Source organism: Homo sapiens, chromosome 11, assembly GCF_000001405.40.
Source record: "Homo sapiens chromosome 11, GRCh38.p14 Primary Assembly".
NCBI lineage: Eukaryota > Metazoa > Chordata > Mammalia > Primates > Hominidae > Homo > Homo sapiens.
In genome coordinates, this window is record NC_000011.10 from 71,686,394 (window position 1) to 72,246,546 (window position 560,153).

Consider the following 560,153-nt stretch of genomic DNA (forward strand, 5'->3'; position numbering starts at 1 on the left):
GACTGGATTATTTTAAAAGACTAGTCTTCAGGTTCAGAAATTCTTTGTTTTGCTTGATCTAGTCTATTGTTAAAGCTGTCAATTATCTTTTATATTTCTTTCAATGATTTCATCTCTTCCAGGATTTGTGTTTGGTTCTTTGTTATGCTGTCTATCCCTGTTGAATTTCTCATTCAGATCATGAATTATTTTCCTGATTTTTTTGTATTCATTATCTGTGCTCTCTTATATCTCCCTGAGTTTCTTTAATATCATTATTGTGAATTTTTTTCAGGCATTTCATAGATTTTCTTTTCATTGGAATCTGTTGCTGGAGAATTATTGTGCTTCTTTGGAGATGTTATGTATCCTTTTTCATATTTCTTGCATCCTTATGTGACTATCTGTGCCCCTGACATAGCAGTCATTTCTTCCAATTTTCTGGGTTGGCTTTTATATGGGAAAGACCTTTTCTTATAGCTGTATCTACAGTGTTCATTGGATATCACACTTTGGCTTTGATTCTCGGGGGGTACAGTGGTATAGTCTACATACGATTTCTTCAGCTGTAATTGGCATGAGTGGTGTCTGTGAGTTATTCAGTGGCTTAGACTGCAGTTTTTTTTGTTTGTGTGTTTGTGGTTGAGATGGAGTCTAGCTCTGTCACAAGGCTGGAGTGCAGTGACACAATCTGAGCTCACTGCAACCTCTGCCTCTCAGGTTCAAGCGATTCTCCTGCCTCAGCCTCCTGAGTAGCTGGGACTACACACACGTGCCACCACGCCCAGCTAATTTTTGTATTTTTAGTAGAGACGGGGTTTCACCATGTTGGCCAGGCTGGTCTCGAACTCCTGACCTCGTGATCTACCTGCCTCAGCCTCACAAAGTGCTGGGATTACAGGTGTGAGCCACCACACCCAGCCAGACTGCAGTTGTTATTGGAGGCTGTGGTGAGGCTTTGCTGAGGATGGGGATGCCTGGAAGTCTTGTCCTTCAGCATCAGTGGTAGTGGTGGTAGACCAGGTGTGTCAATACTAGGGACCATGGGCAGTGTATGTGGGCACTGATGATAGCCTGTCTGCATGGGCCAATCCCTGGGCCTCCAGGTGGCTTCTTTGGTTGCTGGCAGTGGCAGCACTGGGCCAGGTGGGCAGGTGCGCCACTGGGCTCCTGGGTGGTGTGTGTGGCAGGCTGATCTCTAGTTCTCCAGGTGACGTGTGCAGGTTCTGGTGGTGGGTAGGCAGGTGTTTCCTCAGGCCTCTCAGTAGTAAGTGTGAGCGCTAGCTCTGGAGGCAGTGTGAGTCAATCTCCAGGCCCCCAGATGGTACATTCAGGCACCAGCATATTCCTATGCATTTCTAGATAAAAGTATTTTTCAGAAAACCTGAGCATATGTCCTATTAATACAACTTACTCTCATCAGCTCTGCATGAGAAGAAGGGGGATTTCCCTCAGTAGAACAGTCAGAATGGAATCACAGACTTGTTTTGAGCCAGTCACTGGTAAGTGGGGGTAGGCTAAAATGATAAGCTCAGAATCTAAACCTTAGACTAGGGAATGGCAAACTTTTTCCATAAAGAAGCAAAAGGTAATATTTTAGGCTTTTGGTCTAGATAACCTCTGTTGCAGTGACACAGTGGTGCCATCGTAGTCTAAAGCATATGTAGACAAGGCATAAATGAATGGACCTGGTTTTATTCCAGTAAAACTTAATTTATACAAACAGTCAGAGGGCCAGAATTGGCCCTTGGTCTATAGTTTGCCAACCCTGTTTAGACCAGTCACAATTTATTCCCTGGGGCTGGGCCAAGTTTTTCTAAAAAAAAAAAAGTAAGCAACCCGCTGTCAGAATAAAATAGGGTTTCTATTTAAAAAGAAGAAGAGGCTGGGTGTGATGGCTCATGCCTATAATCCTAGCAATTTGGGAGGGTGAGGCAGGAGGACTGCTTGAAGCCAGGAGTTTGAAACCAACTTGGACAATATAGTGAGACCCTGTCTCTGCAAAGAATAAAAAAATTAGCCAGGCATGGTGGCACATGTCTGTAGTCTTAGCTATGTAGGAGGTTGAAGGGGAAGATCAGGGGATCCCAGGATTTTGAGGTTACAGTGAGCTCTGACTCCACTTGTACTCTAGCCTAGGCAAAGAGTAAGACTCCTTTTCAAAAAAAAAAAATGGTAATGGTTGGTTGGGGTGGGTTGGAGAAGAAAGTGTTTCTGAATTTCTGGGTAGGTAACTGGTAGTGTCAGGCCAAACTAGCTCTACAGTCTTATTCATTATAAATAAAGGCAACTAGAAGATCTCCATCTAGCTATTAAAAATTGGTTAAAATCTACAGAGATAAAGGATGGTGACCCTTGTATCTGTTAGTTATTGTCACAAAATGCTGCATAATAAGTCACTCCAAATCTCAGTGGCTTAATACAACAGTCATTTATTTTCATGGATCTATGGGTCAGCTGAGGATTGGTTAATCTAGCATGAGCATGTCTGGGAAGCTCTACTTTGCTCTTGGTGTCTCTTATCTTCTGCTGGAAGCAGCAGGCTGGCCTGGGCTTGTTCTCATGGTGATAGCAGGAGTGAGTGAGCACAAATGAATGCACACTTTCCAAGTTTTTGGTCATGCAGATTAATATTCCAGTGGCCAAAGCTAGACACATGACTAAACCCAACATTAGGGGCTGGAGAAATATACTCTGATTCTTCAGTGGGAGGAACTGCAGAGACAAATGGCAGAGTCTTGGATACAGGGAGGACATGGATCCATTAATGTACCTTAATCAACAACAGCCCTCTAACCACCAATACAATTAAATAAGTATTTGTTGAATGCACTTGTGCCTGAATGCTTCTGGCTGCAGCCCAGGCAATGGGGGCCTGACTGGGGAGGGACCATAGCAGGGACTCGATGTCCTGCAGGTCTGTATGTAATTGCGTACGGCCGACTCCACATTGGTCATGGCTGATTTGCTTTGTCCTGCGTCCCCAAGGGGCAACGATTGGCTGATTTTATTTCTGAACAATTTTGACAAAGTTGTTTTCAGGAGCGCAGGAAGCAAATAAATTGTAGATTTGAATTTTGCAGGGGGTCAGAATTGTTGAATATATATACAGTCTTTTACATGCTGATAATTATTTCCATACCACAAGGAAGGCTAGCTATTAGGAGGCTGCTGTTCAATTCCTTTGCCCTGTGAGCTCATGACCTGTGTCTATGTGGGGGGCACTCACTTGTTAGAGATATTTCCCTTCAGAATAACATTAGCCAATATTCTAAATAAATGCAGGAAATTAAATAGTCTTCCCCAGACAGGTACTTTGCCCTTCTAAAGTAAATTACACATTGTAAAATAAAAAACAGTCACATTAAAAAACCAAAAGGTCTTTGTATTAGGTTGGTGTGGCATCAGCAAAGATATTTTCCTCCAGAGTAGAAGATCTTTTTAATGCACGATATTGCGTGTGGCAGCCCCACATCTCGTTTCCTTTTTTTTGTTGTTGTTTTTAACTAAAAGAGTTGACAATTTTATTTTCACATTTCCCAATAGAAATGAAAACTGCATCTTTTTTGGTCCCACTTCTCCCCTCCAAAACTATTCTCTTTGATAAGGCAAGGGGCAAGTCTTCCTTATGCTGTTAAGAAAACCTGGCATCACAGCAGCATGATCTCCTGGTGAAGGGAACAGGTAAATATAAAACTCATATAGGTCGGGCACAGTGGCTCACACCTGTAATCCCAGCACTTTGGGAGGCTGAGGCGAGCGGGTCATGAGGTCAGGAGATTGAGACCATCCTGGCCAACATGGTGAAACCCTGTCTCTACTAAAATAAAAAAAATTAGTCGGGCATGGTGCGCACGCCTGTAGTCCCAGCTACTCAGGAGGCTGAGGCAGGGGAATCGCTTGAACCCGGGAGGTGGAGGTTTCAGTGAGCTGAGATCGTGCCACTGCCCTCCAGCCTGGGCGACAGAGGAAGACTGTGTCTCAAAAACAAAACAAAATATTACAAACAAAGAAAACACAACAATAATAACAACAAAACAACACTGATGTAATGAGGCCTCCCCTCTATCCTTATCTGTCTGGTAGAGTCATTCTGGGCTGACTGGGCACCATCATGAGATGGGCAGGAGGTCTCATCATTGGGCACCCAGGCATCATGGGCATGTGGCCTCCCATGGGCGGCCTCATTCCAGGAGTAGGTCCCACTGGCATCATCCCAGGAGGAGGAGGGCCCATCATTGGCATCATGGGAGGGCCCCCCATATGGGGTGTTGCCATCATTCTGAGATGTGCGAGAAGTGTCATATACACATTAGATTGTGAAGACTTAATATAAAAAGAAAGCAAAGTATTTTGTTAATGTTAAAATATTTTATACTTGCAGACCTGGTATTTCGGATAGATTTGTTTAAATCTGTGATATTATTCCAATTACCTTCACTTCTTTTGTTTTACTTTTTAAAATGTGGTTACTACAAAATGCAAAAGTAAATATGTGGCTTCCATCATATTTCATCACATTTAGTGTGGACCCTGAGGATCTAGGGGAGTTATGAGCCTTAAGTTGAGGGTGACCCAGGTCAACGTGAATTGCTCTGAAAGAGAAGCAAAGGGCATAAAGAGAACGTATAAATGGAGAGAGGAGCTCAGTCTCACAGGGTGAGGAAAGGCTTTCTTTCTTACACAGTCTGGCACTTCTTCAAAAGCTTAAACACAGAGTTCTGTGACCCACCACTTCCACTCCAGTTTATGAAAGAAATGAAAATATATGTCCGTGCAGAAAATTGTACACAAATGCTCATAGCAGCATTATTCATAATAGCGCCAAAGTGAAAACAACACAAATGCTTGTCTACTGATGAGTGGAGAAATAGAACATGGTTTGACCACACAATGGAATATTATTCAGTCATCAAAAGGAATGAAGTACTAACACGTGCTACAACATGGATGAACCATGAGAATATTATGCTAAGTGGAAGAAACCAGTCACAAAAGGTCACATATTATAAGATTTCATTTATATGAAATGTCCAGAACACGCAAATCTATGAAGACAGAAACCCTGTCTCTACTAAAAATACAAAATTAGATGTGCATGGTGGCATATCCCTGTAATCCCAGCTACTCGGGAGGCAGGAGAATTGCTTTAACCCGGGAGGCGGAGGTTGCAGTGAGCCGAGATTGTGCCACTGCACTCCAGCCTGTGACAGAGACTCTATCTCAAAAAAAGTAGATTGTCAGGGCTTAGTGGGAGGAGGAAATGGCAGGTACCTGCTCATGGATACAGGGTTTCTTTTGGGGTGATGAAAATGTTTTAAAATTGATCATGATGGTGGCTGCCAAGCTCTGTGAATGCACTGAAACCATAGATTTGTTTACTTTAAATGGGCAAATGATATGGTACCTGAATTATATTTTAATAGTTATATTAAAAAAGTAAAATCTTCCTTGAAGAGATGACACTTAAGGAGAGGCCTAGGGGTGGGATGAGTTCACTATGTGGAGAAATGAGGAACAGCATTTCAGGGTGAGGAACAGTATAGTGAAGTCCCTGAGGTTGATAGGCATAGAGCAGATTTAAGGGACAGTTTTTTTTTTGAGATGGACTTTCACTCTTGACGCCCAGGCTTGGGTGGAGTGGTGCGATCCTGGCTCACTGCAACCTCTGCTTCCCGAGTTCAAGCGATTTTCCTGCCTCAGTCTCCCGAGTAGCTAGGATTACAGGTGCCGTCCACCACACGTGGCTAATTTTGGGATATTTAGTAGAGATGGGGTTCCACCATGTTGACCAGGCTGGTCTCGAACTCCTGATCTCAGGTGACCCACCCGCCTCAGCTTCCCAAAGTGCTGGGATAACAGGCGTGGGCCACTGCACTCAGTCAGATTTAAGGGACTTTCAAGAAGTTTCTGTGGCTGAAGCCTGCAGGGAAAGCAAGAGAATCAGGAAATGAGGCTGGAGAAAGAGAGGGGCTAGGTCATGGAGGGTCTCACATTAGAGTGTGGAAACTTCACACGAGTGGTCCCACCTTGGGCATCCCACGTAACTACTCTCTGTCCCAGCTTCCCTACTGGTGAAATAAAGGGCTGATGTAGGGATGGACTGAGATAGTGTGTGCTCAGGAAAGGTGACCTTTTATCATTGTGTTTTGTTTTTTTTTTTTTTTTTCCGAGATGGAATCTCATTCTGTCTCCCAGGCCGGAGTGCAGTGGCGCGATCTCAGCTCACTGCAAGCTCCACCTCCCAGGTTCACGCCATTCTCCTGCCTCAGCCTCCAGAGTAGCTGGGACTACAGGCGCCTGCCACCACGCCCGGCTAATTTTTTTGTATTTTAGGTAGAGACGGGGTTTCACGGTGTTAGGGAGAATGGTCTGGATCTCCTAACGTCGTGATCCGACCGCCTCGGCCTCCCAAAGTGCTGGGATTACAGGCGTGAGCCCCTGCGCCCGGCCGAGCTTTTATCATTGTTAACCCACACAGCAGAGGGAGCCATTGAAATTTGAGTGATCTGTTTGGATGCACCTTCTGAAGTGATTGCTTTGGTCCCTGTGAGGAGTGCAGATTGTCACAGGGCCAGGGAAAAGCAGAGGCCAGTCTGGAGGCATTTGCAGTCAAACGGCTGGAGGTGATGGTGGCTTGGTTTATGGTGGTGTCAGGAGAGTGGCTGAGCAGTGAAGGATCTGAGAAAGATTTAGGAGGTAAAACCCACGTGACTTAGTCACTGAATGTGAGTTGTGTGGGCTGGAGGGAAGGTAAAAAAGAATGAGAAGAAAAACATACGCAGGTGGGCCCTCCAGCCTAGGGTTACTTGAGGTCCCTTTGTGAAGAGGAATGTTTGTGTTGATGATGAAGATGTCTAGACTTTGAAAGGCCATTTGCAGGGCTTTTTTTTTTTTTTTTAACAGCCAACAAATCCTCCTTCCCTGTGCCCTAAATATATGAATGTTTTTTGACCTAATTTATCACAGAGAGATAGACATTCATTTGCTTTAATGAGAAATGCGGAATGCCACTAAGAAAGCATATTAAATTAATCTGGATTGCTGTGAGGGAGTTAAATCTGTTTAGATGTGCACCAGTGTTACTATAATAGCTTGGTCTCAACCCATTTCTGGCCTGCGGCTGCAGGATGTTGACTCCCAGCTTGCTTTCATTTGAAAGATCCCAGCAACAAGCACATTTGGCATTTCCAGCCAAACCCACTTTGTGCAGCGAAGGAAAAGTTGAGGAGTGCCTCTGTTGTTTTCCCCCAAATCATTAGGCAGAAATGTGGCTGGGAGCTTCATTGTTGATTTTTTCAGTTTTAATATTGCTGTGGAAAGCCTGTACCAACACTCAGCCATGTTATTCATCTACAGCTCCAGTCTGGGCTGTGATTTGTTTTTCCTTTGAGTGACACAACCTTATTTTCCATTAAGACTCAATGCAAATAGACACTCATGCACCATCACCATCACTCCCCCTGATTGGAGAAGGGAAGTCAATGCAGTGATTCTAGTTTGGTGTTCATATCGGAGGGTTTTATTTATTTATTTTGAGACGGAATCTCTCTCTGTCACTAGGCTGGAGTGCAGTGGTGCGCTCTCGGCTCACTGCAACCTCTGACTCCCTGGTTCAAGCGATTCTCCTGCCTCAGCCTCCCGAGTAGCTGGGCTTACAGGCATGTGCCACCACGCCCGGCTAACTTTTTGTATTTTTAGTGCAGACGGGGTTTCACCGTGTTAGCCAGGATGGTCTTGATCTCCTGACCTCGTGATCCGTCCGCCTCGGCCTCCCAAAGTGCTAAGATTATAGGCGTGAGCCACTGCGCCTGGCCTGGGGTTGTTTTTAAAAGCACATTTCTCTCAAATTAACTCCGGGGTGTCCCACTGTGACTAGGGCAAAGGTTTGGATTTTCTGGAGGTGGAAAGTCAAACTTCAAATAGAATTTGGAGGCTGCCACTGTGGTTCATGCCTGTAATACCAGTGCTTTGGGAGGCTGAGGTGGGTGGATCATTTGAGGCCAGAAGTTCGAGACCAACCTGGGCAACATGATGAGGCCTCGTTTCCACTAAAAATACAAAAATTAGCTAGGTGTGGTGGTACATGCCTGTAATCCCAGCTACTTAGGAGGCTGAGGCAGGAGTTATTGCTTGAACCTGGGAGGCAGAGATGTCCTGTGTCCAAATCCCATGAGGGGTATCAGCTGACTGAAGATAAAATCGGTCACGCTGTGTTGAGATTGGGGTTGCTGTTATCATCCCTCATCCCCACCCCTGCTAGGCATCCACAAACAGTCATCTTCAATGAGACGTCCCTCCTGCCCCTGGCTGCCTTATTTCATCTGCACCCAACCATACCCATTGCTTGTCAGTGGGTCTCAACCTTGGCTGCACCTTGGAATCTCCTGGGGAGATGAGACAATACCAAGGCTCTCTCTCACTTAGCATGATGTTTCCAAGGTCCATCCACATGCAGTAGGCACCAATACTTTCATTGTATGGATACAGCACATTTTGTTTATTCATTCATCAACCAAATGGCCATCTTGATTGTTGCTACCTTTTGGTTATTATATATATTACATGATTCCATTTATGTGAAAGGTCCAGAATAGGCAAATCTGTAGAGGCAGAAAGCAGGTAAGTGGTTGCCAGGAACTGGGGGAAAGGGGAGGGGATGGAGAGTGCTTGATTGGATACAGGGTTATTTTTTGGGGGGGCGGGGGGTGTTAATGAAAATGTTTTGGAACTAGACAGAGATGATGATTGCTTAACATTGTGAATGTATTTAATGATACTGAAGTGTATGGTTTCATACAGGGACTTGTGTGTTGTGTGAATTTTGCCTCATTAAAAAAATACTGCTAGGAGCAATGGCTCATGCTTGTAATCCCAGCACTTTGGGAGGCCAAGGCGGGCAGATCACCTGAGGCTGGGAGTTGGTGACCTGCCTGGCCAACATGGTGAAACCCTATCTCTATTAAAAATACATAAATTATCCCTTCACATCTTTGGGGGGTAATTTTTACAATGCAGTCTAACAACCAGCTGCCTCAAAATGAACTGGGATCCCTCGTAACCAGGTAGCTCCCCTATCTCCAACTCTCACCTGCCAAGTCAGAATCTTGTGGGTGGGGCTGAGGACTGTACATATTGAAACAGGCAGTAACCTGGGAACTATTTCTGAACACCCCTATGTTTCCCCTGTGTTTGCTCTTTCCTTTCACATTTGGACCCCTTTTTGTGCTGACCACTGGGCTGTTTCACATAGACATAACATAAATAAGACAGGCCTGGTGCAGTGGCTCATGCCTGTAATCCTAGCACTTTGGGATGCCGAGGTAAGCGAATCACTTGAGGCCAGGAGTTCAAGATCTGTCTGGCCAACATGACAAAACCCCATCTCTACCAAAAATATGAAATTAGCTGGGTGTGGTGATGTACACCTTTGATCCCAGCTACTCAGAGGGCTGAGGCTGGAGAATCCCTTGAGCCCAGGAGGCAGAAACTGCAGTGAGCCGAGATCGCACTGTTGCACTCCAGCTTGGGTGACAGTGAGACTCTTAAAAAAAAAAAAAAAAAAAAAAAAAGACAAAGATAGTCCTTCCTTTATGGAGCTCTCAGTAAAACAAGAAAGCTCAAGATGTCCTGGCATTTGTCAGAAATACATTTGGTATATGTAGCTGGGGTCACATGCTTGACATGCCTATTGAAAGCTTCTGGGTAGGAAGAGAACAATCATCACAGCATCACAGCCTGGCATAACTGTCTCCAGGGACAGGTCTCCCTGGGGAGACTGAGACCACAACTCTGAAATCAGAGCTCAAATCCAGGTTCTACATTTCGCTCAGTAATGTACATGATGTAGGACAGTTTTTATATTAGTTATCTATTGCTGTGCAACAATGTTACTGCAAACTTTGTGGCTTGAGACAGCAGACAGTTATCACTGCATGGTTTCTGTGGGTCAGGAATCCAGGCGTGACTCAGCTGGGTTCAGTGCAAGGCTGCAGCCATAGTGTCAGCCAGGGCTCAGTTCTCATCTGGAGGCTTGACTGGTGATTGATCTGCTTCCAAGCTCATCTGGTTGTTGGCAGCATTCAGTTCCTTGCAGGCTGCTGGACTCAGGGCCCCAGTTTCTTGCTGCCTTCAGCTTCTTGCCACATGGGCCTCTCCATCTGGCCGCTCATGACATGGCACCTCACATCTTCAAAGCCAGCAAGACAGACAGCCTCCTAGCAAGACAACTTAACATCCTATCTAACATAATCACTACATCCCATCACCTCTGCCATATTCTCTTGGTTATAAGAAAGTCATAGGTCCCTTTGTCAGATGAGTAGATTGCAAAAATTTTCTCCCATTCTGTAGGTTGCCTGTTCACTCTGATGGTAGTTTCTTTTGCTGTGCAGAAGCTCTTTAGTTTAATTAGTTCCCATTTGTCAATTTTGGCTTTTGTTGCCATTGCTTTTGGTGTTTTAGACATGAAGTCCTTGCCCATGCCTATGTCCTGAATGGTAATCCTGAGGTTTTCTTCTAGGGTTTTTATGGTTTTAGGTCTAAAATTTAAGTCTTTAATCCATCTTGAATTAATTTTTATATAAGATGTAAGGAAGGGATCCAGTTTCAGCTTTCTCCATATGACTAGCCAGTTTTCCCAGCACCATTTATTAAATAGGGAATCTTTTCCCCATTTCTTGTTTTTGTCAGGTTTGTCAAAGATCAGATAGTTGTAGATGTGTGGCATTATTTCTGAGGGCTGTGTTCTGTTCCATTAGTCTGTATCTCTGTTTTTGTACCAGTACCATGCTGTTTTGGTTACTATAGCCTTGTAGTATAGTTTGAAGTCAGGTAGTGTGATGCCTCTAGCTTTGTCCTTTTGGCTTAGGATTGACTTGGCAATGTGGGCTCTTTTTTGGTTCCATATGAACTTTAAAGTAGTTTTTTCCAATTCTGTGAAGAAAGTCATTGGTAACTTGATGGGGATGGTATTGAATCTATAAATTACCTTGGGCAGTATGACCATTTTCATGATATTGATTCCTCCTAGCCATGAGCATGGAATGTTCTTCCATTTGTTTGTATCCTCTTTTATTTCTTTGAGCAGTGGTTTGTAGTCCTCCTTGAAGAGGTCCTTCATGTCCCTTGTAAGTTAGATTCCTCGGTATTTTATTCTCTTTGAAGCAATTGTGAATGGGAGTTCACTCATAATTTGGCTGTTTGTCTGTTATTGGTGTACAAGAATGCTTGTGATTTTTGCACATTGATTTTGTATCCTGAAACTTTGCTGAATTTTGGTATTTTTAGTAGAGATGGGGTTTGCTGAATGCAGCCCCCAGTCACGTACTCCCTGCTTGGTCAATAGATCAAGACCCTCTCATGTGGACCCCCTTAGAGTTGTGAGCCCTTAAAAGGGACAGGAATTGCTCACTTGGGGAGCTGGGTTGTTAGAGACATGCACCACCATGCCCAGCTAATTTTTTTTATTTTTAGTAGAGACGGGGTTTCACCATGTTGGTTGGCCAGGATAGTCTCGATCTCTTGACCTCGTGATCCACCCACCTCGGCCTCCCAAAGTGCTGGGATTACAGGTGTGAGCCACTGCACCCAGCCCAGAGAAGGCTTTTCATACTTGCTTCACAGCCTCCTGCATCCTACCCCAGCACCAGGCACTCACCACCTGTGGGCTGTGCTCATCTGTGATCATCTCTCCCCAGGTCTGCTGTTCCTCGAGAAAGGAAGTTGTAATGGGCAGAGTTCTAGGACAGCCCCCAAGAGACCCACTCCCTTATATCTGCTCCCTGTATCATCTCCTCTTGAGTGTGTGCAGAGCTTGTGATTTGACCAAGAGGAAGGAATTTTGCAAATGTGACTATGGTCACACTTGCTTTGTTAAGCACATTTGCTCAGCTGACTTTGAGTTCATCCAAAGCAGAATGATCTTAGGTGGGCCAGACCTAATCAGGTGAATCCTTTAAAGGTGAAGTTTCAGAGACTGAACTCTTAGCCTCCAAGGAGACACAAATGGCCATGCTGTGAGCTGTCTTTGGAGGTGGCAGCTCTAGGAGTTGAGGGCCTTCATTCAACAATTGTAAGTAATTGAATTCAGTTTACAGACTGAATAAGCTTGGAAGAAGACACTGAGCATCCCATGAGACCCCAGCTCCAACTGACACTCTGGTTGCCGTATTGTGATCCTGAATAGAAGACCCAGTTAAACCCTGCCCAGACCCTTGGCTCATGAAAACAGATAATAACTGGGTGGTGTTTTAAGCTGCTCATTTTGCACTGGTAAATCCACCAACAGGAAAGTAATATAGAAGTTAAATGGGCCGGACGTGGTGGCTCATGCCTGTAATCCCAACACTTTGGGAGGCTAAGGTGGGTGGATCACAAGGTCAAGAGATGGAGACCATCCTGGCCAACATGGTGAAACCCCGTCTCTACTAAAAATATAAAAATTAGCCAGGCGTGGTGGCATGCACCTGAAGTCCCAGCTACTCAGGAGTCTGAGGCAGGAGAATCACTTGAACCCAGGAGGTGGAGGTTGCAGTGACCCGGGACCATGCCACTGCATTCCCATCTGGGCAACAGAGAAAGACTCCATCTCAAAAAAAAAAAAAAAAAAAAAAAAAAAAAATTAAACGAATACTTTTGACCGTTGATGGAAGTTACTTTCATTCCCTCTTACTTAATCATCTTTATCTTAGCCCTGAAAGAGGGATGCTTTAACCCCATTTGTAACAAGTGAGTCTGAGGCCCAGGAAAGTGATATAATTTAGCAAAGTCCACCTTGCCCCCTGGTGGCTCCAGCTAGAACTCAGCCCCAGGTCCATATACCTAAGTCATTACAACATCCACTGAAATTTTGCCCCTCTCTCCATGCCTTCCTCTTTAGAAGCCTGTTCCTTCAGGGATAGATCCCAACCCAGTGTTACAAGGTACTGAACTCTGATTTTCACAAAATATAGTAACTACTCCCCAAAATTAATAATAGTATTTTTGAGCCAGGCACGGTGGTTCATGCCTGTAATCCCAATACTTTGGGAGGCTGAGGTGGGCGGATCATGAGGTCAAGAGATCGAGAGCATCCTGGACAACATGGTGAAACCCCGTCTCTACTAAAAATACAAAAATTAGCTGGGAGTGGTGGCAGGCATCTGTAATCCCAGCTACTCGGGAGGCTGAGGCAGGAGAATCGCTTGAACCCAGGAGGCAGAGTTTCCAGTGAGCTGAGATTGCACCACTGCACTCCAGCCTGGCAACAGAGCAAGACTCTGTTTCCAAAAAAAAAAAAAAAAAACTATTTTTGAGTCCTTATGTGTCAACCACTGGGCTATCCCAACACCAATAGATATTATGATTATGATTAGTTTTTCCAGTTTATTGATGAGGAAACCAACACAAACCAACACATAGAAACGTAAAGGAACTTGCCAGAGGTGACGGTCACACAGCCAAAGAACTGTAGAAGCAGCACAGGCATCCCAGCAAACTCACAGCCAAGCTCTGCTTTTCACCTTCACATCATACTGTCCTGAGACTAAAACCCTAACTCTGACCTTCCCAATCAAAAATCATACTCAAGGATGGGCGTGGCAGCTCACGCCTGTCATCTCAGCACTTTGGGAGGCCGAGGCAGGTGGGTCACCTGAGGTCAGGAGTTCCAGACCAGCCAGGCCAACATGGTGAAACCCCATCTCTATTAAAAATACAAAACTTAGCCAGGCGCAGTGGTGGGTGTCTGTAGTCACAGCACTTTGGGAGGCTGAGGCATGAAAATCACTTGAACCCAGGAGGCATAAGTTGCAGTGATCCATGATCATACCACTGCACTCCAGCCTGGGCAAGAGAGTGAGACTCTGTCTCAAAAAAAAAAAAAAAATTGTGCTTAATAATAACTTGGAAGTGCACATATCTTCTGTGAAGTTTGATGGACAATTAGCTTCAAAACACAAATAAGTAACTGTGTTTAAATGAGGCCTTCTGTGTAATAGCTAGGGAAAATCAATGTAGCTATTCATATTTTGATTCCCCTTCCAGGCACAGAGAAGTTGACCATGTCTCTGTGATCTGCTTTGTCCAATGAACCATGAGCAAGAGCAACTTGAGTCACCTCCAGGTGGAAGTGTTAAGAGGCTGTGTGATCCACCACATTCCCTTTCCCCTGAAGTGGTGATCAAGGACACATGCAGAGATGGGGCTTTTGTCAGCCTGGATCCCTGAGTGAACACAATGAACAGACCACCCCAAAATGCCCTAACACAGCCCAGACATCCAACGTGACCAAGAATAAGCCTCACTGTGGCCAGGCATGGTGGCTCATGCCTGTCATCCCAGCACTTTGGGAGGCCAAGGCGGGTGGATCATTTGAGGTCAGGAGTTCAAGATCAGCCTGGCTAACATGGTGATATCCTGTCTCTACTAAAGTACAAAAATTAGTGAGACAGTAGTGGCACAGGCCTGTAATCCCAGCTACTCAGGAGGCAGGAGAATCGCTTGAGTCTGGGAGGCAGAGGTTGCAGTGAGCTGAGGTTGCACCATTGCACTCTAGTCTGGGTGACAGAGTGAGACCCTGTCTCAAAAAACAAACAAACAAACAAACAAATACCTCACTGCATGAATCCACTGAGATTTGGGGATTGTTGTTACTGCACCAGAACCCAAATCATCCTGACTGCTAGACTGTCCTAACTAGGGTTTCTTACCAAAAGCAAAGGCATTTTTAAAGTTCATGACATTTAAACAAAAAAGCAAATACCAATATCTGCCACTTTGTCAGGCTAACAAACCCAAACAAAGCCAACAGCCAGAAGTTAAAAGAAAAAGATCATTAGGTTGAAAACAGAACTGTCAAAACAGGCACAATTGACTTCACTTAGTGATTGCAAAGAACGTCAGGCAACACACAGGTGTGGTCATCATATAATTTATCACATGCTTAATTGCACATGTTTGACTAAGAAAAACACAAAGTATTTAAACTCTTCTGTAGTTCAAAGTGCCTATCCATGTATTTATCCATTCATCCTGATCTATTTATTGAGCAACTCTTTTGTGCCAGGGACTGTGCTGGGTGGTGGTAATGCAATGATGAAGATGGCAGACACAGCTCTGCCCTCCAGGAGTTTCTAGGGTATGGAGGGAGACAAAAAATAAGTAAATCCATGAAAGAACTATTGACAGAACCTGCCCCCAATATTTCAACATAGGTTCTTTCTATTTTCTGTAAGTGTCAGCCAGCTGAGAAATAAAGAGAGACACTACAAAGAGAGGAATTTTACAGCTGGGCCCCTGGGGGTGACACTACATATCAGTAAGTCCGTGATGCCTGCTGAGTCTCAGACCAGCAAGTTTTTATTAAGGGTTTCAAAAGGGGAGGGGCTGTAAGAACAGGGAGTAGGTACAAAGATCACATGCTTCAAAGGGCAAAAAGCAGAACTACTAATAAGGGTCTAAGAAAGATCACATGCTTCTGAGGGAACAGGACAAAGGGCAAAAGCAGAACTACTGATAAAGGTCCAGCAAAGATCACAAAGCAAAGGGCAAAAGCAGAACCACTGATAAGGGTCTATGTTCAGTGGTGCATGTATTGTCTTAATAAACATCTTAAACAACAGAAAACAGGGTTTGAGAGCAGAGAACCAGTCTGACCACAAATTTACCAGGGCAGAGTTTTTCCCCACCCTAGTAAGCCTTTGGGTACTGCAGGAGACCAGGGCGTATCTCAGTCCTTATCTCAACTGCATAAGACAGACATTCCTAGAGCGGCCATTTATAGACCCCCCCCCAGGAATGCATTCCTTTCCCAGGGTATTAATATTAATATTCCTTGCTAGGAAAAGAATTTAGCAATATCTGTCCTACTTGCACATCCATTTATAGACTCCATGCAAGAAGAAACATATGGCTCTTTTTGCCCAACCCTGCAGGAAGTCAGACCTTATGGTTGTCTTCCCTTGTTCCCTAAAAATTGCTGTTATTCTCTTCTTTTTCAAGGTGCACTGATTTCATATTGTTGAAACACACATGTTTTACAATGAATTTGTACAGTTAACACAATTATCACAGTGGTCCTGAGGTGATGTACATCCTCGGCTTATGAATATAACAGGATTAAGAGATTAAAATAAAGACAGGCATAAGAAAGTATAAAAGTATTATTTGGGAACTGATAAATATCCACGAAATCTTCAGTTTATGTTCCTCTGCCGTGGCTTCAGCCAGTCCCTCCATTTGGGGTCCCTGAGTTCCCGCAACAAGAAATAACGAGGTTAAGGTGGAGAAGAGCAGGGAAGTCCACTTTATAAAGGGGTCAGGAAAGAGCTGTCTGGAAGCACCATTTTAGCTGAGACCTAAAGGATGGTCTAATTTGGGGAGGTGCAGAGGAAAATCATTCCAGGCTGAAGCAGCAAGTGCAAAGGCCCTGTTGTGGAGAAAGGTTTGAAAGTCGAAGAAAACAAAAGGAGGCCAGAGTGGCTGAAATAGAGTAGGCCAAGGGGACGAGATAGGAGAGAGCTGGAGAGGTGGCAGGAACAGGCAGAAGACTCGGGGTCTCGATTTTATTCTATGTGCCATGGGCAGGAAAGGCAGGGATGAGACTCAATGGATACCTGAAGATCACTGAAGCTGCTAGGTAGGAAATGGATTGCTGAGCATGGAGAGCAGGTGCAGAGGACCAGTTAAGACCAGTTAGGAGGCTGCTGCTGTAGCCCAGCTGGGATAGCGGTGTCCTAGGCAAAGATAATGACAGTGAAGATAGAGAGAGTGGACAAGTTGGATAAAGTTTAGAATCACAGGACTTCTGACTGGAGAAGAGGGCAAAAGCAGAGTTAACACAACACATGAGTTATGACCACCTTGAGCAGCTCAGCAGGAGGTGGTGCCATTTACAGAACAGAGATGGCATGGACAGAGCCCATGGAGAAGGAGGAGGAAAAAGAGTTTTGCTTTTGGTTTTTTTTAAGACAGGGACTCTGGCTCTGTCACCCAGGCTGCAGTGCATTGGTGCAATCATAGCTCTTTGCAGCCTCAAACTCCTGGGCTCAAGTGATCCTCCTGCCTCAGCCTGCCATGTAACAGGACTACAGATCCTACAGATGCACTTCACCATGCCTAGCTTTTTTTTTTTTTTTTTTTTTTTTTTGGAGATAGGGAGTCTCACTGTGTTTTCCAGGCTGGCTTCAAACTCCTGACCTCAAGTAATCCTCCCACCTCAGCCTCCCATAGCACTGGGATTACAGCCATCACCTACCTCTCCAAGCCATGAGTTTGGCTTTGGATTTAACAAGGTTGAGGTGTTCATGAGTTGACAAGTGGAAAAAACAAGAAAGAAGTTGAGTGTTTAAGACTGCTGTTTGAAGGAGAAGTCTAGCCTCAAGACAAAAGTTGAGGACTCATCATCTGAGAAATGGCACTGAAAATTATGCAAATGGATGAGCTCAGCTAGCAAACAAGTCCAGAGAGAGCAGAAAGTCCACAGAGAGCAGCACTGGGCTATGCACCTGGCCTAATGCTGCCCCGCTCCTCCCAATCCCTGTGTTATGCTGGAGACGGTTTCAGCCTCTGGTGAGTTTCACCAAACCGCCACATCTCTTTCTTCTGAGACCTTCTCTAAAATCTCCTCTTTTATACTTAGTGATATGGGATTCTCTTTTTCCCATCCAGCTTAAGCAAAAACTTTTGACTATGAGAAGAATGAGGATGCATTTACTATCTGTTCTGCATGGCTAATTCCATCAAAGATTTCTCATTATTCATGCCTGGCAGTCTCATTTTCTTCTTTCGCCTCTCAGAGCACAGTCGTAGTCTTAATTACTGACCTTTTCACTCTTCTAATACCAGCGATTTCCCCCATCTCAGTTCTCAGGAATTTCTGTTCGCAGAATTATCTCCTGAATCCTCACCTGGAGATAGAAATTGATCTCTGTGGCCATTTCTTCCCCCTCTAATTCTCATCAAAAAACTCAGTGATCTCTGTGCATCAAATATTAAACTCAAGCTTAACAGATCATGCTTCTGGCTTCTCTCTCTCTCCGGCCTGTGTGTTAACAGGTTTGCAACCTTTGCAGAGAAGACACCAAATTCTCAGGAGACCAGAGTTTCCAAGAGTGCTGGTCACTCTTGCTCTCTTTCTCCTGCTCAAAATTCAGTACTAGAGAGTGTTACACCATTGCACCTGCAGAGGAGTTCATCTGACTCTAGGGACTAAAGAGGAGAGGGATGGACAAACTAACAGGCATTCAGAAAATGACTACCATATTGGGGAAGAAAATGAAAGTCAAACCAAATAAGCAATGGTCAAAAAAAAAAAAAAAATATAGAGGCCAGCTGCAGTGGCTCACACCTGTAATCCCAGCACTTTGGGAGGCTGAGGCAGGTGGATCACTTGAGATCAGGAGTTCGAGACCGGCCTGGGCAACATAGTGAAATCACATCTCTACTAAAAATACAAAAAATTAGCCAGATGTGGTGGCAGGCACCTGTAATCCCATCATTTTGGGAGGCTGAGGTGGGTGGATCACCTGATGTCAGGAGTTTGAGACCAGCCTGGCCAACATGGTGAAACCCTATTTCTATAAAAAAAATTCAAAAATTAGCCAGGTGTAGTGGCAGGTGCCCATAATCCCAGCTACTTGGGAGGCTTAGGCAGGAAAATTGCTTGAACCCAGGAGGCAGTGGTTGTGGCGAACAAAGATTGCACCACTGCACTCCAGCCTGGGCAACAGTGAGACTTTGTCTCAAAAAAAAACAGAAAACAAAAACAACCTAGAGAAGTCCATCCAGGCTAAAGAGAATATTCCAGAGCAGAGGTTGGGACACTGTGGCCCATGGGCCAAATCTGACCTGCCTGCACATGTTTTTGTCAATAAAGTTTTATTGAAACACAGCCATGCCCATTTGCTGCATATTGTCTATGGCTGCTGGATTAGGCTGTTCTCTCATGCTATAAAGAAATACCTGAGACTGGGTAATGTATAAAGAAAAGAGCTTTAATTGGCTTACAGTTTTGTAGGCTGTACAGGGAGCATGACACTGACATCTGCTGAGCTTCTGTGGAGGCCTCAGGAAACTTACAATGATGGCAGAAGCTGAAGTGGGAGCAAGAGAGTAAGGAGGGAGGTGCTACACACTCGTAAACAACCAGATCTTGCAATAACTCACTCACTATTGCAAGGACAGGACCAAAGGGATGAGGCTAAATCATTCATGAGAAATCCACCCCCATGACCCAATCTCTTCCCACCAGACCCCACCTCTAACACTGGGGATTACATTGCAACATGAGATTTGGGCGGGGACACATATTCAACCTATATCAGCTGCTTTCATGCTATGGGTGGCAGAGTTGATTAACTACTACAAGAGACTGTATGGCCCACGAATTCTAAAATATTTACTATCTGATGCTTTCAAGTAAAAGCTTGCAAACCCTGCTCTTGAAAAGGAAGGGAAGGAAGAGGAGAGGAGGAAGGCAGGAAGGAGCAGAGAGGGACACGGGGCTGTATTCAAACATCTGTTGTTAAGAAAGAGAAATTCAATTTATTTGGTATGGTCCAAGTTATCAAACTAGGAGCACTCCATTGAAGTTTCAGGACAAACACTGTGCTGAATATAAGGATGACCCCATCTGTAATGCCTAACCTTGTTTTAATTAACTGTGTTCTTAGACTTTCCTTTTCTTTTAATCACTTAGCCTTGTTTCTACCTGAATTGACTTTCTTTTAGCTAAGAGAGCTAGACAGACTTTATCTTGGCTTTTTCACTGGCAGCCCCTTCCTCAAGGACTTAACTTGTGCAAGCTGACTCTTAGCACATCTAAGAGTGCAATTAACTGATAAGATACTGTGGCGGGCAATATCCGCAGTTCCTAGGAATTTGTCAGATTGATAATGCCCAAAGCCCCACGTCTATCACTTTGTAATAGTCTTAAAGCCCTTAGACCTAGAACTGTTTACTTTCCTGTAACAATTTATCCTTTTAACTTTTTTGCCTACTTTACTTCTGTAAAATTCTTTTAACTAGACCCCTTTTCCCTTTCTAAACTGAAGTATAAAAGAAAATCTAGCCCTTCTTCCTGGCCAAGAGAACTTTAAGAGCTAGCCATCTCTTGGCCGCCAGCTAAATAAACAGACTTAATTCATGTCAAATTGTGGCATTTTCTCTAACTCGCTCAAGTACAACATTTGGAGGCCCGAGCGAGAAACGCCACCAGGCGAGAGCCAGGCTCGCTCCAGGCTCCCCTGGAAGGACGGCCGGCTTGTAGGGGGGGTGCCACCTGAAAAAAAATTTTCAGGTCCCCAAAAGGTGACCGTCTTCCAGAGGAGAGCGGATCGACTACCGTGTGGGTGCGCACAAAAATTCCACCTCTGAGTCCTCAACTTCTGACCCCGAGGTTAGGTAGGTCAGATTTGATTTCAGTTCTAGTAAGAGGGAAGCGGCCCTGACGAGTGTGTCACTCTTTTGACTCTGCCCATTTCTCTAGGACGCTAGAAGGTAGAGCCCTGGTTTTCTGTTAGGCACCTCTGTGTCTCTTTCTAGGAGGGAAGTGGCCCTGACAGGGGTCCTCCTTTGACTCAGTCCACATCCCAGAATGCTGGAGGACTGAGTCCAGGTTTCTGGCAGACCAGTCACTCTCTCTCTCTCTCTTTTTCTATCTCTCATCTTTCTCTTGTTCAAGTTTCTTGAAGAATCTCCAAGAAAGAAAAAAAAACTGTTATAAACTCTTTGTGAATAATGAATGAATGAGTGAGGACAAGGGCTTGCGCTTGTCCTCCACTTTGTAGCTCCACGGCGAAAGCTACGGAGTTCAAGTAGGCCCTCACCTGCGGTTCCGTGGCGACCTCATAAGGCTTAAGGCAGCATCAGGCATAGCTCGATCTGAGCCGGAAGTTTATACCGGCCTGCCAATGCTAAGAGGAGCCCAAGTCCGCTCAGGGGGAGCGGCCAGGCAGGCATCTGACTGATCCCATCACAGAAACCCCTCCCCTTGTCTGTCTAAAAAAAAAAAAAAAAGGAAGAAACTGTCATAACTGTTTACATGCCCTAAAGTCAACTGTTTGTTTGTTTTATGTTGATTGTTCTGTTCAGTTTCTATTGTCTTGTTAGTAGTTGTGAAAGTTTTGCATGTCAAGACGCTGATATTGCCGAAGACGTCTAAGTAAAAAGTTCTTCAAAGTCCTTAGTGCTGATTTTTTGTCATAGGAGGTTAAATTTCTCATCAATCATTTAGGCTGGCCACCACAGTCCTGTCTTTTCTGCCAGAACCAAGTCAAGTGTTGTTACAAGAACAAGTGTGAAAAACATTTGCCTGATTAAGATTTCTAGCACCATGAAAGTTGTAAGTATTTAGATCGTCATACTCCACGTCCAAGTGATTAGACGTCCCCTAAACTAAACTAGTAGTGAGTTCAAAACAGCCACCCTGCAGATTTCCTTACTCACCTCTTTTGTCATTCTGTAACTTTTCCTGTGCCCTTAAGTAGAACACTGTGTAAAGAAATGTAGGCCCGTACTGCTTTACTTCGTTTAGATTCTTACTCTGTTCCTCTGTGGCTACTCTCCCACCTTAAAAGTGATCCGAGTAGTCCTTTTCCACCTTGTCCCTGCCCCCTACCCCGCACATCTCGTTTTCCGGTGCGACAGCAAGTTCACCGTCTCCAGGACTTGGCTCTGCTCTCACACCTTAAACCCTTAAAAGAAAAAGCTAAGTTTAAGCTATTTGCCTTTAAGTCATAAAGACACCAAAAGTATTTAAAGTGCAGATCTAGAAGAAGAAGAAGAACGCCTAGATCAAACTGACCCAGAAGATCTCAGGCTGGCTCTAGTCCTCCTCCCTCAATCTTAAAGCTACAGTAATGTAGCAAGTAGTATTAGGTGTTGTAGTTTTTCTGCTCTTTCTAGTCATGTTGATTCTGTTCTTTCACTACTCCAGTCCCCCAAGAAATAAGTTTCTCTGTCCATGCTAAGTTTAATATCTATGCTCAAATCTTATTAAATTGCCTTCCCAAAAAAAAATAAGAAACACTTCCTCCCAGCCTTATAAAAGTTAAAGCCCTCTCCAATGTATGCTGCAGAATTTTCCTCTCAGTTCCTCAGAGGATTATAAAGTCTGCCTTAAAAAAGGCAAGCTCCAGACACTGTGCAAAATGAAATGGCCAAAGTTTAAAGTCAAGTGGCCCCCTGAAGGGTCATTGAACCTCACAATTGTTCAAGCTGTGTGGCAGGTTGTTACTGAAACTCCTAGCCACCCTGATCAGTTTCCCTACATTGATCAATAGCTAAGTTTAGTCAGGATCCCCCCTCCATGGCTCCATTCATGCGCCATTCATAATTCTACCTCCAAGGTCCTCCTAAGCCAGACCGCATTTTCACCTCGACCCTCAGCCGGTTCAGCTTCCCCGGTACTGCCTCCCTCTGAAGAAGAGGAGAGTCTCCCTCACCCAGTCCCACCACCTTACAACCAACCTTCTCCCTTAAAGTTATCCCATGTCTCCTCGACGACGTCCCCTGTAGGCTCGCCACTCATTGCCTCTCAATCATGACTGTGGCAGGAAGAAGTAGCCCCTCTGCTACCACTGAGAGAGGCACAAGTCCCTCCAGGTGACGAGAGCTCAGCACCCTTCTTAGTTTGTGTCCCTTTTTCTACTTCTGACTTATATAATTAGAAAACTTATAATCCTCCCTTCTCTGAAAAGCCCCAGGCTTTGACCTCTCTGACAGAGTCTGTACTCCGGACTCACTCACCCACCTAAGATGATTGCCAACAGCTCCTTTTAACCCTTTTCACCTCTGAAAAGAAAGAACGTATCCGAAAAGAAGCCAAAAAGTACTTCCTCACATCAGCCAATGGACCGGAAGGAGAAGCTAGAGACCTTCTTGAGGAGGTCTTTCCCTCTACCAGGCCTAACTGGGACCCAAATTCCTCAAGTAGAAAGAGAGCTTTAGACGATTTTCACCGGTATCTCCTCACAAGTATTAAAAGAGCCGCTCAGAAACCCATAAACTTGTCTAAGACCACCGAAGTTGTCCAAAGGCCTGATAAGTCACAAAGAACGTTTTTAGAGCGCCTCCAGGAGGCTTATCGGATTTACACCCCTTTTGACCCGGCAGCTCCCGAAAATAGCCGTGCTCTTAATTTAGCATTTGTGGCTCAGGCAGCCCCGGATATTAAAAAGAAACTCCAAAAACTAGAAAGATTTGCTAGAATAAATATCAGTCAGCTTTTAGAAATAGCCCAAAAAGTTTTTGACAATCAAAAGTTTAATAAACAAAAACAAGCAACACAGGCAGCTGAAAAGGCCGCTGATAAAGCATTCAAAAGACAAACAAAAATCTTAGTGGCAGCTATCCAAGAAGTACAGAATGAAATAACCCATTAATTTAGCATTAACTGAAGCCCCTGCTTTAGCCTTCCCTAATATCTCCATAAAAGCCAAGGAGTTGCTAAAGACGTGCTTACTCAGACTCTAAGACCCTAAAGACGCCCAGTGGCCTATTTATCTAAGAGGCTAGATCCTGTGGCCTGTAGATGGCCAAGTTGTCTGCGAGCCGTAGCGGCTACAGCAAGCCTGGCCCAAGAAGATGATAAGTTAACTCTAAGCCAAAATCTAACCCTTACAGCTCCTCATGCCGTAAAGACCTTAGTACAAAATGCTTCTGACAAATAGATGTCAAATGCTCGCATCTTGCAGTATCAAAGTTTACTGTTAGATCAGCCTCGTTTGACTTTCTCTCCCACAAAGTGTTTCAATCCAGCTACACTACTTTCTTACTCAGACTGCACTATTCCTGCTCATGACTGTCAAGAACTGTTAGAAAATATCGAAACTGGCCGATCTGATCTTCAAGCTATGCCCCTAGAAAAGGCAGATGCCGCCGTGTTCACAGACAGTAGCAGCTTCCTCAAGCAGGCAGTATGAAAAGCCAGTGCAGCTGTTACCACGGAGACAGATGTGTTGTAAGCTCAAGCTTTACCAGCGAACACCTCAGCACCAAAGGCTGAATTGATCGCCCTCACTCAGGCTCTCCGATAAAGTAGAATAAACGTATTAACATTTACACTGACAGCAAGTACGCCTTTGCTACTGTGCATGTACATAAAGCCATCTACCAGGAAGGCAGGCTACTCGCCTCAGCAGGTAGCTGTGATCCACTGCAAAGGACATCAAAAAGAAAACACGGCCGTTGCCCATAGTAACCAGAAAGCTGATTCAGCAGCTCAGGTCGCAGCCAGACTTTCAGTCACGCCTCTAAACTTGCTGCCCACAGTCTCCTTTCCACAGCCAGATCTGCCTGACAATCCCGTATACCCAACAACAACAAAAAAACTGGCTTCAGATCTCAGAGCCAATAAAAATCAGGAAAGTTAGTAGATTCTTCCTGACTCTGGAATCTTCATACCCTGAACTCTTCAAGAAACTTTAATCAGTTACCTACAGTCTACCACCCATTTAATAAGAGCAAAGCTACCTCAGCTCCTCCGGAGCCATTTTAAGATCCCCCATCTTCAAAGCCTAAGAGATTAAGCAGCTCTCCAGTGCACAACCTGCGCCCACGTAAATGCCAAAGTCCTAAACCCAGCCCAGGCCACTGTCTCTGAAAAAACTCGCCAAGAAAAAAGTAAGAAATTGACTTTAGAGAAGTCAAACCACACCAGGCTAAGTACAAATACCTTCTAGTACTAGTAGGCACCTTTTCCAGATAGACTAAGGCATTTGCTACCGAAAACGAAACCACCAACACAGTAGTTAAGTTTTTACTCAATGAAATCATCCCTCAATATAGGCTGTCTGCTGCCATAAAGTCTGATAATAGACCAGCCTTCCCCTCGCCTATAGCTCAGTCAGTCAGTCGGTAAGGTGTTAAACATTCAACAGAAGCTCCATTGTGCCTATCAACCCCAGAGCTCCAGGTAGGTAGAACGCATGAACCGCACCCTAAAAAACACTCCTACAAAATTAATCTTAAAAAAAACAGTGTAAATTAAGTAAGTCTCCTTCCTTTAGCCCTACTTAAAGTAAGGTGCACCCCTTATCAGGCTAATTTCTCACCTTTTGAAATCATGTATAAGAAGGCGCCACCTATCTTGCCTAAGCTAAGAGATGCCAAATTAGCAGAAATATCACAAACTAATTTGTTACAATACTATCGTCTCTCCAACTGGTACAAGAGATCATCCTGCCACTTGTTCGAGGAGCCCATCCCAATCCAATTCCTGACCAAAGTCCTGCCATTCGTTCCAGCCAGGAGACCTAGCGTTTGTTAAAAAGTTCCAAAAAGAAAGACTCACTCCTGCTTAGAAAAGACCTCACACTGTCATCCTCACGACTCCAACTGCTCTGAAAGTAGACGGCATTCCTGCTTAGATTCATCCCTCCCGCATCAAAAAGGCCAACACAGCCCAGCTAAAAACATAAGTCCTCAGGCCTAAGTCAGGCCCCTTAAAACTGCACCTAAGTCAGGTGAAGCCATTAGATTCATTCTTTTTACTACCTAACTTATTTGTTTTTGCCCGTTACATCCTCTGTGCCTTCCTACTCCTTTCTCCTCACCTCTTTCACAACAGGACGTGTATTTGCAAACACCACTTAGAAGGCCAGTACCTCCAAGGAAGTCTCCTTTGCAGTTGATTTATTTGTACTATTCCCAAAGCCAGCCCATACCCACGAAAAGCAACACAATCTGCCAGTCCCAGGAGCAGGAAGTGTCGACCTTGCAGCAAGATTCAGACACTCCAAGAGCCAAACTAAGTGTAGAAGCTCCAAAAGTGCAGAAAAAAGACTCCAAAATATTGGCTTTTACCTCTGTCCTAGAAATCACCCTGATGCTAGCTGTCAAGATACTTATCAGTTTTTCTGCCCTGATTAGACACGTGTAACTTTAGCCACCTACTCTAAAAGATCAACCAGATCTTCAACTCTTTCCACAAGTCGTGCTTCTCATCCTAAATTATGTACTAGAAAAAATTGTAATCCTCTTACTATAGCTCTCCATGACCTTAATTCAACTCAATAGTATCATGGCATGTCACGAAGATTAAGATTTTATACCCCAGGATTTAATGTTAGGACTATGTTCACCATCCAAAAAAACCCTAGTCTCATAAAGCCCACCCAAGTCAATCAGGCCTTTAACTGATCTAAGTAACCCTATGTTCCAGAAACACCCTGACAAAGTTGATTTAACGGTTCCTCCACCATTCTTAGTCATAAAAGATATACTCCAGAAGGTACAAGAAAATCTAGATAAGCACCAACAAGAACAAGAAAATAACATCCCCTAGTATCAAAGCATGTTCAACTAGAACCCAGAGCTAACTATTCTAATTACTAAGTTAGCCAGAACCCCTCCCCATCCTAGTATTAAGTCTAATTTTTGGACCTTGTATACTAAATTAGTTTATTAATTTTGTAAAACAACACATAGCTTCTGTCAAACTTATGTATCTTAAGACTCAATATAACCCCTTTGTTATAACTGAAGAATCAACGATTTGATTCCCCAAAAACACAAGTGAGGAATGTAATGCCCAACCTTGTTTTTACAAACCCTGTTCTTAGACTCTCCCTTTCTTTTAATCACCTAGCCTTGTTTCTACCTGAATTGACTCTCCCTTAGCTAAGAGAGCCAGACAGACTCCATCTTGGCTCTTTCACTGGCAGCCCCTTCCTCAAGGACTTAACTTGTGCAAGCTGACTCCCAGCACATCGAAGAATGCAATTAACTGATAAGAAACTGTGGTGAGCAATATCCGCAGTTCCCAGGAATTCATCCAATTGATAACGCCCAAAGCCCCGCGTCTATCACCTTGTAATAATCTTAAAGCCCCTAGACCTAGAACTGTTTACTTTCCTTAACAGTTTATCCTTTTAACTTTTTTGCCTACTTCTGTAAAATTGTTTTAACTAGACCCCCTCCCCTTTCTAAACCAAAGTATAAAAGAAAATCTAGCCCCTTCTTCGAGGCCGAGAGAACTTTAAACGTTAGCCGTTTCTTAGCCACCGGCTAAATAAACAGACTCTTAATTCGTCTCAAAGTGTGGCATTTTCTCTAACTTGCTCAAGTACAACACATCCAGCAGGCACGTCATCCACTCTAAAATGCCATCCTGGGGTAGTGAAGATGATGTTGCTGGAAATATCCTGAAATGGCATGTGGATGAGTTCCCCCAGAGACATACATGTTGAGCTAAATACTTTGCTGATGAAGGGTACAAGTTGAAGGGGTTTTGAAGGGCAGAGCGAGGTTCCTCAGAAGGCTGTTGCTACAGAAAGCCAGGAGAAGAAATTACATGGCCAGATAGAGTGGCATGACCATTGGATAAGGACTTTTTGTTTGTTTTTGAGATGGAGTTTTACTCTTGTTGCCCAGGCAGGAGTGCAATAGCACGATCTCAGCTCACCGCAACCTACGCCTCCCAGGTTCAAGCGATTCTCCTGCCTCAGCCTCCCTAGTAACTGGGATTACAGGCATGTGCCACCACGCCCGGCTAATTGTGTATTTTTTGTGGAGATGGGGTTTCTCCATGTTGGTCAGGCTGGTCTTGAACTCCCGACCTCAGGTGATCCGCCCGCCTTGGCCTCCCAAATTGCTGGGATTACAGGCGTGAGTCACCGTGCCCAGCCTGGATGAGGGTCTTTGGCAAAGATGGAAGTTTTGGTACCTTGCAGTTTAGTCTCTTCATTTATGTCCTCCTGAAATCTTCAGGAATAGCACTATTTTGTCAATACTTCTGGGGTCGTACTTAGGGGGACTTAAAGGAGATGTGATGTGGCAGCCTTTGACTCAAGGGAGTATCATACTAGCTCAAAGAGATCTGGGTACATGCCAGTTGAACCAACTCTTCTGAGGATGTGATAGATCCTGGGAGGCCACTCTGATCCTGCCAACCTTGAGGCCAGATGAGTCTTTGAAAAACATGGTTTGGCTTAACACCAGCACTTAGTCTAATACCCACCATGAATCTTGCTGAAGTGAAGCTATACAAATACCTTTTCAAAAGATTTTTTTTCATTCCAGATCCTTCTTAGAAATTCCTAAGGCTCAATGCTGTGTGGAAGATTCTGAGAAAGAAAATAGTTTCCGATCTTTGGGATTCCCGAGATGGTCCAATCTGCAAAAAGTTCATTGCCATTTCCATCAAGGACACTGAGAACAAGAGTCTTATCCGGATTGGATCCTGGGAATTGAGAAGCTTCAGCAGGTGGGAAATGCACCCTCCACAGGCTCACACCCTTGTGGGCTGTTTCAGTTACCTATTGCACCTAAAATTAGAAACTTTAAACCACCACAAGCCATTATTGCTCGTTACCCTGTGAGTTGCATGGGGACTTCCTGGCTGGTTTAACCTGGGCTCATTTGTGTGGCTACCTGCAGCTGGAGGGCCAGCTGGGCGGAACATTCAGGACAGCCTCACGCATGTGCCTGGCAGTTGGTGCTGGTTGTCAGCCGGGGAACCTTGTTTTCCTCCATGTGGCCCCTCGCCCTCCAGAGCCCCTCTCCAAATGTTCCTTTAAGCAGGATAGCCAAGGTTTGCTTGGTGCCAGCATCCAAGAGGGCAAAAATGTGGAAACTACGAGAGGGCTCTCAAGGCGTAAGACTATTTGCACCCCAAAAATCTGAGGTCTCAGTTAACTCAGAAAGTTTGTTTTGCCAAGGTTAAGGACGCATGCCTGTGACACAGCCTCAGGAGGTCCTGACAACATGTGCTTAAGGTGGTAGGGACACAGCTTGGTTTGATACATTTTAGAGAGACATGAGACATCAATCAATATGTGTAAGATGTACATTGGTCCAGTCTGGAAAGGCGGGACAACTCCAGGTGAAGGTGAAGGTGAGACAAGGGGAAGGGGCTTCCAGGTCATAGGTAAAGAGACAAATGGTTGCATTCTTTTGAGTTCCTGATTAGCCTCTCCAAATGAGGCAATCAGATATACATTTATCTCAGTGAGCAAAGGGGTGACTGAATAGAATGGGAGGCAGGTTTCCCCTAAGCAGTTCCCAGCTTGACTTTTCTCTTTAGCTTAGTAACTTTTTTTTGGGTGGGGGGACAGAGTCTTGCTCTGTTGCCCAGGCTGGAGTGCAGTGGTACGATCTCGGCTCACTGCAACCTCCAACTCCAGGGTTCAAGCAAATTCCCTGCCTCAGCCTCCCAAGTAGCTGGGATTATAGGCGCCTGCCACCACGCCTGGCTAATTTTCATATTTTTTAGTAGAGACGGGGTTTTGTCATGTTGGCCAGACTGGTCTTGAACTCCTAACCTCAGGTGATCTGCCCGCATCAGCTTCCCAAAGTGCTGGGATTACAGGCGTGAGCCACCGAGCCCAGCCTAGCTTAGTGATCTTGGGGGCCCAAGGTTTATTTTCCTTTCACGGCTAGAAGTTGGTCAGCATCACTTTGGCAGCATTTCACTGGCCAAAGCAAGTCATAGGTAGCCCAGATTCATGTAGAGGAGTATAAAGTCTACCTCTTAAAGGAAAGATTGGTTCAATTACACTGCACGAGCATTTGCAGAAAGTTGTACCCATCTTTGGAAACTACCACACACACACACACCTTTACATGCAACCCTCCCTTGAGGTGCATCTACTTCCAGGCAGAACCAAAACTTGACAGTACTCGACAGAAGAAAAATAGTGTCCTAAATGCCAGTTCTCTTCTTACTCAACTTCAGCCTCATTATAAGCAGATTCTAACAGTTTATGTGTCTTGAGAAACATTCTAATTAATCTTTGGAATTTAAGAATTTGAATTCATAGCAGTAGCCTGTGCATAGGAAATACGCATATTGTAAGTTTTTCCTTTCTGATAAATCATGCTGGGGGAACCACAAGGTAACTTTTTTTTTTTTTTTTTTGAGAAGGAGTCTCACTCTGTTGCCCAGGCTGGAGGGCAGTGGCATGATCTCAGCTCACTGCAAACTCCACCTCCCTGGTTCAAGCGATTCTCCTGCCTCAGCCTCCTGAGTAGCTGGGATTACAGGTGCACAAGACAGGGTTTCACCATGTTGGTCAGGTTGGTCTCGAACTCCTGACCTCTGATCTGCCCACCTCAGCCTCCCAAAGTGCTGGGATTACAGGCGTGAGCCACCGGCTCACGTATGCTGTGGCTGTATATTGAAAGTTTCTCTTTTTTTTTTTTTCAAATAATTAACAGGTTTAACAGACTGTATCTCTGATCTATTCCTTTCACTGCAGACATCTATTGCCTTTTCAGCCTAGCGGCCCTCCCCTCTATAGAGACTCACACTTCCTATTCCAGTCATGTGGCTCTCATGGGGGCTGCCATGTTCTCAAATGACTCCACCCCTCTGGCATCAGTTGATTGGTCCAGGGATGAGCATCTGGCCTAAATTGGCCAATCAGAATTCTTCCCTTGAATATTTTTCCAAACTGGAACTAGACCAAGTTAATCATTCTGTGTGATGACAGGAATTGTGTGTAGTGAGAAATACAGGAGCTTTTGTGGCCACGTTTCTCGCCTTATGGAGAAAAGGCTTGAGTAAGAAGAAATTAAGCCAGGATGCAGACAAAGCTAGAGACAGAGATAGAGAGAGAGATCCTGTGGTAAGCCCCTTGGTTTTTATCATTCTAGTACATGCTTGCTACTGCATACTACCAAGATTTTCACCTGAGGGCTTTCTCAAAGTCAGGCATGGAGTATGTCAGAAAAGCCACAGAAGCCGGGTGCAGTGGGTCACTCCTGTAATCCCAACACTGGGAGGCCAAGGCAGGTGGATCACGAGGTCAGGAGTTTGAGACCAGCCTGACCAACATGGCAAAACCCTGTCTCTACAAAAAATAAAAAAATTAGTGGGGCATGGTGGCAGGTGGCTGTAATCCCAGCTACTCAGGAAGCCGAGGCAAGAGAATCGTTTGAACCTGGGAGGCAGATGTTGCAGTGAGCCGAGATCATGCCATTGCAGTCCAGCCTGGATGACAGAGCAAGACTGTGTCTCAAAAAAAAAAAAAAAAAAAAAAAGAAAAGAAAAAAGAAAAGCCAGAGAGTTGATGCCCTGGGACCAGTCCTCAGCCAGTGACGGATGGGAGCCAGGCTATAAATGCTTCAATATCTTCGCCCCCTGGATGGAACAACTTTGAAATGTATTCCACATCACCTCCCAGAGGTCCCCAGTGGGGTCAAATCCTAGTTGCCTGGAGTAGTAAGCTGCTCATTGAAGCCCCCTGTGTGGCCTCCTGCCTTTCCATGAATCAATTCCTCACTCCCCTATTGGTGTTCCCTGGAATCATCTCCTAAATAATCCACTTGCAATCCTGTGCCTCTTTCAGGATCTGCTTGGGGTTGGGGTTGGGGAGTGCAGAGAAAAACATGATCGCTTTTCCACTCCACACTAGTAAGATGAGTTTCTGTCACTGGCAACCAAGAGTTCTGACTACTACCTCCTTCTGAGATAATTCCTAAAATGTATTTGGGAATTTCCCCACCTCCACCCCACTGCGTATGTCATCAATATGTAGATTTCTTAATAAAATTTAATGGTATTCTTTGATCAACCTCAAGTTTCACAAAACACACTGCACTTTCATAAGGGCTCCCCATGGCTGACAGATCAGCCGTTCAAAAGAAGGGAAGTGTCAGAGATGGCTCTGCTAGACTCACGTATTTTTCAGTAGAATCTGGGTCAGGTTGTGGTGGTCAGGAGATGCTTCTGGAGCTCTGGGACCCACAAGCCTGAGTGTCATGGTGGAGTATTAGGACAACTTGAAAACATAGTGGCAAGAGAAGGCTTCCTCTCTCCCCTGCAGTTCATCCTCCACCACACCCAAAGTGCTAAATAGATATTGGTTAAATGAATAATGGGGCCGGGCATGGTGGCTCACGCCTGTAATCCCAGCACTATGGGAGGCTGAGGCAGGTGGATCACGTGAGGTCAGGAGTTCAAGACCAGCCTGGGCATAGAGGCAGGAGAAGCACTTGAACCTGGGAGGCAGAGTTTACAGCACGCTGAGATGGCACCACCGCACTCCAGCCTGGGTGACAGAGCAAGACTCAAAAAAAAAAAAAAAAAAGGATTTATTCCTTCCAAACTGGAACTCACCAAAAGAAGACCAACACGCATCACAATGTTGTGGCCATAATCACCACAGTGACAATAATAAATATAATCAACTCTCGAGCCAGCCACCTCCACTAAACCTAGTGGATCACATCTGGTGTTTCACTTTGGGGATATTTTAGTGGTCATGGCAGATTGTCACCTGACTGCTGGCTGTTTCTACCATGTTTCAGGAATATAGAGATGTGTACAGATGACCCCTAAAATTAATTAGTATGCAATTCTCAAAGAGCCAAACTGTACCCCAAAAGCTACTGGAATGAAAAAAAAAGTTTTAATTCTCAAAGAGACAAACTAGATAGTAGAAACATTTATGTTCCCTTGGAGAATCTTCCCACCAAGGAGTCAAAGTTGTCTCCAGACCAGGGAATGCCTGGGGCCTTGGACTTTCCCAATTCTGGTATCATCTCCCATTCTCCTTTAGGTCCAGTTTTCTCAGAGGGGCATGCATTGTTCATTGCCACCAAGGGTATACAAGGACACAAACTGAAGATAATAGTGCCTTATTGTCTCTCAGTCATCTTTCTCTCCCACATGCTGGAAGGAGAGCCAAGTCCAATTTATCCAATTACAAAATAGCAACATTGGCATCATGAGATCAGCTAACACAACTTTCAGAGGCAATCTATCTTCCTACCAAAAGTAACCAACATCTGTGGAGCACTTACCATGACTAAGGGTCAACATAAGTGGTTTGCATGCTGCATGCATCAGGATGGACCAGGTTATGCTGCAGTAACAAATTAACCCCAGAGTCTCAGCAGCTTAGCAACCAAGGTTGATTTCTTACATTCCATGTCCACAATGGGTTGGCTGGGTATGGTGTGCTCCATATGGCCACTCAAAGACCTAGAATGATGGAAATTCTACCATGTTAATGCAAGGATTCTCCCATAGTTACTACACCAGGAGATGAGAGAATGAGATAGTTATTCCCAAGCCCTCAAAAGCTGTAGACTAGAGGTGATATCAGTGACTTCCACTTATAAAGCCTTGGACCCTGGCATGGATCCATCTAACTACAGGGGGTCTGGGGAATACAGGGAGCACCTGGAAATCCCATGAGCAGTAACCATTCCTGCCAGCATGCATTATTTCATCTGAACCTCACAACCCCATGGAATATAGAACAGAGGCTTGGAGAGTTAAGGGACCTGCCCCAAGGCGTCACAGATAATGAGTTGCAGAGCTGAGATATGGCCCTCAGCCTGGCAGGTTTCAAACCACTATGCTGCATACTCATCACAAAATTCTATGAAATTCCTCATACAGCAAAACACCACACCAAGTGAAAAGAAAGCCAAGTTGTGCAAATACAAAATAGAACTGCCCGGACACTTCACCTCCTCACCCACCCCACCCCCACCGAAAGAATCAACCTACGCAAATAACTGGAATGAAATTCTCAGGCAATTTCAGCAGGGGAAATGGGGTTATCTCATCTGGGTCTCACATCCGAACTCATCAAGACAAGACCTTCCCTAAACTTCACCTGAACACCTGGACACACCGTCATGTCTTGCCGCTTCTTGTTACTGGAAATCCAATGATGATGTCTTTATACAATTTATAGGTCTTTCTATAAGTGCCAAGATAAATGTCATCTCTGTACCTGCATATCATTCAGAGGTAGGCAAGCTTCTATGTAAAGTGCTAGATAGTAAATATAAACTTTGCAGGACTCATATGATCTCCATCCTATACATTTTTTTGTTTTTGTTTTACAATTTTTTTTTTCTTTTTAGATAGGGTCTAAAAAGAAAACAAAACTTATCCATGTTGTGATATGGATGAACGTTAAAAACATGCTCAGTGAAAGAAGCAGACATGAAAGGTCATATATTGTACAATTCCATTTATATGCAATGTTCAGTCTAAGCCAATCGACAGAGATAGAAAGTAGATGAAGGGTTTCCAGGGGCTGCAGGAGGGGATATGCAAAGTGACTGCTGAATGGATATGAGGCTTCCAATTGAGGTGTTGAAAAAGCCCTGAAACTAGGTAGTGGTGACAATTGCACAACATGATAAATGTACAAAATGTCACTGAACTGTACACTTTCAGATACACAAAATGGTAAATGTTGCATATATTATACCACAATTTTATTCATTTATTTTAGAGAGAGAGTCTCACTCCATCACCCAGGCTGCAGTGCAATGGCACAATCATAGCTCACTGCTGCCTTTACCGCCTGGGCTCAAGCAATCCTCCCACCTAGTCTTCCAAGTAGCTGGGACTACATGTGAACGCTACCACACACAGCTTTTTAAATTTTTTTATAGAGTTGCATTCTCGCTTTATTGCCCAGACTGGCCCAAACTCCTGGCTTCAAGTGATTCTCTCATCTCAGCCTCCCAAAGTGCTGGGATAACAGGTGTAAGCCATCAGGCCAGGCAATTTTTAATTCTTATGCGAAATTTTCAAATAATTCCTAGGATTAAAAAAAATGTCGATCAACATGGGGATTAGAGGAAAAAATAATTTTAAACAAAGAAAAAATTAAATGAGATGATGTATATGTATACAGTGCCTGGCCTCATGATCACTGAGTCCACTGCAGCTTTTTATTTTTTTTTTCCATATAGGGTCTCACTCTGTCACCCAGGCTGAGTACAGTGGCATAATCATGGCTTACTGCAGCCTCAACCTCCTGGGCACAAGTGATCCTCCCACCTCAGCCTCTCATGTAGCTGGGACTACAGATGCACACAACCACACCTAGCTATATTTGTTGTTGTTGTTATATTTTTTGGTAGTGACAGGGTCTCACCATGTTGCCCAGGCTGGCATCTTGAACTCCTGGGCTCAAGCGATCCTCCCACCTCAGCTTCCCAAAGTGCTGGGATTACAGGTGTGAGCCACCATGCCCATCCTGTTGTAGCTATTTTAATAGTGCTGGTGAACAATAATTTGCTCTCCCTATAAAAACAGAACATACAAAGCCAAGGAAAGCACCAATCTAGTTTGTTCTCCCCAGATCTTGAAATGTTGGAATTAGTATAAGAGTGCAAAATATTCATGTGGTTTGATTTTTTTTTTTTTTTTTTTTTTGGAAATGCAGTCTCGTTCCATCGTCCAGGTCAGAATGCAGTGGCGCAATCTCGGCTCACTGCAACCTCCGCCTCCTGGGTTCAAGCAATTCTCCTGCCTCAGCCTCCCGAGTAGCTGAGATTACAGACATGTACCGCCACGCCTGGCTAATTTTTGCATTTTTAGTAGAGATGGGGTTTCTCCATGTTGGACAGGCTGGTCTTGAGCTCCTGACCTCAAATGATATACCCGCCTTAGCCTCAAAGTGCCGGGATTACAGGTGTAAGCCACCATGTCCGGCCAGTTTGATTTTTTACTGTGGTAAAATACATACAAAATCTATTATTTTAGCCATTTTCAAAGGAAAAATTCAGTGGTGTTAAGTGCATCCACCACATTGTACAGCCATGTTCCCCCACCCATCTCCAGAACACTTTCATACTGTCCTGCAAATATGCAGCACCTTGCTACACTCCAGTTTGTTTGTCCCACAACAGAGCTGGGCTGAATTAATTATTAATGTGACTTTGTTCAACAACGGACTAAAGAGGGAGAAGCCCATGAACTGTGTGAGGAGTGCATGACAGGTGCTCGTGGGATGACGTGGCTCGGCGCCCTCCAGCTGCTGCTACCGCTGCCTGTCCTGCTGGGCGGCCACCTCCTCCCAGGGAAGAAGAGCACTCACAACTGCTGCTGATCTCCTTCCAGGGCTTCCGCTGGGACTAGGATCAGGATGTGGACACCCCCAACCTGGACCGTCTGGCCGGGGAGGGCGTCAAGGCCAAGTACCTCATGCCGCCCCTTGTCACAATGACCTCCCCGTCCCACCTCACTGCCATCCCAGGTAAGCGTCACTCTGCCCATTTCACCTGATGCCCATCAAAGCCCCAGCGTCCGTCATTCCCTGTGATAAGAAGCAAAAGCTCGGTCAGCTCTAGGGAGGTTGAGGCGGCTCCGGGGTCTCACTCTGTTGCCCAGGCTGTAGCTCAGTGGCATAATCACAGCTCAGTGGAGCCTCAAACTCCTGCTCTCAAGCAGTCCTCCCTAGCTCAGGCTCCCCAGTAGCTGGGGATACAGACAAGCCACCGTGTCTAATTTTCTCATTTTCTTAGAAATTGGGGCAGGGGGTGTCTCACTATGTTGCCTGGGCTGGTTTCGAACTCCTGGCCTCAAGTGATCATCCCACCTCAGCCTCCCAAAGGCTGAGATTGGAGACATGAGCTACTGTGACTGGCCTGATCTTTTTTAAAAAAGTAAATAAGGCCGAGCATGGTGACTCACCCCTGTAATCCCAGCACTTTGGGTGGCTGATGCGGGTGGATCACCTGAGGTCAGGAGTTCAAGACCAGCTTGGCCAACATGGTGAAACATCGTCTATCCTAAAAATACAAAAATAAGCTGGGCATGGTGGCAGATGCCTGTAACGACAGCTACTCGGGAGTCTGATACAGGAGAATCACTTGAACCCAGGAGGTGGAAGATGAAATGAGCTGAGATCATGCCATTGCACTCCAGTTTGGGCAACAGAGCAAGATTTTGTCTCAAAAAAAAAATAAAAGTAATAAAAATAAAAAGGTAAATAACTAGAATCACTTTTAAATAATTGTATAAAAATAATAAAACATTGACATTTACAGAGCTCAGTTAGATGAGGTGACTCATACCCTCCAATGGTGTCCTGGTTCTCTTACATAAGAATTGAAATGTCTTTCTGTGGCTCAAAAGATCCCACGCAGACTGGCCCCTGGCCCATCTTCTGCCAGCCTCTCTCATCTCTCTCCCTCTCCTTCACTTCCTTCCGGATCACAAAGGCCTTTTGCCTGTGCCTTCTGCCCTGCTCCCTCCAGCCCCAGGGCCTTGGCCTGCGCTAGTCCAGTCCCTCCAGCTCACCAGGAGCATGCAGTCCAGTCAGGGAGACAGACACCAGACACCCAAACAGGCACATACATCCCGTGACAACTCAGGAGGCATCAAGGAGGAAAACGAGTTTTCCAGGTACAGACTACAGGGGTAAACTGGCTTCAAGCTAGAGAGGGAGAAAGGGGGTCTCTGATCATGGGGCGGTTGAGCTGAAAGAGATCTTAGGGGATCAGAGCAAGGAAAAGTGTTCCAGGCAGAGGGAAGAGCATGTGTGAGGTCTCTGAGACAAAGACCTGGTCATTTCAGAATCCCAGTGGCCACTAAAATAGAGGGATTCCAACCTAAAAAGGAGGAAGAGGAGGCTGCTGGAAAGCAAAGTACTCTGTGTAAGAATCATAATAGCGGGGGTGGAGCCAAGATGGCCGAATAGGAACAGCTCCAGTCTACAACTCCTGGCTTGAGCGACGCAGAAGACAGGTGATTTCTGCATTTCCAACTGAGGTACTGGGTTCATCTCACTGGGGAGTGTCAGAAAGTGGGTGCAGGACACTTGGTGCAGTGCACTGAGCATGAGCCCAAGCAGGGCGAGGCATTGCCTCACCCGGGAAGTGCAAGGGGTCAGAGAATTCCCTTCCCTAGTCAAAGAAACGGGTGACAGATGGCACCTGGAAAATCGGGTCACTCCCACCCTAATACTGCACTTTTCCAATGGTCTTAGCAAACGGCACACCAGGAGACTATATCCCGCACCTGGCTCGGAGGGTCCTAAACCCATGGAGCCTCACTCATTGCTAGCACAGCAGTCTGAGATCAAACTGCAAGGTGACAGCAAGGCTGGGGGAGGGGCGACCACCATTTCCTAGGCTTCAGTAGGTAAACAAAGCAGCTGGGAAGCTCCAACTGGGTGGAGCCCACCACAGCTCAAGGAGGTCTGCCTGCCTCTGTAGACTCCACCTCTGGGGGCAGGGCATTGGCAAACAAAAGGCAGCAGAATCCTCTGCAGACTTAAATATCCCTGTCTGACAGCTTTGAAGAGAGTAGTGGTTCTCCCAGCACACAGCTGGAGATCTGAGAATGGACACACTGCCTCCTCAAGTGGGTCCCTGACCCCCGAGTTGCCTAACTGGAGGCACCTCCCCGTAGGGGCAGACTGACATCTCACATGGCCAGGTACCCCTCTGAGACAAAACTTCCAGAGGAACAATCAGGCAGCAACATTTGCTGCTCACCAATATCCGCTGTTCTGCAGCCTCCACTGCTGACACCCAGGCAAACTCCAACAGACCTGCAGCTGAGGGTCCTGACTCTTAGAAGGAAAACTAACAAACAGAAAAGACATCCACATTAAAACCCCATCTGTACGTCACCATCATCAAAGACCAAAGGTAGATAAAACCACAAAGATGGGGAAAAAACAGAGCAGAAAAACTGGAAACTCTAAAAATCAGAGTGCCTCTCCTCCTCCAAAGGAATGCAGCTCCTCACCAGCAATGGAACAAAGCTGGACAGAGAATAACTTTGACAAGTTGAGAGAAGAAGGCTTCAGACGATTAAATTACTCCGAGCTAAAGGAGGAAGTTCGAACCCATGGCAAAGAAGTTAAAAACCTTGAAAAAAAATTAGACGAATGGCTAACTAGAATAACCCATGCAGAGAAGTCCTTAAAGGACCTGATGGAGCTGAAAACCAAGGCACGAGAACTACGTGACAAATGCACAAGCCTCAGTAGCCGATTCGATCAACTGGAAGAAAGGGTATCAGTGATGGAAGATGAAACGAATGAAATGAAGCAAGAAGAAAAGCTTAGAGAAAAAAGAATAAAAAGAAATGAACAAAGCCTCCAAGAAATATGGGACTATGTGAAAAGACCAAATCTACGTCTGATTGGTGTACCTGAAAGTGACAGTGAGAATGGAACCAAGTTGGAAAACACTCTGCAGGATATTATGCAGGAGAACTTCCCCAATCTAGCGAGGCAGGCCAACATTCAAATTCAGGAAATATGGAGAACACCACAAAGATACTCCTCAAGAAGAGCAACTCCAAGACAGATAATTGTCAGATTCACCAAAGTTAAAATGAAGGAAAAAATGTTAAGGGCAGCCAGAGAGAAAGGTCAGGTTACCCACAAAGGGAAGCCCATCAGACTAACAGCTGATCTCTTGGCAGAAACTCTACAAGCCAGAAGAGAGTGGGGGCCAATATTCAACATTCTTAAAGAAAAAAATGTTCAACTCAGAATTTCAAATCCAGCCAAACTAAGCTTCATAAGTGAAGGAGAAATAAAATACTTTACAGACAAGCAAATGCTGAGAGATTTTGTCACCACCAGTCCTGCCCTACAAGAGCTCCTGAAGGAAGCACTAAACATTGAAAGGAACAATCAGTACCAGCCACTGCAAAAACATGCCAAATTGTAAAGACCATCAAGGCTAGGAACAAACTGCATTAACTAATGAGCAAAATAACCCGCTAACATCATAATGACAGGATCAAATTCACACATAACTATATGAACCTTAAATGTCAATGGGCTAAATTCTCCGATTAAAAGACAGACTGGCAAATTGGATAAAGAGTCAAGACCCATCAGTGTGCTGTATTCAGGAAACCCATCTCATGTGCAGAGACACACATAGGCTCAAAATAAAGGGATGGAGGAAGATCTACCAAGCAAATGGAAAACAAAAAAAGGCAGGTGTTGCAATCCTAGTCTCTGATAAAACAGACTTTAAACCAACAAAGATTAAAAAAGACAAAGAAGGCCATTACATAATGGTAAAGGGATCAATTCAACAAGAAGAGCTAACTATCCTAAATATATAGGCACCCAATACAGGAGCACCCAGATTCAAAAAGCAAGTCCTTAGAGACCTACAAAGAGACTTAGACTCCCACACAATAATAATGGGAGACTTTAACACCCCACTGTCAACATTAGACAGATCAACGAGACAGAAAGTTAACAAGGATATCCAGGAATTGAACTCAGCTCTGCACCACGTGGACCTAATAGACATCTACAGAACTCTCCACCCCAAATCAACAGAATATACATTCTTCTCCGCACCACACCACACTTATTCCAAAATTGACCACATATTTGGAAGTGAAGCACTCTTCAGCAAATGTAAAACAACGGAAATTATAACAAACTGTCTCTCAGACCACAGTGCAATCAAACTAGAACTCAGGATTAAGAAACTCACTCAAAACTACTCAACTACATGAAAACTGAACAACGTGCTCCTGAATGACTACTGGGTACATAATGAAATGAAGGCAGAAATAAAGGTGTTCTTTGAAACCAACAAGAACAAAGACACAACATACCAGAATCTCTCGGACACATTCAAAGCAGTGTGTAGAGGGAAATTTATAGCACTAAATGCCCACAAGAGAAAACAGGAAAGATCTAAAATTGACACTCTAACATCACAATTAAAAGAACTAGAGAAGCAAAGAGCAAACACATTCAAAAGCTAGCAGAAGGCAAGAAATAACTAAGATCAGAGCAGAACTGAAGGAAATAGAGGCACAAAAAGCCCTTCAAAAAATCCATGAATCCAGAAGCTGGTTTTTTGAAAAGATCAACAAAATTGATAGACCACTAGCAAGACTAATAAAGAAGAAAAGAAAGAAGAATCAAATAGACACAATAAAAACTGATAAAGGGGATATCACCAGCAATCCCAGAAAAATACAAACTACCATCAGAGAATAGTATAAACACCTCTATGCAAATAAACTAGAAAATCTAGAAGAAATGGATAAATTCCTCGACACGTACACCCTCCCAAGGCTAAACCAGGAAGACGTTGAATCTCTGAATAGACCAATAACAGGCTCTGAAATTGAGGCAATAATTAATAGCTTACCAACCAAAAAAAGTCCAGGACCAGACGGATTCACAGCCGAATTCTACCAGAGGTACAAGGAGGAGCTGGTACCATTCCTTCTGAAACTATTCCAAATAATAGAAAAAGAGGGAATCCTACCTAACTCATTTTATGAAGCCAGCATCATCTTGATACCAAAGCCCGGCAGAGACACAACCAAAAAAGAGAATTTTAGACAAATATCCCTGATGAACTTCGATGCAAAAATCCTCTATAAAATACTGGCAAACTGAATCCAGCAGCACATCAAAAACTTATCCACCATGATCAAGTGGGCTTCCTCCCTGGGATGCAAGATTGGTTCAACATATTCAAATCAGTAAACATAATCCAGCATATAAACAGAAACAATGACAAAAAGCATACGATTATCTCATTAGATGCAGAAAAGGCCTGTGACAAAATTCAACAACCTTTATGCTAAAAACTCTCAATAAATTAAGTATTGATGGGGCGTATCTCAAAATAATAAGAGCTATCTATGACAAACCCACAGCCAATATCATACTGAATGGGCAAAAACTAGAAGCATTCCCTTTGAAAACTGGCACAACACAGGGATGCCCTCTCTTACCACTCCTATTCAACAGTGTTGGAAGTTCTGGCCAGGGCAATCAGGCAGGAGAAGGAAATAAAGGGTATTCAATTAAGAAAAGAGGAAGTCAAATTGTACCTGTTTTCAGGTGGCATGATTGTATATCTAGAAAACCCCATTGTCTCAGCCCAAAATCTCCTTAAGCTGATAGGCAACTTCAGCAAAGTCTCAGGATACAAAATCAATGTGCAAAAATCACAAGCATTCTTATATACCAATACAGACAAACAGAGAGCCAAATCATGAGTGAACTCCCATTCACAATTGCTTCAAAGAGAATAAAATACCTATGAATCCAACTTACAAGGGAGGTGAAGGACCTCTTCAAGGAGAACTATAAACCACTGCTCAAAGAAATAAAAGAGGACACAAACAAATGGAATAACATTCCATGCTCATGGGTAGGAAGAATCAATATCGTGAAAATGGACATACTGCCCAAGGTAATTTATAGATTCAATGCCATCCCCATCAAGTTACCAATGACTTTCTTCACAGAATTGGAAAAAACTGCTTTAAAGTTCATATGGAACCAAAAAAGAGCCCACATTGCTAAGTCAATCCTAAGCCAAAAGAACAAAGCTGGAGACACCACGCTACCTGACTTCAAACTATACTGCAAGCCTACAGTAATCAAAACATCATGGTACTGGTACAAAAACAGAGATATAGACCAATGGAACATAACAGAGCCCTCAGAAATAATGCCACATATCTACAACCATCTGATCTTTGACAAACCTGACAAAAACAAGCAATGGGGAAAGGATTCCCTATTTAATAAATTGTGCTGGGAAAACTGGCTAGCCATATGTAGAAAGCTGAAACTGGATCCCTTCCTTACACCTTATACAAAAATTAATCCAAGATGGATTAAAGACTTAAATATTAGACCTAAAACCATAAAAACCCTAGAAGAAAACCTCAGCAATACCATTCAGGATATAGGCATGGGCAAGAACTTCATGTCTAAAACACCAAAAGCAATGGCAAGAAAAACCAAAATTAACAAATGGGATCTAATTAAACTAAAGAGCTTCTGCACAGCAAAAGAAACTACCATCAGAGTGAACAGGCAACCTACAGAATGGGAGAAATTTTTTGCAATCTACTCATCTGACAAAGGGCTAATATCCAGAATCTACAATGAGCTCCAATAAATTTACAAGAAAAAAACAAACAATCCCATCAAAAAGTGGGCAAAGGATATGAACAGACACTTCTCAAAAGAAGACATTTATGCAGCCAAAAGACACTTGAAAAAAATGCTCATCATCCCTGGCCAGAGAAATGCAAGTCAAAACAACAATGAGATACCATCTCACACCAGTTAGAATGGCGATCATTAACAAGTCAGGAAACAACAGGTGCTGAAGAGGATGTGGAGAAATAGGAACACTTTTACACTGTTGGTGGGACTGTAAACTAGTTCAACCATTGTGGAATTCAGTGTGGCAATTTCTCAGGGATCTAGAACTAGAAATACCATTTGACCCAGCCATCCCATTACTGGGTATATACCCAAAGGATTATAAATCATGCTGCTATAAAGACACATGCACACGTATGTTTATAATGGCACTATTCACAATAGCAAAGGCTTGGAACCAAGCCAAATGTCCAACAACGATAGACTGGATTAAGAAAATGTGGCACATATACACCATGGAATACTATGCAGCCATAAAAAATGATGAGTTTACGTCCTTTGTAGAGACATGGATGAAGCTGGAAACCATCATTCTCAGCAAACTATTGCAAGGACAAAAAACCAAACACCGCATGTTCTCACTCACAGGTAGGAATTAAACAATGAGAACACACGGACACAGGAAGGGGAACATCACACACTGGGGCCTGTTGTGGGGTCAGGGGAGGGGGGAGGAATAGCATTAAGAGATATACCTAATGTTAAATGACGAGTTAATGGGTACAGCACACCAACATGGCACATGTATGCATATGTAACAAACCTGCACGTTGTGCACATGTACCCTAAAACTTAAAGTATAATAAAAAATAAAATATAAAATAAAAACTTTGGCTGTTGACTCCAAATATCCTGCTTCATCATCTCTCCACTCCAGAAACTTTTCACATGCTTACAAAGGGTGTTCGTTTCTCCTCTAAGTATTTGCTCCCCAGCCCCACCTGCAAGAATGTGGAAGTAGGGACTCTGCCTGGGATGGTAACTCTCAAATATAAGGCAAGACTTGTCCCTCCACCAATATCCCCAGGACTGAAGGACTGTGAAAGTCTGCATATTGATCAAGCTTCTCCCTCCCTTATCTGAAGGGACTTACTTCCTTCAAGACACTTTTCCTCTTCCCACCTAGCTCCATGCCCCCATCCAGTCATCTTCCAACCCATCTCTCCCCACCTGCATGCCACACAAGAAGGGCATGACCACAGCACCTGGAAGTTCCTTAAAGTTGAGTGGTGTGTCAGGCCGGGTGCGGTGGCTCATGTCAGTAACCCCAGCACTTTGGGAGGCTGAGGCAGGCAGGTCACTTGAGGTCAGGAGTTCGAGACCAGCCTGGCCAAAATGGTGAAACTCCATCTCTACTAAAAATATAAAAATTAGCTGGGGGTGGTTGTGCTTGCCTGTAGTCCCAGCTACTTGGGGAGCTGAGGCAAGGGAATCACTTGAACCTGGGAGGCAGAGGTTACAGTGAGCCAAGATTGTGCAATTGAACTCCAGCCTGGGCGATAGAGTGAGACTCTGTCTGAAAAAAAAAAAAAAAAGAAATCGAATGGTGTGATTAGCTTATGATTTTTTAAAAATGGAATGATGTATTCATTTTCTAAGCTGCATAACAAATCAACACAAATTTAGCAGCTTAAAACATCCATCTATTACCTCTCCTTTCCTGTGGGTCATGAGTCTGGGGGTGCAGCTTTAGCTGGGTCCTCTGCTCAGGTTCTTACAAGGTTGTGATCAAGGTGCCGGCTGGAATTAGTGTGTCATATGAGGCTTGGGGTCTTCTCCCAACCTCACATGGTTGTTGGCAGAATTTATTTCCATGCAACTGTGGAACTCATGTGGCTGGCTTCTTCAAAACCAGCCAGGCATGGTGGCTCACGCCTGTAATCCCAGCACTTTCGGAGGCCGAGGCAGGTGGATCACCTGATGTCAGGAGTTCGAGACCAGCCTGGCCAATATGGTGAAACCCCATCTCTACATAACTTAGCCGGGCATGATTCTCAAGGAGAATCACTTGAACCCAGGAGGCAGAGGTTGCAGTAAGCCGAGATCGTACCACTGCACTCCAGCCTGGGCAACAGAGTGAGACTCCATGTCAAAAACAAACAAACAAACAAAAAACAAAAACCAGGAGGAAGGAGTCTCTCTCCTCCAGACCTTCATTGAAGATCTCACCTGAAGATGTCAGGCCCACCCTGAATAATCTCCCTTTTGATTAACTCAAAGTGAATGGATTAGGGGCTTAGTTACATCTGCAAAATTCCTTCAACTTTTTCATAGGTATAGATTAGAAGCAAGCCATGGGTCCTGCCTACACTCCAGGGGAGAGGAGATTACACCTGGCATTTATCCAGGGCAAGAACCTAAGGGGTCATCTCAGAATTCTGTCTTCCAAATAGATCCTCGGTGGAGCTTACATGCCTGGGCGAGCACCAGCCTTTGTTTAAAGGCAACAGAGAATTGTGGCCTGGCTCAGATCTCCAGCAAGCCTCCAGAATGATGGTCCACTCTCTGAACCCAGGGCCAAGGCAGCAGGAGCTTTTGGTGCACATGGGGGCTTACCCCACTTTGAGGTGAGTCGTCACATCCATATTAGACCCTAGCTGTTGCTTAGGCAAAAATGATGATTTAGAAGAAGACGGAGAGAAGAGGAGAGTTAATTTAAAAGTACTTATATTCGGCCGGGCGTGGTGGCTCATGCCTGTAATCGCAGCACTTTGGGAGACTGAGGCAGGCGGATCATGAGGTCAGGAGATGGAGACCATCCTGGCTAACACGGTGAAATCTTGTCTCTATTAAAAATACAAAAAATTAGCTGGGCGTGGTGGCGGGCGCCTGTAGTCCCAGCTACTCAGGAGGCTGAGGCAGGAGAATGGCATGAACCCAGGAGGCGGAGCCTGCAGTGAGCCGAGATCTCACCACTGCACTCCAGCCTGGGCAACAGAGCGAGACTCCATCTCAAAAAAAGAAAAAAAAAAGAGAAAGTACTTATATTCATTCCCTAGGGATGCCACAACCAAGTACCAAAAGCTGGGTGACTTGAAACCAGAGAAATTGATTGTCTTGTGGCTCTGGTAGCCAGCAGTCTGAAACGGAGGTGCCAGCAGGGCCATGCTCCCTCCTGCACTTGTCGGGGAGTCCTGCCTTGCCTCTTCGTAGCTTCCTGTGGTCTCCTGGCAGTCTTCAGTGTTTCTTGGTTTGCATACGCATCAGTCCAATCTTCCGTCCAATCCATGGCCTTCTTCCCTGTGTCTCTATGACTCGGCGTGTCCTCTCCTCTTTTATAAGGACACCAGTCATTGACTTGGGCCCTCCCTACTCCAGGACGACTTCATCCTAATCAATAGCATCTGCAATAACCCTATTTCTTTCCTTCTTTCTTTCTTTCTTTCTTTTTTTTTTTTTTTTTTTTTTGAGACGGAGTTTCACTCTTGTTGCCCAGGCTGGAGTGCAATAGCGCGATCTCAGCTCAATGCAACCTCTGTCTCCTGAGTTCAAGCAATTCTCCTGCCTCAGCCTCCTGAGTAGCTGGGATTACAGGTGTGTGCCAACACACCCAGGTAATTTTGAATTTTTAGTAGAGAAGGGGTTTCTCCATGTTGGTCAGGCTGGTCTCAAACTCCTGACCTCAGGTGATCCGCCTGCCTTGGCCTCCCAAAGTGCTGGGATTACAGGCGTGAGCCACCACGCCTGACCCGCAATAACTCTATTTCTAAATAAGGTCACATTCTGAGCTACTAGAATTCAGGATTTCAACATGTTTTGAGGAGGACTCAATTTAACCCATAAGAATACTATGTGGGCCACACGTGCTGCTTCACATCTGTTATCCCAGCACTTTGGGAGGTTGAAGCAGGAGGATCATTGCTCAGGGCGTAGGGGGGCACCAGGTGCATAAAACCACAGCGTTGACTGGTGTGGGGGCTCACACCTGTATGTTTGGGAAGCTAAGGCAGGGCGATCACTTGAGCCCAGGAGTTTGAGGCCAGCCTGGGTGACATAGTGAGATCTCACTTCTAAAAAAAAAAAAAAAATTTAATTAACTGGGCATGTTGGTACCCACCTACAGTCCCAGCTACTCAGGAGGCTGAAGCAGGAGGGTCGCTTGAGTCCAGAAGATCAAGTCTGTGGCGAGAAGTGATTGCACCACTGCACTCCAGCCTGGACAACAGAGCAAGCCCTGTCTCAACCAAAAAAAAAAAAAAAAAAAAAAAAATCTCCCTTGTCTTCTGATTCCCTGAGCTGTCATAGAAAGGAAGTGAAGCAGTGAAAGCATCCCCCCAAAAAGGACTTTTCAAAACCAGCCTAAGCAACATAGCAAGACCTTGCCTTTAGAAACTATTTAAATTTGAAGGAAAAAAAAAAAAAGCAGTACTATGGCACAGAGTTGACAGCTACAGGTGTGGCTACATCCAGGTCCTAAAACTAAATCATCAGAATGACCCCTCACCCTCCCCCCGCTTTCCATTTTACTTTCTTAAGAATGAACATGAAATTTCCAAGATTGTTTCTCCTTTGGCTAATCTGCTTCTCAGACCCAATCACTGTGGCCAGGGTGGTGGAAGGATACTGACATCCAGGCTGGGACCACATGCCCCAGCTCCAGATCAGGGTGGGGAATGGCCAGTCGCACACATGTCGTGGGGGACTAGTGACTCCTCGGTGGAAAATCGGGGACTGTCATTGGAGAGGAGCGATAGAAGAAAGGCTGAAGCAGTGCATTGTATCTCCTGCACCAGCCTGGGCCTCAATGTCTTGAGTACTGATGACCCAGTACTCAGTCTAGGGCAATCCCAACTCCATCTGCGGGGCTGCCCACAGTACATGGACCCCCTCACTGGATTTGCTGACCACACGTGCAAACAGCCACTTCCCAGCCCCACTCCACGCAGTCCCCCTGAACCCTGTCAAAATTCCCCTCAGTTCTCACCAAGACTAAAAGCAATTCTGAGGGTGAGCGGCTCATTCTGCTAGTTTAACTCTCTCGATTCCTTCCCTCTCCAGAACTCTGTACTTACTGCTCCGTCACTGGAAATGACAATGAACATCTTCACAATCTCAGGTTTTATTGCAAAGTGATTGAGGACCAGTTAGAATAAGTTATGCTACAGAAACTAAAGAAATCCCGTCAAACAAATGGTATGTAATAGAAAGTCTTAGGGCAGCCGTGTATATTTTCTCCCCCAATGAATCAATTGAAAATGAGAAGCTGTTACCGCCATGTTCCGGGCAGAAGCTATCAAAAGTATAAGCCATGATATTATAATTTGATGATTTTTCATCCGTCAAATGGATATGGCCCAGGGGTGAAAAGTGGATGCTCCGTAACTAGATGATGGTCAAGAGTTATAAAAATGAGGTCCTCTCTGTTCAACATTTCTCCTTTCTTGAAAGGATACTCAATGTCATGCTCAGGGCCTCTAATGGCCAGAAATAAATTTCCTCCCAGTTCCAGAGCACCCCAGGGCAACCCCAAAACCAGAGCAACTGCTTATTGCCATGTAGACTATGTACTATGCAATTCCTGGGGTGGCATTTTCATAAATATGTGGGTGGCGCCCCCTGGAGGTATGCAATGCACAACTTGCACAAATGGTAAGTCATCGTATCCCAAGGTCCACAAAGAAGAGGTAAACAAAATTCCCATCGATGTTGCCATCAGTCATGAGTCTGCCTTTTCTTCATGGGACAGTAGCAAAAACAATTTGGCCAAGTGTGCTTGGATGATCTCTAAGATGGAATCAGGGTCTCTCACTTTCAGCACTATTGACCTTTGGGGCTGGATCATTATTTTGTCTTAGTGGGATTTGTCCAGGGAATTGTAGGATGTTTAGCAGCATCACTGGCCTCTACCCATTAGCTGCCAGTAGCACCACCTCCTCCAGCTGCAACAACCAAAATTGTCTCCAGACATGGTCACATGTTCTCTGGGGGGCAAAATCACCCCCTGGTTGAGAAGTCCTGAAGTAAAGACATAATACGCAAATCACATGTAAGTAAGAGAGCCTAAGGGCCACACAGGTGATGCTGTATCCATGACAAAGACAGAGACTTAAAGAGATTAGAGAGGTGGAGAAAGATAAAAGAAATGAAGTCCCAGCTGCCGAGAGCAACAGATGCTGACTAGATGTTGTTGATAGTCATCTTTAAACTGAGTTAAAAGATGCTGAGAAGCAATCAGCTGCCATCCTGCCCTCCAGGGACAACGCTGCTGAAAAAGGCCTGGAGAGCAACAAAGCCCCAAACGCAGGTGCACTGAGTAAAGAAACCAGAGATTGAGACAAAAAAGACATTCCCTCAAAGACTACTCATTTCCAAGAGGGGAGAAAAAGTGGAGTCATGAAAAACAGTTGAGGCTGGGTAGAGTGACTCGCACCTGTAATCCCAGCACTTTGGGATTACTCCCGGGCTGAGATGGGAAGATTGCTTGAACTCAGGAGTTTAAGACCAGCCTGGGCAAGATAGCAAGACCTTGCCTCTAGAAAAAGGGAAAAAATTAGCCAGGTGTGGTGATACATGCCTGTGGTCTCAGCTACTTGGGAGGCTGGGGTGGGAGGATCGCTTGAACCCAGGAGGTAGAAGCTGCAGTGAGCAGGGATCGTACCACTGCACTCCAGCCTGGGCTACAGATCCTGTCTCAAAAAAGAAAAAAATTAAACAAAATTAAGGCTGGGCACGATGGCTCATTCCTGTAATCCCAGCACTTTGGGAGGCCAAGGTGGGCAGATCACGAGGTGAGGAGATTGAGACCATCCTGGCTAACACGGTGAAACCCCATCTCTACTAAAAATACAAACAAGTAGCCGGACATGGTGCTGGGTACCTATAGTCCCAGCTACTCTGGAGGCTGAAGCAGAAGAATGGAGTGACCTCGGGAGGTGGAGCTTGCAGTGAGCCAAGATCACACCACTACACTCCAGCCTGGGCAAAAGAGCAAGAACCCATCTCAAAAAAAAAAGAAAATTAAAAATTTTTTTGAGACCAAGTCTCACTCTGTCACCCAGGCTGGAGTGAAATGGTGCGATCTTGGCTCACTGCAACCTCCGCCTCCTGGGTTCAAGTGATTCTCATGTCTCAACCTTGTGCCTCAACATGACTACAGGCATGTTGTCACCATGCCTAATTTTTGCATTTTTAGTAGAGATGGGGTTTCACCATGTTGTCCAGGATGGTCTTTAACTCCTAGGTTCAAGCAGTCTACCCACCTCAGCCTCCCAAAATGCTGAGATTACAGGCATGAGCCACCGTGCCCGACCTCTAACTTTTCATTATGGAAATTTCCCATATACACAAAAAGCAGGGAGAGAATTATACCATGAACCCCCATGCACCCATCATCCCACTGGAAGAACTTGTCAACATTTCTCCAATCTCATTCCAGTTCCCACTTTTCTTTTCCTTCTTGCTATTTTAGGACATTTTAAAGCAAATTCCAGACATTTCATTTCACCCATATCCATAACACACCAGGGTGCATTCTTGATGTAAGGATTTTGTTTTGTTTTATAACACCCATGACATTGCCACAGTTAATAGATTTAACATGAAGAAACTAAGATTCTTGCAGGTGGAGAAAAGATCTAATTACCACCTTAAAGCCTCTCCTACTAGAGCTTCTCAGAGCTGAACATGTATGCAAATCACCTGGGCATCTTGTTAAAATGCAGATTCTGGCCCAGGAGGTCCTTCCGGGTGAGCCCTGAGAGTCTTCAATTCCAAAAGCTCCCAGGTGATGCAATGCTAAGGGTCCATGAATCACAAAAGAGGAAGGGTCGGTCAAACACCCACAACAACTGGGTGCAAAGTCCTGACTGTTCCTGACTGCAGGGCCTTCAGTGAACGGGGAAGCTGGGGACCATTTGGGAAAGAAGGGAGGTTTTTCGTATCAGCTCCAGGCCTTGTAGAACTGCCAGGGAATAACAGACACAAGGTCAGCAAAGTCTAACCAACAGCACGAGTGCATTCATATTCCACAACCACTGCAGCAAAGAACCATGAAATGGGTGGCTTCAAACAATGTCTGGGCCGGGTGCCATGGCTCACACCTAAATAATCTTAGGACTTTGGAAAGCTGAGGTGGGTGGATCACTTGAGGCCAGGAATTCGAGACCAGCCTGGCCAATATGGCAAAACCTCGTCTCTACTAAAAATACAAAAATTAGCCATGCATGGTGGCAGGCACCGGTAGTCCCCACTTCTTGGGAGGCTGAAGCAAGAGAATGGCTTGAGCCTGGGAGGTGGAGGTTGCAGTGAACTGAGATCGTGCCACTGCACTCCAGACTGGGCAACAGAGCAAGCCTCTGTCTAAAAAAAAAAAAAAAAAAAAAAAAAAAGATTATCTGGAGGCCAGAAGTCCAAAATTGATCAAAGGTCAGCAGGAGCATGCTCCTTTCAGAGGTTCTAGGAGAGAATCCATTCCTTGCGTCTTCCAGCTTATAGAGGCTACTAGAATTCCTCAACTTGTGGCTGCATGATCCAATCTCTGCCTCTGTGATCACCTTGCCTCTTTCTCTTCTCCTCTTCTGTCTGGGTCTCCTCCTCTGGAGGAAGAGTGTCAGGCCTCTGAGCCCAACCTAAGCCATCATATCCCCTGTGACCTGCATGTACACATCCAGATGGCCGGTTCCTGCCTTAACTGATGACATTATCTTGTGAAATTCCTTCTCCTTGCTCATCCTGGCTCAAAAGCTCCCCTACTGAGCACCTTGTGACCCCCACTCCTGTCTGCCAGAGAACAACCCCCTTTTTTCGTTTACCTACCCAAATCCTATAAAATGGCCCCACCCCATCTCCCTTCACTGACTCTCTTTTTGGACTCAGCCCACCTGAACCCAGGTGAAATAAACAGCTTTATTGCTCACACAAAGCCTGTTTGGTGGTCTCTTCACACGGATGCATGTGAAATTTGGTGCCATGACTCGGATTGGGGGACCTCCCTTGGGAGATCAATCCCTTGTCCTCCTGCTCTTTGCTCTGTGAGAAAGATCCACCTACGACCTCAGGTCCTCAGACTGACCAGCCCAAGAAACATCTCACCAATTTCAAATCTGGGAAGCAGCTTCTTTTTACTCTCTTCTCCAACCTCCCTCACTATCCTTCAACCTCTTTCTCCTTTCAATCTTTGCACCACACTTCAATCTCTCCCTTCTCTTAATTTCAATTCCTTTCATTTTCCAGTAGAGACCAAGGAGACACATTTTATCTGTGGACCCAAAACTCCGGTGCCGGTCATGGACTAGGGAAGGCAGCCTTCCCTTGGCGTTTAATCATTGCAGGGACGCCTCTCTGATTATTCACCCAGGTTTCAGAGGTGTCAGACCACGCAGGGACACCTGCCTTGGTCCTTCACCCTTAGCAGCAAGTCCCGCTTTTCTTGGGGAGAAGCAAGAACCCCTCAACCCCTTCTCCTTCACCCTTAGCAGCAAGTCCCACTTTTCTGGGGGAGGCACAGGAACCCCGCCCTCTTATCTCTGCACCCTGATCCCTTATTTCCATGCCCCGCCCTCTTATCTCTGTGCCCTGATCCCTTATTTCCACAACCTGACCTCCTATCTCTGCACCCCAACCCTGTATTTCTGTGCCCCAACCCATTTCCTGCTTTTCTGGAAGGCAAGACCACCCCACCCCTTCTCTTTGTGTCTCTACTCTCTCTTTTCTCTAGGCTTGCCTCCTTCACTATGGGCAAGCTTCCACCCTCCATTCCCCTTTCTTCTCCATTAGCCTGTGTTCTTCAAAACCTAAAACCTCTTCAACTCACACCTGACCTAAAACCTAAATGCCTTATTTTCTTCTACAATGCCTCTTGACCCCAATACAAACTCAACAGTGGTTCCAAATAGCCAGAAAATGGCACTTTCAATTTTTCCATCCTACAAGATCTAGATAATTCTTGTCATAAATGGGCAAATGGTCTGAGGTGCCTGACGTCCAGGCATTCTTTTACACATTGGTCCCTCCCTAGTCTCTGTTCCCAATGCAACTCATCCCAAATCTTCTTTCTTTCCCTCCCACCTGTCCCCTCAGTCCCAACCCCAAGTGTCGCTGAGTCTTTCTAATCTTCCTTTTCTACAGACTCATCTGACCTCTCCCCTCCTTGCCAGGCTGAGCTAGGTCCCAATTCTTCCTCAGCCTCTGCTCCTCCATCCTATAATCCTTTTATCACCTCCCCTTCTTACACTGGGTCCGGCTTACAGTTTCATTCCATGACTAGCCCTCCCCAACCTGCCCAGCAATTTACTCTTAAAAAGGTGGCTGGAGCTAAAGGCATAGTCAAGGTTAATGTTCCTTTTCCTTTATCCCAAATCAAATAATGTTTAGGCTCTTTTTCATCAAATATAAAAATCCACCCCAGTTCATGGCTCGTTTGGCAGCAACCCTGAGATGCTTTACAGCCCTAGACCCTAAAATGTCAAAAGGCCGTCTTATTCTCAATATACATTTTATTACCCAATCTGCTCCTGACATTAAATAAAACTCCAAAAATTAAATTCCGGCCCTCAAACCCCACAACAGGACTTAATTAACCTCGCCTTCAAGGTGTACAATAATAGAGTAGAGGCAGCCAAGTAGCAACATATTTCTCAGTTGCAATTCCTTGCCTCCACTGCGAGACAAACCCCAGCCACATCTCCAGCACCCAAGAGCTTCCAAACGCCTAAAGCGCAGTGGCCAGGCATTCCTCCAGAACCGCCTCTCCCAGGAGCTTGCTACAAGTGACAGAAATCTGGCCACCAGGCCAAGGAATGCCTGCAGCCCGGGATTCCTCCTGAGCCATGTCCCATCTGTGTGGGACCCCACTAGAAATCGGACTGTTCAACTCACCTGGCAGCCACTCCCAGAGCCCCTGGAACTCCAGCCCAAGGCTCTCTGACTGACTCCTTCCCAGATCTTCTTGGCTTAGCAGCTGCAGACCGACAGTGCCCGATCGATCACCTCGGAAGCCTACAGGACCATCACAGACGCTCTACGTTACTCTCACAGTGGAACGTAAGTCCATCCCCTTCTTAATCAATACAGAGGCTACCCACTCCACATTACCTTCTTTTCAAGGGCCTGTTTGCCTTGCCTCTATAACTGTTGTGGGTATTGACAGTCAGGCTTCTAAACCTCTTAAAACTCCCCAACTCTGGTGCCAACTTAGACAATACTCTTTTAAGCACTCCTTTTTAGTTATCCCCACCTGCCCAGTTCCCTTATTAGGCCGAGACACTTCAACTAAATTATCTGCTTCCCTGACTGTTCCCGGACTACAGATACATCTCATTGCCACCCAACTTAACCCACAAGTAGAAGATACCTCTACTCTCTCCTTGACGACCTATCATGCACCCCTTACCATCTCATTAAAACCTAATCATCCTTACCCCGCTCAATGCCAATATCTCATCCCACAGCATGCTTTGAAAGGATTAAAGCCTGTTATCACCCACCTGCTACAGCATGGCCTTTTAAAGCCTATAAACTCTCCTTACAAGTCCCCCATCTTACCTGTCCTAAAACCAGACAAGCCTTACAAGTTAGTTCAGGATCCATGACTTATCAATCAAATTGTTTTGCCTATCCACCCCAAGGTGCCAAACACATATACTCTCCTATCCTCAATTCCTCCCTCCACAACCCATTATTCTGTTCTGGATCTCAAACATGCTTTCTTTACTATTCCTTTGCACCCTTCATCCCAGCCACTCTTTGCTTTCACGTGGACTGACCCTGACACCCATCAGGCTCAGCAAATTACCTGGGCTGTACTGCTGCAAAGCTTCACAGACAGCCCCTATTACTTCAGCCAAGCCCAAATTTCTTCCTTATCTGTTACCTGTCTCCACATAATTCTCATAAAAACACACGTGCTCTCCCTGCCAATCGTGTGTGACTAATCTCTCAAACCCCAACCCCTTCTACAAAACAACAACTCCTTTCCTTCCTGGGCATGGTTGGATACTTTCATCTTTAGATATCTGGTTTTGCCATCCTAACAAAACCATTATATAAACTCACAAAAGGAAACCTAGCTGACCCCATAGATCCTAAATCCTTTCCCCACTCCTCTTTCTGTTCCTTGAAGACAGCTTTAAAGACTGCCCCCACCCTAGTCTTGGTTCCCTGACCGGGAAGCAAGGTAATTGACGGAAAGTCGAGGCAGCCCTTTAGGTGGCTTAGGCCTGCCCTGTGGAGCATCCCTGAGGGGGACTCCGGCCAGCTTGAGCGACGCTGATCCTGAGAGCTCTCCCGGGTAGGCAATTGCCCCGGAGGAATGCCTCGTCAGAGCAGTGTGTGGTTGGCCCCCATGGAGGATCAACACAGTGGCTGAACACAGGGAAGGAAGAGGCACTTGGAGTCCGGACATTTGAATCTTGGTAAGACTGGTCTTTGGAACTTGCCCACTCCATTTGAGTGGAAGCGTGTCCTGATCGCCCACGGCGTGCCTGTACTGGCACTTTGGTTTTTGTTTTTGACTTGACTTGAATTGCTTGATACTTTGGTTTTGGTTTGACCTGGCTTGGATTTCTGGATACTCTGATTTTGGTTTTGATTCTGGTTTGGTGAAAACTGAAAAAGTGTGTGTGTGCCCTTTTTACCCATTCTTTGTTCTGTGGTGTGCGTGTGGTGTGAGCTTGGTGTTTTGTCTCGAGGAAACGTGGGTCAGATACAAAGTAAGCCTACTCCGCTAGGAACTATGTTGAAAAATTTTAAGAAAGGATTTAATGGAGACTTTGGGGAACTTAGAACTTTGTGTGAAATAGATTGGCCAACATTAGAAGTAGGGTGGCCATCAGAAGGAAGCCTGGACAGGTCCCTTGTTTCTAAGGTATGGCACAAGGTAACTGGTAAGTCAGGACACTCAGACCAGTTTCCAAACATAGACACTTGGTTACAGCTGATGCTAAACCCCCCACTGTGGCTAAGAGGGCAGACAGCAGCAGTGCTAGTAGCAAAGTGACAGATAGCCAAGGAAGGATCCCGCTCCACCCGCTGAGGGAAATGAACTCCTGAAGTTCTGTTCGACCCAACATCAGAAGATCCATTGCAGGAGATGGCACCAGTGATCCCAGTGGTGCCCTCTCCTTACCAGGGAGGCAGGCTCCCCACTTTTGAGTCCACAGTGCTTGCGCCTCCACAAGACAAACATATCCCTAGGCCACCCAGAGTAGACAAGAGAGGAGGTGAGGACTAGGGAGAAACCCCTCCCTTGGCAGCTCGTTTAAGACCCAAAACGGGGACAGAAATGCCCCTGAGAGAGCAGCGGTATACTGGGATAGATGAGGATGGTCACGTGGTGGGGAGGCGTGTTTTTGGGTACCGGCCCTTCACCTCTGCCCACTTTCTCAACTGGAAAAGCAATACCCCGTCCTGTACCGAAAAGCCACAAGCTCTGATTGATTTGCTCCAAACTATTATCCAGACCCATAACCCCACCTGGGCTGATTGCCACCGGTTGTTCATATTCCTCTTTAACACAGATGAAAGGCGGAGAGTGCTCCAAGCAGCAACTAAGTGGCTAGAGGAACATGCACCAGCTGATTACCAAAACCCCCAAGAGTATGTAAGGACCCAGTTACCAGGAACGACCCCCAGTGGGACCCACATGAAAGAGAGGATATGCAAAGGCTAAACAGAGACAGGGAATCTCTCTTGGAAGGATTAAAGAGGGGAGCCCAGAAGGCCACAAATGTTAACAAAGTCTCTGAGGTCATTCAGAGAAAAGAAGAAAGTCCAGCACAATTGTAGGAGAGACTGTGTGAGGCCTATGGTATGTATACTCCCTTTGATCCCAGTAGCCCTGAAAATCAAGGCATGATTAACATGGCTTTAGTTAGTCAAAGCGCAGAAGACATTAGAAGAAAACTGCAGAAACAGGCTGAGTTTGCAGGGATGAACACATCATAGTTATTAGAAATAGCTAACCAGGCGTTTGTAAACAGGGATGAAGTAAGCCGTAAGGAAAACCACAGAGACAATGAACGTCAGGCCCAGCGAAACACCGACCTGTTAGCGGCAGCAATCAGAGGGGTCCCCCCAAAGAGGCAAGGGAAGGGGGGCCCCGGGAAGGAAACTCAGCCTGGCTGTCAGAGCTTGCAGCGTAATCAGTGTGCTTATTGTAAAGAAATAGGACATTGGAAAAACAAATGCCCTCAGCTAAAAAGAAAACCAGGTGACACAGAGCAGGAGGCCCCGGACAAGGATGAAGGGGCCCTGCTCAACCTGGCAGAAGGGTTATTGGACTGAGGGGGACTGGGCTCAAGGACCCCCAAAGAGCCTATGGTCAGGATGACAGTTAGGAGTAAAGATATTGATTTTCTTGTAGATACCGGTGCTAAACATTCGGTAGTAACCGCCCCGGTCACCCCCTTATCCAAAAAGATTATTGACATCATCGGAGCCACAGGAGTTTCAGCAAAGCAAGCTTTCTGCTTGCCTCGGACTTGTGCTGTAGGAAGACATAAAGTGATTCATCAGTTTTTGTACACACCTGACTGTCCCTTGCGCTTGTTGGGAAGGGACTTGCTTAGCAAACTGAGAGCCACTATCTCTTTTACAGAGCACGGCTCTTTGCTGCTAAAGTCACCCAGAACGGGAGTCATTGTGACCCTTACGGTCCCCCGAGAGGAAGAATGGAGACTTTTCTTAACTGTGTGGGGCCAAGAGATAAGACCAGCTCTGGCTAAGCGGTGCCAAGAGTGTGGGCGGAAGACAACCCTCCAGGGTTTGCAGTCAACCAAGCCCCCGTACTTATAGAAGTTAAGCCTAGGGCCCAGCCGGTTAGGCAAAAACAGGAGCCGGTCCCCAGAGAAGCTCTTGAAGGTATCCAGGTCCATCTCAAGCACCTAAGAAGTTTTGGAATTAGAGGTCCTTGTCAGTCTCCATGGAACACTCCCCTCCTGCCTGTTCCCAAGCCTAAGACCAAGGACTACTGGCCGGTACAGGATTTGCGCTTGGTTAATCAGGCTACAGTGACTTTACATCCAGCAGTACCTAACCCGTACACATTGCTGGGGTTGCTGCCAGCTGAGGACAGCTGCTTCACCTTCTTGGACCTGAAAGATGCTTTCTTTAGCATCAGATTATCCCGAGAGCCAGAAGCTGTTTGCTTTCAGTGGGCAGATCCAGAGTCAGGTGTCACTACTCAGTACACTTGGACCGGGCTTCCCCAAGGGTTCAAGAACTCCCCCACCATCTTCGGGGAGGCATTGCCTCAAGACCTCCAGAAGTTTCCCACCAGAGACCTAGACTGCGTGTTGCTCCAGTACGTTGATGATCTTTTGCTGGGACACCCCATGGCAGTCGGGTGCACCAAAGGAACAGATGCTCTACTCCGGCACCTGGAGGACTGTGGGTATAAGATGTCCAAGAAAAAAGCTTAGATCTGCCGACAGCAGGTACATTACTTAGGATTTACTATCCGAAAGTGGGAGACAGCCTAGGATCAGAAAGAAACAGGTCATTTGAAATCTACTGGAGCCTAAGACCAGAAGGCAGGTGAGAGAATTCTTATGGGCTGTGGGGTTTTGAAGACTGTAGATCCCAAAATTTGCAGTATAAGCCAAGCCTTTGTATGAGGTCACAAAGGGAGGGGGAACGGGAACGTTTTGAATGGGGATTCCAGCAACAGCAAGGCTTTCATGAGTTAAAGGAAAAACTTATGTCAGCCCCAGCCCTGGAGCTACCCGATCTAACAAAGCCTTTTCCATTGTATGTGTCAGAGAGAGAAAAGATGGCAGTTGGAGTTTTAACCCAAACTGTGGGGCCCTGGCCGAGGCCGGTGGCCTACCTCTCTAAACAACTAGACGGGGTTTCTAAAGGACGGCCCCGTGTTTGAGGGCCTTGGCAGCAACTGCCCTGCTAGTACAAGAAGCAGATAAGCTGACTCTTGGACAGAACCTGAACATAAAGGCCTCCCGTGCTGTGGTGATTTTAATGAATACTAAAGGACATCATTGGCTAATGAATGCTAGACTCACTAAGTAATAAAGTTTGCTCTGTGAAAATCCCCGTATAACCATTGAAGTTTGTAACACCCTGAACCCCACTACCTTGCTCCCAGTATCAGAGAGCCCTGTCGAGCATGACTGTGTAGAAGTGTTGGACTCAGTTTACTCTAGCAGACCTAACCTCCAGGACCAGCCTTAGGCATCAGTAGACTAGGAACTATACGTGGCTGGGAGCATCTTCATCAACCCACAAGGAGAGAGATGTGCAAGATATGCGGTGGTAACTCTGGACACTGTTGCTGAAGCCAGATCGTTTCCCCAGGGCACTTCAGCTCAGAAAGCTGAACTCGTTGCTTTAATTCGGGCCTTAGAACTCAGTGAAGCTAAGAATGTCAACATTTACACTGACTCTCAATATGCCTTTTCAACCCTTCAGGTGCGTGGAGCATTATATAAAGAAAAGAGCCTATTGAACTCTGGGGGAAAAGACATAAAATATCTACAAGAAATCTTGTAATTATTAAAAGCCGTATGGAGACCCCGCAAGGTGGCAGTTATGCATTGCAGAGGACACCAGCGAGCTTCCACCTTGGTGGGTTTAGGGAATTCCCGCGCTGACTTAGAGGCTCGAAAAGCAACATCTGCCCCCTTCCGGGCATCAGTCACAGCCCCCATGCTCCCTCAAGCACCTGATCTTGTACCTACTTATTCTAAAGAAGAAAAGGACTTTCTCCAGGCAGAGAGAGGACAAGTGATGGAGGAAGGATGAATTCGGTAACCGGATGGGAGAGTAGCTGTGCCACAGCTGCTAAGAGCTGCAGTTGTACTGGCTGTTCATGAAACCACCCATCTAGGTCAGGAATCACTTGAAAAGTTGTTAGGCTGGTATTTCTACATCTCGCATTTGTCAGCTCTTGCCAAAACGGTGACGCAGTGGTGTGTTACCTGCCGACAGCATAAAGCGAGGCAAGGTCCAGCCGTTCCGCCCGGCATACAAGCTTATGGAGCAGCCCCCTTTGAAGATCTCCAGGTGGACTTCACAGAGATGTCAAAGTGTAGAGGTAACAAGTATTTACTAGTTCTTGGGCGTACCTACTCTGGGTAGGTGGAGGCTTATCCAACACTAACTGAGAAAGCTCGTGAAGTAACTCGTGTGCTTCTTCGAGATCTTATTCCTAGATTTGGACTGCCCTTACGGATCGGCTCAGATAACAGGCCGGCATTTGTGGCTGACTTAGTACAGAAGGCGGCAAAGATATTAGGGATCACATGGAATCTGCATGCTGCCTACTGGCCTCAGAGTTCCGGAAAGGTGGAGCAAATTAATCAAACTATCAAAAATAGTTTAGGGAAAGTATGTCAGGAAACAGGATTAAAATGGCTACAGGCTCTCCCTATGGTATTATTTAAAATTAGATGTACCACTTCTAAAAGAACAGGATATTCCCCTTATGAAATATTATATCATAGGCCCCCTCCTATATTGCGGGGACTTCCAGGCACTCCCTGAGAGTTAGGTGAAATTGAGTTACAGCGACAGCTACAGGCCTTAGGAAAAATTACACAAACAATCTCAGCCTGGGTAAATGAGAGATGCCCTGTTAGCTTATTCTCCCCAGTTCACCCTTTCTCCCCAGGTGATCGAGTGTGGATCAAGAACTGGAACGTAGCCTCTTTGTGTCCACTGTGGAAAGGACCCCAGACTGTCGTTCTGAGCACTCCCACCGCTGTGAAGGTAGAAGGAATCCCAGCCTGGATCCACCACAGCCATGTAAAACCTGCAGCGCCTGAAACCTGGGAGGCAAGACCAAGCCCAGACAACCCCTGCAGAGTGACCCTGAAGAAGACGACAAGCCCTGCTCCAGTCACACCCGGAAGCTGACTGGTCCACGCACGGCCGAAGCCTGAGGAAGCTCATCATGAGATTCATTTTTCTTAAATTTTGGACTTATACAGTAAGGGCTTCAACTGATCTTACTCAAACTGGGGACTGTTCCCAGTGTACTCATCAGGTCACCGAAGTAGGACAGCAAATTAAAACAATCTTTCTGTTCTATAGTTATTATGAATGTATGGAAACAATAAAAGAAACTTGTTTGTATAATGCCACTCAGTACAAGGTATGTAGCCCGAGAAATGACCGACCTGATGTGTGTTATAACCCATCTGAGCCCCCTGCACCACCGTTTTTGAAATAAGAATAAGAACTGGCCTTTTCCTAGGTGATACAAGTAAAATAATAACTAGAACAGAAGAAAAAGAAATCCCCAAGCAAATAACTTTAAGATTTGATGCTTGTGCAGCCATTAATAGTAAAAAGCTAGAAATAGGATGTGGTTCTCTTAACTGAGAAAGGAGCTAAAGAGTAGAAAATAAATATGTTTGTCATGAGTCAGGGGTTTGTAAAAATTGTGCCTATTGGCCATGTGTTATTTCGGCTACTTAAAAAAAGAACAAAAAGGACCCGGTTTATCTTCAGAAGGGGGAAGCCAACCCCTCCTGTGCTGCCGGTCACTGTAACCCACTAGAACTAATAATTACCAATCCCCTAGGTCACCGTTGGAAAAAGGGAGAACGTGTAACCCTGGGGATCAATAGGACAGGGTTAAACCCTCAAGTTGCCATTTTAATTAGAGGGGAGGTCCACAAGTGCTCTCCCAAACCAGTATTTCAAACCTTTTATGAGGAGCTGAATCTGCCAGCAGCAGAACTTCTGAAAAAGACAAAAAATTTGTTTCTCCAATTAGCAGAAAATGTAATTTTCTTACTTAATGTTACTTCTTGTTATGTACGTGGAGGAACCACTATCGGAGACAGATGGCCTTGGGAAGCCCGAGAGTTGGTGCCTACTGATCCAGCTCCTGATATAATTCCAGTTCAGAAGGCCGAAGCTAGCAACCTCTAGGTCCTAAAAACCCCAATTATTAGACAATACTGTAGAGCTAGAGAAGGGAAAGACTTTATCATCCCTGTAGGAAAGCTTAATTGTATAGGACAGAGGTTGTATAACAGCACAACAAAGACAATTACTTAGTAGGGCCTAAACCACACTGAAAAGAATCCATTTAATAAATTTTCTAAATTAAAAACTGCTTAGGCTCATCCAGAATCTCATCAGGACTGGACGGTTCCCGCTGGACTATACTAGATATGTAGGCACAGAGCCTACATTCGGTTACCTAATAAATGGGCAGACAGTTGTGTTGTTGGCACTATTAAGCCATCCTTTTTCTTATTACCCATAAAAATGGGTGAGCTCCTAGGTTTCCCTGTCTACGCCTCCCGAGAAAAGAAAGGCATAGTTATAGGAAACTGGAAAGATAATGAGTGGCCCCCTGAAAGGATCATTCAGTATTATGGGCCTGCCACATGGGCACAAGACGGCTCATGGGGATACTGAACCCCCATCTACATGCTCAATTGGATCATGCAGTTGCAGGCCATCTTAGAAATAATTACTAATGAAACTGGCAGAGCTTTGACTGTTTTAGCTTGGCAAGAAACCCAAATGAGGAATGCTATCTATCAGAATAGACTGGTCTTAGACTACTTGCTAGTAGCTGAAGGAGGAGTTTGTGGAAAATTTAACTTAACCAATTGCTGCCTACACATAAATGATCAAGGACAGGTGGTTAAAAACATAGTCAGGGACATGACAAAGGTGGCACATGTGCCTGTACAGGTTTGGCACGAGATTAATCCTGAGTCTTTATTTGAAAAATGGTTTCCAGCTATAGGAGGATTTAAAACCCTCATTGTAGGTGTATTGCTAGTGATAGGAACTTGCTTGCTGCTCCCCTGTGTATTACCCTTGTTTTTTCAAATGATAAGAGGTTTTGTAGCTACTTTGGTTCATCAGAAAACTTCAACACACGTGTGTTATATAAATCAGTATCGCTCTATCTCACAAATAGACTCAAAAAGTAAAGATGAGAGTGAGAACTCCCACTAAAAAGTGAAAATGCTCAAAGGGGGGAAATATGGTATGAGACCACCACTTCTCCTGTTGTCCTTCCCAGTTTCTCCCCAACCTCCCCTTTTCCCTAGTTTGTAAGACAGCAAAAAAGGGAGAAAGCAAAAAGTTGGAAAAAACAGAAGTAAAATAAATAGCTAGACGACCTTGGCGCCACCACCTGGCCCTGGTGGTTAAAATAACAATAATATTAACCCCTGACCAAAACTACCTGTGTTATCTGTAAATTCCAGACACTGTATGAGAAAGCACTGTAAAAACTTTTTGTTCTGTTAGCTGATGTTTGTAGCCCCCAGTCACGTTCCTCACGCTCACTTGATCTATTATGACTTTTTCACGTAGACCCCTTAGAGTTGTCAGCCCTTAAAAGAGCTAGGAATTTCTTTTTCAGGGAGCTCGGCTCTTAAGACACAGTCTGCCGACGCTCCCGGCTGAATAAAAAAACCTCTTCCTTCTTTAATCCGGTGTCTGAGGAGTTTTGTCTGCAACTCGTCCTGCTACACTAGCTCTCCGTGACTCATCCCAACCCTTTTCATTACACACAGCCAAAGTGCAGCGCTGTGCAGTTGAAATTCTTACACAAGAACAAGGATCTCATCCTGTAGCCTTTTTGTCCAAACAACTTGACCTTATCGTTTTAGGTTGGCTGTTATGTCTCTGTGCAGCAGCTGCTGCCACCCTAATACTTTTAAAGGCCCTTAAAATCACAAACTATGCTCAACTCACTCTCTACAGCTCTCATAATTTCCAAAATGTATTTTCCTCCTCACACCTGCCACATATACATTCTGCTCCCCGGCTCCTTCTGCTGTACTGTTTGTTGAGTCTCCCACAATTACCATTGTTCCTGGCCCGGACTTCAATCCGGCCTCCCACATTATTCCTGATACCACACCTGACCCTCATGACTGCATCTCTCTGATCCACCTGACATTCACCCCATTTCCCCACATTTCCTTCTTCCCTGTTTCTCACCCTGACCACACTTAGTTTATTGATGGCAGTTCCACCAGGCCTAATTGCCACACACCAGCAAAAGCAGGCTATGCTATAGTACAAGCCACTAGCCTGCCTCTTAGAACCTCTCATTTCCTTTCCATCGTGGAAATCTATCCTCAAGGAAATAACTTCTCAGTGTTCCATCTGCTATTCTACTAATCCTCAGGGATTCTTCAGGCCCCCTCCCTTACCTACACATCAAGCTCAGGGATTTGCCCCCACCCAGGACTGGCAAATTAGCTTTAATCAACGTGCCCCGAGTCAGGAAACTAAAATAACTCTTTGTCTAGGTAGACACTTTCACTGGATAGGTAGAGGCATTTCCCACAGGGTCTAAGAAGACCACCACGGTCATTTCTTCCCTTCTATCAGACATAATTCCTCAGTTTGGCCCTCCCACCTCTATAGAGTCTGATAGCAGACCGGCCTTTATTAATCAAGTCAGCCAAGCATTTTTTCAGGCTCTTAGTATTCAGTGAAACCTTTATATCCCTTACAGTCCTCAGTCTTCAGGAAAGGTAGAACAGACTACTGGTCTCTTAAAAACACACCTTACCAAGATCAGCCACCAACTTAAAAAGGACTGGACAATACTTTTACCACTTTCCCTTCTCAGAATTCAGGCCTGTCCTCGGAATGCTGCAAGGTACAGCCCATTTGTTGCGGGAAGTCAGGGACCCCAAACGGAGGGACCGGCTGAAGCCATGGCAGAAGAACGTGGATTGTGAAGATTTTATGGACATTTATTAGTTCCCCAAATTAATACTTTTGTAATTTCTTGTGCCTGTCTTTACTGCAATCTCTAAACATAAATTGTAAAGATTTCATGGACACTTATCACTTCCCCAATCAATATCCTTGTGATTTCCTATGCCTGTCTTTGCTTTAATCTCTTAATCCTGTCAGCCAAGAAGGATGTATATGGCCTCAGGACCCTGTAATAATTGCGTTAACTACACAAATTGTACAGCATGTGTGTTTGTGCAATATGAAATGTGGGCACCCTGAAAAAAGAACAGGATAACAGCAATTGTTCAGGGAATAAGAGAGATAGCCTTAAACTCTGACCGCCGGTGAGCCGGGCAGAACAGAACCATATTTCTCTTCTTTCAAAAGCAAATGGGAAAAATATCGCTGAATTCCTTTTCTCAGCATGGAACGTCCCTGAGAAAGAGAATGCGCACCTAGGGGTAGATCTCTGAACTGCCCCCCGCGGGGCGTACCTGTCTCTTATGGTTGAGATTGCAGAGGTGAAATAAACTCCAGTCTCCCATAGCACTCCCAGGCTTATTAGGAAGAGGAAATTCCCGCCTAATAAACTTTGGTCAGACCGGTTGATCTCAAAACTCTGTCTCCTGATAAGATGTTATCAATGACAATGGTGCCAAATTTCATTAGCAATTTTAATTTCACTCCGGTCCTGTGGTCCTGTGATCTCACCCTGTCTCCACTTGCCTTGTGATATTCTATTACCTTGTTAAGTACTTGATGTCTGTCACGCACACCGATTCGTATACTCCCTCCCCTTTTGAAACTCCCTAATAAAAACTTGCTGGTTTTTGTGGCTTGTCGGGCATCACGGATCCTACCAATGTGTGATGTCTCCCCCGGACGCCCAGCTTTAAAAGTTCTCTCTTTTGTACTCTGTCCTTTTATTTCTCAAGCCAGTCGATGCTTAGGAAAATAGAAAAGAACCTACGTGATTATCGGGGCAGGTCTCCCGATACCCATTGGATCTCCCCTATAGATGCTCCTTTTTATTAGGCCCCAGTCTCATTCCAGACACAAGACCAACTTGGACTGTGCCCCAAAAAACTTGTCATCCCTACTATCTTCTGTCTAGTCATACTTCTATTCACCGTTCTCAACTACTCATATATGCCCTGCTCTTGTTTACACTGGTGGTTTACACTGTTTCTCCAAGCCATCACAGCTGATATGTCCTGGTGCTATCCCCAAACCACCACTCTTAACTCTTAAATAATCTTTGCTGGCAAGCCTATGCTGAACCTCCTTAGGCACTCTCTAATTAGATGTCCTAGGTCCTCCCAATTCTTAGTCCTTTAATACCTGTTTTTCTCCTTCTCTTATTCCGTTTAGTTTTTCAATTCATACAAAACTGTATCCAGGGCATCACCAATAATTGTAAATGACAAATGTTTCTTCTAACAACCCCACAATATCACCCCTTACCACAAAATCTTCTTTCAGCTTAATCTCTCCTACTCTAGGTTCCCATGCCACCCCAATCCCGCTCGAAGCAGCCCTGAGAAACATCGCCCATTATCTCTCCATACCACCCCCAAAAAATTTTCACCATCCCAATACTTTACCACTATTTCATTTTATTTTTCTTATTAATATAAGAAGACAGGAACGTCAGGCCTCTGAGCCCAAGCTAAGCCATCATATCCCCTGTGACCTGCATGTACACATCCAGATGGCCGGTTCCTGCCTTAATTGATGACATTCCACCACAAAATAAATGAAAATGGCCTGTTCCTGCCTTAACTGATGACATTATCTTGTGAAATTCCTTCTCCTTGCTCATCCTGGCTCAAAAGCTCCCCTACTGCGCACCTTGTGACTCCCACTCCTGCCAGATAACCCCCCTTTTTCCTTTACCTACCCAAATGCTACAAAATGGCCCCACCCCTATCTCCCTTCGCTGACTCTCTTTATGGACTCAGCCCACCTGCACCCAGGTGAAATAAACAGCTTTATTGCTCACAAAAAGCCTGTTTTGTGGTCTCTTCACACGGACGCACATGAAAAAGAGTGTCCTTTTTTTTTTTTGAGATGGAGTTTCACTCTTGTTGCCCAGGCTGGAGTGCAATGTCATGATCTCAGCTCACTGCCACCTCCTCCTCCTGGGTTCAAGCAACTCTCTTACCTCAGCCTCCCCAGTAGCTGGGATTGCAGGCATGTGCCACCATGCCCGGCTAATTTTGTATTTTTAATAGAGATGGGGTTTCTCCATGTTGGTCAGGCTGGTCTCAAACTCCTGACCTGAGGTGATCCACCCACCTCGTCCTCCCAAAGTGCTGGGATTACAGGCATGAGCCACTGCACCCGGACAATAGTGTCATCTTATAAGGACACTTGTTGTTAGATGTACAGCCTACCTAAAATACTCCAGGAGAATCTCAAGATCCTTAATTACATCTGCAAGACCCTTTTTCCAAATAATGCCACCTCCACAGATTCTAGGCACAACGATCTGGATATATCTTGTGCAAAGCCACCATTCAACTCACTACACTAGAAAGAGCAAAAACAACGAAGTAACAAAAGGCTCAGAAGAAAGAACAGATGCAGCTTGTGTGGCAGTGGCCATCAAGGCAGGCTGGGGTAAAACTGTGTTAACAGAACCCCCAGATGCAATTCAAGTGTGGCCGTCTACTCCCAGCTACTCACAGAGAACGTTTCTGTTTCTGACAGCAGAGTAAGAGAAGGGGTGGGAAGAGAGAGAGCCCATTCTCTGTTGGCCTAATTCTTAAGGAATTGTGCGTCTGCCTTCGGGTCATTCTCAAGTCTTGTTCAAGGATAAAATGATTTATTGATGGCCGTAATTAAAAAGCAATGCCAACAGAAGCAGCTTCAGCATTTTTCATTTGTACTTACACATGAGCAAGAGCAGTTTAGGGAAACGGGTGCCTTCAGATTCTGTTTTCTCCATCTAGAAAAGGGCTGCCTTTGTGGAATGCTGGTCCTAGGGAGAAGCCTCATTTCTATAGCAGGAATTGATACAGTTTTAAATTCCGATTGGTACACGGAGCTACCCGTCCTCATTTCAAGCACTTCTGGTTTGTTCTGGGTTCAGTGGGTGAGCAATGAGTAGAACGCTGGGGAGGAGGATTTGGAGCGAGGGTGGTTTTGATCCACAGAGGGAGCTGTTTTTCCATCAATGTCTTGACTGTGATTCAGAATGGGCTTCTCTGCTCAAGATGGGAGTACTGGGTTGATTTAAGGCAGGTGATTGACTTGATTTGGTGGCTACTTTTATACTATCTGGTTAACGAGCTATTTTCTTCATTAGTTTCAGGCATGTGAGCTTAATGAAGCATTGGAACTCCCAAATTACAAGGAAAATACAGATATAGCTTATGTGGTAGGTTCAAAGGAGTTAGTGAACAAACACAGTAGGGCCACAAATTATTGTTAAAGACATGAATGCATGAAAGTGTATCTATGTCCAAATGGACTCTCTGCAACCATACTGTTCCACCTGAAAATTAGTAGATAGAAATTCAGCAAATGCTTGGACAGGGGATACTCTCAGAAGTATTCTGACTAAATAGCATGGTTTCTTTTCATATCACTAAAGTAATTTCTTCTCAAATTGACTCTGGACTAAATCTTATGATACCTACTTTTTCCGATTGTACTTAGCCATCTGCAAATAAGGTGGGGGCAGTGGTAAGAGGAGCTGTTGAATGAAATTAAACATTTGTTGGATGCCTACTGAAGATAAACCCCTGTGCTTTGTGTCAGGGAGATTCCAGAATAAATGAGGCACAGACCTAGTCTCAGGAAGCTTTTGCAAACTAATGGAGAAAACACATCTGCAGGCAATGACTTATGGTATAAGAGGAAATGGGGCCAGGTACGGTAACTCACACCTGTAATCCCAGCACTTTGGGAGGCCGAGGTAGGTGGATCACTTGAGGTCAGGAGTTCAAGACCAGCCTGGCCAACGTGGCAAAACCCTGTCTCTACCAAAAGTACAAAAAAAAAAAAAAATGAGCCAGGCTTGATGGTGTGCACCTGCAATTCCAGCTACTTGGGAGGCTGAGGCACAAGAATCACTTAAACCTGGGAGTTGGAGACCGTAGTGAGCCGAGATCCCACCACTGCACTCCAGCCTAGAAGAGAGAGCGAGACTCTGTCAAAAAAGAAAGGAAATAAGATTGGTGTTGAATGGGAAATCTAAGCAGGATGGAATGACAGGAGAGCACCCACTTGCCCAGCTCCAATAACATTTTTGACAGCCATGAAAATATTGCAGGGACACCCATTCCTCATGGTATCTGAAGTCTCATGAAGGCTTGAGTCTGGAGGCCGGTTCAGTCTTGACTTTAAGATAGGGGGATACAAGGAATGATTTTCATCTGTCCCAAGCCAATAGTCCAGCCAAAAATCTAGGTCTGAGATGATGAGAAAAAGCGAGTCATCAACCATGTCAGCCATTTCATCATCATCATCATCATCATCATCATCATCAAAAACAAAAGACAGACCTGTAACCGTCTTGTGTGCCTGGCTCTCATCTTAGTTCAAAATATAGAAGTAAATTCTATGGCCAGCGAACAATGACCAAAATAGCTCTCATCACTCTTGTCTGCCACCATGTAAGACATTCCTTTTGCCTTCCACCATGATTTCGAGACTTCTTCAGCCACATGGAACTGTGAGCCCATTAAACCTCTTTTTCTTTATAAATTACCCAGTCTTGAGTAATAAAATAGTGGTTTGTCCACAACATCAATGAACGATGCTGTTACTTGTTCCAAACACGTATCATTTAAGAGGTTTGGATAAACAACAACCTAAAATAAATAAGCACTAAGCAAACTCAGGGCTACATAATCCCTGTGGTGAGGTAACTGACAATGGGTACAACTGGGACACTTTACTGTTAAATCACCTCTATCTACATGTGCCCAAGCAGTGAGATACTTGGTTCTAATCCTAAAAAATCATGGTGCACATTTACTCCTGCCTTCCAACTGGGCTCTAACGTCACCTCCTCAGAGAAGCCCGCTTTTCTGTGCTTCCACTCTGCTTTTTTTCAGCATTTAGTAGAGCATCAGTCACCATCCATATCTGGGAACAATGATTGTAAGAAACAGAAACCCATTTGCATGAGCTTGAGGACAAGGAGCACACCTTATCTCTAACAGGCAAACTCATGGGCACAAGAAACAAATGAGAGGCCATGAGAGAATGGAAACTGCAGTTACAGAAACCAAAATTCCTCTTTCTTGCTCTCAGAAGCCCATGGTCTCTTTTTTTTTTTTTTTTTTTTTTGAGACGCAGTCTTGCTCTGTCGCCCAGGCTGGAGTGCAGTGGTGTGATCTCAGCTCACTGCAAGCTCCACCTCCTGGGGTTCATGCCATTCTCCCACCTCAGCCTCCCAATTAGCTGGGGCTATAGGCACCTGCCACCACACCCAGCTAATTTTTGTATTTTTAGTAGAGATGGGGTTTCACCGTGTGAGCCAGGATGGTCTCGATCTCCTGACCTCGTGATCCGACCATCCTAGCCTCCCAAATTGCTGGGATTACAGGCGTGAACCACCGTGCCTGGAAGCCCATGGTCTTTCTTATCAGCCGTGTGGACTTTCTTCTCTCTTCTTCTCACTGACAACCAATTTTCCCTTTTTGCTGGTGGCCCATCATGGCAGCCAGCAGAGCCCACCCCCAGCTGATCAGTCAGTTACTGGATATCTTGGAGAGGGAGGGAGGGAGGGAGGGAGGGAGGGAGGGAGGGAGAAAGGGAGAGGGAGAGAGAGAGAATGACAATTGGGCTTCTGGTCAACCAATTGAGTATAGGGAGGGGAAGTACCATGGTACAAATATAGCGCCAAGACCTGCTTTCCAGCATGGCCAGTGAGTAGGGAAATTGAGGGAAGGTACCTGCAAACACAGCAGACATCTCAGAACATGCTCTCTGTTCTTAGTTCTCTCTCCTGCCTTCCCCTAGATTGTAAATATCACAAGACAATCTAGGATAGTACCTGGCTCAAAATATTTGAGAAAGAGAAAAAGGAAGGCATTGGATCAAACTGTGTACTTCATGGTTTCCTAAATTCACTCTGCAAGTTTTTGGGTTTTTTGTTTTTTGAGAGAGAGTCTCACTCTGCTGCCCAGGCTGGAGTGCAATGGCATAATCTTGGCTCGCTGCAACCTCCACCTCCCAGGTTCAAGCAAATCACCTGCCTCAGCCTCCTGAGTAGCTGGGATTACAGGCATGCACAGCTACACCAGTTAATTTTTGTATTTTTAGTAGAGACGGGGTTTCACCATGTTGGCCAGGCTGTTCTCGAACTCTTGACCTCGTGATCCACCCACCTCGGCTTCCCAAAGTGCTGGGATTACAGGTGTGAGCCACCACACCTGGCCGACTCTGCAAGTATTTAAGTGAATGAATGTCAGTCCCTGAAAATCAGAATTTCTTCTGATTTAACGGCATTAAATCTCCGTTAGGTTTAATCCTGGTCAGCAGCTGTGGGGTGTCCTGGGTTTGGGATCAGTGGGATGAGGAACAAGCAGGTTCTCCAAACCACCACGCAGGGAGGGGAGGTGTTAACTAGGCCAAAGATAATGGTTGGGGTACGTGCCTGGGTTTCAAACAGCTTATGCCAGGCCTAAAAACCGACGCTGAGGAAGAAATGAGGAAGAAACTATATTAAGCAAATTGATGACACAATGGAGGGGGTCAAAAAGTTTAATATTGCTAAGAAGAATACAAATAATGATCATGCAATATATTATTGTTATCACACCATCTCCTGCTACACGCCAGGTTTCCTTTACCATGAGATACAAGAGATTTGTGGATCTGACCTAACCCTCCAAATTGTAAGGTCCCTGAGAATGGGCTCATGACATTCATGTTTTATAAATGTGGCATAAAGGCTCACGCTGGCTGCCACGTGGCCCAATACCAGTTCGATGCTACATTCAAAGAACCATCATTCCAGCATGCAAGCATACTTAAAGGCAATTGAAATGTTTACCACTGTCCCTCAAGACAAACACCAAAGAAAAATTATTTTCAAAATGCATAGCAACACTTCTTAAAATCTTATTTTCCCATCTCTTTCTCTCCCTCTACCACATTCCCAGGAGTTTCCCAGGAGCAAAACTAGCATAAAGACCCAGGAGCAAAATGATTACTGACTTCACTATATCTGATTCTGATTTAGTTGGTTTAGAGTTGTGTCCGGGCATACGTATTTTTTAAAAATCTTGCTGGGCACAGTGGCACACAACTGTAGTCTCAGCTACTCAGGAGGCTGAGGCAGAAGAATCACTTGAGCCCGGGAGTTTGAGTCCAGCCTGGGCAACATAGCAAGACCCTGTCTCTGAAAAAAAAAAAAAAAAAAAAGCACAAACAAATCTCTCTCAGCTGAAGTCAGGGTTGATAACTAGTTGATCAAAAAATTGTGGTAGCCATCCTTCACAATGGACCTTAATATTCCCACCTCCTGGTGTTATTCATTGTGGAATCTGTCTTAGCTAGTCCTCAATTGGGTCTGGTATCCAGGCCCCACCTTGAGAGGCTAGTTCCACCTCCTACCCCACATATGGTTTTACACTTACTTTCAAGACTGGCCTAAAAATGTAAAATGTATTTGTTTTGACCTTGTTTCCAATGAAACAACTATTCTAAACATTCATTTAGGATGGTTAGGGAAATTTGAACACCAGCTAAATATTAGAAGATATTTGCTTCAAAATAACCCAGCTTGGAAATGAGATGATGGTGGCTGAGGCTGGTGATAGGCACAGAGGGCTTCATTATCAAATAGAAACAAGTGGAAAAAACAGAATTTGTCCATAATACAAATGTAAGGTAAACACAAAAATGTATTGAGTGCATAAAAAGAATCTATGGTCTCACAGGCATTAGATTATAATTTGAACATCAAAAATAAAAGTGACGGCCAGGTGCAGTGGCTGATACCTGTAATCCCAGCACTTTGGGAGACCGAGGTGGGTGGATCACTTGAGTCCAGGAATTTGAGACCAGCCTGAGCAACATAGTGAGACCCCCATCTCTAAAATAAATAAATGTAAATAAGTGACTAGAATTATTATAGAACATCAACTCGATTTGAGTCTATAAAGATTACTGGTGGAGGGGGGCAATGGGGAGAAGGAGGAAGAGAATATATTTGTGACCTAGATTATTTTCCTTAGTTTTGAGAGAATCTTCGGGTCTCCTGGGTCTTCTAGCCCAGTATTTATGTTTATTTTTTATTTACTTATTTATTTTTTATTTTTTTAGATGAGTCTCACTCTGTCACCAGACTGGAGTGCAGTGGTGCGATCTCAGGCCACTACAACTTCCGCCTCCCAGGTTCAAGCAATTCTGCTGTCTCAGCCCCCCAAGTAGCTGGGACAACAGGTACCTGCCACTTCACCCAGATAACTTTTTTTTTTGTTTGAGATAGAGTCTGGCTCTGTTGCCCAGGCTGGAGTGCAGTGGTGCCATCTCGGCTCATTGCAAGCTCCACCTCCCAGGTTCATGCCATTCTCCTCCCTCAGCCTCCCGAGTAGTTGGGACTACAGGCACCTGCCACCATGCCCGGCTAATTTTTTTGTGTTTTTAGTAAAGACGGGGTTTCACCGTGTTAGCCAGGATGGTCTCGATCTCCTGACCTAGTGATCTGCCCGCCTCAGCCTCCCAAAATGCTGGCATTACGGGCATGAGCCATTGTGCCCGGCCGCACCCAGCTAATTTTTGTATTTTTTGTAGAGATGGTGTTTCACCATATTGATCCAGGCTAGTCTCGAACTCCTGACCTCAGGTGATCCGCCCACCTTGGCATCCCAAAATACAAGGATTACAGGCATGAGCCACCACACCCTGCCTATTTTCCTTAGTTTTCAGAGAACCTTTGTGTCCCCTGGTTGTTCTAGCCCAGTATATCTCAAACTTTGCTGCACTGAGGACCTTGTTGAAATGCAGGTTCTCATCTGGGAGGCTCAGTGGGCCAGCAAATCTGCATTGGTTTAGGAAGCTCACCCTGAGTATCAAGCTTCAGTGAGGACCAGGCAGACCCTTGCCTACCAACCCACTCTCAGCTGGGCTTAACTCTGGCTCTCTCCTACCAGGGTTCCTCCCCTCAAAATAGGAGCTATTTTCAAAAAGTCTCTTGGTAAAAAAAGCCCTGTTTTAAAATTGGGGTGTTCAGGATTGGCCATCTGCTCACCATGGGGTTTTAAGACCTTTGCCCCGACCCCTGCAACAAACTTAGAGCTGACATCTTTACTTTTGAAGGCCCCACTCCACACCATATTAAATTCATTAAAATCAACCCCCATTACAGGCATATCTCAGGCATCATGCCCTCAGAACGGAGTTGCAGCTGACCACTTGACAATGTTGTAAAGCATTAAACATGCATTCATTTCAGCCTTGCAGTTTTCATATTTAGAAGCCAATTGTCTTAGGTCTAAAGCATTCATGTCGAAGCATTTTTATGGGCCCCAGACACTATGCTTCCCAGCCTTCATGGCCTCGGCAATGCTGGTTCCTACTGCCCCACCCCTGGGTTCTGGCCGGCTAGCCCATGCCACCTCACTACTCCCCCATTCAAGTGTGCCTTCCATGTGTGGTTTCCAAACTCATCTACACTTTAGGGTCACCCGGGAATTTTTTTTAAATCTTCCAAAACCCAGGCCACACCCAGGAACAATTAAACATCAACCTCTGGAATGGGACATAGCATCCGTTTTTTGTTTTGTTTTTGAGACAGGGCCTCACTCTGTTACCCAGGCTGGAGTGCAGTGGCACAATCATAGGTCATTACAGCCTCCAACTCCTGGGCTCAAGAAACCCTCCCACTTCAACCTCCACGGTAGCTGGGATCACAGGTGGGCACCACCACACCTCGCTGATTTTTAAATTTTTTATAGAGACAGTATCTCCCTATGTTCTCCAGGCTGGTCTCAAACTCCTGGGCTCAAGCGATACTCCCGCCTCAGCCTCCCAAACTGCTGGGATTATAGGCATGAGCCACCATGCCTGGACATCAGCATCTGTATTTTTTGGAGCACAGACGAGTTTGGGAACTACCGCGCTAGACTGAGCTCGGTTTCCTAGCCCTGTCTGACCGTAGGATTCGGCTGGGCTGCTTCTGAAAACAGAGCTCCCCAGGCTCCTTCCCAGGTAATTCTGATTCATTAGGTCTGGGGTGGGCCCCGTAATGTGCATTTTTTATGAGATCCCTCTGGGTGAATCAGGCTAAAGCCAGTTTGGGATCTGAGACCTTGGAGATCATTCCCCAGCTTCCCTCCTAACCCAGTTCCCAGCTTGGCCCACCTCACCCAGGCTGTGTCACGTCTGACTTCGCAGATTACACCTGAGAGGGAAGCCCCAGCCATCATGATGTGAGAACATTTTACAATGACGAGGATATGCCAAATACATTTTAAAACTCATTCAGGATTAGCGTTCACCTTAAACTTGACAGACTCTGAGAACGGGCTGGCCACGTGCTGTGCACAACCCTTAGTGCTCTTCAGTGACTAATATTTGGATAACTGATTGTTGGAAGCTCAGGAAGCCTCTCTCTCTCAGAGGGGTTGAAGTTAACTTCTTTATTTCTGAGGTAGGGAAGAAAATGAGGATGTTCTGCCTTTTGTTAGACTGAATACTGTCCTCCAAAAATTCACATTCACCAGGAATCCCAGAATGTGACCTTATTAGAAAATAGGGGCAGGGCATGGTGGCTCATGCTTGTAATCTTAGCACTTTGGGAGGCTGAGGCAGGAGGATCACTTGAGGTCAGGAGTTCGAGACCAGCCTGGCTAGGATGGCAAAACCCTGTCTCTACTAAAAACACAAAAATTAGCTAGGCATGGTGACGTGCACCTGTAATCCCTGCTACTTCACAGGCTGAGGCTGAAGAATCACTTGAACCCAGGAGGCAGAGTTGCAGCGAGCTGAGATTCTGTCACTGAACTCCAGCCTAGGCAACAGAGCAAGACTCCATCTCAAAAAAAAAAAAAAATGAAAAGAAATTAGGGTCACTGGAGATCTAATTACAAAGAGGTCATATTGGAATAGCATGGACCTTAAATCAAGTAATAATGGCATCCTCATGGGAAGAGAAGAAGAGACAGAGACACACAGGGGAGAAGGCCACATGAGAATGAAGGAAGAGAATGGAATGATGTGGCCACAAGCCAAGGATTGCCAGCAACCACCAGAAGCCAGAAGAGGCAAGTAAGGATTCATGCCTAGGGCCTTCATAGGGAGCACGGCCCTGCCCATTTCAGACATCAAGCTTCTGGAAATGGAGAGAATGACTTTCTGTTGTCCTGAGCCACCCATTTGGGGAACTTTGTTAGAACAGTCACAGCCAGGTCATGTGCTCCTGAATGCATCTCAGGCATTAATAAGCACTGTCTTGGCCGGTCTGGGTGGCTCACCCCTGTAATCCCAGCACTTTGGGAGGCTGAGGTGGGTAGATCACTTGAGGTCAGGAGTTCAAGACCAGCCTGACCAACATGGAGAAACCCCATCTCTACTAAAAATACAAAAATTAGCTGGGCGTGGTGTTGTGCACCTGTAATCCCAGCTGCTTGGGAGGCTGAGGCAATAGAATCACTTGAACCCTGGAGGTAGAGGTTGCAGTGAGCCAAGATTGTGCCATTGCACTCCAGCCTGGGCAACAAGAGCGAAACTCCGTCTCAAAAAAATAATAAGTACTATCTTGACTGTGGTCATCAAAAATATTTGATTAAGGGTTAGCTAGAAACCCTGCCCCTTTCACAGATGGATGGAAGGGCCAAAAGAAAATAGATTGTTTGCAGTGGGGCAAGAAGGATAAGAATCCTATGGAAAAAAAAAACAGAGGGATTTGTTTAGTGAGCGCTGGGGAGAGGCATTTGTTTTCTTGCTTAAAAAAGAAACACAGGTTGGGTGCGGTGGCTCAAGCCTTAATCCCAGGACTCTGGGAGTCCAAGATGGGTGGATCACCTATGGTCAGGAGTTCAAGACCAGCCTGGCCAACACTGTGAAACCCCATCTCCACTAAAAAGACAAAAACAAAAGAAAGAAAGAAATTAGCCAGGCATGGTGGCGAGCGCCTGCAATCCCAGCTACTTGGGTGGCTGAGGCAGAGAATCACTTGAACCTGGGAGGCAGAGGTTGCAGTAAGCCAAGATGGCATCGTTGCACTCCAGCCTAGGCAACAAGAGTGAAACTCTGTCTCAACCAAAAAAAAGAAAGAAAGAAAAAAAACCATAGTTTTAAGTCCACTCAGTGGAGTTTAAAAATACAATCCCATTGCACAGTGCTTTTGGAATCTTTTCTAAACTTCTGTTGCACATGATCTAATTTGATCTTCATAGCAACTCCCTGAGGTGGATAGGGCAGGCCTTTCTGAACACCTATTTTCTAGTTTGCATTAAAAGAACGGAATTGGCTGGGACCAGTGGCTCATGCCTATAATCCCAACACTTTGTGATACAGAAGGGAAGTGCTCAGAAGGGAAGAATATGGTCCCTTTAAATGATATGGAAGTGAGGAAGGGAAGTACTGGGTAGAGGAGGGTGTGGTCCCTGGCTAGGGCTCCACCCGAGGCCTGTGCCCACGGACCTAGGTGAGGACAGACATTTTTGTTTTCCTGCCCAAATGTTGCATTTCCCAAGACCACCCTGGCTGCCACACCCCCATTCTGTGCCTATAAAAACACTGAGACCCTAGCAGGCAGACACACAGGCAGCTGAACTTCGAGAGGAGCACATCAGCGGAGGAACACAAGGGTGCTGAACGTCAAGAGGAACTCACCAATGGGCACTGGCACACTGCAGGCCACTGACTGGAAGAACAACGCAGAGTTTGGCTGGGAGAGTCGGAGAAGAGTCAGGCCACTCACCCGACTCCAGGGGTAAACCACTCACCCGACTCCAGGGGTAAACCATCTCCCTTCTGACTCCCCCATCTGCTGAGAGATACTTCCACTCAATCAAACCTTGCACTTTCACGCCTGTAATCACAGCACTTTGGGAGGCCGAGGTGGGCAGATCACGAGGTCAGGAGATCCAGACCATCCTGGCTAACACAGTGAAACCCCATCTCTACTAAAAATGCAAAAAAATTAGCCCGGCGTGGTGGCGGGCACCTGTAGTCCCAGCTACTCAGGAGGCTGAGGCAGGAGAATGGCGTGAACCCAGGAGGCGGAGGTTGCAGTGAGCTGAGATCGCACCACTTCCGGTACACCAAGGCAAGAACCCCAGGACAAAGAGAGCCCTCTGTCCTTGCAATAAGGCGGGGGTCTAATTAAGCCGACTAACACAAGCTACCTACAGACAGCTAAACTAAAAGAGCACTCTGTAACACACGCCCACTGGGGCTTCAACTATAAACATTCACCCCTGGACACTGCCATGGGGCTCCCTGCCTGTCTCACTGTGGCCTCGTACCACATTAGAATTTGGTCTGGAAATCAAGTTATGGGAACAAGAAATCATAAGCCATATTATACTATTAACCTAAATTCCAATCTGACAATTTCTTTGCAAAGTTGTGTAAAACCCCCTTATATGCTAGTTGTAGGAAACATAGCTATTAAACCAGATTCCCAAACTATAACCTGTGAAAATTGTAGATTGTTTACTTGCATTGATTCAACTTTTGATTGGCAGCATGGTATTCTGTTAGTAAGGGCAAGAGAAGGCGTGTGGATCCCTGTGTCCATGGATCGACGGTGGGATGCTTCTCCATCCATACATATCTTAACAGAAGTATTAAAAGGAGTTCTAACTAGATCTAAAAGATTCATTTTTACTTTGATTGCAGTGATTATGGGTCTTATTGCAGTCACAGATACTGCTGGGCCTGCTGGAATTGCTTTACACTCCTCTGTTCAAACTGCACAATATGTGAATAATTGGCAAAAGAATTCCTCAAAATTGTGGAATTCTCAGACTCAAATAGATTAAAAATTGGCAAATCAAATTAATGATCTTAGACAAACTGTTATTTGGATGGGAGATAGGCTCATGAGCTTGGAATATCTTTTTCAGTTACAGTGTGACTGGAATACGTCAGATTTTTGTATTATACCTCGACCCTATAATGAATCTGAACATCACTGGGACATGGTTAGACGCCGTCTACAAGGAAGAGAAGATAATCTTACCTTAGATATTTCTTTGGGTTTAGCAACTCACAGCTCTCAACTATGACATAATATTACTTCTGTGGTCAAAACACTTAGACCTGGATTTCACAGGATTCTTGTGCTTGCCTGGCTGCTAGGGAAGTTTTCATCATCTTCCTTATCTCAAGGTTCAAAACCCAGGGCCTCCATGCTCTTGCTATGGAGGCCGTTCACTGGCTGGAGGCGTCTGGGAATGTTCTCCTTTTCTGTCATTTTTCTTATTCGTGGTTTTTTGTCTCATTGGTGTTTATCTGCAGAACTTTGTTTCCTTCTGCTCAATTCATAATCAGAGTGCTTTTCCTTCTGGCTGAATTCCTAAGTGTTTGTGCAAAAAGAGGTTGGCGCAGAGCCAGGCGACTGACGACACCCGGCTCATCTGGCAAGTGGATATCAAATTGTTGTATCTCGTTCTGCCATTCACAGCTCCTGCTGTGGGGCTGGGTCATCTGCCAGCTCTCTAAGGAGCTGGCGGGAAACCGCTGCAATCAGAGCGAACCCAAGGCCCGGGTCAGCCCGCCTCGGCACAGCACTCCAGCTGGCCCCCAGTGCCTTTTGGGGACACATCTCCATTGCCAGGCAGGGCTGTGGGAGGGCCACCTGCCTCCTGTCCATCACAGGGAAAACCTACCCTTATCCCGCGTCCCTTCCAGGCAGGCTGTGTGGGGATTGCTGCATTCACCTTTAATATGGCTAAAATGTTTTCCTTCAATGACAGTAATGCTGCCAGAACCCATCAAGACACCCAGGAACTGATGTGCCTTGGCAGATGATGCTGGAAAGATGGGATTCCCAGCAGCCTTTGCATCTGTTGTTCACAGCCCACGAGCATCTCCACTGTCCAGCAGGTCAGGGCACGGTCTCTCTCTCTCTCTCTCACTCATAGCCTCTCTCACTCTCTCTCATGGTCTCTCTCTCTCATAGTCTCTCTCACGGTCAGGGCAGAAAGAGAGAGAGTCCATCTGGAGCAGACTCGGATTTTTAATGAGTGTCCCTGATAATTTAACATGATCGATGGCCGAGGTATTTCACCAAGCTCAGGAGTCCCAGTTCTCAGAGAGAGGCAGCCAGCCATGACTGTAAGACCTGGGCACACCGTACAAACCAGACAGCAGGTCTCACCCCTCCCCAGAGAGCTTCAGAGAGTATCAAAGAATGAAACAGCAGAGGGATGGTCTGGGTGGGGTCATCGTGGCTGACAAGGGTCTGTGACAGCACCTTGTTAGGCTACTCCCAAGAGGAAATTTGGAGAGAGGGTGGGAGGGCAGCTCTCAGTGCAAGCTAAGTCTCATGGAAAGTTACTTCCAAATTTTGGAGGATTGTGAGCAAGATGGGACCAGCAACTTCTACCTAAAAGAATGTTCATAGCAAGATAACTCATCCTAATATTGGTCCAAGCTGGGTCTTTATTATGCATCATAAAGGCTCTGAGAATAACAATGTAACCTCCAAAAGGGTTGCAGCCTTTGAGGAATCTCAGGCAACTCGCTTCCTTCTGCTCAGTGACTCCCCTGGAGCACAGCAAAGCAAGGAAACACTTAGAGCCAAGCTTGAGTTCTGAATTTCAAATACAGGGAGTCCATCTCTTTCTACCCAATTGTTCCCTAGAATCAGTAACTAAGTCCTTCCCCTTAACTGCACGTACTTCCTACCAAAGCACAAGCGCAATGGGCTGTCCATGAGCCTCCCCCAAACATGTGCTCCTTGTGACATAAATTCTGTCAGCCAAAGAGACCAGACAAAATGTAAAACCAAAGTGAAGGCTTTCCCTGAATTATAGATTCTAAAGAGTTTTGGACCCTCTACAAAACCCAAGAGTTAGGCATTGCCTGTAAGAAGCACCAGCTCTTGTTTTAAAGAGGCATTTAAGAATAATAGCCATGCTGATGTCACACTACGCTAAGGGAGAATAATGAACCTAATAAAACTAGCAATTTTCCAATTGCTTTTGCTGCTGGAAACACTGATTATGCTAACTAAAGGGTAGAATAGTAAATAGCCACTCTTTTACATCCAATTAAGTGTTCAGATTATTTCTCAGAAGTATTTGTTGAAAATAGCACTTCTGATAATCATGGGTCCCAAATAAACAGAGTCAAGTGTGGTGTGGTACATGTGTGAGTGTGTGTGTGTGTGTGTGTGTGTGCGCACATGTCTTTCTGGAGCTCATTTTATGGAGATCCAGCATAGCTCCCCAAATTCCTATGAGACCAAATAAGTAAAATCACAATTTCCTAAGACTACAGCTTGGGATATCTTTGGAAAAGTTGTGTATTGACAACACAGCATATGGAAACTATTTCACGTTGGCAATATCAGTGATTTAACATTGCAAACATTAGAAATACAACTGGTTCTTCAGAGCCACCTAAGTCCCTCTGTAGGGGTGGGTTGCCCCTACACACCCACAAAGGATTAAGTGCTGTGCTTTTAGATATGCATACACATAAACATCTCAATGTTTTACAAAGCAGTATTGCTGCCCGCAGGTCCCACCTCCAGCCCTAAGGCGGTTTTTCCCTATCTCAGTAGATGGAGCATACAATCGGGTTTTATACCGAGACATTCCATTGCCCAGGGACAGGCAGGAGACAGATGCCTTCCTCTTGTCTCAACTGCAAGAGGCATTCCTTCCTCTTTTACTAATCCTCCTCAGCACAGACCCTTTACGGGTGTCGGGCTGGGGGATGGTCAGGTCTTTCCCTTCCTATGAGGCCATATTTCAGACTATCACATGGGGAGAAACCTTGGACAACACCTGGCTTTCCTAGGCAGAGGTCCCTGCGGCCTTCCGCAGTTTTTGTGTCCCTGGGTACTTGAGATTAGGGAGTGGTGATGACTCTTAAGGAGCATGCTGCCTTCAAGCATCTGTTTAACAAAGCACATCTTGCACCGCCCTTAATCCATTTAACTCTGAGTTGACACAACACATGTTTCAGAGAGCACGGGGTTGGGGGTAAGGTCACAGAATCTCAAGGCAGAAGAATTTTTCTTAGTACATAACAAAATGGAGTCTCCTATGTCTACTTCTTTCTACACAGACACAGTAACAATCTGATCTCTCTTGCTTTTCCCCACACCCTCATAATGGCAATATTAGTTTCTTCTAAATAATAAATTAGCCAGTCAGACTATGTTCTAGAGCATGTTAGAAGTTTCATCCTTCTAGTCAATGTCACAGTTCAAGGCAAAGTCGATTTATATGTAAGTTAAACAAAGTGCTGTCACTAAAAATTGAGAATTATGTCTAATGCCAATCAGAAATGGAATAAATAAGTGTTAGAGGATTTGCAAGTGAAAGCAACCATAGAAATGCTATCATCAGGAAGGAAAATGTATTACCTGCAGAGGTTACAGATAAGACGCTAGAACCCAGAAGAGAAAGAATCTCTGTAAATATTTCCATTAAGTTAATCAAGAGTGGCTGGGTACGGTGGCTCATGCCTGTAATCCCAGGACTTTGGGAGGCCAAAGCGGGTGGATCACGAGGTCAGGAGTTCGAGACCAGCCTGGCCAACATGGTGAAACCCTGTCTCTGTTAAAAATACAAGAAATTAGCCGGGCGTGGTGGTATACACCTGTAATACCAGCTACATAGGAGGCTGAGGCAGGAGAATTGCTTTAATCCAGAAGGCAGAGGCTGCAGCTAGGTGAGTTCACACCATTGCACTCCAGCCTGGGTAACAGATCACGACTCCAATTTGAAAAAAAAAGAAAGAAAGAAAGAAAGAAAGTAATCAGGATGAGAATAGGTTGAGTTTTCCACCCACAAAGGGAGATGAGATTCATGCATTCTTTCAACATGCATTCCATCAATAGTGAGCACCTGCTCTGAGCTAGGCCTGTTCTAGGTCCCAGGAAATGGGTAACCAACCAGACATGGCCCCTGATTTGGAGCTCACATTTTAGAGCAGCTAAATGGACAATAAACAAGTAAGCAAATTAAGATCATCTTAAATTTGGGGAAGTTCTTTAGAGAAGCACTTCCATAAAGCTGAATTGCAACATAGACTATGACTGCCAGGTGGTAGGGAAGGTAATATCTCACCTGCTTGTGGATAGCAGAGCTTCTGAGGCCTTGCAAAGTATTTAGTACTAAGATTTCTGTCTTAGGTCAAGTTCCCTAAAAGCAGAACCTGAGGCAGGGATTGAGTGCATGTAATTCATTCAGGAAGAACTCTCAGGAGATAGGAGTAAGGAAAACAGGATATGACAGGGAAGGAGCTAAGTGAGATGTGGTCTCAGCTGGACACCAGCTCCAGTCTGATCTCACAGGGAGCTCCAGAGGATGAACTGCACCACCATATTATCCCAGCCTAAGGTCTTTTGTTCTCCTGTGTCAGCCGGTCCCTGGCCAAGGGCTGCAGACTCTCTTGGGGCCCCAGCAGACTGGAGGAGAAGGAACATGGTCTGCGGTCTACTCTTTTGTGCATACCCACCCACCTCTTCCCCAGCTGACACTGCTGGAGGAGGAGAGGGAGAAATGTCATCTCCTCCTATGGCAACCTGTGGGATAGCAATGGCCCTTTTCCTGTTGGGTGTAATCTGCTGCCATCTCTTGCTGTCTGCAGCCTGACACAGAAGGGTGAAGGTCACCAGGTTCCACTGATAGGGGTCTTTGTCTCAAGCAGCAACCCTAGGACCGAGGGTCCCTTGCAAGATTCAGCCACATTTCATGACTGTCTGCAAGACGCCCCATGCCTCTGATGGAAGGAACGCAGTGCCCCATGCTGCACCCATTTCTTCCAGACTGGGGTCCCTGATCTCAATTTCCCTCTGCAGTCCCCAACTCTGGGGTCTGCAGACACATTTCAGATCCATCCTTATTACCTCCCAGGAGGCAGAAGCCAGAGGAAATAATCCTTGCCCCAATCCACCTGACCATGCCACATCTTTCTCCTTCTCCAGGAAAAATCAAGCTTGTTGAATACTTACCAATGTGCCCACATGCATTTAGTCCCCACAACCACTTCATGGGGCAGCATTATCATCCCCAAGTTACAGATGAGGAAACTGAGGAGAGCATTTATATAACATGCCTCTAAGTAGTGGACAAAGGATCTAACCAGGCAGTGCGGCACCAGAGCACACTTTTTTGTTCTTTAGGGAGATGGGGTCTCTCTCTGTCCCTCAAACTGGAGTGCAGTGGCCTGATCATAGCTCACTGCAGCCTTGAACTCCCAGGCTCCAGCAATCTTTCCGCTTCAGCCTCCCGAGTAGCTGGGACTACAGGCATTCACCACCAACCCAGCTAATTTTTAAAAAACATTTTTCTGGAGATAGGGTCTGATCCCAAACTCCTGACTTCAAGCGATCCTCCTGCCTCAGCCTCCCAAAGTGCTGGGATTACAGTCGTAAGCCCCCGCGCCCAGCCCAGAGCACACTTTTATTTTTTTTTTTTGAGACGGAGTCTCACTCTGTCACCCAGGCTGGAGTGCAGTGGCAAGATCTCGGCCCAGAGCACACTTTTAACCACCATATCATTCCGCCTCTGGGTATGTCAATCAAGCTCTGTAGCTGATCAGATGTCTGTAGAGAGAAGGAGACATCAGTCTCCCCTTCTTCCAAACACACCCAAATTTCACAAGTGATTTTCTCAGATCCCTCAGCATCAGGAATGGGGATGAGCAGTGCAGCCTGTCCTCTTCCCAACAGCCCAGCAGATATCCCAAGATTACATCTCATTGGCTCTGACTAGGACATGAGCCCAAAGCTGAACCGGTTGCTGTAGCCATGGCATGCAGCATCCTCAGTCCTCTGGCCAGGCCAGAGCCACATCCCACCTCTGGATCCTCGAGTTGAGCCAATACATCTTGAACCAGGCATGGACTGAAGCTCAAGGGGGAGTCAGAGTAATGTGACCCAGCCCACCATGTAGTGGGTGCTGAGCAGGCAAGCATTCATCACCCACTGCACACACCAGGGAAGGCTTGTGGTGGCTTAGTCCCACCTGGGGGCAAAGGAAAGAGTGCCTGCTCCTTGCCAAAATGTGATGCCCAACACTGTATCTTAAAGCTAGCTGGCTTTGTAATCCCAGCTACTTGGGAGGCTGAGGCAGGAGAATCACTTGAATCCAGAAGACAGAGGTTGCAGTGAGCCAAGATCACGCCATTGCACTCCAGCCTGGGTGACAAGAGAGAAATTCTGTCTCAAAAAAAAAAAAAAAAAAAAGCTAGTCGGCTTAATCCTCGCAAAGGTGCCATCTACTTTTTGGCATTCTACAGGTAGAAACACTGAGACACTGGAAAATTTTAAAACTCACCACCAGCCATGGGTGGTGTCTCACGCCTGTAATCACAGCACTTTGAGAGGCTGAGGCAGAATTACTTGAACGCAGGAGTTCAGGACCAGCCTGGGCAAATTAGCAAGACCTCGTCTCTACAAACACTAAAAAAAAAAAAAAAAAATTAGGGCTAGGCGCGGTGGCTCACACATGAAATCCCAGCACTTTGGGAGGTCAAGGCAAATGGATCACTTCAGCCCAGGGGTTCGAAACCAGCCTGGCCAACACGACAAAACTCTGTCTCAACTAAAAATACAAAACTTAGCTGGGCATAGTGGCACGTGTCTATAATCCCAGCTACTTGGGAGGCTGAGGCACGAGAATTGCTTGAACCCAGGAGTCAGAAGTTGCAGTGAGCTGAGATCGTGCCACTGCACTCCAGCCTAGGTGAGAGAGTGACACCGTGTCTCAAAAAAAAAAAAAAAATAGGTATGGTGGTACATGCCTGTGGCCCCAGCTACTCAAGAGGCTGAGGTGGGAGGATCGCTTAAGCCCAGGAGTTCAAGGGTGCAATGAGCTATGATTGTACCACTGCACCACTATATATACACATACATATATGTATATAGGTATGTCTATATATACGCATATATACATGTATATGTGTGTGTATATATATATGTATATATATATAAAACACACATGCACAGATTCACCAACAACAACTCAGAAATTACTGTCTCCCTCTATTCTAAGGAATTATTTTTCATTTTGCCATCTCTAAAGTTGGAATACACCTTACAATCATTGGAATGTCACAGTCTCGTTGGCAGCATTTTTCTGCTTAGTAGCCCATAAAATAATAGCACATCTTGTAACTAACAGTGTTGTAGATGCTATGAGATCCTGGGGAAGCCCAGAATCTAACTCCACTCTGTCTGACCCCAAAGACCACATATTTTCTATGTCTTTGGACTGGGGCACAGATGTAGACAACTCGAGCTTTGCTGATTGTGAGAAAGGTATGAGAAATGGCCCTGAAGGAATTTTCTTCTTGTACTTGCAGTGGAACAAAGCATCATCACCCCACTATTCCAGGGGAGGTGCTAAATACGAGGGTGAGGCTGTCAAGCGGTGCCTGGTGGAGTCCTACACTCACCCAAACAGCAACGAGACAGAGCGGAGGGAGAACATCGATACCGTCATGAACTGGTTCACCAAGGAAGACTTTGACATTGTGACTCTGTGCTACAGAGAGCCAGATAACGTGAGACATCGATTCAGGCCAGAGGCAGAGAACAGGAAGTTGATGATTCAGCAACTCGACAGGACCATCGGGTATCTGGTGGGAGCCACTGAGAAGCACAGCCTGCAGAGCACCTCAGCGTCATCATCACATGAGACCATGGGATGACCACCGTGAAGAAGAGACCCAATGTCAACAAGATCCCTTGTCCAACTACATCAAGTTCAGAGACTTGGTCAAGTTTGATATTGTGGGCTACGGTGGCTTTGGGCTGCCCCTACCCAAATTGGGGCAAGCGGAAGCCCTTTACCAGGCACTGAAGAATGCGCACCCTCACCTCCACGTCTACAAGAAGGAGGAGTTTCCAGAACACTTCCATCTCGCTAAACATGACCAAGTTCTGCCAATCGTGATGTATGCCAACTCTAGTTTCAGTATCAATGGGATAAGTTCATTCTAAAATGAATAAAGTCACCTTGGATCTAGGAGAAAACCATTAGGGAAGGGTGGTTCTGCAAAAATCAAACATGAGTGCACAGCCAGGCACGGTGGCTCACGCCTATAATCCCAGCACTTTGGGAGGCTGAGGCAGGTGTATCACTTGAGGTCAGGAGTTTGAGACCAGCCTGGCCAACATGGTGAAGCCCCATCTCTACTAAAAATACAAAACTTAGCCAGGCGTGGTGGCGTGCATCTGTAGTTCCAGCTACTCTGGAGGCTGAGGCAGGAGAATCACTTGAACCTGGGAGACAGAGGTTGCAGTGAGCCAAGATCATGCTACTGCACTCCAGTCTGGGCAACAGAGTGAGACCCTGTCTCAAAAAAATATAATATAATATAATATAATATAATATAATATAATATAATATAATATATTATAATATAATATAATATAATATAATTATAATATAATATATAATAAAACAAAACAAAACAAAATAAAATAAGTAAACACACTACGAGTTGTAGTCCACAGGGTCCTAAATGTTCCCCACCCCCCGCCCAACCAATGCTGCCCCAAATTACCATTATACAAGATTAATGACCAATTCAACTGGACAAGGCTGATTTAAAAATAAAAATAAGGCTGGCCATGGTGGTTCACACCTGTAATCTCAGTGCTTTGGGAGGTAAAGACAGGAGGATTGCTTAAGGCCAGGGGTTCAAGACCAGCCCGGGCAACATAGGGAGACCCCATCTCTACAAAAAAAAAACAAATAAATAAATAGCCAGACATGGCTATGCATGCCTGTAGTCCCAGCTACTCAGGAGGCTGAGGTGGCAGGATTTCTTGAGCCCAGGAGGTCAAGGCTGCAGTAAGCTGTGATCGCACCACTGCACTCCAGCTTGAACAACAGAGTAAGACCCCGTCTCTAAAAAATAAATAAACAAATAATAAAAAATAAACACCAACTTCATTATTCAAAATTGTGCATAGCACTTCACTAAACATTGAATAGCAGTTCTTTCATTTTGCCTTCCCAACAACCCTATAAAATAGATGCTCTTAGTTCCACCATTTTAAAGAAGAAATCAAAACCTAGAGAGAAGTGACTTGAGATTAAAAATGTAAGGTTGGGCTGGGTGCAGCGGCTCACACCTGTAATCCCAGCACTTTAGAAGGCTAAGGTAGGTAGATTGCTTGAGCCCAGGAGTTTGAGACCAGCCTAGGCAACATAGTGAAACACCAACTCTACAAAAAATGCAAAAAAATGTAGCTGGGCGTAGTGGCACGTGCCTGTGGTCCCAGCAACTCAGGAGGCTGAGGTGGGAGAATTGCTTGAGCCCAGGAGTGTTGAGGCTGCAGTGAGCCATGATCATGCCACTGTGAGATAGGAGGCAGGACTTGACTCCACAGGCAGGGCTTGGACACCAGAACAATTGAGGACTAGCTAAAACAGGGCTGGGGCAGAAGCAGCTTTCCATCAGACATGCCCACCAGTGTGCCATGTGAGTTTACTATTGCCATGGTAACACCCGGGAGTTACTGCTCCTTTCCATGGCAATGACCCAATGACTCAAAAGTTACTACCAATTTTCTAGAAATTCCTGCATAAACTGCCGTTTAATCTGCATGTAATTAAAAGTGGGTATAAATGTGATTGCAAACTCTCTGCCGCTACTCTCTGCCTCCAGGGTAGCCCTGCCCTACAGGAGAAGTCACAGGGCTGTAACGCTGCCTCTTCAATAAAGCTGTCTTCTTCTATACCTCCAGCTTGCCCTTGAATTCTTTCCTGGGCAAAGGCAAGAACCCTCATGTGCTATTGAGAGGTGACAGCGTTCTGGCAGCCCTGGAGCTCACTCTCGACACCTCCTCTGCCTGGGCTCCCAATTTGGCAGCACTTGAGGAACCCTTCAGCCCACCGCTGTACTGTGGGAGCCCATTCCTGGGATGGCCGAGGCTGGAGCCGACTCCCTCAGCTTGCGGGGAGGTGTAGAGGGAGAGGCGCGGTTGGGAACCGGGGCTGGGTGCGACGCTTGTGAGCCAGCGCGAATGCCAGATGGGCATGGGCTTGGTGGGCCCCGCACTCAGAGCGGCCAGTCGACCCCGCTGACCCTGAGTAGTGAGGGGCTTAGCACCTGGGCCAGCAGATGCTGTGCTCGATTTCTTACCGGGCCTTAGCTTCCTCTCCACAAGGCAGGGCTCGGGACCTGCAGCGCGCCATGCCTGAGCCTCCCCTCCACCCGCCGTGGGATCCTGCGCAGCCCGAGCCTCCCCAGTAAGCACCGCCCCCTGCTCCACTGCGCCCAGTCCCATCAACCACCTAAGGGCTGAGGAGTGCTGGCACTGGGCGCGGGACTGGCAGGTAGCTCCACCTGCGGCCCCAGTGCAGGATCCACTTGGTGAAGCCAGCTGGGCTCCTGAGTCTGGTGGGGACTTGGAGAACCTTTATGTCTAGCTGAGGGATTGTAAATACACCAATCGGCACTCTGTATCTAGCTCAAGGTTTGTAAACACACCAATCAGCACCCTGTGTCTAGCTCAGCGTTTGTGAATGCACCAATGGACACTCTCTATCTAGCTAATGTAGTAGGGACTTGGAGAACTTTTGTGTCTATCTCAGGGATTGTAAACGCACCAATCAGCACCCTGTCAAAACGGACTAATCAGCTCTCTGTAAAGCAGACCAATTGGCTCTCTGTAAAATGGACCAATCAGCAGGATGTGGGTGGGGCAAGATAAGATAATAAAAGCAAGCTGTCCCAGCCAGCAGTGGCAACCCACTGGGTTCCCTTTCCACACTGTGGCAGCTTTGTTCTTTTGCTCTTTGCAATAAATCTTGCTGCTGCTGACACTTTGGGTCCACACTGCCTTTATGAGCTGTAACACTCACCTTGAAGGTCTACAGCTTCACTCCTGAAGCCAGTGAGACTATGAACCCACTGGGAGGAAGAAACAACTCCAGACACGCAGCCTTAAGAGCTGTAGCACTCACCTTGAAGGTCTGCAGCTTCATCCCTGAAGCCAGCGAGACCAGGAGCCCACCAGAAGGAAGAAACTCTGAACATATCCGAGCATCAGAAGGAAAAAACTCCGGACACGCCGCCTTTAAGAACTAGGACGCTCACCGCGAGGGTCCGTGGCTTCATTCTTGAAGTCAGTGAGACCAAGAACCCACCAGTTCCAGAAACACTATGCTCCGCTTGGGGGCTCCCCTGCCCTGTATCAACTGCGCTCTGGCCTGGGTGGCAGAGAGAGAAACACTATCTTAAAAAAAAGAAAGAAATGTAAGGTTAAGTGCTGCCCCCAAGCCTGCGTGGGTGATCATTATACAGAGTACACAAAGATCACCAAAAAATTCACCACAAAGGCCTCCCGCCACTAGTTCTCATTTGCCCATATCAAAAAATATGCAAGCCTGTTCATACAAAGACACATACAGATGCTCGTAGCAAAATTATTCATAATTGTCAAAAGGTGGCAACAACACAAATGCCTATCAACAACAGATGAATGGGCAAACCAGTAGAGTCTACCCGTGTGACGGAACATTAATCAGCCAAAATGTGGAATGAAGGGCTGATTCATGCTACAACCTGGATACACGTTGAAACCATTAGGCTAAGTGAAAGAAGCCAGACAAATAGTAGATGATTCTATTTTATATATATATATATACACACACACACACATATATATATACACACACACATATATATATATATGTCCAGAATATGAAAATCCAAAGAAACAAAGTAGATTAATGGTTGCCAGGAGCTAGGGGTGTGGATAGTCAGGGGGAAATAAGGGGTGACTGCTAATGGCTACAGGGTTTCTTCTGGAGTAATTAAAATTTCTAAAACTGATGGTGGTGATGGCTGCACAACTCTTTGAATATATTAAAAACCACTGAATTATGCACTTTATTTATTTATTTAGAGACAGGGTCTGGCTCTGTTGCCGAGGATGGAGGGCAGTGGTGCAATCTCAACTCAGTGCACCCTCCACCTCCCGGGCTCAAACCATCCTCCCACTTCAGCCTCCTGAGTAGCTGGGACTACAGACAGGCCCACCATGCCCAGCTAATTTTTTTGTATTTTTGGTTGAGACAGGGTTTTGCCATGTTGCTCGGGCCCATCTCAAACTCTTGGGTTCAAGTGATCCTCCCACCTCAGCCTCCCAAAGTGCTGGGATTACAAGTGTGAGCCACCATGCCCGGCCAAATTGAACACTTTAAATGGGTAAATTGTATGGTGTGTGAATTACCTTTCAGTAAGGCTGTTTTTAAAAAGCAGCTTTAAGGGCCAGGCATAAGGGCCATGCCTGTAATCCCAGCACTTTGAGAGGCCAAGGCAGGAGGATCACTTGAGCCCAGGAGTTCAAGACCAGCCTAGACAATATGGCAAAACCTGGTCTCTACAAAAAATTTAAAAATTAGTCTTGGCATGGTGGCTCACACCTGTAACCCCAGCACTTTGGGAGGCCGAGGTAGGTGGATCACTTGAGGTCAGGAGTTCAAGACCAGCCTGGCCAACACGGTGAAACCCTGTCGCTATTAAAAATATTTTTTAAAAATTCGCCAGGCATGGTGGTGGGTGCCGAGGCTGAGGCAGGAGAATCGCTTGAACCCGAGAGATGGAGGTTGCGGTGAGCCGAGATTACCCCACTGCACTCCAACCTGCTGGGTGACAGAGCAAAACTCCGTTTCAAAAAAAAAAAAAATTAAAAATTAGCCAGCTGTGGTGTCTCGTGTTTGTAGTCCCAGCTACTCAGGAGGCTAAAGTGGGAGGATTGCTCGAGCCCAGGAGGTTGAGGCTGCAGTGAGCCAAGATTGTATCACTGCACTCTGGCATCAGCAACAGAACAAGACCCTGTTTCACAATTTTAAAAACAATTAAAAAACAAGCCTAAGGAAAACACAAAAACCAATGCTAACAGTGAGACATAAATGAGGTGGTCTATTTTTTGTTAACTACCAACTAACAATTCATGGCAGAAACAAAGTTGAAATTATGCTATAGCCGGGCACCGTGGCTCACGCCAGTAATCCCAACAGTTTGGGAGGCTGAGGCGGGTGGATCACCTGAGGTCAAGAGTTTGAGACCAGCCCGGTCAACATGGTGAAACCCCGTCTCTACCAAAAATACAAAAATTAGCCAGGCGTGGTAGCGGGTGCCTATAATCCCAGCTACTCAGGAGGCGGAGGCAGGAGAATCGCTTGAACCCTGGCGGGGCGGAGGTTGCAGTGAGCCAAGATCGCACCATTGCACTCCAGCCTTGGCGACAGAGCGAAACTCCATCTCAAAAAATGAATAATTAATTAAATAAATGATGCTATAAACCTCATGTGAGGGAAGACTGCCCCAGGTACAGCTTGAAGATCCCTTGCTGTGAATAGGAGCCAAATGCGATAATTCTGTTTGCAACTTGCTTCATGTTAGCTTGTTGCAACTCCGGAGTGTAACAAGTATGAGAAAACTTATGGGGTTACTGTTTAATATTGGTGGAAATATTCACATTAAAATACAACAGTTTATCACCTAAGGTATATTTTATCCCTCAAGTGGCCCGGAACACTGTGATTACTGCACACCAATCGCACGCCCATAGCTAAGGCCTTGCCAAGGAGAAATTCCACAGTCACCTGGCCTATTTGTAAACCTGGTTTATGATGATTTGTAACAGGATATCTTGACAGTAGCATGAGGACATTTAACAAGACAAGAACATTCCCCACTGACCAACCAGATAGTTTGAGGGAGCAGGATGCTGTGCTCAGTTTAATCTTCTGCTGAACCGACCATTAGGCAGAAAATCCTTTGGGTCAATGCCTCTCACTGAATCCACTTCTCATCCTGTCCACCTGCCTGCTTTGCAGTGCAGAGTAAAGTGGGCCTTCCTTGACTCTCTTCAGGGGCCAATGTGCTTGAGGCCATCATGAGGACATTCATTCTTTTTTTTTTTGGAGAGAGTCTCGCTCTGTCGCCCAGGCTGGAATGCAGTGGTGTGATCTCAGCTCCCCACTGCAACCTCTGCCTCCCAGGTTTAAGTGATTCTCCTGCCTCAGCCCCCTGAGTAGTTGGGATTACAGGCACGTGTCACCAGGCCCAGCTAATTTTTCTGTTTTCTGTAGAGACAGGGTTTCACCATGTTGGCCATGCTGGTGTCAAACTCGTGACTTCAAGTGATCCACCTGCCTCGGCCTCCCAAAGCGCTGGTATTACAGGTGTGAGCCAACGTGCCTGGCCGAGGGCTTTCATTCTTGATGGACTGCTCCGTAGCCTCAGAGACAGTCGGACTGGTTTCTTCAACCAGAGCGGAGCAGACAGGCAATTTCTGTATCCACCAGGCCAAATATTAGACCAACCCTTCAATGTACAGAGAGCATCACATTTCTTATATGCTAGAATATCTGTTGGTCTAAAATATAAATAAATAGTATTGTAGCCAGCCACAGTGGCTCACACCTATAATTCCAGAGCTTTGTGGGGCTGAGGCAGGAGGTTCACTTGAGGTCAAGAGTTTGAGACCAGCCTGGACAACATAGCGAAACCGCCCCCCACCCCCACCGCCACATGCCATCTCTACAAAAATTAAAATAATCAGCTGGGCATAGTAGTGTGGGCCTGTAGTCCCAACTACTTGGGAAGCTGATGTGGTGGGATTGCTTGAGCCCAGGAATTTGAGGCTGCAGTGGGCTGTGACTGCATCACTGTACTCCAGCTAGACCTTGTCTCAAAAAAAAAAAAAAAAAAAAACAGTTGCAATTGATATTACTTTATCATTTGAAAAGAGGGACAGGCAAGAAAGGTATTTGGCATTTACCAAGCAATTACCCAGAATCCTCATCCCATCCTACCCCCACCCTTCCCCTAAAAATGTATGTATGTGTATTTATGCCATAAAAAATACATCTATTTGGCTCTGGAACCAGATTGCTTGGGTTCCATTACTGATCTAGCATTTTCTCCTGTTGACTCAGTGCAGACAAGCTCTGTAACTCAGTTTCCCCAGCTGTAAAATGGGGAATGGCGCCTTTACTGGGCTGCCACGAGGGTAAAGGAGGGAACGTACATTTATGAAGCATTCAGAACAATTCATGACACATAGTAAGCTCTATATATTTGAGCTTATTATTACTGTCAGTACGATTATCATCATCTTGCTGTTTCCAATGGGTACGCTTTCTACATTCTCTTTCTTAAAGACCTTTAAATCCTTGGTATTCTCTCCACCACCACAGAGAGCAGTGTTCTTGTAGTTTAAATTCTCAAAGACTTCATGGATCCAACAAGCATGACATTAACTAAGGGACAGTTTTCTTTCAGTGGATTGAATCTAAAATGGCTTTATTGTTATTATTTTTCAGAGAATTAAAATGTGTTTCAACAAAGGCAGCCATGGCTTTGATAATGTCCTCATGGATATGAAGACATTCAGAGCTTTCGGGCCAGATTTCAAGAGGAATGGCCTGGCCGAGCCTTTTAACGACATCCACATCTACCCATTCATGTGTAAGCTCCTGGGAGTCACCCCCAAACCCACAACGGCTCCCTGGCAGTCACCCAGGAAATGCTCGTGAACTCTTACGACCAGCAGCCAGGTGAGACACAAAAGCAGCTGCCAGAAAACTGTCAGCAGAGTCTGCTCTGTCCTGAGATAGAAAAGAAACAAAAAGTGGTCTCATGGTGGGGAGGAGGGAATTCAAGCAGAACAATCCTGATTCCCAGCAGCTTTGGAGCCCTAGGAACAAGATGTCAACAGCTCCAAACAGATAGCACGGGAGGTAGGGAATCCCTCGACCTGCTGGTAACATTTGACATAGTGCCTTTTAGGCAAAGGGAAGGTGCTCTATAGAGAAAGTCGGGCTGTAATCCTTCCGGTCCTAAGGAAATCACTGTGTACAGTCTGCCCCCAAGATGCCCCTTCCAGATATGGAAATCAGCCCTCCTTCAATAGCACAGAAAGCTCTTCATAGGGGAGGAGAAATACCCTGTTCACTCGATGCTGAAAAAAGGAGAGGGGAGAGTCTGAAACGAGACTGCAAATTCTCAAGACTTCAAACCCCTTCAATCTGGGTAATACAAAGGAAGAATAAAATCATCTCAGAATTTGCTGTTGCCTTCTTTAGTGGGTTGTTTACAAACACTGGCTATCTTTCCTTTTGCCGGGAGAGACTTGGATACTGTCCAGTGATCTAACGAGCGCTTAAAGCAATTACATGCAAAAAGGTGTAATGGGCTGGGCACAGTGACTCATAATTGGGACTTTGGGAGGATGAGGTAGGAGGATCACTTGGGGCCAGGAACTTGAGACTACCCTGGGCAACATAGTGAGACCCTGTCTCCACAATAAATTAGCTGGATATAGTGTCATATGCCTGTAGTCCCAGCTACTGGGGAGGCTGAGGCGGGAGGATCGCTGGAACCCAGGAGTTGGAGGCTGCAGTGAGCTGTGATTGTACTACGGCACTCTGATTCCTGCCTTAAAAAAAAAAAAAAAAAAGGAAAAGAGGGGATGGCAGGAGTGATATACATCCTTTCTCTTCTTGTAAGTCACTGCCCATGATCTCCTTGTGAACATACAGAAAGCAGTCCCTTTAGTAGAAAACTAATTAAATGAATGACCAATTCACCAAATTGTGGAGGATTTTTCTTCTTTTTAAGTTCTGGAGTTCTGCTACAACTATTTTGTAGCCCCTCCCCTATCCCATATCCCACTGGGAGCCTGGGATAAGCTGCATCTGACTGTCAGTTCCTGATAAGCAGGACATCCCACAAACAGATTTTCAGCGAATTGGCTTTCAGCAAATTGATTATTTGGCAAAGTGGTCATTAGGCAAATGGGTCATTTGGCGAAGAGGTCATTTAGTAAATCGGCTTTCAATGACTTGCCCTATGAGATTTCTCCAGAGTGAGCATTTTCTTGGGTTCAATGTGCACTTCATTTCCATAATGAATACTCACTGGCGGCTAGATGGGAAACTTCCCAGGAAAGCAGGAGCAGCAAGAACAGCCTCTTAATAATCAGGCAATTAAAAACCCTCTGGTTTCTTAACAGGAGGGAGGTACACAGGGCATCTGCTCTGCAAGGCACAGTGATTGGGCTCAGCATTGTCACAGGAGCTCTTGCGGATCTGTTTGCTGCTAGTGTGACATACACAGCCATTCGTCGGAAAAAGGACTGAGTGGTCTTTGGGTCTCCCGTAGGTGATCATCATATGTCGTGATAACCCATGACAACTCCTTGCCACATGCCACGGGAGGTCCAGCACCCGAAGAACCCAGCAGCCAGGGCCGGCTTCATGGGCTTGCAACCTGGACAGTCCCACAGGGACACAGAAGAGTCCCCACTGTGGTTTAATAATCTTCCATCACCATCTTGAAATTCTTTATTTTTTAACAAGGGTGGCCAGGGATAGTGGCTCATGCCTGTAATCCTAGCACTTTGGGAGGCCAAGGCAGGCAGACGGCTTGAGCCCAAGGAGTTTGAGACCAGCCTGGGCCACATAGAAAGACCCCATCTCTACAGAAAATACAAAAATTAGCCAAGCGTGTAGTCCCAGCTACTTGGAGGCTGAGATGGGAAAATTACCTGAGCCCAGGGAGGTCGAGGCTGTAGGAGCTGAGATTGTACCACTGCACTCCAGCCATGATGACACAGCGGGATCTTGTCTAAAAAAATAACTGCAAGACCGGGCACGGTGGCTTATGCCTGTAATCCCAGCACTTTGGGGGGCTGAGGCAAGCGGATCACTTGAGGTCAGGATTTTGAGATCAGCCAGGCCAATGTGGTGAAATCCCATCTCTACTAAAAATACAAAAATTAGCTGGACAAGGTGGTGCATGCCTGTAATCCCAGCTATTCAGGAAGCTGAGGCAGGAGAATAGCTTCAACCTGGGAGGAGGAAGTTGGAGAGAGCCGAGATAGCGCCATTGTACTCTGGCCTGGGGCACAAGAGTGAAAGTCCATCTCCAGAAAAAAAAAAAAAAAAAAAAAACCCACAACAACAACGAGGTCCCCGCATGTGGCTGAAAACAACAGAAATGTATTGTCTCGCAGGCCTGGATGCTAGAAGCCCAAAATCAAGGTGTCGGCCGGACTTCACTTCCTCTGAAACATTTAAGAGAGAAACTTCCTTGCCTCTTCTCGCTTCTGGTGGCCGCTGGCAATGCTTGGTGTTCCTTGTAGATGCATCGCTCCAATCTCTCCTCCCTCATCACATGGCTGCCTTCTCCCTGTGTCTCTGTCTTCACCTGACATTCTCCTCTATTATTTTTTTGAGATGGAGTTTCCCTCTGTCACCCAGGCTGAAGTGCAATGGCACAATCTTGGCTCACTGCAACCTCCGCCTCCTAGGTTCCGGTGATTCTTCCACCTCAGCCTACTGAGTAGCTGGGATTACAGGCGCCCGCCACCACGCAGTGCTAATTTTGTGTTGTTAGTAGAGATGGAGTTTCACCATGTTGGCCAGGCTGGTCTCAAACTCCTGACCTCAAGTGATCCGCCCACCTCACCCTCCCAAAGTGTGCTGAGATTACAGGCATGAGCCACCATGCCCGGCCCTCATTCTCTCCTTTTATAAGGACACCAGTCGTTGCATCTGCCTCCTCACCAGCAGCCCCCAATCCAGCATGACTCATCATTACTTGATTACATCTACAAATACCCTATTTCCAAATAAGGTCACATTCCTGGGTACGGAGGATTAAGATTTCCAATTTTTTCCCTGACTCAATTGTTTTTGAGTCAGGGCCTCACCCTATCACCCAGGCTGGAGTACAGCTATGTGATTATAGCTCACTGCAGCCTCAAACTCCTGGGCTCAAGGGATCCCCTGACCTCAGCCTTCCAAGTGGCTGAGACTACAGGCGCACACCACCATGCCCAAATAATTATTTTTTTTTTTTTGTACAGATTAGGTCTCACTCTGTTGACCAGGCTGGTCTCCTGACCTCAAGTTATCGTCTTGCCTTGGTCTCCCAAAGCACTGAGATTAAAGGCGTTATCCCATGCCTGGCCCTCTTTCTATACCTCAGTCATTGTATCATTAGCCTGAGCTGCCCATATTCTTTATTCTGCCCATCCCTGACCAATCTCCTCCTTTAACATAACTTCCACCTCAATATCATGGGGCCTACTGGGCACTGCAAACAGCCTAAGGAAAGTGGAAACTTTACTTGACCTTAAACTATTACAAAGTCCACATTGAACGTAATTTATATTTGAACTATAAAATTTTCTGTAAGTTGAAACACGACCTATAAAGGTCTCTACACCCTGAAGCAACGTTTTAGAAAGAAATCAACTGGTCCTTTTCTGCAGAAACCATTAACCATAGGAGAGATAAAGGAAAAACTTCAATGTACTGATTGAACTTCCATGCCCATAGCTTAATTTCTAAAAGGCAACCATTCCATACTGTTAAACTGCCTTAGGTTGTTATTACTGTTATTAAAGAGACCCTCAAAGCCAGAAGTTGAACCTTGACTGTAGTTCTTGCACGTACACGCACACTCTTGCAACTGAAACCACTCAGATTGTCCTAATGCTGTTTCCCATAGCAACACCACCTGGAATTTTACGTTTGGTTTTAAGCATCAGTCCTAATCTTCACTTGCACTCGAACACACCGCACCTGTGAGAGCCACGTGACATTAAAAAAATCCCTTCAGTGAGGCCGGGCATGGTGGCTCACACCTGTAATCCCAGCCCTTTGGGAGGCCAAGACAGATGGATCATGAGGTCAAGAGATCGAGACCATCCTGGCCAACATGGTGAACCCCTGTCTCTACTAAAAATACAAAAATTAGCTGGGCGTGGTGACGCGTGCCTGTAGTCCCAGCTACTCGGGAGGTTGAGGCAGGAGAATCGCTTGAGCCCGGGAGGCACAAGTTGCAGGAGCCAAGATCATGCCACTGCACTCCAGCCTGGCAACAGAGGGAGACTGTCTGAAACAAATCCCTTCAGTGCCTTGATCCTTCCAGATTCAGATCCAAGATAGATGACATTTGTCCCTCATCAGAGCCCGCACACCAAGATAAAGATTTCTTCTGGCTGGGCGCGGTGGTTCACGCCTGTAATCCCAGCACTTTGGAAGGCAGAGGCGGGCGGATCACCTGAGGTCAGGAATTTGAGACCAGCCTGGCCAACGTGTTCAAACCCTGTCTCCACTAAAAATACAAAAATGGCCCGGCATGGTGGCTCACGCCTGTAATCCCAGCTACTCGGGAGGCTGAGGCAGGAGAATCGCTTGAACCCGGGAGGTGGAGGTTGCAGTGAGCCGAGATCGCGCCATTGCACTCCAGCCTGGGCAAAAAGAGAGCGAAACTCCGTCTCAAAAAAATACAAAAGAAGAAAAGATTTCTTCTCTGTGCATGGCTCAGCTCTGTGGTCTGCTAGGGTCCTTCCTCAATCCGCTTCCAATCTATGGAATCAGGAAACACTCAACCAACCTAGATTTATTAATATTTTAGTATAACATAATACAGTGTTACTTTTTATAGCATTGACCGTATATGTCCTTTTGCTCCTTGGAGGAAAGGCAATTAATAGCTATTATGTGAGTTAATAAAATAAGCCCAGGATTTATGATCGTAACTAACCTGTTCCCGTTGGTTTTCCTTGTCTCCTGCAGGCAGAGAGCTGATCAAAACAGCAAAAGCAAAGCAGTGCCTCTGGCCCAGTTCTGAAGCCAACCTTCCTTAACCACCCAGACCCATCCCTGGTTAGGACTTGCTGTGGATTCTCAGGTGACTCCATCTCAGGATACAGGGACTGAGAGGGTGTATGCAACATCTCAGACCCAGAAACTGTTGATTCTGTCTAAAAACACAGCAATAACCACATCCCACCCTCTTGATTTAAATGAAAGTGTTTGGGGGAATAAAAGATGAACCTTTTTTTTTTCTTTGTCAGATCTTGCGCTCATTTGGTTCTGGTGGGGAACAACAGCTGTGAGAGAACACGTGTATTCAATTAGAATTAATTCCCCTCTCTTATTCTCACAGCTGAGCAGGGCTCAAGTGCCTCTCATCTGAAAGAGGTAATAAGATTTAATCTGTCTCCTCATCTACCTTCTGCAAGTATACTTAAAAAATTAGCTCTCGGGACTCTTCCAAATGGAGTTTTATGAGGGATTTGCTAAGGTAAACGTTTTAGACTTTGAACACAGTTCAGATTTCAGGGGCAGTACTGAAATCTGAACTGTGTTGCTAACTGCCCTGCCTTTCAACTCAAGACACAATAACTTTGAACTAAAATAATTATATTTTTGTTGTTTTCCACTCTGACCCCACGTCTATATCACCACCACCCCCAATCCCGCCCCCCAGGAGCTAACTCCTCCTTCCTGTCCCTGCAAGATCAAAACTCCTCCTGGAAGCCCCGCTAGCTCTGTCTGCTCGCCTTCGTGGCAGATATCACTATTGTACTTTTATACTCATTTGTGTGATAAGTACTTCAATGTCCACTTCTTCCACGAGCCCCTGAGCCCCTGGAGGGCCTGGACCACACCTAGTTTTTCTCACTGTTACATATCCCTTGCCAGACACATGGTAGACGCTTAATAAGTATTTGGTGAACGAATGGCTTGTTTGGTGACAGTCCAAAGGCTAGGGGACAGAGGGAAAGCTCCCTCCTATCGGGCCCCAGACGGGTGGCGCTGATGGAGAGGAGGCTAGGATAAGGCCTCCAGGACCGAAGCGCGCACCCATAAGGCCCCTGCCAAAAAGACCTTCCTGAAGGCGGAGGAACTGTGAGAGTGCCTACGTTGGCCCAAGGCCTGACCCGACGATCCCGGGGACCCTAGCCCTAACGGCCCCGCCTCCTGGGCCCCAAACCCGGACTCGGCCCCGCCCGAAGCTCCGGATCCTGGGGCCCGACCATGGCCCCGAGTCGGCAGACCGTGGACTCGCTCCTGGGCCTGCCTCAAACCCTCCGCAGGTAACGCCTCCCGAACTTGAGCCACACTCCAATCCCCTCCTCAAACCCCTCCCCGTTTCTCACACCTTGGACCCCTCGCTCCGTCTCGGCCCAGCCCCAAGCCCAGCTCCCTCTCCGCCCCTGAGCCCAGCCCCGACCCGCCTCCCAGTCTCTTGGTCCCTCCCGACACCGGCCCCTCCCTAAGCTCCGCCTCCCAGGGCCCGCCTCCTGAGCGCAGCCCGCAGCCCGGACTCGGCCCCGCCTCCCGGACCCTGGGCCCCTCCCCACGTCGGCCCGTCCTAAGCTCCGCCTCCCAGAGTCCGAGCAGCGCCTGGCCACGTGCTACGACATAGCCAACGCCCCGCCCTGGCCCCGCCTCCTGAGCGCTTCTCCTGGTCTGGTCTTAGCCCCGCCCCAAGACCTGTCTCCTGGACTCTGCTCCGAGTCTCGCCTCCTGAACCCAATCATTGTTTATCCCCACCCTAACGCCCGCCTCCGGGAATCTTATCCTGCCCCCATGCAAGGCCCCGCCTCCAGGACGCCTCCAACCTGGACGCTTCCGAAGCCCCACTTCCAGGATCGCCCTGTCCTGGCCCCGCCCCAGGACCCACCAACCTGAACTCTCCCGAGGACCTGCCCCAACGACACTTATCCTGGCCCTACCCCAGGCCTCGCCCTCATAATGCTCATCCTAGCCCCACCCCAAGCCCCGGCCTCATAACTCTCATCCTGGCCCCGCCCTAGAGCCACCCCCACGACTCTACCTCCAGGCCCCGCCCCCTCTCTGCCCCGGTGCACTGCCCTGGGCCCGCCCCCTCTTCAGTCCAGGCCCGGCTTCCGCCCGGTCTCCCGGCAAGGCTGAGGCCCCGCCCCCGTCATGGCGCCCGAGGAGAACGCGGGGAGCGAACTCTTGCTGCAGAGTTTCAAGCGCCGCTTCCTGGCAGCGCGCGCCCTGCGCTCCTTCCGCTGGCAGGTGGGCGGCGGGGCTAGCGGAGAGGTCCGCGGGGCTCGCGGGAGTCCAGGGGCAGACGGGATGGGTCTCCGTGCTGAAGCCCCCGGCGCTCCCGCCACGTGAGTGCCTGGGCTCTCGCCGGTCAGGTCCGCGCGACCCGGTCCCCGTCCCTGGGGCCTGGCCAGAGTCGCTCGCACCCTTCTTGCCCCGCGGGCTGGCGGCGTAAGCTGGGGGCCTCTCCACCGTCTTGGGAGGCACACGCGCACTCGTTGTGGGGTACAGTTCACGATCATTTTCACGACTTTTTAAAGACAGTAATCCTTCTGGTCACTGGGACACAGCTGCCCTCGCCCATTCTAAAAAGTCAGCGCCCTCAGGACCGCGGGTAACCACGTCCTACTGAGCGCGGTGACCAGGTCACAGGCTGTCCCTCGTGCCTCAGTGTTCTCATCTGTATGTCGAGCACTGCACAGAATTAGCTCATGCGCTGAGGCTTTCACACCTGTGATGGAAGAGACAGAGAAGGGGGTGGCCTCTCCTCTCCCTGGAGACCTGCCATTCTCAGCACAGGCCCATGGCAGGCAGCAGCCTCCCTTCTGCCAGTAGAGGGGCTTAATGCACCTGGCCCCATTTGTAATTCATGTGCGGTGAGCTCACTGGGATGAGTCAGTTTGGATATATATTCCTCCCTGGGTCTGCCCCATTTTATGGGTGTTGCTTAATCATTTGGGTTATTCCATTGACATAAAATATTTAGCACTCAGAGATCATTTCTGGTCAGGAGAAATTTGTGCATTTTTAACCCAAAATAGAAACCTTCATAAAAGCATCATAGGTCTCCATTCAATATTGACTATAATTGTTCACATGCCCGCGCTGCATGCTAACTTGGGCTCACCCTCAACACCCACGAGGTGGGTACTATTATTATCACTCACATTTAACCAGAGGGATTGTTTGATTAGGGTGCAGTAGTTGAGAGTTCACACCCAGGAGACAGCCTGCCTGCTTCGAATCCTGGCCCAAGCCCTGGCCCTGTGTGACCTTGGGCAAGTGACTGCATCTCTCTGTGCTGTTGTTTTCTTATTAATAAAATGAGGGATATAATGATACCTACCTCTTAGGGTTGTCGTCAGGGTTGAGTACAAAAGCCTGTGGATCAGTGCCTGGCTCATGATAAATGCATGTCGGTGTTAGCTAGTGTTTTTATTCAGTCTCAAAATGTTTAATAAATGCCTTCCGTGAGCCAGCCACCATGGATCAGCAGTACCCATGACAGATGAGGCTCTGCTTGCATGGGAGAGCCAGAGAATTAACAAATAAATGAATAAACAAGAAAAGACCAGATGAGAGTGGCTTTAAAGCCAATAAAACAGGGAAATGGTGAATGGAGCAACTGGGGAGAAGAGTCACCAAAGTCGGGGAATCAGGGAAGCCTTCCCCAAAGAGGTGGCATTTGAACTGGGGCCTGAGTGGTGAAGCAGCCAGCCATGGGAAGGGCTTGGGGAACAGGATATGCAAAGGCCTTGTGGTGGAAACAAGCCAGCTGTGGTTGAGGAACAACAGCAAGGCAGCCAGTGTGGCTGGAGTGGAGTGAGCAGGGTGGGCCAGAGGCGAGGGAGAACAGGCCAGAGAGAGGGATTAGGACCAGGTCTTGTAGGGTCTTTTATGGCATGGAAGGAGCTCTGAAGCAATGAAGTGCCTTGCCCTGTGTCACATATCAGCCGAGACAGTCTGGCTAACTCTGGAGCCAAAGTTCGCTGCTGGGCTTGAGGTCCCTGTAAGAGGACAATGTAACCCAGGCTGGTATGGGCACATTCTGCATTTCCACTTAAACTCAGATGGCAAGCCCATCAAACTTTGGTGCCATGGCTGCCCTGGTAATTCCTGGCTGACCAGTGCAACCAGGGAGCTGGCCCATGACGTGGGTGGCCGCTAAGTAGCCAGGACTAATGTGGCCAAGAGTCAGTCTTCTAACCTTCTTCCTGTGACTCATCCAGGTGCACCCTGCGACATCTGAAGGTCAGGCTTTCAGCTGCTGTGGCTTCCACTTCCAACTGGCTCCACATCCCCAGGGAGAGATCACACAGCCCTTTGCCAACTCATTCTATTGCGTGTTTAATGTTCCTGTGAATGCACCCTTGAGATTTCTCTCTCTCCTCTCCACACAGAGCTTAGAAGCAAAGTTAAGAGACTCATCAGATTCTGAGCTGCTGCGGGATATTTTGCAGAAGGTAAGAATTCCAGAGTCCCTGGGACTCATGACCCTGCCTCCTGAATCTCTCCGGAAGACCTGAGAGAAGAAGCACAGGTGTGCTTGTACCCTTTAAAAACACCCCTGTTCAAGGAACAAAACCATTGAGTCAGCACTGCAGGTGGGTGTCGGCACCTCCAACAGCTCCAGCTCTTTCATTTTCTATATAAGACTTAGACAAAGATATCAGAATATACAAAATTCTGCATGAGAGGGGGGAATCTAGGGAAAGTTTTTTAAACCCCCCACAGCAAAAACAGAGATGACAGGTGCAAAACAGCTTCTAACATTTGGTAGATGCTCAGAGACTTTCTTTTTTGCATTCGTGAGGCCTGTCCTGCCCACTCCTGTCTCTTCTAGACCTAAATGGGCCCTTACTTTGCCCAGGGTGGGGTTTGGACTCAAGAGCATCTGCATGTAGGTGAGAGGCAGGATCACCACCCGGCCCAGCCACAGCCTGACCTTGGCCTTGAGGGCCAAGTGCAGATCACCCTGCATCCTGGGTCTTCACCTTCGAAGAGCCATGAGCCCTTCTGAAAAGACAAAGCAATAGACTCCCTCCCAGAAAGAAGTGCACCAGAAGAATACATTTTCCATACAAACTCTGGAGGCAGACATTGTCCACCCCCACCCACCCAGCCCATCCTAGGAGCCCCAGTGAAGAATTCCTGTGCTAGAGGTGAACCAAGATTATCCATGTGGAAAAGATGCAGCCACAGCAGGGAAGACTTTTGGGGCAATACAGTAGGTCAGGGCTTCGAGCATGGAGATACCTGAAGTTGTCTTGCACCCTGCTCTGAGTTTCACCCTGAGCATCACTCTCGTAGGTGGTGAAGCATGAAATGTAGGAATAGCTGCTTTAAAACCCAGCACAAGGCTGGGTGCACTGGCTCACATCTGTAATCCCAGGACTTTGGGAAGCTGAGGTGGACAGATCACCTAAGGTCAGGAGTTCAAGACGGGCCTGGCCAACATGGCAAAAACACATCTCTACTAAAAAAACAAAAATTAGCTGGGCGTGGTGGTGCACGCCTATAGTCCCAGCTACTCGGGAGGCTGAGGCAGGAGAATCGCTTGAACCCAGGAGGCAGAGGCTGCGGTGAGCCAAGATTGGGCCACTGCACTCCAGCCTGGGCAACAGAGCGAGACTCTGTGTCAGAAAAAATGAAAAACCAGCACCAGCCTGAAGAGCCTGTGTATTGCGTGGGGTACTTTGCTGCCCTTGGGCAGAATCTGCATCCCTCCCAGCCAGCAGGCACTGCAGACTGTCTCCTCCCTCTCCCTCCAGGCTCCTGTTTTCCTACCATCCCCTGTCCTGCTGCACTAGTCCCTCTGCCCTCCTTTCCAAGTGCCAGGCTGTGGCCACCTCAGAGCTTGCACCAGCTGTTGCCACTGCCTGGAACTTGCTCGTCCTGCACTTGACTTCTCTTGGCTTTAGCTGGAGTGTCACCCTGAGCGTCCCCTCCCCTCCATCCTGTCCCCAGGGACACACGCTGAAAGAGAGCAGTTGCCGAGTGGGCCTTCCCTCCTCTTCCATAGAGCCAGACAGTTGGCGACTGTCTTTACTGCAAACGCTGGTTCACACTGGCTCCCCTGGGAGGGAGGTGGTTTGGGCCCACGTGCCCTGTGTTCCTGCTCAGAATGGGCATTAGAAATGCTGCCATAGCCTGTGCCACTGCAGTGGAAGCATTTTTAGGAAACGGCTTATAGCTTAAGACAAACTTCAGATGCATGGGGCCAGAACGCTGTGTCCATCTGCATCTTTGCTGAGGGATCCGGTAGCCTGGAGTTTGCCCTCTGCCATGTTGGCTTGAGGCTCATAGGCGACTTAAGACGGGCTCTCGAGCAACCAATGTTCTGTCCCTTGCAGTAGACTGTGAAGCATCCTGTGTGTGTGAAGCACCCGCCGTCAGTCAAGTATGCCCGGTGCTTTCTCTCAGAACTCATCAAAAAGGTCAGTTATGGGCAGTGTCCGCCCAGTAGCAGGACAGCATAGCCACCTGCGTGCTGCAGACCTCATCCTTCCCAGGCCCTGGGCCTGCTTTGCAAACCCCAGTATGGCAGGGGCCTCCCCAGGCAACTGGCTGCAGCCGCGTGTGACCCATGGGAGACAGTGCAGGGCGGGAAGAAGGGAAGGCCAGCGTCTCTCCCTCACTCTGCCTCCTGGGGTTTCCGCAGCAGCTGCTTCTCTGGGGCCCCAGCTCCTAGCATATGGATTCTCATTCCTACCAGGCTGGTCCAGCCCACAGCACTGGAACCCTCACTCACACCCTCTGTCCTGCCCGCCGAAGGGTTTGGAGTTTCCTGCTCTTGTCCATCTCTGGGTTGCCCCACGGGCCCCTGTTGGAAGGTTTAGCTCTTGCCATACCTTTGGAACTACTTCCGCTGGTGAATTCTCTGCATTGATCCTGCTGGAATGAGCTCTTTCCTGACTGATACAGGATGGATTTTATTTTTTACTTATTTATTTTTTTGAGACAGAGTCTCACTGTGTTGCCCAGGCTGGATTACCATGGCACAGTCTTGGCTCCCTGAAACCTCTGCCTCCTGGGTCCCAGCAAGTCTCGTGCCTAGCCTCCTAAGAAGCTGAAACTATAGGCACATGCCACCATGCCTGGCTAATTTTTTTATTTTTAGTAGAGACAGAGTTTCACCATGTTGGCCAGGCTGGTCTCAAACTCCTGACCTCAGGTGATCCGCCTGCCTCGGCCTCCCAATATGCTGGGATTACAGGCATGAGCCACCACACCTGGCCTAGGATGGATTTTAAAGATGAGCCCGAACATGCAGGGTTTGACATAAGGATGTCGAGAGGCCATTCCTCAGTAGGCAGTAGCAGATCTTCTGTGTGAAAGGGCCACACTTTTAGCAAATAAACAATCCCCTGCTTCTCCAATACCTTCTTTCTCCCTAGTCCTCCCCAAAAGGGTGCATCTGTGGTCACCAGTAGGTCTGCCCTGTGCCACCAGGAGAGGGCAGCAGTCACCCAGTGTACCCTGCTGCTGCCCTGTGAATCTTAGGATGGGGCCAGCCGTGGAGAAGCAGCCTGCTGACAGCCACAGCCTGCAGCATGGGCCGCCCTCACAGTTCTGCCTGGGCTCACTTAAAAGCACCTTTTGTTTTCCTCCTCTCTGTCATGGTCATGTGGCAGCTCTCACAGAATCCTTGTCTCCTGCCCTAGACTACACCCAACCCTACACTTTCAACACCTCTCTTTGAAGGCCCTCCCATCCAGGTTTCCCTACCAAGTGAATTTTTTTTTTAGAGACAAGGTCTCTTGCCCAGGCTGTCCTTGAACTCCTGGGCTCAAGCAGTCCTCCCATGTCAGCCTCTAGAGTAGCTGGGACTATTCGGCACACACCACCACGCCCAACGAAGTGAATATTTTATATGGCAGCTGGCCGGTATTACACCATTCTATCCCATATCTCCCCTCCAAACTTGGTGAAAATCATCTGGCCATTTTTACAGATTAGAACGAAAGCAAACAAGCTCTCACTCTGTCTGCCCCCAGCACGAGGCTGTCCACACAGAGCCTTTGGATGAGCTGTACGAGGTGCTGGTGGAGACCCTGATGGCCAAGGAGTCCACCCAGGGCCACCGGAGCTATTTGCTGGTATGAGAAGGACACCCTCCTCCCCCTCACAGCCCAGATACCCTTCCCGCACAGACAAAGTGAAAACGTGGGTGTGGGTTCAAATCCTGACTCACCCAGTCTGCAGTCTTAGACATGAGGTTCGTCAACCTTCTTTAGCCTCAGTTTCCCTGTCTGTAAATCAAGCACTTCAACAACAACAGCATGTCTTATAGGGTTGTGAGGCATTTGTCCAATAGGTGACACACTCTACCTGCTTCACAAGGACCTGGTGCCCAGTCCTCAAAGAATAGTTGACAGGTCCGGGTGTGGTGGCTCACACCTGTAATCCCAGCACTTTGGGAGGCTGAGGCGGGTGGATCCGAGGTCAGGAGTTCAAGACCAGCCTGGCCAATATGGTGAAACCCTGTCTCTACTAAAAATACAAAAATTAGGCCGGGCGTGGTGGCTCATGCCTGTAATCCCAGCACTTTGGGAGGCTGAGGCGGGTGGATCACCTGAGATCAGGAGTTTGAGACCAGCCTGGCCAACATGGTGAAACTCTGCCTTTACTAAAAATACAAAAATTAGCTTGGTGTGGTAGTGGGCGCCTGTAATCCCAGCTACTCAGGAGGATGAGGCAGGAGAATCTCTTGAACCCAGGAGGTGGAGGTTGTAGTGAGCCAAGATCGCGCTATTGCACTCCCACCTGGGCAACGAGAGTGAAACTGTCAAAAAGAAGTAGAAAAATTAGCCAGACATGGTGACACATGCCTGTAGTCGCACCTACTTGGGCAGCTGAGGCAGGAGAATTGCTTGAACCCAGGAGGCAGAGGTTGCAGTGAGCCAAGATTGTGCCACTGACTCCAGCCTGGGGAACAGAGCTCAAAAAAAATAAGATAAAACATAGATACAGAAAACCACAAAGGAAAAACATAGCATATTGAATCATCACAAGGCAGCCACCCCTTCATAGCCACACCCGGCCCCTGGCCACAACTGACCTGTGCTCCATCGCCAGAATTCCATTGTCTCAGGAATGTTCAATGAATGGAATCCTGTGTGGCCTGAGATGAGTGTCTTTCATGCCACGTGACACCCTTGAGGCCTGTGCAAGCTGTTGGCATGTCAACAGTTAGCTGCTTCTCATTGCTGAGTGGCGATTTGTCCTGTCATGGTTTATTCAGCCATGTGGTGGATGGCTGCTTGTCTTCTAAGCCACTTGCCTTCTGATCGCTGGACTGACTCTCTCGCCTTCTCTTGGTGCTGCCCTCGGGAGGCTCAGTCACACTCTCCAAGAGCACAGCCATCATCTCCCACGGCATCACAGTCCTGGTCACATGGGATGCCGCCCTCTACCTTGCAGAATGGGCCATCGAGAACCCAGCAGCCTTCACTGATAGGTGACCTCAGGGCACAGGGCAGGGCACCGAGGCAGGCTTACCCTGGTGCAGTCGCAGACATGACCCCCTTTCCTCCCACCAGGACTGTCCTAGAGCTTGGCAGTGGTGCTGGCCTCACAGGCCTGGCCATCTGCAAGATGTGCCACCCCCGGGCATACATCTTCAGGGACTGTCACAGCTGGGTCCTCTAGCAGCTCTGAGGGAATGTCCTTCTCAATGGCCTCTCATTAGGTGCAGATATCACTGCCAACTTAGACAGCCCCAGGGTGACAGTGGCCCAGCTGGACTGGGACGTCGCGACGGTCTGTCAGCTCTCTGCCATCCAGCCAGATGTTGTCATTGCAGCAGGTAATGCCCAGCCCCGGGCATCCTGTGCAGGCGGTGTCCTTGCAGCTCTAACCAGCTCTTGGCTCTGGGAAAAGGGAACAATGGATGCTGTTGGGCATGGACATGATGGGGCTTCCAGAAGAGTTACTCTGGGCCTCCAGGGTGACATCAAAGGACAGGGGTGCCTCTTAAGCTGACCTTCAAGCCACAGCCCTCTTGTTGGAGACAGGCATACTCCCGTTACAGTCGTCACCACATGGCTCTGTCCCAGAGCCATGCCTGTGTGTTTCAGAGACCACAGGAGGAAAACAACCACTTCTGGGATAAGGACAGGGCCCTTGAGAGAAGGTGGTGTTTGGCTGGGCCACGGAAAACCCCTCACCCCTGCCAGCACGCTCAGTCTCCTCTCTGGTCGAACAGAGCTCTGCCTGTGGTCCTGGGTCCCAGCCCTGAAAATCACAGGTCCAGCAGTGGCCAGGGACACAGGCCCACCCCTGCAAGCCAGCAGACAAATCCGCAGACACCTGAAACACGAAGTTCATCGCAGGGTCAGGCTTTGTGTCATTCACAGCCCTCTAGATAGGCCGAGAACCAGAGCACGTTTTTTAAGGAACACCAGTGAGTCTGGAGATTTTTTTCTTTTGCTTCAGTCTTTTGCAGCTTTCTCTATTAAGGGTTCTCCTTTTTCACCCAAGTAATTGCCTTTCCATCTAATGGCCCAAATGATCAAATGGCATCTACTAGTCTCATATGACCGCTGCCTCTCTGGCCTCGCCCTTCTGCTGAGGTCAGCATGACCTGGAACTGTCCGCTGGTCCCTTTCAGTAACCTGAAGCTTTCACCGTAGACGTGCTGTATTGCCCAGAAGCCATCGTGTCGCTGGTCGGGGTCCTGCGGAGGCTGGCTGCCTGCCGGGAGCACCAGCGGGCTCCTCAATTCTACATGGCCCTTACCGTCTGCAACCCAGAGATGTGCCAGCTGTTCACCACCGAGCTATGTGAGCCCCCACGCCCACCCGGGCCTGCATGGTCCCCAAGCTGTCCCTACAGGACTCCAGTGGAAGTGAAAGAACTGGGGGCCGGGGAAAAGCTAGGATGCCCCACACTCCCACACCATGCGGGGAACTAGGGCAGAGGCCGGTGAGAAGGGTGGGCTCGGGTCGTGGGGGGATTGTGGCAGGAGGAGGGCAGCTCAGCACAGGGAGGGAGGATCTGAGCCCAGCAGCCCTACTGTGTGCTTCAGAGCAGGGTTCCCTAAGCCCTTGGGCCTCGGTTTCCTCATCTATAAAATAGAGGTGGCAGGAGGGGCAGTCGGGGTCAGGTTTGGACACAGCTGTGGCCTGCAGGACGCTGGAGCACAGGCTGTACAGGCGGATCCACCACGCCACTGTCCTGAGCACCCAGTCAATGGAAGATGAGCAGGGTGACTATAGAGAAGGGGAACTGGCCCCGTAGTGGGCCAGCCACTGTCCTCAGACCTGACATTTGTCAGCCCCCGCACCTGTGAGAGTGTGATATCATTGTCCCATCTCACCGACAAAGACACTAGGACACACAGAGGACAAGCAACCCCCGAGCTCCCACAGACTGCTGCCCGGCCACCTGGCTCTTGTGCCTCCACTCTACACCCAAGCCCCCCATTGCCACCAGCCTTTGCCCCAGCTCCCCCTGAGCACAGCCCCTCCTGGCAGCCATGTGCACAGATGTACCCGCAGCAGCCTCTGCCTGCACACAGAGACACGGACAAGCCAGTGCCTGTCCACGTGGGGCAGCCCGTTAACTACAGAGCCAACAAACAAGCCAGGACACGAAGACATACTGGGTTCCACGACAGAGTCCTGCACAACCTCACACAGGAGGCTGGCCGGGCGCGGGGCTCAGGCCTGTCATCCCAGCACTTTAGGTGGCTAAGGTAGGAGGACTACTTGACCCCAGGTGTTCAAGACCAACCTGGGCCACATAGTGGGACCCCATCTTCACAAAACTTACAGAAACTAGCCAGATGTGGTTGCACACGCCCGTAGTCCCAGCTACTTGGGAAGCTGAGGTGGGAGGATGGCTTGAGCCCACGAGGTGGAGGCTGCAGTGAGCCCTGATCTCACCACTGCACTCCAGCGTGGGCAACAGAGCAAGACCCTGTCTCAAAAAAGCAAAAAAGCAAAAAAAAAAAAAAAAAAAAAAAAAAAGGAAGTCTTTCTTCAGATACTTACGTGAAAAAAAACCTGCCATATCTTTTAAGTGAAAAAAACAGTGCCAAGCAGCACACATAGTATAAGCCCCCACCAACCTTTTTTTTTTTTTTTGAGACAGAGTCTGGCCTTGTATTGCCCAGGCTGGAGTGCAGTGGTGCCATCTCGGCCCACTGCAACCTCCCACCTCCCAGGTTCAAGCTATCCTCTCATCTCAGCCTCCTGAGTAGCTGGGACTACAGGTGCGTGCTACCACGCCTGGCTAATTTTTGTATTGTTTCTAGAGTTGAGGTTTCGCCATGTTGGCCAGGCTGATCTTGAACTCCTGACCTCAAGTGATCTGCTGCCTCAGCATCCCAAAGTGTTAGGAATACGGGCGTGAGCTACTGCACCCAGCCCCATTTTTGTTTAAAAACTAATAATAATCACCCACACGTGGTTATGAGTACCTATATTCCAACTACTCAGGAGGCTGAGGTGGGAGGATGGCTTAAGCCCAGGAGTTTGTGGCCACCTTGAGCAACATAGCAAGACTTCATCTCAAAAAAAAATTATCACAATAATCATTTTCACATAAGTATACCTATAGGAGAAAACCTAGAACATATATATAGCAGGCTTGTCCAACCTGTGGCCCTACACAAATCTGTAAACTTTCTTAAAACAATATGAGATTTTTTTGTGATTTTTTTCTTTTAGCTCATCAGCTATTGCTAGCATTAGTGTATTTTATGTGTGGCCCAAGGCGATTCTTCTTCTTCCAATGTGGCGCATGTAGGCCAAAAGATTGGACATCGTTGATATACACGTTAACAGGTGCCATCCTTGGATGGCAGGATTATAGAGATTGCTACATGTTCATGTCTATACTACTTCATTTTTATAAATACGCATTTTCCACTCGTAACAAAAAACCGTGATTGAAAATCATCCCGGGTCACAGTGTCTCATGCCTGTAATCCCAACACTGTAAGAGGCTGAGGCTTTGGGAAGCTGAGGTGAGCAGATCACCTGAGGTCAAGAGTTCAAGACCAGCCTGGCCAACACGGTGAAACCCCATCTCTACTAAACACCCAAAAATTAGCCAGGCGTGGTGGTGCACGCCTATAATCCCAGCTACTCAGGAGGCTGAGGCAGGAGAATCACTTGAACCTGGGAGGCGTTGCAGTGAGCTGAGATTGCGCCACTGCACTCCAGCTGGGGAACAGAGTAAAACTCCATCTAAAAAATAATAATAAAAGAGGCTAAGGCAGGAGCATCACTTGAGGCCATGCGTTCAGGACCCCATCTCTACAAAATAAAAAAATTACTGGCATGGTGGCATGCACCTGTCATCCCAGCTACTCAGGAAGTGGGAGGATTGCTAGAGCCCAGGAGTCGAGGCTGTGGTGAGCAATGACTGTGCCACTGCACTCCAGCCTGGGTGAAAGAACAAGATCGTAGCTCAAAAAAAAAAAAAAAAGAATCATTCTGGATAATGGCTCTTCAGACATCTGTGCTTATAAGAACACCAGCCCCTTCTAAGCTCTGTGTGTGTGTGTGTGTGTGTGTGTGTGTGTGTGTGTGTGTGTGTGTGTGTGTTTTGAGATAGAGTCTCACTCTGTCACTCAGGCTGGAGTGCAGTGGCACAATCTCGGCTCACTGCAACCTCCGCCTCCTGGGTTCAAGCAATTCTCCTGCCTCAGCCTCCCAAGTAGCTGGGATTACAGGCACCCGCCATCGTGCCTGGCTAATTTTTGTATTTTTGTAGAGATGGAGTTCCACCACGTTGGCCAGGCTGGTCTCGAACACCTGACCTCAAGTGATCCGCCGGCGTTGGCCTCCCAAAGTGTTGGGATTACAGGCATGAGCCACTGTGCCCGGCCACTTTCTAAGCTTTGTGAAGAGTGGACTGACTAAGCAGCCAGGTAGATGTGGGTTCAGATCTCTGCTTCTGTCCTGCTGTGCCAAGTGCTGGGGCAGACACAGGCAGAGAGTGGACAGCAGCATGGTGCCTGCTGCTAGCCATTTCTATGCAAAACCAGATTTCTGGTCCCATCCTGGAGGCCAATTCTAGGTACCTGGGTGGGCCTGGGAACCTGTGAACAAAGTATACTGACTTAGACACCCCCCACCCCGCCAGGCCTGTCCTAGCAGCCCCACACAATACGCTCATGTCCTGTCCCCAAACACCGCCATCCTCAAACACGTGCTCTGTTTCCAGGCTGGACTGGGATCAGATGGGAAGCGGAAGCTCATCATGACCAGAAACTGTTTCCCTACAGAGAGCACTTGGAGATGGCAAAGCTGAACCTCACACTGTAGGACTCACACATGACTCCAACGGGATTGTGAGAATTAAGTCACTCTCGTGGGAAGAATTTTTATATGGGAAAGCGGATAAAACTTTCATTGGACTGGAATGTTTGGAGAATGTTAAATTCCAAATCAGGAACCACAAACTGCGCTCTAATAAGACATCGGCTATCTAAGCATGTGGGTTCCCCCTTTCTGCCAGCAGTTCTGGTTCTTAAGAAAATCACCATAAATCAGACATGAAAATTCTGGCTCCAAAAATAGCATTTTCATTGTGCAAATAAAAACGTGTGTATCAAGTATGACATTCCCCCAACGTGGACACACTTGGTTCCTCACAAAGCCAAGCCCGCTGCAGCTGCCACATCCCTGGACACACTCGTTTCCTCACAAAGCCAAGCCCGCTGCAGCTGCCACATCCCTGGACACACTCGGTTCCTCACAAAGCCAAGCCCGCTGCAGCTGCCACATCCCTGGACACACTCGTTTCCTCACAAAGCCAAGCCCGCTGCAGCTGCCACATCCCTGGACACACTCGTTTCCTCACAAAGCCAAGCCCGCTGCAGCTGCCACATCCCTGGACACACTCGGTTCCTCAAAAAGCCAAGCCGGCTGCAGCTGCCACATCCCTGGGTTTATGATGCAGCAGGTGCTTTTTTCAAGACAGGAATCAAAGTGTTAGGAACATGGCAGAAAGGTGACACCTGGAGACCAAATGCAGGGTAAGGAGTACTGCAGAGGTCACAGGGAAGTCACAGAACAGTAATACGCTAGCAGGGGCATGGGGCGTGAAGAACAGAAGACAGGAAGCGTTTCAGAGACTCCAAAGAAGAAATCAGGGCCAACCACAGCTTCCCGAGTCATTCACCAGGTGGCACCACTGCCTTCATTTCAGCTTCCGGCCACTGGGAGGCGCTGCTCGAAAGGGTTTGCCCTGAGACACCAAGAAGAAGCTGCGGGAAGGACAGCAGGGGCCCTGGGGTTTTAGCCTCTGGCCCAGGAGTTATGTGTCCATAACCAAAGGGAGCACAGTCTGCACCCAGCTCTCATCCCATCAGAGCTGCTGCGACTCCCGCAGGTTCTTCCAGAACTGGTTTAGCTTGCCTGCAGGATCAGGAAAGTTTGAGAAAAGCATCTGCAAAATACTAAAGAGCAGAGCTTACTTCATTGCCTGTCCCCACCCCATCCCAGGTCACCACCTGGCTGAACCCAGGTCCCCGACCCAACAACAACCCCTCCCAAGTCCCTAACTCCCTCACTTGGACTTGAGACCCTTCACAACCCAGCAGCGCTCCGCCTCCAACTTGACATCATGCTTTCTGGAAACTTCCCCGTGTGTCCCACTTTCCCACACTTGGTGCGCTGGAGCACCTTCCGGCCTCTACATGCTGTACGTTCCCCTGTGAGCACCCTCCTCTCAGCCTCTGGCCAACACAGTCCCACCCATCTGTGGGTAACAAGGGGGTGTGGGTGTTCTTTTCAGCCTTGCTAAACTGTCTGAATCAAGGATCACAAACTACAGCCTGCAGGCCAAATCCAGCCCACAGCCTGTGTTTGTAAATAAAGCTTTATTGGAACAAAGCCACACCCCTTAATCTACAGATGATCTGTGGCTACTCTCACACCACAACAGAGTACCATGGTTCTGACAGAGACTGGGGAACCCAGTCTAAATGACTTCTGACCTGGACCTTTACTGAAAATCCTCCCAATCATTCTGTTGACAAGAATGATGTATTACTTTTTGCAATAAGAAACAAGTAACCTTTGCAGAATTCCACCCATCTTTCAAGGCTGGTCCCAGAAGTTCCCTTTGCCCACGCACCTACCTGATCCTGATCACTTCCTAAACTGCAGCCTGGCCCACCCGGCTCCAGCATCATTTGTGGAGTGTCAGCTCCATAAATCCAGAGGGCAGGTGGGGTTGTGTCCTAACTTTCCCGAGCCTACTGTACTGAAATGGGACAGCAGAGTAGGCCAGCCTCTGTGACTTCTGCTCCCTCACTAGCTTTTCCACCAGACCCCCCATGGTACAACCCTGGCTGTGGGAAGCAGGGATCAGGGATTGTGGCTCGGTGCCAGTCTCCAGAACCCTGCCCACCCTGGCGTGGTGGCAGACATGGCTACCTGCAGCTGAGCTGCCAGTTCCTCTGAGTCCTCAAAGACCAGGCCATTTTCTTCATGTTTCACCAGCTCATGTAAGCTGCAGAGAGAACCAAGGGAGCCTGAGAGCTGCCTGGAGAAGACACCAGACCCCTGGGGTGTCCAGCTTGTCTCCCACCCACCCACGCTCAAGCCAGGCTGGGGGTTGGAACAGGATGTGTGGTTTCTGGGAGCTGGTTCTTAGATTTGGCATCTGAAGGGTATAAAGGCCTGGGGGTGCACATCAAAATGGCCAAACCGATTTGAGGAGGGAGCCTTAAGGAAGGTTTGTACCTTCTGTGCTGGATGCTCTTCAAGTACTGAAGAATTATTTTTGCATGTTTTTCTTAATTCCATGGCCATGGAACAAGTAAACGCAACCCCCTGGGGACTGGTTCAGCACATAAAAGATGACTTTTCTAGGACACCAGATTTGATCCCGACATTCCCTGAGCTCAGCTCACACGAGGGGCTCGCACCCCTGAATCCCATCCAGGAGCCGGCTCCTGAGCAGGGGCCAAGGGCTCAACTTGTGCTGGGGCTACTGCTTCTAGAATCTCCTCTAACGCCACCCTTCCAAACACCCGTCTATGCTGGGTGGAGTGAGGCCACAGCATGACATTCATTTAACTGATTCAAACCCACCATGTGAGCTTGGCCAAAAAGGACATGGTGGGAGAGAAAAACAAAGAAAACCATGTAAGCCTGCAGGCAATTCCCTCCAATTCTACTCTAGGAGCAAAAGCCCTGAGTGGAGTTCTAGTATTTAAGGTGCTTTCTTTTTTCACATTAGGCTGGTGCAAAAGTTATTGCATTTTTAATGGCAAAAACCGTGATTACTTTTGTACCAACCTAAATATAACATGAGCTCTAAATGGAAGCGACTACTTCAGTGAGTCTCAGCCCAGCCACAGTAACCGCAGGGCTCCTCCTCATGGCCTCCAGTGTGTGCTGGACTGACCGAGGGGCAGGGCCTCACTGTGGGCAGCTCACTCTACACTGCTTCCCCCTCAGCGGTGGATCTGTGAAGCTATCCCCAGAAAGATTCGGGTTCTGCTCCTACCACTTGAAGTTCACAGCACACGCAGGCAAACAGCTCCTGAACATGTCCACCACCTTCATGGGCAGGTCCAGGCCACTGGAGGATGTGTCCAGACAGACACCCAGGTCCACCGACCCTGCTAGGCAAGAGGGGTGGGTTAGAGCGCTGGTCTCTGCCCTGGGAACAAAAATCCTCCCAGCAGAGTGAGACAACATCCCCCAAGGGGAGTGAAAATTGGATAAGGCCCCCGACATCCCCAAGCACAAGTGGCTTAAGCTGGCCACGCAGCCACACGGCCTGGCTGGGACATCTGAAAATGTAAGTTGACACATTTTCTACATAACCACAATTTGTTTTTTGTTGTCGTTGTTTTGTTTTGTTTTGTTTTGTTTTGTTTTGTTTTGTTTTGAGACAGAGTCTCACTCTGTCACCCAGGCTGGAGTGCAGTGGCACAATCTCAGCTCCCTGCAACCTCCACCTCCCAGGTTTACCTCCTGTCTGTAATCCCAGCATTTTGGGAGGCCAAGGCGGGTGGATCACCTGAGGTCAGGAGTTCAAGACCAGCCTGGCCAACATGGTGAAACCGCATCTCTACTAAAAAAAAATACAAAATTAGCGAAGCGTCATGGCAGGTGCCTGTAATCCCAGCTACTCAAGAGGCTGAGGCAGGAAAATCGCTTGAACCTGGGAAGGCAGAGGATGCAGTGAGCCAAGATCGCGCCATTGCACTCCAGCCTGGGCTACAAGAGCGAAACTCCGTCTCAAAATAATAATAATAATAATAATAAACCACATCACACCCACCACAAACCAGCTGTCAGTGTGAAAATAAAGCCAAATAGCTTAACATTTCTAAAGACTAGCTGGGGCCAGGCATGATGGGTCAGGCCTGGAATCCCAGCACTTAGGGAGGCCAAGGCGAGAGGATCACTTGAGGTCAGGAGTTCAAGACCAGCCTGGCCAACATGGTGAAACCCTGTCTCTACTAAAAATACAAAAATAAGCCAGGTGTTGTGGCGGGCTCCCATAATCCTGTAATCTACTTGGGAGGCTGAGGTGGGAGAATCGCTTGAACCCAGGAGGCGGAGGTTGCATGAACTGAGATCGTGCACTCCAGCCTAGGCAACGGAGCAAGACTGTCTAAAAGACAGTCTTGTCTTTTAGCTGGAGAATCCTGCCAGGAAAAGACCCTCAGCCGCCAAGTGCTCTGCTCACTCGAAGCTGGAAGATGCGGCTCTAGAGACGCATCAGGACCAAGCCACGACTCCCAACTTGGAGAAATCAACGGGGAAAGAGACGGAGACAAAGAAGAACCATCTCACTGGGAGAGGCGATGCTGTTTGACACATCGTCCCTGTACCTCCCAAAGCCACTGTCCTCCCACACCTGGGCAACAGTGGCCTCAACCCCAGGCCCAGCCCTCCTGCAGGAAGGAAGAGGACTGAATGGAGGGCGTGGCAGGATGAAAGGACGTGGCCTCCTCAAACCCATTGGTAAAGGGCCTCTGGGGCCACCTGGCTAAGAGGGGCTGGCAGACCAGGAAGTGGCCTCCTCCCGGGAGTTGAGCCAGAGCCCAGGTCCTGTCCCCAAGTGGCCTCCAGAGCCACCTTTTCAGAAAAAGTACATCCTGCCCACCCCTGCTCCCCCTGCTTAAGGCCCCACCTCCTCCCTGAGCCTCCTGCTGGCCTCTCACCTAGAAGCGGGGGTAGTCCTCGGCCCTCCAGCCAAGGGGTGCAGACCTGGATGTGCTGGAAATGCTTCTGGTGGATGAGGCGACTGTAATACTCCCTCAGAGGCCCTTTGCCTTCACAGAGAAGAGCACACACTGCCATGGACCCGTCTCTGTCCCTGCCACATGACCCCAGGCTCAAGACACTCCCCCCTAGGAGGGATCCTTTTCCCAGAAGCTCCACCCCTTGGCAGCTCCAGTCAGGCCCCATCTGACTGGGAGGGGAACAACACACACTGGAGCCTGTCTGGGGGTGAGTGGGGAGGGAGTGCATCAGGATAAATAGCTAATGCATGTGGGCTGAATACCTAGGTGATGGGTTGATAGGTACAGCAAACCACCATGGCACACATTTACCTATGTAACAAACCTGCACATCCTGCACATGTATCCCAGAACTTAAAATGAAATAAAATAAAATTTTAAAAAACTTTATTTTGTCTAAAATTCCAAAATGCAGGGATTACAGGCGTAAGCCACCGTGCCTGGCCCTGTTTTAACATATCTGAACAAGATTTAAGACATCAGTTTGAAAAGAGCCCCTCTATGGCAGCAACATGAATTCTGTCAAACCTGAAGCAAGAACAAACATCAAATTTACGGTGAAGCTGGGGTACAAAAAATGGTGAAATAAATTATTCTTTATGAAAAGTGTACGGGAAAAATAACCTGAAGAATCAGTCATTTACAAATGGATACCTTATTCTAAGAAGAGATAATACAATGTTGAAGATGAAGTCAACAGAGGAGGGACATCCATACCAATTTTTGAGAAAAAAAATCGTTTCTATGCCCTAATTGAGGAGGATTGACAATTAGCAAGAGATACTATAGCCAACACCACAGGCATCTCAATTGGTTCAGCTTACACAATACTGACTATAACGTGAAAGTTGAGAAATTTTACATTTGATGAGTCCCAAATACCCTTGTGCCTAGATCAGCAGTGGACAAAAGCAGAGCTATTAGTAACTATTTTGAGCAAGCGGAATCAGATCCTGAAGCATTATTTTGAAGAATTATAACAGGGAGTGAAACTGGCTTTATCAATAAGATCCTGAAGACAAAGCACAATTCAAGCAATGGCTACCAAGAGGTAGAAGTGGTCCAGTCAAAGCAAAAGCAAACTTCTCAAAAGCAAAAGCCATGGAGGTTTTGGGGATGCTCAAGGCATTTTGCTGGTTGACTTTCTGTAAGATCAAAGCACCATAACATCTGCTTACTAGGAGAGTTCTTAGAGAAAATTAGCAAATACTTTTGCAGAAAAGCGCCCTGTAAAGCTTCACTAGAGAGTCCCTCTGCACCACAACAACACTTCTGTTCCTTCCTCTCATCAAACATGGGTAATTTTGCAAGAGTTTTCATGGGAAATTATTAGGCATCAACATTACAGTCCTGATTTGGTTTCTTCTGACATTTTTTCCCTAATCTTAAAATAACTGTAAAGGGCACCCATTTTTCTTTAGTTAATAATAGAAGACTGCATTGACACGGTTAAATTCCCATTACCCTCAGTTCTTTAGCAATGGAATGAATGGCTGGGATCATCGCTTAATGGAGTGTCTGGACCTCAGTAGAGCTTAAATTGAGAAATAAAGTTTATATTTATATTTTTATTGTTAATTCCATTTTTCACTGACATTTTTAAATCCCATCACAATTCACGTTTGTCTCAAAGGTATTTAAATTTAGAAATCATATCAAGTGTGAAATAAAGAAAATTGTATATAGAGAGAGAGAACAGAATCTATAAATATGCATGTTTGTGTACATACATCCATATACATACATATGTGTGTGCATGCAGTAATTTTATTCTCCTAAAGCAATGCCTCTGCCTTCCACCCTCACTGCACATGTCCTAGTCCTGTGATGTCCCTGGAACTGAGCACCTGATTTCCTTCTCTGCCTCCCACATGAACAGGGAATAGAAATGGAAACCACGCTCTGTGGTTGCTGTTGTGAAAATCCATGTTCCCCACAGGCTGAGTTTGGCATCTTACATTCTAGTTCCCATTGTAAAAAAGCAAGCAACAAACAAAAACTACAAAAGAAAAAATGAAATAGTTGAAAGTCTAGAGCCACAGAGGTTCCAGATCCACCCACCGCCAACGGTGACCTCCACAGCCCTCCAGGCCTGAGGGCAGTTATGCCTGAACAGCCTGCCTCTTCACCATCCACGCAGGAAAGTGACTTTAAACTTCAATAGCTATTACTCTGTTCCACAAGGAACCAGGTCAACATTCAAAGTCGGTGGTCTGACAACTCTAAGCTTTGGCCGGAAAGTGTTGGAAACATTTAACGTGCAGTGGATGAAGCAGCCCGGCCCCACTGCACACAACACACTCACAGGGACTCAAAGGAAGAGACTCAGGATCCGCTGGGTGGAAGTGAGGACAGACCCAGAAACACAGGGGGTGGGAGGGGGTCAAACCAGGAAGGCTCAGGACCTGACCTCCTCCTAGGCCCTGCCCCTCTAGAACTCACAGTTTTTTCTGACCCAGAAGTGGATTTCACTGATGGAAAAGAAGTTCAGTATTTCTGGTCCAGCCCAGTAAGCTGCTCCCATTGCCCAGCCTTCCACACCCCTGCAGACGTCACAATCCCTGAACCCACTAACCTGACAAGGGAGCTATGCATCACCTGGAGACAGTCCTAGGCCTGCACTCCTGTGATGGGGTCCAGGGTCTGTGTCCATTTCTGGTTAAAATTGCTGTAAGGCTGGTGGCTGTCTTGGCCTTCCCTGCTTCCTTTCTGTTCTCTTCTCCCCTCCTCACCCCATGTGAAGTTTTTACTCAGGAGATGGATTCTCACCCCTCTTGGAACATCAAGGATAGTGCCAGAACACTGCACCATCCCCTTGACCCTGGGATTCTGTAGACCTCAGTCTTCTCCTGAGGTCCCCTCCCTCCCTACCTCATTTTTTTCCATACTTCTGGGGCCTGGGCCTGCTACACCTCAGGCTTCCTCTTCACAGTAACAGAGTGAGGGAGCCCCCTTCATCCTTGGGCTCTGGCCACAGCTCACCTGCTGCAGGACACTCAGCAGCTTTCAGTAGTTCATCCAGACATCCAGTTGGAAGTGGGATTTCCTGGAAGGAAAGCAGGAACCCAGAATTACACTGAATTCTAACACCAGGGCCCAGATTCCCCTTCTGCATGGGACACTAAGCTGCAAACACTACATAGGCACTTAATGCTCAGCTGTCCTTCTAACATCTGGTCCAGTTGTGTCCCTCCTCCTTGGAATATCTCAGAAAATGTATCTCCACCTACAGTTGTTTGAAAGCATCATCCTATGTGATTCCAGACCATCAGGGGGTGCAATGGGTCCTCACCAGTATTTCCACTCTGCTTGGAAGACTTAGAAAATCCTGAGGCTGCTCAGAGGGTCAGATTCCCATCTCTGTGTTTCTGTAAAACTTCAGTCTTCCCCAGACAAGTGAGGAGACAGAAAATGTCTAGTCTCTGGCACATCTTTTGCAAGCAATGGCGGCTCCCAGGAATCAAAACTATCAACGAATATATTTTTGAGATTCTGGTCAAAAGAAGTCATCCTGCAATTTCAGGTAGGATGAAGTGGTTCTGTGGCTCCTGAGGTGATTTTGAAAAGATCTTGACTCTCAGAAGGACCAAGGAGGACATTTCTGGCATTTCCAGACCAGGAAGAGTGACTGATGGACCTCCAGTGTTACTTGGAAAACTTTTTGTCGGACAGCTTTGTAATAAGAGGATCTTGCTTTGGCTTTCAGGCCTTCACATAGGTTGTTTAGATCATGGAAGTGTTTCTGCATTTCTGCATAGGCTCAGGATGCCTTCTCAAGTCGTCCCTGCAATTATGAGACAGTTGCTTTCTCCAGAGGTCACTTAGAATAATACAAGAGGCTTCACTCTCAAAGGGACACCAGACAATATAGCCACAGTCCAGCCACGATTATCTGTATTTACATACCTGTAAAGTAACACTCCTAGTTATCTCCATTAACTTGGACATCTTTCATGAATAGGGAAACTCTAGTGATTGTTATATAACAGCTGCCACAAAAATTAATCAATAAAAAGAAATGATAAATGAAAAATAATTAATAATCATGATAATGAATTCAATGACCTAAATAGTATGAATTTTAATACTGGTGACAATATAAACATAAGGATACAAAAATTAATGTGGAGCTTCCCCTAAATATATGAAAACTTCACAAATTGTGTCCTCCTTGTGTAATTTGGAGTCAGAGTCAAAGAATTTCTCTATGAAATGTGTTCCATGATGGCAAACATCAAAAACAGCAGGTGAAAGAAAAGCAAGCCGCAGGAGACCATGGGCTAATATGAACATTTGTGTGCAAACCTCTCTCATCAAGAACTACCAGCCAGAGGTGAAGGGACTGTGATTTGTGTCCTGCCCACCACTGGGCACACAAAAGCTTTCAGTAGTGCAACCAGATGGCTGGTTTGGCCTGGCTCCCTGCAAGGAAGACACGTCTCTGATCCCCACCAGCCCATCAGTCCTGGAACTCAGAATCCTACATGCAGTAAACATGAAGCTCCAACTCCATAGCTGACTTTACCTCCTTACTGTCCTTCTGCCATCTGGTGTTGCAGGTGCTCTCCAGATCTGGACTTCTTGGCTCCCTTACCTTTACCAAGTGAATTCAGGATGTATCATTCTCAGTCTTCTCCTGCCAGTCCAAAGTGAAACTCACCAATACAGGCATACCCTGGATGGGCTTCCTTGGAATATTTAGAAAACAATGAGCTTGCTCGGGGGTGGTGTGAGTTCTAGGAGTAGAGTTACAGCCTCCCATGGAAACCTGAGAGGACTTAGAATATTCCCAAAGGCCTAAGCAGTCCAATCTGTCCTGGAAACATCAGGAATGATATACTGGGTCTTCCTGAGGCTCCAAAATTTTTCTAAATAAACTCAGAGGTTACAGAACCATTTTTCTCTTGGGAACTGAAGTGGAGTTATTTGCCTTCTGCCAGCATCTCACTTTTTTTTTCTCTAAGTTAGCTTTTGAGCCCAGAAGTAGATATTCCTTGTATTTGATTTACACAGGGAGCTTCCTAGAATGCCCGTGCCTCTGGATATTTTCTGCATTCACTCAGGTATCGACAAAATGCTGCAGTTCTACTGAAAATCTCTGAGATGACCATTTGATCACCTGAGTAACTTTAGAATGTGTCTTCTATGGAAGCCCTGGAGCCTCCCTTCTGGTATTTCATACATTGCTGGTACCAAGTACCCAGGGTAATACCCTCCGTCAGACATTGTTGGCAATTCCAGTATGGAGATGACACTAACGTGATGGGGCTCAAGAATCAGATGGTAGAAGACCAGCTGGGAGGTGAAGTCTCAGTAGGCTAGGGGCTTAATGTTCGATGCACACCAGACTTCTGAGACTCAGGAGGCGGGTGTGGATCTGTCTGCCCAGTGCCTCTCATTTACAGCCTGGACACGCTATTTCTTGAGGTGAACTACTGAAGGCTTTTGTACGACGTGTGTCAGGCAAGACTCTGGCCAGACCCTTTGCCATAGTCCATTTGTAATGTATTTCCACATGGCACAGGTATCTCCACTTTTGCCTATGCTCTCATGTGGCTCAGAATTATTCTCCCTACTGCCACTCTTCTTTGCCAACACAGAAGATATTTCAAGATGTAGCCCTAAGCTTCTCCATCTAATCAATAACATGAGGGCTCATATGGGAACATTGTCACAGGCTTACAGGAATATGTTCTTAAATATCTGCATTTTTATTACTCTCTTCATTAAATTGACATTTATATCATCACCATTATGATTGTTATTAATGTTATTATTATATTGGTACAGTTCTTTATCATGGATACATTTTTGGTCGTTTTTATGCAATGTTGAATAATTTTTTTATGTTCCTGAAGACTGTTGAATTTGCTGAAGATGATTAAAAGACAACCTTAAAACATAAATACCACAGCAACCCCAGGACTCCTACTGTACTGCCTGGTGTCCTGTAGAAGAATGGGCTTCCTGAATTATTCTTTTATTTTTCAGGCAAGTACCTATTCATACCAGCATAGGAGACTGATGAAGTGCACCCTCATCTTGTCATGGGCTCAGAAAGAATTCGTACATATGCTTTATGTGATAGCAACTCTATGTGTAGGCCTGTGAGCCCTAGAATGCACTTTCTTTCAGCAACTAGTCCACCTAACAGTTTTCTAAGTCAAATCCCCTCTCCATGCTTGGATAGGTCATGAATAGCTTTCTGTTACCCACCTAAGATGAAGGGATATTGCTAAATCAGGTTTGTGGCCAAGAAACTTTTACCTGGAGTGGCAGGAGAGGGCCTACCTGTTCACCAGTGTCTGCAACACTTTCTTTTGTCTTCCTTTTTATTTATTTATTTATTTATTTATTTATTTTATTTTTATTTTTATTTTATTTTTGAGATAGAGTCTCGCTCCGTCGCTCAGGCTGGAGTCCAGTGTCACGATCTTGGCTCACTGCAACCTCTGACTCCCAGGTTCAAGCGATTCTCCTGCCTCAGCCTCCTGAGTAGCTGGGATTACAGGTGTGTGTCACCACGCCCGGCTAATTTTTGTATTTTTAGTAGAGAGGGGGTTTCACCATGTTAGTCAGACTGGTCTCAAACTCCTAACCTCATGATCCGCCTGCCTTGGCCTCCCAAAGTGCTGGGATTACAGGCATAAGCCACCGCACCTGGCCTCTGCAACATTTTCTAAGTCAGTATAGAAGCTCTTTGAACCACCTTTTCAGTCAAAGAACTCATGAAAAAGTCTCCAAGAACTTGTGACCTTCTGGAAATTGTCAAAATCTCTACAGGTGTCCAGAGTCATCTAGATCCGTATTGCAAGCCACTGACTGGGTTCCACCATTATTAAAGCAAATGCAAAATATGCCATGCCCACCAAAAAAAATCCAGAAGCCATGGTATTTAGCTGTTTCCATCTTTCTTGCCTCCTGCAGGTGTGAGAGTACTGAGTATCATGCCCTCCTACAGCCTCTGGAGGACATGCCAGTGCCTAGAGGTACCAGGAGAGAGGGGTCATGAAAGAGCAGATGACAGCCAGGTGGCTGGGAATGACATTGTCCTGGGGCTTATTGCTTGTCATGAACTCTGCCACTGGGCAACATGTGCAGGTGTGGACCCGTGCCTTCTCTGGATCCCTGCCCCATCAGCCAGCTGTCTTATCTCCTGAAAGCTGGTAGGTGTTGGTCAGCATGGTGTTCCAGGACCAGGGTTATATTAACATTCTCTCTTAGGCTGAAACACCAGAAGTTAACACAGGAGTCCCCAGGTGTGCACATACTAACCTCCAGATTGTTTTTCTTCTCGTTCTAGATGTTCATCCTTGCTTTTTGGGACTTGAAATAACCCTACACAGACAAATATTTATGCCTATTATCCACTTATGGAAAACCTATATGTCCCAAGCCCATAGGGTTAGTATTATTATCAGTATTAAAACCATTAGTACTAGTATCATGATGATCATTATTCCTGTTAATATCCATCAATATTTGTATTACTGCCATTGTTAATATGGATTTTTCATTATTGTACAGCAATGAATATAGTTTATCCATTCACAAATGGTGTTCAGTTACCAAAGATGACTAAAAGGCATGTTCTACAGACATATACACACACAGCTGTCCTGGAGACACAGCTTTGCCACCAATTGCTCTTTCGTAAGATAGGATCCCCCAATACCCACTAGTTTTTCAGGACTCGACCTGAGCTAGCTCAACTAGACCTGGAAAAGTTTCCTATGCTCAAATGTACTTGGAAAAATTTAAAAGTCTCTTCAGAGGCCCAGTAATAGCTTTTGGCAGCTTCTAAGACCAGGGAGGGTTTCTTGGCCATTCAGAGCCATTCAAATATGCTAAGTAAACTCAAGGATCCAGAAACCCCACCTGCAGTCATGAAATACCAGTGAATGGCCTCTTTGAGTCTCTTCAAGGTTTTCAAAGATGACTGCCTGGGAAGGCTGACCAGGAAGTCACCCAAGCCCAACCTTCTGCAGGATGTTCTATGTCAGCCAGGGACCCAGTGAATTGCCATTGAACAGAAGGGAGGAACAGAAACAGCATGCCTGAGCTTCTGGAAACATTCTAAATGTCCTTGTTGGCCCAGCAAAGACTGGTACTACCATATGAGGCACAGACTTGGCAACCTACCTACTCCAGAAACCACAGAAGCTTTAAAGGTTCCCAGGAAGTCCCAGGAAGGGCAGCCACGGCCCTTTAGAGCCATCAGATTTTATTCTAAGTCTACGTGGGAGACAGTGCGCTTAGCTTCATAAAAACACCAGTGGAGGTGCTAACACTTGCCCCAGTATCCAGTCTTTTCTACCTCATCTCAGAGCCAGGCAGCCACTATTTCCCAAAGCTGCTGTGCAATGAAAGGGGAATATTCTAAGTGCTCTCCTGTGCCCACGAAATTCTGTGGCTGCGCTGAAAGGTAGGAGTTGTCCTCCGGAATGCTCTTCAGAAATCTGACACTGGTCAAGATTAAAGAAGCTCAATTCAACGTCATACAAAACCAATCCCCCCCCCAAAAAAAAATGCATAGTAAGACAAAATGAACACACCTGCTAATAATCATAAATGACAATAATAACAACAATGATGATCTTAGTGATAATGCCACCAACACTGTTAATGGCAATAACAATAAACCTGAGGTAATGAGTGTTAGGGTCCCGATTCACCGATGTGAAGGATGGCGACAATTTCTGGCCTCACAGAAATAAAGGAAAAGTAAACACCTGGAGGAGGAGGAGGTGAACCTGGAGCTCCCGCCGGCCTCTGGGCGCTCCTTGGTGGAAGGAGAGGGACTTGGTCCTGAGCCTGCCCCGGATCTACCTACACCAGAACCCCGGAGTCCCCCCGAATGGGCTCAGTCCCACCCAGGCCAGACGCCCCAGAGCCCCGTAGCCCGGGTCCTCCAGCCCTCGCTGCCGCTGCTTCTCGCGGAGCCGGGCCCGCCCCCCGCGCCACCTCAGCCTCTGCGGGGCTCTGGGAGGGCAGCGCCGAGGATGCTCCGGGCCCATCGACGGCATCCGGGCCCAGCTGGGGTATCCGGCCTCAGGCGGATACTGACGCCCTGAGGGCGCGGAATAGGGCGGCCTGCGCAGGGCCCGCCGTCTCGGGCCTTGCAAAAAGAGCGGCCTCTCCAACGCCCCTACCGGAACCTCCCCGGAGGCCCCAGCCCCAAAGCCAGGGCGATTGCGCCTCCCTAACTATGGGTGAAGAAAAATCAGGTCCTCCCTGGAGACCCGGCCCGCCGAGGGAGGCAGACTGCTCATGCGCCCTGCATGGCCGGAAAGATGGGTTTCATTGCCCTCTGCCGGCCATGAGGTGGCAGCACAGGACGTTTGGCCTTAGCGGTAGACCTGAGTCTGAATCACTGAAATTCAGGTGTGGATTATTCAGTACTTTCCTTTTGGAAGATCAAATGGAAATTGAGTACGATATCTTGTGCTTTAATTAAAGAAGATGGAAATAAAGAAGCAAATACAAAAATCAGTATACAAAAGTCGATTGATTCCCTCTATGTGGAGGGAAGACGAGCTTGAATAAGAGAAGCATTCTGTGTTACGCTTTAATAATGGCTGGAGATCTGCCACCATGCATTTGTCAAATCCCATAGAATTTCACAGCACAAATAGTACATCTTAATGTGGCTCAGGAGTACATATAATGTCAGCTACAGTTTGTGGGTAAATTACATATTTAATTAAATAGATTAAACAATAAATAATTATATGAGCTCTGTCTGCCTGGACACAGTCCTTGCCTCTCCAACCAGTTTGCCAAGGGCTTGAATTTCTTGCTCATTATCCTCACAGTTGACATAAACCCTGGCTGCAGAGTAAAATCAATCATTTGTGGAGTTTTTAAAGTATAATGATGTGTCAATTTCAACCATGGATAAGGCCATTTAGCCTTAGTAAGGCCGATCGTATTAAGATTGTGCCTGTTTGGCAAAATTTCAAGTCATCCCACTTGATATTCAGGAAACATTTTCTCTTGAGTTTTAGGTTCAGTGGTGAGGCTCCTTCACGGACAATACATTTTCCAATTCTGAGGACAAGGCAGAGGAGGGCCCCTCTGTGAGAACTTTCATTTTGCTTCGGGAAAAGTACATTGAATCAAATATAGGAAAGACTTGCAAGGTAGCTGACAGGTTCGGCTGTTTTATCATGCTGGTGTTTTATCTTCTGGACTGCAGTAAAAGGAGCACAGCTGTGTCTATCTCTGTGTAATAACTCAGGACTTACCTGAATAAAATGTGGGGTGTTATGAGATGAACTTCTACTTCCAGTTAGAGAGGCTCCAGGGACAAAATTTCAAGAGCCTTCTGAGGGATAGAAGAGAAGAGCTCCCTTATTCTCTGATCCCAGGTAACTGCTCAGAGACAGAGGAAAGGGCTGGGGACACCCAAATGCATATACTAAGTGTCTTTGATACAGCCTCCATTTCCCTGCTAAATCTATGCAATGACACACTGAGAAATCTAGCAAGTGGGGCTGAAGATCCCTGGTGTGTCAACTCGAGGGTTGGATGGAAACAAGTGATTTTAGTGGACGTTGAAGTAAAGGGAGGTGAGCTGTGAGGAAAGAGCTGTTGAAGACTGGGGAGACTCAGAAGTTGGGGTAGAATCTCGACCAAGAATCTCACCCAAGGGGTGCAGATGCAAATCGATTTGTTAGGGCTGCATAAATGAAACAAGGGCTTTGCCAACATACTAAGTTTTTTCAACAACAGATTGTATTCTTTCAATATTTGTAAGTATTGATCTTTTGGAAAAGTTTAATGAGATTTCTTATATAATTCTGCATTCAATTTTTTCCCTGGTCACTTTGCTATTATGCATCTACATGCCACATTTTTATGAATAGATATTTTCTCAAATTTCTGAATTATTTTGCTAAAGTATGTGTTAAGAGTTTTTTCTAGAGGTCCACCTTCTTGACTCACTTTTCTGATAAGAAATCTATCAGGTTTCTTCACAGTGATTTTCAAGTTTGATAGCTCCTCAATGTGAGAAACTTAGTGTCAACTAAGAAATGAATTACCACTAAAGAATTTTCTCCTTTCAAGATGCTAACCATGTTTTGTCCAGTGAGAAATCTCACATGTGCCACAAGTGTTGCTCTATGAAGAAAGGATTTCTCATGATTTTTCATTGCATAACTTCTCCAGTAAGACGTATTTGGTATTCCAAGAGAATTCATTGCCCTTGGAAAGACTTTCCCTTCTTATTTAGCTTATGAAGGCTTTCCTCTCTTATTTTCCATTTTAGCAGCATTTTATCACTGTGTTTTCTTGTGAACATCAGGCCTGGTGCTTGGCTGAATGTTTATTCACAGAAAATACAAATAAAGGGTTCATCCAAGTAAAGTTTTCTCATGTTATTTGACAATAAATTGCAAATAAAAACATTTTAACACTGAATGCAGAGTTAGAGATTCTCTACTTGAAAGTCCCACATGTTTTAAGTTAAAGCTGTTGCTGAAGACTTTTAGTTGATTATGTTGACAGTTTCAGCTCTCTCATGTCATTTATGCTCAGATCACTAACAAGTCTTTGGTACATACATGTCATACAATTTCTCTTCCATATGAATTTATTGATGTGGACTGAAGAATAAAGGTAACTGAAGTATCTTCCATGTTGATTACAGTATTTCTTCAAAATGTTAGTCCTTTGGCATGTTCAGATGCTACAACTACAGCTGAAGTCTCTTCCACATTCCTTACCTTCGTCATTCCTAACACCGTGTCATCTAAAGTCAGAATATGTTCTGAAGATGTTTATAATTTTCTCTCCAGCGTGAATTTTCTGATGTTATTTAAGATTAGTACATTGACTGAAGGCTTTCCCACATAAATGGCATTCATATGGCTTTTCTCCAGTGTGTGTTCTCTCATGTCATCTAAGGTCGGAAGACAGACTGAAGGCCTTCCCACATAGAAGACAAGCATGTGGTTTCTCTCCAGTGTGAATTATTTTGTTTCCTCTAAAGCCAGAGCTTTGACTAAAGGCTTTCCCACTGTTATCACATTCATACCACTTTTCTCCAAGGTGAGTTCTCTCATGTCTTCGAAGGTTAAAGGATTGAATAAAGGCTTTCCCACATTGATGACACTTATATGGTCTCTCTCCTGTGTGAGTTTTCTCATGTCTTCTAAGGTGAGAACACTGAGTGAAGGCTTTTCTACATAGATGACATGTATATGGCCTCTCTCCAGTGTGAGTCATCTTGGGCCGTCTAAGGTGAAAGCAATTAGTATAGGCCTTTTCACATAGATTACATTGATATGATTTACCTTTAGTATGAATTTGTTTATGTGGTTTAGGGGACAAAAGATTACTAAGGGATTTTCCACACTGTTTGCTGACATAGGGTTTCTTTCCACTATGAGTTAACAAACACTGAATTATTGTGGAACTGTGAGTGCAATCTTCTCCCGAATCATTACATTCAAAAGGATCCTCCAGAATGAGAGAGTTCTCCTTTGGGACAAAGATTAAAAGCTCTTAATGGTTTACCCACATATATCTATACATTCATTTCACTACCTTTGAATCCTAGACCAACCATTCAGTGGTAGACCCCAGTTGAAATCTTTCCAATGTTTCTTGTGTGAAAGGAAATTAAATTTTGGGACCCCAAACTCATTTAACCAAAGGGAAAAATCAAGCTGGGAACTGGGTCACACAAACCTGCCTCCCCCTTCTGGTTCCTAAATAATATGGCTACAAGATGAAAAGCTACATGCCTCCCCCATATTTTGCCCACGAGGAAATTCCTCATGAGCTGTTAAAATTACACCATGGCAATGCAAACTGATAACTTGTCTTTACAGGTGCAGTCATCCCCAGTTCACCAGACACAAATGCATATCTGATTGTTTCCCTGCCCCATTTTGCCTATGTTGTCTTATGTAAAATGCAGCTTTCCTGCATTATTCCTCTGCCTCATTTGTTTATGTCATCTTATGTAAAAAAATCCAGATTCACTGAGCCAGAAAAATGCATGAATGACTATTTATTCTACCCACCTTTTACATGAAAATTGTGTACTTCTCAATATCCCACCCTTTCCCCTTTAAATTTGGAGCCTTCAAAATCATCTTTGGAGAAAGGCATACACCTGTCCCCTGGGTGCATGTCCTTAACTTTGGCAAATAAATCTCCTAAAATGATTGAGACTTGTCTTGTCATTTTTCTCGATTGACATTTGCATATACATTATCTCCTGCAGACACAGATATGTTCTCTTCTGTAACATCTCAACTGCAGGGTTATTGTATAATTGTGATGATATCAATATCTTTCAATGTCTGGGCATGAGCAAAGTATATGCACTTGTTCTGTTTTAGAGATCTCATGTTATGGTTTAGAACACAGGTCAATGTATTCACTAAATTCAAAGTATCCAATTTTTTTTTGCTTAGAAAGCACTTAATGCCAGCCTAATTACACTCAGATGATTGTGCTTCATTATGAACTTAACCCATTACCATGTCTTTAACTTAGATGAGTGGTGTACACAGCTATAAAACTTACCATTGTCATACTGGTGGGTGCATCTTTTCTGATGATAGGATGCATGGATATCATGTGTGTTTTCTTAAGGGCACTTTCCCTGTCTGAAACAATTGAAAAATAAATTGTTACATTGGTATTATGGTAATAAAATTGTTTGAAAAGCCCCAAGGCCCATTTACTTTTTTTCAAAAATTGACACTTAGATGTGGCAAGTGTGTCAAATGAAGAAACTACTTGAATAGAAGAAATAGATTGTACAATGTCAGCAATTAGAAAAGATTTTTAAAATTAAAATGTGAAAAGAGTTAAAATGGAGATGAGATATCAGGCAGGTAAATAGAGGGATAGTCTTCACAGGGGTATCAGGAAAAGAGTCAGCATATGAAAGTTTAACCCCAGCCAAGTACATGAATTATCCTTTTCCCAAAAGTAAAAGAAAAGAAAAAAAAAGAGGACACAAGAGTAGCATCTGACACATGAACAAAATGATAATAACATCTAAGGAATTCTGCTCCAGTAGCCTAACCTACATTTTAGAAATTATCACTCATTTAATAAAACCACTAATTAATATTCAACTGATATTATTCATTGACAAAGCACCTCCTCCTATTAGAGCACAGGACCCTGTTGCTTACCTGGATTCTGGTCTTGAAGAAATTCTCTTCCTTCCTGCCACAGCTCTTTTCCTTGCTCCAGCTGCAAAATTATATAGGATTTGCTTATCTGGTACCCTGTTAGTGGAAAGAATACATGTGTTTTGAGTTCACTGTCAATAAATGTGCATTATCACCAAGTGTAAGGCAGGCTATCAAGGAAGAATAAAAACAGTGAAGGTCAGCTCAGGCCACAAGACCTAGAACACAGAAAACTCCCCAGGATTTTTCTGACCCAACGTGAGACTAGAAAATAAATCCAAACCAAAGGTCCATCAGGAAAAGGAAATTCAAAACAGTCAGGACCTATGAATGCTGAGTCCATGCCTAAGTTCCAAGACACAATGCATAATACACAATCTTTCCAGAAAGAGAGTAATTAAATCTCTGCACAGTGTGTTTATTATTATTCTCACGCACAACAAAAAAATCATTCGATTTACAAAAATAATTGGTGTTCTATATGGAAAAGATATTGCTATTGTTTTCACTAATTGGTCTCAGCCTAAGCATAGACTAAAGCAGAAGAGTTATTTAGAAAATATTGAATTTAATACATTGAAAATATTCATCAAGTTCCCAGGTCTGTTATGAGTATTAGAGACTGAGTACCAAAGAAACCATGAAATCCTTGTCAAGACTACATTCTAATTGAGTGACAAACTAAATAAAATAAAATAAAAAGAAAGATATTTATTTGAGATAGATTTAGAGAGTTCAAACTTTTTTCAGATGAGATCTGTGAGAGAAGCAGAGAAGAGATTAGAGTGAGTTATGGGGAAGCTGTTCTAACACTTATTGAATGAATGAGCGAATGTGTGTCTACATATGTACGTGAATGTTGAGGGACTCACCGAGGGACACCAGGTGACTGATATTTTCCAGCATCACATCTCTGTACAGCTTTCTCTTGGATGTGTCCATCATGGCCCACTCTTCCTGGGTGAAGTCAATAGCTACATCTTCAAAAGTCACTTTCTTCTAAAACATCACAGACATTTTAGTTTAGACAGAGAAATCCCTTTCAATGTCCGGAAGAGGAAGGCTGAGATGACATAGCTAGAAGCTGGGTATGCAGAATACTCAGTGTTTTGAGTTCCAGCCAGTTCATTCTCAGTAGTAAGCTGGTATCTGCATTTCAGATTCACTCACAGAGATATACCCACTCTGAATCCATTAAACTTTACTATAAAGAAATATCGCATGAGGTGTGGCATAATATAACCCAGATATTTTTCAGTAATGTGTTAATCACCTCTACGTAACGAATTATAAAATTTTCACTTGAACATTCATAAATAAAATGAAATTTACCATGAATTTCAAGTAAATTACAGATTTGTCACAAGGCAAATAACCATGATTTACTACTTTTTAAGCACGACTGTGATGAAATAAATTATTTCTCTAGATGAACCACAGGTTTCTCACCAATCAAATGGTTAAAAGACCTATGATGTGTTTTGAATAATCTAATGAACTAATAGAAAATGTGTTTCCTATCTAGCAAATATTTATTAAATATAAGTCATTGGTCCCTTATTCATTAAAAAGTTAGAAAGTAATGACCCAGACTCCAGCATTCTTCAGAACTGAACAAGCTTTATGCAGAATATAGGATTCAATTCATACATATAGTCTCCCTAATGTTATATAATTCAGGTGTTCATGACAAGGCTTAAAGACAGTCTAGCAGCACAAGACAAGACCGCTGAGGCTGCTATACTGAGGAAATCTTAGTCTGATGATTCCTGTGATATGAAGCCTCCTGTTCTCAACTTTCTCTTGGCAATCCAAACATCAGTTATCATTGTTTCTCTTTTAAATTTACCTTGTCACTTCACTTGTTCAAAGATTAAAAAAGCCTCTTCATTTTTTTTTTCTAACTAGCCCTTATAAAGCGTTTCCACAGAACCCTAAATTGTACTCTATCTACTATATTCCTTCTTCTGAGTGTGCAACCATAATTAAATAATTATATTTCTTATATGTTACTTTCAGTTACCAGAAGGCAAAAAGGTTAATTACCAAAAGGTAAAATGAATAGGGATAAGAATAATAATAACTTCTTCAGTTGTCCTTTCACAAAGTTTTTAAAAGCTCAAATATATTTTATCAAACTCTTCTTTTCCCTCAACACTGCACAGCTCTTGCCCAAGTCCTATCACACTGGATTTATTGAACTCAGCTGCTAGAACATCAGACTCATTGTTGGGCTGTGATGTTCTGCTCTTCACTCATCTCTATCGCCTGTATTCATCACAATCCTAAGTCTATTTCAGCCAACAGTACAGTTAATGGGTCAATTATTTCCCTATGAGATTATAGGATGGATAGAAGAAAAAGAAATATATAAATGAAACCTCTCATATCTTTTTTGTAAATAGCCTTAATAGGGGCTGGAATAAAGTAGTGTAATATTAGAAATTATATTGATAATTTAGGAGTCTTTGACACACGATACCCAACCTAGAGTCCTGAGAAAACTTAATTGGAGGCCAGATACCGGAAAGCCTTCTGATTGCATTTGGAACACCCAGGCTGGGTGGATTTTACATAGTAAAAACAAACAAAAATAATAATAAAACTGAAACACCCATGCAAATTGGAGAAAACTGCCCATTTGCCAGCAATATGGGTATAATTTCAGTAGAAAGAGGCATCCCCTACTCACTAGTGAATGCATTGTCAGGAACTCAGTTTCTCTCTGTCTTCCTCTGGATTTCCACTTGCAGACACTTTAGGCACTAAGAAAAGCTGAGGTTGGAGAAAGAACATGTGAGACACCAGTCTTGTGCACAATTTTCAGATCAACCTGTGATGAAAAGCCAGACTTTCACTGAAGTGTGACACCAGCTGCACCACAGCCTAACCAACAGACACAAACATGCAGAGGCTTCTCCTCTTTTCCTGTGGTCAAAATTAGGAAGCCTATGACTATGGTTGCTAACCAAGAAGGAACACAGATATCTCGTGAATGAGAACATCAAAAGCATGGAGTTTTGTATGTTAATTGGCACAAGTCCAGATATTCAATTCCCTCACTGATTTTAAAACACAGGGATCCCTGACTCCATCCACATGTGGAATATGATTTCCACCTATAGATAAACACTGGGATTTCTCAGATTTTATTCTCCTAGCTTTATGCCCTAGCCGTGTTTCTCCAACACCCACCACAGCCTCCTGAAGACTTACTCCACTTTTACTTTCACTCAACTCTGACTTTTGTATTTCCCCTTGGAACTTGGAAATAATCAAGTAAGAATCTGTTCTACGGTCGAGTGTGGTGGCTCATGCCTGTAATCCCAGCACTTTGGGAGGCCAAGGCAGTTGGATCACCTGAGGTCAAGGGTTCAAGACTAGCCTGGCCAACATGGTGAAACCCCATCTCTACTAAAAATAAAAAAATTAGCTGGGTGTGGTGGTGCTTGCCTGTAATCCCAGCTACTCAGGAGGCTGAAGCAGGAGAATCTCTTGAACCCAGGAGGCAGAGATTACAGGGAGCCATGATCCCACCACTGAACTCCAACGAGGGCGACAGAGCGAGACTCTGTCTCAAAAAAAAAAAAATCTGTTTTAGGATGGGGATAATCAATTGAGGGATTTATTTCACTTAGAGGGTAAACACTCCCATCCTGCTAATCTAGCCCTTAAAATCTCCTGCATCAGAAATTAACAGGAGTACCTTGAGTCTTGGTGTTTCTTTCCTGTGTATACAGTCACAATCCTCTAGGATGCTCAGAAAATACAAAATGACGTAGGGGTGGGAGAAATTTAGCAGCTCAATCTGATATTTTACTAACGTGGTATCTAAAATTCTTGCAATCATGGTTTATATTAGTCTTTGTTAGTTGCAATATCTCTGATTATCATGATACATATTTGCTGAGAAATACTGATGTCCATGTACATATTCATACATAGATATGTAGGTATATAGGTGCATATGTTTATATGAATGTATGTGTTTGAGACAGGGGGAAACATGCATGTATTATTTCCCTGCCAAAAATATAAAAATAATTAAATATATTTTATGTACAAATGATAATTATGTGTCATAAACAAAAAATTTACTGACCCATTTGTACACGAAGTCCAGGAAAAATAAAAGGGTAACTTTGTATTAATTGTGACATTGTGCTTACAGATGTACATATACATCCTTATTTAACCCTCATAATAACCCTGCTGGTTACAGTTTATTTACAAATTTAATAAATGATCAACAGAGTTTGAAAAATATGACAAAATTACAAAATTAGAAAATGACCCAGCAATATTTTTAATTATATTCTGCCTGTCACTGCCTCTTCTTGCTTTTTGACAAAATTACTCCCCTAACCAAGGTTCTCTAAGATTCTGGGGACTCCAGTATTTAGACCCCAGTTCCCAAACATCATTGTGTCTATTTTTACTGCCACATTTAACGCACATTTACAGACTTCAACAAGCACTTTTCAATATCAACTTTTTTCTTATTCCTTGGACTATTTTCTACATCTGTTCATCAGGACTCCAGTAACATATGACTCCATCTGCCTGTCCGTTCCATGAATGTACCTGACAGTACATGTATTATGTAGTCTATAATTCAAGCAGAACAGATATTCCCTCAAAAAAATAAGATATTAGAGAAGGCCTACAAAGCTTCAGTGAAACCAGCTGTAACCCTTAATATTATTACCATGTAAGCTCTTCCTCGAATATCAAAATAAGATTTGGGCTTTAGAGAATATTTATGTGTAATTATAACCCAAACATGGATGAAAAGTAATTTAACTGGTCATATACAGACTGTGCCAGGGACAAAAAAGGACAAATATTATAAGAAAGTTAAAGCATACTTATTTCATAAAGGACTCTTGTGTGGAATCTATAAAAACTATTTCAAGATGTAGAGATTAAATATATTTTAAAACACATACATACACAAGCAATCTTTAGGAGAAACTTTTAGAAACTTATGTTATGGGTATAAAATTTTCATTAATTCATGGAAAAAAATGTATTGACAAACTTTTCACCAGAGCAGGAATAACAACTTATGTATTTGGTGACTTCAAGATGAGAGCCTGCACAGCTTAGTATCTCCCTCCAGATGTCTGTCTCTCTCTCTTTTTTTTTTTTTTTTTTTTTGGCGGAGTTTCACTCTTGTTGCCCAGGCTGGAGTGCAGTGGCGCGATCTCGGCTCACCGCAACCTCTACCTCCCGGGTTCAAGCAATTCTCCAGCCTCAGCCTCCTGAGTAGCTGGGATGACAGGCATGGGCCACCGTGCTCGGCTAATTTTGTATTTTTAATCGAGACGGGGTTTCTCCATTTTGGTCGGGCTGGTCTAAAACTCTTGACCTCAGGTGATCCGCCAGCCTCCGCCTCTCAAAGTGTTGGGATTACAGGCGTGAGCCACCGTACCTGGCCCAGATCTCTTAAAAAGTCATGAGGAAGGAGCCATTCTGCATCCTCAATATTACCTTAATATTTTAAGGGCAACCGTAAAAATTAAGAGGCCTACTTGTGACTTCCTAGCCCTTTCACGGCTATTTAGACACACCTTAGTGAAGTATTAGGAATGTATTATTAGGTCTCAAGTTCCTGGACAACAAAACCATGTTCTCCAACAGATCTTCAGTAAAAATAGCTGATGTCTATATTCTTTTGCCTGTCCTTTCCCTTCCTTTAATTCAGAACTGTAGTCTCGAAAAGTGCTATTATTTAGTAGATTCTCTCAATTGTCAACACCAGTGCTATACAATGTTGAATGACATCTCGAGTGCTAGGGAAACAGCAGCTGACATTCTAGCAATCAACAAATAGAAAAGCAAAGATCACCACAGAGTAAAAGAGAATAGATTTTTTTAAAGTATGAAACCAAAACGAATATATATCAGATTACACTATAAATGGAAAATCCTATTATCTTGACGGGATTGCAAGTCAGATTACACTATAAATGGAAAATCCTATTATCTTGACAGGATTGCAAGCCTCTCATGGCTTCCAACATCCAATATATTGAAAGCAGTTCAGGAATGGTGAAAGTGGAATGGAATTTAAAATTATTCTAAGGTTTTATGTGTGAAAGCACCATGCCCTGAAACAAAATATTTATTTTTAAAGTTCATAATGAACACTGCATACAAAGTTTGTGTAACAGGAGAGAAGAAAAATCTCACATTTTAAAAAAAGGAATATGCAACATATTTACATACAATAAAATAAAATTAAATTAAAATACAGCAATAGAAGACAGAATCTAACATCTGAAAATCAAGGGAGAAATCTATTTTAAATAAACTTGGCGCAATTTTTAAAGTACGTTATGAAAAACAATAATACCTGAATATAGTACGTAAAAGTACCAATACAATAAAGCTAAAACAATATCCATGGAAAAATTATTTGCTGTACATTATTTTAAAAAAATAATCTAAGTACTTACCTCAATAAGGTAAATGAATGAAATTTAAAAATTGCTTGAGAAAATCTGAAGGGAAATGAATATAGAGAAGAAGAATATAATTTAACTATAAACCACACAAATAGAATTTAAAAATAAGTGGTAGCCAACATGCCCGACACGATTTTCTGTGATGAAAGAAATTCTCTATATCTGCATTGTCCAATGCAGTAACTACCACACATATGCAGTTACAGAATTTCTAGTTTGGCCACGACTTTGGCTATTACTACTAAGGATATGCCATTTAGTTATTTAATTATAATTAAATTACAGTTTATAGTCACATGTGACTAGTAGTTACTATATTGGCCAATGCAGATCTAGAATCTTGGAGGAGGCAGTTAAAATAATGAGATATGGTCAAAACAGAAATGGAAAAGGCACACAAATAGTGAACACAGAATATGAGAATGGGAAGTAACAATTCACACAATAAAATGTAATAATGAGATGCTGCCTTGATGGGACAAATGTCTAATGATATACAAGGCTTGTCTTGTTACAGGTAGAAGAGCTTGAGCAGGGCAGGAGAGGGCTCTTCCCCTACCCACTAGAAATGTCAGGTGATGGCCTGTCAGTTATCACATTGCCTCTCTAAAAATGATAATTAGGCAGCACCAGAGAGAGGCCATTTCCTGATGGTCTACACCTGTTAACATCAAAAATGTGAATTAAATGCAGACCCCAGGAAGAAGCAACTTCTTGGGCATGCATGTGAAGAGACAAAAATGGCAAAGCATAATCTGGGGGCACACTCCACCGGAAAAGGAAAGAAAGCTTCAGATGGACATGCATATAACTCCCTAAACACACCGTGCATGCTCAATTTCAAAGGGTAAGGAAAGCACTGTGCATGCTGGAAACTCTCCCTAAAGGAAGAATCATGGGAAAGAGGCAAACCCGTCGCAGGATCAAGGTTAAAGGCTCTTCTCTTTTCTTTCTTGGACCTTCAGGCATCTGCTCGGGTCTCTTCCAAGAGAATTTTCCTCTCCTTCCTGTTCTAAAGCCTTTTTAAATAAACTTCCACTCCTGCTCTGAAACTTACTGCTCAGTCTCTTTTTCCGCTGTATGCCCTTCAGTCGAATTCTTTCTTCTGAGGAGGCAAGGACTGAAGTTGCTTATGGACCCATGCAGATATGCTGCCAGTAACTGGAATCTCTTCTACTGGTAACAGTATCATTGTAAGGGAATGAGGCCAGTTCACATCTCAGTGCTTGGAGAACTCACCAGAAATAAAAAGCTGGAGGATGCAGTGAACTTATCTACCTTCCAAGGCAAGTCTCACAAGCAAGCAGCAAGACTCTCTTTCCCCAAGGTCTTAAACTCTTCAGATGCTCCTTCTCTGGGAAAATGCATCCTCTGATTGGCTTCCCCTTATATATGAAAAAAATAATTAATAAACCTAATCACCACTACATTCCAAGAGACATGTCCTGATTGCACAGACACTGAATCTAATCAAAAACTTCATTCTGGAGACACTCCCTGTTCAATTTGATTGGATTTTTGAGACTACTACTAAAAACCCTCACATAAATTTGGAAACCAAAGAGTTAAGGCTATTTTGAAGGAAAAATGTGAAGATTAATTCCTTTTTTTTATTCATAAGTACTTTTGAGTGTATTATATGTACTAGAAAGCATTCGCAGTCAAGGGATACAGCAAGAAACCAGACAAACTAGAGTCTTATCTACATTCTAAAATTCTTTGGAGATAAACTGGACTTGAAAACAAATGGAAGGTGAATAGATATAAAAAGTTTCAATGTTCATCCTGATGTAAAAAAATAAAATATATTGCAGAAATGAAGTCAGGAAGTGTTATAGGGGTCATGTAGTGCTTGTAAGACCACTGGTATTGTCTGAAATTCAAGCAGGCTGCAGAAATTTGAGTAACTAAAAGGAAAGCAGATGCTAATAGAAGACAATGAAGAAAGGGCCTCAAAGATATTTCAGAGACCTTGGCTTGTGGCAGCCCCTCCCCTCAAAGGCCTGGAGGCCTAGGAGGGAAGAATGATTTTGTGGGCTGGGCCCAGTGCAGGTGCAGGACAGTGCTCACAGCATTCTAGGTCTCAGCCACTCCAGCTCCAGCCATGGCTAAAAGGGCCCCAGACATAGTTTGGGCCACTGCTTTAAAGGGTGCAAGCCACAAGCCTTGGCAATTTCCATGGGGTGTTAAACCTGCAGGTGCACAAAGTACAGGAGTACACTGCTGATAAAGATATACCTGAGACTGGGCAATTTACAAAAGAAAGAGGTTTAATTGGACTCACAGTTCCACATGGCTGGGGGGAGGCAGAAGGCAAAAGGCATGTCTTACATCACAGCAGGCAAGTGAGAGAATGACAGCCAAGCAAAATTGGTTTCCCCTTTTCAAACCATCAGAACGCATGAGACTTATTCACTACCACAAGAACAGCATGGGAGAAACTGCCCCCATGATTCAGTTATCACCACTGGGTCCCCCCACAACATGTGGAAATTATGGGAGTACAATTTGAGGTGAGATTTGGGTGGGGACACAGAGCCAAACCATATCAGAAGCCTTTGCCTGGATTTCTAAAGATGTATGGAAAAGCCTGTATGTCCAGTAGAAGTCTGCTGGGGTGGAGACTTCATGGTGAATGTCTACTACAGCAGTGCAGATGGAAAATGTGGGGTTGGAGTCCCCACAGAGTCCACACTGGGGCACTGCCTAGTGCAGCTCTGAGAAGACAGCCAACATCCTCCAGACCCTAGAATGGTAGATCCACTGACAGCTTGCACCCTGAGCCTGGAAAAGCTGCAGGCACTCAACACTGGCCCTTGACAGCAGCCATGGGGACTGACCCTTGTATCCAAAAGAAAATAAATTGTTCTACCATAAAGACGTGTGCACTCATATATTTATTATAGCATTATTTGCGATAGCAAAGACATGGAATCAACTTAGATGCCCATCAATGTTACAGTGGATAGAGAAAATGCAGTATATGTACACCATGGAATACTACACAACCATAAAAAAATTATGTCCTTTGCACCAACATGGATGCAGCTGGAGGCCATTATTCTAAAATAATGCAGGAAGAGAAAACCAAATACCATATGTTCTTAGTTATAAGTGAGAACAAAGCATTGGTTACACATGGAAGTAAAGATCGGAACAACAGATACTGGGGACTACTAGAGGGGGAAGGGAAGGTGGGGACAAAAGCCTGAAAAACTATCTATTGGGTATTATGTTTTCTATCTGGGTTACAAGATCATTCATACTCCTCAGCATCACACAATGTGCCAATGTAAAAACCTGCACATGCATCTCCTGAATCTAAAATAAAAGTTGAATTTTTTTTTAAATGGGCAAAGATCTGGCTAACACGGTGAAACCCTGTCTCCACTAAAAAAAAAAAAAAATACAAAAAATACAAAAAATTAGCTGGGCATGGTGGCGGGTGCCTGTAGTCCCAGCTACTTGGGAGGCTGAGGCAGGAGAATGGCATGAACCTGGGAGGTGGAGCTTGCAGTGAGCCAAGATCACGCCACTGCACTCCAGCCTGGGTGACAAAGCGAGACTCCATCTCAAAAAAAAAAAAAAAAAAAAGGGCAAAGATCTGAGTAGACATTTCCCAGAAGAACAGATACAAATGGCCAACAAATATATGAAAAAATTCTTACCGTCTCTAATCATCAGGGGGATGTAAATAAAAAAACCACCATGAAATATCATCTGATACCTCTTAGAATAGCTATTATCAAAAAGATGTATAACAAGTATTAGTGAGGATGTGGAGAAAAGATAACCCTTGTATACTTGTGGTGGAAATACAAATTACTATGTCCATTTCAGATAATAGTATGAAGGTTTCTCAAAAATTTTTTAAATAAAACTACCTGCTGATGAGGCTGTTGAGATATAAGAACACTTTTACACTGTTGGTGGGAATGTAAATTAGTTCAACTATTGTGGAAGACAGTATGGTGATTCCTCAAAGACCTACAACCAGAAATACCACTTGACCCAGCAATCCCATTACTGGGTATATACCAAAAGGAATATAAATCATTCTATTATAAAGATACATGCATACATATGTTCATTGCAGCACTATTCACAATAGCAAAGACATGGAATCAACCCAAATGTCCATCAGTGACAGACTGGATAAAGAAAATGTGGTACGTATACACCATGGAATACTATGCAGCCGTAAAAAGGAATGAGATCATGTTCTTTGCAGGAACATGAATGGAGCTGGAAGCCATTATCCTCAGCAAACTAACCCATGAACAGAAAACCAAACACTGCACGTTCTAACTTATAAGTGGGAGCAGAACAGTGAGAACACATGGATATTAGGAGGGGAACAACACACACTGGGGACTGTTGGGAGGCAGGTGGAGGAAGAGTATCAGGATAAATGGCTGATACATATATGCAATGGAATATTATTCAGTGTTACATAATAATGAAACCCTGTCATTTGTGACAACATGGATGGACTTGGAGGGCATTACGTTATATGAAATAGGCCAACCACAGAATGACAATTACTATATGATTTCACTTGTATTTGAAATCTAAAATAGAAAAACTCACAAAAGCAGAGAGTAGAATGGTGGTTGCCAGGGGCCGTGGTGCTGGGGAAATGGGTAGATGTGGTTACAGCACAAAGTTTCAGATATACCACATAAGTAAGTTCTGGAGGTCTCGTTTACAGCATAGTGCTTACAGCTAAGAATACTGTATTACACACTTAAAATTTGCTAAAAGGATAGATTTTGTATTCTTACCAATATTTGTTACCAAAAAAATAATAATAATAAAGGGGGGGGACTTAGGGAGGTGAAGGATATGTTTATAATCTTGATGGTAGTGATGTGTTCATGGTGTATACTTATCCCCAAACTCACTGAGATGTACACCTTAAATATGTACAGCTTTTTAAATGTAATCATAGCTCAACAAAGTCAGTTAAAAAAAAACAAGAGGGGTTGGTTAAAATACTTAAAAGGAGGGGTAGATGCTCCCTTGTTTTTCTCTCTTGGCTTTTTTCCTTCCTGCTGCCTGGAATTCAAAAATGATAGGTGGGGATTTGGCAGCCAAACTAGAGCCTCTTCTAAAGTATAGCAGAACAGAGAGCTGGAAGGGGCCTGCATCCCTAATGAATTTGGCAGGTATCTGTATTAGCCATGGTAGGTAGAACTATAGATTTAAGTGAGGGAGAAACCAACTTCTGCCTTGTTTAAGCCAGTTTGTTCAGACATTAATTTTATATACATATAGAGAACATATGCTCCTTTATGAGTAGGAAAAATGTTTATGCCATATGGTCCGTGATGGGTGTTCAACAATGTAGGATGAGGCTGATTATGATGACAATGGTGACAAATAGCATGAAATAATAAGCAATGAAAAAAAGATGGCCTAATAGTTCTGTATGGTTACTTTATTTAAAGATTCTGCTGCTAATATCATTCAATGTATTTGTATGCTGGTGGGAGTTTTATTAGATGTAGACTAAGAAAGTTTACATTATTTAATGAAAAATACTTGACCACCTCTCCCTCTCCCTCCCTCTCCCCCTCCCCCTCCCCTCCCCCTCTCCCTCTCCCTCTTTCCACGGTCTCCCTCTGATGCCGAGCCAAAGCTGGACTGTACTGCTCCATCTCCGCTCACTGCAACCTCCCTGCCTGATTCTCCTGCCTCAGCCTGCCGAGTGCCTGCGATTGCAGGCACGTGCAGCCACGCATGACTGGTTTTCGTATTTTTTTGGTGGAGACTGGGTTTCGCTCTGTTGGCCGGGCTGGTCTCCAACTCCTAACCACGAGTGATCTGCCAGCCTCAGCCTCCCGAGGCGCCGGGATTGCAGACAGAGTCTTGTTCACTCAGTGCTCAATGTTGCCCAGGCTGGAGTGCAGTGGCGTGATCTCGGCTCACTACAACCTCCACCTCCAAGCCGCCTGCCTTGGCCTCCCAAAGTGCCAAGATTGCAGCCTCTGCCCAGCCACCACCCCGTCTGGGAAGTGAGGAGTGTCTCTGTCTGGCCGCCCATCATCTGGGATGTGAGGAACCCCTCTGCCCGGCTGCCCAGTCTGGGAAGTGAGGAGTGCCTCTCCCCGGCCGCCATCCCGTCTAGGAAGTGAGGAGCGTCTCTGCCCAGCCGCCCATGTCTGAGATGTGGGGAGCACCTCTGCCCCGCCACCCCGTCTGGCATGTGAGGAGCACCTCTGCCCGGCAGCCGCCCCATCCGGGAAGTGAGGAGCGTCTCCGCCCGGCAGCCGGCCCGTCCGGGAGGTGGGGGGCAGCCCCCACCCATCCAGCCTCCCCGTCCGGGAGGGAGGCGGGGGGCAGCCCCGGGGGCAGCCCCCGCCCGGCCAGCCGCCCCGTCCGGGAGGGAGGTGGGGGGCCGCCTCCGCCCGGCCGCCGCCCCGTCTGGGAGGTGGGGGGCGCCTCTGCCCGGCCGCCCCTTCTGGGAAGTGAGGAGCCCCTCTGCCCGGCCGCCACCCCGTCTGGGAGGTGTACCCAACAGCTCATTGAGAATGGGCCATGATGACGATGGCGGTTTTGTCGAATAGAAAAGGGGGAAATGTGGGGAAAAGATAGAGAAATCAGATTGTTGCTGTGTCTGTGTAGAAAGAAGTAGATTTAGGAGACTCCATTTTGTTCTGTACTAAGAAAAATTCTTCTGCATTGGGATGCTGTTGATCTATGACCTTACCCCCAACCCGGTGCTCTCTGAAACATGTTTTGTGTCCACTCAGGGTTAAATGGATTAAGGGCGGTGCAAGATGTGCTTTGTTAAACAGATGCTTGAAGGCAGCATGCTCGTTAAGAGTCATCACCACTCCCTAATCTCAAGTAACCAGGGACACAAACACTGCGGAAGGCCGCAGGGTCCTCTGCCTAGGAAAACCAGAGACCTTTGTTCACTTGTTTATCTGCTGACCTTCCTTCCACTACTGTCCTATGACCCTGCCAAATCCCCCTCTGCAAGAAACACCCAAGAATGATCAATAAAAACAACAACAACAAACAACAAAAAATACTAGACCAATTTTAAAAAAAATAAAAATATCATGAGATGGAACTAAGCATCTGTATTGCAAAGTAACTCTCCCAGTTGATTTTCTGCATAGTAATGATTGAGAATCCCCTGATCTAGATCCAACAGATCTCGACCTTTATAGACGCTATCAAGGAAGCACCTAAGGAAGACAATTTTCCTGACTATATCCATACCTCCAGTTAGTAATAGATCTAGAGATCTAGAATCCAAATCCAGACCTCCTGCCTCCATGTGCGGTGGTCTTTCACTGTTGTTTTGTTCCACTTGGTGAAGAGGATTTGAGAATAAATAGCCACATGATTCAACTCCCTCCTCAGTTCTGAGTAATATAGTCTTGTCCTAGCAAGCAAGAAGCTCATACAGTAGTGGATGAGGCAAATATACATTCACTAATCTAACATACAAGGCAGTAAGTACTGTAACATAAACAAAGCACTTTGGACTTTCAGACCAGGAGAAAGTGGGGTGATTAATTCTTAGCAGGGCAAGTAAAGTCTGGGAAGTGTTCACTAACAAAATGTCTGGTCATTAATGAAACCAACTGGTTTCTCAACACAGTCTAATTTATTGTAACAATATAAATGGTTGTTTGTTCATAAACTTTCATCTTTTGCCAAAATGTTTGTAGCTTATGTCCCCATTTAACAAGGTTTTATGGCCAAAACTGTGCACCCACATCATACTAATGAACTGGCTGTCCAATAAAAAAAGGACTCTCAGTCTTCCCATAAAAGCAATTTTGCATGCATAGAACACGTCTATCTATGAATATGCCTAATGAGGTACACAAAGACTCTTATTATCCAAACAGAGACATTCCACTGGTGCTAGACAGCCACAGATGGAAGTTTTCTCTGCCTCCTGGAAATGAAGACAAACTTTTTTCTTTCTTCAGCCATGAGGATTGCTGTCCTCCTCTTCGCCATTTTCTTCTTTATGAGCCAAGTTCTACCAGGTAACAAAATAAACTTGGTAAGAGTAGAGTGCCTAACACCTTACAGGGATTCAATACTCAAAGAGAAATCACCATCACCTATAACCAGAAAAGGGGGTCTCATAGGAAATCTGGAAGACTCATTGGCTGAGAGGCCTGCAGCCATCTAATTCATTAATTCTCCATAGCAACTCAGTTAAATGAAGTCAATGGTGTTTCAAGTCTTTGAAACCCTCTTATTCCATCTCCAAATTAGGCAAGTTTACTAGCAGTTACTAGACATCAAAAATTAAAAATCAGGCATTATTCTACTAAATCTTGGTCTCCAAAGCTCCTCTAGTTTCCTTCAGCAACAGTTAGTTTTCCTAAGAACTGGCATAAGAGCTATGCCAAAGCTGTGGTAGGCTCAGACAGAAGGGATTGGTGGAAGAAGTCTCTTTGAAAATATTATTATAATCTAAGAAATCTTTAACCTATTGCTCCCCAATACTGTTGGTCACTGGGGCTTGACTTTTCCCCTTAAGGCTCCATCTCCATCCCTGGCTTTCCCTCTTCCTTCTCAGCATCTAGTCTTGTAATGTAGAATTTAAACACAGGAACCAGGGATGACCCCACACCAGGGCATAGCCTACTGCATTCAGCATGCAAACATTAATCACAGGTATAAGGCCCCTTGCACAGACATGCTTTGGAGAAGTGTGTCTAGGACTTCTTGGATTTGCCCATGGTGGTTACCAGACACCCAAAATAGATCCAAAAATTTTCTGGAACTCCTGAACATGTGTATTCAAGGATGAATAAGCAACTTATTGCCTCTATTTTTGCTGTTTTATAGAGAAAAAAATTAAGGCCCTGGAAACTGAAGTGCTTTTCTCAACAGTGGGGTAAATGTCAGAGTCAACACTTTGTTTTAATATCCTGGCTTTCCCTAATACATCCCACCCTGGAGTTCTGTTGTGCCGTTCCTTTGTGTGACTTCCTAAAGCCTGAAAAAAGGTGATACCATATCCAATTATATTAACTCGGTAGCACACAACATCGGGGACTGACTTATAAGATTATTATCCTTGTGGCATTACTGAATTCCTAGTACTTGTTAAATAGTCACCCTGGCTAAATACATGGGTTTGATTTTTTTAACCAGTTAAAAATATTTTAAAATATGTGTCTTACATATATAACCCCAGAAAATCAATGCTTTTAATCAAGGTTTAAAAATTCCAAATTTGGATAAACAAATTTTTTTTGTTGTTTTCATTGTCACTCAATCAAAATAGAAGCAACTAATTGGATAGAACAGCACAGGCAGAAGCATTACTCACAGTCAAAAATGGGATGCAACAAGACTGGAGAAGAAAACACAGGATGGTGCTAAAGAATGCAGCCTAATGAAAGGTGGCACCTCCTCTGGATGTCCTTAGGTAGACATTGAAGCAGAACTGCAAACTTTTTGTAGAAGGCTAGAGAAGAGAGGAGGACACAGAGAGAGGGCAAGAGTGGAAAATAGAATGAGGCTCAGAATACCAAGCCTTAGTGCCATCCCTATCATCTGTCTCACTCCATCACTGGGTGATCTTGAGCAAGTTTCTTTCTTTCCGTCAGCTTATTTCCTCATCTTTAAGGTAAGCGACTAGACAAGACAGCCTATGATGTTCATTGTAACTCTAGCTTTTGTTCCTAAAGCAAATAGCTGGAAAAGACATAGTGTCCACAATATGCAATACACAAGGTTTACAAGCAAAGAACAAATGAAAACAAAAGATTTTTAAAATCCCTAATGTTACTTGAATTCTTGTAAATGAACAATGGTACATCATAATTTTAAAAAGCCCTTTGTAATTTCAATTTTTTAAAATAATTTCAACCTTTATTTTAGATTCAGGGAGTGCATGTGCAGATTTGTTACATGGGTATATTGTGTGATATTGAGGTTTGGGGTATGAATAACTCTGTCACGCAGGTAGGGTGTACCTAAAGGGTAGCTTTTCAGACTTTACTCCCTCTCCCTCCCCTCCTGGTAAGTCCCAATCTCTCTTGTTCCCATTTTTATGTCCATGTGCACTTATTGCTCGGCCCCCCCTTATAACTGAGAATATGTGGTATTTGGCTTCCTGTTCCTGAGATAATTTGCTTAGAATAAAGTCCTCCAGCTGCATCCATGTTACTGAAAAAGACACAGTTTTGTTCTTTTTATGGCTGCATAGTATTCCATGACATATATGTACTACATTTGCTTTATTCAATCCACTGTTGATGAACACCTAGTTTGATTCCATACCTTTGCTACTGTGAATACCACTGTGATGAACATACAAATTTAGGTCTTTTTACAAGACTGATTTATTTTCCTTTGGATATACACCCAGTAGTGAGATTACTGGGTCAAATGGTAGTTCTGTATTAAGTTTCTTGAAAAGTGGTTTGAAAATATAATGCTCAATAGAATCAGGTATAGTAACATAGTACACATGATTCAAAGACCTGTGAACCGAGAGTAACAACAAATTTCTGCACAAACATATTGCAAGTTAGAAAACAGCTGTATTTTAATCAATTATTCCACAATCATTTACTGAATAGCTATTATAAGCCAAGACTTTAATCAGATTCTGGAATATACATACAGAGGAGAATAAGATATGATTCCTGCCCTCAAGAAATTCATTATCAAGAATTGAGGTCAGATGAGAAAACACCACCCGTAGTAGAATGCAAGAAGTACTACCACAGAGGGATGTTCAAGAGTGATTTATCACATATCACAAGACAGGTCAGTGGTTCATCCTCTACACTATACTAATCTCTTATGACTCTTCCAGCTGCAAAGGGCCAATTTTAGCACAAGGCCAGTGGGCTTGGGTACTACTATACGTAGTAGCTGACTACTTACAGATAAAAGGAAGAGATGGAAAGCTCAGGGATCAAAAAACTCAGATTTCAGCTTGTTTCTACTAAGTGACCAACATCTAGAATTATCATTGTCTTCAAAAAAGCATGACCTTTATTTCCCAATTTGCATTATAGATATAAATATGATATTGCATATATTTGGTCTTCACATCAAGCCACTAACTGCTTTGTGACCACTGAAAAGTTAAATGGAACCTAATGCATTTGGATTTCAGTTCAGTTAAATAGGCATTTATTGAATGTTTATTAAAATTGCTGTACTGATTGAAAGCTATTCTAGAATTGGCTTTTGTGTTCCAGAATAGAAAAAAAAAAGTGCTGGTTTTTATACCTCTCTTATTGCCAAGAAGTTGTCATGGAAAAGGTGCTCTGTGTTACATACAAAGGCTGCTCAGAATTAAAACACTTTTCAAACTAAATACCTCAGTGTGTGTGGCCTATCCCCAGAGCAGTGATATCTTAGGACATAAATGAAATACTATACAATGTTTTCAACAAGTATAGTTTTTCAGCCTTTAAGAAGACCTTGAATGTTTCACTCTTAATATATGCAATGGTTTCTAGAGAAAAATTGCAACCTCAAATACCCGTGCCAGAGATATAAGTAGTGAGTGAAGTCTCAGGGTGTAACAAGTACTGGCACAGATATATTTGTGTATTAAACACATAGGAATATTGTTCCCTTCCACAGGAAAAATATCCTCTCTAACAATTAAAGTATATTGTCTTTTAGGTCTATATTTCAGTTCTACTTTTGAAAGATACATCTATTATAATCTATCATATAGAGTGTGTGTTTGTGTGTGTGTGTGTGTGTCTGTGTGTGTAGAAATAAAAAGAGATGAACCAAAAGAGATTTTCTTCTCTTTCGCTCCAGGAAAATCCATAGTGCAAGACATTAAATTTTTTTAAAAGGCTGAAATCTCCCATCAGTGTTAGAAGATAATAAGGAAGAAATAAACTGAAACTTGCATGCTCTAGAACTTGTAAAGGGGAGCGGGCTACTCACCTCCAGCCTTTTGTCATGTAGGTGCACCCAATATTCTCAGATTTTTCAAGAACACCAAAAAATCCAAATCTTTGTGTGACAGCAGATTTTTAAGTGTTTAAGAAATCAAATCACACACACACACACACACACACACAAATCCACACAAGATTATTTTCAAGCACTGCCCCCTACATCCATGTAATTCAACACAAAGTAAAGAAAGACTGGTGAATGGTTACAATAACCCTCTTCTTCATGTAGCCAGGGGCAAATTCAAGGAGATCTGTGAACGTCCAAATGGCTCCTGTCGGGACTTTTGCCTTGAAACAGAAATCCATGTTGGGAGATGTTTAAATAGCCAACCCTGCTGCCTGCCTCTGGGGCATCAACCAAGAATTGAGAGCACTACACCCAAAAAGGACTGAAGCCTGTTGTTTTCTGGAGGTTTTATGTTCTCTTTTTTCTCTCTCCCTCTCTCTGTCTCCCTGTCTCCCTTTCCCTCTCTCCATTTTTCTCACAGGGATTTTTATTGAATCCTCAAAAAAGAATAAACCAAAACCAACCAGCACAAAACTCTTTTAAAAGTTTATATTACTGGCTGGGTGCGGTGACTCATGCCTGTAATCCTAGCACTTTGGGAGGCCAAGGTGGGTGGATCATGAGGTCAGGAGATCAAGACCATTCTGGCCAACATGGTGAAACCCTGTCTCTTTTAAAAATACAAAAATTTAGCCAGGCATGGTGGCAGGCACCTGTAATCCCAGCTACTCAGGAGGCTGAAGCAGAATCGCTTGAACCCATGAGGTGGAGGCTGCAGTGAGCCGAGATCCTGACACTGCACTCCAGCCTGGGAGACAGAGAAAGACACTGTCTCAAAAAAAAAAAAAGAAAGAAAGAAATAAGTTTATATTACATGTTATGACTTGATTACTGTTTGGTTTCCAGTATCTTTCTATCCCATCTAGATGAGCTCTTAGTTGAAAATGACCTGCAGCAGGGTGGGGGAACTTTCACCATACCTATTGCTTTTGTCTCGCACTGTAACCCTTCACCCTGAGTGTGGGAAGACCACTCCCCTTTTTTACTGGGAAAATGCACCATCCTATTCCATGCAGCCTTGCAGGGGTCTGTCTCTCCCTGATAAAGGTGCAGCACATGGGAAAATTACACAATCACGTCAACCAGACTTCACCAGAAATCTAAATTATAAAAAGAGGTGCACTCAGATTAAAGGCAATTTCTTCAGCACCCTTTTCAAAGGCAATTCCCTGGGTCTGTACCTGTATGCCTGGCCAAGATTCAGGGAATTCCTTTAGTCCCCAGCTTTTTCTGGGCATAATCATTCAGCATTTTCTTCCATCTTTTAAAACACTGCATTGGCTTCCTAAGGCTGCTATCAAAAATTACAACAAACTTAGTGGCTTAAAGCAACACAAATGCATTATCTGACAGTTCTATAGGCTGCAGGTTTCAGATGGATCTCAGCGGGCCAACATCAAGGTGTCAGCAGGGCTGAGCTTTCTTCTGGAAGCTCTGCAGTTTTCTTCCTGCACCTTTATCCCAGCAATGGCAGGTTAGTCCTGTGCACCATAGCTTCCTTCATCCATTTTCAAAGCCAGCAAAGGAGCGTTGAGTCCTCACATTCCATCATTCTGAATTCTTCTTCTCCCCACTGTTCCATTTTTTAGGACTCATGATTACATTGGGCCCACCTGGATGATCTAAGATAATCTCCCTATTTTAAGGTCAGCTGATTAACAGCCTTAATTTCACATGAAACCTCAATTTCCCTTTGCCTTACAAGGTGGCATATTCACAGGACCCAGGAGTTAGAATGTGGATAGCTTTGGTGGGAGACAGAGGGGACATTATTCTACCTACTACAGCCACTGAGTGCTTTTGCCACCTGTCACCATTTTGCTCCATTTAGACACAACTTTAGTTGCTTTGTGTGAAGAGATTCTCATTCATAGAGTTTTCATTTTTGTGTAAAGTAGTGGGGGGCCTCCCCTTGGTTATTGAAAGAGTATAGAATCAAGATATTTAAAAGTATATTAGCTGGATTTTATTTTTCACCATGCCTGATTTGGCCAAGAAAGAATGTTAAGTTATGTCACGTGGGCTACTTGAAATCTCAAAAAGTTCAAAACATTGGGTTCAAAATCTCAGAGACTGAGATATATTCCAACCAACTCGGCCCTGTGGAAGTGCCAAGTTTTCCTCAGTGCCACTCTTGAAACTACATCACCAACTGACCCTTTAATATATTTTTGCACTATATAACATTTATTTCTTAGAGTAAGTTCTTCCCTAGAAAAGAAGCAGTTTGGACACGTATATTAAGGCCGTCACATAGAATATTATCCTCTCATTGCTAGGAGGTGGCCTTCAAGATGGCTGACTAGAGGTACCAGGCACTGTGCCCTCCCAAAGAAAGACCAAACCAGCAAGTAGATAATCATACCTTGAAGAGGGCATAAAAGAGGGCACTAGAATTCAGCAGCAAAGTGACAAGGAATCTCTGAGGTATGGAAGGAAAGGAAAATGAAGCAGCAGCCCAGCCAGAATCAGCTTAAAGCCAGGACAGGCTCTCCAGTGTGGTGAAAAGGTAAAAAAGAGAGCCCCAGTGGTCCATATTCCCACTGTGGACACTGCAATCCTAGCCAAGGGACAGTCTCTCAGCCCTCGCAGGCCCTGAGACTACTATAGGGAGCTGCCTGGAATCTATGTGATGGTCATTGTCCCAGAGAAGGAGTTGGCACTGGATCATCTGCACCCACCCCCAGACACAGGCAGCTGTGGCACAGTGCCATTTTGAGAGCCCAGCCCCCAACAGACTACATCTTGCCCTGGGGCCCAACATCCCCTGCATCTCCACATCTCTGGACCCTCAGTGACATTCCCTCTTGTCCATCCAGAGGCCTGCAGAGTCACAATACCAGCTGAACTCACCAGTGTAGGCTGGTCCCCATCACTCTAGCCTACAAAGTGTCCTGCACTCCAGGGAACTGGCAGTGCCATTCACTAGGGAGGCTGCCCCCAGAACAAAGGGAGCTGAAGCAGGCACTCTTCACAAGTGGAGTGTCACCTTCCCAGGGCCACTGACACTGACAGCTATCCTGACCCCCAGGAGCAGGGCCACTGCACACCTGCAGGCATCCTCAGGGGATCTGGGGACTCGCCTGCCTGGGCACTATTCCAGGGCCAGAACACATGCCCATCCCACCCATTGCTGTCACTACCACTACCCAAGCTCGTTGTCCAGGAGGCTGGGGATCAACCCACACTGCTCTCTGTCATTGGCACCTGTGCATGCCTTCTTGTGACCTGAGTATGAGCCCACCCAGCCTGGTGGTGCCTGTGCACATTGTCTGGGAGCCTGGGGATTAATCCACTATGCCTATCACCATCAAGTGCCTGTGTGTCTCCTGAGAGCCTAAGGATAGGACTTCCTAGCCTGCCATCACCGCTGCCACCAGTGCCAACATATTTGCACCAGGTGAAAGCCTGAGGACTACTCTGTCCATCATGTTGCCATGACTGTTGGTGTCTGCACATGCCATCTGGGGTCCCAAGAGTTCACCTGCTATGACTACTGCAATTGCTGATGCTACACATGCCTCCCAGGGTCTTGAGGGCATGCCTATCTACCTAGCTCACCACTGTCACTGCTGGCACTTGAGAAAGCCACCTGACTCACGCCTGTAATCCTAGCACTTTGGAAAGCTGAGGGGGGCAGATCACCCGAGGTCGGGAGTTCGAGACCAGCCTGACCAACATGGAGAAACTCCATCTCTACTAAAAAAAAAAAAAAAAAAACACTACAAAATTAGCCGAGCGTGGAGGCCCATGCCTGTAGTCCCAGCTACTCAGGAGGCTGAGGCAGAAGAATTGCTTGAACCCGGGAGGCAGAGGTTGCAGTGAGCTGAGATCACGCCACTGCACTCCAGCCTGGGCAACAAGAGCAAAACTCCTTCTCAAAAACAAACAAACAAACAAAAAAAGCCACCTGAAGGCCCAAGGATGGCCTGCCTGAAACTTCAACCACTAGTGCCCACGTAAATCACCCACAAGTTCAAAGACCAATGCAACTGGTGCCCAAGGACCAAACTGCCTGGCCTGTCTTTCCCCAGCAAAATCTCACCACAGCCTCCATCAACAATGAAGGCTAAGACACTGAGGAGCTCACAGACATCAGTGATGCTGATTATAGCTGAAGAAATCATAGAAGTCTAAACTACTGAACCAACCCAGAACTAAAGGCAAAGTGTCTTACTGATTCAACAGTATAGATACAGCTACAGAAGTCAGTCGTTTACTACCAAAGCCAATCTATAAAATTAGAAGAAGCAACTGTTTTACCAGATATTCAAATATCAATGTAAGGACATAAGAAACATTAAAGAGCAAGGAAATATAGCATCTCTGAAGGAAAAACAATAATTCTCCAGCAACAGATTTCAACCAAACAAATCCATAAAATCAGTGAAAAGGAATTTAACAGCTGAAATTGAATAATTCAATAAATAAAATAATACAATTTGAGAACCTCAACAATAGACTAGATTAAGAAGATGAAAGAATTTCTAAACATAAAGATCGGTCTTCATATACAGGATTAAATGGATTAAAGACTTAAATGTGAAACACAAAACTATAAGAACCCTGGAAGACAACCTAGGCAATACCATTCAGGACATAGGCATGGGCGAAGATTTTATAACAATGACACCAAAAGCAATTGTGAAAAAAGCAAAAAATTGACGAATGGGATGTAATTAAACTAAAGAGCTTCTGGGCAGCAAAAAAAAACTATTAACAGAGTAAAAAGACAACCTGCAGAATGGGAGAAAATTTTTGCAAGCTATGCATTCGACAAAGGTCCAATATACAGCATCCACAAGGAACTTAAACAAATTTACAAAAAAAAAAAAAAAACCTTTAAAAAGTAGGCAAAGACATGAACAGACACTTCTCAAAAGAAGACATACATGCTGCCAACAATCATATGAAAAAAAAGCTCAAGGGTCATGAGGGATTATGACAGACAGGAGGCAGAACTAGATTGCAGCTCTGGACAGAGCAGCATGCGGAGGCTTGCATTGTGAGTTTTAGCTCCAGATGGACTGCAAGAACAGACTAGCAATCCTCACAGGACCCACAGACCCCCCGAAGGAAGCAGACTGCTCTTGCAGGACCTGGGAGACACCCCAAATACTTTTAAGTCCCCTAACCACGGAAATGGGAAAGGGAGACCCTCATCTCCTGAACACACACCCCCACTGGAGAAGCTGAAAGTCTGTTTGTGGGAGAAGTTCCTGACTTCACCTGGAGCTGAGTCAAGTTAGAGAGCTGAGCTGAGAGACATACAGGAGTAGAGGAAGTAGCAGAAAGGCACTGGAAGGCCGCTGGATCCCCAAGTAACCCATTCTTGCCTGGCACCACAGGCATCCATCAGGAGGGTGGCCAGAGGAGCAGGGGGTAAAACTTCACAGGGAGAAGGACTTCTCTAGCTGAACTTTATAAAAAATTGAATGCGGCGAGAAGCCTCCTGGCCAGAACTCAGGGGAGGGTGTGAATCCGGCTTGCAGACTTCACAGGCAGGGTAATAACTGAAGCGCATTTCTTTGTCAGTCGGGAGGCAGAAAGCCTCAGGTAAGTTTTCAAGCCAGATTTGCCTTCGGCCTGGAAACAGACTCCGAGCTATCGCAAGGGGCATTGTGGGAGTGAGACCAGCCTTTCAGTGTGCATGGAAGCTAGCTTTCCCCCACTTCCCTGACAACCTGCATGACTCAGCAGAGTCAGCCATAATCCTTCTAGGTACACAACTCCAGTGACCTGGGAATCTCACCTCCATCCCCTACAGCAGCCAAAGCAAGACCTCCCCAAGGAGAGTCTGAGCTCAGGCACGCCTAGCCCTGCCCCCACCTGATGGTCCTTCCATATCCACCCTGGTAGCAGAAGACAAAGAACATATGATCTTTGGAGTTCTGGAGCCCTGCCCACCACTGGTCTCTCTCCACAGTGTCCGGAATTGGTGGGTTCTTGGTCTCGCTGAGTTTAAGAATGAAGCCGCAGACCCTCCTGGTGAGTGTTAACAGTTCTTAAAGATTGTGTGTCCAGAGTTGCTCATTCCTCCCAGTGGGTTCATGGTCTGGCTGGCCTCAGAAGTGAAGCTGCAGACCTTCGCAGTGAGTGTTACAGCTCTTAAAGGCGGCGTGGACCCAAAGAGTGAGCAGCAGCAAGCTATACTGCAAAAAGCGAAAGAACAAAGTTCCCACATCATGGAAGGGGACCCAACCCTGTTGAGCTGTGGGCTCCGGTGGCCTGCTTTTATTCCCTTGTCTGGCCCCACCCACATCCTGCTGATTGGTCCATTTTACAGAGAGCTGATTGGCCCATTTTGACAGAGTGCTGACTAGTGCATTTACAAACCTTTAGCTAGACACAGAGTGCTGATTGGTGCATTTACAATCCTTTAGCTGGACACAAAAGTTCTTCAAGTCCCCCACCAGATTAGCTAGACACAAAGTGCTGATTGGTGCGTTTACAAACTTTTAGCTAGACACAGAGTGCTGATTGGTGCATTTACAGTCCTTTAGCTAGGCAGAAAAGTTCTCCAAGTCCCCAGCCAGCCCAGAAGCCCAGCTGGCTTCACCTCTTGATGGCACTTGCCAGACAGGACTTTGCAGCACCCAGCCCTGGCACTCCAGCTGCCTAGAGAGAGCTCATCTCCCAGTCAAGCCCAGCAGGCACCGGCCAGCCGCCCCAAGTGTGGGGCCTGCTGAGCCCGCACCCACCCCGAACCTGCACCAGCCCACAAGGGCCACACACAGCCCCGGCTCCCACCAGGGCCTCTCCCTCCACACCCTGCGAGCAGAGGGAGCCAGCTCCGGCCTTGACCAGCCCCAGAGAGGGGCCCTCACAGTGCAGCGGCAGGCTGAGTGGCTCCTGGAGTGCAACCAGAGTGGACGCCGAGGCCAAGGAGGCGCTGAGAGCCAGCGAGGACTGCTAGCATGTTGTCATCTCTCAACACTACTACAGCGGATGCTTTCTGGAAAGCGCCACCTCCCAGCAGGAGGCCCATCAGCACAAAAATAGAGCCGTAAACCACCAAAATGGTGGAGGCAGTTTGAAAAACAGGTTGGCAGTTCTTAAAGAATTAAAAATAGAGTTACCATATAACCCAGCAATTCCACTCTTAGGTATATACTTAAGAAAATAGTTTGTACCTAAGAGTTGAAAAATTCTCAGTGAATGCTCATAGCAGCATTATTCATAATAGCAAAAAAGCTGAAATAACCCAAATACCCATCAGCTGATAAATATATAAACACAATGTGTTATATTTATATAATACAGTATTATTTATTGATAGAAGGAATGAAATAGCTATATATCCTACAACTTGGATGACCTTGAAAAATTATGCTAAGTTATGGAAGGCAGACACAAATGGGTATATAATTTATAATTCCAGTTATGTAATGTCCAGAATAGTCAAATCTATAGGGATAGAAAACAAATTAGTAGTTTCTGGGGATTAGAGAAGGAGTTTCTTTTTGGGGTGATGGAAAGGTTTTGGAATTAAATAGCGGTGATGGCTGCACAACATTGTAAATATACTAACATCTATTAAATTAAACAAATCAAAATGGTTGAAATAGTGAATATTTTGTTATGTGAACATTATCTTAATACAAATTGTTTTGATAAATGTAATGTTTTGGAGTGTCCCTTTTTATTTGTTTTCTTAGAAGAGGTTGGATATAATTAAAATTTTTTAAATTTCTGAAATGTTGTTGAAAATATAAGTTAAGTGCCTTCTTTTTTAGGAGGTTATTGATTACAGAATTAGTTGCTTTATTGATTACAGAATTATTTGCTTTATTAATTCAGGAAAACATTCTTATTTTCTGTTTCACCTTGAGTTAATTTTGTCAAGTTTCTTTAATGGTTTTGCATATTTAAAGATGCTTCCTTTTTTCCTGTTATTTTTATTTGTGCATTTTATTTTCTTTGTAATTCATACTGCAAAGACTGAGATGTTTCTGTTTTCTATTATTATTTTCTTCTGAGATCAGATGAGATCAGGAGTGTTCATGATGGTATTGCCAAAGACTCACCATTATTATTTTCTAGTATCAGCATTTATGACTCTGAATTTCCTCTTTAATATTGTACCAATGGAATCCAAAAGTTTTAATAAGTAATATTTTAATTTCAATATATTTTATTCACTAAGATTTTTTTCTTTAATCAACTGGGTTTTAGAACCCTTTTTTTATAATTTCATATCAGTGTGACACTCTACTTTCTGTAGAGTGTCAGTTATTTGACTTTTGTTAAGATTTGGCATGTAGAACAAATCGTTATATGGTCAATATTTGTGCATATTCAATATGTCCTATTAAAATTGTATTCTGTAGTTGTTGAAGTTCTTTGTAATTATTCACTTCATAAAAATAGTAAATTTTTATTAACATCCAATGTATTATTAATGTTTAAAGTCGTCTTTTTCTTTGAATGGCTAAGAAAAATAAGTTATAATCTCCCTCTATAGTTCGGAATTTTTTCATTTTTCCTTGTAGGTTGCTCAATTTTTGTTTAATAAATTTGATGCTATGTTATTTAAGTGCACATATTTTGATGTATATATTTTCCTGGTACCACACTGTTTTGGTGACTATGATTTTATAGTACAGTTTGAAATCAGGTAGTGTGATGCCTCCAGATTTGTTCTTTTTGCTTAGTCTTGCTTTGGATATGTGGGCTCTTTTTTGGTTCCATATGAATTTTAGAATTGTTTTTTCTAACTCTGAAGAATGATGGTGGTGTTTTGATGACCACCATCAAGTAGTACAAGTAGGTTCTTGTACTACTTTTTTTTTATTTTTTCATTTTGCTTTAAGTTCTGGGATACAAGTGCAAAACGTGTAGGTTTGTTGCAAGGTTTACCTGTGCCCTGGTGGTTTGCTGCTCCTACCAACCCCTCATTTAGGTTTTAAGCTCCACATGCATGAGCTATTTATCCTAATGCTCTCCCTCCCCTCCTCCCCATCCCCTGACTGGCTCTGGTGTGTGTTATTCCCCTTCCTGTGTCCATGTGTTCTCATTGTTCAACTCCCACTTATGAGTGAGAACATGTGGTGTTAGTTTTTCTGTTCCGGTGTTAGTTTTTCTGTTCCTGTGTTAGTTTGCTGAGGATGATGGCTTCCAGCTTCATCCATGTCCCTGCAAATGACATGGTGTCATTCCTTTTTATGGCTGCATAGTATTCCATGGTGTATATTTACCACATTTTCTTTACCAGTCTATCACTGATAGGCATTTGTGTTGGTTACATGTCTTTGCTATTGTAAATAGTGCTGTAATAGACATACATGTGCTTGTGTCTTTACAGTAGAATGACTTATGATTCCTTTGGGTATATGCCCAGTAATGGGATTGCTGGGACAAATGGTATTTCTGGTTCTAGATCCTTGAAGAATCGCCACACTGTCTTCTACAATGGTTGATCTGATTTACATTCCCACCAACAGTGTAAAAGCATTCCTATTTCTCCAGAGCATCACCAGCATCTATTGCTTCTTGACTTTTTAATAATCACCATTCTGACTGGCATGACATAGTATCTCATTGTGGTTTTGATTTGCATTTCTTTAATAATCAGTGATGTTGATGTTCATATTCTTTGCCCACTTTTTAATGGCGTTGTTTTTTCTTGTAAATTTGTTTAAGCTCCTTGTAGATTCTGGATATTAGACCTTTGTCAGATGGGTGGATTGCAAAAATGTGCTCCCATTCTGTAGGTTTCCTGTTCACTCTGATGATAGTTTCTTTTGCTGTGCAGAAGCTCTTTAGCTTAATTAGATCCCATTTGTCAATTTTGACTTTTGTTGCAAATGCTTTTGGCATTTTCGTCATGAAGTCTTTGCCCATGCCTATGTCCTGAATGGTATCGCCTAGGTTTTCTCCTAGAATTTTTATGGTTTTGGGTTTTACATTTAAGTCTTTAATCCATCTCTTGAGTTAAATTTTGTATGAGATGTAAGGAAGGGGTCCAGTTTTAATTTTCTGAATATGGCTAGCCAGTTTTCCCATCACCATTTATTAAACAGGGAATCACATCGTCTGCAAACAGAGACAATATGACTTCCTCTCTTCCTATTTGAATACTTTTATTTCTTTCTCTTGCCCGATTGCCCTGGCCAGAAATTCCAATACTATGTTGAATAGGAGCGGTGAGAGAGGACATCCTTGTCTTGTGCTGGTTTTCCATCTCTGGTAGAATTCAGCTCTGAATCAGTCTGGTCCTGGACTTTTATTGGGTGTTAGACTCTTAATTCCTGTCTCAATTTCACAGCTTCTTATTGGTCTATTCAGGGATTCACCTTCTTCCTGGTTTAGTCTTGAGAGGGTGTATATGTCCAGGAATTTATCCATTTCTTCTAGGTTTTCTAGTTTATTTGCATAGAGATATTTATAGTATTCTGTAGTGATAGTTTGTATTTCTATAGGGTCAGTGGTGATATCCCCTTTATCATTTTTATTGTGTTTATTTGATTCTCCTCTCTTTTCTTCTTTATTAGTCTAGCTAGTGCTCTATTTTGTTAATTTCTTCAAGAAATCAATTTGTGGATTAATTGATTTCTTGAAGTGTTTTTTATATCTCTATCTCCTTCAGTTCTGCTCTGATCTTAGTTATTTCTTGCCTTCTGCTAGCTTTTGGATTTGTTTGCTGTTGCTTCTCTAGCTCTTCTAATTGTGATGTTAGGGTGTCATTTTTGAAATCTTTCTAGCTTTCTGATGTGGGCATTTAGTGCTATAAATTTCCCTCTTAACACTGCTTTAGCTGTGTCCTAGAGATTCTGGTACGTTGTCTTTGTTCTCATTGGTTTCAAATAACTTCTTGATTTCTGCCTTAATTTCATTATTTACGCAGGAGTCATTCAGGAGCAGGTTGTTCAATTTCCATGTAGTTGTGTGGTTTTGAGTGAGTTTCTTCATCCTGAGTTCTAATTTGATTGCACTGTGGTCTGAGAGACCGTTTGTTATATTTTCAGTTCTTTTGCATTTTCTGACTAGTGTTTTACTTCCAAATATGCAGTCGATTTTAGAATATGTGTCATGCGGCACTGATTAGAATATATATTATGTTGATTTGGGGTGGAGAGTTCTGTAGTTGTCTATTAAGTCCACTTGATCCAGAGCTGAGTTCAAGTCCTGCATATCTTTGTAAATTTTCTGTCTTGTTGATCTAATATTGACAGTGGGGTGTTAAAGTCTCCCATTATTATTTTGCAGGAGTCTAAGCCTCTTTGTAGGTGTCTAAGAATTTGTTTTATGAATCTAGGTGCTCCTGTATTGGGTGCATATACATTTAGGATAGTTAGCTCTTCTTGTTGAATTGATCCCTTTATCATTATGTAATGCTCTTCTTTGTCTTTTTTTATCTTTGTTGGTTTAAACTCTGTTTTGTCAGACACTAGGATTGCAACCCCTGTTTTTTTTTGCTGGGATTACAGGCATCGGCCACCATGCCCAGCTAATTTTCTATTTTTGGTACACACGGGATTTCTCCATGTTGGTCAGGCTGCTCTCGAACTCCTGACCTCAGGTGATCCACCCGCCTCGGCCTCCCAAAGTGCTGGGATTACAGGTGAGCAACTGGGCCCAACCTAAATCACATCTCATCTTTATACACTGTATGATCACCAACATAGGTTTATATTTATTGCTTTATGCATTGACTTTCTTTTTACTGTATTTAAGATATACAATATTATGTTTGTGTATATATACATATACATATATACTTAGGGCAATGATTGCCATAATCAAGCAAATTAACATATCCATCATCTCACATAGTTACTTTTTTGTGGTAAAAATATCTAAAATCTACTCTGGGCAAATTTCTGGAGTATGATACATTATTAACTACAGCTCTTGTGTTGTACATGAGATCTCTAGGCATATTTATTTTATATAGCTGAAACTTGTACCCTTTGGCTTTCATCTTCCATCTTCCACACGCCTCCCGCCTCTTTCTAACCTTTCTATTTCTTAGGGCTTTTGTGGGGCTTTTTTGTTTAGGGTCTACTTATAAATGAGATAGTGCAGTATTTTTCTTTCTGTGCCTGATTTATTATTAGCATAATGTCTTCTAGGTTCATCCATGTTGATGCAAATGAAAGAAACTTCTTTACAAAACTGAGTGATATTTTATTATGTATATAATTCCTTTATCCATCTGTTCATAAACACTTAGGTTTTTTCAATAGCTTGGGTATTGTGAGTAATGCTGCAATGTGATGTGCAGTTGTTTTTAAATCAGAAGAAAAGAGGACATTGCTTATATATACTAAAGTTACCTTTATTAAAGATACACACACGCACACACCAGCATTTTTACTCCTTTATGTGTTTGAAATTACTATATAATGTTCTTTCATTTCAGCCCAAATAACTCCTCATAGAATTTTTTATCATCCTACTGCATTCTTAAAAGAGGTCAGCTGTAAATTTACTGTGAATCACTAATAACTGATCTTCCCTTATCTGCAATTTTACTTTCCATGGCTTCAGTTACCTATGGTCAACTTTCACCTGAAAATATTAAATGGAAAATTTCAGAAATAAACAATTTTCAATTGCATGCCATTCGAGTAGCATGATGAAATCTCATGCTATCTGGCTTCATCCCACTTGGGATGTGAACCATTCCTTTGTCCAGAATATTCATCCTGTATATGCTACTGACCCATTAGTCAATTAGCACCTGTCCTGGTTATCAGATTGACTGTCACACTATCACAGTCCTGTATTCAAGTAACCCTAATTTTACTTAATAATGGCCCCAAAATGCAAGAGTACTCCCCCTAATTTATATATTAAAATTATCAAATTTTAATCTTTGATTAAATGTTATTGTAAGTATTAAAAAATATAATATGTGTATGATTCAATACTATCCATGGTTTCAGGCGTTCACTAGGAGTTTTGAAATGTATCCCTCATGGATAAAAAGGAACTACTATAAATGATAAGTCTCTTCTCTCCTACTGTTTTCAAGATTTACTCTTTGGCTTTGGATTTGAGCCATTTGGTTATGATATGTCTTCGGGTGGTCTCTTTGAGTTTATCCATCTAGAGTACATTGAGCTTATTGTACATGTAGATTAAATTTTTCATAAAATTTGGTAAGTATTAGACAATTATATCTTCAAATATATTTTCTGTACCTTTCTCTCTCTCTTTTCTTTTTGGAACTTCCATTATGCATATGTTGATATCTTGATGGTGTTCCACAGGTCTATTAGGCTCCATTTATTATTCTTCATTCTTTTCTCTAACTGAGATTTTCTCTAACTGGATAACCTCAATTGAACTATTTTCATGTTCACTAATTTTTTGTACCTCCTCAAATCTGCTGTTTAGCCCTCTAGAGCATTTTTCATTTCCATTATTTTATCTTTCAACTCCAGAATTTCTATTTGATTTCTTTTTAAAAGAACATTATAAAATAAATAATATTTTTTTAAAAAACATTTTTGATAGTCTGTATTTTGTGAGATATCATTCTCATGTTTTTTTTAAAAAAAATTGTCTCTTATTGATATTCTCTATTTTTGTGAGATATCATTCTCATGTTTCTCTTTAGTTCCTTAGATGTCATTTCCTTTAGCTCTTTGAACATATCTAAAATAGTTGATTTAAAGTCTGTTTCTATTAAGGCCAATGTCTGGATCTCCTCAGGGGTAGTTTTTATTAACTGCATTTTTTCTTTTCCATGTGCCATACTTTCTTCAGTTTTTTCTTTTTGTATGTCTCATACTTTTTTTGAATACCAGACATTTTAAACATGATAATGTGGCCACTCTAGAAACAAGATTCTCCCTCCTCCCCACGTTGTACTCCTCGTTGTAGTTATTTGTTTGTTTAGTATCTTTTCTGAATAAACTTTGTGGTCTCTATTTTTTGTCACCTATGTCGATTAAAATATTTTTTCCATTAGCTTAGAAGTCAGCTAATAATTTGACAAAGATTTCCATATGTGTTTGGAACTTGCAGAGGGGCTTTGTGTATGTGTTGGGCCCTGCTTTCAACACTCAGGCAGACAGTTTACAACTCTGCCTTGGCCTACACTTTCTGCTTGTGCAGGGAAGGTAGAAATTTCCCAGGTTTTTACTGAACATGCACACAGCCTTGACATACACAGTTTGCAAATTCTCAGAAATATGTTGAAGCTTTTCAAAGCCCATATTCCCCAAAGCATCTCATTCCCAGTACTTTCTCTCAAGATTTTTGTTTAGTCTATTGTTTTCCCCAGTGTTCAGGCAGCAGTATTTATAATGTCTTTCTGTAAATGTTTTCTAACACCACCCCATACCAAGTAGCAGCTTTCCCACTGCGTGAGGTCCAGATTAGGTGAAAAAACAAGGCTTTTGAGAATATGTTTGAAGGAGTCAACAGGCAGATCAATTTTTCATGAATGAGGTCCATTCTGTTTTTCTGGCATTGGTATTAAGAATCTGGGCATTATTTTCAAGCCTGCTGCTTCTCTGAGAAGAATGGAAACAGGGTAAGTTAAAAACCACAAATCGATGTTCTTACTGAGATGGGATATTTTGCTAGAATTAGCACTCCCTACATTGCTAAAAACCTTATGTTAGTTTTCAGAGTTCTAAAAAGCTTTATTTTGACAGTTGTTGCCAGTTTTTTAGTATATTTTATAAAGAGATAAAATTTTGAATATTTTTATTTCATTTTTGCTGATGTCACTACACCACAACCTTTTTATTATACTATTTGTACCATATAATTTATTCATTATACTATTATTATTACTTATTAGTCACAACAATTCCCAATATTAAAAATGGAGGACATTAAAATTCTGGCAATTTTAGTCAAGAGCATAATGGATTGAACCATGTAAAATTGATATTTTTGAAACTGAAAAAAAATTATAGCTACAGTGGCACATTGTATTTTTCAAAAATGCATTTCCAAAAGTTGTAGTTTTCTAAAAATATGCATTCCATCCCACAAGAACTTTTTATAATGTAACATTGATAATCCTCCACTGAGAGGTGAAGTCTATGTTCCCTCTGCTTGATCTGAGGCAAACCTTTGTAACTGCCTTAACTAATAAATACAGTGCAGACGATGCTTTCTGACTTCTCAGGCTACATAATAAAAGGTTATATGACTTCTGTTTGTATCTCCCTCTCCAGAACGACTAGTTGAAAGACTGGAAATCTTAGCCAGAGCAATCAGGTAAGAGAAAGAAATAAAAGGCATCCAACTAGAAAGAGAGGAAGTCAAACTATCTCTCTTCACAGATGATATAACTCTATAATGAGAAAATTCCATAGTCTCTGCCCAAAGGCCATAGACCTGATAATCAGTAAAGTTTTGGGATGCAAAATCAATGTATAAAAAATTAATATCATTTCTATACACCAAGCTGTGAGCCACACCAAGAACAAAATCCCATTCATAACAGCTGGAAGAAAAAATAAAAATACCTAGGAATACAGCTAACCAGGATGATGAAAGATCTCTAAGTGAGAATTATAAAGCAATGCTGAAAGAAATCATGGACGACACAAACAAATGAAAAAACATTCTATGCTCATGGATAGGAAGAATCAATATTCTTAAAATGGCCATACTGCTCAAAGCAATTTACAGATTCAGTGCTATTCCTATCAAACTATCAATGACATGTTTACAGAGTTAGAAAAACTATTTTAAAATTCATATGAGACCAAAAAAAAAAGAGTCTGATGAGTGAAAGTAATCCTAAGCAAAAAAGAACAACACTGGAGGCATCACACTACCTGACTTCAAACTATATGACAAAGCTGCAGAAACCAAAACAACATGGGACTGGTACAAAAGCAGACACATGGACCATCGGAACAGAATCTCTATTCCAGAGATAAAGATTGCTGTAACACAGAAATAAAGCTGCACACCTATAACCATCTGCTCTTTGACAAAGTTGACAAAAATAAACAATGGGGAAAAGACTCCCTGTTCAATAAATGGTGCTGAGATAGCTGGCTAGCCATATGAAGAAGGATGAAACTGAATGCCTACCTTTCACCATATACAAAAAACTAACTCAAGATGGATTAAAGATTTCAATGTAAGACCTCAAACTATAAGAATTCTAGAAGAAAATCTAGGAAACATCATGTTCGACATTGGCCTTGGGAAATAATGCATGACTAAGTCCTCAAAAGCAACTGCAACAAAAACAAAAATTGACAAGTGCAGCCGAATTAAACTAAAGAGCTTCTGCAGAGAAAAAAAAAAAACTATTAACAGAGTAAACAGCAAACTACAGAATGGGAGAAAATATTTGCAAACCATGCATCTGACAAAAGTCTAATATCCAGAATCTCTAAGGAATTTAAGTCAACAAGCAAAAATTAAAACCTTTATTTAAAAATTTGGAAAACATGGACACTTCTCAAAAGCAGACATACAGAGAGACACCCAATATATTTTTAAAAATGCCCAATATCACTAATAACTAGAGAAATGCAAATCAAAACCACAATAAGATCCCCTCTCACACCAGTCAGAATAGATACTATTAAGTCAAAAAATAACAGACCCTGGTGAGGCTTTGGAGAAAAGGGAATGCTTATACACTGCTAGTGGAAATAGAAATTAGTTCAGCTATAGTGGAAAGTAGCCTGAAGATTTCTCAAAACACTTAAAATAGAAGCACTATTTGACACAGCAATCCCATTACTTAGTATATATCTAAAGGAATATCAATTATTCCACCATAAAGATACATGCATGTGTATGTTCATTGCAGCATTACTCACAATAGTAAAGACATGGAATCAACCTAGATGCCCATCAACAGTGGTCTAGATAAAGAAAATGTGGCATATATGCGCCATGGAATACTATGCAGCCATGAAAAAGAAAAAATCATGTCCTTTGCAGCAGCATGGATGCAGCTGGAGGCCATTATTCTAACCAAATTAACACAGAAACAGAAAGCCAAATACCATATATTCTTACTTAAAAGTGGAAGCTATTGGGAGGCTGAGGCAGGCAGATCACGAGGTCAGGAGATTGAGACCATCCTAGCTAACATGGTGAAACCCTGTCTCTACTAAAAATACAAAAAATTAGTGGTGCGTGGTGGCACACAGCTGTAGTCCCAGCTACTCAGGAGGCTGAGGCAGGAGAATCGCTTGGACCTAGGAGGCGGAGGTTGCAGTGAGCCGAGATCATGCCGCTGCCCTCCAGCCTGGGCAACAGAGCAAGATTCTGCCTCAAAAAAAAAAAAAAAAAGTGGAAGCTAAACACTGAATACACATGGACACAAAGAAGAGAACAACAGACACTAAGGCCTACCTGGGGGTGGAGGGTGGGAGGAGGGTGAGGATTGAAAATCTACCTATTGAGTAATATGCTGAATATCTGGGAAAGTTATCTGTATACTAAACCCCCAGGACACACAATTTATCCATGTAACAAACCTGCGCATGAACCACTTGAATTAGTTACATAAACAAGAATGAGGGCATAAAAAAAAAAAGACTTTACTTAGCACCTTTGTCAAAATCACTGAGCATGGATAAATATATATGATCTTACCCATATACAGACCATTCATATGATGGTCTTATCCTTGCCTCTCTATTATGTTCTGTTGAACTATGTCTCTCCTTATTCCAGTATCACAGTGTCTTCATTATTGTAGCTTTGTCTTGAAACAAGGTAGTCTAAATTCTCTGGCTTTGTTATACTTTTCAAAAAATATTTTGAATATTAGTCTTTTGGAACATTTATGCAAACCTAAAATTATTAAGGCATAAATTATTAATGAAGAAATAAATTAGCAAATGTTCATAAATACATCAGCTAACATGAAAGTGATCAAAAGTAGTCAAATAAAAGCTATATAAACGTTATATTATATATGTATATAGAATTTTTCAAAAAAGACTGACACGATATATGAAAGTTTACAAATTTAAAAAAATATCAATTCAGGGAAATATGCCAATAAGAAATTGAACAGAAGGTAAATTTGTTTTGGGTAAGTTGGATTTTGGTCAATTGATTCTTGATTAAAGGCATGCTCTTAAGCTTTCAATATCTTGTTGCTATGTGGTGGGTTAGGGTGAAAGGTTAGGGGAATCTCTTTAAGGTATAGGCTCAGAGTCTTTTGACAGGAGCTGCGCACTTTACTCTGTCTTTTATCTTTCAACTCTCCTGATCTTACTTGTCTTGTTGTATGAGATAATTATACAAAGGATCCATAACGATGAAAAAATATTTGTTTTCAATATGAATTAAATGTATCCACCTTTCAGATGTGATTAAGAACACCTCAGGGCCGGCCGCAGTGGCTCAGGCCTTGTAATCCCAGCACTTTGGGAGGCTGAGGCGGGCAGATCACGAGGTCAGGAGATGGAGACCATCCTGGCTAACACGGTGAAACCCCGTCTCTACTAAAAATACAAAAAATTAGCCAAGCGTGGTGGTGGGCCCCTGTAGTCCCAGCTACTGGGGAGGCTGAGGTAGGAGAATGGCGTGAACCTGGGAGGCGGAGCTTGCAGTGAGCCGAGATCGCGCCACCGCACTCCAGCCTGCAGCCTGGGCGACAGAGCGAGACTCCATCTCAAAAAAAAAAAACAAAAAATAGCTTGTCATAAATGGACCTTAGACAATACTCTTGTCCCTCTTGCAAAAAAAAAAAAAAAAAAAAAAAAAAAAAAAAAAAAACAGTGTATTATGGAAATGTTTCCTTACAAGCCCTAGGACTTTTGCAATAAGGATGTTCTGTACCCACATGGCTTTACTTCTTGGCCCCATTCAAAAAAGAAAATTAACTAAAGGTATTAATTAACCTCTGGTGAAATTGAGAGCCATAGAAAAAGGAAAGGGTTAGCCATCTGGTTTCCTACAATTAGGTTAATTTGTCACCAAATTTAGAGAACTTCGAGTTTGGAAATATTCCAACGGAAGCTGTTTTATTTCCTTTCTGTTAAGTTTCACTGAACAAGAGGAACCTCAGGCCCCCAGAATTAAATAAAAGCCCCTGTGTTCCACCAGCCCTGATCACTCACCTCTCTATTGGGCACTCAACCATGAAACTCCATTCCCTTATTTCTGTTCTCCTCCTCTTTGTGACTTTAATACCAAAAGGTAAGATGGTGAATGATTGTAGAAGTCTATTGGGATGCCTAGACCGGAGGAGGTCTACTGAGATAATTATACTGTGGCCATCCTAACTCAGACACCAATTCACAGCCTTAGGAATTCAGAAATTCAACATGTTTATCTTCTTTGGTACTAATGAGGCCACAATTGAGAAGCAGGACAAGGAGTTCTTTCAACAGAAAATGGGGGTTCAAGAGCTCGATAATTAGAAAATGGGGCCGAAATAGAGTTAGGGGTATAGAAGCTTTGATATGTGATTTAAAGGTTAGTAAATAAAGCAAACAGCTATCATCAAGGCTTCACTCTCCAAAAAGGAGAGTGAAGATGATAGTTCTTGGTTCAAACTCGGTAGTGAATGGAAGTGATGTAGAGTCTATTGGTGAGGAATATTTGTGAAGGGTAGCAGTTAGGCAAATAAGACAGAGTTCAACAAGAAAATTTTGCATCTAATTATAAAAGACCAGTAGAAATTTGGGAGCAAGGGAATTTGGAAAAGAATAAACAGTGGCATGAAGCTTTAATGGCAAAATTTTAAGCATAAGACAAACAGTACAGAAAACACTTCAAGACTCGTAGTTGCATCCTTAGGGTCCATGATTCAGAAGTTTAAATATCAAAATGTAGAATCAAACTGAAAAGGGAATAAAGAATCAAACATCTTCAGGGTGTTTCATTCAGATCCTGATAAGATATGATAAAATTATTATCTCCACTGTTAATAGTGGGATGTTCATATCCCCCAAAATAAAGTGTGTGGTCAATGAGCAAAGATCTCTTCCTCCCTTTATCTCTGAGATTATTTTTTAAATAATTTCAACTTATATTGTAGATTCAGGGGGTACATGTGCAGGTTTGTTATGTTGGTATATTTTGTGATGTGAGGTTTGGGGCATGATGGTAATCCCATCACTCAGGTAGTGAGCATAGTACCAAATAGTTTTTCAATCCTTGTTTTCCTCCCTCCCCACTCTAGTAGTCTCCAGTGTCCCATCTTTATGTCCATGAGTATCCAATGTTTAGCTCCCACTTATAAGTGAGAACATGCAGTATTTGGTTTTCTATTTCTGCATTAATTTGCAGTCCTCCAGATCATCCATGTTGCTACAAAGGATATGATTTTGTTCTTTTTTATGGCTTCATAGTATTCCATGGTCTATATGTACCACATTTTCTTTATCCAGTCCACCATTGATGAGCACCTGGGTTGATTCTTTGTCTTTACTATTGTGAGTAGTTCTGTGATGAACATAGGAGTGCAGGTATGTTTTGGGTAGAATTATTTGTTTTCTTTTGGACGATATACCCAGTAATGGAATTGCTGGGTGGAATGGTAGCTCTGTTTTAAGTTCTTTGAGAAATCTTCAGACTGCTTTCCACAGTGGCTGAAATAATTTATATTCCCACCAACAGTGTATAAGCACTCCTTTTCTCCACAGCCTCATCTTCATTTCTGCTATTTTTTGACTTTTTAATAATAGCCATTCTCACTGGTGTAAGATAGTTCTCATTGTGGTTTTGATTTGTATTTCTCTAGTGATTAGTGATGTTGAGCTATTTTTCATGTTTGCTGGCTGCTTCTATGTCTTCTTTTGAGAAGAGTCTGTTCATGTTTTTCATGTCTTTTCCCCCACTTTATTTGTTTTTTGCTTGTTGATTTAAATTCCCTGTAGATTCCGGATATTAAATTTTTGTCAGATGCATAGTTAGCAAATATTTTCTCCCATTCTGTTGTTTTCTGTTTACCCTGTTAATAGTTTCTTTTTCTCTGCAGAAGCTCTTTAGTTTAATTCGGCTCTACTTGTCAACTTTTGTTTTTGTTGCAATTGCTTTTGAGTACTTAGTCATAAATTATTCCCCAAGGCCAATATCTAGAATGGTGTTTCTTAGGTTTTCTTCTAGGAGTCTTATAGTTTGAGGTCTTACATTTAAATATTTAATCCATCATGAGTTAATTTTTTGTATATGGTGAAAGATAGGCATCCAGTTTTATTCTTCTGCTTATGGCTGGCCAGCTATCCCAGCACAATTTATTGAACAGGGAGTCCTTTTCTTGTTGCTTATTTTTGTCAACTGTGTCAAAGAGCAGATGGTTATAAATGTGCAGCTTTATTTCTGGGTTCTCTATTCTGTTCCAGTGGTTCATGTGTCTGCTTTTGTACCAGTCCCATGCCGCTTTAGTTACTGTAGCCTTATAGTATAATTTGAAGTCAAGTAGGATGATGCCTCCAGTGTTGTTCCTTTTGCTTAGGATTATTTTGGTTGTCTGAGTTCTTTTATGGTTTCGTATGAATTTTAGAATAGTTTTTTCTATTCTGTGAAAAATGTCATTGGTAGTTTTATAGGAATAGCACTGAATCTATAAATTGCTTTGTGCAGTATGGCCATTTTCACAATATTCATTCTTCCAATCCACAGCAGGGAATATTTTTCTATTTGTGCCATCTGTGATTTCTTTCAGTAGTGATTTGTAGTGTCATTTGTAGAGATCTTTCACCTCCTTGGTTAAATGTATTCATGGGTATTTAATTTTTTGTGTGGCTATTGTAAATGGGATTGCATTCTTGACTTGGCTCTCGGGTTGAATATTATTGGTATATAGAAAGGCTACTGATCTTGTACATTGATTTTGCATCCTGAATCTTTACTAAAGTTGTCTATCAGGTCCAGGAGGCTTTGAAAGAATCTTTAGGGTTTCTTAAGTGTAGAATAATATCATCTACAAAAAGAGGTAATTTGATTTCTTCTTTTCCTATTTGGATGCCTTTTACTTCAAAAGGCTGATTGCTCTGGCTCATATTTCCAGTACTATGTTGAGTAGGATGGTGAGAGAGGGCACTCTTGTTTTGTTCCAGTTCTGAGATTCTTTTAAGTGAAATCAAAGCTACTCAATTGTTTGATCTTTACCTAATCTGTGGACATGTTGAGATTCACCTCACATATGATTGTCTCCTTCTGAAGGAGCTTATGCAATTCTCATTTGGTTCTCAGCTTTAGTCAGAAGATACAATTAAGGTCAGATACACTTGTAGTGACATCTGATGTGAAATTATGTGATGGTAATAATTTCAAATTAAAATAAAATTTAGTGGCAGTTGTTTTTATTTTAGATAATAAAACCCATGTACAGATAAAGAATGTGATTTTACTCAGATCACATAGGTAGTAGCAACATTGCAGCTAAAAGCAAATCTCTTTAATCTGGGTCAATGTTGTTTTTAATCAATCCATAGGTGTAGATATGCATACAAAAATGATAACTCTGATTTCTGTCAGACTTTTTTCTCAAAATCTTCTAGTTATATATTGAGGAAACTAAGGAGGTTTTCTGCTATATGTGACAACTTGGATGAACCTGGAGGACATTATGCTAAATGACGTAAGCCAGTCACAGAAGACAAATACTGCATGATTGCACTTATATGAGGTACCTAAAATAGTCAAACTCATGGAAACAAGTAGCAGAATAGTGGTTTCCAGGGACTGGGGAGGGAGGAGGAAATAGGGAGTTGCTATTTAATGAGTAAAAGTTTTCAGTTTTATTAGATGAATAAGCTCTAAATATCAACTGTACAATACTATATCTATAACACTTAAAAAGTTCTTAAGAAGGTAGATCTCACTTTAAGTGTTATTACCACAATAAAATAAACGATGAAGAACAAGAGGTTATTTGAGGTTGAAAGCTGAGTTAATCTCCCCACAGATACGAGAAGAATCCTTCAGAGGCCTGCCTTTCAAGCCGTGACATCTTCCTGGAGGAATAGAAATATCAGCCCTTCTTTGTTCCTTCCAAATCAGTTATACCAGGAAGAAGCATTAAATGAAGGTCCTATAATTCTGCACAGGAGGGAATCACTTTTGAATAGCCAGGTTTCTTGTGATCAGAGGATATTAAAACCATACGTAAAGGTCAAAATGCCTTACTTGTGCATATTGAGATGTTCTTGGACACATTATGAAGTGGGACTCAGAACACTCAGGTCGAAAAATAGGATTTTCATTATCAGTTTTGTATGGTCTCTTAGTACTAAATAGTTAATTGCTGAGCTGTCTATACAATTTAATAATACTGCACTCCAAAAATTCTGATCTTAATCTCTGCTGTGACTGCCGGGCATGTAGAATTTATCAGGTGTCTAGAAGCATTCTGATAATCTTAGAAATTTTATAACTCCTATGTAACTTTTATCTCATAAAATTTCTTTTAAGAAAAATTGAGTGGCTAGATCATGAAGAGTTTTGTTAAAGACATTTTTACCCCCAAAAAATCCAATTAAGTAAAAAAAATTATTGTTTTCATGAAAAAATGTCTCCAAAGTAATTACGTAGTCTGAAATATTAGTTTATCAGCTTAATGTCTGATGAATATTTAGTTATAGTTACTTGAATATATTTTTTATATATCCTTATATTTATTCAAAAAAGAATCCATGGTATCCTATAAAAATTGGAATAGTTCATATAGATTTATATGTATACACAAACATACATATAAATGCTGCGAATATGAGTCTAAAGAGGTTAGAATGGCATAAATCTTGGATTGCTGCATTAGCTCTCTGAGAATTAAGAAAATTATAGCATTCTTCTTACACTGACTGTGAAGAATAACATAATATCTAAATACATGACATTGGACAGGAGCAGAAGACAGCTTGAACTCACATTATGTAGAGAAAAGGAAACTGCGCTTCTATTTTTTGACTGATAAAGTTCCAGGAAGAGCCTGTTCCATTTAAATCCTCTACATCACCCAAAAAAAAACTTTAAAGTTACTGACTCAATGAGTTCTAATGCTAAGAAAGTTATATCCTTTTAGAAAGTAGATGAATGCGCTATTAAGGGTCTTTTCCAGTGTGATTCTAAGTCCTTCTCACTGCATCCACGGAAATTAATGTTGTGATATAATATGAAGTGAACATCTAAATTGTTTCTTTTTCCAAAGGCACTTATTAAATATGCATCCTTTCCTCAACTGCCATGTGATATAACCATTATAACATATTAATGTCAAATAAACTCTAAAGTGTATTAGAGAGTGCCTCTCTTCTTTTGCTCTATATGTATATACTTCTGTCAATAAGTCTGAAAATAAATGTGAATATCTGGGAAGAAATTTTCTTCCTCATGAATGAGGAATATGAATCTGAATATGAATTAAGTAATTTAATCTTATCTTTTTGACTTAAACTAGTGCCCTTGGCATGATGATATGTCACAGTCATCGGTAAAAAGGGAGATTATAACTCTTTGGCTTCATGCTCAAAGCATACCTCTTTAAATTAAGCTTCCCATGTAGCAAGAAGCACATCACTGGTAGGATGAATTGTTCCACTCCTTTTGAGTGAAGCAAGGGACAGCTCCCAAATAGAGGAATTGGCACTATCTTAGGCTACATGCTGTGTCAGTAGGCTGAACTCTACAGTATAGTGGGTTACGCATCCTACTGAGAGGAAGTTCACTCTTTTGGCTTCAGCTGAAGATTCACATTCCACCTCATTTTGCATGGGATGCCTCTAAGTTCACATGCATAGGCCTCCTTGATGCCATACTCTGCCTCTTACTATATCTTTCCCAGTACTAATAACCCCCGATTTTAGCTTCATTTAAAAAGTCTGACAATGTTGCCAGATGTTAAATGTATGGATGAAGTTATCAGGGAAAAGACCAACAGCTAGCAACAGGTCTGCTATGCTTCTCAGCATGAAGCCTGTGTTCTGTGTAGACAATGCAGTTGAACCAGCGCCTTCCACAACTGGCTGGGGAGACTTCAGGTCTCTCTCTGAAAGGCAGCCACTTTCTCTTCCACAATAGTCTTGGAAAAAAGAGAGAATATTACAAGATATTACCCAACTCCCCCATCATGATATTCTCTTGGTGCACAGAAACCCTGAGTTTATAAACTGCTAGTCTGATAGTAGAGTATAATACCAGACTGCACTAGGTTGAAGCTTCTAACAAGAGTGGAAGACAATCTTGCATAGGTTATGAGCACTCAGTTCCAAAAGGCTGCATTGGTTTTTCTGGCTATGGATTTATTTCTACAGAATAGAGAAACAATAATGATAGCCTAGTTTAAATACAAAACAATAACAAAAAACAACAAAAAGATTGAGAGCTGAAAAGGCCACCAAACAGTTACTCATCTACAGAAGCAAAGAAGCCAGAGGTAGTATATTAGAGGACAGTAAAAACAAAATAAGATCCAGGTGTGTTAACAGGATGGTTCAGGAACTAATGTCTGTTAATGAACATCAGCAAAAGTGTTTTTCTTATGTAACATCTGCAGTGATATACAGTAGGAAAAATAAACTATGGTTGTGCTGAGAAGGCAAGAGAAAGGATAGTAAGCATAGAGAAAACTACTGAATTAGACCACACCCTTAGCCATATGCTTCTCAACAACCAGATGAATTAAGAGAACATGTGGATACACTTAAGGGAAAATACCTTTTAGCTCTGTGAGTAATTCTCTCCAGGTGTCTGTCTGTCTATCTATCTATCTATCTATCTATCTATCTATCTATCTATCCATTCCTCCATCTATCTATGAGGTATTGAGCAACATAGGAAAGGTATTTCTTGCATAGTCCTGAAATGAGGAAATTAGTTTAGATAAAATCTAAAGGATTGATAGGCTTTCTATGAAAGGAGATGAAGATATGAACATGAACCATTTGATAGGGATGATGTATGCACAGATGGGAATTTGGAGGGACACATACTTCCTTTGAAACTGTTTCTTAGTGGTGGCATTGTTGGTGTTTGGTGCAAGACAATTCCTTAGGTGAAAAATTTAGCAATGCTGTGCTATCTGCTAAATACCAAAGACACCTTCCCTAGGCATGGTGGCAAGAACAAATGGTCCCACACATTTCAAAATGTACTGCACTAGGGGAGGACAGTCCCTTTAAAGAATTTTAGAAATTGGCTTATTTCCTCCAGGGTGTATATAATCTACAATCTTAGCTCCCTTCCCATAAAAAGGCACTATTTCTGTCTACGAGTCTGATCCTTTCATATAGACAATGTTTTCTTTCCTCTCCCAAAGCCATTCTTCTGGGGGTTTATTGTTTTATGTATATTTTCAATAGTGAATTAATGATGTTCTTAAATCTCTTCCTGTGTAGGAAAGACTGGCGTTATTCCAGGACAAAAACAGTGTATTGCTTTGAAAGGGGTGTGCAGAGACAAACTATGCAGCACACTAGATGATACCATTGGTATATGTAATGAAGGAAAAAAATGTAGAAGGTGGTGGATACTTGAGCCCTATCCAACTCCGGTTCCCAAAGGAAAATCTCCTTAGGTGGGAGCAAACGTTAAGTCCTTTGAACTCCAGAATGGATGGATAAATTTTGCACTCCTGTTTAACCCAATTTCTTATTCTTCCTTGACTGGAAATAAATGTTGTCCTAATCCCACGTGTACTGACTGCCTCCTGGAGCATTTCTTCTTGATGCACATGCAAGCCTCTTAAGAACTATAAGAATAAAATAAATAACAGAAGAATCGCATACCCTATAGGTACTTATAAAAAATATGTTTCTAAGAAAAAAAGATAAAAATGTTAAATATGTAGAACAATAAGAATATGAAGTATCAGTAGGCAGTGTTTGATTATTTGAAGTGCAATGTCAGTCTGCTTCCTCATCCAGTTCTGAACAAATATCATTTTCATTACTAATAGAGACCTACTTAGATAATATGGGTTAAAGCCTGCTAATCATGTGACCTTGCTAACATTGCACCTGAGAATTAGGCGCATGACCATTCCAGTCATTCCAGCACTTGAAGCAGGTCTCCCCTCTACTGCCCCCTGCCCCTAGAGAAGTAGAAAAGAAGACCTGCTTTCTACAAGTAGGCTCACTAGGAGGAGCTGTAGAGCTGAAGACTTGCTAACTCAGCATGCCTGGTTAGTTCTTTCCAAACTCTCCATCAGATAACTCCATTTCCTGGGGCCAAGAAAATTAAAGGGCAGGGAGGATACCAGGAGTATGACATGGCATGAGTGTCACAAAGATGGAAAACATCTAGAATGAGGCCAAATTACCTCACAAACAAAATTCAAGAGTTTGTATTTTTTTAACCACAAAGCTTATGGTCAATGAATCAGGGGAGGATGGGTTATCTCCCTATGCAGAGATGTCAGGAGTCTATTAAAATAACGCTAATCTCATCTTCATGGATCTGTTTCTTCAATACTAGTCATTACTTTTTCTATATCTTCTCAGAATCCCTCATGAACGGCATATTACTCTGAGATCAGATTCTAAGCTAATCTCAGAATAATACACTAATACAATTTTTACCATATACATTTTACACATAGCTGAAAATTTACATCTTCTCTTCTTTGTCATCTTAAGTTATGTGCCACTACATTATCCAGTGTAGCACATTAGAGATTCTTTGATAATTAAATGACATTAAGAGACTTTAAAAGTCATAAATAACCTCCTATATTAAAATGCTAAAAAAGAAAAATTTCCCACATTTGAATATAAACAAGTGTTCTTATAAAATTTCTAGGCATAAATTGAAGTTCAAAGATTGAATCTCTTCAATCTCTATGTTAAAGCACAAAGACATTAGAATCCAAATGAATTACTGCCTGAAATGAAATTATCTTCCCCTTGTTAAGTACAAATTTTTCTATTAAATGTAAGCAAAAAAAAAAAAATCACTCATTCCTTATTATCCGTCTTAGTGAATTAGTGAAAGTTTCTTCAGAGACTTGACATTGAATTAATATAACATCTCAACTCACTGAAGCAAAAAGAACATTTTTTTTTTTTTTTCGAGATGGAGTCTCGCTCCGTCACCCAGGCTGGAGTGCAGTGGCGCGATCTCAGCTCACTGCAAGTTCCTCCTCCCGGGTTCCCGCCATTCTCCTGCCTCAGCCTCCTAAGTAGCTGGGACTACAAGCGCCCGCCACCACGCCTGGCTAATTTTTTGTATTTTTAGTAGAGACGGGGTTTCACCGTGTTAGCCAGGATTGTCTCGATCTCCTGACCTCGTGATCCGCCCACCTCGCCCTCCCAAAGTGCTGGGATTACAGGCGTGAGCCACCGCGCCTGGACATAACGTTTTTTATCTCTGAGCAAGAAGAAAAAACAGCTAAGGGAAATGAAAAAGATAAGGAACAAAAAGAATCAGTCCAGAAAATCTAATTTCTTTTTATTTTTAAGTGAGACAAAGTTTATTAAGAAAGCAAAGGAATAAAAGAATGGCTATTCCATAGGCAGAGGAGCCTCTAATTTCTAATTCTGATTGTTTTTCTTAATTTTCTTTCTGATGATACTCTCGATTTTACCATACAATATTGGCCATTTAATAAAGAAGTTCAGGGACAGACAATAAAATATAAAGTAGAGCAATGTGTCTGATCTCCAGCACTGTCAACATTTTGAGAAGAACAGTTTTTTTTTTTTGCTGTGGGGATGTTTCCTTTATATTGTAGGATGTTTAGCAGCCTCTCTTGCCTCTAAAACATTTCTCCCACCTGTGAGCAAAAAATAAGTAAATAAACAAACAAATAAAAATCTCTACACATTACTAAAAGTTCTCTGAGGGCAACATTGTCCCTAGTTGAAAACCACTATAGTAAAGAAATTATCAGTTAAAGTTGAAAGTAAATAGGAGTTAGAAAATTCACTCAAGTAGAGACTTTGCCTGTAAACTTTCAAAAAGAAAGACAGCTTCACGTATAAAATAATAGATCAGAAAAGTCTTCTGACAATCCAAAGATGAATTATGTCTCTTTATCTGAAAGATATAGATCTAGAGATAACCCCTTTTTTTTTTTTTTACTGCTGTGCTTGTTGTTATAAATACCTGACCATATCTTAACCATTGAGATTTTAGGGCAATGTTGCTCTGATATCTCATCCAGAGGTGCAGAAATCCACGTTTTAGGACATTTAAAAGATTTCTGGGGAAAGGCTGTCTGTGCCTTTTGATAATAAGACTGGGTGAATTACATGCAATCTGTTGGAGTACTTGACTATATCTTCTGGAGAAGGCCATGTTTACTGTATACAATGATATGATTCTGTGCATGGAACATATTATATTGATACTAATTTATGAAGGCATAGTTGATAAACCCCAAAGGAGTTAATTTTATTGTTATATAAAGGCAAAGGCAGGCTGGACACAGTGGCTCACACCTGTAATCCCAACACTTTGGGAGGCCGAGGTCAGGAGTTCAAGACCAGCCTGGCCAACATGGCAAAACCCCGTCTCTACTAAAAATACAAAAATTAGCCAGGCATGGTGGTGGGTGCCTGTAATCCCAGCTACTCAGGAAGCTGAGGCAGGAGAATCACTTAAACCCAGGAGGGAGAGGTTGCAGTGAGCCGAGATTGCGCCACTGTACTCGAGCCTGGGCGACAGAGCAAGACTCCATCTAAAAAAAAAAAAAGACAAAGGCAATACTATATAACATGAAAGCTTGAGATACTCTCAGACCTTTGCCAGTTGTACATTTAGAAGTTTGTTTTGTTCTTTCTATCTTTCTGGAAAATTTGATATGATCGAGACAATAGAGTTTCCAAATAAATGGCAAGTCACAAAAATACTTGAAAATAGTCCAAGTAAAATGGATTTTACTATCACTAGAAAAAGATTGCAATTTCCATATTCAAAATACAAAATAAAATATTTTTGCTGCTGTAAGAACCATAACTCATATAACCTTGAAAGGTTTTTATATTAGATGTAAAGTAGTATGACACCCAATGATAGACTGTGATGGGTTAAAGAGCAATACTATGAACACTAAAGCAACTGTTAAATAACACAACAGTTTAATAACAAAAAAAATTGAATAATCACAATGACCCAACTACTTGAAAAAAAGAAGAAAAAGAAATCAAAGAACAAATGAAACAGAACATCTGTAAGATGGCTAAGTAGAAGGTCCCCAGCCTTCATCCACCCACAGAACAGTGATTTGGCAACCATCCATGGATAAAATGTCTTTGTGGGAACATCAGGACCCAGTCAGGAGGTCATGACAACCCACTAGAGCCCAAGACCAAGGAAAACTGCTTTGAGAAGGCAGGCCCATGCCCCTGGGAGTAGGCTCACCAGTCATAGTCCTGGCCATGAACACAGAAACACCGCCATCTGCCTGTGGACCCTGCTGCAGCCCTGCTTACATGTGGTTCCAGATGCAGCCTCAAAAGTCATTCCCAAAAGTCATTCAGGAGCAGGTTGTTTAATTTCCATGTAATTGTATGGTTTTTAGTGATTTTCCTAATATTTATTTCTATTTTTATTGGGATGTGGTCAGAGAGTGTGGTTGGTATAATTTCAAGTTTTTTGAATTTGCTGAATATTGTTTTATGGCCAATCACATGGTTGATTTTAGAGTGTGTACCATGTGCAGATGAGAAGAATGTGTATTCTGTTGTTGGGTGGACTGTTCTGTAGATGTCTTTTAGGTCCATTTGGTCAAGTGTTGAGTTAGGGCCTAAATATCTTTGTTAGTTTTCTCTCTCAATGATCTGTCGAATGCTGTCAGTGAGGTGTTGAAGTCTCCCACTACTACTGTGTGGTTATCTAAGTCTTTTTGTAGGTCCCTAATAACCTGTTTTATGAATTTGCGCACACTTGTCTTGGGTTCATATATATTTAAGATAGCTAAGTCTTCTTGTTGAATTGAACCCTTTACCATTATGTAATGCCCTTCTTTGTCTATTTCTATCTTTGTTGGCTTAAAGTCTGTTTTGTCAGAAATTAGAATGGCAACCCCTGCTTTTTTGTTTCCCATTTGCTTGGCAGATCTTTCTTTGAGCCTTTACTTTGAGCCTATGAGTGATGGGCTTACATGCAATGACACTGAAGACAGCATACAGTTGGGGCTTGCTTCTTTATCCAACTTGCCACTTTGTGCCTTTTAAGTAGGGCATTTAGTCCATTTATGTTCAAGGTTAATATTGCTATGTGTGGAGTTGATCCTGTTATTGTGTTGTTAGCTGGTTATTATGCAGACTTCATTGTGTGTTGCTCTATAGTGTCAATATCTATGTAATTAATTGTGTTTTGTGGTGGCTGGTACTCTTTCTTTTCCATATTTAGCACTCCCTTAAGGACCTCTGCCCTTAAGGCATGTCTGATGGTAACAAATTTCCTTAGCATTTGCTTGTCTGAAAAGGATTTTATTTCTCCTTTGCTTATAAAGTTTAGTTTAGATGGATATAAAATTCTTGGTTGGGATTTCTTGTCTTTAAGAATGCTGAATGTAGGCCCACAATCTCCTCTGGCTTATAGAGTTGCAGCTTAACAGTCCACTGTTAGCCTAATGGGATTCCCTTTGTGGGTTACCTGCTCCTTTTCTCTAGCTGCCTTTAATACTTTTTCTTTCATGTCGACCTTGGAGAATCTGATGACATATGTCTAGGGGATGGTTGTCTTGTGTAGTATCTTGCAGGGGTTCTCTGCATTTCCTAAATTTGAATCAACCTCTCTAGTGAGGTTGGGGAAATTTTTATGGAAGATATCCTCAAATATGTTTCCCAAGTTGTTTGCTTTCTCTCCTGCTCTTTCAGGGATGCCAGTGAGTCATATATCTGGTCGCTTTACATAATTCCATATTTCTCAGAGGTTTGTTCATCTTTTTGAATTCTTTTTTCTTTATTTTTGTCTAACTGAACAAGTCTTCTATTTCTGAGATTCTTCCCTCAGCATGGTCTATTTTTTTATTATTATTATACTTTAAGTTCTAGGGTACATGTGCACAATGCGCAGGTTTGTTACATATGTATACATGTGCCATGCTGGTGTGCTGCACCCATTAACTCGTAATTTACACTAGGTATATCTCCTAATGCTATCCCTCCCCGCTCCCACTACCCCATGACAGGCATCAGTGTGTGATGTTCCCCTTCCTGTGTCCAAGTGATCTCATTGTTCAATTCCCACCTATGAGTGAGAACATGTGGTGTTTGGTTTTCTGTCCTCGGGATAGTTTGCTGAGAATGATGGTTTCCAGCTTCATCCATGTCCCTACAAAGGACATGGAATCATCCTTTTCTTATGGCTGCATAATATTCCATGGTGTATGTGTGCCACATTTTCTTAATCCAATCTATCACTGATGGGCATTTGGGTTGGTTCCAAGTCTTGCTATTGCGAATAGTGCTGCAATAAACATACGTCTGCATCAGCATGGCCTATTTTGCTGTTAATACCTGTGATTGTATGATTAAATTCTCATAGAGAGTTTTTCATATCTATCAGATCAGTTTTGTTCTTTCTTAAAAGGGCTATTTTGTCTTTCAACTCATATCATTTTATTAGATTCCTTAGATTCCTTGAATTTGGTTTCAACTGTCTCCTGAATCTCGATGATCTTCATTCCTATCTTGATTCTAAATTATATGTCTGTCATTTCAGCCCAGTTAAGAACCATTGCTGAGGAACTACTGCAGTCCCTTGAAGGTAAGAAGACACTCTGGCTTTTTGAGTTGCCAGAGTTCTTGTGCTGCTTCTTTTTAATCTGTGTAGACTGATGTTTCTTTAATCTTTGGTGTCGCTGTCTGTATTAATCTGTTCTCAAGCTGGTAATAAAGACATACCAGAGACTGGGTAATTTATAAGGAAAGAGGTTTAATTTGCTCACAATTCCACATTGTTAGGCTGGGGAGGCCTAACAATCATGGCAAATGAGGAGCAAAATTACGTCTTACGTGGTGTCAAGCAAGAGAGCTTGTGCAGGGGAATTCCCATTTATAAAATCATCAGATCTCATGAGAGCTCACTCACTGGGGAAGCACCCCATGATTAAGTTATCTCCTTCTGGTCCTGCCCTTGACACATGGGGATTTATTCAAGGTGACATTTGGGTGGGGACACAGAGCCAAACCATATCACTGTCCTTTGGATGGGGTTTTTGCTCTTATATTCTTTGACACCTTTGATGGTTTGATTGTGGAATAAGGTGGGTTCCGTTGACTGGCTTCATTTCTGGGAAACTTCTGGGGGCCAAGGCTCAGCTCATTACTCCGGGGCTGTGTGCCCTAATCCTGGGAAGCTGGTACCAGGCTCCTGGCTTTGTTCTCTTGTCCCTTGAGGTGAGAAACCTGCTGCACTTGACATTGGACATCTTAAGTTCTAACTTAAAGTTCTAACTTAAGTTCTAACTGCAAAAGCACAGACAATGCAAGCAAAAATAGACAAATTTCATTATAATCAAAATAAAAAGCTTATGCACACCAAAGAAAACAATTAAAGAGACAGTCTACAGATTGGGAGAAAATATTTGCAAGCCATACATCTGATAAGGGGTTAATAGACAAAATTTATAAGGATCTCAAACAACTCTACAGAAAGAAAACAAATAGTCCAATTAAAAAATGGGCATGGGAGGTGAATAGACATTTCTCAAAGAAGACATACAAATGACCAATAAACATATGAAAAAGTGTTCAACCTCACTAATCATTAGGGAAATGGAAATTAAAACCACAATGAGATATCACCTCACACCTGCTAGAATGGCTACTACAGAAAAGAGGAAATGTAACAGGTGTGGGAGAGGATGTGTAGAAAAGGGAACACTTGCACACTGTTGTAGGAATGTAAATTAGTGTAGCCATTATGGAAAACTTATAAGTTTCTGAACAAAAATAAAAATAAAATTACATATGACCTAGCAATCTCACATCTGGGTATTTACTGAAAAGACTTGAAATTTGTATATTGAAGAGATGTCTGCATTTCCATGTTCATTGCAGCACTTTTTGCAATAGTCAAGTTTTGGAATCAACCTAAGTGTCTATCAACAGATAAATGGATAAAGAAAATATAGTATATATACACAGTAGAATACTATTCTACCTTAAAGAAAAGAAACTTTTTTATTTGCAGCAACAAAGATGGAATTGGAGAACATTAGGCTAAGTGAAATAAGCCTGCCACAGAAAGACAAATATTACATGTTTCACTTATTTGTGGAATCTAAAACAATCAAACTCAAATAAGCAGAGAGTAGAACAGTGGTTACCAGAGCCTGGGGATGGTAAAGGGATAAGGATATCATGGTCAAACAGTACAAAGCCTCAACTGGACAGGAGAATAAGGTTTCTTTAAGATATACTGCACAGCATGGTGAATATAGTAAAAAATGTATTATACATTTTGAAATTGCCAAAAGAATACATTTCAACCATTCTCAAGACAAAAAAATAATGATTTTAGGTGATTGGTGTGTGAATTACCATGATCTAATTATTCCACATTGAATTCATAAATCATAACATCACTTTGTACCCAATAAATAAGACAACTATAATTTATCAATTTATAATTAATAATTTGTTAATAAATAAGATAACAGGCAAAAGATTTGAGTACACATTTCACCAAAGAAAATATGTGAATGGGCATAAACAGATGAAAAGATTATCAGAATCATTAGTCATTAGTGAAATGCAAATTAAAACCACAATGAGAAGCCACTTAACACACACTAGAATAACTATAATAAAAATGACCAGTGATAAAATATGTCCATGAAGATGTGGCTAAATGAGGGCCCTTTACAATGCTGATGGAAATATAAAATAGTATCACCGCTTTGGAAAATAGTTTGGCCTTTTCTTAAAACTGATAAATATGAATATATCATGCAATTTAATGATACTATTCTTAGGTTTCTATCCCATATATTAGTATATGGATAAACAAAATGTACTATATCTATACGGAGAAATACTATTTCATAATAAAAAAGAACAAATACTAATAGATGATACATCATGGATGAACTTCCACAACATTATGCTGCAAGAAAAAAGCCAGTGAATGAGTTTATATATAACCCCCACACTCCCAGTCTTCAGATTAAAATGTAGCCCCAGCTGACAGCTTTTGTCTGCAACCTCAACACAGACCTTTAGCCAAAAGCACCCAGTTAAGCCTCATCCCACAGAAACTTGTGATAATCAGTTTGTTGTTTTAAGCCACTACATTTTGGAAAACCTTGTTATGCAACAATAACTAATACACTACCCCTGTGAAATTTCTATATTGTGCTTATTCTCTTTCATAAAATGTGTTGAGTAATCACCTAGCTCAATCTGTAATCTCATTTATTCTTAAGAAATAGGAATTATCACACTTTGGGAGGCCGAGGCGGGTGGATCACAAGATCAGGAGATCGAGACCATCCTGGCTAACAGGAGGAAACCCCATCTCTACTAAAAAAATACCAAAAAAAAATAGCTGGGCGTGGTGGCGGGCGCCTGTAATCCCAGCTACTTGGGAGGTTGAGGCAGGAGAATGGCGTGAACCTGGGAGGTGGAGCTTGCAGTGAGTCGAGATCGCGCCACTGCACTATAGCCTGGGTGACAGAGCAAGACTCCGTCTCAAAAAAACAAAAAAAGAAATAGGAATTATCTATTCCTTCAGGATTGTACATAAAATCTTGCTGGTTCTAGCACCTTTTGGATGTAAAAGGATACAACATTGACCACTTGTAAGTTTGTTTTGGTCAATATTATTCATTCGTATTTCCCTGAAAGTGTCCATTTCATTCACATATTCAGGATAGAGGGTTTAAAGGATTCTATCATGATATCAAAGCTCTTCTCTATCTGTAGTTTATGTTCCTTTTCTTCCCTGTATTATTTTTTTTCTCTTTTTCTCATGATGTTTTCCTAAGACTCAACTAATATATGAATCTTCCCATAAACTACCTAGTGGTCTTACTAAATAACTCTACAATGTTTCTTGCTTTGTTTTGTTTCTTATTTATGTGTGATATTATTTTTGTTTATTGCCTCCTATTTTGTTTCAGTTTTTTTCTATTTATTTTGTTATTTATTTCGATTCTTCAGTTGAGCAGTATGCTGCTTTCATACTTTCATGAATTCTAGTAAATGTCTTGAAAACCATAAATGTCCTTTTTTATACCACTTTGGCTGCAATCCACAGGATTTCATTTATAGTGCTCTCCGTTTTTTCAGATCTAATTATTTTGTATTCATTTTTATGTATGCCTTAGCCCAAGTGTTATGTAGGAATGTGTTGTGTTTGAATATCTCTATGTATGAATTTGGGAATATATCTTATTGTTATTGATTTCTGATATTAGCAACTTGCTGCAGGGAGCATGCCCTTTTCGATATCAATTTTATTTTAGAATTTATTCAATAATCATGGAAAGCCTCTCTGAGATGGTGACACAGGAACAAAGACTGAATGAAATAGGGGGACAGAGTTTCCATAGAAATATCTTAGAAAAGAATAATCCTTGCAATGGTAATAGTAAAAACAGAGGCTATGAGGTAGAAATGAGTTTGAAATGTTTATGGAAGAGCAAGAAAACTAATACGTGTGGAACAGAATGAAAAGAGGGAAGAGTAGCAGGAAAAAAATATCGGAGAAATATTCAGCAACCAAATCAGGTAGGACATTGTGTGCCATGTAAACAGACTGGATTTATTCTATGTAGTTTTTTTAAAAAACGTAATTAGATTTTCAATAAGGAAATAATTTGATTTAATTTGCATTTTAGAAACATATCTCTGGTGTCTGAACATAAATTAGAGTATGCAAAGCTCTCATAGAAACATAGAGACAAGTTAGGGGCTCTCTCCAGAGACACTAGTGACTTGGACAATGGTGCAATGACAGGGGAAGTGAACAAAGGTTGGATTTAAGACACATTTTAGGCCGGGCCCAGTGGCTCACACCCATAATCCCAGCACTTTGGGAGGCCAAGGCAGGCGGATCATCTGAGGACAGGAGTTTGAGAACAGCCTAACCAACATGGCGAAACTCCATCTCCACAAAAAAGAAATACAAAAATTAGCTGAGAATTGGTAGCTAGCACCTGTAATCCCAGTTACTCGGGAGGCTGACACACAAGAATCGCTTGAACCTGGGAAGCAGAGGTTGCAGTGAGCAGAGATCGCACCATTGCACTCCAGCCTAGGTAACAGAGTGAAACTCTGTCTCAAAAATTTTTAAAAATAAAAAATAAAAGAGATATTTTAAAGATAGAACTCGGCTTGCTAATGGGTTGTAATTATTAAATGAGAGAATCAAAGGTATGCTCAGAGTTTTTGTTCGTTTTTGTTTTTTAACCCAAACAACTAGGTACATGAGCCCATCACTGAGAGAGCAAGACTAAGGGGAGTGTGAGTATTAACAGAGAAAGTGGTATGAATCAAAAATTCATTTTGGAATTCTTGAGTTGCTTATTAGACATCCAAAAGTAGATGTCAAGTAAATAGTTGAATTTTTTTATTCTGAAACTTATAGGAAACATCCAGGCTAGAGCTAATACTTCATTTACACAGAGAGAGACAGCAACCTTGTGCCAATATGCTTCTCATAGCTATGAAGAGAATCTATCTATAGACTTGATCAACTCAAGTGCAGAAAGAGAAAAAAAAATTGCCTCCTAACAACTGATGGAGTGATTTTACTCATTTCGTTTGACCTTATGTCTATCATTTATTTTTACCTTATTTTCTATCTTTTTCTCTTATTTTGCTAGTTGAACAAAGTTATTATCCATTTTTTACCTATACTGGAAAATAGTGTATACTAAGATTCTCCTTTCAATTAACAACATATTGAACTAAAGGTTTTACTCGCTCCATATAAGTTAAGCACACCTGCAACTCCAGCAGCCACTTGGGTCAGGAGACCTAGCCAGAAATTGATTTGGAAATAGTAGAGAAGCCCCCTGGGACAATCTCATAACATTTAAATAGTGAAATTATAAACACAAAACAATGCCCAACAATGAAAGGATGATTACATAAATATATTATGAAATATCCATAATATGGAATATTATGCAGAAAGTAAAAATTACTGTTTTGGAGTATTTGAAAATAGTATAGGAAAATATTTATAATAAAGTAATACTTATTAATAAATAAAGCTATAGGTGAATCACAAGAATAAGAGAGAGAGAAATTTAATGGAAAGTAAATAAACTAAAATAGTAATGATCTTTTAAGTGATCAAGTAATGTGTTATATCTATTATCAGATAATCTTATTTTTTCCAATTTTACATGAAATAATATTTAGGAATCAATAAAAATAAAATATACTTATAGGATATAGGCATATATGTGTTTGTCTACTCTTATACAGAGAAAAACTTGTGAGTGACTTAGCAAAAGTATATTCAATGGAAAGCTGAGGGAAAATGTCAGCCACTTGTGGGGTAAGAAGTGAATGAAAGATAAAATGGAAATGAAGCATAGAGACTATGATTTTCCTGAGGGGGAAAGGGAAAAGCATTCATTAAAAAAAAAACTAAATACAGGAAAGTCAATTTTGTGTTTTGTTTTTAACATGGCAGGAACTTGAGGATATTGACAGACTTAAAGTAAGGAAAACAATGGATTTAGAAAGCTGGCAGCGCCGGGCACGTAGCTCACTGCTGTAATCCCAGCACTCTGGGAGGCAGAGGCAGGCAGATCACTTGAGGCCAAGAGTTCAAGACCAGCCTGGCCAACATGGTGAAACTTCATCTCTACCAAAAATAGAAAAATTAGTTGGGTGTGGTGGCACACACCTGTAATCCCAGCTACATGGGAGGTTGAGGCAGGAGATTCACTTGAACCTGGAGGTGGAGGTTGCAGTGAGCTGAGATCATGCTGCTGCCCTCCAGCCTGGGTGACAGAGTAAGACTCTGTCTCAAATAAATAAATAAATAAGAAAAAGAAAACCGGCATCAACAAGAAGAAAAATAGATAATTAATGCATCAAAGTCCCCAAAGCTGTCAGTACTGCTGAAGGCAGGAAAGGAAGGTAAACAATGAATACTTGATTATAAATTGTTTATTGAAAATCTGGTGTCTTCCTGGAGAGTTATGTGCAATAAAACTCTATAATTTCTAGGTCAAATTTAATTATCTAATGGTAAATTACCTTCATTCTTCTTCTACTGTGACAGCTTATATTTGATAGCTTGATAGCTATCTGATTTTCTTCTTGGTGTTCTTTTAAGAAAAGTCATTGGTCAAAGCACTTTATCTTTCTTTGCTGAAGCCCTCTGCAATCTAAGCCATCTTTTGATGTTCATCTGGTACCTACTGGTCCACCCCCAGAATGCAGTGAACCTTCCTCTGACCCTTCTTTGATATCCGTGATTGGTAGCCCATGGATTACACAATGTTCTTGGGCTTCCTGGGCAGAATTCCAAGCCTGCCTCCTGGCTCCAAATCTCTTAGGTTGGTGCAAACATAATTGCGATTTTTGCCATTGAAAGTAATGGCAAAAACCACAATTACATTTACACCAGCCTACATCAGGCTGGCAAACAAATGTTCATAGAAAATATCAAGCAGTGAAAATTATGCCCTTAGTGTTCCATAAAGGATTTCAATTATTTGTTCCCATAAATTGTATTGCTTTGCAGTGTAAACTGTACTTCCAAAGCTTTTCCTCGTGATCAAGAAAGAAATAATTCTCAGAGAGGTGAGAAAAAGCAGTAAATGCTGGATTCTTGATCAGAGATGCTAATGATCCTAGGCCATTCTGGCTTCAGTAAATGGAGCAGTCAGCAATAACCAGCACAATGACCCTAAGATCCCCCTTTGAGTTTCTAGGGTGCTGGCAGAGGCTTGTGCCCAGGCACCGCTGCCCCAGCAACTCAGGAGGAAGGAACTGAATGGAGGTTTAGGAAAAAACATCTCCAGAGCTTTCATGCCCCTCACTGGCCCTCCTTAGGCTAAGACTTGGGAAGTTTGCCTCTTCCAAGACCTCCCCATCCCTGACTCAAGATTTCATTTTCAAAGTCTCTAAAGGCAGGGAGGACCTGCTCAAATAATGTAACCACGTGTTCCATTCACTAACACTCTGAAGTATTATAGAAGTAGCACCAAGAAGAAGCCATGGCAGAAAGAGAACTTCCTTCTTGGTACTGAGAAAATTTACTTCACCTGTAGTGAAACCATCTAGAAAGGAATGAAGGTCAAGTAAGACCAGGAATGTGCATGTACTTTGCAGTCTCTGAAGTTGATATTCTGGCCAGACGTGGTGGCTCACCCCTGTAATCCCAGCACTTCGGGAGGCCGAGGCATGTGGATCACTTGAGGCCAGGAGTTCGAGACCAGCCTGGCCAACATGGCAAGACACTATTGCTACTAAAGATACAAAACTTAGCCAGGCATGGAGACGTGTGCCTGTAATCCCAGCTACTTGGGAGACTGAGGAAGGAGAATCACTTGAACCCGGGAGGCAGAGGTTGCAGTGAGCCAAGATCGCACCACTGCGCTCCAGCCTGGGCAACTGTGTGAGACTCTGTCTCTAAATAAAAAATAAATAAATAAATAAAGTTTACTCATACCCTCTTTAAGCATTCCCTACGGCACCCAAAGTATTCTGGTGTTTATGTTCATTTCCTTAGTGTCTAAGAAGTAATTTGTGCCTCTCTGTCAGAAATATGCTCGTGTTGCATTGCCGTTTCTTTGTATATATTATTTGCTTTCCGAAGTGTATTATAGGTTCCCTAAGGCCCACTCTTCTTTCTTTAATTCCTCTCATATTACATATAACTGATGTGAAAACAATTTGTGTTAACTTAGGTTTCAATATAAAAATTAGTTTATCTCATTCGATCGATTGGACAGAAAGATAATCAAATAAAAGTTTTTCTGTATCTCACTAGTCTGTTTATAATTCCATTGCTTAAGCATGCTAACACACGGTGCCAAAATAGTAATAAATAGGCATGCTGTTGTATTACGTGGTTCTTCCCATTATCAGAAAAATAAAATGAATGCTTTTCCTCTATAACTGCTTCCTTAACTTTTACAGTTCCTCCAGAATGCATAAGACAATGCTGATATTTCAAGTCTCTCTCCTGCCTTTGCCATGGCTGTGCTTTCTACTACCTTTGCACACACCCTGTTGACCTTTGATAAATGTACTTTAAATGACTGATAGTCATGATGATTGCATGCTGTCTCCTGATATAAAATCTCATTGAAACACAGAAATGTTATTGCTCCTGAAAGGTTCAATAATCACTCAGCAACTCACCTCTTCAGAGGACTGAATGTACACAGAAGTCCTCTTCATCTCAACTACTGATTCTCTCTAACCTGCTTTACCTATTCAACCATGAGGGTCTTGTTTTTTGTCTTTGGAGTCCTTTCCTTGATGTCCACAGTTCCTCCAAGTAAGGCAGAAACTTTTTTATTCCAAAGTTCTAAAAATATAAGTAAAAGAAAATGCAAGGTCTTTCAAGAGTCTGAAAATAAATTAGGCATGGGCAGATTTTACTGTACCATGAAGGCTGCTCAGAAGATTGAAGAGTTGATACTAAAGAAATAAATAAGGTGGTTCACTGCAGTGATTTAACCTATGATAAACTCACTTGAGGCCAGGCACAGTGGCTCATGTCTATAATCCCAGCATTTGGGGAGTTTGAGGTGGGTGAGCTTGGGAGTTCTAGACCAGCCCGGTGGGGGCAACAGGGTGAAACCCCATCTCTACAAAAAAAAAAAAAATACAAAAAATTAGTCAGGTATAGTGGCGCGTGCCTGTGGTTCTGGCTGCTCAGGAAGCTTAGGCAGGAGGATCGCTTGAGCCTGAGATGTCAAGGCTGCATTCAGCTTAGTTCATGCCACTGCACACCAGCCTGGGCAACAGAGTGAGACCCTGTCTCAAAAAATAATCATAAAAAAAAATAAACTTACTTGAGAGTTGTGTTTGATCAAAAGATGGTGAGAGGATGCACACAGAACACAGGAAATTTAAAGAATTGGAAAAATGAAAAGCGAATGAAGACTAGAAGAAGGGCTAGAGGTGAAGAGGTGGATGCTCCACCATAATCCTTGGTTCACAGGATAAATTCACCACTGATCCAGGCAAGGACCTAGCCTCTGTGTTCCTTTAAAGTTGAATAAAACTCATATGATATCATTTAATGTATATGGAAATTACTTTTTGTATGGTGAGAGTTAAGATTCCACCTTAATTTTTAACCACAAAACTAGCCAATTATATATAAGCATATTTATTAAATAATCAATATGACTTTCCCAAATTAATTTTAAAATTCATCAATACCCCATAATAAAAACATATTAAACTGTGGTTCATACCTGAGATTTAGATTACTGGTTGACTTATTGATCATTTCTGAAGCACATTTTAATACTTCACAATTCAAGATTCCCTCATTTATATAATACTTCATGATTCAAGATTCCCTTATTTATATAATTATAAATAATTATGCCTTTCCCCCATGAATGTTAGTGGGTTTTTTATATTTTTATTGAGATAAAATTTACCATAATATTCATTGCCTTAAAGTGTTCTATTCAGTGGTTATCAAGTGTATTCTTAAAATTGTGCACCCCTCACCATTATCTAATTCCAGAATATGTTTATCAGCGCAAGAAGAAATCTCTCCTCCTCCCAGTCCCTAGCAACCACTGATCTAATTTTTGTCTCTATGTATATTCCTATTCTGGACATTTACTATGAACAGAATAATAAATATCTGATCCTTCATGTCTGCCTTCTTTCATTTAGCATAATGTTTTCAAGATTCATCCATGTTGTGGCATAGATTCGTACTTCATTCCTTCATTCAGTGGTCATCAGTATATCCCACTTTAAGAATCCACTGATACTCACTAAATGGAACACTCTAAAGGAATGAATTTTATAGTAAATTCTATCTCAATAAAAATATAAAACACCAACATTCACGGAGGAAAAGTATAATTCTGTATAATTATATAAATGATGGAATCTTGAAATAAATTTTAAAATGTGCTCTGAGGTAACATGTGCCTCAGAAAAGATAAATAAGTCAATTGATAATCTAAATCTCAGGTATAAACCACAGTTTAATATGTATTTATTATAAAGTATTGGTGGATTTTAAAATTAATTTGGGAAAGTTAGATTGATTATTGGTGTTGGTAAAAAAAATTTCATCATATGAATTATTTAGCATATGGTTGTTTATAACAGACTCTAATGATCCATTGTGTTTCTTTTATATCAGTTGTAATGTCTCCTGTTTTATTTCTGATTTTATTTATTTGGCATTCTCTCTTTTGTTCTTGGTTAGTCTAGCTAGCAGTTTATAAAGTCTGTTTATCTCTTCCAAAAGTCAACTTTTTGTTTCATTAATTCTTTGAATTTTTTAAATCTCGAATTCACTTAGTCCTGCTCTGATTTTTATTATTTCTTTCCTTCTCCTAAGTTTGGATTTCATTTTTTCTTGTTTTTCTTGTTCCTTGAGGTGCATAGTAGCTTGTTTATAATCTTACTATGTTCTTGCAGTAGGCATTTATTGCTGTAAAATTCTCTCTTAGCACTGTCTTTGTTGTATTCCATAGGCTTTGGTATGTTGTGTTTCCATTTGCATTTATTTCAAGAACATTTGTTATTTTCTTCTGAGTTTTTTCATTGACTCAATGGTTGTTCAGAAGCATGTTGTTTAATTTCCATGTTATCTGTATAGTTTCCAAAGTTCTTCCTAGTATTCATTTCTAGTTCTATTCTATTTTTGTCTAGAATATACTTGATATAATGTTGATTTTTCAAAATTTGTTGAAACTTGTTTTGTGTCTTAACATATGGTCTAGCCTGGAGAATGTTCTGTGTGATGAGGAGAAGAATGTGTACTCCACAGCTTTTGGATGAAATGTTGTGTAAATGTCTGTTAAGTCTATTTGTTCTGTGGTACAGATTAAATTTGATGATTATTTGTTAGCTTTCTACCTAGATGATCTGTTCAATGCTGAAAGTGGGGTATTGAAGCCCTCAGTTATCATGATGTTGAGGTGTATCTCTCTCTTTAGCTCTAATGACATTTTTAATATATCTATTCCACTACTGGGTACATATATATACATATTTGGAATTTTTATATCCTCTTGCTGGATTGGCCCTTTTATCATTATATGATGGCCTTCTTTGTCTCTTTTTATGTTTTTTCACTTAAAGTCAATTTTGTCCAATATAAATATAGATGTATTAGGCCATTCTTGCATTGCTATAGGGTTATCATAATAAAGTACCACATAATGGGTGCCTTAAATAACAAAAGTTCATTTTCTCACAGTTCTGGAAGTTATAAGTCTAAGATCAAGACGTCAGCACATTTGGTTTCTCCTGAGGCCTGTCTTGGCTTGCAGCTGGTTGCCTTCTTGCCATGTCCTCTTATGGCATTTTTTTGTGCACATGAATTCCTGGTGTCTCTTCCTCTTCTAATAAGGACATCAGCCATATTGCACGAGGGCCATACCCTGGGAGTCTCATTTTAGCTTTATCAGTCCTTAAAAAAAAAAAATCTTCAAATATGATTACATTCTGAGATACTAAAGATTGGGACTTTAACATACAAATTTTGGAGGAAAACTGGTTAGCCCATAACAATGAATTCATCAATAGACTGATATGATCAAGGAAAGAATCAGTGAGCTTAAAGAATTTTAAATAGCAACTTCCAAAACTTAAAAGCAAAGAAAAAAGAATTAAAAAGAACAGAATATTTAATAAGTGTAGGCCAATTAGAAAAGGAAAAATATATGTGTAATGAAGTATCAGGAGGAGGAGAAAGAAAGGAACAGAAGAAATATTTGAAGAAATTCTGACTGAGATTTTCCCAAAATTGAAAATAAACAAAATCTACATATCTAGGAAGCTGAGAGAATACCAAGCAAGATAAATACAAAAAATTTAAACATAGGCATATTATATTGAAACTGCCAAAAATCAAAGACGAAAAGAAAATCTTAAAAGAAGCCAGGAGGGGAAAAAATCTTTATCTATGGACAACCAAGGATAAGAATTACATCAGACTTCTCTTAAACCACATAAGCAAAAAGAGAGGAAAGTGAAATATTTAAAATGTTAAAAAAAAAAAAAGAACACTATCTTAAAACTCTCTACTTAGCAAAATTATCTTTTTTTTTTAGACAGAGTCTCACTTTGTCACCCAGGCTGGAGTGCAGTGGCAGTGACCTTGGCTCACTGCAGCCTCCGCTTCCTGGGTCCAAGCAATCTCGTGCCTCAGCCAGCCACCACCACGCCTGGCTAATTTTGTATTTTTAGTAGAGACTGGGTTTCACTAGTTTGGCCAGGCTGGTCTTGAACCCCTGACCCCAGGTGATCTGCCCGCCTTGGCCTCCCAAAGTGCCAGGATTAAAGGTGCAGGCCACCATGCCCAGCCTACCCTCTAAATTAAAGTAAAAATACATAATTTTCTTAGGTAACCAAAAATAGAGTTTGTCACCAGTAGTCCTACCTTACAATAAAAGTAAAAAGAAATTCTTCACTCATACTCAATGGTGAAAAACTAAAAGCTTTTCTTCTAAGATCAGGAACAAGGCAAAAGTGCCCCTTCTTGCCACATTTATTTAACATGATTCTAAAAGTTCTAGCAAGAACAATTAGGCAAGAAAAGGAAATAAATGGCATCCAAACTGTTGGGGGGTGGGAATGAGTAAAATTATCTATTTCCAAATGACATAATTTTTTTGTAAAAAACCCTAAACTTCACTCCCCCAAAATTATTAAAACTAATAACAAATTCAGTAAAGTTGCAGGATAGAAAATCAACCTACAAATACCAGTTGTGTTTCTATAGCACTAACAGCAAGCAACTGGAAAGCAAGTAAAGAAAATCCCATTCATAATAGCAAGAAAAAGATAAGATATTTAAGAATAAACTTAACCAAAAGATGAAAGACTGGTACATTAAAAATTGCAGACATTCATGAAAGAAATTAAAGAAGACACAAATCAGTAGAAAGATATCCTATGTTCATGAATTGGAAGACATAATAATATTAAAATATCCATACTATTCAAAGCAATTTATAGATTATATACAATCCCTATCAAAATCCTAATGGCACTCTTGACAGAAATAGAAAAAACAATTTTAAAATTCATATAAAACCACAAAGGACCCAGAATAGTCAAAACAATGAGCAAGAAAAACAAAGCTAGGGGCATCACATTTTCTAATTTCAAAATGTATTATAAAGATAGAGTAATCAAAACTGTGTGCTACTGGGATAAAGATAGACATATAGGCCACTGGAAGAGAATAGAGGGCCAAGAAATCAACTGACACTTATAAAGTCAACTGGCCTTCAACAAACATGCGAAGAATATATAATGGGGAAAAGATGGTTTCTTCAATACGTGGTACTAAGAAAACTGAATATTCATATGCAAAAGAATAAAACTGGGCCTGTATCTTACACTACACACAAAAAGCAATTCAAAATGAACTACACATTTAAACATAATTACCTGAGACTGTAAAACTTATAGAAGAAAACATAAGGAGAAACTTTCATGATGTTGGTCATGGCAAATATTTTAACTTATAAATTGTAACAAAAGGATTTGGGAAGGATTGGTATGTTTAAAGGGAATATTTATGGGAGATTATGGGTTATAGGCTCCTGTCCATATCTCAGTAACTTCCTCAGTAAAGGAGACATGGCCTTGAGCCCGAATACACTGGGAAGCTGGAACTAAGACTCAACTCCTTCTGACCCCTTCTCTCAATTAAGGATTCTTTTTTCTCATTTCACCAAGAACAGAGAAGCAACCAAAGATAGCTTTTCCACTTTTCCACCACCATATCTCTTCACATGGTTTTATCTTTATCCATAATCTGCCTTCTCTTCACTCTGTGATTCAAGGCCAACCCCTCCACTTACACTAGATTCCATCCCCAATGACTTTTTTAAGAATTTAACTCCAGAAATTAAACATTATTTCCTGCATTATGAATCTCTACACCACCCCCAAGCTGGATAATTCATTTTAGGTAGAAATATGTGGTAATAGTTCTCATTTAAAATTCTGTACATTTCCAACTACTGCCTCATTTACTACTCTCTTTACAGAAGAAATCATCGTTTGTCTTTATTCAGCATCTCCACTTTTTCTCTTGCATTCTTTTGCTGTTGTTTTTGTTTTTCTGGGAAAGTTCTGTAATGCTTTTAATTTATTATAAAACATTTCAGACATTTAAACATAAAAAGTAAGTAATATTGTGTCATATAATTTGTCTTCTCTTTTTAAAGCCAGAAGCTTCACTTCTAATGATGAATGTCCTTCAGAATATTATCATTGCAGACTGAAGTGCAATGCTGATGAACATGCAATTAGATACTGTGCTGACTTCAGCATCTGCTGCAAACTGAAGATCATTCAAATTGATGGACAAAAGAAGTGGTGAAAATTCTAACTCCATCTTCTTCAGACTCCAGGAGAAAAAACATGTCTTAAACTCTCTTATCTATGAATAATTAACATGATAGATGAAAATTATTATAATTGCATGTTTAGATGGTCAGGTGAAAATGAATATAAATTTTATAAATGCTTACACTCTATTTTCATTTGTGCATTTTAACATTTACTCCCTTAATTTACATCCACAGCCACATTGTTGTTTCACCCATAGTACTATATCCGATGCGGGGAGTAAGAGCCAGCCCCTTTTGCCCCCCTGGCTCTTAGAACCCCTATCGCAGGGGGGTGAGGCACCACCAGCGATGCTGGGAGTAAGAGCCAGCCCTTCTTGCCCCTCTGACTCTTAGGACCCCCATTGCAGGGGGATGAGGAGCCCCCCACGATGCAGGGAGTAAGAGCCAGCCCCTCTTGCCCCCCTGGTTTTTAGGATCCGCGGTGGATACACAGCCTGTTTATCAAATTGTGAGTAATATCATCTCCCGCTCTGGAGATTATGAACTGTTTCACAAACCGGTGTACACCCTGGGTATACAGAGATTGTACACCCGTCTGTATTGGGTGTCATATCATCTTCTTCCTCCCTGAATATTAAGAACAGTATCAAAGGGGTGTTTCTACTCCCTGGGATATCGCGTGTCATATCCTCCTCTCCCAAGTTGCAATTAGAAACAATATCAGTGGGGGTGTGTCCACCTTCTGTGATATTGAAAGTAATATCACATTCTTCCCTCCAGGATCATGGGAACAATATCCTTGGTGGTGTCCACTTTCTGCCATATATATAGTCCTATCAGCCCCTCCGCTTTGGAATGTTATTAAGGACCATCTCACACGGGGGTGTACACTTCCTGCGATGTTGGGAGTAATAGCATTTTCTTCTTCTGTGAATTAGGAGCAAAATCACCGGGTGGATGCACACCCAGTGCTATATTGGGAGTAACATCATACTCCACCCCTTGGAGATTATATTCGGATCAATATCACCGGCTGAGTGTACACCTACTGCGATATTGAACGTAATATCATGCTCTCTCCCACCCTGGACATTAGGAGCAATATCACAGGTGGGTGTACACCCACTGAGGTATTAGGGAGTAATATTAGTGTGAATTATACCTCATTTATTATTAACATGAATATGAATGACCGATATTAATATTAATATTAAGAAATAATTGCTAATAAAGTTTTCAGATTATTAATATTAATATTAATTCTTAGGAGCTAATATTACTGTTTTCTAATGAATAAGATCAATATCAGTTATTAATATCAGGCATCATTAATCATTAATATTAATCATGTATTGTTACCATTAGTATAACTATTTAATATTAATTATCATTATTATCGGTATTGATTTTTAAAAATATTATGGGTTATTAATATTGATAATTATTAGTGTCAATTAATAATTGAGATTATTAATTGCGGTAAGTCGCATTGCGCCATTCCACTCCTCCCTCGGCAGCTCGTTTACGACCCAAAAGGGGACACAAATGCCCCTGAGAGAGCAGCCGTAGACTGGGATAGATGAGGATGGTCACGTGGTGGAGAGGCGTGTTTTTGGGTACCAGCCCTTCACCTGCGTCAATCTTCTCAACTGAAAAAACAATACACCGTCCTATACCGAAAAGCCACAAGCCCTAATTGATTTGCTCCAAACTGTTATCCAGACCCACAACCCCACCTGGGCTGATTGGCACCAGTTGCTCATGTTCCTCTTTAACAGCGAAGAAAGGCGGAGAGTCCTCAAGCAGCAACTAAGTGGCTAGAGGAACATGCACCAGCTGATTATCAAAACCCCCAAGAGTATGGAAGGACCCAGTTGCCAGGAACAGACCCCCAGTTGGACCCACATGAAAGAGAGGATATGCAAAGGCTAAACCGAGACAGGGAAGCTCTCTTGGAAGGATTAATGAGGGGAGCTCAGAAGGCCACAAACGTTAACAAGCTCTCTGAGGACATTCAGGGTAAAGAAGAAAGTCCAACACAATTCTACGAGAGACTGTGGGAGGCCTATCGTATGTATACTCCCTTTGATCCTGATAGCCCTGAAAATCAGCGCATGATTCCCATGGCTTTAGTCCGTCAAAGCGCAGAAGACATGAGAAGAAAACTGCAGAAACAGGCTGGGCTTGCAGGGATGAATCCATCCCAATTACTAGAAATAGCTAGCCAGGTGTTTGTAAACAGGGATGCAGTAAGCCGTAAGGAAAACGGCAAAGAGAATGGAGGTCAGGCCCGGCGATATGCCGACCTGTTTGTCAGCTGCAGCAATCAGAGGGGCCCCCACAAAGAGGCAAGGGAAGGGAGGCCCTGGGAAAGAAACTCAGCTTGGCTGTCAGAGTTTGCAGCATAACCAGTGTGCTGATTGTAAAGAAATAGGACAGTGGAAGAACAAATGCCCTCAGCTCAAAAGAAAACAAGGTGACTCAGAGCAGGAGGCCCCGGACAAGGAGGAAGGGGCCCTGCTCAACCTGGCAGAAGGGTTCTTGAACTGAGGGAGACAAGACTCAAGCGTCCCCATTGAGCCTCTGGTCACAATGACAGTCGGGGGTGGAGACATTGACTTTCTTGTAGATAGCGGTGCTGAACATTCGCTAGTAACCGCCCCGGTCGCCCGGTTATCCAAAAAGACTATTGACGTCATCGGAGCCACGGGGGTTTCAGCAAAGCAAGCTTTCTGCTTGCCTTGCACTTGTACTGTAGGAGGATATAAAGTCATTCATCAGTTTTGGTACATGCCTGACTGTCCCTTGACCTTTTCGGGAAGGGACTTGCTCAGCAAGCTGAGAGCCACTATCTCTTTGACAGAGCACGGCTCTTTGCTGCTAAAGTTACCAGGAACGGGAGTCATTATGACACTTGTGGTCCCCCGAGAGGAGGAAAGGAGACTTTTCTGAACTGAGCCAGGCCAAGAGAGAAGACCAGCTCTGGCTAAGCGGTGGCCAAGAGTATGGGCAGAAGACAACCCTCCAGGATTGGCCAGTTAAGACTGGGGCCCTGCCAGTGAGGCAAAAACAGGGGCCGGTCCCCAGAGAAGCCCTTCAAGGTATCCAGGTCCATCTCAAGCACCTAAGAACTTTTGGAATTATTGTTCCTTGTCGGTCTCCATGGAACACTCCCCTCCTGTCTGTTCCCAAGTCACGGACCAAGAACTACCAGCCGGTACAGGATTTGCGCTTGCTTCATCAAGCTAAACTGACTTTCCATCCAACAGTACCTAACCCGTCCACATTGTTGGGGTTCCCGCCAGCTGAGGACAGCTGGTTCACCTGCTTGGACCTGAAAGATGCTTTCTTTCCTATCAGATTAGCCCCTGAGAGGCAGAAGCTGTTTGCCTTTCAGTGGGAAGATCCGGAGTCAGGTGTCACTACTCAGTACACTTGGACCGGGCTTCCCCAAGGGGTCAAGAACTCCCCCACCATCTTCGGGGAGGCGTGGGCTCGAGACCTCCAGAAGTTTCCCAGCAGAGACCTAGGCTGCGTGTTGCTCTAGTAGGTTGATGACCTTCTGCTGGGACACCCCACGGCAGTTGGGTGTGCCAAGGGAACAGATGCCCTACACCGGCACCTGGAGGACTGTGGATAGAAGTGTCCAAGAGGAAAGCTCAGATCTGCTGACAGAAGGTATGTTACTTGGGATTGACTATCCGACAGGGGTGGGAAGGCAGCCCGGGATCAGAAAGAAAGCAGGTCATTTGCCATCTAGCGGAGCCTAAGAGCTGAAGGCAGGTGAGAGAATTCTTAGGAGCTGTGGGGTTTTGTAGACTATGGATCCCAAACTTTGCAGTATTAGCCAAGCCTTTGTATGCGGTCACCAAGGGGGCGGGGACCGGGAAACTTTGGAATGCGGATGCCAACAACAGCAAGGCTTTCATGAGTTAAAGGAAAACCTCTGGCAGCCCCAGCCCTGGGGCTACCCGATCTAACAAAGCCTTTTCCATTATATGCATCAGAGAGAGAAAAGATGGCAGCTGGACTTTGAACCCAGACTGTGGGGCCCAGGCCGAGGCTGGGGGCCTACCTCTCTCAACAACTAGACGGGGTTTCTAAAGGATGGCCCCCCTGTTGGAGGGCCTTGGCAGCAACTGCCCTGCTAGTACAAGAAGCAAATAAGCTGACTCTTGGGCAAAAACTGAACATTAAGGCCTCCCGTGCTGTCGTGACTTTAATGAATACTAAAGGACATCATTGGCTAACGAATGCCACACTCACCGACTACCAGACTTTGCTCTGTGAAAATCCCCGTATAACCATTGAAGTTTGTAACACCCTCCACCCCGCCACCTTGCTCCCGGTATCAAAGAGCCCTGTCAAGCCTGGTTGTGTAGAAGTGTTGGACTCAATTGACTCTAGCAGACCTGACCTCTGGGACCAGCCTTGGGCATCAGTAGACTGGGAACTATACTTGGATGGGAGCAGCTTCTTCAACCCCCAAGGAGAGGTGGAGGGTATGCAGGGGTAACCCTGGACACTGTTGTTGAAGCCACATCATTGCCCCAGGCCACTTCAGCCTAGAAAGCTGAACTCATTGCTTTCATTCGGGCCTTAGAACTCAGTGAGGGTGAGACTGTCAACATTTACACTGATTCTAGGTATGTCTTTTCAACCCTTCAAGTTCATGGAGCGTGATAGAAAGAAAAGGGCCTATTGAATTCTAGGGAAGAGACAGAAAATATCAACAAGAAATCTTGCAATGATTAGAAGCAGTATGGAAACCCCACAAGGTGGCAGTTATGCATTGCAGGGGACACCAGCGAGCTTCCACCTGGCTGGGTTTGCGGAATTCCCGCGCTGACTCAGAGGCTCGAAAAGCAGCATCTTCCCCCTTCTGGGCATCAGGGCTCCCTCAAGCACCTGATCTGGGACCTACTTCTTCTAACGAAGAAAAGGACTTTCTCCAGGTAGAGGGAAGGACAAGTGATGGAGGAAGGATGGATTCGGTTAGCAGATGGGAGAGTAGCTGTGCCACAGCTGCTAGGAGCTGCAGTTGTACTGGCTGTGCAAGAAACCACCCATCGAGGTCAGGAGTCACTGGAAAAGTTGTTAGGCCGGTATTTCTACATCTCGCCTTTGTCTGCCCTGGCCAAAACGGTGAGGCAGCCATGTGTTACCTGCCGACAGCATGATATGAGGCAAGGTCTAGCTGTTCTGCCCGGCATAAGAGCTTCTGGAGCAGCCCCCTTTGAAGGTCTCCAAGTGGACTTCACAGAGATGTCAAAATGTGGAGGTAACAAGTATGTAGTAGTTCTTGGGCATACCTACTCTGGGTGGGAGGAGGCCTATCAAACACGAACAGAGAAATCTCGTGAAGTAACCCCTGTGCTTCTTCGTGATCTGATTCCTAGATTTCGACGGCCTTTAGGGATCGGCTCAGACAACGGGCCTGCGTTTTTGGTTGCCTTGGTACAGAAGACGGCAAAGGTATTGGGGATCACACGGAAACTGCATGCAGCCTCCCGGCCTCAGAGTTCCGGAAAGGTGGAGTGGATGAATCGGACTATCAAAAATAGTACTATTGTTTTCCCCTCTGGATATTTAAAACAACACCACAAGGGGCATCAAACCACCTGCTAAATTTGAGGGAATGTTATCCTCTCCCCTCCTCCCCCGGCCCCGGATATTAGAGACAATAACACAGGGTTGATGTACACCCACTGCTTTATTGGGAGTAATATCATCCTCTCCCTTCTTGGATATTAGGAACAATATCACATTGTGCGTGTACGCCTGTCGCGAAATTCAATGGAATGTCATCCTGCGCCTCCCTGGATATGACGAACAATATCACGGGGGATGTATAACTTCTGAGATATTGGGAGTGATATCATCCTCTCCCTTCTGGAACTTAGGGACAATATCTCAGGGATAGTGTACACCTTCTGGGATATTGGGATATCATCCTCCCGCCCACTGGATACTAAAAACCATATCACAAGGGGCGTGTACACACACTTTGATATTGGTATGAATACTATCCTCTCCCTCTTTGGATATTCGGTGCCATATTTCAGGTGGGGTATACACCACCTGCAATATTGGCAATAATATGATTTTCTCTCCCCCTGGATATCAGAAACAATATCACAGGGGGTTGTGAACAACCCCTGCGATATTTGGAGGAATATCATCGTCTCCCCTCATGATTATTAAGAACAATATCGTAGGGGTGGGGGATGTACACCCCCTTTCATATTTGATATCATCCTCTTCCCCCCTGGATATTAGGAACAATATCAGGAAGGGATGTACAGACCCTGCGACCTTTGCTGTCATAGAATTCTCTCTCCCCTAGATATTAGGAAAAAATGTCACTGGGGATGTGAACATCCCTGCGATATTGAGAGTAGTATCATCCTCTCCCCCCTTGCATATTGGGAACAACATCACAGGAGGGGTGTACTGCCTCTGTGATGTTGGGAGTGAAATTTTCCTCTCTTCCCCTGGACATTAGGAAGGGTATCAGGGGGAAGGTGTACATTCCCTGTGATATTCAACGTAACCTTATCCTCTCCCTCCCAGGGTATTCAGAACAATATTACAGGAGGGGTGTACACCCTCTGCGATATTGAAAATGATATCATACTCTTTCACTCTGGATGTTAGGAACAATATCACAGGGTGGTGTACCCCCCCTGCGATATTGGGAGTCATATCATCCTCTCTCCCTGTGGATATTAGGAAGAGGATCACAGGGCTGTGGAAACCCCCTGCGGTCCTGGGAGTAATATCATCCTCTCTCCCTCTGAAAATAGGAAGATTTTCACAGGGGTGTGTTCACCCCCTGCGATATTGGGAGTAAGATCATCCTCTCCACCCAGGAAATGACTAACAAGGTCATGGGGATGTGTACTCCGCCTGCGATTTTGGGAGTAATGTCATCCTCCCCAAACCTGGATGTTAGCAACCAGATCACAAAGGGGTTGTACACACCCTGCGACATTGGATGTAATATGATCCTCTCCCGACCTGGATACAGAGAAAGATACCACACCGCGGGTATACGTTTCCTACACTGTTGACAGCAATATCATTCTTTTCCTTTCTGGATATTAGGAAGAATATCACAGGGGTGCTGTACAATTACTTCGATATTGGGAGTAATATCATCCTCTATTTTCCTGGACATTGGGCACAAAAACAAAAAAGGGTGTACAACCCCTGCGATATTGGGAGTAATAGCATACTCTCCTTCCCTGGATGTTAGAAAACAATATCATCGGGGCTGAACACCCCCCACGATGACGGGAGTCATGGTTACTCTTTCACAGGCCATTTGGAACAATATCACAGGGGGTGTTTACAAACAGGGGTGGTGTACACCCCCTGTGATATTGGGAGTAACATCATTCTCTCCACCTCCGGATATTAAGAACAATATCCCGGCGGGAGGTGGTACACCCCCAGTGATATTGCGAATAATGTCATCCTCTCCTTCCCTGGATATTAGGAACAATATCACAGGGGGGTGTACAACTTCTGTGATATTGGAAGCAATATCATCCTCTCCCCCGCTGGATATTAGAAAAAAATATCACTCACGGTGTACACCCACTGTGACATGAGGAGTAATATCTTCCTAGGGTATTACGAATAATTTCACAGTCTGTACACACATGGTGTACACTCACTGTGGTATTAGGAGTAATATCTACCTAGTAGATAACAAATAACATCGCAGGGTGTACACCCACTTTGATATTAGGTGTAATATTTTTCTAAGTTGTTACAAATAAGATCACAGGGTGTACCAACATGGTGTACACTCACTGTGATATCAGGAGTCGTATCTCTGTAATACCTTATGAATAATATCACAGGGTGTACACCCACTGTATTATTAGGAGTAATATCTCTGTAGGATATTACAATTAAGATCACAGGGTGTAGAGCCACCATGATATTAGGAGCAATATCTTTCTAGGATATTACAAATAATATCACAGGGTGTACGCCCACTCTACTTTCAGGAGCAGTATCTCCCTAGGATATCAAAAATCCTGTCACATGGTGTCCAATCTCTGCCTTCCAGGTTCTAAGGGATTCTCCTGCTTCAGCCTCCTGAGTAGCTAGGGTTACCAGCCACCATGCCCGGCTAATTTTTTTTTTTAATTTTCACTGGAGACGGGGTTTCACCAGGTTGGTCAGGCTGGTCTGGAACTCCTGACCTCAGGTGATCCATCAGCCTCGGCCGCCCAAAGTGCTGGGATTACAGGTGTGAGCCATGGTACTGGGCCAAAAGTTATAGATTCAATTCATTTGGAAACACAGCTCCCATTTTTGAGTGTGCATGTACTTTTATGAAGAAATGATGTCAGAAAACCGAAGGATGATGATAAATATGAAAAGTAATTGGCATGGGAAAAACTCTTCCGATTGAGAATTATATTTGATTTCATTTTCAGATAATGGGGTCCTAGCTCTTGTGTCGTCCTTTTACATATTCTACATCAATGGAAGTTGTAGCACCGTGTCAGAATAAAGTAGAGTGTATTTCATGGCTTCTTAATTTCTTTCAATTAGACTGAGATCTTTTTCTTCAAGAGAGAAGGACACTGTCATTGCATTGTATTTTTTCTGAAAAGAGTAGGCCGTATTTTACTGAGATCACGGAGTTGTTATATGTGACGTTTTGGTCTTCTAATATTCTTCAGTGGATTTTCTCTAAAGTAGTATGAACAGAAAGCCTTGTATAGCAAAAAGTAAATCACGTAATAATTCTGAGATTTTTGGAATTGTCACAACTGAGAAACATTGCTGGCGGTGTATGGTCCGCAAGTGTCAAGATGTTCCTTGTGAATTGCTTGCATCCAGCATTAAGGGCTGGTTTTTATCTTTTATTTTTCCAATCCTCTTTCCTTCTCAAGGTGTCCAAGACACACAGAGCCACGGAATCTCACAAGTGTCTGAGAATTCCTCCTCCTGGGACTCTCAGAGGATCCAGAACTGCAGCCGCTCCTCGCTTTGCTGTCCCTGTCCCTGTCCATGCATCTGGTCATGGTGCTGAGGAACCTGCTCAACATCCTGGCTGTCAGCTCTGACTCCCCCCTCCACACCCCCACGTACTTCTTCCTCTCCAACCTGTGCTGGGCTGACACCGGTTTCACCTCGGCCACGGTTCCCAATATGATTGTGGACATGCAGTCGCATAGCAGAGTCATCTCTCATGCGGACTGCCTGACACAGATTTCCTTCTTGCTCCTTTTTGCATGTATAGAAGGCATGCTCCTGACTGTGATGACCTATGACTGCTTTGTAGCCATCTGTTGCCCTCTGCACTACCCAGTCATCGTGAATCCTCACCTCTGTGTCTTCTTCGTTTTGGTGTCCTTTTTCCTTAGCCTGTTGGATTCCCAGCTGCACAGTTGGATTGTGTTACAATTCACCATCATCAAGAATGTGGAAATCTCTAATTCTGTCTGTGACCCCTCTCAACTTCTCAAACTTGCTTGTTCTGACAGCGTCATCAATAGCATATTCATGCATTTCCATAATACTATGTTTGGTTTTCTTCCCATTTCAGGGATCCTTGTGTCTTACTATAAAATCGTCCCCTCCATTCTTAGGATTTCATCGTCAGATGGGAAGTATAAAGCCTTCTCCACCTGTGGCTCTCACCTAGCAGTTGTTTGCTGATTTTATGGAACAGGCATTGGCGTGTACTTGACTTCAGCTCTGTCACCACCCCCCAGGAATGGTGTGATGGCGTCAGTGATGTACGCTGTGGTCACCCCCATGCTGAACCTTTTCATCTACAGCCTGAGAAACAGGGACATACAAAGTGCCCTGTGGAGGCTGCTCAGCAGAACAGTCGAATCTCATGATCTGTTCCATCCTTTTTCTTGTGTGGGTAAGGGCAACCACATTAAATCTCTACTTCTGCAAATCCTGCCTCTTAGTCACATTATTTTTGTGGCTTGATGGCTTTTATTCCTTTCCGCATTTCCTTTGTGAATATTGCTTTCTTCGTTATGCCTTTAACTGGAATGGGTGAGGATTCTGGGATCCTTTGTTTAGCAGAAACCTCATGACTGAATCCTCTATACCTAGGCGGCCTCTTTTAGTTTCTGAGCAATAACCCTGTCATCCAGGTGGAATCACAACCATCTTTTCATATACACGAAGTCCTCACTTCGTTTTGGAATTCCCTGAAAACTGACTTTATGGAAACAATGTACAGGAGGTCCTCCAACACCATTGGTTGTTCAAAGTTATGTAGTTATACTGTTGATGAAAAATAAGTGGTTTCACTATACATAATTTTGCTTCAAGGTGACGTTTCCAAGAGACTTTCAAAGATGTTAAGTGAGGACATACTGTACATCAAATTCATATCCTCTTCCACAGTTCATGTGGAATTTCTTTATAAACTGCTTCTATAGAATCTATTTAGGCAGGTTATGTAGAGAGATCCATGTCGCCATTCTTCAATCTTGGCTTTGAGTCAAATCACCTGGGGAGTTAAAAATGATGAGGCCTGGGTCTCAATACCTGAGATTCTGATTTCCTTGCACCTGTGTGAGTGTGTGGATTTTTTTTTTTTTTCTTTTAAAGCACCAGAGGTGGTTCCAATAATGAAGTTTTTAGAGGCATCAAGCTCCAAAGAGTAAGAGCAGAAATTAATTGTAGTATGATTTCTTCAAATATTATCTTCAAATGCATTGTCCAGCAACACCATACAAATATTTATTATGTTGTTTTTTCTTACCATTTCGCATTTTCTATTTCTTTCCCTTTTTTTTTGAGTCAGAGTTTCACTCTTGTTGCCCAGGCTGGAGTTCAATGGCACGGTCTCGGCTCACTGCAACTTCTGCCTCCCCTATTCAAGCAATTCTCCTGTCTCAGCCTTCCAAGTAGCTGGGATTACAGGCATGCGCTACCATGCCTGGCTATTTTTTTTTTTTTTTTTTTTTTTGTATTGTTAATAGAGACAGTGTTTCTCCATTTTGGTCAGGCTGGTCTTGAACTCCCGACCTCAGGTGATCCGCCCGCTTCCGCCCCCCAAACTGCTGGGATTACAGGCATGCGCGACCGCGCCCAGCCACCACTTAGCATTTACATTTTACATTTGTTGAAGTTCTACATTTATACACACATTGATTGCTGCTTTGTTATACACTTGCATATACATAAGATGGGAAACAGAAAAGAATAAAATGGGCACAGTATCCCTGAAGTTTCACATTCCGAGACATTTTAAAAATATTTGCTCTTCAGAAATTTGTTTCAATGAAGAAACTGTGGTATACACACCCAATGAAGTATTATGCAACCTAAAAAGGAAGAAACTCCTCTCCACTGCAGACAAAATGGATGAGACTGCAGATCTGTACATTAAATGAAAGAAGCCAGGCACAGAATGACAAATATTTCATGTCCTCACTTCTATGTAGGAAGAAAAAAGGAAACCATGGCCAGGTGTGGTGGCTCAGGCCTGTAATCCCAGCACTCTAAGAGGCCGAGTCACACAGATCACTTGAGTCCAGGAGTTCGAGACCCGCCTGGCCAACATGATGAAACCCCGTCTCCACGGTAAACACAAAAAATGAGTCGGGCGTGGTGACCTGTGCCTGTAGTCTCAGCTACTCGGAGGGCTGAGGCCCAAGAAGCGCTTGAACTCAGGAGGCGGAGCTTGCAGTGAGCCCGGACTGTGCCTGTGTACACCAACCTGGGCAACAGAAAGAGACTCCATCACACACCTGCACACAAAAGGAATCTCAAGAAGGTGGAAAGTATAAAGATGGTTAGCAGACGCTAGGAAGAAAAGGGGTGAGATAGGGAATGAAGAAAAGTGGATAATTGAGTCCCAAAATACAGAAAGATGGAATAAGTGAGTTCTAGTGTTTGATAGTACAGTATGAAAATTTTAGTTCACAAGAATTGCTTGCATATTTCCAGATGCTTTGGTAAGAAGCTTCCTAACTTTCTCATTATGCTGGTTTTTAAGCTCTTCTGTTTCTGCTCTTGAAATCATGCTGGTTTTTTGTTTTTTGTTTTGAGATGGAGTTTCACTCTTGTTGCCCAGGCTGGAGTGTCATGGTGCAATCTTGGCTCACCGCAACCTCTGCCTCCTGGGTTCAAGCGATTCTCCTGCCTCCACCTCCCGAGTAGCTGGGATTACAGGCATGCGCCAGCACGCCCAGCTAATGTTGTATTTCTGGTAGAGACGGGGGTTTCTCCCTGTCGGTCAGGCTGGTCTTCAACTCCTGACCTCACGTGATCCACCCGCCTCGGCCTCCCAAAGGGCTGGGATTACAGGCGTGAGCGACTGCGGCCGGCCCATGCTGTATCCTTATCTGTTGTCAGTTGTTGTTTGTTTGTTTTGGAGCCCAGAAATAACTTCTCACCTTTATGTTCACATGATTTTTCACGAGTGCTAAGAAAGCTCATTGGTGGAACAGCAGCCTTTTCAAGAAATGGTGTTGGAGAAACTTGATTTCCACATACAGAAGAATGAAGGTGGACCCTATGTCACACCAGGTGCAAAAATTAACAAAAACTGGATCAGAGACCTCACCCCAAGCGCTAAAAGTATGACACGCCTAAAAGAAAACATTGGCCACGCTTTCATGACATCAGATTGGGCAATGTTCTCTGGGATATGACACCAAAAGCATAGGCAACAAAAGAAAATTAGATTCCTTGGATTACATATAAATGACAGACACTTTTGTGCAGCAAAAAACATGGCGAACTGAGTGAAAACATAACCCATGGATTAGGAAATATATTTGCAAAGCATATATCTGAAAAGAGGCTGACAGCCATCATATATAAAGAACAGCTAGAACTAAACAACAAGAAACCCAAAGCATCCCATCAACAATGGTCAGAAGACGCGAGTAGACGTGTCCCTAAAGAAGATATCACAATGGCCAATAAGCATCTAAGGTGATGTTCAAAATCACTCATCATAGGGAAGCACAAATCAAACCAAGAATGTGATACCACAGATTAGGATGGATGTGATAAACAAACAGGCATTGGTGAGACTAGAGAGAAGTAGGAATGCTCGATTCTGATCGGAGGGAATGTAAAACCGTGAAGGAGTGGGGGAAAATAGTATGGCGTGTACTGGAAAAATTAGAAACAGAATGATCAGATGTTCCCGCAGTTGCATTTGTGGGTACCTACCAAAAAGAATTAGAAGCCAGGAGTGGAAGACAGATTTGTGTACACCCATATTCATAGCAGCATTATTCACAACAGCCAAAATGTGGAAGCAACCCAAGGGTTCGTGGACAGATGAATGAAAAAGCACACTGCAGTTCTTTCATACAATGGAAGACCATTCAGCCTTCAAAAGGCAGGCACTTCTGGCCGGTGCGGTGGCTCACGCCTGTAATCGCAGCGTCTTGGAAGACCGAGGTGGGCGGATCACCTGAGGTCAGGAATTCAAGACCAGCCTGGCCATCTTGGTGAAACCCTGTCTCTACTGAAAATGCAAAAAATGAAACGAGCGTGGTGGCGTGTGCCTATAGTCCCAACTACTCAAGAGGCTGAGGCACAAGAATCGCTGGAACCCAGGAGGCGGAGGTTGGAGTGAGCCCCGATTGTGCCACTGCACTCCAGCCTGTGCGACAGAGTGAGACTCCATGAAAACGCAAAGCAAAACAAAATAAAACCAAATGAAAAAAAAAACAACAAAAACAAACAGGCACTTCTGACGCAGGCCGCAACATGGATGAACCTTGAAGACATTATCGTCAGTGAAATAAATAAATCCCAAAAGGATAAACATGCCCAGTCTCAGTGGCTCGCACATGTAACCCCAGCACTTTGGGAGGCTGAGGCAGGCGGATCACTTAAGCTCAGGAGTTCGAGAACAGCCTGGCCAATATGGTGAAAGCTCGTCTCTATTAAAAATACAAAAATTAGCTGGGCGTGATAGCGCACGCCTGTAATCCCAGCTACTCGGGAGGCTGAGACACAAGAATCGCTTGAACCCAGGATGTGGAGATTGCAGTGAGGCGACATCACGCCACTGCACTCCAGCCGGGGTGACAGAGAAAGACTCTGTTTCCAAAACAAAACAATTAAATACAGTATGATTCCATTTATCTATTAAGTGTCTAGAGTAGTTAAACTCATAGAGTTACAAACTAGAAAGGTGGCCCCCAGGGGTGGGCGAGAAAGAGGAGTGGAGAGCTTGGTGAATGGGTGCAATTTCCATTTTGAAAGATAAAACTGTTCTGGAGACGATGACGGTGATGGTTGCTAAACAATGTGAACGTACTTAATGTCATGAAACTGTAAACTGAAAAAGCATGGAAACTGTAAATGTTTATACTGGCCATTCTATATGAAGTAATATATATTTATAATTTTTAATATTTATATGTGGTATATTTTCCCATAATAAAAGATGAAAATTAAAGCAGTTGGATGTTTAAAAAGAAAAGAAAGAAGGGAAGAATACACACTAGCTTTCTCCTGATTAGAGGAAGAGCCCCAAATCTTCTATGGACACTCACTTTTCTCTTCTTCTTCTTGCATTATTATACGGACATCCTTAGAGGTTGGGGAACTTGGGTGACTTTGGCTAAGAAGGAGCTCTGTGCCTTGAGCCCCCCAGGCCACAGAATAGTAAATAGTCAGTCTGTGCCTCCAGCCCTGCAGTGTGGGGTTCCAGTCCTGTGGGCTCCACTCCCGTCACCTGTATCACCCTGTCTTCTTGCCAGCCTTGAAGACGGAGTCTGAGCCTCCATGGTGCACCACACAGGGAGGACAGTGGACCTGTTCTCCGTGGTCATGGCCCAGCAGAGGGGAAGGGCAGTTCAGTGAGTGTAGGGAAAAGAAAGAGATCAGACTCTTACTGTGTCTATGTAGAAAGGAAAGACATAAAAGACTCCATTTGGAGAAAGACCTGAACTTTCAACAATTGCTTTGCTGAGATGTTGTTAATGTGTAGATTTGCCCCAGACACTTTGACCCAACCTGAAGCTCACAAAAACATGTGTTGTATGAAATCAAGGTTTAAGGGATCTAGGGCTGCGCAGGACGTGCCTTGTTAACAAGATGTTTCCAAGCAGTATACTTGGTAAAAGTCATCGCCATTCTCTATTCTCAATAAACCAGGGGCACGATACACTGTGGAAAGCCGCAGGGAGCCCTGCCCTTGAAAGCGGCATATTGTCCAAGTTTTCTCCCCATGTGATAGTCTGAAAAGTGGCCTCGTGGGAGGAGAAAGACCTGACCGTCGCCGAGCCCGACACCCGTAAAGGGTCTGTGCTGAGGTGGATTAGTCAAAGAGGAAAGCCTCTTGCAGTTGAGAGAGAGGAAGGCCCCTGTCTCCTGCCTGCCCCTGGGAAATGAATGTCTCGGTATAAAACCCGATTGTACATTTGTTCAATTCTGAGATGGGGGAAAAACCGCCCTATGGTGGGAGGCGAGACAAGTTTGCAGCAATGCTGCCTTGTTATTCTTTACTCCACTGAGATGTTTGGGTGGAGAGAAACCTAAATCTGGCTGATGTGCATGTCCAATCATAGTACCTTCCCTTGAACTTCATTATGACATAGATTCTATTGCTCACATCTTCGTTGCTGACCTTCTCCTTATTATCACCCTGCCCTCCTACTACATTCGTTTTTGCTAAAATAATAAAAATAATAATCAGTAAAAACTGAGGGAACTCAGAGGCCAGTGCCGGTGCAGATCCTTGGTATGCTGAGCGCCGGTCCCCTGGGCTCACTGTTGTTTCTCTATACTTTGTCTCTGTGTATTATTTCTTTCCTCAGTCTCTCATCCCACCCGACTAGACATACCCACAGCTGTGGAGGGGCAGGCCACCCCTTCAAGTGAGTGCTGAGGGAGGGTCGGGAGCCTTGTTTGGTTCCCTTCTCCTCAGGACAAACAGGAGAGTGTGGTGGACAGATGGGAGGAGACCAATGTGCAAACTGTCCGCTCAGCAGACTGTGCAGTTTCTGTTCTTGGTTGTGCTGGGGGTCTCAGAAATCTTATTCAAAATTTTGCTCTCCTCCCCCACTGGTTGTCCTTTTCATAGACATCTCACTCATGATAGCAGGGAATCAGTCCCTCTAAACTATTCCCTAAGAACAACAAAAAGATTATGAAGGTGATGATGAGGATAAAGAGGATGATGACAGACACCATGGCATCATGAACCCTTACTGAGGGCTTCCTAAAGGCCAGGCTCTGAGCTCTGTGCTCTATGCAGCTTGTTTCATTTCATCTGCGTAGTCTCCACTTTATTAGTGCACATTTCAGGATGATTTTACAGACTAGAAAAGGAGCAACGCCTTTTCATAGAACTCGTACTAGATCATGAGGTCAAAAAGGGTGAAGTCCAATTTGAACCAGTCAGTCTAAGTCCAGACACATGGCATTTGGCCAGTCCTCTCCCTGCAACCAACCTGCCCTCTCAAATCCTCGTCACTCAGGCGGATGCCCCTGCTCACTATGCCCTTCCCTTTCGGGGTTCCTTGTAGAACACAGCTAGACCAGTGGGTGCCACAATCACTGTGTCAAGTATGGAAAGGACAGCTGAGATCACATCGAGGATTCCAGAAAGAATTGGCACAGGATCATTCGGGGCGCATCTCTCCCTTGCCCCTGTTCCTGGCTTTCTGTACAGCTCTTGACTTCCACAAAGCAGTCATCAATTCGGAGTTTGGCTTCCATTCCTATTGAGGAAGCTGGAAAGCGTTTCAAAAATGCTCCTCCGATGTGCCTGTGGTTACGACCTCTGAGCTCTGCTTAAAGCTTTTGGAAGCTGGGAGCCGTGGCTCACGCCTGTAATCCCAGCCCTTTGGGAGGCTGAGGCAGGCGAATCACAAGGTCAGTAATTCGAGACCAGCCTGGCCCACATGGTGAAACCACGTCTCTACTCAAAATAGAAAAAAATGAGCCAGCCGTAGTGGCGGGCGACTGTCATCTCAGCTACTTCGCAGGCTGAGGCAGGAGAATAGCTTGAACCTGGCATGCAGAGGTTGCGGTGAGCTGAGATCACTCCACTGCACTCCAGCCTGGGCAACAGAACGAGACTCCATCTCAAAACAACAAAAACAAAAACAAAAAACAAAAAAAACCACAACTTTTTGAGAGTTGGAAGACCAGGAAGTATAGTACCCGGGACTTCGAGTCTGGCCATGAATTTTGAATACCACACTTTCTACTTCTCTGTATGGCAAAGGGTGAGATATCCATCCTCTGAGACTCACCACTCTCATCTGACTTGATTTCCAGTTGATCCGATGGAAGTGAGTGATGATTAAGCTGATCGTGGGTGCCCGCTGCGTGATCTCTAGGTGACGGATGCATAAAGTAAAGGCAAAATGAATTTTAGATATATTCCTTAAGATTTTCAGCTTCAACTCCACACAATTCAACGGAAATATCCCCTGACCTGAAGTTCTGCTTTCCCTGCATTCCAGACAGGACATTTTGTTTTGTCCTTCTCTCAGTAAGGACTGAGTACTGTAAGAGGAACAAGTGAGTCTCTTTGTTTTCTGATTCCCCAGAGCCTATATCGTGCTTGGCACATAGGAGACAGCAAACGTCAAATATATGTTAATGATTGAATTGACACTTCCTTGCTTCACCAAAATTGGCTGTCATCAGCGTGACTTTGACTTACTTGATTCTTTTTGTTTTTTGTTTTTTGAGACGGAGTTTTGCTCTCGTTGCCCAGGCTGGCGTGCAGTGGTGTGATTTCAGCTCACTGTAGTCTCTGCCTCCCAGGTTCAAGCCATTCTCCTGCCTCAGCCTCCCGAGTAGCTGGGACTACAGGCGCACGCCGCCATACCGGGCGAAGTGTTTGTATTTTTAGTAGAGGTGGGGTTACACCATGTTGGCCAGGATGGTCTTGATCTCCTGACCCAGTGATCCGCCCTCCTCGGCCTCCCAAAGTGTTGGGATTACCGGCGTGAGCCACCGCGTCCGGCCAAACTTTCTGATGAAAACTCTAAGTCCACCTAAGCTAAGGACAGGAGTTAGAGCTTCCATGAATTTTAAAACAAGACCCACCGATTTGAGTAAGCAATTACTCTCTCGAAGGAGAAAAGTCCGAAAACACAATGATGAAATCACTAGGACCTAACTGGCATGTGGAACTATTTTCTGCTTATGAACTATCAACTTCCATTTCATTTCCAGATGGCATGGTCTCAGCTGTTATACAGTGTTTACAAATGTTCTAAATCAAGGGAATTTGTATCAATCTCGTAGAATAAATAAAATATTTGAGTTCTTAATTTCCTTTAATTAGGATAACCTTTTTCTTAAAGTGAAGACAATGCTTTTATTACATCTTTTCCTTCGGAAAAGATAGGCTGTATTTTCTAGCAATTACGAATTTGTTATATATGACGATCTGGTTCTTGGAACGTTCTTGAAGCTAGTGTCTCTAAGGCAGGTGTGTACAGCAAGACGTGAATAACACAGCAATCGATGATGAAAGCATTATAAGACAATTGAGTTTGTCAGAACTACAAAATATTGCTGAGTGTGGATTGCTCTGAAATCTGAAAACATTACTTGTGAATTGCTTCTATCCAAAATGCAGACACAATGCTGGGTATTGGTTTACTTGTTTCCGATTTTTCAACCCTCTTTTCCAGGCAAAAGAGGGTTGTATCCAAACGATACAGACCCACAGAGTCTAACAGATGTCTCTATATTCCTTCTCCTCGAACTCTCAGAGGATCCAGAACTGCAGCCGGTCGTCGCTGGGCTGTTCCTGTCCATGTGCCTGGTCACGGTGCTGGAGAACCTGCTCATCATCCTGGCCGTCAGCCCTGACTCCCACCTCCACACCCCATGTACTTCTTCCTCTCCAACCTGTCCTTGCCTGACATCGGTTTCACCTCCACACGGTCCCCAAGATGATTGTGGACATCCAGTCTCACAGCAGAGTCATCTCCTATGCAGGCTGCCTGACTCAGATGTCTCTCTTTGCCATTTTTGGAGGCAGGGAAGAGAGACATGCTCCTGAGTGTGATGGCCTACGACCAGTTTGTAGCCATCTGTCACCCTCCATATCGTTCAGCCATCTTGAACCCGTGTTTCTGTGGCTTCCTAGATTTGTTGTCCTTGTTTTTTTTTTCTTTTTTTTTTTTTCCCTCAGTCTTTTAGACTCTCAGCTGCACAACTTGATTGCCTTACAAATGACCTGCTTCAAGGATGTGGAAATTCCTAATTTCTTCTGGGAACCTTCTGTGACACCTTCACCAGGAACATCAACATGTATTTCCCTGCTGCCGTATTTGGTTTTCTTCCCATCTCGGGGACCCTTTTCTCTTACTGTAAAATTGTTTCCTCCATTCTGAGGGTTTCATCATCAGGTGGGAAGTATAAACCTTCACCACCTGTGGGTCTCACCTGTCAGTTGTTTGCTGATTTTATGGAACAGGCGTTGGAGGGTACCTCGGTTCAGATGTGTCATCTTCCCCGAGAAAGCGTGCAGTGGCCTCAGTGATGTACACGGTGGTCACCCCCATGCTGAACCCCTTCATCTACAGCCTGAGAAACAGGGATATGAAAAGTGTCCTGCGGCGGCCGCACAGCAGCGCAGTCTAATCTCAATATCTTCTTATCTGTTCCATTCCTTTTGTAGGATGGGTTAAAAAAGGCAGCAAGGTCAAATAAGAATGATATCACAGGGTGAACACCCATTGTGTCATTACGAGTAATACCTTCCTAGGATACAGAATATACTGTCACAGAGTACACACACATGGGGTACACCCACTGTGATATTAGAAGCAATATCTCCCTAAAGTATGATGAAAAATATCACAGGGTGTGCATACTGTGTGATATGAGGAGTCATATTTTCCCTGGATATCACGACTCATATCAAGGGTGTACACACACCGGGTACACACACTGTGATATCAGGAGTTGCATCTCCCTAGGATATTATGAATAATATCACAGGGTATACACTATGTGTGAACATCCACTGTGACATTTGAAGTCATATCTCTCTATGAGATGACAAATAATATCAAAGTGTGTACACCCCTGTGACATATTAGGAGTAACATCCTTCTAGGGTATTGCAGATAACATCACAAGGTGCACAGCTTCTGTGACCTTTTGCGCACACTTTGTGCCATTCAAGGAAACATCTCCCTAGGATATTAAGAATAATGACACAGGCGGTTGACACACATGGTGTACATCTCCTGCGCCATCAGGAGTAATATTCCCCTAGGATATTACGAATAATATCACAGCAGGTGTACATATATGGTGTTCACCCCATGTGACATTAGGAGGAACATGCCCCTAGGATGTTAAGAATAGTATCACAGGTGTTGAATACACATGATATACACCCTGGTGCCATTGAAAGTAACATACCCCTAGGACATTACGAATAATATCACAGGGAGTACACCCCGTGTGACATTAGGAGTAACATCCCCCAAGGATATAACGAATAATATCAGGGGGTGCACATACATTGTGACCTTAGTGGTAACATCTCTTTAGGATATTACCAATAATATCACAGGTTGTCCACTGACCGTGATATTAGGAGTCCCATTTTCCTAGGATATTATGGATAATATCACAGGAGGTGTTCACACACAATGTGTACACCATGTGTGTACACTCAACGTGATATTTGAAGTCATATGTCCCTAGGATCTTACGAATATTATCAAAGGGTGTACACCCCATGTGACATTAAAAGTAACATCCCTTTTGGATATTCCGAATGCTATCACAGGGTGTGATATTAGGAGTGTGATATTAGGAGTAAGCTCTTCCTAGGATAACCCATGTGATATTAGGAGTAACCCCTTCCTAGGATATTACGAATAACATCACAGGGTGTACACCCCTGTGACTTTAAAAGTAACACCCCCCCTAGAATATTACAATAATATAACAGGGTGTACAACCCCTGTGACATTACGGTAACATCTCCCTAGGATATTTCGAATGATGTCACTGGGGGCACACCCTCTGTGATATTAGCAGCAACATCTTTCTAGGAGATTACGAATGATATCACAAGGTGTACACTCACTCTGATATTGGAAGGAATATCTCCCTAGGATATAAGCTATCACATCACAGAGTGTACACACATGGTGTACACCCACTGTGTTATTAGAAGCAATATCTCCCTATGATATTATGAAAAATATCACAGGGTGTACCCTCTGTGGGATATTAGAAGTAATGTTTACCATGGATATTACAAATAATATCACAGGATGTACACACATGGGGTACACCAACTGTGATATTAGGAGTTATATCTCCCTAAGATATTACAAATATTATCCCAGTGGGTGTAGCCCATGTATGTACACCCACTGTGATCATTAAAGTAATATCTCTCTATCAGATTGCAAATAATACCGAAGGCTGTACACCACCTGTGACATTAGGAGTAGCATCCCCCTACAATATTGGGAGCAATATCACACGGTGTACACCCCTGTAACATTAGGGGTAACATCCCCCCACAATATTACTAATAATATCACAAGGTGTACACGCATTGTGACATTAGTAGTAGTACCCAGCTAGCATATTTTCAATAATATCACAGAAGGAACACACCTGTGACATTAAGAGTGACATCCCCCTGGAGGAGTAAGAATATTATCACAGGGTGTACACCCCCTGTGATATTAGGAGAATCATCTCATCAGAATATTACGAATAATGTCACAGGGTGTTATCTTCTGTGACATTAGGAGTATAGACCCCTGGGAAATTATGAATACTATCACAGGGTGTACACCCCTGTGACATTAGGAGTAGCATCCTTCTAGAATATCATGAATAATATCACAATGCCTACACCCCCTGCGTCATTAAGAGTACAATTGCACTAGGATATTATGAAAGAGAACACAGGGAGAACACGCTGTGTGACATTAGAAGTCACATCCCCCGAGGATATAAGGAATAATATCAGAGAATGTACATGCATTGGGACATCGGTAGTCACATCTCTTTAGGATAATAAGAACAATATCAAAGGGTGTACACGCATTGTGAAATTAGTAGTGAACTCCCGCTGGGATATTACGAATTTTATGACAGGGTCTACATGCCCTGTGACCTTAGTAGTCACGTTTTCCTAGAATATGACGAAGACTATTAAAAGGTGTACAGGACCTGTGATTTACGAGTAACATTTCTATAGAAGATTACACGTAATATCACTGTGTGTACACCCCGTGTGACGTTAGGAGTCACATCCCAAAAAACTATAACGAAAAATTTCACAAGGTGTGCAACATCTGTGGCATTAAAAGAAACATTTCCCTAGAATATGATGATAATATCACAGAGTGTACACCCTCGGTGATATGAGGAGTGATATCTTATAAGGGTAATAAGAGTAATTTGACAAGGTGTACAAACCCTGTGACATAAGGAGTGACATCCCTCCAGGATATTCCGAATCATACCAAAGGGAAACTACTCCGTGTGACAAAAAAATCAACCTCCCCTTAGGAGATTAAGAATAATGGCACAAGCTGTACACACATTGTGACATTATTATTAACGTCCCGCTAGGGTATTGCGAATAATATCAGAGTGTGTAGACACTTGTGACATCAGGATTCACGTTTCACCACATTATCACGAATAATATCACAGGGTGTATACCCCCGGGACTCAAACAGTGACACATTCCTAGAATATGGAAAATAATGTCCCAGGGTGTTAACCAAGTGTAGCAGTAGAGAAAACATAATACGAGAAACGGAGTAATATCACCCCCTCTCCCCCACTGGATATTACGAGCCCCATCGCAGGGGGGTGAGGCGCCCCCCGCGATGCGGGGAGTAAGAGCCAGCCCCTCTTGCCCCCCTGGCTCTTAAGACCCCCATCGCAGGGGGGCGAGGAGCCCCCCACGATGCGGGGAGTAAGAGCCAGCCCCTCTTGCCCCCCCTGGCTCTTAGGATCCGCGGTGGACTCACAGCCTGTTTAACATATTGTGAGTAATATCACCTCCCCCTCTGGAGATTTTGAACTGTTTCACAGACCGCTGTACACCCGTCTGTATTGGGAGTAATATCATCCTCTTCCTCTCTGAATATTAGGAACAGTATCACAGGGGTATTTCTACTCCCTGGGATACCAGGTGTCAGGTCGTCCTCTCCCACGTTGCAACTAGAAACTATATCAGTTGGGGACGTGTCCACTTTCTGTGATATTGAAAGCAATATTATCCTCTTCCCTCCAGGATCATGGGAACGATATCCTTGGGGGTGTCCACTTTCTGCCATATATGTAGTCATATCACCCCCTCCGCCTTGGAATATTTTTAAGGACCATCTCACACGGGGGTGTACACTTCCTGTGATGTTGGGAGTAATAGCATTCTCTTCTTCTGTGAATATTAGGAGCAAAATCACGGGTGGATGCACACTCAGTGCTATATTGTGAGTAACGTCATACTCCAACCACTGGAGATTTTATTCGGATCAATGTCACTGGCTGGTTGTACACCTACTGCGATATAGAACGTAATATCATGCTCTCTCCCTCCCTGGACATTACGAGCAATATAACAGGTGGGTATACACCCACTGAGGTATTAGGGCGTAATATTAGTATGAATTATTCCTCATTTATTATTAACATGAATATGAATGACCGATATTAATATTAATATTAAGAAATAATTGCTAATAAAAAGTTTTCAGATTATTAATATTAATAATTATTAGGAGCTAATATGACTGTTTTCTAATGAATAAGATCAATATCAGTTATTAATATCAGGCATCATTAATCATTAATATAATCATGTATTGTTATCTTTAGTATAAGTATTTAATATTAATTATTATTATCGGTATTGATTTTAAAAATTATATTATGGGTTATTAAAATTGATAATTATTAGCGCCAATTAATAATTGAGATTATTAATTGCAGTAAGTCGCATTGCGCCATTCCACTCCTCCCTCAACAGCTCGTTTACAACCCAAAACGGGGACACAAATGCCCCTGAGAGAGCAGCGATATACTGGGTTAGATGAGGATGGTCACGTGCTGGAGAGGCGTGTTTTTGGGTACCAGCCCTTCACCTGTGTCGACCTTCTCAACTGGGAAAACAATACAACGCCCCATACCGAAAAGCCACAAGCCCTAATTGATTTGCTCCAAGCTGTTATCCAGACCCACAACCCCACCTGTGCTGATTGGCACCAGTTGCTCATGTTGCTCTTTAACAGCGAAGAAAGGCGGAGAGTCCTCAAGCAGCAACTAAGTGGCTAGAGGAACATGCACCAGCTGATTATCAAAACGCCCAAGAGTATGGAAGGGCCCAGTTGCCAGGAACCGACCCTCAGTTGGACCCACATGAAAGAGGGGATATGCAAAGGCTAAAGCGAGACAGAGAAGCTCTCCTGGAAGGATTAATGAGGGGAGCTCAGAAGGCCACAAACGTTAACAAGCTCTCTGAGGTCATTCAGGGTAAAGAAGAAAGTCCAGCACAATTCTACCAGAGACTGTGTGAGGTCTATCGTATGTATACTCCCTGTGATCCCGATAGCCCTGAAAATCAGCACATGATTCACATGGCTTTAGTCCGTCAAAGCCCAGAAGACATGAGAAGAAAACTGCAGAAACAGGCTGGGCTTGCAGGGATGAATCCATCCCAATTACTAGAAATAGCTAGCCAGGTGTTTGTAAACAGGGATGCAGTAAGCCGTAAGGAAAACGGCAAAGAGAATGGAGGTCAGGCCCGGCGATATGCCGACCTGTTTGTCAGCTGCAGCAATCAGAGGGGCCCCCACAAAGAGGCAAGGGAAGGGAGGCCCTGGGAAAGAAACTCAGCTTGGCTGTCAGAGTTTGCAGCGTAACCAGTGTGCTGATTGTAAAGAAATAGGACAGTGGAAGAACAAATGCCCTCAGCTCAAAAGAAAACAAGGTGACTCAGAGCAGGAGGCCCTGGACAAGGAGGAAGGGGCCCTGCTCAACCTGGCAGAAGGGTTCTTGGACTGAGGGAGACCCGGCTCAAGCGTTCCCAAAGAGCCTCTGGTCAGAATGATAGTCAGGGGTGGAGATATTGACTTTCTTGTAGATAGCGGTGCTGAACATTCACTAGTAACCGCCCTTGTTGCCCCCTTATCCAAAAAGAATATTGACGTCATCGGAGCCACGGGGGTTTCAGCAAAGCTAGCTTTCTGCTTGTCTCAGACTTGTACTGTAGGAGGACATAAAGTCATTCATCAGTTTTGGTACATGCCTGACTGTCCCTTGATCTTTTTAGGAAGGGACTTGCTCAGCAAGCTGAGAGCCACTATCTCTTTGACAGAGCATGGCTCTTTGCTGGTAAAGTGACCCGGAATGGGAGTCATTATGACCCTTATGGTTCTCCGAGAGGAGGAATGGAGACTTTTCTTAACTGAGCCGGGCCAAGAGAGAAGACCAGCTCTGGCTAAGCGGTGGCCAAGAGTACGGGCAGAAGACAACTCTCCGGGATTGGCCAGTGAAGACGGGCCCAGCCGGTGAGGCAAAAACAGGACCCGGTCCCCAGAGAAGCCCTTCAAGGTATCCAGGTCCGTCTCAAGCACCTAAGAACTTTTGGAATTATTGTTCCTTGTCAGTCTCCATGGAACACTCCCCTCCTGCCTGTTCCCAAGCCACGGACCAAGGACTACCAGCCGGTTCAGGATTTGCGCTTGCTTCATCAAGCTAAACTGACTTTACATCCAACAGTAAATAACCCGTCCACATTGTTGGGGTTGCTGCCAGCTGAGGACAGCTGGTTCACCTGCTTGGACCTGAAAGACGTTTTCTTTCCTATCAGATTAGCCCCTGAGAGGCAGAAGCTGTTTGCCTTTCAGTGGGAAGATCCGGAGTCAGGTGTCACTACTCAGTACACTTGGACCGGGTTTCCCCAAGGGTTCAAGAACTCCCCCACCATCTTCGGGGAGGCGTGGGCTCGAGACCTCCAGAAGTTTCCCAGGAGAGACCTAGGCTGCGTGTTGCTCCAGTAGGTTGAGGACCTTCTGCTGGGACACCCCACGGCATTCGGGTGTGCCAAGGGAACAGATGCCCTACACCGGCACCTGGAGGACTGTGGGTAGAAGGTGTCCAAGAAGAAAGCTCAGATCTGCCGACAGCAGGTACGTTACCTGGGATTTACTATCCAACAGGGGTCGGAACACAGCCCGGGGTCAGAACGAAAGCAGGTCATTTGCCATCTAGGGGAGCCTAAGAGCAGAATGCAGGGGAGAATTCTTAGGAGCTGTGGGGTTTTGTAGACTGTGGATCCCAAACTTTGCAGTATTAGCCAAGCCTTTCTATGAGGTCACCAAGGGGACAGGGACCGGGAACCTTTGGAATGCGGATCCCAACAACAGCAAGGCTTTCATGAGTTAAAGGAAAAACTTCTGGCATCCCCAGCCCTGGGGCTACCTGATCTGACAAAGCCTATTCCATCGTATGTAACAGAGAGAGAAAAGATGGCAGCTGGACTTTGAACCCAAACTGTGGGGCCCAGGCCGAGGCCAGTGGCCTACATCTCTCAACAACTGGACGGGGTTTCTAAAGGATGGCCCCCCTGTTGGAGGGCCTTGGCAGCAACTGCCCTGCAAGTACAAGAAGCAAATAAGTTGACTGTTGGGCAAAACCTGAACATAAAGGCCTCCCGTGCTGTGGTGACTTTAATGAATACTAAAGGACATCATTGGCTAACGAATGCCAGACTCACCAAGTACCAGACTTTGCTCTGTGAAAATCCCCGTATAACCATTGAAGTTTGTAACAGCCTACACCCCGCCACCTTGCTCCTGGTATCAGAGCCCTGTCGAGCCTGATTGTGTAGAAGTGTTGGACTCAATTCACTCTAGCAGACCTGACCTCCGGGACCAGCCTTGGCCATCAGGAGACTGGGAACTATATGTGGATGGGAGCAGCTTCTTCAACCCCCAAGGAGAGAGAGGTGCAGGGTATGCAGTGATAACCCTGGACACTGTTGTTGAAGCCACATCGTTGCCCCAGGCCACTTCAGGCCAGAAAGCTGAACTCATTGCTTTCATTGGGGCCTTAGAACTCAGTGAGGGTGAGACTGTCAACATTTACACTGATTCTCGGTATGTCTTTTTAACCCTTCAAGTGCATGGAGCGTGATAGAAAGAAAAGGGCCTATTGAACTCTGGGGGAAAAGGCACAAAATATCAACAGGAAATCTTGCAATGATTAGAAACAGTATGGAAACCCCACAAGGTGGCAGTTATGCATTGCAGGGGACACCAGCGAGCTTCCATCTTGCTGGGTTTGGGGAATTCCCGCGCTGACTCAGAGGCTCCAAAAGCAGCATCTGCCCCCTTCTGGGCATCAGTGCTCCCTCAAGCACCTGATCTTGGACCTACTTCTTCTAAAGAAGAAAAGGACTTTCTGCAGGTAGAGGGAAGGACAATTGATGGAGGAAGGATGGATTCGGTTAGCAGATGGGAGAGTAACTGTGCCACAGCTGCTAGGAACTGCAGTTGTACTGGCTGTGCAAGAAACCACCCATCGAGGTCAGGAGTCACTGGAAAAGTTGTTAGGCTGGTATTTCTACATCTCACCTTTGTCAGCCCTTGCCAAAACGGTGAGGCAGCGGTGTGTTACCTGCCGCCAGCATGATGCGAGGCAAGGTCCAGCCGTTCCGCCCGGCATACGAGCTTATGGAGCAGCCCCCTTTGAAGGTCTCCAAGTGGACTTCACAGAGATGCCAAAGTGTGGAGGTAAAAAGTATGTACTAGTTCTTGGGCGTACCTACTCTGGGTGGGTGGAGATCTGGGTCTTCCTCCCCAAACGTGGATGTTAGCAACGAGATCACAGAAGGGGTGTAGACACCCTGAGACATTGGAAGTAATATGATCCTCTCCCCACCTGGATACTGGGAAAGATACCACAGTGCGGGTATACGTTTCCTACGTTGTTGCGAGTAATATCATTCTTTTCCTTTCTGGATATTAGGGAGAATATCACAGGGGTGCTGTGCAATTACTTTGACATTGGGAGTAACATCATCCTCTATTTTCCTGGATATTGGGCACAAAAACACAAAAGGGTGAACAACCCCTGCGATATTTGGAGTAATATTATCCTCTCCCCTCACGATTATTAAGAACAATATCGTAGGCGTGGGGGATGAACACCCCCTTTCATGTTTGATATCATCCTCTTTCCCCCTGGATATTAGGAACAATATCAGGAAGGGATGTACAGACCCTGCGACCTTTGCTGTCATATAATTGTCTCTCCCCTAGATATTAGGAAAAAATGTCACTGGGGATGTGAACAGCCCTGCGATATTGAGAGTAGTATCATCCTCTCCCCCTTGCATATTGGGAACAACATCACAAGTGGGGTGTACTCCCCCTTGCATATTGGGAACAACATCACAAGTGGGGTGTACTGCCTCTGTGATATTGGGAGTGAAATTTTCCTCTCTTCCCCTGCACATTAGGAAGGGTATCAGAGGGGTTGGTGTACATTCCCTGCGATATTCAACGTAACCTTATCCTCTCTCTCCCAGGGTATTCAGAACAATATTATAGGAGGGGTGTACACCCTCTGCGATATTGAGAGTCATATCATCCTCTTTCGCTCTGGATATTAGGAACAATATCACAGGGTTTTGTACCCCACCTGCGATATTGGGAGTCATATCATCCTCTCTCCCTGTGGATATTAGGAAGAGTATCACAGGGGTGTGGAAACCCCCTGCGGTCCTGGGAGTAATATCAGCCTCTCTCCCTCTGAAAATAGGAAGATTTTCACAGGGGTGTGTTAACCCCCTGCGATATTGGGAGTAAGATCATCCTCTCCACCCAGGAAAAGACTAACAAGGTCACGGGGGGTGACCTTGTAAATCCCAGCACTTTGGAAGGCCGAGGCTAGTGGATCACAAGGTCACAAGATCGAGACCAGCCTGGCCAATATGTTAAAACCCCATCTCTACTACTAATACAAAAATTAGCCGGGTGTGGTGGTGTGCGCCTATAGTTCCAGCTACTCGGGAGGCTGAGGCAGGAGAATTGCTTGAACCTGGGAGGCAGAGGTTGTGGTCAGCCAAGATCGTGCCACTGCACTCCAGCCTGGGTGACAGAGCAAGACTCCGTCTCAAAAGATAAAAAAAAAAAAAAAAAAAAAAAGAAAAACAAAAGAAGATGCCATCTAGGAGTTTCATAGCTAGAGAAGAGAAGTCAACGCCTGGCTTCAAAGGACAAGCTAACTCTCTCGTTAGGGCTAATGCAGCTGGTGACTTTAAGTTGAAGCCAATGCTCATTTACTATTTAAAAAATCCTAGGGCCCTTGAGAATTATGCTGAATCTACTCTGCCTGTGCTCTATAAATGGAACAGCAAAGCCTAGATGACAGCACATCAGTTTACAGCATGGTTTCCTGAATATTTTAAACCCACAGTTGAAACCTAATACTCAGAAAGAAAGATTCCTTTTCAAAACATTTATGCTCACTGGTAATGCACCTAAGCCAAGAGCTCTGATGGAGATGTACAAGGAGCTTAATGTTGTTTTCATGCCTACGAACGTAACATCCATTTTGCAGCCCAAGGATCAAGGAGTAATTCAACTTTCAAGCATTGCTATTTAAGAAATAAATTCTGTAAGGCTATATTTGCCATATAGATAGCGATTCCTCTGATGGATCTAGGAAAGTAAATTAAAACCTTCTGGAAATAATTTACCATCTTGGATGCCATTAAGAATACTGGTGATTCATGGGAGGAGGTCACAGCATCAACATGAATGTGAATTTGGAAGAAGTTGATTCCAACCCTCCTAGTGGGCTTTCAAGACTTCAGTGGAGGAAATTAACTGCAGATGTGACAGAAATAGTATGAGAACTTGGCCAGGCATGGTGGCTCATGCCTGTAATCCCAGAACTTTGGATGGCTGAGGCGGGTGGATCACTTGAGGCCAGGAGTTTGAGACCAGCCTGGTCAACATGGTGAAACCCCATCTCTACTAAAATACAAAAAATTAGCCAGGTGTGGTGCTGCGTGTCTGTAATCCCAGCTACTCGGGAGGCTGAGGTGAGAGAATTGCTTGAACCCGGGAGGCAGAGGTTGCAGTGAGCCGAGATCATGCCATTGCACTCCAGTCCTAGGTGACAGAGAGAGACTTTGTCTCGGGAAAAAAAAAAAAAGAAATAGTAAGAGAACTAGAAATAGAAATGGAACATGAGGATGTGACAGAATTACTGCAATCTCAAGATAAAACCTGAACAGATGAGGAGTTGCTTCTTATAGATGAGCAAAGTGGTTTCTTGAGATGAAATCTACTCCTGGTGAAGATGCTGCAAACATTATTGAAATGATAAAGATTTAGACTATGACATAAACTTAGTTGATGAAGCAGTGGCTGGGTTTGGGAGAATTGACTCAAATTTTGAAAGAAGTTGTACTGTGGTTAAAATGGTATCAAACAGTATCACATGCTACAGAGAACTCTTTCATGAAAGGAAGAGTAGATTGATGTGGCAAATGTAATTGTCTTATTTTACAAAATTGCCACAGCCAGCCCAACCTTCAGCAATAACCACCCTGATCTGTCAGCAGCTATCAACACTGAGGCAAGATTCTCCACTAGCAAAAAGATTACGACTCGCTGGCCGGGCACGGTGGCTCACGCCTGTAATCCCAGCACTTTGGGAGGCCGAGACGGGAGGATCACGAGGTCAGGAGATTGAGACCACCGTGGCTAACACGGTGAAACCCTGTCTCTACTAAAAATACAAAAAATTAGCCGGGCGTGGTGGCAGGCACCTGTAGTCCCAGCTATTCGGGAGGCTGAGGCAGGAGAATGGCAAGAACCTGGGAGGTGGAGCTTGCAGTGAGCCGAGATCGCCCCACTGCACTCCAGCCTGGGCAACAGTGCGAGACTCTGTCCCCAAAAAAAAAAAGAAAAAAAAAAGATTACGACTCACTGAAGGTTCAGAAAATTGTTGGCTTATATACACTGAAAAACCAAAAAATGTGTGTGACTTGCTTTATTGTCATGATCTGGAACCAAACCTGGAACATCTCCAAGGTATGCCTGTATACATGTGTTGTACAGGGAGAAAAGCAGGGGAACAAATGAAACTGTAGAGCACACATGTAAAGATATAACTTTGTAAGGGAATAATGACAGAAACTACACGGGAGCTTTGGGACTTACAGTGAGTGCTCAAAGGAAAAGTCTGATAAAAGCTACAGTCACCCAATAACTTAGAAATAAAGTATGAATTTAAGTTTGGATCCAAGAATAATTTATGGCTAAAGAGCAAATAGTCCAAAAGCTTTGTGTATACTGTATCCAAGGCTCACTCACTTGCATATTCCACGTGTGAGACAGGGAAGGAGAGGAGTTCACGCCTACCTGTAAGAAAGGGTATCAAGCCCGTTGATACTTGTATTTGTGTGTGTGTGTGTGTACGTGTGTGTGTGTCTATGTCTCAAACAAGCATCAGTTTCTTAAACAGAAACCTGAAAAGGAAGGGAAAACATTAAATCCTCACTCCATCATCATACATACCTTGTTCAGCACAGAGCTCAGAAGGGCTGAGGGACCCACCACAGAGTCATCTAAGGAGTCCAGAGAAGAACACACCCGTAGAAAGGCCAGGCCAAAGGACTGATGACGCGTGAAGGGTCGGGAGCAGGTCAGGCGAAGTCGATCCCATAACTCTCCTGAGGCTGGAGCCAGGAAATCAACTCAAGGAAAAAAGAGAAACAAAATCAGGGGGGAATGGAAATGCATAAATGGGAGAGACAGAGGAAGAAAAGGTCAATACTAAGGAAAAGAGCTATAGAGAGTAACCTCCAACAAAAGAAGGAGGTCTTCAGTAAATGTCCCCTTAGGCTTGGGTGTTCAGGGTATGGTAATGCCAAGCAGGCCAGTCAGGGCCTTCTCATATTCAGTCTCTTGCCTTCTCATCACTCCTCTGTCACAGTTCCACACTATTCTCAGCATGAATTCTATACCTCTCCAGGGACCTCATCAATATCTCATTTTAAGAAGAAGTTACCTGCAGAGTAAGGACCCAGTGGATTACCTGAGATATATATTGGCCCTTCCTGGATCATAAGACCTCAACCTCCCTCACACCACCACGTGCTCTACATGCTCACGGTATCACATTCCGATATCACCAACCCTCCACATCTTTAGTTCCTAACACTGTCCAGTCAGTACCTCACTTTCTCCAAATCATATGCCCCTCCAATGTCACTCTTCCTTTACAACATTACAAATACTTCCAACTTAAAACAGACAAATCCTTATGAGACTGTACATCCCTAGAGGCTAGGAATCAGATCTTATGTTTTTCTGTAGTGCCTAGTGAACAGAGATTTGTATAAATTCAGTAAACATTATATGCTACACAACTATAACCACTATGTAGCCTTCCATCACTTACATAAACATCTATCCTACATCCACACTTATACCCACAAAAACATATTATTGTTATTATTATTATTATTATTTGAGACAGAGTTTCACTCTTGTCACCCAGGCTGGAGTGCAATGGCCCAATCTTGGCTCATTGTAACCTCTGCCTCCCAGGTTCAAGCAATTCTGCCGCCTCAGCCTCCCCAGTAGCTGGGATTAAAGGCACTCACCACCATGCCCGGCTAATTTTTGTATTTTTAGTAGAGATGGGATTTCACCATGCTGGCCAGGCTGGTCTCGAACTCCTGACCTCAGATGATCCACTTGTCCCAGTCTCCCAAAGTGCTGGGATTACAGGCATGAGCCACCACGCCTGGCCACAAAAATATATTAATCAATAAGTGTGTGTGTTCTATATATTGGGCCCTACCGAACCACAAGTTATATATAAATATAAATAGTTCATAAATCTCCATCTCCCCAGCTAGCATGCATCCTCACCACACAAATCTCACACACAAGCACACCATTCCTTAACCACCCTTTGCCCCCAACAGATATAATTAAACCCCTGCACAGGCTCCCTCCCACAGTCTACACCTAATAGCACTCACAGTCCTCTTTAGTACTGCATCTCTGTTTCTCATAAAGACCACCCCCATCTTTTCTGCTTTTGCCCTCTTTACCATCTTTAAACATGCGGACCCCGGAGCGGTTCTTCCCCTGCTTTGAATCAGTTAGAGACATTAGCGTGGTTGCAGGGAGCAGGGTTATGAAAGGTCTGTCCAGGGGCCAGGAAGAATGGCCCACATCAATTTGCAGGAACGCACAGCCACAGTTACCTGGGGACAAAAGGTTGAGAGAAGGATAAGAGGAATGAGATGACTGAAGACAAAGGAATACGGTGGAAGGAGGACACTCCTCTACTTTACAGCTAGCTGAAAGCCAGAAAGGTTCAGCGATATGTGGAGTCCCACAGGGAGCCAGTAACTGGAGTGGAATGAGACTCCAGTCCACCAAATACCAATGTCACACGTTCACCATGTTCCTCCCAGCCAGAAACCTTCCCCTGATTAAAGAGACTTGTTGCTTCTCTGTCCTCTGGCCCCGGTGGAAAGCGCTAAATTCTGTCTCTCTTAATTCCTTGCTAGGGTGCCTGACATCTCTCTGTCCCGACAAAACTGAGACCAGTGGACTGGACAGTTCTAAATTCCAGAGAATTCTAAGGTCAATCTTCTCAATCCATAAACTCCTATTCAGCCTTCTTGGATTATCCTCGCACAGTTCATCTCTCCAGCATCCTCCTGACACAGATATTTACAGGTGTATGCAGGTTCTATTTGTTGGGATTTATTTTTATTTTTTGTGAGACAGGGTCTCACTGTTGCCCAGGCTGGAGTGCAGTGGCATTATCACAGCTCACTGCAGCCTTGACCTCCTGGGCTCAGGTGATCCTCCCACCTCAGCCTCTCATGTAACTGGGACTACAGGTGTGCGCCACCACACCTGGCTAATTTTTGTATTTTTGGTAGAGACAGGATTTTGCCATGTTGCCCAGGCTGATCTCACACTCCTGGGCTCAAGGGATCCTCCCGCCTTCGCCTCCCAAAGTGTTGGGATTACAGGCATGAGCCATTGTGCCTGGCCGGGATTTATAATTACGTCAGTGTCCTAAGGTTTTACCCAGGCCACTAAGATCAAAGCATGGTAGTTATGTTGCATAATTTGAGGAGCGCCATTCACATTGTATTCTATGTGAATAGAGCCCTTGGAGTTCTCCACACAGATCTGCTCCAAGGGCAAGGGCCACATTTCCCTTTGACACCCAGGTAAAACTTATTCCATAAAGGCTGCTCAGCCAGAATGAACTGAGACATGTTAGTGGAGTAGTTAGAGGGGACTGTCATTCCTGTGTTCTTCCTCAAGGTTCCTAGGCCACAGAGAACTCACCCACATCAATGTAGCCAGTGGGCACTGCCCTCTCCAGCTGTAGTTCTACTTTCAATTGCCCACTCTTGTCCTGAGGGCAGCCGAGCCAAGGTCTCCTTGGACTATCTGGGTTTAGCAAGTTCTCTACAGGATACTTGGGATCCTAAGTAAGAGAGGAGGAGAAAATCAGGAATCTCACTGCGCCCAAGGGAAAAAGGATGCCCATGAATGAGGGATCGCTAAAACCCCAAACCTTCCCAGTCATCCTAACATGATAGAAAAGGCACCAGATGGGAGGCCATAGGAATACTGTTATCATGTGCCAAGTGGTTTACAGATACCATTTTTCTCTATCCCATTTACCAGATGACCTCCTTTAATCTTCATAACAATTCTTAGGTGGTTACTATTATTACTTCCAAGTTAACAGATCAATACTGAAGCTGAGAGGTTCAGAAACTTACTGAAGGCCATAGGCTAAATAACCAAGCAAAGCAGAATTTCCAGGTTTCGGAAAGCAGAGCTCTTTTTTTTTTTTTTTTTGAGACAGAGTCTTGCTCTGTCGCCCAGGCTGGAGTGCAGTGGCACAATCTCGGCTCACTGCAACCTCCGCCTCCCGAATTTAAGCAATTCTCTGCCTCAGCCTCCTGAGTAGCTGGGATTACAGGTGCCCACCACCATGCCCAGCTAATTTTTTTGTATTTTTAGTAGAGACGGGGTTTCCCCATTTTGGCCAGGTTGGTTTTTTTTTTTGTTTGTTTTTTTTTTTTTTGAGACAGAGTCTCACTCCGTAGCCCAGGCTAGAATGCAGTGATGCTAGCTCGGCACACTGCAAGCTCCGCCTCCCGGGTTCACACCATTCTCCTGCCTCAGCCTCCCGAGTAGCTGGGACTACAGGCGCCCACCACCATGCCCGGCTAATTTTTTGTATTTTTAGTAGAGACGGGGTTTCACCGTGTTAGCCAGGATGGTCTCGATCTCCTGACCTCGTGATCCGCCCGCCTCGGCCTCCCAAAGTGCTGGGATTACAGGCGTGAGCCACCGCGCCCAGCCAAAAGCAGGCCTCTTTTTTTTTTTTTTTTTTTTTTTTTTTTTTTTTTTTTTTTGAGACAGAGTCTCGCTCTGTCTCTGTCGTCCAGGCTGGAGTGCAGTGGTGCAATCTCGGCTCACCGAAAGCTCCGCCTCCCGGGTTCATGCCATTCTCCTGCCTCAGCCTCCCGAATAGCTGGGACTACAGGCGGCCGCTACCACGCCCAGCTAATTTTTTTTGTATTTTTAGTAGAGACGGGGTTTCACGTGTTAGCCAGGATGGTCTGGATCTCCTGACCTCGTGATCCGCCCGCCTCAGCCTCCCAAAGAGCTGGGATTACAGGCGTGAGCCACCGTGCCCGGCCCAAAAGCAGAGCTCTTAACCACCATGATACGCTATTTCATTTATAAGATTTTTTTCTTATTTTTTTTTGAGATGGAGTTTGCTCTTATTGCCTAGGCTGGAGTGCAATGGTGCGATCTATGCTCACTGCAACCTCCGCCTCCCGGGTTCAAGCAATTCTCCTGCTTCAGCTTCCTGAGTAGCTAGAATTACAGGCATGCACCACCACGCCTGGCTAATTTTGTATTTTTAGTAGAAACGGTTTCTCCATGTTGGTCAGGCTGGTCTTGAACTCCTGACCTCAGGTGATCTGCCCACCTCGGCCTCCCAAAGTGCTGGGATTACAGGCGTGAGCCACCGTGCCCGGCCAAGATGTTTTCAAGGACATTTATTTATCTTTATAGTTATTCTGTGGGATAAGAAAGTCAAAGATTTTTATTCTAAGTTTATAACTGATGCTTAGATATAAAGTGATATTTATACTCAATATCAACAATAGTGATATTGAATATAAATTCTGAGTTCTAACCTAAAGTCAGATATTTTTTGGTTGAGCGATCTTGGGTAAACTACTTTCTCTCTCTGGGTCAAAATTTCTTTCCTTCTGTAATTTCAGCTACTTGGGGGGCCAAGGCAGGAGAATCGCTTGAACCTGGGAGGCGGAGGTTGCGGTCAGCCGAGACTGCACCACTGCACTCCAGCCTGGGAGACAGAGTGAGACCCTATCTCAATAAGTAAATAAATAAGTAAATAAATTTCTTCTTCTTTTTTTTTAGAGACAGGGTCTTGCCCAGGGTGGAGTGTAGGGATACAATCATGGCTCGCTGCAGCCTCAAATCCCTGGGAGGATCACTTGAGTGATCCCCCTGCCTCTGCCTCCTGAGTAGCTGGGACTACAGGTGTGTGCCACTGCACCTAGTTAATTTGTATTTTTAATGGAGACAGGGTCTTGCTCATTACCTAGGGTATAGTGCAGTCGCATAATCACAGCTCACTGTAGCCTTAACTTCCCAGGCTCAGGATCCTCCCACCTCAGTCTCCTGAGGAGCTGGGACTACAGGTGCGTGCCACCACACCCAACTAACTTTTGTAGAGATGGGGCTTCACCATGTTTCCCAGGCTGGTCTTCAACTCCTGGGCTCAAGCAATCTGCCCGCCTCAGCCTCCCAAAGTGTTGGGATTACAGGTGTAAGCCACCGCACCTGGCTAATTTTAAAATTTTCTGTAGAGATGGGATCTTGCTATATTGCTCAGGTTGGTCTCCAACCCTAGCCTCAAGCTATCCTCCCACCTCAACCTCCCAAAGTGTTGGGATTACAGGTATGAGCCCTGTAATCTAAATGTCTTCATCCATAAGTAAAAGAGAGAGACCAGACTCATGGTTTTCAACCTTTTTTGTTTTAGCAATAAAACCCTTTTAACTGAAATCTTACACTGAGGGGGGTGTGTGTGTGTGCACGCGTGCATGTTTTTTTGATAAATAAAAGGAGAGCTCTGGTTAAAGCACAAGTAGGGAGGACATACTTGTCCCCCTCTCCCTTTCAACTTATAGAAGTGGATCTCTAAAGAGTACAGTGGAAAACACGAAGTTTGAAACTAGCTAATGTTCTCTAGCATTTTATAAGGCTAAGAGTCTATGAAGCAGTTGGGCATGGTGGCTCACACCTGTAAATCTCAGCACTCTGGGAGACCAAGGCAGGCGGATCATGAGGTCAGGACTTTGAGACCAGCCTGGCCAACATAATGAAACCCCATCTCTACTAAAAATACAAAAATTAGCTGGGCATGGTGGTATGTGCCTGTAATCCCAGCTACACAGGAGGCTGAGGCAGGAGAAACACTTGAACTCAGGAGGCAGAGGTTGTGGTGAGCCGAGATCACACCACTACACTCCAGCCTGGGCAACAAAGCGAGACTCCGTCTAAAAAAAGTAAAAAGTCTATGAAGCAAATTGTTTAGCCTGACCATGCAGGTAAGGAGGGTAAGTGTAATATTAATTTTCTTTTTCTTAGAATAGGGGTTAATATATTAGTTCCTAAAGATCCTCTAAGGGTTTTTTTGTTTGTTTGTTTGTTTGTTTGTTTTGATACAAGGTCTTGCTCTGTCGCCCAGGCTGGAGTGCAGTGGCACAATCATGGCTCACTGTTAGCCTCAACCTCCTGGGCTCAAGCAATTCTCCCATCATGGCTTCCTGAGTAGCTGGGACCACAGGCACATGCTATCACACAGGGCTGATTTTTTATTTTTTGTAGAAATGGGATCTCCCTGTGTTGCTCAGGCTGTTCTTGAACTCCTGGGCTCAAGAGATCCTCCTGCCTTGGGCTCCCAAAGTGCTGGAATTACAGGCATGAGTCCCATGCCTGGTCTAAGGATCTCCTTGAAATGTGTGGGGATGTTTTTGACTGTCACAATGACTAAGAAGCCTGGGGGCCAGGGATGCTAAGTATCTCATCATGCAAATAATATTGCTACAAAATACAGACTTATGGCCCCAAATGCCAATGGCACCCCTTGAGAAAGACCAGGATAACAGAAGGGAAAGAGGTGGAGTAGGAGTAAATAGAGCAGTGACAGGAGAGGAAAGGGTGGGAAGTCCCTCAGAATCACCACATCAGATCAGGCCTGGTCTCAGGGCCTAGGATCTAGCTCTAATTGGGATATTGTAGAACTTTTAGGAAGGAGGCTGAGATCACACTTGATGCTGGTGGTAACCTCACAGGTCTGGGATTACCTCAAGTGTCCTACCCTGTTCTAAATGATAGAATGATCAAACTCCCCTTCTGAGGATCCTGGTGCAGTTTCTGGGCTTACAGCTTTGCCAGTGCCCTTCAAACTGGGCGGAATCCTGAGGGTGCTGCTTTCTGTACTTTCAACTTCTGAGAAGACTTCTTTTGCGCATCCTGCACTTCTGTGGGAACAACCTGAGGGCAAGAGCTGTTTCTTCTCTTAGACTCTGAACTCACAATGTCTCTTCTATTAGATTGGGAGTTTCCTGAAAGTGGAGCCAAGACTCCTATTTTTTTCACTCCTTTCAGTTATTAAGAAAACAAATCATGCCTGCTGATTAATATACCTGAGAAGAAAATGATACCACATGGCTGATCTTCACAGGAGCCATGGTGGGCCCAGCAGCTGTTTCAAGTACAAGACAAAAATGCTTCCTCTCAAGATTTCTTCTGTCACTACTTTGGCACTGACTATGTGTTAGCTTCCAGAAAAGCAAGAATCCTCACATTACTCCTGAAAAAGAGAACAGAAGAAAAACAAACTAGCCATGGCTGTGGTAACAGGAGTTACTTGCAGCAGTCAGTTCATTTCTGTTTTGTTTTTTTTTTTTTGAGACAGAGTCTTGCTCTGTCACCCAGACTGGAGTGCAGTGGCGCAATCTTGGCTCACTGCAAGCTCCTCCTCCCGGGTTCACGCCATTCTCCTGCTTCAGCCTCCCAAGTAGCAGGGACTACAGGTGCCCGCCACCACGCCCGGCTAATTTTTTGTATTTTAAGTAGAGATGGAGTTTCACCGTGTTAGCCAGGATGGTCTCAATCTCCTGACCTCATGATCCACCCGCCTCGGACTCCCAAAGTGTTGGGATTACAGGTGTGAGCCACTGTGCCTGGCCGAGTCAGTCCATTTCTGATGACAAACATGGGCCTGGTGGGAGTGGTGGCAGGGAGTAGGTTTGGATCAGCTGATGAGGCTCCAACTCGAATGAAACCAGAAGGCAGCACAGCAGCAAGTACAAAATAATATATTAAGATGTTAATGTTGGATTTATATATAGGTGAGTTCTCAAGGGCATGAATTGTGCCTTAAATTGTACACCTTTATATCACTAGAGCCTAGTACATAGTAAGGATAGGCAACAAATGTTTGACTAAATGTATGACACAACTTTTCTTCTCTTAAAATTAATCTTCCTACATTTAGCTTTTCTTGAAGTTATTCCTCTACTAGACATCATCAATGACTTGCTGATTTATTGCAAAACCCTTGCTAAGCTGGGTGTGGTGGCGTGTGCCTGTGGTCCTAGCTACTCAGGTGACTAAGGCAGGAAGATCACTTGAGCCCAGGAGTTGGAGGCTGCAGTGAGCCATGACGGTGCCACTGCATTCCAGCCTGGGTGACAGAGTGAGACCCTAACTCTAAAAAAAAAAAGTTCTGGACCGGGCGCGGTGGCTTATGCCTGTAATCCCAGCACTTTGGGAGGCCAAGGTGGGTGGATCACGAGGTCAGGAGATTGAGACCATCCTGGCTAACATGGTGAAACCCCGTCTCTATTAAAAATACAAAATATAAGCCTGGCGTGGTGGTGGGCGCCTGTAGTCCCAGCTACTCGGGAGGCTGAGGCAGGAGAATGGCGTGAACCCGGGAGGTGGAGCTTGCAGTGAGCAGAGATCGTGCCACTGCCACTGCACTCTAGCCTGGGCTACAGAGCGAGACTCCGTCTCAGAAAAAAAACAAAAAAAAAAGTTCACATGGGTATTTGTACTTCGTGTTTTGCCAAACATTTTATGTAAAATTTTAAATATATGCAAAAACACACATATTAGTATAATGAACTTATGCATCCATCACCTTACTTCAACAATTCCTTGCTGAAAGGAGTTTTTAAAGTTGTCTGAGTGTCTTTAGGTGGAATCTCTTCAAATATTTATCCCTGTCCATTTTATTCATGTTTACTACCCATCTGGCTCCTGAAAATATGAGTCCGTGACTCTTGATATACTCCTGGCCATAATGGTCTTTTTCTTACCCTCCCCACCAAAACTTTTTTTCCCTTTTCTCCACGATTTTGCTCATGCCATTGCCTCTGCTTGGAATGTTCTTTCTCTTTCCCATTTACCAAATCTAATGCATCTTTGGTGCTCAAATGTCACCTCTCCTCTGCTTAAACAGCTCAAGGTGACAGCTCCAACCTGTCAATTCTCACTTAGCCTTTAACAGAGTGCCTCACATTACAATTATATGGGTATGTCTTCTTTGTCCCTTGACAAATTGTAAGCTCTCGGCGGACAGGTTTCACGTCTGAATCATTTCTGTGTACCCAATGTAAAAGGGAGAATATAGTTCCTGATTTGCAAATGTCTGTTGAACGAATGACCATAAAAATTGTGCTCCAAAGGGCTCACAGTCATAAAGCATTCAAAATGGGGTAGATTGCAGCAATAGCAGTAACAAGCTCTTAGTGAATGCCATCTAAACATCAAGCAGTCCTCACAGGCCACAGCCAGTATGCGGCTAAGGCTTCAAAGACAGAAGAATGAAAGATGAGTCCTGAGTCTCCTCTCTAGGGCTCAGATTAATTAAAGCTCACTATTCCCACTACGGGAACTCACTGGGCACACAAAAATCTTTCCTCTTCTGCTAGATTTTAGAGATATAAAAATAATAAAAATAAGACATAGTCTCTGAGCCAGGCGCGGTGGCTCACGCCTGTAATCCCAGCACTTTGGGAGGCTGAGGTGGGCGGATCACGAGGTCAGGAGTACAAAAAATTAGCCGGACGTGGTGGCGGGGGCCTGTAGTCCCAACTACTCGGGAGGCTGAGGCAGGAGAATGGCGTGAACCTGGGAGGCGGAGCTTGCAATGAGCCGAGATCACGCCACTGCACTCTAGCCTGGGCAACAGAGCAAGACTCCGTCTCAAAAAAAATAAAAATAAATAAAAAGACATAGTCTCTGTTTTGAAGAAACTCACAGCATATTTTTGTGATTTGATGCGAAAAGCCCATCTCTCATCATCAATGAACACTTGGGCCAGGCATGGTGGCTCAGGCCTGTAATCCCAGCACATTGGGAGGCCGAGGAGGGTGGATATCTTCAGCCCAGGAGTTCAAGATCAGCCTGGGCAACATGGCGAAATCCCATCTCTGAAAAAAAAAAAAATTAGCCAAATGTGGTGGCGTGTGCCTGGAGTCCAAGCTACTCAGGAGGCTGAGGCAGGAGGATTGCTTGAGCTTGGGAGGCAGAGGTTGCAGTGAGCTGAGATTGCACCATCACACTCCAGCCTGGGAGACAGTGAAACCCTGTCTCAAAAATAAATAAATACATAAATAAATAAACACTCTTGGTTTGGCAATCCTGACAATCAAACTGCTTGTAGTTCTCACAAGATTAAGTTCTTTGAGAACTCCTTCCCTTACAAAAACTGTTGCTGCCATTTTTTGGTAATTACTCGTTTACCCTGTATGCCTTCTCACTAAGTAGCAAGCTCTTTGAGGATGTGGATTTTTGTCATGTTCATGATCTCCCACACTTCAGAGCAGCATCATGATTCTGTCAGAAACAATAAAGTAATAAATGATGTTCAGGAAATTGGTTGACAATGTGAAGAAAAATAAAAGTAGATCCCTACCTCACAACGTATCTAAAAAATTATACCTAGGCTGGGCGTGGTGGCTCACACCTGTAATCCCAGCATTTTGGGAGGTTGACGTGGGTGGATCACTTGAGGTCAGGAGTTTGAGACCAGCCTGGCCAACATGGTGAAACCCTGTCTCTACTCAAAATACAAAAATTAGCTGGGTGTGGTGGCACATGCCTGTAATCCCAGCTACTGAGGAGGCTGAGGCAGGAGAATCACTTGAACCCGGGAGGCAAAGGTTGCAGTGAGCCAAGATCACCCCTCTGTACTCCAGCCTGGGTGACAAAGTGAGATTCTGTCTCAAAAAATGAAATAAAATAAAATAAAATAAAATAAAATAAAATAAAAGACAAATAATTATACCTAAAAGGCTGGGTACAGTGGCTCACGCCTGTAATCTCAACACTTTGGGAGGCGGAGGCTCAGGAGGATTGCTTGAACCCAGGAGTTCAAGACCAGCAACATAGTGGGACCCCATCTCCACAAAATATTTTTAAAAATTAGCCAGGTGTGGTGGCACATGCCTATAGTCCCAGGTACTCACAAGGTTGAGGTGGGAGAATTGCTTGAGCCTGGGAGATGAGACTACAGTGAGCAGTTATCACGCCACTGCACTCCAGCCTGGGCGACAGAGCCGGACCCTGTATCACTCAGGCTGGGCACAGTGGTTCACACCTGTAATCCCAGCACTTTGGGAGGCCGAGGCGGGTGGATCACTTAAGGTCAGGAGTTCGAGACCATGGCCATGACCCCATCTCTGCTAAAAATATGAAATTTCCCCAGGCGTGGTGGCGCGTACGTAGTCCCAGCTATTTGGGAGGCTGAGACATGAGAATCGTTTGAACCCAGTAGGCGGAGGCTGCAGTGAGCCCAGATTGAACCAGTGCATTCCAGCCTTGGTAACACAGCGAGACACCGTTTCAAAGAAAAAAAAAAAGCACTCAGATTAAAAAACAAAATGAAACACAATACAATACTATATAGTCATGGCTACATATAATTATTAAAAATGGACTGGGAGAACACAAGCTAATTCTAATTCATAATAGTTGCTTCTGGAGAGGATGAGAGGGTAATAGGCTTGAGAGTAGAAAAAACAGGTAAGTTTAACTTTTATTGTATTATCTAGCTTTTAAAAAATAAGCAAATAAATCATAATGCCAGTAGTCAATTTAGGGTGATGGGTGTACAGTATTTACAATATTCTCCGTATTAAGTGTCACAAAATAAAAATGATTATTTTTAAGTAAATGGGATGCCTGTGGATGATGTAGATAATTCCCTGTAATTTTCTGTTGGTCCCAATGTAAAGCTGACTTTTCTAGACGTTCTGTGGGCTCACAGGCCATCCTAGTTCCATTCACCAGACAGATCCAGGCGGACGCCCAGAGGCGTGTGAGCTGGGGCTACAGGCTTGCAAGGTATCGAGTTCACCGGCTGCTGAAAAATCAGTTATGAAGGTATACGTAGGGGTGGGACAGTGAATGGTGTATAAAAAGGAGGGTAAGGCAGAAGCTGGGGCCGCAGGATGTGGGTTAGAAAAGTGTGCCGAGGTGTGTGAACTGGCATGACAGCCTAAGTAAGACGCGGAATGTGGGTGCCCTGGAGGTCCCGCAAGGCTCTTCAGCTCTCAGTTTCGGGAGCTCAAGCCGCACCGCTGCTTTCACAGCTCATCGGGAACAGGCTGCTCAGTTCATTTCCTTGATGGCCACCCTCCTCCCTCTCGGCCACTCCCCTCCCCATCAACAAATCCCAACGCCCCTCACCCGGGACCGTGGACCTCGAGGAGCCACCGTTGCCTCGGATCTCGGACCACCAAACCTATTCTCCCGCCAATTCGGCCTTCTGACCTTCGCCTTCTGACCCCGAGAGCTACTCTTCCGTCTTCCGTAGCACAGGAATGCGTTCTGGGGCTTCAAGAAGCTGCTGTTTTTGAAAATGAGTCCTACCGAGGCAAGATGGCAGGTGCTGCAGCCAGGAAAATACATTTCCGTGTGTTTTAATATTTATTTTCACTCACTACAACTCTTTCGTGGAGGGAGCGGAATTTAAACTTCCGGGTCAGCCTCAGTGCAGCTTGGGAAACGTAGTTCCTAGTCCCCACGTCTCGCTCCTTGGAGCCCAGACTGAGGGAGCGTCGCGAAAGTTGCCCGTTTTGGAACGCTCCCATTTGGCTCTCCAAAGGGAAGAATTGGTTAAATAGTTGCACTGAAAATAATGCGATTCAAATTTCTCATTTTCCAAGAACGCTCCCTTGCTGAAGCTTGCAAGGGCACGGTACTCCCCTCTCCTTGACCCTGAAACGTGCAGCAAGTAGATAACCTCCTGATCCCTGACAGTCTCCGCCTGTGTTGATGCCCCGCCCCCTCTGCTGGAGTCCGAGCCGCCGATTGGCTAGGAGCACTTGAGCAGCGGAAGCAGCTGGCTCGCGCGGGGACTGCGGTGAGGGGGCGAGCCGTGAAGATGGCGGCAGTGGTGGAGGTGGAGGTTGGAGGTGGTGCTGCTGGGGAACGGGAGCTGGATGAGGTAAGCGGAGTTGAGAGACGAGGAGAGACTCAACCTGAGACTGAGGGGAGGGGCAGTGAGGTATCGGGAGGTGGGGGTCTTAGGAGAGAAGGGAAAGATCCTGAGAGGGAAGGAGCTGACTAGGGGGCGGGTGCGTGGAGAGCGAAGTCAGAGGCACTCCTGACTTGGGGACTCCGAGGCGGCCTTGGGAGTAGAAGACTTGCATTAGCCTCAAGGGTGAAGATGGAGGACAGAGAGAGAGGTCGGAGGGGTGGGGGTGTTAAGATTTTGTGATTACTAGCTGGGTGTCTTAGGGTAGGACCGAAGGGCTAAGAGGTAGTTTGAGTTGGAGGGACGTGAATTTCTTCAGGGGAAGGCTGGGCTTCTACTGTGGGAGAGGACTCTGTCTAAGCCTAGGGTGGGGGTTGGGGACACAGACCGGGAAAGAGTGCTAATCCACTAGTAGTATAGCTTTGAGTTATCTTAAAGTTGGAACTGTTTTATTTATCGTTCCATTCTAAGACTTTGTATCTAATGCATGCTCAGTAAAGTTTTGGCCAACGAATGAAGGAACAAGTGGATGAATAAATGATTGTATGCCGGAATTCATGCATTTATTCACTTAATAAACATTATGACTTTTGCTCCGGGTTCTGGGCCAGGTGCTAGGGAGACAAGGGGCCCCTCCGTTGAAGAGCCCACAGTCTAGTGGTGGGAGACAGACAAGAAGACTAGTCATTGCATTAGAGATATAATGGTGGCACTGAGAAGTGTGCAACATTTCAGCTTGGGATAGGGAAGGCTTCCCGGAGTTGCTGAGTTTTAAACGATAAATAAGTGTCTCTCTCTTCTTCTGGATTTATGAGTTCCTTGAAGGTGAGCTCCTTGAGATTGTATGTTCCCTTTACCTATCTAATAGGCATTTAAAGACTGGTGTATTAAAATACCAGTGGTCCTTGAAGGAATCACTAGGAGGAAGGAGATGTTGAGTGTGAAAGGAATGAAGGGACAGGGCAGAGAAGCAGAGACAGAGGTGAAAAGATTCTGAAGCCATGGAGACATTGATAGCTAGTGGTGTTTGTGATCTTGCACATGCCAGCATATGGGCAAAGACATCACAGGAATAGGAGGAAGGGGATTGGTTGTCAGAGATAGAACCAGTGAGATCTCTGAGGGGTCAGAATCTTAGAGGCCCCTTGCTGTGTGTTGGGTGTGGGAAGAGTGGGGAGGATTGGGGATGATTGAAGATGAGGTTCAGAGAAAGGGAGAAGTGGACTTGGGAAGCAATAAGACTGTTGCCTGGTAGTGGGATGAGTTGGAGGAGTTGGATTACCTGATTGGGATCATTAAGGTGGGAGGAAGGGACTGAGAAATTGACAGGTGATCACAGCAGGGGGATTTTTAAAGAAGTGTTGTAGTCTTCTACCTCCCAATCACTAGAGACTACAGGTGTTTGGATACCAGTTGGTTGGTTAGGTGGAGTGGTTGTGGAAATGACCTCCAAGACCCCTTCTAGCTTTTACATTTCTGTGATTACAGTTGGCTGTGGTTCAGTGAGATATATTTGAAGACACTTTGGAAAGGGTAAATACTGTATTGAAGTTCTTATTTAAGGTTTGTTAGTCATGGGCTCTCCCTTGAGACAATTACGTATATCTCAAAGCTGTAGTTACATATGTCAGGGTTCATTGAGATAAACAGCAGAAGTTTTGGCAGAGGAGAAAATAACATTTTCTTTTTTTATTTGAGATGGAGTTTCGCTCTTATTGCCCAGGCTGGAGTGCAGTATTGCAATCTCAGCTCACCACAACCTCTGCCTTCTGGGTTCAAACAATTCTCCTGCCTCAGCCTCCTGAGTAGCTGGGATTACAGGCATGCACCACCACGCCCGGCTGATTTTTTGTATTTTTAGTAGAGACAGGGTTTTTCCATGTTGGTCAGGCTGGCCTCGAACTCCTGACCTCAGGTGAGCCGCCGATCTTGTCCTCCCAAATGTGCTGGGATTACAGGTGTGAGTCACCGCGCCCGGCTAAGAAAATAACATTTTCATTAAGACATGTTTGATTTTTGTTTCTTAGCTTTTCTTTATTGCTTGAAGGACTTGAGAGCGTCTAGTAGTATAATAGACTTTACAGAGTATCATGCATAGGAGTTAACTTTATATGAAACCACTAGCATTCATTCCAGGAACCTTGTTACTTGTTTCATTTCCTGAGAAAAGGTATAATCTGTTGTCTGGAAATTCCGTGTGGACTGGTTCTATCTTTTTTGTTGTTGTATGTTTGAGAAAGTAAGCTCTGAGAAGCAGAACAGTCATCCCTTCAAGCTCCAAAAATAACAGAGGTCTGGTCTGGCAGACCTTAGTTGGTATTCAGGTTTCTACTAATGTCTCCCCAGCTGTTTCTTTGCAGCCTTAGCTTGTGAAACAGCAGGTGAAATCCGTCTTTAATATGTAATTATGGGGTCTACTGTGTGTTATGCACTGATAATTCAAAGATGAGTAAGACAGGATCTTTACCAATTTACAGTCGAGTGAAGAGACATGCAAATAGCGTATTATAATACTAGATAATTGCTGTAATGGAGGCATGTAACAAATGCAGTGGGGCACAAGAGATCAAGCACTTGAGTCAGCTAGGGGGAGTCAGTAAAGTCTTTATGATAGAGATGGGTTTGAGCTGAAAAAGGTTGGGTTTACAAAAGAGCAGTGGTTTACATGTGGCATTAATATTGCCCCCTGTGTAGCACTTTCTGTTTTATTGATAGACTCTAATGTGGAGCCGAGATTATAATTGGGTAATGGGTAGCCTGGCTAAGATGGAGTTGGTGTACTTTTCTACTTCTTTGGAAAGAAGTTACACGCTGTGTATATTCAGGATATTATACCTATGTTTTCCAATATTAGATGCCATTAGCATGATACGTAGTCTGGAATGGCATTCATTCATATTCCTTTTCTCTTTTTTTGTCTGGTTTCATTAATACTTTCTCTAGAAGTTGAGACGTAATTTAGGCTTTCCTAATGGCTTCTTTCTTTAGAGGGATAAATAGAAAAGAGGGTTTAGGAAAAGAGCTACCAGTAGAAAAGGCTACTATTTATTCAGCTCTTAACCATACACCAGCCTCTGTTTAAAACCCTTTACCTGCATCATCTCATTTATTATTAACAGTAGGCATGTGAATTAGATGGAGTTAACCCCATTTTATAAATGAAACTGAGGCTAGAGAGGCTAAAGAACTTTCCTAGGATTCCACAGTTTGTGAATGGGGAAGTACAGCTTCTGATCCAGGCCTGCCTGTGCTATATGGAGCTTAGCCCATGCTATACTGAGCACCTGGGTTCCATTTCTTACTCCACTATTTGTGCTCTAGGGGGTGGGAACTTTAAAATTGTATCGTCTTAATCATCTCATGTAAAAATTGATACCGTATATTTGATAAGTGGCTGTGATTCAAAAGAGCATTTTGAATCTCACATTTGTGAGGAAGGTTTTATTAGTATTCCCTATTTGTGATTGAGGAAGCTGAGGTTCAGAGGATTTGAGATAGGCCAAGAGTCTTGAGGCTACCAAGTGGTGTCACAAAGATTTAAACCCATGTTTCCAGATTCCAGAGTGTTTGTTTCCCTTCATTTTAAAGACCCAAACTCTTTTCTTTGTGTATAAAATTTCCATTTTCAAAACATAAAGCAGCATGTCATCCCTGAGGGGATCAAAATGAGGGTTAACCAAAAGAATATTGGTTTTTCCATACAGGTCCTTTAACTTACTGATAACTGGTGGATTCTGCTGAACCCCTTTTCAGGAGGGATGATTAGCCTGTTGGTAGTTAGGGAGAGGAGAGATGGGCCTAGCCAGCTCAGCTCAGGTATTAAACTGGCCATGATGACTGCCTAAGCTCAGTTCTGTCTCTCAGCCTGCCAAAGTACAGCATGCTTGAGATGCTAGTAGGATAAGATGTGGGTACCAGTTAGGTGGCCCAAAAGCCAATCTACTCCTGGAGCTAGTGATTTCCTCCTCAAAGGGGAGGCTAACCAACCTCTGAGAGGAATTAGATGCACCCTTTTGGCACAGAAAGCTAGCTTGGGAATTAAGGTAAAAAAGCACTTCAATACCCAATAGGGCCAGCCAGGGCATTGCCTGGCTAGTGCCTGTGAATCTGGATGTGTCCACTCTCAAGTCCTATTTATCTGCCAAAATGATGTGAAATCATGCATATCAGTGAGGAGTTTCTAACTCAAGCCAGAGTTCAAAGCAGGTATCCCAGCCTGCAGCTAACTTGAGGTATTAATATTATTGCCTCAAGTGAATAATTTACCTCTCTTTGGCCCTGTTTTGCTCTTGTTAAAAGAGAAGACTGGACTAGATTGGTGGTTTTTAAACCTTTATTTAGTCATGAAACCTTTTATTCAAACAAAATTTCACTCTGAAGCCTTGTGGTCCTTGAATGGATTCAACAGAACCCCTAAGGTGCTTGAAGCCACCCTTTGAAAACCAAGGATTTTTCTGTTATAGTCCACTGATTGGGTGACCCCACTTCATGTTCCCTCAGCCCGCTTGTACTTTGTCTAGGCTCACCAAGCATTATAAAATTGTCTGCCTTCCTCACTAGACTGTAAGCTTCGTGAGAGAGCAGAGTCCAAGTGTATCTTGCTCACCATTGTATTCTCTTCACTCTGCATGTTCCTGGCATACAGTAGGCACCCAATAAGTATTTGATAATCGTTGTTTTTGATTAATAGTATGATAGCTACCATTTACTGGATGTTTGTGATATGCCAGCTCCTCTGCCTAATGGTATATGCTTTTTTATTAAATGTTTACGACATCCCCGTGAGAATTGAGTTATTGGATGAAATCGTCTCTAGCTCTTTCTGGCTCTAGCACTCTATGTACTGTTTCTAATTACTTCCGGGCTTTGTTGGTGCTGTCCAGTCTGCCTAGAATACCTTTCTTTTCCCTTATTGCCTTTTGAAATTCCACCTGCCCTTTAAAGTTCTAGCTTGCTTGGCTTCTTGGACTATTCCGATCTACACTGCTACCTTTTCCCCCTGCCTTTTATGGTTTTCTCTGTTTAAGTTTGTTCCCTCATTTCTCAACTTAGTCCTCAAACTTCTGAAACGTCTGTGTGCCAGGCACTTTGGTGTGCCTGATAATACCAAAATGGATAAAGTGTGATAATTGTCCTCAGAAAGTTCACAGACTGGTATGAGTAGAGAAAGAGTGATAAGTACATGCAAAATATGTCACAGGTGCTGTGATAGTGGGGTGGGTGCAGTGGGCACATCAAGGAGGAAGTGGCAGTCAGTGTTACGTCTCCTCTTCCCACTAGGTTGGTAAACCCCCAGTGGGCAGACTGTGGAAGTTCCCATCCCTTGCTTCTTCAAGCAGTAATCACTGGTTTTTTGTTTGTTTGTTTGTTCTTTCTCCTGTGGTTCTCTCCCTATAGACATTTAGTAAATGTTCCTTGTTGCCAGAGATTTTCTTCTCTAGAGATTTTTGGTCCAAGCCAATATCTTACTGAGGGATCAAGGCATATGTGACTGAAGTTTAGTCTTGGATATCTGACTACCTCTGGATTTTTTTTAGGCATGTAAAATGAGTGGTGGCAAGTGTAGTGGGGAAAAAGCCATAGGGTAGTAAACAGTGGGTTCATATTCTAGACTAGGAATAGCAGATTTGTTTTATCTCAGAGACAGCCATCTGATCATAGATGCTTAGAAGCCTGTGTCGAGAAGGATTCTGAGGCCAGGGCTTAGCAGAAAAGAGTGCTGAGGGTGAAATAATACAGATTACTTATTCTGTGCCTAGTCCTGTGCCAAGTGTTCCAAATGCATTCTTTTTTTTTTTTTTTTTTTTTAGACAGTCTTGCTCTGCCACTCAGGCTGGAGTACAGTAGAGTGATCTTTGCTCACTGCAACCTCAGCCTCCCAGGCTCAGGTGATTCTCCCACCTCAGCCTGCCAAGTAGCTGGGACCACAGGTGTGCACCACCATGCCTGGCTAATTTTTGTAGAGACAGAGTTTCACCATGTTGCTCAGACTGGTCTCGAACTCCTGGACTCAAGCAATCCACCTGCCTTGGCCTCCCAAAGTGTTGGGATTACAGGCATGAGCCACTGCGCCCAGCCCTTAGATTCATTATTTAATTTAATACCATAACCTTATAAGATATGTACTATTATTATTATCTCATTTTATAGATGTGGAAGCTGAGGCATAGAGAATTTAAGTAAGTTGCCCAATGTTATACAGCCAGGTAAGTGACAGAACTGGGGTTCAAATCCAAGACTACTTCAGTGCTTGTGCTGTTAACCACAACGGGCAATATGAGTACTCTATACTGTCCATCCTGTTCTATGCTAGACATTTCCATTATGTACATTTGGGTCTTCCTTTCCGGAGGTGATTTAACTGGAGTCATGGTATTTGTCTTTTCCACCAGACTGTGTTCTCCTCGAAAGGAAGGCCTATTCATTCCTATATCCTTTGTGCCTGGCATAGAGTATGACTCAATAAATGCTTAAATATGTGAACTCAGGAAAGATTCCAGTCCCTCTGTACCTCAGTTTTTAATCTGTGAAATGATAGGTTTGGACTAGGTGACCTTTGAGATCTCTTGCAGCTTTGAAAGACTTGGATCACAGAGTTTTATTTTGGCCATGTTTCTTATAACTCTCATCAGGTACTGAGTAAATACTAGTGAATGACTGAATGAATGAATGAAGACATAATATTCTTTTTCTTTTTTTTTTTTTTTTTTTTTGAGATGGAGTGTCTCTGTTGTCCAGGCTAGAGTGCAGTGGCGTGACCTTGGCTCACTGCAGCCTCCGCCTCCTGGGTTCAAGGGTTTCTCCTGCCTCAGCCTCCTGAGTAGCTGGGACTACAGGTGTGTGCCACCACGCCCGGCTACTTTTTTGTATTTTTAGTAGAGACAGGGTTTCACCGTGTTAGCCAGGACGGTCTCCATCTCCTGACTTTGTGATCTGCCCACCTTGGCCTCCCAGAGTGCTGGGATTATAGGCGTGAGATTATAGGCGTAAACTGCTGCGCCTGGCCTATAATTATTCTTAATAATCTGTGCTAATAATTAACATTGGAATGATAGAATTAAAAATGGTGATGGGGAAGGAAAAGACAAAAAGGCTTACATATAACCTCTTATTCCATCACCTTTGACTTTGGAATTCAGTCAAAACCTCATGCTCTGGCAGATACCCTGGCAGATTCCCATTTGAATTCCCATTCCAATACCTGCCACCCCCAGCTCACCCTTGCTTTTTTTTCAGGTCACTTTTTTATTTTTTAGACAGAGTCTCGCTCTGTCACCCAGGCTGGAGCGCAGTGGCACGATCTCGGCTCACTGCAAGTTCCGCCTCCTGGGTTCACACCATTCTCCTGCCTCAGCCTCCCGAGTAGCTGGGACTACAGGTGCCTGCCACCACGCCTGGCTACTTTTTATTTTTGTATTTTTAGTAGAGACGGGGTTTCACCGTGTTAGCCAGGATGGTCTCGATCTCCTGACCTTGTGATCCACCCGCCTCGGCCTCCCAAAGTGCTGAGATTACAGGCGTGAGCCACTGCGCCCGGCCTTTTTCAGGTCACTTTTTTATTATGACTTAATAACACATCTACTTCCAGAAGGAATTTAAGATGTCATTCGGTCAGTAAAGGGGTTAGGAGAGAGAGGAAGGAAAGATGAAGATGAAGAGGAATATTTTAATGCTTTAATGCAGGGACTATTTTTCTCATCTTTGTACATTCCTCAGTGCCTTGCTCAGTGCTTGGCACATAGCCCATATCCATATATTTATTGAGTAAATGAGAATGCTTGTAGATGTGGATTCTGTTAAGGATAAAGGGAATGTTGACTAAATTGCAAAGGTTGACTGGCATGCCTACTATCTGTTCTGGAAATAATACAATAGCCCCTATCAGTATTTGTTTATAAACTTCCTATGAAATATTTTCATTGGATTCATTTAAATTAATGCCAAATTGTTCCTTATCAGTGAGTCATCGGCACTGCTTTCTGCTCCCGTAGCGCCCTGTACAGATTTCCGTCAGCACTTACCATGTCGTATTGTCTTTTCCATTAGGCAGGGAACTCCTTGAGGGGACTGCACCTTATCATTTTTTCATCTCTGTATTTTCAGCACCTAATCTTGCACAGTGGCTAGCATGGAGTAGTTATTTAAATATTTATTGAACTTGAATTTTTATTTTTTATTTTTTTGAGACAGAATCTTGCTCTGTTTGCCCAGGCTGGAGTGCGACCTTGGCTCACTGCAACCTCCGCCTCCTGGGTTCAAGTGATTCTCCTGCCTCAGCTTCTGGAGTAGCTGGGATTACAGACACTGCCACCATGCCCAGCTAATTTTTGTATTTGAAAATGAATCTTAAATCTAGTCCATCTGCCCATGTTGAACATCCCCAGAAAATGGACACCAGTGTGTATGTGAACTCCTCTAATGATAGCGAACTAATCGTTCCATGGTCAGCCTATTCCTTCTTTGAATGCCTCTATTGGAGTGTCCTTCAGATTGGATTAGATTCTTATTTCTGTATTGCTTCAACTTTTTAGTCCTTGTCGTACCTTTTCCCAGATTCTGCTTCTTTGCATCTCTGACTTGCCATGGCACAAACACTGCCAGAGAATGCCTCTGGGGGATGTAGGCCCAGTAATCCTGGCTTTATTTGGTCTGAAATCTTACTCCATGGAAGGCAACCCAATATAATCTATCTTGTGTCATTCCTCATCTCCATGTTACTTCTTTATGTTTTCCCTTGAAGTCATTTGCTACCTCTACTCCTCAGAGAAAAATCTGTAGGTAAAATAAACTCATAAGTTCCCTCTAAAGTGCAGCTTTCCCAAGAGGATGCTGGATCATGGCCATGGGGCTTTTGGCCCTGGGCAGCTAGGGAGAGACTGGGGAAAGAGGAAGCAGAGAGCACAATCCCTGCCAAGGTTTCTGTTCATTTTGTCCTCCTTTCACAGAGTGTTATCAATAACTCAATGTATTCTGTTACTTAGAAGCCTCAACATTTTACTCCCTGTTGCCCATAGGATTGAGCCTAACTACCTCTGAGCTTGTCATTTAGTGCCCTGCGAACAGTCTTTTCTCCTATTTTAGTAACAGGAATAGCTAACTTTTTTAGTGCGTACTATGTGCCAGGCAGTAAAGTAAGCATTTTACGTGTGTAGTCTCTTAATTTTTTTTTTTTTTTTTTTTTTTGAGACAGAGTTTCGCTCTTGTTGCCCAGGCTGGAGTGCAGTGGTAGATCTCTGCTCACCATAACCTCCGCCTCCTGGGTTCAAGCGATTCTTCTGCCTCAGCCTCCTGAGTAGCTGGGATTATAGGCATGTGCCCCCACGCCTGGCTAATTTTGCATTTTTAGTAGAGACGTGGTTTCTCCATGTTGGTCAGGCTGGTCTCGAACTCCCGATCTCAGGTGATCCGCCTGCTTCGGCCTCCCAAAGTGCTGGGATTACAGGCGTAAGTCACTGCTCCCGGCCTTAATTCTTCTAAGAAACCTTTTATTTGAATTTATTTTATCCTAAATTTATTCTCCTACCATAAGCTTTTGTTTCATCCATTTCTTCTGGGATCTTTTTCTTCTGTGCAACCACCTCTTCTGGTTAAGGAACAATTTTTTCCTTTTTGGTAGGATCATCTCAGTGTGGCAGGGGAGCTCATGTATAGGTTAATTTGGTTTTGAGCTCTGTAAATATGGCAGTGCATCTTGGGTGCTTCATGCACCTGGATATGTTTGATGACCAGATAATCTATTAATACATCTAAACTCTTTTTTTTTTCTTTGAGACGGAGTCTCGCTCTGTCGCCCAGGCTGGAGTGCAATGGTGTGATCTCGGCTCACTGCAACCTTTGCCTCCCGAGTTCAAGCGATTCTCCCACCTCAGCCTCCCCAGTAGCTGGGATTACAGGCACCCGCCATCATGCCCGGCTAATTGTTGTATTTTTGTAGAGATGGAGTTTCACCATATTAGCCAGGCTGATCTCGAACTCCTGATCTCAGGTGATCTGCCCACCTTGGACTCCCAAAGTGCTGGGATTACAGGTGTGAGCCACTGTCCCTGGCTCATCTAAACTGTTAAGTTCAGCATTACTCTGCATTTTTAAGCATGTGCAGCAAAAATTCAGTCTTTTTGGTCCACTAACCCTGTGCCCAGCCTCACTGTTTGGCTTAGGCACACTTACTGACTCCACAGTTGGAACAATGGAATGGCTTACATGGCTTCTATAAAGTGACATCTTTCAGATACTTTGTGGCTTTTTGGATTTGCACCGCCCCCCGCAACTTCCCTCCACCCCTATGGCCTGGGCAGTTTCTTGACTCTTAAAGTGAATATGAAGATTTTAATATCTTGATTTGCATGATTTTGTGGGGTGTTCTGGGTCAAGTTAATAGCCAACCATTTTCACAGATCATCTTAGGCTGCTTACTGGAAGAGGAAAAGCTAATTCTATTTTAATACTGTTATCTTAATTTTCCAGATGAGAAAAACTGAGACACAGAAAAGTAATTTATTCAGGGTCACACAGCTTGTAAGTGGAGGTGGGATTTGAACATGGTGATACAACCTCATGTCTTCATGTTATAGTGTACACTATTGCTGGTATACACTATGACATGGATTCATTATTTTCAAAAGTCACTATGTATTTATTGTGCACTTAATTATGCCAGGTACTCTTTTTAGTCTTGGGAATTAATAAATGGACAAAGAGACTATCTCTGCTCTAAAGAAGTTATGGTCTAGTTGGGAGAGGAACCCATCAAGTGATAATGACAATATAGTATGAGGAGTAGAGTTATAAATTACGTACAAGATGCCACAAGTGTACAGAAGAAGGAGTGCTTAAGTCTATTTGGGAGCATTAAAGAAGACTTCCGATAGGGTATGGCATTTAGGCTGATTCTTAAAAGTTTATCATGTGGATAGGAGGCCACTTTAGGCCAAGGTAAAAGCATATGTATAAAGGAATAAAGACATGAAGTCTCTAATCCTTGAGCATATGATTCCTCACTAATGATATATTTACTGATAACTGCATGCTTTGTGCAAGTCACTATGTTAGGGATTTGGGTTGAGAGAAAACCATGTTTCTTGCATTCAGGGAATTTACAGTCTAGTTAGAAAAATAAGACATGTAGTCCAGTTGGAAAGATAGTGGCCATAATTCTAAAATAAGAAGTACTAAATGTTTTTTTCCGGTAGAAAAAAACAAAGTACTGTAGGGGAAGTACCCTCTCATGGATATGGCTAGGGAAGACTTCTTGGAGAGGGAGCCATTTGAGTTCGGCCTTCATGGATGATTTGAATTTCATTAGAGCATTAGGAATGAACGCCCAAGGTCAATGTTGAGAAATGAGGATGTATTTGTGATTAGCAAGTAAGAGAAGAGTAAGAGCTAAATTAAAAAAGGTAGGTTGGGGCCAACATGAGGTTGACTTTTGAATGCCAGGCTGAGGAGTTTGGATACATTTATTCATTCCTTCAGTCACCAATTATTGAGTTCTGATATATGCTAGATACTGTGCTGGGGACACAAAGATGAAAATGTGGCTCCTGCTCTCACGAGATTAATAGTCCTGTGAGGTAAACCAGACATGGGAACAGATGGTTGTAGTATAGTGTCAGCATGTGTTAAGTACTGTGATGACACAAAGGAGGGAGTGATTAACTCTGCTTCGGGAATCCTTAAAGACTTAATGGAGAAGATGTTTTGAGTTTGTTCTTGAGGATTAAGTTGAGTTCAATAGGTAGTCAAAATCAGTGAGGTAAGGAAGAGTGAGTGGTCCAGCAAAATGAAAAGATATGCAAGGCTTGGAGACGTTAAACAGCGTGGAATATTCTGGGACTGTACGCAGTTCTGTATGACTGGAATTTAGGTTAAACGTAAGGGGATAGCAGTGAGTGACTGTGCTAAAAAGCCTGGGCTGTAGAGAGCCACTGAAGAGTCTTGAGCAGGGGAGTAATGTGTTTAGATCTCTGTCTCAGAATGACCAAGTCTAATTGAAGTTTGGAAGTTACTTTTGGAAGGATCAGGTTGGAAAAAGGAGAATAAATCAGTTAGGAGATATTGCAGTAGTTTAGGAGCGAGATGATGCGGACCTGAGCTTGAGCAAAGACAGTAGGGTAGAGAGAAGTGAGCAGCTATAAAAATGTTAAATAGCAGTGCTTTCACTTATTTATGTTTTGCCCTTTATTTCTCTCCCTAATTCGTTCACTCATGTATTCAGTAAACATTTATTAAGTTTGTGGTCTGTATTAATTATTCATTATTTCCTTCTTCAAATACTTGTGACTTCAGTGTCAAACATTTTTCTAGGTCCCAGTAATTCAGCAGTGAACAAGACAACTGAGGTCCTTGCTCATATTAGGTTTAGTTTCTAATGTGGTAAAGTAGATAACAAATAAACAGGATAACTCCAGATGGTGACAAATGCTTTGAGAAAAGTAATGTAATGTGATAAAGATGACTAGAAGAGAAAGGCTACTTTAAATAGGGTGATTATGGAAAGCCTCTGAGGAAATGCTACTTGAACCAAGTCCTGAATGGTGAAGACCTAGCAATTTCGAGATTTGGAAGCAGATATGTTCCAAGTGGAGGGAGAAGCAAGTACAAATTAATGGGAATGAACAAGGCATGTCCTGGGACCAAAAAGAAAGCCAGTGTGACAGATCATAATTAGCAAAGGAAAAATGGTTCTGTATGAGGTCAGGGAGTCTGGCAAGGTCAGATTTATAAGGCCTTGTAGCTGCTGTGATACATGTTGAATTTTATTGAGCGTGTAATGAGAATTTTTTTTTTTTTTTTTTTTGAGACGGAGTCTTGCTCTGTTGCCCAGGCTGGAGTGCAGTAGCGCGATCTTGGCTCGCTGCAAGCTCCGCCTCCTGGGTTCGTGCCATTCTCCTGCCTCAGCCTCCCGAGTAGCTGGGACTACAGGTGCCTGCCACCACGCCCAGCTATTTTTTTGTATTTTTTATTAGAGACGGGGTTTCACCATGTTAGCCAGGATGGTCTCAATCTCCTGACCTAATAATCCATCTGCCTCGACCTCCCAAAGTGCTGGGATTACAGGCATGAACCACCGTGCCCGGCAATGAAAAGATTTTGATTGGGTTTCAAAATGGGAGTGATGTGAGCTGATTTTCATTTTTTAAAAGATCTTTCTGGCTGCTTTGAGAAGAATGGATTGTAGGAGGTGACTCAGTGAGAGGGTTAGGAAGTTATGGTAATAGTCCATATGGGAGATGATAGTGTTTTGGATTCGGTGGGGGGTGTTTTAGTCCTTTTGGGCTGCTATAGTAAAATACCTTAGACTGGGTAATTTATAAACAACAGAAATTTAGCCGGGCACAGTGGCTCACGCCTGTAATCCCAGGACTTTGGGAGGCTGAGGCGGGCGGATTACTTGAGACTAGGAGTTTGAGACTAGCCAGGCCAACATGGTGAAACCCCGTTTCTACTAAAAATATAAAAAATTAGCTGGGCATGGTGGCAGGTGCCAGTAATCCCGGCTACTCTGGAGGCTGAGGCAGGAGAATCGCTTGAACCTGGGAGGCGGAGGTTGCAGTGAGCCAAGATCGTGCCACTGCACTCCAGCGAGACTCTGTCTCCAAAAAAAAAATCTATATATCTGTATATATATATATATATAGATATATATATGTACACACACACACACACACACATATATATGTATATATTTCTCACAGTTCTGGAGGCTGGGAAGTCTAAAGGCAAAGTTCTAGCAGATATGATGTCTGGCAAAGGCTCTGTGCTTCAAAGGGGGCTCCTTGTTGCTGTGTCTTCACATGGCAGAAGGGACACACAGCCTCCCTAAAGCCACTTTTGTAAGGGCACTAATCCCATTCATGAGGTCTCCACCTTCACAACCTAATCACCTCCTAAAGGTTCCCTCCACCTCTTCTTAATACTATTGCATTGGAGGTTAGGTTTCAACGTACTAATTTTGGGGAACACAAACATTCAGACCATAGCAGGGATAGCAGAGACGATGGAGAAAAGTGGATAAATTTAGAATATGTTTTGAAATAGAGCCTACAGGACTTGCTGGTGGATTGGATATGTGATGTAAGGGAAAGAAAATAATCAAGCTTGCTTTTATATTTTTTTGAATTTTTTGCTTTGACTTGAGTAAATGGCATCACCATGGTACCATTAGGTGCCATGTTAATTAGGCAGTTGGAAATACGAGCTTATAGCTCAGGGAGAGGTTTGGACGTTGTTCTGGGACTCTGAAGATCTGGCTTTTTATCCTAGCTCTGCCATGCAGCTGTTATCTGTGACAAGTCAATAAGGTAATGCTGTCAGCTTTAAAATAATAAAGGCATTTGTTACGCCAGCCTCGTGTATGTTGGGAGAATCCTGTTCACTTGTTTATTGATTGGTCACATACTGTGAATTTACCAAGGTACTGCATTAGATGTGAAAGATAACAAAGACATAGGCCTTGCTCTCAGGTTGCTCATGGTGTAGTGGAAAAGTTAGTAAACAGATGTAATAATTGCTATAATATGAAGAAGCAGAGATTTCAGGGAGCACCAAAAATGGCAGGCAAGGGATCAGAAAAGACTCCCTAGAAGTGATACCATAGCTGAGTGTGAAAGTGACTAGAAATTAACCAGCTAAAGAAAGAATAGAAGAGCCCTCTAGGCAGGAGGAGCAGCATGTGCAAGGTGGGAGGTGAGAAAGAGAATGCCACCTTCAGGGAACTGTATGCAGTTTAGTATTACTGGAACCTCAGAGTAGAAGGTGGGGAGTAATGATAAAATAGGGAGACTGGAAAGGGAGGCAGATGTGATGACACATAAGGCCTTATATGCTGTGCTGAGGAGTTTGGATTTTTATCTGTAGCTGATGATTAGCTGTAGAAGAGCTTTAAGAACTTAGGTTGGCTGGGCACGGTAACTCATGTCTGTAATCCCAGCACTTTGGGAGGCTGAGGTGGGAGGATCACTTGAGGTCAGGAGTTCGAGACCAGCTTGGGCAACATGATGAAACCCCGTCTCTACTAAAAATACAAAAAATTAGCCAGGCGTGGTGGCATGCACCTGTAATCCCAGCCACTCGGGAGACTGAGGCAGGAGAATCACTTAAAGCTAGGAGGTGGAGGTTGCAGTGAGCCGAGATTGTGCCACTGCACTCCTGCCTGGGCAACAGAGCGAGACTCTGTCTCAAAAAAAAAGAGGAACTTAGGTGAATGACATGGATCAGATGTGCATTATAGAAAGATCATTCTTGGGGCAGAAATGGAGGAGGGACTAAGGGGCAGGAAAAATTTGCCTTAATCCAGGCAAGTAGGGCTTCCAAATTTATCTAATTCTAAAATGCACATAATTTCTGGTGTATTATATATACTGCAGGAGAGCATATGTTAAGTCCCAAAGGAGCTGGGAGCAGAGGAAGGTAAAACTGGAAAGACAGCTAGGGGTCAGGTCATGGCCTTGTGTGGTCCCAAGAGCTCACTGTCCGTGCTCCTGTGGAGGGCATTGTGTAGTCTACTAAGGAGTTCTTACTTTCACAGGCAGCATTAGGACACCAGAAGATTTGAACTTGGGTGACACAGTGACTCGAGAAGTACATGAGGTTGAAGGACCTGGATTAAGTTTGTAGACTGAGTAATAGGAAGGAAGGAAAAGATAGTAGATATATTTCTTACCCCACTGATCTAGGCCTTCTGGTACTACCAGCCATGAACTTTGGTTTTCCCTTCTCCCTAAATCTTCCTTCAGTCCTAGCTGTATGCTGTGTTAAGTTTGGAAAGTATTTACTGCTGGCTATTAAAGATCAAGTAGGATTATGTTAGTATTTCTCTTACAAGGAAGAGTCACTTTTTTGTTGTTTTTTTTTTTGAGACAGGGTCTTCTGTCACCCAGGCTGGAGTGCAGTGGTGTGATCATGGCTCACTGCAGTCTGAACCTCCTGGGCTCAAGTGATCCTCCTGCCTCAGCCTCCTGAGTAGCTGGGACTACAGGTGTGTGCCACCACACTTGGCTAATTTTTAAATTTTTTGTAGAGATGGAGTCTTGCTATGTTACCCAGCTGGGTCTCCCAACTCCTGGCCTCAAGTGATCCTCCTGCCTCGGGCTCCCAAAGTGTTGAGATTACAGGCATGAGCCAACATGTCTGGCCAAGATTCACTTTTATTTATTTATTTTTAAGATTTTTAATTTTTTTCACATGGCCACTGTGCCAAAAGGAGTCACTTTTAAACTTAGTAGCCGTTGGCTGTATCAGATGGCTTTCCCAGTTCCTCTGGATTCTTCTGCAATATCATCCCCACTGTTTGTTCAAGAGAGAATTAAGAGAGAATTACTCAGTGTCTGAGTATTTCCCAAGCATTTGCTTTGTGTCTAGTTCTAAGTGTGAAGTGTGAAGGGGATGCTGAACAAGTAAGTCATTTATCCTTGTTTCCAAAGCAGTTAATATTATTTAACATCTGTCTGTCATTTATTGAACACATACAGTATACCAGATTATGAGCTAGTTCTCTGAAATACAAAGAAGAATACGACTCAAATGATCCTTTAACCATTTCAGATCCACTAGGATGGCTAAATGGGAAAAACTGTTTGCAAATCATATATTAATAAGGTATTTGTCTATAGAAGATATAAAGAGCTTTTACAACTCATCAATAATAAAAAAAATAACCTAGTAAAAAATGGGCAAAAGGCCAGGCCCAGTAGCTTACACCTGTAATCCCAGCACTTTGGGAGGCTGAGGAGGGTGGATCACTTGAACCCGGGAGTTCAAGACCAGCTTGGGCAACATAGAGAAACCCCATCTTCCCTGAAAATAAAAAATAGCCAGACATGGTGGCTCGTTTCTGTAGTCCCTGCTACTCGGGAGGCTGAGGTGGGAGTATCACTTGAGCCCAGGAGGTTGAGGCTGCAGTGAGTTATGTTTGTGCCACTGCACTCCAGCCTGGGTAACAGAGTAAGACTCTGCCTTAAAAAAGAAAAGAAAAGAAAAGAAAAGAAAAATCCGCACAGAAACTTATACACAAATATTGATAGGAACATTACTCATAATAGCCCCAAGTAGAAATAACCTAAATGTCTATCCTCTGATGAAAGGATAAATAAAATGTGTCTGCCTATGCAATGGAATATTATTTAGTAAGAAAAGGAGTGAACTCCTGATAAGTGCTATAACATGGGTGATGGGTGATCCTTGAAAACATTTTGATGAGTGAAAGAAGACAGTCACAAAAGATCACATACTCAATGAATGAATTTATTTATTTATTTTTGAGATAAGGTCTTGCCGTGTTGCCCAGGCTGGTCTGTAACTCCTGACTCACAGGATTTTCCCCTGTCACCCTCCACAGAGTAGCTGGGTTTACAGGCATATGCTGTCACATTCAGCTGCTGAATGAATTCATTTGTATGAAAGGTCCAGAAAAGGCAAATATATAGCAGTATAAAAGAAATTAATGGTTACCAGGGCTTGGGGATGGGAATGAGGAGTTAGTAAATGAGCATGAGGTTTTTTTTTTTTTTTTAGAGTGACGGAAATGATTTAAAATAAGATGGTTGCATCTTATTTTATTTATTATTATTATGTTTTTGGAGACAGAATCTCCCTCTGTTACCCAGGCTGGAGTGCAGTGGTGCAGTCTCAGCTCACTGCAGCCTCTGCCTCCCGGGTTCAAGTGGTTCTCCTGCTTCAGCCTCCTAAGTAGCTGGGATTACAGGTGCTCTGGCTCTTTTTTTTTTTTTTTTTTTTGAGACAGTATCGCTCTGTCACCCAGGCTGGAGTGCAGTTGCATGATCTCGGCTTGCTGCAACCTCCGCTTCCTGGGTTCCAGCAATTCTCCTGCCTCAGCCTCCCTAGTAGCTGGGATTACAGGCATGCGCCACCACACCTGGCTAACTTGTATTTTAAGTAGAGACGGGGTTTCACCATGTTGCCCATGTGGTCTCAACCTCCTGACCTCAGATGACCCGCCTGCCTGGCCTCCCAAAGTGTTAAGATTACAGGCTTGAGCCACTGTGCCTGGCTGGTTGCATCTTATTTTAAATATACTAACAATAATTGAATTTCTTACTTAAAATGGATGATATGGCTAGGCATGGTGGCTCACACCTGTAATCCGAGCACTTTGGGAGGCCAGCGCCGGAGGATCACTTGAGCCCAGAAGTTTGTAGAGACCTCATCTTTACAGAAAATAACAAAAATTACCCAGGCATGGTGGCATGTGCCTATAGTCCTAGCTACTCAGGAGGCTGAGGCAGGAGGATCCCTTGAGCCCAGAAGGTTGAGACTGCAGTGAGCTATGATCAAGCCACTGCGCTACAACCTGAGTGACAAAGACCTGTCTCAAAAAAAAAAAAGGAATTGGGCAGTGAAGGAGTGAAGGTGAGTAGAGAATTCTAGAGAGAAAAGACGGCAGCAGCCAAAGAAAGCACTGAGGGATGAAAGAGATAGATAGTTCAATGTGGCTGGAATGTAAGCCATTTGGTGGAGAGTGGTGAAATAAGGTCGCTGGTTGGGCCATATTATGAAGTCCTTTGTGTGTCCTACTAAGGAGTTTGAACTTTAACCCCAAGGCAATAGAAAGTCATCAAAGTTTGTCAAAGTAGTAGGATGATGCAATCAGGTGTGTGTCTAATAAAGATCACTGTGGCTGCTGCTGTGTCATGAATCTGTGCTGGCAAAGTTAGAGTCGGGGAGATCATTTTGGAGGCCACTCCAATTGTTAGAGAAAGAGCAAGGGATAAAGTCTGAACTAAGGCACTATGGCAATGAAAAACTCAAGGGAGATTTTATAGATGTTTAGATATGATCAGCACATGAACTGTATGGGCTGTAAAGGCCTTAGGAGTTCATAGAGGATAGTTCTGTTCTGAAAGATTCTGGAGGAGGTGACACCTAGATTGGATCTTTAAAGATGGGTAAAAAGTTTGAGTATATGGAAAGCTGCAGTGCATATAGGAAAGAGTGAGAGAGGAGGGCCAGAGAGGGAGGAAGCCAGACTGAAAAATAGGAATTTGATGGGATAGCAATTGAAGAACCAAAGAAGCAAACTTAGTTGCTCCCAAATTTGAAAAGTTTAATTTAAAAAGGTTTTTGGCCAGGTGCGGTGGCTCACGCCTGTAATCCCAGCACTTTGAGAGGCCGAGGCAGTTGGATAACTTGAGGTCAGAAGTTCGAGACCAGCCTTGTCAACGTGGTGAAACCCCATCTTTACTAAACGTACAAAAATTAGCCGGGCGTGGTGGCTGCACTTGTAGCCCCACCTACTTGGGAGGCTGAGGCATGAGAATCGCTTGAACCTGGAAGGTAGAGGTTGCAGTGACCTGAGATTGCGCCACTGCACTCCAGCCTGGGCAACAGAGTGAAACTGTCTCCAAAAAAAAAAAAAAAAAAAAAAAAAAGCTTATCAACTCAGCTGGCCAGGAGGTTGTGCTTTCTGATGAGGGGTGGGGGTAAAGGGCAGGCAGCAGCTGTAGCAGCTGTTAGAGCCAACATCTACTTTCACTTCACTGCCCAAAGTGTGCCACCCTTGTCAGGCTAACCATATCCAGTGTCTGCATGATCTCCAGCTGATTTATGACTTTGGTGGCCTGAAAGGTGAGGTTTCCACTTCAACTTATTAGCCTTGAATTCTTGGCAAAGCTGAGGAGTTGGGGAAGAATGTGAATGAGAGGAGAATGGGGAGCTACAAATGTGGTAGCCTGTGAACCTTTGGACTTCACTTGTTATCTTAATCACGCAGAATACCACAGTATCTGAACCCCACCAGATAGAGACAGTTAGCCTGGTTGTGCTGAACCTACCAGGTTTCATGAGCTAGCTAATCTGTCTTTTTCTCTGGGGCTTACACAGCATTTTGTGTATATGTCAAAGGTTATCCTTATCATATTATTTTATATTTAATAGTCTGTCTCTCCCTACTTCTTGGACTGTGAATACATCAAGGGCAAAGGTTGGGCTTATTCCTCTTTAATGTTTTGTGAAAGAATGAAGTCTTGGCTGGGCATGGTGGTTCACGCCTGTAATCCTAGCACTTTGGCAGGCTGGGGTGAGCGGGTCACTTGAGCCCAGAAGTTCAAGAGCAGCCAGGACAACATGTGGAGACCCCTTATCTACAAAAAATTTAAGAATTAGCTGGGTGTGGTGGCACGTGCCTATAGTCCCAGCTACTCAGGAAACTGAGGTGGGAGGATTGCTTAGGCCTGGAAAGTCGACACTGCAGTGATCTGTGATTGCACTACGGCACTCCAGCTTGGGCGACAGAGTGAGACCCTGTCTCAAAAAAACAAAAACAGGCCAGGCATGGTGGCTAATGCCCGTAATCCCAACACTTTGGGAGGCCCAGGCAGGCAGATCACTTGAGGTCAGGAGTTCAAGACCAACCTGGCCAACATGGTGAAAACCCCATCTGTACTAAAACTACAAAAATTAGCTGGGTGTGGTGGTGCGTGTCTATAATCCCAGCTACTTGGGAGGCTAAGGCAGAAGAATCGCTTGAACCCAGGAGACCAAGGTTGTGCCACTGCACTCCAACCTAGGTGACAGAGTAAGACTCCATCTCAAAACACATGCACACGGCCGGGCACGGTGGCTCACACCTGTAATCCCAGCACTTTGGGAGGCTGAGGTGGGTGGATCACGAGGTCAGGAGTCCAAGACCACCCTGGCTAAGATGGTGAAACCCTGTCTCTACTGAAAAAAAAAATACAAAACATTAGCTGGGCGTGGTGGCACGTACCTGTAATCCCAACTACTCTGGAGGCTGAGGCAGAGAATTGCTTAAACCTGGGAGGCAGACGTTGCAGTGAGCCAAGATTGCGCCAGTGCACTCCAGTCTGGGCGACAGAGCAAGACTCCATCTCAAAAACAAAACAGAACACACACACACACACACAAAACTCGCACAAAAAACCCAAAAACAAACAAAAAATATAAAAAAAAGAATTCTCTAGCTGTATAGTTGATCAGTTGTTAGTATGAAAGGATCAGCTGAATTGTCTGAAATGCTAGGTTGCTCAGCCAAAGAGGTGAAGGATTGGGTTTCAGAGTTTAGGGCCCTTTACAGTTAGCAGATACTTGAAGCCAGGGTGGGAGGCCATCCTCTGAGTGATAGATATTTTTGATGTATGCATATGGTAGTCCCTTGGTAGATTTTTATTGATATAGCCAGGCACGGTGGCTCACGCCTGTAATCCCAGCACTTTGGAAGGCCGAGGTTAGTGGATCACTTATGTCAGGAGTTTGAGACTGGCCTGGCCAACATGATGAAACCCTGTCTCTACTAAAAATACAAAAATTAGCCAGGCGTGATGGCTTGCACCTGTAATCCCAGCTACTGGGGAGGCTGAGGCAGGAGAATCGCTTGAACCCAGGAGGTGGAGGTTGCAGTGAACCGAGATCATGCCATCGCACTCCAGTCTGGGCGACACGACAGAGCAAGACTCTGTCTTAAAAAAAAAAAATTGTTGATATGATTTGGTAGCATCCAGTTATACCTCACCACACTAAAGGCATCTTACTTTTTTTTTGTTTGAGGCGGAGTCTTGCTCTGTCTCCCAGGCTGGAGTGCAGTGGCGCGGTCTTGGCTCACTGCAAGCTCCGCCCCCTGGGTTCACACCATTCCCCTGCCTCAGCCTCCCCAGTAGCTGGGACTACAGGCAGCATCTTAACTTTTAATTCTGTGGTAACTAGGGAAACTATAGCAGTTTTGAAGGCCAGAGTATTATAGCTCACTCCAGAACTTTGGAGTTAGACAGATTTTATTTGAATTATTATAGCATTTTAGCTGAAGAATGCAATAATGAGGCTGGGTATGGTGGCCCACACCTGTAATCCCAGCACTTTGGGAGGCTGAGGTGGACGGATCACCTGAGGTCGGCAGTTTGAGACCAGCCTGACCAACATGGAGAAACCCTGTCTCTACTAAAAATACAAAATTAGTTGGGCGTGGTGGTGCATGCCTGTAATCTCAACTACTCGGGACGCTGAGGTGGGAGAATCGCTTGAACCTGGGAGGCAGAGGTTGCGGTAAGCCGAGATTGTGCCATTGCACAAGAGCAAAACTCCGTCTCAAAAAAAAAAAAATGCAATAATGAAAGTCGTCTAAGCCAACTCTCTCATTTTATAAATGAGGAAACTGAGGCATAGAGAGAGGTACCCTATTCATTGACATATAGCAAGTAAAGACCTGTGCCAGATTAGGATGTACATTATTTTTTTCTTCACTGAGAAGGGTATTTTGTTGCCTTGAACCAATTTTTTGGGGTGAAAAGTGGGAGCGAGATATAATCCTAGCCCCTGCAGAGGGTAGTCCTCTGTAGTCCTAGCTACTTGGGAGGCTGAGGTAGTCTCAGCTACTTGGGAGGTAGTCCCAGCTACTTGGGTGGCTGGGGTGGGAGGATTGCTTGAGCCCAGGGATTTGAGGCTCTAATGTACAATGATCATGCCTGTGAATAGCCACTGTACTCCAGCCTGGGCACTATAGCAAGACCCTGTCTCTTAAAAAAAAAAAAAAAAAACCATGGACAAAGGCTATGAATAGACTTTTCTCCAAAGAAGATACACAAATGGCCAAAGAACACATGAAAAGAAGTCCAACGTCATTTAGCTGTCAGGGAAATGGAAAATCAAAACCACATTGAGATACCATTTCATAGTCACTGGATGCTTTAATCAGAGATTATAAGTACTGGGAAGGATATGGAGAAATTGGAACCCTCACACACTGCTGGTGGGACTGTAAAATGGTACAGCTGCCGTGGAAAACAGTTTGCTAGTTCCTCAAAAGGTTAAGCAGAGACTTACCATATGATCCAGCAATTCTGCTTCTAGGTATACACTCAAGAGAAATGAAAACATATATTCACACAAAAATTTAAAGATGGATGTTCATAGTAGCATTATTTATAATAGCCAAAAAGTAGAAACAATGCCTACATTCATCAGCTGATGAATGGATAAATAACGTGGTATTTATACGATGGAATATTCTTTGGCAATACAAACGAATGAACTACAGTACATGCTACAAAGTGGATGAACCTTGAAAGAATTATGCAAAGTGAAAAGAAGCCAGTCACAAAAGACCATATATTTATGATCCCATTTATATGAACTGTCTAGAATAGGCAAATCTATAGATAGAGACAGAATGTAAATTAGTGGTTGCCTTGGGCTGCAGGGAACATGGAGAGTGACTGCTAACTGGCACATGATTTTATTTTGAGGTGACAAAAATGTTCTCAACTTGGTGGTGATAGTGGCACAACTTTGTGAATATACTAAAAATCTCGAATAGTATACTTAATTTTTTAAAATTTTAAATTGACAATTTATATATTTGTGTAAGTTTGTGGGATACAGACTGATGTTATAATTTATAAATACATGGCCAGGCTCGGTGGCTCATGCCTGTAATCCTAGCACTTTGGGAGGCTGAGGCAGGCAGGTCACTTGAGGTCAGAAGTTCGAGACCAGCCTGGCCAACATGGTGAAACCCTATCTTTACTAAAAATACAAAAATTAGCCAGGCGTGGTGGCGCATGCCTGTAATCCTAGCTACTCAGGAGGCTGAGGCGAGGGAATCACTTGAGCCTGGAAGGCGGAGGTTGAGTGAGCTGACATCGTGCCACTGCACTCTAGCTGGGGCGATAGAGCAAGACTCTGTCTCAAAAAAAAAAATTTCATAAATACAATGTGGAATAATTAAATCAAGCTAGTAACTTATCGATCACCTCAAATACTTAACATTTTTTGTGGTGACTACATTTGAAAATTCACTCTCAGCAATTTTGAAATGTACAATATTCTGTTATGAACAGTATTAACCATGCTGTGCAATAGAACTCAAAGAAAAAACATATTCCTCTTGTCTGAGATTTTGTACAGAATAGTACATTTTATTTATTTTTTTAGAGACAGGGTCTTGCACTGTCACCCAGACTGGAGTGCATTGCTGTGATCAGGGCTCACTGCAGCCTCAAACTCCTGGGCTTAAGCAGTCCTCCTGCCTTAGCCTCCCAAGTAGCTGGGACTACAGGCACATGCCACCACGCCTGGCTAATTTATTTATTTTTTGTAGAGATGGGTTCTCGCTGTGTTACCCAGGCTGGTCTCAAATTCCTGGCCTCAAGAGATCCTCTGCCTCAGACTCCCAAAGTGCTGGGATTACAGGCATGAGCCACCGTGCCCAACCTCAGAATAGCACACTTTAAATGGGTGAATTTTATGGTATGTGAGTTAGATCTCTGTAAAGTTGTTAAATAAAGAGTCAAGTGTACAGATGCGTATGGCTGTAGATGCAATTTGTGATTGTGAGTGCTGGGATGTAGTAGCAGTGCTTCTCAAACTTTAATGTACATATGAATTATTTCAGTATCTTATTAAAATTCAGATTCTGACTCAGGAGGTCTGGGATGGAGTCTGCGATTTTCTGTTTCTTAACAAGCTCTCAGGGTACTCTTGGTGCTAGGCTGTAGACCACACTTAGCAAGGCAGTAGAGGATGTTTGTTCTTCAATAAATGGGGTCTGTCTAAAGAGCCTACTAGAGACCAGAAGGATTTGGCCAGAGTTTTGCAGTAAGGCAGAATGTGGTTTGGTGAAAGAAAGGGCCTTAAGGGACAAAATGAGCAGCCTGCCTACAGATGCAGAGATCATAGGGTTTATGATATTTTGGGGGGACAGGAGACCTGTTTGTGGGGATACGTTAGTGAGTCCCTGAGTCTTTTGAACCTAAAAAAAATGTAGCAGTCAACTTCTCATAATTTTTCATCTTTGCAAAATGTTCTCTTTCCCTCTGCCTAGCATTTATTTTTGGTTTAATGTCTTTCAAATCTGGGCATGACTGGGGGCCTTGTGAGATCCTAGTTGGGGAGCAATTGGCTAGCATTAAGTCACTGTAGGTCTTAGGAGTTGGATAAGGGCTCATGAATCAGTAAGTATCCTTATCTTGAGAGCCTTACCTAATTAGCTACCTGAGCTTTGGACAAGGTGCCTTCAGACTGAGTTAATGCTTGGCCCCAAATGAATAAACTCCTTAATGAGGGAGCAAATGAAGATGCCTTTCCAGATGGTACAGGTTAATTATAGCCATAGTTTACTCCTTCCCTTATTTTTTTTTACTTGAGCAGGAAGACTGGTTTGGATGTAACTTAAATAACCTTTTTGGTCAGGAGGCAAATATTAAAGCCAGATCATGTCTTACTCTTAACATTTGTAGTACTCCATGAAGTGCTAATGATCCTCTAAGCCTCAAGTCTAGTCTCAGCCTTAGTTCTTGCCCTTCCGAGCTGCCTTCCCTGAGGCTCTGACAGCATTACTGTCCTCTGCTTCACCAACATTCAATTATCTCTGGCCTCTTCTAGTAGTTTTAAAATATGTCCACTTTGCCAGGAGGAAAGGCAGTGAAATCACTTGATCACCTTGAATATACTTTCTTCACAGCTCTATAATGAAGTCAGAAGTCTTATTTCTCTATTTTCTAGATGGAGAAACTAAGCCATAGACAGTAGCATGCTTGGTCCATTATGTCAAAGAGAGGCACCTTCATGCCTGGCCCAGTATTCCAGATTTTCCTAGTTTCCCCCTCATTGGATTTGGTTTCTTGAACAGGTAGTTGCTTTGTTTTGTTACATAGTTTTTAACATGATTTCCCTGGTGTCAAATGAATACTCCTTTCCCTGATGCTTATTAGTTATTTTTCAAGTGTTTGTTTACTCTGTACAATTTAAGCATCTCCAGGTGAGGTGCTGGTTTGTCAGCATACTTGCTTCCCTTAATAAAGAGAATTTTCTTCAATTCCACAAGTACTCATTGAGTGCTTAATATATGCTCAGCTCTGTGCTGTTCTCCTTGAAAGACATAAATCACTATAAAGTGTGTCTTGGCTCTGAGGGAACTAATATGTTCATGGGATGGAAACAAATAAACATAAACAGGGCCAGGACTAGGGTGAGGGAAACAAGGTGCTAGGGTATAAACTTTAGAGAGCCATTCACTCTTAAGGTCCTGCAAGTGCAGGGTAGGTACCTGAGAGTGAGTGCTTCCTTAAATTTTGAGCCCCAGGTCTCTTGCTTGCCCTATCCTGGTGCTAGAGACAAGCTGTTAGACCACTTAGAAAGGATGTCTAAGATAACATGAGACTGAATGACTAACATAGAACAGTGCTTCTCAAATTTAATGTACATATTGATCACCTGGAGGTCTTATTAAAAGGCAGATTGTGATTCAGTGGGTCTGGAGTGGTACCTGAGATGTTACATTTCTATCAAGCACCCAAATGATGCTGATACTGCCAGTCCATGGGCTACACTTTGAGTGAAAAAGAGAAATATCCATGCTGGAGAAAGGCAGAGGACCAAATTCCCTAGGCTAGGGAATCAGGAAAGTTGCAGTTGGAGCTGGGTTCTTAAAGGATAACTAGGATGTAGATAAGAAACAAACAACAACAACAACGAAAAATAGGGAAGGGCATTGTAAGTACAAGGAAGGGTATGCAAAGGCCCAGAGACAGAAATGAGTCCCACGTGTCTTGGGACAATTAATAGATAGGCTTGGTAAGATGCAGGTCCAAGTTGGAGAAGAAGAAGAAGAGTTTTGGCATGTAGCTTGAAACCTGTGCATGGATTGTTATTTAGAAATGTGATTCATAATTGCCTGCTCAGGTACCTCCCATGTGTCCCCTCAGAGTATCTGACCTCTATCCTTCTGGGAGATGAAGGCCTGAGTCAGGGCACCTGAATAAATTCTGTGAGGCAGTGTGGGTAGGAAAAGGAAGGAGGGATGTTGACTTCATTACCTAGATTGGTTAGGCAAAGTCCTGGTAAATTTATTTTTTGACTTAGCTGGGAGATGTAGCAGCTGGAAAGGCCACCTTCAATAGTGATGGGCATTTCCAGTACACATACATAAAGGATGCCTGGTAAATATGTGCTGATTTGACTCAGTAGTAGAATGAAGTTCTACCTGTGTTACTATTTCAAATGTTCAACTTATGGGACTTTCCTGACGTTATCAGAACGTGGGTAACAGGACCTTGAACATCTTAAGTACTAAAGGAATGGTTGTTGATTGATTTGAGTATTTCTAAGGCCTTGTCTCTCTTCTGTAGATCAGATCAAAGAACATTTTCAGCTCAATTCAGTATAAGAATGCATTGAGTGACTTATGTACTGAGACTTGGGTATGCTTCTGTATGACTGCAAGGAGGTAGAAGACTTGAGCCCTAAACTCAAAGAATATAGTATTATTCTAGAGCAGTGGTTTTCAACTAGGGGGACGCTATGGCAATATACAGGACACCTTCCTCAACAGGGAATGAACCACCCTAAAATATCAGTAGTGCCAAGGTTGAAAACAAGCTCTGAAAAGATAAGACTACCAAATAGAACGAGAACTTTGAAGTCGGATGGCTAGTGATATCGCTAGTTAATAGCAGCAGGGCAAGAACTAAATTCAGTTTGCCCAGGTCCAGTGTAGCCTAGCGGCTACCATAGGGCCATTTAGAGTCACATGGTGTTATATCTAACTCTGTCTCCCACTAATCCTGATTCATACTTTTTGCTCTAGCCATACTCAATTGCTTGTGTACTATGCAATTTTATTCCTTCCTGTCCATTTTAGTCCCTTTGCCTGGAATGTATTTCTCTTATTTCTTCTTCTGGATAATTCACATCTCCTCCATAAAGCCTTCCCTAGTCTAAAACACCCCAGATTGGGTTAAAAGGTTAAAAGGCAAGGCACCTCTTTGTTCTATAGCTAGTCTTTATTATATAATAGATAAATTTTCTGTTTACGTCTGTCTTTCTCACTAGTCTGTGAGCGTCTTTGGAGTTAAGGATTCTTGTCCTCCTCTGCCCTTATTGCCTAGCACAGACGTGCAACACATTCAGTCATAGACATGAGTCAAACTAAGCTGTTAAAGAAGGGAGAGATCAGTGTGAAATAGAATGGTTGGTAAGGCTTCATAGAGATACTAAGACTTGAAGCTTCTCTAATTCCTTGAAGATACTGATAAATGTGTGAGCACCTTATATTGGCAGGGACAGTTTTAAGACAGTAACGGATTTTTCTGGTGGTGTCTTTCTACAGGTTGATATGTCAGATCTCTCTCCAGAAGAGCAATGGAGGTAAGTGTGGTAGTTCGGGCCCTGCAGTCTAGGAACTGCAGGTTAACCCAGCTTAATTGAGTGATATGTCTACCCATTTTGCTTTCTTGTCAGTAGGAGGCAGTGGCTCATGACCGGTAGGACTGGTCTTTTGGGATCTCTCTAAGTATCTGGGTTGCTCTCTTAGTCTTGAATGTGTAAGCAGATGATTGCACCAAATCATCTATCTGGGTTTCAATACCATTTCTACCATTTACTAGCTGTGTGATTTTTGAGCAAGTTACTTAACTTCTCACAACCTTACTTTGCCCCATTTGTAAAATGAGGATCATAACAATATCTATACCTCATAGAGTTGTGAGGATTAATATATGTGAAAATCTTAGAAGAGTGCCTGGCATGTGGTAAGCTTACAGTAAGTGTTAACTGCTTTGAAGATGATTATCATTAACATCATCATTATTATCCATGATACAGGATGGGGAGCTCTGGTTAAGAAAATGGGAGATGTATCTTCTGTTCTCAACTCTGCAACTAACTTGTTTTGTAAATAGAATGAGCCATCATATATCTTATGATGATTGCTCATCAGTAAAAGGGTTTCAGAGTGCCTGCCCCACGAACTTCACAAGGTGACTGACCAATGAGGTGATATCAACCTTAGAATTTAATAGTGAGAAAAAACCTATTGATTTTATTTAGATTAAAACTATTGACTATAAAAACATAGAATGGCAAAAATACCTGTTCACATGACAAACCCAGTGTGATTTTAGGTGATTTTAAGCTTAGTATGAACCAGTTGTGTACCTCAGCTACCAAAATATTCTGAATAATTTAAAAGATGTTCGTAGAAATATGCTGTCTGCTGTAAGAGAGGTGATAGTGCCACTGTGGTCTGCTCTGCTGAGGTCACAAATATTTTGTTCTAAGCATGGCATATTAAAAAGATCTTTAACTGGATCATGTGTAGAAGAAGGCAACCTGGATTAATAGTCTTCATATCATGTTATATGAACAGTGGTTAAAAGATCTAGAACTGTTAGCCTCAAAGGGCACAGGAAAATAGTGGTAGGAACAGGATGGTTTTGTTTTGTTTGAATAACATCATGATAAATCTTTGAAGGGGTGGCATTGGGAAAGAAGAGTCAATATGTCCTTTGTTGTTATGGAGTATCGGATTAGGTCTAATGGACTGAAGCTATAAGAAGATAGATTTTTTTTTTGTCTCATTGTCAGAACTGTCTTTAATAGTCAAGGTATATTGAGAGGTAATGAGCTTTCTGTCCCTAAAACATTGGGATTTTATTCATTTATAAGCAAATATTAGTACCTGCCCAGGTGTGGTAGCTCCCACCTGTAATCCCAGCACTTTGGGAGGCCAAGGTAGGAGGATCCCTTGAGCCCAGCAGTTCGAGGCTGCAGTTCATCTAGCCTGGATGACAGAGCGAGACTCTCTCCAAAAAAATAATATATGTATATGTACCTACAATGTGCCAGACACTGCTGGTTCTAAAATAGATTACCTTAAAAGGCATGTGTTCTCAGCCAGTGGAAGTATTCAAGCAAAGATTGCAAAAATGATTTTTGCATTGGGTGGGAACTTGAACTGGATGACTTCTCTGGTCTTTTCTAGATCATTCTTTGACTTCATTTTGTGCACATCCGTTCACTGATATGTTGTCTGAGAACAAGAAACTTATCTCTTGCTATCTTTATAACTCCTCATAGCCCTTAGGTGTTTTTAAGTGTGCTCTACCCTCTTAGCCTATTCTCACAACAACTCTTGAGTCAGGCAGAAAAAATATGGACTCCTTTTGACAGATGAAGAAATTGTGATATACAGATGTGAGGTTAATTGGCCATGGCCATATAGGTGGGTCTGAATCTAAGTTTCGAACTCCCAATCCTATTCTCTTTCTGTCAGATTCTCCCACCCAGGGTAAAGTTTTATGTCAGATGAACCCTTAGGTGCTGAGGCTTACTGACTGGCATTTGGCTTCCCACTCTGCCCACCAAGTTTTCCCCCCTTACATTTTGTTATGAAAAACTTTAAACACATAGAAAAGTTGAAAGAATTGTACAGTGAACACCTTTATACTTACCACCTGGGTTCTACACTTTTTGTTATATTTGCTTTATTGTTTATAATTCATCCTTCTGGGTTATTTTTGCTGTTAATGTTTAATTGCCCATGGAAATTCCATGAAGACACTATTTATGTTGTCCTTTTCCTCCCTCCTAAATACCCTGGTGTAATGGGAATTGTATAAAAGCTTATGACTCAAGTTACATTTGTATTTGATTTTATTATTTATTTAAATTTGCCCTTTCCCACACATTCTGATGTATTTGATTTTCTCTCTAATTCCTTCTCTTCTCTCTCTCTTCTTCTTTTTTTTTTTTTTTTGAGATGGAATCTCATTCTGTCGCCCAGGACGGAGTGCAGTGTTGCGATCTTGGCTGACTGCAACCTCCACCTCCCAGGTTCAAGTGATTCTCCTGCCTCAGCCTCCTGAGTAGCTGGGATCACAGGCATGCACCACCACACCCGGCTAATTTTTGTATTTTTAGTAGAGACGGGGTTTCGCCATGTTGGCCAGGCTCATCGTTAACTCCTGACCTCACGTGATCCTCCGGCCTCAGCCTCTCAAAGTGCTGGGATTACAGGTGTGAGCCACCGCGCCCGGCCTCTAATTCCTTTCTCATTCCTCTCCTTTGGATGACTGTGACCCAGAGTGGTAGGAGTGACTGTTCTTAGAACAAGTTTTTAGCCAGTATTAGCCAAGGGAATCACTTGCTGCCAGTCTTTAAGACCAGCGAATGCCAGCCTTAGATTAATAAAAAGTTTCCAGCTGTACTCTCTAGTTACTAAACTTCCTTGAGCCTTTGAGGAGGCTGTTTACCTGTGGATACTGAGGGTAAAGTCACTGTTGGATTAGTATAAAGTTGAAGCAGTCCAGACTTTTTAGGCTTTAACTAGTCTTAAGGATTTCTGACTCTGGCAGAGAGGGTGGAATGAATAAAGCAAGACTTTAATCCTGGAATCAGCACACATTTGCAGCGTTACTCCTTTACTGCTGTCATAAATATTGGTGACTAAGCGTATGAGACTTTATGTCTATAACCTCTTTGGGTTACTTTCTCGTTCCAGCATCAGGTTGAAATAGACTTGAAATGGGCAATGATGCAGGTTTCTCCTGGGACCTCCTTCATGCTACAGGAAAGGTGTCAGCTGTTTCTTCCATGGGGGCAGGCAGCAGGCCACTTAGCTCTAATTCCAATATCTAGGCTTGGTTGCTGGGGGGTCCGTAGAGCCTGTATTCTATCTCGACATGCCTGTCTGTTAGGGTGTGTGTCCTAGCCCCTAATTTGTGTGGTACCCTGCAGCTATGAAGCAGGGAATGTGTTCTGAGCTATGTACTGGTGGGATATCCCTGGAAAGCACTGTCCCTTTATCACTACAGCATCCCTGACTTGATTCACCCCATGTGTTTGGCTTTCAGGGTCGAGCACGCACGCATGCATGCCAAGCACCGTGGCCATGAAGCTATGCATGCTGAAATGGTCCTCATCCTCATCGCAACCTTGGTGGTGGCCCAGCTGCTCCTGGTGCAGTGGAAGCAGAGGCACCCACGCTCCTACAATGTAAGCCACTTTGCCTCTTACTTCTTTGTCTGTCAGTCATCAAGAGACCCTTCCTAAGTATTCTAGGTCCCAGCCTAACCCAGGCCACATGGAGGTGGAGAAAGACAATAACAATGAACTTTATGTATGAATGATGAATAGTGTATTGGCGAGTGTGTGTCTAAGGGTCAGGTGATTCAGAGGGTGAAAAGGATAGAACATAAGACTATGTTCATAGGCAGAAAAGATAGGTTTTCCCTTCGAAACATTGTGGGACAGGTTCATGAAGGAGATAATCATCAGGAACTATTCAATTGGAGAGAGCAAAGATGAATTGACTGGGAAAACTAAGCATCTCATGAATCTTACAGGATCTAGATTACACTAATCTAAATTTTTTTAAAGAAGGATCGGGTGTGGTGGCTCATGTTTGTAATCCTAGTACTTTGGGAGATTGAGGTGGGCAGATGGCTTCAGCTCAGGAGTTCAAGACTAGCCTGGGCAACATGGCAAAACCCTATATCTACAAAAAATAGAGAAATTAGCCAGGCGTGGTGGCATGCGCCTATAGTCTCAGCTACTGGGGAGGCTGAGAGGTGGGAAGATTCCTTGAGCCTGGGAGGTCAAGGCTGCAGTGAGTCGTGATCGTGCCATTGCACTCCAGCCTGGAGACAGAGCAAGACTCTGTCTCAAAAAAAAGAAAAAGAAAAAACAGTAATGGTTGAAATTAGGTGGGGAAAATGACACACAGAAAACAAATAGCAAAATGGCAGAAGTTAATTCTTCCTTACCAGTAATCACTTTAAATATAAATGGATTAAATTCTTCCATTAGAAGACAGAAATTGGCAGATTGGTTTTAAAAATCCCCTCATTTATCGATATGCTGTCTATAGTAAATTCACTTTAGGTGGAAAGACACAAGCCAGGAGTGGTGGCACACACTTGTAATCCCACCTATTGAGGAGGCTGAGGTGGGAGAATTGCTTGAGCCAGGGGATTCAGTAAACTCATAAATGAGTGAAAGCCCCCTTGGCATTTCTGTGCTTATATGTAGAAATATTTTTAATTATATAATTTTGGCTAATCTGCAAAGATTTTTTTTTTTTTTTTTTTGAGACAGAGTCTCGCTGTGTCGCCCAGGCGGGAGTGCAGTGGTGCAATCTCTGCTCACTGCAAGCTCCGCCTCCCGGGTTCACGCCATTCTCCTGCCTCGGCTTCCCGCATAGCTGGGACTACAGGTGCCCACCATCACGCCTGACTAATTTTTTTGTATTTTTAGTAGAGACGGGGTTTCACTGTGTTAGCCAGGATGGTCTCGATCTCCTGACCTTGTGATCCGCCTCGGCCTCCCAAAGTGCTGGGATTACAGGCGTGAGCCACCGCGCCCGGCAGATTTTTACAACCTATTCTGAAGAAAGTGAGTATGCATATATGCACTGCAGTAATTTTCAATAAGAACTTTTTCCTTAAGTGTGGAATCCTTTCTTTAAACATTATCTTAAGGAAAAACTCAATCTGGGAAACAGTTAAGAGGCTGCTCTGCTTGATATGAAGGTTGGGTAACCCTAACACCTCTGCTTCCCCCTCTGAAATCTCTAGGACTCATCATAGCACTGTTAGAAAACCACTGATGTGTTATTCATTAGTTAATTCTTAACAGGAGATGTGTCTGTGACTTAATGAGGCCAGTTGTACTAGGAATGTGCAGTTTACTTGTTACTACCACATCCTGTAAACATAATGCTGAATTTTATTGGTGAGAGGATATGCTAACATGATAGCACATCTTACACTGAGAAACTTAAACTCATATCTTTAGAAAATAAGAAAAGAAATCTACCTAGGAGTGGAATTGCTGAGTCATGTGGTAACTCTGTGTTTAATGTTTTGAGGAACTGAGAAATTGTTTTCCACAGAAGCTGCACAATTTTCCATTCTGTCCTAACGTGGGTTGGGTTTTCATTCCTCCACATTCTTATCAAGACTTCTTACTTCTTTCACTCCGTTTTTTTTTAAATTTTATTTATTATAGCTACTTTAGTGGATGTAGATGTCATTGTGGTGTTGATTTGTATTTCCCTAATGACTAATGATGTTGGGCATCTTTTCCTGTGCTTATGGGTCATTTGTATATTTTCCTTAGAGAAATGTTTGTTTAAGTCTTTGCCCAATTTTTGGTTGAATTTTTTGTCTTTTTGTTGAGTTGTTAGAGTACTTTATATAATCTGGATAATAGACCATTATCAGATATATGATTTTAAAATATTTCCTCACATTTTATCGGTTGTCTTGACACTTTATTGATAGTGTCCTTTGATGCATAAACAGTTTTTAATTTTGATGAAGTTCAGTATATCTATTTTTTAATTTTATTGGTTGTGCTTTTAGTGTCATATCTAAGAATCCATTGCCAAGTCCAAGGTCATAGAGATTACTCTTATGTTTTCTTTGAAGAGTTTCATAGTCTTGGCCCGGTGGGGTGGCTCAAGCCTGTAATTCCAGCACTTTGGGAGGCTGAGGTGGGCGGATCACAAGGTCAGGAGTTTGAGACCAGCCTGGCCAACATGGTGAAACCCCGTCTCTAATAAAAATACAAAAATAGCTGGGCGTGGTGGCACGTGCCTGTAATCCCAGCTACTCGGAAGGCTGAGGCAGGAGAATCGCTTGAATCAGGGAGTTGGAGGTTGCAATGAGCCAAGATCGCACCACTGCACCCCAGCCTGATAACAGAGCAAGACTCCTTCCCAAAAAAAAAAGAGTTTTATAGTCTTAGCTCTTACATTTGGAGTTTTGGTCCATTTTGAGTTTTTGTAAATGGTGTGAGATAAGAATCTAAGTTCATTCTTTTGCATGTGGATAGCCAGTTGTCCCAGCATCATTTATTGAAGAGACTTCTTTCTCCATTGGATGGTCGTGGCATGTCACGACCTTGTCAGAAATCAATTGATCAAAGATATGTTGGCTTATTTTTGTACTCTCAGTTTTATTCCGTTGATCTATATGTCTGTTCTTTTGCAGGTACCACATTGTTATGATTACTGTAGCACTGTAGTAAGTTCTGAAATTGGAAAGTATGTTCCTCAACTTTGTTATTATTTTTCAAGATTGTTTCAGCTATTCTGAGTCCTTTGCAATTCCTTATTAATTTTAATATCAACGTTTCCATTTTACAAACAAAATCAGTTGGAATTTTGATAAAGATTGGTTTGATTCTCTAGATTGTTTGGGGAAATGTTTCCATCTTAACAATATTAATCTTCCAGTACCTGAACACAGGATATCTTTTCATTTATTTGGGTCTTTAATCTCTTTCATCAATGTTTTGTAGTTTTCAATGTACAAGTCTTGCACCTCCTTTGTTAAACTTATTCCTAAGTATGTTATTCTTTTTGATGCCATTGTTAATGGAATTTTTAAAAATTTCCTTTTTGAATTATTCATTGCTAATATATAGAATTTCAACTGATCGTTTTGTGTTAGTCTTCCAACTTTGCTGAATTTATTAGCTCTAATAGTTTTTAAAGTTTTTTTTAGGATTTTTTATATATAAGATTGGTCATCTGAGAGTAGAGTTTCACTTCTTCTTTTCCAATTGGATACCTTTTTTTTTCCTGAGACAAGGTCTTATTCTGATTGCCCATACTGGAATGCAGTGGTGCAGTATGGCGATTTCGGCTCACTGCAGCCTCTACTTCTGCAGGCTCAGGTGATCCTCCCACCTCAGACTTCCAAGTAGCTGGGACTACACGCGCACACCACAGCACCAGGCTAATTTTTTGTATTTTTGGTGGAGAGAGGGTTTTGCCAGGTTGCCTAGGCTGGTCTCGCCCTCCTGAACTCAAGCAATCCGCCTGCCTCAGCCTCCCAAAGTGTTGGGATTACAGGCGTGAGCCACCGTGCCTGGTATTATAAGCTGTGTTTTAGTACAAGTTAGCAACCTGTCAGGAATGTTGTGGAGGGGATGTTTGTGATTTTTTATGGGATGGTTGACTGGACTTCTTGAAGTCCTCCCAGTTAGCTCTGAAATCTGTATCAAATTGAATTACCCACAAGAGGTAAAGGCCTGTCTTGTTCTTAGAGGATGAAGCAGACCTGCCTAGAGACAGGATGAGGTTTTCATTCTGCAAAAGTTATGTTTATTTGTTATAAAAAAATTTGAACAATGTAACAGTATGTGACATAGAAATCAAAAGTGTCCCAGAGGGAACCACTGTTAATCAATTTGTTATAGATAGGAAAAATCTGCAAGTGTGTGTTTATAAATTTTTAGATGTTTATGACATCCATTAGGTTCTGCGGCATTTTTCACCTAATACTATCTCTCAAATATCTATCCATATTGGTGGGTATATCATCCTCTTAAACTAATGACTGCATAGTAATTTTTTTTTTTTTTTTTTAAGACAGGGTCTCTGTTGCCCAGGTTGGAGTGCAGTGGTGTGATCTTGGCTCACTGCAACCTCTGCCTCCTGGGCTCAAGGGATCCTCCCACTTCAGCCTTTTGAGTAGTTGGAACTACAGGTGTGAGCCACCATGCCCAGCTCATTTTTGTATTTTTTATAGAGATGGTTTTATGTTGTCCAGGCTGGTCAGGAACTCCTGGGCTGAAGTGATCCATCCACCTCGGCCTCCCAAAGTGCTGGGATTATAGGAGTGAGCCACCACGCCTGGCCTGCATAGTATTTTGGAAAATAGATCTCAAATAAAATTTAATTTACCTTTATCGATTGACTTGTTAATTAACAGTTTATCACAGTTGCAAGCAACAATTTAGTAAGCTTCTCATACATAAATTACCTGCATACCTGTGCAAGCAGTTTTATAGAATGCACTCCTAGAAATGAAATTGCCTGGTCAAAAAATATATGTGTTTTAATTATTAGTGGAACTTGCCAAATTGCCCTCCAAGAAAGTTATAGCTATTATAGTTTACAATCCATCAACACAGATTTAACAGAGCTGTTACCCAGTGTTAAAGAAGGTGTAGGGTATAGTCAGTATTTTTAATCTTTGTCAGTGTGATAAGGTGAAAATACCTGATTTTATTAAGTATTTCTCTGATTATTAGTGAAGTTGAGCATGTTTTCATGCTTAGTGGTCATTTGGCTTCTTTCAATTATTTGTTCATATCATTGACTAGATTTATATTTGATACATTTTTTTTGAGACAGAGTTTCCCTCTTGTTGCCCAGGCTGGAGTGCAATGGCACAATCTCAGCTCACCACAACCTCTGCCTCCCAGGTTCAAGTGATTCTCCTGCCTCAGCATCCCGAGTAGCTGGGATTACAGGCGTGCGCCACCATGCCCAGCTAATTTTGTATTTTTAGTAGAGACAGGGTTTCTCCACGTTGGTCAGGCTGGTCTCGAATGCCTGACCTCAGGTGATCCGCTCACCTTGGCCTCCCAAAATGCTGGGATTACAAGTGTGAGCCGCCGTGCCTGGCCTGATATTTCCATTTTTATCGAAGTAATACATACCATAGTTTTAAAAGTCAGATAGTTCTACAAGACTTCAGAAGCAAAACACATTGGTCCCCTGCCCAACTCTGTCAGTCGCTGATTCTTCTGTGGCAACTACTTTTATTAATAACTTTTTTAGTTCATTTCTGATACTTTTTTTTTTTAAGATACAGGATCTCAGTCTGTCACCCAGGCTGGAGGGCAGCAGCTCCATCATAGCTCACTGCAGCCTCAAACACCTGGGCCCAGGCAATCCTCCTGCCTCAGCCTCCCAAGTAGCTAGGACTACAGGTACACACCACCACGCTTGGCTAATATATATATATTTTAATTTTTTGTAGAGTTGGCTCTCACTATATTGCCCAGGCTGGTCTTGAATTCCTGGCCTTAAGTGATCCTCTTGCCTTAGCTTCCCAAAGTGTTGGGATTATAGCATGAGCCACCACAATTGGCCTTGCGTTTTTTAAATAACATGTTTATACTGATGTATAAATTTCTACTTTATTATATTTAAATATAATATTTGTGGGTTTTTTGTTTTTTTTTTTTGAGACGGAATCTCACTCTGTCACCCAGGCCGGACTGCGGACTGCAGAGGCGCAATCTCGGCTCACTGCAAGCTCCGCTTCCCGGGTTCACGCCATTCTCCTGCCTCAGCCTCCCGAGTAGCTGGGACTACAGGCACCCGCCACCGCGCCCGGCTAATTTTTTGTATTTTTAGTAGAGACGGGGTTTCACCTTGTTAGCCAGGATGGTCTCGATCTCCTGACCTCATGATCCACCCGCCTCGGCCTCCCAAAGTGCTGGGATTACAGGCGTGAGCCACCGCGCCCGGCCAATATTTGTGTTTTTTAAATAACATGTTTATACTGATATAAATTTCTACTTTATTATATTTAAATATAATATTTATGTTTTTTAAATAACATGTTTATACTGATGTATAAATTTCTACTTTTAAATATTATATATTGACTTCCTACTTTGGAAGGTAATAATTATGTGGGTTTTTTTTGTTTTTTTTTTTTTTTTTTGAGACGGAGTCTCACTCTGTCACCCAGGCTGGAGTGCAATGGCATGGTCTCGGCTCACTGCAATCTCTGCCTTCTGGGTTCAAGCGATTCTTCTGCCTCAGCCTCCCAAGTAGCTGGGACTACAGGTTCATGCCACCACACCCAGCTAATTTTTGTATTTTTAGTACAAATGTATTTTAGTACAAAATACAATAGTATTTAGTATTTTGTATTTAGTACAAATGTATTTTTGTATTTTTAGTACGTGGTTTCACCATGTTGGCCAGGATAGTCTCGATCTCCTGACCTCGTGATCTGCCCACCTTGGCCTCCCAAAGTGTTGGGATTACAGACATGAGCCACTGTGCCTGGCGGTAATAATTATCTTTTACTGCTATACCTATACCCGTTACATACTACAAACATTTCCTCCTCCCAATTTTTAAATAAATATTCATTGTTTACATTATTAAGTATTATATGTAAGTATTATTCACAAGATGTATTATTCACAGCTTGAGCCATATGATATATTTGGTACATTTTCTTTCCTTTGCTCAGGTTTCTTTTGGAATGTTTCTTACTGATTTGTAAGAGCTCTTTGTAGGTCAGGAATAAGCCTTCTGACATAATTTGCTACGGATATCTTTCCCCAGTTTGTCATTTGATTTTATTTGTAGAATTGGTAGAAAAATTTTTATAGATTAGATTTATGAACGATCTTTTTTTTTTTAAGATGAAGTCCTGCTCTGTCGCCCAGTTTGGAGTGCAGTGGCATGCTCTCGGCTCACTGCAACCTCTGCCCCCGGTTCAAGCGATTCTCCTGCCTCAGCCTCCCAAGTAGCTGGGATTACAGGCTCCTGCCACCATGCCTAGCTAACTCTTTGTATTTTAGTAGAGAAGGGGTTTCACCATGTTGGCCAGGCTGATCTCGAACTCTGGACTTCAAGTGATCAAACTGCCTCGGCCTCGCAAAGTGCTGGGATGACAGGTGTGAGCCACTGCCCCCAGCCCAATTTATGAACGATCTTGTTGGCTAAGTACTCTATTGTTTGCTATTCTGTTTGGATGGCCCATCTTGCTGTTCCTGATTTTCTATCCTGGTTCTTATAAAGTTCTTCTGCCTGCCTAGGCATATTTTAGGTAATAGCCATAGCTACCAATTTTACAATTCTTGTGGACCTCTCATTCTCAAATCTGCTGTAGGTTAAAGGTCAGTTCTAGAGAGGAGAAGCAGAGCATAAATATAGTTGGGACATTACCACCTATGTAATTACGTAGACATAATTAATAACACTAGCTAGCATTTATTGAGTACTGTCTATTTATTTGTTCAGTCAGTAGATATTCGTTGATCCTTTCTAGTCCCACGCTGGGGCTGTGCTCAGTTATATTGTTTCCTTTGTGGAGAAACAACTTTGAAAAACAGTTTCAAACTGTTTTTAAATTAAACTCCCTATGATCTGGGAGTTTAATTCCTAGATATATGCCAAGAGAAGATTTTGGTACATCCTCCTAGGATTTTTCTTTTTTCTTTCTTTCTTTTTTTTTTTTTTTGAGTCAGGCTCTTGCTGTGTTGCCCAGGCTGGAATGCAGTGGCGCGATCTCGGCTCACTGCAACCTCCGCCTCTTGGGTTCAAGTGATTCTCCTGCCTCAGCCTCCCAAGTAGCTGGGATTATGGGTGTCTGCCACCATGCCCGGCTAATTTTTGTATTTTTTAGTAGAGACAGAGTTTCACCATGTTGGTCAGGCTGGTCTCGAACTCCTGACCTCAGGTGATCCACCTGCCTCGGCCTCCCAAAGTGCTGGGATTACAGACGTGAGCCACCGTGCCTGGCCCCTCTTAGGATTTTTCATAGCAACACTATTTGTAGTAGCAAAAACTTGGAAATGACAATACTCACGTAAAGGTGAATGGGTGAGTTAGTTGTGATATATTCACATAATGGAATATAACATATAAAATAATGCATATGACATACTTATAAAAAGACAAAATATAAAATAACTATAGCTACAAATAATGGTAAGGATGAAGCTTAGCAGTATAATATTGAGTGCAAAAGAAGAGTCCTAGAAGACCACTTATAAGTTGACACTTTTTATAGAAAGGTAAAAATAATGGAAACTTAAGTGGTATGTTTTCTTTTTTTTGGCTAAGTTTGTGTTAGGCATAAACGGTATGTTTTAAAATTACGTATATGTGTGATAAAACCATATTTTACTTTATTTTGAGACAGGGTCTTTCTCTGTCACCCAGTCTGGAGTGTGGTGGCATGATCACAGCTCACTGCAGCCTCAACCTCCTGGGCTCTGTTGATCCTCCCACCTCAGCCTCCCAGGTAAATGGGACCACAGGTGTGCACCACCCTTGCCTGGCTAATTTAAAAATTTTTTTTCTAGAGATGAGGGTCTTCCTGTGTTGATGAGACTGGTCTCAAACTACTGGGCTCAAGCAGTCCTCCCACCTTGGCCTCTCAAAGTATTGGGATTACAGGCATGAGCCACCGTGCCAAGCCAAAACCACATTTTAAAAAGCAAGGGAATAGAATCAAGATTCCAGATAATGGTAACCTTGTATGGAAGAGAGACTGCAGGATAGGATAGAGACGAGCACATAGCTAGATATAAGTAATTTTAGATGTTTCACATCTTAGGTTCATTTGTGGGTTCAGTATTTATCATGTTATTAAATAATTAATGTAAAAAGTAAAGAAATTATGTCATGTGGTACAGGATGGATGAACCTTGAAGACATGTTAAGTGAAATAAGCCAGTCACAAAGAGACCAATATGATTCCACTTATATGAGATATCTAAAGTAGTCAAATTCATAGAAACAGAAAGTAGAATGATGGCTAGGGAGTAGGGGGAATTAGGGCCTATAGAGCTTCCATTTTACAAGACAAAAAAGTTCTGGAGATCTGTTACAAAATAGTAACAGATAGTAATACATAACAGTATTGAACTGTATACTCAAAGATGAATAAAATGGAAAATTTTTTGGGTTTTGAAACCACAAAAGTAGTTTTGGTTGACACAGTGGCTTACACCTCTAATCCCAGCACTTTGGAAGACTAAGGTGGAAGGATCACTTGATTCCAGGAGTTCCAGACAAGCTTGGGCAATGCAGGGAGACCCCATTTCTACTAAAAATTTTAAAAATTAGCTGACTGTGGTGGTGTGCACTTGTAATGCCAGCTACTTGGGAGGCTGAGGCGGGAAGATTGCTTGGGCCCAGGAGTTTAACGCTTCAGTAAACTATGATCACGTCACTGCACTCCAGCCTGGGTGACAGAGTGAGACTGTCATTTAAAAAAAGACAAAATAATAATAACTTTAAAAAATTAAAGGTGGTCCATGCATGGACTAATGATGAGAATGTTCATTAACCAAAGAATTTGAATAATTTATTTTTTTCTCTACCTAAAGTTCAAAAATAAAGCAAGAAAGAAAGCAACTACCAAGACAGGGACTTACCTTGCCTTAAGACACACTATAAGAATAGACAAACAGATCAGTGGGACAAAATGCAGATCTCAGAGATGGATGGGAATTTAATATATAATAAAGGTGTAACCACCAATCAATAAGAAGGTATTCATTGTTAAGTAGATTAGTTGAGAAAACTGACTCACCACAAGGAGAAAAATTAAAACTAGATTTGTACATAATACTGAATACAAAGGGGACTCAAGATAAAGACCTAATTATGAAAGGTAAAGTTATGAAACTAATTTTTAAAATATAAGCAGGCTGGGTGTGGTGACTCATGCCTGTAATCCCGGCACTTTGGGAGGCTGAGGGGGGCAGATCACTTGAGCCTAGAGGTTCAAGACCAGCTTGGGCAACATGGTCAAACCCTATCTCTACAAAAAATAAAAAAATTAGCCAGGTGTGATGGTGCATGCCTGTAGTCCCAGCTACTCAGGAGGCTGAGGTGGAAGGATCACTTGAGCCCAAGAGTTTGAGGTTGCAGTGAGCTGAGATCATGGCACTTGACTACATTGTGGGTAACAGATGAAACCCTGTCTCAAAATAAATAAGTAAATGAACTTTTTTAAAAATAAAAATATAAGCAAGTAAGAAAGATTCGATAAATTTGATTTTATAAATTAAGGATTTCTGTTCTGTTAAAGATATGATAGGCAGAGTTAACTGAAACTGAATGGAGAATAGATGAGTAATGATTAAAACTGACAGTAGATTAATATTTATCCAGAGAAACTCCTACAAATCAACAAAAGACAGCAACTCCAATAGAAAAACAGGCCAGAGATATGAACACATTTACAGGAAAGGAAACCCAAAAGGCCATTAAGCATGAAAAGAGATGCTCAGAGTCATTAGTAATTAGAGAAATGCACATAAAAATATGAGATATCACTTTACATCTATTAGGTTGGCAAAAGCTAGAAAGCTGAATAGTGCCAAGTGTTGGCAAGGATCAAAGGCTGTAGGAGCTTTCTTGTACTTTTTTGTGGGTATGGTACAGGCATTGTGGATAGCAGCATGGCATTGCTGAGTCAGCGAATATACACATACCCTGTGACACATCCTAAGGGGATATGTAAGAGGGTGTTCACTGAAGTGTTAATTATGGCTGAACATTGAGGAGTTGGAGGCAATCTGGATATCTATCTCTGAGGGAGTAAATAGGTAAAATGTGACGGATGCATATCATGAAATTGTTTTACAGTTAAAAGCAATACATTAAGTACCTGTAGGAACTTGGGAGGACCTTAAAAGCATAGTACTGAGTGGAAAAACTAAGAAACAGAAAGATGTGTAACACAATGCCAATTAATAAAAATACAAGCAGAGAAAGCAATAAACAGTTTGCATGAACAGGTACAAACAAAAATATACATGTGAAGCACATTAGAATGTCTGGGGTGAGGAATAGTAATAAAAGAGAATCAGGAAGACTCCCCGGAGAATGTTGTGTAAAGGAAAGGCACTGGGATTGTTGTTGAGTAGTAGAAACATGAACTGTTTGAGATTAGCCATTAGAGCTTTTAAAAAAATGCCTCTTATGGCATTCCAAGAAATGATGGAATTATTTGATAAGGCTCTGTTTCTTTCAAACTGAATGAAACTTTTTGTCCTTCACTAGTGCAGGTTGGTGGCGCAGCCTTTTAGTGGGCATCCAATGACCACTGAGTGGAAAAACACTAGCTCTGTTCTCCTAGACCAAGGTTTCTCAACAGAGGAACTGTTGGCATTTTGGGCCATATAATTCTTTTTTTCTCGGGGGCTGTCCTGTATATTATAGGATGTTTAATAGCATCCCTACCCTCTGTCCACTAGATGATACTGGCACCCTTCTGCACTTGTAACAACCAGATGTCTCCAGACTGCCAAATGTCCCCTGGGAAACAAAATCATCCCTGATGAGAAACACTGTCCTAGGCTCTAGGACCTAGAGCAACATGGATATTGCAAGCTATGAGACTGATGATGAGCAGTATGCCAGCCCACTGAGAAGTATCACATTACTGTCCATAACTTAGGAGCTCAAGCCCAACCTTCACATTAAGAGAAACATAGGCTGGGCGGCTGGGTGCGGTGGCTCATGCCTATAATCCCAGCACTTTGGGAGGCCGAGGCAGGCGGATCACGTGAGGTCAGGAGTTGGAGACCATCCTGACCAACATGGAGAAACCTTGTCTCTACTAAAAATACACTGTTAGCCGGACATGGTGGTGCATGCCTGTAATCCCAGCTACTCGGAAGGCTGAGGCAGGAGAATCGCTTGAATCCAAGAGGCGGAGGTTGTGGTGAGCCGAGACTGTGCCTTTGCACTCCAGCCTAGGCAACAAGAGTGAAACTCCATCTCAAAAAAAAAAAAGAGGGAAATGTAGGCTGGGCATAGTGGCTCATGCCTGTAATTCCAGCATTTTGGGAGACTGGAGTGGAAGGATAGCTTGAGCCCAGGAGTTTGAGACCAGCCTGGGCAACGTAGTAAGACCCAATCTCTTAAAAAAGAAAAAATTAGCTGGTTGTAGTAGCATAGGCCTGTAGTCCCAGCTACTTAGGAGGTTGAGATGGGAGGATCACTTGAGCCTGGGAGGTTGAGGCTGCAGTGGGCTGTGATTGTGCCACTGCACTCCAGCCTGGGCAACAGAGTGAGACCCTGTCTCAAAAACAAAAAACAGGCCGGGCGCGGTGGCTCATGCCTGTAATCCCAGCACTTTGGGAGGCCGAGGCGGGCAGATCACCTGAGGTTGGGAGTTCAAGACCAGCCTGACCAACATGGTAAAACCCCGTCTCTACTAATAATACAAAAATTAGCCGGATGTGGTGGCAGGTGCCTGTAATCCCAGCTACTGTGGAGGCTGAGGCAGGAGTATTGCCTGAACCCGGGCAGTGGAGGTTGCAGTGAGTCAAGATCCTGCCACTGCACTCTAGCCTGGGTGACAAGAGTGAAACTCTGTCTCAAAAAACAAAAAAACAAACCAAAAAAACCCCAAAAAACAAAAGCCCTACTGACAAGGAAGAGGCCAAAGAAATAAATTTAAAAGAAGAAATATAAAATTTAAAACAGAAAATTTTGAAAAATACAAAAAACAAAAGCCCTGTATTTTTTTGTTTGTTTGTTTGTTTGTTTTTGAGACGGAGTCTTGCTCTTTCACCCAGGCCAGACTGCAGTGGCGCTATCTCGGCTCACTGCAAGCTCCGCCTCCCGGGTTCACGCCATTCTCCTGCCTCAGCCTCCTGAGTAGCTGGGACTACAGGTGCCTGCCATCGTGTCTGGCTAATTTTTTGTATTTTTAGTAGAGACGGGGTTTCACCGTGTTAGCCAAGATGGTCTCAATCTCCTGACCTCGTGATCCACCCTCCTCGGCCTCCCAAAGTGCTGGGATTACAGGCGTGAGCCACCACGCCCAGCCAAGCCCTGTTGTTTTGAGTAAGGTCATACTGTATCTAAATTTTAGATACTGTTCTTTTCAATTCTAGCAATAATAATACTTTAGATTGCTTATAGTTTAGATTTGTTGATGATTTAAAAAATACTCCACCTACTCTGTTATAACACTTATAATGAATTGTGGTTGGTTCTTTCTCCTCAGTAGACTTGAGTTCTTCTCATTTATTCTCTCTTGGAACCTCCTAACAGCTCTGTAAGGTAGTCAGGGTAGGTATTTATCTTCAGTTTTCAGATTAGTAAACCAAGGTACAGAATCCTGAAGTGATTTGCTGGGAACACATGACCATTAAATTGGAGAGTTGGACCTAAAATGAAAATCTGATTCTTGGTTAAGTGTTCTTTCTGTAGGTTCCTCTCAAAGGCTTCAGGAAATTTTTGTCAATTTCTGCCATAGTCAGAAGTTTTTAATCCTCTTGAGTTTCCTTATTTAACGACTTTTGCCCAAGTCCTTTCCTTGGATCTCAGGTACTTTCTCAACCTCCTCTTAAGTCTCTTCATCATCTTGCCTCCCCAGCCTCTCCAGATTTCCCCACAAACTCAGTGAATGATGATTGGTAGGCAGCTTAAGAGACAGAAAATCTGGATTGGAAACCTAGCCCAAACCAGACTTGCCTTTTGGCTTCTGCGTAGCTCAGTTTTCATCATCTATTCAGAGTCTAACATTACTCTTTAGCTCCTTCAGGGATGTTAGGGGAAGGGATAAGTTTATGCCTGGAAAAGTATCCATCCTATTTTTGAAGTTCTCCAGGGAGAAGCTTTCATCATCTGTGTCTACTACCAAATATAGTATCTCTTCACATCTCTACCTCCTGAACTGCTTTCCCTCCTGGAACCGGTGAGTGGCAAAATCTCCTACCTGGAAATCTTTAAAGTACTGTAGATTTTTCTTAGACCAAGATATTAGGATTACTAGAATGTGGAATTAGAGAATTCTGACTAAGGTGGTAAGGGGTTGTAATTCACTTTCTATGAGAAGGAAAAACTTCTATCTTCAGAATATAACAAAAACTTGTAGCTGTGGTATCTTTATCAGCCTCCTTTGAGTCTCATCTACCTCTTTAGGCTCATTTCTCACACCTTCCTCAAATACTAGTTGTCTTTTCTCAAGTATACCATGTCCCCTCATCCTGGAACACCCATCATGATGCCTTTTTCTATCTGGACCTATTGGCCATCAAGACAGAGATCAAAGGATGCTTCCTTCAGGCAGCCTTCCTTGGAGGGGGGTGGGTTCTCCACTTTGAGTGGAGTGCCTCTCCTCTGTATTTTCTTGGTCACCAGCCCTTACTCCATTAAAGCACTTAATTGTGGTTATTTGTTTCTCCTCAGTAGACTTGTGTTCTTCAGGAGATTTTGGTTTTCATCTCTGAATTCCCCAGTCATTAGCATGGCATCCAGTAAGTGCTCAGTAAATGTTTATTAAATGACTGCTTGACTGACTCGTTTGCTTGAAGTGGAAAAGATGGGAAAGAAGACATAGTTCTAGGTATTAGAAGAGTAGTCATAAGAAACATGGAGTAAGTTTACTTTGTGCTCCTCTGAAAGATAAGAGTTGGACCCAGAGACAGAAGTGACACAAAGGCAGATTTTTCAGGTCAGCATCAGGAAAGAGCTGTCTAGCAAATATATTCGTATTGGAGTGGCCTGACTTATGTGGTAAGGATTACTATGTGTAGGTGTGATAGGAGGGAAACAACTCCAACCGTGTTTCTGCCTTGTAGAGTGTCCAGTAATGTGTAGTGTCTCACTAGGTCATAGAAACTACACTGAATATGTCTGTTTATTGGGCCTCTGGATGACTCTTCAGATATCATTTATCTGAAGCCTTCTTGTAGTCTTCTCCAGGCTTAATATCCTGGTGTCTTCAGTTGTTCCTTATGTGATTTGGTTTCCAGGCCTTTTATTATAATCCTAGCTGCTCTCTTATGGCCTGCTGTCTTATGGCCATGCTTATTTGTTAGTGTTCTTTGTATAGTGTGGCCCCAAGCCCTGATCCTAGGGTCCCAGAGATACTTTAACAGAGCAGAGAACAGTAGACCTGCTGCCCCCTCCATTCTGGGTATATTCTTTTTTTTTTTTTTTTTTTTTTTTTTTTGAGATGGAGTCTCGCTGTGTCGCCCGGGCTGGAGTGCAGTGGCACAATCTCGGCTCACGGCAACCTCCGCCTCCCGGGTTCAAGCGATTCTCCTGCCTCAGCTTCCCGAGTAGCTGGGACTGCAGGTGTGCGCCACTATGCCCAGCTAATTTTTGTATTTTTAGTAGAGACGGGGTTTTACCATGTTGGTTGGCCAGTATGGTCTCGATCTCTTGACCTCGTGATCTGCCTGCCTCGGCCTCCCAAAGTGCTGGGGTTACAGGCGTGAGCCACGGCACCTGGCCCATTCTGGGTATATTCTTAGTTAAGCAGGGTTGTCTTGGCTGTGTTGGCAGCAGCCCTGTTGGCATATATTCCCTGGCAATTTGTGGTCAACTGAAACCCCTAAGCCTGTTTCATGTGAGCTACTATTAAGCCATTCCTTCCCCATTCTATACTTTGGTAGTTAGGTTTCATTTTGTGGTTTTGATTCTTCATTTCAGCTTATTAGCTCATGGAATGTTAGGGCTAAAAGAACCCTAGAAATAAACTTTTTTCATTTTGATCTTATTTCTTCTATTTTCCATGTTCACTGCCTCCCTTTCCCTCCCCACAAGCTTTGTGCTGTCCACAGTTGGGAGGTTCTTTGTGTTTTCTTCCAAATCATTTATGAAAATATTGAGCAGAGCCATGGAGCATGTCCCAGAAACCTACCTCCAGTTGACTGCAGTCTATTTCTCAGCCTATTTTCAAGCTGATTGTTCTATTAGCTGTGGATCTCTACCTTTATTCTACTACTTGGGCTTATAGTTTCATTTCATCCACTATATTGCTTTTCAGCCAGGTATGGTGGGAGGGTGATCCCTAGCTTACAACATGAGGGGATGCAGAGGTGGTAAGATGAGAATCCTGAAAGTCAAAAGTGCCAAGCACCTGTGGACTGGAAAGGCACCTGATGCACAGGGAAAGATATGATCTATTTTCATGAATTCTAGTTTCTCTGAGATGAAAGGGATCTGGAGGTTGTCTTATTAGAAATAATTGTCAGGTAGTGTTGATTCCATCTCTACCAACACACCTTCTACTGATGGTTCCAGCTCTCAGTTAAGAGGCAATCCGTTTAAATGTGGACTAGCTCTTACTGTTAGCATCTAACATCGTCATCTCAACTGTTTTAGCCTTGTGGAGGGATAAGCGGGATATTGCTATTCTTGTCCCTCAGTAAATGTTTGCTGAACGAATCCATGAGTTAGTTTCAGGCTAGTCTTCAGCTTTGTATTTGCACATTCAGGGAGAGAAGGATGAATGGCTTTTGTGTTTCTCCTTCTACCTGGCCAAACCCATTCCTCCTTTAGAATCATCCAGAGCTCTGCCTCTTCCAGGAAGTTTTCCTGACAGCTCCTGCCTCATCTTTCCACTGAATTCCCATGTCCGTACTTGATGCTTTGTACTGGCCACCTAATTCATGTGTTTATATCGCATTAGCCAAGTCCTGGAGGGCCAAGGCTTTCATGCTTTCCACAGCATCAGGCACAAGTGTGCAAATTAGTGAACCAAATGTGTCTCCATAAATGTTGCCACGAGATGGCACTAGAGGCCCTGCAATTGTTCTGCATAACTTTTAGCCATTTATATGCCTTCCTTAATGAAGTTTAAACATATTTACCAAGCAAAATGCCAATAAATTCTAAAGTAGAAACTGAAAAAAATTTTTTGTATTTTTTTTTTTTAAGAGGTGGGGTTTCACCGTGTTGCCCAGGCTGGTCTCAAGCTCCTGGGCTCAAGCGATCCATCTGCCTCAGCCCCCCAATGTGCTCGAATTACAGGAGTGAGCCACCATGCCCGGCCTACAGTAGAAATTTTAAACCAAATAAAGAAACCAGGTAACTTCCCCTTTTATCACATGGTAGACTGTTCTGTTCACTCAGCTCCTCTGCCTTGCCCCTCCCCAGGAACTGGGTCCTTCCACCAGCAGCTGCTTTCTAGGCCCCAAGCAGAAGTTGGCTTTCACTCCCTAATGGAGATGGCCTGGGGACCTGAAAATGGCCTCAAATCCTTGGTTTGTGTCTTCTGATAATTTATTTTTCCTAGAAAGGACAATTAAACATTAATAAGAAATTGCTTATAACCTTATCACTTTTCATATGTCAGTTATTTTGGTTGCCTCATTCTGGTCTTTGCTCCTTTGTATGTGTGACTTAATGCATTTTTAATCATGCAAAAGCCATAATAAGAGCTCTCATTTACTGAGCGCTTATTATGAATTATGCATCACACTTGTTTTATACATATTACTTCCATTTAAATATAAGAACTATTATATCAAATGCTTGTATTTACTACACTGCTTATAACAAGTGCTGACATTATTAGGCACTGTTGTAAGTGCTTTCCATGCCTTAACTCATTTAACCCATACAACCTTCTGAGAATAGATACTGTTAACCCCATTTTACCATAGTTTAGAGAACTGAAGCTTTTCAGAGTTAAACGATCTGCCTAAGTTAACGCAGTAATTAGCTGTATTGGGATTCATATTTAGATAGCTTTAATTCTAAAATTTCTGATCATTTCAGTGTATCATTTCATTTTGTTCATTCTTTAATGATTCCTATTTGGACTTCTAGAAATGGTCTGAAGGCTAACAGAATCATTGAAATTAGGGTTTGATTTAGATCTTTTTCCTGCAGCTAGCCTGGTAACTCCTAGAGGACTAGAGGTCATGTTTATTTCTGTACTCCTTTTCCCATTAAATGCAAAATTAATACTTAATGGTTGAATGAGTGAGTGGGTGAACACTGCCTCTACTCTCCTAGGAAGTCTGGGATACAGAGCTAGTTGATAGAAACTTAGCCTGTTAGAACTTGAAGTGGTTTGAAAAATCAAGCCAATCCCTTCCTCCAAGAAAGGACGGAGGACCTCCTTAGGGTGACCTATTGAGTTGGAGGCAGAATGGAACTAGAACTCCGGTTTACTGGGCTTCTACTCCACCATCTGGTTTCAGAAAGCCTAATCCTGTCTCTAAATTCCCTTCTGTCTCCCCTTTTCTCCCTTTCTCTCTCTCCTCTTGTTCTCTCTTTTTTTCTCACACACAGTCTTTTTCTTTCTCTCGATGTGACTTGATATAGCTTTACGTACTTGATGTATATCTCTAGATGTAGTTTTTTCATCCTAAAATTTCAAGCCCAAAAACTACAAAACAAAGCAAGATTTTTCATTCCTCATGCCCCGACTTACTCCTAATTGTGTCTTTGTCCAACTCAGAATAGAATCCAGGATCTCTGCTTCTCTCCTCACCCAGAATGTACAGAGCTGCAGCTCATGTAGAGAAAATTACCTTGATTCACATTCCTCCTCAGAACATGCTATTGATGATTGGTGGAAAGTGGGAAAGAGGATCTTAGCGCAGGCTGGTTGTTTTAATGCAACAGCCAAGTTTTTGAAAAACTGGCAGGAGAACAGGAGTTTCTGTTTTTTTCTCAGAGAGAACAAATGTGACCAGACTATGTGATTTAATTATTCTCTGGGCCTACTGTTTTGTAAACAGCCCCATGAGCCTGTTAAAGCGAATAGCATGAAGACCAAAACCTTCCAGCCCTTCTTTCCATATGCCACCCTTTTAGTTTCATGAGTTGGGTTGCGTTTTCCCCAAATTTAAATAATCTGCAGTTGTTTGTTGTGATGTCTTTTCCTGGTGCTCCTAGTGTCTCCTAGAAAATGACACCTGGGGCATTATTTGGGTAGCCATTTGTTAGTACATCCTGGTGCTTCCACACTTTTTATGTAAGGTCAGACTGTTTTAGAATGCTTCATTCAGAGAGTCAGTTGTGGGTTCCTATGTAGTGAATTGTTATTGAGGCTTCAAGGCTCATGGACCAGCAGCCAGTACCCTCGGGTACACAGAATGGGAACCTCTAAAGCAAAGTGGTTCTGCTTACCCTTTTCTCTGTTCTGTTCTGTTCTCTTCTCACTGTTTCTTTTTTCCTGTAAAATGACACTTTTTTTTTTTTAAGATGGAGTCTAACACTCTGTCACCTAGGCTGGAGTGCGATGGCGCGATCTCAGCTTGCCGCAACCTCCACCTCCCGGATTCAAGCGATTCTCCTGCCTCAGCCTCCCAAGTAGCTGGGATTATGGGTGCCCGCCACCATGCCTGGCTAATTTTTGTATTTTTAGTAGAGACGGGGTTTCACCATGTTGGCCAGGCTGGTCTTAAACTCCTGACCTAAGGTGATCTACCTGCCTTGGCCTCCCAAAGTGCTGGGATTACAGGTGTGAGTCACCACGCCTGGCCATCTAAGGCTTTTTCTTGCCACAGAGAAATCTATAAGAGAATGGTAGCTACAGACAACTAAACACTAAAACTGCTCTAAGCTGCACTACCTATTATGGTAGCCATCAGTCCCATGTGGCTGCTGACTACTTGAAATGTAGCTAGTCTGTTGTAAATGTAAAATAGATATTTGATTTCAAAGCCTTAGTACCAAAAAAAGTAAGCCATTTCATAAATAATTTTAATCTTGAATACATATTGAGATATTTTGTATGTATTGGAATAAATAAAATATATCATTGAAATGAAAACCTGTTTCTTCTTACCTTTTTAAAAATGTAACTAGAAGATTTTAAACTATGTTTGTGACTTGCATGATATTTCGTTTGGATAGCACTGGTCTAGAAATCCCTAAGAGTAAATACTTTCTTTTTTTTTTTTGAGATGGAGTCTTGCTCTGTCACCCAGGCTGGAGTGCAGTGGTGTGATCTCGGCTCCCTGCAAGCTCCACCTCTTGGGTTCACACCATTCTCCTGCCTCAGCCTCCTGAGTAGCTGGGACTACAGGTGCCTGCCACCACACCCGGCTAATTTTTTTTGTATTTTTAGTAGAGACAGGGTTTCACTGTGTTAGCCAGGATGGTCTCAATCTCCTGACCTTGTGATCCACCCACCTCAGCCTCCCAAAGTGCTGGGATTACAAGTGTGAGCCACCACGGCCAGCCGAGTAAATACTTTCTTAGTTTGCTATAGAATGCCAGGAAACTAGCCGCTCTTTCCTCTCTATATCTCTCTTTTTGTTGTTGTTTTTTTTAAAAATATTCTTTGATTTTGTTGATGGCATCAGGAAGAAAACCTCCATTATGTATTATTTGCTATCTTTTTTTATACCTGCTACTCACTGGAGAAGGATGACATCTAGTGACAGAAGGGTGGTTGAGGAGGGAGTTAGGAGGCATTGGAGAGAAGACTAGCGATGACTTCAAATTTCTGTCTTAGAGTTAGAATTGTTTTATGCCTTTAAAAAACTTCAGCTAACAAGTCTGAGGGAAGGCTCTGAAGGAGGGAGAGTAAAACAGGCACTCTTTAAAACAGAAATGTGCCTCTCTCTGAGGGAGTCCTACTCTAGTTTTACTTTCCTCTTACTTATCGGAATTTATTGAGGACATATCATATGCCAACAGTTTTCTAGTTTAGAGGAAGTGGGAATATGGCCCAGTCACTACCCACAAGGAGCTTACATACAGGTAGAGAATGAATTCAAGCCCAGCCGCATACTCTAGATAAGCACTATAATAATGTTAGAAAAGAAAATGCGTTTGGAGCACTAGAAAGCACTTTCTGCCTGGAAAGGAGACTAGACGGAAGGCTTCGTGTGTCTTGGATGTGATATTGTCAGGCAGAAAGGCAGGCAGGTGGGAAGGACAACCTGATGGGGACAACCTGACTTAAAGGCCTGGGGAGTGGTAGATGGCCCTCGAAATAGTAGGTCGGGGCCATACCATGGGGGATTTGACAGCCTAGCTAAGAATGTTGGATCCTCTCTACTAAAAACACAAAAATTAGCCACACGTGGTGGCACGCGCCTGTAATCCCAGCTACTTGGGAGGCTGAGGCAAGAGAATCGCTTAAACCTGGGAGGCAGAGGCTACAGTGAGCCAGGATCACACCGTTACACTCCAACCTGGGCAACAGAGCAAGACTCCATCTCAAAAAAAAAAAAAAAAAAAGGAATGTTGGATCCTATCCTTTGACTGTTTAAGGGTTTTAAGCAGAGAAATGACATGGTGAAGATTTCGTGTTCGAGATACCATTCTGGCACTCCTCAAAAGGATGGACACTGAATGCAGGGAGACTAAGAAAGAGCTCATTGCAGTCAGCCAGCCAAGTGGTAGCAAGAGCTCAAATGGAAAGGAAAGAATATATCCAAGAGATAGTTGAGTGAGGGATGAAAGGGAGGAGGAGTCAAATATGGTCCTAAGTCTCTGACTTGGATCACTAGTGGAGTTAACTTTATCCAAAGTTGTAAATACAGGAGAGGATCAAGCTAAAATAGAAAACAAGCTGCATTTGGGACTGTGGACAGAGCTGCAGAGGGAGCTGGCCAGAGCTGAAGTGCTTGTGTTTGTGTTTCAGATGGTGACCCTCTTTCAGATGTGGGTTGTTCCCCTCTATTTCACAGTGAAGCTGCACTGGTGGAGGTTCCTAGTGATCTGGATCTTGTTCTCTGCTGTCACAGCCTTTGTTACCTTCCGAGCCACCCGAAAACCTCTAGTACAGACAACCCCAAGGTGAGAGTTTAAGTAGTGGGAAGAGCCCAGGTTTTCCGAAGCTAATGGGTTGGAATGCATGGGAGGAGCATAGGTTTAGACTGAAAAAATTCCTGGTTTTGTCTGCCAAAATTATTTGGCATGGGGCCTCTCTAAAACAAGCTGATTGGTAGAACCCCTCCCCTATTTATCGATTAAAAACCTCAAATATTTCTGTATAGCTTACTTTATGGTTTCAAGGTATTTTTATATTAAAGGCAAACAAAAATAAGCAAATTGTGGTGATCATTGTGGTCTCATTTTAAATGTTTTCTTCTATGAACCCTTCTCTGATCTCTAAATTAGATTTTCCATTATATTCTGTCATTGCACAGTAGTTTTCCTTCATATAACTTACCACAATTTATAACTAAATACCGTTTTGAGTATCTATCTCCCTCACTAAACTCTAACTCTGGGATCAGGAACCACATCCATTTTGTTTGTCACTGTATATTCAGGCCCTGCCATGGGGCCTGGCACATAGTAGCCTGCTCTGAATTTTTGTTGAATGAATGAATCTCAGCAAATTTATAATTTTCCAATAAACAATACTTCCTTCTTGAGTCACAAAGCAGCCACTGCCTGTATAATTCTTTTTATTTTATTCAAATTCGTTTCTCATTTGATCCTCCCCACCAGCTTGTGAGGTAATTTAATATCTGCACTCAACAGAAAAAGAGATTTTCTCATTCATTCAAATAAGCACCTACTGTGTGCCAGGCCCTGTGCTGAGTGCTGGGGATACAGAGCTGGATAAGACATGGTCCCTGCCCTCAAGGAGTACTCTGTTTAATGGAGGAGATGGACAAGAAAGCTCCTGTTGCAGTGCAGTTGGTAAGTGCTATGACAGAGGTTTGTGTAGGTCCAAGAGAGCTTGACTGGCCAGCCTCAAAGCTGTGACCACCTGATCCAAAGTCTTTCAAATTGTAGATTGCTCTTCTTCCTATTCTTCTTATGTTCTACTTTCCTGCAAGCCTTTCTCTGGCCTTCTGGAGTTTCATTGTATAAGGTAAAATAGGTGATCCATAAGTTCCTCTCTGGCTTTGGTAGTTTACTTTAAAGGCCACTGTGGAAGATACAGGATGTGGAGCCAGATGAATGTGGATTGGGACCCCTAGCCCTGCCACTTGTTCACTGTATGACCTTACCTTTCTGAGCCTTGAAGTCTTCATCCCTAAAAATGGGACAATAATTGCTACCTCACATAGGGTGATAAGATGATATGAAGAAAAAGTGCAATAGAACAATGTAAGAGTCACCAAGGACACCACAAACAGTGCCAACTTCTGGCTAAAATAATTGAAAATATGTCTGTAATACAGAGGATTTTTATAATAGTAACTACTAGCTTTTTTTTTGAGATGGAGTCTCGCTCTGTCGCCCAGGCTGGAGTGCAGTGGCACGATCTCGGCTCACTCGTGCAAGCTCCGCCTCCTGGGTTCACACCATTTTCCTGCCTCAGCCTCCCAAGTAGCTGGGACTACAGGCACCCGCCACCACACCTGGCTAATTTTTTGTACTTTTTTAGTAGAGACAGGGTTTCCCCGTGTTAGCCAGGATGTCTCGATCTCCTGACCTCATGATCTGCCTGCCTCAACCTCCCAAAGTGCTGGGATTACAGGCATGAGCCACCGTGCCTGGCCAGTAACTACTAGCTATTTATTTATTTATTTAGAGACAGGGTCTCACTCTGTCACCCAGGCTGGAGTGCAGTTCACTGCAACCTCTGCCTCCCAGGCTTAGGCGATTCTCCTGGCTTAGCCTCCCAAGTAGCTGGGACTACAGGTGTGTGCCGCCACACCCGGCTAATTTTTTTTTTTTTTTTTTTTTTTTTGTCTATTTTTAGTAGAGACAGGGTTTCACCATGTTGGCCAGGCTGACCTCAAGTGATCTGCCCGCCTCGGGCTCCCAAAGTGCTGGAATTACAAGTGTGAGCCACCACGCCCAGCCCTGTAACTAACATTTGATAGTGCTTTACAATTTCAAAGCACTTTTTAAAAATAGAGATGAGGTCGCACTCTGTCGCCCAGGCTAGAGTGCAGTGCCATGATCACAACTCACTGCAGCCTCATCCTCCTAGGCTCAACCAATTTTCCCATCTCAGTCTCTGTAGTAGCTGGGACTACAGGCATGCTCCACCTTGTCTGGCTATTTTTTAATTTTTATTTTTAGTAGAGACAAGGTCTTACTGAGTTTCCTAGGCTGGTCTCGAACTCCTGAGCTCAAAGAATCCTCCCACTTCAGCCTCCCAAAGTGTTGGGATTCCAGGTGTGAGCCATTGTGCCTGCCCTCAAAGCACTTTTGTGAACATCCTTATTTATACATGTAGCATTTCATGAACATGTATTATATACCAGGAAATGGGCTCTGTACAACCCAGTAAAAAAGGTAGCAGGGTTTTCCTGTTTTACAAAGAAAATCACCTCTCTTGTCTCAAAGAGGTGATTTGACTTATCTGAGGTTATCCAGCTACTAAAACATCACTTAATCCATATTGAGTTTTTTGACCTAAAATTTCACATCCTTTTCACCGTGTCTCTCTCTTTTGTGATCAGTGCAATCCCTGGAGAATAGAGCTGTGTGTGTTCTTTAAGACAACACTAGAAGGAAGATATTTGGGACCTTTCCCTAGCCTGAGAAACCATCACTGCTTGCCTGGCCACAGCAAGGAGGCATGGGCAGGGAAGGACCTTGACTTTCCTCCCTAGGGTTCAGCAGGGTTGGTAGTAACCTAGTCAGCTCTCAGGAACCACACAGGCTTGTGCTGGTTATTCAGACAGATTACTAAATTGTTCATTAGCTCCCATCACAGATAGAATAGTGGCTCCTGATGACAGGGACCTACTCTTGTAGCATTTAAAAGGCTCTGGTTTGGCCAAGCACCAGTGGCTTATGCCTGTAATCCCAGCACTTTGGGAGGCTGAGGTGGGAGGATCCCTTGAGCCTAGGAGTTCTAGACCAGTCTGGGCAACATTGCAAGACCCCATCTCTAGCCAAAAAAAAACAAAAAAAAAGGCCCTGGTTCCTTCAGGGAACCATCTTTCTTGCTGAGTCTAGTAGCTGGGATCCACCAATTAGGTTGTACACTGTCTTCATTGGCTCCTGGGGCACACTACTCCTCCTTCAGGAGCATGAACAACCCCATTCTACTTCACCACCACCACACACTTTCATCCAACTCAAAGGTACTTCTTAAGTGCCTCTCTCCCTTCTCCCTCAGAAGAAAATTCATTTCAGAAGCAAATTCATTACACATCATTTCTTTCATTTTTGGCCTGTGGATAGGAGCAAAGCTGTATTCAGACTAACCGGGCCCAGGTACAAACAACCTGTAGCTCATTCTACCTCTGATTCATCTCTTGAATTCTGTTTCTGAACAACTAGCCTTCCCTGCCTGTTAATCTTCTGAGCATAGTTGTGTTTAATACTTTTTACTTCCTCATTTGAGGTGACATAGCTGTCTAAGGTCAGCTGTGCTCCTTCTTTGAGGCAGAAACTGCCTTTTTAGGAATCTTTTCCTTGGTCTGAAACCATGAAAATACAAAGCATAGCTGGGTGTGGTGGCTCACGCCTATAATCCAAACACTTTGGGAGGCTGAGGCGAGTGGATCATGTGGTCAGGAATTCGAGACCAGCCTGGCCAATATGGTGAAACCCCGTCTCTACTAAAAAAAATATAAAAATTAGCCGGGTGTGGTGGTGGGCACCTGTGGTCCCAGCTACTCAGGAGGCTGAGGCAGAAGAATCGCTTGAACTCAGGAGGTGGAGGTTGCAGTGAGCTGAGATTGTGCCACTGCACTCCAGCTTGGGTGACAGAGCGAGACTCTCATCTCAAAAAAAAAAAAAAAAAAAAGAAAAAAAATACAAAGCCCTAGTTCTTGAGTATATGGAGGCATTTCTGCAGTTAAGGGAGTGAGCAGCTTTGGATAGTAACTGAAGTTGCTCAGTAAGTCCTGAGCAAAGACCCTGGTGTCCCCATTGATGTGAGAATAAAGGATTCTGGTGATCAGGACCATTAAGGCCAGAATCTCTGTGTCAGCTGCACTAACCTTCTCTCCTTTCCCCAGGTTGGTTTATAAGTGGTTCCTGCTAATCTATAAAATCAGCTATGCCACTGGCATTGTTGGCTACATGGCTGTCATGTTTACCCTCTTTGGTCTTAACTTATTATTCAAGTGAGTACCCTTTGTTTTTGTTTTTGCTGGAGTTTGGGGAGGAGTGACTGTTGAGATGTACCTCTTGTTGCAAGTCGTGGTTATTAACAGGAGGGACGTAATATCCAGGATAGGAGACTTGGGTGCTGTGGGGGGATGGGAGAAGACAGGCTCTCCATGATTTGTTCTGGCAGAAAGCAAGGAATGTCTGAATATATACAAAGTCAGAGTCCTAAATCATATTTTCCAAGGCTTTATATTTTAGTGGAAAAGTCTAGTAACCAAAGTAAGCATAATAATTATCATAACCTGCTATCCATAATTCTATCACCTTAACAGAGCTGTTTTTCTCGTCAGTGTGTACTGTTCATTTGCAGCATCCACTCTGCATGAATGGCCTTACGTTCAACTAGGCCAGGGGTTGGCAAACTGTGCCCTCTGTGCCAAATCAGCCCACAACCTGTTATTATAAAATGAAGTTTTACTGGAACATAGTCATGCCCATTCATTTATATATTGCCTGTGGCTGTTTTTCCACTAAAACAGCAGAGTTGAATAGTTGTGATAAAGACCATATGGGCTACAAAACCTAAAATATTTACCATCTGGCCCTTTATAGGAAAAGTTTGCTGACTCTTGGGCTAGACCGTCTACCTACATGACCGTGGTTGGCTACAGCTAGCAACAAATTGACTTAGAAGAATACAAAATAAATAATAGAGCAGAGTGGTGTCTGCAAGTCTTCACAGTAGACTCAGAGCTTAGGTGTGAGGGAATGAGATGACACAGATGGGTGTGGAAGCCACCTGGCCTAGGAGCCCCATTCCCCCAGGAACACATCCAGTTTCAAGAATGTCGCAGTCCAGATGTGTTGTACTAATCACAGGTCATAAGCAGTGTTGCCTGTAATATAGCTGACATTCGACAAGATTTCTAAGGAAACAGTTCTGGAAAGTTAACCTGTGGATGTTAAGTCCTGCTTCATTGTTGGGCACTTAGGTTGTTTTCAATTTAGTATTATCCCAGATAACGCTGCTCTGTTGCTTCCTAAGGGTGCATTCCTAGGGATGGAATTTTGGCTGTTGCTTCAGTTGTCATAAGCCTTCCAAAAGATCTTTATTAGCTTACAGGTCCTCCCACCCCGAATTGAGTCAGATGCCAAGAAATCCTGAGCTCAGAGACTGGAGCATGCAGTGAGTCAATGAGGCAGATGAGGGTGGAAATAATGCTTTCCTGGATGAAATACTGGTGGCTGTGGGCTGTGGATCAAGAGGAGCCCTAAGCCTACGACAGTGCACTGAAGCTAGAGATCTAGGATTCAAATTTAAGATAATGAATGGGATGATCACTGGCCTCTTCCCTGAGCCTAGTTATATTGTAGGCAGGAGTCTCTGAAAGGAGTTTATTTTAGGACAAGTAAAAATAAATCCTGGCCAGGTGTGGTGGCTCTCACTTGTAATCCCAGCTATTTGGAAGGCTGAGGCAGGAGGACTGCTTGAGGCCAGGAGTTCAAGACCAAGCTGGGCAACATAGTGAGACTCTCAACTCTTAAAAAAAAAAAAAAAGAAAGAAAGAAAGAAAATTAGCTGGGTGTAGCAGTGTGCACCTGTATCCCCAGCTACTCAGGAGGCTGAGGTGGGAGAATTGCTTGAGCCCAGAAGTTCAAGGCTGCAGTGAGCTATGATTGTGCCACTGCACTCCAGCTCAGGTGACAAAGGGAGACCCCCATCTCGAAAAAAATAAAAATAAATAAATCCTATTTTATATAGTGAGAGTGCACTCATGAAATTCTTTCTTCTAGGGGTAGTACAGGCTGAAGGAATAAACAGGCTCCTGAAGGGTTTAGAGGAATTCATCACTGTAGAGTCAAACACATCTTGTCAAAGAAAACAGATATCTCCTGGTAACTTTCTAACCTGTATGGTTAAAAAATAAAATAAAAATCAAGATTCTGCATTATGGGATTCTGCATTATGGTTTTTTGTTTGTTTGTTTGTTTGTTTGTTTGTTTTGAGATGGAGTCTTGCTTTGTCGCCTAGGCTAGAGTGCAGTGGCTCACTGCAACCTCCACCTCCCGAGTAGTGGGGTCAAATGATTCTCCTGCCTCAGCCTCCTGAATAGCTGGGACTACAGGCATGAGCCACCACACCCGGCTAATTTTTATATTTTTAGTAAGGATGGGGTTTCACCATGCTGGCGAGGCTGGTTTCGAACTCCTGACCTCAGGTGATCCACCTGCCTTGGCCTCCCATAAGTGTTAGGATTACAGGTGTGAGCCACCACGCCTGGCCTCTGCATTAAGTTTTAAAGATAATTCTTCTATAATTACAGTTTCTTTTTACTTGCCTGAACTCTACAATGAGGAAAACAGAATTGAGAATCTTGATCATTTTTGTGCTACTGATCAAATTAAGTGGTGTAAGATCAATGATTTCTAGTGAGTTAAATATTCAGGGTTCATAAGCAAATGCAGCTTTGTATATAAATATAATTTATAACTAAGCACATACATACGGTTCTTTGTACAAATATTTTAACAGATAATTTTCTATAACAAAGATTTATAGACTCAAGGTTGCAAATTATCGGTCCTTGGAATTATTAAAACAAACCTTCTGATGTTATAGGCAAGATCTTTATCCTTCTTGTTAAATAGACTTGGACCAAAATTTAACTTTGATGATATGATACAGATTATTTATATTTGTAGTTTATAATTTTATAGTAACTGCTATATATTAATAAATATTTACTAATTTTATCTTTTTTTCTTAAACCTGTGTTTGACAAGCTGTTTCTGTAAAGGTCCAAATAGTAAATATTTTAGGTCTTATGGGACAATAGGCCAAATCTAGGATATCATGTAGGTACTTATATAACAAGAGAAAAAACTCCTACCCTGTCCCACCCTCTTTGCCTGGGGAAGGGGCCAGGTCTCAGGTAGTGGGCATGCTTTGTGCTCTGTTGTCATAAGCTGAGACAATCTCAGAAAGAGGGGCATGTGGCCACCGGAGTAATTTTCAGTCTCTGCACCAGTGACACCCAGATTCTGGCATGCCCTTTCCTCCTTATGGATGGCTCAGCTGTTTCAACTTGAGTGGCTAGCTGGAAGAGAGACAGCTCAGCAAGGCAGCTCACTTAGTGTCCAGAAGTTACCAACAGTGGAGTCCCCACTATGTAGGTCCCGATGAGCATAGGTCCTGGGTAGCTGCAAGTCATTGTCACCAGTTAGGGGAGGCAAGGACTAAGAGCAGAGTGAGGAAAAGGGGTAGGAGGGGATACTGTAGCTTGGTCTTCACAGCCTACAGTGCTAGCTAGCCTCCTCAAGAGGTGTTCATGGGCCATATAAAAATAGACAGCAGACTGGATTTGGTCATAGTTTGCCCGCACTTGCTCTAGCCTTTGGGCCTTCTCGCTTTGGGCCCTGCCTTGTGTGTCCCAGAGTAGTAATCCATAGAAGATATGTCTCAGGGTGGGTCTTTCTAGCTCTAATGCTTCCCTTGCAGGATCAAACCAGAAGATGCCATGGACTTTGGCATCTCCCTTCTCTTCTATGGCCTCTACTATGGAGTTCTGGAACGGGACTTTGCAGAAATGTGTGCAGACTACATGGCATCTACCATAGGGGTAAGTTCATCCGGGTTCTTAAATACTGCTTCTTGACACCTCCAAATTGCTCAAGTTGATGTCACTTGTTTAATGGAAGAGAAAGGCACTAGGGTGAGATAAGCCACATAAAATCCTTCAAGATGTGCATATGCATGGACATTCCTTCCTTAAAGTTTGGAAAGCAACACAGCCATAAAAAAAGATAAAACCATGTGCGTTGCAGCAACATGCCAGCTGGAGGCCTTTATCATAAGCCAGTTAATGCAGGAACAGAAAACCAAATACTGCATGTTCTTACTTATAAGTGGGAACTAAACATTGGATATTCATGGACATAAAGATGGCAACAGTAGGCACTGGGGACTACAAGAGGAGGAGGGAGTGGGGACAACGGTTGAAAAACTATCTGTTAGGTAACTGTGCTCATTACATGGGCAACAGGATCATTCGCACCCCAGACCTCAGTATCACGCAGTATGCCCATGTAACAAACCTGCACATGTACCCTCTGAATCTAAAATAAAAGTTGAAATTATTAAAAAAAAAATTAGCCAGATCTCAGATGTACCCTATAATTTTTCTCTTTAGGGCCATTATAGGAAAGAGCCACTTTATCCAGCAGGAAGTTAACATTCATTCAGTAGATACTTTTTAATGCCTGCTATGTGTCTAGACACATAGCTATATGCCAGAATTACAAAAGTGTACAAAAATAAACATGGTTTTTGCCCAGATAAACTTTACTCTTAGGTGGGAGAGATGGCTATTACAGTAACAAACACAGATAAAAATAAAATTACAACTTTAATAAGCATTATGTAGGAAAGGTTCATGATGCTGTAAACACATGTAGTAGTGTCATTTGACCTAGTCTTGGGGCTCAAAGATGGCTTCCTTGAAGAAGTGACTATGGAGCTGACTTGAACAATGAATAGCAGTTAAGTGGATGAAGTGAGAACCAGGCAGAGGAAAGAGCATTCATAAGAGTCCTGTCACGGGAGAAAGTGTGGGTGTTTTTGAGGAACTAAGACCATTGCGGTTGTATGGCCAAGAAGTGCCTGGAGAAGTAGTGACTAGACTAGAAAAAAGCCTGTGGGCCAAATTAAAGATTTTGATTTTTATGCTAAAAATCCTGGGAGGGGCCGGGCACAGTGGCTCACTTTGGGAGGCTGAGGCAGGCAGATTGCTTGAGCCCAGGAGTTCAAGACCAGCCTGAGCACCATAGTGAGACCCCATCTCTACAAAAAAATGAGACAAAAAAAAAAAAAACCTAGCCGGGCGTGGTGGCACATGCCTGTAGTCCCAGCTACTTTGGAGACCAAGGTGGGAAGTCACTTGAGCCTTGCAGTGAGCTTGTTCATGCCACCAAACTCCAGCCTGGGCAACAGAGCAAGACGTTGTCTCTAAATAAGTAAAAATTCACAAAATGTATAATAATCATGCAAAGGCACAACAATAAATGATGGGGCACAAAAGTGCTTAGTCCATATTGGTAATTGTTTTTGAACTGCACAGTGGTAGGAGTTGCTCCTTACAATTTTTACTTTGTGAACTCTTATTCCTTGATTTAACCCACAGCCGCTACAACAACAGCCACTGTCACTTACTGCTTTACCAAAAATTGGGGAAGCTTTCATACTTGCTTTGTTAATCTTTAACTGTATGTGTAAAGCTACACATTTCATTTCAACATTTAATATTAAAAGTGTTTTGAGTCTTTACTTAAGAGACAATTTGGTGTCTCTTAAATAGAGGTTTAGTGATGTCTTTGTGACAGAAATATGACACAGGAACTGAACTCTTGTTTCTATCAATTAGCCTGTGGTAAAATTGGTTTTGTTATATGTCGTTTCATTTAAAGTCACAGTTTCCAAGAAACTGTCAGTGAAGTGAGGACATACTGTATTTGAGAAGTATTTTGGACTTAGATATAGTTTGGTTCTGAAGACTGAAGGGAAAAATACAAAGGAAATATAGGTTTCAAAGCTGAGATTTCTGATTCGGCAACTGCTTGGATGGTAGTACCTTTCACTGAGATAGGAAATGCTGCAAGAGCAGCAGGTGGACATCACGGAGAGATGCTTAAATATGGGTAAATTAACAGCCAATCTGAGAAACGCAAGTAAATATTTCTATTTTTTTTTTCAGAATGGAAATATATCTTTATTGTTTTGCTGTTTATAAAAGTAGTATGTTCTCTTTGTAATTATTTAAACAACACAGAAGTGCTCCCTGTCTCAGTGTCATCCCCCAAGACCCCACCCCAAGAAGGAATATTTCCATCACCTTGGGTAACTTTAATCTAGTACCGTTTAAGGCCAGGGACTTTGTCCCTCAGTATCATGGGAATATTCTAATTTTTTCTCTACTGGATCAAATTGAAAACAGTACATTGGATCACTTTATTGACAGTTTATTAGGTTCCTTTTTGAACAACTGTCTTGTGCTTTACCTTCATTTCCCTCTTACCTATTTGTGTAGACATTGGATCTTCCTTTAACCAGTTTACTCCCCAGAAGAGATTTCTAGACCATGTCACCATTTTGACCATTTTGAAGTATACAATTCATGCATTAATTACATTTGCAGTGTTCTGCAACATTTTCACTGTCTAATTCCAAAATTTTTCTTCATCCCAAACAGAAACTCTGCCCATTAAGCAGTAACTCATTACCCCTTCCCACAGCCCTGGTTTACCTCTAATATACTTTCCATCTCTGTGAACATGCCTATTGTAGATATTTCATGTAAATGGAATCATACAATATTTGTCCCTTTGGCTTTTTTCACTTAGCGTAGTGTTTTCAGAGTTCATCCATGTATAGAATGTATCATTCCTTTATATGGCTGAATAGTATTCCATTGTGTGTGACACCGCATTTGGTTTATTCATTCATCTGTGGATAGGCACTTGAGTTGTTTCCACTTTTTGGCTACTGTGAGTAACGCTGTGAGCACTGGCGTTTAAGTGTGTTTAGTCCCTAGTTTCATATCTTTTGGGTTTATACCGAGAATGGAATTGCTTGGTCATTTGGTAATTTTATGTTTAACTTTTTGAGGACATGCCAAACTCTTTGCTTTCTTAATTATGATAATGCTTAAGTGAATATCTGTATTCATGAAGCTTCTTTGACACTTCCTCTTTTTTTTTTTTTTTTTGAGATGGAGTCTCGGTCTGTTGCCCAGGCTGGAGTGCAGTGGTGCGATCTCGGCTCACTGCAAGCTCTGCCTCCCGGGTTCACGCCATTCTCCTGCCTCAGCCTCCTGAGTAGCTGGGACTACAGGCGCCCCCCACCATGCCTGGCTAATTTTTTGTATTTTTAGTAGAGACGGGGTTTCACTGTGTTAGTTAGGATGCTCTCGATCTCCTGACCTCGTGATCCGCCCTCCTTGGCCTCCCAAAGTGCTGGGGTTACAGGCGTCAGCCACCGCGCCCAGCCTCCTCTTATTTCTTTAAATTCCTTGAAGTGAAATTAATGGGTCAAAAGGTGCAACAATTTGAGATACCATGCTAAATCCTATCTGAAAGGCTTGAACCCCTTTTGCTGCTGCCACAAATGTCTGAGAATGCCCTTGTCACCAAACCAACATGGCACTTAATATTTCACTGTTTTAAATGTTGGAGAATATTGTTGTCCATTTCTGGTGGAACCATAGTCTGGCGACAGAATGGCTTGCCTGACACAGCTTTTGATCACCAGCCCCAAGTCCTTCTCCCTCCCCTTCCCCTTATCCTTTGGTGCTGATCCAGCCCAGTTTATAGGTTCTGTTACATCTAACTTCCCAACTGTCTCTAGTCTGGTCACTTCTCCCCATCTGCCCAGCAAAGATGAGGTCGATTTGACTTGTAAAAGATTACCTTTTCTAAACAGTTTAAAAAAAAAAAGATGTCCTCTAACTCTGGGCCTCCCGCTGCCACTGTGCCTCTTCTCTAGAAGGCCTGAGGTCTCTGTGGAGCTTCCTACTTTGGCTGCTTCTCACATCTTTTCCTATCTTTCCTTCCTGCTATTCTCCTTCAGTTCTACAGCGAGTCGGGCATGCCTACCAAACATCTTTCAGACAGTGTGTGTGCTGTGTGTGGGCAGCAGATCTTTGTGGACGTCAGTGAAGAGGGGATCATTGAGAACACGTATAGGCTGTCCTGCAATCATGTGTATCCTGCCTCGAGCTCCTGGGCCACATCTCTCCTGCAATCTGCACACTGTAGTGAGAGAGAGAAAGAGGGTGGTCATGACCCTAGGCATGCTGTCCAGACCCTTGAGTGTAGGAGAGCCACAAGAGGGCCACCTTCCCTACCCTTTCCCACAGATCAGAGCCACTCTTAGGTAAACAGTGGTTACAACCTGGCTGGGTCTGAGAGGAACCTGAGGCTGCAGCTAGTGAGGCTGTGCTAGCAGACCTGAGATCTGACCAGTCACAGGGGAAGAGGACCCTCTAATGGGATCCCTCAGTTTAGCATCATCCTCTGTTCTGAATAACACTTGTAATATTTATCATGTATTTACCCAGCTCCCATTCTCTGCCTATGTTGGGAAAGCCATGTATTGTCTCCATTTTGCCCCATAACAGTCTTGTGAGATAGGGATCATTATCCTTACTTCACATGTGAGGAAACAGGTTCAGACACAGGGACTTGCCCAACATTACAGAGCTGATAAAGAGCGAAGGCAGGATTTGAACCTTTCAAAGACTGTCTGGGGCTGGAGTGCCGCCCTGGCTCTCACCATTTCCCTTGACCAGCGGTGCTCAGCTTCCACGAGTTCTGCATCCGTGGCTGGTGCATCGTGGGAAAGAAGCAAACGTGTCCCTACTGCAAAGAGAAGGTAGACCTCAAGAGGATGTTCAGCAATCCGTATCCTTTATTGGGGTCGTTGTTGGGAGTGGGCTGTGGGAAGAAAGTACTGGCCAGTGTGACCTGCATTTGGGTCCTCCTGGGGCCCTCACTTCTGCCCCCAACCAGAACATGTCAAACCATGGTGGGAAGCTGAGCTGCTAGTCCTGCCCCCATGATACAACCCCAGTTTCCCTATTCTAGGATTATTGCCTATTCTCAGCCTCCTTGCAGCCATTGTCACGGATAGATAGACTTGTGTCAGCCTCAGGCTGTGTTATCTTACACTGGCAGTTCCTTCTTAGAGAAGGTGTTACAGGAGGCCCTCCCTGCATGTTAGTCATGGGGAACTAGGATTTATCTCTATACCTCTCTCAGGGCTGCCCTGCCTCCAGTACCAGTCCCCTCTATCTGCCTCCCACCTTCTCTGCATTCAGCTCTTTACCCCAACAGACAGGCTGTGAGGAGGAAGAGGAGGGGGAGGGCAAAGTTGGGAGGGCTGCCTGAGTAGGAAGTGAGGCTGGGCCCTTCCAGAAAGCAGCCTCCATTCCTCTAGGCTGTGGAGCAGCTGGAAAGTGGGGCAGACCCAGGGAGCCCCACCACCCATGCTAGATCACTCCTGGCAGCTCTTGCACAGAGTCTCTTTTCTTTAACACACTGACAGCTGGGAGAGGCCTCACGTCATGTATGGGCAACTGCTGGACTGGCTTCGATACTTGGTAGCCTGGCAGCCTGTCATCATTGGTGTAGTCCAAGGCATCAACTACATCCTGGGCCTGGAATAGTGATGAAGAGCATCAGTGGAAAACCCACCCCACACGCCATGGACCTCAGGGCACTCTCCTCCCTGCCCACAAAGACCTCCTGGGTGGGAAAGACTCAAAGGGGTGCTTGGGCCACTCAGGACCCCTCTGGCTGTGTCGGACTGGGGAGGGATATGATGGAGAGCCAGCCAGTGGGGCTGTCAGCAGTGGGGGGCTTTTTAAAAGAAAACTATTTTGATGAATATATTTAAAAAACCTTTTTTTATTGTGGAGCATAGGAATTGCCCCCCTCCAGGCTTCACCCTCCCTGCCTAAGCAGGGTGGGGGCAGAGCCATGACATTTTTGGTTTAAAGGAGCCTTCTCATCTCTGGCCGAGAACACTGCTGGGCTCCCAGGTAGCTGAAGGCCTCAGCCCACCCACTCCCTTCTTCCCTGTGTGGGGCTCAAGCCTGGTGCACTTAGTATAGAAGAGCTAACGTACTCAGGCTTGTGCCACGGGTGAGCACTGAGGCCCCAGGTGTCCTCCCTCCCCCACTGTCTGGGACACAGGACAGGTGTTGCGTCTGACTCTGTCTCCCCCTGTCCAAGAGCTATAGGCTGGTTGAGGCAAGTGGAACCTTATCAGTGACTTGGCCAACAAGGGAAGCCTTGGGGCCTCAGAATTCATTGAAGATTTGTTTTGGGACAACTGGAAGAATCAGCACCATGGATACTCGCCCGTGGGCAGGGCTGTGGTCAGCCAAGAATAGAGGTCATATAGTTGGGCCATGGGGCAATTGTTGGCAGCCATGACTGACGGCCCCTTGTGCAAGCTCATTCTTCAGTGGATCCTTCAGTGGAGTGGTGACACGTGCCAGCGGTCACTCTGCCACATCACTTCCTTCTTGAAAGCCTAAGAGTGCGTATGCGTGTGTGTGTGTGTGTGTGTGTGTACGTGAGGCAGAAGAATATGACAGATGTCAGCTTCTCCCTGTGTCAGATGATATGTCCTTGAAGCTGGCAGGGGATTCCCAGTCCAGGGAATATCCCTACATGATTTTTGTCATTCATGGGTCCTCCCTGGGCCTGACAACGGGAGTGGTGGGTGGGTGAGAACAGGTTCTGAGAGGGGGCTTCTAGGAAGGCCCCAGCCCTAGTCCTAGGCGACTTGAATAAAGTGGGAGGTCAAACATGGGCCTTCGGCATTGGGTTTCTAGGGAATATGGCTCAGTAGGGCCTGCCCCTTCAAGGGCAGCAAGAACGAAGCAGGATGTTGTCACTCCCGTCTGAATAAAGCTCCATGAGCTGGGTTGGAAAGCTGAACATTTATCTTGCTTTCTTCTTCCCACCTCTTTCCCTGGGGTCCCCAGGGGTGTCTTGCCTTTGTTAACCCCCATCGGAGACCTGAGGGTCTGGGGGTGGTTGGGCCTGCCTTTCTGCTGTTCCCAGCTGTTCCCCTGCTGACATCCCTAGGAGTGGTGGAATGCCAGGCTCCTGTCCTGTGGCCTGGGGGCCTGGGGCATCATTGGGCCTGCCTTCAGACTGAGGTTGCTCTATGTTCTCACTGCCTGAGGACAGTGTCCCGCCACCACCTGCCTTCCTGAGGACCACACTCAGGCTCGGCTTCTCTTCCCCAGCTGTGGCTTCCCATGGTACCCTGCTGCTTATGCCACCTGTGGGGCTGTTCCCCTCCTCAGAGAGGGGAATGGGGCTGGTCAGAGGACCTAGGGATCACCCTTCCTTTTACTTTTTCCCCCCACCCCCCTGTCAGGCTCAGGTGAGAAGCCGAGGCCAGGCTGTCCAAAGCTCTTTTCATGTGTAACAGTTCTGAGTCCCTTGACCTCCCCCCTTGGCCTGACTCTGGTCTCGGTTCCACTAAGACAGAGTCCTGTCATCTTTCCCTACCATCCCCCACTGGACTGTCTCTCTCAGAAACCCCAGGCAGCCTTGCCTCCTGACCTAACTCCTGGAGATGCTGGTGTTCTTGGGAGGAATTTCTCCTGCATCTTACATGCTAGAAGCCCCTGGGGCAGGAGGTAGGGGGAGGAATTGAGAGGAGGAAAAACATGAACTAGACACCTAGAGAAGAAGGATGTGACTTGTAGTATCCTATGTCTAAATTAGGAATATGAATCTGGTTTTTCTACAAGAAGTTTGAGATCACAGCTGACTGTGTTCCTGATGCATCCACCAAACCCAGTTCCATCTGTGGGCCTCCCTGGCTCTGTCACCAGCCGTTGCACCCTCCCAATCACAGGAGTCACAAACCTCAGACATGCAGCTCCTGTCCACACTTAATATATGCATGCATTGGATCACCCAGCCCTGGTCTTTCTGCCTCCATGGATAACTGCATGACCCTGAGAGAAAACCTCCTTAGATTTAGCATCCTAGGTTCCTCACACGCCTCACCCTGAATCCTGGCCCTCCCGCAGCCCCAGCGCCATTTGTCCCATCAGTGACAAGATTCATATTCTGATGTAGACTCTGTTGCCAGAGCCAGTGTTGAGCCAGTCCGCCTCTTCCCCGGGAAGTGCCTGCCCTTCCCTCCTGTTAGGGTTGGCTCTCGAGCTTGTGTGCCAGTTCCTGGGTTGGCCGTGAGAGTTCTACAGACAAGGAGGAAGTGCTCTCGGTGTATTTCCTGTGGTGGGTTCACACGCAGCTAGACACAGCTAACTTGAGTCTTGGAGCTCCTAGAGGGAAGCTTCTGGAAAGGAAGGCTCTTCAGGACCTCTTAGGAGCCAGGTAGGAGTCTGGGACTACTAGTGAACCTAGACCTGTGGCTCTGGCCAGAGGGGCTAGGATGAGAGACAGAGGGTGTGATGGTGGGTGCTGGGAGATGTAGCCGACCTTGGGGCTGGTGGCTGGGGGAGTGGGTAGCCTGGGAAAGGCCAGGATGTGGACGGACTGGTATGGCATTGAGCCTGAAGTGGTCCAACTTGGGGTTCCCCAGTGCCTAGGAAAGTTGTCCCCTTGAATGTCAGTGTGAAGGTGAAGGAGGAAGCAGATGCCTGTTCATATGGAAACAAAGACCTGGCTGTGAAGAGGGGAGGCGGACACCAAAGTCCTGACACTTGGGCGGGACAGAATTGATCTGTGAGAGACTCATCTAGTTCATACCCTAGGTGACCCTGGGGGTGGCATGGGGGTAGATTAGAGATCCCAGTCTGGTATCCTCTGGAGAGTAGGAGTCCCAGGAGCTGAAGGTTTCTGGCCACTGAACTTTGGCTAAAGCAGAGGTGTCACAGCTGCTCAAGATTCCCTGGTTAAAAAGTGAAAGTGAAATAGAGGGTCGGGGCAGTGCTTTCCCAGAAGGATTGCTCGGCATCCTGCCCTTCCCAGAAGCAGCTCTGGTGCTGAAGAGAGCACTGCCTCCCTGTGTGACTGGGTGAGTCCATATTCTCTCTTTGGGTCTCAATTTTGCCTTCCCTAATGAAGGGGTAAGATTGGACTAGGTAAGCATCTTACAACCATTTGTGGTCATGAGAGCTGGGGTGGGGAAGGATTGTCACTTGACCCCCCCAGCTCTGTTTCTAAGTGCTGAAAGAGCTCCAGGCTATGCTACGGGAGGAGAAGCCAGCTACTGAGGAAAAGCCAGCTACTGAGAAAAAGCGGGAGTGGTTTACCATTCTCCTCCCCCACCTTTCACCAGAGAAGAGGACGTTGTCACAGATAAAGAGCCAGGCTCACCAGCTCCTGACGCATGCATCATGACCATGAGACACAACTGGACACCAGGTAGGCCTTGGGGCTACGCATGGGCAGGCGGGGTAGGGTGAGGTCTATGAACAGAATGGAGCAATGGGCTAACCCGGAGCCTTCACTCCAAGGCAAACCACCCAGCGCACCTGGTGCTGTTGCTTTAAGAACCTGGGCAGATATTGTAGCTCTGGCTCCAGTCTAAAGCTTCTCTGTACTCTGTTCAATAAAGGGCTAAGGGGTGGGTGCTGAGGGGTCCCTCTTCCCGCTCTGATTCCCTGGCTAGAACCCAGACATCTCTGGGCTGGAGTTACATCCTTACCCGGGCAGCCCACTCTGTCTCCAGAGCCGCTGACCTGTAACTGTCCTTTCCTCAGACCTCAGCCCTTTGTGGGTCCTGCTCCTGTGTGCCCACGTCGTCACTCTCCTGGTCAGAGCCACACCTGTCTCGCAGACCACCACAGCTGCCACTGCCTCAGTTAGAAGCACAAAGGACCCCTGCCCCTCCCAGCCCCCAGTGTTCCCAGCAGCTAAGCAGTGTCCAGCATTGGAAGTGACCTGGCCAGAGGTGGAAGTGCCACTGAGTAAGAAGCACAGTGGTGGAGGGTGGGCTATGGGCACAGAGGTTCCCAGGGTCGGGTTGACTCCTGAGCGCCAGTCCCCTTCTGCCCATGTACCACCAGCTGAGCCAGCTGGGCTGAGCACGCACCATTCTCCCTCCCCAACCCAGTGTCATGGGTGCAGGCTTGGCGCAGCTCCCAAGATGCTCCCTATCAAATAGGACAGAGAACTCAAGACATAAGTAATGGTCACAGGACCTCCCAGAGCCTTGGTTGCAGTGGACCCCAAGGCCAGCCCCTCCACCCAGAGCCTGCTGGCCTCTGGCCATCTCAGAGGAGCAGCAGCCATCCAGCACTGCCTTTGTCACCTGGGCTCCCAAGTCACCGAGGCTGGGCACTAGAAAAGGTCATCCTGAGGAGACAGGTTCAGAAGAGGATTCATCACGTGAACCAAGGACCATTCCTCACATTCCCCGTGTTTAGGGCTAGGGCCTCTCGGAGACAACTGCACTTCTGTAACGGACGTTCCCACCTAGGTGGTGTGCAGAGCAGTTCTCTAGGTTCCAGATGCATGGGGACTGGGGGGAGCTGGCAGGGAGGGCACAGCAGAGCAGGGTAGGGGAAGGGCCTGCTCTTCTGAAGAGCTAACTGCTGCCTGTGTCCCTAGATGGAACGCTGAGCTTATCCTGTGTGGCCTGCAGCCGCTTCCCCAACTTCAGCATCCTCTACTGGCTGGGCAATGGTTCCTTCATTGAGCACCTCCCAGGCCGACTGTGGGAGGGGAGCACCAGGTGAGGGTCGCAGCAGCCAGGTGGGTGGGAAGGAGGCCTTCTGCGGCCTTCTCATGACCTTTCCTTCCCTTCCGCTCCAGCCGGGAACGTGGGAGCACAGGTACGCAGCTGTGCAAGGCCTTGGTGCTGGAGCAGCTGACCCCTGCCCTGCACAGCACCAACTTCTCCTGTGTGCTCGTGGACCCTGAACAGGTTGTCCAGCGTCACGTCGTCCTGGCCCAGCTCTGGGTGAGGAGCCCAAGGAGAGGCCTCCAGGAACAGGAGGAGCTCTGCTTCCATATGTGGGGAGGAAAGGGTGGGCTCTGCCAGAGCAGCCTGTGAACTAATGCCCAGCATTCCTCAAGGTCAGCCAGACAAAAAGGAACTTAGGTCTTGGGCAGAGGAGGTGTAGCCTGGGGCAAAGTGATGAGATGTCCCTCCTTTCCTTGGCCTGATCCTTGTCTGCCTTCACTTCCCTAGGCTGGGCTGAGGGCAACCTTGCCCCCCACCCAAGAAGCCCTGCCCTCCAGCCACAGCAGTCCACAGCAGCAGGGTTAAGACTCAGCACAGGGCCAGCAGCAGCACAACCTTGACCAGAGCTTGGGTCCTACCTGTCTACCTGGAGTGAACAGTCCCTGACTGCCTGTAGGCTGCGTGGATGCGCAACACACCCCCTCCTTCTCTGCTTTGGGTCCCTTCTCTCACCAAATTCAAACTCCATTCCCACCTACCTAGAAAATCACAGCCTCCTTATAATGCCTCCTCCTCCTGCCATTCTCTCTCCACCTATCCATTAGCCTTCCTAACGTCCTACTCCTCACACTGCTCTACTGCTCAGAAACCACCAAGACTGTTGATGCCTTAGCCTTGCACTCCAGGGCCCTACCTGCATTTCCCACATGACTTTCTGGAAGCCTCCCAACTATTCTTGCTTTTCCCAGACAGCTCCCACTCCCATGTCTCTGCTCATTTAGTCCCGTCTTCCTCACCGCCCCAGCAGGGGAACGCTCAAGCCTGGTTGAAATGCTGCCTCTTCAGTGAAGTCATCCTCTTTCAGCTCTGGCCGCATTCTGCAGACTTCCTATCTTCGTGCTGTATGTTTTTTTTTTCCCCCTTCACTCTAATGGACTGTTCCAGGGAAGGGATGGGGGCAGCAGCTGCTTCGGATCCACACTGTATCTGTGTCATCCCCACATGGGTCCTCATAAAGGATTATTCAATGGAGGCATCCTGACATCTGTTCATTTAGGCTTCAGTTCCACTCCCAGGAACTTTGCCTGTCCCACGAGGGAGTATGGGAGAGAGGGACTGCCACACAGAAGCTGAAGACAACACCTGCTTCAGGGGAACACAGGCGCTTGAAAAAGAAAAGAGAGAACAGCCCATAATGCTCCCCGGGAGCAGAGGCCACTAATGGAGAGTGGGAAGAGCCTGGAAAGATGTGGCCTCAGGAAAAGGGATGAGAGAAAGGAGGTGGTATGGAAGACTCAGCAGGAACAAGGTAGGCTTCAAAGAGCCTATATTCCTCTTTTTCCCACACCGATCAAGTCAACTCAGTACTCACGGGAGAAAAATAGACTTTATTTACAAGTAATAACATTTAGAAAAGATCCATCCCCGGCCCTTAAAAACCTTCCCATCACTCCAAATCCCACCCCAGTGCAAGTCTGGGGAAGGTAGGGTGTGAGCTGCTGCTGAAGGCTGTCCCCCAACCCCACTCCTGAGACATAGGGCCCATCCGTCCTGGGAAAGAGCATCCTCTGGCAGGTGCTCCCACCAGGTCAGACCCAGTCCTGGACTTCAAGAGTGAGGGCCCCTGCTGGGCCCAGCCACCAGGACAGCAGGAACCAGGGCCTACTCCTCTTATGGTCCCTTCTAGATCCAGAGGCTAAGAGGAAGACTGGCCAGGCCCAAGGACCCAGCCATCAAAACCAGCCTCAAATCTGGTTGTGATGGAGAAGTGACTTTGCTTTAAGAAAAAAGGAGGCAAGGTAGGGAGAGCGCCCACACTGTCCATGCTCCAGGCCCCCTGGGCCAGCTCCGAGAAGGCGCCAGTGAAGGACCAGGGACCAGGCCAGGGTGCGGGCAGGCATCACTGTCTCTAGGGGTTTGGCTACTGTTGGCCTGGGAGCTGAGAGAAGGCACTGAGAGGGACAGTAGGCGGAGGACCAGGTGAGGTCAGCATCGGGGACACAGGTGGGGCCACTCACTGGTACTGGCCCTTTAGTGCTTTGCCTGAAAGAGACACAGTCACATGGCCAGATGAGAACTTGCGATACTAGCCTGCACCCACTGGCTGGGAAGATCTCTTCCTGCTCCCACGCCCCTGTCTGGATCCCCTCCCTTGTGAGCCCCAGGGTTATCAGTTGCTGGCTGTGCCTGAGCAGCTCTGGGTGCTCTCCATGAGAATGGGGCCATCTGTCTTCTCTCCTTGGAGAGGAGCTACCAGGACAGGGACACCTCTTACCCCACACCCTCCAGCAGCCTGGCGTGGCCCCATCTTGGATGCTACTTGGTGGGGCGGTCTGGGGGGTGCCCATGCTCTCATCGGGTTTCCCTCCCCCATCCTGCCAGTGCCTCTACCTTGCCCTTGGCTCGAGGGGTGGCACCAATGGCGGCAGCAGTGGCGGCGCTGGCTGTGGTGGTGGCAATGCGCGGAGAACGGCGGGTTCCACTGCGAGTGTTGGGGGAAGCCTTGGACAGGGCCTTCTTTGAGGCTCCCCGCCGCAGAAGGCTGTTCCCTAGCTTCTTGGGTGTGTTGAGGATGCTGAAGGCCATCGACTGGCGCCGGTCAGCCTGCAAGGAAGGGCTGTCAGACCGGGAGACCCAATGCTGCCTTCCCAGGCCAGCGTGCTGTGCCACGCTCTATCAGCAAGGTCCCGCCAGGGCGTCGCTTCATCCCCCTTCAGCCCCAGCCTCACCTGTTTAGTAGAAGCTGGAGCTGCTTTCTTCTGGGCCTCAGTAGTGCTCTGTTTGCGCCCTTCATGTCGGTCTCGGGGAGTCATGGGGCGTGGGAAACAGCTGGTGGCCTTCTTAGACTATGGAGAAGAGGACAGTTAGGCAGACAGTAGCAAGAGGAGTCACATCTGAAGCCAGGTGTCTTGTCCTCTCAGAGCTGAGTGGACCTTGTAAGTCAACGTGCAACCTGCTCCCCTTCCCAACTCTGGGCCAGATCCTTCCCTTCCCAACAGTTCCCATCCATGGGTCAGGCCCTTGGAGAGAGGGAAAGAGAGGGGGAAGTGAGGGAAGGAGAGAGAAGGCTCCCTTTAGTCCTTGGTGAGCTGGGCCTGACCTGAGCACAGTGCTGGAGTAACACCCAGGAGCCACCGCGCCTACCTCAGGAGTTCCAGGGCCCTGGTGGGGCTCTAGGGAGACCCGTTTGCGCTGCTGCCGGGTGGTGATGCCAGTGCCCTCGGCTATCTGGATTGGCTGCATGCTGGCTCGGCGCAGGGTCTCTTGGGGGTCTCCAGTTTTCATCTCCTCATCTGTGATGGTGCCCAGGCTCAGGGAAGGCTGCATGGGTGGAAGAGGTGGTCAGTGGACCATAGCTGTATGGAGATGGAGGAGGACCTGGGGCTGTCCCAGAACTCTACACTCGCCCGACACTTATGGTCGGGACCCTTCCTGCCTCACGAGGTAGAAAGACACAAGGCCTCCTTTCCTGTTCTGCTTTCTACCTAAGCCCTGGGCAAATGGCCACAAGCAGTGCAGTCCTGACCAGATTCCTCTCTGAGCTCCTGCCTACCCCAAGGGACTTCACCCCTGAGTGCCCTCCCAGCTGTCTGTTCCACCTGGAAACATGAGAAGGTCACCCTCCCCCTCCTCGGCCAGTCAGTGATCCAGGGCCCTAGTGCTCAGGCTAGATCAGCAGGTGGGATTCCAAGGGAGGGCAGGGATGGGAGGCCCTGCACAGTGACCCCAGGCCTCACCCTGGACTCCAGGGGATAGCAGGTCTTCAGATGTGGGGGGCACACTCGATTGCGCTGCTGCAGCTCTGCAATGCGGTTCCAGTCATCCAGCTGCTCAGGCTCATCCTGGCAAGTGCCCATGTAGAAGCTGTTCCTTCCTGTGGAAGGCAGGGAAGTGGGAACAAATGAGCCTGGAGTCGGCAGGTCACCTCCTGGCCCTGGCATCTTGCCAGCCTTTGCTGCCACCTACCCCATAAACTTGAAGCCCAGCACACCAGTCTGATTCAGTGCCGCAGGTGCAGGAGTACGGCACACAGACTATTTCTATCCTAGGGGCTTGCTCACCACCTTCTCCCTGGAGAGGGCAGAAGAGGTCACACGCAGAGACTGCTACTACATCTTACTCACCTGCCAAGGCTTGGTGGCCAACACCCAGAGGAACAAATTAAGGACCGGGAATTAATTCCCAGGGGCTCCCTGGTGCCCAAAGGACAAGAGCTTCCAAGAAGAGTCTGGCCAGCCTGGCCTTTCCAGCAGCCCATCACCGCCTGAGAAGGGCATGGAGGACTCCCCACAGCTAAGTGTCACAATTGTGCTGGGAATCCCGGGCCCTTAACTCTGGCTAAGAGTGCCCCCAACACAGCCAGCCCCTAGATGGGCAGGTAAGGAAGGCCCTGAGGCTGCAGGAAGGAGGGGCAGGTGGAGCTGGATGGTAGCAAGGAGGCCAGCCTTGGATTTTTAAAAAGCTTTCCTCTTTTCCCTGTGCCACGATCCACCTTCCAGTCTAATTTTGGGGTATAGTAAGTCCCTGTAGTCCCCTCACCTGGAGGGGCCCCACTGGACACCCCGGCCTGGGAACGACGAGCAGAACTGCGAGTGGTGGGGCGGTAGCCAGGCAAGCTGAGCAGGGCTGAGTTGCCATAATCGGGAGAACCCAGGCGAGCTAGAGACTGAGTAGAGGAGGTGGCTCGCAGGCTAGCCTGGGAAGCAGGAGCAGACCGCGTGCTGTAGAACGATGAGTTGGCGCTGTCTGGCTCTTCCACATCTAGCTTCTGGAAGACAGAGTGAATCTGTTGCAGTGTACAGTCCCTGGCACTGTACAGAAGCTTCCCATTCCCTTCCGAAGCCCTCAGATCCCACGGCACATCCATGTATTCCCAACTGCTTTGCAAAGGTCCTTAAAGTGTGTGTCTGCAAGAAATGGGCCTTGTCGACAGAAGCCCTCACAAGGTGGTGCTGATGTTGTCAAGACTCTTCTACGCATTTTTTTCATGGAGTCTATTCATAATGCTTTGAGGTAGGGAATGCAGAGTGTTTATCGGCCCATTTTGGAGATGAAGTGCAAAGAAATAAAGTGACTAGCCCCAAATCACACTGCTAGGAAGTATCAGAGCTGGGGCTAGGCCCCATGTCTCCTGACTAGTCAGGCTCATCCCACAGCCTCTGCTGTCCCTCAGTCCAAACTTCCAGGGCCCTTACCATGTTCCAGAACTTCCCCAACTTCTTGGTAGCAGGGGGCACCCTAAACACACAGGTCCCCCCTGCTGTACCAGGGGCCCCTCTCCCCTCCTCCCAAACCTCCCCTTCAAGATGTGGAAACAAAGGCAAGGGCCTGTAGCCTGTCAGGCAGTCCACTGGGCAGCAACAATGCCTCTCAGCTGCATGGGGCATGCTGGGAGGCACAGGATGGGCTGCAGCTTCGCCACGTTCTCTCCCTTCACCCTGCACAGGCTCAGTGCTACGCATGGAGAGAATGCTAGCCTTAGTCAGGAGGCAGGGATCTAATCCTAGCCCTGCCTTTTTCTTCAGAAGTGCCCTTAACCAAGTCACTGCCCTTTTTAAGACCTCTCAGCTTTCCCACTGTAACATGGACTGGCTGCTCATCCCTCCCTGCTCCTGACTGAGTGCCCAGTGCAAAGATGCCCTTGAGAGGAAGTGGGAATTGCTGCCCTGCAGCCCCTGTCCCAGCAGCCTGACCTTGGTCATGGTGATGTTGATGATCTGCGTGGTGCGCCGACGAGCGGAGCGGGTCTTACGACCCGAGTCCAGGAAGACGTCTCCCAGGGAGTCCAGGCTGCTCTCCAGGGGGGCCTGACTCCGAGCAGGGATGGGAGTGAAGTAGAGACTCTCCAGGGATTCTACCTTGGGGGGCAGGCGCTGGGAGATAGGTGAGGCTGGTTCTCCAGGGACGCTGGTGCCGTCTGGCTGGGTACGAGGCAGCTTGCTATGGAAAGGAAACCTGCTGAGGTACAGTCCTTCACGCTAGAAGGCATTTTGTCCAGCCCTTTTTGAAAGTGACCATTTCCCATCCTTACTACAAGCAGATGAGGTCAAGCAGCCCATCTCTCTGATTTTTCAGAGGTACCAAGGAAAGCACTTGACCTGGGCCTTCCTTTCAGTCCACTCCCCTGGCTTCTCCTAATAGCTCCTCATAGTGGCAATGCCCAGACCCAGATGTCCCATCCCCACCAGATGCCCATGGCTGCTTCACAGCAAACACGTCCCAATCTAAGCCCACTTCTCTGTTCTTCCTCCTGCATCTCCCATTTCAGTGAATAGGAACGCCCCCCACTCAGGCCCCCAAGCCATGAACGTGGGCATAATCCAATGTCGTCCTGCTTGGCGAGCCCAATCACCAAGCTTCCTGAACAGCTCCTAACCACACCCCACTCCATGCTCATGTCCTTTCCCTGGTCTGCTTCATCTCCTCTCACCTAGACTCATCATGGCACTGACAGAGGAAGATGAGTGGTGACAAGCCAAGAACTCAGGCCAGGCTGCCCAGGGTCAAACCCCAGCTCTACCACTGGGGAACCTTGGGCAAGTGACTGCCCCTCTATGCCCCAGATTCATCTGTTAAAGGAGACAGAATAAACCTACCTCAGAGGGTTGTTGGGGGACAAATCAGGTATAATTGTCATGAGTGCTTTATGTCTAGCACAAAATAAGTAAATGTAAGTGTTTAATAAAAACATTTTTCCAGTCTTAACTTCTATACTAGCTATTAGAATAATCTTTTTAAGATGCAAATTAACCATGTACTCTTCAGTTTCAAATTCTTCCAAGGTTCCTTTTTTTTTCTCCTAAACCTTTCAATTACAGCCACCAAGGTTTCCTCAATGCCTTTAGGATCAAGTCTTAATAGTCGGTCTCCAATGGGCCTTCCTGGCCTCACATCTCAGCTTAGTCAGGCTCTTTCACAGCCTCTGTTCACACTGCTCTTCTCGTCAACCTGGCACACACACCTATGGATGCTTTCAAGACTCAGCAGGAGCGATAGCTTCCACGAAGCCTTTCTTGACCACTTGCTTTTTATTCCAACTGTGCCCTAAATAGATATCTGGTATAATACCCGTTTTTCGTTATTCTTCTCTAAGAATAAATTTAGATCACATCTTATTTATCTCACTAGGATACAGCCTGATAAACAGCAGGCACTCCATAAACAGACATAGGGAGGAAGGCTGCCTCCTGACCTGGTGATACTGAGTGGGGTCCCCTCCTCGCAGCTCAGATCCAGGCTGTCAATACTCAAGTCCAGCTGGGGCTTAGCCTGGGGCTCACGGCTCTTTAAAGCATCAGTTGCCACCTGGAATTTGCCCAGGTCTCGAAGCTGCTGGTCTGCATGGGCAACCTGAGAAGGAGAGGGCCAGGGGGAGAGTGAAGAAAAGCCTAAGGCAGCAGTGGCCTAGGAGGAGAGGGCACAGGGGTCCAGTGGAATAGGAGTGAGGTGAGTCTGCCAGCCAAATTCTTACCTGTGCCTCCAGGCTGCGCACCTGGGCAGTAAGGTGGCGGCAGGTCTGTTCAGCCTCCTTGGTCTTCAGCCCAGCCTGCTGTAGCTCATGGCCCAGCCGTTCAGCTTCAGCTCGCAGCTCTTTGTTTTCCTTCTGCAGCTGCTCCAGGCTCCGCAGCTGCTCCTGCAGCTCTTGGTTCTGCTGCTTCTTGGCATCATAATGTGTTTTGGCTTTCTCCATCTGTGGGCAGAGAGGGTGGGTGGGTGGGGTAGAGGTTGAAGGGCAGGAGGAAGGTGGCATGGGCTGGGGCTGGGCTCCTTACCTGCAGCTTATAGTGCTCAGCTGCCTGCTCCTTCTGGCTCAACTGGGCTTGCAGTTCATTCAGCTGGGCCTGGAGGCGCTGGGCCTCCTGCTGGCTCTCGCCTCCCTGAGCCTGGACAGCCTGAGAAGAAAGGCCACTCAGGAAAGCTGGTCTGGCCGCTCTACCCAAGTCCGCTTATCTGCACCAGCCACTGGGGCTCCACAGGTGCTTCAGACTCCTGCACTTTCTTAGGAAGCGGAAGAAAACCACACCACCCCAAATACTCTCTGCCCGACTACAGTCTACTAAACCTGAAGCCCACATGCCCTTCAGTCCACATCCGTAGTGGCCTTTCCCTGACCAGCTCCTGCCCTATCTTTGCCTTCTTTGAGACCAGACACAAAGTGTCACACCCTCTTTGCATGCACAATCTCCCGTAGGAGGAAGGGAACCAATCCTCAGGGAACACCCAGGTGCAGAGCCTTACTCTAAGGCACTTGGCATGTGAGCTCTCTTAGGACAGGGGAACTTGTTTCTCCTCAAAGCCACTCTGAGAAGTCACTTCACCCTCTTTTCAGAGGAGGAAACTGAGTTCAGAGATTTAAGCAAATTGACCAGAGTAACAGTGACTAAATGGCAGAGTAAGATTTGGTCCACCTAACTCCAAAAGCCCATGGGGGCTTATTTATGATGCCCACACTGCCTCCTGTCCAGACCATAACTCCTTAAGAGCAGGGCCTGATTCTCTGTCCATCTGCAAGGCCAACAAGTGCTTTGCTGTAGATAGAAGCATCCCCCCTTTGCCTCTCCTAACATAGGACAGGCCCCACAAGGAGTAGAATAAACATTTGTTTATTGCAATCAAGACATGCTGTGGCACCATGGTATGAAGGTGAGCAGGAGAAATGAAGCTCTGAGCTCCCAACAACTCCTAGGAGCCACCAGGGCTTTAGTGAGTCCCAATGCCACTGGTGCCCAATTCCTTTGCCCCTGACTGAAGGCTGTGAAGCCTAGAACTGCAAAAAGCAAGTATTAAACCAAAGAAGGTGACACAGTTGAAAGCATTAAGAATGTTATTAAACTGCACTGTAATATTCAACACTGGTGACACTCTCGTTCTTTCCCTGCCCAGACTATCTAGACTTACATTGTCCAAAAGAACTTTATGCAATGGTGGAATGTTCTGTATCTGCGCTGTCCAATACAGCAGCCACTAACCACATGTAGCTACTGAACAGGGGCACAGTGTAGCTAGTGTGATTGAAGAACTGGATTTACTTTAATAAATTTCAATAACCACACGTGACTAGTAGCTGCTGAAGTGGACAGTGACAGTTGAGAGATGGGAACCACCCTGGTTGTCTCTCGAGAGCTCCCAGAAGACACATGCAGGGGCTTCTAAGCCACAGGCTTCCTAGGAGGGCTACCTGGAATGCAGGGTGCCCCTCTTCTGCCCCGACACCCCCCACGGCCCCAGAGCTTAGAGAATAGCTTCCCTCCCTTGTCCAGAGGCCAGACCCATTCCCCCAGCTGCCCCACCTTCAGCTTCTGCTGCTGCACCTTGCTGGCTTGGTCAGAGTCAGCCAGTTTCTTACTCAGTTCTTCCACCTGGGGAGGGAAGAGGAGGACAGAAGACTCAGGAGGACTTCCCCTGGATGTTCATCCTGGATGTCCACCCATCATGGGGTTTCCCAGACCAGGATCCCCAGTGTTCCTAGAATAAACTCAGGCCCTTTCTCTGGCCTCCAATTACGGAACAGCCTGCTGCCCAGGCTGCTTGGCAGGGCCTGAATGAGGCAACCTAACACATAGATGTTGCCAGGGCCAACTGTTCTTGCGTCTACCCTGAGCCTGCAGAGACAGAGGCCTGCCCAACCCCCGTCACCTCCAAAATCAGGAGAATTGACTCTGGGGAGCCGACACCTCACCACCACCTTGCTGCCGCCACACTCTGCAGCCGCAACCTTCCCAGGACCTAGTCTGTAATTCTAGTAGACATACTCAATGAATTCCCATGCCTCCCTCCCAGAAACTGCCAAAGCCCAAGCCCACAGATGCTCAGACCTCTTCCCAACATCCACAGGCCGTTAGGGCTGGTGCTAGCAGCATGGCTGCTGTGGTTAGCATTGGGGAACAGATTGCTGGAAGACAAGAGCAGGGGCAGCACATGTACTCCAAAGCCCACCCCACTCCTACAAAGAGGAAGAGCACAGGGAGTAGGGGAAAAGAGAGAACATAACAGCCCCATGCACCCTTGGCTGCTCCAAGCATTCTGGGAGTTCAAGCATGACCAGGCAGCACAGGGGAGAGGCAAGGGCTCCATTGCTAACTGTTTGCTATTCACTTTGATTGTCCCCCACTATCACAGGCTCCTTAGAGGAGGGCCCAATTTTTCAGCAGCCCTGGGGTGGCTGGGTAGGAGAGTGATGGAGAAAGGGTGCTCTATAGCCTCGATGTCTCAGAAACACCAGCTCTATAGCCTCGATGTCTCAGGCAACACAGAGATGATTCCCATGAGAAAGAGGCAGCCAGACCATGTGACCCCCACTCCCCCGCCCCCATCTGGTATAGACCCCTCCTGCTCCTTCACCCTCGGTCTTCCTGCTACAGACATCTCTATGCTGTGCTCGGGGTTAGAGCCCCAGAAAGTGATGGGCAAGTGTCCTAAGCCCACAATCCTCCCTAACCTGTGGGGGCTGCCTCGCATATCACCTTCAAGGCTTCCATAAAGCTGTACTCTGGGAAAAAGGGACACCATGTTAAACAAGGCCGACACGGTAATTCTGCTGTTCCTCTTAGTCGGGTATCCTTAACTAGACACAGTACTTGGGAAGTTCTCGAATCCCAAGGATTGTGTCTGTCATTGGTTCAGGGTGGGAAAGATGAAGCCAGTGCTACCCCTTGTCCCTGATAGGCAAATGAGAGAAGGTGCAGAAGGGTGGAGAGGCCGACCTGGGATGGGTGGGATGAGGCCTGAGAGAGCCCAGCACACCACACTCCTGGGCAGCCTGGGCCTGGATTCCATGGCTTGACCCTGCCCCCTTCACAAACAGTTCACAACAGGAGCTGGCGGAGGCAAGCTGCAGCCGGGCTCATGCACCAAGACTGGTCACCGTTTAAGCAGCCAGCATTTAGCGAGGACCTCAGGCATTACCTGCTTAGTTTGCTCTCTCTGAAATACCTCTAGCTGCTCCACCTGTACATGGGGGAGGAGCAACAGAGACAGAGTGAGATGAGGCCAAAGAAGCACCAGCCCTGCTGCCAGGCTGACCTCACTGAGGCTCTGATACTTTCCCCTAAGGAGCTAGATTGACAGTAAGTTTAAAAATGCCAGTTAGGCTGATTCTAATCCCCAGTGGCTCCTGAGGCATCCAGTGCAGGTGTGCCTCTGAACAGGCTGGTGGTCATCACAACTTGACTCTCTAGTGACAGAGCCTTCAGGGGAGGGGAGGCCACTGACATTTTCTTTAGGATGACAGGGGCAACAGACTTGAACTCCACCAGCCACCTCTCCTTTTCTGCCACCCAGTGAATGAGGAAAGGCAAGACACTCCAGTGTAGGAGCTAGAGGCCCTGGACACAGAGGATCGATGTCCCCGCGCTCTCAGCTCCTGATCTTTGGGAGGGTGGTTGGGCTGAGTACCTTACCTGGGCAGTGAGTTTCTGCCTCTCTTCCTGGAACCGCTGCCTCTCCTCCAGGACCTTGACCTTGGCACCCTCATACTTGGCAGTCATCACCTCCAGCTCCCGGGCAGTGCTCTGTGCTTCTCGCTGCACCTCAGCCAGACGGGTCTCAGCATCAGCACGTACGGCTGCCAACTCTTGGACATACTTCTCCCGGGCCTGGTCCAACTCCACTTCCAGAAACTGCCGGCCAAGGTTGGCCCGCTCACCCAGCCCCCGGTTCTCCTCTGCCAGCAGGCCATGCGCCTTCTTCAGCATGCTCAGCTGCTCTGCATAGCTGGCCTTCTCTGCCCGCAGCTGCTGAGCTGTTCGCTCCTGCTCTGCCACCTTCTGCCGCAGAGGAATCAGCTCCCCAAGCTCCCGCTGGGCCCGCAGCAGCTCTGCCCGCAGTCCCCCAGCGGCCTGCTTGCTCTGCTCCAGCTCCTCACGGTGGCGTTTCTCGGCAGCGGCCTGCTCGGCCTGCAGCTGCTGGCAGAGGTGCTTAGCTGGCAGCAGCTCACTCACCAGGGCCTGTGTGCTGGTGTGCTCGAGCTGCAGGGTGGAGAGGGCCTGCTCTTTCTGGAAGAACTTCTCCTGCCACGCCTTCAATTCTTGGCCCAGCTCCTCCGCACGCTCAGCCTGTGAGGTCAGCTCCTGCCGCAGGTTCTCTGAAGCCACCCGCTGTTTCTCAGCCTCCTCCCGGAGGCTCTGCACCTCCTCCCGCAGAGCAGAGCTGCGTTCTGCAGCTCTGGCACTGTTGCTGGCTGTCTCTGCCTGCAGCAGGCGCAGCCTCTCCTCCAGCTTCTGGCTCTTCTCTGACTCGGCCATCACCAGCCGCTTCAACTCCTTGCTCTCCCCCTCCTTCTCCAGGACCTGGCGATTCAGGATGGACACCTCCTCCTCCAAGCTGCTGATGAGGCTATTTTTCCTCTCAGCCTCTTGCCGGCCCCGGGCCACCTGGGCCTTCCACTCATCTTCAGCCTTGCTGTGGTCTTGTACCTTGGTGCGGAAGGCAGCCAACTCCCGTTGGGCCGAGGCTAAGGCACTCTGACTGTGCCCTAGCTCCTGGGCCTTCTCCTCTAACTGGCCCTGCAGAGTCTCCAGAGCACTGTCCCGCTCAGCCCGGGAGGCCCGCTCAGCCTCGAGGCTGCGTTCCAGGCTGTCAGCCTGCTCCTGCTGCTTCTGGCATTGCTGTTCCAGCTTGCTCACCTCTGCCCGCAGTGCCTCCAGCTTGGGGCCTGTTGGCTCTGTCCTGCCAGCAGCCTCAGATTGGGCTCCTGAGCCAGATGCGTGCTCCTTTTCTTTCTTAGCCAGCTGTTCCTTCAGTTGCTTCACGGTTTGCCGAAGTTCCTCCAGCTCTTTTATCTGGGCTGCCTCCAGACCACGAAGCTTGGCCAACTCCTGGTCCTTGCCTTCCTTTTCCGTCAGGGCATGAGCCAGTGCCTCTTGCAGGGTAGCGAACTCCACACGCTGCTCGTTGAGGGCGTTCTGCAGCCGCATCTCAAGCTCTGCTCTGGCCGCCTTCTCCAGGGCAAGGTCAGCCTGGGCACGGCCCCGCTCCTGGGTCAGCCGCGCCACCTCCCTTTCCTGCTGCCCACGCTCCTCCTGCTGCTGCCCCTGGCTCTCCATCAGCGCGGCCCGCAGCCGTTCCAGCTCATTGCCCATCTGCTCTGCCTCCCGCTCCATAGCCTGCAGCGCTGCCTGTGTGCTGCAGAACTGGCGTCCCTGTTGCTCTTCCAGCCACTCGGGCTGTCTGTCTCCTGCCCTCGCAGGCTCCTTGACTAACTCCCGGGAGGCTGTTTCCTGCTGCTCACCTGCCTTGCGCACCAAGGTCTCCAAGCGGGCCACCTCTTTGCTGGTGGCAGCCATCTTTTCCTGCAGAGTGGAGAGGTCATCTGCAAGCTTCTGGGCCCTGACTTCCTTCTCTTGGACCTGCTGGAGTGCTCTGGCCAGGTTGGCATGGAGCTCAGCTAGTTCGTTCTGCTGCCGGCTTATCTGGAGCTCGCTGTGGGATTCTATGCCTGCCACCTTCTCCTTTGCCTCCTGCAGCTCCTGGCGGGCCTTCTCACATTCCTCCTTCAAAGTCATCAGCTGTTCCTGGAACATGGCGCCATACTGTGCCTCCTCTTGCTGGCTATCCTCATACCGCTCACGCCAGGCAGCTACTTCTTTGACGAGCTGCTCACACTCACTCTCAGCTGTGTGCTGGGCAGCCATGGCCTCTGCCAGCTCCCGCCGCAGGACTTCAGTCTCAGCCTGATGGGCCTCCCCAAGCTGCTGTAATCGAGCCTCCAGCCCCTTGCGCCCAGCCCTCTCTTCTTCCAGCTCCTTTCGTTCCCGCTTATGCTGCTCCACCAGGCTTCGGGTCTCTGCCTTCAGCTCAGAGATACAACGCTGCTGCTCTTCCAGGGCATCTGCAGCCCTGCGCTTCTCCTCTTCAAGGCTGCCCTTGGTGACCTTCAAGGACTCTTTGAGGGCCTGGAGCTGCTCCTGGAGCTGGTCCTTCTCCTGGGCCACCCTTTCTTTCTCAGTTGCTTTTTGCTGCTCAGACCGCAGCTGCAACTCTAGCTCTGCAACCTGGGCCTGGGCCTCATGCTGTTCCTGGCGGGCTGTCTCAACACAGGCCTGGAGTTCCTCCACCTTCCGGCTCAGCTCTGCCTTCTCCCGCTGGGCCTGTGTCACTGAGGTCTGGGCACTGTCCCGGGCTTCATTAGCCACCTGAAGTTGCTGCTGCAGAATCTCCAGCTTGGCAGCCTTCTCCTTCTCCAGTGCCTCCAGCTGCTTGAGAGCCGCATCCCGCTCCCTTAAGGAGGCCTCTCGCTCCTCTGCAGCAGTGGCCAGTTGCTGGGCATGGTCCTGCCTAGTTGCCTCCTGCTTCTCCGCTACCTCCTTCAACTGCTGCTCCTTCTGCTTCAGGCTACTGCTTAGCTGCTCCACCTGGTGGCGGAGGCCCTGGGAGGCCTGTTCTTGCTGTTGGAGGGTCTGTGCTAGCTGGGCCTGCTTCTCTTTGGCCTGCTGCTTCAGGCCAGCCAGTTCTTGATCCTGTTGCTGGATGGTGGCATTGAGTGTGGTGAGCTCAGAGGTCAGAGAGGCCACCTGGGCAGTCAACCGGGCCCCATGAGCCTGGGAGGCCTGCTCCAGCTCTTCCTTGGCCTGGCTGAGGTTGGAGATGGAGCTCTGCAGGTCAGTGATCAGGCTAGACAGCTGCTGCTTTTCTTCTTCGAAGTGGCCCCGCTCAGCAAGCAGCTTGGCTTCCTGCTGGCCTCGCTCAGTCTCCAGCATCTCTACCCTGGCTTGGAGCTGTGTGTTGTTTGCAGCAAGAGTGGCTGCCTCTTGCTTCAAGGTTTCCAGCTGGTGGTATAAAGAGACAAACTGGGATCAGCATGACTCCTCAGTCATCAAGACTCCTCTGGAAATGGAGGAACACCAGGAACCCAAATGTACTGAATGTGAGTCCACACCAACCAGCAGCACACAGGTCTTTCTGTGCATTCCTACCTGCAAGACATCACCCAGCACCTCGCCCTTCTCCTGGGGTGGGTTATCCTGCAGCTGGGACAAGTGTTCTTCCAGCTGTGAAAGTTTTCCCTGAAGGATTTCGTTCTTCTCTTCAAGGCATTTCTGGGAGTAAATGAGACCCATGTGAACAGAGAGGGGGAACAGGCACCAGATTACCACACAAGCCCTCATAAACATCAGCAAACATGGGGCCCATCATCTTGTTACCAAGATCTCCTTTTGCCCTGGCCTAGAAAAAAGCAGAAACCATGGAACTGGGAGCATGAGGGACCTGATTCTCTAGACCTAGTTCTAAGGCACAATAAAGTCATAATGTAACCTGCTTACTACTTCCCCAAGGCTGCTGAGTTTACTTCAAATTTCCTTACCGTATACCCTTCCTCAGATAAGTCTTGAGTCCTAGATTATCCAAATCACCACCAGCTGCCCACCATCCTCTGGGCAGCAATACCACTGGCAGCAGCTGCAGCAACCCCCAGTCCCAAACCCACTTCTTCACCACTGTTCACTAAGCACCTACAATAGGCTATGCTGGGTTCATCCCTAATTTTTTTTTTTTTTTTTTTTTTTTTGAGACAGAGTCTCGCTCTATCGCCTAGGCTGGAGTGCAGTGGCGAGATCTTGGCTTACTGCAACCTCCACCTCCCAGATTCGAGAGCTTCTTCTGTCTCAGCCTCCCGAGTAGCTGGGACTACAGGCATGCATCACCACACCCAGCTTATGTGGGAGGCAGCTACTACCATTCCTCTTACAGAGCAAGAACCTGAAGCAGATGCTAAGTGCCTTGATCAAGGGCTACATGGTTATTAGTAAGTGGCCAAATTGGGTTCTTACCAATAGTAACAATCACAACTGGTTCACTGAGAGCTTACTTTACACTACACGATGTGTGAAGTGCTTTACATACGTTTTCTCATAATAGGTGATGAGGCAGCTACTCGTTACTACTCCCATTTTAGGGAAAGGATGCTTAGAAAAACAGACTGATTAACTTGTCCAAGATCCACATCTTGTGAACAGCAGAGATAGGATTGAAAGGTGTACTATAAAGTGAGGGCATTGACTGGGGAAAAAAAAAATAAGTTAAAAAAAAAAGGTGTACTAGACTGAAGCCCACAATCTTTCAATTACAGCACACTATTGAACCTTGAAGAGAAAGCAACTTAATACCCAAAGGCCCAGAAGAGCACAGTGGTAAACTGGACTCAGCTTTGCACATGTGGTCAAGACTGTGGCTGTGACCCCAGCAGAGGGTTACCTTGTCCTGCAGGGCTGCGCTGAGCTCCTTCTCCAGCTGGGCCTGCTTCTCTAGCCACTCCTGAGTGGCCTTGCTGTGCTCCTCCGTCAGCTCATTGAGGGCATCCTGTAGCTGCTGCAGATGACTGGCAAACTCCCGCAGCTGAGACGGGCAAGTGAGAATCCCCATCACCCAGAGTCAACGCTGACCCCACCACTGCTGTCTGCTCCCAGAACCCCAGGGGCTGGATGCCTCCAATTATCCTGCCAACCCTCTACAAACCAATCACAGCCATCACACCTCTAATTCAGAACTACAAATCAACATTTAGGGTCACAGCCCAGTACCCGGGAAGCCGCCAATTATGGGATAAGGAAAGGGGCAAAATATGCAGGTCTCTGGAGAGACTGAAGCATAAGACAGGTGCTGGGACATTCTTCTCAACCCTCTCTTGGGGAGCCTTCCAGACCACCTCAGCCCTGAGGGGCCTCCATGCACACACCACCTTAACACCCACCTTAAAGGAAAGGTCTCCATTCTCCTCCGAAAGCTGGTTGATTTTGCGATCCATCTGGCTCTTCTCTGTCTTCAGGTCCTGGCACTGCTTCAGGGTTTCATGCAGCCGCATGGTAAGGCTGCGAGGGAGGGAAGCAGTGAGAAGAGAGTATGGGTTCCTGGCTGGGTGAGGGGAGGGGCTGGGGCCTGGGAAGGAATGCAGGGAGAGCTGTACCTCTCATTCTTGTCACGCAGCTCCTCAAGCTCCTTGGGCTCCAGTGGGCTGGCCGCCTGCTTCTCATTCAGCAGGGCTAGGCGGTCAATGCGCTGCTGCATCATGGCTATCTGTGCATCTGCCCAGAGTGGAGGGAGGAGGAGAGGAGAATCAGAACTATGTGCATGAGCGGAACTATGTGCACAGAACTATGTGCACAAGGGGAAGGGAGGAGACGGCATAGGGAAGAGGAGGAATATGGTATCCAATCTAAGGGAAAGAGAAGATGGGGACAAAGACAGAACCTAGCTTCCAGGAGGTCAGCCTGACCACAGGCCCAGGGCTGAGCTCTCAGCTCCAGGGGCCAGCAGAGGGGACAACATGGGAGGCCAGGGGACATCCTTCCGGCAAGTCTATTCACACATCTGCCAGTGTGCCAGCCACCTACCCTTCTCGGTGAGGAGCTTGCGGTTCTCAGCTAGCTCCAGCTCCAGCTCATCCCTATTACTTCTCTCATCAGCAAGCTGCTTCTTCAGCCGTCTCATCTGGAACTGTGGGGTCTGCAGGATATCACCCATGGGAGAAGCTGGAGAACCTGAGAGAAAGCTGAGGAGGGAGAAGGCCCATATGCATTGGTAAGCGCCTAAGATCTGAAGCAATCAGCAACAGGCAGCAGTAAGGGAGCGGGGTCTATGGAAGTGCGCACTAGCAGCTGGGAGGCCTGTGCACCTGGGTTGTTTGCAGTGCTACCTCAAGCCTCATGACATGATCTTGGGAAAACTTTTCTTCTCACTGCCTTAATTTCTTTGTCAGAAAAAAAAAAAGTGATATATTCTCCTTGGCTCTGCAGAGATGTGCTAAGAGAAGAGACTTCATTGTAGTCTCCGAGGAAGAAGGGTATTCCATAAACAGGGAACAGCTTTTGAGGGAGGCCTTCTGCACATGACAAATCCCAACCACTTCCCCCAGTTAATACTGGGTGAGGTGAGGAGATCCCAGATCTACCGGATACTCTAAGCACTCCCAGAGGCTGGTTAACATCTTAACTCTAGAAGTTAGGAATGTGAGGAATGGATGGATGCTGAGGCCCTATCCCAGGAGGAGAGGCCCAGAACATACTTGTTCCCACTGGAAGAGGAGGCAACCTTCTGTAGCTCTAGGAAGCGAATCTCCCTCTTGGCCTGGTGGCTAGGTGGGGAGAGCTCTTCAGGGAATGTGCTAGAACAGGTAGAAGGCACAGGAGCTGGGGGTAAGAAATAGACAAAATAAATCAACAAAGGTTAGTAAGAAGGTGTAAAGATTTGCACCTTTATGCAATTTGAGAACTCGCCTTAGTGGGAGTATATCCATGGATACTTATATGTAAACTACCAAGGAAGGCACTGGGCAGAACCTGAAACCTGGTGCCTGGGTTATCCAGAGTTCCGTGTCTCTAACCAAAATGAAGTGCAGGGCTTCCATTTCTACAGAGCATCATTACTCAGAGCACAGTGGAGTGACGGTGTCCTCTGGCTCAGAAACTGCACCAAGTGCTCAAGCTTTTTCCTCGAGTCCACACTGCAGAGACGGCTTGGGGAGCCCTGAGCAGGATCTCCTTGCAGCCCCCAACAACCTTTCCTATCAGAGCCATTGGCCACCATTTGGAATTCATCCCCCCTGAAGCCTTGCACCTCCAAAATGCCCTCCTCCTCAAAACCCTTCTCTTTCCGTGGTTTCCGTGACCCCTTTTGTAGGACTCTCCTACCTCTAATCACCCATTCTTAAGTCTCCTCATCTGCTCCTCCCTCCTCTACCCACCCTCTAAGCTCCCAGAGATCTGATGGGGCCTCTTGGCTCTGCCCATAGTGCCCACGGCTTCAGTGGCCATCCAATGCTGACTTGCAAACCTATCTTCTGGTCCAGAGCCTGCTCCTGAATTCTGGACTCACATTTCTAACATCTCCACCTGAAGGTCTCATGAGGAACCTGAATACAAGGAACATCAAACTCAACGGCTAGAACTCGCCTAGACCTCCTTCTTACATTCCTATCATCCACCAGCTGACCTCTTCATCAGAAGACCAGCAGAACGATCACTCTTTCTACTGTAGTACCAGCCGAGGCCATTGATATATTCCGTACTTAGATTCCTTATCATTATTTCCTGGTTTATGTATCTGCCTTTCCACCTAGAACATGCACTACATGACGGGAAAAACATTTTTTAAAAGACTGTGGGCCGGGCGCAGTGGCTCATGCCTGTATTCCTAACACTTTGGGAGGCCGAGGCAGGTGGATCACCTGATGTCAGGAGTTCGAGACCAGCCTAATCAACATGGTGAAACCCCGTCTCTACAAAAAATACAAAAATTAGCCAGGTGTGGTGGCATGCGCCTGTAATCCCAGCTACTCGGGAGGCTAAGCAGGAGAATTGCTTGAACACGGGAAGTGGAGATTGCAGTGAGCTGAGATCGCACCACTACACTCCAGCCTGGGCGACAGAGAGAGACTCTGTCTCAAAAAAAAATAAAAATAAAAATAAAAAGACTGTATTCTCAGCTTCTAAGCCTAGAGTAATGATTGTTTAAAAAATAAAAAACAAAAGTAGGTATGATCACTTGTAAATATCCTACATAACTGCTGCCAGGCAGCAAGGAGGAGCTCCATAGGAACTGAGATGATACAACATGGCCCAGAAATCGACCTACTCCATTACACACACTTTTCCTGAGCATCAACTCTGCCTTGTGTTGGGGACAGAAACAAACCCCCACCATACTTGACAACTCAGGATCCTAGTATTCCCCATTTCAGAGATGAGGGGATTCTCAGGAGTGTGTACCTACTTACCTTTCTGTAGGAAGTTCTCTAGGTCCTCATTAAGGTTTAGCCCGTCCTCATGGTCCAGCACAAATTTAAGAATGACAGCCAACTCAGCCTGGGCCACAGGGAGAAAAAGAGCATCACTTAGGTGTTAGGCCTCTGAAGGGATGGCTGCCAGGAGCTCCACCCTGGCAGTGCCAGTCCCCGGCTCCCTCATGCCCTAGGAGCCTGCTGGATCCCATTCTCCCTCTCAGAGCTGAGGTCCTATGACCCAGCCAACAACATTCAACTAGAGATATGTTCACCCCACTTGTCCCCTTCCCTCCCACCTCCCCTCAAGATGTACCGAAGTCAGAGTTCCTGACTGACTTAACTCCTGACCACAAGTGAAGTGACTGTTAAGGAAAGTAACACAATCAGAAAGTTGCTTTTATTGTTATTGTTGTTAAGAAACAAGATCTTGCTCTGTCACCCAGGCTGGAGTACAGTGGCACAATCATAGCTCACTATAACCTCCAACTCCTGGAGTCAACTCCTCCTCCTCAGCTCCCCAAGTAGCTAGAACTACAGACACACACTGCCACACCCAGCTCATTTTTTTTAAAAAAAATATTTTTTGTTGAGACAGGGTCTCGCTATGTTACCCAGGCTGATCTTGAACTCCTGGCCTCAAGCAATCCTCCTGTCTCGGCCTCCCAAAGTGCTGGGACTATAGGCGTGAGCCACCACGCCCGGCCAGGAAGCTTTTATATATAACTATGTTGGCCTCTTCCAGATGACCCTACCAGAGGAAAGGATGAGATAAATGAAGTGAAAGTTCTGTGGGGGAAAAAAAACACACACACACAGAAACACATATAGGAACAGAGAATAATTTCTACGTATTATCCTAAAACACATTACAGTTAAACATATGCACATAAAAAAGGACTTGAAAGTACATCCTTTAAAAAGTTAGCAAACTCTGGGAATGAGTTTATCGGCAACTGTTATTTCCTCCTGCATGCTTTTCAACGTTTCCCAGACTTTCTATGATGAATGGCAATAATTGCTATAACTGTATTTTTAAAAAGTCCAGTATCTGCTGTTCAAAGAAAAACAAGTCAGGTGAGGTGAAGCATGGGCTAGGCCTGCTAGGTGGCATGGAGGCACAAGGGCTTACCTGAATTTTATATTCAAACTGTTCCCAGTCCCTGGGACTTTTGGAGCTCATGGTAGAGTGGTATAAGAGCAGCATGGTCATCTAGAAGCCAAACAGGAGGCAGTCACTGAGTGGGGCTGTCTCTCTTCTCAGTGCCCCCATTCTGGGCTGTTCTGGGGACTCTGAGCTATTCCGGTGACTCTTCTAAAAGTCCTGGAATTCAGCAATCCCAGGCCACCATCCTTAACAGCTCCAGGAAACACTTTTTTTTTTTTTTTTTAATTAAGGATAGTGTACACTGTACAAAAAGCTGAGCGCCAAGATTCCTGCATGGCTCAATTCCTGGACTCATGGAACCCTGGGTGTGAAGCTTTAGGTACCCTCTATAGGCCAGCACCCAGAAAGAGCAGAGGGAATGACTTAAGACTGAGCTATAATAAAAATATGGTGATAGCCGAATGAGACCTGATTTCTGCCAGGTCTCCACCGAGGCCCACAGTAATGGTCTAGTAAACCATTGTTTGTTTCATAATCTCTGTCATAAGATCATGGGCTCCTAGAATCCTTGGGCTAAATTAGCCTCTGTCTCAAGACAGGTGGCTGCCTGGTTCTACCTCCAACGTACTAGAGCCCCAGAAATAAAGCACCCATCATCTCCCCTTGGGTTAAGAGAAGGCCCTGCAGGGTCCCTCAGGTACCATCACCCCAACCCTGCCCTGCCTCCCCAGTCTGGTATTCCATAGGTACCTTCGCCAGTTCCAGCTCTGATCCCTCTAGCACCTTCTGTGCAGATACCAGGCATTCTGGGGAAGAGGGATGTTTTCGATTTTCTGCAATGACAACAACGTAGAAAACAGGGTGAACTTCCTGGAAACCATACCTGAGATCCCAGAACACTGAAATCTGGGGAGCAGAATGGCTATCTCTGGTGGGGCTATGAGATGTAGGCCTCCTTACTCCTATGGCCTCTTTCCCCTGCCTTACAATTTTCCATCTGAAGTCAGTTCTATCCTGGGTCAATCCAAGGGCTACAGGGATAATGGAAGAAGAAAGCAGCCTCGGAATTCACAGCAACTCTGGGTCATGATGTTGCACTCTCCCACCCACTCACCAACTCTCAGCACCACAGAGGAAGAGCCCAGAGATGCCAGGTCACTTTAGAATCCTGTTCCAACTGAGGTCACAGAGTAAACCTATAGCTGAGTCAGAAAAGGACAACTAGGGATACGTGACTCTTATACTGCCCGAGGGTCTGGGCTCAAATTACTAACACCTTACTTTATCTAAATAAAGCCTCACCTTTCCTATAATTCTCTAGGGGTGGAGATGGCAGCTAGCTCCCCATGTCAAAGACGAGGACTCTGTGGTCTAAGGCTGGACAAGGGGAGGGGAACTGAAAAGCACTGTACTAGAAGCTTTGCATGTGTTCTTATTTAATCCACCCATCCACTTGAAGAGCAGTTATCTCCATATTATAGATAGGGAACCTATGTCCAGAAAGGTCACACAAGCAGTGAGGGGGGTCAAGATCAACCTTAATGTGCCTCTGCCCCTACACCTATCGCCTAAGCAATTAATTCAAAGTTATCTGGGAAAAACAGTTTTTCTTGCAAGGGAAAGAGACTCATTCTCTCTTCTGTCTCCTTGAAGTTCGGGGAAACAGAAACTTAAGGTGCTCAAAGAGTTAAAAGTGACAGGTCCCAAAAAGTAACCTTCTGGCTCCACCTAGATCTCCGAGAAGGGCTCTGGGACTGAAGGGACACTCTTCTTACACCAACTGATGAAGGCATCACAAGACCCAGGGGATCTGAACCAGCTGTTTTCATCTTTGTGTTAAAGAGTGGGGAGCCTTGAAATTTTTCTCCTCCAGACACCCATGAACTAGTTCCTCTGGACTCTCCAATCCCACGAGCTGAGGAAGCAGCTTCTTCATAGCTGGATAAGAAAGGTGCTTACTCTGCAGAAAACTGCACACAAAGTCCAGTCTCTCTGACACCGGCTGCTTCAAGATTTGCTGTCCCTCTTCAGTGCCATGGCTAGAAAAAGAGCAAGTATTAGGACCAGAGTATTCAGCAATCTTTGCCTCCTTGCTGCTGCATTTCATAGTACCTCCCCATTCCTTCCAGTCTTGATCTCTGCTGGATCTGGAAGAGATCCAGATCAGATCCTGGAGGCAGGTGACAGATACCAGGACACCATTTATCCAGATGGAACTGTGTGGTGGGTGGGAAGAGGGGACTTGAGGCATGGGGTTCTTCTGGAAAAGATGGCACTCTGCCACCCTATTTGCAAACATAAAAAAGCTCTGTGGAAAGGGGCCGAGAGGAGACGGAGGCAGCACAGATGAACGGGAAGCTATATTACACCATCTGGAATGGCTCAACTCTAAACTGTCAGGAAGCCTGGAGAACACACCTAGGTTAAGAGTGAGAGAAGACCATGGGGAGGGAAAAACATCCAAGAACTGAAAGAACAGGAGGAAACAAGGCTCTGAAGTGACAGGGTGAAGTTCCCCCACTAGGCTGAAGGCTGAGATGGCAAAAGCCTCCCAGAGGAGGATCCCAGGGACTAGAGTGTTGTTTGTTTGTTTGTTTGTTTGAGACAGAATCTCGCTCTGTTGCCCAGGCTGGAGTGCAGTGGCACGATCTCGGCTCACTATAACCTCTGACTCCTGGGTTCAAGCAATCCTCCTGCCTCAGCCTCCCAAGTAGCTGGGATTACAGGCATGGACCACCACGCCCGGCTAATTTTTGTATTTTTAGTAGAGATGGGGTTTCGCCATGTTGGCCAGGCTGGTCTCAAACTCCTGACCTCCACCCACCTCAGCCTCTCAAAGTGCTGGGATTACAGGCTGGAGCCACTGCGCCCAGCTAGGACTAGTATTCTTGATTAGTGGTTCTTGTCTGTACTTGCTTAACTGGAAGAGCGGGCAGTGTGAAGAGAGCCATGAGGAGAGGGAGACAGCAGGGGGAGCTCTCACACAGCCCAGGAGGCTGAGGCAGGAGAACTGCTTCAACCCAAGCGACAGAGATTACAGTGAGCTGAGATCATGCCACTGCACTCCAGCCTGGGCAACAGAGCGAGATTCTGTCTCCAAAAAAAAAAAAGAATACTAGTCCCTGGGATCCTGCTCTGGGAGGCTTTTGCCATCTCAGCCTTCAACCTAGTGGGGGAACTTCGCTGGATCCCCTAGCTAACTGCAGTTCCATTTTCAGAAGCAGCAGGTGAAATACCACTTCAAGTTAGAAAGCTGAATTCTCTAGGCTACAGTGGGAGATCCTGATTAGTGGGCCCCTTGCTTCTCAGAATCTACACTCCTAGTTCTTAGCCAACTTTCTGGAGGGCAGGGCAGGCCCAGAACCTTCCAATGCCAGAGACATCCTGCAAGCATAAGCATCATCCAAGCCAAGACTATGAGTGTACCTCCCCCCATACCCCATGTGATTACACAGGCTTCTTCCAAGTGAATCCCTCCCAGAAGCACTCTGTCTGGATAGTTGGTCTGAGATCAGAGACTCCTACAAAGTCTTGAGGAGATGCTAATCTCTTACAGACTCCCAAATGAGCCATTTTCCCTACCCACCCACAATCTGGAATGTTGTGACTCCTTGGCTCAGTGTAGAGCAATATTTACCTCAGAGTATTCCATTAACTAAAATAAAAAGAGGTTCTCAGGTGAAATGTTTAAAAAATGCTGGGTTAAACTGAACATTTTTTATAGAAGAAGATACAACATGCATTATTTCCTAAACCTATTTGACCACAAAACCCTTTTCCCCCACCCCCTACAAAGCCTGGTGTAAGTAAAGCTGCATGGAGCATACTTTGGACAACAGTAGTCCTAGAGAAATCCAGCCCATCCTTTAAGACTGTGTTGAAGTCTCATCTCTGTCAGGAAGCCATCCACAACTCCTGCCAGTCATGCCTCGGCTGTCCTCCAGGTCTTCCTGCAGCACTCATGAATGCAACTGCACCATTTACAACTGCCCACTCCAACTGCACTAGCTGAAAGCCAGGAATAAAGTAGGTGCTCAATACATATGGGCTGACTGACAACTGAGGGATGCTTTTTACTGAGAAGAGCAGAAATAAAAGTCAGCAAGACAAAAATGTCAGACCTCTAAGTTTTCTGGCAAAATGCCTCCACTATACTCTGTTATTCAAGCTTCACAGCTATCAAACAGACGGGACAGCCTTTTTTGCTTTAGACTATTCACGCACAGAAGAACCAAAAGGGAAACTTGTCAGAGGGGTTGATCCCAGTTAATTTTCCCAGAGAGAAGGCCAAGTGGCCAAGCAGTTAAACCCTCAACTCCCACAGCTTATTTTTTTTTTAATTTTTTAAAGAATTATTTTTCTCAGGGTGCCCCTTGTCCAGTGTGCAGACAGGAGCCACCCAACTCCCACAGCTTCTATCTACCCTCCAACCTTGCCATCCTCTGCTGCCTTCTGCTGAGAACTAGGCTGCTGATTTAGGTTGGCACCAGTAGCGGTATCAGAAATGTAAGAGCCAGAACATATTAACTAAGAACCTCCATTTCCCAAAAGGAAGCTGGTCTGCATTGTCCTGGATCTGAGATGGAGATTAGCATTAACCTGGGATTTCAATATCGCCTACCTCCAAGCCCCACTTCTACTGCAGCCTAGGTTCAGGCAACACCCTAGAAGACAACTTGCAAATGAGCATCTTGAATTTTTGGCCCTTCCTATGAAAATTTCCTAGCAGGTTATAAACCTACAGTGGCTAACCCAAGGACAACACACATCCTTACTCTTGGGCACATCTACTGCTCTTGTCACCAGGCCAAGGAAATTTCTCTCTTCAAAAGCAAAAGTTCCTTGATCTATTTTGAAGTCAAAAAAGCATGCTGCCCCATATTGTGTGTTACAATACAAGGCATATTATACCTGGCTGCTTCACTTTTAGTGAGGTTAAAATTAAACAGAGAGTTAGGTATTGCCAGACTAATGGTTTTACCACCCATTAATGTCAGGTGCCTGGATCTATCACTTCCTTAGGGTTTGCAAAATAATGATTTTCAACAGAAGTTGCAAAATGCTGACTTACAGGTGGTACACAACCCCAACTATGAAGTATCCTTGACAAAAAAAAAAAGTGAATCAAGCTTAGATCTAATTATCAGTATATAGGCAACAAGGGGAATAGTGGAACAAGTTAAGCCGTACCATAATAATGCAATTAACAAAATCCAGGATTTAAGGATTTCTATAAGATTAAAAAAAAATGAGGTGGTGTCGAGTGGGGAGAGAAAAAAGCAGGAAACAAAACTGGTGAGAGGAAATGACCCCCTGATGAAAGATCTTAAACACCAGGCTGAAGATTTTAGATTTCTACCTATTAGAAATGAATATTCACTGAGGTTTGATGAAGAGTCACTGAAGTGTCACAAAGAAAACAAGATTTGAGAAAGATTCTTGAGAACTCGTGCATAGGAATGAACTGCAATAAGGGCAGATTAGAGAAGAACTAGGCCATGAGGGCCTAGTATCCAGAATGAGGCAGAGGGAGGGACGCTGGATGTGAGCAGAGAGGATGATGACCAATTAGAGATCAGCGCCAAGGAGACAGAGAAGTCAAGATGATGTTGAAATGTCCTGCCTGGGTAACTGGGAGAGAAAATGGTACTGTCTGGACCAAAATAAGAATAGTGACTTCTTTCAGAGGTACTAAGGCAGGTCCTGGTTAGAGCCATATGGAATATTAAAAAATCCTGTAAGATAACCCACGATCAACACACACTTCAAATAAAAACCACTTTAGCAGCAGACCCATCTGTCCTGGGCCACTTGGCCCCGCTAGACCTTGCTGATAGAGAACACCAACTCATCTCTTCACTCAACAAACATTCACTAAAACCTAAACAATGTAGCATCCTAAGCTAGGTAGGGAGGACCCCAAGATGAATCAGACACAGTTCTAGCCTTTGATAAGCTTAATTCTACCTTCTTTCCCTATCAATGAGCTGTTACCTATGAACAGGTAGCTAAAGTGCTTGCTTCAGAGATATGAGTCCCTGATACCAGTTCCTAACTGCCACGTATGGCACATAAACACCTTCAACACTTCAGTCTATCCTTGGCCTGGGGCAAACAATCTAATGTGCTTTTTCTTAAAAAAAAAAAAAAAAAAAAAAAAAAAAGATGACAACTGACCTATGCTTGGTCCCAGAAAGGTAGGATACTGGGAGGAAGCCCCACTTTATTCATTTCCGAGATAACTGTGACGTTCAAAGGAAATGTGCTAAAGACACAGACCAAAAGGCCAAACTACAATCCTTGCTGCATGGTAACAACAAGCTTATTAAATGCTCATGGACCTCAGAAATCAAGTTAATTGAAGCAGTAAAAACCCCAGAAGTGTACTTATTTTATAATGGCTTAGAAAGAGGCATATCTGTACTGTGCTAACAAGTTAGAGATGAGATTTCTAGGTGTTTCTTCTTTCCTTCAGATGTGAGAGCTTCCCCTTTCTTCCCTCAGAAGGCTGCAAAGAGGGCTTGTGGCATAGGGTAGGGATGAGTCAAGAAAGGAGGGTTGTAGAAGCCTTCTGGTGAGACAAGAGATGGGGAACCCAAGAGTGAGCACTTGGAAGAATGTGAGGGCGTGGAGCCTTGGAGGTTCTCCTGTGCAAGAATGCAGAAGCCTCAGGATGGGACAAGCGTAAAACCTCTCCCATGGAGTGGTACAGCAACTGGAAGATGAGGTCAATGTATTCTTGCCTTTAGGCCCCACCCTGGCTTATGATGTCCCAATCCTTCCCCTGATTTCTGGTCATAGCCATCATCAAGTAAAGAGAACAAGTACAGCCCCCACCCCAGCAATCAGCTTTGCCTTAGAGGCTAGAAAGGGGTATGGTGCGTACTCACATTCTGTCAATGATCTTGATGAAGATGCTGCAGTCCTGGAGCTGCAGCACAGCCTCCACAGGGTCAGCCACGTGTAGACTGTTCACCTGTAAATCAAAGGGAACAGCCTAGTGAGACCGTTAGAAGCAACATGGTTTGCTCCTTTTCCCAGAGGCTTAATGTGAGTGCTTACAGTTGTAGACTATAGGAATACAAGAACTGATGATTCTCAGGTTTTTAATTTCAGGAAGGAGTGCCGTTGCACTCACTCATCCAGTTACAGCCACCTGAAATGCAACCATCAGAGAGCCCTTCCTTTGGCTTCAACTAAATAAAAGCTTAAACTTTCCTAAGATGTTCCAGCACTGGGAGTATTTTGGAAGGATACACCAATAAATTGGTACTACCACTGCTTCTAAAGAGAGGAACTTGACAGCAGGGAGTCTGAGGTGGGAAAAGAAAGGCTCTTACATTATAACTCTCTGTAGCTCTTGAATGTATTATAGCTCTTTGTATTTCTTGAACGTTTACATTATAAGTTTCTGTATCCCTTGGATTTTTATATTATAGTCCTTTGTGGCTCTTGAGTTTTGAAATATCTATTCAAAACTTAAATATTACATATATGCTATACACTCCCACAAACATATAAAATCTTATTAATACATTTTATATTATAGCCCTTTGTGGCTCTTGAGTTTTGAAATATCTATTCAAAACTTAAATATTACATATATGCTATACACTCCCACAAAGATATAAAATCTTATTAATACATTTTTATTCTTTCCACACATAAAGCTTTGGCTGAGGGGAGAAGGGAAAAACAATAGGGGAACAAGATGATTTTTTAAAAAGGGGGTGGAGGGAGCCAAGCGCGGTGGCTCACACCTGTAATCCTAGCACTTTGGGAGGCTGAGGCGGGAAGATCACTTGAGCTCAGGAGTTCAAGACCAACCTGGGCAACATGGTGAAACCCTGTCCTACAAAAAATACAAAAAATTAGCCAGGAGTGGTGGCACATACCTGTAGTCCCAGCTACTTAGAAGGCTGAGGTGGGAGGATCACCTTAGCCCAGGGAGGTCGAGGCTGCAGTGAGCTGGGATTGCATCACTGTACTCTAGCCTGAGTGACAGAGCAAGACCCTGTCTCCAAAGGAAAAAAAAAAAGAAAAGAAAAGAAAAAAAAAGGGGGCGGTGGGGGATGAAAGAATAGGAGCTGGGAATTTCAAAGAAAAACTTCTTAATTCTAATTTAGTTGCCTGTTCCCATTCTTTGGCTTCAGATAGGCATACATTTAAATCAGTTTTTACCACTAGAATATTCACCAGGGGTCACACACATCAGGTACACAGGTTATTCAATAAGTATACATGGTCAACCTCTACAGGAAAACCTCATGAATTCCACAGGCACTACAGTTCAGAAGTAGCCTGGGCTGAAGTTTACGTTTTTATTACTATAGGAAGAAAGGGTTTGCTAAGTTAATTATTCACATATTCAACACTAAGAGGGGAGAGAGACTGAGCCTGCTTTAAGAAACAAGGTATTTTAAAGAACTTCAGCATAGTGGTTATGTGCAGACAACTAGATTCTATTGCTTACAAATGTGTTCTCTATATTTGGGCTGGGAGCCAGTACATACACACTTTGGGCCCAGCTCCTCCACAAACTTGCCAGCAACCTTTGTTACAAACTTTATTTCTCTCTGCACTAGTTTCCTCCCTTGCCAAATGGATGGAATCCCTACTTTATCTACTTCAAAGGACCAGTGTGAGCTCAAATGGGATTATGGATGCAAGAACACATTAAAAAATATAAAGTAGGCCAGGTGCAGTGGCTCACACCTGTAATCCCAGCACTTTGGGAGGCTGAGGTAGGGGGACTGCTTGAGGCTGGGAGTTTAGGACCACCCTGGGCAACATAACAATACCTTGTCTCTACTAAATAAATAAATAAGCAAGCAAGCAAGCTGGACATGGTGACATGTGCCTGTAAGTCCTACCTACATAAGAGGCTGAGGTAGGTGGATCATTTGAGCCCAGGAGCTGGAGAAGTTACAATGAGCTATGATAGTGTCCCTGCACTGTGGCCTGGGCAACAGAGACATCTCAAAAAAAAAAAGAAAAAAGAAAAACTAATAAACATAAAGCACTATTATGGTTAATAAAATTAAAATAATGAAGTAGACATAACATTTGTATTTCTTAATAGTTAAGTTAGCTGCATGCACTATAGAATTAAGAGGATTTTTAAAAATCAATGATTTCTCTACAGACATGATAGTATTTATTTGAGTTAAACACTTTCACATTTAAAAACAACTTTTAGGCCAGGCGCAGTGGCCCATGCCTGTAATCCCAGCACTTGGGGAGGCTGAGGTGGAAGGACTGCTTGAGGCCAGGAGTTCAAGACCAGCCTGGGCAACATAAGGAGACCCTGGCTCTACAAAATAATAATTTAAAAAAATTTTTAGCTGGGTGAGGTGGCTTGCGCCTGTATGCTCGCGTAGTCCCTGCTACTCGGGAGGCTGACGTGGGAAGATCGCTTGAGCCTGGGAGGTCAAGGCTACAGCGAGCTATGATCACACCACTGCACTCTAGCCTGGCCAACGGATTGAGACCCTGTCTCAAAAAAATAAATAAATAAATAAATACAACATTTAGGCTAGGTGTGGTGGCTCATGCCTGTAATCCCAGTGCTTTGGGAGGACGAGGAGGGAGAATCGCTTGAGGCCAGGAGTTTGAGATCAGCCTAGGCAACATAGCAAGACCCTTTCCCCAAAAAATTAAAAAAAAAAAAAAAAAGAGAGAGAAAGGAAAAATAGCCCAGCATGGTGGTGCATGCCTGTGGTCCTAGCTACTCAGGAGGCTAAGGTGGGAGGCAGAGGATTGCTTGAGTGCAGGAGTTCCAGGCTGCTGTGAGCTATGAAGCTGCAACTGCATTCCAGCCTGGGTCACAGAGCAAGACCCTATCTCAAAAAGCGGAATCTTTTAGATGAATCCCAGTTAAAACAGATTAAAATTTTTTTTAACGTGAAATAAAATATGACTTATTGACGTCTTAAAGAGTTTGCTAATATATTTATAATATATTTTTACTGTCTTTTGAAAAAAGCTCAATCTAATTGGTCAGGACAGGTCATTGTAAGTTTTCTAGGAAGATTCTGAAAACTTCAGGCCAAGATTCCATTTTACCTGCAGAAAATGAAGAGACTGCCAAGGCTAAACCATCTCCTATCAATACCTGCAATCTAGGTAAAACATTCAAGGACTATGGATGCTTGTTCACTAACAAGACTAAAAAATCATACCAATTAGCTGATGTAAAGTCTCCTAAGGAATCTGGATTCATCACATATACCAATTAAGTAATAATCCAGCCACAGTTCCTTTCATGGATATAAAAATATTTTTTCTTCCTGTGAGTTATTTTTGCTCTCAAGTGAGAAATCATTTAAAAGTTGAGGAAGTAGAGAAGTTCCTTCATCTCTAGTCAGGGCATAAAACATGAGAGTGAGGACCAGGCTCACCACATAACTCAAGAGTTGCCTTTAAGGATTGCAAGGTTGCTTAAGGTTGTCAAATCTTAAAATACCCTGTAACAGTTTATTCATTATTAACTGCTGTTTACAGAATAGTTTCAAGCTATAATTTAAGTATTAATAAAATAAACCACTAATTTATTTTTATGTTATAAATTACTGAAAATTCAGAAGACAAAAAACAGAGCTCCCAATAATTCTAGTATTTTAATACAGGTACTTTTAGCATTTTGATGTATTTCTTTCGTTTTTTCTAGGTAATTTTTTTTAAACTGTAGTTGGAATTATCATGTGTGTGTATGTGTATGTTCTATGCCACTCTTCTCACTAACATAACAGATGCATTATTTCATGCTACTACAGTTTCATAAAATTTGCTTTAGCTCCACAACTTTTGTTTAAATTGAAAACATTCTCTATACTATATTTATATATATTTTTAAGAGACAGGCTCTTGCTATGTTATAGGTTGGAGTGCAGCAGCTATTTACAGATGCAATCATGGCTAACTGCAACCTCAAACTCCCGGGCTCAAGCAATTCTCCCATCTCAGCTTCCCAAGTAGCAGGGACTACAGGTGTGCACTACTGATCCCAGCACATATAACTATACTTTAACATTTTCATGCATGTTCTTTGTTTTTTTTTTTTTTTTTTTTTTTTTGACACAGGCTTTCACTCTATTGTCCAGGCCGGAGTGTAGTGGCACGATCACAGCTCACTGCAGCTTCAACCTCCACAGCCTCAGGTGATCCTCCCACCTCAGCCTCCTAAGTAGCTGGAACCACAGGAGCACACCACCACACCCAGCTAATTTTTGTATTTTTTGAAGAGACAGGGTCTCACCACGTTGCCCAGGGTGGTTGCAAACTTCTGAGCTCAAGTGATCCTCCACCTCAGCCTCCCAAAGTGCTGGCATTACAGGTGTGAGCCACTGCACCTGGCCTCATGCATATTTATTGTGACTTTTCAGAAAAGGATGTAAGTAGCTGCTATAAATAAAACTAGTCTTAGGCCAGGCGCAGTGGCTCATGCCTACAATCCTAACACTTTGGGAGGTCAAGGCGGGTGGATCACTGGAGCTCAGGAATTCAAGACCAGCCTGGGAAACATGGCAAAACCCAGTCTCTACCAAAAATATAAAACATTGTATTTTTTTTGAGGTCACATTAAAATTGAGGTCAGAAGTTTGAGACCAGCCTGGGCAACTTAGCAAGACCCCATCTCTACAAAAAGTTTTTTAAAATTAGCATGGCATGTACCCCTGTGGTCCTAGCTACTTGGGGGGCTGAGGTAGAAGGATGGCTTGAGCCCCAAAGTTTGAGGTTACAATGAACTATGATTACATCACTGTACTCCAGTCTAGGCAACAGAATGAGACTCTATGTCTATTTTTTAAAAAAAGAAAAATGGTTGGCTCTCCAATTGGCCCTGATTAATCAGTACTCAGGGTGAATACTAAAATATCCTGTGTCAACTAGCATGCCCAGGAAGTATTTTAAATGTCAAGAACTATGATTTATTGAGATAACATGCTAAATGACTGCATGTATGTGGGTACTTGTGCACACTATATGTATCTCATTATCCTTGTAATTACCCCATGAGATATTTTATTTTATTTTTTCATGGTGCCAAGAGAAATTAGAACTTTATGAGGTATTTTAATTTAAAATCATCCCCATTAAAAAAAATGATACTGGCCAGGCGTGGTGGCTCACACCTGTAATCCCAGCACTTTGGGAGGTCAAGGAGGGCGGACCACGAGGTCAGGAGATCGAGACCATCCTGGCCAACATGGTGAAACCCGTCTCTACTAAAAATACAAAAAAATTAGCTGGGCATGGTGGCGTGCACCTGTAATCCCAGCTACTCGGGAGGCTGAAGCAGGAGAATTGCTTGAACCCAGGAGGCAGAGGTTGCAGTGAGCCGAGATCACGCCACTGCACTCCAGCCTGGCGACAGAGCAAGACTCCATCTCAAAAAAAAAAAGATACTGAAGATACTGAGAGGCCAACTTGCCCTGGGTCAGAGAGACCAGTGCTGTGATTCTATGCTGGGCATGTGACTCTGAGACCCATATTTATCACCACACTCCATGGTCTCCTCTGTTTCTTTAGCTTTATTTATTATTTTTATATATATTTTTGAAACATGGTCTCACTCTGTCGCCCACGCTGGAATGCAGTGGTGCAATCATGGCTCACTGCAGCCTCAACCTTCAGGGCTCAAGGGATCCTCCCACCTTAGCCTGCCAAGTAGGTGAGACTACAGGTGCACGACACCATGCCCAGCTGATTTTTTAATTTTTTGTAGAGACAGGTTTTTGCCATGTTGCCCAGGCTGGTCTTGAACTCTTGGGCTCAAGCAATCCTCCTGCCTCAGCCTCCCAAAGTGCTGGGATTACAGGTGTGAGCCACCACATCCAGCCTCTCTAGCTTTAAATATCCAATGCACTCTATTATTTTTTCATTTGCCACTGTCTCTGGTAGAAAATGTATGAATGATCTAGCAAAAGAATTTTGATGAAGTAATCGGCAAGGCAACATTTGCTGATGGACAATGGCAACAGACAGAAAGGTGGTAAGAGAGTGATGAGAACCTTGTCCTAGATTAAAGGCCTTTGAAGACCAAAGTCCCTGCATATGTTGATCATTAAGGTCAGCATTTACCACCCCCCCTTTTTTTTTTTTAATTTTTTAGACCGAGTCTTGCTCTGTTGCCCAGGCTGGAGTGCAATGGTGTGATCTCGGCTCACAGCAACCTCCGCCTCCCGGGTTCAAGTGATTCTCCGGCCTCAGCCTCCCGAGTGACTGGGATTACAGGTGCCCGCCACCACAGCCAGCTAATTTTTGTATTTTTAGTAGAGACGGGGGGGTTTCACCAGCTTGGCCAGGCTGGTCTCGAACTCCTGACCTCAGGTGATCCACCTGCCTCGGCCTCCCAAAGTGCTGGGATTACAGGCATAAGCTCCGCACCCGGCCCACATTTACCCTTTTATTCAGAAAAATACACACAGAGCAGATGAAAATGCATTTCCATGCTGTCTAAAGGAAAACTATTTAGTCTAGAAATGAGAAGACTTTACATAGCCCTGGCTCCTACAAAACTCCTCTCCTAACTCTCTCAAGCTTCCTGGAGAAGTATAGCCAACAAAAGAGAGGAAGACTACTTACCCAAGAGAGGAGTGCAGCCCCCCGGGTGGCGTGGAGTGTCATCTTGGTGATGCCAGACAGTCACTCCAATGCGCCTGGAACCCAAGAGAGGAAGAAAAGCAGTTAATCATATCAGATATCCATGATCAAGAAATAAAGGCGAAATGGTTCAATTTGCCAATTCTCAACACTTAAATCACTCTTCACTGAATCCACCAAGACACCATGGGAATTTTTAGAAAGCTGAGTACACATGACAATTACTATAGAGCTTACATCAGAGACGACAGGAAAGAATTGTGCATTTAACTCAATGTCTACCCCATGTAATTTTTCAGTTCCACAGAAAATACAACATCCAAAGCTGGCCTTCAACCCTACTCTTTGGGACATGATGCCCTTAAATATGGAACAAACATGGTTTTCAGACAGACCTGGGTCTGGATGCTGATTTAATGTGACCAGGGTCATAGGACCTTAGACAAGCAACATAACCTCTTTCAGTCTTTTTCTTTATCTGCAAAATGGGATCCACATACACCTCTCTGGGTTATTGTGATGCTTAAAGATAAAGCAAATAGTACGGTGCCTGGCACATGGTAGGTTGTCAATAAATAATTACTGTTCTTAAGCAGAAATGTTGATTTCTAGCTCTTTCTACAGGTACCCAAATTGTACCTAACAATACCTAAGTCCTTGGGGAAACTGTTCTAGTTTCTGGATTTTTATATCCTCCACAGAAATGTCTCACAAACACAGTTCAAATGGGGGATTGAGAATATCCAAACTTAGGTCTCTGGATGAGGTCGAGCCCAATTCCGGAGGAGATCCCATGGGACATTTAATGAAAATTAGGCACCTGTCCTGGTGTTCTCATCCCCAATTTCCTTTCCCATTGAGATTCTGCCACCTGCCTGCCAACCCACCCAAGAGACCACAGACCAGATTAACTAAATATTCACCAACACCTCCTAGCAACCCTTGCAATTTTCACTAATCTCCAGGGGCACAATGAGCCCTGCCCCCATCTCCTGCCACACGTGCTCAGTCTGTAATTACTCTAGAAGGAGGAACAAGAGTGGTAAGAGCCACATCACTTGTAAGTCTCCCCATATATTAGCATCTCCAGAGTGTGGGCTCTGTGGAACCAGTCTCATGTATGCAAGTTGGGGATAAAGAAAGACACCATTCTTGCCCAGAAGGTGCTCACTGTCTAGTACGGGAAAGAGATACGAAAATCTGAAAATTCACTCCCCATTATCTCTTGGTCCTTCCTATCCAAGTATACTCTATTTATCAGCCAACCGAAAGGTATTTTCTTAGTTCCTAAATATGATCATCCTCGCTGGGAGCAGTGGCTCACGCCTGTAATCCCAGCACTTTGAGAGACCAAGGCGGGTGGATCGCAAGGTCAGGAGATCGAGACCATCCTGGCTAACATGGTGAAACCCCGTCTCTACTAAAAATACAAAAAAATTAGCTGGGCATGGTGGCGGGCGCCTGTAGTCCCAGCTACTCGGGAGGCTGAGGCAGGAGAATGGCGTGAACCCGGGAGGCGGAGCTTGCAGTGAGCCGAGATCGCACCACTGCACTCCAGTTTGGGTGACAGAGCGAGACTCCGTCTCAAAAAAAAATAATAAAAAAAAAGATCATCCTGTGCTAGAAGCCACATGGAAAATGGGAGACAATGACATGGTCCTTGCCTTTGAGGGGCTTATAGCAGGGTAGGGAGTAAAATTAAACATATGTGAAGCACTAACAGAAGAAAATAATTAAATGCTAAATATAACTAAATGCTAATTACAATTAAGTGCTTCCTGACCCTGCAACATCCAACATGATTCCACATGTCATACCAGCATCAGTCTTGGAATTGAGCCAATTCACCTGGGCTTTGGCAAGGGCAAATGAAATGGTTAAGAGAGCTCTCAGGAGGGCAGAAAAGCTAAGGGGCTTATGTTCCTCAGTCTTGGATAATTATCATCAAGTATACCCTATCCATGGGCAAGATTATGTAGCCCTTGAGGCCAGGCATGGATGGATGCAGATAGCCCCAACTACTGCACTGCAATAAGGCTTTTCTGTGGCTGACAAGACTAAAGCTCGAGGGACCACACTTGGCTCTGTGGTGGGGCGGCAACAGCCAGACACTCAACTGGGGTTTCTTTAAAAAAAAGGCCTCTGAGCTATTAAATCACAAGGAATGAGGCTGAGATCACCGCTCCCCCATCCTCACTGCTGCCTATAGACTTGCAGTCCTTTTGATGAGGCCCAACACTTCGAAATTTTATCTGCAACTGTAGGCAGATCTTGCCCCCTTTGAAAGACTCACAGCTGTGCTACTAAAAATGTCCTGAGGTTTAACCAACCTCTTCATCTCAGAGGCAAAACATACAACCCTGAGGTCCTCCCAGGAGAGCCTGTCTAAAACTAGTTCCACTGTTCAAGAAAATGAGTGTCAAGGCTAAATATTCTTTTCTGTGTTCCCCAGGCACAGAAATACGAGGAACCCAATATTCACCACTAGGAACTCCTGAAGGACCTTGTCTGCTCTTCAGTTCTAAGCCTGTAAAGAGGTACTTTCCTAGAGACAGAACATCAGGGTGAGAGAGGCTTCAGGAGAGCCCCAGCCATTCCCTCTTCTCTGGGTAAGGAATGACTGAAGCCAGGAGCACAGCTAAGTCTTCTACATTGGGACTATAGCTTTAAGCAGACTTTGGCTGGGAACCCAAGGGCTCCCAGCCAGAGTACCATCCTCCCCACCCTCCCCCTGAAATCTGAGGCAGGCCCCACCCAGTACACTGGGTGATGCTGATGGAAAAACAGATCCTTGCGATTGTAGCCTGGAACCATTTCACAGAAGGATCTGCTGAGATCCACCCCAGCTGGATCAGGCACCCCCCGTCCCCCCCACAACCCTCACTCAATAAACAAAGAAACAAAAGGCCAGGCCCTCTGAGGGCACCTTTGGAGTTCCCATCTACCTGATTCTCTGAGAAAGAAATTCCCCCAGAATCTAAAACAGAGGCCTCACCGAGCTGGTAAGGCACCCTCTCTTTTCCCTGGTCTCAAGAAGTAACCAAGGACACAGAAGCAGTTGCGTTATAAACTTAAGGCCCTGCATCCTTTTTACATTTCCCAAACTGACACAATGCAGCTCCCCCACATCAGGACAAATTCCCACATTTACAGTAACCCCTGTTTCCAGAAAATAAATATCAAGATAAGGAAAGTGACACTAAAGAGACACGCAGCCACTCTGCCTGTACCCTCTCTGGACCTTAAAGAGTTAAAGCCTAGCCATGATTTCCTACCAGGGCTGAGGCTAATGTAAACCACCTGCTCAGACACAAGAAGCAGGACCAGAGGGTCAAGTTGCTGAGCTCTGAAGTCTGTTCTGAAAAAGCTTCAGTTTTAAGTACAGAACAAGTGATAGGCCAAAGGCCAGAGGGTCTGAGCTGCAGCAGCACTGCTCTCCTTACCCCGCCCTTGGCCTGGGTGCCAGCTCCTTTGAGACTGCCTCTTAGCCACTTACTGCCCATCAAGGGAACACCAGACCTACCTCAAGATAACACCAAAGTGACCTTTGGTCCCAGAGAGTTGTTAAACTATACCGATCTCTCAGCTCATGGGCCCTTGCTTCTGCTGAACCCTCATTCTCTTAGTGCTAACTCCCACTCCCAGAATTTCAGGGCCCAAAGCCCACACAAGCTCCCACCTCAAAGGGTCCTTCCCAGAACCCCACCCCCTTCTCCACCTGATAGTTCCAAAGGCCTACAGCCTCACAGCTCACAAAGGAAATGGCTGCCCCATCTGTGCGCCAGTGCTCACTTGCAAAATTTACCACCACTTACCCTGAGACGCTGCCTGCCTGTAGCCTAAGAATTCCATGCTCTGTACCCCTTTCTTAGAAAGATACTCCCCATCTGAGAGACACTCACATCCAAAGAGTGAAAACCCTGATCTTGGGGCTCCTCCTCCTCCAACTCTAGGACGGATAGGCCAGGAGGCACATGCAAGCAAACACCGAGATCTCACCTGGCAGGTTACCCAGAGGGGCCAAGCCACCTTGCCCTAGGCTAATAAGCTATAAAAACAGCATAGGAAATACTTTGCTGGTACATCCCCTGCCTCTGAGAAGATAAAAGGCAAGAGGACCAGTGGCTCCAAGAGACGCCATACAGAGAAAAACAATCTTTCTCAATTCCTGGGGAGTCCTGGGTAGACCGTCTGGTCCAAGTCCAAAGAGTTTCCTGAGGTCGGGGCAAACCAGTTTGGTCCATCTAAAGGGACTAGCTTGGGCTGAAGCCTCCTCTTCACACAGACCACTCCATCTTTGTAGCCTAGAGTTTGGCACAGAACCCCAAAGCCCTGGAGAGGAACAAGGGAGGGATTACAGAGGAAACCAAGCTTCTCTGGTTTCTTCAAAAGTGGCTTACAGATGTCTGCCCCTTCTCCCCGTTCTCTGGAGGGTCCAGATCAGGATGATGGCAAAAGAGCTGCAATCAGGAACCAGACCTGCAACCAGGCCTGCAGCCATGTATTGTACTGGGGCGCGTACACATACACACACACACACACACACACACACACACACACACACACACACACACACACACACACACACACACTGACCTGGGCCCCCCACCACTATATTCACACACCCTGGTCCCTATCAGCTGACAAAATGAACCTTTTTTCACTGCCCACCACCGTGCACACACCCACGGCCTCACGCAGAAATGGTGAAGCCCTCTCCTGAGCTGTCTCTACAGCTCAACGTGCAGGCAAACACGCTTTCCTTCTCTGAACAAAAACATGCTGACATCTACGCAAGGGGGAAAGAAAGCAACCCTTTGCTCTGAAAGGCGCCAACTCCCGGATGTTGGCAAGCTCTGCTCCACAGCGCCTGTTTCTGAGTATGTTTACTTGCTCTCCCTCTTCTCTCCCTCCCCTTTAAGGATGGCGCAGGAAAGGGAGGTGAGGGGGGAGAATCCACCCCACCCCCTCGTCCATGTTTGAACAAAAACCCAGAGAAAGAGTGAGGGAGAAAAAGTCTCGGTGCGGGGGGGCCTTACCAGACTCCTAAAGCCAAACGTATCTACAGGTTTTAATCCGCCATTAGCATTTAAATCTTGAAAGGAGAGGAGGAAGGGGGGGCCAGTGGAAAGTAACCCCACACACAAAAGAAAAGTTGTTGGTTTTCTTCTCAGTCTGCCTGGCAGGAGCGATCTTCCTGGCTGACAGCCAGAAGTGCGTCACAGCCAGGAGTCTGCTTTCTTTAAAGGCACAGCAAGCTTCCCCGATCTGGGAGCGACAGCAAGCAGGGGACTCTCAGTGGGGGTGGGGCCCAGAGGGAGGGGGTGCACTGGAGAGGAGGGGCTGCAAAGGGGAAGGCTGGAGGCTTGGTCCACGAACAAGAAAAGCAGGACGAATGGGGGCGGCGGGTTGAGGGTGAAGGCACAAGCAGGCAGGCAAAATTACTGAACTCCAACAGCAGCAAGAGCCAAGGCAAACTGTGGCATAAACACACAAAACACATCTTACAGTGGCCTGCCTGACAAACTGGGATCAACCGGACACTCCCCCTTCGCTCTGTTTTCCACCCAGAGTTTAAGGCAGCAGTAATAATCTGTCCATCTCTCTGGACAGCAATGGAAGGGTAGGACAAGGGCTGTCCTGATAATTAGATCAGCCCCTGCCTGGCGGACCGCAGGGCAAGGAGGAAGACCCGGGAACAGAGGCTTTGAAGAACAAGCAACATGCAGGCCCTCTGATCGGGGGCACCTTCCTGCCGGCCCCAGGGCAGGCTGTGTCTTTAAGTACAACCATGCCACTCACACACAAAGCGCCCTGCCACCTTCCATGGGCACCGCCTGCCCTGCTCTGGGACACGGCCACCCACTAAATCCATTCCCCGAGGGAATCTCTCCAGCCCATACCTTCTGCGTGGCAAGGCCAGGATGCCGTGCTGTGCCCGCTCCTCCCCCTCCGCCACCCAAACAAGAAGCCCAGGCAGATTCTGGCCCTGGAGTACAGGCCTGCGCTGTCCTGTGCTGCGTGCTATTGTCGGCTGTGGAATGGCCGCCAAAATCCCAGCTGTGCTGCCAGAACCTAATCCCCTGTTCCGCTGAGCATTTATGGGGAGGGGCTGAGGGGCCAAGGCACGAGACCGAGTACGCCAGGCACTGGCTGCAGCCCTTAACAGACGCAGGCACGGGGACTTGTAGACTCTGCTTCTCCTACATGGCTGAAAACAAAAGATGTCTGACTCTTAGAAGACAAAATCACAGCATTTCCCCCCACTGAATAGCGAACTTCACCAAGGCTGAAAGGGAAGCCCACCAGATGGTCAACAGGCACCCCCTAATCTTATGCCACAAACATTTACTGAGCACCTACTATGTGTAAGGCACTCCTATAGGAAACTGTAGGAAGTATACAAAGATGAATTAAGCCCAGCATCCGCACTGAGGTAGGTTGTAATTCACAGGAGATAAGAAATATGACTTGAAGATTAATTTCAAACTGGTGTGCTAACTTCCATAAAAGCTGTAAAGAAAAATTCTAACCAGTTTAGAATAGGGAAGGATTACGAAAATGAAGTGCCATTTTAATTTGGACCTTGAAACACACAGGTAGCATTTCCCCAGATGGAAACAGAGAGGTGTGGGGAGGAAGAGAAAGCAGAGAGGAGGCATGGAAGCAGTGGGAGAAAGGGCTTGAAGAGTGAGGTGGGGTCAGAGAGCTAGGAGAATCTTGAACCTCAAACCAAGGAATCAAAGACTTGTAAGTTTGTTTGTTATTAACACAGAGCTGTGGTATGACAAAAACTGTGCCCCAAGTTTATTCTGATATATACCTGAATGAGACTAGCAGCAATGAGGTGAGTCAGGAAGCTGCACAGTCAGGAGACAGGTAATGAGGGCACACAAGAGGGTAAGGTAAGAAAGAATGGAAAGGGGCCTTGGCACGACGGCTCACACCTGTAATCCCAGCACTTTGGGTGGACCACTGAAGTCCGAGAGTTGGAGACCAGCCGGGGCAACATAGGGAGATCCCATCTCTACAAAAAATTTCATGAATAAAAAATTAGCCGGGTGTGGTGGCCCGCACCTACAGTTCCAGCTACTTGGGAGGCTGAGGTGGGAGGATCACTTGAACCCAGGTGGAAGCTGCAGTGAGAGACATTGTGGAGACAGGGTAAAGAACTGATAGGAGGCAGAGAGAGGAACTGTACAGGGGAGGAAAGTATGAGGGATGATATGCAGAATTAAACTGAGGAGATGACAGGATGTCAGAACAAGAGAGAAAACAGAGTATAATAAATAGTAGCTGGTGGGGCACGGTGGCTCACGCCTGTAATCCCAGCACTTTGAGAGGCCAGCCTGGGCAACATGGCGAAACCCTGTTTCTACCAAAAAATACAAAAAACCACACAAAAAAACAAAAACAAAAAATTAGCCAGGCGGAGTTCTTTTTTTTTTTTTTTTTTTTTTTAAAGCAGGGTCTCACTCTGTCACCCAGGCTGGAGGGCAGTGGCGAGATCATAGTTCACTGTAACCTCAAACTTCTGGGATCAAGTGATCCATCTGCCTCAGCCTCCCAAGCAGTGGGAGTACAGGTGTGTGCCACCATGCCTGGCTAATTTTTTTTTTTTTTTTTTTCTGTAGAGACAGGCTCTCACTATGTTGCCTAGGCACAGCATTATTTTAAATTCTTCTCTAAAAATTCTATGCTTCTCCCAAAGCCCTGGGATACAGGCATGAACCACCACACCTGGCCCACAGTTGTCTTTGTCTTTTTCTACTAGGAGCTATACTATAGAGGTCACAATCATTGGCTACAGTTTATAATATATAGGCTAAAATGTTTTACATATAAGATAACCAGTAAAACTTCATGATTTAGAAACAAATTAGTGTCTTTTTTAGTGTCAGAGTCCCAGCTACTCAGGAGGCTAGGGTGGGAGAATTCCTTGAACTCGGAATGAGCAGAGATCATGCCACTGCACTCCAGCCTGGGTGCCAGAGCAAGACTCTGTCTCAATAAATACATAAATAAATGGACAGATAGATAAACAGAGAGACAGAAAGACATATAGTAGCTAATGCTTACTGAGTGCATACTATGTACGCGACACTATTCTACTGACCTAATATGTACGAACTCATTAATCTTAAAAACTCCCTTAATGAAGTAGGTACCATTATCACCCAACTTTAGAGAGGAGGATATTGAGCCACAAGATTAAATAATTTGCCAAGATCACATAGCAAGTAAATGGCAGAAGTCTCTACCACATGCTGCTAACTATTTGACATTGGCAAGAAACTTCTGAACTTTAGTATCCCTATTTGTAAAACAAGAATAAAGACACCTGTTATAAAGCAATGAAAATTAATTCAATAACACCTATAAGGTGTCCAACACACTGGCTAGCATGTAAGGCATAGGATGGGTGTTTCCTGCAGACTAATTCCTACTTGGCATTTTGGTCCCTTGTCACCAAGGTGTCCAAGCAGAAGTTGGCTCACCAATTGTTTGGGAAGCCAGAGAGGGTATTCTGCCTGGAGCAGGAGACTGGATCCTCTGTCTGTCTGCCTTCTTCCCATCAGTCTGCCTCTCTAGATTTTACTTTAGGGTCCAGCTCAAATATTTAATATATTTGATTTAATATTCCTAACTCCTCAAATATTTAACAGTTAACAGGGGTTACTTTGGGGGGGGGGAGGAGTTAGATTGTAGGGAACATTCACTTGGGGACTTTCTATGCTGTATGTTTGCTTTTTTTTTTTTTTTTTTGAGATGGAGTCTTGCCCTGTCACCCAGGCTGGAGTACAATGGCATGATCTCAGCTCAATGCAACCTCTGTCTCCTGGGTTCAAATGATTCTCCTGCCACAGCCTACCAAGTAGCTGAGATTACAGGCACCTGCCACCATGCCCAGCTGATTTTTTTATTTTTAGTAGAGACAGGGTTTGACCATGTTGGCCAGGCTTGTCTCGAACTCCTGACCTCGTGATCCGCCTGCCTCAGGCTCCCAAGTGCTGGATTACAGGTGTGAGCCACTGTGCCTGGCCTTGCATTTATTTTTAATAATCTTGTATTACACTGGTGATAAGAAAAATGTAACTACCTCCTACTCTTGGCACTTATGTGTATATGCATGAAAATCTTGTCTTCACATCTAGAATGGAAATTCCTCAAGGGCATAACCAGTTCCACCTCTCTCTCTCTGTGATCCCCCATAACACCTAGCACACTAGGGCTCCTTAAATCTGCTTCTCCAAACTACATCTGGATGTCAGGTTTACAAATTCAACTTTCTGGCCACCAGAGAATGACTGTGGTGGGTGGTTGGGATGAGGTGGGGGTGGGGGTCAGACCAAGGCTCATTGCTGTAGGCTCCCCATCACCTGCTGCTTCTTCCAGGCCCTGTAAGCTATTCCCACTGTATCATTTGTAGTCTGTAGTTAGCAATCACTATTAGTAGAAATGGAAGTTCTTATCCAAAGGAGCACCATGAAAGCAAAGGCAAAGCAGATACCAAAACTTTTACAGAAAAGCAAAGTGGCAAACATAATTGTTTGGGTTTTTGTTGTTTTTGTTTTCTTGAGACAGTCTCACTCTGTCACCCAGGCTTGAGTGCAAGTGGCACAATCATGGCTCACTGCAGCCTCAGCCTCCTGGGCTCAAACAATCCTCCCACCTCAGCCTCCGGAGTAGTTGGGACCACAGGTGCATGCCACCACGCCTGACTAATTTTTGTATTTTTTTGTAGAGACAGAATTTCACCATGTTGCCCAGGCTGGTCTCGAACTCCTGGGCTCAAGCGATCTGCCTGCTTCAGCCTCCCAAAGTGCTAGGATTACAGGCATGAGCCATCACAGGCCTGGCCAAACTTAATTTAAAGACTGGCATTATCAATGCTCCAGAAAATGTATAAGGTGAAAATAGGAGGGAGGCCTGCTAAAACTGCCCTGGCCACATATGGCAATGCATCAGCCCTGAAGCTTCCTAGCCCAGATAGAATTGATATTGTCTCAAAAGCGTACAAGAGGTCTCCCCAGCCTGGCCCCTTGCTCTAAACTCAAGGCAACAGCTTCCAGCTGTGCAGCTTCCGAGAGGCTGAACCTTCCCCTAGAACCCCTCTGCAAAGCTGCCAAGTTTCTGGGCCAGCTCTTCAGGACAGCCCAAGGAGCCTGGCCAGTTTCGCCAGGCTTTCCCTCCTCTTCCTCCCTCCTGTGGCAGCAGCAGAATTTCCACAGCCCCTCTCACAGCCTAGACAGGCAGCAGGCGGCCACATGGCTCCTGCCTGATTCTTACTGTCCTCAGAAGAGCGGGAAAGGAGTGGTAAAACCTTTCTAGAAAAAGAGAAGGGCCGGGCACGGTGGCTCACGCCTGTAATCCCAGCACTTTGGGAGGCCGAGGCAGGCGGATCACCTGAGGTCAGGAGTTCGAGACCAGCCTGACCAACATGGAGAAACCCCATCTCTACTAAAAATACAAAATTAGCTGGGTGTGGTGGCGCATGCCTGTAATCCCAGCTATTCGGGAGGCTGAGGCAGGAGAATTGCTTGAATCCTGGAGGCGGAGGTTGTGGTGAGCCGAGATCGTGCCATTGCACTACACCCTGGGTAACAAGGGTGAAACTCCATCTCAAAAAAAGAAGAAAAAGAGAAGAAAGAAAGGGGTGGAGAGCGGGGAGAGGGAGAGAGAGAGAGAGAGAAAGGAACAAAGGAAGGAAAAGAGAGAAGAAAGGAAGGAAAGAAATTACTTTAAATTCAGTAGGGAGGGCTGGGCACAGTGGCTCATGCCTTAATCCCAGAACTTTGGGAGGTCGAGGTGGGCAGATTGTTTGAGCTCAAGAGTTCAAGACCAACCTATCCAACGTGACAAAATCCCATGTCTACTAAAAATACAAAAATTAGCTGAGTGTGGTGGCAGGAGCCTGTAATCTCAGCTACTTGGGAGGCTGAGGCAAGAGAATCACTTGAATCCGGGAGGCGGAGGTTGCAGTGAGCTGAGATTGCGCCATTGCACTCCAGTCTGGGTGACAGAGTGGGACTCCATTGCAAAAAAAGAGAAAAAAAAAGAATTTTAAATTAAAATAAATAAATAAATTTCAGTAGAGTTCAGATAGAGGTTGAAGCGGGGTGGTGACTGGTTAGGAGCACAAAGGTTATTTCAAAGGGTCAGGTGATCCTCCTGCCTCAGCCTCCTGAGTAGCTGGGACTACATGCACATGCCATCGCATCAGGATTTACATTATCATTTTTGAAAGTTTAAACAAAAAAAGACTGGAGCTGGGTGTGGTGGCTCATGCCCGTAATCCCAGAACTTTGGGAGGCCAAGGTGGGAGGATAATTTGAGCTCAGGAGTTCAAATTCCTCAGGAGTTCAAGACCAGCCTGGGTAACATAGCGAGATCCCCATCTCTACAAAAAATAAAAGAATTAGCCAGACATGGTGGTGTGTGCCTGTAGTCCTAGCTACTCAGGAGGCTGAGGTGGGAGGATTGCTTGAGTCCAGGAGTTTGAGGTTATAGTGAGCTATGATCATGCCACTGCACTCTAGCCTGGGCAACAGAGCAAGACACGTCTCAAAAAAAAACAAAAACAAAAACAAATAAGTACTAGGAGAGTTCAAGTCCCCAGTCATCCCCATGGGATGATTCTCACACAAATAATTAGCCTGGCACTCAAGGCCCTCCATGACCTGCAGCTTCTAGAGTTCTAGCTTCTAGAGTCGTTATTCCCTTACCCAAACCCTCCACTCTGCCAGGCAGGTCTATAAAGTTACAGTTTGTCCTGAGAATTAGACAAGATGACCGCAGGGGACAGGCTCTGGATTAGCTACGAATTACAACAGTAACAGCAACGATAATGATAGTCTTTACTATGCCAGGATGTAAGTGACAGAGAAAAGACTAGAAGGCATTGTATTGGGCAGTTTTGTTTATTTTACTTTATTTTTTTAATAAAATTAAAAAATATATGGAACTCTTCACAAATTTGCATGTCATCCTCGCACAGGGGCCATGCTAATCTCTGTATCGTTCCTATTTTATTTTGTTCCAATTTTAGTATACATGCTGCCGAACCAAGCACTGGGCAGTTTTAAAAATGAAGAAATCTGAGGCTCAGGAATTAGGTGACCTACGTGATCTAGTCATGTAAGTAGTAAGTTGTCTACCTTGTCCCTATATTATTCTTTTTTGTTTTTTTCTTTCAAGATGGAGTCTCGCTCTGTCGCCCAGGTTGGGGTGCAGTGCTGCGATCTCCGCTCACCGCAACCTCTGCCTCCCGGGTTCATGTGATTCTTGTACCTCAGCCTCCCGAGTAGCTGGGATAATAGGCATGAGCCACTGCACCCAGCCAGCCTATATTATTGTCTACAGCTGTTAAATAGGCAATCATTGAGTGAATGAATAAAAGCTAGCACATTCTCAGCAAATCAAAGAAGCCGTGTGCTTTTCCTCATGAAAATCAACTTTTTTTTATTTTTTGAGACAGAGTTTGCTTTGTCGCCCAGGCTGGAGTACAATGGCACGACCTCAGCTCACTGCAACCTCCACCTGCCAGGTTCAAGCGATTCTCCTGCCTCAGCCTCCCGAGTAGCTGGGATTACAGGCGCTCGCCAACATGCCGGTCTAATTTTTTTTATTTTTAGTAGAGATGGCGTTTCACCATGTTGGCCAGGCTGGGCTTGAACTCCTTACCTCAGGTGATCCACCTGCCTGGGCCTCCCAAAGTGCTGGGATTACAGGAGTGAGCCACCGTGCCAGGCCGAAAATCAGCTTCTTAATCAAAATAATCAAACAGCTCCAATTTCAAAATTAATCACTAAAGAATTTTTTTCTGAGGATCCGAGAGCTTTACAAACACTGAAGGGCCAAAACTCCTCTAAAAACAGCAAGCACCAAGAAAAGTCTTGTACTAGGAGGGATGTTGGCAGTGTCTCAAGGGTTAGAGGGGGAGGCTGGAAGGAAATGCTGGTGCTAAAGGGAAGGACTGCTGTTTCAGGAGCCTGACCTTGAGCTTATTTACCATGGCCTCATTGTCCCTCTCCAGAGGATAATGGCTGATTAATGAGGCAGTGTTGGTAAGTCTGAGGCTTCCTGGAGAGAAAAGCAGAGGGCAAATCAAAACCCAGAGAGGATTCATTATAACATCCAACAGGCCCACTCAGTTCTCTCTCAAGAAGGCCTTTCTACAAAACAGCTAAGAACCTCTCCACCCTGTTTCACTGTCACAGAGGAGTAAAATGGCTCTGTCCCTACAGGCAACATATCAACATATCTAGCACAATGTTTGCTCACAAACACAGAACTAATTATAAGAAATGTGAAAGAACCTGAAACGCAGGGGGAATACTCTTACTGGAGACAGCCTCCATAGTGGTAGAAAACATAGTAGATCTGGTGTTGAAAGCCCCTGGAGGGGTGATGGGTCACTTACTAGCTATGTGGCTTAATGCAAGTCACAGAGGCAAATTACTGAGAACCAAGCTAGGGTCGGATCAGCTCTAAAGTACCTTTTCAGGGCCAGGCACAGTTGCTCATGCTTGTAATCCCGGCACTTTTGGAGGCCAAGATGGGAGGATCACTTGAGCCAAGGAATTTGAGACCAGCGTGGGCAACATAGTGAGAACCTGTCTAAAAAAAAAAATAATAATAATATATATATATATATATATATAGTGTGTGTGTGTGTATATATATATATATATTTGCCTATTCATCTATCTATAGATAGATAAATAAATAGATATATATCAAAAAAAGAAAATTGGCTAGGCATGGCGGTTATGTGTCTGTAGTCCTGGCAACTTGGGAGGCTGAGGTGGGAGGATCACTTGAGCCCAGGAGTTTGGGGTTACAGTGAGCTATGATCATGCCACTGCACTCTAGCCTGGGCAACAGAGTGAGACCCTGTCTCTAAAAAAATAAAATAAAGTACCTTTCCACTTCCAAAAATTCCCATGATTCTTTCCACAGGATACCATTCTCAACAACAAATCTTGTAGTAGAACTTGTCTCCTCAGAATCTGGTCAAAACATCACTAGTTAGGGTGTTCTTTCAAAAAAAATAGCAAATCTCCTAGAAACAGGCACATTGTGTGTTACCCTATTAGGACCCATCCCCAAAGCGAGGCACATGTGGGTGCTTCATTAATACTCTGTTGAAAGGAGGAGGTCCTTGGAAACTGGTAGTACCAACTTAGCATGGCATACAATGAAAGGTGATTGGAGCCACACTCGAGGAACTACAAGGCAGCTTTTCATAAATAAAAGCCACAAAATGCAATTTATAACTACATCTGTCTAAACAGACTAAAGAAAAGTAGCTTTCTATACCTAGGTCTTCACCCCTTCTCCTCCCCACCTCTCTACTTTATCATCCCTGTCCTACACAGCACTGAGACCCGTCTTTCTGGTTCCAGGTCCACTTTTCCTTTTTCCACACCAGAATGCCTTTAATCACTGATAGAAATGAACAAACATGAATATGAGTTCTAAACAGGAAGACAGATAGCCTCAAGAACCAACTTGTCAATATGTTACTAATAAGTGAAATAAGTGGGAATGGTGTCTAACATGGGCATGATAAAATAAAACCCTAAAATACATACTGTGCTAGGGATTTGAACAAACTTCAGGATTTTTAAGGAAGGCTGTGTCTCACATCTCAATTAATCTTCCCAAAAGAACCCTAAGAGGCAAGGTTTATTCCAATTTTATAAATTAGGAACGTAAGGCTCAGTAAAAAGAAAATACCTGCCTCAAGGTCGACTGGTAAGGCTGCAGAGCCAGAACTCAAAGAGATGTCTTCTAAATCCAGTGCTCTCTCCAGCACATCTCAGCTACATCCTCTATCTTTCTCATCAGTATAGGTCTTCATGTATACAAAGCATTTCTGCATTCATTGTTCACACTGCTTCTGCCACAGCTCATGAAAAGGACAATGCAGATGTCTAAATGGCACCAGATCTATACCCACCTTTTTTTTTTTTTTTTTTTTGAGACAGGGTCTTGCTCTGTCACCCAGGCTGGAGTGCAGTGGCATAATCATAGCTCGCTGCAACCTCAAACTTCTGGGCTCAAGTGATCCTCCCGCCTCAGCCTTACAAGTAGCTGCTGCTACAACAGGCACGCGCCACCACGCCTGGCTATTTTTAATTTTTAGTAGCGATGAAGTCTCGCTATGTTGCCTAGGCTGGTCTCAAACACCTGGGCTCAAGCGATCTGCCTGCATTGACCTCCCAAAGTGTTGGAATTAAACGGTGTGAGCCACCGTGCTGTCCTATCCACACTTTTAAAGATGCTAATAAATAACGTGATCACCATCAGAGAAAATAAATCCTACGTATCTGGCATCACTGAGAAGTACAAAATTTCACACAAGCAATTTTCCTACTAACTGAAATTTATCCCTTTTAAGGCAAAGCTCTTTCTTTATATCAAAACATATTCTCCAAAATACATAAGATATGTTACTCTTTACTTAGAATTAATGAAATTTAATCAGGGATATTCGACTATAAACATGATATAAACATCCTACATACTGTGCTAGGAATTCAAAGATTTTTTTTTTTTTTTTTGAGACAAGGTCTCACTCTGCTGCCCAGGCTGGAGTGCAGTGGTGCAATCTCAGCTCACTGCAACCTCCACCTCCCAGGCTCAAGTGATCCTCCCTACCTCAGCCTCCCAAGTAGCTGGGGCTACCGGTGTGCAGGACCATGCCCAGCTAGTTTTGTACTTTTTGTAGAGATGGAGTTTTGCCATTTGCCCAAGCTGGTCTCAAACTCTTGAGCTCAAGCGATCAGCCCACCTTGGCCTCCCAAAGTGCTGGGATTACAAGTGTGAGCCACTGTGCCTGGCCCAAGGGTAAATCTTTAAACTTGAGTTTATAATCTTGTAGAGGAAGAGACACATCTGTAACCATAATATGAAGCCAAAGAACATGGGCTTGGGGTGTGCTGAAAGGAAGGTAAGATAACACAAGCAAGGCTAGTGGGGACCAACAACCCAGGGTGACTTACTGAAGAGAAGTGGGAGGCACTGAAAAGTCCTGGGCAGGAGAATGGTATACTACTTGTGCTTTTTGAAAAGATGACTCTAGCACAACAGTGAGGCCAGAGGCAGAAAATGGACTTAGGTGGCAGCGACAGAGGTAGAGAGAAAACTGCACTGCCAGGGCAGGGGCAGTAGGAACTAAAACAGGTGGCTCTGAAAGGCATTACAGACGTAGAGACAATGCTCTTAGCATATAGGGGCGTGGGAAAGGTGGGGAGCTAAAGAGAACACTAAGATTCTTGCTTTCATGGAAAGATTTCAGAACGAGAAAATAAGAGTAGGTACTGGTTTAAAGGAGCGTGAGGGACTAACTCAGGATGGGATGATGGGGAATGCTTTATAGAGGAAGTGACATTTAAGCTAGATATTAAAATATGAGCAGGATAAGTAGAGTTTCACCAAAAAGTAAAAAAGCATTCTAGGCAGAGAAAACAGCACATGCAAAGACAGACCATATTACAGTTGAACAATGGCATGCAGTTTTAGGGAGGTGCATCAGATGATAAGAAGGGTAATAAGTAAGGCCAGGGGCGGTGGCTCACGCCTGTAATCCCAGCACTTTGGGAGGCCAAGGCAGGTGGATCATGAGGTCAGGAGATTGAGACCATCCTGGCCAACATGGTGAAACCCCGTCTCTACTAAAAACACAAAAATTAGCTGGGTGTGGTCACATGCCTGTAATCCCAGCTACTCAGGAGGCTGAGGCAGGAGAATCATTTGAACCCAGGAGGTGGAGGTTGCAGTGAGCCGAGATCATGCCACTGCACTCCAGTCTGGTGTGCTCCAGTCAGAGCAAGACTCCATCTCAAAAAAAAAAACAAGGGTAAGTAATATTAAATTGTGAGGCACTTGCCTCATACTAAGAAATTGTAGGTGATGAGAAGACAATCAAGGTTTCTAAAGGAAGAGGGTAAAGGGGAGCAGCATGATCAGGGCTATGTTTCAGAAGGGAAACTGTATAAAGTACAGACTGGAATGGTAAGACACAGGAGGAAGGCAATAGAGCATAATGGCTAAGATTACAAGGTCTGAACTTAAGACAACCTAATACAAATTCTGGGTTTATAGCTTAATAGCTCTGCAACCTTGGGCAAGTTATTTACTCTCTCTGTGCCCTCATTTTCCCCAGCTGTAAAATGGGAATAATAATAGTACTTTATCAGGCACAAGCCACCACACCTGGCTATTTTATTTTTAATTTTTGTAGAGACAGGATCTTGCTATGTTGTCCAAGCTGGTCTCGAACTCCTCAACTAAAGTGAAGCTCCCACCTTGTCCTCCCAGAGCACTGGGATAACAGGTATGAGCCACTGTGCCCAGCCCATAGTTCCTAATTACGCCTTTTTGTATTTTATTAATTTATCTTTCTCTTACTGCCTTAAGTTCCATGAAATCACAAACTGTGTGCTCACCGCTGAATTCTTAGAAATCAGCACAATGGCTGGCACAGCATGAGTGCTTGATAAATACTTCTTGAATGAATGAAAGGTTCCAAACTATATATTTTAAATGAACTCTATTTAAATGTAACCTTTATATAGAACCCCAGGACACACAGAAGAAGACAGTTTGAAGTAAGGGATATTTGGAGACTTGTTCCCTCTGCTTCCCCCTGGTTCTTAAGTCAGTTCTATAGTTCTGTAAAGCTTTACAGAATGCAGTGCAAAAACCATTGTCTGTTACAAGCAAGAAGTAATGTATGTCTGAAGTAAGGCAATGACAATAAAGATGCAACAATAGCTTTGAGAACTATTTATGACAGGCCCTGACAACCAATTACAGTAGGCCCTCTGTATCCATGGGTTCCACATGTGTGGATTCAACCAACCTGAGATGAAAAACATTTTAGGGAAAAAAAAGCATCTGTACTGAAGATGTATAAACTTTTTTTTCTTGTCATTATTCTAAACAATACAATGTAACAACTATTTACATAGTATTTACATTGCATTATATAAGTAATCCAAGGATGATTTAAACTATACGAAGGACGTGTGAAGGTTATATGCTAATATTATACCATTTTATATAGAGACTTGAGCATCCAAGGATTTTGGTATCTGTGTGAAGTCCTGGAACCAATCCCCACAGATGCTGAGGGACAACTGTATAAATGAAGAATGAGAAAAGGAAAATTCTTGAAGCACCTCTAAATTTCCTAGCTTGAGTGAACAAATAAATGAACATGTGTGCCAAAAAGCAAGATAAGAATGTAAGAGTGGCTGGGCACGGTGGCTCACGTTTGTAATCCCAGCACTTTGGCAGGTCAAGGCAGGTGGATCGCTTGAGGCCAGGAGTTCGAGACCAGCCTGGCCAACATGGTGAAACCCTGTCTCCACTAAAAATACAAAAAAATTAGCCGGGCACGGTGGCAGGCACCTGTAATCCCAGCTACGAGGGAGGCTGAGGCAGGAGAATTGCTCAAACCCAGGAGGTGGAGGTTGCAGTTAGCCAAGATCACACAATTGCAATCCACCCTGGGAAACAAGAGCAAAACTCCATCTCAAAAAAAAAAAAAATGTAAGAGTAACAATAACAATTTCCATTCATTTGAACATAGTATCACCCCTATCAAGCAAATACTATTAATACCCTCAAGTTATAGAATAAATCTTTCACGATGTTAAGCAACTGTCATGATCTTCATTAGCAAAGATCATGAGGCTAATAAGTAGCAGAATTAAGTTTCAAATCCAAGACTGTCCCACTCCAAGCCCAAAATCTAAACCGTCTTGCTATATTGGCAAGCAGTTTGAGAGTTAGGTCTTAGACGTGAGATATCTACTGGATATACAGTTAGAAATAATCAGTAACTAATGAAAAATATGATTTGGGGTTAGAGATAAGGATCTGGGCTCCATTTGGAAGACTGAATAAATTCAGAAGAGTGTCTATGAGAAGATCATGCTTGCTTGTAAGGCCTGTAAATGGGTGATGTACGCATTTGCGATTGAAGTTTGTTGATTTACCAAGGTCTCTGCCTTGCATAGATCTAGTGGGCATCAGCATTAAGAGAGGAAGTAAAAAACTTTAGGAGAAATTCCAGATCTCTGGGGATTCCTGTTAGGACCTTTATATTATTTTTGTTTTGGGAGAATTTAACAGAAAGACAGTGACACCAATGTCAACAAAAAAAAATGAGACAGCAAAGGTGATAAAGAGAATAGATTTGGGGATCATCATTTTCTCTTCTGCTTGAGATTCCACAGCTCTCAACAAAAATGACTATTATTTGTGTATGGCTCTTTACAACTAACAAAGTGTTTCCCATTTACAAGGTATTTCCTGTTTACCAATAATGTCAGATGAACCTTACAACAGCTGTTTAAGGTGAGGGCATTATTATTTTCACTTTACCAAAGAGGAATGAAGTCCAGAAAAGTTAAGTTTACCTTGTCTAAGGTCATACAGCTAAAAAGCAACCGGGCCACGATGTAACCACGGTTTTCTGGCTCCTAATCTGGGGCTCTTTCCAGAAGACTCACCTGAGATAACATGAGCCACTCACTTATGAACCAAGAGTCATCATCCCTATGTATAGTTTCACTGTGTTTAAAAATAAAACAATAGGGGGATAGTGACTGGGAAGGGGCTAATGGTATGCTGGTAATGTTCTGTTTCTTGATGTAGGTGCTAGTAACACAGGTGTGTTCACCTTGTGGAAAGTCCTTGAGCTGTAAACTTTGTGTACTTTTCTGTATATATGTCATACTGTAATTATTAAATACCAGGCAAGCCAGGTCAGGAGGCTTGCACTTGTAATCCCAATGGCTCAGGAGGCTGAGATGGGAGGATCACTTGAGCCCAGGAATTCAAGACCAGCCTGGGTGACAAAGCAAGACCCCCATCTCTCAAAAAAAAAAAAAATTCAGCTGGGCGCGGAAGCTTACACCTGTAATCTTAGCACTTTGAGAGGCCGAGGCAGACAGATTACCTGAGGCCAGGAGTTCGAGATCAGCCTGACCAACATGGTAAAACCACATCTCTACTAAAAATACACATACACACACACACACACACACACACACACACACAATTAGCCAGGTGTGGTGGTGCACGCCTATAATCCCAGCTACTCAGAAGGCTGAGGCACAAGAATTGCTTGAACCTGGAAGGTGGAGGCTGCAGTGAGCTGAGATCATACCAGTTCACTCCAGCCTGGGTGACAGAGTGAGACTCTGTCTCAAGAGAAACAACAACAAATAAAAAAAAATTAGCCAGGTATGGTGGCATGCCTGAAGTCTCAGCTACTCAGGAGGCTAAGGCAGGAGGATCACTTGAGCTCAGGAGTTTGAGGCTTCAGTGAGCTACGATTGTGCCACTGTACCCCAGCCTGAGTGACGCAGCAAGATCCCATCTCTCTTTTTTTTTTTTTGAGTTGGAGTTTTACTCTTGTTGCCCAGGCTAGAGTGCAGTGGTGTGATCTTGGCTCATTGCAACCTCCGCCTTCCAGTTTCAAGCGATTCTCCTGCCTCAACCTGCCAAGTAGCTGGGATTCCAGGTGTCTACCACCACCCCCAGCTAATTTTTGTATTTTTAGTAGGGACAGGGTTTTACTATGTTGGCCAGGCTGGTCTTGAACTCCTCACCTTGTGATCCGCCTGCCTCAGCCTCCCAAAGTGCTGGGATTACTGGCATGAGCCATCGCGCCTGACCAAGATCCCATCTCTTTAAAAAAAAAAAAAAAAAAAAAAAAAGGCAAGCCAAACTGATAATCAAAACTCAGGAACACTAAGTTGGATGCGTCACATTTTTTACTCAATTTCTCAAACAGTAGCTACATATAGGACATCTACCAGTTATATAAGGATGTACAAAATTCTTGCACACTCAAATAACATATCCACCCAATTGTCCCAATCCAGACTGTCTTAGTGATGTGAAAGAATCTGACAGGACTGGAAGTAACAGAAGCCCAGGAAAGGGCGGAGATTTTTGTTAATGAAAACAAAAATGGCATTGAAAATGGAACTATCCTACATCATCATCAATGATGAGATATCTCAATTTCAGAGATAACAAAAATGTGAAAAAAAAATGGCCAGTGACAATTGGAAGATACTATCAATTGTAAAATACACCCCAATTTCAGTGTTAAAATATTAAAAAAGCAAAAAAAAAAAAAAGAAAGAAAGCATTTTAAAACAAAGGAAATATATTCTAATCTCAAAAGGTAGCTCAATTGTGGGATAACAGATTTGTGAAGCACATCTCCTTGTACAAGCTCTTTGTTTTAGAGATAAGGACACTAAAGCCTTCATTTAAGTTATTAAATAACCTTACTAAATTAAAGCTCACACATCAGAAAGTTGATAACTACAATTACAAAGCTGGTTCCTTCAATGCTCGTTCTCCTGCCACTACCCAGATGCCTCCTTTAAATCCAAAAGAAGATTTACATATTAATTCCATATTAAAACTCTATTTTGACTTTCATATTTCTTTACTTCATTAACTCACTAAAAAATAATAAAAGTTAACCTTTAAAAATCAATTAAAGCTGGGCGAGGTGGCTCATGCCTATAATCCCAGCACTTTGGAAGGCTGAGGCAGGTGGATCACTTGAGGTCAGGAGTTCCAGACCAGCCTGGCCAACATGGTGAAACCCCATCTCTACTAAAAATACAAAAATCAGTTGGGCATGGTGGCAGGCGCCTGTATTCCCAGCTACTTGGGAGGCTGAGGCATGAGAATTGCTTGAACCCGGGAGGTGGAGGTTGCAGTGAGCCAAGATTGCACCACTGTACTCCAGCCTAAGAAACAGAGCGAGACACCGTCTCAAAAAAAAACAAAAAAAAACAAAAAACAAAAAAACAAAAAACTAAGCTGGGTGCGGTGGCTCACGCCTGTAATCCCAGCACTTTGGGAGGCTGAGGCAGGTGGATCGCCTGAGGGCAGGAGTTTGAGAACAGCCTGGCCAACATAGTGAAACCCTGTCTCTATTAAAAAAAAAAAAAAATAGCTAGGCGTGGTAGCAGGCGCCTGTAATCCCAGCTACTAGGGAGGCTGAGGCAGAAGAATCACTTGAACCCAGGAGGTGGAGGTTGCAGTGAGCCAAGATTGTGCCACTGCATTACAGCCTGGGCAACAAGAGCAAAACTACATCTCAAAAAAAAACATAATAATAATTAATTAAGATGAAACGATGTTTAGGAAACTTCATTTCTTGCTTATACAAGTTTGTTTTCCTTGTTCTTCAAAACCAGTGAAGCAATACAAAGTTAGATAAAAGACAAAATTAGTAATCTCCCAGCCCCTTTCCATTCCTCTCCAAGGCCTCCTACAAGATGAGAAATGGTAACATATTTTTGTGTCCCCCAAAAACATAAATACAAATATATTGGAAAGGGTTTTGTTGTTCTCTGTTTTTAGAAAACTAGGTTTAAACTTTACACATTGCTCTGCAACTTATCTCATCTAACAATTTATCAACATCTCCCCAAGCATCAATAACTAAAATTCTAACTCATACTTTTAAAAAGCTACATAAAAGTCCATATAAGGGATATCCATAACGTGTTCACATATTTTTCTATTGAGGGAATGGCTATTTTCAGTGTTACCATTTCAAACAATGCTGTAATGAGTATCCTTGACGTATTTCAAGTTAAAGAAAAAAAACTATTTCTACACACATACTTTCCTTGTTGTCCCATGTTTTGATTACTCCTGGTCTCATCATCATCCCTACCTCCCTTGCTCAGAGAATCATCCTCAGGGTCCAGTGTGATGACAGAGAGCAAAGTAACTTGGAGAATGTCAAGACAAGACATGTGATAGTTACTGTTGGTAAATTGGAAATGGCCTGTCTTGGCTGCCTCTCTCAGTCACTTGCACATGCTATCCCCCTCCTCCCCTTACATGTGCTCCCTGTTCTGGTCTCAGCAGCTGCTTCCAACTCAACTGATGTGAGCACAGCTAGCTACCTTGTCACACTCCTAATCCTGGCAAGTGCAGACAGGCCCAGGAGCTCTCCAAACAATTGGAAAGGAGAAGGAATACATTATCACTGTGAAATAATATAATACGGAGGTATCTAGAGTAAAATGTAAAACTCCCTCTTCATTAAGCCTCAACCCACATTTGCCAGTGACACTCCCCAGCTCAGAAGTGACCACTGTTAGAAGTCTGTTGTACAACCTTTTGGATTTTTCCTAAGCATGTACACATACAGGTATATATTCACATACAGGTATGTGTGTTTGGTCTACATATCTGTAATCATACCATATAATATGTTCTGCAACTTGCCCTTTTCATGTAAAAATTTATTTGACATGTTTCCATACCAGCAAAAAACAGATTCCTCACATTTTTAATTAATTTTTTTTGAGACAAAGTCTCACTCTGTCACCCAGGCTGGAGTGCAGTGGCACCATCATGGCTCACTGCAACCTCAACCACCTGGGCTCAGGTGATCCTCCCACCTCAGCCTCCTGGTAGCTGGGACTAAAGGTGCGCACCACCATACCCAGCTAATTTATTTGTAGAGATGGGATTTCACCATGTTGCCCAAACTGTTCTCAAACTCCTAGGCTCAAACAATCCGCCCACCTTGTCCTCCCAAAGTGCTGGGATTACAGGTGTGAGCTATCATGGCTGGCAATTCCTTAAACTTTTAAAAGCTTGAAAAAATCCTATGTAAGAATGTGCCACAACTTTATTTTCCCATTTTGCTACATCTGGACATTTAGGTTGTTCACAGTGTTTTGCATGTCAAAGAATGCTGTATTGATAACACTGGCAGCACATCTCTAATTTTACACACAAGCTAATATTTCTCTAGGATATATACCAATAATTAGAATTAATGGGTTGAAAAGCTTGTGTATTTTAAATGTCAACAGATATTCCCAAATTACCATCTAAAACTGTGTACTAGTTTATAGTCTCACCAACAGAGGATAAAAATTCCCATCTACACCCTTCTACCAATATATTTTATCAATATATAAGATAGAATATATTATTGTTTTAATTTATATCTTATTTCCAGAAAAGTTAAACATCTCCTCACATATGCAACTGTTCATTCTTATTTCTTATGAAAGGTATTACCATTTTGATTTTAAACATGAGGGTTCAGAGATGCTAGAGTGACACAACCAGTAAGTCCAGACATCAAAGCTGTTTTTTTAACAATTTCCCATCAAAACTAGGCCTCTTTCTGTCAAGTGTAATTCCCCCTACCAGCAGCCAGCAAACTATGGCCTATAAGTTAGCAGCCCATATTTTGTAAATCAGGTTTTACTAAAACGTAGCCACGCCCATTCATTTAAGTATTGTCTATGGCTGCTTTTGTTCTCCAATGGCAGAGGTGAGTAGTTACAACCACATGGTCTGCAAAGCCTAAAATATTTACTACTGGGGTCTAAACAGAAACAATAACTTGCCTAAGCACAGTGACTCACACCTGTAATCCCAGTGCTTTGGGAGGCTGAAGGTGGTGGACTGCTTGCTGTTTGAGCCCAGGAGTTCGAGACCAACCTGGGCAACATGGCGAGATTCCATCTCTACAAAAATTAGAAAAATAGCCAGTTGTGGTGGCATGCACCTGTAATCCCAGATACTCAGGAGGCTGAGGTGGGAGGACTGCTTGAGCCTGGGAGGCCAAGGCCGTGGTGAACTGCCATTGTGCCACCACATTCCAGCCTGGAAGACAGAGTGAGACTCCATGTCGAAAAAACAAAACGCACACACACAAAAAAAACAAGAGTTAAAAACTAAAGAAAAGCTCAGGTCTGGGCACAGTGGCTCATGCCTGCAATCCCAGTACTTAGGAAGGCTTAGCGAGACCCCATCTCTACAAAAAATAAAAAAAATTAGGCTAGGCACGGTAGCCCACACCTGTAATCCCAGCATTTTGGGAGGCCGAGGCGGGCGGATCACGAGGTCAGGAGAATCGAGACTGTCCTGGCCAACATGGTGAAACCCCATCTCTACTAAAAATACAAAAATTAGCTGGCCGTGGTGGCGTGTGCCTGTAATCCCAGCTACTCAGGAGGCTGAGGCAGGAGATCACTTGAACCAAGGAGTTGGAGGCTGCAGTGAGCCGAGATCGTGCCACTGCACTCCAGCCTGGCGACAGAGCAAGACTGTCTAAAAAAATTTAAAAAATTAAAAATTAGCCAGGCACAGTGCTGTGTGCCTGTAGTTCCAGCTACTTGGGAGGCTGAGGCAGGAGGACCCCTTGAACCAAGGAGTTCGAGGTTGCAGTGAGCTATGATCACACCACGGCACTCCAAAATCTGGGTGATAGAGCAAGACCCTGTCTCAAAACAAAAAAAGAAAAGCTTCTCAGTGGGGATTAGTTATGGTCTAATTGGCCACAGCCAGAGCATGGCTATGTTACAGTGTGTGGCTCATTTTCAAATAACTTTATATGCAGTATAGGTCTGGTATATAATCCCAAAGGAAAGAGCCCAAAACACTCAAATGAAGTCAAAAGACTTATCTTTACTTATGGGTTGCAACACTAAAAGATTTTCTATGCACTACTCTTCGTCTTCCTTGTTTCTTTTCTTTTTTTTTTTTTTTTTTTTTTTGAGACAGAGCCTCATTCTGTTGCCCAGGCTGGAGTGCAGCGGTACAATCACAGTTTACCACAGCCTCAACCTCCCAGGCTCAAGCGATCCTCCTTCCTCAGACTCCTGAGTAGCTGGGACCACAGGCAGGTACCACCACACCTGGCTAATTTTTGTATTTTTTGTAGAGACAGGGCCTTGTCATGTTGCCTAAGCTCATCTCAAACTCCTGGGCTCAAGTAATCCTGCCTCTGCCTCCCAAAGTGCTGGGATTATAGGCATGAGCCACCATGCCTGGCCCCTTATTTAATTTCATCTGGTTCCTACTGTCCTTCAATGATTTTGACAATGTAGTTCCTACCCACACACCACAATAATACAAAACCAAAGCAAACTCCACTATGTCTGCTGCTAAACACCCCCAACAAACACACATACACATCACACCACACCACACAACACAACACAGGTGTCTCCTTCCCTTTTGCTAGCAGATTCGCTAGGAAGCAGCTGCACATTTCCAGCAAGTCGAACAAACTGCTGAGAGCTAGGGCCCCTGACCATTGTGGGAAAGGAAGGCCAATTCTCCCCTCTAGATTGTACCCTTCTGAAGATCCTGGCCATGAAAGAAGTCATTTCTCCAGAGAATTTTAAGCCATTCAGTTCCTATACGGCAGGCAGGAAAGGTGTCATCCTCCCCATATCATCAGTGGAGGAACTCAGTGTAACTTGTTTCATTTCCTCTTACTTCAAAAGGTCATTTTAAGTAATAGGGTCATTTAGGTAATATCAGTGATCTTTTTAATTTCTCCTCGCATTCTCTCCCAAATTTTGGTTTTACAAAATAATGGTTAAAAAAAAAAAGCTATCATACTCTCCACGAAATTTAACTTAATCTAGAATTTTGAATGAGAAATTAATAATCAAAGAACAGTGCATTTTAGGCCAGGCGCGGTGGCTCACTCCTGTAATCCCAGCACTTTGGGAGGCCAAGGCGAGCAGATCACCTGAGGTCAGGAGTTTGAGACCAGCCTGGCCAACATGGTGAAACCCCATCTCTACTTAAAATACAAAAAAGTAGCTGGGTGTGGTGGTACGCACCTGTAATCCCAGCTACTTGGGAGGCTGAGGCAGGAGAATCGCTTGAACCTGGGAGGTGGAGGTTGCAGTGAGCCGAGATCGTGCCATTGCACTCCAGACTGGGGGACAAGAGTGAGACTTCGTCTCAAAAAACAAACAAAGAACAGTGCATTTTCTTACACAAATAAGCAGGTATTAAGTGGTTCTCTGGATAGGAATTTGGCAATACAAATCAAAATTAATGCCTATAATCCTAGCACTTTGGGAGGCCAAGGTGGGCGGATCACCTGAGGTCAAGAGTTTGAAACCAGCCTGACCAACATGGAGAAACCCGTCTTAAAAAAATACAAAATTAGCTGGGCGTGGTGGCACATGCCTGTCATCCTAGCTACTCGGGAGGCTGAGGCAGGAGAATCACTTGAACCTGGAACAGGTGGAGGTTGCAGTGAGCTGAGATTGTGCCATTGCACTCCAGCCTGGGCAACAAGAGCGAAACTCCATCTCAAAAACAAAACAAAACCTTGATATTTGGGCCAGGTGTGGTGGTGGCACATGCCCAAAATCCCAGCACTTTGGGAGGCTGAGGTGAAAGGATTGCTTGAGCCCAGGAGTTCAAGACCAGCCTGGGCAACATAGTGAGACCTCATCTCTACAAAAAATAAAAAATTAGCCAGGCATGGTGGTGCACACCTGTGGTCCCAGTTACTCGGGAGGCTGATGTGAGAGGATCACTTGAACCCTGAAAGGTTGAGGCTGTGGTGAGCTGTGATCATACCACTGCACTCTAGCCTGGGTGACAGAGTGAGACCCTGTCTCAAAACAAAGAAACAAAGAAACAAAAATGTTCATATTTGGCTGGGTATGGTGGCTCACACCTGCACTTTGAGAGGCCGAGGCAGGATGATCTCTTGAAGTCAGGAGTTCAAGACCAGCAATCTTCTCGCCTCAGCCTCCCAAAGTGCTGGTGCTAGGATGATGGGTGTGAGCCACTGCACCCAGCCTAAGATAGTAAATTTTGTTACATACATCTTACCAAAACTCAAAAAAAAAAAAAAAAAAAAAAAGCTGGCTGGGTACAATGGTTGAAGCCTGTCATCCCAGCACTTTGGGAGGCCAAGGTAGGAGGATTGCTTGAGCCCAGGAGTTCAAGACCAGCCTGGGCAACACAGTGAGACCATGTCTCTACAAAAAATTTAAAAATTAGCCAGGTGTGGTGGCATACACCTATAGTCCCAGCTACTCAGGAGGCTAAGGTGGGAGGATCACTTGAGTCTGAGCCTGGGAGGCTGAAGCCATAATAAGCTGTGATCATACCACTGCACTCTAGCCTGGGCAACAGAGTGAGATCTTGTGTCAAAAAAAAAAAAAAAAGAAACAAAAAGAATTAAAAAAAAAAAAATCTCATGTTCTTTCATCAAATAATTCCAATCACAGAAATAAAAGTTTAGGAAATAATCTGAAATACAAAGATATATGGACATTAATAGAATTATTTATCATTCTGAAAAACTGAAGGAAAACTAAATATCTAACAATAACTTAAATTATGGCAAGAATATACATATGATGAAATCTTATGCAGTCACTTAAAATGTTTTAAATAAGTTTGGCTGGGTACAGTGGCTCACGTCTATAATTCCAGCACTTTGGAAGGCTGAGGTGGGATGATTGCTTAAGCCCAGGAGTTCAAGACCAGCCTGGGCAACATAGTAGACTCCACTTCTACAAAAAATAAAAATAAAAAAAATAGCTGGGCATGATGGCATGCGCCTGTAGTTCAGCTACTTGGGAAGCTAAAGCGGGAAGATCACTTGAGCCCAGGAGGTCAAGGCTGCAGTGAGCTAGGATTGCAACTGTACCACTGCACTCCAGCCTGAGTGACAGAGCAAGGCCCCGTCTCTGGGGAAAAAAAAAAAAGTTTTAAATAATTTTAATGACATGGGGAAATACTCAAGAAATGTTGAATTTTAAAAGCAGGATATAGGCTGGGTGCAGTGGCATATGCCTGTAATCCCAGCCCTTTGGGAGGCCAAGGCAGGTGAATCGCTTGGGCTCAGGAGTTCAAGACCAGCCTGGGCAACATGGTGAAACCCTGCCTCTACAAAAAATACAAAAATTAGCCGGGCATGGTGGCATGCACCTGTAGTCCTAGCTATTTGGGAGGCTGAGGTAGGAGGATTGCTTGAGCCCAGAAGGTTGAGGCTGCAGTGAGCTGTGATCGTACCACTGCACTGAAGCCTGGGTGAGAGAGTGAGACCCTGTCTCAAAACAAACAAACAAAAAAAAGGCAGGATAAAACTATTATGGTATGGCCCCATTTTTGAAACTATATATACAAATATTTATAGACAGATAGATATATCATATACATATTTATCCCTCTCCCCACATACTTGTGAGTTTGTATATGTGTATGTATACGTGTAAGGAAGTATACCAAATAATGTTCATTTCTGAGTTGTGGAATTATGGGTGCCTTTTACTTTCCCCCTTAACACATTATTTTTCATGTTTTCTAAATAGTACCATCATATACAATTAGGAAAAAATTACTTTCATATTGTTTAATCTAGTAATCTATTTGTAGATATGTATCATAAGAAAATAACCAAAAACGTAGACAAAAACTTATGCATAATAATGTTCATATAAAGATACACAGAAAACTATTAATAAATAATGGTTACTTCTGCAGGGCAGAATTAGGGTAAAGACTTATTTGGGGACTTATTTGTTATATCTATTACAAAAATGATTTGAAAAAAATTCCATTATTATTTGAAAAAACCTGAAAGCATATAAAAATCCTATATGATAGACTATTATGCAGCCACTACAAATATTTATGAAGAGTATATATAAATTTATATAATGAAAAAATGGTAAATGGGGAAAAAAGCAGAATATAAAATTTTAGGTAATATATGATCTGGAAATTGCAAAACCAGAAATATACAAGCACAAAATACTGAAAGAAAATAGGCTAAAATAAGAACAGTAGTTTTCTCCAGATAGTGGGATTACGGGTGATTTCAGTTTTCTTCCTTATACTTCTCTGCGTTTTTCACATATCCTAGAATGAATATATACTATTTTTCAATCAGGCTTAAAAAATGTTTTTGGTTTCTGCCCTATAATGAAAAGCCTGCTCCTTGTGTGAAATTTTATCCACAAAGGATTATCAGTAGTAAGCAACCCACTAGCAAGAAGACTGTTCATAATGTATATGCCTAAGAAAATCATCTTTGGTGGGTCAGTGAGCTCAGTTTAAAGGGACACAGCTCTGACCACTTCCTGCCTTCTTGCTTTTGGAGTTGTTTTAGTAAATATAACTGAGGAATCAAGTTCTCAAACATGAGATGCCTGACAAACTTAATACTGTACTGTAAGAACCAGGACCACCACCTTCTCTCAACCTAACCTCTAAGACTTTACACTTAAGAATAGACAAGACCGGGCCGGGCGTGGTGGCTCATGCCTGTAATCCCAGCACTTTGGGAGGCCGAGGTGGGCGGATTACCTGAGGTCAGGAGTTTGAGACCAGCCTGACCAACATGGAGAAACCCCATCTCTACTAAAAATACAAAAATTAGCCGGGCGTGGTGGCACATGCCTGTATTCCCAGCTACTCGGGAGGCTGAGGCAGGAGAATCGCTTGAACCCAGGAGGCGGGGGTTGCGGTGAGCCGAGATCACGCCTATAGCCTGGGCAACAAGAGCGAAACTCTGCTCAAGAAAAAAAAAAAAAAAGAATAGACAGGACCTAAATAACATAGATTGGGTCATGTTAGTCTGTAAATCAAAAACACTTAACAGCTAATTACATGAAGAATAAAATCCAAATTTCTTAGCATAACGCTTAAGGTTCTCTAAGATCCAACCCTCAAATTTCCTTCCCAGCCTCATCTTCAGTTCATTCCCTAAAATATCCTCTACCTCAGGCACATTTTCCCCATACATGCCAGGCATTTTCCAAGCTGTGTGCCTTTGCCCATGGTGTGACCTCCATTAAATGCCCTGTCTCCTAAACCTACTGAACTCCTATTCTTCCTTTACAACCTGGCTCAAATGCCTTCTCCCAAACTCTCCTTATCGCCCCCACCATCAGGAACAATTGTTCTTTCCTCTATGTGCTCCCATATTGCTTGTTCCTCTACAAACTTAATTACAATCCTCCCTGGGTGGATGCTAGCTGTAATACTTGTTTCATTTTACTAAACTCCTGGAGGGCAGAAACCATTTTAAAATCATTTCCACTCCAGCACACTGCTTGCACACAGTAGGTACTAAATATGCTGCCTGAGTAAATGACAGCCAATTGGCCCTTATCTGAATTCTTTCAGTGGTACAGCCAGGGATGGCAAATTGTCAAAGCTAGTCCCTCTAATTGCAAGTTATACATATAGCATGAGTGACCAGCAGAAAATGCCAAGGGCCTGCCACTTTAAGAGGACTGGCAAGATGACTATGTTTACACAATCCTAATTAAAACTAAAGGGCAATGAGGGAAAGAAGAGAAATAGGGAGATTAAGAGGTGTGGATTCTACAGGTCACCTCCTCTTCTTAGTGAGCTTGCTAGGCACTAGGCTGGAAGATCTGAGCTACAAAGTAGCCTATTTTATCTTTGGGGTAGCCTGTAGGATCTAAGTATTGAAAAGCAACTAATTAGGCCACTTTGTCCTCCAGCAACTGGCCCTGCTCTTGGGCATTAACTTCCAACTGGTACACAAGGCTTTTTCTCTAAATGAATCCCACTGTACCAATCACTAGGAGAATCCCTTTAAAAAAGGCTTGAAATTAATAACAGCAGGAAACAAAGTCTCTCAATCCTCTGAATCACAATATCCACACTGTCCATTTTGATGAAATTCACCCCCACCTCCTTCAAACAATAGGTCCTACCAAGGAATGACTTCTCTCAGGACCAACATGTCCTGTGATTGTTTTTCTGGAGCAAGCTTCCAGTGCCTGCTTCTCATTAAATAGCTACTTAATGTCTGATCACCCAGCTGTGACTATAAGTAGAGAGTAAAGTAACTATAATTTAGGAAGTAAAAAAGAAATTCCACTCCTACCCCAAGTCCAGTAGTCAAACAGCTTAGAATAGACATTTCCCTACCTCAAACCTTCTTAGGCTTATCCAATTTTCAGATCTAGAATTTTTAGCATCTCTTAACTCTTTCAATATAAAAATGAGGAAAACAATGTTTAGAGTAAGAAAGAGAATTGCAAATGATTATACAGTAACTTAGTCACAGAATCTTTTGACCAGGCTGTCTAACACCTCATTTAACTGATGAGTTTTCAAGACCACTGTTTCCAGGAACAGGTTACAGGGCACTACAATATAATCAGCTTAATTTGCATATATTCAAGATAACAGCCCCTAGGCTTGACCCCTTCACCATCTTCCTGCCTACCTTTTTTCAAACCCACAACTGCTAACAACAACAAAAAAATCAATGTAGTGATTTAATACATCATTTCTGCCTAAAAAAAGACTGGAGCTACCAAACCATCTGCTTCAGCCTCACCACCTGGGATTCATCTTGATTGATTTGGGTGTGTTGGTGGGCAGTGGCTGCCACAGCCTGAAGAACTCTTCCAACTCTTTCTGGGGGTCTTCTGGAGATGGGACTGCAATGGCTCCTCAGCTGCAGTTTCCTATAGAGCAACATGTTGAAACACACTTGTTCCCTCAACACACTTGTGTTTCAGCCCTCAACACACTTGTGATTTGGGAGGAGTACCAGGAGAAAGACCAGTTTTTGGCAGGGCGCGGTGGCTCACGCCTGTAATCCTAGCACTTTGGGCGGCCAAGGCGGGTGGATCGCTTGAGGTCAGGAGTTCAAGACCAGCCTGACCAACATGGTGAAACCCTGTCTCTACTAAAAATACAAAAAATTAGCTGGGCATGGTGGCACATGCCTGTAATCATAGCTACTAGGGAGGCTGAGGCAGGAGAATCGCTTGAACCCGAGAGGTGGAGGTTGCAGTGAGCTGAGATCCCGCCATTGCACTCCAGTCTGGGTGACAGAGAGAGACCCTGTCTGGAAAAAAAAAAGAAAAGAAAGGCCAGTTTTCTCCATTATCTAGTCACCCCAACCTATAAGCAAGCATATGCACAGTCACTATAAAGGAAAGTGACTTGTTTTCCAGCAGACATTTCTAATCTTATTAAATCAAATGAAAACTGCAATCAAAATACTCTCCTTAGGAAGTTATTTACTTATTCTAACAAAACACTTCTTTGGGAGCTGCCTTTAAAGTCTACTCCATGTGAGACAAACAGAAAAATTCGGTGTTACTGTTTTATAGTCACACCTCATCCTTCACCAAAAAAGGTATTGCCTTGCATGAATCTTTGGCTCACGGCATCTTCTGGCTGTTTCTAAAAATTGAATCCACCAAGCTAAGAGTAAAGATTTGCTACCTCTGAGGATATTCAAAAGATTGGCTCAGAGGCAGTCTGAGGCAATGACACCATCACCAAAGGAAATCTAAAGGCTGAGAACACAATTACTTTGAAGGGGTCAAACTTAAAAACATTCTAATTGCCCCATAATTACAATCAAGGGGGCAAGACATGTACAATATCTGTCACATTTGTTCAACTATTATATCACTTTATAATTACACATTATATAATGATAAATTTTGGCCCTGGAAGAAATCTTCAAGATCATATAATCCTAACTGTCCCTTTTTACATATGAGAAAAGTTCAGTCCATTGAGGTTAGGCAATTTGTCCCTGGTCACACATCTGGTTAGCAACAGTCAGGATGAGAAACCCAGACACCCAAACTCCCAGCATAATGCACCCACACATACTTATGTATACAGCTCCTCCTCCCCTGCTTCTCACTTCCTTCACTCCCCTGATCAAAAGGGACAGAAATAACTTGGGACACTAAAGCACACCAAGAATGGTTCTGAAACCCAGTAGCAGAGAAATGATGGCTTAAAAACCAGGACTTCTCTGCAGTGGCCTCAATGGCCAATGTTTAGTGTCTGGCTCACAAGAGTTCTGGGCAATCTACCTCAGAGCAAGGGCCAATGAAAACCTCTGGACACCACCCTCCCACAGTTAGAAAAATATCTTTATTAAACCTCTCTGCTCTCCTCCTACAGTAACCTGTTTGCCTCAAATAATTGAAAGACAAAGACAATCACTTTGAAGAATCTGGGTCAGGGAAAAAGTAAATGGTAGAGATCCTGCTCAGGACAAAGCTGACCTATGAAAAACTAGAGGGCAGAAACCATTTTGACTTACCTCCTGGTGGAAGCCTCCACACACTAGAACAGGGTGATCTCCAGCAGTCTGGCTTAGAATTAGTTTCCACCTAGGGAAGGGGCAAAGGGACAGGAATGATTATTCATTCCCCTAACCCACCCACTCTTAGTGAGCTCAGCCTCACATTATCCTGGGCAACCCCAGCGTTCTGTGGATCAGACAGCAAGCAGAAGGGAAGCCATGCAGGCCAGGTCAACGGGGTGAGTCAGTGGCAGAGCAGGAAGAGTCACTGGGGCAGAAATTCTGGCCTTCTGTGGCAAGACTGCCAAGCCACACCCACACTTGGTCAGCACTGTGAAGGCCCTGCCCTGTTAGGATTTCAGTCTTTAAGCCAGAAAACTTCTTCCTCAGGAGGCCCCACACCACTCTCATTTTCAAGTGTCTCTCCTCCTGCTCAAAAATCTTCCAGTTTTCTTCTCCCTAAAGCATCATATCTAAATTCTTTGGCTTAACTTTCCAAATCCTCCATTATATGGCCTCAAGTCATTTATTCAACCTTATTTCCCACTATTCTACAGAATATACTCTGAATTGATCAAGCCAGTCTTCCCACTTCTCTCTGCGTGAGCCAAGCCTTTTCTCATTTCCCTGCTTTCAATTATCCAGGAGTGGTAAATTCAAACATCTTCAGGGGTCAGGCAGGTAACAGAAACAAATTATCCAGGCAAGGCCCAGTGGCTCACAGCGGTAATCCCAGCACTTTGGGAAGCCAAGGTGGGCAGATCGCTTGAGCTCAGGAGTTCCAGACCAACCTGGGCAACATAGTAAAACTCCGTCTCTACAAAAATACAAAAAATTAGCTAGGTGTGGTGGAGTGTGCCTGGGTCCCACCCACTTGGGAGGCTGCAGTGAGCTGAGACCGTGCCACTGGACTCCAGCCTGGGCAACAGAGCGAAACCACGTATCCAAACAAAACAAAATGAATGATCCAGTGGGGCACATGGCAGATCTAGGAAACGCTGCACCCCCCTAAAGGCATTCAAATATTTTAATTCAAATATTTATGTAGTGTCTCACTGTGAGCATCACGATAACCTTTTAAATAGTTATTAATACTCTATCTTGCAAATGAGAAAACTTCCCCAAGGTTAGGTAACTGGCAAAATGCTGGGCACAGTCTCTAGACCTGTCTGATGCCAAAGCAAGAGCTCTACACCATTAGGCTTCTAGCAGTGCAAACACCATGGAAGATACAGAACCCTCAAAGTCACTTTTCATGATACACAACCTTAATAGTAGGATGGGAAGCCCAAATCACAGCTTATCTAACCATATCCCAACTGCCTCCAATTCTGTTCATTTTCCAAACCCCATCTTTCTGCCAAAGTATTTCATTCCTAGTTATCCAAGTCCTACTGAATTCCTTCTTCTGTAAATTCCTATAGGGTTTATAGATTAGACAACACAAATAAGTGCTAAATTATATACTGTCTTGCAAAATCAGATACTGCTTCTATGTATTTTAGTGTCAGCCTCATCAATCAAACTATTGTATTAATCTATATAGTTCTTCTACCAAAAATGCCTAACCTGAATCTAATCAAGAAGAATCAGACAAATGCTATGAAAGACAAAAAGGCATTCAGATTAAAAAAGAACTGTTCAAAGTTAAAGCAGACTAAAGACATGATAGTCATGACAACTAAGTGCATAAATACATGCATGATCCTTCAATGAATCCTGAATTTTAAAAAACTCAATAAAAGACATCACTGGGAAAAGATGAGAAATCTGAACAAGTATTATATACTGGATGTATTGAATCAATGTTAAGTTTCCTGAGTGTTAATAGTACTGTAGTTATATAGGAAGATACCTTTTTCTTAGGAAATACTTGCTGAAATAGGGATTAAATAACATGATATTTACATCTAACAGTCAAAAAGATTCAGAAAATGAAGGATAAATAGACAGCAAATTTGGCAAAATGTTAATAGTGACTCTAAATGAGAAGTATATAAGTATTTGTTACATTATTTTGCAAAATATCTATAGGTTTGAAAATTTTCAAAATAAAATAATTTAGTAAGGAGGGAAATCCTGTATTATATACTTTTTTATATACTCAGCTCTGTGACAGATATAATAGGCACTCATTACTTTAGGTATCTGCTCACTACCTAAGGAAACTGGGCATTTGGAGGTCAGCAATCAGACAGAGTCCACTTTGCTGCAGCTCATGAGGGGTATAGTAGGAAATTCTTAGGGAATAAGAGGTTTCTCCAAAACTCACATTGTCACACCACAGGAAATCTAGAAAAGCAGGCAATTACCTCACTCCTCATTGAGGCCATCACAGAAGTACAGGCACTGAACAAATGCCCACTCGCTAGGCAGAATGCAGCTGCTGCCCACACGTTAGTACCCAGTGGTAAGGTGGATACAATGTGACCTCAGAGGACCAAGAGTTGAGGTCACATTGCATCCACCTTGCCACCGGGTACCAAAAATTTGACAATCTGCAAAACAAGTGTCTCTGGCCAGTCACAGGAAGGCACTCAAGTATCAAATAAACATGCCTGAAATATATGCAGTCTTTCCTCCTCACCAGATAAACCAGTCCTCAGCTGCAATAAGGCAGAAGAAATCTGCAAGGCTGAATCACTGGTATTTCCTGTGCAGACTTCAAAGAAACTGGCCCTTCAATAGGACAGAAAGGGCAGGCGACACAGCTGCCAACAGAGGCCTCAACCCAGGAGCATGCTATGCAATAATGCCTTCTCTCCCTTCTACAGCCATCAGATACCTCATTTTTACTTCTGCCAAATGGCCCCTTATTACCGCGACTGATTACCTAATAGCCAACCCTTTACCTTGGTTCTCTCCTCCCCTCAATGAGACCCAAGATACTGGCCTTTCTAGACAGCTCCTCCTCCAATTTGCCAGAGGAATTGTCAAAACTATTCCCCTGGCCAGGCACGGTGGCTCACGCCTGTAATCCCAGCACTTTGGGAGGCCAAGGCGGGCGGATCACACTGTCAGGAGATAGAGACCACGGTGAAACCCCGTCTCTACTAAAGATACAAAAAATTAGCTGGGCGCGGTGGCGGGTGCCTGTAGTCCCAGCTACTCGGGAGGGGAGGCTGAGGCAGGAGAATGGCGTGAACCTGGGAGGCGGAGCTTGCAGTGAGCCGAGATCGCGCCACTGCACTCAAGCCTGGGTGACACAGAGCGAGACTCCGTCTCAAAAAAAAAAAAAAAAAAAAGCTGCCTAGGCCAGGCACAATGGCTTACACCCATAAACCTAGCACTTTGCGAGGCCGAGGCAGGAGGATTGCTTGAGCTCAGGTGTTCAAGACTAGCCTGAGCAACACAGCAAGACCTTGTCTCTACTAAAAATCAAAAAAATTAGCCGGGTGTAGTCCCAGCTACACTACTTAGGAGGCTGAGGTGGGAAGACAGCCACTGCACTCCAGCCTGGGTGACAGAGCGAGACCCTGTCTCAAAAAAAAAAAAAAAAAAGTTGCCCACAGTAGGAGGTAGAGGAGAGGCCATTATTAAGCACACTCTCAGTAAACCATGAATCTGACAGAGCTACCCAAAACATCAATGCAGTCTTAAGCTGCATTAGTAGAAGATGACTCTATGCCCCACCTTTGAAGAGCAAAGTTAGAGGACTTGCAGAGGAAGAACACCAATGACCATGGCAAAGGGTCTAGAAGTATATCATTTCAAATATGGAGGAAGAACTACACACTTTTAGCCAGGGGAGAACAAGAAAACTTTTTTCAAATATACGCATAGCTTTCACATAGATGAGGAGAAAGACTTATGAGTCCACTATAAGAATACAAAACCAGAACTAATGAGTGGAAGTTACAGGAAGACTGATTTTGGTTTGCCACAGGGAAGAAATTTCAGCATGTTGTAGAAGTTCAGAATGTGGGATGTAGAACCCAGAATGCTTGGATTAGGATGTCAACTCCACCACTTATAAACTGTGTGGCTTTGGGGAGATTAATCTACCTGTGCCTCAGTTGCCTTCCCTGTAAAAGAGAATAGTAATAATAGAACTTAGCTCACAGAGCTTTAAGAAGTAGCTTCCGAGGCTGGCTGCGGTGGATCAGGCCTGTAATCCCAGCACTTTGGGAGGCTGAGGCAGGTGGATCACCTGAGGTCAGGAGTTCAAGACCAGACTGGCCAACATGGGGAAACCCGTCTCTACTAAAAATACAAAAAAAATTAGCTAGGCTTGGTGGCGCATGCCTGTAATCCCAGCTACTCAGGAGGATAAGGCAGGAGAATCGCTTGAACCCAGGAGGCAGAGGTTGCAGTGAGCCAAGATCACGCCATTGCACTCCAGCCTGGGCACCAGGAGCGAAACTCCATCTCAAAAAAAATTAACCAGACGGTAGTGGTGTGCGCCTGTAATCCCAGTTACTCGGGAGGCTGAGGCAGGAGAATCATTTGAACCTGGGAGGTGGAAGTTGCAGTGAGCAGAAATCACACCACTGTACTCCAGTCTGGGTGATAGAGAGAGGCTCCATCTCAAAAAAAATAAAAAGAAGTAGTTTCTGTAAAGTACTTAGAACAGTGCCTAGTTCACAATATACGCTGGAAAAAAAATGTTACCTATTGCTATTACTAAATGTTGATACAACAGACCAGGCTGGGTGTGGTGGTTTGTGCTTGTAATCCCAGCACTTTGAGAGAACTGCTTGAGCTCAAGAGTTTGAGACCAGCCTGGGCAACATAGTGAGACCTCGTCTCTACTAAAAATAAAAAGAGTTGCCAGGCACAGTGGCGTGCACTTGTAGTTCCAGCTACTCAGCAGGCTGAGGTGGGAGGATAGCTTGAGTCCAGGAGATCGAGGCTGCAGTGAGCTATGATGACGCCACTGCACTCCAGCCAGAGTGACAGAGCAAGACTCTGTCTCAAAATAACAAACAGGCTGGGTGCAATGGCTCACGCCTGTAATCCCAGCACTTTGGGAGGCTGAGGCGGGTGGATCACCTGAGGTCAGGAGTTCGAGACCAGCCTGGGCAACATGGTCAAACCCTGTCTCTACTAAAAATACAAAAATTAGCTGGTTGCAGTGGCACGTGCCTGTAATCCCAGCTACTTGGGAGGCTGAGACAGGAGAATCACTTGAGCCCGAGAGGCGGAGGTTGCAGTGAGCCAAGACTGTGCAATTGCACTCCAGCCTGGGCGACAGAGTGAGACTCCATCTCAAAATAAATAAATAAATAAATAAATAAATAAAATAAAAATAATATACAATACAAAAAACAGACCAGATAACCTGAAGCCCTTCCTACTAAATATGCCTAGAAGTGCTCAGAAAAATATAATAAACATCCTTCTAGACTGTGCCAGCTATTAAGGTATTGTCTCTCAGCTCCAAATCTACCCTGTTATGCTCCGCTTTGTGATGCTGGGGCCTGGACTCCACTAAACCCCATTTCACATTTGCCAGCTGGATCCCTGTCAACAGGGGGTGCTAAGGGGAAAACAGAAGACAAGAGAAGGCTACAAGGGACTTCCTCCTTCTTGTAGCCTGGTGTTTCTTGACAACAGAAGTTGGTTCTTCCCAGTTGCCTTCTAAACTCCCAAAACCAGCCTCCTGCCCCTCAAAGGCACCAGCATCAGCTAAGTAAGGCTCAACAGAAGCCAGCTCCTCCAGGTTCCTCCTATAAGGGCCTGAGAAACCAGCAGCACCAGGTAACACCCTCTCCAGAGAATCTGGGTACAGCTATTCCAGATCCCTCTAGACTTCTAGGTTCTGGTAGCCCCAACCTTCCTCCCTTTGTTTTTCAGTCCTGGATGAGAAAAATTCTTTATGCAGTTATTATATTGAAGTTACTTTAATATTCCCTTTCTGCTTTTTCAGCCCTCCACCAAGGGTTTAAATCAATCTCCTTTATGGAGTTCACTCTATTGTGTGGTTTCTGTTTTGCTGATTGGATCTGAACTGACATATAGATAAACTGAGCTCTCAAGAAAGTAAGAAAAATCCCCAGGAACCAGAAACAAATTAGTGAGGAGGATTAGCGAGCTGATGACATAGCTGTCCTAGCCGTGTATGGAATTTGTAACACCCTCATAGGTTCAGAAGACAGATCTTGAGTCCACAAAAGGCACTGAGATCCCTGTGCAGAGGCTGAGATTCTTAAGTTTATACTCAGTAAGATAATAGACTAGGAAAAAAAATCTGTCCAGAGAGAAATAAAAAACTTGCCTTGCTCACCTAGTGAGAAAGGAGGGAAAAACCGTCTAGGAATTCAAAACAGGCTGGGTGAAGTGGCTCACGCCAGTAATCCCAGCACATTGGGAGGCTGAGGTGGGTGGATTGCTTGAGCCCAGGAGTTCGAGACCAGCCCGGGCAACATGGCAAAACCCTGTCTCTACAGAAAATATAAAAATTTGCCGGGTATGGTGGTGTGCACCTGTAGTCCCAGCTACTTGGGAGGCTGAGGTGGGCGGACTGCTTGAGCCCAGGAGGCAGAGGTTGCAGTGAGCCAAGATCCTGCAACTGCACTCCAACCTGGGCAACAAAGCCAGACAGATCCTATCTCAAAAAATAAAATAAAATAAAATAAAATTCTAGGAAGCAGACATTAATATGTAGTGAAAAACAAACAAACGATCAGTGGTTCCTGGTATCAGGGTGAAAGGAAAAACGGACTGTAAAGAAGTATGAGAGCCGGGCACGGTGGCTCACGCCTGTAATCCCAGCACTTTGGGAGGCCGAGGAGGGCAGATTACCTGAGGTTGGCAGTTCAAGATCAGCCTGACCAACATGGTGAAACCCCATTTCTATTAAAAATACAAAATTAGCTGGGCATGGTGGTGCATGCCTGTAATCCCAGCTACTCAGGAGGCTGAGGCAGGAGAATCGCTTGAACCCAGGAGGCAGAGGTTGCAGGGAGCCGAGATTGCACCACTGGACTCCAGCCTGGAGAATAAGAGTAAAATCCATCTTAAAAAAAAAAAAGCATGAGAAATCTTTTGGGGGTGAGAGAAATCCTCTGTATCTTGATTATGGCTGCTGTTTACAGGTGTAGACATCTGCCAAAACTCAACTTTCTTGAAAATTATTACAGACACAAAATTGAAAACATGAGACAAAAACAAGATCACGAAAAACAAGCAGATTTGAAAATGAACCAAAGAGCACTTCTAATAAATGAAAAAGTTAGCTAATAAAAATAAGAATTCAAAAAACAAATTAGACCTAGCTGAAGAGTAAACTAGTATACTAGAAGATAGATATAAGGAAATTATCCAGAAGTTAACACAGAAAGATAGAAATGGAAATTATGAAAGAAAGAATAAGATGTAGACGACAGAATGAGGAAGTTCAACATAAGTTACGCATGAGATCTGAGAGAGGTAAAGAGGTAATGATTGGGAATTTTTACACAATTAGTGAAAAGATATGAAATTTCAGATTAAGGAATTACTATATGCCCCCAGTATATAGTGATTTAAGAAAATTAAATTCACACCATGTAATGGAAGTACAGAACACAAATGACAGCAAAGAAGATCTTAAAAACAAACAGAAAGAAAGACAGGTTACCCACAATAAAATAAGTTAATTTGCAAGCATAGTTCTCAAGAGTAACAACAAAAAGCCAGAATTTCAATGAAAAAACACTTTCAAAGTGCTAAGAGACAATAATTGGAAGCCTAGTACCCAGCTAAACTACCAATCAAGACTGAAAGTGAGCTGGGCACAGTGGCTCATGCCTATAATCCCAGCACTCTGAGAGGCCGAGGCGGGAGGATCACAAGGTCAGGGGATCGAGACCATCATGGCTAACACAATGAAACCCTGTCTCTACTAAAAATACAAAAAATTAGCCAGGCGTGGTTGCGGGCGCCTGTAGTCCCAGCTACTCGGGAGGCTGAGGCAGGAGAATGGTGTGAACCTGGGAGGCGGAGCTTGCAGTGAGCCGAGACTGTGCCACTGCACTCCAGCCTGGGCAACAGAGTGAGACTCCATCTCAAAAAAAAAAAAAAAACAAAAAACTGAAAGTGAAATAAAGATTTTTTAAATGAAGACAGTGTTTACCACTAACAGATTCCCACTGGACAAACATCTGAAGGATGTATGTATCTATGCAATAAAAAAGGAAGGAATAAAATGCAAGGAAAAATAGTGAAAAAGCAAACAGTAGACATACATGGGTAAAATGAAATAATCACTAACAATACAAAACAATAAACATATTTTAATTGTGTTGGGGTCTCACTCTGTTGCCCAGGCTAGCTAAGAACTCCTGGGCTCAAGCCATTCTCCCGCCTGCTCCTCCTGCCTCAGCCTCCAGAGTAGTTGGGATGACAGGGCAAGCCACCATGCCCAGCTACAAAATAATAATTATCAATTAGAATTGTTCAGCTTAGAGATGGATTGACTTTGGGAATGATCTCATTCTAGAAAGTACTCATTTTGAGTCTGGACAACACCTTTTGGTATGTTTAGTGTACACTGGGTAAGAGGCTAAATTAAATGACCACACCATATATTAGGTTAATGCAAAAGTAACTGTGGTTTTTGCCATTACTTTCAATGGCAATAACTGCAATTACTTTTGCACAAACCTAATATCTTCTGATCATAGTTTTATCAATTAGACACAGCTGTCCAAACAGCCCCTGATCAGCTCTGTTCAGCCACCTGAGCAGGGCTTTGCCCTCATCCTAAAAGTTCTAGAATTCAAGTCTTATTTCAAGGCATTCTTCCCACTTCCATGTTCCACATGTAAAAAAGAATTCTACGTTTCTTAACGAGCTTTCAGGTAAGATCTTTAAGCTTTTGGAATGTACCGCTTTTCGCTGTGAACTAAGAGCTTAGACATTACAATTAGTCATCCCTTGCTAGAACTTAGGCTACGAAAAGAATACTTTGGAAGCTTTCACAAAAAAGTATGTGGTTCTTCCTCTAAAGAAGAAAATACCACACAGAAAGAGGGACTGAGGAAACATAAACCCATCTGTGCTGACAGAAAGCTACCTTACATGATCCTCATGTTCGCCCCAGGTTCCCATATATTCACAGCAGTAAAGATCTCCACAAAGCAGAGAGGCCCAACTCCCTTACCATTAAAGCTTTAACGACCAGACAACCCAGAAGTTTGGAAACATAGAACCAGGCAACAGATACTAGAGAGAGGGAATTATGTATTAAAGCAAGAAAATATCATCACGTTTTCAAGAGGGAGTGCCATTCCAGTAAAGAGGACAGCTTAATACTGAGGTTCAAATGCCACTAAATGAAAACGGGAAAGCGAAATTCCTGTGCCCTTTCAGCCCAAGAAATTATTCCAAAGCATACATTTATTCCCATTACATGTCGCAAATCCTGCCTAGCCATTAGGATACAGTGACGAAAAAGTCTCTCGTTATCTAGAAGGGCAGACAAACACGCAGACTTTTAAAATACCAGATGGCAGGCCGGGCGTGATGGCTCACGCCTGTAATCCCAAGCACTTTGGGAAGCCGAGGCGGGCGGATCACGAGGTCAAGAGTTCAAGACCGGCCTGGCCAAGATGGTGAAACCCTGTGTCTACTAAAAATACAAAAGTTAGCCGGGTGTGGTAGCGGGCGCCTGTAATCCCAGCTACTCGGGAGGCTGAGGCAGGGAACTGTTTGAACCCGGGTGGCAGAGGTTGCAGTGAGCCGAGATCGCGCCACTGCACTCCGGCCTGGGCGATAGGGCGAGACTCCGTCTCAAAAAAAAAAAAAAATGACAAGTGCTAACTCAGAGGTAAGCAAAAGAGAGTACCCAGAGGCGGCAGCATCAACCCAGTGGGCTCCCGCCCACCCACAATCTTCACACAGTCACACCACTTATAGTCATAAATTTGTACTCTCCGAGGTGCGTGTATGAAACATGTTATCTGTGAGAGTCCATGGATGAAAAACAAAAACAAACAAAAATTAAAAAAAAAAAAAAAAAAGACTTAACCTGTTTTGACCAGGACAACCACCCCAGGAAGTAGGTAAGGCAGGTAAGGTCATTGTTTACATATATGAAAAGTGAGGCTCAAAATACACTGACCAGTCCAAGACAACGCGCGCCCCCACAAAGCACCTTCCCCGTCCCCATTTATGCCCAACCCATAAACCCAAAGTAGAGCCAACCTCGCACTGGCTACGTAACCCGGGCCAAGCTAAACATTATAAACCTCAGGCTCCCCATCTTTAAAGTATAACAGGTGGTTAGAAGATTAAAAAGATAAACATTTGGCAGGTCATTGTGGACGGTGTAGCTCAGAAAATGCTGACTACTGCACTACCATAACTACTGCTATTGTTAACGATAAAAGGCAAAGACTTTCCAGGACCCGACCCCTCGCTTACAAGCCTTTCGGGAACTTGCCCTATACCCCCGACCCCAGTCACCTTCAGATTTAATTCCACAGACACGCCCCCAAACAGACCCTCCCCTTTAAGGCACCCCCCCCCCCCCCGGCTCCTCCCTCTCAGGCGCCTCTCCTCACAAACCTTACCCCCATAGATTCTGCCCTTTCGGACTCGGTTATGGAGGAGGCCTTCCGCTCGCAGCGGCCTCTCCAGCACCCCTTTTAGGCCTGAGCACCCGCAGGGGTGCCCAGGCCGCACGCCAAACGCGGGCCCGCGCCGGTTACCTGGCTGCGCGCTCCCGCTCTGCCTCGCGATTCTCCGGAATCGTACCTCTTCGTGGGCTCGCGCCAGCGCTGTGAGCGCACAATTAGTTTAAACTATGGCCCCGCCCCCTCGCGCTGCCCTCTGATTGGCCTCTGTCGGCGGGGCCCGCTTAAGGACCCGGGAAAAGGAAGTTTGAGGGCCACTGGGAAAGAGAAGGGGTATCACCGCTTCCGGACCCCGGCCTGTACTTGAAGGCAAAGAGAACTACAAATCCCAGCGTCACCCGCGGCCTTGAAGCCCCGCCCCTGACAAACTGAAGGTCCCGGTAAGCATCGCGTCAGTACTTATGGCGCCTGCCGGGTTGTGGTGACGAAAGCAGTTGCCATGGAGTTGCTCTGAGTAACCCTGAGGCAGTGGGACGCCAAGACTGGAGAGGAAGCGACTGCGGGTGAGTCGGGCGGGAAAACAGGAAACCCGTTCTAGGGGACAAGAGATCTATGGAGAAGGGAGGGGCACTCACAGAACGACTAAGAACCTTCCTGCTCGGGGATCTGAGATTTCCCCCACCGACCCTCATCACCTTTCACAGCGAACAAGATACAACACTCACATGGGACAGACTGGGCGAGGGGGAGCAGAGGGAGGGATAGGCGTTGAGATATATATCCATACAGATTTGGGGATGCTTAAGAACCACCCCCAGGGCCGGGAGCGGTGGCTCACGCCTGTAATCCCAACACTGGGAGACCAAGGCGGGCGGACCACTTAAGGCCAGGAGTTCGAGACCAGCCTGAGAAACATGGCGAACCCTGTCTCTACCAAAAACATAAAAAAATTAGCCGGGCTTGGTGGCGCGCTCCAGTGGCCCCAGCTACTAGGGAGGCTGAGGTAGAAGGATCGCTTGAGCCCGGAGATTGAAGCTGCAGTGAGCCGTGATCACGCAACTACACTCCAGCCTGGGCTATAGAGCGATACCTCCATCTCAAAACAAAACAAAACGAAACAAAACAAAAACAAAACAAAACAACGAACCCCGCCCCCAACGCAAACATAAAGCTCCCAAAATCGGATGCTTCAAGTTCCAGGCATAACCTGGGAGATCAGAAACGCCCTCAGAAATGGGGTTGGTTTTCCTCTGAGGAACTGAGACCCTCTTCCAAGACATGCGGTTAGCATTAGATTGAGTAAATCGCAGTCGCTACCCTAATTCTAGAGATGTAGGAAACTTCCTGGGGCGTGAAGTGCCTCATTCCTTCTTCTTCCAAGGAGTAAAACCCCTTCTCAATCTGTCCCCAGATTCCCTTTTCTCCCCACACCTTCTCCGTGGTCCGCTACTCAAAGCTCTACAGTTAGAGCTTCATTTTTTTTAGTACTCACGACAGATCTATTACATTTAGTAACCTACCCAGTGCTTTCACAGTCTCTCTTTTGATACTCTTAACAGCTCTGTGAGTCAAGGATATTTATCTTCATTTCACAGATTGGAAAACTGAAACCCAGAGAAAAGGGACTTGCCCAAGGCCACACACCAAATTAGTGACAGAGCTAGAACTAGACTCCAGTTCTCCGACTTCCAGCTAAGTCTCTTTAGCTTCAGCCTACTGCCTCTATAGCGGAAGGACTTGTTCCAAGGAACAAGTTAAACTGCCCCAGGGAAAAGGAACCTGTGTGGCCTACTTTGTATTATTTACACTTCAGCTGGAATGAATTTCAGATCCTCCCCTGAAACTTTTAATGGGGAAAAGGAACTAGAGAGACTAAGACAATGAGACTTGAACATTTTTAACTAAACAGGAAACAGAAGGGCTAACACAGCACCCATGTCTGAAGTGACCATGATTAGCTGGTTTCTAGCTGGTGACTAGCTGGCCCTGACTGGTCCACTTACTACCTTAAAGTTCTCCCAGGTTTGGTCCTACGCCCTCTTGCCACTGCACTCTATATTCTCTTCTTGGGTACCCCTCCACACCCACAACTTCATTTTCCACCTGTATGCAAATGTACACAAGTGTGTATCTCAAGCCCAGCCCTCATCTCTAAGCTCCAGATCTATATAGCCAATTGCCTCAACATCTCCTTTAGGATACCTCAAAGGCAACCCAAACTCTACATTTCTGAAATTGAAACAATCTCTGTGTATCCCAACCTTTTCCTCCAAGCCTGGATCTCTTCCAGTGCTCCTACCTTTATCCACAATATACCCAAGCCCAAAACCCAAGTTAGTACCTCTTCCATTTACTTAATACCTCTTCCATTTCCCATCTATCACTAAGTCTTATCAGCTTTACTTCCTGAATATCTTTTATATAGGTCCTAGCTACCATCACATCCTTCCTGCCTTCCCTCCCAGCCATATTTGCGCACTGCAACCAGAGTGATCCTTCAAAATGCAAAGCTGATACTGTTCACTCTCTACCCCACCCCCAATTTTTTTTTTTTCTTTTTGAGACAGAGTTTCGCTCTTGCTGCCCAGGCTGGAGTGCAATGGCGCAATCTCGGCTCACAGCAACCTCCACCTCCCGGTTTCAAGCAATTCTCCTGTCTCAGCCTCCCAGGTAACTGGGATTACAGGCATGCGCCACCACACCCGGCTAATTTTATATTTTTAGTAGAGACGGGGTTTCTCCATGTTGGTCAGGCTGGTCTCGAACTCCCGACCTCAGGTGATCTGCCCACCTTGGCCTCCCAAAGTGCTGAGATTACAGGCGTGAGCCGCCACGCCCAGCCAGCCCCCATTTAATATTAATACTATGTGGTTTCCTATTGCTCCCATCTCTCCAGCCTCCAGTCTAACCATACATATTCATCCTTCTCTCCCCTTCAGTTATATAACCTTTAAGGTCTTCAAAATTTCCAAGTACCCTTCCACCATAGAACCTTTGCATATAGCAGTCACATCTGCCTGGAATGCTCATTCCACACCACCCCCTACCCCATAAGTTAATTTGTACTTATCCTTTAGATTTCTCTCAGTCACTTCTTCAGGAATGTCTTCCTGTAGACTGTTCAGACCAGGTCAGATCCCTCAATTACAGCAACCTCATGGCCCTCTCCTTTGTAGTATTATTTAGTTGCAATTTTTAATGTGTTTGTTAAGCACCTACTACTTGCCGGCACTATGAGATACAACTGTAAGAAAAAATATGGTTTCTGCCCTGCTGGTGTTTATGGACATACAGATAGTAAGCAGATAATTACAGTGTTACGAGTGCTACCATGGCAATCATAGCACTACAATTACAGATTTGAGGATAAAGGTAGACTTCTCAGAAAAGTTGAAACCTGATCTGAGCCCTGAAATAAGAATTAGCAAAGCAAAAGGAGGAGAGAAAAACTATATTCCAAGCAGACAGAGCTGGAAGGAGACACTGTTCCACTTAGAGGCCCAGTGGCAGGTGCAGGGAACTTATGGTGAGTGGTTGCATTTGGCTAGACTGCAGAATTGGAGTTGAGGATGAGATGGTAGTAGAGGGGGGTGGACAGGAGCCAGGTTGAATCTTGGTCCTCCTTTTGGCACCTGGGAATATAACCTCCCAGAATATATTAGATTATGTGGCAGATTTTTCTTCTTTTTCTTTTGACAGGGTCTCGCTCTGTTGCCCAGACTGGAGTGCAGTGGCACAGTCATAGCTCACTGCAGCCTCGAACTCCTGGGCTTGAGCCATACTCCTACCTCAGCTTCCCAAGTAGCTGGGACTATAGGCGTGAGCTGCCATGCCTGGCTAAATATGTGGCAGATTTTTCATAGCAGCCTTTGATTTTTTTTCCACCATCAGTCCATCATCAGAAACTCTCGGGCCAGGCTGTTGAATCTCCTATCAGATTTATGTGATTATTCCTCAAAGCTTCCTGTGTTATCATGTTGCAACTTGCCTGAGAGAGGGCAGGAATAGGCTAGCAACAAATCAAATTCCAAATGTTAGTAATTTCCCAAAACTGAAAACAGTTTTCTGTCAACTTGGGATTGGTTAAATAAATTAAGTGAATAACATTAAAGTACGATACATAGTATAAAATACTTTGCAACTATTAAAAAGGGTAATAGTCTACAACAATTTGAAAATTAAAAAATAGGTTTACAAAGGAATATTGTTTATTTAAAAATATACATAATCTAGGCTGGGCACAGTGGCTTACACCTGTAATCCCAGCACTTTGGGAGGCCAAGGTGAGTGAATAGCTTGAGCCCAGGAGTTTGAGACCAGCCTAAGCAACATGGCAAAACTGTGTCTCTACAAAAAATACAAAAATTAGCAGGGTGTGGTGACGTGTGCCTGTAGTCCCAGCTACTCAGGAAGCTAAGGTGGTGGGATTGCCTCAGCCCAGGAGGCAGAGGTTGCAGTGAGCTGAGGTAGCACCATTGCACTCCAGCCTGCACAACAGAGCGAGACCTTGTCTCAAAAAAAAAAAAAAAAAAGAAAACCGTGTGTGTGTGTGTGTGTGTGTGTGTGTGTGTGTGTGTGTGTGTAAAACCTTATTAGCTATACATTCTAGGTTATATTCCCAAACTGTTAATGGAGATTCAAACTTTGAGTTTCTATTTGATGTACTTCTTGTCATTTCACTTTATTCATCTATCATATTAGCTTTTACAGTTAAAAAACAAAACAGTTAAAGATACTGTCAATTTGGAAATGAGAAATTCCAGTTCCGAAACAAGGCAGGTATGCCCCTAACCCTGTCATTCATCAAGTTAGTCAGTCTGGACAGATGAAGGTGCTGGCATCTGATTACCTCCTGGTCATAAGCCAGAATAGCAGATGGGAAAGACTGACTCCAAAAACACAGCCACAGGAGTAAGCATGGCAGCATCAACACTTTGTCAGTTCTCCCCAGCAGTCAAGCTCTCTATGTGACACCTTGAAGACTCCATTAATTCCTTCATTTCTTCTTTCATTTTTCCATTGTCCATCCATTTTCATTTGTCCATCAAACCTTTAGTGAATATGGATTTTTTTTTTTTTTTTGGCCAGGCTCAATGCAGGGTAATGATGAGAAGGGAGAAAGAAGTCTGAGTCTTGTCCCTGTCCTCAAGCTTATAGGGAGTAAACAAAGTTGGTTATAATGAAATTAACAGAGAATACAACTGCTTCCATTTATTGAGCACCTGATGCCAGATGTACAATAGTTCTCAAGGTAGGGTTTGTCTCCATTTCACAGATGAGTAAACAAGCTGTAATAAAATTTTGTTTGAAGTACAGTGGGGGCATGCAGAAGTTAGCTATTGCCGTGTAATAAACCATCCCAAAACACAGTGGCTTAAGATAATAAACATTTATTATTGCTTCTAAGTCTTAGAGTCAGCTGGAGGGTTCTTCTGCTTTGGCTGGGCTTACTCATGTGTCGGCAGTCATCTGTGGGTTGGGTGACTCTCCTGATCTTGACTGGGGGTAGGCTGACTGTGGGCTAGTCTAGGATGGCTTCAGCTGGTATCTCTGGCTCTTTTGCATGTCTCTCACCTACACATCTCATAACCCTCCAGCTGATCAGCCATGTTCTCATGGCACTGGCAAAGAGCAAGAGGGCAGGCCTCCTTTAAAGCTTCTGTTTGCTTCATGTTTATCGACATCTCATTGGCTAAAACAAGTCACATGTCTGGTCCCAGCATCAGAGTGAGATGGGACTACAATGTTATAGGCAAAAAGAGATGGATACAGGGGAGACCATGAATAGGGATCATCAAAACAATCAGCCTAACACAGGACACATTAACCAATTTTATCTGGAAAAGAAAGGCTTTATAGAAGAGGCTACACTAGAACTGAGTGTTGAAACATGAGAGAGTATTCACTAAGTGGGCAGCTGTTACTTGGAACTGGATGCAGGCTGGTTTACCACAATCAATAGAAACTCAGCAGGTCTTTCTGTGCTCATGACAGGGTTCTATTATTTGTATCTTGGCTTCATTTCTTCTGGTCAGGCACAGAGCAGCAAGCACTCAACAAATGTTTGCTGAATTGAATTGAATATCTTACTGTGAACAAGGTGTGGACTGAAACAGCTGAACCTGGGAACCAATTGTTAGAAAGAACAGCTTAGCATCAACTCTTCTGAAACAGAAATCCTCAGAATTGGCAGTTTCTCATTCATTCATCCCACAAACATTTTGAGTGCCTGTTGTAAACCTGGTTCTATGTTGGATAATGAATAAGATGCGATACTAGCTCACAGCCTGGGCTACAGCTTAAATGCAGAAGGCTAAAAATTTAACCAGCTTCTTGGGGCTCCATTTTTAATACTAATCCATTCAGAAAATGCAACAGGAGCTGGTGCTACACAAAATCAGAAGTCTTTAGGAACTGCACTGGGTTGCTCTGTCAAGAAAACTAACAGTAAAAATCTGCCCTTAAGTATTTTAAGTTAAAATCCATGTTCAGTGGTGCATAACTCTGGGGTACCAACCCAGTATTTACTTTGAGAAAAGTATCCAATCTTGCTCAAAGGTATCAAATCTGCTGTAGGTGCTGAAGTGGGATGAGCTTCTATCTAAGCTAGGTTCCTCTAGTTCTGTAGTAGACAGCCAGGTTCCTCTATTTTTACAAAAGAATAATGTGTTCTTTGTTGTCTGCCTGTAGATTTAATATCTAAAAGATTCAAGTCTCCCTAATTGACAATCCATGCCCATGGGACCAGTTCATAACAGAATTAAGCTGTGAAGTGACTCAATCTGTCACCTCCCCAAAGCTCAGCTGGTACTGCTATTTTTTCAGAACAAGACATTCATTTTCCTCTAAACCTACTAAACTTGATCCATGTATATGTTAAATTGCCAAAAAAGGAATTTACATGAACTGTATTAGGCTTAAACTGAATTATAAGATATCAGGTCCTTGGTTTTTAACAGAAATTCTTTTTTTTTTTTTTTTTTTTTTTTTTTTCCTGAGACAGGGTCTACAGGGTCTTGCTCTGTCGCCCAGGCTGGAGTGCAGTGGCACAATTATAGCTCACTGCAACCTCCAACTTCTAGGCTCAAGCAATCCAACTGCCTCAGCCTCCCGAGTAATAAATTCCATTTTAAAGTTGTTTGCCAATTTCATTGTCTCTGCAAACTAATTTATCCTTTGAATCCAATGATGAGAACTGCAATCCCAAGGTTTCTCTTTTTGCTTTGGCTGCCAGGAATTTCAGAGCTAAATGTAGGCTTAGATTCTTAAAGTGCCTGGCACATCTCTCTCTTCCTGTAATCTAGTTTCTGATCTTTCTCTTCCATTTTTAACTTTCTAATCTGCACTGTCCAGTATGGTAGCCACTAGTCACGTACATTTGACAGGTAGGCTAGTCCAAATTGGGATGTGCTGTAAGTGTAAAATATCTCAGTAAGTTTTAATATTGATTACATATTGAATGATTTTTTGATATATTGGGTAAAATTAAGTTATTAAAATTAATTTCACCACTTCATTTTACTTATTTTGGCTACTAGAAAATTTTAAATTATATATATGGCTTGCATTTGTGACATTATATTTCTAGTGGATGGCACTATTCTGCAAATCATCTGTTTTATGACTGTGTTATTATTGTAAACCTGAAATCCTTTTGGAAAGCAGGTGAAGTAATACAAATAATAATACAAAGGTGGCAGCAGTGGATGGAATGAGAAAGGGGAGGTCGACTGGGGCAAGTTCTTGTCCTTATCCTTGTCAATTTGTCTTTTGCTTGTGTGATTCACATACAAACCCCTTGGTAAAGTGTGTTGTCAGCTCTCTTCATCCCAGGTGAGTAGTATTCTCATGGCTCTCCCTTGTCTCCAGAAAAACCTCAGCTTTACTTTAGCTAACAAATTGGAAACGATCTGATAAGACAATTCACACCACATTGCAAGTGACTGATAACAACATTGTGTTCATCCCTGTCAGGGAGTATTTCCATTTTAACCGGAAACAATCCCTGAACCCACAGGAATGAATGCCTAATGGTGGAGTTTCAGCCATCAGTGACAGGTGAGTGAGAGGTAGACTCTGGTTTTGTGTGTGTGTATGTTTATATGTGTATGGCTACATTCAGGATAGGGCTGAAAGTAGGGTATTTGGATGGAAAGGTAATGGGGCTGGCAGAGAAGCCAAGCGGAGAAGGTGGCAAATCCCCAGCTGGGCCAGACTGAGAGGGGTGGTGAGACACCAACCAGATGCGGTGCAGGCCCTCAAGGATTTGTTAAGCAATAGAATAGCCCAGTTGATGTCAACAGAGGGTGGGTATCAAGACAGTCTCCACAGTAACTACTGTAGAGTAACAGAAAAGGTCTCAGAGTAGGATTCAGGAGATTATGACTGCAGTCTACAACTGACTCACTGGCTTAACTCTGGGCAAGTCCTTTTACCCCTTGGGTTTCAGTTTCTTCATCTGGCATTTTCCAGACAAAGAAATGGGTGTTCGATTCTCAAATGAGTTCTAAGAGATGTGAAGGTGCTCTGAGAAGTAGAAAGTGCTCTATACATGCAAGGATGCAAGGAAGAGTGATTTCATATCTTAAAATGGAAATACAGCCAGGCAGGCCTAGAGTAGTAGAGGACAGAAAGCAGGGATGGAGGACTATGGGGAAACCTGAAAGCCGGTGTACTTGAAACACTGGTCTTTCTCTGTCCTCCCAGGCTGAACCCAGACTCCCAGGGCACCTGCTTGCACCTTTGAATGATGGCCTGAACTATGAACAAACGGGACTATATGAACACTTCGGTACAGGAGCCCCCTCTTGACTACTCCTTCAGAAGCATCCACGTCATTCAAGGTCAGCCCCCAGAGCACAGTACTCCACTCACTAAGGCAGCAGGCCCAGTGTGGTCCCTAGGAAGAAACCATAATCTACTTAAAAGCCTAAAGAGATTCTTCCCATATGCTTGCAGATGTGTTGTTACTGTCTTTTGGAGGGTAGGGGAGAGTGAGAGGTTTTTTTCTGTCTTTTTGTTTGTTTTGATTTTGCCCCGATACAGCCCCAGGAGATCCTAAGAACATGTGCCCCTGTTTGTTTTTTTTAAGCAGCAAATCTGAAAGGAAACAGGGGGCTATCACAGTAGTTGATCATCTTTAAAAGAAGCCAGGCTACAGCAGGAAAGTCAAGTGGAAGAAAACTGGGAAGCCAGTCTATCAGCCAATAGTTTTATTCTCCTGTTTTTACCTGAAGAGAGGAGGAAAACACAGGCTCCTGTGGAGTCCCAGCAAGTAGGCAAAACCTTTCTCCTCTGTCTGCAGACACAAGCCTAATCTGACTGGCCAAACATGAGGGGTCTTATCTACAAACTGGCATATTTCCAGTTTAAATACTTACTGACAAATTTCTTACACTCATTCCAGCCAAATCCAAGTTTATTCCATCATCACCTACACTTATTGCAGGTTCCAACACTGTCCACACTCGCTCCCATTTTGCCATTCAATGTCTTTGTAAATGGGTAGCTAGTCCCTTCAGGAGGGAACATAGGGAGGCTGTCAGCCATGTCATATTCCCAATGAGTCATCCGTTCTTCCTAGGGAAGTTCTGCCATCCCTGGCTTTTGTTATCTGGTCTTTCATTAAAGCATCAGTCCATCTGTCCTCACAGAATACACGTTAACATCCACTATCTCAGAACTATTATTTGGCTTTAGTCTTCTCTCAGGCAACTGGTAGCCACTGCCTTTAAGCTCGGGAAGCTGGCAAATAGCACCAGTCTTAGATTGGGTTTAGGGTCTACTTGGGTTATCATCAGCCACAGTGGTAACTCACGTTTGTTCTCTCACGAGCACACAGCCACCTGCTGTGATCTTTATTGTGCACTGCATCACTTCTGATGTAATCCATGTTTCACAAGGGGTTTTAGCTGCAATAGTAACTATCTCTAAGACAGGTGCAATGACAGAGGTGGGAAGGAAGTATACCTCCTACCTATCATGGGAATTTCTAACTCTGATGGAGGAGGTGTAGCTCTGCCCTCTATGGAGTCCTCAGAATTGGGAGAGAGACAAGCAGTACCAAGGGTAACTCTACATCACAAAACGTAAATGGTACAGATGGCCCATCCTTCATTCAACCGTTCAATATTTACTGAGCACTTACTAAAAGCATTTATATATGTGTGTGTGTGTGTGCGTCATATGTATATGCCAGGTATTGTGCTCCTTGCTAGGTATGTGAGGCACATCAAAGGCCCAAAAGGTCAGAGTCCCTTCAGATTCCCCAGAGCTTCTGAAACACTTATTTACAGCTGGGGTTAAGGGATACAATAGAGTTTGGGGGTACCTGGCACACTATTTGGTGAATGAATAAATATTACAGAATCTGAAACGGCAGTGCCTTTGGAAGGCATCTAATCTGTGCTACCATCAACCCAGTTCCTCTAACTTTTCACAAACCTAGAGTGTTAAGGAAGTCCCCCACCATATACACCTACCAACACCTTCCAGTTGGTGGTTGAGGGATGACACAGGGAAGTTCAATCAAACTAACTTGTATTCTGACACATGGCAAGAGCTACATGGCAGCCTTTCAGAGAGAGGAAAACAGGAACATAGTTTCCCAGATCTTCCTGGAGCTAAATGCTCCCCAGTTCCCAAAGCATTGATATTTGTGGTCCAGCTTCCAGACCTGCTTTGGCCTACTCTGAACAAGGAACTTTACAGATTCTTAGGCAGTGTAGTGCATTGGTGGAATCTGAGAGGAGCAGCAACCTGTGGCAGCCTGGATATACCACTCCATCCTTGGTAAGAGCAGCTCCAGCCAGCATCAAGTTTTAGGCAACTCTGTCCCACCAGTGATTCCCTCTGAGCTTGGCCTCCACCCCATGCTTGGTGGCATTCCCCAAGCTGCTACCTTATCACATGGGGCACTAGTTCATGTGGGGTTATTTTGACCTTAATTTTGATTCATCTGTGTCATTCTGTTTCAGGGTTCTAAGGAGGTATGGGGAGGGAAGCAGGATTAGGAATTCATGAGCTGGGGTACGCCGTTCCAGTACCCTCCTGCAACCCCAGGCCCCAATTGTGGGTCCTGCTCACTCTAGGATTAAGGCAGAGAGCCATCTGGTGGATGTTGCCTGACCTGCATCTGAGGAGGAGGAGAGGTGGGGGTGGAAGGGCAAAGGGTGTCCTTCCAGTAGAGAGCAGAAGAGAGTGAAGAAAGCTGGCTAGCTTCCGCAAATACTAAATACTTCCTTCCCCAGGGGTGAACTAGGGAACCAAAGGCTTAGCAGCAATGGGAACTGGACCTCATTTTGAAAAAGTGGGAGTGAGGCTTTGGGGTGTTCCATACACCGGGGTTCTAACATAATCCTATTCCCTATTCTCTCTCCTCCTCAGCCAAACTTTCTGAGGATGTTGTTTATGCTAACTGCTTATATCCATTCACTCTTTTTTTGGTAGAGACGGGGTTTCATGATGTTGCCCAGGCTGGTCTCAAACGCCTAGGCTCAAGCAATCCTCCTGTCTTGGCCTCCCAAAGTGCTGGGATTACAGGCATGAAACCAGCCTCCATTCACTCTTGAACTCACTCACTTCAATCTGGCTTCTGCCTCCAGGCCCTTGCCATTCCACTGAAGCAGCCCTTACCAAGGTTACCAGGGACTTCTAAGTTGCCAAAATTACTTTTCAGTCCTTACCTCCCTGGAACTTACTACTATAAACTATTTACTCCCTGAACATCTTTAAACTGTCCTCTCCTGATTTTCCCTGATCATTTAACTTCTCTAATGGATTCTTCTTCCTCCCTGACCTTCCTCCCTACCCTCACTCTCCCTGAGGAATCTCATCTCTTTCCCTAACTTGTATGCCTTCTATGCTAATGATTCTCAAGTCTGTGTCTCCTGAGCTTCCGACCTTCATCTCCAACTGCCTACTTGACTTCTCCACCTTTTTGTACAGGAACCTCAAATACACCAAAGCTAAGCCTGAACTCATCACATTCCCAATGCTATTTCTTCTTCTGTAATTCCTTACCAGTTAATACAACTGGCAACCACCCTTTAATATTCTTCTACCTTTACATCCAGTCAACCAAATTATGTTGATTGTAGGGCCCTCTCATGTCTTGCTTGGATGACTCAAACAGCCAAATTGGTCATTTGGTCCAACTCACTCCCTAAAATCCATATTCCACACTGACACTTAAGAGTGATCTTTCTGAAATAAAAGATTTGAATCATTTGCTTTAAACACTCCAGTGCCTTCCCATTACACACAGGGTAAAGCCCAAGATCCTTAGCCTGACATTTGAGACTTTTGACTGGATTCCTGCCTCCTTTTCCTCTCTGTCCCCCTTGTGCAGTGCGTGCAAGCACTTGTGCAGGCACACAAACCCGCCCCAGACTCCCTGGCTGTTCTGTACCTCTATACCTTTCTTCATGCTGTTCCCTGCCTGTTTACCCTTCTTTGCCTGATAAACATCCCCTAATCCATGGAGATTCAGCTCAGGCTTCACCTTCCCTGGGAAACTTCCCTGAGCTCCCATACTGGGTCAATAGCCTCTCTTCTGTGCTGCTACAACTATTATATAGCACTTATCACACCATGTTGCCAGCTTGCTCCCATCTTGCCCATATAAGCTCCTCCAAGGCACAAATGTCTGCTCTCTGCCCTATTATTCATACAAAGTCTGGAACAGACTGTCTCTCATTTTGTTTATCACTGTATATCCAGTACCTGGCATACTGTAGGTACTCAACATTCATGGAAAGAGAGACAGGATATCAAAGTGTATTCCACTGAAGTGAATTCTATAGGCTTTACCAGTAGTTAATTCAGGATTTTGTGCTATCATCTACTCAGCTCAAGCCCAACAATTCTGGTTCTTAGTTTTCCTCAACCCCACACTGGTTTGGTATAAAAAAGACCCAGTGGTACAGTGGACATGAGAAGTCCATGTGACCTGGAAAGCCAAGAGCTTGAGATAGAAGTCTCTGGCCCTTAGTCTAAACTTACTGATTGCTGGAAGCTGTGGGACAGGGTTGCACTAGACTCAGGCACAGGGCTATGGCCCTTCCAGACCCTCCAGCTACAGCCTGGATGGCTAATCTTTCCAGCTCTGTCCCTTCCCACCCCCTAAAGCCAAAAAAGCAAAGATGATACCCAAGTCTCACTTTGTCCCCACAGATCTGGTAAATGAGGAGCCAAGGACAGGACTACGACCACTGAAGCGTTCAAAGTCGGGGAAATCACTGACCCAGTCCCTGTGGCTGAATAACAATGTTCTCAATGATCTGAGAGACTTCAACCAGGTGGCTTCACAGCTGTTGGAGCACCCAGAGAACCTGGCCTGGATCGACCTGTCCTTTAATGACCTGACTTCCATTGACCCTGTGAGTTCCTAACAGTAGGAATCCAGTCAGGGGAGCCTGAAGCCACTTTGTTCAGCCCCCAACCTCTCCACTCCTACATGTTATCAAGGAAGTAATGAGGCAGCATGGTACAGTCCAAAGCACAAGGCTAGGGGGCCAGACAGATAGATGTAGGTTCAAATCCTGGGTTTGCCTCTTACTGACTGTGACTTTGAGCAAGCTACCTAACCTCTCAAAACTGCAGCCTCCCTGTCGGAAAAATGGGGATAATATGCCAGTATCATAAAGGTTTTGTGAGGATTGAATGAAAATACATGAAAACCACCGGGCACAGCGGCTCACGCCTGTAATCCCAGCACTTTGGGAGGCCGAGGTGGGTGGATCACAAGGTCAAGAGAGATCAAGACCATCCTGGCCAACATGGTGAAACCCCGCCTCTACTAAAAATACAAAAAATTAGCTGGGCGTGGTGGCGGGCGCCTGTAGTCCCAGCTACTCGGGAGGCTGAGGCAGGAGAATCACTTGAACCCAGGAGGCAGAGGTTGCAGTGAGCCGAGATTGCGCCACTGTACTCCAGCCTGGCAACAGAGTGAGACTCCGTCTCAAAAAAAAAAAAAAAGAAAAGAAAATACATGAAAACCAACAAACAACTGGTACATCAGAGGCTGAAGTAAAATTCTAACTGTCACTGCGCACCCACTGTGACCTGTGCTGGGTTCTCCTGTGGAAGAGGTAGTCAATAAAGTACAGCACTTACTTTCTGTGAACTCAGATTCAAGTTTTAAGAAATAAAGTTTGGCCTTTTCTAGTCCAAGATCCCTAAGAGGGGAAAGGAGCTGGAGCATGACTTGGACACTATTCCCCTGGTGTGGTGATCTCAATTTAACCAGTATTTTAAAAGCTTCTTATGTGCCTAGCATGATGCTCTGTCTTCCTGTTGCTTGCTGTGATAGAATCGTAGATCACCAAAGCTGGAAAGGTCTTCAGTGAAGGGGCAACTAAGGCTGAGAGAGGCAAGTCAGTGGCAGTGCTGGTACCCAGGCCCACACTCCTGACCCTCAGATCACAGCTCCTTTTCAGTGTGATGCCCTGTATGTCTTAAAACATAAATAAAAGTAGGTTACAGTCATACAGTATGGCTGTGGAGGGTTGGAGTGGAGGGCAGGTTGTTCCCCACATTCTTCCTTCTCTGCCCACGAGTCAGCCCTGAGCAGAGATTCAGGGTCCTGTCCTGTCTAGCCTGGCTTTTGGTTTCCCTCCCCAACAGGTCCTAACAACTTTCTTCAACCTGAGTGTCCTCTATCTTCACGGCAACAGCATCCAGCGCCTGGGGGAGGTGAATAAGCTGGCTGTCCTTCCTCGGCTCCGTAGCCTGACACTCCATGGGAACCCCATGGAGGAAGAGAAAGGGTATAGGTAAGTGCCCTGCCCCTGGAGGTAGCGTCTAGCTGGGCTCCCCTAAAGGAAAGGAGGAGGAGAAACAAGAAATCTACGACCATTCTTCTGCCATGCTTGGACCTGGGAAGGGAGTAACAGACCTCTAAGCATTCCTTGCTCTCAGTCAGGATAAACCTAATCTTTCCCAAACTATGCTCAAGTCCCTCCATTCCTTGCAGTCAGGGAAGACAACAGCAACTAGTGGAGGGGGAAGGGGATTCTGGTGGGGGTGCTGGCCCCCAGCCTAAGTCTTCCCCACAGGCAATATGTGCTGTGCACCCTGTCCCGTATCACCACGTTCGACTTCAGTGGGGTCACCAAAGCAGACCGCACCACAGCTGAAGTCTGGAAACGCATGAACATCAAGCCCAAGAAGGCCTGGACCAAGCAGAATACACTTTGAGGCTCCCACGACCCTAGTAGTCCTAAAGGCCTAAGCATAGACAGCATGGTTTGACAATAAATAATTTGAGCTGTTGAGCAGATGAGAAGTCACTTACACCTTGTAGAGATGTTCTCTAACTCAGGCAACTGCAAGTAGCTCTAGCCTTTTCTTTTCTTTTTTTTTTTTTTGAGACGGAGTCTCACTCTGTCACACAGGCTGGAGTGCAGTGGCACGATCTTGGCTCACTGCAACCTCAGCCTCCCAGGTTCAAGAGATTCTCCTGCCTCAGCCTCCCCAGTAGCTGTGATTAAAGGCGCCTGCCACCATGACTGGCTAATTTTGTTGTTGTTGTTGTTGTTTTGAGACGGTTTCACTCGTCACCCCAGCTGGAGTGCAGTGGTGCGATCTCAGCTCACTGCAACCTCCGCCTGCTGGGTTCAAGCGATTCTCCTGCCTCAGCCTCCTGAGTAGCTGGGATTACAGGCGCCTGCTACCACATCCAGCTAATTTTTTTTTTTGAGACGGAGTCTCGCTCTGTCACCCAGGCTGGAGTGCAGTGGCACGATCTCGGCTCACTGCAAACTCCGCCTTCCAGGTTCACGCCATTCTCCTGCCTCAGCCTCCCAAGTAGCTGGGACTATAGGCACCTACTACCACGCCTGGCTAATTTTTTGTATTTTTAGTAGAGACGGGGTTTCACCATGTTAGCCAGGATGGTCTCCATCTCCTGACCTTGTGATCCACCCACCTCGGCTTCCCCCAGCTAATTTTTTATATTTTAGTAGAGACAAGGTTTCGCCATGTTGGCCAGGCTGGTCTTGAACTCCTGACCTCAGGTGATCCGTCTGCTTTGGCCTCCCAAAGTGCTGGGATTAGAAGCGTGAGCCACCACGCCCAGCCTTTTTTTGTATTTTTAGTAGAGATGGGGTTTCGCCATGTTGGCCAGGCTGGTCTCAAACTCCTGACCTCAGGTGATCTGCCCACCTCAGCCTCCCAAAGTGCTAGGATTACAGGATAAGCCACTGCACCTGGCCAGCTCTAGTCTTATTTTGCTGAAAAAGGGAGGCAATTGAGGGAAAGGCCTGCTGGCCTGGGACACTGGAGACGTGGGTTTACCACACAGCCTTGGGAAATTTATCTAACTCTCTGGGCCCCTTTGTACTTTTCAGCTTAGAGATTTGGGGGTTAAAGTAGATCAGTAATTTCCAAACTCTTCACAGAGTACCAGGGTCTGTAGAGATGCCTCACAGGCCTCCATGACAGGCCAAGAAGATGGCCTATGATCTCTGAAACCAGCCCCCACTTCAATCAGATCAAAGTAATTCCATTCTGTTTTATATGCTGGGATTCTGCTTAAGATTTCATTTGATAAAAAGAATCTTCTGCTTAAAAACATTTGCTTGCTGACTCCATATTAGGTATTCCCAGAAGAGCCTGGTCTGCTTTCTCTCTCCACCCCCCAACCCGCCATGTCTCCCTTCACCCCCAGGGGCTGTTGGTAATTCCATTGAGTCTGAGGCAGGGCCCCCAAGAATCAAAGCTGCCTCAGATTCAGGTCTGTTCAGCTTTGACAGTGTTCCCATCATCACTGGACAAGGGACAAGAACAGTCTCATCCAGTCTGAGGTTAGCCCAAGCCAGGTCTCAGCTAAGAGCTGACACCCTAAACCCTTGTCTCTTGGGTTCATCTTCAATATCCCTGGAAGATGTCCCCTTCCCCCCATCTTACTCTCATAGACCTAAGTAATCAAAAGTAGAATGGGTAGAACAGAGGGGCCAGAACCAGCACATGGATGAATATACTTCCTTTATCGAGGGTGACAAACCAAAACAAAAAAAGACCAAACATGTAAAAACCCAGGGTTCTAGAAATACAAACTCAATTCATTCAAATTCAAGCTCATCCAGACCCTGGTCACAAACCCTAGTGAGGTGCATGTGAGCACCAAGTCAGGGAGAGGGGGCAGGAGTGACTCTGAGGCCAACAGAGAGGGTGGGAAGGGGATCTCCCTAGGTCCCCTGGTGATCACCCCCCACCCAAACTGGTATCTCCACATTCTCAATGACTATGAAGACATACCAGGCTCTGTCCTTTTGGCCCCCACCCCATCCCTGGCCAGAGCTTCAAAGGCCAGTCCCAAAAGGTTCTACCCTCACTTGCTCAGGCTTCTAGCCTTCCTCTTCTCCTCCTTCTTCACATTTTTCTCTGTGATTAGTAGCAGGTTAGGGTACTGTATAAGCCGCAGTGAGGCTGGGGGCCAAGGGGGTGGGGTAGAGATGGGATGAAGAGAGGAGAAGAGCTGTCCAAGGACCCCTCTCTTCATGGGATCCCAAACTGTACAACCAGCTCCTCTTTTGCGTCCACACGGATCTGAGAAAGTGCACTGTAGGCATAAGCAGCTATCCTGGAGACCTGAGACAGAGAGGGGCCGGGGAGGAGAGGAACAGAGACAGGTGAGGAGGGCAATCAGGAAAAATGGGGAGGGGAGATTAGATGGTGATGGAGAAGGAGGGAATGAAGGGGAACAGGAAGGCAAAGAGAAAGACAGGGATGGGAGAGACAGAAGGAAAAGAACAAAGGGGAGTGAAACAATAAAGGTTGCAGGAAGGAGATAGGAAAGACATAAAAAGTTAAGAGAACGAGGTGGGAGGGAGCTGGGGCCTACAAGGCTACCAGGCTCCCTAACTCCACCTTCCCTACCTCCTCTGAGGCAGAGTGGGTGAACCCTCTGCCATACCCTGGGCAGTGTGAGAAGGGTGGGCAGGGGCAGGTGAGGGGTGTCTCACCTGCTGCAAATCAGAGAACGGGATGGGCTCACTGGCCAGCACTTGGTGGGGCTGGCTGGTAAGAGACGGCAGCGGTGGCAGCTTCTTCCAATGGGTCAGGCTGCTGCTCAGCACAGCCAAGCGGGTGCTGACCAAGAGAGAGGGGGTGGGGGTAGGCAGTTAAGCCACAGTCTGCCCTGCCCAGCCCAGGTAAGCCTCATCCCCTCAGGCCAGAGAAGCAGGGTGTCGAGGAGGGGTATCTGGGAGGGAAGGTCTCAGCTCATCACAGACTCAATCTAGGCCCATCTCCCTTGGCCTCAGCGCCCTCAAGAGTGTCACAGGGTAAACAGGGCTGACATGAATAACTACTGAAGCACCCAAGTGATCTGTGGTCAGTCTCCAGGGCTGCACCAAATGAGAAGCTTGGACTAGGGGCCAGGCTCCAAAGCTGGAACAGTGATGGAGGGTGGGAGCCCAAGTAGCCTGAGGGACCCACGCTGGCCAGGTGCTCACCTGTACTGCCTGGCACGGTCCATGTACTCATGCTGCTCCATGCCCTGTGAGTCTGCAGCAGACACATCAATGATGTTGCTATGGGGAGAGGAGACAGAGATGACATGACAGGTGCTTCCGAGAAGGACAAACAGGACTCAGTGCCAGGTACCAACTCCAGGGCTATCTGACACCAGTTTCCCTCCTGCCTACTGGAGCAGGGCTGGACATGGAGGCACCTCTCCCCAGTGACCTTGTCCCATCCCCCATGTCCTGAGCCTGGCTCCTTCTATCCTAGCCTTTAATATGGATAGAGGAGCTCTGACCCAGGCCTGGTCCTCTGACACTTACCTGGCTGTCTTGGCAAGGATGGAAGAGAGCAGGGCCTGCTCATCAGTGCGAGCGGAAGGCAGGCTGTGGTAGTTGGGCTCGGCTCCATTGAGAGCTTTGGTAGGGGGGCTGCTAGGGTCCAGCAGCAGCTTCCGCTCCTCTCGGTCCTAGAAGTGGTCATGGGAGAGAAGTCAGCCCCAGGACCCGTAGATCCTGCCTTTCACGGGTGCTACCCTTAGCCCAGCTCTGACCTTAAACACCAAAAATGTTTCTATAAGGAATATCTAAAGTGCCCAGCTTTATGGAATGCCAGATAAGACTCAGTTCCTGCCTATCCTTGGGAGCTCAACTGAGTTGGTGTTCTAGGATAAATGAGAGTGGAACCAGGCAGTCCTAGAGGCCCTGAAAAAATGGACAGAGGCACAAAGCAGGTAGTCAGCAACAGCCCTGGAGCTTGAAAAACATTCTAGGACCTGGCAAAGAAAGGATACTAGAGGCTGGAAGACAGTGGAGCTGAGACATAGCAAGCACTGGGATCTAAAGGGGAAATCAGTGCAAGTCAAGAGCCCAAGAACAGCCTTCCTCATCCCCTAGGACCAGGCCTTCCCCAGCAAAGCTGTTCGCTTCCAAGATGGAAGCCCTGGCGAGTCCAGACAAAGCCCTAGGCCCCAAGAGAAAGCAAGCCCAACCTCTCCATGGCCATTTCTCAAATTATGTCAGGGCAGGAATCCCAGCCCAGCTCTGGGTCACACAGTACAAGTGTGTTCCCTTCTTGAAGGCAGGTCCCTTCGAAGGTGTTCACCCTCCTGTGCTCTGGTGCTCTTTTTGTACGTGACTCCCAGAACCAAACTGAGTGTACATGGTGTATCCTGATCTGAGCAGTACAGCTGTAGCCATGTATGGTGATTCACACCAGTAATCCCAACACTTTGGGAGCCCAAGGCAGAAGGATTGCTTGAGTCCAGGAGTTTGAGACCAGCCTGGGCAACAAAGCAAGACCTCGTCTTTGCAAAAAAAAAAAATTAGCTGGACTTGGTAGTGTGAGCCCTGCAGTCCCACCTACTTGGGAGGCTGAAGTGCAACGACTGTATGAACCCAGGGTTTGAGGCTGCAGTGAGCTAGGACTGTGCCACTGTACTCCAGTCTGGGCAAGAGAGCAAGACCCCATCTCAAAACAAACAACAATGGCGCTGTTCCCTCCCTTGCTAAACCACCTGAGTAGCCCATGTAAATTTTCAGCAGCCCTGTTCCTGCTGGCCTGTGCTGATAATCACAACCCCTGAACTAATGTAAGACCAAACCAAGCTTCCTCATTGGTTTGGTCTTCCTCCTTGTCCTCTTTCAGTCCCCTGTTCTATCTACTGTAATATTTCTGGATTTGACCCTGCCTTGAGACCATCAGCTGCAAATCCTTGCTTGCTGTATCAGCAGTAAATGAGAAAAACAGACCTGCTGGGTATCTATCCAACCCATAAAGAGCAAGAGTGCCCTGAACAAAGCCAAGGATGGGCCCAGGGGGACATCCTGGCTAATGCTGACTCACCAACCTTCAGTGCCAGACTCCTCAATGCTCCCCTCCAGGCCTATCTCAGTTCCTCAGTCTTTCCTGCTGCAGGCCGCAGCTCCCCTGCCCACAACTCCACAACTCTCCTTGTAGAGGGCTACTTCCTCCTGCCCTGCTTAGGGAGGCCCAGCCTTTTCACCTTACTCTTCTTTCTCAAGGCTAGGTTGCCCAAGTGTCCTCAGGCAATTTGATCCAGTTCCCAACAGCAAGAGACAGAAGCTGTGGGCTTTGCCCCATCACCTCTATAAACTCCCAGACACCCTTCCTCCCTAAATACATAGGCTCAGTATTAAAGAGCTAAAAAGACAAAATGTTTGCCAAAGATAAAACTATGTATTTCTAAGGAAAGCTGGCTCCATAATGAGGCCCAAGTTAGCTTCCTATGTGTCTGTCCTCCCAGCTCCACTTCAGACAGATCTTCCTGCAGGACAGGGTAGTCTCTTCCCTATCAGGGGTTCTTCAAGAAGAAGGTTGGCTGATCACTTCTCAGCCTTCAGCTAAGATCAAGTGAACAACAAGGTTATTTTCTTGAAACCCAGACTTAAAGAAGAGGCCATGCTACCTACTTCAGAGCAGACAAACATCACCCCACTCCCAAAGTGCGAGTGGAGCATGGGTTAGGTTTGTCACATCAAGGTTTGTCTCTGCATTAGTGTAACCCAAGAGGCAGGGTTTCACTGTCTACCTTAGCACAGACATAGCAGCCTGCCCGTGACTGGCCACCTGGTCTAGGGGCATGGCTGAGACAGCTTGGCCCCATGGATAAAGTACATGGCCTAGCGTCAGAACACCTGGGCACTAGCACTTCTCAGCTTGGCCAAATCACTTAGCTTCTCTGAACTTCTTCCTCACCTTTCAATAGACATAACCCACACTAATATGACGGATGTCTGGCAAGAGTCAAATTAGATAACTGTGAAGGCCCTTTGTAAACTGTAACGTGTTGTATATTTTTTATTATGATAAAGAGACAGAGATGAGAGTCGGAGAGGGGCCTGCCCAAGAACTCAAAGAGGGACTGTGGGATGGTGGATGGTTATGGCCCTTGCTACATGAGGCCTCAAATCACCCAGCAGTGATTAAGCACCTTCTCTGGGTGTTAGGAACAGAAATGAGAGCCCCCCAAGGAGAAGGTAGAGATTCAGGAGAGCAGCAGGCCCAGCTCTCCCTTCCAAGTAGAAGCTTGTATCCTTTCTCATACGGCATTAATCCTTCTTGACTCATTCCCTGCAAGAGTCCATATTATGCTTTAAGGGACAATTTCCCACTAGGCTACAGCTCTCCCAGTAGGCAGGGTTATTGTTGTCTCTTTCTCAAAAAGGTGGAAGTGAAGTGAGAGGTATTAGGCACAACACATGCCTAACACAGGGCAAAGGAAATATGTGTTCATTGGGTGTATGGAGAATTGAGAACCAGAAGCCACCCTTGCTTCCCATACAAACGACATTTTCCTAGGCTTAAGCCCTTAATCCAAAATACGTTCACTGAAGAACGAACTACTTCCCAAGTACCAGTGATATAATCTATTTTTGTGACCATCTTCCCCATTAGACCGTGAGCTACCTGAAACCTTTCTACTCTCTCAGGTCTACTATATGTTCAAATGTAGAATCCGGGCTTAGAGACGATCAAAAAAGGAGAGTAGACAGCAACTTGAGACTTCATCCTTGAATGTCAGGCCAGGCAGGGCAGGGATTAGAGTGTGGGGAGAAGTGAGAATGCACTAAGAGGAAGAGGGAGAATTTAAAACTGTACAGGTCTCCCCAGCCTAACCCTTTCTCCAAAGGTATCAGATCTACAGCCAAATTCTCAGAATAGGCATGTCTCCAGCTAAAGGAACCCTCAGGCCCCAGGCAGACTGCACTGAGGCAAGCCAAACTCAGAACCAAATGAACTTCCCGCTCCATTTCTCTTTTCCCACAATCTAGCCAAAGCTAAATCCTCTTTGTTGCTTCCCAGACAATTTCCCACATGTCCCGATGTCCTCACTGTATCGATTAAATCCTTCATTGGCCAATTCAAAGGCCACCAACTTCCAGAGTCGTCCCCTGGCCCTAGACTAGCAGCGACCTTCCTTCTGCAACCCCAGGGACTAAGACGATACACGAATTCCTGATTCATCTCAGGACAGACTAACTCAGGGCCTCAGCTTACCCACCCCTAAAATGGATTCGCAAAGCCCACTAATACACAGAAGACACAGGAAGCTGGGGAAGGGAGTGTTTCCCGGGGACCTAGACTGAGGATCCTTGAATCTGAAAAGTTTTGAAGGTAGGAGCAAACGGAAGTGGTGGGAGCGAGCCGGACAGGCGGCTGCCTGCACACCCCGAGGCGGGGACTGTGTAGAAATCTGGGGCTTTAACAGGGGTAGGAGCCCGGCTTGGCGTCTCCTCTGTAATCTGTCCCCTCCAGGCCTCCGTATTCAGTGAGCCCTGCAGTCCGGCTGCCCGTCCTCCGCAGGTTTCTTTCTGGGCCCCATGCCCCAGTGTCTTAGCCCTCATTCCCGAGCCCCGCCTGCCGCGGCCGCACCTGGTCCGAGTCCTCGTTCTCGCTGCTGTAGCAGCACCCCATGGCCGGGGTCGGGCCGGGCGCTCAGGCCGCGCCGAGGAGGGACGGCGTCCGTGAGGAGCCCTTCCGGTCACATGACCCGCGGCGGCCTCCCGCAGGCAACCACCCGCCCCCACCCCCCGTACCCCCTGTCCCGGAGCCGCTTGGCCGCCTCAGTCAATACCCCGGCTTCCGGTCCCGCCCGCTAGCGCGTGATCGTTGTCAACCAATGGGAAGGCGTAACCGTACACGCAAGCACGTGATGCGGGGAAAGGGCGGGGCGGATCACATGACTTCATCTTTCCAGTCTCTAAACTGGCAGTAGTGGCCATCGTGAATTGTGTTATGCGTTCTCGTGGCCACTAGGCCACTTTTCTGGGCCATTGAGCGAACTCGTACCAAATGCCCTCGTATGCCCTTGTGATATACTCTTCTAAATGCCATGCGAGGGGCGACTGGGATCCAGGCCTGATGCTCCAGATCGTACGGTCTGGGTGCACACACACAGATGATCCAGATGACCAGTACCTAGTCGGGGAACACAGAGGGTGTATCGCCCAGCTGGGCTGGGGGTGAATACACAGAGGGTGTATTCTCCACCTGGGCTGGGGATCTGCGACTTACAGGAAGAAGGGACCTTATACTACCTTCACATGCTGACGCGCAGCGGAGATAAATCCTGGTAGAGGAGATAGAAGCCACCTCACTGACCTCTCTGCTTTCAGGCTTTTATCTTTAATTCTGCCTTTTTTAACAGCACCCATTGTAATCGAACGCACAAAGCTGACCATCAGTTCTCTTTTCCTAACCCCCGCTCCATGTCTTCCCTTGGGCCCTGAACACAGGTCCAAGTCCGTCCAAGATTGTATAGTGATCCATTTGTTGTTCATGAGCGTGTGATTGGGTGTTCACCAGCATGTATCAAATGTGCCACCCTCAAATCTTGTTTTGGCACATTACCCGTCTGACATAACAAGAGCCTGACACCTCTCCCACTGCATGTTCTGGGGTGAGGGGTGGAGGGGTCAGCAATGTGTTTCACTGGACATAGAGAAATAATGTAGTTTCCTGATTGATCTACTGGACTTTGTACATGCAGCCTGGTCTGCCTACTGTCTTTACTGTCTTCGAGACTCAGTACAATGTCCTCCTGATTACCTTCTCTGACTCCATTCTCTGGACATGCCCAGCTCCCTATGCTTAATCCTCATCCAGTGTTAATTCATGCATTTATTGAATCAACAAATATTTGCTGAGCGTCTACTATGTGCCACACATTGTTATATCTGGATATGCAGCAGTTCACAAAACAGCCAAAGTCCCTGTAGTCATGGAACATCCAATAGTGATCACACTATATTGTATTCTCTGTTCCTGGGTCAGTCTCACCTACCAAACTTGGGAGTTCCTGGAGCACAGTGACAGGTTCTGACTCTTCCCTGTAGCCCAAGGCATGGCCTTGCTTACAGAAAACTTGCATATCAATGAGCATGTTACAGTCACCCCATCACCTTGGCTCACCCCATGCCCCATCTTCTGATCCAAAGTATTGGAGAAGTCACCAGATCTCATACCTCTTATAACCCCTCAAATCAAGACCCTGAGGTTCTGTAAATCTTTTGAGGTTCCTGAAGGGTAGGAGGCAGCTCAAGCTCGTCCCTGGGGCTGGTAACTTGAACTGCAGGTCTCAGGTGACAGCAGCAGCCTCAGCATGAATAATTGAAAGCCATTCCAGCCTCCTACCTCAGGGTTATCCCCCGCAGCAGGCCCTGGACTCCCCGACCTGTCCTGTGCTCTGGTCCTCCAGCCCAGGTAAGCAGGGCCCTGGATTGTGGGTTCCCAAGCTCACCAGTTCAAGCCCACCGCATCACTCACCTATTCACACCCATCCATACACTCTTTCATTTTTACTCCCCGCCATCACCAGGGGCCTTGCAAGAAGGCCGGCAAGGAGGTCAGATCTGGATGAGGAGGAGAATGGTCCAGGACATGGGAGGAGAGGCCCATTCCCCATAGGTCCCTGGAGAGAAGAGCTGAGTAGAGGGAAAATGTGTGCTGTGTGTTATGTGTATGTACACATTTGTGAAGGGAATTCTGAGACAGCACAGGAGAAGAGGGGAATACAGCGGAGAGGAGATGGGGCTGGAGAATTATTAAAGAATCAAAGACTCCTCCCATCCTCAGGGAAGAGCAGGCAGAGGGAGAGTCCTGGGGTGGGAAAGAGGACATCTCACTCTAACACCCTATGGGGTATTTTGATTGCATTTTACTGAGGCAGGGCACAGTGATAGTGAAGGTGTTTTTGACTGCAAATCTATGCTCTTTTGCTACACAGCAGTGGTCAGAGGAGACCAGGCAGGCAGAGGGTAGGGGTGGGGGAAGATATCCCAGAGGTGAATTAGTGAAAGGGGTCCTGAAGAAGGGGTGACTTCAAGGATAAAGAGAAACAAGTCAGGGGAACAATGTGAAGATGGGACCAGGGGTTGGGACCGGGAAGAGGTGGTTTGGGGCTGGGTGCTGAAAGTAGACAGTATAGAGTCCTTGAAAGTACACAGGCTTGGAATCACACTAACCTGGATTCAAATCCCAGTTCTGCTCTGTGACTCTGGACAAAAGACTTAGCCTTTCTGAGCCGTGGTTTGTGAAATATAAGGATAATAATTGCTACTGGCAAAAGCTACACAAATAGGCAAATTGTGGGTATGGGATTCCCTCCCTACCTCCCTCCACCCCAGGGCCCAGGTAGGGACCATGTCCCCTGCCATTGCATTGGCCTTCCTGCCACTGGTGGTAACATTGCTGGTGCGGTACCGGCACTACTTCCGATTGCTGGTGCGCACGGTCTTGCTGCGAAGCCTCCGAGACTGCCTGTCAGGGCTGCGGATCGAGGAGCGGGCCTTCAGCTACGTGCTCACCCATGCCCTGCCCGGTGACCCTGGTCACATCCTCACCACCCTGGACCACTGGAGCAGCCGCTGCGAGTACTTGAGCCACATGGGGCCTGTCAAAGGTCAGTGTTCCCTAGCCTTCTGCTCCAAGAAGTACCCCCAAGACAGTGAAGGAATATTTGGGATCTGTTGCTGCTTAACTGGATGAATTGGGCAGGTTCTTGATCCTCTTTTAGGGCCTCTTTTTTTTCTCATCTGGAAATGAGGAGCTTGGACTAAGTCATTTATTCAGCAAACATTTATTGCCACCTCTTTTGTATTAGGAATGTGCTAGGTGCCAGGGAGAGGGGTAGAGGCCACAGAGATGAATGAGCCACAAATGCTGGCCTCAAAGGAACCATAATACACAGTGGAATAACCATCTCAGCAGATAACCCATAGCTTTGTAATTATCTGTCTCCACATCTTTCCTCTCCACCATGGAGGCTTCCACATACCATTTAGGGTAGCTGTCTGCCTGGATTTATCTCAATCCCAGCATAAGTGCTTTTAGGGTCTTATTTAAGAAATTCGGCTGTGTGGTGGCTGGTGCCTGTAATCCCAGCACTTTGAGAGGCCGAGGTGGGCAGATTGCTTGAGCTCAGGAGTTTGAGACCGGCTTGGGCAACATGGCAAAAACCCATCTCTACAAAAAATACAAAAATTACCCAGGCATGGTGGCACATGCCTGTGGTCCCAGCTACTTGGGAGGCTGAGGTGGGAGGATTGCTTGAGCCCAGGAGGCTGAGGCTGCAGTGAGCTGTGATTGTGCCACTGCACTCCAGCATGGGTGACAGAGCAAGAACCTGTCTCAAAAAAAAAAAAAAAAAGAAAAAGAAAAGAAAAGAAATTCACTGGCTGGGCATGGTGGCTCATGCCTGTAATCCCAGCACTTTGGGAGGCCAAAGCAGGAGGATCACTTGAGCCCAGGAGTTCGAGACTAGCCTGGGTAACAAAGCAAGACCCCCGTTTCTACAAAAAATTTAAAAATTAGCCGGGTGTGGTGGTGAGTAACTGTGGTTCCAGCTACTGGAAATGCTGAGGTGGGAGGATTGCCTGAGCCTGGGTGGTCAAGGCTGCAGTGAGCCGTGATCATGCTACTGCACTCCAGCCTGGGCAACACAGCAAGACTTGGTCTCAAAAATAAATAAATAAAAGTTCATCCAATTCCAAGATCAGAAATACATTTGATGAGCAATAAAAGGGGAATGAAACTACAAATTCTAACAGAGACCTTTCATAAATCTGAAAGATAGGGTGGTTGTTTCTGCCTGGGACTTCATGGAGAAAGAGCAACATTTGAACTGAATCTGGAAGTTCTGAGTTGGCCAGGCAGATGGCGATGGGGGTGGGAAGGGCAAAGCCAGCCACATATACACATGTGGCATGAAGGAATGAGACAGCTTGATGGATTCTGGGCACAGTTGTTTGGGATGGCTGTGATACAGGCCACAGGTGGGAAGTACTGAGAGATGAACCTGGAAAGGTAGGATAGGATCAGGTCCAAGGTCCTGAATGCCAGGCTGAGAATCCCAAGTTCAATCCCAAAGGCCTTCAGCTCACAGGAGCCAAGGAGTAATAAGGTCAGATTTGTTGGAAAGATTCCAGGGCTGGTGTGAAGACTACACTGTAGGAGACGGGGACCAGGAGGGCAGCTGGGGCTATGGTACAAGAGACAGATGAGACCCCGGCTGGTTGGGAGCTGCAGTGAGGCAGGTAGGCATTTGAGATATCTTTTATCAGGGGCCCTGCATCCATCTCCCATGTCTTCTGCAACAGCCATCTCCCCTCATAGGTCAGATCCTGATGCGGCTGGTGGAGGAGAAGGCCCCTGCTTGTGTGCTGGAATTGGGAACCTACTGTGGATACTCTACCCTGCTTATTGCCCGAGCCCTGCCCCCTGGGGGTCGCCTTCTTACTGTGGAGCGGGACCCACGCACGGCAGCAGTGGCTGAAAAACTCATCCGCCTGGCCGGCTTTGATGAGCACATGGTCAGCCTCCCATCTCCCCAACCCAGATTTTTGTCACCCCAGGCCTTGCCCCCAGACATCCCTTGTGAAGGACTCCCATCTAAGGAGAAGGAAGCACCTCCACTCTGGGGACTGTGATGCTGGATGGTGTGTGAGCTCCTGCCCTCCTGTCCCAAGTCATCTGCACATTATTTTCTGCCGGATGACGAAAGAAACAGCTAAGAGGAAGGTCTCTGGAACCCAGCAAATTTGGGTCCAGCTCTTACTCTGCCTCTTGTTAGCTACGTGACCTTGAGCAAAGCATGCATCCTCTGAACCTTAGCTTCTTCAGAATGGAAATCACAATACTGATCCTGACTTCTTAGGTTCTGAGGTCAGAGGAAATGTGAGAACACTCATGGGAAGCTAAGCCAGGACCTGGCATGAAGTAAGCCAGATCCTGGTGGGGTCTTGACTGGGAGAACAATTCCCCCCACCCTCACCTCCAGCTCCCCCTATCCCCACAGGTGGAGCTCATCGTGGGCAGCTCAGAGGACGTGATCCCGTGCCTACGCACCCAGTATCAGCTGAGTCGGGCAGACCTGGTGCTCCTGGCACACCGGCCACGATGTTACCTGAGGGACCTGCAGCTGCTGGAGGCCCATGCCCTACTGCCAGCAGGTGCCACCGTGCTGGCTGACCATGTGCTCTTCCCTGGTGCACCCCGCTTCTTGCAGTATGCTAAGAGCTGTGGCCGCTACCGCTGCCGCCTCCACCACACTGGCCTTCCAGACTTCCCTGCCATCAAGGATGGAATAGCTCAGCTCACCTATGCTGGACCAGGCTGAGGTCCAGGCCCAGGGGTACTTACTGATGCCCACCCCCACCCCCACCCAAGCAGGGACCTCAAAATCCCCTCCCTTTCCTGTTTGGGGCCTTGACACACGCTGGGCTCAGGGCTAGGGAGTCTCTCTTCCCACCTCTGACCTCTTTCAGCCTCTACACTGACCTCAAGTGTCAAGTTCTATCAGGCTGCTTGGTCTCACTAGGCCCCCTCTTTCCAGAGAGAACCATGGACTGACAGCAAGAAGCCTGAGCTCCCGACCCAGCTCTGTCACTGATTTGCTGAGTGACTCCAAGGGAATCCCCACCTTGCTCTGAGATTTAATCTTCTCTCTTAACACGAAGGAAGCTGGATGGGAGAGCTCCAGGGGCCTCCCAGTTCTCGGCCTCAGAAAGCCTCCCATCCTCAGCCCATGCCATTCTGGGTGGGATCAGAGGAAGTGGCAATGAGTTAGACGCCCTGCAGGAATAGCTGGATGCAAGCTGGGCCAGAGAAAATGGCACAGAACCCTGGACCCAGGGCCAGGGATGCCCTGGCCTTCCCTAACTCTGGCCCACCTAGCCAATTAGGTGTGGCTGATGTCCCTTGAGTGCCCTCTTCCTAAAGCCCAAAAGAAGATGCTGGACTCCTCTGGGCCCCACCAACAAATAGGGAATAGACATGGGTGGAAAATCACTCCTTTGTCTTTATTAAAGAAACTTAGACCAGACCTGGCAATCAAGGGGTGAGGTACTGGCCAGGAAGGTGGAGTAGGTTTCAGGCCCTGGGGATTTCAAGTGCAGACTGATGGCCTGGGAGGGGCCAAAGAGACCAGATCCTGGCAGCAGCTGAGGAGGTGCCCAAGGGCACTTTCAGGCACTGGGGCCATCAGCTGGTTCTGTGGGCAGGGGTTGGGGGTTGGGATGCAGGGTAGTTTGGGCTGGCCTGGAATCTCCCTGAGGCCACCCTGCCTTGTCTACCTAGATCATCCACTGGTCCTGATCCTGTTCGTTGCCTTCCATGTCCACCTGGAGAGGAGGCTGGGTGTGGGTGGGGAGGGGCCTCAGCCAGCCTCAGCCCCAGATCCTGCCCCTGGCTGGATCCAGGGTTTCTGTACCCCTTGGCCATCAACTGGGTCAGGAGCAAGGGTCCAGGAACAGAGGCCCTCCCCCATACCCCTTGCCTACCTCATTGACCTCTCCATCATCCGGTGACTCATTGTAGTCATTCATCTCGTCCATGTCCTGCATATCCTCATCATCCTCTGAGTCCTCTTCACTATCCTCATCATCTTCATCATCCTCTTCTTCCTCGTCATCATAGTGCTGGTGGGCAGGACAGAGCCTGTAAGCCCTACAGGCCTGCATGGACCAGTTCAAGAACTGACCCACTTGAGCCTCTCTCTAGGGCCAATGAATGACCCCCTACCCCGACACTCCCTCCTTGAGTCTAGCAGGCTGGTGCATGTTCTGCAGGACCTTAATGCTAGGCCCAATGCCCACCCCTTCTATCTCCCCTTTTAGGCTTTTACCCAGATCTGAGAACCACAACTGCTCTGGGTCAGAGACAGGACATTCAGAATTAGAGCAGAGCCTCGGTCCACTGCGGCCCCCACACAGGCCCCACCTGCTAGAGCCACTCACCTCTGAGGCTGGCTTGCCAATAGGAACCAGGTTGTTGTCTTTCTCCGCGATGCTTTGGAGCTGTGGGCAAAGGCACAGAGGAACAAGGCCAGAGCCCAAGTAGGGCAGGTCAGGGGCATGGGACTGGCCCATTCTGCCCAGAAGACAACCCACACGTGTTGGGGAGAAGCTTCCTCCCAGTTCTCAGGGAGATACAATCCCTTTCTTGTCATCTGCCATTTATGAACTTGATCCAAATACTTAAACTCTCTGAGCCTTCTTTTTTTTGTATAATTATGGTGAGGATGAAGTGAGAGACTTATCAGCCTAGAAAGCATCATCTGCTAGATCCTCAATTAATAGTCAAAATTATTTCCTGTGCTTTAGGGAAAAGAGCTTGGGCTGAGTGTCAGCAGCCTGGGCTCTAATCTGGCCCAGAAGTCACATGGTACCCCTGTAAAATAGGGTACCACAAGATGAGAACCTTGGCTCCCTGGCTCCCAGCCCGATTATTCCCAGCTCAGGGCAAAAAGCTCTTCCTGGGTAGATTTCTGGAGTAAGGCTGGGTCATGGCCCACTGAAGGAGGTCTCTGTCTGTGCTGAGGTCTCTGTGCTGTGCTAGCTGCTCACTCACCCAGGCCTGATGCTGCTGTTCCTGCTGCTGCAGCTCTGTCTCTTCCACACAGGGTCGATCCAGATTAAACCACAGAGTCTCAGTCACACGAGGGAAGAGTGAGGGGAACAAAGTGGACATGGCTCCTAGACTGAGGGAAAGGGTCAAGTGAATGTGTTTTGCTTTGTTTTTGTTTTTAATTTGGTTGTAATTTGATTTAGGGATAGGGTGGAAGACAGCAGGAAAGCAGCCCCTCCCCCTAGGAATCAGACAGACCTGGCTTTGAGTCCTGGCTCCACCACTTACTAGCTGTTTGACCTTGGCTGAGTCACTTAACCTCTCTGAGCCTCAGTGTCTTCATCTGTAAAATGGGGATAATAACAATTATACCACTGTCAAAGTTATTCTGATAATTAAGTAAATAATGGATCAACAAAGCTGTTTGCAGGCTGTTCAAGGAGGGATGAGAATGGGAGTCAAGTGTAGGGATAGGAATCCAGAATGCAGACTGGCATTATGAAATTATACAAAATTAGAGGTAGCAGGGTTCTACTGAAACTATCCCTACCTCCTCCACACACTAAAACCTGCTTTTTGACCCTTTATGATGGCCCATACCACACCCACCCAGTGTCAGAAATTTAGGACACTAACGACCTCTCATGAATCACAGCCAAATGTCGGGGTGGAGGGATTGTAGCATATGCAAGCAGGGTTCAGTAAGACATTCTAGGAGGCATGAATAAGTGGATAAATAAGTAGATGGAAGATTGAATGGATGAACTAACATTATAAGGGTACAATCAGCTTTGAGCGGCTGAGGGAGCCGACCAGGAGTGCCAGATAATCTGAATTAAACTTAGGACAGGCGAACTGAGGCCCAGCGACAGGCAGAGACTGGCTTTAGGTCATACAGTGTGTCGGGGCTTAGAATTCCTCCGTGAAAGGGATGAGCAGGAGAAAATAATCGATGCCTGGTCCTGCTTTTGTCTTAATTTATCTGACCGACCCAGGGCCAGCCGCTGCCCTTCCCTGTATCTCAGATTCCCAACCCGCGTAATTAGGCACGACGGTAAACACCCTCATGTCCAAGAAGTACTGACAGACCAGCGATCTCGGCTCCGAAAGCCCAACCCACCGTCGCAAAGCCACCGCCCTTTCTTTGCTCATTACGATAATGACCATGCAGTTGACCAACAGAAAGAAAGCAGGGCGGGTCTCAGACAGAAATTTGGCCTTATAGGGTTGCTAAACGCGAAAAAAGCGGGGCCTGGGTAGGACCAATTAACTGAAAGAAATGCTGGGTGACAGGAAGTGACACCAATGAATGACGGACCTTGTGTGACGGGGTGGGGCTTAGTCTCGAGGAAGCGGCCAATGAGCTGGAGCTCTTTAAGGGTTAAGGACTCTCAATATGGAGCTCCTGGGGAGTCGGGTCAAAGGAAATGGGTTTCTCTGGGGGAAAAAGGAATGAAGGGGCAAGGAGACGGTTGCAGCCTTGCGTCTGTACTTACCGCGCCGGGAGGCTGCTGCCGGCGGCGACCCGGAAGCGCTTCACCCAGCCTGAGCGGAAGAACCCACCAGAATCCGGGACTCACCAAACGCATGCGTCCTTCGTCTCCTTTTGTTTTCCCCGCTCCCGCCCACTAAACCGGATGTGACGTTGACCTACCTTAGTCACATTGTTAGGGAAGGAAGTGTGCCGCGCCTACCTATCTGCCCCGCCTTGAGTCTCAGCCAGTCGGCGTCTCCATCCTGGCGCCAGCACTACGGTCTCGTTTAACCACTGCCCCGTTTAACCCCTGCCCTTTTGTTGCCAGTCACCATTTGCTTGTTAACCCCTTCTGAAGAAGAGCTGACAGCAACCTTTTAGTGCGAGGGCCATTCGTCCTGCTGCATCCCAGAAAACTAATCTGTTACTACTTCAGAATTGCTGGTTGATGTTAGGCCCCTCCTATCTGTGCTCTCTCAGCTACAGTTTCCCGTTTGAGCATATTCATTCTTTTTTATTTTTGCTCTGAACAAAAATATTAGAGTTACAATATTACTATATTCCAGGCCTTGCTAGAAACTGGGGATAAATCTAGGAATATGGTCGCTTCCCTGGAAGACCTCACAGTCCAGGGAAGCCAAACCCTGCAGACATGCAGTAGACTTAGTGGTCTCTCTTAAGGTTGCTTGTTGAGTTTTGACATTGGAGATTATGTACAGACTTGAATGACTAGTTAGCCTCAGGCACAGCATTCTGTTGCTGGGGGAATCAGCTGCCCTCCTCAGGCCTGGGCCAAGTACACTTAGAGATCGCCCTCGTCACCTCTCCCATCCTTTGCTGATGCCTCTGTTCTAGTAACCTCTGACTCAGCTTCGCCTTTAGAGATACTCATGCTTTCTGGCAACAGAGGTCCTTCAAACCCAATTCCTATTAAACTCCATCACTTACCAGCCTCTTTCAGGGACAGCAGTTATCCGCATTTCCAGTACTGTCCTGGCCAGATGTGTGAGTTTTGGCAATTCCTTTTCCTCTCTCTGGACTCAGCTTCTTTGTCAACCAGCATCATAATCTCTGCCCAGCCTTCCTTCTATCCTGGGCTGATGTGAAGATTGGATAAGAATTGTTCAAGAGGTCGTGTACTGTGCATATTGAATGTGATTATATTGCCAAATAGCACTGTTTGTTATAGTTTTTCATTAAAGAGTAAACTTTGCCTCTTGGAAATGACTACCTTTTTCATTCATTCAACAAATACCTACTGAGTGCCTTAGTATATGTCCATCACTATTCTTAGTAGTGGGTATACAATAGTAAACAAAACAGACCAAAAAAGTCCCTCTTTTCATGCAGCCTTCATTCTGAGAGAGGTAAACAATAAAGAAGATAGATAAATAAAATATGTAGTTGTAAGATTGCAGTAAATAAGAGAAAAAATAAATCTGAGAAGTGGGAATAAAATATTTGCAGGGGAGGTGTTTTATTTCAGACTGGGGGGCCAAAGTCACTGGGAAGGTGACTTTTGAGTAAAGGTCTGAAGGAGCAGAGAGCCTTCTGATATTTGTGGAAGAGCATTTCAGAGAGAGAGAATACAAGTGCAGAGGGCCTAGAATGGCTTGGGCATAGTGTCCTCTAGGGAGAGTAATAGGTAGGAGATGAGGAGTTGGGGAGCCAGTGGAGGGTTGTGAGCACAGGGTCCACACAATCTGATTTACAGTTTAACTGAGTTACTCTGGCTGTTCTCCAAATAGACTGGGGTAGGGGAGACAATGGCAGAAGCAGGGAGACCATTTGGGAGCCTATTATGATAATCTAGAGGTAGTGGATGAGAAGTGGTTGAATTCTGAATTTATTTAGATGGTAGAGACTACAAGGTTTGCTAACAGATGGACAATGCCAGAATAAGAAAGGAGCCACGATTTTTGGGCTGAACGACTAGAAGATTGGTGTTGCCACTTTTTTGAGTTGGGAAGGAATGGGGAGGTGATGAGGGGTTTGGTTTTTTTTTGACAGGGAGCTTAGGTTTGAGTGTGTTGAGTCTGAGATGCCCATTAGAGTAGAGATGTTGGGGCGGCAGGAAGGCATATGAGTCTGCAGGTCAGGGCAGAGATCTGGGCTGGATAGATCATTTGGGAGTCATTGGCATGTAGATGGTGTTTAAAGTCATGAGACTGGATGAGATCACCAAGGGAGTGAATGTAGTTGGAAAATAGTTTCCTCCAATATTCAGAATTTGAGGAAACTAGGAAAAGCAGCAAACCAGATGGAGAAGGAAGGCCAAAAAGATAAGTAGAAAGCTGGGTGAGTTGATGGTATCTTGGAAGCCATGTAAAGAAAGGGTGGTAGGAGAAAATGGTTTACTGCAGCCTCATTCTGTACAAAATTGTGCTTTTGTTTATTTCCCCAACAGACCATGAGCTCCTTGAGGGCAGGGACTGAATGGTTACTATGTCCCCAGGGCCCAGCATGACCTTCTCCTGGATTCCTCATCTTCCTTCTGTGACCTGTGTCTCCATCAGTTTCTCCTCCGGCATCTTTTTCTTACAGGATTCTTACCTCAGGTACCATTTGCCCCGTCCTTCCTGATAATTCCGCCTGCTGGAAATTCCCTAGTAACAGAGTTTCTTTTCAGGGTCATCAGCCAGGCTCAGTAAGTAATGATGACTGGTTAGCTGGTGACATTTATTGAGTACCAACTGAGTGCCAGACACCTTTCTAGGCCCTGGGGACAGAGGGGAAGCAGAAATAATTCCTGCCCTAGAGAAAAATAGAGTATAGTGAGTACTAAGACAATTATAGACAATTATAGAGGAGGGTAATAAATGTTAAAATCAATGTATGTAGAGAATACATGAGAACACAGAGGAGGGATTGATGAATGGGTTCTGAACAAACTAAGTTTAGACTTTTGTTCCAGAAAAGGAAACATTTGAGTGGGCCTTGAGGGATGAGTAGGAGTTAAGCCCACTGGTAAATAAGTAGGAAAAGAGGGTGCACAAAGAGGCATATTTCATTCAAGGGCATGTTTGGAGAACATTGAGAATCTGGGCAGAACTAGATATGTGGAGTGGAGAAAGATGAGAAAGAATGATAGGGGACCCAGATAGGGAAGGTCTTTGGTGGCCCTATATGGAGTGGATGGGATGGGATCTGGGCATCTTGGGTCTCACCTTTGTCTTATTGCCGACTTGCTGGGGACCCCAGGTAGATGTCTCCCCATTCACAAGCTTCCGTGTTCTCTAACATAATATCTAACCATGTCGCCAGCTCTGATGTGAGTCCCTGGAAGGGATTCCCCTAGCTTGATCCTTTCCATTCTTAGATTTTTACATTTGCCTTATTTGTGATTTATACAAACCAGGGCCTAGGAATGGAAAGCAGGGTCAGGATGGAGATTTCTCAACAGAAATCAATAAATCCAGAGCCCAGAGGCTGAAGATGGAAACCATGATTCTATGCAGAGAATTCTCTAGGATCCAGGAAGGGCCAGAGTTGAGTGGTGTGAATTCAGTGCTAGTGAAAGCTGCTTACTCATTCCTTCCATAAACCTTGAGGAGCATGGCTGACCCTGGTAGGGGACAGGGGAGAATGTAACAGTCACAGTCACTACCTTTCATACATATGGAGGGATAGTTGGTCTCCAGAGAGTTTTCCCACTCATAGTCTCCACTTATCCTTAGCCCAGCCCTGGGGATTCTGCCTTCATTTAGCAGATGAGGAACCTGAGGCTCAGGAAAGTAAAGCGGCTTGTCTGAGTTGAAGCTACAACTCAAGAATGTCAAAATCTTGCATTGTTCCACAAATCTTCCTTATGGGCTGATATGTGCTTGCCGATGGGGACTCACAGAGGAATTCGATTTGAGTCCTAGTCCTCTGCAACTACCCAGTATGGTGTGGATACCAGACTAACGCAAGTCATTAGGCCCTTGAGGCCAGATCTCTGTGTGATTCATCTGTATTTCCCCGGCACCTTGCACAGTGTCTAGCACAGAGTAGCCACTCAACAAATGTTTATATAAGATGGGTTTTTTTCCTTGGGTCTAATGGAATTATAGTTCACGTGATGAATGGTATAACAGGGATAGGTTCTAAAAAGAGAAAAGTGGGAATGTTAAAAAGTGAAGAGCAGTGTGGGAGGGGAGGTGGAGAAGGCTCCTCAGAGAAGATGAGACCTTGCAAGAGGAGTTAGGAAAGAATATTCTAGTCAAGAGCAGACAGCATGTGCAGAAGTGCAGAGGCCTGAAAGGGTGTGGTGTGCCCAGGACATGGCATTGACCGAGGGCCTGTTGTGTGGCCATCGTGGTGATGTGCACTGTGAAAGAAACAGGACCAGGAGACAGTACCCTGTGCTCAAAGGACAAGGCACAGCCTTGGAGGAGGACAGGGACATGCTGAGAAAGGCTTCCTTGAGCAGGGGAGACTTCTGCTGGGTCATGAAGGATGCTTCATAGTTCGAGTCAGAGAGGAGGAAAGAGGAAACCTCCCAGGTGTGAGGGGCCTCCTTAGGCAGGGGCTGTGGTTGGAAGGAATAAGGAGAATGCCCAGGCAGGAGAGCATGGTGTGTGGAGGGCAGGCTGGTCGGGTGGGAGGGGCTGCAGAGCTCCACTGGGTGGGCTAGCTGAGGGAGTGCACCTTAGCGTGGAGTATAAGGCTTGTTCTGCCTCATGGTCACTCAACACCTCATTTATTTCCCATCATTGTGGCCTCCCTGGACCTGACTCTGAGTTTGGGATGGATAGATGCGTTGGAAGGGATCTCTGTGAATTATCTTCCAGTTCCCTAGAAAGCCAGCCCCAGGAGAGGTGCTCCAGCCAGGTCCCTATCTGCATGGTGGTTTTGCGTATGTTTGCTTACCACAAATATATGGTAAGGTTTCCTCACTAAGGTTTAATGGGCTAAGGTTTCCTCACTCTGACTACAGCAAAATAGATGCAAAGTTTGAAGAGAGGCCCTCTGCATTGGAGGCAAAGGCTGAGGAGACACAGACCTACACACACACACACCCCCCCTCACTTTCATGCAGAGGTGGTAGGCAGAATGAAGGCTCCCTGGAGATACCCATGTCCTAATCCTATGGTGTGTATCCTACCTGGCAAAAGGGACTTTGCAGATGTGATTAAGGTTAAGGACTTTCACATGGGGTGATTATCCAGGTGGGCCCAATCTATTTACATGAATCCTTAAAATCAGATAAAACTTTCCCAGCTGTGGTCAGAAAACAAGACGTGACAAGGAAGAAGCATCAGAGAGATTCTACATTGCTGACTTTGAAGATGGAGGAAAGGGCCATGAGCCAAGGAACACAGGTGGCCTCTAGAAGCTGGAAAAGGCAAGGAAACGGATTCTCCCCTAGGGCCTCCAGAAAGACCTACTGTCACCCTAATTTTTTTTTAATTTTTTAATTTTTTTGAGACAGTCTTGCTCTGTCCCCCAGGCTGGAGTGCAATAGTGGGATCTCGGCTCACTGCAACCTCTGCCTCCCAGGTTCAAGCGATTCTCCTGCCTCAGCCTCCCGAGTAGTTGAGATTACAGGCGCCCACCACCACACCCGGCTAATTTTTGTATTTTTAGTAGAGACGGGGTTTTGCCATGTTGGTCAGGCTGGTCTCGAACCCCTGACCTCAGGTGATCCGCCTGCCTCAGCCTCCCAAAGTGCTGGTGTGAGCCACCGCACCCGGCCCCTGACACCCTAAATTGAGACGCATGTTACACTTGTAACCTGCAGAACTGTAAGTTAATAAGCTTGTGTTGTTTGCTGGGCACAGTGGCACATTCCTGTAGTCCCAGCTACTCGGGAGGCTGTGATAGGTGTGTTACTGGATAGTGCTCTGTAATTTCAGGCTCTTGGTGTCCTGAACAAAGAACTGGACCAGACACACACAGATATTAAGCACAGTATTACACTCTTAGAGGGGGAGAGTGGACTGACCTCTGGCAGATGAGATCAACATTAGTTTTGTGTACTCTGGGTCTTTGTGTGTGTGTGTGTGTGTGTGTGTGTGTGTGTGTGTGTGTGTGTGTGTGTGTTCTCTTCCCAAGGCTGCCTAATCTCTAGCCAGTGTCTGCCTTTTTGATTGATAGATGTGTTGCTTAGTTACTTTGGCCCTTGTGTGTCACCTCCATCCCATAATTTTAAGTACATGAGTGATTTGCAGTCCATATGCATGAGCTTCAATGAGCTAATTACCAAACGGGGTCATTTTAAGGATACTTTTTCTCTTTAATGTGCATGCCCATCTCTGAGGAGCTGCCCGCAACAGGTTTGGTCCGGATTTAGCCCAGATGGGGGCTTCTTTTTCACTTTTGTTTTGGCTGTTCTGGTTTTTATCTCGCTTCTTGCTCACCTGCCCCTTCACCTGGCTTCTGCTCCCTGCTTTTACTCATTCTGCCCTTGATCCAAATTTTAATTCCCTTTGCTATTCTCCTGCTGTATTTTCCCTCTTCCCCTGCTTCAGGAGGATCGCTTGAACCCTGAAGTTTGGGACCAGCCTGGGCAACAGAGCGAGACCTTGTCTCAAAAATCAATTAATTAATTAATTTGTGTTGTTTTAAGCCACTTAGCTTGTGGTAGTTTGTTATGGCACCAACAGAAAACAAATGCACAGGTACACACGTATATCCTCCCACCCTGATAGACAACCACAGTCATACACGCTCAGGCAGATACAGGCAGGGAGACCCAGGAACATCAGCTGGCCCTAAGTGGGGGCTGGGGAGAAATGAAGCTTCAGGTGTGTGCTGCGGGGTGGGTGGTAAGGCCTGCTCCTTGGCTGGTGTGGAGAAACTTTGACCACATTTCTCAGTCTTAACTTTGCTCTGCTTCCTCTCAGTCCTTACGTCATACTTTTAGCAACCTTTACAACAACATTTTGTCCTAAACCCTGTTGCAAATACATGTATGAACCTCAAAGACTATATATTAAATGAAATAAGCCAGTCGCGAAAGGACAAATACTGTAGGATTCCACTTTTCTGAGGTTCCTGGAGAAGTCAAATTCAGAGACAGAAAATAGGATGGTGGTTTCCAGGGGCTGGGGAGTAGGGAGTTATTACTGTTTTGGTATTTTTTTGTTTTTACAGATATCCTGTTTCTACTTAAAGAGTTATTACCGTTGTCAAGCTGGGCATGGTGGCTCACGCCTGTAATCCCAGCACTTTGGGAGGCCGAAGTGGGCAGATCACGAGGTCAGGAGATCGAGACCACGCTGAAACCCCGTCTGTACTAAAAATACAAAAAATTAGCCGGGCGTGGTGGCGGGTGCCTGTAGTTCCATCTACTCGGGAGGCTGAGGCAGGAGAATGTCTTGAACCCGGGAGGCGGAGCTTGCAGTGATCCGAGATCGCCCACTGCACTCCAGCCTGGGCGACAGAGCCAGACTCCATCTCAAAAAAAAAAAAAGAGTTATTACCATTGACCATGAACAACACAGGTTTGAATTGCATGGGTCCACTAATATGTGGATTTTTTTCAATCACAGATAAAAAATACAGTATTCAGAGGTTGCGAAACCCACATATATGAAGGGTGGGACATCAGTATGTGTGGATTTGGGTATGGGGGGCTCCTGGAACCAATCCCCTACATCTGTTGAGGGAGGATTGTATTTAATGGATACAGTTTCAGCTGGGGAAGACAAAAAGTGTTCTGGATGAGCCTGGTCATGGTGGCTTATGCCTGTAATCCCACCATTTTGGGAGGCCGAGGTGGGAGGATTACTCGAGCACAGGAGCTCAAGACCAGCTTGGGCAACATGGCAAAACTCCATCTCTACCAAAAATACAAAAATTAGCCAGGTATAGTGGTGTGTGTCTGTGGTCCCAGCTACTTGGGAGGCTGAGGTGGGAGGATTGTTTGAGCCCAGGAGGTAGAGGTTGCAGTGAGACAAGATGGTGCCATTGCACTCCAGCCTGGGTGATAGAGCAAGACCCTGTCTAAAAAAAAAAAAAAAAAAAGAGTTCTGGATGGATTCACAACAATGTGAATGTACTTAATGTGAGTGTACTGAACTGGACATGTAAAAATTGTTAAAATGATAATTTTTATTATATGTATGTTGTCACAATTAAAAAAAAAAACAACTTGTAGATTAGGCACCATTTTGGAGAATGGGTTCGGGGGAGCCTCCAGTCGAACTTCCCCACTGCAGTGCAGCTGGAAACTCAGTAACTGGTTCTCTGACACCTCCCCGCCACTCCCACCCCAGTGCCACATATCCCCATCTCCATGCCCCACTCCAGTCCAGAGCCATCTATCGCCTGGGCTACTGCAATAACTGGCTAGCTTCCCGCCACACCACTTCAAACCATACGTGGCTGCCTAAAACCTTTCCCTGGCTTCCCATTGCTTTTAGCCTGTGAGTTGAAGTCCTTGCCAGGCAAGATCTGCCCCTGCCTTCCTGTCCACCCTCATCTAGAGCCAACCTCGTCCTTGCTTTCTGCACCCCAACCACACCCCAACAGTTTTGCAGATCTTCAGACCCACTAAAACATGTTCTGCCTCAGGGCCTTTGCACAATGCTCCCATTGCCTGGGACTCTGTCCTTCTTCTTTACTGGGTCAGCTCCCTCCATTTTGGTCTCAAGAGAGGTCCCCCCTGCAGATTAGCTCTGGTGCAAGGAGCACTCTTCCATAGCATCTTCTCTTTTCCTCATGGCATCTCACCTAATACATACACTCACACACACATTTATGTGTGTGTGTGTATATGTGTGTGTATATATATAAAACATATATTTTATATATAAAATATATGTTTTATATATATAAAATATATTTTATATATAAAAAATATTTTATATATATAAAACATATTTTTATATATATATATAAAATGTATGGTAAAATATATGTAACAAAAAATTTACAATTTTCACCTTTTTTTTTGGACACTGAGTTTCACTCTTGTTGCCCAGGCTGGAGTGCAATGGCGCGATCTTGGCTCACCACAACCTCCACCTCCTGGGTTCAAGTGATTCTCCCACCTCAGCTTCCCAAGTAGCTGGGATTACTACAGGCACGTGCCACCATGGCCTGGCTAATTTTGTATTTTTAGTAGAGACGGGGTTTCTCCATGTTGGTTGGGCTGGTCTCAAACTCCCGACCTCAGGTGATCTGCCCACCTCAGCCTCCCAAAGTGCTGGGATTACAGGCATGAGCCACTGCGCCCGGCCAATTTTAGCCATTTTTAAATGTACAGTTCAGTGGCATTAAGTACATTCACATTGTGTGTAACCATCACTACATCCATTCCCCAGAACTCTCATCTTTCCCAGCTGAAACTCTGTAATTAAACAGTAGCTCCCCACCCAGCCTCCCCAAGCCCCTGGCACCCACCATTCTACTTAGTCTCTATGAATTTTTACTACTCCAGGTACCTTAAATGGAATCATACAGTATTTTTCTTTTTGTAATTGGCTTATTTCACTTAGCATAATGTCTTCAAAGTTCATCTATGAAGCTGTTGTTGCATGTGTCAGAATTTTCTTCCTTTTTAAGGCTGGGTAATAGTCATTTGTACATATCACATGTTGCATATCCATTCATCTTTTGATAAACATTTGGATTGTTTCCACTTTTGGGCTATTGCAAATAGTACTGCTATAAAAATGATTGAACAAATACCACCTATTTTAACTATACATCTAATTGTGTGCTTATTCGTTTAAATTGTGCCTCTCTTCCTCATCTCTGGGCATCACAAGTGTTCACCAGCATATCCTCAGCACCCAGCACAGTACCTGGGCATCAGTATTCAACAAGTATCTGTTGAATGAATGAATGAGACACCAAAATATACCTACTGGACATATACAGTGTCTGTAGTGTGTAAGGAAGAGCAGAGGACTTGAATCTGGGGCCCAGCTCATTGATTCCTCATTGCGTGCTCTGACCTTGACCAAGGCCCTTCACCTTTGTAAACCAAAGAGTATCTGAGACAAATCTCAACCAATTTAGGAAGTTTGTTTTGCCAAGGCTAAGCATGCACCCATGACACAGCCTCAGGGCGTCCTGACAACATGTGCCCAAGGTGGTTGGGGCACAGCATGGTTTTATATATTTTAAGGAGACATGAGACATCAATCAATATATGTAAGATGTACATTGGTTCAGTCTGGAAAAGTGGAACAGCTTGAAGTGGGGGTGGGGGTCTTCCTGGTCATAGGTAGTTAAGAGATAACCATTTGCATTCTTTTGAGTTTCTGGTTAGCCTTTCCAAAGGAAGCAATCAGATATGATATGCTTTTATCTCAGTGAGCAGAGAGATGACTTTGAGTTCTGTCTATTCTTTGTCCACAAATTATGAGGAAGGTGTGTAGTTTTTTTTCTTTTTAATCTTAGTAGCTATTTTTCTTGGAATAGAATGTGAGGCAGGTTTGCCCTAAGCAGTTCTCAGCTTGACTATTCCGTTAGTAATTGACTTGGTCTTAGTAATTGACTTTTCCCATAGTAATTGACTTGCCCTTAGTAATTTTGGGGCCCTAAGATTTATTTTCCTTTCACACCTTCAAACCTCAGTTTCCCCATGTGTAATGTAGGGGCACTATCAGCCCCACAGAGTTCTTGTCAGGGTCAAACGAAACAATACATGTGATAAGGTTCGGCTTCTGACCCAAGGAACTGCTCAGTGACCTAATCTAGAGGCCTTGATCTAAGTACTGAGGGAGAGAGGAGGCTCCAACTGGGGGAGCTGACTGACTGGATTCGAATCCAGCCCAAGGTCTGTTACCCATCCTCTGGGGACCTTGGCTCTGTATTCATTTCCTGTAGCTGCTATAACAAATTACTACAAACTTCTTGGCTTAAACCACACAGATTTGTTATCTTTCAATTCTGAAGGTCAGAAGCCATAAATCAATGTGTCAGCAGGACTACATTCCTTGTGGAAGCTTCCAAGAACAATCAATTTCCTTGCCTTTTCCAGCTTCCAGAAGCCACCTGCATGCCTGGGCTGGTGGCCTCCCTTCCTTGTGTCCCTCTAACCTCTTGTTTCCACCTTTATGTGTCCTACTACTCTCTCTGAGCTCCTGCCTCCCTCGCATCAGGATTACATCAAGTCCATTCAGAAAATCCAGGATCATCTCCCCATCTCAAGACCCATTTCTTAATCACATTTGCAAAGTCCCTTTTGCCATATAAAGTAGCATTCAGATGTTCCAGAGATTAGGACGTGGACACAGGTACCATCTCTCTCCCATGTGGGCCTCAGTTTGCATTTTAGGAAAATAAGAGCATTGGTCATGCCCTGTCCTCCCTGTCACCCTTGCTCTGTGGAGTTCTACCTGAGGCAGGAATATTGGGTGGAGGCCAGAGGGTTGGGTCCTGCCTGCCTGACTACCCTAGCACCCAAATTCTCACAATCTTGTCACCAGCAGTTATAGCCCCAGGGCCTGGCTGTCCCCCAACCCGTGTTCCAGTGCCCCACTGTTCCCTTCCATTTCCTGGGTGCTTCTGATTCAGGACTTTTTCCTGGACCCTTCACTGGACTCACAAGAGGGGTGCCCTGTTTATTCAGTCCACCACGCTCAATCTCTTGCAGGAGGGAGCACATGAGTGAGTGAGTGCAGGATCTGGTTGGCTGATCCAGGTGCTGGCAGCAGCAAGCTCCATGCAGGGCCCTCGGCCAGTCTAGATGTGAGCGAGCAAGGGCAGGATCCAGCCGGCTGCTCTGGGCACTGGCAGGAGAAATCTCCATGTGGGGCCTGCGGCAGTGCCCAGGTGGGGGTGCCCATGACCCCTAAGCCCCAGAGGGAGTATTACAGTGCTCTCCTAGTTCTGCTGTCCATGGACGGTGGTGTGTTAGCAGCTCAGTTGGCCCCTTGCATCGTCTCATGGGGTGGTTGCCCTCTGCCAGCAAGGGCAAAGAGCCAGTGTGACAGCCTTTCTGGGTACCCACACTTGGTGGGTCCCGAGCCCTTGGCCAGTGTCCAAGAAGAATGAGGTTGTGCAGACAATTGAAGAATGATGAAGGTGGAGAATTTTATTAAGCAATGAAAACAGCTCTCAGCAGAAAGGGGAGCTGGAGAGGAAACAGGAAGGGCCAGTCATCTTCCCCCGAAGTCAGGCCATCTCTTCTGTAGTCCAGCCATCTCTTCCTCAAAGTCCGGTTGTCTCCTCGAAGTCCAGCCATCTTCCCATCTACTGACTGAGTCTGGGGCCTTTATATGCACAGGACGGGGAGTGCATGCTGATTGGTTTGTGAGTATGCAAAACAGGTTAAAGTGAAGACATCACTCAAAGATGGGCATGACAGTGTAGAAAACCAATTAGGAAAGGGTAAGTATATGTAAAATAGGTGAAGGGTGGGGATCAATCAGAGGAAAGCACAACAAATGGGAAGACAAGTCTTCAATCTGGTCTGAGGATTTAGCTTGTAGCTTGGCTTTCAGGCTTTAAACTGGCTTTGGCTTGGAAGTGGGGTTTCACCAGGGACCAGTCCCTATTTGCCTAGGCATTTGGCTGCCTCCTGTCCCTCTCATTTCCCCCTCTGAAGAGGTACAACTACCTGTTGTTAGAATAGGGACAAAGACAATCTTAACTACTTCCTGCTGACAGGGGATGCTGTTTTGAGCAAACAGCAATCAGAGCTCCCTCAGAGGCCTATCTAAGCGTCCCAGGTTAAAGGGAGCCATCATTCAAGGCTCTGTTCGGAATTTGATGGCCTCTAAGTGAGAAGAAACAGTTTGGGTTATTAGATGACATGGATCAAAATGGAACAACAAGGAGGTAAAGACAGCTCAAAAATCCCAAGTCTGCTGACATGCCCAGATAACTAGTGGCTATAGTTATGCCTGCTAAGATTTGGATGCATGGTGCTTGGCTTTGGTTTGCTCCCTTGTTTTCATTTTCCCAAAAAAACCTCCAGATTATGAGCACCACATCCTATTTACTCCTATCAGCTGCAGGATAATTGCCCAGAACTAGAATATTGATTCATATTTTTACATTACCCATCCCCTCTATTTCTTCTGAGCTACAACCAGAGATCACTAGTTGGTTCACAGGAATAAGCAGGATTAATCTAAAATGTAGGCAAAAGCTTAAAAACAACTGAAACTAGAATTTAATGACAAGTGTATGATAAATTTTGAAACATAATTTTTCTCTCTCCAGTCCTCATTTCTGTTAAAAATAAACCATGATAGGACTGAGTTGTTTGCAAAATAAACTTTAGTCTTATACTTGGCCTGGTCATTTGCATAAAGTGCAGCAAGAATAATCATTTTCACATAGGCTTTTAAAATTGGCTTTGATGGAACTCTGTTTCACAAGGAATCTCAGGTAGGACCTTTTAAAGCTGAGCTCAGCCATGGGTTTGTACCCTCAAATACCTATGAGTTGGGTAAATTCTTCTTTTCTTGAGGTCCCAGATAACACAGGGCTCTTGGGCCTGTTAGAAAATGACATTCTCTACTCACCACAGGTTAGGAACCCTGTCCAGGGACTGTGTAGACAAGGTATGAGGCCAGTTTTCCCAAGGGGATTTTATTGGCTCTGCAAGTCAAGCTTGATTCCCTAAAGGAAAGCATACCATTCCAGTCAAAACCTTGGTAAAATAACCGGTTTCTCCAGTTATATCCTGCTGCAAAAGAAAATAGATTCTTATTGCACTGATGCAAATAACTATATTGCCATAAGTTAAGAATATTTGCAAATAGTTTCCAAATTCTAGAGAAACCAGGCAGAGAGAAATATGCTCCAAATTTTCTTCACAGGAGTATACCTTACTCAATTGTTAAAAGCTGTAGATAGCTCAAAAGAAGTTTCCTTGACTCTGGAAAAAACAAAACAAGGATCAGCAATGTTTTAAGCAAAAAGTTAAAAAGGATTACTTCAGTTTTCTATTAGTTCAGTTTATTCAGTTAACTCTTGTTCTGCTTGATATTCAGGAGAATTTCAGCTCTTTATGACTCCTGTATGTTTTTCCTCTGTTCCAATGTCACAATCTCCAAAGTCATCAGAAACCTGCATTTGAGGGCACCTTTCAAAGTCCAATAGCTGTCCACAAATCATCTTTTGAAAAGGGTCAAAACAAGACAACAATTGTCTGTGAATGACAAAATATCCTTGGGTAGTCACAGTCAAAAACACAATTGACAAAGAAATTTGTTTTTTCTCTGTGGTTTACAATAACTTAACACAATAACCTTAATTATTACTGATAGCATATACTCAGACATTTGAGTTTTAGAAGGCCCATACAATTAGGCCGGGCACCATGGCTCATGCCTGTAATCCCAGCACTTTGGGAGGCCGAGGTGGGTGGATCATGAGGTCAAGAGATCTAGACCATCCTGGCCAACATAGTGAAACCCTGTCTCTACTAAAGTACAAAAATTAGCTGGGCATGGTGGCACATGCCTGTAGTCCCAGCTACTCGGGAGGCTGAGGGAGGAGAATCGCTTGAACCCTGGAGGCAGAGGTTGCAGTGAGCCAAGATTGTGCCACTGCACTCTAGCCTGGTAACAGCGCAAGACTCTTTCTCAAATAAATCCCATACAATTTTGGAACATATATTAATATTATTCACTAAAATATACCCTGAAGAAAGTCATACATTATTTTTATTTTGGCAATCCCATGTAACTAAATGTGTTAAATAATCCTGTTTACCTCTCTTTTGGATGCTCCAGGGGCCTTCAGTAGCATCCAAAAGTTAGGGGTTAGAAAAGACAACCTTGAACCTGAAGTTTGAATTTGGGAAGTCTATCAAACACATTAAAGATTTAAAACACTTATTATTTTGAAATAGAACTCCAGATCACCATAAGTTATTTATTTTAGCCAAAATGATGACTCAAAAATTTTAAAACAAGGCAAAAACCTTTCATTATCCTTTATTATTACATGAAAATCTTCTTCGAGAGAAAGTCAAATTTCACCCTTGCATGTAAATCCATTTTCAGTAGTCTCAATTACATGTTGTAATGGTAACTCTTAGCAATTTTTAATTTTAATGTAAAACCTGGTAAGTTTTTTTAATTATGTACTAGGCACAGATAAAGTCTGACTCTTTACAACATAGTTAATGGTGTGGTTAATCCATATGACCCCAGACCTTACCAAATTGTAAAGCTGGCAAGTCAAACAGTTCTCAAAAGCCAAAGAAGCAGTTTATAACCTTACAACATTTAGCAAACCTAGTATCTGACCTGCATACATTAGACCACATATTTTCATTTTGATAACATTTGTATTTTACCAATTATCTTCAAAATTGTTTTTCTTTCTCAAAGATTAAAGTCACATGAACTAAAAGGCAATACAGCTTTTGTTTTTCCTTCAAAAAATATTTGATCTAAGCACTTATTTTCTTTAAGCAAATTAGAGCTCTTTTTTTATATAAACATCACACACAAATAACACATATGTGATTACACAGACAGAAGATTCAGTAGTTGTAAGATTTTTCATTTGCCAATCTCCTAATTGGATTATTGGCCTCAGGGTGGAGCATTTCAAGAAGCAGAGCTAGGAAAGCATGCAGTTTCCAGGGCCTAATAAACAGGCATAGCTGGAAGACAAAAACAGATTTTGAAAGGGGTCTATCTGCTTTTAATTCCTGGGGTTCTATAAGAAAAACAGAGTTTTTTTTTTTTTTTCCAAAATGGGATCCGTGGTGACTTCTCTGTTTTTCCCAAGGTGTCTTATGCTCTCAGAAGTTATCTTAGGGCCTCTCATGCATGCGTTAAGAGTGACAAGACAAATTGGGGAAAAATAATTCAGTTGACTGAGAAAAAATTGTTTTGCAGAGAAACAAGATCCATGAAGAAAAAAACACAAAGGCCTTTTAAATATACCTATAGCTTGGATATCCACTTTTAATTAAGCTGAGCACTCTTTAAGATAACCCTTTTAAATCCCTTAGTACCCAACTTTAGCCATGCCAAGCCACGAATATTTCTGGCTTTTGAACTTTACCATTTCTTTCAACATTTTGCACAGGGAGAGAGAGGCCAGAGGCCCGACTGGCAGAAAACTTTTACCCTTCTGTCCACATGTTCACAATTCTTTCCCCTTCTCACTCCATCCTTATTCCACTCTCAGCCTTCCTCATCTCAGTAAATAGCCAAGCACTCCTCTCTAATTGCTCAGACCAACACACTCTGGAGTCATCCTAATTCCTCCCTTTCTCTCATGTCCTCCATCTCAGCAAATCCTATCAAAACATCCTTCAAAAGACATGACATTACTCCTCCCTTTTCACCACGTCCACTGCCACCACATAGCCCTGGTTCAAGTCATGGTTGCCTTAAGGCTGGGCCATTCACATAGACATCTGTGTCAATTGTTTGCTTTCCCTTGTCCCTAGAGTCAGATCAGATGCTGAACTGGAAAAAGCAAATAAAGTTTCCATTTCATTCAGAGTAAAATCCCCCATCTTTGCTGAGTCTGAACCACGGGGCCCTGAAGATCTGGCCTGGACCCCACACCTGCCGCTCCCAGCTCACTGCTGGCCACACTGGCCTCCTCCTCGCTGTTTGTTCCTGAAATGCACTGAGTACATTTTTGCTTCAGGGCCTTTGGACCTACGGGTCCCTCTGTCTGGAGCACTCCTTCCTCCATGTTCACATGACTCCCTTCTTACCTCATTATGGTATCAGCCCAAGCATCACCTCCTAGATCTTTCCTGTAGAAGATAGTAGCCCCTGCTTCATCACTCTCTGTCCCCTTAGCCTGCTTCAGTTTTCTTCAGAGCACAATCATCATCTTTATTTGTTTTCTGTCGTCTCTCTCTAACAACCTCCCACCCCCAAACTAGAATGTCAGCTCTATGACAGTAGGGACTTTTTCTTGGTCACTTCTGTAGCTCTAGAACCCAGAACAGCCTAGCACATGGTAGATGCCCAATAACTAATTCTGAGCTTAGTTTTTGAATGAATCCCCACTTCTACCCTCCTGGTCAAGGCACCATCATCCCAGGCCTGGACTTGTGAAACAGCTTTCTAACTGGTCTACCTTGCCCAATTCCAGCCTACACGTAATCCCATCTGAACACACCAAGACTGCCAATTGAACTGTGACATTCCCCTGCTTAAAACTCTTTCACTGTGACCAGTTGTAGAAACAACATTTTGTTTATCCATTTATCCATCCGTGGACACTTGGGTTGCTTTCAACTTTTAGCTATCGTGAATTAATGCTGCTGTGAATATGACTGCACAGATAGCTGTTTGCATCCCTGCTTTCAATTCTTTTGGGTGTGTGCGCACAAGAGGAATTGCTGGATCATATGGTAATTCTATGTTTAATTTTTTTTCACAGCATCTGGACCATTTTACATTCCCCCTCCACTAGATATGTTATTATATACAAAGGTGGACGGCTATACAAGGACATTCCCTACAGCATTGACTATAACAGTGAAATATGAGAAGCCACTTAAATTCAATAGAATAATGAAATAGAATCATATAGATCTATGTACACAGATAAGGGACCATCTATAGTACATTCTGTTAAGTAAAGCAAGCAAAGTGAGCTGGGCACAGTGGCTCATGCCTGTAATTCTAGCACTTTGGGAGGCTGAGGTGGGAGGATCACTTGAGCCCAAGACGTCAAGGCTGCTATGACCTATGATTATGCCACTGCACTCCAGCCTGGGTGACAGAGAGAGACCCTGTCAAAAAGAAAAAGAAAAAAGAAAAGAAATCAAAATGCAAGGGAATTAGGGGTTATTCTTCTTCCTGAGGACTGGTGCCATGGCATCCAGAGAAAGAACATTGGTGGGGATACTGATGAAAAAGAATAAAGTTTGTAGATTAGTTAAAAGTATTCCCTTAATGTTAATTTCCTGATTTTTTAAGTAATTGGGCTTTGGTTTTGTCAGATGCCAACATTTGGGGAAACTGGATGAAAGCATATGGGAAACCTCTTTACTACTTTTGCAATTTTTCTGTTAAGTCTAAAATTATCTCAAAACACTAAGTTAAGAAAATCAAATAAACTTGATGTCTTAAAACAATACCAATTAGGCTGGGCGCAGTGGCTCATGCCTGTAATCCTAGCAATTTGGGAGGCTGAAGTGGGCCGATAACCTGAGGTCGGGAGTTCGAGACCAGCCTGGCCAACATGGTGAATCCCCACCTCTACTGAAACTACAGAAATTAGCCTGGCATAGTGGCATGTGCCTATAATCCCAGCTACCTGGGAGGATGAGGCAGGAGAATCACTGGAACCGGAAGGCAGAGGCTGCAGTGAGCTGAGATCACACCACTGCACTCCAGCCTGGGGGACAGAGCAAGACTCTGTCTCAAAACAAAACAAAACAAAAACACAATACTTATTTACTTATACTTCAAGATTTTGTGAGTTTAATTATACTTCAAGATTTTGTGAGATTTTGCCCAAGAATTTGGGCAAGACTCATGATTGGCCCATCTTGGCCGGGCGTGGTGGCTCACCCCTGTAGTCCCAGTATTTTGGGAGGCCTAGGTTGGAGGATTGTTTGAGCCCAAGAGTTGAAGACCAGCCTGGGCAACATGGCGAAACCTCCTCTCTACAAAAATACAAAAATTAGCTGGGCGTGGTGGTGCGTGCCTGTAGTCCCAGATACTCAGGGAGGTTGAGGCTGCAGTGAGCCATGATGGTGCCACTGCACTCCAGCTGGGGTGACAGAGTGAGACCCTGTCTCCTAAAAATAAAAAATAAGGTAAAATAAAGATTGGCCCATCTACCCTCAACAGTTGCCTGGACTCCCTGGGGCTCAGTGCACCTAGATGCTGGACTCGGATAACCATCTGATCTTTGATGTAGTGGACAGACACTTTGTTCTTGCCATCATCTTTGGTACCTGAGATAGAAAGCCTTAAAGAGAGGCCACGCCCATGATTAAGTTTCAGGTCAAAACAACGAGCAAAAAGGCAACGGCTATAGTTGTAGGTGTAGCAAATCAGTGTGCCTTTTATCTAGAGGCTACTGAAAACCAGACATTCATTAAAGATATTCTGGTCACTTGGATGAAGGCTGGCCTTGGCATTCACCTGAATCTTTAGTAGAGTCTTTAGCACCATTGGCAACTCAGCCAGACCTGGCCTTGGCCACGATAGTGGAGCCTGGGATTGGAGGGCATGAATTTTATGAAGCCTGTAATATCAGAAATTCGTTGGTTGAGGACATACCTCTTTCTTTTTGGACCCTGTGGGCGTAATGCTATTGATACATGTGCAGAGGAGGAATTAATATGACTGTGATTGACAGAATAATTATGAAGTGCAAAGACCTCAGATCTGTGATCAGCTTCCATAGAAGTATTTGCTCAGAAGCTTCTCAGAAACATTCTCATGATTGAAGAAGCCTTGAAGAGCCCGTATTTCTGTCTATGAAATCTCCTGTTTATTGTACTATGAGGACCCATCAGAAAGTAACTGAGGTAGTGCTGATTTCCTGAGCAATTATTCAGTCCACTGTCTCAAATCCATCATGCAGAATGTTCACAGAGGGTAAAGTAAGTTTGACTATTATAACTACTCACTTTTATAAGTGATTTAATTTAAAGATTAATATGATAAGTACTCTGTTTTTCCTGGGAATTTTGTTGTAGAAAGAGTAACTGCTGTGTGGCTAAACTAAGGTTATAAGCCAAATTGTTTCCTCAGAGTTTAAGAAACACAATACTAACTCTCATGGGTTTACTAGTTGTCTGTTGCTGCATAACAAATCATTCCATAATTTTGTGGTGTATTGCTGCAGACAATGTTAAACTAAGTGGATGAAAAGGATATTCACATAGTCTCAGAGTGTCTCCCTACAAGGTAGGATTACTAACAAAGGGAAACTAATAATTATATAGTAAGGAAATCTCCTTAACCCAATAATCACCAGCAATAAGATGCAGCAACCCTCATCATGTACCTCTTGATATGATGCACTGACAAAAGCACCTCTCTTCTCTAATTTTCTTGCCAAAATGCATAAGCTCAAGCTAATTACAGGAAAATATAGACAAACCCAAATTGAGGGACATTCTGCAAAATAACTGAACAGTAATTCTCCAAAAGTGTCAAGGTCATAAAAGACAAAGACATTGAGGAACTGTCACAGATTGGAGGGAGACTAAGGGGACATGACAACTACATGCAACCTGGAATCATGGACTGAATCCTGGGCCAGAGAAAGGACATTGGGGGGGAAACTGGTGTAAAGGGCATAAAGCTTGTAGATTAGTTAACAGTATTGCCTCAATATTAATTTCCTGATTTTTTTAAGAACTGGGCTTTGGTTACATAAGATGCCAATATTTGGGGAAGTTGCATAAAAACATACGGGAAATCTTTTGACGATGTTTTGCAGTTTTTCTGCAAATCTAAAATTATTTCAAAACAAAAAGTTTAAAAATCAAATACACATAGTTGCTTGAAATAGTAACTATTTTATTATATTCCAAGATGTTGTGAGTCAGGAATTTGGCCAAAACTCAGGTGGGCGATTCTTCTGCAAAGACCCCCACAACACATTCAAAGTCACAGGCAGAGGTTGTTGGGGGAGGGCATTGAAAAGAAGAGAAGAGTCATAGGTGGGTGCAATGGAGGGAGGGCAGAGGGCTGCTGACTATGGTGCAGGACTCATCCATAATGGAGCCCTGGGGAGGCAAGGGCTTCATAACTAGACACTGGTCTTGTCACCTCAGACTCACCTGTAGCAGGACCAGATACTGAGGTCAGACTGAAAACACAGGCTCTGCCTCAGGAGAGGCTCTCTACTAGCTGAGTAAATGATGACAGTATTGGAAATGTTCCCAACATCATAATGGGAAAACATCACTTCACACTACATAAGCAATACACAGGGGCAGTGCCGGTCGTCTTCCCAGGTTAGTAGCAGTTCTACTGCCTCCAAGAGTGTTGGAGAAATACAAACCAAGCATTAGGCACTTTTAACTTGAAAACATGAAGTTCTCTTTCCTAACTTTCTTTGTTTCCTTATTTCTTCTTCTTCTTCTTCTCCTTCTTCTTCTTCTTCTTCTTCTTCTTCTTCTTCTTCTTCTTCTTCTTCCTCTTCTTCTTCTTCTTCTTCTTTCTTCTTCTTCTCCTTCTCCTTTTCCTTCTTCTTTTTTTGCTGAGACAGGGTCTCACTCTGACAGTACAGTGGTGCCATCACAGCTCACTGCAGCCTCGACCTCCAGGGCTCAAGCAATCCTCCCAGCTCACCCTCCCAAATGGCTGAAACTACAAGCTCGCACCACCATACGTGGCTAATTTTTCTATTTTTGTGTGCAGATGAAGTTTTCCTATGTTGCCCAAGTGGTCTCAAACTCCTGGGATCAAGTGATCCATCCACCTCAACCTCCCAAAACGCTGGGATTACAGGTGTAAGCCACCACACCCAGCCCACTAACTTTTTTATATCGGCTAATGAAATAGTTTTAAGTTTAGACCCTACGAGGCATAAAGAAATAATTTTAGTTATGTTATCAGATGTACAGTAATACTCAAGTGTGCAACTGTGGATAACTTGAGTTCATGAGGTTTTTGTTTTTTTGTCAAAAGAATAAATTTATAGTGAAACTACCCAAAAAAGCAAAGTACAGAACAGTATGCTACCATTTGTGCACAGAAATGGGATATATATGGTGTAACTGCATCGAATTTACTGGATGTATGTCCAGGGACCAGAACTCTTGGTGGCTTCATGTTCATACTTTTGCAAGCACATGTGTAGTATCCTTAACTTAAAGGTACTGTTGTATACATTCTAGTGTTATCAAAATTTACATACATATTATCAAGTCAGAGAGGTCATTCTGTGTCTTAGTATTTTCACTTCATATTTGGTATATTTATGTATGTATACACACATACCTATATGTATTTAAATAAGATTTATAGTCACATGGTCCAAAAATCAAAACAATGTGGAAAGGTTTACAGAGAAAAGTCTCAAGCCTAATCCTGTTCTCTACTGCCAGGTGACCATGTTATTAATTTCTTTTCATACCTTGCCACAGAATTTTCACCTGCAAACACAGATATTCTTTTCTTTTTTAATGACAGAGTCACGTTCTGTTATCCAGGCTGGAGTGCAGTGGCGTGATCTTGGCTCACTGCAAACTCCTCCCGGGTTCAAGTGATTCTCCTGTCTCAGCCTCCTGAGTAGCTGGGATTACAGGCATGTGCCACCACACCCAGCTAATTTTTGTATTTTTAGTACAGATGGGGTTTTATCATATTGACCAGGCTGATGTCGAACTCCTGACCTCAAGTGATCCGCCTGCCTCGGCCTCCCACAGTGCTGGGATTACAGGCGTGAGCCACCACGCCCAGTCAACACAGACATTCTTACTCCTTTTTTACAGAGAATTTATTATTATTATTTTTTACATAGCATTTTTCTGCACCTTTCTTTTTCCACTTAACAATGCACTTGAAGATTTTTCCATATTTGTACATCAGGAGCTTTCTCTTTCTTTGTTACCACATTAAATTCCACTGGGTAGATGTACCATAATTTAACTGGGTCCTTATTGAAAGACAATTGAGCTGTCTCCTAGACAAAGCCTTGTGCACCTTCCCGAACAGAGGGTCTAACCAAGCAGGCAGGATGGGGTTATAAAGTAGGTGGGGAGGTGGGAGAGACTCCACCTTCCCAGGTGGGCTGAGAATGGAGGTAAGGCCCTGCAACAGGACAGAGGGAAAAGTGGGGATGAGAGGTGGGAGGCGAGATAGCGCCCACTGTTCTCGCTCAGCCCCCTCCTCCGTTTGCCGCTGACCTGTTGGCCTCCCCCAACCTCTGAGCCTGCCTCTGCCTAGGTAATTTCCCAAGACCCAGAAGGGGTGAAGGGTGAGGTGTGATTGCCCCCACCTCCTTGCCTCCCGCAGCATCTGCTCCGGGACCATGAACAATAGCTGACAGCTCCATGGCCCTTGCTGTCCCCATCTCAGCTTCCCTGGGCATCTAAACCTCAGCTGCCATGGGGTAGGAGGACAGGCTGAGGAAGCAGAAGCCTGAGGCTGTCTAGAGTCTCACTCCTGCATCAGCAGGCCACCACCTGTGGTTCCTCCTTGTGCAAATTTGAAAAGAATTGCATAAAACACTGGAGAAATCCAAGAGGGGAAGTCCACAAGGGCGGTGGCTCCCTACAAGGTCACAGAGCAAGCTGGTGTCAGAGCCTGGACCTACAGCGCTGTTGGTGGAGGTCCTGCCTCCAGGTAGGGGAAGGGCTCCCTCTCACCTCTACACGCAGCGCATTTCTTGGCTCAGCTGCCCTGTAGGGGATGCAGGGTGGGGACAGCAGAGATCTGGGCCTGGGAGGGAGAGAGTACACAATCACATGGCTGTTGCCCCTGTCTCAGGCCTTGTCTACCTCTGACTGTGGCTCTCTGGCAGGAATAGATGGACATGGCCTGGCAGATGATGCAGCTGCTGCTTCTGGCTTTGGTGACTGCTGCGGGGAGTGCCCAGCCCAGGAGTGCGCGGGCCAGGACGGACCTGCTCAATGTCTGCATGAACGCCAAGCACCACAAGACACAGCCCAGCCCCGAGGACGAGCTGTATGGCCAGGTGAGGGCAGCCTGGTGTAGGACAGCATGCACACAGGTCAGAGGGTGATGGCACGAGCAATGGCAGGTCCAGTGTGGTCAGAACCAAGGGTGCCGCTGCTGACAAGGAAGGGGAGGGGCGGCCAGGGCCACCATGCCACAGGTAAGGCCACTGAGGCAGCTTGGGGAATATGAGCTCCAATTTGAACTCCAGGCTCAGGAGTGTGCTTGTATTTCATTCCTCTGGTCTCCTGGCCTGCTCCCTACAAGGTTTCACATTCCCAGAGGGCTGGGGATGTGCCTAGGGAGAGACTGTGGCGTGGACACAATCTGTGGGTTAAAGCGAAGACAGGACAGCCTGGAAGCCCCATGACATCTGAGTCACTCCCAACATTCCATTTGCTTATTTTTAAATCGGGGTTAAAAAAAAAAAACAAATACATAACATACATTTTCCACTTTAGCCATTTTTAACTGTACGGTTCAGTGGCATTAGGTATGCTCATGTGGTTGTGCAACCATCACCACCATCCATCTCCTGACCTCTTTCATTCTCCAAAACTGAAATGGAAACTCTGTGCCCACCACTTCATTTGCTTTTCAGAACCTTCTAGAGCACATCCTCCTTGCCAGGAAATGGTGTGGATGTAGACCTTTGAGAGAGACAGATGACTATCATTCTCAGGGCCATGAGCTATATGAGAGTGATGATATTTGTTGAGCCCTTACTATAGCAAGGGAGTTCTTCTCATTGTACTCAGTAACTCTTTTGGAGGCAACAACCCTTGACCCTGACAGGCAGGACCCATGTCTGCCAAACCCTAAGACCCATGATGTGCAAGGGGTCTTGCAGGAAGACCAAGAGTTGGAACATCCAAGGAAAAGCAAGTGTGAAGTCGGGCTGGCAGGGAAGCATGTTCTGTGTCAGCCGGCACTGGGCGTGGGCCAGGGTGTGGGAGGTGGGTAGGTCTGGCTCCCCTCCCATGGATTTCCCTATTGTTTCTCCTGGGTGCTCAGGCCTGTCACGCCTCTGCCATCACTTGACCCTAGGTGCAAGGGTTCAGCCCAGAAATTTTATGCAATTGATTCATGATTTCTCAGGTTTTCTGAGTCCTGGCCTAGAGTGACTTCCCAAGAAAAAACTCCACCATTTCTGCTTGTCTTACCTGCCTTGTATTTACCTTTCTAGGATTGCCTTTTCCACATTTAGTCAAGTCTAGGTTCAGACCCACGTGCAGGCTATAGCTCCTTCGTTCTCCACCACTCTCAGGATCTATCTAGAGTCTCCCCACCTGGACCTCCAGACCCTGGGAGAGCCAGACCAGCCCCTTGACCTCCACCCTCCCCCACAACCTGGGCCAGGTTCCTCTCCTCCCTGTCCTCAGTTATAATTTTTTTTTTTTTTAATTTGAGGCAGAGTTTCGCTCTTGTTGCCCAGGCTGGAATGCAATGGCATGATCTTGGCTCACTGCAACCTCTGCCTCCTGGGTTCAAGTGATTCTCCTGCCTCTGCCTCCTGAGTAGCTGGGATTACAGGCGCCTACCACTGTGCCTGGCTAATTTTTTGGTATTTTTAGTAGAGACAGGGTTTCTCTGTGTTGGTCAGGCTGGTCTCGAACTTCTAACCTCAGGTGATCCGCCCGCCTCCTTAAATCTTAACCTCACTGTTTACCATGGGTGTAGCTTACTTAAACTCTGTAAAAATGGGGGTAAGGATTCGTACTGGGTTGTTGAGAGGATAAAGCGCAAAAGCCTCAGGGACTTTGCACCTATGGTTTTCTATGCCTAGAGTGTTCTTTGTCTCCCTTCTACACACAGCCCACCCACCCACTAAAACCATACCCTCCCTGAGGGTAGAGGTGTTATTTGTTTTCTTCACTGTGGTGTTCCTAGGACCTAGCACAGTGCCTGATGTATAATCAGCACTCAGTTAATATTGGCTGGATGCAAAATGAATAATATAAATAAGCTGAATAACATGAAATAGGCCGAACGCGGTGACTCACGCCTGTAATCCCAACACTTTGGGAGGCCAAGGAGGGTGGATCACCTGAGGTCAGGAGTTCGAGACCAGCCTGGCAAACATGGTGAACCCCCGTCTCTACTAAAAATACAAAATTAGCTGGGCATGGTGGCACGTGCCTGTAATCCCAGCTACTTGGGAGGCTGAGGCAGGAGAATTGCTTGAACCCGGGAGGTGGAGGTTGCAGTGAGCCAAGATCACGCCACTGCACTCCAGTCTGGGCAACAGGAGCGAAACTCTGTCTCAAAAAAAAGTTAGTTTAATAACATGAGATCACTTTTTAAACCGTTAAGAGCTGTACTACTAATAATTACTCTCTCAGACAGTGGCTCTCCCTCATCTCCTATATCCCGTGGATTACCCTCTGTTAAAAGCCAAAATTAAGCAGGCATGGTGGCTCACGCCTCTAATCTTAGTATTTTGGGAAGCTGACATGAGCCAAGGAGTTTGAGACCAGCCTAGGCAACATAGTGAGACCCCATCTCTACAAAAATACTTTATATTAGCCAGGCATGGTGGCATGTGCCTGAATTCCAGCTCCTCGGGAGGCTGAGGTGGGAGGATTATTTGAGCCCAGGATGTTGAGGCTGCAGTGAGCTATGATCACACCACTGCGCTCCAGCCTGGTCAACAGAGCAAGACCCTGTCTCAAATAAATAAATGAATAAATAGGGCGGAAAGCACCAATATTGTAATTGCCTCCGTCCCCAGGTGGGAGCTCCTCAAGGGCCCTCCCCAGGAAGTGTTCCTCTGGATGACCTACCTGGGGCAGAGGAGCCAGAATATGGAGGAGATGGCTGTGGTGGGGAGAGACTTAGTCCTGTGTCTTCCCCACCCAGTGCAGTCCCTGGAAGAAGAATGCCTGCTGCACGGCCAGCACCAGCCAGGAGCTGCACAAGGACACCTCCCGCCTGTACAACTTTAACTGGGATCACTGTGGTAAGATGGAACCCACCTGCAAGCGCCACTTTATCCAGGACAGCTGTCTCTATGAGTGCTCACCCAACCTGGGGCCCTGGATCCGGCAGGTATGAGTGCTGTTCCCACAAACATTAACCTCAGCAGAGGGCGGAGCCTGCCAGTTGCTGGCAGGGAGGGCTTGGTCCAGGAATTCGGGTCTGAGGGTGGTGGACGCCCTGCCCCCTCCCACAGCTCTGGTCCCCTTCAAGGGTAAAGCTGCTGAGATACGTGGCTGACAGGAGTATTCTGTCTCCTCCCCACTCAGGTCAACCAGAGCTGGCGCAAAGAGCGCATTCTGAACGTGCCCCTGTGCAAAGAGGACTGTGAGCGCTGGTGGGAGGACTGTCGCACCTCCTACACCTGCAAAAGCAACTGGCACAAAGGCTGGAATTGGACCTCAGGTGAGGACCTGAGGAGATAAGATGAGGAGTGGGAGTGGGGCTTTGGGGTTGGGAGGGGTGCGGTCTGGCCCAGAAGCTAAGGGTCTTACGTTCTCCTCCCTCAGGGATTAATGAGTGTCCGGCCGGGGCCCTCTGCAGCACCTTTGAGTCCTACTTCCCCACTCCAGCCGCCCTTTGTGAAGGCCTCTGGAGCCACTCCTTCAAGGTCAGCAACTATAGTCGAGGGAGCGGCCGCTGCATCCAGATGTGGTTTGACTCAGCCCAGGGCAACCCCAATGAGGAGGTGGCCAAGTTCTATGCTGCGGCCATGAATGCTGGGGCCCCGTCTCGTGGGATTATTGATTCCTGATCCAAGAAGGGTCCTCTGGGGTTCTTCCAACAACCTATTCTAATAGACAAATCCACATGTGTCTTGTGTCTTGTAATTTCGGGACGAGTGGGTTGGAGGGACACATTGCTTCATCTTTTCCATTGACAGGCCCCAAATTGGGCTGGAACTAGCCTAATGTTCACTGGGAAGGAGGGTGTGGGGGTTGAGCTAGAATCCAGGTATCTGATCCGTTAGTCTGGGTCTCTTACCCCTGCACTGGCTTCCCCCTCATGCCAAGCTCATCCCACCGGCACTACACATGGAGAAAGACACAGACGGAGTGAAGAAGGGCAGAGATAGCCGATGAGTTATTGGGCTTCAAGTTGGGAAGAGAGTTTCTTTAGTGATGTGGGCTGGGTGGAGATATTGGTGGGGAGGAGGGTCTTGATGAACACTTGCCTTGTTTCCATTTATTTATTTATTTATTTATTTATTTATTTATTTATTTGCGACAGGAATCTTGATATATTGCCCAGGCTGGTCTTGAACTCCTGTGCCCAGACAATACTCCCTCCTTGGCCTCCCAGAGTGCTGGGATTATAGGCATGAGTCACTGTACCTGACCTGCTTTTTAAAAAAAAATGACAACTAATGTTGCAATTAACAATCTTTTACTTAGTGGAATGTTATACTTAAATTCCAGAAAGGATTATTGGGTCAAGAGTACATATAATTTTGAGAGTTACAACTTTATGGGGGTTGTATCAATGTGCCTCCCCCACCAGCAAAGTATGAGAGTGCCTCTTTCTCCACTGGGTGTGATGGCTCATGTCTGTGATCCCAGCAGTTTGGGAGGCTGAGGCAGGAGAATCTCTTGAGCCCAGGAGTTCAATATCAGCCTGGGCAACATGGTGAAACCCCAACTCTACAAAAAACTAAAAAATCAGCTGGGCATGGTGGTGTGTGCCTGTAGTCCCAACTACTAGGGAGGCTGAGGTGAGAGAATCGCTTGACTCCCAGCAGGCTGCGGTTACAGTAAGCTATGATCATGCCACTGCACTCCAGCCTGGGCAACAGGGCAAGACATTGTCTCAAAAAAAAAAAAAAAAAAAGAGAGAGAGAGAGAGTGCCTGTTTCTCCACAACCTTGTCAACCCACTATGCCATTAAACTTTGGTTTTCTGCTCATCTTACAGGTGGGGAAAGGGCAGCTCAGTGCAGTTTTCATCTGCCATTGTTCTGAGATCTTTCCATATTGACCTATTGATATGTTAAATTACCAGGTAGTAATCCATTCTAGGTGTACATTACATTGAATTCAGTCTCCTACTGATGGGCATTGGAAGGAATGGGGTTCTTTTATGATCCTGACATTGCTGAAAGCCACAGGCCAGTTATTTAGTAGAATACTCCTCCATTTGGGTTTGTCTGTTTCCTCATGATTCATTGAGGTTATGCGTTTTGGGCACAAATACCCTACATGGTTATCCCGTGCATCATAATGGGAGGCATGTGGTGTGGGGTTTGCTCATTCCTGGTGACGTTAACTTTGATCTTTTTCTTGAGATTGTGTCTGCCAGGTTTCTCCACTACACTTTCCCCTTTGTAACTAGCAAATATGTTGTAGAGAGAGACTGGAGAACTAGAGATACTCTATTCATCAGCACACTTCCACCTATATGTTCTAGTAGCTGATGGACCTTAAACATGTCTTACTATGTTACAGCTCTTTCACCAACCCTTCAATACTTTTCAGTGGTATCAACTGTAAAAACCAAACTTCTTCACAATAGCACAGAAGACCATGCCCCTCCTTTGAGCCCTCAAGCCAAATCTCTCCCACACCACCCCATAAATGAGCTCCAGTCACATTTCTCATGTTGGGGGTCTTTGCTCCAGCAACTCTTTCTCTGCATGCCTGAAATGTTCTTCATTAATCCTCTGCAGCCTAGCACTTTGTGGCCACTTAGATCACAACCTACAATCCCCCCCTAAAATGACTTCTGACCACTCAAACTGACAAACCCACCCAGCTGATTTCTCATCACACTACTCTATGTCCTTGTGCAGATTTTTATCTACTGTGTTTGTTGTCAGCCTTTTCCCTAACAAAACATACTCTCCCGAAAGCAGGGTTGTGTCTGTGTCATTTTATGCTACATCCCCAGGGTCTGGGTCAGTGCCTGGCACCGAGAATGTGCTCAGTAAGTTAAGGAATCGCTGCATCCATTCTGTCAGTCAACAATTCCTTCTGAGCATCCAGTCCACTGGCCCATGCTGGTCTCAGCCAACAGAAAGGGAATTGAGTTCCTTGCAAGGTCTGGTGGGGACAGACAGTTCTGAGAACCAGTGACTCTTAGAACAAGGAGATGAGGCTTTCACAGAGGGAAGCACAGAGTGTGGTATTATTCTGCTGAAGCCCAAAGAGGTCAGGGAAGGATTCCAAAGGAGTAATGTTTGCCAAGCACAAAACAGCACAGGGAATGGCATTCCATGGACAGGTCTCAGCAAGTGCAAAGGCTTAGAGGTAATAGAAGTGCAAGCAGAATTCCAGGGTGGCTAAGAGAGGTTGTGTGGGGAATGGGCAGCAGTTAAGGCCAAAGAAGAAACACTGGATCTGCATTCCTTAGGACGGTGCCCTGTGGGCCCCTCACAGAGCTTCTCTCCTGCAACTGCTAGGTATAAGAAGGCAGGCTTAGAATCGGACTGAGATCAGTAGTTTCTGCAGCTGGGAAGATGAGTGAGGTGAGATTGCATGTGTGATAGGCTGGCACTCAGGGAAGACCTCAGGGTTCTCTCCTCCCCACTCTGAGGCCCCTCTCCTGCTTCCTGAAGCCCAGAGTCTCCACCTCTGTGAGCCAAACACCTTCCTGTTATCTGCCTGGTCCTAGGGTAGCCTTCGGGTTGGGGTTAGAAGGAATGCCAATGGTTAACCTTGTGGTATTAAGCTTCCAGCTCAGGCAGATACTCTCTGGACTGGTTCAAGCTGACTGCCTGACTGTCCCTCCCTGCTGGCCCTAGCACCCAGACTCCAGATAGGCACACCACCTCACCCTTCAGAGCAGGGCTCTGAGACTCCACAAGTGGTGAGGACTTACCAGAGGAACTGAACTTGACCTCCAACCCAACCTTCCATTTGCTGGTATTATTCTGAAGCCCTCATGGCCCAGGGGCCTGCCTCAGGTAGCAGGTCTCACTCCTGCAGTGGAGGGGCCATAAAGTTCAGTTCATGATCAGCCCCCAAGCCAGGGGCAGCGGATGACAGGGCAGGAGTTCCATCTAGAGGAGCTCCTGTGTTCAGGCGTTCCTAGACACCTGCCTGCCCTTCTCCCATCAGCACTGGGGTATAAAGAAGGAAAGAGGCCTGAGGTTTCCAGAGGCCTCTACCTGCTGAGGTCTTAAGAGGACTCAACCCTCTGGGAAATACAAATAAAATCCTCAACCCTCCAAACAACTGAATGGACACCTCTTGGCCAAAGAGACCCCGGAAAAACTTTAAAATCCAAGTTTCCTGGCCGTGATGATAGGTCACTCACACCTCAGCACACCTGCTTCCTCACGAACCGTTACCAGGCTTCTTTCCCAAGAGCTAAACAGAAACCAGCCCTGAAAACCAAGAACAGGAGACTCCTTCACTGATTTCAATTTCAACCAATTCCGAGACTCCCTTCCCTTTCCTGATTTTGACATGACAGCTGATCAGCTTACAAAACATTCCTGGCTGATCAATGACTCTCAACCATGGACCAGTTCTGGCTGGTTTACAGAGGCAGCACACAAAGTGCTTTGGGTCCTGTGTTTCACATTTTGACATACAGAGCCTAATTCAACTGCATTTTAATGTCTCCACCCCGAAGTGAATATGGGACATATTTAACATGTTTTATTGGTACACATGTGTGCAACTCTCATGAATATTCATAAATCCTCTTAAAACTTATTAAATATATATGTTTAGCCAACTGATTTAGTGTAAAACCCCTGTCCCTTCAATTCCTAGCTTGTAGGTTGCAACCCATCAAAAGAAATAAAGCTCTCTTTTCCAAATGTAAAGATCTTATGATTTTAAGCCAATATAATTGAAGACAAGAGTAGGATCCATGGAGCAGCCCAGGTTCCCCCAGCCTAAGTGAATGCACAGGTGCCAGGTGGAGCCATTGACAGCTCATTTGTCTCCCTGACAGCTTTGGGAGGAAGGTGGGTAAGCTCTCCCCGATCTAAGATCTCTCACTTTTGAATTGAGATCTCGAGGACTTCATTTTTTTACCCTGATCCCCTCCATCCGGACCCTGCAAGTGCCATCTTTGTTGGTCCCAGGTTTCTAGATGGGGAGGTTGGGGGCAGTTAAGCCTGACTCATCCGGCGCATCAGCCCATCAGGTTTGGTGAGGATGCTTGCCCTCTAGTGGCACACGAAGGAATGTCTTATGCTTTTCTGGGGAATCTAGATTCTAAGGAGACAGTCCCAGACCAGCTGCCATCAGGAACATGCATGTTTCAGAATTATGAGAAAAAGTCTTGTGAATATTTTGGATCCTGGAAAAAAGCTAACCTGGAACAATATAAAGATTTATAGGCCAAAATGGAGAACTTTTGGCAGAATGTCTGACATGCCTAAATTAGTTTATTTGCATGCACAATAGGGTTCAGGACCTCTCAGAAGCAATGGGAGGTCTTTTTTTTTTTTTTTTTTTTGAGACAGAGTCTCACTCTGTCATGGGGAGTGGAGTGGAGTGGCACGAACATGGCTCACTGCAGCCTCGACCTCCCAGGCTCAATCATCCTCCCACCTCTGCCTCTCAAGTAGCTGGGATTATAGGCATGCACCACCACACCCCACTAATTTCTTTATTTTCAATTTTTAATTTTTTATAGACCATGCTGGTCTCAAATTCCTGGACTCAAGGAATCCTCCCACGGGAGACCATTTTTCAGTGTTATTATGAGAGCTCTAAACACAGTTGGGAGTCTCAGATAACCTCCTTAAATGAGACTAATTCAAAACTGAAGGAGTCTAATTCAAAACTTGACCAGCATATTCAAACCTATCTGCCACTATTGGACAGGTAGCTGAAGACACTGCAAAAAGCCTTATAGCCCAACAAATTGAATTCCCTGGCTCAAGTAGTAATAGATAATTTAATTGCTTCAGATTTTCTTTTACCCAAACAAGGAAGAGTCTGTGCAGTGGCCCATAACACCTGTTGCACTTACATCAACACTTCAGGTGAAGTAGAAACTCATATAGGGTTGGGCACAGTGGCTCACACCTATAATCCCAGCACTTTGGGAGGCTGGGGAGGGAGGATTGCTTGAGCTCAGGAGTTTGAGACCAGCCTGAGCAACATGGTGAAACCCTATCTCTACAAAAACTGCAAAAATTAACCAGGCATGGTGGCACATGCCTGTAATCCCAGCTATTTGGGAGGCTGAGGCAAGAGGATCACTTGGGCCTGGGAGGCATAGGTTGCAGTTAGCCTAGATCACGCAATTGCATTCCAAACTGATAAAGCAAGACTCTGTCTCAAAAAAAAAAAAAGAAGAAAAACTCATACAGAAAGAATTTCCAAACAAGCTAAATGATTACAAGAAATAAAACTACTGATCCTATCAATGATCTGTTCAGTTGGCTTTCTACCAAACAGAAATTCCTTTCAAGATGCTATTGAAGGCTGGGCGTGGCGGCTCATGCCTGTAATCCCAACACTCTGGGAGGCTGAGGCGGGTGGATCATCTGAGGTCAGGAGTTTGTGACCAGCTTGGCCAACATGGTGAAACCCCGTCTCTACTGAAAAATACAAAAAATTAGCTGGGTGTGGTGGCGACACCTGTAATCCCAGCTACTTGGGAGGCTGAGGCAGGAGAATCGCTTGAACCTGCTAGGCGGAGATTGCAGTGAACCGAGATCACGCCACTGCACTCCAGCCTGGGTGAGAGTGAGACTCCATCTCAAAAAAAAAAAAAAAAAAAAAAGGTGCTATTGAAGTTTTTGTTATAATTATAGTCTCCATCAAACTTTTCTTCATAACATTTAAATTACTTATAATATGGGACAGGCATGGGGGCTCAAGCCTGTAATCCCAGCACTTTGGGAGGTGGGCAGATCATTTGAGGTCAGGAGTTCAAGACCAGCTTGGCCAACATGGCGAAACACTGTCTTTACTAAAAATACAAAAATTAGCCGGGCATGGTGGCATGTGCCTGTAATCCTAGCTACTCGGGAGGCTGAGGCAGGAGAATTGCTTGAACCTGGGAGGCGGAGGTTGCAGTGAGCCGAGATCACACCACTGCACTCCAGCCTCGGCAACAGAGGGATACTCTATCTAAAAAGTAAATATAAATAAATAAATAACTTATAATATGTATAACCAACTGCTGTAAGTCTGCTGCTAAAACCAGAATTATGCTGGCTCAATGCATAGAACTTATAGACAAGTTAAATTGGTAGCCCTACCTTTTGGCCTTTATATTGCTTGATAGACCTTAGGGGTTGATGAGTACCTGCCCACCTCTATTTCTGTCTGGCCAAGATGTTCAATTGGCTGTAAGTCTCTTGGCCACAAGGGTCCCACCAAGGGACTGGATGGATCTGGAGCAGGTAGCCTCAGCATCCTGGCAACGACATGGTACAAACAATTTGGCCATTGATGCTGACTGTGGCAGATCTTGGCTAAAAGGAAGAAATGTGGAATAAAAAGAAAATCCAAAGACCCCTCAACTGACTGAACAAACCCCTCTTGGCCAAGGAGACCCCAGAAAAACTTTAAAATCTAGGTTTCCTGGCTATGATAAGACAGGAGGCTGGTCACACCTCAGTATACCCTCTTCCTTACTGTTACCAGGCTTTTTTCCTAAGAGTTAAGCAGAATCCTGTCCTGGAAAACAGAGAATGGAAGACTCCTCCGCTGACTTCAGCTTCAACTGCCTGATGCCATGGCCAGACTTCACTCTCTTTTTGTGATTTGACACGACAGCTGACCAGCTCACAAAGCTATCCTTCCTGATCAGTTCCTGTTAACCATGGGCTGGTTCTGGCTGGTTTACAGAGGCTGCACACAAAGTGCCTTTGTGTCCTATGTTTCACCTTTTGATGTGTATGGCCTAAGTCTGCATTTTAATGTTAAGTCTCAGCTGGGTATGGTGGCTCAATGCCTGCAATCCTAGCACTTTGGGAGGCCAAGGCAAGAGGATTGCTTGAGCCTAGGAGTTCAAGACCAGCCTAGGCAACATGGTGAGACCTTGTCTCTATTTTTTTAATTAAAAACAAAATACAAATATAAAAATAATTACTGTTAACTCTCCACCCCAAAGTGAACACAGGATGTATGTAACATGTATGTTTGCTTAGTATACATGCATGTGACTCCCTTTCATGAATATTCATAGCTCCTCCTATAACTTATTAATAAGTATACTAGCTAACCTATTTAGCATAAAACTCCTGTCCCACCTCTCCTCCCTCAAAGTGCCTGCTTTCCATCTCAGCCAGAGGCTCCACTTCCCAGCCTGCAGGTTACAACACAATATTAGTAAAAGTGTTCTTTCCAAGTGTATACATCTGGTGATTTTAAGTTGATACTTCCCAGGTTGTCCAAGATTCAGGTACAGCTCACTATTGCAGGATACAAGCTGGGATCTCCTGGGAGTTGGTCTCTTTGCAAATCGTATTATCTCTGTATCACCTTTTATGAAATCCTAAAAGAATTTAAATCTGAAACATGTGACTCCAAAGATTTTGAATAAGGAATTGTGAACCCATGGTAAACTCCTGGCTTAAGGGTGTCCAATTTTTTGGCTTCCCTGGGTCACATTGGAAGAATAAGAAAGTTTAAGAAAGTCTGTGAATTTGTTTTGGGGCACATTCAAAGCTGTCCTGGCCACATGAGGCCTGAGGGCTATAGGTTGGACAAGCTTCTAGCTGGCTATTTCTGCATTTTGTCCAAATCCATCTTTTAATTATTATCATTATTATTATTATTATTTGAGACGGAGTCTCGCTCTGTCACCCAGGCTGGAGTGCAGTGGCGCGATCTCAGCTCACTGCAAGCTCTCCCTCCCGGGTTCACGCCATTCTCCTGCCTCAGCCTCCCGAGTAGCTGGGACTACAGGCGCCTGCCACCACGCCCGGCTAATTATTTTGTATTTTTAGTAGAGAAGGGGTTTCACCGTGTTAGCCAGGATGGTCTTGGTCTCCTGACCTCGTGATCTGCCCACCTCGGCCTCCCAAAGTGCTGGGATTACAGGTGTGAGCCACCGCGTCCAGCTGAAACATAATTTTTCTCTTTTTGGTTTCACATTTTTACTAAAGACAAATCATGGTAAGACTGATTTGCTTTATTATACTTGGCCTGATTATTTGTGTAACGTGCAGCAAGAATACTTACTTTTCACATAGGCTTTTTAAGTTGGCTTTGATGGAACTTTGTTTTGTAGAAGAATCTCAGATTAGACTTTTTCTTTTAAGGCCGGGCTCAGGGGCTCACTCCTGTAATCCCAGCACTTTGGGAGGCTGAGGAGGGAAGATCACATCAGGAGTTCAAGACCAGCCTGGCCAACATGGTAAAACCCCGTCTCTACTAAAAAACACCAAAAACTAGCCAGGCATGGTGGCAGGTGCCTGTAATCCCAGCTACTTGGGAGGCTGAGGCAGGAGAATCACTTGAACCTTAGAGGCAAAGGTTGCAGTGAGCCAAGATCACACCATTGCACTCCAGCCTGGGCGACAGAGCGAGACTCTGTCTCAAAAAAACAAAACAAAACAAAACAAAACTTTTTTTTTAAAGCCGAGTTTGGCCATGCGGTTGTACCATCAAATACCTATGAGTTGGGTGAATTCCTCTTGAGAACCCAAGATGATTTGGGGCTCCTGGGTCTGTCAGAGAGTGACATTCTTTACTTGCCACAGGTCAGAAACCCTGCTCAGGATCTGTGTAGAAAAGGTATGAAGTTAGTTTTCCCAAGGGGCTCTTATCAGCTCTATAAGTCAAGTTTGATTCCTTAAAGGAAAGCACACCATTCCAGTCAAAGCCTTGGTAAAATAACTGGTTTCTCCAATTGTGTCCTGTTACAAAAGAAAACAGATTCTGGCTGGGCACAGTGGTCATGCCTGTAATCTCAGTACTTTGGGAGGCTGAGGTGGGCAGATCACTTGAGGTCAGGAGATTGAGACCAACCTGGCCAACACGGTGAAACCCCGTCTCTACTAAAAATACAAAAATTAGCTGCTTGTGTTGTGTAATTGGGTAATAAGAGATTTTAAAGAATTTTTTTTGTAGAGCACCATGGTTTAAAGTCAGCTTAATTAAAATTAGATATTCAAGCTCTAACAGCCTGGGACTCCTTGGGGAAAACAGGAGGCGCCAGAGACACCATTTTGGAAAAAAACCCTGTTTTCCTCTTGGAACCCCAGGAATTGAAAGCTGATAAATTCCTCTCAAAATTTAAGGCTTTGTTCTGTTTTGGATTGCAGTATCTGAAGTTTTTGACTTTTGGTCTATCAGAAATTATATCGCATTATGAGAGAGTTTTGGTGTGTAATAACTAGGTAGGAAATATACTTTAAGGAATGGCTAATGGAAATTATAGATGATCACGTAGCTCTTTGCATGTTTGGATTAGAGAAGCATGCTCTTGGCCACCTGGAAGGTATGGAAATACCTTTTTTTTTTTTTTTTTTTTTTTTGAGACAGAGTCTCACTCTGTCACCCCGGCTGGAGTGCAGTGGCAAAATCTCAGCTCACTGCAATCTCTGCCTCCTGGGTTCAAAGGATTCTCCTGCCTCAGCCTCCCAAGTAGCTGGGATTACAGGCACCTGGCACCATGCCCAGCTAATTTTTGTATTTTTAGTAGAGACGGGGTTTCACCATGTTGGCCAGGCTGGTTTTGAACTCCTGACCTCAGGTGATCTGCCTGCCTCGGCCTCCCAAAGTGCTGGGATTATAGGTGTGAGCCACCGTGACTGGCTGGAAATATCTTCTTATCTCCCACTGAGAGATAAGACTTCCACAGAAGATGGGCTGATTCCCCCTTTTTTGGGGAGGGATCCAGGGTCTGGTATAAAATGGGATCTTCATTTTGGGGGATCTGTTTTGCCTTCCAGCTGTGCCTGCTTATTAGGGCCAAAGGTACTTGGGAGTCCCAGCTATTTGGGAGACTCAGGCAGGAGAATCACTTGAATCCAGGAGATAGAGGTTACAGTGAGCTGAGATCACACCACTGCATTCCAGCCTGGGTGACAGAGTTAGACTCTGCCTCAAAAAAAAAAAAAAAAAAAAAAAAGAAAGAAAGAAAAAAGAGACAGATTATTTAGATTATTTATTTACTTACTTTTTTTTTGAGATGCAGTTTTGCTCTTGTCACCCAGGCTGGAGTGCAATGGCACGATCTCGGCTCACTGCAACCTCTGCCTCCCGGGTTCAAGTGATTCTCCTGCCTCAGCCTCCTGAGTAGCTGAGATTACAGGCACACACCACCACACCCAGCTAATTTTTATTTATTTATTTTTAGTAGAGACAGGGTTTTGCCATGTTGGCCAGGCTGGTCTTGAACTCCTGTCCTCAGGTGATCCACCCACCTCAGCCTCCCAAAGTGTTGGGATTACAGGCGTGAGCCACTGCGCCCGGCCAAGAAACAGATTCTTATTGCACTTATGCAAATAACTATATTGCTATAAGTTAAGAATACTCACACCTAGTTTCCTAATTCTGGAAAAATCAGGTAGAAAAAAACAAATATGCTCCAAATATGTTGCCAGAAGTATACTTTACTGAATTGTTTTTTTTTTTTTTTTTGAGACGGAGTCTCGCTCTGTCGCCCAGGCCGGACTGCGGACTGCAGTGGCGCAATCTCGGCTCACTGCAAGCTCCGCTTCCCGGGTTCACGCCATTCTCCTGCCTCAGCCTCCCGAGTAGCTGGGACTACAGGCGCCCGCCACCGCTCCCGGCTAATTTTTTGTATTTTTAGTAGAGACGGGGTTTCACCTTGTTAGCCAGGATGGTCTCGATCTCCTGACCTCATGATCCACCCGCCTCGGCCTCCCAAAGTGCTGGGATTACAGGCGTGAGCCACCGCGCCCGGCCTACTGAATTGTTAAAAGGTGTAAATAGCTCAAAATTTTTCCTGACTCTGAAAACAAAACAAAGTTTCAGCAGCATTTTAAGCAAAGTCAAAAACATTTCTTCAGTCTTCTATTTGTTCATTCCATGCAGTTAACTCCTGTCCTGTTTAATCGTCATGAACATTTCAGCTGTCCATGAGTCCTGAAAGTTTTTCCTCTATTCTGACGTCACAATCTCCAAACTTATCAGAAACCTGCATTCAAGAGAACCTGTCAAAATCCTATAGTTGATTATAAACCACCTTTTGAAGAGGATCAAAATAAGAAAACAATTGTCTGTGGTTGACAGAAGTCTTAGGACAGCCACTATTTAAGCCACAATTGAAAAGGAAATGTGGGGGTGGGCACGGTGGCTCACGCCTGTAATCCCAGCACTTTGGGAGGCCGAGGCAGGCAGATCACCTGAGGTCAGGGATTTGATACCAACCTGGCCAACATGGTGAAAATCCGTCTCTACTAAAAATACAAAAATTAGCTGGGGATGGTGGTGGGTGCCTGCAATCCCAGCTACTGAGAGTCTGAGGCAGGAGAATCGCTTGAACCTGGGAGGTGGAGTTTTCAGTGAGCTGAAATTGTGCCACTGTACTACAGCCTGGGTGACAGAGTGAGACTCTGTCTCAAAAAATAAAAAAGAAAAGAAAAGGAAATTTTGGTTAGTTCTGTGACAACAATTTTACATAACAATTATGACTATTAATAACATACACTAAGTTATCAAGGAATTATGGGTGTTTTCCATAATTTTGGAACATGTCCAATAACATATTTATGCAAATATAGGCCAAAGAAAGCCAAATACTATTTCACATTTGACGATGCTTCCTTTATGGATTTTATACTGAATAAGCCAAATTTCACCTTTACGTTAGTGTACTATTAATGTTAAACCCAATTCTTTAATAAAACCTTTTAGACAAATTTATTTAATCTTAATCAGTTTGACCATAAAGTAAGATTCTTATAAACTTTTGTTTCCTCACCTCCCCAGAAAAGTGGATCCTAAACCTTTTATAACCCTTTACAATTTTTGTGAACGAGCAGATTAATGCTCTAAGAAAAACCTGTTGTGCTTTTATTCCAATGTTTGATTTATAGAAAAAATGAATACCCCTTTAACTTTAGCCAACATGTTCACACAGAATTTCTTTTATGACATTAATTTTTCACAAACCTCCCACAATTTGTTCAAGCCTTCAGCTTTATCTCATCTAAAACAATCCTTTAACCCTTTAATCTAGGCAGAAAAATCCACATTCCCATGACTTCTTATAATCTTTTACCAAAAACACATTTCACTTTCCTTACACACCTTGCATGTAAAACTGATGTTATTTCCCAAAGATTACTAAAGGCATATAAACTAAAAGGCATCACAGTTTTTATTTTTCTAATAAAATATTTGATTTAAGCTCTTATTATTTTTTAACCTATTAATCAAAGCTCTTTTATATCTCACACACACAACATATATAAATACACAGACCAGAAGATCCAGTAGTTGTAAGAATTTTCATTTGCCAGTTTCTTTTTCTTTCTTTTTTTTTGAATCGGAGTCTTGCTCTGTCGCCCAGGCTGGAGTGAGGTGGCTTGATCTCGGCTCACTGCAAGCTCCGCCTCCCAGGTTCACGCCATTCTCCTGGCTCAGCCTCCTGAGCAGCTGGGACTACAGGCTTCTGCCACCACGCCTGGCTAAGTTTTTGTACTTTTAGTGGAGACGGGGTTTCACTGTGTTAGCCAGGATGGTCTCGATCTCCTGACTTCGTTATCCACCTGCCTCGGCCTCCCAAAATGCTGGGATTACAGGTGTGAGCCACCGCGCCCGGCCATCATTTGCCAGTTTCTTAATTGGATTACTGACTTTAGGGTGGAGCCCTTGGGGGAACAAGGTCAGGAAAGCATGCAGTTTCTACAGCCTAATAAGCAGGCAAGCTGGAAGGCAAGACAGATCCCCCAAAATAAGGGTCCCATTTTATACCAGATCCTGGATCCCCCCCACCAAAAAAGGGGAAATCAGCCCATCTTCCGTGGAAGTCTTATCTCTCAGTGGGAGATAAGCGGGTATTTCCATACCTTCGAAGTGGCCAAGAGCATGCTTCTCTAATCTAAATATGCAAAGAGTTAAGTATTCACCAATAACTTCCACTGGCCATTCCTTAAAGTATATTTCCTACCTAGTTACTACACACCAAAGCTCTGTCATAATACGATGTAATTTCTGATACCACCAAAAGTCAAAAACATCAGATACTGCAATGCAAAACAGAACAGAGCCTTACATTTTGAGAGGAATTTGTCAACTTTCAACTCCTGGGGTTTCAAGAGGAAAACAGAGTGGTATTTTTTTTTTTTTTCCAAAATGGTGTCTCTGGCACCTCCTGTTTTTCCCAGGGAGTCATAGGCTGTTAGAGTTTGAATATCCTGCTTTAATGAAGCTGACTTTTAACCATAGCACTCTTAAAAATAAAAATCCTTTAATGTCTCTTATTACCCAACTTCAGCCATGCCAAACTACCAATATTTCTGGCTTCTGAACTTTACCAAAGGCAAACTCCCAGGTACTCGGAGAAAAAAAATTCAAGACAGTTTGTGGAGGGAAAGAGAATCTACAAATGTTCAGACAGATCTCAAACTAGAAAGGACTCATTCCCTAAGCTGGGGATTGAACCCTGAACCTGGGCTGCCACTGTGAAAAGACAGTCTTAGCTGCTGAGCTACAGCATTGGGCAGTCTCCATTGCCCTTCCCAGAAGGAGGCTAGAGTCACCAATTTTGAGCTTGCAAAGGCTTTTATCTGATCAAGATAATTTTTAGGAGTAACTATGGCATGAACCCCAAAACTCCTGTCTGCTGGATGGTAGAAACGAAGAGAAAGTATCGCCACGTGGTTACAAGGTGAAGCTCCCAAGGACATAAAACAAGACGAAAGAGAAATTTCATCCAGCTTTTCAGGGACCTTCAGCAAAGTTTATAACTGATCAGTTTGCTTGGCCATTTTGAACAGCGGGCTTACAGGCGTCATAGTGAGAGACAGGACTAGCTGGATATCCTAGGCCTACTAAGAATCCCTAAGCCTAGCTGGGAAGGTGACTGCATCCACCTTTAAACACGGGGCTTGCAACTTAGCTCACACCCGACCAATCAGGTAGTAAAGAGAGCTCACTAAAACGCTAATTAGGCAAAAACAGGAGGTAAAGAAATAGCCAATCATCTATCGCCTGAGAGCACACTGGGAGGGACAATGATAGGATATAAACCCAGGCATTCAAACCAGCAAGGGCTACCCTCTTTGAGTCCCCTCCCTTTGTATGGGAGCTCTGTTTTCACTCTATTAAATCTTGCAACTGCACACTCTTCTGGTCAGTGTTTGTTACGACTCGAGCTGAGCTTTCACTTGCCGTCCACCACTGCTGTTTGCCGCCATCGCAGACCCGCCGCTGACTTCCACCCCTCCAGATCTGGCAGGGTGTCTGCTGTGCTCCTGATCCAGTGAGGCACCCATTGCCGCTCTGGATTGGGCTAAAGTCTTGTCATTGTTCCTGCACGGCTAAGTGCCCGGGTTCATTCTAATCGAGCTGAACATTAGTCGCTGGGTTCCACAGTTCTCTTCTGTGACCCACGGCTTCTAATAGAGCTATAACAGTCACTGCATGGCCCAAGATTCCATTCCTTGGAATCTGTGAGGCCAAGAACCCCAGGTCAGAGAACAAGAGGCTTGCCGCCATCTTGGAAGCGGCCTGCCACTATCTTGGGAACTCTGGGAGCAAGGACCCCCTGGTAACAGTAGGCTTGCATTCTATCCTAAGGTACCCTTCTTTATGGCAGAACAATATAGACACACAAAGCACACCAGATTCGTTACAGCTTAAGGCTAGCCTCACAAGTCTTTTTTCTCATTAACCAAAACTTGCCTGTGGTAAGGTGGGGAAAGTGAAGAGCTCAGGAAGACCAGAGAAAGACTCACCTATCCCAGTGACACTGAATCAAAAGTTCAGGCAGCCGCTCATTGGTTAAGAAGGGATCTTTTCCAGGAGTTGCATCAGCTCTTAAGTGTCCCCGTTTGGGGAGCAAAAAGCTCTCATGTCCCAGGATCCTGTACATACACAATTCTGTCACCCACAGCCATCAGCAAAGATTTCAAGGTAGATTAATCCAAAGAGAATAGCAATTAATATCCCATGGTGCTAAATCCGTTCTTAGCCAAGAGGAACTTTACTCTGAGAGGGGCTTCTAACTCCCTAAATCTTAGAAGGGACTCTAACACTCCTGAGTTGGGCCTCAAACCAAAGTTCAGTCAAGTGTCCTTGCCTTTTATTAAGAGGGGCCTTTAACCCACTCTGTCTTAGGAGAGACTTTAACTCCCCTAAGTTGAGCCTCTAACCCAATTCCATCCTTTACCTGGGTACCCCGCCACTTACCCTAGATAGCCAATTGGTGCTGCAGTCTATTTCCTTTGGGTAGGGTGTCTCCTCAGGGTTCGACAGGAAGATGTTACCAGAAAGGGATCCAGATCCAGACCCCAAGAGAAGGTTCTTGGATCTTGTATAAGAAAGAATTTGGGGTGAGTCCATAGAGTAAAGTGAAAGCAAGCTTATTAAGGAGGTAAAGGAATACAGAATGGCTACTCCATAGGCAGGGCAGTGGCTTGAGCTGCTCCACTAAGGATACTTATTGTTACTTCTTGATTATATGCTAAAGAAGGGGTGGATTATTAATGAGTTTTCCAAGGAAGGGGTGGCCAATTCCCGTAACTGAGGGTTCCTCTCCTTTTTAGACCATTTAGGGTAACTTCCTGATGTTGCCATGGCATCTGTAATCACGGCACTGGTGGGAGTGTCTTTTAGCATGCTAATACATTATAATTAGCATATAATGAGTGATGAGGATGACCAGAGGTCACTTTGGTCGCCATCTTGGTTTTGGTGGGTTTGGGCTGGCTTCTTTACCACAGGCTGTTTTATCAGCAAGGTCTTTGTGACCTGTTATCTTGTGCTCACCTCCTAGCTCATCCTGTCACTTGGAATGCCACACCTCCTGGGAATGCAGCCCAGTAGGCTTCAGCTTCATTTTACCCAGCCCCTATTCAAGATGGGGTTGCTTTGGTTGAAACGCCTCTGACAGACCCACCAGAGGAGCCCTTCAGTTTGTATTAATATGATATGTGACTACTTATTTCACAGACACTGTGTGTCAAATGTCGGTACAATGCCAACAACTCACTTTCTTGGTTGTTGAGTTTCCGCATTACACAAATAAGGAAGCAGGCCCAGAGGAGAGCCTGGGAAATGAAGTTGGAGAGACCCATCCTGGGGTTGCTTGATTTAGGGATTTAGACTGGGAATGACTCCTCCATAGATCTGAAAGAAGAAACTGCACACTGTTCATAGTGGCTTCTTTTCTGCCAGCCCTAAACAGCTCAAGAAAGGAGAGTCTCTCAGTTATGAGGCTGGGTGTGAAGCATTTTTTTTTTCTTTGAGAGAGGTCTTGTTATGTTGCCCAGGCTGGTCTCCAAATCCTGGGCTCAAGCGATCCTTCCACCTTGGCCTCCCAAAGTGCTGGGATTACAAATGTGAGCCACCACATCCGGCCTGAAGCATCTTGGTTCATGCATCTAGCAAACCTTCAGTCTGTGTCTCTCAATCCCACTGGACATGAGGTCTGCCTATAACAATTATTTGGCTACAACCCCTTTAATATCCTGAACTTAGCTAAACAGTTATTTTAAAAATCCATATTCAAATATAACTAAAGAAGAAACAGAGGAAAAGTAATTTGTAATATGGATTTCTATTTATATTCGTTTTGACTCCATTAGCAGATAGCAGTCACTGCCCTGTTTGCACTTGTTTTGAATCAGTGAGCCTGTAGCTGCCAAGTGCAGACTAACAAGAGGTAAATAACCTGTATACCTTGAGCAGCTCTGACTTTAACTTATTCTTTTATTTTTTATATTTTTATTTTTTTTTATTTTTATCTCTTTTTAGACATGAGGTCTCACTATGTTGTCCCAGTTGACCTCAAACTCCTGCACTCAAGTGATCCTCCCACCTTGGCCTCCAAAGTACTGGGATTATAGGTGTAAACCACTGTGCCTGGGCTTTTATATATTTTTTAAGTGCACATTTTAATGTTTAGCTTGTCAGCCTTAAGTAACGAGATCCAGAAAGCTTGAGGATAGCTACACAGAAGCATAGATTCAAGTTGTCCTGAATATACACTTCGATTCACAGCAGTTACAAGTGAGTTTTTAAGGAAACAGAATAGTTCCTAAGTTGTTTATCAAGAATTTAAAATAAAATAACATAAGCAATTCATTGGCTATACATTGTTTTTTGTATCACAAATTCCAGGAACAGATAACGGGTGAGGCAGCTAGTCAGGGACAAAACGCCTTGGAACAATTGTCTCTGGGCATGGGTGGGGAGGGTGTGACTGAAGTTCCATACTCATGCCTTTCTGGGCCTGATAAATTGGGCATGTCTCACATCATGAGACTGCTCTGAGCTATTTTTCTTTTCTCAAGCTTTATACCAAATTCTAGGCCGTGGGCTTTCATTCATTCAATAAGTATGTATTGAGTGTTTATGTAATCGGAACTCTTCTGGGGTTACAATTTAACTTACTTTCTCACCTCCGAATGGTTATCACCTCAACGAGGACTAAATCCAATGATTTTTTTTTATCTTGCCAAAATTCCTATCTAAGGGGTCTGGGGAGTCATGCCCTACAAATCATAAATTCTCATCAGATGGGTTTTATTTAACCCTATATATCATGACTTACTTTCCAACCTGACTCTGGCATAACATGACGAGACAAGGAAGAAAAGCAAAATATTTTAATATTTTTACCTCAAAACATGTTTCTTTGCCATATCTTGAAATGGCCCTGCTACTGTCCTTTGTGGGGGAAAATTTTCATCTGTAAAGAATCTCTATTAACATAGCTGGATCTTTTTCTACCAGGCCCTTCCAATCATAAAGAGATTAACTAAGTGTAGCACCTTTTATAGATCTGAATAGGAAACACTTGTCATCTGTTGTTTCTAAGGGCAGCCACTATAAGACTTCAAAAGAACCTTGGTCTCCACAGTCTTTTATCTTAACATTTCTTTTCTATCAACCCCAGGTCTTTAGACAAACTCAACCAATTGTCAACCATAAAATGTTTAAATTTACGTATAGCCTGAAAGCCCTGCCACCCCACTTTGAATTGTCCCACCTTCCTGGACCAAACCAATGATTTTTTTTTTTTTTTTTAGATGGAGTCTCCCTCTGCCGCCCGTGCTGGAGTGCAGTGGTGTGATCTCGGCTCGCTGCAACCTCCGCCTCCTGGGTTGAAGCAATTCTCCTACCTCAGCCTCCTGAGTAGCTAGGATTACAGGTGCCTGTCACCACGTCCAGCTAATTTTTTGTATTTTTAGTAGAGACAGGGTTTCACTATGTTGGCCAGGCTGGTCTCAAACTCCTGACCTCAAGATCAGCCTGCCTTGGCCTCCCAAAGTGCTGGGATTACAGGCGTGAGCCACCGTGCCTGGCCAATGTATTCCTTAAATGCATTTGATTGATGTCTCATGCTTCCCTAAAATGTATGAGACATCCTTCTCCCCTGATTGTTTTCAAAAGCAGTGATCCATTGAGGTGCTCATTTTTGTAACCCCAGTTACTAGAAAAGTGCCTGGGTAAGAGTATGTAGGATCTCTATAAAAGCTGAATTAACGAATTTTGTAATGACTGCACCTCCAGACAGGAGCTGTCTTCCGGGCTTCCACAGTCTCTGACAGCCCTCTCCCACAAAGAGTTTACCAACAGCAAGGACTTTCCTGGATGACTTCCACTGGGTTGGGGATTAAGGATTGAAAGGGGAGAGGCTGGGTGTGGAATATTCTGGCTGTGCTGGCTGTGGACTTAGTCCTGTGTCTTCCCGCATCCAGTGTAGTCTCTGGAGAAAGAATGCCTGAGCTTTACCAGCACCACCCAGGAAGCCCATAAGAATATTCCCATCTATATGGATTCAACTGGAACCACTGTGGAGAGATGGTACCTGCCTGCAAACGGCACTTTATCCAGGACACCTGCCTTTACGAGTGACCCCCCAACTTGGGGCCCTGGATCCAGCAGGTACGCATGGCTTCCTGGCATCCAAGAGCTAGCAGAGGAGCTGAATTTTCCAGGCGTCTCTGCAGGCAGCAACCCCAGCTCCAGTTCTATTCAGGGCTGGGTTCCTGGGATTCTTGAGCCTGAGCCCTTCTTTTCTACCAAAATCTCCCAGGTGGATCAGAGCTGGCGCAAAGAGTGGGTGCTGAATGTGCCCCTGTGCAAAGAGGACTGTGAGCAATGGTGGGAAGATTGTCGCACCTCCTACACCTGCAAGAGCAATGGGCACAAGGGCTGGAACTGGACCTCAGGTGAGGGCTGGGGTGGGCAGGAAAGGAGGGATTTGGAAGTGAAGGTGTGTGGGTGTGGAACAGGTGTGTGACATTTTGGGGTTGTAGGGCTGGCAGAATCAGAGACCCTTTGGGGCCCAGTGGCTAAAGGTCTTCCCTCTTCCCTACAGGGTCTAACAAGTGCCAGGTGGCAGCTGCCTGACTACCTTTCCATCTCTACTTTCTCACACCCACTGCTCTGTGCAGTGAAATCTGGACTCACTCCTACAGGGTCAGCAACTACAACCGAGGGAGCAGCCGCTGCATCCAGATGTGGTTCGACCTGGCCCAGGGCAACCCCAATGAGGAGGTGGCAAGGTTCTATGCTGCAGCTCTGAGTGGGGCTGGGCCCTGGGCAGCCTGGCCTCTCCTGCTCAACCTGGCCCTAATGCTGCTGTGGCTGCTCAGCTGACCTCCTTTTACCTTCTGATACTTGGACATCCCTGCCCTGTTTAGCCCCACAGCTCCCAACTATTTGGTTCCTCTTCTATGGTCTTGTCTCTGACAGCCACTTTGAATAAACCAGACACCACACATGTATCTTGAGAATTATTTGGGTATGAATGGGAATGTGGCTGTTTTGTTTCCCATTTCTTATTGATTGAAGCCAGTTAGACTGGGCTAGTTCCCAGCTCTGATGCTTGCTATGAACTAGCCTGATACTTAAGTATTCTTCTAAGGTAGGAGACATTTGTAGCTCTCGATTTTATTATTCACTATAGCTCCAATTTAGAGCCAAGCCCAGGCATTTTTCTTTTTTTGAGACAGGGTCTCACTCTCTCACCCAGGTTGGAATGGAGTGGCATGATCTCAGCTCACTGCAACGTCTGCCTCGTGGGCTCAAGTGATCCTCCCACCTCAGCATCCCAAATACTTGGGACTACAAGCATGTGCCACCACACCTGGCTAATTTTTCAATTTTTTGTAGAGAGGAAATCTTGCAATGTTGTCCAGGCTGGTCTCAAACTACTGGGCTCAAGCAATCCTCCTACCTCAGCCTCCTGAGTAGCTGGGTCTACAGGTGTGAGCCTCCACATTCAGCTAATACATATAATATAAAACATGTATTATATATGTAATAGTAGAGACAGGGTCTCACTATTTTACCCAGGTTGTTCTCAAACTCCTGCGCTGGAGTGATCCTCCCAAAATGCTGGGATTACAGGCATGAGTCACTGCATCTGGCCACAAGTCATGTTTATTTCTTGCTCAAGCTACAATGCTGAATGTGGGTTATCAGGGGGATTCTGTTTATTTCTCATTCCTGGACTACATTAGCAGCCAGGGGGTTCTGCTTCTCACTCAAGAACCCACGCTGATGGAGGCTCCATCTTCCATGAGACAGGAAGAGGGAACTTGGCAAATTCCATAAGGCTCTTCAAATTTCCACCCATCACTTATTTCATTGGCCAAATCAAGTCATGAGCATGCCTAAATTCAAGAAAGCCAGGAAAACATAATCCTATCATGTACTTGCAAGGAGAGGGGAATCACAAGGTTTGCAACAGACCTAATCATGAGTAAAAAGACTTCATTATTTTCTCGTAGATTTCTGTTTCTGGCATGGTCATAGTTACAAATTTAATTTTTTGGTTAGATCCTAGTAAGAAGGAGGACCAACTCTCTATACATATGCAAATAACTACATCAACCTGAAAAGTGGAGCAATCCACTGATGACCGCCCTGGCTAGTCTTGTAAACAAGGCCAATTGATGCCTTTTCGCCCTTCATTTATTTCTATTTATTATTTTTATTTTTTGAGACAGGGTCTCTTTCTGTTGCTCAGGCTGGAGTGCAGTGGCACAGTCATGGCTCACTGCAGTCTTGACCTCCTGAGCTCAATTGATCCCTCAACTTTAGCCTCCCAAGTAGCTGGGACTACAGGCACATGCCACCATGCTGGGCAAATGTTTTGTATTTTTTTTGTAGAGATGGGGTTTTGCCATGTTGCCCAAGCTGGTCTTGAACTGCTGCGCCCAAGTGATTCATTCACCCACCTTGACCTCCTAAAGTGCTGGGATTAGAGGCGTGAGACACCTCTGCCAGCCCACTGATTTCTTTTTTGAACCGAAAGCATAGTTGATCAATGCAAAAGCTAATAATTGGATATTAACAAAATTCAAAACTCTTGCACTTTAAAAGACACCCTTAAGAAAATTAAAAAACAAGCAACAGACTGGAAGGAAATATTTGCAAACACATCTGATAAAGGATCTGTATCCATAAAATACAAAGAACACTTACAACTCAGTAACAAGAAGGCAGACAACCCAATCAAATAATGGGCAAAAGAAATGAACAAATATGTCATTAAAGAAGGTACACAAATTATGAATAGTTACACGAAAAGATGCTCAACATTATTAATCATTAGAAAAATGGAAACTAAAACCATAGTGATAGACGGTTTTATACCTACTAGAATGGCAATAATAATAATGATAGGCAATAACAAGCATTGGCAAGGATGTGGAGAAATGGGAACCCTCACACAGTGCTGGTGGGGATGTAAAATGGTACAGCCCTTCGGAAAACAGTGTGGCAGTTTCTCAAAAAGTTAAATGTAAAACTGCCATACAACCCAAAATTCCACTCCCAGGTGTCTACTCAGGAGAAACGAAAACAAACATAACAAAACTTAAATATGAATATTAATAATAATCATATTTATGTATGTAAATATGATGTATCATTTATGTATGTAAATATGATATATCATATTATGTATCATTATATATAATAGCCCCAAGCTGGCAATAACCTAAATTTTTAGCAGCTGGTGAGTAGATAGACAAAATGTGGTGAATCCATACAATAGAAGACTGTGCAGCAATGAAACGTGATGACACATGCTATGTCGTGGATGAGCGTCAAAAACATTATGTTAAGTGAAAGAAGCCAGACCTAAGAGGCTTCATGTGGCATGATTTCACTTACATGAAATGTGCAGGGAAGGCAAATTTATAGAGGCAGAAAGTAGATTAGTAGTTGCCTGGGGCTGGAAGTGACAACAGGGATTAATTGTAAATGGGCATGAGGGGGGATAAGAATTGAGGGGATGATTCTGAGTTTCTGTGGGGTGTATCCATGAGGGAAAGTATTCTAAGGAAATTGGCATGTGGCTCCATAAAAATCTATCATCTGAGACAAACTCCATTCCCATCATGAACTTTAAAATATTGGTTGGAAGCCAAGCATGGTGGCTCATACCTGTAATTCCAGCACTTTGGGAGGCCAAGGCAGGTAGATCACTTGAGCCAGGGATTCTAGAACAGCTTGGGCAACATGGTGAAACCCCGTCTCTACATAAAAATACAAAAAATTTAGCCCAGTGTGGTGGTCCACGCCTGTAGTCCTAGCTATGCAGGAAGCTGAGATGGGAGGATCTCTTTAGCTCAGGAGGTAGAGGCTGCAGTGGGCTATGACTGTGCCACTGCAGTCCAGCCTGGGTTGATAGAGTGAGACCCTGTCTCAAAAAAAAAAAAAAAAAAAAATAGGAATTGCTGGATGGTAATGTTGTAGGAGTTTCTCCTCAGTTCAGCCAAAGACAGGGTCCTTGTCACCTGGCCATGAAATATTAGGCTTGCAGACACTTTGAAGGGTGAGAAAAATGGAATTTATTGGGCAAAAAAAAAAAGCGGGGAAACGGGGACCCTCGGCAGAGTGAGAGTCCTGCTAGTACACGCTTCCCACCTCTCAGGTTGAATCCCAGGTTCCACCCTGGAAGAGGAGGGGCCAGGCTCCTCAGCACGAACTTCCAGAGGCTCCACCCCAGTGCACATTCCTCCCAGTGTGCGGGTTTGTCAGAGGTTCTCTGGGGACCCCTTTACACTTGGCTGTCTCATTCCCCCCTCTCAAGAAGTACATCAAACTACTGTTAGAACAAGGATAGGGGTGAGGACGAAGACCGATCTAAACTGCTTCCTGCTAACAGGGAGCGGTGTTTTGGGAAACGGCAGTCAGAGCTCCCTCAGAAGCCTATCTAAGGGTTCCCGGCAGAAGGCGCCATCTTCCGAGGCTCCGGTTGCACGACCATTTGGAGTTTGATGGCCTGAAGGCAAGAGGAGAAAAACCAGGTTATTAGAAAACATGTGTTAAAACGAAACAAGGGAGGGTAAGGACAGCTTAAAATCCCTAGGCCTTTTACCAGTTTGCACAGGGAGAGGGAAACCAAAAGCCCGACTGGTAAAAAAAACTTTACCCTTTTGCCAGCATGTCATGCTTGTGGGTTCCCTTCCTCTGAGCCCAATCCTAAGCCAACCAGCTGAAGGTTTGGGAAATTAACTCTTTCCAGTTTGGAGGATGCATCTGAGGGGAGTGTCCTATAGTACAAAGACACAATTACCTATTAGTGAAGAGAAGACAGTGGAGAAGAAAGGAAAAAAAGGTGCTTTTTAAAGGAGTCCCAGGGGTTCAGCATGCATTCAAAAGGGGTACAGAGTGAAGATGAATGGCTACCCATCTAGAAAGAGGGGAGCAGGCATCCCTGTCTCCTATCTCTTTCTAGCAGATACCAGGGGTACATGAGGGAGAGAAGGAAGAGCGTCCTCTTTCCCTCTTCTGTCCTTGCATACCCAAGTCCTGGTGACCTTGGCAGGTGCTGCCATGGGTGCCACAGCAGCTTGCACCCATGAAGCAGGGAGTACCTAGAGAATAGGAATTATCAGCCAGACTCAGTGGCTCACGCCTGTACAACCCAGCACCTTGGGAGGCCGAGGTGGGCAGATCATGATTTCAGGAGTTTGAGACCAGCCTGGCCAACATGGTGAAACCCCGTCTCTACTAAAAATACAAAACTTAGCTGGGTGTGGTGGTGCATGCCTGTAGTCCCAGCTACTCGGGAGGCTGAGGCAGGAGAATCACTTGGTCCCAGGAGGCAAAGGTTGCAGTGAGCCAAGATCACACCACTGCACTCCAGCCTGGGCAACAGAGTAAGACTCCATCTCGGGGAAAAAAAAAGAGAGAATAGGAATTATCCGCTCTTACCTATGTTTCTATACCCCCTACAGTCAGTAGTCTTGGAGTTTCCTAGACCTCATTTATGCTGTGGGGAAAAGCAAGAGAGATCAGATTGTTACTCTGTCTGTGTAGAAAGAAGTAGACATAGGAGACTCCATTTTGTTATGTACTAAGAAAAATTCTTCTGCCTTGAGATTCTGTTAATCTATAACCTTACCCCCAACCCTGTGCTCTCTGAAACATGTGCTGTGTCAACTCAGAGTTGAATGGATTAAGGGCGGTGCAAGATGTGCTTTGTTAAACAGATGCTTGAGGGCAGCATGCTCCTTAAGAGTCATCACCACTCCCTAATCTCAAGTACCCAGGGACACAAAAACTGCGGAAGGCCGCAGGGACCTCTGCCTAGGAAAACCAGATATTGTCCAAGGTTTCTCCCCATGTGATAGTCTGAAATATGGCCTCGTGGGAAGGGAAAGACCTGACCGTCCCCCAGCCCGACACCCGTAAAGGGTCTGTGCTGAGGAGGATTAGTAAAAGAGGAAGGAATGCCTCTTGCAGTTGAGACAAGAGGAAGGCATCTGTCTCCTGCCTGTCCCTGGGCAATGGAATGTCTCGGTATAAAACCCGATTGTATGCTCCATCTACTGAGATAGGGAAAAACCGCCTTAGGGCTGGAGGTGGGACCTGCGGGCAGCAATACTGCTTTGTAAAGCATTGAGATGTTTATGTGTATGCATATCTAAAAGCACAGCACTTAATCCTTTACATTGTCTATGATGCAAAGACCTTTGTTCACGTGTTTGTCTGCTGACCCTCTCCCCACAATTGTCTTGTGACCCTGACACATCCCCCTCTTTGAGAAACACCCACAGATGATCAATAAATACTAAGGGAACTCAGAGGCTGGCGGGATCCTCCATATGCTGAACGCTGGTTCCCAGGGTCCCCTTATTTCTTTCTCTATACTTTGTCTCTGTGTCTTTTTCTTTTCCAAATCTCTCGTCCCACCTTACGAGAAACACCCACAGGTGTGTAGGGGCAACCCACCCCTACATATGCCATGGATACTAGCATGACCTTTATCCATGAAATGGGAGGCTTGGCTTGATTGGCAGGAATTAGCCATGCTCACTTGCACGCACTGTGCCTTTTTTTTTTTTTTTTTTTTTTTTTTTTTTGAGACAGAGTCTCGCTCTGTTGCCAGGCTGAAGTGCAGTGGAGTGAACTCGGCTCACTGCAACCTCCGACTCCCTGGTTCAAGTGATTCTCCTGCCTCAGCCTCCTGAGTAGCTGGGATTACAGGCACGCACCACCATGCCCAGCTAATTTTTGTATTTTTTTTTTCGAGATGGAGTCTTGCTCTGTCGCCCAGTCTGGAGTGCAGTGGCATGATCTCAGCTCACTGCAACCTCCACCTCCCAGTTCAAGCGATTCTCCTGCCTCTACCTCCCAAGTAGCTAGGATTACAGGTGCATGCCACCATGCCTGGCTAATTTTTGTATATTTAGTAGAGACGGGGTTTCACCGTGTTTGCCAGGATGGTCCCGATCTCCTGACCTCATGATCTGCCCGCCTTGGCCTCCCAAAGTGCTGGGATTACAGGTGTGAGCCACTGTGCCCGGCCTTGCACTGTGCCTTTTAACCCCTGTTATCATCTGCCTCTGAATCCCTTAGATCCAGTTTTCTTTCCTGGGGCTTTGACTCAAAGCTTGGAATAGAATTTGAAACAAAAATATGTGTCTAGGAAGGGCTGCATGGACTCCTTATCATAAGCCAAATGCTAAGGAAGGTGAAGCTGCAGAATTGAGTCCTCCTCCAACAAGGGAGAGAAAAAGATGTCTTGTGACATGCCCAGATAATTGGTGGCTATAGTTATGTAAGCTAGGATTTGGGTGCATGGTGCTTGGCTTTGGTTAGCTCTTACTTTCCAAAAAAGGAAACCTCCGATTAATGGGCATCCTATTTATTCCCATCACCTGGCAGGATTTGCAGGATAATTGCTCAGAACTAAAATATTGATCCAGATTTTTACATTACCCATCCTCTCCTTCTTTCTGAGCTGCAGCTGGAGATTGCTGGTTGGTTCACAGGAACAAGGAGTGTTAGCCTAAAAATGTAGGCAAAAACTTAAACACTAATGACTTTAGAATTTATTGACAAATGTATGGTGTTTTGAAACATAATTTCTCTCTCTCCAGTCCTCATTTTTGTTAAAAAAGCAAATTATGGTAGGATTGAGTTGTTTGCAAAATAGACTTTAGTCATATACTTGGCCTGATTATTTGCATAAAGTGCAGCAAGAATAACTATTTCTACATAAGTCTTTTAGATTGGCTTTGATGGAACTCTGTTCTTCAAGGAATTTCAGACAAAACGTTTTAAAACTGAGCCCAGCCATGGATTTGTATCCTCAAATACCTGTAAGTTGGATGATCTTCTCGTGTTAAGGTCCCATGACAAATTTGGAGCTCCTAGACCTGTTAGAAAGTGACATTCTTGGCCAGGCGTGGTGGCTCACACCTGTAATCCTAGCACCTTGGGAGGCCGAGGTGGGCGGATCACCGGAGGTCAGGAGTTCGAGACCAGCCTGGCCAACATGGTGAAACCCTGTCTCTACTTAAAATACAAAAAATTAGCTGGGTGTGGTGGCAAGTGCCTGTAGTCCCAGCTATTTGGGAAACTGAGGCAGGAGAATCACTTGAACCTGGGAGGCGGAGGTTGCAGTGAGCCGAGATCATGCCACTGCACTCCAGCTTGGCGACAGAGCAAGAGTCTGCCTCAAAAAAAAAAAAAAAAGAATACTCACGGATAATTTCCAAATTCTGGAGAAGCCAGGCAGAGAGAGAGAAAAATATGCTTCAAATTTTGTTCACAGGAGTGTAGCTTACTCTAGTATTAAAGGCCTTAAAGAGTTCAAAATAATTTTCCTTGACTCTGAGAAACAAAACAAGGATCAGCAATATTCCAAGCAAAAGTCAAAAAGGTTGCTTCAGCTTTCTGAGTTCAGTCCATTCAGTTCTTGTTATGCTTGATATTCGTGAACATTTTAGCTCTTCATGAGTCCTGTACATTTTCCTTTATTCCAATATCACAGTCTCCAAAGTTATCAGAAACCTGTATTTGAGAGCACCTGTCAGAGTCCTATAGCTTATTACAAACCAACTTTATTTTTTTTTGAGACAGGATCTTGCTCTGTTGCCCAAGCTGGAATGCAGTGGTGAGATCTTGGCTCACTGCAACCTCCACCTCCTGGATTCAAGCGATTCTCCTGCCCCAACATCCTGAGTAGCTGGGATTACAGGTATGTGCCACCATGCCCGGCTAATTTTTGTATTTTTTTTTTTTTAGTAGAGATGGGGTTTTACCATGTTGACCAGGTTGGTTTTGAACTCCTGACCTCAGGTGATACCCCTGACTTGGCCTTCCAAAGTGCTGGGATTAAAGGTGTGAGCCACTGCACCCAGCCGGATCAGGCACTTTTAACTTGAAAACATGAAGTTCTCTTTCCTAACTTTTTTCTTTCTTTCTTTTTTTTTTTTTTTTCCGAGACAGGATCTCACTCTGTCACCCAGGCTGGAGTGCAGGGATGCCATCACAGCTCACTGCAGCCCTGACCTCCTGGGCTCAAGCAATCCTCCCAGCTCATCCTCCCAAATGGCTGGGACTATAGGCTTAGACCACCATACCCAACTAATTTTTGTATTTTTGTGTGAAGATGAGGTCTCCCTATGTTTCCCAGGCTGGTCTTGATCTCCTGGGCTCAAGCAATCCATCAGCCTTGGCCTCCCAAAGCACTGGGATTATAGGCATGAGCCACCAAGGACGGCCCCCTAATGTTTTTTATATTGGCTAATGAGCTTTAAGTTTATACATACAAGGCATAAAGAAATAACTTTAAAGTTATGTTATTAGATGTACAGTGATATGATTTAGCTCTGTGTCCCCACCCAAGTCTCATCTTGTAGCTCCCATAACTCCCATGTGTTGTGAAAGGGACCTGGTGGGAGATGATTGAATCGTGGAGGTGGGTCTTTCCCGTGCTGTTCTCATGATAATGAATGGGTCTCACAAGATCTGATGGTTTTAAAAACGGGAGTTTCTCTGCACAAGCTCTCTCTTTGCCTGGTGCCATCCACATAAGATGTGACTTGCTTCTCCTTGCCTTCCACCATGATTGTAAGGTCTCCCCAGCCATGTGGAACTGTAAATCCAATAAACCTCTTTCGTAAATTGCCCAGTCTTGCATATGTCTTTATCAGCAGCGTGAAAACAGATGAATACAGTAAATTTGTACTGGGAGTGGGGCATTGCTGAAAAGATACCCAAAAATGTGGAAGCGACTTTGGAACTGGGGAACAGGCAGAGGTTGGAACAGTTTGGAGCGCTCAGATGAAGACAGGAAAATGTGGGAAAGTCTGGAGCTTCCTAGAGACTTGTTGAAGGGCCTTGACCAAAAGCCTGATAGTGATATGGACAATAAGGTCCAGGCTGAGGTGGTCTCAGATGAAGATGAGGAACTTGTTGGGAACTGGAGCAAAGGTAACTCTTGTATGTTTTAGCAAAGAGACTGGCAGCATTTTGTCCCTGCCCTAGAGATTTGCAGAACTTTGAACTCGAGAGAGATGGTTTAGGCTATCTGGTGGAAGAAATTTGTTTATTATTATTATTATTATTATTATTATTATTATTATTTTGAGATAGAGTCTCACTCTGTCACCCAGGCCAGAGGACAGTAGCGTGACCTTGGCTCACTGCAACCTTCGCCTCCTGAGTTCAAGCGTTTCTCATGTCTCGGCCTCCCAAGCAGCTGAGATAACAGGCATGTGCCTCCATGCCTGGCTAATTTTTGTATTTTAGAAGAGACAGGGATTCACCACATTGGCCAGGCTGGTCTCAAACTCCTGACCTCAAATGATCCAACTCAGCCTCCTGAAGTGTTGGAATTACAGGCATGAGCCACCACACCTGGCTGCGGAAGAAATTTCTAAGCTGCAAAGCATTCAAGAGGTGACTTGGGTGTGGTTAAAGGAATTCAGTTTTATAAGGGAAGCAGAGAATAAAGGTTCAGAAAATTTGCAGCCTGACAATGCGATAGAAAAGAAAAGCCAATTTTCTGAGGAGAAATTCAAGCCAGCTGCAGAAATGTGCATAAGTAACAAGAGGAACATTAACCCCCAATACAATGGGGAAAATGTCTCCAGGGCATGTCAGAGGTCTTCTTGGCAGCCCCTCCCATCACAGGCCCAGAGGCCTAGGAGAAATGGTTCCGTGGGCCAGGTCCAGGGTCCCCGTGCTGTATGTAGCCTAGGGACTTGGTGCCTTGTGTCCCAGCTGCTCCAGCCATGGCTGAAAGGGGCCAACATAGAGCTTAGGCCATGGCTGCAGAGGGTGAAAGCCCCAGTCCTTGGCAGCTTCCACGTGGTATTGAGCTTGCAAGTGCACAGAAGTCAAGAATTGGGGTTTGGGAACCTCCACCTAGATTTCAGAAGATGTATGGAAATGCCTGGATGCCCAGGCAGAAGTTTGCTGCAGGGGTGGGGTGCTCATGGAGAACCTCTGCTAGGGCAGGGCGGAAGGGAAATGTGGGGTTGGAGCTCCCACACAGAGTCCTTACTGGGGCACTGCCTAGGGCAGCTGTGAGAAGAGGGCCATTGTCCTCTAGCCCCAAGAATGGTAGATCCACTGACAGCTTGCACTGTTTGCCTGGAAAAGCTGCAGACACTCAATGCCAGCCTGTGAAAGCAGCCGGGAGGGAGGCTGTACACTGAAAAGCCACAGGGGCGGAGCTGCCAGAGACCATGGGAACCCACCTCTTACATTAGTGTGACCTGATATGAGAGATGGAGTCAAAGGAGATCATTTTGGAGCTTTAAGATTTGACTGCCCTGCTGGATTTTGGACTTGCAGGGGCCTGTAGCCCCTCTGTTTTGGCTAATTTCTCCCATTTTGGAGTGGCTGTATTTACCCAATACCTGTACTCCCATTGTATCCAGGAAGTAACTAACTTGCTTTTGATTTTACAGGCTGATAGGCAGAAGTGTCTTGCTTTTTCTTTGCTGAGACTTTGGACTGTGGACTTTTGAGTTAATTCTGAAATGAGTTGAGACTTTGGGGGACTGTTGGGAAGGCATGATTGGTTTTGAAATGTGAAGATATGAGATTTGGGAGGGGACAGGGATGGAATGATATGGCTTGGCTGTGTCCCCACCCAAATCTCATCTTGTAGCTCCCATAATTCACTCATGTTGTGGGAGGGACCTGGTGGGAGATGATTGAATCATGGGGGTGGGTCTTTCCCATGTTCTTGTGAGAGTGAATGGGTCTCACGAGATCTGATGGTTTTTAAAACAGGAGTTTCTCTGCACAAGCTCTCTCTTTGCCTGCTGTCATCCACATAAGATGTGACTTGCTCCTCCTTGCCTTCTGCCATTATTGTGAGGTCTCCCCAGCCATGTGGAACTGTAAGTCCAATGAACCTCTTTCTTTTGTAAATTGCTCTATCTCGGGTATGTCTTTATCATTCCTGAAAATGGACTAATACATACGGCAATACTCAAGAGAGCAAGTGTGGATAGCTTGGGTTCATGAGGTTTTTGGTTTTTGTCAAAAGCATAAATGTATACTGAAACTACCCAGAAAAAGCAAAGTATAAAACAGTATGCTACCATTTGTGCCCATAAATGGGATATGTGTAGTGTAAATGCATAGAATTTGACCAGATGTATACCCAGAGACCAGAACACTCAGTGGCCTCATGTTCATACTTTGGCAAACACATGTATAGTATCCTTAACTTAAATGTACCATTGTTGTGTGCATTCTAGTGTTATTGACATTTACATATCTATTATCAAGTCAGATAAATCATTCTGTGTCTTTGTATTTTCACTTCCTATTTTGTATATTTATGTATACATACACACATACCAATACATATTTAAATAAGGTATAACTTCACCTGGTCCAAAAATCAAAACAACGTAGAAAGGTTTACAGTGAAAGGTCGCATCCCTGATGCTGTCCTCTTCCCCCAGGTGATCACCTTATTGGTTTCTTTTCATACCTTTCAGCATTTTCTCCTGCAAGCACAGATATTCTAACTCCTCCTTTTTTACACAGAATTTTTTTTTACATAGCATTCTTCTGCACCTTCCTTCTCCCACTTCACAATGCACATGGAGATTTTTCCGTATTTGTACATCAGGAGCTTCCTCTTTCTTTGTTACCACATTAAATTCCACTGGGTAGATGTACCATAATTTAACTGGGTCCTTATTGAAAGACAATTGAGCTGTCTCCTAGACAAAGCCTTGTGCACCTTCCCGAACAGAGGGTCTAACCAAGCAGGCAGGATGGGGTTATAAAGTAGGTGGGGAGGTGGGAGAGACTCCACCCTCCCAGGTGGGCTGAGGATGGAGGTAAGGCCCTGCAACAGGACAGAGGGAAAAGTGGGGATGAGACATGGGAGGCGAGATAGCGCTCACTGTTCTCGCTCAGCCCCCTCCTCCATTTGCCGCTGACCTGTTGGCCTCCCCCAACCTCTGAGCCTGCCTCTGCCTAGGTAATTTCCCAAGACCCAGGAGGGGTGAAGGGTGAGGTGCGATTGCCCCCACCTCCTTGCCTCCCGCAGCATCTGCTCCAGGACCATGAACAATAGCTGACAGCTCCATGGCCCTTGCTGTCCCCATCTCAGCTTCCCTGGGCATCTAAACCTCAGTTGCCGTGGGGTAGGAGGACAGGCTGAGGAAGCAGAAGCCTGAGGCTGTCTAGAGTCTCACTCCTGCATCAGCAGGCCACCACCTGTGGTTCCTCCTTGTGCAAATTTGAGAGGAATTGCATAAAACACTGGAGAAATCCAAGAGGGGAAGTCCACAAGGGCGGTGGCTCCCTCCATGATCTCAGAGCAAGCTGGTGTCAGAACCTGGACCTAGAGCACTGTTGGGTGGGAAGTAGGAGGAGAGTCCTGCCTCCAGGCCAGCCGGGGAAGGGCTCCCTCTCACCTCTACACGCAGCGCATTTCTTGGCTCAGCTGCCCTGTAGGGGATGCAGGGTGGGGACAGCAGAGATCTGGGCCTGGGAGGGAGACAGTACACAATCACATGGCTGTTGCCCCTCCCTCAGGCCTTGTCTACCTCTGACTGTGGCTCTCTGGCAGGAATAGATGGACATGGCCTGGCAGATGATGCAGCTGCTCCTTCTGGCTTTGGTGACTGCTGCGGGGAGTGCCCAGCCCAGGAGTGCGCGGGCCAGGACAGACCTGCTCAATGTCTGCATGAACGCCAAGTACCACAAGACACAGCCCAGCCCCGAGGACGAGCTGTATGGCCAGGTGAGGATAAAGTCGGGTCTGGGGCAGGGGAGAGAGCTGCCTTTGACAGAGAAAAGTTAGCAGGGTGAAGTCAGCTGTGGAAGGTGATGAAGGCAGAGGATGACTGCTGTGATCCTGGAGGGCCTCCCCTGGGAGGACACCAAATCTACAATAATAAAGGAACCACATACCTAACACCCACTATGAGCCTATGAGCCTTGTGCTTTCACTCATGCCATGTTAGTGAATATGCCCAAAGGGCAGGGTGGGTGCGTGGTAGTCTCTACTTACGCAAATGAGGAAATAGGCCCAGAGAGGGCGCAGGTGCAAGTGGGAAATGAGGAGAGGGACTGTCCATACCTTTCCCAGCCTTAATTGTGTGCCAGCCCACAGAGCTCAATGGCACAGTAGAAGAGGAGCTGGGCCCATCATGGTCATGGTGCAGCCTACATGTACAAACAGTCCAGGTTTCCACCCCCATTAGGTACTGAAGAGACAACGACCAATCCAATATGCTGGGGAGACTTCCCAGGCAAGAGACCATTGGCCTTGACCTGGGAAGATGAGTAAGAGTTTTCTAGGAGGAAAAAGCGGGAAAGGGCAGCCTGGTAGAGGACAGCATGCACACAGGTCAGAGGGTGATGGCACGAGCAATGGCGGGTCCAGTGTGGCCAGAGCCAGCGGTGCCACTGCCCACAAGGAAGGGGAGGGGAGGCCAGGGCCCTCATGCCACAGGTAAGGCCACTGAGGCAGCTCGGGGAGTATGAGCTCCAATTTGAATTCCAAGCTCAGGAGAGTGCCTGTATTTCATTTCTCTGGTCTCCTGGCCTGCTCCCTAGAAGGGTTCACATTCCCAGAGGGTGAGGATGTGCCCAGGGAGAGACTGTGGCATGGACAGGCTCCGAGGGCTAAAGCAAAGAGAGGACAGCCTGGAAGCCCTGTGACATCTGAGTCATTCCCAACATTCCATTTGCTTATTTTAAAATCAGGGTAAAATTTAAAATAAATAAATAAAATAAGTTCTCCATTTTAGCCATTTTTAACTGTACAGGTCAGTGGCATTAAGTATGCTCATGTATGCCGGGTGCAGTGGCTCACGCCTGTAATCCCAGCACTTTGGGAGGCCGAGGTGGGCGGATCACCTGAGGTCAGGAGTTTGAGACCAGCCTGACCAACATGGAGAAACCCTGTCTCTACTAAAAATACAAAAAAAAAAAAAATTAGCCGGGCATGGTGGCCCATGCCTGTAATCCCAGCTACTCGGGAGGCTGAGACGGGAGAATTGCTTGAACCTGGGAGGCAGAGGTTGCAGTGAGCCGAGATCGCGCCATTGCACTCCAGCCTGGGCAACAAGAGCAAAACTCTGTCAAAAAAAAAAAAAAAGTATGCTCATGTGGTTGTGCAACCATCACCACCATCCATCTCCTGACCTCTTTCATTCTCCAAAACTGAAATGGAAACTTTGTGCCCACCACTTCATTTGCTTTTCAGAACCTTCTAAAGCACCTACTCTTTGCCAAGAAATGGTGCAGATGTAGACTTTGAGAGATACAGATGATTATCATTCTCAGGGCCATGAGCTATATGAGAGTGATGATATTTGTTGGGCCACTTCTATAGCCAGGGAGTACTTTTCATTATATTCAGTAACTCTTTCAGAGGCAGAAACCCCTGACCCTGACTGGCAAAACCCATGTCTGCCAAACCCCAAGACCCATGATGTGCAAGGGGTCTTGCAGGAAGACCAAGAGTTGGGACAGCCAAGGAAAAGCAAGTGTGAAGTTGTGCTGGCGGGGAAGCATGTTCTGTGTCGGCCGGCACTGGGCGTGGTGGCCCAGTGGGTAGGTCTGGCTCCACTCCCATGGATTTCCCTATTGTTTCTCCTGGTTGCTCAGACCTGTCACGCCTCTGCCATCACTTGACCCTAGGTGCAAGGGTTCAGCCCAGAAATGTTATGCAATTGACTCATGATTTCTCAGGTTTTCTGCATCCTGGCCTAGAGTGATTTCCAAAGAAAAACCTCCACCATTTCTGCTTGTCTTGCCTGCATTGTATTTACCTTTCTAGGATTGCCTTTTCCACATTTAGTCAAGCCCGGGTTCAGGCCCACGTTCAGGCTACAGCTCCTCTGTTCCCCCACCACTCTCAGGATCTATTTGGAGTCTCCTTGCCTGGACTTCCAGACCCTGGAAAAGCCACACCAGCCCCTTGACCTCCACCCTCCCCCACAACCTGGGCCAGGTTCCTCTCCTTCCTGTCCTGAGTTAAATCTTAACCCTACTATATACCACAGGTGTAGCTTACTGAAACGCTGTAAAAATGGGTTTAAGGATTCATACTGGGTTGTTAAGAGGATAAAGTGCAAAAGCCTCAGGGACTTTGCACCTATGGTTTTCTATGCCTGAGTGTTCTTTATCTTCCCTGTACACACAGCCCATCCACCCATTAAAACTATACCCTCCATGAGGCTAGAGATGTTACTTGCTTTGTTCACTGGGGTGTTCCTAGGACCTATCACAGTGCCTGATGTCTAATAAGCACTCAGTTAATATTGGCTGGATGCAAAATGAATAATATAAATAAGCTGAATAACATGAAATAACTTTTTCAACCATTAAGAGCTGTACAAACAATAATTACTGTCCCAGACAGTGGCTCCCCTCTATTATGCTCCGTTAAAAGCCAATATTGGCCAGGCGTGATGGCTCACATCTGTAATCTTAGCACTTTGGGAAGCTGAGATGAGAGGATTGCTTGAGCCCAGGAGTTTGAGACTAGCCTGGGAACCATAGTGAGACCCCATCTTTTTTTTTTTAATACTTTAAGTTCTAGGGTACATTTGCACAACGTGCAGGTTTGTTACATATGTATACATGTGCCATATTGGTGTGCTGCACCCATTAACTCGTCATTTACATTAGGTATTTCTCCTAATGTTATCCCCCCCTCCCCCAACCCCACGACAGGTCCCGGTGTGTGATGTTCCCCACTCTGTGTCCAAGTGTCCTCATTGTTCAATTCCCACCTATGAGTGAGAACATGTGGTGTTTGGTTTTCTGTCCTTGCGATAGTTTGCTCAGAATGATGGTTTCCAGCTTCATCCATGTCCCTACAAAGGACATGAACTCATCCTTTTTTATGGCTGCATATATTCCATAGTGTATATGTGCCACATTTTCTTCATCCAGTCTATCACTGATGGACATTTGGGTTGGTTCCAAGTCTTTGCTATTGTGAATAGCGCCGCAATAAACATACATGTGCATATGCCTTTATAGCAGCATGATTTATAATCCTTTGAGTATATACCCAGTAATGAGATGGCTGGGTCAAATGGTGTTTCTAGTTCTGGATCCTTGAGGAATCGCCCCACTGTCTTCCACAATGGTTGAACTAGTTTATAGTCCCACCAACAGTGTAAAAGTGTTCCTATTTCTCCACATCCTCTCCAGCACCTGTTTTTTGCTGACTTTTTAATGATTGCCATTCTGACTGGTGTGAGATGGTATCTCATTGAGGTTTTGATTTGTATTTCTCTGACGGCCAGTGATGATGAGCATTTTTTCATGTGTCTGTTGGCTGCATAAATGTCTTCTTTTGAGAAGTGTCTGTTCATTTCCTTTGCCCACTTTTTGATGGGGTTGTTTGATTTTTTTCTTGTAAATTTGTTTAAGTTCTTTGTAGATTCTGGATATTAGCCCTTTGTCAGATGGGTAGATTGCAAAAATTTTCTCCCATTCTGTAGGTTGCCTGTTCACTCTGATGGTAGTTTCTTTTGCTGTGCAGACGCTCTTTAGTTTAATTAGATCCCATTTGTCTCTACAAAAAGATTTTAAAAATAGCCAGGTGTGGTGGCATGGGCCTGAATCCCAGCTACTCAGAAGGCTGAGGTGGGAGGATTGCTTGAGCACAGGATGTAGAGGCTACAGTGAGCTATAATTGCACCACAGCACTCCAGCATGTGCAACAGAGAGAGACCTGTCTCAAATAAATAAATAAATAAGGGAAAAATGCACCAATATTGTAATTGCCTGTGTTCCCAGGTGGGGACTCCTCAAGGGCCCTCCCTAGGAAGTGTTCCTCTGGATGACCTACCTGGGGCAGAGGAGCCAGAATATGGGGGAGATGGCTGCGGTGGTGAGGGACTTAGTCCTGTGTCTTCCCCACCCAGTGCAGTCCCTAGAAGAAGAATGCCTGCTGCATGACCAACACCAGCCAGGAGCTGCACAAGGACACCTCCCGCCTGTACAACTTTAACTGGGATCACTGTGGTAAGATGGAGCCTGCCTGCAAGCGCCACTTTATCCAGGACACCGGTCTCTATGAGTGCTCACCCAACCTCGGGCCCTGGATCTGGCAGGTATGAGTGCCATTCCCACAAACATGAACCTCATAGCTGGGTGCATTGGCTTATGCCTGTAATCCCAGCACTTTGGGAGGCCAAGGCAGGTGGATTACCTGAGGTCAGGAGTTCGAGACCAGCCTGGCCAACATGATGAAACCCTGTCTCTACTAGAATACAAAAATTAGCCGGGCATGGCGGTGGGAGCCTGTAATCCCAGCTACTCAGGAGGCTGAGGCAGGAGAATCGCTTGAACCTGGGAGGTGGAGGTTGTAGTGAACCGAGATTGTGCCACTGCACTCCAGCCTGAGCAACAGTGCGAGACTTTGTCTCAAAAATAAAACAACAACAACAAAAACAACACAAAACATTAATCTCAGCAGAGGGCACAACCTGCCAGCCACTTGCAGAGAGGGCTTGGTCCAGGAATTTGGGTCTGAGGGTGGTGGACGCCCTGCCCCCTCCCACAGCTCTGGTCTCCTTCAAGGGTAAAGCGGCTGAGATACGTGGCTGACAGGAGTGTTCCGTCTCCTCCCCACTCAGGTCAACCAGAGCTGGCGCAAAGAGCGCATTCTGAACGTGCCCCTGTGCAAAGAGGACTGTGAGCGCTGGTGGGAGGACTGTCGCACCTCCTACACCTGCAAAAGCAACTGGCACAAAGGCTGGAATTGGACCTCAGGTGAGGGACGGAGGAGATGAGGTGAGGAGTGGGAGTGGGGCTTTGGGGTTGGGAGGGGTGTGGTCTGGCCCAGAAGCTAAGGGTCTTACATTCTCCTCCCTCAGGGATTAATGAGTGTCCGGCCTGGGCCCTCTGCCACACCTTTGAGCCCTACTTCCCCACTCCAGCTGCCCTTTGTGAAGGCCTCTGGAGCCATTCCTTCAAGGTCAGCAACTACAACTACAGCTGAGGGAGTGGCCGCTGCATCTAGATGTGGTTTGACTCAGCCCAGGGCAACCCCAGTGAGGAGGTGGCCAAGTTCTATGCTGCGGCCATGAATGCTGGGGCCCCGTCCCATGGGACTGGGGCCGTGGACATTGGTTCCTGATCCAAGAAGGGTCCCCTGGGGTTCTTCCGACAACCTATCCTAATAGACAAATCCACATGTGTCTTGTGTCTTGTAATCTGGGGACAAGTGGGTTGGAGTGACACATTGCTTCATCTTTCCTATTGATAGTCCCCGAATCAGGCTGGAACTGGCTTGACATTCACTGGGAAGTAGGCTGTGGAGGTTGAGCCAGAATCTAGGTATCTATCTATCCCTCAGCCTGGTTCTCCTGAGACCCTCCCGCTCACACAAAGCTCATTACCCCCACACTATACACGGACAAAAGCGCAGGTGGAAGGAAGATGGGCAGAAACAGGAGATGAGTTATTGGGCTTCAGGTGGGGAAGACAGTTTATTTCCTCTTCCCTCACTAGATGTGGGCTGGGAGGAGATACTGTTTGGAGAGGAGGGTCTCAATGATAAACACCTGCCTTGTTTTTATTTGTTTGAGACTGGGGTCTTGCTATGTTGCCCAGGCTAGTCTTGAACTCCTGGGCCCCAGCGATCTTCATTCCTTGGCCTCCCAATGTGCTGGGATTATTGCAGTAGGTCATTGTGCCTGACCTACTTTTTTTTTTTTTTTTTTTTTTTTTGAGACGGAGTCTTGCTCTGTCACCCAGGCTGGAGTGCAGTGGTGTGATCTCGGCTCACTGCAGCCTCTGCCTCCCATGTTCCAGCGATTCTCCTGCCTCAGCCTCCTGGGTAGCTGGGATTACAGGCACACACCACCACGCCTGGCTAAATTTTGTATTTTTAGTAGAGATGGGGTTTCACCATGTTGGCCAGGCTGGTCTCGAACTCCTGACCTCAGGTGATCCACCCACCTTGGCCTCCAAAAGTGCTGGGATTACAGGCATGAGCCACCGAGCCTGGCCTGACCTACTTTTTAATAAATGACAAGTAATGCTGCAATTAACAGTCTTGTACCAGCTGTTACAAGATTGTAACACTGAGCACCTTGAGCTCAGTGGCTCACGACTGCAATCCCAGCACTTTGGGAGGCCAAGGTGGGTGGATCACCTGAGGTCAGGAATGTCAGACCAGCCTAGCCAACATGGTGAAACCCCATCTCTACTAAAATATACAAAAATTAGCCAGGTGTGATGGCACATGCCTGTAATCCCAGCTACTCAGGAGGCTGAGGCAGGAGAATCGCTTGAACACAGGAGGCAGAGGTTGCAGTGAGCTGGGATCATACCACTGCACTCCGGCCTGGGCTACAAGAGTGAAACTCCGTCACAAAACAAACAAACAAAAAATCTTGTACCTAGTGGAATGTTATACTGAATTCCAGAAAGGGTTATTGGGTCAAGAGTATGTATAATTTTGATAGTTACAACTTTATAGAGATTTTATCAATGTGGCTCCTCCACCAGCAAAGCATGAGAGTGCCTGTTTCTCCGCTGGGTGTGTGAGAGCTCACACCTGTGATCCAGCACTTTGAGATTCTGAGGCAGGAGAATCTCTCGACCCCAGGAGCTCAAGATCAGCCTGGGCAACATGGTGAAACCCCATCTCTACAAAAAACTAAAAAAATCAGCTGGGCATGGTGGTGTGTGCCTATAGTCCCAACTACCAGGGAAGCTGAGGTGAGAGAATCACTTGAGCCCTGAGAGGTTGAGGCTACAATGAGCTGTGATTGTGCCACTGCACTCCAGCCTGTGCGACAGAGCGAGACCTTGTCTCAAAAAAAAAAAAAAAAAAACAGAGAGAGAGAGTGCCTGTTTCTCCACAACCTTGTCAACACAGTATGCCATCAAACTTTGGTTTTCTGCTCATCTTACAGGTGGGGAAAAGGGCAGCTCAGTCCAGTTTTCATCTGCCATTGTTCTGAGATCTTTCCATGTTGACCTATTGAGATGTTAAATTACTAGGTAATAATCCATTCTATGTGTACATCACACTGAATTCAGTCACATACTGATGGGCATTGGAAGGAATGGGGTTCTTTTATGATCTTGACATTGCTGAAAGCCACAGGCCAGTTATTTGGTAGAATACTGCTCCATTTGGGTTTGTTTCCTCATGATTCACTGAGGTTACACATTTTGGGCACGAATACCCTACACAGTTATTCCATGCATCGTAACAGGAGGCACGTGGTGAGGGGTTTGCCCATTCCTGGTGAGGTTAACTTTGATCTTTTGGTTGAGATCATGTCTCCCAGGTTTCTCCACTACACTTTCCCCTTTGTAAGTAATAAATATGTTGTAGGGAGAGACTGGGGACTATAGATACTCTATTCATCAGCACACTTCCACCTACATGTTCCACTGTCTGATGGACCTTTTTTAAAAAAGTAAAAACAAAACCGAAATGTGTCTTATTATGTTACAGCTCTTTCACCAATCTTTCAATGCTTTCCAGTGGTATCAACTGTAAAAACTAAACTTCTTCAAATTAGCACAGAAGACCATGCCCCTCCTTTGAGCCCTCAAGCCAAATCTTCCCCACACCACCCCATAAATGAGCTCCAGTCACACTTCTCATGTTGGGGGTCTTTGCTCCAGCAACTCCTCTGCGTGCCTGAAATGTTTTTCATTAATCCTCTGCAGACTGACCTGTTGTGGCCACTTAGATGATAACCTACAATTCCCCCCTAAAATGACTTCTGACCACTCAGCCTAAAGAAGCCACCCAGCCAGCTGATTTCTCATCACATCATTCTGTGCCCTTGCGTGGATTTTTGTCTACTGTGTTTGTTGTCAGCCTTTCTCCTAACAAAACATACTCTCCCCAAAGCAGGGCTGTGTCTGTGTCATTTTATGCTATATCCCCAGAGTCTGGGTCAGTGCCTGGCACCGAGAATGTGCTCAGTAAGTTAAGGAATCGCTGCATCCATTCTGTCAGTCAACAAGTCCTTCTGAGCATCCAGTTCACTGGCCCATGCTGGTCTCAGCCAACAGAAAGGGAATTGAGTTCCTTGCAAGGTCTGGTGGGGACAGACAGTTCTGAGAACCAGTGACTCTTAGAACAAGGAGATGAGGCTTTCACAGAGGGAAGCACAGAGTGTGGTGTTATTCTGCTGAAGCCCAAAGAGGTCAGGGAAGGCTTCCAAAGGAGTGTTTGCCAAGCACAAAACAGCACGGGGAATGGCATTCCGTGGACAGGTCTCAGCAAGTGCAAAGGCTTAGAGGTAATAGAAGTGCGAGCAGAATTCCAGGGTGGCTGAGAGAGAAGTTATGTGGGGAGTGGGCAGCGGTTAAGGCCAAAGAAGAAACACTGGATCTGCATTCCTTAGGACGGTGCCCTGTGGGCCCCTCACAGAGCTTCTCTCCTGCAACTGCTAGGTGAAAGAAGGCAGGCTTAGAATCGGACTGAGATCAGTAGTTTCTGCAGCTGGGAAGATGAGTGAGGTGAGATTGCATGTGTGATAGGCTGGCACTCAGGGAAGACCTCAGGGTTCTCTCCTCCCCACTCTGAGGCCCCTCTCCTGCTTCCTGAAGCCCAGAGTCTCCACCTCTGTGAGCCAAACACCTTCCTGTTATCTGCCTGGTCCTAGGGCAGCCTTCGGGTTGGGGTTAGAAGGAATGCCAATGGTTAACCTTGTGGTATTAAGCTTCCAGCTCAGGCAGATACTCTCTGGACTGGTTCAAGCTGACTGCCTGACTGTCCCTCCCTGCTGGCCCTAGCACCCAGACTCCAGATAGGCGCACCACCTCATCCTTCAGAGCAGGGCTCTGAGACTCCACAAGTGGTGAGGACTTACCAGAGGAACTGAACTTGACCTCCAACCCAACCTTCCATTTGCTGGTATTATTCTGAAGCCCTCATGGCCTAGGGAACTGCCTCAGGTAGCAGGTCTCACTCCTGCAGTGGAGGGGCCATAAAGTTCAGTTCATGATCAGCCCCCAAGCCATGGGCAGTGGATGAGAGGGCAGGAGCTCCATCTAGAGGAGCTCCCGTGTTCAGGCGTTCCTAGACACCTGCCTGCCCTTCTCCCATCAGCACTGGGGTATAAAGAAGGAAAGAGGCCTGAGGGTTCCAGAGGCCTCTACCTGCTGAGGTCTTAAGAGGACTCAACCCTCTGGGAAATACAAATAAAATCCTCAACCCTCCAAACAACTGAATGGACACCTCTTGGCCAAAGAGACCCCGGAAAAACTTTAAAATCCAAGTTTCCTGGCCGTGATGATAGCTTCCTCACGAACCGTTACCAGGCTTCTTTCCCAAGAGCTAAACAGAAACCAGCCCTGGAAAACCAAGAACAGGAGACTCCTTCACTGATTTCGATTTCAACCAACTGCCAGATTCCCTTTCCTTACCTGATTTTGACATGACAGCTGATCAGCTTACAAAACATTCCTGGCTGATCAATGACTCCCAACCATGGACCAGTTCTGGCTGGTTTACAGAGGCAGCACACAAAGTGCTTGGGTCCTGTGTTTCCCCTTTTGACATACAGAGGCAAATTTGACTGCATTTTTTTTTTTTTTTTTTGAGATGGAGTCTCACTCTGTTTCCCAGGCTGGAGTACAGCGGCGCGATCTCTGCTCAGTGCAACCTCCGCCTCTTGGGTTCAAGGGATTCTCCTGCCTCAGCCTCCTGAGTAGCTGGGACTACAAGCGCCTGCCACCATGCCCGGCTAATTTTTGTATTTTTAGTAGAGATGGGGTTTCACCATATTGGCCAGGCTGGTCTCGAACTCCTGACCTCAGGTGATCCACCCGCCTCAGCCTCCTGAAGTGCTGGGATTACAGGCATGAGCCACTGCACCCGGTATCAACTGCATTTTAATGTCTCCACTCCAAAGGGAATATGGGACATATGTAATATGTATGTTTGCTTAGTACACATGTGTGCAACTATCACAAATATTCATAGATTCTCCTAAAACCTATTAAATATGTATGTTTAGCCAACTCTTTTAGCATAAAACCCTTGTTCTACCCTCACTCCACTTCCCAGCCTGCACATCATAAGAAATAAAGCTCTCCTAGGCTGGGCGAGGTGGCTCACACCTGTAATCACAGCACTTTGGGAGGCCAAGGCGGGCGGATTGCTTGAGGTCTAGAATTTGAAACCAGCCTGGTCAACATGGTGAAACTCTGTCTCTACTAAATATACAAAAATTAGCAAGGCATGGTGGTGGGCACCTGTAATTCCAGCTACTCGGGAGGCTGAGGCATGAGAATCGCTTCAACCCAGCAGGCGGAGGTTGCAGTGAGATCGTGCCACTGCACTCCAACCTGGGCGATAGAGTGAAACTGTGTCTGAAAAAAAAAAAAGAAAGAAAGAAAAAAAAGGAAAAGAAAAAAGAAAAGAAAGAAAGAAAGCTCTCCTTTCTAAATGTAAAGATCTTGTGATTTTAAGCCAATATAATTGAAGACAAGAGTAGGATCCACAGAGCAGCCCAGGCTCCCCGCAGCGTGAGTGAATGCACTGGTGGCTGGTGGAGCCATTGACAGCTCAGTTGTCTCCCTGACAGCTTTGGGAGGAAGGTGGGTAAGCTCTCCCTGATCTAAGATCTCCTGGTTTTAGGTTGACATTTCAGAGACTTCATTTTTTTTCTCTGATCCTCTCCATCCAGACCCTGCAAGGGCTATCTTTGCTGTGTTGGGTTTCTAGTGGGGGAGGTTGGGGGCAGTTCAGCCTGACTCATCCGGCCCATCAGGTTTGGTGAGGATGCTTGCCCTCTAGTGGCACTCGCAGGGACGTCTTTAAGTAAATGCTGTTATGGGGAACCTAGGTTCTAAGGGGACAGACAGTCCCTGACCAGCTGCCATCAGGAAGTTACATGTTTCGGAATTATGAGAAAAAGTCTTGTGAATATTTGGGATCCTAGAAAAAGCTAACCTGGAACAATTAAAAGCTTTATATGCCAAAATGGAGATCTTTTGACAGAACGTTTGACATGCCTCAATTCGTTTATTAGTAGGCACAATGAGAACAGAGAGAGTTCTAGACCTCTGAGAAGCAATGGGAGGCCCTTTTGTGTGTGTGTGTGTGTGTGTGTGTGTGTGTGTGTGACAGGGTCTCACTCTGTCACGGGGACTAGAGCGTTGTGTACAATCACGGCTCACTGCAGCCTCGACCTCCTGGGCTCAAGCCATCCTCCCACCTTTGCCACCCAAGTAGCTGGGACTACAGTCATGCACCGGCACACCCTGCTAATTTATTTTCAATTTTTAATTTTTTTGTAGAAACAGGGTTTTACCATGTTGCCCAGGCTCGTCTCAAATTCCTGGACTCAAGGAATCCTCCCATGGGAGACCATTTTTAAGTGGTATTATGAGAGTTCTAAACACAGGAATCTCAGATAACCTCCTTAAATGAGATTAATTCAAAACTGAAGGAGTCTAATTCAAAACTTGACCAGCACATTCAAAACTATCTGCCACTATTGAACAGGTAGCTGGAGATACTGCACAAAGCCTTCCAGCCCAACAAAGTCTCTGAATTCCCTGGCTCAAGTAGTAATAGATAATTTAATTGCCTTAGATTTTCTCTTAGCCAAACAGGGAAGAGTCTGTGTGGTGGTCCCTAAGATCTGTGGCACTTACATCAACATTTCAAGTGAAGTAGAAACTATACAGGGCTGGGCCCAGTGGCTCATGCCTGTAGTCCCAGCACTTTGGGAGGCTGGGGCCGGAGGATCGCTTGAACTCAGGAGTTTGAGACCAGCTTGAGCAACATGGGGAAACCCTGTCTCTACAAAAAGTACAAAAATTAACAGGACATGGTAGCACACACCTGTAGTCTCAGCTACTTGGGAGGCTGGGGCAGGAGGATTGCTTGAGCCTGGGAGGCGGAGGTTGCAGTGATCAGAGATCATGCCATTGCACTTCAGCCTGGGAGAGAGAGAAAGACTCTGTCTCAAAAAATAAAAATAAAAAGAGAAAAGAAAGCTGGGCATGGTGGCACACACCTGTAATCCCAGCTATTCAGGAGGCTGAGGCACAATAATTGCTTGAGCCTGGGAGGGGGAGGTTGCAGAGAGTGGAGATTTAAGATTACGCCACTGTATTCCAGCCTGGGTGCCAAGTGAGATTGTCTCAAAAAAGGAAAAGAAATTCATACAGAAATAATTTTCAGCCGGGCATGGTGGCTCACACCTGTAACCCCAGCACTTTGGGAGGCCAAGGGGGGCAGATCACCTGAGGTCAGGCTTTCGAGACCAGCCTGGCCAACATGGTGAAACTTTGTCTCCACTAAAAATACAAAAATTAGCCAGGTGTGGTGGTGCATGCCTGTAATCAGGAGGCTGCATTCAGGAGGCTGAGGCAGGAGAATTGCTTGAACCCGGAGGCGGAGGTTGCAGTGAGCTGAGATTGTGCCACTGCACTCCAGCCTGGGCGACAGAGCGAGACTCCATCTCAAAAAGAAAAAAGAAAAAAAAAAAAGAATTTCCAAACAAGCTAAATGGTTACAAGATGTATGAACTACTGATCCCATCAATTACCTATTTAGTTGGCTTTCTACCACACTGGGAAGTTCCTTTCAAGATGCCATTCAAGTCCTTGTTATAGTAATAGTCTCCATTAACCTTTTCTTCTTAACATTTAATTACCTATAATATGTATAACCAACTGCTGTAAGTCTGCTGCTAAAACCAGAATTATGCTGGCTCAATGCGTAGATCTTATAGACAAGTTAAATTGGTAGCCCTACCTTTTGGCCTTTATGTTGCTTGATAGACCTTAGGGGTTGAGGTCTGCCCACCTCTATTCCTGTCTGGCCAGAGTTCAATTGGCTATAAGTCTCTTGGCCACAAGGGTCCCACCAAAGGACTGGATGGACCTGGAGCAGGCAACCTCACCATCCTGGCAACAACATGATACAAATTTTGCCATTGATGCTGCCTGTGGCTGATCTCAGCTAAAAAGAGGAAATGTGAAATAAAAAGAAAACCCGCCGGGTGCGGTGGCTCACACCTGTAATCCCAACACTTTGGGAGGCCGAGGCAGGTGGATCACCTGAGGTCAGGAGTTCAAGACCAGGTTTGCCAACATGGTGAAACCCTGTCCCTTCTAAATATACAAAAATTAGCCAGGCATGGTGGTGGGTGCCTGTAATCCCAGCTACTCAGGAGGCTGAGCCAGGAGAATCGCTTGAACCTGGGAGGCAGAGGTTGCAGTGAGCCGAGATCACGCCACTGCACTCCAGCCTGGGTGAGAGAGCGAGACTCTGTCTCAGAAAAAAAAAGGAAAAGAAAAGAAAAGAAAATCAAAGCCCCCTCAACTGACTGAACAAACCCATCTTGGCCAAGGAGACCCCACAAAAACTTCAAAATCTAAGTTTCTTGGCTATGATAAGACAGGAGGCTGGTCACACCCCAGTACACCCTCTTCCTTACTGTTACCGACTTTTTTCCTAACAGTTAAGAAGAAACCAGTCCTGGAAAACAGATGGAAGAATCCTGCTGATTTCAACTTCAACCACCTGATGCTGTGGCCAGACGTCCCTCTTTTTTTCGTGTTTTTATTTTGTTTTGTTCTTGTTTTTGTTTTTTTTTTGGAGACAGGGTCTCTTTTTTTTTTTTTTTTTTTGAGACAGGCTCTGTCACCCAGGCTGGAGTGCAATGGCATGATCTCGGCTCATTACAGCCTCTGCCTCCTGGGTTCAAGTGATCTTCCCGCCTCAGTCTCCCAAGTTGCTGGGACTACAGGCACACACCACCATGCCTAGCTAACTTTTGTATTTTTTTGTGGATATGGAGTTCTGCTGTGTTGCCCAGGCTTGTCTCAAACTCCTGGGCTCAAAGGATCCACCTGCCTTAGCCTCCCAAAGTGCTGGGATTACAGGCATGAGCCACTGGGCCCGGCCTCTTTTTGTGATTTTGATATGACAGCTGACCAGCTCACAAAGCATTCCTTCCTGATCAATTCCTATTAACCATGGGGTGGTTCTGGCCAATTTAGAGAGGCGGCACACAAAGTGCCTTTGTGTCCTATGTTTCGCCTTTTGATGTGTACAGCCTAAGTCTGCATTTTTTTTTTTTTTTTTTTGAGACGTAGTCTCGCTCTGTCACCCAGGCTGGAGTGCAGTGGCACCATCTTGGCTCACTGCAAGCTCCACCTCCCGGGTTCATGCCATTCTCCTGCCTCAGCCTCCCGAGTAGCTGGGACTACAGGCACCCGCCACCACACCCGGCTAATTTTTTGTATTTTTAGTAGAGACAGGGTTTCACCATAACACATGTTAGCCAGGATGGTCTCGATCTCCTGACCTCGTGATCCGCCCGCCTCGGCCTCCCAAAGTGCTTGGATTACAGGCGCGAGCCACCATGCCAGGCCTAAGACTGCATTTTAAGGTTAAGTCTTGGCTGGGCATGGTGGCTCACACCTGCAATCCTAGCACCTTGGGAGGCCAAGGTGGGAGGATTGCTTGAGCCTAGGAGTTCGAGACCAGCCTGGGCAATATAGTGAGACCCTGTCTCTCTCTTTTTTTGCGGGGGCGGGGGACGGAGTCTTGCTGTGTTGCCCAGGCTGGAGTGCAGTGGTGTGATCTTGGCTCACTGCAACCTCTGCCTCCCAGGTTCAAGCAATTCTGCCTCAGCCCCCAATAGTAGCTAGGATTACAGGTGTGCGCCACCATGCCCAGCTAATTTTTTTATTTTTAGTAGAGACGGGTTTTCACCATGTTGGCCAGGCTGGTTTCGAACTCCTAACCTCAGGTGATCCGCCCATCTCGGCCTCCCAAAGTGCTGGGATTACAGGCATGAGCCACTGCACCCAGCCTTCTTTCACTATTTTTAAATAAAAATATAAATAGGCCGGGTGCCGTGGCTCGCACCTATAATCCCAGCACTTTGGGAGGCCAAGGTGGGCAGATCACTTGAGGCCAGGAATTTGAGACAAGCCTGGCCAACACAGTGAAACCCCATCTCTACTAAGAAATAATATCAAAAAATAGCTGGGTGTGGTGGTGCACACCTATAATCCCAGCTACTCTAGAGGCTGAGGCAGGAGAATCACTTGAACCCATGAGGTGGAGGTTGCGGTGAGCCGAGATTGTGACACGGCACTCCAGCCTGGGTGATAGAGTGAGACTCTGCCCAAAAAAAAAAAAAAAAAAAAAAAACAGGCCAGGTGCCGCGGCTCACACTTGTAATCCCAGCACTTTGGGAGGCTGAGGTAGGCGGATCACTTGAGGTCAGGAGTTTGAGACCAGCCTAGCCAACATGGTAAAACCCCATCTCTACTAAAAATACAAAAATTAGCCAGGCATGGTGTCAGGCGCCTATAATTCCAGCTACTCGGGAGGCTGAGGCAGGAGAATCTCTTGAATCTGGGAGGCGGAGGTTGCAGTGAGCCAAGATCGTGCCACTGCACTCCAGCTTGGGCTACAGAGCAAGTCTCCGACTCAAAAATAAATAAATAAATGAAAAAATAAAAAAATTAATGTTAAATCTCAACCCCAAAGTGAACACAAGATGTATGTAACATGTATGTTTGCTTAGTATACATGCATGTGGCTCCCTTTCATGAACATTCATAGCTTTTCCTATAACCCATTAATATGTATGCTAGCCAACCCATTTTACATAAAACTCCTGTCCCACCCTTCCTCCCTCAAATTGCCTGCTTTTGGTCTCAGCCAAAGGCTCCACTTACCAGCCTGCAGGTTACAACCTGACATAAGAAAAAATATTGTTTCCAAATATATAGATCTGGTGATTTTAAGTTGACACTTCTCAGGTTGTCACAAGATTCAGGTATGGCTCACTGTTGCAGGACATAAGCTGGGATCTCCTGGGAATTGGTCTGCTTGCAGGCCCTAGAGAGCCTTCCTTCTTGGTTGATTTTCCTCTAGAGATCCAACTGTCTTCTCAGGCTCCCCTGCCTGCCTCCTCCTTGGGTCCTTTCTTGTGGCATTGCCCAGATTACTGGGCCCCCATTTTCCCTACACTTACTGCCACTCATAGTCTGATGGTTCCCACATCTGCATCCAACCTGGACTCTTCCCCTGAGCTTTCCCCTCTACAACCACCTTCCCCGGGCCAAGGGCACACAGGCACCTCGACAAAACAGTGTTCTATGTTTCTTCCTGCCCAAACCTGCCCCTCCCTCTCCCTTTTCCCATCTGTGGTACCACCATGGGCTCAGAGAATAAAAAAAATGAAGGCTTCTGTCATTGACTGGGGTGGAGATGGAGGGAAGAGTTAGCCCAGAATCACAGGTGCTGTAGAAAGGATACCTGAGTTGCCGGGAGAGGGGGTCCATGAGTTGGGGATGGAAGGAGAGCTTGGCCCTTCAAACAATTGAAGATCTGATCAAAAGATTCAGAACATCTGTGATTTTGTGGCTGGTGATGGGTGACACCTGGGCTAATGGGGTTGGGGGAGTTGGTGGCTCTACAATTTATGGCCTTGGGAGATCCTTGCTCTCTATAGCTGACTGGGAGGTTGGAAGCCTGGGCTCTAGCCCTTGCCTTGATCCTCCGGATCTCATTTTCCTCATCTGCCTAACAGGACAGAGGGGTTGGAAACTGATGAGATTAGCTCAAAGGATCCTGGCAGCTCAGGCTGCAAGATTTTTTTCAGACCTCAGTGTTTGGGAAAAAATTGGGTAGGTGGAGCTTAGGGACTGGCCTTAGGCCTGCACTGTTAATTCACCCCCTCCCACTACCCCATGGAGGCCTGGCTGGTGCTCACATACAATAATTAACTGCTGAGTGGCCTTCGCCCAATCCCAGGCTCCACTCCTGGGCTCCATTCCCACTCCCTGCCTGTCTCCTAGGCCACTAAACCACAGCTGTCCCCTGGAATAAGGCAAGGGGGAGTGTAGAGCAGAGCAGAAGCCTGAGCCAGACGGAGAGCCACCTCCTCTCCCAGGTATGTGACACTCCCCATCCCCCTTCAGAGGCCACACACCCTATGGCATTCCCACCATGTGTTAAGGATTTTCTGAACTGGAAGGGCCCTCTGTTTGCCTGAAGGCCAGAGAATCTTGAAGTGGAGACTGAGGCCCAGACCAGAGTGTGGCCTGCTCAAGGTTAAACGACAAGTTAGTGTTCATCCCCCTGAACTAGTACCTGGGCTCTAGCCCTTCAGTCCAGAGCTGAGTTCTCAGCTCTTCTAGTCTGGGGCCCCAAGGTTGGGTGTGGGGGTCATGATTGTTGGTGGGGAGGGGTCACAGCTGGACTAAGACCTGAAGGTGAGACTAGGCAGGTGGGAAAGGAGCTTGCAGAGTGATGCTGCTCAAAAGGACAGGAAGAGAGCCTGGCTTCAGAAGCAGCCACAGCAAGAGAGACTACTGACTGAACAGGTGGGCTCCACTGGGGGCTGGGGAAAGGATTTTCTCAGCCCCCATCCCCAGCACTGTGTGTTGGCCGCACCCATGAGAGCCTCAGCACTCTGAAGGTGCAGGGGGCAAAGGCCAAAAGAGCTCTGGCCTGAACTTGGGTGGTCCCTACTGTGTGACTTGGGGCATGGCCCTCATCTGTGCTGAAATGATTCCACAAAGATTAAACTGGCTATCATTTGTTGATTTCCCCCTTCTTACATTTAATCCTTGCAGGAGAAAGCTAAGCCTCAAGATAGTTTGCTTCTCTTTCCCCCAAGGCCAAGGAGAAGGTGGAGTGAGGGCTGGGGTCGGGACAGGTTGAACGGGAACCCTGTGCTCTAAACAGTTAGGGTTTGTTCCCGCAGGAACTGAACCCAAAGGATCACCTGGTATTCCCTGAGAGTACAGATTTCTCCGGCGTGGCCCTCAAGGTTAGTGAGTGAGCAGGTCCACAGGGGCATGATTGGATCCTGGAATGAATGAATCAACCATGAGAGAGTGAATGAACACTGGAATCAATAGAGTAGCAGAGTAATGGATTGTGGAGCAGGAAAGAGAGCTGCTGGGTGGGAATTCAATTCCAGGCTTATATGAGCCCTGCTGTGCAGTCGGCCTGGAGACAGCCCAGCTCAGGCCCTGCCTAGACCCCTGTCAAGGAGGCCCTGTCAAGAGGAGAGGAGGGGCAGCACGGGGGCAAGGCAAGCTTGTGAGCGGGAAAGGCATGTCCACTTTAGCGACTGGTATGTGGAAGATGAGTTAGAGGAGACAGATGGAGAGAAGTCATAGGAAATAAATTCTGAGCATTTTAGGAGGGCCCAGACACCTGGTGTCCAGTGGAGTGAAGGAAACAGTCGCCTCCCAAAATTCAGTGTCTGAGGTCAAAGGATTGAAGTTCTGTGATGACCAAGGAGAAGCCAGCTCTGTGGTAGGGGGCACAGGAGCTCCCCAAGGCCCCAGGGCTGTCCAGCTGGCTGTCCCCTGCCAGCACCCATGTCCTGTGACCCCACCCCACCAAGATCCCATGGTTTCCGGGAAGGGCCTACTAAACTAGCTTGAGTGATGAGGCTAGAAAGGGGCTGGGACCAAGGTTTAAAAAGCAAAACAAACTAACAAAAACCACACTGCAGCCCCCCCAACTAAAACATTTTTATAAACTTTTTTTTTTTTTTTGAGATGGAGTCTCGCTCTGTCACCCAGGCTAGAGTGCAATGGCACAATCTTGGCTCACTGTAACCTCCACCTCCTGGATTCAAGTGATTCTCCTGCCTCAGCCTCCCACGTAGCTGGGACTACAGGCACACGACACCGCACCCAGCTCATTTTGTATTTTTAGTAGAGACAGGGTTTCACTATGTTGGCCAGGCTGGTCTCAAACTTCTGACCTCAGGTGATCCACCCACCTCAGCCTTCCAAAGTGCTGGGATTACAGGCATGAGCCACCGCGCCCAGCCCATTTTTGTAAACTTTTACAATGAAGTAATTTGGTGTCAAAATCTGACCTGAAAATTAATGTGAGTTTATGTATAGTTTTAATTTATCCCACTAGTGTAACTGTTTCACCCCAGAATATACACTTGATTATTGGGTATATGAAAATTATATTTTCTTTGAATCACCTTTGATGAAATCCTAAAAAATTTTAACCCTGAAACATTTGAATAAGGCATTGTGGACCTATGGCAAACTCCTGGCTATTTCTGCATTTTGCCCAAATCCATCCTTGAATTATATCACCTGAACCTCGTGACCACCTGGAGAAGGCAATGAGGCTCAAGCCAGGGAGGGGTGGTGTCTAATCCTACCTTTCATTGGATCTGGGAAAACTGAGGGAGATGGGGGCAGGGCTCTATCTGCCCCAGGCTTCCGTCCAGGCCCCACCCTCCTGGAGCCCTGCACACAACTTAAGGCCCCACCTCCGCATTCCTTGGTGCCACTGACCACAGCTCTTTCTTCAGGGACAGACATGGCTCAGCGGATGACAACACAGCTGCTGCTCCTTCTAGTGTGGGTGGCTGTAGTAGGGGAGGCTCAGACAAGGATTGCATGGGCCAGGACTGAGCTTCTCAATGTCTGCATGAACGCCAAGCACCACAAGGAAAAGCCAGGCCCCGAGGACAAGTTGCATGAGCAGGTGGGCCAGGGGGTGATCTGGGGTGGTGAGGGACTGGCTCAGGAAGAGGAAACGAGGACATGGAAATGCCAAACCCCATTCACTGGTGAACTGAAGTGGAGGAGCCCTTCAGTTTGCATTAATATGGGTGACTATTTCACAGACACTGTGCCAAATGTCGGTACAATGCCAACAGTTCACCTTCTTGGTTGTTGAGTTTCCGCATTACAGAAATAAGGAAGCAGGCCCAAAGGAGAGCCTGGGAAATGAAGTTGGAGTGACCCATCCTGGGGTTGCTTGATTTAGGGATTTAGACTGGGAATGACTCCTCCAAAGATCTGAGGGAAGAAACTGCACACTGTGCATAGTGGCCTCTTTTCTGCCAGCCCTAAACAGCTCAAGAAGGGAGAGTCTCTCACATTATGAGGCTGTGTGCAAAGCATTCTTTTTTTTTTTTCCTGAGACAAAGTCTCCATATGTTGCCCAGGCTGGTCTCAAATTCCTGGACTCAAGTGATCCTCCCACCTCAGCCTCCCAAAGTGTGGGATTACAGAAATGAGCCGTACGCCCTCCTGAAGCATCTTGGTTCATGCATCTCGCAAAACTTTGGGCTGTGTCTCTCGACCACATTGGACCTGAGGTCTCCCTATAACATTTATTTTGCTACCACCCCTTTAATATCCTGAACATGATGATATAACTAAAGAAAAAGCAGAGGAAAAGTAATTTGTAGGCCAGGTGTTACGGCTCACGCCTGTAATCCCAACACTGTGGGATGTCGAGATGGGCAGATCACTTGAGCTCAGGAGTTCGAGACCAGCCTGGGCAAGATGGCAAAACCCCATCTCTACTAAAAAATAAAAAAAATTAGTCAGGTGTGGTGGCACATGCCTGCAGTCCCAGCTACTCAGGAGGCTGAGGTGGGCAGGTCAGTTGAGCCCAGGAGGCAGAGATTGTAGATCGTGCCACTGCACTCCAGCCTGGGCAACAGAGTGAGACCTTGTCAAAAGAAAGAAAGAACGAAAAAAAGAAAGAAAGGAAGGAAGGAAGGGGAGGAAGGAAAGGGAGGGAGGAAAGGGAGGGAGGAAAGGGAGGGAGGCAAGGGAGAGAAACTTGTAATACGCATTTCTTTTTTTTTTTCTTGAGATAGAGTTTTGCTCTTGTTGCCCAGGGTGGAGTGCAGTGGCACAATCTCAGCTCACTGCAACCTCCACCTCCCAGGTTCAAGTGATTCTCCTGCCTCAGCCTCCTGAGTAGGCACACGCCACCACACCCAGCTAATTTTTTGTTTGTTTGTTTGTTTTGTTTGTTGGTATTTTTAGTAGAGATGGGGGTTTCACCATGTTGGCCAGGCTGGTCTCGAACTCCTCACCTCATAATCCGCCCCTCTTGGCCTCCCAAAGTGCTGAGATTACAGGTGTGAGCCACTGCGCCCGGCCTTAAGTGCACATTTTATTTATTTATTTATTTATTTATTTATTGAGATGGAGTCTTGCTCTGTTGCCCAGGCTGGAGTGCAGTGGCACAATCTCAGCTCACTGCAACCTCCACCTCCCAGGTTCAAGCAATTCTCCTGCCTTGGCCTCCAGAGTAGCTGGGACTATAGGCACCTGCCACCATGCCTAGCTAATTTTTGTATTTTTAGTAGAAATGGGGTTTTGCCATGTTGGCCAGGCTGGTCTCCATTCTTGACCTTAAGTGATCTGTCCACCTCCACCTCCCAAAGTGCTGGGATTACAGGCACTATGTGAGCCACTGTGCCGGCCCACATTTTAATATTTAGCTTGTCAGCCTTAAGTAATGAGATTCAGGAAGCTTGAGGATAGGCACACAGGAGCATAGTTTCAAGTTGTCCTGAATTTTGCAGCCATCACAAGTTAGTTTTTAAGGAAAAAGATTAGTTCCTAAGTTGTTTCTCAATAACTTATAATAAAATAACATCCACAATTGATTGGCTATACATTGTTTTTTTGTATCACAAATTCCACAAACAGATAATGGGTGAGGCAGCTAGTCAGGGACAAAACACTTCCCAAGTAGCTGGGATTACAGGTGTCCGCCACCACACTTGGCTAGTTTTTTGTTTGTTTATTTTTTGAGATGGAGTCTTGCTCTGTCGCCCAGGCTGGAGTGCAGTGGCATGATCTCGGCTCACTGCAAGCTCCACCTGCCGGGTTCACACCATTCTCCTGCCTCAGCCTCCCAAGTAGCTGGGACTACAGGTGCCAGCCACCACGCCCGGCTAATTTTTTGTATTTTTAGTAGAGACGGGGTTTCACCATGTTGGCCAGGATGGTCTTGATCTCTTAGCCTCGTGATCCACCCGCCTCGGCCTCCCAAAATGCTGGGATTACAGGCGTGAGCCACCGCACCCGGCCTAATTTTTATATTTTTAGTAGAGACGGGGTTTCACCATGTTGGCCAGGCTGGTCTCAAACTCTTGATCTCAGGTGATCCACCTGCCTTGGCCTCCCAAAGTGCTGGGATTACACAAGTAAGCCACTGCACCCAGCCTGGGGTTACAATTTAAATTGCTTTTTTACCTTCAAATCTTTGACACCTCAGTGAGGCTTAATCTGACCGCACTATTACACTACAAGTCCCCATCCGTCTCTGCTTAATTTTTGTCCAAAGCAAAAATCAGGTGATGTGTTCATTGTTGTAACCCCAGTTTCTACAAAAGTACCTGGGTGAGAGTAAGTAGGATCTCAATAAAGGTTGAATTAACAAATTTTGTAATGACTGCAACTCCAGCAGGAGCTCCCTTTTGGGCTCCCACTGTCTCTGACGGCCCTCTCCCCTAAAGAGGTCCCAATAGCAAGTATTTTCCTGGGTGACTTCCAGTGGGCTGGGGAATCAAGGACTAAGAGGGGAGACACTGCATGTGGAATATTCTGGCTGTGCTGGCTGTGCTGGCTGTGGACTGAGTCCTCTGTCTTCCCCCATCCAGTGTCGACCCTGGAGGAAGAATGCCTGCTGTTCTACCAACACCAGCCAGGAAGCCCATAAGGATGTTTCCTACCTATATAGATTCAACTGGAACCACTGTGGAGAGATGGCACCTGCCTGCAAACGGCATTTCATCCAGGACACCTGCCTCTACGAGTGCTCCCCCAACTTGGGGCCCTGGATCCAGCAGGTATGCATGGCTTCCTGCAGGTACAAGACCTAGCGGAGCAGCTGAGCTTTCCAGGCATCTCTGCAGGCTGCAACCCCAGCTCCAGTTCTATTCGGGGCTGAGTTGCTGGGATTCTTGAACCTGAGCCCTTCTTTTGTATCAAAATCACCCAGGTGGATCAGAGCTGGCGCAAAGAGCGGGTACTGAACGTGCCCCTGTGCAAAGAGGACTGTGAGCAATGGTGGGAAGATTGTCGCACCTCCTACACCTGCAAGAGCAACTGGCACAAGGGCTGGAACTGGACTTCAGGTGAGGGCTGGGGTGGGCAGGAATGGAGGGATTTGGAAGTGGAGGTGTGTGGGTGTGGAACAGGTATGTGACAATTTGGAGTTGTAGGGCTGGCAGACCTCAAGATAGTTCCGGGCCCAGTGGCTAAAGGTCTTCCCTCCTCTCTACAGGGTTTAACAAGTGCGCAGTGGGAGCTGCCTGCCAACCTTTCCATTTCTACTTCCCCACACCCACTGTTCTGTGCAATGAAATCTGGACTCACTCCTACAAGGTCAGCAACTACAGCCGAGGGAGTGGCCGCTGCATCCAGATGTGGTTCGACCCAGCCCAGGGCAACCCCAATGAGGAGGTGGCGAGGTTCTATGCTGCAGCCATGAGTGGGGCTGGGCCCTGGGCAGCCTGGCCTTTCCTGCTTAGCCTGGCCCTAATGCTGCTGTGGCTGCTCAGCTGACCTCCTTTTACCTTCTGATACCTGGAAATCCCTGCCCTGTTCAGCCCCACAGCTCCCAACTATTTGGTTCCTGCTCCATGGTCGGGCCTCTGACAGCCACTTTGAATAAACCAGACACCGCACATGTGTCTTGAGAATTATTTGGATATGAATGGGAACGTGACTGTTTTGTTTTCCAATTCCCATTGATTGAAACCAGTGAGACTGGGCCAATTCCTAGCTCTGACAGTTGCTATAAACTAGCCTGATACTTAACTATTTTTCTAACTTAGGAGACATTCGTAGCTCTCAATTTCATTTTTTACTATTGCTCCAATCTAGAGCCAAGCCCAGGAATTTTTCATTTGTTTGTTTTGAGACAGGGTCTCACCCAGGAATATTTTGTTTGTTTTGAGACAGGATCTCACTCTGTCACCAGGCTGGAGTGCAGTGGCATGACCTTGATTCACTGTAACATCTGCCTCCTGGGCTCAAGTGATCCTCCCACCTCAGCCTCTCAACTTGAGACTGCAACCATGTGCCACCACACCTGGCTAATTTTTTTTTTTTTTTTGAGATGGAGTTTCGCTCTTGTTGCCCAGGCTGGAGTGCAATGGCATGATCTTGGCCCACTGCAACCTCCTCCTCCCAAGTTCAAGTGATTCTCTTGCCTCAGCCTCCAGAGTAGCTGGGATTATAGGCATGCACCACCATGCCCGGCTGATTTTGTATTTTTAGTAGAGACAGGGTTTCTCCATGTTGGTCAGGCTGGTCTTGAACTCCCGACCTCAAGTGATCCGCCTGCCTTGGCCTCCCAAAGTGCTGGGATTACAGGCGTGAGCCACTGCGCCCAGCCCCACCTGGCTAATTGTTACATTTTTTTATAAAGAGGAGATCTTGGTATGTCGTCCAGGCTGATCTCAAACTCCTGGCCTGAAGCAAACCTTTCATCTCAGACTTCAAAAGTACTGGGATTACAACCGTGAGCCACCACACCCAGCGCAGTCTCAGCTCACTGCAACCTCTGCCTCCCACATTCAAGCAATTCTGCCTCAGCCTCCCGAGTACCTGGGACTATAGGTGTGGGCCACCATGCCTGGCTAATTTTTGTATTTTTATTAGAGATGGGGTTTCGCCATGTTGGCCAAGCTGGTCTGGAACTCCTAACCTCAGGTGAACCACCCACCTCAGCCTCCCAAAGTGCTGGGATTACAAGTGTGAGACACCATGCCCAGCCTAGCTCAGGATTTTATCATTTAAACTGAACATAAGCTTCCCAGGGTTGATTCCTGTGCTGTGCTCAGCTCTCCAAAAGAAGAGGTGGGAATGGCTGTACCCAGCATGTTTTGGATGGGTTGCTGGGAAGAGGGTAAGGGTGGCAGCAAGAGCCATATGGCACTAACAGCTAATACCCACAAAGCATTTTCTGCTAGGCACTATCCTAAACTGTTTATACCGATGACATGTAGATACTACTGTCTGCATTTTCCATATGTAGAAACAGACACATAAATTAAAGAACATTGCCTGGCCAGGCACAGTGGCTCACACCTATAATCCCAGCTCTTTGGGAGGCCAAGTCGGGCGGATCACCTGAGGTCAGGAGTTCGAGATTAGCCTAGCCAACATGGCAAAACCCTGTCTCTACTAAAAATACAAAACTTAGCCGGACGTGGTGGTGTGCACCTGTAATCCCAGCTACTCGGGAGGCTGAGGCAGGAGAATCTCTCGAACCCAGGAGGCAGAAGTTGCAGTGACCAGAGATCACACCATTGCACTCCTGCCTGGGCAACAGAGCGAAACTCCGCCTCAAAAAAAAAAAAAAAAAAAAAAGAAAGGACATGCTCTTTCCCATCATGGAGTGAATAAATATGTGTGTCTTGAAGGGATAATGGGTCCATGGCTGACCAGAGGAGCTGGGCCTAAGCTGCTCTGCCAGAGCTAGGATGGGAACCCAAACTTCGACTCCTAAGCAGGTTCCAAACCAATAACCTGAAGGGTTTTAAGGCAGCGTTCTCCATTAAATATAGTTTGTAACCTTTGTATTAAGCCAGGTTATATTACAGTAACATTCGTAATATTTCTGTGGCATCATACAACTCACCTTTTTGGGTTTTTTTTGTTTGTTTTCTTTCGTTTAGAGACAGAGTCTCTCTCTGTCACCCAGGCTGGAGTACTGGCATGATTATAGCTCACGGCAGCTTCAAATTCCTGGGCTCAAGTGATCTTCCTGCCTCAGCCTCCTGAGTAGTTGGGACTACAGCTGTGAGCCACAACATCCAGCTAATATATACACATATAAAATATGTATTATATATATACAATAGTAAAGACAGGGAGGTTCTCACTATCTTACCCAGGTTGGTCTTGAACTTGCACTGAAGTGATCCTCTCAAAATGCTGGGATTACAGATGTGAGCCACTGTGCCTGGCCACAAATCATGTTTATTTCTTGCTCAAGCTGCAATGTTTAATGTGGGTTATCAGAGGGATTCTGTTCATTTCTCTTTCCTGGACTACATTAGCAGCCAGGGGGTTCTGCTTCTCATTCCAGGCCCAGGCTGATGGAGGCTCCATCTTCTATGAAACAGGAAGAGGGAACTTAGCGAATTCCATAAGGCTCTTCAAATTTCCACCTGTCACTTATATCATTGGCCAAATCAAGTCATGAGCATGCCTAAATTCAAGAAGGCCAGGAAAACATGATCTTATCATGTACTTGGAAGGACAGGAGAATCACAAGGTTTGCAACAGACCTCGTTGTTTTCTGGTCAGTTTCTATTTCATGCACGGTCATAGTTACAAATTTAATTTTTTGGTTAGATCCTAGTAAGAAGGAGGATCAACTCTTTAAACCTATGCAAATAACTACATCAACCCAGGCCGGGCATGGTGGCTTATGCCTGTAACCCCAGCACTTTGGGAGGTCGAGGCAGGCGGATCACTTGAGGGCAAGAGTTCAAGACCAGCCTGGCCAACATGGTGAAACTCCGTCTCTACTAAAAATACAAAAAAATCAGCCAGACGTGATGGCACATGCCTGTAAACCCCAGCTTGTTGGGAAGGTGAGGCATGAGAATTGCTTGAACCCGGGAGGTGGATGTTGCAGTGAGCCGAGATCCTGCTATTGCACTCCAGCCTGGGCGATGGGCAATGGAGTGAGACTCCGTCTCAAAAAAAAAAAAAAAGAAAAAAAAAAGAAAAACTACACACACACAGAAAAAACCAGAAAAACTACATCAACCCGAAAAGTGGAGCAATCCACTGCTGACCGCCCTGGGTAGTCTTGTAAACAAGGTCAATTGTTGCATCATGTTCTCTACAGGATCAGTGACACCATTTACAAATATGATTAGTTTACAGATATATTTGGATTAGTGGAATTAAAGATAAGTACCATCTAAAACCAACTTTTTTTTCTTTTTTTGAGATGGAGTCTTACTCTGTCACCAAGGCTGGAGTGCGGTGGCACAATCTCGTGTCACTGAAACCTCTGCTTCCTGGGTTCAAGCAATTCTCATGCCTCAGCCTCCAAGAAGCTGGGATTATAGGCATGTGCCACCATGCCCAGCTAATTTTCATAATTTTTAGTAGATACGGGGTTTCACCATTTGGTCAGGCTGGTCTCAAACTCCTGGCCTCAAGCAATCCACCTGACTTGGCCTCCCAAGGTGCTGGGATGACAGGCATGAGCCACTATGCCCGACCTATTTCTTTTACTTATTTATTTTGTGTGTGTGTGTGTGTGTGTGTGTGTGTGTGTGTGTGTGTGTGTGTTGGTTTTTGTTTTGAGACGGAGTCTCTCTCTTGTCCAGGCTGGAATGCAGTGGTGTGATCTCAGCTCACTGCAATGTCTGCCTCCCGGCTTCTACTGCCTCAGCCTCCTGAGTAGCTGGGACTACAAGCATGCGCCACCACACCCAGCTAATTTTTGTATTTTTAGTAGAGACAGGGTTTCTCCATGTTGGCCAGGCTGGTCTGGAACTCCTGGGCTCAAGTGATTCACCCACTTCGGTCTCCCAAAGTGCTGGGGTTGCAGCCGTGAACCACCAAGCCTGGCCCACTTCTTTTTTGGACCAAAAGCATAGGTGATGAATGCAAAAATTGATAAATTGGACTTAAAATTCAAAACTCTTGCCCTTTAAAAGACAGCCTTAAGAAAATTAAAAGACAAGCAACAGACTGGAGGAAATATTTACAAAACACATCTGATAAAGCATCTGTATTCATAATATACAAAGAACACTTACAACTCAGTAATTATAAGGCAGTTGACCCAATCAAATAATGGGCAAAAGAAATGAACAAACTTCATTAAAGAAGATACATAGGTCGAGTGCGGTAGTTCATGTCTGTAATCCCAGCACGTTGGGAGGCTGAGGCGGCCGGATCACTTAAGGCCAGGAGTAAAGACCAGCCTGGCTAACATGGCAAAACCCTGTCTCTACTAAAAATACAAAAATTAGCCAGGTGCGGTGACACATGCCTGTAATCTCAGCAACTCGGGAGGCTGAGACAGGAGAATTGCTTGAAACTGGGAGGTGGAGATTGCAGTGAGCTGAGATCATGCCACTGCACTCCAGCCTGGGTGACAGAGCGAGACTGTGTCTCAGAAAAAAAAAAAAAGAAGATACACAAATTATGAGTAGTTACGTGAAAAGATACTCAACATTATTAATCATTAGAAAAGTGCAAATTAAAACCCCAGTAATATACCATTTTATACCTATTAGAATGGCAATAATAATAAGATAGACAATAACAAATGTTGGCAAGGATGTGAACCCTCACACAGTGCTGGTGGGGATGTAAAATGGTACAGCCCTTTGGAAAACAGTGTGGCAGTTTCTCAAAAAGTTAAATGTAAAACTACCATACAACTCAAAATTCCACTTCCAGGTATCTACTCAGGAGAAATGAAAATCAACATAACAAAACTTAATTATGAATATTCATAATATTAGGTATCATTATACATAATAGTCCCAAGCTGGCAATAACCTATATATACGTATACACGTATACACGTATACACGTATACGTATGTACACGTATACACGTATACGTATGTACACGTATACACGTATACGTATGTACACGTATACACGTATACGTATGTACACGTATACACGTATACGTATGTACACGTATACACGTATACGTATGTACACGTATACACGTATACACGTATACAGACGTATACACGTATACGTATGTACACGTATACACGTATACGTATGTACACGTATACACGTATACGTATGTACACGTATACACGTATACGTATGTACACGTATACACGTATACGTATGTACACGTATACACGTATACGTATGTACACGTATACACGTATACGTATGTACACGTATACACGTATACACGTATACATACGTATACACGTATACACGTATGTATACGTATACACGTATACGTATGTATACGTATACACGTATACACGTATACACGTATACGTATGTACACGTATACACGTATACGTATACACGTATACACGTATACACGTATACGTATGTACACGTGTACACGTATACACGTATACACGTATACGTATGTACACGTGTACACGTATACACGTATACACGTATACGTATGTACACGTATACATATGTATGTATACATACATACATACGTATAAGTATACATATGTATGTATACATACATACATACGTATAAGTATACATATGTATGTATGTATATATATTTTTTGAGACGGAATTTTGGTCTTGTTGCCCAGGCTGGAGCGTAATGGCGTGATCTTGGCTCACTGTAACCTCTGCTTCCTGGATTCAAGCGATTCTCCTGCCTCAGCCTCCCAAGTATCTGGGAGTACAGGCACACACCACCATGCCTGGCTAATTTTTGTATTTTTTAGTAGATACAGGGTTTCGCCATGTTGGTCAGACTGGTCTTGAACTCCTGACCTCAGGTGATACACCTGTCTCGGCCTCCCAAAGTGCTGGGATTACAGACGTGCGCCACCGCACCTGGCAATAACCTAAATTTTTAGCAGCTGGTGAGTGGATAGACAAAATGTGGTAAATCCATACAGTAGAAGACTGCAGCAATGAAACGTGATGACACATGCTATGTTGTGGATGAACCTCAAAAACATTATGCTAAGTGAAAGGAGCCAGACCTAAGAGGCTTCATGTGGCATGATTTCACTTACGTGAAATGTGCAGGAAAGGCAAATTTATAGAGGCGGTAAGTAGAGTAGTAGCTGCCTGGGGCTGGAAGTGAGAACAGGGATTAATTGTAAATGGGCATGACGGGGGATGAAAATTACTGAGGGGATGATTCTGAGTTTCTGCGAGGTGTGCACATGAGGGAAACTATTCTAACAAATTTGGCATGTGGCTTCATAAAAATCTATCATCTGAGACAAACTCCATTCCCAATCTAAAAGATTGGTTGGAGGCTGAGTGTGGTAGCTCATGCCTGTAACCTCAGCACTTTGGGAGGCCGAAGAGGGTGGATGGCTTGAGCTTAGGAGTTTGAGACCAGCCTGGGCAACATGGTGAAATCAAGTCTCTAGAAAAAAAATACAAAAATTAGCTGGGTGTGATGGCGCACGCCTTAGTTCCAGCTACTTGGGAGGCTGAGGTCGGAGGATCTCCTGAGCCCGGGGAGGTTGAGCCTGCAGTGAGCGGTGATTGTACCACTGCACTCCAGCCTGGGTTGACAGAGTGGGACCCTGTCTCCAAAAAAAAAAAAAAAAAAAAAAAGATAGGATTTGGCAGTCAAGGAGTGAGTCTATTCTTGGTGTAGATGTAGATAACACCATTAGAGATGTTTATGAGGTAGCCCATTGACCAAGGACTTTTTTTAAAAAAGAGTGTTTATTCCAGCTGGCACAGGTAAGTTTTGCTAAACTGAGTGTTAGAGACCAGAGCCAGGGGAAAGAAAAAGGCTATATCATATGCCTAACCCCCTAAAAAATTAGAGAAAAGGGAACATGAAGTACATTACCAAAAATACCAAGACTATAACCACAATCATATCTCTTTCATTAACTTTCCTCTTTCCTTTTCTAGTTACATGTTCTTGGGCTAGCATCTTCCCCCAGAGAAGTCTTCTGCCTGAGGGCTGAAATTTTGCTAGAAATCCCTAGTCTGAGGACTCTGGTAGGTTGACTCAACCAAGTGTTAGTTTACGGTGATGATATCAGATACATGGGTTTATTTCCTGTCAGCAAAGTATAGCAGGTATGTTTAGACAAACAAGAGTGGAGAATAGAAACCAGCTGTTGAGCTGGGTGTGGTGGCATGTTCCTGTAGTCTCAGGTACTTGGGAGGCTGAGGTGGGAGGATCTCTTGAGCCCAGGGAGGTTGAGGCTGCAGTGAGTGGTGATCATACCACTGCACTCCAGCCAAGGACGTCAGAGTGAGACCCTGTCTTAAAAAAAAAAAAAAAAAAAAAAGGAAACCAGTTGTTGAGAGTATCAAACAGCCTGGCCAATCTATTCATTTTTAATATCAGAATGAAAGAAGAATATTCACTGGGGTTTACTACATAACGGCACAAACCTACTGGCGACTGCTAGATTTCATGAGGACTCAGATGATGGCTACATAGAACCTATTATTATTAGAACCTGGGGAGGGAGCAAGGGACAGGGAGGTTTAGTCTTCTCAACCGATTTAACTTTTTTCTTAATTTTTAGACAGTCTTGCTCTGACACCCAGGCTGGAGTGCGGTGGCGTGATCTCAGCTCACTGTAATCTCTACCTCCCAGATTCAAGCGATTCTCATGCCTCAGCCTCCTGAGTAGCTGGGACCACAGGCATACGCCACCACATCTGGCTAATTTTTTTGTGTTTTTGGTGGAGATGGGATTTCATCATGTTGGCCAGGCTGGTCTCGAACTCCTGGCCTCAAGTGATTCACCCGCCTCGGGCTCTCAAAGTGTTAGGATTACAGGTGTGAGCCACCGTGCCCAGCCTAACTTATGTTTGATAATTCTATGTGTCTTCTCTAGTTGGCTGAGCTCTGCAGGTGATATAGATAATGAATGTATTTACAAATCTTGAGGGCCTTATAGTCTATTTTGTAACACGTGTACTACAATTGCTACCAATAGTACAAGGTTAAACTATGGAATAAAATCAACATGGGCATAAATGTGACAGTCATCACGTAAGGCCTTGCACATGAATATGAGTATACTTTTATCCTTCCAGGAAGGTCCACAATCATACTCACAATACTTTACCTTGCATAAAAATCATCTTAGCTGGGTGCGGTGGTTCACATCTGTACAGCCTGGACAACATAGTGAGACCTCGTCTCTACAAAAAATAAATAATTAGCTGGGCATGGTGGTGCACACCTGTAGTCCCATCTACTTGGGGAGGCTAAGGCAGGAGGATCGCTTGAGCCCAAGAGGTCAAGGCTGCAGTGAGCAGTGTTTGTGCCACTATACTCTAGCCTGGGTGACAGTGAGACCCTATCTCAAAAAAATATCTAGAAGGAATGAGCCCCTCTTTTTGGTCTGACATCTTTCTCTACTTTGTGGACATGATGGACAAGGCAGCTCATAATACTGATAAACTAATTTTAAAAATATGGAGCATGCCAATTATACCTAATTATTTTTAGCATCCCTCCTTGTATCCTTCTTTCCTTATGAGTGTTATGCTGTGTGGGAGTGAATTTTTGGTGTAATCCAGTAGCTGTCTGGGAAGTGTAAGATGATTTTGCTGTTAAAAAAGAAATGCCTTGATAGTTATATTATTCTGAATTAGGACCTGATCTTGGAGGACAACAGAAAAAAGTGTTCTCTGGGAAAGGCCTTCATCTTGGCTGTGTAAGAAAACTATATTTCACAACAACCTTGTCATTAGGAACTCTAACTTCTTTATAGGTGAAGAATCCTATTGTTTTATTTTATATCATGACCCAAGACTGTGACATGAGTCAGCACAACAGGAAAATTAAAAAAAAAAAAAAAAGAAAGAAAAATAACATGCTTTTTGAGAAGTGAAATTCACATTCAGTTTGGGTAAGAACCTAAACTCTGCTGTCAGGGAAAAACACACAGGAAATAAAAAATAACTTTTGTTTCTTCATGTTAAAAGTAGACTTATACTCAAATGTTATACTCAAAGATGATTTTTTATGAGCAGCCAATATTGTTTAAAGCTTTCTATTTCTTAAAATAGAAGTCATCTGAAGAAGCACTTTTAGAAGGGCAGAATAAGGACGTTTGAAAATGCATTCCTCCATAAAAGCAAGAAAAACACTGGCAAAAATGGTCAAAATCAACTTTTTTAGCTGAGTGCGGTGGCTCATGCCTGTAATCCCAGCACTTTGGGAGGCCAAGGCGGGAAGATCACCTGAGATCAGGAGTTTGAGACCACCTTGGCCAACATGGTGAAACCCCGTCTCTACTAGAAATACAAAAATTAGCCAGGCATGGTGGCAGATGCCTGTAATGCCATCTACTTGGGAGGCTGAGGCAGGAGAATTGCTTGAACCCGGGAGGCGCAGGTTGCGGTGAGCCGGGATCACGTCACTGCACTTCACCTGGGTGACAAAGTGAGACTCCATCTCCAAAAAAAAAAAAAAAAGAAAAAAACAACTTTTCTAGAACTCTTAAAACTAACCAAAAATTTCAAAAATCTAAGGAATATTTGTGAGTGATGTCACCAACATGGTGGACTAGGAAGCTCCTGACCCTCTACCCATGAACATACCAAATAAATATCCCTTTGCCTCTGACAGAAAGCCAGAGGGAATTCCTCTGAGAGCCAGCTGAGAGACTCCTACCCATCCAGCAATTAAGGAAACATCCACACCGAATAGATAGGAAAAGCTGAGGCACACTCAGGCACAGACCTCACCCCAAGCACTGCACCATAAAAGTGGGAAAGAAATCCCAACACCCAGCTTCTCCCTGTGGAGAGATGGCATTAAACCTCACATGTACTGCCCTAACTCTAAATGTCCCACAGTTTGGCTCTTAATTCACCAACCTGGGGAGTGGAGGGAATTAGACCTGAACAAGTCTCTCCAGACCACAGGAAAAAAGCAACTTTTTTTTTTTTTTTTGAGACGGAGTCTCGCTCTGTTTCCCAGGCTGGAGTGCAGTGGCACGATCTCAGCTCACTGCAACCTCCGCCTCCTGGGTTCAAGCGATTCTCCCGCTTCAGCCTCCTGAGTAGCTGGGATTACAGGCGTGGTGGATTACAGGCGCGCACCACCACGCCCAGCTAATTTTTGTATTTTTAGTAGAGACAGGGTTTCACCATGTTGGTCAGGCTGGTCTCGAACTCCTGACCTTGTGATCCGCCACGTTGGCCTTCCAAAGTGCTGGGATTACGGGTGTGAGCCACTGGGCCTGGCCAAAATGCAACGGTTTTATACTAGCACTTAAGTATTTCCAAGGGCTTAATTCCCCGCGATCAATGCAGAGAGGGGACTTTAAAATGCACCTCCTGTTTCTCCCTGGAAGGGACACACTTTTCCAGTAGCTACTTGATGGTGTGGCTTCTAACTAATTTGCACGGGGGAGTTAAAGGGTCAGACAAATATTAACCTGCAGCCAGCCTGAAAAGCAGACTGGCACTTCCCAACCGTTCTACCCTAGCTCACTCCAGCAATACCCCCACATACATGAATACCCCCTGGAAGGAGTTTGTCCACACATCAATTGCCCCAACTTTCATAGCTTCAACCCAAGGGACTGCATCCTAAACTTCCTAGCTCTGGGAGGAGCTAGACCACAGGAAAAAAGTGGCAGCTTTATATGGGCATGTAAGTACTTCCAGGGGCTTCATCCCCCAGGGGTGGTGCACAGAAAGGGCTTTAAAAAATGCAGGTCCCAGCAGGGCATAGTGGCGCATGCCTGTAATCCCAGCACTTTGAGAGGCCAAGGCAGGCGGATCTCTTGGGCTCAGGAGTTCAAGACCAGCCTGGGCAACATGGTGAAACTCTATCTCTACAAAAAATACAAAAATTAGCCCAGTGTGGTGGTGCATGCCTGTAGTTCCAACTACTCAGGAGGCTGAGGTGGGAGGATTGCTTGAGCCTGGGAAGCGAAGATTGCAGTGGGCCACCGTACTCCAGCTTGGGTGACACAGTGAGTCCCAAAAAAAAAGAAGAAAGAAAGAGAGGGAGAGAGAAAGAGAGAGAGGAAGGAAGGAAGGAAGGAAGGAAGGAAGGAAGGAAGGAAGGAAGGAAGGAAGGGAAGGAAGAAAGAGAAATGCATCGCCCATTAAAAAAAAAAAAAAAAATCCACGTGTGCTGGCTCAGGCCTGTAATCCCAGCACTATGGGAGGCTGAGGCGGGTGGATCACCTGAGGTCAGGAGTTTGAGACCAGGCTGGCCAACATGGTGAAACCTCGTCTCTACCAAAAATACAAAAATTAGTTGGCATAGTGGCAGGTGCCTATACTTCCAGCTACTTGGGAGGCTGAGGCAAGAGAATTGCTTAAACCTGGGAGGCAGAGGTTGCAGTGAGCCAGAATCGTGCCACTGCACTCCAGCCTAGGCAATAGAGGGAGACTCCGTCTCAAAAAAAAAAAAAAAAAAGCCAGGCACAGTGGCTCATACCTGTAATTCCACCACTTTGGGAGGCTGAGGCAGGAGATTCACTTGAGGCCTGGAGTTCAAGACCAGCCTGGGCAACATAGCAAGACCTCATCTCTCTCTATATATATAAAGCAGCTTCCTGTTTCTCTTTGGAAGGGGTTTTTGGCATGCATCGAGTGCCCCAACTTTTCAGTTACCTCCCAAAGGTCTCCATCCTAAACCTTTTAAGTCTGGGAGCAGAAGGGACTAGGCATATGTGAGTCTTTTTTTTTTTTTTGAGACAGAATCTTGCTCTGTCACCCAGGATGGAGTACAGTGGAGTACAGTGGTGCAATCTCAGCTCACTGCAACCTCTGCCTCCCAGGTTCAAGTGATTTTCCTGCCTTAGCCCCCACCCCAGTAGCTGGGATTACAGGCATTCACCACCATGTCCAGCTATTATTTTTGCATTTTTAGTAGAGACAGGGTTTCACCATGTTGGTCAGGCTGATCTCGAACTCCTGACTTCAAATGATCCATCTGCCTTGACCTCCCAAAGTGTTGGGATTACAGGCGTGAGCCACTGCACCCGGCCATATGTGAGTCTTTCTAGATCACAGAACAAAGACGTAGTTTTAAATCGGTGCACAAACAGTTCCAGGGCTATGGTCCTTTGGAACAATTGAGAAAAGGGGAGGGAACATCTAGTTCCCATTTTCTCTCCAGAAGGGGCTTATAGTACACTTCCAGTGGCTACTTGATGACCTAACAGCTAACAAACTTGCACCACGGAGATCATGGAGCAAACAAACAATAGCCCTATTACAGCTTTAGCAAGGGAACTTCATGAAACTTTCCTCTGGCTCACCCCATAAATAAATCCAGGTCTACTCATTCTTACAGGAAGGAGCTTGGCCATGCACTGAGTGCCACTACTTCTATGGCTCCAACCCTGGGATCTGTCTCCTTAATGACCTAGCTCTTGAAGTTGATGGAGCTTTGCATTCCTGGGTGGGCTGAGACCACAGAAAATGAAGAGGTGAACATATAATAGGCACGCTTCCAACAGCTATTTCCCCAGGATCAGAAGGCACAACCTGAATGTTAGTAAAGGCATTTGCCACAGATTTTCTCCTCAGCTTAGTGCAGAGAGAATGGGAGATAAACACCTGTATTCAGGTTTACCACAAAGATAGAAGTAGCTGAAACACACACCCAACACTCCAACATTTCCAGCTACACCTACAGAGTCTGGCTCCTGCTTTACTGGTCTCAGAATACTGAAATGATATGACATAAACTCCAGGGGGGCACCAAAAACAGAATAGAGGTCTGGACAAACACAAAGACTTGAGAGGTACCTTAAAATCTCTGGTCAGACAGATAGGTGAGAGCCTTCTCCTACACGAGGCCAGTCGGACAAGACTGAGAGCGATAGTGATATGCTCAGGCTTTGTGTCCCCAGCCAAATCTCATCTTGAAGTATAATCCTTGTAATTCCCACAAGTCAAGGGAGAGGCGAGGTGGAGGTAACTGAATCATGGGGGCAGTTTCCCCCATGCTGTTCTTGTGATAGTGAGTGAGTTCTCAGGAGATCTGATGGTTTTGCAAGGGGCTCCTCCCCCTTTGCTCGGCACTTCTCCTTCCAGCTGCCTTGTGAAGAATGTGCCTTGCTTCCCCTTAGCCTTCAGCCATGATTCTAAGTTTCCTGAGGCCTACCCAGCCATGCTGACCTTTGAGTCAATTAAACCTCTTTCCTTTGTAAGTCACCCAGTCTTGGGAAGTTCTTTATAGCAGTGTGAAAATGGACTAATACAGATAGTTATTTTATCTAATGTGCAGAAACCAACACAGAGAGTCAAGGAAAATGAAGAAATAGAGGAATATGTTCTAAATAGAAGAACAAGATGAATATCCAGAAACTGACCTGAGTGAAGTGGAGATATGTGATTTACCTGACAGAGAATTCAAAATAATGACCATGGAGATGCTTACTGAGGTCAGGGGAGCAATGTAAGAACAAACTGACAATTTCAATAAAGAGATAAGAAGTATTTAAAAAGTACCGAATAGAAATAATAGAGCTGAAGAATACTGTAACTGAAATTAAAAATTCAATAGAGGGGTTCAATAGTAAACTAGATCAAGTAGGAAAAAAAATAGTGAATTTGAAGACAGGTTACTGGAAATTACAAAATCTGAGGACTAAAAAGGAAAAAATAATAAAAAAAGAGTGAGGATAATTTAAGAGACTTATGGAACACCATGAAGCATAACGACATAGACATTATCAGTATATCAAAAGGAGAAAACAAAGAGAAAGGGCTAGAAAACATATTCAAAGAAATAATGGCAGAAAACTCCCCAAACCTGGGGAAAAAAATAGAAATCCAGATCCACGAAGCCCAAAGGACATCAAATAAGATTAATCCAAAGAGACCCACACCGAGACACATCATAATCAAACTGTCAAAAGTTAAAGACAAAGAGAGAGTTTTGAAAGCAGAAAGGGAAAAGTGAAACATTACATGCAAGGAAACCCATAAGATTATCAGTGGGTTTTCAGCAGAAACCTTGCAAACCAGAAAGAAGTAGAATAATATATTCAAAATCCTTATAGGAAAAATAAATTTTAACCAAGTACAATACCAAGGAACCCTGTCTTCCAAAAAGGGAGAATGATAAAGACTTCCTCAGACTAACAAAAGCTGAGAGAATGTATCACCACTAGATCTGCCTTATGAGAAATGCTAAAGGGACTTATTTAAGCCAAAAGAAGAGGATGTTAATTAGTAACATGAAAATATATGAAAGTGTGAAACTCACTGGTAAAAGTAAGTACGTTGTCAGGCCCGATGTGGTGGCTCACACCTGTAATCCCAGCACTTTAGGAGGCCGAGGCAGGTGGATCACCTGAGGTCAGGAGTTTGAGACCAGCCTGGCAAACATGGTGAAACCCTGCTTCTACTAAAAATACAAAAATTAGCTGGGCACATGCCTGTAATCCCAGCTATTTGGAGGGCTGAGGCAGGAAAATCACTTGAACCCTGGAGGCGGAGGTTGCAGTGAGCTGAGATCATGCCACTGCACTCCAGCCTGGGCAACACAGCAAGACTCTGTCTCACACACAAAAAAAAGTATGTTGTCAAATTCAAAATATTTAAATGCTATAATGGCAGTAGGTACATTAATTTTATATCTCTAGTAAAAAAGGTTGAAAGATCCCAGCTACTTGGGAGGCTGAGGCAGGAGAATTGCTTGAACCCAGGAGGTGGAGGTTGCAGTGAGCCGAGATCGCACCACTGCACACAAGCTTGGGCCACAAGAGGGAAACTCCGTCTCAAAAAAAAAAAAAAAAAGTTGAAAGAAAAACTAGTAAAAACAAGTAAAGCTACAGTACTTTGTTAAGAATACAAATTATTTTACTTTAGAGAGCTGAGGCAGGAGGATCACTTGAGCTCAGGAGTTTGAGACCAGCCTGGGCAACATAGTGAGACCTTGTCTCTACTACACAGGTGTAGTTTGTACCTGTATAGGTAATGTAATGATATTGACAAGGGAATTTAAGACAAAAATTGTTAAGAGACAAAGGAAGTCATTTAAAAATGATAAAAGGGTCAATCCATCAAGAAGACATAGCAAATATAAATATAAATGCAACTATCAACAGAGTCCCAAAACACATGAAGCAAAAAATAACAGAATTGAGGAGAGAAATACTTTATTCAACAATAACAGTTGGAGATTTCCATATCCCGCTACCAGTAGTATTTAGAAAAACTAGGTAGTAGAGAACTTGAACAACACTATCAACCAACTAGACCCATCAGATATCTACAGAACACTCCAGCCAAACAACAGCAGAATATATACTCTTCTCAAGTACACATGGAACACCATATTTTGGGCCATTAAAAAAGGTACCAATAAATTAAAAATAATTGAAATAGAAGAAAATATCTTCCCTGATCACAATGGAATGACATTAAAAAATAAGATAAGAACATTCAGGAAATTTACAAATATGTATAAATTAAATATACTCGTAAATCACAAGGGAAATTAGAAAATGCTTTAAGATGAATGAAATGAAAACACAAAATACCAAAACCTAAGGGAGGTAGCTAAAGCAGTGCTTGGAGAGAAATTTAGATTTGTAAATGTCAATATGAAAAAGAAGAATAACTTAAATCAATAAGCTAACCTACTACCTTAAAAAAAACAGAGAAAGGGCCAGGTGCAGTGGCTCATGCCTATAATCTCAGCACTTTGGGAGACCGAGGCGGGCAGATCACTTGTGCTCAGGAGTTCGAGACCGGCCTGGGCAGCATGGCGAAACACCGTCTCTACAAAAAATACAAAAATTAGCCAGGCGTGGTGGCGTGTGCCTGTAGTCCCAGCTACTCAAGAGCCTGAGGTAAGAGAATCACTTGAGCCTGGGAGGCAGAGGTTGCAGTGAGCCGAGATGGCACCACTGCACTCCAGCCTGGGTGACAGAGTGAGACCCTGTCTCAAAACAAAACAAAACAGAAAAAGATGAGCAAAATAAACTAGGAAAAAGAAGGAAATAGTAAAGATTAGAGCAAAAATAAATGGAATAGAGGATAGAAAAACACCAAAAATCAACAAAATCAAGTTAGTTCTTTAAAAAATCAACAAAACTGATGAGCTTTATCTAGATTGATCAAGAAAAAAGGAGAGAAGAATCAAATCAATAAAATCAGGAATGACAAAGGGAAGATCAGTACTGACCTCACAGAAATATAAAGGATTATAAGGGAATAGTATAAACAATTGTATGCAACATATTAGTTAACACCGATAAAACGAACAAATTCCTATAAAGTCACAAACTACCAAAGATAACACAAGAAGTAAAGAATACAAATAGACTTGTGACAAGTAAAGAGGTTGAGTTAGTAATTTTAAAATTTCCCACAAAGAAAATTTCAGGCCCAGATGGCCTCAGTGGTGGTTTCTACAAAATGTTATTTATTTATTTACTTATTTTACAGACAAGGTCTCGCTCTGTCACCCAGGCTGGAGTGCAGTGGCATGATCACAGCTTCCTGCAGCCTCAACCTCTTGGGCTCAAGCAATCCTCTCACCTCAGCCTCCCAAGTAACTGGGATTACAGGTGCATGCCACCATGCCTGGCTAATTTTTTTTATTCTTAGTAGAGACAAGATTTCACTATGTTTCCCAGGCTCGTATCGAACTCCTGAGCTCAAGTGATCCTCCCACCTCTGCCTCTCAAAGTGCTGGGAGGACAGCCATGAACTACCGCACCTGGCTCAAATGTTTAAAGAACAATTCATACCAATCCTTTACAAACTCTTTCAAAAAATAAAAGGAGGAAATATTTCTCAACTCATTCTGTAAGTTGTATTATATGAGCCAGTATTACCTTGTTATAAAATCGGACAAAGATATCACAAGAAAAGAAAACATAGATCAATATTCCTTACGAATTAAGACATAAATCTGCTTAACCAAATATTAGCAAACTGAATCCAGCAACAGGTCAAAAGTATATACTATTACTAAGCAGGATTTATTCCAGGAATGGAAGTTGGCTTAGCATCCAAAAATCAATTGATGTTCACCGTATTATTAGAATAAAGGACAAAAACCACATGATCATCTCAATTAGTGAAGAAAACCTTGTTTGACAAAATTCAATATCCTTTCATGATTAAACAAATGCTGAACAAACTAGAAATAGAAGGGAACTCAACCCAAAACCCAATGAAGAGCATCTCTGAAAAAACACATAACATCATATTCAATGGTGAAAGGCTTTCAACCTAAGATCAGGAATAAGAAAAGGATATGTACTCTCACCATGTCTATTTAAATTGTACTGAAGGTTGTAGTTAGTGCTATTATTCAAGAAAAAAGAAATAAAAGGTATCCAAATTGGAAAGCAAGACGTGAAACTATTTTTACTCATAGATGATATGATATTGTATACAGAAAATTCTAAGGAATCCATAAAAACAATATCATTACCACTAAATGAGTTCAACAAGTTTCAGGATACCAGATCAAAATACAAAAATCAATTGCATTTCTATACACTAGCAGTGAACAAATATGAAAATGAATTTAAGAATATGATTCCTAATCCCAGCACTTTGGGAGGCCAAGGCAGGCAGATCACGAGGTCAGGAGATCGAGACCATCCTGGCTAACACGGTGAAACGCCGTCTCTACTAAAAATACAAAAAATTAGCTGGGTGTGGTGGCGCGCGCCTGTAGTCCCAGCTACTCGGGAGGCTGAGGCAGGAGAATGGCGTGAACCTGGGAGGTGGAGGTTGCAATGAGCCAAGATCATGCCACTGCACTCCAGCCTGGGGGACAGAGCATGAGACTCTGTCTCAAAAAAAAAAAAAAGAATATGATTCCATTCATAATAGCATCAAAAAGAATAAAATATGTAGGAATAAGTTTAACAAAAGTAAAAGTTACAAGTAAAAGACTTGTAACTATAAAACATTGTTGAAAGACATTAAAAACCTAAATACATAGAAACAAATCTCGTGTTCATCAGTCAGAATACTTAATATTGTTAACATTGCAATACTCTCCCAAACTGATCTACAGATTCAACTCAAGAGCTGTCAAAATCCCAGCTGTCTTTTTTGTAGAAATTGACAACCTGATTCTAAAATTCATATGGACATGAAAGAGATCCAGAATAGCCAAAGCAATCTTGAAAAAGAAAAAAATTGGAGAAATAACACTTTTCACTTTCACAACTTACTACAAATCTACAATAATCAAGACAGCATGGTAGTGGCACAAGGAGAGACATATACATCAGTGGAATCAAACTGGGAGTCCAGGTTTTTGACAAGGGTATTAAAACATGGGGAAAAGAATAGTCTTCAACAAATGGTGCTGGGACACAACTGGATATTCATATGCGAAAAAAAGTTGGACCTTTATCTTACAGCTTTACACAGGTGTAATACACTTGTATAAATACATCTTTATACAATATTAAAAACAACTCAAAATAGATCCATGACCTAAATAAACATAAAAGCAAAAATGATGAAAGTCTTTGAAGAAAACCTAGGCAAAGAGTTTCATGACATTGAATTAGGCAATGAGTTATTGAATATGAGACCAATAGCACAGGAAACAAAAGTAAAAATAGGTAACTGGACTACATCAAAATTAAAAACTTCTGTCCATCAAAGGACAATCAACAGGCAACATACAGAATGGGAGAAAATATTTGCAAATCATATACCTGATAAAGGGTGAATTCAGAATACATAAAAGAATACTACAACTCAACAAAAAGAAAACTCAATTTTAAAAATAGGCAAATGACTTGAATAGACATTTCTCCAAAGAAGATATACAAATGGCTAATAAGCATGGAAAAAGATGCTCATTATCACTAATTATTAGAGAAATGTACATCAAAGTCACAATGAGATATCGCCTCACACTCAACATGATGGCTACTATAAACCCAAAACTCCCAAAACAGGAAATAAGTGTTGATGAGGATGTGGAGAAATTGGAACCTTTGTGCACTGCTGATGGAAATGTAAAATGGTGTGGCCACTACAGAAAACAGTGTGGCAGTTCTTCAAAAATTAAATATAGACTTACCATATAATCCTGCAATTTCACTTCTGGATATATACCAAAAAGAATTGAAAGAAAGGTCTTAAAGACATATTTATATGCCCATTTTCATAGCAGTATTCTTCATGATAGCCAAAAGTGGAAGCAACCCAAAGGTCCATTGATAGATGAATAAATAAAGAAAATGTGGTACATACATACAATGAAATATTACCCAGCCTTAAAAAGGAATGAAATTCGGATACACCTTACAACATGGACAAATCTTGGGGACATTACGAAAAGCCAGTCACGAAAAGACAAATATTGCATGATTCCACTTGGACAAGGAACTTACAGTACAGTAGCCCAAATCACAGAGACGGAAAATAGAATGGTGGTTGGCGGGGGCTAGGGAAAGTGAAAGTGGGGAATCGTTTAATGGATATGGAGTCTCAGTTTTGCAGGATGAAAAGTTTCCAAGATTGATTGCAAACAGTATGACTATATTTGACACTGCTGAACTGTACCGTTAGAAATGGTTAAGATGGCACATTGTATGTCACGTGTGTTTTTACCACAATTTTTAAAAGGCCATCAAAAATTGCTTAATTATGTTTTCAGAAATGCCAGATGGTAATATATTGCTGTTTAACATATTTGAGACAATTTTAATTTTTCTGTGACCCTTGACTTCTATACCTCAACTTTTTTTTTTTTTTTTTTTTTTTTTTGAGATGAAGTCTCGCTCTGTCGCCCAGGCTGGAGTGTAGTGGTGCGATCTCAGCTCACTGCAACCTCTGCCTCTCGGGTTCAAACAATTCTTGTGCCTCAGCCTCCCAAGTAGCTGGGATTACAGTGCACGCACGGCACCACACCCCACTAATTTTTGTATTTTTAGTAGAGACAGGGTTTTACCATGTTGTCCAGGGTAGTCTCGAACTTCTGACCTCAGTGATCTGTCTGCCTCAGCCTCCCAAAGTGCTGGGATTACTGACGTGAGCCACCATGCCCAGCCTATACCTCAACTTCTACCTATGTCCACCTGGCTGCCCATAAATTAACCCAATAGCTGTCACTTAAGCCTACTCAGTATGTGCCAGGCTTTTCCCTATACAATTGTGAACAATTTTCTAGTGAGCAAACTGAAGCTCAGTAAGGTCCAGTGACTTTTCCCAAGGTTGTGCAAGAGATGGAGCTCTCATTGGGTCCCATTGGCCTGACCCTAAAGCCTGGGTTCTTTTCCACCAGACCTAATCTCCATCGAGCTGGCCTTATCCTAAGAACCACTTGGGGTATCTATAAAATCCAGATGCCCCCTGGTGATGAGCAATTCTCTAGATTTTGATGAAAGTTGAATGTGTGGATGCTGGAATGAGTAAATTAACAAGTAAGGAGATGAATGCAAGCAGGAATGACTAAATGGACAGACTCAGGGAGCCTTGAAGAGGGTGGGGTCTGGAAGGGAAGGAAGAGAGGAAGGAGAATAGCTAAGTAGGGAGATTTCACTCAGTGCTTACCAGAGCGCGTTGTCTACCCTGTACCGAAGACAGAGGCTGTGGGGACAGCCTAGGGGCCTGGATCTATTGCCTACTTAGAGAGAGGCCAACTCAGACACAGCCGTGTATGCTCCCAGCAGCAACGGAGGTTCAGGCAAGATGCCCGAAGGAGGGAAGGGTGACAAGGGCAGTGGGGAGACTTGGAGAGTTTGTGCAGAGGGGAGGAACACACCTTTCTTTCTGTATTGTATTGTATTGTATTGTATTTTTTGAGACAGAGTCTCGCTCTGTCACCCAGGCTGGAGTGCAGTGGCACGATCTTGGCTCACTGCAACCTCTGCCTCCTGGGTTCAAGTGATTCTCCTGCCTCAGCCTCCTGAGTAGCTGGGATTACAGGTGCCCACCACCTCGCCTGGCTAATTTTTGTATTTTTAGTAGAGACGGGGTTTCATCATGTTGGTCAGGCTGGTCTCGAACTCTTGACCTCAGGATCCACCCACCTCGGCCTCCCAAAGTGCTGGGATTACAGGCGTGAGCCACTGTGCCCGGCCACATCTTTCTTTAGAAAGATCATGCTGGCTCCTGTGGGGAAGGCAACTTGAAGGGGAAGAAATTGGAAGAGGGAAGACTTGACACTAAACATAGAGCCATGGTCAGTAAGTTTTTGGAGGGACCTTTACCAGAGAGGGAGAGGAAGCAGTATCCATTATCCACTCTTTAGTGACAGAGCCCAAAGGAACAGCTCTGTAATGGCTGGGGGTGGGGGCAAGGGCAGCAATGAACAGAGGAGGCGAGGGCTGCTCCTGTTGTTGAGTGCCTTCCAGGACACTAAGTGCTGGTCTGGCTGCTCCAACATGGGAAACTTTCATGTTGTCTCTCAGATCTAAGGGTCTCTCTGCATTTTTAAAAAAATTATTTTGAATTTTTTAAACTTCTATCGTTTTTCAGGTGGTTTTGGTTGCATAGATAAGTTCTTTAGTGGTGATTTCTGAATTTTAGTGCACCAGTCACCGGAGCAGTGTACACTGTACTCAGTATATAGTCTTTTATTCCTCACCCCCTCCTCACCTTGCCCCACCCCCAGTCTATATCATTCTCATCTGCATTTGTTTTTTGAGAGGTAGGGTGAGGTCTGCTGCATTAGCCCAGAGACAGCTGAGGAGGCTGGAAAGGAAAATGGCTTTCAGAGAATAGGGAAGGAAAAAGTCTGAGGAAGCAAAACTACTTAAAAAACACTGCTCTTTCCATTTCCGTATCATTTAACCAAACACCATCCTGTGGGTTCTGTCACTTGATCCTCATGCTGATCTGAGAACTCGGCAGAGCTGGGTCACTGCCTTCCCCAAGGCTAACCTGGTTTCTAAGCTGGCACAAGACCCCAGGTGATCTATCATCTAACCACAGAGCCCTTGCTGGACAGAGGGTGAAGACATTATGTGTCCCTGGCTCTGTTCAGGGAAGCAGAGGATAGACCTGAAGAATTTAATTACTTGTCATAGATAAAGCCTAGAGAAAAGGTGAGGGCGCAAAGTATCTCCTCCAAATTGGGAAGACTCCCCCAGGGCTCACTCACTAACGCCAGTTCTCCTGAGCCTTTAAAGCCTGGGGGTGAGGGAGCCCTCCTGGTCAACCCTCTCTACCCTAGCCTCAGGGAGCTTCAGGGCCCCAGCATTGAAGGAACAGGGTCTGACCTCATTTGCCACCGTAGGGTTGGGGAGACTGAGGCAGGAGGTGAATGGGCTCCCAGCTTGGAGCCCTTTCCCCTCAGGACTTGGTTTCCCTACCCTAGCTCCGCCTGCAGGGACAGAAAGACATGGTCTGGAAATGGATGCCACTTCTGCTGCTTCTGGTCTGTGTAGCCACCATGTGCAGTGCCCAGGACAGGACTGATCTCCTCAATGTCTGTATGGATGCCAAGCACCACAAGACAAAGCCAGGTCCTGAGGACAAGCTGCATGACCAAGTACGGCTGGAGTGTGCCTCTGCTAAGGAGGGGGCTTGTTCTAACAGGGAGGAGAAAGTCAGGATGGTGGGAGAGGGATTGAGGGGTCAGATACCTCCACATCCTGAAGTTTTCCTGTGGGAGAAGATGAAGGTGGAGTAGGAAGAGTGGCTGAGGTGATTTTAGGGGGGCCCTCCCCGGAGGTGGATACCATGTTGACAATGATATTGAGTCGTCATTCGATGGGCACCTGTCAGTTGTCATGTGTTTTTTGTACAAAATTTCATATTCCCAGGGGTTCTTGGATGTAGGTAGATGATATTCTCCACATTACACAAGTAAGTGAAAATGAGGCTCACAGAAGCACATGGGCCCACACAGGAGCTGGACATGAATGGCCCCTGTGGAGGGGTAGGAATAGGAGTGGGTTAGGCTCCTCCTTTGGTGGGTGACAGACTAGGGAGTCGCTGGCTTTTCCCACCCTCACTAAGTGCCATTTCCATGGAGTGCCAAGGGAGAAGAGGAGGAGGCCCTTCTGGCTGTAATTTGAGGCACAGGGGCTGGACATTCACACAGTCTATATACATGTATGCCAGGGGATTGCAGCCTTATTAGACTCAATGTCTCCCTTTTATGACAGATTTTTTTTTAGATTCTCTTTTCTATCCTGCAATGAAATTCAAAGAACCTATTTGTATGCATAATTTTTGCAAATATCAACATAATGCTCTGTAATATAAAGGAGAAACACACAGAAAGTAACTTGTAATAAAATAATATATATTTCAATATGTCAGTTCTCTGGTATGACTACATTAGAAGGCATTAGGAAATAGCACATGCTTGCTTTTGTCATAAAATCATTATAAGTGGGGAGCTACAAATGAAGATTGATACAGGTATATTCTATTGGTGACTTAAACACTATAAGATACTATAATATAAGCAATGTTGCTGTTGATGTCATACTTTTCTAAAATAGTGAATAATTCTAGTAGAATAAACCACATAGTACAGCCTTCTATTTCATGGTATTTGCAGTCCTGGAAAACCCAGTCTAGATTAAAATCTTGTGAAAACATGATGTGCCTATATGTAAGATAGAGATACATTTAAAAAGTAGGGCTTTTGCTTACTTTTTTTTTTTTTTTTGAGAAGGAGTCTCACTCTGTTGCCCAGGCTGGAGTGCAATGGTGTGATCTCAGCTCACGGCAACCTCCGCCTCCGGGGTTCTGGTGATTCTCCTGCCTCAGCCTCCCAAGTAGCTGGGGCACCCGCCACCATGCCTGGCTAATTTTTTTGTATTTTTACCAGAGACGAGGTTTCACCATGTTGGCCAGGGTGGTCTCAAACTCCTGACCTCAGGTGGTAGACCTGCCTCGGCCTCCCAAAGTGCTGGGGTTACAGCTACGAGCCACCACGCCCAGCCTGGCTTTTGCTTACTTTTTCCAGCAAATATTTTCATGGGCCTACTATGTGTCTGGCACTGGCCTAGCCACTGGGGACACAGATCTTACTACATGCCAAGAAGAATAAATATATTCAAACTCCATTACTCCATGGCTCGCTCCCTCTCTTCCTTTGCTCAAAATGTCACCAATGTGGCATTTCCTAACCTATTTAAAATTTCAGCAATTCCACATTACCATTTCCTGCTCATATCATTTAACTTTTCCCATATCATTTATCATATCCTGACATACCATATATATATATTTTTTAAGTTTCTTACTGTCTGTCTCCTCTGACCAGAATGAAAATTCCATGAATACATATTTCTGTCTGTTTTGTTCTCTTCTGTATTCCCAGCATCTATAACCGTGACTGGCATAAAGTAGGTGCTCAATAATTTTTAAATGAGTAAGTGAAAGGACTTTTTATGAAGTGTTACATACCTCATAAATGATAACTATTATTCCCAAGACAGGGTTTCCCCTGGGCTCCCACAGTCCCCTGATCACACGGTTGTAATTGTGTTTCCTCCAAGAAAGGGGTTCCTGGAGGCCTAGGAGAGAGGGACCATCATCTGGGAACCTGAGTGTTCTCAGGACAACCTGCCTAGGGCAGAGGAGTAAGAACCAAATGGGGGAGAGACACGAGGTGGCAGGAGGAGGAGGGTATGGGGAGGCACTTAGTCCTGTGTCTTCCCCACCCAGTGCAGTCCCTGGAAGAAGAATGCCTGCTGCACAGCCAGCACCAGCCAGGAGCTGCACAAGGACACCTCCCGCCTGTACAACTTTAACTGGGACCACTGCGGCAAGATGGAGCCCGCCTGCAAGCGCCACTTCATCCAGGACACCTGTCTCTATGAGTGCTCACCCAACCTGGGGCCCTGGATCCAGCAGGTAGGGTGTCTCCCCCCCACCCACCCCAGCAGACTGCCATCCCCCTCAGTCACTTCAAGGCGATGGCTGCCAGCATCCCTGGCTGAGAGGAGCCCTGCCTCCCCACCTCCCACCCAGGTGAATCAGAGCTGGCGCAAAGAACGCTTCCTGGATGTGCCCTTATGCAAAGAGGACTGTCAGCGCTGGTGGGAGGATTGTCACACCTCCCACACGTGCAAGAGCAACTGGCACAGAGGATGGGACTGGACCTCAGGTGAGGGTGATTGAGTTGGGGTTAGGAAAAAGGAGATTGAGGTAGGGTTTGGAAAATCTTCAAGGATTTGGGGTGGGGTGAAGATTTCTGGGGGTGGCCAGAAATGAGCTTTGGGCCCAGGGGCTGAAAGTCTGTGTCCACCATGCCTCTCCCTGCAGGAGTTAACAAGTGCCCAGCTGGGGCTCTCTGCCGCACCTTTGAGTCCTACTTCCCCACTCCAGCTGCCCTTTGTGAAGGCCTCTGGAGTCACTCATACAAGGTCAGCAACTACAGCCGAGGGAGCGGCCGCTGCATCCAGATGTGGTTTGATTCAGCCCAGGGCAACCCCAACGAGGAAGTGGCGAGGTTCTATGCTGCAGCCATGCATGTGAATGCTGGTGAGATGCTTCATGGGACTGGGGGTCTCCTGCTCAGTCTGGCCCTGATGCTGCAACTCTGGCTCCTTGGCTGAGTTCAGTCCTCCCAGACTACCTGCCCTCAGCTTGGATAACCAGGCTGGGCTCAGCTCAGCTCCCACAAATGACAGCCCCTTAAGCATGCTTCTATTAGTCACCTAACCCTCTGTCACCCAGTCTGTTGCTGCTCCATGGTGGGGCCAAGAGTCACTTCTAATAAACAGACTGTTTTCTAATAATTCCATGTCTGTGGAATTGTTTTGGTTGTGAGTTTGTGGGTGGGTGGGAGACAGATTCTACGGCTTCTGGATTCCTTCAAATTAGAGCAACTAGACCTGTGTTTGAATCCCAGCTCTGCTACTTTGTGAAAATGAAACAGTTGCTTCACTGCTCTAAACCTTTGTTTCCTTCTGGATAAAAAGAGGATAATAGTCCTGCCCTCAGGCTTGTGAAATATACAGGAGCTGTTGCCTAGAAAGCCCGTGAGCCCAGTGTCTGCACATTAATAGTCTTCAGGGATCCTGTTGTTCCTGTTGCCCCAAGTGGGAGCCAGGTCCTGAGCTTATTTGTCTTGGTCTCCAAACAGCCTCCTGGTCCTCCAGCCCTTGTGCCTGGCTCTGTGCTCGGCTCTGTAACAGGAAAGCTGGGAATGGGAGTCCAGGAAAGGATTCAGATTGCCAGTGGGATGAAAAAAATTCACAGTGGGATGAAAAAAACGTGATGCACATTGAAGGAGCAGAGTTGGGGCCTGGGACTCTCAGAGGAAAAACAGAGCCAATTGGAGAGGGCAGTGTAGGGGGTTTCTGGAGTGGAATACTCAAGAGCCTGGAACTGGTTCAGCGCTTTGGTGTCCTGGAGGTGTGGCTGGAAGAGTTAGAAACCCTTAAGGGCTTCCCGGGGTCAGGAGCCTCTGGCACCTTTGTCTCCTCCTGGGATTGGCAGATATGCCTATCTTGAGGGGGTTGCTCTGTCTTTGCAAAGCCCTCGGGAGCTGGGCCTAAGTTATCTCTGGGTCTCCCAACACCCCTTTCCCTTTGGATAAGTCTTTGTTTGCACACTCCTACTACAACTGTCCCCAGAGAGGCCCAGGTAAGTCTCTGAGAACACCCTGCAGGTAGGTGGCCCAGCTAGGACTAGAACCCAGGTGTGCAGACTCCCAGTCCAGGTCTCTCCCCCACTACCAAGGATTCCCCTCACATCAGGCTCATCTTTTCTTATACTAAAAGGTGGCTGATGAGAACGGTGGCACAGATTGTAGGATGAGTTATTGGGTTCTGGAGGCACTGTTGGGTGGGTGGGTGGATCTCTTAGTTATTATATTTATCTAGTGTGGAAGGCCCCACAGAGCCCCTTCCACGTCCCAGGCTCTGCTCCAGCTGGGTTAAGTCAATGCATATTTGAAATAGAGGAAGGAGCTCGAGGGACTGACCCGGGCTCCGTCAACAGGTTCAACGTAGCAAAGTGAAAGTTCTCTCCCAGGTTAAAGGGATTCTCCCACGGCGGCCCAGGAGATGGTGGCGGCGGGCGCCCGGCTGGAGGCCTGCGCCTTTAAGGAGCCAGGGGGCGGAGGGGCGGGGCAGGAAGACGACTCCCCGGAGACGCCGCCACCGGCTAGGTCTTTTTTTGGGAGGGGGCGGGCCAGACCCTTTTATGGGCTCCGCCCCCTTTGCGGCTGCCGCGTCCCCCTTCCGCCCTCGGCTGGAGGGGAGGAAGCTAGGGGGGCGTTGCAGCGGACCCCGTCTGGGAGCTCCCCGCTGGGCGTCCGGCCCGCGGAGGCGCGAGTTTGCTGACTCGGAGGGAGCCGCTGGGGCGGGGGCGAGTGCTAATAATACCCGTTCGTTCCGCAGCCGCGCTTTACAGTTTACACAGCTGTCACCTTCGTTTCTCCTTAATTAATAATAAAAATAGCCGCCGTTCGGGAGCGCGGGCTGGGCGCCAGGCCCGGTGCCGAGCGCGGTACGAGCTCGGCCCCCAGAGCCGGCCCTCGCCACAGGATCCCCATTTTCCAGAGCGGGAAGCCGACGCTCAACCCCGCGCCGCGACTTGCCCGAGGTCACCCAGTGGGCCAGCGGCTCCGGGACCGAGGCGCGGGGCGGGGTGAGGCGAGGCGCGGTGCTGCCCCCGGCTCCCCGGGGCGGCGCGGGGCGGGGCGGGCGGCGCGGAGGGCGGGGGCGCGCGCGGATGGCCATCTTAAGTGGCCGCCTGGAGCCCAGGGCCGCTGTCCGGGGAAGGGGGCGCCGGAGCAGCCCGGGAGGTGGGGGTCTGCGTGCGGCGGCCGGGATCCCGGGAGGGAACTTTCTACTAGACGGGCCAGGGATCCTCCTGGCTTCGGACTGCTGAACCCCCTCAAGGCCCGGCCTGCGGGTGTGGGGGGTGGTGCTGGGGAACTTGGCCGAGAGGGGGAAGGGCTCTGCGGGGCTGGGAGGGGCTGCGTGAGAGGCTCGAGAACGTCGCACCTCGTCTGGGCCCCCCGCCAGAGTAAGAATCTTCAGAAGCCTGGTTAGCCAGGGAATCTCCCCGCAGGCTTTGCCGGGGGACGGTTCCCGTGGAGTTGGGGGTTCAGATCTAAGAGGGGGCTGCATTTCGCAGGAGTTGGGGGCCCCGCCCGCTTGGGTGGAGGGAAGAGGATGGGTAGGGGGTGGTCCTGGATCCTTCGCAGGTTTGGGGAACTCGATGCAGCCAAGCTGTAAGGGGGACGAGAGGAAGAGCCATGGAGTGGAATCAGACCTTTATGGGGCTTAGGGGTCATATCATTGGGAGAACTGAGAAGCGCTGAATTCTCCAGGGGGTGCCTGGATCCCGAAGTGTCGGGGCCAGGATGGGGGGACTCGGATTTCGATGGGGATTTGGGGACTGGATCTCCTCGGGTGAATGATGGGGGCAGGATCATTGTGGGGTCTGGGAGGTCCCGGGCCCTTCGGGAAGGTGGGGGCACCGTCCCCGCAGGAGGAGCTGGGGGCAGGGGCGGCCCGGGCTGCGGGCCGAGCGGAGGGGGAGGGGGCGGCAGCCGGCCCTGCGCTCCGCTCCTGCCCCTCCCCCGCCGCCTCTGAACAAACTTTTCTTTCTCTTCAAGTTGAGGCCGGCGCTGCAGGCAGCGGCGGCTGCGCGGTGAACGAGGCGGCCTGCGCGGCGGAGTGCTGAGTCCCGATCCCCGGCTCTGTCCGGCCCACGGATCCTCAAGCCCGGGCCCCGGGCCCGGCCCCAGCCTCAGCCCTGAGCGTCTCGGGGCGGATGGCGCGGGGCGGCGGGGGCGGGCGGTGCTGAGCCCTGCGCGGGCCATGGCCTCGGCCTGCGGGGCGCCGGGCCCGGGGGGCGCCCTGGGCAGCCAGGCCCCCTCCTGGTACCACCGCGACCTGAGCCGGGCGGCCGCGGAGGAGCTGCTGGCCCGGGCGGGCCGCGATGGCAGCTTCCTGGTCCGAGACAGCGAGAGCGTGGCGGGGGCCTTCGCGCTCTGCGTCCTGTGAGTGGGGCGGGGGCTCCTTGCGGGCTGGCGTGGACCGGGAGCGCGGGCACGGCCGGGTGTGGAAAGGGCCCGGGTGAGGGTTTCTGGGGCGGTGGGACGCCAGACCCGCCTCCACCCCCCAGAGTGGGAGCCTTGGCTTTCTCCTGGGTCTGAGGAGGGACGCAGGGGCACTTCCTGCTGTGTGTCTGGGGGCACTTTCAGGAGCCTTGAGGGTAGAGAATATGGGGTTCTGTGGCCCAGTGTGACTGTGATGACGAAAAATTCGGGCATTCCCCGGCAGACCCCTTCAGGCATCCTCCAGGTAGAAGGGAGCAGGGGAGAGGATGTGCATTCCACGTTGTGTGCAGTCCCGTTTGGATAGGGACTGAGTGGTGAGCAGGAGAGGGAGTCGGGGCAGAGGGACTGACGGGGTGTGTGGGGATGCCTGGCAGCTTCCTTAGGGCCCCTTTCGGTGCTTTGGGGTTCTGCCTGGCCGTGTATGGGTGGTGGGGGCGGTGATGGGTGGTGTAGAGAGGAAGGCTTGGGGAAGCAGAGGCTGAGGCTGTATGGGACCTTGCCATTATTTCTGAACCAATGAGTGAGTGTTTGAGCCCTGGCTCTGGGCTTGAGCCCTGGTTACCTGGCTGCCCTAGCCCTGAGCTATGAGTGCTGAGTGAGAGCAGAGCCAGACTTGGTGCTTCTCTGAGTGGGCCAGGTCCTGTGGCTGTGCCTTTCAGCCCAGTGTGGTTGGTAGTGGTGCTGGGGTGAGTTAGCACTCTTGGTTTTGCAGCCTTCTAGCGGCTTTGTACCTCCTGCCCTGCAGTCTGACATTGAGTTGGCTTCTGTGGGCCCAGTGAGTGGGAATCTGTGGGGGCTGCTTTATTTAGATCAGTTATTTAGATCTTTATTTAGATCTTTCTTAGCTCTGTGAACCCCCTCCCAAACTCCTGTCCCACTGTACCTTCCTTACCCCTTTGTTCTCCTGACATCTTTGGTCGGGGCGCACATTAGCCTAGACCAGGGGAGACCTTTTTTTTTTTTTTTTTTTTTGAGAAAGAGTCTCGCTCTGTTGCCCAGGCTGGAGTGCAGTAGTGCAATCTCGGCTCACTGCAACCTCCGCCTCCTGGATTCAAGTGATTCTTCTGCCTCTGCCTCGCCAGTAGCTGGGATTACAGGCGCTCGCCACCAAGCCCAGCTAATTTTTGTATTTTTAGTAGAGATGGGGTTTCACCATATTGGCCAGGCTGGTCTTGAACTCCTGACCTCAAGTGATCCACCTGCCCCGGCCTCTCAAAGTGCTAGGATTACAGGTGGAGCCACCTCGCCCAGCTGGGGAGACATTTTTAATTGTCACAACTGGGATGGTGCTATTGACATCTAGTGGGTAGAAGCCGGGGATACTGCTAAACATTCTACAGTGCACAAGAGAGTCCCCCACAACAAAGAACTGTGCAATCCAAAATGTCAGTGGTATGGAGGTTGAAAAACTCTAGCCTAGGCAATTGACCCAACAAGGAAGGGGCCCTATAAGTCTTAGCTTAGGCCTCAAGTCTGAGGCCCAGTAGGGGGAGACTAAGGAGGGACAGACTAGGCAGATGAATATCCCCAAGTCCTGCTTCCCAGCCCCCTCTGAGGCATACCCCCTAATTAGGCTGGGGAGGGAGGCAGGTGCTGGGTCAGCTGTTGAGTGGGAGGGGGACAGCTGGGGCCTGTGTCTGGGTGAGGAACATTATTGTCCCAGGAGGGGGAGAATCCTGGCCTCATTGCCAAGGGAGGCTGTGAATGGGGTGAGGGGTCTGTCTGTGAGTGGGGGCTTCAGGTTTGCCAGCTGACTCTGGCTCTTCCCCGCATCTCAAGAGCCTGGGGGTAAGGATCAGACGTGGGCGATCAGACGTGGGCAATATCTTAGATTTGCCAAATACACACATACTTGCTTACCTGTATACATTCCGGGTGTTCATGGATAACATGCAAGACACGCCCCTGCCCCAGCAGGCACAGGCAATCTGACCAGCAAGCTAGGATACTGGCCCTGGCTTCTGCCATGGTTTAAAATCCCAACTCCACCTTTTACTTACTCTGTGGCCTTAGGAAAATCACTTTTATTCTTTGAGCCTGTTTCCTCAGCTGGAGAATGGGGATAATAATATCTGTTTAGAAGTGTGAGAATTAAGTAAGATTTATAGGACACTGGGTACCCAGCGTGTCACAGATAGGATTCAGTTAATGGTATGCTATTGTAATAAACACAGATAGTGTTTGTAATAGTCTACAAAGGAACACCTGGTGACAGACACTCACCCAGCATAAGCAGCCAGGAGAGTCACCTAGGGTGACTCCTGGGTGACTCCTTGGGGAAGCATGCCCTGAGGTGCGGAGGCAGAGGATCTTCCATCCCCCGCTGATTGTGCACCTGGCTCAGCTGCCACCTGCTCAACTGCGGCTCCTGTCTGTCAGCACCCCTCTTGCCCCTCCTTGGCTTGGGGCTCCTAGAGGCCCAGGTCTCCCATGGGGGCCCTCTTTGGTGGGAAGGCCTAGGGTGATGCCCCCACACTCCTCGGCACAAGTGCCCTAGACATACCCGACTCCAGCAGAGCCAGAGAGCAGCATAAACACAGGAGGCATACACACGTGTTAGCACGTTGCCCGTGTGTGCAAATGGGCTAACCAGGCTTCTGAAGACTCTTACTCTGGCGGGGAGCCCAGACTGGTACCACAGCCCAGAGGGGCTGTTTAGACAGCTGTGGAGGCCACAAAAGAGCTCCCTGTTGCTTCTCAGGCCCTGCCCTGTGGTGGGTGTGGAGTCTGTGTAGGTCTGGTGGGGAGACGGGGGTGTTCTGGTCATTCCTGCCCAATAGGCAACACCAGGAGGGTGGAAGTGGACCGGCCACATCATTAACCCTGTGCAGCCTGGGCAGGTGGTTTTAGGGAAACCAAGCTGAGGGGGTTGGGGTGCTGAGCTTGCTGGCAGGAGGAAGGGGTGCTTTGGGTCTTAGACCCCAGCCTGGGGGTGACAGATTCTGGCCCTGCCTTGGCATCAGGTATCAGAAGCATGTGCACACGTATCGCATTCTGCCTGATGGAGAAGATTTCTTGGCTGTGCAGGTAGGAGCTTGGGCCCCTGACCCCTGACCTTGATCCAGCCTAGGGCTTGGGGACCTGCTGGCTGACCCTTCCTCCCACCCTTGCTGGCCCACAGACCTCGCAGGGTGTGCCTGTGCGCCGCTTCCAGACCCTGGGTGAGCTCATCGGCCTGTACGCCCAGCCCAACCAGGGCCTTGTGTGCGCCCTGCTTCTTCCTGTAGAGGGTGAGCGAGAGCCGGACCCACCGGATGACCGGGATGCCTCAGGTACTTCCCAGTGTGCAGGTCCCCTCCCTGCCCCTGTCCCTTGGCTCTACCTGCCTCTTCCCATCCCCCCTTCTCAACCCCACCTCTCCTGTAACCCCCTTTCCCTTGGCCATGATGCCGGGGCCCTTTAACCCTCTTTCCATGGAAGTCACTTTACAGCTGCATCGTGCCTCCTACTCCACTGAGTGTGGGAGGCCCAAACGGCTGCCCACTGACCCCTGCCCACAGATGGGGAGGATGAGAAGCCCCCGCTGCCCCCGCGCTCTGGCTCCACCAGCATTTCTGCCCCCACTGGGCCCAGCAGTCCCCTGCCAGCTCCTGAGACTCCCACAGCTCCAGCTGCTGAGAGGTGAGACCCCCATCCCATCCACTGAACAGGAGACCCTTTCTCCTCTGAGAACTATTTCCCTACCAAAGGTGGGGAGGCCTTCTAAGACCCCACCAGGGACCCCCACCCCACCTCAGCCCAGAGGCAGATAACCTGATCCATCCCGCCCTGGTTGCCACAGGTACTATCTCCTCTAGGGATGGGGCAGAGGTGCTGGGACAGGTCAGCAGGACCTCCACTGACTTCTTAACCCCTCCCCAAAGTGCTCCCAATGGGCTGAGCACCGTCTCGCACGACTACCTGAAAGGCAGCTATGGGCTGGACCTGGAAGCTGTGAGGGGTGGAGCCAGCCACCTGCCCCACCTCACCCGTACCCTCGCTACCTCATGCCGGAGGCTGCACAGGTATCTGGGACATCCAGCCCCATGTATTACACCCTTACCTCTGACCTGTCCTCACCTGCTTCCCGGCTGCACAGGTGCCCTGATCTCTGATCCTGAACAGTGAACTAGCCATTGCCTCTTGACTTTCCTCACTGGTAGCCTTTATCCTTGTGGTGAGGTTGAGGCTACACCCAGCGCCCCCTTCCCTATACTTAGGTCGGGGTGGGAGTTCTTTTGATCTGATGTCTTCCCTAGTGAGGTGGACAAGGTCCTGTCAGGCCTGGAGATCCTGTCCAAGGTGTTTGACCAGCAGAGCTCGCCCATGGTGACCCGCCTTTTGCAGCAGCAGGTAGATTGTAGGGAGACCTCTGGGAGGTGCGTTCGTGTTCTGGAGCTGGGTGGGAGGCTCTGCTTAGGTGACTCATGTACAAGCCTGGTTCTTCCTCCCCCCAGAACCTGCCACAGACAGGGGAGCAGGAACTAGAGAGCCTGGTGCTGAAGCTGTCAGTGCTAAAGGACTTCCTGTCAGGCATCCAGAAGAAGGTGGCATGATCTCTGACCCTTGACCCCCGATTCACTGGCCACTGTCATTGGCCTAGCACTGATCTCAACCCTCAGTCTACAACTTAACATTGGCCCCAAGGTCAATTGTGTCCCTCCCTGCCCCAGCCTTCAGTGTGTCCCCTGACCCCGCCCTGCCCTTGTTCCCTCCAGGCCCTGAAGGCCCTACAGGACATGAGCTCCACAGCACCCCCAGCTCCGCAGCCATCCACACGTAAGGCCAAGACCATCCCCGTGCAGGCCTTTGAGGTACATGGCAGTGGGGCCTCACAGGGCCAAGGGTGGTTGGAGGTGACCAGGGTGCTGCCTACTCCAAGGTCTTGTCAGCAGCCTCCCCACCTGGCCTACAGGTGAAGCTAGATGTGACCCTGGGTGACCTGACCAAGATTGGGAAGTCACAGAAGTTCACGCTGAGCGTGGATGTGGAGGGTGGGCGGCTGGTGCTGCTGCGGAGACAGCGGGACTCCCAGGAGGACTGGACCACCTTCACGCACGACCGCAGTGAGCCAGGGCCAGACCTGGGAGGGGTGGGCAGGGCGGAGCCCCTGGCCTAGGGGCACAGGCCCATGTGACCGGTCCTCCATGCCCTAGTCCGCCAGCTCATTAAGTCCCAGCGTGTCCAGAACAAGCTGGGTGTTGTGTTTGAGAAGGAGAAGGACCGGACTCAGCGCAAGGACTTCATCTTTGTCAGTGCCCGGGTGAGCAGCAGGCTGGGCCAGGCCACTGGGGACTGCGGGGGTCCCCCACATGGGTGCTTCCCATTGGAGGGTAAGAAAGGGAACACATGATGTAGGCATGCCATCCCTCCTGGCAGGGGTAGGTCTGACAGGGTAGAGGGTGTTGAGAACGGGTGGCCTGAGGGTGGATAACATTTGCCAGCACTGTTATATGCTTGAGCAGTGGGTATGCAGTGGAGAACCAGACAGACCCTCTCCTCATGGACATGAGCCAACTGGCAGGGTATCCCTGTGGACGGGGGGCTTCCTGGATGCCTACCCGCCCCTGAGTGGCTGCTGTTCCCCCAGAAGCGGGAGGCCTTCTGCCAGCTGTTGCAGCTCATGAAGAACAAGCACTCCAAGCAGGACGAGCCCGACATGATCTCAGTCTTCATAGGCACCTGGAACATGGGTCAGGCCCGGGCTGGGGCTGGGGCGGGAGAGAGGGATGGCCCCAGAGCAGGTGCCTAACCCCTCCAGACCCACCTCACCCCCTTCACCTCCAGGAAGTGTACCACCTCCAAAAAACGTGACATCCTGGTTCACATCGAAGGGTCTGGGGAAGACCCTGGACGAGGTCACAGTGACCATACCCCATGACATCTATGTCTTTGGGACCCAGGAGAACTCAGTGGGCGACCGCGAGTGGCTGGACCTACTGCGCGGGGGCCTCAAGGAGCTTACGGATCTGGATTACCGCCCGGTGAGGGGGGGTCATCTTGTCCAGGACCCTGTCCTCACACACCACCTCCAAACTAGCCTACTTGACTTCATGGGCAACCCTGGGAGCACAGCTTCACTGGCTTTTTCTCTGGTCCCTGAGCATATCCTTTGGGAGATCTGACCTGAGTCCTTCATGCCACGAGAGGAACCATTTCTCTCCAGTCCGTCAGGAAGAGGGGTGGCAAGCCTTCCTACCCTGTGATGGACACAAAAGTCTATTTATAGTGCAGGGGGAAATGCAGGCAGTGGGTGCAGCAGGGCAGTGGTGACCATGCACTCTCTACCCAGATTGCCATGCAATCACTGTGGAATATCAAGGTGGCAGTGCTGGTCAAGCCAGAGCACGAGAACCGTATCAGCCATGTCAGTACGTCCAGTGTGAAGACTGGCATCGCCAACACCCTGGGTAAGTGGGGCTGGCAGGTGCCCAAGAGTGGCAGCGTCTCTCTGTCCATGGCTTCTGCTTCCTCTCAAGCCTAGGATTGCCCCATTTTTGGTGATCTTAGTTTCCCCATATATAGGGTACTTTGAACTTTGAAAAACATATTCATATTCTAAATCTCTCCCAGCACCACTGGGAAGGCAAGGCCAGGATAATTACCCCCTTTTCACAGATGATAAAACTCAAACCCAGAGTGGTTGAGTGACCTGCCCAAGGTCACACAGCAAGTAAGTGGTGGAGCCAGGCATTGTGCCCAGGTCTCCTGATTTTCGGTCTGGTGCTCTCCCAGGTAGATTCTGCGCAGAATCTGCAGGGCCTTTCAGCTTCACCCTTGGGGTCCCCTGTGATCTCCAGGGGCTCTGCTCACACATACAGACAGACTCAGGCCATCCACACAGACCATGTGTGCCCAATGAGGACCCCCCCCTCCCCCAGGGAAGGTGTGGGTGTGTGCAGGGGCCTGCCCATGTCACAGCGTCTGGTGGGCTCAGCGGGAGGATCCTCTCACTGCAGCTTTGAGAGGCAGAAGGGAGAGTTGGGAGCCCTCTGAGGATGACCCAGGCCTTCCTCTCTTGCTTGCCTTAACAGGGAACAAGGGGGCTGTGGGCGTCTCCTTCATGTTTAATGGCACCTCATTTGGCTTTGTGAATTGTCACCTCACCTCGGGAAATGAGAAGACGGCTCGGTGAGGGGGCGCCTTTCCCATGGTCTCTTTACACCCATCCCATTCACCTGAGGCCTGTTCCCGCTCCCATACCCTAGCCCATGACCCTCCCGCAGGCCTGTCTCCAGAGACCCCCTGCTCTCTTATCCCAATTCAAGACCCTTCTGTTCCTGACCCTAACCTTGTCCCCAGGGGCCCGGATCTTTACCCCATCCCTGACTCCTGAGACTTCTTCCCTTTATGCCTATCCCTGACTTCTGGCCCTGACCCTGGGGATCTACCCCTCCCCACCACGCACCCCTCACCCTAGGAGGAACCAAAACTACTTGGACATCCTGCGGCTGCTCTCGCTGGGCGACCGGCAGCTCAATGCCTTTGACATCTCTCTGCGTTTCACACACCTCTTCTGGTTTGGGGACCTCAACTACCGCCTGGACATGGATATCCAGGTGCGAGCAGGGCCCTGCCATGGCTGTAGGGAGGCTAAGGGCCACATGGGCTATCACCCCTGGCTCTGGCTCCGGAGGAATGTTTCTAGCCTTTGTGTCCTCCACCCCAGGAGATCCTGAACTACATCAGCAGGAAAGAGTTTGAGCCCCTCCTCAGGGTGGACCAGCTCAACCTGGAGCGGGAGAAGCACAAGGTCTTCCTTCGATTCAGTGAGTGTGGGCCTGGTAGGTGGTGATCTGAGGGCTAGGAGACTTGCAGTATCCCTGGGTGTCAGGGCCCTGAACCCCACCTGTCTCCTGCTTTCCTTAGGTGAGGAGGAGATCTCCTTCCCACCCACCTACCGCTATGAGCGGGGTTCCCGGGACACATATGCCTGGCACAAGCAGAAGCCAACTGGGGTGAGCCAAGAAAACGGCATGGGCCTTGGGGGACCGCAGGCCTGCGATGAATCAAGAATTTGGGTCAAGGGTATGGGCCTCTGCAGCTTCCACTCCAGCCTCCATGGCCCCTCTGAGGCCTTTGGGTGATCCTGGGTATTTTGAGGATCCAAGAAGGGAGGTGGGTGCTAGGGCCTCTAGTAATAGAAGTGTGGGGACTCATCAGCTCTGGAGTGGGGTCCATGCCAAGCAGCCTCCTAGCTGTCAGCTCTAACCATGCTGCCATCCCCTGCCCCAGGTCCGGACCAATGTGCCCTCATGGTGTGACCGGATTCTGTGGAAATCCTACCCTGAAACTCACATCATCTGCAATTCTTATGGTCAGAGCCTCCCGGACAGAGTGATGGGAGATCTGGGGTGGTCACCATCTGGACTCTGCCCTAACCTTGGGAGGTGGGAGCCGAGGGTGGGAATATTCCCCCTGAGTCCCCATTCCTATCCCCTCTCCCCAGGTTGCACTGATGACATCGTCACCAGCGACCATTCCCCCGTGTTTGGGACATTTGAGGTTGGAGTTACCTCCCAGTTCATCTCCAAGAAAGGTGACTGTTCCAGATATGCTTGTGGGTGTGGCATAATCTAGGTGGGCACAGGTGGTGGCCTCGGGATGTACATAGGTTTGACTATGTAAGTGTGTGTGTGGGTGTGTGTACCAGTGAGTGCAGGAGTGTTTCTCAAGGTGTGATGTGTCAGGGTGTCTGTGCGCCTGGGCCATCACAAGAGTTGTGTGCCCATGAGTGTGTGTGCATACGTGAGTGTACACCTATCTATGTGTCTGTGTCTGTCTAGGGCCACGTGTGTGTCCCTGAGTATGCCTGTAGGTGTGGGAATCCTGCAGGCATTCTGGTCCCCAGCACCCTCTTCAATGGGTTTTTTATCCTTGGGTTGTCTCTTTGCTCTGGTCCAGGGTCTGGCCTCTGGAGATTCCCTGTTGGTGGCTTGGGACTGGGGAGGCCCCTCCTGGCCCTGCCTCCTTGCTCTGGACCCCTGATTTCCTGTCCCAGGGCCCTGTTTCTCTGTCCCATTCCTCCTGTGATCCTCTCAGTCCTCCTGTTTGTTCTCCTCCCTTTCTCCTCAGGGCTCTCAAAGACTTCAGACCAGGCCTACATTGAGTTTGAGAGCATCGAGGCCATTGTGAAGACAGCCAGCCGCACCAAGTTCTTCATCGAGTTCTACTCTACCTGCCTGGAGGGTCAGAGGCGTGGCAGGGGCTGGGTGTGGGCCAAGGAGGATGGGAGGCAAGAGGGTGCAGTCAGCCCCCTACTTAGGGGGAAAGGAAGCTGAGAGGTGGTGCTCAGTTGGGTGTCTCCCACCCCCACCCCAGAATACAAGAAGAGCTTTGAGAATGATGCCCAGAGCAGTGACAACATCAACTTCCTCAAAGTGCAGTGGTCTTCACGCCAGCTGCCCACGGTGAGGCTGTGGGCAGGGCCCCTGCTTATGGGTGAGGGCACAGAGAGGGGTACATAAGAGTTTATTGGAGAGCCTGCCTGGGAGGGAGTGTGGGGCCAGCAGAGAGAGAGAGAGAGAGTGTGTGTGTGTGTGTGTGTGTGTGTGTGTGTATGGGCATGGGCATGAGTGAGGATAAAGGCGTTTGCTTTATTTTGGGAGTGTGGAACCTTGTTGCAGTTTGTTCATTCATTCAGGAGATGCTTCTTGAGCTTTTGCTAGATGTCAGGTCCTGTGTTAGCTATTGAGAAAATTAATTAGTTACAGTGATGCTAGGTGCTGTAAAAGGCCTGTATAGGGCTGTGTCTTCTGCATTAAGGATTTGGCTCTTCTCTGAAGAGTTGAGTGTGAGTGAGCACAGATGACCTGAGGGTGGGGATTGAGTGGTGTCAGGGGGCAGCGCGTAGGAGGGGCAGGAGGAAGTGGCGGGGCTTTGTTCCTCACTGGGCCTCCCTGCTTCCCAGCTCAAACCAATTCTGGCTGATATCGAGTACCTGCAGGACCAGCACCTCCTGCTCACAGTCAAGTCCATGGATGGCTATGAATCCTATGGTGAGGGGTGAGGGGTGCTGAGGGGAACAGGAAGCCAGACAGGGCCCTAGATTAGCTTGGTAATTTGCTGGTTTGTCCCATCTGCTCCTCAGGGGAGTGTGTGGTTGCACTCAAATCCATGATCGGCAGCACGGCCCAACAGTTCCTGACCTTCCTATCCCACCGTGGCGAGGAGACAGGCAATATCAGAGGCTCCATGAAGGTGCGGGTGCCCACGGAGCGCCTGGGCACCCGTGAGCGGCTCTACGGTGGGGACTCCACTGGGACATGAGATAGGGTGGTGTGAACAGATCAAGGAGGGCAGGGTGCGGGGGGCATGTTGGAATCTCTGGGATACCTGGAGGTTCTGCAGCCACAGCTGGGAATAGTCCTGCCCCAAGGCATAGCTGGGAAAGGGCTGGCAGGCCCACTGGGTGTCTGTGGGATCCAGGAGCCCAGGTCTCCTCTGAGTCTCCCTTCCTGCCCCCTCAGAGTGGATCAGCATTGATAAGGATGAGGCAGGAGCAAAGAGCAAAGCCCCCTCTGTGTCCCGAGGGAGCCAGGAGCCCAGGTGAGCTAGGGCTGTGTTGAATGTCATATGAAAGGGTACCTGGGGGCATCTGGTCAACCCCACTTCATCTCTCTCCTGTGCATCCCTGGCAGGTCAGGGAGCCGCAAGCCAGCCTTCACAGAGGCCTCCTGCCCGCTCTCCAGGTTATTTGAAGAACCAGAGAAACCGCCACCAACGGGGAGGCCCCCAGCCCCACCCCGAGCAGCTCCCCGGGAGGAGCCCTTGACCCCCAGGTGAGAGGAGGAACCTGTCACCGCCCCCCCTTCCCCCACCCACCTCTATCCATCACTATCCCCTGCAGGGTCTCAGGGTTGGCCTGGAGATCATCAGCTGCTTAGGTGCCCTGCCACTCTGTGGTTGGAGCTGCCATGGCCTTATGCCTGTGGCCAGCCAGGCCACCCTTAGCTGTGGCTCTGAGTCAAAGGGAGCAGTCAGCCTTTCCTCTCAATTCTGCCTTTAAAAATGGAATGCGAAATTGTTTCTAAGACAGCTCCCTCCATGTAAACAGACCTAGCTTGAGCCTTCTATTTGGAGGAGGCACATGGCTCGGCCTGGGATTTCCCAGGGTACCTTCTTTGGAACTCTGTCCTGCAAGAGGCCCCAGTTGAAATGGGTTTGTGGTCAAATGAGTTTGGGAAATGCTTTTTCTAGATTCTTTTCTTAGACATTCCCAGTGCATGTTAGTATTAGCAAAAGCTCTGAGCATGTGGACAGGAAGGAAACCTCTTTTCAGCTCTGTTTAATATAGTTTCCCAAACTTAATGGGCCAGGAAACTTATTTTCCATGTAGTAACTATTAACGTTCTGGGGAATTAGTGCTCTGTGTCACACTTTGGGAAAGTGAGGCTTGCTTTCTAATTATATCCGATTGTTGCTTAAACTTACATAAACTCCTAGGTACAGTTTGGTGCTTTTTCACTCATCTTCAGCTGTTGTCAGTCACCCCGGTTTTATCCCTAGGCTTGAATAAGACCCACCTGAATCTCTGAGAAAGATTCTGCAGCGGATTGACTGTGGGTGCCTCAAGAGGCTTTCCAAACCTGGCCTCTCATTGGAGGCTTCTTGCCCTGTCTTCTGGCACCTCTATTCTGACCCATTTAGCTTGGGTTTCACAGCTACAGATAAAGTCATGAAAGATCTAAGTATCTTAGCAAGTGAGGCAAGGGATTGTAGGGTTATCCATTCAAAGGGTTATCCTCCCTCTGACCTTTAGAGATGAAGAAACTAAGGGCAGGTGATGTGCTCAAGGTCATGAGAAAGTCTAGGACCAGGGGACTTTCTGACTCCCGTCTAGTTCTCCTTCCACTGCTTCCACTGCCTTAGACCTGGGTTCCTGGATCCTGGCTTAGTCGTTCTGCTTCCACACCCAGGTTGAAGCCAGAGGGAGCTCCTGAACCAGAAGGGGTGGCGGCCCCCCCACCCAAGAACAGCTTCAATAACCCTGCCTACTACGTCCTTGAAGGGGTCCCGCACCAGCTGCTGCCCCCGGAGCCACCCTCGCCTGCCAGGGCCCCTGTCCCATCTGCCACCAAGAACAAAGTGGCCATTACAGTGCCTGCTCCACAGCTTGGGCACCACCGGCACCCTCGTGTGGGAGAGGGGAGTTCTTCAGATGAGGAGTCTGGAGGCACACTGCCCCCTCCAGACTTTCCACCTCCACCACTGCCGGACTCAGCCATCTTCCTGCCCCCCAGCCTGGATCCTTTACCAGGGCCAGTGGTCCGGGGCCGTGGTGGGGCTGAGGCCCGTGGCCCACCACCTCCCAAGGCCCATCCAAGGCCTCCACTGCCCCCAGGCCCCTCACCAGCCAGCACTTTCCTGGGGGAAGTGGCCAGTGGGGATGACCGGTCCTGCTCGGTGCTGCAGATGGCCAAGACGCTGAGCGAGGTGGACTATGCCCCTGCTGGGCCTGCACGCTCAGCGCTCCTCCCAGGCCCCCTGGAGCTGCAGCCCCCCCGGGGACTGCCCTCGGACTATGGCCGGCCCCTCAGCTTCCCTCCACCCCGCATCCGGGAGAGCATCCAGGAAGACCTGGCAGAGGAGGTGTGTGGAGCAGGGTGGCTGTCTGTGTGTGCCTGAGTGTGCTTGCCCACAGACTGGTACCCTTTCACTCCACCATTCAGCACTCATGGTGTCCCTGCTACCCTGAACTGATCACTGGGAAGTTGGGAGACACATGTATCAGCCCAGCCCTTCCCTTCCTTTTCCCCAGAGCATGCAGCAGAATGTGACTGCAGGTGTTTCTATGGGGGGCACTCAGCTCCCCCTGACATGCCCTGTTTCCTTAGGCTCCGTGCCTGCAGGGCGGGCGGGCCAGCGGGCTGGGCGAGGCAGGCATGAGTGCCTGGCTGCGGGCCATCGGCTTGGAGCGCTATGAGGAGGGCCTGGTGCATAATGGCTGGGACGACCTGGAGTTTCTCAGGTGGGGGAGGGGCTGGCCCCGGGGGCGGAGCTGGGGCCCTCAGGATCCCCTTGCCCATCTCACTTCCCAGCCTGTTTTACTCCACAGTGACATCACCGAGGAGGACTTGGAGGAGGCTGGGGTGCAGGACCCGGCTCACAAGCGCCTCCTTCTGGACACCCTGCAGCTCAGCAAGTGATAGCGGAGGCACCACGAAGCTGTGAACTCAGAGCCCCTCCCTGCTACCAAGGCCCAGCTATGGCCCCAGGGTTGAAAAGTTATGAGGGTCAGGGCAGTATCTCTCTGCCTATTTATTGGGGTGCCTATTTATTGGGGATCTGCATTCCCCGCTGCCCAATCATTTGCAATGCCCTAATTAGGGCATCCTGCCCCTCGCCTTTTAGGCTCAGGACGGAAGGTCAGTTGCCATGGTTACCGAGGACCCTGGTTACTCTGGTGCTGTCCTGTTTTACTGGACCCCGCCTCCCAGCCCCAGGGGTGCCTGTGGGGGTCCATTTGGGTACGTCTGGGCCCCCACTTTCACCAGTTTCTGCGGCCTTCCACCGGGCCTGAACCACAGCGGAGGAGCTCCGCTAAGACCTCCCCACCCCCGCTGGGGGTGGGGGCGGGTGTCCGTCCGGAAATGAAGGAATAGCCCGAGGACCGGGCTGGGGTTTATTTAAACTGTTCTGTGTGGGTCTGGGGAGGGAGAGCACCTTAATATTATTGGGGTTGGTTGGGGTGGGGCAGGATCTCAGCCATAAAGTGCCAGTTTGCTTAGTTCTCACTGTCTCCTGGTCTGTGCTGCCCTGCTCTGGGGATGCACGGCGGCAGGGTGGGGGAGGGAGGTTCCTCGCAGGTCTCAGCCCGGGACAGGGTCTTGCAAGCAGCCTCCTGGGCAGTCGTAAGGGTTGCGGCGTGATGTCTTCAATAAATTAAGTTTTATTTGGATTGAGTAAAACTTCAATAAATTACAAGTTTTTCAAAGAAAAAGGACAACCAAAAAAATTAGGGAAAGAGAATCCCTCTGTCCCATTCCCCAGGCAGCCCCTCCACTCCTCTAACAGGTCCACCCTCTGTGCCAGACGGGCTAGGGAAGAGAGGAGACACGTGAGGGATGAATTGGCGGTGGTCATTAATTATCCCGGCGACCACCAGCCTCTGTACGGGTGGGCCCGAGGGGTGGGGCAGCGGGCTTTCCTGATCACCAGCGTAAGGGGTGACCCAGCCGCTGCAGAGCCAGGGAAGGGGGCTGTGCCGATCCTCCTTGAGGACCTTCACTTTGAGGGCACTGTTAGGGACAGGCCTCATGTGATACCGCATCCAAAGAAGGCCAAGCTAGAAGGAGCTCCGGGGTTCTCCTGGAGGAGGTCCCGGTATAAAGAACTCCGCTCTGCTGGTAGAGGGTGGGTGAGGACGAGAGTGGCCCTGACTTGGTCTCCAAAGTTGGGGAGGACACACCGAGGGGTGAGACAGTAGGGAGTGGAGACGGATGGGGACTTCCAGGCGGGTGGCCAGGATGGGAGGGGCTGTCAGGTCCTGGAGGGGCAGGGACGTCTCTGGGGGCAGGCTCGGAGCCTCCAGAGGCCGGCAGCTAGAAGAGATTGGTCTTCAGGGCGGGGCCGGGCTTCCGGTGAAAGGAGGACAGAACCCCGGAGAAGGGCCCGGGGCCGGACTCCGCCGGCTGCCAAGCCTTAAGTAGTTCGGCCGCTCCCGCGCCAGGCCCGCCGCCCCCACCGCCCGCCACACCGGCCCACAGTGCGCCCTTGAGCGGCTGTGGCCCCGGCCCAGGTCCCGGCCCGGAGCCCAGTGCGACGGGCAGCGGGCTGGGGCTCAGGCGCGGGCTGGCCAGGCCGGGCGCAGGCGGCGGCGGCAGCGAGGCGGTGCTATCGGGCGTGGGGCTGCACGTGGACTCCTTGGAATCGTCGTCCTCGGAGGAGCAGCGCGCCTCGCCCTTTTTGGCGCCCGCCGCGCCCGCCGCGCCCTTGGCGCTGGCCGCGCGCTCCTGTTTGCGGAACTTGGCCCGGCGGTTCTGGAACCAGACCTGCGGGCACAGGGGCCAGTCAGCCTGGACGAGGGTCGGAGAACGCACGGGGTCAGCCCGCGGCCGCAAGGCTCGAGTGAGATCCTGGTTCGGAAAGAACCGGGCCCGGGTTCTTACTAGTTGGAGGGGCCTTCGGCCCTCCGCACGCAGCCCGCTGCACTCCGCGCTCCACTGGCCCCTGCCTCCAGATCCCTGGGTTCTTGCCCTTGGGATCCACTCACCCGCTGACTCTGCTGCCTCCCAGCACTCTTGGTCTCCCGGAGGGGACCCTGCCTTCGTTCTCCTCACTCTAAGTTCTTCCCCCAATTCCTTCTTTTAGGAAGCTCTGGGACTTCCCTCCTGGAGTGTTCCAGGGCCGTGGAGAGCAGTTTAGGGCGCCAGTAAACCTTTTGTCTAGGGCATCCAGTCAAGGCGGGCCAACTGAACATCTGTACACGGAGTTGTACAAATAGACAACAGTCTGCTCTAGCCCGGCTCTCTTCGGCCCTGTGCCTGCCACAAACTCAGCCTCCCGGGCTCCGGGTTTTCAAAGCTGCAGCGCCGGGGTAGGGAACCCCAGGGGTGCTGACTGGCCTGCCCCCTCTCCTCCTCAGCTCGGCCCTGAGGTCCCCTGGGTCTCCCCCTCTAGCCCCTCGGCCTCCCTCCTGGCTTCTCAAGCATCACTCGGAACTTTCTGCCCTAAGAGGGAGACAGAGCGGAGGTAGCCTGGAGCTAAACAGATCGGGTCTCCCAAGGGCCTCCAAGTCCGGGCCCTGCTGCCTCCCGTAGCTGCCCAAGCACCCTGGGACCGCGCCCTGCCTTCGGGCTGCATCTGCCTGTATTCCCCTACCCCCAGGTGTTAGACATTAAGCTCCCACACCTCCTTCCATGCGCACTCTCGTACACACACGTGCATACACGCACCTGCACGCGAGCCTCAGTGAGGTCGATCTTGAGCGCCAGCTCCTCACGCGTGTAAATGTCGGGGTAGTGGGTCTCAGCGAAAACGCGCTCCAGCTCCTTGAGCTGCGCGCTGGTGAACGTGGTGCGGATGCGCCGCTGCTTGCGCTTCTCGTGCAGGCCGGATGGCTCTGGGAAGAACTTGTAGGGCACTGCGGGTGTGTGCAGGGGGGCCGGGGGGGGGGCAAAAAGGATGGGGGAGTGAGAAGCAGAGTTCAACCCGTTGTGTCCAGCTCCGGGGGAATCACACGCCTCCCCCGTCCCTGGCCTGATCCCTCGTCTTGGTCCCGGCAGCCTGGGGCCGAGCGTCCTCCCTATTACTCAATGGAGCCGGCGGGATAAAGGCGGAGGGAGATCAGGGAGACCTGAGCCCCAAGAGCGGCCAAGGGGAAAGCATAATCCAATACTCCAGCCAAGACACTCCCTCCCCCACCCCACCCCCGTCGTCGCCCTCCTCCCAAGCCCTGTTCCCTCCATCTCCCCCTGCACCCCCATTCAACCGTGCCTCCGACCCTTCCCTCCTGTCTGTCTCTCAGCCCGTCTGTCCCCTCTGTCTACCCTGGCCCTGGATGTCTGTCAGGTCTCATCAGCATTGCCAGTCTTCCCACTAACCAGTTCTGGGCCAAGGCTCTGCAACAGAGACCCTCCCACCGGCCCTCCTTTCAGCCCTACCACCAGCCTTCCCACCGGCTCTCAGCTGTATACAGATTTGGCTCCCTCCACCCATCCACCTCTCCCCTTCCCAAGCCTCATTTCTTCAATTCTGCCCCACTCCCCTGACCCCCATTCTCCCCTAGATGTCCCCCTCTCCTCTTCCTAATCTTCCTCCATTTGAATCTCTCTTCAACTTTCCATTTCTCAGCCACTCTTCTCTTTGTGCCCATTGAGAAGACTTCCTCCATCTTCTCTTTGCGCCCATTGAGAAGACTTCCTCCATCTTCTCTTTGCCCTCCTTCTTCCTCCCCAGGCACCTTCTCCATGTCCCATCTCCTCCAAAGCCAACACTGCCCCCCAACTCTCTTCCTATACCCATCCCAGTCTCCACTGCCCCATAGGTAGTGTTTCTGACAGTACTTCCCTTCCCTGTCTGTAACCCTGGTTTAAGTCTTCATATTCACCAGGGGTCTCCAATCTCATCTTTGTCCCATCCAGGCCTCCATCTCCCCTGATTCTTGTCTCCAGCACCCCATTTGTATTCTTATCTTCGTCATCTCTATTTCTAATCTTCTTTGGTCCCCATCGCCTGATACTTATCTCTATCTCCCCAACCCTGAGTCCCCATTTCTCCTAGGATTTCCAGTGCTTCCATCTCTGCTCCCATCTCTCTGTACCTTATCCCCATCTCTCTGGTCTCAAAACCCTGTATCTCTGGAGGCTGTCTCCCCTCTTCCCAATCCCTACCCTCATCTGGCTCAGGGTACCCAATCTCCCCACCCTGGGCCTCATTTCTCCAAATCCAGGTTCTCATTTCTCGTATCTCTTCCCCAAACCCCAGCCTAGGGCCCAGTCTTCTTCTTCTTCTTCTTCTTTTTTTTTTGAGACCGAGTCTCATTCTGTCACCCAGGCTGGAATGCAATGGCACAGTCTCAGCTCACTGCAACCTCTGCCTCCCAGGTTCAAGCGATTCTCCTGCCTCAGACTCCCAAGTAGCTGGGATTACAGGCGTGGGCCACCATGCCCAGCTAATTTTTTTTTTTTTTTGTATTTTTAATGGAGATGGGGTTTCACCATGTTGGTTAGGCTGGTCTTGAACTCTTGACCTCAAGTGATCCACCCGCCTTGGCCTCCCAAAGTGCTGGGATTACAGGCATGAGCCACCGCGCCTGGCCCTTAGGCCCCAGTCTTCTACTTGGGTCCCCGGCAGTCTTCCCAGGAGGGAAGGCGATAAGATTACATAGGGCAGGCTGGGACTCTAATCAGAGGGCTGAGATGACTGAGAAGCTCAGTGAGGTTGAGGGTTTGGACAGGGACTTGGATCTAAAGTCTTGGGGATGCAGGAGCTGCTTCCGGGTTCTACAGAACTCTAGCTGGGAGAGTCTGGGGGAATGGGGAAATACAAGTGGCTTAAAAACCCGGGCCCCTTTATTGCGGGCTACGGGATCTGGTTTTGGTGGCTACAGAAGGGTTCGGTCCCAGGCAGCGTGGGTCCAAGACAGGGCAGGAGGGGCCTGATGGCCACGCGAGCTCTAGGAAGCTTCCCGTCTGGGCAGCTCAGCTGCCTGGAGAGGTCCTTGCTGGGGGTCATGCATCTCGTGGGGCAGCGGTGATGGGGTGGGGTGATAAGTGGTGATAGGGCTGGGCTGGGAGCCTTTTTCAAAGATCCAGCGCTTGTAGAGGTTTAGTGGTCAGTCTTTGCAGGTGGTGAGGGGAAGGCCTGGTAAGGGGCCCAGAGCTGGATGGGGATATATTTCCTTGACCTGAAGGGCACGAGACAGAGATTTGGCAACGAGAAAAAGGAACAGGAGAGATGAGAGGGTGAGGCTCATTCCTGCGGAGGAGAACCTCGTATTCTGGGGGTCTCTCGGGGCATTGGAGGGTCTGGCCAAGGCAGGAATGGGGGCGGCTGAGGGGGACAGTCGCATTCACTTGGCGAGCGGGCCCAGGGATTCTGCAGGAATTGGAGGGAGGGTTGGGCCGGGGCTGCGCTCACCTGCCGAGTAGGGCGCGGGCTGGTGGTCGCGTAGGGCGCCAAGTGCGCAGTTGGAGGAGCCGAGCGCGGGGCAGGGCGGCCCTGCCGCGGGGAAAGCGGGCCGCAGGGGGCTGTATTGGAAGCCGCCGGGCTGGCTGCAGGCGCCAAAGTCGCCGTAGGCGGACGCCTCCATGGCCGCCACGCACGAGTCGTACGAATTGAGGTAGGAGTAGTCCATCGGCCCGGGGGGCGGGGGCGGGGGCCGGGCCAGGCCGGGTCGGGGTCGGGGTCCGGGTGGAGGTCGGAAGGGAGGTTCGAGCGCCAGGCTCCGAGGACCCGAGGCCAGCTCTGAGCGCCCGAGAGTCCGCCCGCCCCGTCGCGGCCGCACTCAGCCCGGGTGCAACGCAAGTGCAGCCAGCCCGGCCCGCGCGCCTTTTAACGCGCAGGACCCCGCGGAGGGGGGCGGGGCGGGGCGAGCTCCGAAGGGGCGGGGCCTAGGAGGCCCAGACACCGCCCAAAGCCGCCCCGACCCCCACCCCGAAGGGTCCCCGCCGCCGTCTTAGGGCTCAGAGGTGTGGAGCTGGGATGCGCGGGACCCTATCCCCGGAGTCCCTATCCTGCCCCAATCCGGACCAGACCTTCGGTCTCTACACAGCGTCCGAGGCCAGAGGGTCCCGACCCTTTTCCCGGGCCTCCCCACCTGCGGCCCCGCGGAAGGGAGGGGAGGCAGGCCTGGCGGCGCTCGTGTGAAGAAGTTAATTCAATTCGCTCTGATAACCGAGTTATTCCGATCTGGCCCCTCAGCCCCGCCCCCAGCGAGGTCCCATCCCGGCGGAGACTGCGGAGGCGGCCCAGGAAGGGGGATGGAGACCGGGAAGAGACGGAGCCTGGGATGGGGACAGGGAAGGGACGTGGATAGACAGAGGAAACAGAGACCGGGAGAGAAAGGGGCAGAAACAGTGATGGAGACAGGGACAAGAGATACAGGTACACAGAGGGAGACAAGGACGGAACATACACAGCGAAAGACAGGATGGAGCGGGGACAGGGCAGAGACAGGAGATGAGGGTAAGAGAGAGACAGGATGGAGCGGGGACAGGGCAGAGACAGGAGATGAGGTTAAGAGAGAGACAAGAGGAGACAGGGAGACAGGGGGACGAGAAAGAGAGTGAGGGAGGCATGGAGACAGAAGGGGTCGGGATGAGACATGGACGGCAACCAGGACTGCGGTGGAGAGCAAGGGAGGGATGAGACAAAACAGAGGCAGGAATCGTGAGACAGACACATATGCCCAGGGACAGTCTGAGAGAGACAGGGCCAGGGACAGCCACAAGCGCGGGAGCAGAGGCTGAGAGCGGAGAGAAAACGCCTCCGGGGAGCTTAGACACGAGGGCTGGAGCGCAGAGGGGCCCAGGGATGATGCTGGAGGCTCTGGGGTGCGGCCTCCACGGGGCTGCGGAGAGGGAGGGTCGTGGGAGCCAGGTCCCTCTACCCTGACTTGTCCCGAGGCCCACACGACCTTGCACCTTCAGGGCCCGCCTGCCTCTCCCCCCGTTCCCTCAGCTCCATCTGCAGTATGCGACCCTCTCCTGTGACCTTGGGCTCAGGATGCGATGGATGTCAGAAAGGGAACGTACCCCGTGACCTCTTTATTGTTCTTCAGTCTCTTACCCCTGTTCTCCAGGGCCCCCCGCTTTTTTTCTCCAGGGAAACCACCTAGACTCAGTCTGCACCTGGCCCAGACATCCCTGCACAGATTCAGTCACCAGCTCCCTCGTGCTGTGGGACAGCGGGACACATTCAGAATCCTTACCAAGAGAAGGGAACAGATAACTTTTCCGTCGCTCCTGAGCTGGGTTGGGCAGCTCGTCCACTCAACCCCCAGCCTCTTCCACCGATCTTGGCAGGTCTTGTAGATGGGGAGTCCTAGACCCATGGAGAAGCCGCGGGAAGGGCGTGTCTTTGTTTCCAGCTGAAGTCCTTGGGGGTTGATAGAAGGACTCCTGGAATTCTCCCCAAGTTTGTCAGGACAGAGGGGAGTGCGCCTCTCCTCAGGTAATCCTTCCCCCATCATCCGTTCTGGGCTTCCCAGGAGGACTCTCTATCCCCAATCTCCGGAACCACTCCATGCCAGGGGATTTCTTTGAGGTTTCTCAAATTACCTCTTGTCAAATGTTTTTATTGTGGCAAAATACACATAACATAAAATTTACCATCTTAGCCACTTTGAGCTATAGTTCTGTGGTAGTAAATACATTCATATTTATGTATTAATACATCCATCTCCATAACTCTTTGAATCCTGTAAAATCAAAACTCTACCCGTTAAACAACACCTTCCATTTCCCCATCCTACCTGCAAACCGCCATTCCTCTTTCTGTCCCTATGATTTTGTGTTTTTTTTTTTCAGACAGTCTTTCACTCTGTCACTCAGGCTGGAGTACAGCAACGAGATCATGGTGCAGTCTTGCATTCCTTGGCTCAGGCGATCCTCCCGCCTCAGCGTCCTGAGTAGCTGGGACTACACGTGCACACCACCATGCCTAGCTAATTTTTAAATCTTCTGTAGAGATGGGGGTCTCACTATGTTGCCCAGGCTGGTCTCTGTTATTTTGACCAGGGACCTCGTATAAGTGGAATCATACAGTATTTGTCTGTTTACTTACTTATTTTTGAGATACTCTTACTCTGTCACCCAGGCTGCAGTGCAGAGGTGGGATCATAGCTCACTGCTGCCTCAACCTTCTGGGCTCAAGCGATCCTCCCACCTCAGCCTCCC

General features: G+C 45.6%; 16 protein-coding genes, 3 long non-coding RNA genes, 1 other non-coding gene and 14 pseudogenes across 184 annotated transcripts, besides 44 other annotated features; 21 read left to right on the plus strand and 13 right to left on the minus strand.

Moving 5' to 3' along the window:
• On the minus strand, window positions 3,480-4,260 carry SNRPCP14 (small nuclear ribonucleoprotein polypeptide C pseudogene 14; annotated as a pseudogene).
• Window positions 9,976-10,176: a silencer, noted in NCBI's record as "peak1333 fragment used in MPRA reporter construct". NCBI's record gives its function as "represses an SCP1 promoter by STARR-seq MPRAs in K562 erythroleukemia cells {active_cell/tissue: K562}" and the evidence as "EXISTENCE:reporter gene assay evidence [ECO:0000049][PMID:32103011]".
• Window positions 35,750-93,921, plus strand: ENPP7P8 (ectonucleotide pyrophosphatase/phosphodiesterase 7 pseudogene 8; annotated as a pseudogene).
• Window positions 48,220-49,093: an enhancer, noted in NCBI's record as "OCT4-NANOG hESC enhancer chr11:71445659-71446532 (GRCh37/hg19 assembly coordinates)". NCBI's record gives its function as "activates a minimal SCP1, AML or CMV promoter by ChIP-STARR-seq in naive H9 embryonic stem cells {active_cell/tissue: H9 hESC(naive)}" and the evidence as "EXISTENCE:reporter gene assay evidence [ECO:0000049][PMID:30033119]".
• Window positions 100,399-100,708: a silencer, noted in NCBI's record as "silent region_3711". NCBI's record gives its function as "represses an Ori minimal core promoter by ATAC-STARR-seq in GM12878 lymphoblastoid cells {active_cell/tissue: GM12878}" and the evidence as "EXISTENCE:reporter gene assay evidence [ECO:0000049][PMID:35858748]".
• FAM86C1P (family with sequence similarity 86 member C1, pseudogene) lies at window positions 101,121-113,268 on the plus strand (annotated as a pseudogene). The gene is made up of 8 exons (XR_004643250.2): window positions 101,121-101,239; window positions 103,390-103,452; window positions 105,346-105,426; window positions 106,987-107,083; window positions 108,311-108,449; window positions 108,532-108,797; window positions 109,624-109,773; window positions 113,168-113,268. The product of XR_004643250.2 is annotated as a family with sequence similarity 86 member C1, pseudogene (transcript).
• On the minus strand, window positions 107,970-127,466 carry ALG1L9P (ALG1 like 9, pseudogene; annotated as a pseudogene). Of its 3 annotated transcripts, none has more exons than NR_073386.1 (4): window positions 126,950-127,466; window positions 121,200-121,263; window positions 116,465-116,579; window positions 107,970-108,861 (listed from the first exon to the last, which is right to left on the minus strand). The product of NR_073386.1 is annotated as an ALG1 like 9, pseudogene, transcript variant 3 (transcript). The 3 variants fall into 3 exon arrangements; NR_073388.1 differs by lacking the exon at window positions 107,970-108,861 and adding an exon at window positions 109,422-109,732; NR_073387.1 differs by lacking the exons at window positions 107,970-108,861; window positions 116,465-116,579; window positions 121,200-121,263 and adding an exon at window positions 123,585-125,555.
• XNDC1N-ZNF705EP-ALG1L9P (XNDC1N-ZNF705EP-ALG1L9P readthrough) lies at window positions 118,588-242,201 on the minus strand. 3 transcript variants are annotated; one of them, NR_172893.1, is made up of 11 exons: window positions 241,972-242,201; window positions 232,492-232,633; window positions 231,228-231,383; window positions 229,681-229,859; window positions 139,907-140,234; window positions 138,841-138,885; window positions 135,072-135,154; window positions 133,252-133,378; window positions 132,380-132,475; window positions 131,760-131,842; window positions 118,588-121,263 (listed from the first exon to the last, which is right to left on the minus strand). It is a non-coding gene; the product is annotated as an XNDC1N-ZNF705EP-ALG1L9P readthrough (long non-coding RNA). The 3 variants fall into 3 exon arrangements; NR_172895.1 differs by lacking the exons at window positions 138,841-138,885; window positions 139,907-140,234 and adding exons at window positions 230,772-230,914; window positions 236,916-237,082 and having other exon boundaries at window positions 229,681-229,841; NR_172894.1 differs by lacking the exons at window positions 138,841-138,885; window positions 139,907-140,234 and adding an exon at window positions 236,916-237,082.
• Window positions 127,116-127,215: a silencer, noted in NCBI's record as "silent region_3712". NCBI's record gives its function as "represses an Ori minimal core promoter by ATAC-STARR-seq in GM12878 lymphoblastoid cells {active_cell/tissue: GM12878}" and the evidence as "EXISTENCE:reporter gene assay evidence [ECO:0000049][PMID:35858748]".
• Window positions 127,646-135,155, minus strand: ZNF705EP (zinc finger protein 705E, pseudogene; annotated as a pseudogene). The gene is made up of 5 exons (NR_172892.1): window positions 135,072-135,155; window positions 133,252-133,378; window positions 132,380-132,475; window positions 131,760-131,842; window positions 127,646-130,703 (listed from the first exon to the last, which is right to left on the minus strand). The product of NR_172892.1 is annotated as a zinc finger protein 705E, pseudogene (transcript).
• On the plus strand, window positions 146,807-151,317 carry DEFB108B (defensin beta 108B). Its single transcript, NM_001002035.2, has 2 exons — window positions 146,807-146,864; window positions 151,006-151,317. The coding sequence occupies exons 1-2, from the start codon at window positions 146,807-146,809 to the stop codon at window positions 151,167-151,169; spliced, it is 222 nt and encodes a 73-aa protein (NP_001002035.1). The 3' UTR covers window positions 151,170-151,317.
• Window positions 158,803-158,852, minus strand: RNA5SP342 (RNA, 5S ribosomal pseudogene 342; annotated as a pseudogene).
• Window positions 169,884-177,265, plus strand: DEFB130C (defensin beta 130C (pseudogene); annotated as a pseudogene).
• Window positions 175,257-175,457: a silencer, noted in NCBI's record as "peak1338 fragment used in MPRA reporter construct". NCBI's record gives its function as "represses an SCP1 promoter by STARR-seq MPRAs in K562 erythroleukemia cells {active_cell/tissue: K562}" and the evidence as "EXISTENCE:reporter gene assay evidence [ECO:0000049][PMID:32103011]".
• XNDC1N (XRCC1 N-terminal domain containing 1, N-terminal like) lies at window positions 179,116-242,201 on the minus strand. Of its 2 annotated transcripts, NM_001375848.2 has the most exons (7): window positions 241,972-242,201; window positions 239,540-239,711; window positions 236,916-237,082; window positions 232,492-232,633; window positions 231,228-231,383; window positions 229,681-229,859; window positions 179,116-179,461 (listed from the first exon to the last, which is right to left on the minus strand). In NM_001375848.2, exons 3-7 carry the CDS (start codon window positions 236,958-236,960, stop codon window positions 179,444-179,446), a joined length of 540 nt encoding a protein of 179 aa, NP_001362777.1. In that variant the 5' UTR covers window positions 236,961-237,082; window positions 239,540-239,711; window positions 241,972-242,201; the 3' UTR covers window positions 179,116-179,443. The 2 variants fall into 2 exon arrangements, with proteins under 2 accessions (NP_001362777.1, NP_001362776.1); NM_001375847.2 differs by lacking the exons at window positions 179,116-179,461; window positions 239,540-239,711 and adding an exon at window positions 194,311-198,228.
• Window positions 192,060-198,168, plus strand: DEFB131B (defensin beta 131B). The gene is made up of 2 exons (NM_001242853.1): window positions 192,060-192,117; window positions 198,014-198,168. The coding sequence occupies exons 1-2, from the start codon at window positions 192,060-192,062 to the stop codon at window positions 198,166-198,168; spliced, it is 213 nt and encodes a 70-aa protein (NP_001229782.1).
• OR7E128P (olfactory receptor family 7 subfamily E member 128 pseudogene) lies at window positions 207,015-208,046 on the plus strand (annotated as a pseudogene).
• Window positions 216,511-217,929, plus strand: OR7E126P (olfactory receptor family 7 subfamily E member 126 pseudogene; annotated as a pseudogene).
• Window positions 242,034-242,343: an enhancer, noted in NCBI's record as "active region_5171". NCBI's record gives its function as "activates an Ori minimal core promoter by ATAC-STARR-seq in GM12878 lymphoblastoid cells {active_cell/tissue: GM12878}" and the evidence as "EXISTENCE:reporter gene assay evidence [ECO:0000049][PMID:35858748]".
• Window positions 242,653-311,204, plus strand: RNF121 (ring finger protein 121). 8 transcript variants are annotated; one of them, NR_024148.2, is made up of 9 exons: window positions 242,653-242,731; window positions 274,357-274,498; window positions 275,759-275,896; window positions 296,368-296,522; window positions 300,611-300,718; window positions 304,204-304,324; window positions 308,326-308,459; window positions 309,057-309,158; window positions 309,802-311,204. NR_024148.2 is itself a non-coding variant. In NM_018320.5 (9 exons), the coding sequence occupies exons 1-9, from the start codon at window positions 242,669-242,671 to the stop codon at window positions 309,920-309,922; spliced, it is 984 nt and encodes a 327-aa protein (NP_060790.2). In that variant the 5' UTR covers window positions 242,653-242,668; the 3' UTR covers window positions 309,923-311,204. The 8 variants fall into 8 exon arrangements, 6 of the variants coding, with proteins under 6 accessions (NP_060790.2, XP_006718692.1, XP_006718695.1 ...); NM_018320.5 differs by lacking the exon at window positions 275,759-275,896 and adding an exon at window positions 270,834-270,871; NR_024147.2 differs by lacking the exon at window positions 275,759-275,896.
• Window positions 262,652-263,589: an enhancer, noted in NCBI's record as "H3K4me1 hESC enhancer chr11:71660091-71661028 (GRCh37/hg19 assembly coordinates)". NCBI's record gives its function as "activates a minimal SCP1, AML or CMV promoter by ChIP-STARR-seq in naive H9 embryonic stem cells {active_cell/tissue: H9 hESC(naive)}" and the evidence as "EXISTENCE:reporter gene assay evidence [ECO:0000049][PMID:30033119]".
• Window positions 263,590-264,525: an enhancer, noted in NCBI's record as "H3K4me1 hESC enhancer chr11:71661029-71661964 (GRCh37/hg19 assembly coordinates)". NCBI's record gives its function as "activates a minimal SCP1, AML or CMV promoter by ChIP-STARR-seq in naive H9 embryonic stem cells {active_cell/tissue: H9 hESC(naive)}" and the evidence as "EXISTENCE:reporter gene assay evidence [ECO:0000049][PMID:30033119]".
• Window positions 276,343-276,462: an enhancer, noted in NCBI's record as "active region_5172". NCBI's record gives its function as "activates an Ori minimal core promoter by ATAC-STARR-seq in GM12878 lymphoblastoid cells {active_cell/tissue: GM12878}" and the evidence as "EXISTENCE:reporter gene assay evidence [ECO:0000049][PMID:35858748]".
• Window positions 291,668-291,767: an enhancer, noted in NCBI's record as "active region_5173". NCBI's record gives its function as "activates an Ori minimal core promoter by ATAC-STARR-seq in GM12878 lymphoblastoid cells {active_cell/tissue: GM12878}" and the evidence as "EXISTENCE:reporter gene assay evidence [ECO:0000049][PMID:35858748]".
• Window positions 305,114-305,163: an enhancer, noted in NCBI's record as "active region_5174". NCBI's record gives its function as "activates an Ori minimal core promoter by ATAC-STARR-seq in GM12878 lymphoblastoid cells {active_cell/tissue: GM12878}" and the evidence as "EXISTENCE:reporter gene assay evidence [ECO:0000049][PMID:35858748]".
• Window positions 305,344-305,403: an enhancer, noted in NCBI's record as "active region_5175". NCBI's record gives its function as "activates an Ori minimal core promoter by ATAC-STARR-seq in GM12878 lymphoblastoid cells {active_cell/tissue: GM12878}" and the evidence as "EXISTENCE:reporter gene assay evidence [ECO:0000049][PMID:35858748]".
• On the plus strand, window positions 312,516-321,807 carry IL18BP (interleukin 18 binding protein). Of its 18 annotated transcripts, none has more exons than XM_047426203.1 (8): window positions 312,516-312,626; window positions 312,835-313,269; window positions 313,534-313,619; window positions 313,958-314,164; window positions 314,808-314,931; window positions 315,012-315,159; window positions 315,391-316,411; window positions 319,152-321,807. In XM_047426203.1, exons 3-7 carry the CDS (start codon window positions 313,592-313,594, stop codon window positions 315,466-315,468), a joined length of 585 nt encoding a protein of 194 aa, XP_047282159.1. In that variant the 5' UTR covers window positions 312,516-312,626; window positions 312,835-313,269; window positions 313,534-313,591; the 3' UTR covers window positions 315,469-316,411; window positions 319,152-321,807. The 18 variants fall into 18 exon arrangements, with proteins under 18 accessions (XP_047282159.1, XP_047282162.1, XP_047282161.1 ...); XM_047426206.1 differs by having other exon boundaries at window positions 312,835-312,977; XM_047426205.1 differs by lacking the exon at window positions 319,152-321,807 and having other exon boundaries at window positions 312,835-312,977; window positions 313,224-313,269.
• Window positions 316,471-394,149, minus strand: NUMA1 (nuclear mitotic apparatus protein 1). 52 transcript variants are annotated; one of them, XM_011545057.3, is made up of 29 exons: window positions 394,065-394,149; window positions 383,449-383,518; window positions 363,026-363,146; window positions 349,509-349,582; window positions 342,812-342,897; window positions 337,881-337,960; window positions 336,672-336,754; window positions 335,946-336,026; window positions 334,811-334,898; window positions 333,101-333,224; window positions 332,430-332,587; window positions 332,003-332,120; window positions 331,790-331,907; window positions 331,294-331,434; window positions 330,015-330,137; window positions 326,502-329,867; window positions 326,008-326,049; window positions 324,393-324,461; window positions 322,875-322,994; window positions 322,574-322,792; window positions 322,295-322,452; window positions 321,699-321,752; window positions 320,796-321,042; window positions 319,642-319,870; window positions 318,840-318,976; window positions 318,247-318,423; window positions 317,832-317,948; window positions 317,494-317,706; window positions 316,471-317,145 (listed from the first exon to the last, which is right to left on the minus strand). In XM_011545057.3, the coding sequence occupies exons 4-29, from the start codon at window positions 349,548-349,550 to the stop codon at window positions 317,134-317,136; spliced, it is 6,402 nt and encodes a 2,133-aa protein (XP_011543359.1). In that variant the 5' UTR covers window positions 349,551-349,582; window positions 363,026-363,146; window positions 383,449-383,518; window positions 394,065-394,149; the 3' UTR covers window positions 316,471-317,133. The 52 variants fall into 52 exon arrangements, 51 of the variants coding, with proteins under 51 accessions (XP_011543359.1, XP_011543358.1, XP_011543362.1 ...); XM_011545056.3 differs by lacking the exon at window positions 363,026-363,146 and adding an exon at window positions 381,712-381,838; XM_011545060.3 differs by having other exon boundaries at window positions 393,927-394,149.
• On the plus strand, window positions 327,898-334,526 carry NUMA1-AS1 (NUMA1 antisense RNA 1). The gene is made up of 4 exons (NR_104178.2): window positions 327,898-330,494; window positions 330,966-331,901; window positions 332,502-332,616; window positions 333,933-334,526. It is a non-coding gene; the product is annotated as an NUMA1 antisense RNA 1 (long non-coding RNA).
• Window positions 328,552-329,299: an enhancer, noted in NCBI's record as "H3K4me1 hESC enhancer chr11:71725991-71726738 (GRCh37/hg19 assembly coordinates)". NCBI's record gives its function as "activates a minimal SCP1, AML or CMV promoter by ChIP-STARR-seq in naive H9 embryonic stem cells {active_cell/tissue: H9 hESC(naive)}" and the evidence as "EXISTENCE:reporter gene assay evidence [ECO:0000049][PMID:30033119]".
• Window positions 331,456-332,655: an enhancer, noted in NCBI's record as "BRD4-independent group 4 enhancer chr11:71728895-71730094 (GRCh37/hg19 assembly coordinates)". NCBI's record gives its function as "activates an origin of replication core promoter dependent on BRD2, P300/CBP, MED14 and CDK7 cofactors, and independent of BRD4, by STARR-seq in HCT116 cells {active_cell/tissue: HCT116}" and the evidence as "EXISTENCE:reporter gene assay evidence [ECO:0000049][PMID:35650434]".
• Window positions 338,730-339,024: an enhancer, noted in NCBI's record as "tiled region #3523; HepG2 Activating DNase matched - State 12:CtcfO". NCBI's record gives its function as "activates a minimal TATA promoter and a strong SV40 promoter by Sharpr-MPRA in HepG2 cells {active_cell/tissue: HepG2}" and the evidence as "EXISTENCE:reporter gene assay evidence [ECO:0000049][PMID:27701403]".
• Window positions 353,840-353,919: an enhancer, noted in NCBI's record as "active region_5176". NCBI's record gives its function as "activates an Ori minimal core promoter by ATAC-STARR-seq in GM12878 lymphoblastoid cells {active_cell/tissue: GM12878}" and the evidence as "EXISTENCE:reporter gene assay evidence [ECO:0000049][PMID:35858748]".
• Window positions 354,400-355,185: an enhancer, noted in NCBI's record as "NANOG-H3K27ac-H3K4me1 hESC enhancer chr11:71751839-71752624 (GRCh37/hg19 assembly coordinates)". NCBI's record gives its function as "activates a minimal SCP1, AML or CMV promoter by ChIP-STARR-seq in primed H9 embryonic stem cells {active_cell/tissue: H9 hESC(primed)}" and the evidence as "EXISTENCE:reporter gene assay evidence [ECO:0000049][PMID:30033119]".
• Window positions 355,186-355,969: an enhancer, noted in NCBI's record as "H3K27ac-H3K4me1 hESC enhancer chr11:71752625-71753408 (GRCh37/hg19 assembly coordinates)". NCBI's record gives its function as "activates a minimal SCP1, AML or CMV promoter by ChIP-STARR-seq in primed H9 embryonic stem cells {active_cell/tissue: H9 hESC(primed)}" and the evidence as "EXISTENCE:reporter gene assay evidence [ECO:0000049][PMID:30033119]".
• Window positions 355,420-355,469: an enhancer, noted in NCBI's record as "active region_5177". NCBI's record gives its function as "activates an Ori minimal core promoter by ATAC-STARR-seq in GM12878 lymphoblastoid cells {active_cell/tissue: GM12878}" and the evidence as "EXISTENCE:reporter gene assay evidence [ECO:0000049][PMID:35858748]".
• Window positions 355,560-355,639: an enhancer, noted in NCBI's record as "active region_5178". NCBI's record gives its function as "activates an Ori minimal core promoter by ATAC-STARR-seq in GM12878 lymphoblastoid cells {active_cell/tissue: GM12878}" and the evidence as "EXISTENCE:reporter gene assay evidence [ECO:0000049][PMID:35858748]".
• On the minus strand, window positions 361,480-361,576 carry LOC124902815 (uncharacterized; annotated as a pseudogene).
• On the minus strand, window positions 385,835-385,909 carry MIR3165 (microRNA 3165). The gene has a single exon (NR_036123.1). It is a non-coding gene; the product is annotated as a microRNA 3165 (primary transcript).
• Window positions 393,560-394,515: an enhancer, noted in NCBI's record as "H3K27ac-H3K4me1 hESC enhancer chr11:71790999-71791954 (GRCh37/hg19 assembly coordinates)". NCBI's record gives its function as "activates a minimal SCP1, AML or CMV promoter by ChIP-STARR-seq in primed H9 embryonic stem cells {active_cell/tissue: H9 hESC(primed)}" and the evidence as "EXISTENCE:reporter gene assay evidence [ECO:0000049][PMID:30033119]".
• Window positions 394,235-394,504: an enhancer, noted in NCBI's record as "active region_5179". NCBI's record gives its function as "activates an Ori minimal core promoter by ATAC-STARR-seq in GM12878 lymphoblastoid cells {active_cell/tissue: GM12878}" and the evidence as "EXISTENCE:reporter gene assay evidence [ECO:0000049][PMID:35858748]".
• On the plus strand, window positions 394,457-410,502 carry LRRC51 (leucine rich repeat containing 51). 7 transcript variants are annotated; one of them, NR_026886.4, is made up of 7 exons: window positions 394,457-394,492; window positions 401,904-401,987; window positions 402,636-402,772; window positions 403,024-403,203; window positions 407,103-407,308; window positions 408,555-408,703; window positions 408,986-410,502. NR_026886.4 is itself a non-coding variant. In NM_145309.6 (6 exons), exons 3-6 carry the CDS (start codon window positions 402,691-402,693, stop codon window positions 409,125-409,127), a joined length of 579 nt encoding a protein of 192 aa, NP_660352.1. In that variant the 5' UTR covers window positions 394,457-394,492; window positions 401,904-401,987; window positions 402,636-402,690; the 3' UTR covers window positions 409,128-410,502. The 7 variants fall into 7 exon arrangements, 5 of the variants coding, with proteins under 5 accessions (NP_660352.1, NP_001138779.1, NP_001305732.1 ...); NM_145309.6 differs by lacking the exon at window positions 403,024-403,203; NM_001145307.5 differs by lacking the exon at window positions 403,024-403,203 and having other exon boundaries at window positions 410,330-410,502.
• LRTOMT (leucine rich transmembrane and O-methyltransferase domain containing) lies at window positions 394,457-424,389 on the plus strand. Of its 3 annotated transcripts, none has more exons than NM_001145309.4 (9): window positions 394,457-394,492; window positions 401,904-401,987; window positions 402,636-402,772; window positions 407,103-407,308; window positions 408,555-408,703; window positions 418,571-418,619; window positions 419,543-419,817; window positions 421,530-421,726; window positions 422,212-424,389. In NM_001145309.4, exons 5-9 carry the CDS (start codon window positions 408,670-408,672, stop codon window positions 422,530-422,532), a joined length of 876 nt encoding a protein of 291 aa, NP_001138781.1. In that variant the 5' UTR covers window positions 394,457-394,492; window positions 401,904-401,987; window positions 402,636-402,772; window positions 407,103-407,308; window positions 408,555-408,669; the 3' UTR covers window positions 422,533-424,389. The 3 variants fall into 3 exon arrangements, with proteins under 3 accessions (NP_001138781.1, NP_001138782.1, NP_001138780.1); NM_001145310.4 differs by having other exon boundaries at window positions 419,663-419,817; NM_001145308.5 differs by lacking the exons at window positions 401,904-401,987; window positions 402,636-402,772.
• Window positions 394,516-395,470: an enhancer, noted in NCBI's record as "H3K27ac-H3K4me1 hESC enhancer chr11:71791955-71792909 (GRCh37/hg19 assembly coordinates)". NCBI's record gives its function as "activates a minimal SCP1, AML or CMV promoter by ChIP-STARR-seq in naive and primed H9 embryonic stem cells {active_cell/tissue: H9 hESC(naive and primed)}" and the evidence as "EXISTENCE:reporter gene assay evidence [ECO:0000049][PMID:30033119]".
• Window positions 404,806-404,965: an enhancer, noted in NCBI's record as "active region_5180". NCBI's record gives its function as "activates an Ori minimal core promoter by ATAC-STARR-seq in GM12878 lymphoblastoid cells {active_cell/tissue: GM12878}" and the evidence as "EXISTENCE:reporter gene assay evidence [ECO:0000049][PMID:35858748]".
• On the minus strand, window positions 410,899-416,904 carry LAMTOR1 (late endosomal/lysosomal adaptor, MAPK and MTOR activator 1). Its single transcript, NM_017907.3, has 5 exons — window positions 416,790-416,904; window positions 412,718-412,863; window positions 412,388-412,465; window positions 411,896-412,022; window positions 410,899-411,521 (listed from the first exon to the last, which is right to left on the minus strand). Exons 1-5 carry the CDS (start codon window positions 416,829-416,831, stop codon window positions 411,429-411,431), a joined length of 486 nt encoding a protein of 161 aa, NP_060377.1. The 5' UTR covers window positions 416,832-416,904; the 3' UTR covers window positions 410,899-411,428.
• Window positions 416,610-416,689: an enhancer, noted in NCBI's record as "active region_5181". NCBI's record gives its function as "activates an Ori minimal core promoter by ATAC-STARR-seq in GM12878 lymphoblastoid cells {active_cell/tissue: GM12878}" and the evidence as "EXISTENCE:reporter gene assay evidence [ECO:0000049][PMID:35858748]".
• Window positions 416,790-417,059: a silencer, noted in NCBI's record as "silent region_3713". NCBI's record gives its function as "represses an Ori minimal core promoter by ATAC-STARR-seq in GM12878 lymphoblastoid cells {active_cell/tissue: GM12878}" and the evidence as "EXISTENCE:reporter gene assay evidence [ECO:0000049][PMID:35858748]".
• Window positions 417,470-417,990: an enhancer, noted in NCBI's record as "H3K27ac hESC enhancer chr11:71814909-71815429 (GRCh37/hg19 assembly coordinates)". NCBI's record gives its function as "activates a minimal SCP1, AML or CMV promoter by ChIP-STARR-seq in primed H9 embryonic stem cells {active_cell/tissue: H9 hESC(primed)}" and the evidence as "EXISTENCE:reporter gene assay evidence [ECO:0000049][PMID:30033119]".
• Window positions 417,681-417,777, plus strand: LOC124902837 (uncharacterized; annotated as a pseudogene).
• TOMT (transmembrane O-methyltransferase) lies at window positions 419,531-423,203 on the plus strand. Its single transcript, NM_001393500.2, has 3 exons — window positions 419,531-419,817; window positions 421,530-421,726; window positions 422,212-423,203. The coding sequence occupies exons 1-3, from the start codon at window positions 419,559-419,561 to the stop codon at window positions 422,530-422,532; spliced, it is 777 nt and encodes a 258-aa protein (NP_001380429.1). The 5' UTR covers window positions 419,531-419,558; the 3' UTR covers window positions 422,533-423,203.
• ANAPC15 (anaphase promoting complex subunit 15) lies at window positions 419,979-426,387 on the minus strand. Of its 50 annotated transcripts, NR_171687.1 has the most exons (7): window positions 426,257-426,302; window positions 425,019-425,103; window positions 424,764-424,888; window positions 424,151-424,210; window positions 423,695-423,832; window positions 422,836-422,948; window positions 419,979-422,482 (listed from the first exon to the last, which is right to left on the minus strand). NR_171687.1 is itself a non-coding variant. In NM_001393428.1 (6 exons), exons 3-6 carry the CDS (start codon window positions 424,881-424,883, stop codon window positions 420,958-420,960), a joined length of 573 nt encoding a protein of 190 aa, NP_001380357.1. In that variant the 5' UTR covers window positions 424,884-424,893; window positions 425,049-425,103; window positions 426,257-426,302; the 3' UTR covers window positions 419,979-420,957. The 50 variants fall into 50 exon arrangements, 46 of the variants coding, with proteins under 46 accessions (NP_001380357.1, NP_001380356.1, NP_001317250.1 ...); NM_001393428.1 differs by lacking the exon at window positions 422,836-422,948 and having other exon boundaries at window positions 419,979-421,212; window positions 424,764-424,893; window positions 425,049-425,103; NM_001393427.1 differs by lacking the exon at window positions 422,836-422,948 and having other exon boundaries at window positions 419,979-421,212.
• Window positions 425,572-426,109: an enhancer, noted in NCBI's record as "H3K27ac hESC enhancer chr11:71823011-71823548 (GRCh37/hg19 assembly coordinates)". NCBI's record gives its function as "activates a minimal SCP1, AML or CMV promoter by ChIP-STARR-seq in naive H9 embryonic stem cells {active_cell/tissue: H9 hESC(naive)}" and the evidence as "EXISTENCE:reporter gene assay evidence [ECO:0000049][PMID:30033119]".
• Window positions 425,781-425,950: an enhancer, noted in NCBI's record as "active region_5182". NCBI's record gives its function as "activates an Ori minimal core promoter by ATAC-STARR-seq in GM12878 lymphoblastoid cells {active_cell/tissue: GM12878}" and the evidence as "EXISTENCE:reporter gene assay evidence [ECO:0000049][PMID:35858748]".
• Window positions 426,110-426,647: an enhancer, noted in NCBI's record as "H3K27ac hESC enhancer chr11:71823549-71824086 (GRCh37/hg19 assembly coordinates)". NCBI's record gives its function as "activates a minimal SCP1, AML or CMV promoter by ChIP-STARR-seq in naive and primed H9 embryonic stem cells {active_cell/tissue: H9 hESC(naive and primed)}" and the evidence as "EXISTENCE:reporter gene assay evidence [ECO:0000049][PMID:30033119]".
• Window positions 426,121-426,180: an enhancer, noted in NCBI's record as "active region_5183". NCBI's record gives its function as "activates an Ori minimal core promoter by ATAC-STARR-seq in GM12878 lymphoblastoid cells {active_cell/tissue: GM12878}" and the evidence as "EXISTENCE:reporter gene assay evidence [ECO:0000049][PMID:35858748]".
• Window positions 426,281-426,340: an enhancer, noted in NCBI's record as "active region_5184". NCBI's record gives its function as "activates an Ori minimal core promoter by ATAC-STARR-seq in GM12878 lymphoblastoid cells {active_cell/tissue: GM12878}" and the evidence as "EXISTENCE:reporter gene assay evidence [ECO:0000049][PMID:35858748]".
• Window positions 426,311-426,528: a silencer, noted in NCBI's record as "fragment chr11:71823750-71823967 (GRCh37/hg19 assembly coordinates)". NCBI's record gives its function as "represses an EF-1alpha promoter that drives an FKBP-Casp9 reporter gene in an ReSE screen in phorbol 12-myristate 13-acetate-treated (for megakaryocytic differentiation) K562 erythroleukemia cells {active_cell/tissue: K562(+PMA)}" and the evidence as "EXISTENCE:reporter gene assay evidence [ECO:0000049][PMID:32094911]".
• Window positions 426,648-427,185: an enhancer, noted in NCBI's record as "H3K27ac hESC enhancer chr11:71824087-71824624 (GRCh37/hg19 assembly coordinates)". NCBI's record gives its function as "activates a minimal SCP1, AML or CMV promoter by ChIP-STARR-seq in primed H9 embryonic stem cells {active_cell/tissue: H9 hESC(primed)}" and the evidence as "EXISTENCE:reporter gene assay evidence [ECO:0000049][PMID:30033119]".
• Window positions 444,889-445,516, plus strand: RPEP6 (ribulose-5-phosphate-3-epimerase pseudogene 6; annotated as a pseudogene).
• FOLR3 (folate receptor gamma) lies at window positions 449,332-453,499 on the plus strand. Of its 2 annotated transcripts, none has more exons than NR_178088.1 (5): window positions 449,332-449,375; window positions 449,554-449,727; window positions 452,440-452,756; window positions 452,954-453,089; window positions 453,194-453,499. NR_178088.1 is itself a non-coding variant. In NM_000804.4 (5 exons), exons 2-5 carry the CDS (start codon window positions 449,560-449,562, stop codon window positions 453,436-453,438), a joined length of 738 nt encoding a protein of 245 aa, NP_000795.2. In that variant the 5' UTR covers window positions 449,332-449,375; window positions 449,554-449,559; the 3' UTR covers window positions 453,439-453,499. The 2 variants fall into 2 exon arrangements, 1 of the variants encoding a protein (NP_000795.2); NM_000804.4 differs by having other exon boundaries at window positions 452,568-452,756.
• Window positions 452,438-452,941: an enhancer, noted in NCBI's record as "H3K4me1 hESC enhancer chr11:71849877-71850378 (GRCh37/hg19 assembly coordinates)". NCBI's record gives its function as "activates a minimal SCP1, AML or CMV promoter by ChIP-STARR-seq in primed H9 embryonic stem cells {active_cell/tissue: H9 hESC(primed)}" and the evidence as "EXISTENCE:reporter gene assay evidence [ECO:0000049][PMID:30033119]".
• Window positions 456,063-456,263: a silencer, noted in NCBI's record as "peak1339 fragment used in MPRA reporter construct". NCBI's record gives its function as "represses an SCP1 promoter by STARR-seq MPRAs in K562 erythroleukemia cells {active_cell/tissue: K562}" and the evidence as "EXISTENCE:reporter gene assay evidence [ECO:0000049][PMID:32103011]".
• Window positions 460,298-460,498: a silencer, noted in NCBI's record as "peak1340 fragment used in MPRA reporter construct". NCBI's record gives its function as "represses an SCP1 promoter by STARR-seq MPRAs in K562 erythroleukemia cells {active_cell/tissue: K562}" and the evidence as "EXISTENCE:reporter gene assay evidence [ECO:0000049][PMID:32103011]".
• On the plus strand, window positions 472,440-473,263 carry FOLR1P1 (folate receptor 1 pseudogene 1; annotated as a pseudogene).
• Window positions 473,264-476,928: 3,665 nt separating this feature from the next.
• FOLR1-AS1 (FOLR1 antisense RNA 1) lies at window positions 476,929-522,848 on the minus strand. Its single transcript, NR_199595.1, has 3 exons — window positions 522,654-522,848; window positions 512,120-512,343; window positions 476,929-476,986 (listed from the first exon to the last, which is right to left on the minus strand). It is a non-coding gene; the product is annotated as an FOLR1 antisense RNA 1 (long non-coding RNA).
• Window positions 478,333-479,142: an enhancer, noted in NCBI's record as "NANOG-H3K27ac-H3K4me1 hESC enhancer chr11:71875770-71876579 (GRCh37/hg19 assembly coordinates)". NCBI's record gives its function as "activates a minimal SCP1, AML or CMV promoter by ChIP-STARR-seq in primed H9 embryonic stem cells {active_cell/tissue: H9 hESC(primed)}" and the evidence as "EXISTENCE:reporter gene assay evidence [ECO:0000049][PMID:30033119]".
• Window positions 486,047-491,651, plus strand: FOLR3P1 (folate receptor 3 pseudogene 1; annotated as a pseudogene).
• Window positions 503,316-509,930, plus strand: FOLR1 (folate receptor alpha). Of its 4 annotated transcripts, NM_016724.3 has the most exons (6): window positions 503,316-503,366; window positions 504,183-504,248; window positions 505,773-505,948; window positions 508,878-509,066; window positions 509,219-509,354; window positions 509,504-509,906. In NM_016724.3, the coding sequence occupies exons 3-6, from the start codon at window positions 505,781-505,783 to the stop codon at window positions 509,782-509,784; spliced, it is 774 nt and encodes a 257-aa protein (NP_057936.1). In that variant the 5' UTR covers window positions 503,316-503,366; window positions 504,183-504,248; window positions 505,773-505,780; the 3' UTR covers window positions 509,785-509,906. The 4 variants fall into 4 exon arrangements, with proteins under 4 accessions (NP_057936.1, NP_057937.1, NP_000793.1 ...); NM_016725.3 differs by lacking the exon at window positions 504,183-504,248; NM_000802.3 differs by lacking the exons at window positions 503,316-503,366; window positions 504,183-504,248 and adding an exon at window positions 503,522-503,538 and having other exon boundaries at window positions 509,504-509,930.
• Window positions 522,849-530,400: 7,552 nt separating the features above from the next.
• On the plus strand, window positions 530,401-535,557 carry FOLR2 (folate receptor beta). 6 transcript variants are annotated; one of them, XM_047426683.1, is made up of 6 exons: window positions 530,401-530,532; window positions 531,327-531,344; window positions 532,168-532,341; window positions 534,477-534,665; window positions 534,783-534,918; window positions 535,077-535,557. In XM_047426683.1, the coding sequence occupies exons 3-6, from the start codon at window positions 532,192-532,194 to the stop codon at window positions 535,367-535,369; spliced, it is 768 nt and encodes a 255-aa protein (XP_047282639.1). In that variant the 5' UTR covers window positions 530,401-530,532; window positions 531,327-531,344; window positions 532,168-532,191; the 3' UTR covers window positions 535,370-535,557. The 6 variants fall into 6 exon arrangements, with proteins under 6 accessions (XP_047282639.1, NP_000794.3, NP_001107007.1 ...); NM_000803.5 differs by lacking the exon at window positions 531,327-531,344; NM_001113535.2 differs by lacking the exon at window positions 531,327-531,344 and having other exon boundaries at window positions 532,180-532,341.
• Window positions 536,860-537,089: a silencer, noted in NCBI's record as "silent region_3714". NCBI's record gives its function as "represses an Ori minimal core promoter by ATAC-STARR-seq in GM12878 lymphoblastoid cells {active_cell/tissue: GM12878}" and the evidence as "EXISTENCE:reporter gene assay evidence [ECO:0000049][PMID:35858748]".
• Window positions 537,170-552,754, plus strand: INPPL1 (inositol polyphosphate phosphatase like 1). Of its 13 annotated transcripts, none has more exons than XM_047426888.1 (29): window positions 537,170-537,410; window positions 538,387-538,773; window positions 541,797-541,860; window positions 541,955-542,105; window positions 542,334-542,454; window positions 542,631-542,837; window positions 543,072-543,165; window positions 543,270-543,359; window positions 543,531-543,626; window positions 543,728-543,878; window positions 543,969-544,075; window positions 544,403-544,505; window positions 544,600-544,796; window positions 545,105-545,222; window positions 545,847-545,943; window positions 546,233-546,371; window positions 546,482-546,581; window positions 546,682-546,770; window positions 547,048-547,129; window positions 547,262-547,351; window positions 547,888-548,001; window positions 548,134-548,222; window positions 548,723-548,810; window positions 548,903-549,058; window positions 549,282-549,360; window positions 549,453-549,593; window positions 550,731-551,403; window positions 551,649-551,782; window positions 551,870-552,754. In XM_047426888.1, the coding sequence occupies exons 2-29, from the start codon at window positions 538,592-538,594 to the stop codon at window positions 551,958-551,960; spliced, it is 3,843 nt and encodes a 1,280-aa protein (XP_047282844.1). In that variant the 5' UTR covers window positions 537,170-537,410; window positions 538,387-538,591; the 3' UTR covers window positions 551,961-552,754. The 13 variants fall into 13 exon arrangements, with proteins under 13 accessions (XP_047282844.1, NP_001427365.1, XP_047282843.1 ...); NM_001440436.1 differs by having other exon boundaries at window positions 542,697-542,837; XM_047426887.1 differs by lacking the exon at window positions 537,170-537,410 and adding an exon at window positions 537,501-537,791.
• Window positions 537,330-537,729: a silencer, noted in NCBI's record as "silent region_3715". NCBI's record gives its function as "represses an Ori minimal core promoter by ATAC-STARR-seq in GM12878 lymphoblastoid cells {active_cell/tissue: GM12878}" and the evidence as "EXISTENCE:reporter gene assay evidence [ECO:0000049][PMID:35858748]".
• Window positions 538,280-538,639: a silencer, noted in NCBI's record as "silent region_3716". NCBI's record gives its function as "represses an Ori minimal core promoter by ATAC-STARR-seq in GM12878 lymphoblastoid cells {active_cell/tissue: GM12878}" and the evidence as "EXISTENCE:reporter gene assay evidence [ECO:0000049][PMID:35858748]".
• Window positions 538,650-538,859: a silencer, noted in NCBI's record as "silent region_3717". NCBI's record gives its function as "represses an Ori minimal core promoter by ATAC-STARR-seq in GM12878 lymphoblastoid cells {active_cell/tissue: GM12878}" and the evidence as "EXISTENCE:reporter gene assay evidence [ECO:0000049][PMID:35858748]".
• Window positions 540,265-540,624: an enhancer, noted in NCBI's record as "Amplicon_46_11:71615350-71615709 (NCBI36/hg18 genome assembly) insert fragment". NCBI's record gives its function as "drives selective reporter gene expression in differentiated C2C12 myotubes {active_cell/tissue: C2C12}" and the evidence as "EXISTENCE:reporter gene assay evidence [ECO:0000049][PMID:22144875]".
• PHOX2A (paired like homeobox 2A) lies at window positions 552,684-557,783 on the minus strand. Of its 4 annotated transcripts, none has more exons than NM_005169.4 (3): window positions 557,395-557,783; window positions 554,709-554,896; window positions 552,684-553,805 (listed from the first exon to the last, which is right to left on the minus strand). In NM_005169.4, exons 1-3 carry the CDS (start codon window positions 557,609-557,611, stop codon window positions 553,356-553,358), a joined length of 855 nt encoding a protein of 284 aa, NP_005160.2. In that variant the 5' UTR covers window positions 557,612-557,783; the 3' UTR covers window positions 552,684-553,355. The 4 variants fall into 4 exon arrangements, with proteins under 4 accessions (NP_005160.2, NP_001412026.1, NP_001412025.1 ...); NM_001425097.1 differs by having other exon boundaries at window positions 552,684-553,829; NM_001425096.1 differs by having other exon boundaries at window positions 552,684-553,889.
• Window positions 553,486-553,655: a silencer, noted in NCBI's record as "silent region_3718". NCBI's record gives its function as "represses an Ori minimal core promoter by ATAC-STARR-seq in GM12878 lymphoblastoid cells {active_cell/tissue: GM12878}" and the evidence as "EXISTENCE:reporter gene assay evidence [ECO:0000049][PMID:35858748]".

What these genes read in the sequence shown, in the direction of transcription:
- FOLR2 (XM_005273856.5), top strand. An exon ending in TGGGGCCCTGGATCCAGCAG is followed by an intron (nt 534,666 to 534,782) that starts GTAGGGTGTCTC and finishes CCTCCCACCCAG; the next exon opens with GTGAATCAGAGCTGGCGCAA. An exon ending in AGGATGGGACTGGACCTCAG is followed by an intron (nt 534,919 to 535,076) that starts GTGAGGGTGATT and finishes CTCTCCCTGCAG; the next exon opens with GAGTTAACAAGTGCCCAGCT.
- PHOX2A (NM_001425096.1), bottom strand. Translation starts at nt 557,611, where the DNA reads ATGGACTACTCCTACCTCAATTCGTACGACTCGTGCGTGGCGGCCATG. An exon ending in GCCCGCGCCCTACTCGGCAG is followed by an intron (nt 554,897 to 557,394) that starts GTGAGCGCAGCC and finishes ACACACCCGCAG; the next exon opens with TGCCCTACAAGTTCTTCCCA. An exon ending in TCACTGAGGCTCGCGTGCAG is followed by an intron (nt 553,890 to 554,708) that starts GTGCGTGTATGC and finishes TTTCCGAACCAG; the next exon opens with GATCTCACTCGAGCCTTGCG.
- XNDC1N (NM_001375847.2), bottom strand. Translation starts at nt 236,960, where the DNA reads ATGGCTCCTGTGAAGATCAGCCATGTGGTATCATTTTCTTCTCAG. An exon ending in CACTGGCTACATTGATGTGG is followed by an intron (nt 231,384 to 232,491) that starts GTGAGTTCTCTG and finishes TTTTGTCCCCAG; the next exon opens with GTAACTGTGGCTGTGCGTTC. An exon ending in GGTCCGCATGTTTAAAGATG is followed by an intron (nt 229,860 to 231,227) that starts GTAAAGAGGGCA and finishes TTTTTCCTTGAG; the next exon opens with TTGATTTCCTGGCTCCAGCC.
- RNF121 (NM_018320.5), top strand. Translation starts at nt 242,669, where the DNA reads ATGGCGGCAGTGGTGGAGGTGGAGGTTGGAGGTGGTGCTGCTGGGGAA. An exon ending in CTAGTACAGACAACCCCAAG is followed by an intron (nt 296,523 to 300,610) that starts GTGAGAGTTTAA and finishes TCCTTTCCCCAG; the next exon opens with GTTGGTTTATAAGTGGTTCC. An exon ending in AGGCTGTCCTGCAATCATGT is followed by an intron (nt 308,460 to 309,056) that starts GTATCCTGCCTC and finishes AGCGGTGCTCAG; the next exon opens with CTTCCACGAGTTCTGCATCC.
- LAMTOR1 (NM_017907.3), bottom strand. Translation starts at nt 416,831, where the DNA reads ATGGGGTGCTGCTACAGCAGCGAGAACGAGGACTCGGACCAG. An exon ending in AGAACGAGGACTCGGACCAG is followed by an intron (nt 412,864 to 416,789) that starts GTGCGGCCGCGG and finishes GACCACTTCTAG; the next exon opens with GACCGAGAGGAGCGGAAGCT. An exon ending in GACCGTGCCAGGCAGTACAG is followed by an intron (nt 412,023 to 412,387) that starts GTGAGCACCTGG and finishes TCTCTTGGTCAG; the next exon opens with CACCCGCTTGGCTGTGCTGA.
- INPPL1 (XM_047426888.1), top strand. Translation starts at nt 538,592, where the DNA reads ATGGCCTCGGCCTGCGGGGCGCCGGGCCCGGGGGGCGCCCTGGGCAGC. An exon ending in CTACTCTACCTGCCTGGAGG is followed by an intron (nt 548,002 to 548,133) that starts GTCAGAGGCGTG and finishes CCCCCACCCCAG; the next exon opens with AATACAAGAAGAGCTTTGAG. An exon ending in GACGACCTGGAGTTTCTCAG is followed by an intron (nt 551,783 to 551,869) that starts GTGGGGGAGGGG and finishes TTTACTCCACAG; the next exon opens with TGACATCACCGAGGAGGACT.
- FOLR1 (NM_016724.3), top strand. Translation starts at nt 505,781, where the DNA reads ATGGCTCAGCGGATGACAACACAGCTGCTGCTCCTTCTAGTGTGGGTG. An exon ending in TGGGGCCCTGGATCCAGCAG is followed by an intron (nt 509,067 to 509,218) that starts GTATGCATGGCT and finishes AAAATCACCCAG; the next exon opens with GTGGATCAGAGCTGGCGCAA. An exon ending in GGGCTGGAACTGGACTTCAG is followed by an intron (nt 509,355 to 509,503) that starts GTGAGGGCTGGG and finishes TCCTCTCTACAG; the next exon opens with GGTTTAACAAGTGCGCAGTG.
- LRTOMT (NM_001145309.4), top strand. Translation starts at nt 408,670, where the DNA reads ATGGGAACCCCATGGAGGAAGAGAAAGGGTATAG. An exon ending in GCTCTGGTCCTCCAGCCCAG is followed by an intron (nt 418,620 to 419,542) that starts GTAAGCAGGGCC and finishes CCTCCACCCCAG; the next exon opens with GGCCCAGGTAGGGACCATGT. An exon ending in CCGGCTTTGATGAGCACATG is followed by an intron (nt 421,727 to 422,211) that starts GTCAGCCTCCCA and finishes CTATCCCCACAG; the next exon opens with GTGGAGCTCATCGTGGGCAG.
- LRRC51 (NM_145309.6), top strand. Translation starts at nt 402,691, where the DNA reads ATGAACAAACGGGACTATATGAACACTTCGGTACAGGAGCCCCCTCTT. An exon ending in ACCTGACTTCCATTGACCCT is followed by an intron (nt 407,309 to 408,554) that starts GTGAGTTCCTAA and finishes CCTCCCCAACAG; the next exon opens with GTCCTAACAACTTTCTTCAA. An exon ending in GAGGAAGAGAAAGGGTATAG is followed by an intron (nt 408,704 to 408,985) that starts GTAAGTGCCCTG and finishes TCTTCCCCACAG; the next exon opens with GCAATATGTGCTGTGCACCC.
- ANAPC15 (NM_001393430.1), bottom strand. Translation starts at nt 424,883, where the DNA reads ATGTCCACTTTGTTCCCCTCACTCTTCCCTCGTGTGACTGAGACTCTG. An exon ending in AACAGCAGCATCAGGCCTGG is followed by an intron (nt 424,211 to 424,763) that starts GTGAGTGAGCAG and finishes CTTTGCCCACAG; the next exon opens with CTCCAAAGCATCGCGGAGAA. An exon ending in TTGGCAAGCCAGCCTCAGAG is followed by an intron (nt 423,833 to 424,150) that starts GTGAGTGGCTCT and finishes CCTGCCCACCAG; the next exon opens with CACTATGATGACGAGGAAGA.
- IL18BP (NM_005699.3), top strand. Translation starts at nt 313,592, where the DNA reads ATGACCATGAGACACAACTGGACACCAG. An exon ending in GAGACACAACTGGACACCAG is followed by an intron (nt 313,620 to 313,957) that starts GTAGGCCTTGGG and finishes TCCTTTCCTCAG; the next exon opens with ACCTCAGCCCTTTGTGGGTC. An exon ending in CTGTGGGAGGGGAGCACCAG is followed by an intron (nt 314,932 to 315,011) that starts GTGAGGGTCGCA and finishes CTTCCGCTCCAG; the next exon opens with CCGGGAACGTGGGAGCACAG.
- TOMT (NM_001393500.2), top strand. Translation starts at nt 419,559, where the DNA reads ATGTCCCCTGCCATTGCATTGGCCTTCCTGCCACTGGTGGTAACATTG. An exon ending in CCACATGGGGCCTGTCAAAG is followed by an intron (nt 419,818 to 421,529) that starts GTCAGTGTTCCC and finishes CTCCCCTCATAG; the next exon opens with GTCAGATCCTGATGCGGCTG. An exon ending in CCGGCTTTGATGAGCACATG is followed by an intron (nt 421,727 to 422,211) that starts GTCAGCCTCCCA and finishes CTATCCCCACAG; the next exon opens with GTGGAGCTCATCGTGGGCAG.
- NUMA1 (XM_047426995.1), bottom strand. Translation starts at nt 349,550, where the DNA reads ATGACACTCCACGCCACCCGGGGGGCTGCACTCCTCTCTTGG. An exon ending in GCGCAGCCCTGCAGGACAAG is followed by an intron (nt 330,138 to 331,293) that starts GTAACCCTCTGC and finishes ATTTACTCCCAG; the next exon opens with AAATGCCTTGAAGAGAAGAA. An exon ending in CTCCAGCTTCTACTAAACAG is followed by an intron (nt 317,707 to 317,831) that starts GTGAGGCTGGGG and finishes CCTTCCTTGCAG; the next exon opens with GCTGACCGGCGCCAGTCGAT.
- DEFB131B (NM_001242853.1), top strand. Translation starts at nt 192,060, where the DNA reads ATGAGGGTCTTGTTTTTTGTCTTTGGAGTCCTTTCCTTGATGTCCACA. An exon ending in GATGTCCACAGTTCCTCCAA is followed by an intron (nt 192,118 to 198,013) that starts GTAAGGCAGAAA and finishes CTCTTTTTAAAG; the next exon opens with CCAGAAGCTTCACTTCTAAT.
- FOLR3 (NM_000804.4), top strand. Translation starts at nt 449,560, where the DNA reads ATGGACATGGCCTGGCAGATGATGCAGCTGCTGCTTCTGGCTTTGGTG. An exon ending in AGGACGAGCTGTATGGCCAG is followed by an intron (nt 449,728 to 452,567) that starts GTGAGGGCAGCC and finishes TTCCCCACCCAG; the next exon opens with TGCAGTCCCTGGAAGAAGAA. An exon ending in AGGCTGGAATTGGACCTCAG is followed by an intron (nt 453,090 to 453,193) that starts GTGAGGACCTGA and finishes CTCCTCCCTCAG; the next exon opens with GGATTAATGAGTGTCCGGCC.
- DEFB108B (NM_001002035.2), top strand. Translation starts at nt 146,807, where the DNA reads ATGAGGATTGCTGTCCTCCTCTTCGCCATTTTCTTCTTTATGAGCCAA. An exon ending in TATGAGCCAAGTTCTACCAG is followed by an intron (nt 146,865 to 151,005) that starts GTAACAAAATAA and finishes TTCTTCATGTAG; the next exon opens with CCAGGGGCAAATTCAAGGAG.